The sequence below is a fragment of the Mercenaria mercenaria genome, chromosome 13 (assembly GCF_021730395.1).
Source record: "Mercenaria mercenaria strain notata chromosome 13, MADL_Memer_1, whole genome shotgun sequence".
NCBI classification, from domain to species: Eukaryota; Metazoa; Mollusca; class Bivalvia; order Venerida; family Veneridae; genus Mercenaria; species Mercenaria mercenaria.
In genome coordinates this window covers 50,865,581-51,382,500 of record NC_069373.1, presented here as the reverse complement: position 1 = coordinate 51,382,500, position 516,920 = coordinate 50,865,581, and the positions used below count along the sequence as shown (strand labels likewise).

The window sequence follows — 516,920 nt, the reverse complement described above, 5'->3', positions numbered from 1 at the left end:
TAATTGGAACCAACTGTTGCTGTATTATAAGTCATGCATCTCCAGTCACTCTTTTGGGGGCGTATCCTGTCAATGGTTGCACATATCTTTCAAATTGACATTTGATGTTCATGTCTCTTCGCCGTTATTTGAATGTTATTAGCATCGAAATTGGAGGAAATAAGAACAAATTTTATTCAATTACAATCGAAATTCTGTATCTCAAACTCGCTTATCTAAAAAATTCCGGCTACCTCGAATAATACACGGACAAAAAATATCATTTTAAGTTGAATTTCGGTTATCTGGAAGTACGTGTAAAACGTTCGATCCCTTGGCATTCGAGATACCAAGTTTCAACTGTATATAATGTTTAAACGAACATTTTAATGGTATGAAACGCTTTAATTAAGATTAAAACGTGTTCAAGCAGCTGGCCGATCCAGTATTTGACAAGTATTTTGTATATCAAGGTAATTTACCTTAATGCCAATCGGCAAATTACATATTCCGTACATATACCGTACACGATTTCGAAATTCTGTTTTACGGAAAGTTAGCTGCGCGATTACTAGTTGCGTAATGAGAACATTTAATCACACGCATATATATAGTCATTACAAGTCCAGTATTTTCAGTATTATGTACGCTTAACTAAATCCTACATGCAGTCCATTCAATGCAGTTTTAACAAAAGCATACGCATATCCTTTAACATTGATATTTTGCAGTTTAGGGAGGGACCTCTGTGCCCGAGTTGTTAAAGGCACTGACTTCGAATCACTTGCCAGTCAGTGATTTTGGTTCGAGCCTCACTCGGTGCTTATAATTCTTCATATGAGGAAGCCATCAAGCTGGCTCACGGAAGGTCGGTGGTTCTACTTAGGTGCCCTCCCGTGATGAAAACGAAAGGACACATGGGGTCTTCATCCGCCATCAAAAGCTGGAAAGTCATCATATGACCAACTGAGTCCCAAGAGAAATAAAAAAAGATGTTTTTCAGTTAAGGCAGCGGACCCACAATAACATTGGGTAATTTCTCTATGATTTCGTACGGCATTCTTCGTACGTGAAAAAGGAGCCTGAAGAATACGTACTTTGCATAATTGGTACATTACTGTTAAAACACAAAAGAAACATGTGGCATTATACAGCTCACGCTTGACATTTTTTAGTCGAATAATGCAGCAGATATCTACAAAGTTGATAGATTTTATTAAACCATTATCATATCTATTTTATCCCTGTGATCATGTAAATAAAACAGCTCAAAGTAAAGGGACACTATCCTTTGTTTTATTGTTTCTTTATTTATCCATGTTGAAATCCTATAACATTTTACAAGCTGCGACAGAAAACTAAAGTATTTTTTTAGAATACCAGATTTAATTTAGCCTATGCCAAGTTCAAACCGTTAGTGAATGCAGGAAACGCCGAATATGTATAAATTATTGTGGTGACTCTTTTTATAATACCTGTTTAAATTTAGCCTATACCCAATTCAAACCGTTATGAATGGATAAAACCCTTTTTTTTTTAATCTGTCACTCGGACATATTCAGATATAATTATACATTTTTAACTTTTGTTTCACATCAAGCATTTCTCTTCTTGTTTAGTGCGGCTGCAGCTTTTTGCTGTTACTCCAACTAAGAACACTAACATAATATTAAATGTCCTGTATATGTCGAGCTTCACACCTGGGACGATAAAAAATAAGGGAGTAATTGAAATAAATCCACAAAAATGGTGTTACGAATCATGTGAATGAGACAGTAGTGAAAATTGTTCGACCCAAATGTCTTTTGTAATAAATGAGATAGTGTGAAAGTGTTTCCAAAAAACTAAATAAGTACAAAAGGGACATAATGTATGGAATATTTCTACAAAAATAATGCATAATGTGTCATATCATGCGGCTAATAGTAATAGCCGAGATAGATAAAAAAAAGCATAAAAATATTCATGAATATTGGTATGCCTTGTGTCATATGATGCGGGTAATAATGTAGAAGAATTATTTTAAGTTCGAATGAAATTCATCCCATCTTTATATAACAGAAATATAGTGAAAATGCAGCAAAATTAACCTAAAATTCTGAAGTAATACGGGGGCATAACTAATGCAAAAATTGTTGCCAGAGTTACGAACCATGTATCATTTGATGCGGGTGATAATGTGGATTTACTAGTTTAAATCTGAATCAAATTCCTTTTGCAATAACAGAGATATAGTGGAAATGCATCAATATTAACCTAAATTCTAAGAAAAGGAGGACAATATGACAATTGTTTTTTTACGGACATTGCTTCGTATGATATGTGTGATGATGTGGAACAACTGTTTCAAGTCTGAATCAAATCCATTAGGTAATAACAGAAAAAGACTGAAAGTGCAACAAAATTCTAAGTAAGAAGGGGAAACAGTTCATTAAATGTTGGTGCAAGAATTATGGCCCATATGTTCTATTTTATGTTGAATCAAATCCCATCAAGTAATAACAGAGATAAAGTGAAAGTGTATCAAAACTTGAACCGAGTTGTGGATACGGATGCCGAGGCGAGTAGGATACCTCTCCTTATACTTCGTACAGTCAAGCTTAAAACTCAAGACTGAAAAAATATTACATTTTCGTTACTCCTCCAGTTCAGTTATTGAAATGTTAACTAATCAATTCAACCCTCGTCCAGTTGCCAAAAAAAGTAATCCCTTATACTTACTGAGAAAAACAAAAGGTTGAAGGATAATATTAATGGTTTACAAAGTTCCTTTTTCAGCAATTTATAAACGTTTCAAACTTGAGGCCTGAAGAAGTTCAATTTTCAAAGAAAAAAGTACCCAGTATAATGCTGTAGTCTGACATATTGAGAAGAATTCACAAATAACTTTAACCTAGTTTATATAGACTTCTTATGGCTTTAGTTTCAAAAAGTTCATATTATTCCATATTTTCAACTGAATAACTGAATTAAACGAAGCAACTACAGAAAGCTACATGTATTTATCAGCGGCTATGCAGGCTAGATCAGTTATCTTTTTTTTATTGCTATCAGCACTGGGGCAACCCATACAGTCGCGACAGAAAGTAGTCTGGAGTGAACAAACAGAAACTGCGGAGGAGTTTAAGTCAGGATGTTGATGTGGATGTACAAGAAATTGCTGGCATGTGTACCAAATTGAGCGTTGTTAAAGGGGAAACTCGAGCATTAAGCCATAAGATGGGACTGAGGCAGTCTTTTCTATTACTTTGTCCATACTTAACAGTAGGGTTATCCCCTAATAAAGCAATTATAGTAACTCATGAAAATAAGTGAAACAAGCAAATTCGATGAATTGGTATCCCCCGCTGAATAGATTTTTTGTGTTGAGGAATGGCAAAGAAATATATCCGGCAAAAAGTTAATGATGTTACTAAGAAGCAAACTTTAATTTTATTATATTTGAACTTAAAAGAACAGACGAATTTTCATGTGAGGAAGCCATCCAGGTGGCTGTCGGAATGTCAGTGGTTCAGTTTAGGTGCCCGTCCGTGATGTAAGAATGCCTGGACGTGCACCTAGGATCTTCCTCCACAATCAACAGCTGTAGAAATCGTCATATGAACTACATTGAAACGGTGGAGCCCTAAACTTAACTAAAACAAAATGTAAATATACAAAATCAATAATCATCGTTCTTTTTATTTTATTTTGTAATGACAGAAAGATTTACTCTAAAGTTATAGCTCTTTTGTTGTAGCATGGTGATAAGTAGGCATGAATAACACAATTCATGCAGTATAATATTATATCGAAATAACGAAAAACTAACCTGTAATTACATGTTAATTACATTGCAAATCATATATGAACAAAATTTAAACTTGATAAAAGTGTTAGATATTAAATATCAGTTTTGATACTGAGAAATATACCCTTACCTATTATCTTTGAATAGATCTATCAATTTCAAAGCAAAAGCACAGAATTATTGATGAAAGACGTGTCAGGCAAGGACTCAATATTTTTAGCATGAACGCGTCACTGATTGTCCAAATGGATCACACTCGTTTGCAAGAGATTTTGAAACACCCCTTGATGTATAAATGATAAAATACTCCCGCCTACTTTTTAAATTATTGTTTAACACACAACGTCCTAGTGTGTGCACAAGTTCATATCTATTTAGATATCGAGGGGTTAAAGCCAGAACGGTATAAGTCCACGTTTTACTGAAAATCACTTTTTTAGACTTTTTAATACCATTTTTAAAGCTCCTTCTTTTGCCCTTATCTCTGGCACCATATAAGGTATGAAACCTAAGATATCAAAGGGAACTATATCGCAATAAGTGCTTATCATCAGTATTGTTGTATGCCAGAACGTTATAAGTGCATTAACATGAAAACCAGAAGGATTTAAGTGCACTTAGTTCCTTCTGGCGGTATACATTTTGTTACATTATGTAAGGTAAAAAATGTGCCAAAACGATACAAGTGCACTTAAACCATTCTAGAAGTAACACATTATGTTAATAATTCAAGGCGCAAATGAAATATGATCACTTAATACATTCTGGAATAAACACCTTTGGTTAATTAGGAAAGAAAATACTTTCAGAACTTGTATCCATAAGGTATATAATTGTTAATTGTAAATGGAAAGTAATATTTTACTAAGGTTTATGTTATATTCACAGGAAAACTTATACTGTTCCCTGCTAAAATGGTGAAAACTCTAGATTTAACAGTATTCTGCCATATTCGTATATATTAAATAGTTTGGCAAAGAAAAGTATTAAAACTATGAGAGGGAATTACATAAAAAGAGGTAAACAATCAGTTTTTTTTTGTCAAGCTTGTGCTGTGAACAGAAAACAAAGAGTTGACAGAACAGATGACAAAACAGTTGAGACTGTTTAATCAGGAACATAGTAAAATGAAAACCAGAGATAGAGAAAAAAATCAAACAAATTGAGCACGAAACAAAACCAACCATCTGCAGTCAAAGCAGTTTTACTGATTCCATGTTCCATAGTCAACCAAGTTTATAACATGTATAAAGAGAAAACTAGCTTGCTACAATTTGTTTTTCTTCTCTTTGCCCAATTTAAGTTCAACATGAAAATTGTGGAAAATATCTGAAGAATAAAGAATAAAGAAACTCTTGTGAACTTTGAAGTTGGCATACATGTACATAAAATAATTTACTAGAACAGTAAATCATGTGTGTTTTCATTGTGATTGTTGTGAAGGTGGAAATTGTTGCTGTAACATTAAAGTGGGGGACAATCAAAATTGATAATTATTTTTACAGAATTTCCATTTAGTGACAATAGTATTTAGTTGGTATAATTCAACGTCAATTAGTGATCATGGCTTATCCGCTATCCTCCGTCTTTACCCCAGTATTGTTATGAGCTAAAAGTTCAGACACACTTCAATGCATAAAGTTGATCTATACTTGTTTGTCAGAAAATACTGTTGTTTATTTAATAACACTGATAATAATTATAATGAAAACGATAAGAGAAATATTATTCAGTTCGTTTAATTTTAAATTTCACTTCCACCGTTTCACTTTATCAATTGTTAAAACTCAAAGTTCTATTTTTAGTACAGTAAAATGGTGTAAAAATACTTCAGAAAATGGGAAAAGCATGAAACTTGGCACATAACTACTTTAGGGCAAAATACTAAAAATGAGCATGAGACCCACTCCGAAAAATCCAATATGGCCGAAAAAACCAAGATGGCCGCCATATATGTATATATTTTCAAAAAAACATAATATTATATATAAAATTTCTATTGACACTTACAGTCATCAGTATAATAAGCTAAAACCACCTGCCTGAATAAATCCAAACATATTATATTAACAAAAATACCGCTCTTCCAACAAAAATGAAAAAAGTTGTCTCCCTTGGATAAAATGTGCTATTAAGCAGAAGAAAAGTCATAATGCATTTATATGAATCAAAATTAAGTATATATAATGGTAACTGGCATATCAAGAATGTTTAAAATGGCAACTGTCCTGTGCAGAACTTTACAACAATTGTAAATTAATTAGTTATAAATACATTCGAACTTCGGTAACTAGAACCCACCAGGACCGACTAAATTTATTCGAATTATCGGTAGTATGAGTGATTGAAAAATATATTATAAAGGAATTTGTTTGGGACCTGACGATAGATTAATTGAAGAATGGTGTTCGAATTATCAGAGTTTGAGCAAACGAAGTTTTAGTCTGTAATGTGTATTAGTGAATAAATGACATGTGTTTCACTTTGTCATTAGTTTTCGTGACTCAGAATTTGTAAGTGTGCTGTATTCATTTCAATTTATTTACACTAAGAGAACTAATGACACTTAATAAAACTATATAATTCATTTATTATGTTAGTGTGATAGACCATGTGAACATCCCTGGCCTGTCAGATCATCATGATTTCTTTGGGAAAAAGTCATTGCCGGTTGATCAGCGTAATCAAATTTACATTTGCATGTCCCTGTACTATTCTGTTTTTGTCAAATTGTAGCACATTGTGCCATAACAATGGTTTTATAGTTTAGTGTCATAAGCATATAATGTAAAGTCACTAATGCCCTGATCACTCTCAGGCAAAGACCATGAAGATCATATTGCTTCCTGAAAATTTTGACGCGGTGGGGACGGGGATCAAACTCGAAAAATGTGCAGTTCTAAAGTTCATACTGCGCGCTTTTAACATCCTTGCCAGGTTCTCACGGCGTCTAACACGTTCACACTAATTTTCTTAACACGCGCTTCTTCACGTCCAGTGTGTTCTTACTACATTCTTGGTACGACCAGTCAGATTGCACCTCTCGCTTACCATGCTTTAACCATTTGCTTATCACCTTTTCACTGCATTCGTCGGCTACTTATAAATACTACGCCATGCGCCTCTTTTTTTTCATTCCTTCTGCGAGTTATATTGACATAATTGTGTCCGCATCTACACTCAACAACCATAAATTACAATAAACGACGACCCGCCCCCCCCCCCCCCCCCACCCTAACGCCCCAATGAAGAAAAAAGAGCAGTCTTATAGAGAGACTGCGGTGGAATAAGCAAAAGCAGTGTGAAGGATATACGGAGGTCCAAAAGTCCACTACAAGCTGCCAGTACTGCTGAGTCCATGATTATGTGGCAATTCCTGATGATGTTCGATATCCATTGCTGATTGAAAACGAAGTGATTGGGAATTGGATCCAGTATTCATACTAAATTTTCAGAATCTGAACCAATCATGGTGAGAACCTGCTGCAAACGTGACATAGATGTGTTAAGAACCGAAAGAACGTATTAATAACCTTATGCGGTATACACAATGTGGCATGCACGTAGCATGGTCATAGCACACAAGCGTTGATAAGTTGTAGTAAGAACTCCATTGACGTAGCAAGAACGCAATGATAACCCAATGACAGCGCAGTGAGCACGCCATGCAGCCTTTCCCGTCCGCACCACGTTTGTACTATGTCCTACTAGGTTTTAGTTAATCATTACTACGTCCTTCCTGCTTCCTGATTAGACCGCGTTCTCACTACATTTGTTTTGAACATGTCCAAAATTCGACCGCGTTCTCTACACTCATGGAGACCATTATTATTTATTATCATGTTCTAATCGGAGTCTACTGTATTTCTTCTACATTGTACAAGTTCTTACTGCGTCCTGCTAGTTTTTAAGTTGCTGAGTGTAACGGGGGTATAAATAAGAGCAGAATCTATCATTTCTACAAGAAAAATGTGCTCTAATATCTATTTCTGGACATTTTACTGAAATTAAGATTAAATTAATTGTGAGTACTTGAGGATTTTTCTAATGAGCACAGGTACATTCGGAACACAATTTTAATACCAATTTAAATTACTAGATTTAAGACGACAGATATTATCTATTTACCATTTGTACTTCCAGTTAAGCAGTCAAATGTAAGAATAACACTGTATTGTCAAACAAAACTAACCAGTACAGCTCGCGCTTACCTGTGAATCAAGCTTTTAAATTCATTTTCTACATCTTCCTACAAGCAAACTGTTCGTATTATATTTCTGGGGTATAAATGGAGGCTTTCGATACTCTTCTTTACAGCAAAACATGTCAAGTAGCTTGATCAACCATCTGTTCACATATAGATTAGGACTATAATGTGCATTCCTGCATCGTCTGCTACACCTCTTGAACATACTAAAAAAGGTTGCCCATTAGGTCGGGCACATATGGGTGTCGGGTGTTCTATCACTTTCCTAAAATTCCTAGTCAAGATAAATAAGGCTGACCAGAGAGATCGTTGATATATTGGAACCTTTCCAATAGTTTTTGTCGTACCCGAGTCTCGTACCAATAGCTCCTCAAGTGCATTTGCAACCTCGATAAAGTCTGTCGAGGAAGACGTAATTTGTCAAACGTGCTGAAATGCTCTGCACTGCCTTATGCAAGTTAACTAAAGTTGTCGACAATCTCGTGCTTGTGTGTACTGACAAGAGTATCTGACATGTACCTTATTTCAGATTTCAGTTCACTGTTCAGAGTAATATATTTCACAGAATAGTTACTAAGTGTTGTCCATGAAAGCAACTTTTATATTTTCAGCCTTACTCTTCTTTGTTACACAGTTAGCAATTTATAACGCAGACATTGTGACTGCGGGTGCATAATAAGGAACATTGTTTCATTTGATCCTACTAGCCCATCGCTATAATCTATTCTTGCATTTCGAAGTCCCAAACTGAAAGGGGTAGTTGTCGTACTTTGTGTCAAAGAAACTACAATTTTATATAGCAACTAAGTTAATTGACCTTCACATTCTCCATATTACTTACCATCTATAAACAAGGTTTCATAAAGAAATCTTTAGAATTTGCAATTTTGAAGTTATTGAAGAATCCGCCATTTGCAAATGATGGACCGACATACAGACGGACAAAATGATGTACAAGAGGAGAAAATAAAATAGCAAGCATGTTCTCAATTTGTCCCTCTGTCTATGTAAAATTTCTCAAGAAACAATCTCTCCTTGTTTTGAAGAAATGCAGGATTACACTTTGTGTCATATTCGTGCACTATTTGTTGCCATAGCAACAAAATTTGTTGCCATAGGAACAAATTTAAATGACATTGGCATTCTCTGTATTGCCATCTATCCATGTACAACGTATTATGAAAAATTCTGCTGTAGTTTCAAAGTTATTGCAGTATCCCACTCTGCATGGCTGACGTATTGACATGCATACAGGGGCAACCCATAAGCCCCATCTGGCTAAATACTGGTAAGGGAATAACAACAATGTTTCAATATGCTGCTGTGGAGGGAATTCAAGTGAAATAATATAAATTACATATATTAAAACAAAATATTCTTTAAAATATGAAAACTACACAATGATAATATTAAACTAAGTTTTAAAGGTTAGATTTTGCCCGTTACCATGGAAACAGAAAGAAACTAACATCATTTGAATTGTTATTTTTGCATTTGATGCAAATTTAGGATTTATTTTATTTAATACATTTATATTTAGTGCATTTTGGGGGTGAATGTAAATATAATGACCTTTCATTAGAATCTTCTAAGGTAAATATTGAGTTTTGGCGGCCATTTTGGAAAATGGCCGCCATATCGGCCATCTTGACAGATATCAAATGGGTCCCATGAAAAAAATGTTTTTAATGCTTTAATAAATAGCTGTGCCAATTTTGGTGCTTTTCCCATTTTCTGAAGTATTTTGGCATTTTCTGTTACGAATTGATCGCACTATTTGTTAAATTTTGGATATAAAATAGTTTAATATAATACTTAAAGTTAGTTCATTGATTATTTTCACTTTATCAAAATAGGAACCACACAATTCTTCAAATATTAAAATAAAAGTTACCCTTGTTGATATTTTCTTCAGTAGAGGGTATTCTAATCAAGGGGATTTTGATAGCCCCGACATTTTCAAGAAGGGGATTATGATACCTCTGCTATTTTTAAAGCGGGGAATATGATACCCCTGCAAAAGTATGAATGGGATTTTGTAACATACTGTCTTTTTTCAGAGAAGGGAATTTTGATCATGGAGTTTTTTATATACACTTGGCATGCAAAAGAAAAATACAATAACATAGAAACCATTGAGCAAGTTTTAAGTAAGCGGACTTATGCAAACGGATAATGATTGTAAATGGAGTAGTAGTATAAACAAGGCAATAGAAGAGCAAAGAAAGCAATTTCAGAAACTGTTACTGTATTCATACCCTGTCAGTCGGATAGAATTGTGAGAATGGCAAAAACAAAAAATCCTTGTGTTGTAGCACATTTACCAATGAGAATTTTTTTCCATAATGAGCATTGCAAAGTATGAAGTCCAAAAAAAAAAAGTTTGGATAAAAAGGGACAGAAAAGTGGAAAAAAACTAAAAGGTTAAAATTTAAAGAAGGTAAACCTGCAAATGAATATGTTTAATACAGTTTCGATGACCTACATTTCTATAAAATCTGATTTACTGCCGATCCACAATGCAAAACTTTCCATTATACGAAAAAAGGAAGGACTTCTTTAGCTTTGTTCTGATGGAACAACATCTTCAGAATTCCATCAGTATTTCAAGAATATTTACTCTGAAAAAACAGCCAGAGACTGCCTATCAGAACCAGACATGTTGAAAGTACTGGTAAGTGATGAGTCTGATATTGAATAGTTATTATAGGTACAAGAGTTGTTTTGTTTTAAGAGGAACTATATAGAAAAAGATGGGAAAACGTTCTTTTACTAATATCTAGAATGGATTGTTGAAATTTTGTGTAGTGTAATTGTTATACAATTTTAAACATATTTTGTAATTTTATACACATTTTACTCAACATTTCTATTTGTACTAAGTGCACATATTTCCTTAGTCTTTGTAAATCATGTCATAAGATTTAATATTTTTGTTATAAGTGCACTTGTGACAGTATGGCATCGAATTAAACCAGCATTATTGCAATATTTTAGAGAACTGAGTGCACTTAACACATTTGAACCCTTAAATTATTTTCCATTTTGTTGTATGCCAGATTGAGTTAAGTACAATTTTAACTATAAAACCAATTTAATTTATGAGTAGTCCTTTTACATTCTTCATACATTGTAACAACACTATTGTCTATAATATAACCAAATCTTACCTAAATATTCTGATTCAGTAAAAAGTTTTATGTGTCTAAAACCTTCTTTTGCGTTTTTCTCCACTATTTGAAAAATGGACTTATACCGTTCTGGCTTTAACCCCTCGATATATTTGTAAGTCATATTCAAGCCTGTGGTATTAAGTCATAGAATGAATATGTTAATTATTATTATTGTAATTTTTACTCCACACAGTGCGTCAGGATATTTGACCGAACTTTCCGACGGAAATAAATGTCAAAGATTCATGTGTGAATATGAGATACGAGAAACACTTACAAATCTTATAGATAGAATTTCTAAACTGGAAACGCAACAGAGACCGGCAGTATCGGCTTACGTACGTCTATCTGAAACAACATCCCACGGAACATCCGGAAGAATCAAGTATAATATTGAAATTACAAACATTGGCGGAGCTTACAACTTTGAGGCTAGTCAACTCACTGTTCCCGTGCCCGTATCTACATATAGTTGACGTGACCGCGTGTGTGGCGAACTCTCAAGCCATGAACCTAAATATCATGAAAGACGGTCTTAAAATCGGAGTTGTGAGGTCTGGATCCCCGGATTATGTTGACTGTTCATCAGGTGAGGCTTTTGAAATACCATATTCATTAAAAGCATTTTCTTTTCGAACAGAAGCTTGAAACATTGCTTATGAATAAACATAAACCGTCTCGACTTTTTAGGCTTTTAGCATAACTAAATATGCACTTGTTGTTGGAAAGATACCAAGTGAGTTCGATCCTTGCCATGGTTTGAATTGTCTCTTGTGAGGAAGCATTCTAGCTGTTTTGCCTCAACTTAAGAAAATGGCTCTTCAGGTGCCCGTCGCCTGAAAAACAAACGTCGAAAAGGACATCCAAGTAACTTTTCACAATTACATATGAAAGTTTGAAAATTTTAATTGACGAAACATCAAACAAAATGAAAAGTGTAAAAATGCTTTCGTTATTGTAGAGGTCTCAACTTGGTTTAGAATGCATAAGCCTGAGACAATAAGCGAAAGTTTGCATATAATTATGTTGTGATTTGTCCTGTCTATGGCTAGAGGAATCTCTAGAATCTCAACCATTCTAAGGATCAAAACAAAAGTTATGAGGTGTAAGTGATTTAAACCTAGATTTAAAATATAATACTGTCAATTGTAAGCCCTTACACACATGTATAAAGGTGAAAAGTCCTTGTAAAATACTAGATTTTCTCCTGCTACTTCAAAAAAAGACAGGTACAGAGGCGTAGCCAAAAAATCGGGCGCCTGTGCCTACAAAAAAGTTTTTCTCCACCATTTCATGAAAAATTACCAAATGGCCTTAGATGTCAGCAGGATTTGAAACCCATATAACATGGCAATGAGAATATCTGGAAATTGTGCTTTAGACATGTTTTAATAATAAATGACGTACATGATCCTTAATATATTGCAGCTTCCCTAAGCATCCACCTTGACGCTGGAGACAATATCTGGACGGAGCATGGTGTTCCTTCTACTACAACAAGCTTGTTTGAGGGACGCGGATGGAACTCCTTCGCAGCGACACTCATACATGCAGACTAGATTCATGTTTTATGCTCTGTGTATAAACAGACTGATACATAATGGATTTGTGTCCAATTTATATTAGGAAAAGGATTAATTGTTGCACGATTGGGTGAATCCCCAACCGAAGAAATGAAAACATTAATGCAGGTTGCGGGGTCACCAAATACACATTCTAATGCTTTAAAGAAATCAATGTGCATCTTGCACTAAATAGTGTATTTTTGGCATTTTCATCAAATGAGACCAACTTGATTAAATATATATATTAGTGTTTGTAGAGCTACATAATAGCCATCTGTAAAAAAGCCGTACATGTTTTAGGAGTGTACTAGTGTCTACGTGTTATTTAAATCTAACTCACAAAACTGTTTGTATACATAAAAATATTAAATTTATGTTTACATAGATATTATGAAGTATTTCTGCATTGTCTAATCTATCTTAAATTATTTGTGTTGAAATGAAAGGATCACCTTTAAATCATTTTGAGAAATAAAGTATAATTATGTTACTGTATTGTTCATCCTTTCATCCGTTGTCTGTATAAACTTCAAAAATATTTATATTGCATGAAACTAGACAAACTTCAGATTTTTGTACTAAAGACTGTTTTCATAAGAAAATAGAGGACACAATAAATGTAACACAGTAAAAAGTTACTGTACCCCTCCTCCACCTCCCCATACTCACATTTGTTAGATCTTACAAGTTTAAACAAGGGTATAGTTCCAGATGAGAATATCCAACAAGAGGGTAATGTAATTTTTATACGCTCGTTTTGAAAAAATGAGCCGTGTTATGTGATGGCGTGTGCGTCTGTCCGTCCGTCACTTTGTTTCTGGAACATAACTTAATAACCATTTAAGGTATTGACTTTCACTAGACCTTCAGGAAGGTGATAAGGAGACGTTGTGCAGAATGTATGAACCAAGCTGGTAGGTCAAAGGTCAAGATCACACACTGAGGTCAAAGGTCAAGAGCACACACTGAGCTCAAAAGTTAAAATTTTCCTTCACATTTCATATCCGGAACATAACTTAATAACTATTCAAAGTTTTGACTTAAAACTTGACATATAAGTAGGTAACGATAAGATAATGTGCAAAGTACAAAAACCTTGCCGACAGGTCAAAAGTCCAGGCCACCTACTGAGCTCAATGGTCAAATCTTTCCTTCATATTTTGTGTCTGGAGCATAACTTAATACCCATTCAATGCATTACTTAAAACTTGGCACAAACATAGGTGGCGATGAGACGATGTAAGGAGTGCATGAACTGTTGTGGTAGGTAAATAATCAAGGTAACAGAGATGTCAAATCTGTTCATTATATTTCATGTCCGGAATATAACTTAATAACCATTCAATGTAATGATTTCAAACTTAGCTTATACTAGTAGTTAGATGACGATAAGACGATATGCAGAGTACATGGATCTGTCCCACAAAATTCGTGTCCAGTGCATAACCATTCAGGATATTGGCTTTAACCTCTGGTCTAATGCGTCGAGCGTATATTGCCCCGAAGCTTCTTGTTAACATTTAAGGTAATAACAGTCTGTCTAGTAAAGGAAATTCAATGAAATGTACAGGTAGTAAAAAGTAACCATAAAATATGTAAGCACAGAACATTGTATCCAAGCAAAATAACAGCTGGCTCGATTTGATTGTCAGTTCGACAGGGCTCTGTATCGCATAATCATGAATTTTAATTTTTCATGTTTTTGTAGACAATATATTTGACAATTATCTCCCTTTGTACACTTATATATTACGTTTTTGCACTTTCTTAAACATCTTATACAATAAATTTGAATTTCATGATTGATTTTGATATATCTTAAGACATTCATTGATTGCAACGAAAATGAATCTTTGCACAAGTTCATCTAGAGACAAAAACTTTTCAGCCACAGAAGAGAAATGTATATATTTTTTTCTTGGTGACAAGTACTTACAGATTTCAAAAATCGAAAAATAAAATATACAAAGGAATCGATTGCGCAAAATCTCAAAAATTAGACCAAGACGAACTATTTCACATTGTTTTTAAAATATTTTCCTTGTTTCAATATTTCGGTCGCGTGTAGATTGTTTATCTTCTGTTGACATGTTTTTGTGTCAACCATCTTGATAGTATTGAGTTACTCACAGGAATGATCTTGTTTTTGAGTCTTACGTACAGTGGACCGTAGTCGCTTAACTGAGGAAGACCTTGACAAGTTGATCTTGCTTCTGACCACGTTTGATAAGCATTTTTTACGCAGTTCACTATCAGTTATTTCAAGTTTTTTATATAGTTTTTGCTGTGGTCGTCCAAATGTGTTACCATAAAACAAACTTGAGAGTTTGGTAACGATCTATCAAGCAATTTGTTACCGTTGAAGAAGTTGTTTAAAGAGTTTTTTTTTCTATTTTTAGGTTTGGTGGCCCCTCAAAGGGACAAAGTGGAACCATTAAAATAATAATAATAATAATAATAATAATAATCATCATCATAATAATAATAATTAAAAAAAAAAACAGGCCGAATTTGATGACGATCCGTCAAGCCGTTTATGAGTTTTTTGGTTTTTTTTAAGCTCACCTGAGCTTTTGTGATTGCCCTTCGTCCGTCGTCGTCCGTCCACAATTTCTTGTGAACACGATAGAGAAATCGATTTGCAATCGATTTTAATCAAACTTGCATATAACTTGTATTTGTATAATATCTCGGTTCCTTTAGAAAACTGGCCAGATCCTATCATGGGTTCCAGAGTTATGGCCCCTTAAAGGGCCAAAATTTGTTATTTTGTCTTTTGCAGCCATGTAGAAACTCCATTTATGGTTTGATGTAATATAAAGTTGTAAAATGTTTTCAACAACAATAGATCTTGGATTCCATGATGTATCCGTCAGATCCAATCATAGGTTCCGATGTTATCTGATTGAGCCCTGAAAAGGCCAAAATTTGTTAATTTTTACCTTGTGAACACGATAGAAATGACATTCGATTTTAACAACACTCACACATAACTTAAGTCAGAATAAGGTTCGTTTCGAAAACCGGCTAGATTTCATCATGGGTTCTAGAGTTATTGCCATATTAAAGATTCATTTATGCTTTGATTAGATACAAACTTGCACAGACTGTTTATCTTGATGATCTCTAGGCTAATTGCGTAACTGGGTCATGTAGATTTATAAATTAGGTCACCAGGTCAAATCAAAGGAAAAGCTTGTTCACACTCTAGAGGCCACATTTATAATCCTATCTTCATGAAACTTGGTCAGAATGTTTATCTTGATGATTCCTAGGTCATCAGGTCAAATCACAGGATAAGCTTTTTAATACCTTAAAGGCCACATTTATGACCCTATCTTGATGAAACTTGGTCAGAATGTTTATTTTGATGATTCCAAGGCCAAGTTTTAATCTGGGTGATGTGGATTTAAAATTTAAAGCTAGGTCACTCGCTTAAATCAAAGGAAAAACTTGTTAACACTTATGAGGCCACATTTATGACCCTATCTTCATGAAACTTGGTCAGAATGTTTATATTGATGATCCCTAGGCCAAGTTCGAATCTGGGTCATGTGGGGTCAAAAACTAAAAACTAAAAGGGTAAAAGATAATAGGTTCGAAATAGGGCTTAGCTATTTGGCCAGTAGAATTCAAACCGTGACATATGTTGATCTTTCGAACTTCACCAAGCGATCCGCATCCTCCTATTAAACTATAACAATGAAACTTTATTTTCATATAAAAGTTTTCAATGCTCGTCTACCAAGTTCATTCAAATCATGACCCCTGGGGTCACATAGGCATGCGTAGTAGTAAACTTAAAATCTTCCAGAACCACATGGCACAGACCTTACATATATTGCATGTAGCATATTTAACAGGTGAGCGATATATACAGTCATCATAACCCTCTTGTTTAATTTCCGTTCCCCTTTGTGAACAGACTTGGAAGAAGACCTTACAGTGATGATATAGGTCAAATTTTATGAAGATACATTAAGCTGTTCATGAGAAGGAGTCGTTTGAAATTATTTCCTATTTTTTGCTCTAGCGACCCGTGAAAGGGACCAAGTGCCCCCATATGAATATCGTTGGTAGAGGGTCTTATAATGATGATACAGACCAAGTTTGATGTACATTCATCAATCAGTTCTTGAGAAGAAGTCGCGTTAAGGTATTTCTATTTTTAGCTCTAGCGACCGCTACAAGGGGTCAAGTGCCCCAATTTGCACATATTGAGAGAGGATCTTGTAATGATGACACACGTCAAGTTTGATGAATAATAAAATCTGTAAAAAGATTCTTTGGAAGCATTGAATGCATCTAAGCAAGATATGCAATTGTTCATGAAAAGAAGTCATTTAATTGGTATTTCTATTTTTAAATCTAGCGGTCCCTATAAAAGGCCAAGTGCCCCCTTTTGCGCAAATTTGGGGGGAAACGTTACAATTATGCTACAGACCAAGTTAAATGAAGATCCATCAAGCAGTTTATGAGAAGTTGTTTAAATATATTTCAATTTTTAGCTCTAGAGCACCTTTGAAAGGGCCAAGAGCTCACATCTGAAAGCAAATCTGGGTGAGAAACTTACAGTAAAGCTACAGACCAAGTTTGATGATGCTCCATTCAGAGGTTCATGCCGAAAAATCGTTTAAAGATATTTCTGTTTTACGCTAGGATACCTTAAACATTACCCTGCTAAATTTCTGTAATGAACTTGTCCATCTTTCAATTTGGACAGTACCATAAAATGTTAAAAGGGATACTTACCAAAAAGATACTGACTGAATAGCGAACAGTGCAGATCATGATCAGACTGCACGATACTGTCCAAACTTGGTCTGTAGCTTTACTGTAAGTTTCTCACCCAGATTTGCTTTCAGATGTGAGCTCTTGGCCCTTTCAAAGGTGCTCTAGAGCTAAAAATTGAAATATATTTAAACAACTTCTCATAAACTGCTTGATGGATCTTCATTTAACTTGGTCTGTAGCATAATTGTAACGTTTTCCCCCAAATTTGCGCAAAAGGGGGCACTTGGCCTTTTATAGGGACCGCTAGATTTAAAAATAGAAATACCAATTAAATGACTTCTTTTCATGAACAATTGCATATCTTGCTTAGATGCATTCAATGCTTCCAAAGAATCTTTTTACAGATTTTATTATTCATCAAACTTGACGTGTGTCATCATTACAAGATCCTCTCTCAATATGTGCAAATTGGGGCACTTGACCCCTTGTAGCGGTCGCTAGAGCTAAAAATAGAAATACCTTAACGCGGCTTCTTCTCAAGAACTGATTGATGAATGTACATCAAACTTGGTCTGTAGCATCATTATAAGACCCTCTACCAACGATATTCATATGGGGGCACTTGGTCCCTTTCACGGGTCGCTAGAGCAAAAATTAGGAAATAATTTCAAACGACTCCTTCTCATGAACAGCTTAATGTATCTTCATAAAATTTGACCTATATCATCACTGTAAGGTCTTCTTCCAAGTCTGTTCACAAAGGGGAACGGAAATTAAACAAGAGGGTTATGATGACTGTATATATCGCTCACCTGTTAAATATGCTACATGCAATATATGTAAGGTCTGTGCCATGTGGTTCTGGAAGATTTTAAGTTTACTACTACGCATGCCTATGTGACCCCAGGGGTCATGATTGAATGAACTTGGTAGACGAGCATTGAAAACTTTTATATGAAAATAAAGTTTCATTGTTATAGTTTAATAGGAGGATGCGGATCGCTTGGTGAAGTTCGAAAGATCAACATATGTCACGGTTTGAATTCTACTGGCCAAATAGCTAAGCCCTATTTCGAACCTATTATCTTTTACCCTTTTAGTTTTTAGTTTTTGACCCCACATGACCCAGATTCGAACTTGGCCTAGGATCATCATATAAACATTCTGACCAAGTTTCATGAAGATAGGGTCATAAATGTGGCCTCATAAGTGTTAACAAGTTTTTCCTTTGATTTAAGCGAGTGACCTAGTTTTAAATTTTAAATCCACATCACCCAGAGTAAAACTTGGCCTTGGAATCATCAAAATAAACATTCTGACCAAGTTTCATCAAGATAGGGTCATAAATGTGGCCTTTAAGGTATTAAAAAGCTTATCCTGTGATTTGACCTGATGACCTAGGAATCATCAAGATAAACATTCTGACCAAGTTTCATGAAGATAGGATTATAAATGTGGCCTCTAGAGTGTGAACAAGCTTTTCCTTTGATTTGACCTGGTGACCTAATTTATAAATCTACATGACCCAGTTACGCAATTAGCCTAGAGATCATCAAGATAAACAGTCTGTGCAAGTTTGTATCTAATCAAAGCATAAATGAATCTTTAATATGGCAATAACTCTAGAACCCATGATGAAATCTAGCCGGTTTTCGAAACGAACCTTATTCTGACTTAAGTTATGTGTGAGTGTTGTTAAAATCGAATGTAAAATGTCATTTCTATCGTGTTCACAAGGTAAAAATTAACAAATTTTGGCCTTTTCAGGGCTCAATCAGATAACATCGGAACCTATGATTGGATCTGACGGATACATCATGGAATCCAAGATCTATTGTTGTTGAAAACATTTTGCAACTTTGTATTACATCAAACCATAAATGGAGTTTCTACATGGCTGCAAAAGACAAAATAACAAATTTTGGCCCTTTAAGGGGCCATAACTCTGGAACCCATGATAGGATCTGGCCAGTTTTCTAAAGGAACCGAGATATTATACAAATACAAGTTATACGCAAGTTTGATAAAAATCGATTGCAAATCGATTTCTCTATCGTGTTCACAAGAAATTGTGGACGGACGACGACGGACGAAGGGCAATCACAAAAGCTCAGGTGAGCTTAAAAAAAACAAAAAAACTCATAAACGGCTTGACGGATCGTCATCAAATTCGGCCTGTTTTTTTTTTTTAATTATTATTATTATTATGATTATTATTATGATTATTATTATTATTATTATTGTTATTTTAATGGTTCCACTTTGTCCCTTTGAGGGGCCACCAAACCTAAAAATAGAAAAAAAACTCTTTAAACAACTTCTTCAACGGTAACAAATTGCTTGATAGATCGTTACCAAACTCTCAAGTTTGTTTTATGGTAACACATTTGGACGACCACAGCAAAAACTATATAAAAACTTGAAATAACTGATAGTGAACTGCGTAAAAAATGCTTATCAAACGTGGTCAGAAGCAAGATCAACTTGTCAAGGTCTTCCTCAGTTAAGCGACTACGGTCCACTGTACGTAAGACTCAAAAACAAGATCATTCCTGTGAGTAACTCAATACTATCAAGATGGTTGACACAAAAACATGTCAACAGAAGATAAACAATCTACACGCGACCGAAATATTGAAACAAGGAAAATATTTTAAAAACAATGTGAAATAGTTCGTCTTGGTCTAATTTTTGAGATTTTGCGCAAGCGATTCCTTTGTATATTTTATTTTTCGATTTTTGAAATCTGTGAGTACTTGTCACCAAGAAAAAAATATATACATTTCTCTTCTGTGGCTGAAAAGTTTTTGTCTCTAGATGAACTTGTGCAAAGATTCATTTTCGTTGCAATCAATGAATGTCTTAAGATATATCAAAATCAATCATGAAATTCAAATTTATTGTATAAGATGTTTAAGAAAGTGCAAAAACGTAATATATAAGTGTACAAAGGGAGATAATTGTCAAATATATTGTCTACAAAAACATGAAAAATTAAAATTCATGATTATGCGATACAGAGCCCTGTCGAACTGACAATCAAATCGAGCCAGCTGTTATTTTGCTTGGATACAATGTTCTGTGCTTACATATTTTATGGTTACTTTTTACTACCTGTACATTTCATTGAATTTCCTTTACTAGACAGACTGTTATTACCTTAAATGTTAACAAGAAGCTTCGGGCAATATACGCCCGACGCATTAGACCAGAGGTTAAAGCCAATATCCTGAATGGTTATGCACTGGACACGAATTTTGTGGGACAGATCCATGTACTCTGCATATCGTCTTATCGTCATCTAACTACTAGTATAAGCTAAGTTTGAAATCATTACATTGAATGGTTATTAAGTTATATTCCGGACATGAAATATAATGAACAGATTTGACATCTCTGTTACCTTGATTATTTACCTACCACAACAGTTCATGCACTCCTTACATCGTCTCATCGCCACCTATGTTTGTGCCAAGTTTTAAGTAATGCATTGAATGGGTATTAAGTTATGCTCCAGACACAAAATATGAAGGAAAGATTTGACCATTGAGCTCAGTAGGTGGCCTGGACTTTTGACCTGTCGACAAGGTTTTTGTACTTTGCACATTATCTTATCGTTACCTACTTATATGTCAAGTTTTAAGTCAAAACTTTGAATAGTTATTAAGTTATGTTCCGGATATGAAATGTGAAGGAAAATTTTAACTTTTGAGCTCAGTGTGTGCTCTTGACCTTTGACCTCAGTGTGTGATCTTGACCTTTGACCTACCAGCTTGGTTCATACATTCTGCACAACGTCTCCTTATCACCTTCCTGAAGGTCTAGTGAAAGTCAATACCTTAAATGGTTATTAAGTTATGTTCCAGAAACAAAGTGACGGACGGACAGACGCACACGCCATCACATAACACGGCTCATTTTTTCAAAACGAGCGTATAAAAATTACATTACCCTCTGTTTGGATATTCTCATCTGGAACTATACCCTTGTTTAAACTTGTAAGATCTAACAAATGTGAGTATGGGGAGGTGGAGGAGGGGTACAGTAACTTTTTACTGTGTTACATTTATTGTGTCCTCTATTTTCTTATGAAAACAGTCTTTATTACAAAAATCTGAAGTTTGTCTTGTTTCATGCAATATAAATATTTTTGAAGTTTATACAGACAACGGATGAAAGGATGAACAATACAGTAACATAATTATACTTTATTTCTCAAAATGATTTAAAGGTGATCCTTTCATTTCAACACAAATAATTTAAGATAGATTAGACAATGCAGAAATCCTTCATAATATCTATGTAAACATAAATTTAATATGTTTATGTATACAAACAGTTTTGTGAGTTAGATTTAAATAACACGTAGACACTAGTACACTCCTAAAACATGTACGGCTTTTTTACAGATGGCTATTATGTAGCTCTATAAACACTAATATATATATTTAATCAAGTTGGTCTCATTTGATGAAAATGCCAAAAATACACTATTTAGTGCAAGATGCACATTGATTTCTTTAAAGCATTAGAATGTGTATTTGGTGACCCCGCACCTGCATTAATTTATCATTTCTTCGGTTGGGGATTCACCCAATCGTGCAACAATTAATCCTTTTCCTAATATAAATTGGACACAAATCCATTATGTATCAGTCTGTTTATACACAGAGCATAAAACATGAATCTAGTCTGCATGTATGAGTGTCGCTGCGAAGGAGTTCCATCCGCGTCCCTCAAACAAGCTTGTTGTAGTAGAAGGAACACCATGCTCCGTCCAGATATTGTCTCCAGCGTCAAGGTGGATGCTTAGGGAAGCTGCAATATATTAAGGATCATGTACGTCATTTATTATTAAAACATGTCTAAAGCACAATTTCCAGATATTCTCATTGCCATGTTATATGGGTTTCAAATCCTGCTGACATCTAAGGCCATTTGGTAATTTTTCATGAAATGGTGGAGAAAAACTTTTTTGTAGGCACAGGCGCCCGATTTTTTGGCTACGCCTCTGTACCTGTCTTTTTTTGAAGTAGCAGGAGAAAATCTAGTATTTTACAAGGACTTTTCACCTTTATACATGTGTGTAAGGGCTTACAATTGACAGTATTATATTTTAAATCTAGGTTTAAATCACTTACACCTCATAACTTTTGTTTTGATCCTTAGAGTGGTTGAGATTCTAGAGATTCCTCTAGCCATAGACAGGACAAATCACAACATAATTATATGCAAACTTTCGCTTATTGTCTCAGGCTTATGCATTCTAAACCAAGTTGAGACCTCTACAATAACGAAAGCATTTTTACACTTTTCGTTTTGTTTGATGTTTCGTCAATTAAAATTTTCAAACTTTCATGTGTAATTGTGAAATGTTATTTGGATGTCCTTTTCGACGTTTGTTTTTCAGGCGACGGGCACCTGAAGAGCCATTTTCTTAAGTTGAGGCAAAACAGCTAGAATGCTTCCTCACAAGAGACAATTCAAACCATGGCAAGGATCGAACTCACTTGATATCTTTCCAACAACAAGTGCATATTTAGTTATGCTAAAAGCCTAAAAAGTCGAGACGGTTTATGTTTATTCATAAGCAATGTTTCAAGCTTCTGTTCGAAAAGAAAATGCTTTTAATGAATATGGTATTTCAAAAGCCTCACCTGATGAACAGTCAACATAATCCGGGGATCCAGACCTCACAACTCCGATTTTAAGACCGTCTTTCATGATATTTAGGTTCATGGCTTGAGAGTTCGCCACACACGCGGTCACGTCAACTATGTAGATACGGGCACGGGAACAGTGAGTTGACTAGCCTCAAAGTTGTAAGCTCCGCCAATGTTTGTAATTTCAATATTATACTTGATTCTTCCGGATGTTCCGTGGGATGTTGTTTCAGATAGACGTACGTAAGCCGATACTGCCGGTCTCTGTTGCGTTTCCAGTTTAGAAATTCTATCTATAAGATTTGTAAGTGTTTCTCGTATCTCATATTCACACATGAATCTTTGACATTTATTTCCGTCGGAAAATTCGGTCAAATATCCTGACGCACTGTGTGGAGTAAAAATTACAATAATAATAATTAACATATTCATTCTTTGACTTAATACCACAGGCTTGAATATGACTTACAAATATATCTAAATAGATATGAACTTGTGCACACACTAGGACGTTGTGTGTTAAACAATAATTTAAAAAGTAGGCGGGAGTATTTTATCATTTATACATCAAGGGGTGTTTCAAAATCTCTTGCAAACGAGTGTGATCCATTTGGACAATCAGTGACGCGTTCATGCTAAAAATATTGAGTCCTTGCCTGACACGTCTTTCATCAATAATTCTGTGCTTTTGCTTTGAAATTAATAGATCTATTCAAAGATAATAGGTAAGGGTAGATTTCTCAGTATCAAAACTGATATTTAATATCTAACACTTTTATCAAGTTTAAATTTTGTTCATATATGTTTTGCAATGTAATTAACATGTAGTTACAGGTTAGTTTTTCGTTATTTCGATATAATATTATACTGCATGAATTGTGTTATTCATGCTTACTTATCACCATGCTACAACAAAAGAGCTATAACTTTAGAGTAAATCTTTCTGTCATTACAAAATAAAATAAAAAGAACGATGATTATTGATTTTGTATATTTACATTTTGTTTTAGTTAAGTTTAGGGCTCCACCGTTTCAATGTAGTTCATATGACGATTTCTACAGCTGTTGATTGTGGAGGAAGATCCTAGGTGCACGTCCAGGCATTCTTACATCACGGACGGGCACCTAAACTGAACCACTGACATTCCGACAGCCACCTGGATGGCTTCCTCACATGAAAATTCTACAATCCAAGCGTGGTCAAATGATTCGAATTCAGCGACCGTAATGGCGTGGTCACACTACACGTAGTTAATCGTAGTAAGGAATGATCGTACTTGATCGTAATTGATCGTACTAAGCGTAGTTACACGTAGATAATCGTAGTCAAACGTAGTAATGATCGTAGTTCGAACTTATGATTTGTCCGTAGTAAGCAAATAATTTTTCGACATGTTCAAAATCTGACTACGATTAACTACGAAGTTTTGACCCTACTGTGACCGTAGTTTGAACGTAGTTGATCTTAGTTAAACGTACTTGATCGTACTTAACAGCAGTGTGTATCGTTTTTGATCGTAGTACAAGAAAAACACATCGACAGTACGGTTCAACTACGATCAACTAGGGCTCCACTACGGATAAACTAAACTAGGGCTCCACTACGGCTAAACGCTTTTCCGTAGCTCAACGTAGTTGATCGTAATTTGTCGTAGTTGTTCGTACTTCGATCGTAGTATATACGTAGTGTAACGTAGTAACTCGTGGTAAGACGTAGTGATACCCTAGTTAACCCTACCAGATTTAATCGTAGTTGAACGTAGTTGTTCATACTTACAAGTACTTCAACGTACGACAAACTACGTTTAAAATGAACTACGACCAACTACGTGCGTGAACGTAAATGTGACCATTGCTTAACAGTCAGTCACAGAGGCCTTTTATATTTATGGTTTTTTTTGCTTTTGATTTTACGCTGTTTTTCCAACCGTATTTCAGTTATGTAAAGGCGGACAGTTAACTTAACCAGTGGTCCTTGATTTTGTACCAGTACTAATCTGTTCTCCGTACGTAACTGCCAACTTCTCCACATAATTCAGAGGCGGAAGACGAAATGACTCCTGGCAAAATGTTTAATATCAAAACGTCACGGAGAACATACGCCTCGCCAACGGACGTGCGATCCGTAGATCTGCACTCTCCTGATTTATCTAAGCGGGAGGGCTCTTTTATTTTGATGAGACAGTCTCTATTTATACATCCATGTTAGCAAAAATGTAATTTATGATTTTCAAATTCAGTTGACTGTACTTAAGTTGAAATGTTGACACATACTTCTTGTCTGTTTTACTCGAATACTTAAACGAACCTTAATTTAAGAGACACTACTGATTCAATCTATATTACATATATTGTGATATTCATTTCGGCTTTTTGCTGTTCAAAAGAAAAATGAGATATGTGCTTTGTAAAAATGGGAAACAGGCTTATGGAACCTGCACAGAGTTTATCAGCTCATGATAGTGGACAAGTGTGAGAAGTTTCAATCCCTTCCCATTAGTGGGTACTGAGATACCAGCTTACATATAAGAATTTAACAAAAAACTGCTTGTAAAAGGGGAATAATTTTGAAAAAATGCAAAGTAGAGTTACTGAACCATTATCATGACAGTGGACAAGTTTGTGAAGTTTCAATCTATTCCCATTAGTGGATACTGAGATACTAGCTTACATACAAAAACCTGGTGACCTAGTTTTTAACCCCAGATAACCCAATATCAAACTTGTCCAAGATTTACTGAGGGTAACATTCTAACCAAGTTTCATAAAGACTGGGTCAAAATTTTGACCCCTAGAGTGTTAACAAGCTTTTCCTTCGACTTGACCTGATGACCTAGTTTTTTAACCCAGATTACCCAATATCGAACTCATACGAGATTTTATTGAGGGTAACATTCTGACTAGGGCTTGGACGATTTCAAAATTTTGAAACCGGTTAATCTTTTGTATGAAATCGAATCGAACCGGTTAATCGGCCGCCATATTGAAAATGCTGTTTTCTTTCCTGACGACGGTATCAAGGTACTTCCAGCAGCTGATTACATTTGGAACTTAAAAACTTTATCCTTTGCAAAGAATGTGATAAATAATACATATATCACGACAGGCAAATCAAGGACTATTGACTATGTTCAATGTGTTTTAGCGGAAATATACCGCGGTACTATGTGCTAGTCAAAGAAATGTATAACGATAAAGTACAAATTGTGATGTTTATTGTTTGAGAGCGATTAGCGGTTTTGCAAAATTGAAACCGGTTTCACCTAGTAATCGGATCGGATCCGATTAATGATCCCAGTCCTAATTCTGACCAAGTTTCATTAAGATTGGGCCAAATTGTGACCTCTAGAGTGTTAACAGTCAAATTGTTGACGATGACGGACGACGACGGACACAGGGCGATCACATAAGCTCAACTTTGAGCACTTCGTGCTCAGGTGTGCTAAAAATGGAACCTGTGCAATGTAACTCAGTTTATCACATTGAACAAGTGTGTGAAGTTTCAATCCATTCCCATTAGTAGTTTCTGAGATACCAGCTAACATACACAAACTTTACCAAATCGGGACGCCCATGCCGACGCAGACGCACGGATGAGTCCAAAACCTCTACTATTCTTTCAATAGTCGAGCTAAAAAGGGTCGGTGGTGAATGTTATTCAATGTAACCTTGACTTTTGACCAACTGACCTTAAAGTCAATCAGGATCATTAAATGTCCAATGGCACTGTCTAATCAAGTTTGAGGGTCAAGGGCAAAGTCGTTCTCAAACGGGTTTTGCAGTATGAATCAGTGTGTCATTGGCCTTTGACCTTATCATCTTAATATGATTTATATACGGTACATAAGCAATATGCGTACAGTTGGAGGATCGTAGGTCAATAGCTTTTCAACAATCAATGTGACTTCAATGTTAATAGGTATCCTTCACTGTCTCCAAGGGCTGTATGCCTGTCAAGTAAAATCAAGCGTGTTGAGTTAGACCATCAACTCCTCGAAGTCGCCTGATTCAGCAACTGCTTCGAACAAGTAGAATGTGTTTATTTGAATAAGTTATTCTGCATCAATTACAAGTTTTTCGATATACTATAGAGTGGCAATGAATAAAAGAGCGGACGCAGTGGTCAAGTGGTAAACTCAGAAACCCGACGTCGTGAGTTAAAGCCCATCCTCTTCCAACTAAAATATTAAGTGTCCCGTGTACAGGTGTTTCACACCTGTCACGCAAAAGAACGAGTTTCTTGAATTAGAATGTGTCCTGCACCTTCCACTATCCTCCCAAGTCTTCGGAAGAAGCTGCTCATATGGGTTGCTGGTGACGATTATAAAGAACTTATACACAACAACTGTTCATATAATGTGAACGGCATCTATGTGTCCAGCTGTGCGGTAAATGGGATTCAATCTGTGTTGGCGAACTTTTCATATGGGAGAAATAAAAGTCTGCCGCTCTGTGCAAAATTACTTAAACAAAAGGGCCAAAATGGCCCTAGGTCGCTCACCTGAGAAATACACCATAACATTGTAAACATGTTTGACCTAGAGATTTCATGGAAACAAATATTCTGGCCAATTTTCATTACGATTGGACCAAAAATACGGTCTAATATTTTCTTTGATATGACTTAGTGACCTAGTTTTTGACTCCAGATGACCCATATTCTAACATTACCTAGATTTAATCAAAGCAATCATTCTGACAAATTTTCATGAAGTTCAAATACCGCCTTTATTGCATACACACGTTTTTTATTTGTTTTGACCTAGTGACCTTCTTTTTTATCCCAGATGACCCATATTCGAACCCAACTTAGATTTTATCAAGGCAATCATTCTGTCCCAATTTTATGAAGATCAGTTGAAAAATAGAGCTTCTATTGTATACAGTTTTTTTTATTTGGTCTAGTGACCTACCTTTTTACCCCAGATGACTCATTTTCAAACTCGACCTAGATTTCATCAAGGAGATCAATTAATTTCATTAAGATCAATTGAAAAATACAGCCTCTATCGCATACACAAGATTTTTCTTTGATTTGACCTAGTGACCTTTTTTTCACCCCAGATGACCCAAATCCGATGTCGACCTAGATTTCATCAAGGCACTCATTCTGACCAAATTTCATGACGATCAATTGAAAAATACAGCCTCTATTGCATACACAAGATTTTTCTTTCATTTGACCTAGTGACCTAGTTTTTGACCCCAGATGACCCATATTCAAACTGGACCTAGATTTCATCAAGGCAATTATTCTAATCAAATTCTATGAAGATCAATTGCAAAATACAGCCAATCGCATACACAAAGTTTTTCTTTGATTTGACCTAGTGAATTACTTTAGGGACAAATTTGACCTGCTCAATTTGTAACCTTGAATTAGACCTATCGACTTGGCCCATGTGCTCTGCATATCATCTTATCGTCATCTAATTACTAATAGAAGCTAAGTTTGAAATCATTACATTGAATGGTTATTAAGTTATATTCAGGACATGAAATATGATGGACAGATTTGACATTTCTGTTACCTTGATTATTTACCTACCACAACAGTTCATGCACTCCTTACATCGTCTCATCGCCACCTACTTTTATGCCAAGTTTAAAGTAAATACATTGAATGGGTAGTTATGATCCGGAAACGAGTTCATTCGTTCTTCAAACTGACCCATCGCCAACAGATTATATACCAAGTTTCAAGTCAATACCTTGAATGATTTTGAGTTATGCTACGGACACAAAATACGAAGGAAAGATTTGACCATTGAGTATGTGACCATCAATATGTGACCTGGACCTTTGACATGTCGACAAGGTTTTGTACTTTGCACATTGTCTAATCGCTGCCTACTTATATGTCAAGTTTTAAGTCAAAACTTTAAATAGTTATTAAGTTATGCTCCGGATACTAAATGTGAAGGAAAGGTTTAACATTTGAGCTCAGTGTGTGATCTTGACCTTTAACCTCAGTGTGTGATCTTGACCTTTGACCTACCAACTCGGTTCATACATTCTGCACAACGTCTCCTTATCACCTTCCTGAAGGTCAAGTTAAAGTCAATACCTTAAATGGTTATTAAAGTTATGTTCCAGAAACAAAGTGACGGACGGACAGACGCACACGCCATTACATAACACGTTCCGTTTTTTCAAAACGAGCGTATAAAAATTACATTACCCTCTAGTTGGATATTCTCATCTGGAACTATACCCTTGTTTTAACTTATAATTGTGAGTATGGGGAGGTGGAGGAAGGGTACAGTAACATTGTACTGTGTTACATTTATTTTGTGCCTTCCATTTTCTTATGAAAACAGTTTTTATTGCAAATATCTGAAGTTTATCTAGTTTCATGCAATGTCAATATTGTTTTAAGTTTATACAGACAACAGACAAAAAGATGAACACAATTATTCTTTATTTCTCAAAATGGTTTAAAGGTGATCCTTTCATTTCAACACAAAGAATTTAAGATATATTAGAAAATGTACTAAAACTTCATAATATCTATGTAAATATAAAATTAAAAATGTTTATGTACAGTTTGATTACTAGGTCATACGTATTTACAGGTTTTTCAATTTCAAAATTTCTCTACTTACAAAATGACCTTTCTACTTTCTGATTATGTTTTGTTTTAGCTTGAGCTCACGTTTTTCTTATATTAGAAACACTAAATTATGGAAGCCGGAGTTAAGGTTACAAAACGCAGTCTTTAATGTTTACAAACATGGTGTTTACAAAAACGAACTGTTTAGGAGAGATCGTGTTTGTATACAAATCCGGTGTATTTTCTATTTTTACAACCTATAAGACTGTGATCGGGTGGGCAGAAGCCGACTGTCAAAGTTTTTTTGTATTAACAGTGGTGTTTTTCTAACGGTCTAAACTTTCTTAAACACAAATAATATCAATATTTTTGTATCAATGGAAAGGTTATAAAACAAGCAATTTATTAACTACTTTTAATTGTTATTTCGAAATAAATTGGATTAATTATGAACGCTTAACTTACAGTGTAAAAAACATCTAACAGTTTTGAACATCACTACGCCGCTTTTAAAATTATGTCATTTGCCTCCAGACCGTGCGACAAAAAAAAATCTTTTTAATATCTTGAGATAAATGCTATATTTCTTTACATGAGAATTTGCTGTTTTTACTACTTTGTACGATGAAAACTGTCTCAATTTTAAATATCTGATATTTCGAAGTCATTATTCACTACTTCAGCTATAGCGCTATTAGTTACGACGACGAGAAAATTTCTTTATTGCCGCGGCGGTCCAGCGTTCGATTCCCGACGCGGTCATCTTTTCTTTATTGATTTGGAATGTTTAAAATATTTTAGAGACAAACATTCATAATCTAATGTTCATAAAATGACCAAAACTTCAATTTGAAAGAAAGATTATTTTTAGCCAAATCTGGAGGCATGCTGCTTTAAAACGGTTATTCATTGAAAAAAGATATTTGAATACGAAAATTTGAAAATTGTAAGTATTTCAAAACTTTTTGAATTTTGAAAATCCATAATGAGCGAAAAAGTTATTAAAAATTGAAAATTCCTATGTCATACAGAAACGATGTCAAACATTTGTTTTGCCCATCACCAGATAAACAGATGTTAATGCGTGACGTCACGGCGATATCTCCTATATAAACAGTTTTGTGAATTAGGTTTAAAGAACATGTAGTACACTCCTAATACATCTACGGCTTTTTTTTTTTACAGATGACTGTTATGTAGCTCTACAAACATTAAATTATATACATGTATTTAATCAAGTTGGTCTCATTTGATGAAAATGTTAGTGCCAAAAATACACTTCTAAGACGCACATTAAATATCTTTAAAGCATTAGAATGTGTATTTGGTGACCCCCAACCTGCATTAATGTTATCATTTCTTCGGTTGGGGATTCACCCAGTCGTGCAACAATTCAACATTTTCCTAATATAAATTGGACACAAATCCATTATGTATCAGTCTGTTTATGCACAGAGCATAAAACATGAATCTAGTCTGCATGTATGAGTGTCGCTGTGAAGGAGTTCCATCCGCGTCCCTCAAACAAGCTGTGTGAATAAGAAGGTACACCACGCTGCGCCCAGATATTGTCTCCAGCGTCAAGATGGATGCTTAGGGAAGCTGCAATATATCAAGGATCATGTACGTCATTTATTATTAAAGCATGTCTAAAGCACAATTTCTTGATATTCCCATTGCCATGTTATATGGGTTTCAAATCCTGCTGACATCTAAGGCCATTTGGTAATTTTTCATGAAATGGTGAAGAAAACCTTTTTGTAGGCACAGACGCCCGACTGTTTTGGCTACGCCTCTTTACCTGTCTTTTTTAAGTAACAGGAGAAAATCTAGAATTTTCACCTTTATACATGTGTGTAAGGGCTTACAATTGACAGTTTTATATTTTAAATTTAGGTTTAAATCACTTACACCTAATAACTTTTGTTTTGATCCTTAGAATGGTTGAGATGCTAGAGATTCCTCTAGCCATAGACACGACAAATCACAACATAATTATATGCAAACTTTCGCTTATTGTCTCAAGCTTATGAATTCTAAACCAAGTTGAGACCTCTACAATAACGAAAGCATTTTTACACTTTTCATTCTGTTTGATGTTTTGTCGATCTAAATTTTCAAACTTTAATGTGTAATTGTGAAATGGTACTTGGATGTCCTTTTCGACGTTTGTTTATCAGGCGACGGGCACCTGAAGAGCCATTTTCTTAAGTTGAGGCAAAAGGCAAAACAGCTAGAATGCTTCTTCACAAGAGACAATTCAAACCATGGCAAGGATCGAACCCACTTGGTATCTTTCCAACCACAAGCGCATAATTAGTTATGCTAAAAGCCTAAAAATTCGAGACGGTGTTTGTTTATTCATAAGCAATGTTTCAAGCTTCTGTTCGAAAAGAAAATGCTTTTAATGAATGTGGCATTTCAAAAGCCTCACCTGATGAACAGTCAACATAATCCGGGGATCCAGACCTCACAACTCCAATTTTAAGACCGTCTTTCATGATATCTATGTTCATGGCTTCAGAGTTCGTCACACACGCGGTCACGTCAACTATGTAGATACCGGGCACGGGAACAGTGAACTGACTAGCCTCAAAGTTGTAAGCTCCACCAATGTTGGTAATTTCAATATTATACTTGACTCTTCCGGATGTTCCGAGGGTTGTTGTTTCAGATAAACGTACGTAGGCCGATACTGCCGGTCTCTGTTGCGCTTCCAATTTAGAAATTCTATCTATAAGATTTGTAAGTGTTTCTCGTATCTCATATTCACACATGAATCTTTGACATTTATTTCCGTCGGAAAGTTCGGTCAAATATCCTGACGCACTGTGTGGAGTAAAAATTACAATAAAAATAATTAACATATTTATTCTTTGACTTAATACCACAGGCTTCAATATGATTTACAAATATATCTAAATAGATATGAACTTGAGCAGACACTAGAACGTTGTGTGTTGAATAATATTTTAAGAAGTAGGCGGGAGTATTTTATCATTTAGACATCAAGGGGTGTTTCAAAATATCTTGCAAACGAGTGTGGTCCATTTGGACAATCAGTGACGCGTTCATGCTAAAATGTTCAGTCCTTGCCTGACGCGTCTTTCATTAATAATTCTGTGCTTTTGCTTTGAAATTAATAGATCTATTCAAAGATAATAGGTAAGGGTAGATTTCTCAGTATCAAAACTGATATTTAATATCTAACACTTCTATCAAATTTAAATTTTGTTCATATATGATTTGCAATGTAATTAAGGTCAGTTTTTCGTTGTTTCGATATAATATTATACTTTATGAATTCTGTTATTCATGCTTACTTATCACCATGCTACAACAAAAGAGCTATTTCAGAGTAAATCTTCCAGTCATTACAAAAAAAAGATACTGCTACTTCGAAATAAAAAGAACGATGTTTGTTGATTTTGTATATTTACATTTTGTTTCAGTTAAGTTTAGGGCTCCACCGTTTCAAGGTAGTTCATATGGCGATTTGCACAGCTTTTGAATGTGGAGGAAGATCCTAGATGCGCGTCCGGGCATTACTACATCACGTGCGGGCACCTAAACTGAACCACTGACATTCCGACAGCCACCTGGATGGCTTCCTCACATGAAAATTCTACGATCCAAACGTGGTCAGTTAGGGGCAAATGATTCAAATTCAGCGACCGTAACAGTCAGTCACAGAGGCCTTATATATATGTTTTGTTTGCTTTTGATTTTACGCTGTTTTCCAACCGTATTTCAGTTATGTAAAGGCGGGCAGTTAACCTAACCAGTGATCCTAGGTTCTGTACCAGTATTAATCTGTTCTCCGTACGTAACTGCCAACTTCTCCTCATGATTCAGAGGCAGAGGACGAAATGACTTCTGGCAAAATGTATAATATCAAAACGTCACGGAGAACATACGCCTCGCCAATGGATGTGTGATCCGTTGATCTGCACTCTCCTTATTGAGATAAGCGGGAGGGCTCTTTATATTTATGAGACAGTCTCTATTTGTACATCCATGTTAGCAAAAAAAAATGTAATTTATGATTTTCAAATTCAGTTGACTGTACTTGAAGTTGAAATGTTGACACATACTTCTTATCTGTGTTTTACTCGAATACTTCAACGAACCTTAATTTAAGAGACACTACTGATAAAATCTATATTACATGTATTGTGATATCCATTTTGGCTTTTTGCTGTTCAAAAAAAAAAAAAAGAAATATGTCCTTACAATATGCTTTCCATATGTATAATGCCTTCATTTCCTTACTGTAAGTGTAACCATTGCTCCAGTCCGCCAGGGAGAGTTCTACGAATCGCGGGGTCGCGAGTTCGATCCTCGGGCAAGGTAAAGGTAAAGAAAAGTTATTATCAACTGAATGAATACAAAAGTCGAAAAAGGGGCATAATTTTGTAAAAATGGGAAACAGGCTTATGGAACCTGCACAGTGCGTATCAGCTCATGACAGTGGACAAGTGTGAGAAGTTTTAATCCATTCCCATAAGTGGGTACTGAGATACCAGCTTACATATAAGAATTTAACAAAAAACTGCGAAGTTGTAAAAGGGGAATAATTTTGACAAAAAAAAAAATGCAAAGTAGAGTTACTGAACCATTACACTGCATGTCATATCATGACAGTGAACAAGTGTGTGAAGTTTCAATCCATTCCCATTAGTGGATACTGAGATACCAGTTTACATACAAAAACTTAACAAAAACCTGCTAAGTTGAAAAAGGGGTATAATTTTGAAAAAAAATGTAAGGTGGAGTTAAGAGACCTGCACAGTGCAGGTCAGCTCATGACAGTGAACAAGTGTGTGGTTTCAATCAATTCCTATTAGCGGGTACTGAGATACCAGCTTACATACAAAACCTTAACCAAAAATTTCTAAGTCGAAAAAGGGGCATAATTTTGTAAACAAGAGGGCCATGAAGGCCCTGTATCGCTCACCTGACCTATTGACCTAAAGATTAACATTCTGACCAAGTTTCATTAAGATATGGTCATAAATGTGGCATCTAAAGTGTTAACTAGCTTTTCCTTTGATTTGACCCGGTGACCTAGTTTTTGACTCCATATGACCACGATTCAGATTCGAACTTGACCTAAAGTTGATCAAGATTAACATTCTGACCAGGTTTCATGAAAATACAGTCATAAATGTGGCCTCTACAGTGTTAAGAAGCTTTTCCTTTGATTTGACCAGGTGACCTAGGTTTTGGCCCCACATGACCCAGATTCAAACTTGACCTAAAGATCAACAAGATTAACATTCTGACCAAGTTTCATGAAGATACAGTCATAAATGTGGCCTCTAGAGTTTTAGGTAACAAGCTTTTCCTCTGATTTGACCTAGTGACCTAGTATTTTTACCCCACCTGACCCAGATTTGAAAGTGACCTATAGATCATCATGATTAACATTCTGACCAAGTTTCATTAAGATATGGTTATAAATGTGGCCTCTGCAGTGTAAACTAGTTTTTCATTGATTTGACCTGGTGACCTAGTTTTTTACCCTACATGACCCAGATTCAAACTGGACCTTGAGATCATCAAGGTTAACATTCTGACCAGGTTTCATGAAGATATAGTCATAAATGTGGCCTCTACAGTGTTAACAAGCTTTTCCTTTGATTTGACCTGGTGACCTAGTTTTCGATCTCAGATGACCCAATATCGCATTTATCCAAGAGTTTATTAAGGATAACATTCTGACCAAGTTTCATTAAGATTGGGCCAAAATTGTGACCTCTATAGTGTTAACAAGCTTTTCCTTTGATCTGACCTGGTGACCTAGGTTTTAACCCAGATGACCCAATATCAAACTTGTCCAAGATTTTACTGAGGGTAACATTCTGACCAAGTTTCATTAAGATTGGGCCAAAATTGTGACCTCTAGAGTGTTAACAAGCTTTTCCTTTGATTTGACCTGATGACCTAGTTTTTTAACCCAGATGACCCAATATCGAACTCATACGAGATTTTATTGAGGATAACATTCTGACCAAGTTTCATCAAGATTGGGCCAAATTGTGACCTCTAGAGTGTTAACAGTCAAATTGTTGACGATGACGGACGGACGGACGAGGACGGACACAGGGTGATCACATAAGCTCAACTTTGAGCACTTCGTGTTCAGGTGAGCTAAAAATGGAACCTGTGCAATGTAAGTCAGTTTATCACATTGAACAAGTGTGTGAAGTTTCAATCCATTCCCATTAGTGGTTTCTGAGATAGCAGCTTACTTACAAAAACTTTACCAAATCGGGACGCCCATGCCGACGCCGACGCACGGGTGAGTCCAATAGCTCTACTACTCTTTGAATACTTAAGCTAGAAAGGGTCGGTGGTGAATGTTATTCAATGTAACATTGACTTTTGACCAACCGACCTTAATGTCAATAAGGACCATTTATTGTCCAATGGTACTGTCTTATCAAGTTTGAGGGTCAAGGGCAAAGTCGTTCTCAAACGGGTTTTGCAATATGAATCAGTGTGTCATTGACCTTTGACCTGATGATCTTAATATGAATTACATACGGTACATAAGCAATATGCCTACTGTTGGAGGATCGTAGGTCAATGGCTTTTCAACAATCAGTGTGACTTTAATGTTAATAGGTATCCTTCACTGTCTCCAAGCACTGTATGCCTGTCAAGTAAAATCAAGCGTGTTGAGTTAGACCATCAACTGCTCGAAGCCGCCTGATCAAAGAGCTATAAAAATAAATAGATTGGCAGCTTGAAAGGCATATAGAGCAAATCTCGCCAACCTCCATTGACAGAAAAACGAGATCTCGTTTACCGGAAGTGGCGCTTTCTCTACGCGCCATTTTGTATGCGAAAGCAATTATTCATCGGTAAAATAATTAACACCGTATGACCACGCTTCTTTCGATGGCAAAAAAAAAAAAAACGTGTACTTCCGTGTCTTAAGACCATTTCAAATTAAACTTATTTTGTTTTAGAAGCTAACATGTATTTTCAATGTAGTTTTAAAGGTACAAATTGTAACTCCATGCTCGCCGATGTTTGTTTTTAGTAAGATAACGCCGAATCACGCTCTGACACGAGCTCACGCGAGATTACAGCCAGTTGCCAATCTGTGTATTTTATACTTCTTTGGCCTGATTCAGCAACTACTTCGAACAATTAGAATGTGTTTATCTGAATAAGTTATTCTGCATCAATTACAAGTTTTTTTCGATATACTATAGAGTGGCAATGAATAAAAGAGCGGACGCAGTGGTCAAGTGGTAAACTCAGAAACCCGACGTCGTGAGTCCAAACCCATCCTCTTCCAACAAAAATATTAAGTGTCCCGTGTACAGGTGTTTCACACCTGTCACACAAAAAAAAAGGTGTCCTGTGCCTTCCACTATCCTCCCAAGTCTTCGGAAGCAGCTGCTCATATGGGTTTCTGGTGACGATTATAAAGAACTTATACACAACAACTGTTCATATAATGTGAACGGCATCTATGTGTCCAGCTGTGCGGTAAATGGGATACAATCTGTGTTTGCGAACTTTTCATATGGAAGAAATAAAAAGTCTGTCACTCTGTGCAAAATTTCTTAACCAAGAGAGCCAAAATGGTCCTAGGTCGCTCACCTGAGAAATACACCATAACGGTGTAAACATGTTTGACCTAGTGATTTCATGGAAACAAATATTTTGGTCAATTTTCATTACGATTGGACCAAAAATGTGGTCTAATATTTTCTTTGACATGACTTAGTGACCTTCTTTTTAACTCCAGATGACCCATATTCGAACTCGACCTAGATTTCATCAAGGCAATCATTCTGACAAAAGTTTTCATGAAGATCAACTGAAAAATACCGCCTTTATTGCATACAAAAGTTTTTTCTTTGTTTTGACCTAGTGACCTTTTTTATCCCAGATGACCCATATTCGAACTCAACCTAGATTTTATCAAGGCAATCATTCTGTCCCAATTTTATGAAGATCAGTTGAAAAATAGAGCTTCTATTGCATAGTTTTTCTTATTTGATCTAGTGACCTACTTCTTGACCCCATATGACCCATTTTCAAACTCGACCTACATTTCATCAAGGAGATCAATTAATTTCATGAAGATCAATTGAAAAATACAGCCTCTATCGCATACACAAGATTTTTCTTTGATTTGACCTAGTGACCTTTTTTTTTACCCCAGATGACCCATATTCAAACTCGACCTAGATTTCATCAAGGCAATCATTCTGACCAAATTTCATGAAGATCAGTTGAAAAATACAGCCTCTATTGCATACACAAGATTTTTCTTTCATTTGACCTAGTGACCTAGTTTTTGACCCATGATGACCCATATTCAAACTGGACCTAGATTTTATCAAGGCAATCATTCTGACCAAATTTCATGAAGATCAATTGAAAAATACAGCCTCTATCGCATACACAAAGTTTATCTTTAATTTGATCTAGTGAATTACTTTTTGATCCCGGATGATCAATATTCAAACCACCTAGATTTTATCAAGGCAATCATTCTGTCAAATTTTCATGAAGATCAGTTGAAAAATACAGCCTCTATCGCATACACAAGGTTTTCCTTTGATCTGACCTAATGACCTAGTTTTTGACCCTAAATGACCCATTTTCAAACTCTCGACTGAGATTTCATCAAGGCAATCATTCTTACCAAAAATCATGAAGATCAATTAAAAAATACAGCCTCTATCACATACACAAGCCAAATGTTGACAGACGACAGACGACGGACCCGGGACATAGAGCGATCACAATAACTCACCTGAGCTAAAAAATAAATGGTCATACAATTTCACTTACAATTCTGGAAATCTAACTAGCTTCAAAAACTACATCCGTTCAATTCCTATTGAAAGCAAAATTATCAAAATGCTGGAAAGATAACACAAACTGAAACACGCCATTTGTAAAATGAAGGGGAGTTAACATTTACCTATAGCTACTGATACTTTTTCATCAAAAATACATCTCCCGCTTTCCTTAACACTATTTGCAGAATACATAGATTACCCTTAATTATGTCATCAACAGTTACTTCCCTATCCTTCCACAATTCCTTTTGCTTTAACAACTTATATTTAGTCATCAAAAAGTTACAACCCTTCCCTTCCTCAATTTCATTTGCAAAATTCAAGAAGAGTTACTCTGAACAGACTACTAATTTTGATATCAAGTTACTTCTATTTACTTCATTCACACCATTTGAAAAATTCAAGACAAAGTACTCTGACTCAAGTAACTTTCTGTAGAGGTTACTCTAGTCTGCAATCAAAAGTTTCTTCCCTACCTTTCCTCGGCACCACTTGTAAAGTGCAGATTACCCCTCAGCAACTTACTTACATTTGATTAATTGTAACTATTTGCATGCAGCGTAGGAGTTTACACTCATCCAAATTAAAGCCCTCCACTTAGCTCAATAGGGAGAGCGCTGATCTACGGATCGCAGGGTTAAAGTTTGATCCCCTATGAGGCGTATGTTATTCGTTACTAATTCGTCCTCCACCTCGGAGGCTCTGATTCATGTGGGCGAAGTTGGCAGTTACTTGTGGGTAACAGATTTTTACTGGCTAAGAATCCAGGAACAATGGTAAGGTAACTGTCTGCCATTACATAACTGAAATAGGCTACCTTAAAAAACTGAGTTAAACCCAAAACAAACAAGTTTTAAAGTCCCTTCCTTTCCTTAAAGCCACTTGCAAAATACAGTTACTTTTTTATTTAAGGATGTACGAGCGAATTTTTTCTAACGCTAAGAATTTTTTCATACCCTGTGAGCTTGAAGAACATTAGTTTCTAAGACAGATAACAGCAGAAAAAACATAGGTCACCGAACTCGTTTTAATTTTATAGGGTATTTTCTTCACCCACTGTTTACGCATTTCTGAAATTTTGTAAAATTGAAAAAATGTTGGTACTTTATAAAACATATAATATCCTACTTAATCCTATAGGGATTTCCGGTCTTACAGGTTAATATATATGGTGATGTTAGTATTATATAAGCATAAATGTCACAAACTAATCTCATTAATTTATACATGTTGACATAATTACCCCACCCACTTTATTTTCAATGGAAAAAACGTATTTAGATCTACAAAAAAAGTTCTGACGTAAAGATTTTCAAAATATTTTGCAGCATTAATGACAAAAATGCTTCAAAATAGAAAGAAAAAAAGTTGGGGTCACCGTGCATCTAAGAGATTTATTAAGGAAAAACGGTTAAAATGTGGTGAATTTTGGTATTTTTTGTTCTTTTTGTTTTAATTTATATTTTCTAGATAATATAAAGTGCCATCTTGATAACTTTCACTTTATTTATAGCTTAACATTATATGTATCAGTCAGAAAAATATCAAAACCAAACCCGATCTACTTTAATAGATATTTGAAATTACCCCTACCCCATTGTAAATCATACGTCAATTTTAGGCAAATGCCAGCCAAAAATAAGGGTGAAAATTTTTTCTTCGCAAAAAGCATAATATATTTGGTTAGATGGTACATTTTTAGCCATATTTTAATTATTTAGTATTAATTTTTGGCAAAACTTTTGTTAGAAAGCAATATTCGAAGAAACATTTTTCAAAATGGCGGATATCCTGAAAAAAATGCTCGTACATCCTTAAGGGGATCGAAGTATTGATTGCAGTCAATATAATTATTTCAAATTCCACACATATATATAAAATACCAAGCTCCCTAATATGAATTAGAAAAAAAACATACTTTTAATTGGTTCATGTATATCAACTATACTTAATATTATGTAGTATTAAGACACCAAATTCAAAACAACAACAATATATATATTTAACTTCTTTATTCTTCTCCTCTTCTCACCTAACAAACTTTACATCAGTCTTTAAGTATCACATGATCAGAGAAAGAAAACTCAAACAAAACAGGTTTTAGTTCCATCCACTGAATTCTCCACAAACCTACACAGACTACTGGTTCCACTAGCTCACAGAGGATCTCAGTCTAGCCAGGTATCAGTCAAACTCTTTGTTCATCATTATCACAGATAACTGTCAATGTAATCAAATAGTCAGCATGGCTCTTGTCAAATCATCACCTCTGTTTACACTCAAAATTACTTGAGGCATCTTCAGTTGTAACCAGATCTATAATGGCCCTTAATATGGCCCCTTCTTTAGACTTTGGGCCCCAGTCAGAGTTCCTACTGTTTGATATTTTGCCATCTAATACCAAGTCCAGTTCTTGTCTTAAATCCTATAAAAAGCAAAATACAGGATTAAAAAAAATCATCTTTCAAACTGAAAAAATAAATAAATTTTATGCCTGTAAGATTAATACATCTTAAAAGAACAGTTACTGTATCAGTTCTAAGTAAGTTTGATAATTCTGGTTGGTTCTTTTTAAATTTATAGCATGTTCTCCTCCTAGGGTCCTCGGCCAATTTCATCAAGTTGCTGGGATATCCCATACAAAAAAGAACACATGAAGAGTTCTCTCGTAACTTTGGTGAGTTGTTGAGCTTTGAAACTGTACAAACTAACCTACAGTATAAAGACACCAACAACTTCAATGCATCTTATATAGGAAGGGATGAAAACGTGTCTTTTAGAAAAATTATCAAAGGAACAAGAGCTGTCAGTTGACAGCGCGCTCGACTATCCTCAGTGCCTGATAGTATAATATAAGCTATAAGTAAAACTTAAACATTACAATAAGCATATTCTAAGTTGAAAAGGGGCCATAATTCAGTCAAAATGTTTGATAGAGTTGCCTCCTCCTTTTTACAGACTGGGGTCATGATGGTAAACAAGTATGCAAAATATGAAAGCAATATCTCAATGGACATTGAAAATATTTGGGGTGGTACGCAAACTTTTAACATTACAATGAGCATATTCTAAGTCGAAAAGGAGCCATAATTCAGTCAAAATGCTTGATAGAGTTGCCTCCTCCTTTTTACAGACTGGGGTCATGATGGTAAACAAGTATGCAAAATATCAAAGCAATATCTCAATGGACTTTGAAAATATTTGGGGTGGTACGCAAACTTTAACATTACAATGAGCATATTCTAAGTCGAAAAGGAGCCATAATTCAGTCAAAATGCTTGATAGAGTTGCCTCCTCCTTTTTACAGACTGGGGTCATGATGGTAAACAAGTATGCAAAATATCAAAGCAATATCTCAATGGACTTTGAAAATATTTGGGGTGGTACGCAAACTTTAACATTTGTGTGACGCTCACGCTAACACTAACGCTCACCTATTCTTCGAATAATGTGTCCCAATTTGTTTCAGACACATTACTCCTAGTAAATAAACACACTATCTAGGCAAAATAAATAAATGTTTTACTGGGGTTAAAGGAACATGCCTCTTAAGCTAAAAATATCATTATTTTTGCATACATGTAATGGCAACATGTTTAAAATAACAGAAGCCTGAATTAACTGAGTATGAGCATTACTGTTATATAAAGCACTTCTATTTTTGCATGACTAACTCTTTCATTTGCTTTTCTGTATACAAGCATTTTTCATAAATAAATACTGCCTACACCTTTCTAAGATATGCCATTATGGGCTCTAACCTACAGCAGTGTGAGGTACTCAAACACTTTCACACAGCCCCCTTTCCAAGCACAGAAAAACGGTTTGAAATCTTGTGACAAAGCTATTTATATACCAGCCTCATTTTAAATCAGACACTTTAAACTCTTCAGAATGAAAGGGAGATAACTGAAGACAAATGTAATGTAACTGTACCTTGACTAGCTGTACAGTATCACGGGAAGCTTTGAATTTGATCCACTGATCAACACATACAGTATCAATGTTGTCTTCCTGAAACAATGGTTAAATTTTGTCATAAAACAAGTGTGGATGAAAAATTACATCAATATAACTACTTTAACTGTGCTGATTAATTAGTACACTGATATGGCTAAGAAACACAACAGAAATTTATCTACAGAGTAAAGGATGAAACACTGACTTTAGGAAGCTTCAAAAAATGGAGAGGAGTAATAAAATTCTCTTCCATATTTTATAAAAGCTTCAAAATTCTCCAAATTGGGAAAGAAAACCAAGAACTGTAAAACTGGCCTTTATAACTGCCACAATTCAAATCTGTGGATTCAATAACCAGAGATGAACTATTTTGCTGAAACAGTGCTTAATACTCATTGATGATAATTATGTACCCTCACACCCACTGCTAAGAACAGGGAATGTATTGTTTTACTCACAGTCTGTCAATCAGTTGGTCAGTAAACCATTTGCTTTCCAGTTGATAACTAGAGAAGTCTTTGGCCTGCAGTGTTCTAAATGTATGTGTTCATTGCTGGTGGTCAGTAGATGGCATCTTTTGTTTCAGGGCAAGATCAAAGGTCAATGTCACAATGACCTTGAGACTTCAAATGGTTTCCACTCGGTAGCTACAGAATGTTTTGGCCTACAGTCATCAAACTTGCTAGGATGATTGACTGTGGGTTAAGAAATGATCCCTATTGTTTTAGGGATCAGTAGGTCAAAGATCATGGTCACAGTGGCATCTAGAATCACAAGAGCTGTACGTAAGACAGCACGCTCGACTTTTCTCAGGGAGATATCTTATTTTTAATATCAAAAAATTTAACCACAATTTTCTCAGTTAAAAAGGAGCATAACTGTCAAAATTCAAATCAGAGTTATGGGGATTTTGATAGTAAATAATATCTTAAGTTTCAATCAATAGCTTTGATAGTAACAAGAGATATTTGACTTTATCAAAACTTTAACCAATGCAATAGCTCTACTTTTTCTTCGAAAAGTCGAGCTAAAAAAGTTTTGATCAATAACCAAAATACCCTTTTGCTTACTCCCTTCAAACTTCATAGTAAGATTGTCTATGGTCAGTTGATGAGCCTTACTATTTATTGGTACTGCAGGTCAAAGGTCACACAGACTTGGAGATTGGAAACAGTTTCTGCTTAATAAGTATGGAATATTTGTGCCTATTGCTTTTTAACTTCTTAAAATTGTTGCCTTTTGTCAACAGATGACCTCTAACGTTTTTGGCCAAAGGTCAAGGTCAGTGGCTTTAAAACTGAAAATTGCTTTTGATAAAAAATCTGGAGCACTTTTGGGCTAACAACTGTCAAATTTCACAGGATAATTGCCTTTGGTTAGTAACTGAACCCTTTCGTATTTGTGGTCAGTGTCTTAAGGGTCAATGTCATCGTTACCATGAGAATGAAAACATGTTCTCCTAAATTACTGAAGAATGCTTGGTTTTATGACCTTTAAACTTCATTTGATAATTAATAGAGATCAGTATGCGGCCCCTCTTGTTTGTTTAGGTAACTGAATAAAAGGTCAAAGTTAAAGCATACAAAATTACATACCCACTTGCCTCTGGCAGGTTGATATGGGGGGCATCTGTGTTTTACAGACAGCACTTTTATTAATCATATTCAAAGATATCACATAAACTTATCCTTTAAAGTTGTGAAGCTCTAGATTTTAGTGGCCTTTATAAAATGCATGAAAGTTAAATTTGCTATAATTTTTCACTAGAATTAAGTACTAGTATTGAATCTTACCTTAATTTGTTTTATATCTCCACCAAAGAACAGAAGAGAATATGGCGACACTAAACTGCAATCGTAAACATATACCTGAAACACAAGTAGTCAATCTAATGAGAAGAATTGACAGTAGATATCTGCAATAAAACCACCCCTACAACAAGGCCATTGTACTAGTAAAATCCCTATTTAGAACATTAGAATAGGTTTGTTGTATTAAACAATACCTTAATTTTACATTGTAATACAGTACAATCTGTGGTAATGGCAACATGAAAAGCAAACACCTATCTTCCTTTCCTACTTTATGAAAATAATGAATAACCTCCTCAGGGCTACAACCCATTTACAACAAACATATTGTTGTCTCTTCAGAGGTGTTCACTTTAGAAAGGTTGCAGTGTACTCTCTTCATAGAACCGTTTTTCTGTCCTGCATGTTAATTTTTTCTCTTACATATTCTGGTGGGGTTTAATGCTATTTTTCACCGGTATCTTAGTTTTATACAACAGTAAGCTAACCTGATAGTGACACTGGACTTTTTCTAAGTGCTAACTTGATCTCTGCATCTTAAATGACCACTACTACCAACGACCTTCCAAAATCAAGTTAGACAGACCTCTCATGAACAGACTCAATCAAACCGAGTCTGCTATTATTCTTCTTGGTTGCATTTTTTGCTTTCAAAGGATCTTTTTACAGATTTTATTAACCCCAAGCAAGATTTCAAGCCCACAGTGATGGAGGCAAGTGATTTGAAGTCAACTACCTAAATCTCTCAGCTAAAGAGACCCCCACAACAGTTAAAAGCTGGAAATTCACTTTGTCATTGTGACTTTAACCCTATTAAATATGACAGAAACCCTATAAAATATCACTGAAACCCTATAAAATATTACTGAAAGGCTTTAAAATGACTTAAACCCTATAAATGAAACAAAGTTGTTGATGACAATACAACCAAGTGCATCTGTCCTTTAAGCAGAAATTTTCAGTCAACTTAAGAGAGAAAGTTAACACTTATACTGAATCCTGGAAAACTGGTTAAGTAAACTTACTGCTGTTAAAAACTGAAATACTGTTGAAAACACCATTCAGCCCAGCAATTACAATGCAAGAACACAATGGTACTTACTGCTGTAGTTTTCATTTTCTTATGGAACACGACCCACTGTGTTCCTGGGGAGTGTACATCCTTGGCAACAGACTTTGGATGTAACTCACACCTGCCATCATCTTTCGTCAGGAACTTCATAGATCTAAAAATAGAAAAATATCACAAAATATATAGTTACAAGCACTGACCACAATGAAACCTCTATCAGTTATCAGATCTTGGTCTGCACTGGTCACACAGGCAGAATCACTTGCCGCCAGCAGGCTAAAGGTTAAAATGGTGCAACACATTGATATAATACTTCAACAAACGGAACAAGTCACTATTAAAGAAACTTTGATAAAGGGTTGAGAAATTATAGGTTATTATCTTTGTATTGAGAAATATGCATAAGTTTTGCAGGTGAGATCTTGCACAAATTTAGGAGCACACAATACTATTAGGCAAAAAAAACAAGTATCTCAATGACCTTTGGAAAATGTCACATTTTTTATTACGTATGCATGTACTTGTATCAATATCATATAAATGGACTATAAAAGAAGATATTGCCCAATAAAATTGGAAATATCAGCATTAACTAGATATGTGTCCATAGAACACAGGTACCCTCTCATCCCTATCATTGTACATGGTTTCATCAAGAGCTGTCTGTTGACAGCACGCTTGACTATTCGAAGCATTGACAGAAGTATAGGGTCAAAATATTACCTGAGATTTTCAGACATAAGAAAAGGAACAGATAAGACAAACAATGTACCTGCATTTGTGGAACTGGGTAAGTCTTGCACTATATGGCAATGTGTGACCATGTTGGTAAGCAAGTGTTCAAAGTTTCAAAGCCATATATCAAACAGGTAATAGACAAAATATCGAATGGTATGGGAAACCTAACTAATTTCTATGTCCAAATAAGGGCCATAACTGAGCTAAAGTCCTTGTCCTAGGTAAGTAGACTACAAAGGTAAACAAGTGGTCAAAGTTTCAAAGCCTTATGACAAACAGGTAAGGCAAAATATATACTGGTACAAAATCTTAACTGATTTCCAAGTCCAAAAAGGGCCATAATTTAGCCAAAATAGTTGAGAGAGTTATGTACTCTTGCCTACAGATTGGAACCATGATGATAAACAAGTGTTAAAAGTTTCAAAGCCACAGGTCAAATAGCTTTGACAAAACGTTGACTTGTATGAAACTGAACTAATTTCCAAGTCCAAAAAGGGCCATAATTCAGCCAAAATAGTTGGCAGAGTTACGTACTTTTGTCTACAGATGGAAATTATGATGATAAACAAGTGTACAAAGTTTCAAAGCCGTAAGTCAAATAGTTTTGACAAAACATGGATTTGTACGAAAACTTAACCAATTTCCAAGTCAAAAAAGGGCCGTAATTCAACCAAAATAGTTGACAAGAGTTATGTACTCTTGCCTACAAATATAAATCATGATAATAAACAGCTGTTCAAACTTTCAAAGCCACATGTCAAGTAGTTTTGACAAAACATGGACTTGTACAAAAATTATACCAATTTCCAAGTCCAAAAAGGTCAATAATTCAGCCAAAATAGTTGACAGAGTTATGTACTCTTGCCTACAGATGGAAATTATGATGATAAACAAGTATTCAAAGCCATATGTCAAATAGTTTTGACAAAACATGGACTTGTACGGAAACTGAACCAATTTCCAAGTCAAAAAAGGGCCACAATTCAGCCAAAATAGTTGACAGAGTTATGTACTCTTCCCTACAAATATAAATCATGATGATAAACAATTGTTTAAACTTTCAAAGCCACATGTCAAAAAGTTTTGACAAAACATGGACTTGTACAAAAATTGTACCAATTTCCAAGTCCAAAAAGTGCCATAATTCAGCCAAAATAGTTGACAGAGTTATGTACTCTTGTCTACAGATAGAGACTGTTATATTAAACAAGTGATAAAAGGTTCAAAGCCATATGTCAACATTTCACACAAAATGTGAACTGGTACAGAAAACTTAACTAAGATTTCTAAGTTTAACTCAGCCAAAATATTTGATGGAGTTATGTACTCTTGCCTAAAACTGGACATGGTGTTGGTAAACAAGTGTTGAAAGTTTCAAAGCTTTATCTCAAAAGACTTTGTCAAAAAGTGGACTGGTACGAAAAACTTAACCAAGGTTTGACGCTGACGCCGTGGTGAGTAGGATAGCTCTACTTATTCTTCGAATAGTCGAGCTAACAATGCATTTAGTTGTCGTGTAATGTTTTTTATGTAAGAATAGCGACAACAAGAGCTAGTCGAACACGAAATGCCCCCCTTGATGCATTCAGTAATTGCACAAGGAACAGAAATTATATGCTCACTGTAAACAAAAGTTCTACCATTCTGGTTTAATCTGACCTTGACCTTTAACCTATTAACCTAACAAGAGATTACAGAGTGATCTTGGCGCTATCCACTGAGCCATTTTTGAATGCTCCAAATTTCAAGACTAGCTCAAGGTCAAAATCAAGGTCAAATTTCATTTTGGTACAAAACAATGTGTGTGTGGTCCAAATTTGAAAGCTGTGGCTTGAGAAATGTGAAAGCAGGTCACTAGATCAATTTCAAGGTCAAAGTTCATTTCGGTAGACAGAACTATGCATGTGCTTCAAATTTGGAGGCTGTAGCTTGAAAAATGTAAAAGTAGGTAATAGGTTAAAATCAATGTCAAATTTCAATTCAGAACACAAAAATATGCATGCGGTCCAAATTTGAAGCCTGTAGCTTCAGAAATGTGAAAGTAGGTCACTAGGTCAATCTCAAGGTCAAAGTTCATTTCGGTACACAAAACTAAGCATGTGGTTCAAATTTGAAGGCTGTACAATGTAGCTTGAGAAATATGAAAGTAGGTCACTAGGTCAAAATCAAGGTCAAATTTTATTTCGGAACACAAAACTATGCAAGTGGTCCAAATTTGAAGCCTGTACCTTCAGAAATGTGAAAGTAGGTCACTAGGTCAATCTCAAGATCAAAGTTCATTTCAGTACATAAAACTATGCTTGTGGTTCAAATTTGAAGGCTGTAGCTTGAGAAATGTGAAAGTAGGTCACTAGGTCAAAATCAAGGTCAAATTTTATTTTTGAACAAAAAACTATGCATGTGGTCCAAATTTGAAGCCTGTATCTTCAAAAATGTAAAAGTAGGTCACTAGGTCAATAACAAGTCATGTCAAGGTTCATCTTGCCATTCAAAAGAATACAGGTGGTCCAAATTTGAATGATGTAAGTTATGGACATGAAGATTCTAAGTTTTTCCCTAAATAAGTCTATATGAACCATATGACCCCTGGGGCGGGGCCATATTTGACCCTAGAGGGATAATTTGAATAAACTTTGTAGAGAACCACTAAATGATGCTACATTACAAAATATCAAAGCCATAGTCTTTGTGGTTTGGACAAGAAGATTTTCAAAGTTTTTCCCTATATAAGTCTATGTAAACCATGTGACCCCCAGGGCGGAGCCATATTTGACCCTTGGGGAACAAGAGCCATGTTACACATGGCTAATCCCCCCGCCGGGCATATTATAATTGAAGGCTAAAGTTCCTGGCAAGTTAGTGTCGGAAAGTATTAATTTTGGGGAAAGCTTTGAAGAACCGTTTAGTTGTGGTCCGCATCAGGGGCTTTAAAGTTAATCTTAAAAAAAAAAAAAAAAAAATGCAAGTCCACACAAAAATCTTTATCAGGTAGAAACTGGTCAAAATACACCTCAAAATTGGATATAGCATGCATGTTGTACTACAGAAAAGTGGTCTCGATTTTTCCCTACGACTAGTAATGAAAAAGTTACAATAAAAGCTATTTATAGTAACAACAAAGGGAAGTAATTCTAAAGAAGGGAACTGCGCATGACACTTTGTCTCATGATGGTGTATAATTAATTGTGCCAAGTTACATCAAAATCCCTCCATGCATGAAGAAAAAATGCTTCGGACAAAGTCATTCTTGTATCTGACCTTTGGCATCTAAGTGTGACCTTGACCTTAGACCTAGGGACCTGGATCTTGCGCGTGACACTCCGTCTCATGGTGGTGAACATTTGTGCCAAGTTATATCAAAATCCCTCTATGCATGAAGAAGAAATACTCCGGACAAGGTTTTCATTCTTGTATCCTTTGACCTCTAAGTGTGACCTTGACCTTAGACCTAGGACCTGGTTCTTGTGCGTGACACTCCGCCTCGTAGTGGTAAACATTTGTGCCAAGATATACCAAAATCCCTCCATGCATGAAGAAGATATGCTCCGGACAAATTGTTTCAAGAAAATATGATAAAGGGGAATAACTCAAAAAATAGGCAAGGTAGAGTTATTGTTCTTGCACACTGCACTTCCTCCCAATGTGTTCTATCAGTGTATGGAGTTTGAAGAAAATCCCTCCAGTACTTTTGGAGTTACGCTCCGGACAAAATGTTTTAAGAAAATATGATAAAGGGGAATAACTCAAAAAATAGGCAAGGTAGGGTTATTGTTCTTGCACACTGCACTTCCTCCCAATGTGTTCTATCAGTGTATGAAGTTTGAAGAAAATCCCTCCAGTACTTTTGGAGTTATGCTCCGGACAAATTTTTTTAAGAAAATATGATAAAGGGGAATAACTCAAAAAATAGGCAAGGTAGAGTTATTGTTCTTGCACACTGCACTTCCTCCCAATGTGTTCTATCAGTGTATGAAGTTTGAAGAAAATCCCTCCAGTACTTTTGGAGTTATGCTCCGGACAATTTTTTTTAAGAAAATATGATAAAGGGGAATAACTCAAAAAATAGGCAAGGCAGAGTTATTGTTCTTGCACACTGCACTTCCTCCCAATGTGTTCTATCAGTGTATGAAGTTTGAAGAAAATCCCTCCAGTACTTTTGGAGTTATGCTCCGGACAAAGATCGTTGCGGACGGACGGACGCACGCACGCACGCACGGACGGAGAGCATTTCTAATATCCCCTTCGCCTTTGGCGGGGGGATAAATAATTTGAACAATCTTAGTGGAGGACCACTAGATGATGTCATATAAAAAATATCAAAGCCCTAGGCCCTGTGGTTTTGGACAAGAGGTTTTTCAAAGTTTTTTCCTATATAAGTCTATATAAACCATGTGACCCCCGGGGTGGGGCCATATTTGACACCAGGGTTATAGTCTGAACAATCTTAGTAGAGGACCACTAGATTTTGCTACATACAAAATATCAAAGCCCTAGGCCCTATGGTTTTGGACAAGAAGTTCAGAAACCGTTTAACTGTTCCTGGCCAATGTGACCTTGACCTTTCACCTAATGACCTCAAAATCAATAGGGGTCATCTGCTGGTCATGGCCAACCTAACTATCAATTTTCCTGACACTAGACCCAAGCATTCTTGAGTTATTGCCTGGAAACCATTTTACTGTTCCTGGTCACTGTGACCTTGACCTTTAACATACTGACCTCAAAATCAATAGGGGTCATCTGCTGGTCATTACCAACCTCCCTATCAACTTTCATGACCCTAGGCCCAAGTGTTCTTGAGTTATCATCCGGAAACCGTTTTACTATTCAGGGTCACTGTGACCTTGACCTTTAAATACTGACCTCAAAATCAATAGGGGTCATCTGCTTGTGATGATCAACCTCCCTATCAACTTTCATGATCCTAGGCCCAAGCGTTCTTGAGTTATCATCCGGAAACGGATTGGTCTACATTCCGACCGACCGACCGACCGACATCTGCAAAACAATATACCCCTCCTTCTTCGAAGGGGGGCATAATAAACGTTTATTTGTGTATTAACGTCTGCAGAAGCCCGCAGGATTGTTTGTCACCGAGACAGAAGGTCGAGGTCACAAACATATCCCAAGACTCTTACCTGTATTTGGAAGGAAGGGATTTTATTTTGGCAACATTAGGGTACAGTCCAGCACACACAACAGCTTTCACAAGAGCAGGGTTATCTATAAAAAAAAAAGAGAATAAAATGGCTATCTGTGACAAAGGAAAAACTGAAGCAAGTGGCAATTTCTGATTATGAAAAAAACATAAGTAGATAGGGCCCTGTTAGATATTTGTGGTGCGAAAATTTGACCCATTCCCCTCTCCCAAAACCAAGTGTTTTACCCCTGATTTTAAAAAACAAACCCCTTGATTTATTTTTGTTAACATTTTACAGCTACAATTCTCAAGTATATGTGTGCATCTTTACATTTAAGACATAAAGCAAAGTGCCTTTTAAATTATTTTCTTTTAATTAACAGAACAAAACAAATATTTTTAAAATTCCCCTTTTCCTTCAAAAAGACATGAAATTCCCCTAACCACTGGCTCTGGACCCAGCCCCTTTGAGTGGAGTGACAGCTCTTGTAGTTACTAAATATAACATTTGCTACCTAAAGTTTGAAATAAAAAAAAACACTGTTCAGTTCCCTAAACTCATGTTTACATATGCATGACTTTGTTATATTTGTAACTTTACCAGAATTTCTATTGGCTGTCTCCTGGCCCGGATTTCTTGACTTGATAAAACCAAGTTCATGCAGAACTTCAGCCAGCTGATTTCTCATCTTTTGTAACATCTGTGGATAAATGATTGGTTTCATTATTTAGATTTATCATTCCATTTTAAAGCCAGAAACCACTTCTGCTTGAACACCAGATGCAGTATTTTTAAAAGTGAAGTAGCCACAAGTGAAAATGTTAAACCTTGTGTTAACAAGTTAAATGTAAAACATTTTTTCCTTTCTAATTCATGTGTTTTCAATGCTTTTAAGCAAATTTTACCTATTTCACAGTTAACTACTAGTCACAAATTTACCTCATATTTCTCGCTACGAAATTACCAATCTGGTCTGTATATCCATTATATTTATTGACATCTATGGTGATTGTCAAGCTTTGGAGGAGGTAGCCCTTAGAGCATTTATTTTCAGTCACCTCAAACAAGTCTTTATAAATCACACAGTCAAACCTGTATTAAGCAGACAGCCAAGAGATAAACATAATCGGGCTTCTTAAGGCACTGCCAGGTAGATGCTTAAGACAAGTTGAAATCAGGACTAAAACTCAATTTGGGAAGTTAGCTGACTGGCTGCTTATGACAAGTGGTTGCTTAACACAGGTGCCTGTTTAGACAGGTTCAACTAATTCAATCCCTTGCAAGACTCAAGAACAAAATGGTCATAAGCATGTGATTCTATGTCATGAACCTTAGTGACTCTGTCTAATGACCCGTCGCATAACAAAACTAGATGTGCTTTGGTACAACAAAAAACAAAATAAACCCATACCCAAAGTGTTGATTCTGACATGAAATAGTCATAGCACAGTTGTCTACTGGTACCACGTTGTTTGGCTCTCTCCCAGCGCTGGAATGCCTTCACCAATAACAGATGATCACTACACGATCCCTGAGCTAGTTCTATTCTTGACTTGTCTGCCAATGCTTCTTTACCCTGTCAACCACATCATATTATACTTTTTTCAGAGCTGTATTATTCATTGTTCTATATACACAGTCAAACCTATATTTAGCAATCAGCATAGGAAAATATACAATGAGGCTCCTAAGGGCAGGTGGCTGCTCAAGTCAGGTTGAAATTAGAACAAAAATTACCCCCCCCCCCCTCCCTCCGGTAATTTGGAAAGTAAGCTGATTGGCTGCTAAAGGCATGAGTCTGCTTAATATATACCGGTGGCTGCTGCGGCAGGTTCAGCTGTACTGATTTAAAAGAGCGATTTAAGACCATTACATTTAATTATATAAATATTTCATCAACTTAATATGTTTTTCATCTTACGCATAGTTCAAAGTAAAATACATTCACATTCTGCACACTGTTGATAAAGAAATGTTCTAATTTTATTTTTCAATTTGAAAGACAACAATCACATTAACAAAGTTAAGAATTTGCGCTTTGTACTGATTCTTTTGGGAAAAACATGATTAATATTTTAAAAGTTTCTTTGTTCACAAAGATTAGTTCCATAAAACAGTCTCAAAATATACATAAAATAGTCTCTAAAAAATATTAAATTTTATGTTCATATGTTCAAATCCCTTTCAACTGAGCATGTTTCTACATTACTGAAGTACTTACCAGTGGAATAAAGAAAGGATCTTTGAAGTTGAGACTAGCTGCAATGGTGAGTATAGGATCCAAACAACCAAACATCGCCCCAAACAGGATCATCTTGCCAGTATGTGGATCTAAAGGCATTCGAGCCAAATGTTTACCAAGGGGCAGAAGATTTTCTCTACTGTCTAAGGCATTCTGTATGAAGTACGTAAATAATGATGTGATAAAGTGGCCCAGCTTTTCTTTAGATAAGTCACACCGGCACAATTCAAGTACATTTTTGTAATATCAAAACTTTTCAGCATAAAACACTGCAGGACAACCCTAGGTACTCAGGTATATTTCAGGCACAGTTGGGTACATGGAAAGAACTGCAGATCTCCTGCAAGCCAGTTGGATAGCTTCCTGACATAACAGCCAATACGAGGTTCGAACTCAAACCAGTAAAGAGAAAGTGATTCAAAGCCAGTGCATTAAACCACACAGCCATACAGTCAGGCTCCTACTGCTTTAGTTAACATTATTTAAATAAAATCAAACATGGATACAGCAACCCCTCAAAAGAGAGAGAGATACAATCTATCTGCTTAAGGCAGGTTGTTGCTTAAGACAAGCTGAAATTAGAACAAAAAAGACAATTTGGGAAGTTAGATGACTGGATGCCTAAGGCAAGTGACTATTAATTAATACAGTTGACTGTTAAGACAGATTTGACAGTAGGTTTATGCTTAAAAAGAATGAAATATACCAACAAAATAATTTTACATCTTAAAAAATAAAATTCATTTATCTTAAAAAAAAATCATTTTTCGCCAAGTTTACAATAGATTCTGATGATTGAACTTTGAAACTCGGTATGTGATTAGGAAAATGCTGATACATATTCATTTAATTGTGTGGCCCGTCTTCATAATGTTCAAGGGACATTTTACTTCTATACTCTTCTTGGTTATATATTAGAGAGAATATTTTTACCTCAACATTTATACTTACAAGGTTCTGAAGATTGACAATGGCCGACTTTAATGCTGCCAGGGATGGAGGTTGCATGGCTTTCTTTACAAATGGCAAAATCTCTCCCAATTTCAGATACTACAAAATACATATGAATTCTAGGGTTTTTAGAATAAACCTGAAAATGCGACTACTTATATTTCATATTGTTGGGTTTAACTACCACGGTTCAACAGTATTTTAGTAGACACGAAAAATGGTCCTTTTATTTCAGAATTGTAAATTAATCAGATGGCCTACATTTAACAGCTCATTAAGTTGGCAAACGACACATTCAACTGGCCAAGAGTAAAAATCCTCAGACTACAATGTACATGATTATTCTTTAACAAAATTTTATAAAAGTTGTACGAAGTCAGACGTCCTTTATCTCTGATTCATGTGGGTAAGTTGTAAGCTATTTACACAAAGTCATTGCTGATAGAGAACATGGGAAAACTGACTGTTGTTTCATAACTGAAATTCTGTTTGAAAAAAGAATGCAATGTATTTTAAACAAACCAACAAACAACTAGAGTTGCTTTTGAGAAAAGCGCATGTCTCCCACAACTGCCTAATCATCTTAATAGCAAGTCAGTCTTTATATACTGTTTATTCACTACAAATATACCTTTGAAGAGTAAGAAGGCCGATTTTGGGTTAATTCAAGGGCCATAATTCTGAAGTGCCTCGGGCGATTTGGCTAATTAATGAACCTGGTCGAGGAGTTATGGTCAAAAACATTTGGTTTAAGTTTGGTGAAGATCGGGTGAGAAATGTTGGACTTATAACGCGGACGAGAATAAAAAGGCCGATTTTCGGTAATTCAAGGGCCATAATTCCAAAGTGCCAGGGCCGATTTGGCTAGTTATCGAACTTGACCAAGGACCTATGGTCAAACACATTTTGTTAAAGTTTGGTGATGATCGGATGAGAAATGTTCGACTTACAGCAGGGACAAGAGTAAAAAGGCCGATTTTCGGTAATTCAAGGGCCATAACTCCGAAATGCCTGGACCGATTTGGCTCATTATCAAACTTGCCCTACTAGAGTGCATGCACATTTATCAAGTCAAAAGGACTCCTATACTACTCAGACTGCATGCGCATTCCTGGAGCCAAAGGACCCCTATACTACTCATGAGTAGTATACGGGTCCTTTTGGCTCCAGGAATGCGCCTAAAATCTGAGCATTTTTCGGTAATTCAAGGGCCATAATTCCAAAGTGCCTAGGCCGATTTGGCTAGTTATCGAACTTGGTCAAGCACTTATTGGCAGACACATTTTGTTGAAGTTTGGTGTAGATCGGATGAGAAATGTTTGACTTAGAGTGCGGACAAGCTTTGTGACAGACACAGACACACACACACACACACACACACACACACACACACAGACTGGAGTAAATCAATATGTCTCCCACACCACTGTGTGGTGGGAGACATAATAAGCTATAGTTTTGCAACCAATTTATATGATACTGGTAACACATTTTAAGCTTCATTTGATTATTAGCAATTAAAGCAAGTTTGGAATTGGAAAACTTACTGACAGAACATGTAAATCTATGGCCAGCTTTCTGAGGAAAGCATGCCCTCCTGAAACTCATCAAACAATAAATGAAATGAAAGAAAATAATTGAAATTTGCAACGATATAACCTTGACTCAATCTATATAAATGTAAGACACTAACTTTGATTTGTAGACACAACTCTTCCAGTCTGGTTCTCAATATTTCTGGAGGTAGATAATCTAACATGAGAGATTCCTGTAGACTGGTATACAGATGGTAGCATTCACCTGGTTGCACTCTGTAAATATATAGGAAATATAAGGGAGATAATTTAATACATGTACCTGTATCTGACTTCTAGAAAATTTATCTAGCAGAATCCCAGAAAAAGAAGGGAGATAATCTAAAATCAGTAGAATGGTATATAGATTTGTTTGTTTTGGGTTTAATGCCATTTTTCCACAGTATTTTAGTCATGTAACGGCAGGCAGTTAACCTAACCAGTGTTCCTGGATTCTGTACCAGTACAAACCTGTTCTTCGCAAATAACAGCCAACTTTTCCACATGAATCAGAGGTGGAGAACGAATAATATCAGACACAATGTCTTTTATCAAATTGTCACTCAGGGCTCGACCTCACGACCCTGCGATCTGTGCTCTCCCTATTGAACTACCTTGGCGGGCTACTGGTATACAGATGCATTCATCCTGTTGCACTTTTTAAATATACAGGAAACACAGGAAATAATTCATTATCAGCTATTCCTGTGACTGTAGCATTGACCTGGTTGCACTCTGTAAATATACATCAAATATTCCAGACCAAAAATGTTTTTTCTTCTTTTTTTATGACATCAGCACTGAGGCCATGTAGAGTTTTAAGTTCAAACTACAGCAGTTTTAATCACAGTAAATTTTAGAATATAATATACAGATTTTTTAATATGTTCAAACAGAACCATATATATAGACAAATTTTCCAAACTTCTTTATGTATGTGTCAGACAATTTTAAAATGACAATAATTATGGTAACCAAGTGTCACTCCTGATTTAGAATTCAGATAACAAAATTAATAATACTTCTCTCAAAACTAGTTTTATTAACATCTCAAAACAGTGACAAATCTAGCAAACAAACCTTCCTGCTCTACCGCGTCTCTGTCGGGCATTGGCACGTGAAACCATTTCAGCATCGAGCGTGGCTAGGTTATTCTCTGGTGTAAAACCCTTCACCTTGATCCTTCCACAATCTATCACATACACTACATCATCTATTGTTATGCTGAAATGCAGTCATACTAGGGATCAAAATTCTTCACAAGGTCAAGTTCAACAGTAGTCTAATATTATACATACAAAATACATTTGTATATATATTATATAAAAACTGTCATTTCTTATTACTGTATTGACTAACAATATGTATGTGCATGTATATATAAGTTTATTTATAGTAAACACTGGTTACCCATAAAGATGATACCTCCTGAAAATGTTTGTTAATTATGGTTTTAGAGGATAGAGCGCTGTTAAAAGTATGCTTGAGATCCAGAGAATGTTAATGATTTAATGTTTTACATGATAATGCACTATAATCAGTATTCTCAAGATCAACAGAATTACTTGGTGCTTTCACTACTCTGCTTTCATAGGCACAGTCTTCCCAAAGGGGCAAGGAGACACTTGTTATATTGATAATAAAATGGTTCCTTAAATGATTCGTTCTCTAAAGAAAAAGACTAAAATTCTATGTTTTCAGTATAACTAACACAAAAATTTCAGTATTACTAGTTTTAAGTATTATATTTGTTATTCCATAAAGAACATACCTTGTTTCAGCTATATTTGTTGCTATGACAATTTTTCTTACTCCCTCTGGAGGTCTGTCAAACACTTCACGCTGGTTCATGGTCGGCATCATTGAATGCAACGGTATCAATCGAAAAGCAGCTGAAAGATAGGATCATTTAGCCGTGACAAAGCATGCCCAACCAGCTCCATAGGGAGAAGATAAGACTAAAAGTGATCATAAGTTGAATCCATGTTTCTTAGATCTGTTTTATACATACCAAAACAGTTTCTGTCATATAGAAACTTTCCAGCTTTAAAGGTTGAGGTAGATCCAAGGTGCCCATCAGGACGTTATTTCCTGCCAGCTTTAATTTTAGAGGTAGACCGATGGTGCTCATCACAACATTATTTCATGCAAAAACTGGCAAATTGTTAGAGCCATTACCCTTCTGCAAGCTAGCTGAATAGCTTCTTCACATAAAAAAAATTCTACATGCTAAACAGTTTCCAGCACTAATGGCCACGAGGAGCAAGTGATTTCCAATTCAAAAACTTGAACTACTTGGCTGCAGAGGCCCTTGTTCGAGGAAGAAAGTAATTATCGGCTTGTAGTGCAGAATCATTGAAAATGAACGTGACACATGTAACAGAAACACCATTGAAACCAGACATAAACCCAGTTAACAAACTATAATGTACTACAGAACTGGTACTATATAGCGCATCTATTCCTCCTTTTATAAAAATAATGTGTTCTTAAAACATTAATAAAACAAGAGCACCGCCTTGCGGGTGCTGACGCTCATCTGATTTTTTTTGGTGTAATAGAAATATTGTCCTACCCATGATTTTCTAAGTCTAAAAAGGGCCATCATTCTTGCAAAAAGCAGGATAGAGTTATGTTTCTTGATGTACAGTGTCCACTTATGATGGTGAAAAACTGTTGCAAGTTTTAAAGCAATAGCTTTGATAGTTTATGAGAAAAGTTGACTTAAACATAATACTCAACAAAGAAAATGATTTTCTAAGTCCAAAAGGGACAATAATTATTGCAAAAAGCAAGATGGAGTTATGTTGCTTGCTGTACAGGGTCAGCTTATGATGGTGAACAAGTGTTGCAAGTTTCAAAGCAATAGCTTTGATAGTTTAAGAGAAAAAGTTGACCTAAACATAAAACTTAACCAAGAAATCTGATATTTTCTAAGTCCAAAAGGAGCCATAAATCTTGCAAAAAGCAGGACGGAGTTATGTTTCTTGCTGTACAGGGTCAACTTATGATGGTGAACAAGTGTTGCAAGTTTTAAAGCAATAGCTTTGATAGTTTAGGATAAAAGCTGACCTAAACATAAAACTTAACCAAGAAAACTGATTTTCTAAGTCCAAAAGGGGGAATAAATCCTGCAAAAAGCAAGATGGAGTTATGTTTCTTAAAGTACAGGGTCAGCTTATGATGGTGAACAAGTATTCCAAGTTTCAAAGCAATAGCTTTGATAGTTTAGGAGAAAAGTTGACCTAAACATAAAACTTAACCAAGAAATCTGATATTTTCTAAGTACAAAAGGGGCCATAAATCTTGCAAAAAGCAAGATGGAGTTATGTTTCTTGCTATACAGGGTCAGCTTATGATGGTGAACAAGTATTCCAAGTTTCAAAGCAATAGCTTTGATAGTTTAGGAGAAAAGCTGACCTAAACATAAAACTTAACCAGGCAACGCCGACGCAGACGCCGACGCCAACGCCGACGCCGACGCCGACAACCGCTCAAGTGATGACAATAACTCATCATTTTTTTTCAAAAAATCAGATGAGCTAATAAAAATAACTTCAAATTACACAAATTTATTTTATATAAACATCTAGGTTATTTAACCAAGCTTGAAGACCAGTCCCAAACACCAACATCTGATTGGTTATTTCTGAGCACATCTTAAAACTGACCAATCACAAGGCAGCAGCCTAAGACTGGTTTCCAACTTAGATTTATAATCTTAGAATAGAATACTTACAGGGGCTGAAAAATGTATCCCTTGTCAACATCTTATGCAGTTCACTGATATCTGTCCACCCTGGTAGGAACACAAGAATTGCCCCATCCTAGAATATAAGTTAATTTCATGTTAGCCCCTATAGGTGAACAAATTCTTTAATGTAGATATGGTATTCTAAATTTATCAGTATCTACACATTACAGTTATTTGTTTTGAAGTTTTCTTGTAAAGGAATTGTCTGAAATAGTTCTGTTACAATGGCCAAGCTATATATTAGTTACACACAAATCTTTTAGAAAAAGTCATTTGTAACCTATGTCTGGAAAAGCTTAAAACCTTGAAATCTGCAATATTTCTGACTTTAAAATGATAATAATCATGAGAATTTATATGAACTAAGAAGACTTAAAAATCACAGTTAATTTTTGAGACTAATAGCACAGAACTAAGACTGAATAATGTAAATGTTGAACCAGTTCTTATCATATGTACAGTAGTACAGTTAACACAAGACATTGTGACATAAAAATTCCATTTAACTGTCTTGCTTTGCTAAATGAAAAGTAGAACACCTATTCAGACAATTATCAAACCAGACTCTTCACATTTTTTCCAATCCCCACTTCAAATATTATCAAAACTTCCTAAGGTGATACTGTACTACTATAAACTTACATCTTTAGAGGTAACAATGTATTTTATAAGCTGTTTAATTAATTCCAGATCTATTTTTGTCATGTCCATACATCTCAATGCCTCCAGAGTACCCCTTGAGCATCTGAAAATATAAGATTTTTATTGACTGTCTGAGACAATTATTGCCTTACTCTTAACCCTTACCCTGCTAAATTTCTATAATGAACTTATCCATCTTTCAATTTGGACAGTACCAGTAACTGTTAAAAGGGGTGCATACCTAAAAGATACCAACTGAATGGCAAACAGTGTAGATCATGATCAGACTGCACGAATGTGCAGGCTGATTATGATCTACACTGGTCGCAAAGGCAGAATCAATGGTGTCCAGAATGATAAGGGTTAAAGAACTCTGACATTTTGAATGAAAAGACTCGGATATATTACATACTGATTGGTTTACTTTAGTGAGAGCTATCTCCTGGTATATTTTGGCTGTAAGCCCCATTAATAATAATATAATAATATATAATAATAACTTTATTTAAAGAGGATAACATATTTGGCTATAGCCAGTCTAACATATGGTCCTCTAACATAATAATGTAAAAAATCATCCTAATATATACAGTGAATTGAAAGACATGAATAAAAATGATGTATTATGAACAAATTAATTCTTAGTGGCATAAACAGTATGTAGTACAATGAACAGAGATTAAGATAAGATAAAATTATGTACAAGTGGTGAAAGAATAAATGTTATTTGTAATCCGTGCACTAAAACCCTAAAAACTCTTTTGTGAGAAAAATACGGGAATTCGTTGGACTACATTTAAGGAAATAATATTGTTATTATTTCACATAAGTAATAACAGATAATTAAGAAGTTTTTGCCCTGCACATAGCTCTATCTCATTTTTTTTTTTTCATTTTGGGTTTAGTGCTGTTTTTCAACAGTATTTTAGTTATGTAACGGCAGGCAGTTAACCTAACCAGTGTTCCTGGATTCTGTACCAGTACAAACCTGTTCTCTGCAAGTAACTGCCAACTTCTCCATTCTGAATCAGAGGTGGAGGACAAAATGACTTCAGAGACAATGTCTTCTATCAAATTGTCAGATGAACATAACCCAACGATTGGACTCACAACTACAGGATCTGTAGACTTGCAATGGTCACTGAGAGCACAAGTCTTGCCCAGAGATCAAACTCAGGATCCACAGATCATTAAGCTAAGTGATACCCATTAGAATCAGAAATGTCCTCTTCAGCCAATCATGTTGTACAAATCTGTCACGCAAGTATGTTTTTAATCCTGCAAAGAGCTACGGTATGTCCTTTTTTGTTACTGTTACCTTTCGCCTGCTGGCGGCAAGTGATTCTGCCTTTGCGACCAATGCAGACCAAGAACAAAGTCAGAGTCATGACCAACCTCCCTATCAACTTTCATGATCCTAGGCCCAAGCGTTCTCAAGTTATCATCTGGAAACCGTTTAACTCTTCCGGGTCATTGTGGCCTTGACCCTTGACCTACTGACCTCAAAGACGAACTTGACCTGTATTTTATGATGTTACACCTGTGTACCAAAAATTATTTAAATCTGGCAAGCCTTTCATGAGTTACTGTCCAGAAACCATGAAAACCAATATACCAACAGACCAACCGGCAAGCTCACTCCTAAGTTTGTGGGGGTATAAAAAATAACTTGTCATTTTAATTTATCCATGATATTTATACAAAGCTTTTAAAGTTTTTCTAATTTCTTCCAAGGACAAATATAACCAAGACAGATATTCAAGTTTGAAACTTCAATCTTCCTTTTCTATAAATGTCTAAAATGGTGAAACAATATAAGGGCTGAGCATGAAACTATTGTAACTGTATATACAGGACAAGACACAATAGTTTCTCATTCTGCCCTCAAATTATATTAATACTAAAGTATGGTGAGAATATAGTTAAATAACTCCACGTAAGTAAAAGAACTGCTCTAGCCAAATATTTCTAGACTCCCTAATATTTTTGGTGAAAATAGTCTTCTGACTGTCAAACTGAGGTCAGGTGATGTTTGAAGATGAGGAATGGTCACAGGTTACATCTGTATTAGTATCAATTCATTCTTGTAAACGGTATTGATGCTAGACGAAACAGTCTCATTTGGTTAACCAAGAGATGGCCCATATAAAGCAACCTAAGTTCAAAATGAGGTCAAGGTCAAGGTAAAACTGAGGTCAGGTGATGTCTGAAGATGATGAATGGTCACAGGTTACATCTGCATTAGTATCAAGTCATTCTAGTAAGGGGTACTGAGGCTAGACGAAACGGTCCCATTTGGTTAACCTCCACGGATGGACGGACGGACGAACGAACGAATGGACAGGACAATCACTATATGCCTCCCGCATCAGTAGATACCGGGGGCATAAAAACTTTCCCTGTATCTTCTACATACCTTAAATGTCATCTGTTGCATTCACAACTAAATGCCCTTCCAAATCTGGTAAAAACATTGTTTACCTCCTTATCAGCATTGTTGCCACCTTCAATATTTCACAGCTAAACCTCTAGTCACTTCCCCCACTTCCTATCGTGTCCATCTTTCACTTTGAACAGTACCATCTGCACTTCTCGCAAAGGCAGAATCACTTGCCACCAGCAGGCTAAGGGTTAACTTCATCACTTTAAATTCTCGGGTCTTCTTTTTAACAGTTTAAGTATTAACTTCACCTTCCAGATTTCATAGCCACATCTCCCTCACTTTGTTATCCTCCTGTATTAGTCACTGTTGTTTGTACTTTACTTCAACATCACACTAAAACATACCTCATGTTCGTGTTGACTCCGCCTTCCAGGTTACGTAGCCATGCCTCTCTCATTTCTTCCTCCTCCACAGCCTTATTGAACTCTCTGCGCTTTCTGGGTCTTCTCTTCAACATTTTGTCTGGAACTTCATACCTTAAAAGCATAACTTAAAATGAAATTGGGCAATAACCTGAATATATACAGACATTTTGGTCATTTCAGTGAAAAACTTCATTCCATTTTCCCTTGAGTGGGGCCATTTTCGTACTTTCAAGAAAAGATGGAATTATGGGTAGATCCTCAAAACATGGACTGGAATATTAACAAGAGCTGTCGGAGGACAGCAACGCTCGACTATTCAAAAGCCTTGTCGATTGAATGAATACGAAAGTCGAAAACGGGACATAATTTAGTAAACAAGAGCTGTCGGAGGACAGCAACGCTCGACTATTCAACAGCCTTGTCAATTGAATGAATACAAAAGTTGAAAAAGGGGTATAATTTTGTAAAATGCAAAGTAGAGGTATTGAACCTCTGTACTGCATGTCATATCATGACAGTGAACAAGTGTGTGAAGTTTCAATCCTTTCCAATTTGTGGATACTGAGATACCAGCTTACATACAAAAACTTAACAAAAAACTGCTAAGTCAAAGGGGCATAATTTTGTAAAAATGCCAAGTAGAGTTATGGGACCTTCACAGTGCATGTTAGATCATGACAGTGAACAAGTGTGTGAAGTTTCAATCCATTCCAATTAGTAGATACTGAGATATCAGATTACATACAAAAATATAACCAAAAACTGCTAAGTCGAAAAAGGGGCATAATTTTGAAAAAAAAAGAGAGTAGAGTTATGGGACTTGCTTAGTGCATGTCAGATCATGATAGTGAACAAGTATGTGAAGTTTCAATCCATTCCCATTAGTAAGTACTGAGATACCAGCTTACATACAAAACCTTAACCAAAAATTTCTAAGTCGAAAAAGGGGCATAATTTTGTAAAAAACCAAATAGAGTTATGGAACCTGTGCAATGTAGATCAGTTCATCACAGTGAATAAGTGTGTGAAGTTTCAATCCATTCCCACAAGTGGTTACTGAGTTACCAGCTTACATACAAAACCTTAACCAAAAATTTCTAAGTCGAAAAAGGGGCATAATTTTGTAAAAAAGCAAAATAGAGTTATGGAACCTGTGCAATGTAAGTCAGTTTGTCACAGTGAATAAGTGTGTGAGGTTTCAATCCATTCCCACAAGTGGTTACTGAGATACCAGCTTACATACAAAACCTTAACCAAAATCGGGACGCGGACGCCGACGCAAACGCCGACGCATGGGCGAGTGCAATAGCTCACTATTCTATGAATAGTCGAGCTAAAAAGCAAAATAGGGTTATGGAACTTGCATAGTGCTTATCAGCTCATGACAGTGGACAAGTATGTGAAGTTTCAATCCATTCCCATTAGTGGGTACTGAGATACCAGCTTACATATAGGAATTTAACCAAAAACTCCGAAGTTGAAAAAGGGGCATAATTTTGTAAATGTGAAGTTGAGTTATTAACCCTTTGCACTGCATGTCATATCATGACAGTGAACAAGTGTGTGAAATTTCAATCCTTTCCCATTAGTGGATACTGAGGTACCAGCTTACATACAAAAACTTAACCAAAAATTTCTATGTTGAAAAAGGGGCATAATTTTGAAAAAAAGCAAAATAAAGTTATGAGACCTGCTTTGTGCATGTCAGATTATGACAGTAAACAAGTGTGTGAAGTTTCAATCCATTCCAATTAGTGAGTACTGAGATACCAGCTTACATACAAAACCTTAACCAAAAAATTCTAAGTCGAAAAGGGGGCATAATTTTGTAAAAAAGCAAAATAGAGTTATGGAACCTGTGCAATGTAAGTCAGTTTATCACAGTAAATAAGTGTGTGAAGTTTCAATCCATTCCCACAAGTGGTTACTGAGATACCAGCTTACATACAAAACCTTAACCAAAAATTTCTAAGTCGAAAAAGGGGCATAATTTTGTAAAAAAGCATAATAGAGTTGTGGAACCTGTGCAATGTAGGTCAGTTTATCACAGTGAACAAGTGTGTGAAGTTTCAATCCATTCCCACAAGTGGTTGCTGAGATAACAGCTTACATACAAAAACTTAACCAAATCGGGACGCGGACGCCGACGCGGACGCCAACGCATGGGCGAGTCCAATAGCTCTACTATTCTATGAATAGTCGAGCTAAAAACCAGTGCGGTAGCAGAAACGATTCAGTTCACAAACTGATATTAAAAGTAGGTTTATTAATTTTACATATATTTCGATTTGACGGCCAAACTGTATTAAAACAGTTCTTCCCTTTGTTTTAAAATTAAAGAAATATTTTCATTACCGAGTGCTAACTGAGCTTTTAAGTGCTGGGATAGGTAAAAACAATCTAAATTTAGTTGTTTCAGCAAAATATTTTTTAAATGTTTTTCATCAAAGAACATTTACAGTTGCTTGTAACCTGTAAATAAAAGCCACCTGCAAACAAAGACCAATCTCTGCCTGTCCCAGTCTAGGACTGTATATACCTTATACATTGAAACACCACTTGCTAAAGCTTCGATCCCTAAAGCTTCTGAGCTGACTCAAGCAAATCTGATTCTAAACCTTTTCCCTTACATATTTCTATGTTTGAATTGCTAAAAGCCCCAGATAACCCAAAACTTTTGCTCATCCCCTTGAGACCTTGAGCAGTCGGTATTCTACTGTATAAACAAACCTGAGGAGTTCAATGACATCTTCCAGAAGATACTCCTTCACAGGGTAGGTAAATCCTGGCACATTGATCATTGGGCAATCATCTGAAATATGAGCACTTTTCTTTATACTAATGCACTCATATGCATATTTGTCGAGTAAAAAAAAATGCAACCTGTGACTCTGATGGAAAATATCAATATAACAATCAATGGTGACAGCCCTAATAATAATACATTATTATCTCTATTAACGACATTTTTGGAGCTAATACCACCCTAGAAAGAGAATATATTTGATTTCCCATTGGTAAATTACCGTAACCTCAGGAGAGACACAACTTCTCCACAATATACATATTTTAGTCTTCCTAGCAGTGTGTGTTCTAGAGGTTCCACTATATACAACTGCATTTAGAAATACAGTAAAACCCTGCCTGCTCGATCACTGATAGCTTGTGGCCCCTGAGTTTGCTGAAACAATTAATGTGGTCCCCAGCCGTTTCTTTTTTATTTCTATGTTCCAATTTCTCAAAAACCCTGGATAACTGCAGCATTTTGCTAATCTGGTAGCAACTACCAGCAATCACTGTTTTACTGTAATATTATCTCACTAGGTCTCACTCTAGTCTTATTTTGCTTTTGGTTATGGGCAAATATAATAAACTTCTAACTGCTGAAAAAAGACAAGTTAAACTCACAGAAGTATTTTGAGAATGCCTCAGCATTGAGTGTAGCACTCATGAGTATCAGCTTGAGATCTGGACGTCTCTGTAGGATATCCCTCAGAATGATGATGAGAAAATCGGACAACAGATCACGCTCGTGTATCTCATCAAGTATGATATGTGTGGCTTTATGTAATAACCTGAATGAATAGAATGTTTTGTTAGGTTTAATATCACACTGACACATTGTACGTTTTATGGCTACTTTCCAGCTTCTGATGGTGGAGGAAAACCCCATATGCCCCTCATTGCATTACTGCCATACGAGTAGGAACATGGGTAGAACCACCCAACATTTTGTAAACCAGCTGGATGGCTTCTTCACACGAAAGAATTTTACACCCCAAGGCAGGTTCCACACCCATACTGCTGTAATACAAATTCAGGTTGTAAGTATACATATATGCAATGAGAAATGATGAACAACAGTATCTAACTATAATTTTACAAGTACTTCTGGTCCAATCTTAGAATACTCTTAGAACTTGTATACAGCAGATTGGGTAATATTCATGAAGGTTTCAAACTCTCCCATAAAATTTTTTTGATACCATGTACATGTAATCCTAGGTGAATGAGGGGCAAGTGATTTGGAGTCACTGACTAAAATCACACAGCCAGGAAGCCCCTGAATAATTTTGGACATAAATCTTTGCAAATAATTACATCAAAATGGTCAATATACTTACGGATCACTCTCAAGCACTTTCAACAAAATACCAGTTGTACAATAAAGTATAGACCCATCATTTCTGGGAAGCTTACTGAAACAGGAGAAAATGATACAGTTTATTGGGGGTTTAATGCTACTTTTTAAAAGTAAAAAAAAAAAGTTCTGTCATGCTGGTCAATGTGTGTGTTTAAGTGCATTCAGGTTTAGGGCTTTTTCAACATTTTTTTTCATTCATATAAATGACAGTGTCTACTTGTAGCAGTGAGCAGGATATGACAATTATACATCCTGGCAGCATACAAAATTATTCAGGATATAACACAGATCAACATGCTTTAAAATAGAAAGAGGAGCTAATAAAATATACTGTGGTACCTTAAACTATGATCCTCTTAATGTGTAGCACCATTGCGGAAGCTACTAGTACCAGTAATATTTTTCATGTTTTGGTATGGCGTTGCTATGAAGTGAACCCACTATGCCCTGTATTCAAAACAGGCAATCTACCACTAGGCTACAGAGGTGGTTCTCATGCTATTAATATCCAAGGTGCTTCCATACCAAGCACAAGCAATGTTTCTTACAGTGCTGTCCCGAGGGCTGGAAAACATCTGTCCTACACAGACAGACATGATAAAAAATTTTTTGCCTACTTACAAATTTTCAAAAAGACTGTAAATTATACAGTTGTACACATGTAGCTTGTCTTTTTCCTAGCGAAAAAAAAAGGTGATCTACAACCCGTATGTCCTTCTCTTTACAAGCTAGGTAGACAAGAAATGAACATCCAAATGTTCTAGATAACTTCAATTCCTCTGAAACTATCATGACAATATTATGAAGAACAGTGCAACATCTGTAGATCAACAAGGCAGGCTGGACTAAAATTTGTACTACCAGCTTTTACTTACTTGTCAAGACGAATCATATATCCAACAGAGTTCCCATTCCCACATGCTTCTGCCCTTTCTGCAGCTACTCTTTCGGCTACCTATGAAAGACACAATGTCATATATTATAAACTTTTATAAAACACTTCATAGTGTGGACAAGACCCAGCCAATAACAAGCACTGGAAAGAGAAGCAATATCTAGATTAAGGTATGAAATGGGAAGGAAACTTGAAATTTCAAGCCCTTCACTTACCGATATTGCACTTATACGTCTAGGCTGTGTACAGATAATTCTACACTGTGACCCTCTTTCCTGCTCTATAAAATCATCCAGGATATACTGTGGTACCTAAAACACACATCAATCTGCTTTAAAATAGTAAGAGGAGCTCATAAAGTAAATTAATAAACATTTTCTGTACATTATTACTTACTCAAAACAAATCTTCAATTTGAGTTTTCTCCCTTTAACAGTATTTTCTAAAACCAGTTATGTCTTTTCCTGCTTTCTTTTACTTAATGAAAGGAAACAATAAAAAGGATAATATTTTTTACTATTTTCTTAAGCAATTCCAATAAATACACTCTAAAATTAGCAGAAGTTTATCTTTTTAAGCTAAATGCAGAAATCATGACCAATTACTATCTTTTTTAAAATCAGTCTACTAACAATAACTCATTTACTTGGGTAGTTTTTCCACAGCCTGTTTCTCCACTCAGTACCACAACTTGATTTGCATGTATCATATTTACAATTTTCTGAAAATGCAGAAATATCAAAGAGGTTAAGATTTCATATTTATCCAGATATGTTTATAAAGTATTACAGAAAGCAACAGTTTGTTGTGTCAGAACTAAGAACATAACAAATGAGCCACGCCATGAGAAAACCAACATAGTGGGTTTGCGACCAGCGCAGTCTGGTCAGGATCCATGCTGTTCGCTTTCGAAGTCTATTGCATTTAGAGAAACCGTTAGCGAACAGCATGGATCCTGACCAGACTGCGCGGATGCGCAGGCTGGTCTGGACCCATGCTGGTCACATAGCCACTATGTTGGTTTTCTCATGGCACGGCTCAAATGGTCTGTAATCAAGCTAAGTGAAATTAGTTTAAACAAAGCAGCTTCCAGACAAAAGAAAAAGTTCAACTGCAAGGGTTTTTCGCTACTTAGGGGTTCCAGTTCAAATGAAAACAAGAGCTGTCTACTAACGGTACGCTCAACTATTTGTAACCCTTCAACCTAATACTACCTTACATATAGAAACTATAGTAAAATTGTTGGAGTTGAAAAGGGAGCATAACTTTGCTAAAATGTAAGCCAGATTTATGAAACCTGCTACATAAGGTCAACTTATAATACTGAAGATGTGTGGAGACTTTGAAAATACTTGGTCTGGTTATTCCCGAGAAACATGCTTACATACAAAATTGTCAAAAAAAATCTACTTGACAAGGGACAAAGTTTTTTACCAAAGTAAGGCTACAGATGTGTCTTGCTATATAAGGTCATTACATGATGCCAAAGTCATTCAGAAATTTGAAAGCATTTGGTCTAGTAGCTTTGGAAAACCTCCTTACACGTGAAATTTTAACTAAATGAGCCGCGCCGTGAGAAAACCAACATAGTGGGTTTGCGACCAGCATGGATCCAGACCAGCCTGCGCATCCGCGCAGTCTGGTCAGGACCCATGCTGTTCACTAACAGTTTCTCTAATTCCAATAGGCTATGAAAGCGAACAGCATGGATCCTGACCAGACTGCGCGGATGTGCAGGCTGGTCTGGATCCATGCTGGTCGCAAAGCCACTATGTTGATTTTCTCATGGCGCGGCTCAAATCTATTGAAGTTAAAAAGGGGCATATTTTAACAAAATAAAAGCAAGAGTTATGTAGCTTGTCCTGTGAGGTAACCTCATGATACCAAATATTTGTGCGACTATTGAATTCATTGGGCTGGCAGTTTTAGAGAAACCTGCTTACATGCAAAATGTGCAACATGGATTCTGATGCCAACACAGGCGAAAAGGTGAATACCGTTACAATACCTCTACTCTTTAATTTTTTTTTCAAACAGTCAAGCTTAAAAAAAAGCCCTACTCGTCTATCATTATAAGATGGCAGTTTTTGTCTGAACTTCTGCATGCGCTGATAAGCGAGATTTTCCTGTTTCTGATTGAAGTTCTCTGATAACTGCCTGTCCAGATCCTGCTGATCTCTCTCTGGTGAATCAGGGATTATTATAACTGAAAAATAATCAAATTATATTCAAATCTTGTTGATCTGTATTTGATGAATTGGTGATTATTGTAAAAGTTATCAGGTTATGTTTTAACCTTGTTAATCTGTTATTGATGAATGAAGAATTCTTATAACTGTAGTGGTCTCCGTGGCCGAGTGGTTAAGGTCTCCGACTTCAAATCACTTGCCCTTCATTGATGTGGGTTTGAGCCTCACTCGAGGCATTGAATTCTTCATGTGAGGAAGCTATCCAGATGGCTTACAGAAGGTCGGAGGTTTTACCCAGGTGCCCATCCATGATTAAATAATTCACAGAGGGGCACCCGGGGTCTTCCTCCTCTATTAAAGCTGGCCAGTTGCCATATGACCTATGACCGTGTGATGTTAAACCCAACAAATTTAACTTCTTATAAATATAAAATTTATTATCATGATATTACAGTTTTCACATAACCATTATATCTTCAAGAGGTTTTTGTTGTTTTGCTATCTTGTACATTGACTTTGGTTATATAAACAACAGTTATAATATACTGTCAAACAATTAGTAAAACGCCATCCCCATTTGTAAATATTACACACAAAAAACATCTTTATATACATTATAGTAACTTTGAATTTTTCCCAATGTCATATTAATTTCTAAGAACATTTTTCCAATTCCACTGGTGATGGCGGCTTTCCCAAACAGATGAAAAAAGGCCTGCCTACCTTTGTCAATTCCTTCTGCATAATCATCTATCTACCCCTACCACATCATCTGTGAACCCTGACCATCATCATCTGTCAACCCTTAACTTCATCTTTTGTCAACTCCTATATTCATTATCTTCTATCATCACCTACCTTCATCATCTCTCAACTCCTACTTTCATCAACAGCTATCAGCTCCTACCCTCATTATCATCTTTTAACTCCTACCTCCATCATCATCTTTCAAAACTTTCCTTCATCATCACCTGTCAACCCAACCATCATCATCTATCAGCCCCTACCTTCATCATCTTTCAAAAACCTTCCTTCATCATCATGTCAACCCAACCATTACCATCTATCAAACCCTACCTTCATCATCTTTCAAACCCTACCTTCATCATTATCAACATCCATCAATCACTACCTTCATCATCATCTATCAAACCCCAACCTTCATCATCATCTATCAACCCCTACCTTCTTCATCATCTTTTATCATATAATCCTCCTCTTCATTGAACTTCATCATCTCCGTTATTGCTGGTAATTCATCATCCTCATCATCCAGTATTTCAATAACTGGCTCCAGTACGGAATCAGCTGCTCTACCTTCTGTTTTAATACTTAGATTAGATGTACCAGCTTCTGTTTCAATATTTAGATCAGCAGTTCCAGCTTCTGTTTTAATATTTAGGTCAGCTGTTCCAGTTTCTATTTTGACACGAAGCTCTGTACTTTCAGGTTCTCTTCTGACATTTCGATTTGAAGTTCTTTCTTCAGCTTCTTGGCCATCGTACTCATCACCTAGTGATGACAAACAAGTCTGTAAAGTTCCATAGATATTGTTCTAATAACATTCCATAGAAGTGGACAGAAACAAAAATTCTAACCAAGAAATTAAAATTTTCTATTGTTTATAAAGTGTCATAATTCTGGATCAAGATTATTCCTCACTGACAGCATAAAAAGGAAAATATACTGTCAAATTTTACTTCAAAGGCTTATCTCATAACAACAAGCTGAACTTACAAAATTCCTTTTTGAACTTTTTGTCTTCATCAAACCAATCCATTTCTTCACTGTAAATAAAGTACAATTTAAACAAAACAAGAGCTGTCCGTAAGACAGCCAAGCTATTCGAAATATTGTCCCAGAAGCAGGAAATTATTAACCAAAAAGGTTAAATATCAAAAGTGTTTTAAGTTCAAAAAGGGACATAATTTGACCAAAATGAAGGTCAGAGTTATGGGACTTGGTGCTATCAACTAGTTTAATAACCCCGAAGGCACATGTGAAGTTTCAATTCAATATCTGCATTAGTTTTGGAGATAGTAACTTGCATGTAAAACATTAACCAGAATTTTCTAAGTCCAAAAGGGGGCATAATTTGCCCAAAATACATGTCAGAGTTATGGGACTTGACCCAGTGAGGTTAGTAATTGATCTAGAATAGAAAAAATAAGTTTCAAATCTATATGCGTTTTAGTAATAGCTGTATGTACTTGCACGCAAAACTTTAACCAGGATTTTCTAAGTCCAAAAGGGGGCATAATTTGCCCAAAATGAAGGTCAGAGTTATGGGACTTGCTGCTATCAACTAGTTTTATAACCCCGAAGACACATTTGAAGTTTCAATTCAATACCTGCATTAGTTTTGGAGATAGTAACTTGCATGTAAAACTTTAACCAGAATTTTCTAAGTCCAAAAGGGGGCATAATTTGCTCAAAATACATGTCAGAGTTATGGAACTTGACCCAGTGAGGTTGGTAATTGATCTAGAAAAAGACAAGAGGGCCATGATGGCCCTATATCGCTCACCTGTTATCATTGCACTTGAGGACAAGAAGGTCCTCAGTAAAATATCAAAGTCCAAAGGGCAGGAACAACAAAGGGAAGAAATTTAACCAAAAAGAAAAAAAAATTCTTACAAGGTATAGATATGTCAAAATACACCTAAAAATTGGAGGTACCATCCATGTTGTACCACAGAAAAGTGGTCTCGGGTTTTTCCCTACGGCCAATAATAAACAAGAGGACCATGATGGTCCTGAATCGCTCACCTATCCCCACATGACCCAGTGTTGAACTGAGTATGACGTCGTTATTTCTATTATTTGACATAGTGACCTAGTTTTTGAGCACATGTGACCTAGATATCATCAAGATAAAAAATTCTGACCAATTTTCATGAAGATCCATTGAAAAATATGACCTCTAGAGAGGTCACAAGGTTTTTCTATTATTTGACCTAATGACCTAGTTTTTGAAGGCACGTGACTCACTTTTGAACTTAACCTAGATATCATCAAGCTGAACATTCTCACCAATTTTCATGAAGATCCATTGAGAAATATGGCCTCTAGAGACATCACAAGGTTTTTCTATTTTTAGACCTACTGACCTAGTTTTTGACCACATGTGACCCAGTTTCGAACTTGTCCTAGATATCATCAAGGTGAACATTCTGACTAATTTTCATAAAGATCCCATGAAAAATATGGCCTCTAGAGAGGTCACAAAGTTTTTCTATTTTCAGACCTACTGACCTAGTTTTTGACCCCACGTGACCCACTTTCAAACTTGACCTAGATATCATCAAGGTGAACATTCTGTCCAATTTTCATGAAGATCCATTGAGAAATATGGCCTCTAGAGAGGTCACAAGCTTTTTCTATTTTTAGACCTACTGACCTAGTTTTTGACCCCACGTGACCCAGTTTCAAGCTTGACCTAGATATCATCAAGTTGAACATTCTGACCAATTTTCATGAAGAACCATTAAGAAATATGGCCTCTAGAGAGGTCACAAGGTTTTTCTATTTTTAGACCTACTGACCTAGTTTTTGACCCCACGTGACCCAGTTTCGAACTTGACCTTGATATCATCAAGGTGAACATTCTGACCAATTTTCATGAAGATCTCAAGAAAAATATGGCCTCTAGAGAGGTCACAAGGTTTTTCTATTTTTAGACCTACTGACCTAGTTTTTGACCGCACGTGACCCAGTTTCGAACTTGACCTAGATATCATCAAGATGAACATTCTGACCAACTTTCATAAAGATCCCATGAAAAATGTGACCTCTAGAGTGGTCACAAGCAAAAGTTTATGCACGCACGGACGGACGCACGCACGGACGACGGACGCCACGCGATCACAAAAGCTCACCTTGTCACTTTGTAACAGGTGAGCTAAAAAAATAAGTTTCAAATCTATACGCCTTTTAGTATAAGCTGTATGTACTTGCACGCAAAACTTTATCCAGAATTTTCTAAGTCCAAAAGGGGGCATAATTTGCTCAAAATACATGTCAGAGTTATGGGACTTGACCCAGTGAGGTTGGTAATTGACCTAGAAAAAGAAAAAATAAGTTTCAAAGCTATATGCCTTTAAATGATAGCTGTATGTACTTGCATGCAAAAACTTAACCAAGGTGTGATGCCGACGCCAGGGTGAGTAGAATAGCTAGACTGCTAAAAATGCTGAACAACATAATTTATAACAAGAGCACCCGCAATACGGAGCAATATACGGGCAAGGTATGACCTTTGACCCCCCAAGTGTGACCTTGAACTTGTAGCTAGCCATTCAGAACATGCATTCTGCACATTGTCTCCATGTGGTGAACATTTGTGTCAAGTTTCTTCAAAATCCTTAAGGGGGTTCAAGAGTTACAGAGCGATGAGCTCTGACCCCCCAAGTGTGACCTTGACCTTAAAGGGAGACATCAGGAACATGCGCTATGCACATTGTCTCGATGTGGTGAACATTTGTGCCTAGTTTCTTTACAATCCTTCAAGCAGTTCAAGAGTTACAGAGCAGACACAAAACACACTCATATGACTTTTGACCCCTAAATGTGACCTTGACCTTGAAGTGAGCCATTCAGAACAGAGCAGACATAAAATTGCTAACGGACTGATGGACAGACAGACGGACATCGGGGGTATAACATAATATGTCCCTTTGGGCGTATAACCAAAGGGAATCTGCATAAGTTCAGGAAAATAATCAAAGTTTTATAATTATCAGTAAGTTTTAAAGATATTACTCTGCATATATCTGAAAATATGAACAATTTCTATTCAGAATCTATGTACTAAAACATAAAATAAACAAGTTTGTGTGCATATTAAATTAAAATTAGTATCATGTTTGGCGGGGGGTTCTTTTTTGTTAGGTCCAACATCGTACTGACAAAATTACAGATCATATGGCGACTTTTCTGCTTTGATTGTGGAAGAAGACCCCAGGTGCCCCTCTGTGCATTATTTCATCATGGGCAGGCACCTAGGTAAAACAACCACCCTTCCATAGCTTCCTCACATAAAGAATTCAATATGCCATATAAGGCTCAAATCCAGGAACCCAGATTGTTGAGGGGCAAGTGATTTGAAGTCAGTGACCTTAACCACTTGGCCACGGAGCCCCCTCTATTAAGTTTAAGATGCTACACAGTAATAGAGGTGTAAGTAAACACAGTGCACTTCTAAACAAGAGCTGTCTGTAAGACAGCCAAGGCTCTACAAGTCGAATTGTTGTCCCAAAAGCAGGAATATTACACTAGATGTTAAAATATCTATAGAATTTCAATCTAGAATCTGCATTAGTTTTGGGAGTCCAAAAGGGGGCATAGTTTGGCTAAAATGCATGTCAAAGTAAAGTGACTTGATGCTATCACCTAATTTCATAACCTTGAAAAAACATGTGAAGTTTCAATTCAATATTTGCATTAGTTTTGGAGATAGTAACTTGCCAACAAAACTTTAACCAGGATTTTCTAAGTCCAAAAGGCGGCATAATTTGCCAAAAGTACATGTCAGAGTTATGGTAGTTGAACTAGAAAAAGAAAAAATAAGTTTCATAGCCATAGGTGGGCCGGTGGTCTAGTGGTAACACGCTTGACTGCCAATCCAGAGGTCCGGGGTTCAAATCCCGGTCCAGGAACTGGAAATTTCTAAGATGCTCTTGAGTGTCTCCCAACTGACTAAGAGGTCTGTACTGGTTCTTCCCAGGAAAGACAGCTTTGCGTGTATCGGTGCTATACACCGGGCACGTTAAAGAACCAGACTGTCTATTCGCAAAGAGCTAGGCTAAGTTAGCCGGACAGGCCTGTATCTCTCTCTGATTTCTCTGTCTGTTCTGCGGGCTTTATCTCACTCTGTCCCTCTGGTCAGATCGCTCTGTGTCTGTACTAGTAGAGAATGAATTTCGCTCCCTGTGTGGCTGCGTTTGCTATATGTAAAGCGCCTTTGAACGTGTTTATCATGAAAAGGGCGCTATATAAGTCTGGTATAATATAATAATATATATGCCTTTAAATGACAGCTATATGTACTTGCATACAAAACTTTAACCAAGGTGTGACGCAGACACCTGGGTAAGTAGAATAGCTCAGACTACTCTTCCAATAGTCGAGCTGGAACAAATGACTTTATTATTAAGTACGATTAAATGTTGACTGCAGCTCTACAAACACACAGTCAATTTATATATTTACCCAAGTTAAATATATCTGATGAGGATTTTCTAGATCTGAATCAAAATCTAATGATAAATATTTTTTTTAACCCTTACCCTCCTAAATTTCTTTAATGAACTTGTCCTTCTTTCAATTTGGACAGTACCATTAACTATTAAAAGGGGTGCTTACCAAAAAGATACTGACTGAATAGCGAACAGTGCAGACCATGATCAGACTGCACGGATGTGCAGGCTGATCTTGGTCTGCACTGGTCGCAAAGGCAGAACCATATGCCGCCAGCAGGCTAAGGGTTAAATGAGCACAGTGCATCTTTAAGACACGTCAAGATTTACGTTTCTGTTTTTTTTTTTACCTCAACAATAATGTGTCAAACAGATATAAAAAATTACCGATACACATTTACCTCTCGGGAGGTAGTTCAGCACCAGATTCTGCTAGCTGAGGTGACAATCTCTACTAGACTTTATGTCATGTAGCAACTGACGAATATTTTGCTCCTGATGTTGAACCATCTTCACTTCTGGGCGCTGAAATTCAAAAAACCCAAAATTAATTTATCAAAACAGCTTTAAATCTACAATTTCTAACTCAGTGATAGTGTTAGTTTTCCTAGAAATTTGTAAAATATTACATTCTTGACATCAGAATATATTCCAATCTATTTCTGTAATTTATTTCTATATATTCTGTAAAGAATAGTAATATACAGTACATGTATGTTCAAACCTTTTTCTCTTAAAATACACTGACTTCATGAACAAGTTAAAATCCTGTTATATTTAATCCATGACCACATTTTCAACTTATGAGTATAATATGACAGTCAGTATGAAATACATGTACAAGCAAAAAGATGACCCAGTTGGTACTGTATTTGGCGAACCTGATCTTTCTCCCTCTGTTCAGCATTTGCTCTGCTTCTTCTAGCATACCACATGCCAATCTCCCTCCCCTTCAGCCCTGGCGGAGGCCTTTCCTTACCACCTCGTCCAGATCCACCTGGTCTCTCATCTCTCCTGTCTTCAGCATAACCTCTATGTCCTCGGCCTGATCCCCCACGTCTACCTCCTCTTCCCCTTCCTCTATTTCCCCGGTAACCGTGTCCCGGATCATGTGCTTCATATCTGTCTTCTTCCATTTCTGGATGACCTCTATCATTATCATTATATCTCCTTTGACCTCCTCGACCCCAGTGACCTTGACCTCTATATCCTCTCCCTCTTCTGTCATCCCTGTACATTTCTGCAACAGGAAAAGGTCACTTATGCTAGGACAAAAAATTAAATTTAGAGACTCATGAATAATAGTTAATACATATTGAAGATTTACAATACAAGCATGCATGGTAGAAGCTGTGACACATTGAGAGATCAGTACACTAGGTCACTGCATCACGCCAACAGGGTCTGTTTTAAAAAGGGTCATGTTCTATTATACATATTTAACTAGATCCAATCTTGTCATTCAGAATTACAGATACAACAAACACAGATGTGTCCTTGCTATATGTAATTCCTGACCAAGTCATTAGTTTGACCTTGTCTCTATGGCAGAATTCATTTCGAGCGAAAATTATTGCGAATTATTCAGCAAACTGCCAAAGCGAATAACTAATTCAGTATGTGTATAAATTGATCAAAACATTTGTGCAATGTGACATTTCGTTTAATTAAAACATGTTATTAAGTAAAATATTTCATGAAATTTGAAAGCGCTATTTCTCGATGCGTACATGGCGCTAAATATCACATTGACGTGACGTCAACATAACATCGTTGTGATGATTAAAGCATTGTTGGTCATATTAGAATTGTTGTTAAACTTTGCAAAATATCTTAACAGTCAGTATTGTCTAATTGACCAGTATTGACCAATCGGCCAGTATTGACCGGTACTGACCACTTCAGGAAGTATTGACCGGGGCGGTTTTTACCACCCAACATTGACGGTTACTCTGTTCGGTACTGGGACAATACGGACCATAGGACAATACGGACCAGACAACCTGGACCATATTTGGGACAACCCGGACCACGTTTCAGAACAAACTGAGCTGTGTTCTAGGCCACTATTTTGTACCAAATACATGTTTTTGAAGTTTCAGAATTACTAATAATGTCTAATACGAACATTGCTCATTTTTATTAAAGTTAACTTACAGGCTCATTTTATAGACGACCCGGACCATATCATGGACGACACGGACCATATACTATGGACGACCCAGTGTTTTGCATAAAAGCTGTGATATTGTCAATGCCTGATTACAGTTCAATTTAGTTTACAGTTTGTCATTAATCAAAATAGTTGTAAGTAAGAAAATGATTGCCGGCAGTTCTATTGCAAATATTACGATGTGACTGAAAAAGAAAACGATGCAAAGTTTTTATTTAAAGATTTATTAATAGTTCAAGCAGCACACAATACAACATAACAATCTATTACATTATATAATACATGCAGTGCTAGCCCTGGCCATTATAAATTAATAGCCACTTTTTTTTCAGGGAAGAAAAATTAATAGACAAACTTGGCGATGCGTACCTCGGGCGCGCTTTAGCATTTCGATGAAAAACATAAAACACAAAAACTATTTAATATTTATTTCATGAAACACTTAAACACACTTTATTTTTCAGTTATCATTATTCATATTTATCATAGACTTTGAATAATCATACATTTATGAATATCTTCAGTTGTTTGTATTCAAATGTCACTGAAAATACCATTTTAGTAAGTGACATGACCCATTGTGAATTCTTGTCTAGAATGATCATTAATACTTTTTGTGATGAAAGTAGGCTAAGATTTTTGGGAGAAGCCACTTCTCCCTCAGCTAAGATTAAGGAGAAGTGGAGAGATTTTAGGGAGAAGTCACAAGATTTTAGGGAAAACGTGGAAAGATTTAGCACCATGACATGCAAGTTGAAAAAGGAACTAAATATGCTTAATATAATGTTACTATTTTTCTTATTTCCTGTCTTTGTTTAAGTCTATTAATTTAAAGTAAATAACAAATTCACTGAAAATGCCAGCGATTCTGTTTTCTTATCCTTGTAAATCTTGTGAATCTAATGTGATTAAACTGCAAATTACATGTAAAGATTTTTTTTCACTCCTGCAATGATTGCCCAAACCAAGAAAACCCTTTAAATATGAATACAATTAAAAAAGTTAATTCCATATCAGCAAAAAATAAATCAAGCTTCCAGTGCTCACTCAAAGTCAGTCACTTTAAATAGCAAGTGTGTGTTATGCTGGTCCTGTCAATAGCAGTGACATCACTATGACATCACATGGAATACATGCACGTCTTCTTTGATCTGCCGTTGACTTCTTTGATCTGCCGGTGTCTTCTTTGTTCTGCTAGTGTCGGCACACATTAAAAGAAACAAATTGTCAAACAGGTTAAACCCAGTTTCTGATGGCAGGTGTCAAAAATTTGCGTAAATTTAAGTTAGGTTATTTTAGTCACAGAAAGTGTCAGTGATAATATTATATTTCTAAAATCTGGGTTTTGAAAAATACGGGTAAAATTAAGTGGATTTAAGGAAATTACTGAGCCAGTCAAGGTAAGATACTTTCTAAAGGTCAAAAAAGAATGTGTAAGCTAATGTAATATCCCTACTGTTAATTTGTGCTTGTCCGCGGACAAACAGAATGCAAAAAACACACTTGTCCACGTCAAAAAGTCTCGAGTCAGACATAGGACTTCCATATCTGAAGGAATTATGTTTAATTAATTTGTTTGGTAATTAATGGCGATTAAATGATCAAGGATAAAGTGATGATAATTGTTGCTTTAAACTTCTATACGATCAATAGTGCCCACCTGTGGATCAATTAGTGAAGTATACAGCGTACGCGTGTTGGCGATAAACAAATCAATTAAGCGTGTAAAGGTCACCGTTTATAGGGGGTAATTTAGTCTAGGGGGTAATTATGCCTCTGGGCAAACACACTTCATGCTACCGACTTCACACATTTTTGTCGATAAAATTACGTATGTTCCAACAATTTTTTGCTATGTATTTTTTTTTTGAGCATTGTTATAAATTAATCGCCATTTTCTATCGCCAAAAATTGCGTTTTAATCAACATTTGAATAAAATAATCGCCATTTGGCGATAATGTCGACTGGCAGCGCGAGCACTGTACATGAACAAATATAAATAATCCATTCACATTTTCCCTTAACACAGGGCAAACGAAAACACGTCAAGTAACACTGCAGCCGATTTTATATATCTCCCTCTCATTTACCAAATATTACTCACGAAAAAGGAATAAGACATGTATGTTACATGTTTTAAATGATGAAAGACTAACATTGTTGCATTATCTATCACATTTTATTTGGTAATAAGCATTATCACATTTTATGTATCTCAGTTAACGTATGATTAAAGACACGTATGTCACACATTTAAAACATGCAAAGGTAAGTATCTCAATTAACGTATGATTAAAGATACGTATGTCACACATTTAAAACATGAAAAGGTAAGTATCTCAATTAACATATGATTAAAGATATGTATGTATTGCACCTACATGAAAAGGCAAACAAAATTGCAATTATTTCAATAATCATGTTTAAAAGACACACTTGACAATTTTGATGACAATTAAAGGATTACAAAACTTCATTAAATGATGGTCTTTGTCGTCCACGATAAGATCATCCAAAACGTTTGTCGGTAAATGAAGTTTACTGACAATGAATATTGCTCACATATATATTATTATATTTTGAAGTAAAATGTAATATTATGGTCCAGGTCGTCCTAAAACGTGGTCCGGGTCATCCTCGAACATGGTCCGGGTTGTCCCCAATATGGTCCGGGTTGTCCCAAATATGGTCCGGGTTGTCTGGTGGTCCGTATTGTCCCTAATTCCTCTGTTCATCTCGGTTTATAGGCTATTACAGGAGTCTGAAATTCTATCAATAAGACTTCAGAAGTCTATCTTTATAAAAATTATAACCCTTCCTAATCTTTGTAAACATAGACTTCTGGAGTCTTATTGATAGAATTTCAGACTCCTGTGCTTTAAGCAAAGAAAAATGACAAACACTAGCGAATTATGCAACGCTTTCCAATAACAAACTGGTGTTTACTTTCAACCCGCTTGTTGCTACGGAACGCGATAGGCTGAAGTGCCCGGATATCAGACCTGATCAATTAGTAATTGAATAGTAAATTGAATTACTGATACAGTTGGAACAAGAGTTTACATATCCGAACACTATGTCACTCGCTCAATTTTCAATTTGCAATTTTAACATTGACGAACAAATTTAACACAAATCACTTCTAACCGTTATAAAAACAGGTTGCCAAAGTATGATAATCTCTGGCTGCTGTCCTTGAACTAAGCCTAAAAGCTTGTAGCATCAAAATTTTTCCACGGATCGTCGTAAATTACTTCCGGAGCTAATTCTCGAATCGGATATTGAATCGAAAAGAAATTCTAATTACCGAATCGGATTATTCAGCGAAAATCTCTAGTCCCTGGGCCTGGACCCCTGTCCCTGGCCTGTGCATATACTCAGCAAAATTTCTAACTCCATATCTACAATTTTGTATATATCTCGCTGACCTTTGGACATATTTCAACAAAATTTGGACATTTTATAGATCAAATATTTAATAAGAGTAATTCATGAATCATGAACAATTTGAACAGTATGTAACGCATAAATCAATCCGAGTTTTTAGTATCTCGTGTGCATTCCGACAGCATTAATAAAGGCTGTAAACCTGGAACGCATAGAACGAATGAACGGTCGGATACGCCCATGTAAAATAGCATTCTATGTTCTTACAACGGCATATCCGTGTAGTTCGCGGATATTGCGAGGAACATATCTCAGACTCCTGACTCTCCGCCCAAGTTCATCCCGTAGGTGTTAAATCGCGTTCAATCTAAGAGACTGTCACTTTGAACACCACGGTAGCACACGAATGTTGTTTTCGTTTCAACTAGTTTCAGAATATCATTTCATCAGGTCGGAGACTTCCCCTGGATTGAGAGACAGACTCTAGATCTAAACACTGTCTCTTGTTTGAAAGACAAATGCTTTCGATCGAAAGACTGTATTTAGCTTAAGTGTTGAAAAAAACATGAAATCATTATTGAAACAATCAGTTCATTACAGTCGCATTATTTATTCATTGAAACAACTTGTTATTTCAAGTAAACTTTACAAAAAACACATTGTCATAAAAGTTTGCTTAAGCATTATATAATGCTTAAACAAAATTCCCAAATAATTTTGATTTTGAAAGTTTGATAAAAGAAAGACATTTTTCTATATTTGAAATAAATTTGCGCATTCTCAAAAGAGAGTTTTAATTACTCTTTCATTGATTTTCATTGCTTAAGCTAATTTGAGTCTTTCGATCAAAAGACATTTTGTCTTCCGAACGAGAGACAATGTTTAGATCGAGAGAATGTCTTTCAATCCAGGGGAAGTCTCCGACCTGTTCATATAAAACGTGTAAGCGTGTACCTCTCAGTTTGATATGCCACTCTGGACCATTCAGACGGCGCACCCTCTCTCATTTAACGTCACCCGGCGCATAGGGGCCTACTTGTGGAAACAGCAAACTTTTATGTTTTTCACTGTGGACTGATCACACAAACTTCATATACATATATTTTTGACCGTGTAGATCGACTGGTAGATATTTAAACATGAAAAGCACGTAATGCACGTGCGCTGTGGGAGGGTATTTATTTAAAATAATATCGGTAATCTGTAGGACGATGGTCAGCATTAAATCTCCCGCATTGAGCGTACGCACGCATTGAATGTACTCGGTTGAACCTAACCCTAACCTTTAGTCAGTACATTGTACAGTACTCAATACGTGCGTACATTTAATAGGGTCGATTTAATGTTGGCGGTAGGACGATACATAGGTACTTAGCAGACGACATATAGATTTATTATACCTCACATTAATGTCCAATGCAAATTTCCCATTAGTTTAACTTGAATAATATATCATATTCCCCAGTGATTTTATATCACATGCGCAAAATCGTTATTTTCAATTTCTGCGCAGGTGATATGATCCATAATTTCATATCACATGCGCAACAGCGTTATTTTGTTTTTCTGCGCATGTGATATTATTTTTTCATATCACCCGTTGAGAGATTGATACTTTTGCATTGATTAAAAGAGTGAGTCGAATAATTTTCAGACGATGCGCTTATATAATTATACTTTAGGATTAAATTATCTTTTCTGCTGCTCTTGCATATGCGAACACGGCCGAATTTTCTTTTTTATACTACGTGCAAAATATTTCGAAAACAATTTTTCATCAAATATTGAATCGAAACTACCATAATAAGTTTGGAAATGATCTAACTAAGAAAATGAGTGCTCACACTTATGGTCAGAGACCACCAATTCAAAAAAGTACAGGGAACTTACTGGGAATGAGGTAAGTGTATACCTGGGAATAAGGTAACGTCTGTGCGTTCTGATTGGTCAGTCATGTAAACAAACCCAGGAAGTGATTATTTTTTCAAAATTGATATTTTTCACTGCATTTACAGTATTTTATTATACATTTTGACAAAATTTGCTACATTTTATGTGTATTGAAAAAAAGTTTTATCAAACGAATTTCTCCCGCCATGTCAATGATGTAAACAGGGGGTCATCTCATTCACACGAAAATTACTTAAATAAAGTATCACTATTCATATGTTTTTCGTCCGATATTTTGGTAGAACTAAGATAGTTCTTGAAAAACTTGTAATGAGATATACATGTTTCGATGTATGGAAGGCCGTACACGCCATAATGTTATAATGTAAGTCTATGGGAAAACAATTGGTGGTCTCTAACCTTATATGTTTCGTTTAGAAAAAAAAAGTTATCGCCGTTTTTCGAACGCTACTGACTGACGCAATATTAAAATATTAGAATAAATATAGGGGCCAGCTATAAACGTCTCGATTAAATCTATCAAAAAAGTCTTATTACACGGCAAAGTCACCACAAATTATAAGTGCTAACAAGTAAAGACTCTTTAATTCTATCTTCATTATTAGGTTAGTAATTACTTTTTAATGTTAAATAAATTACTATGTTGATTTTCCAGTAAATGCTTTGACCCTTATAATCTTTCGGTATAATAAAATAAATATTGCAATCCTGAGAGGGTGATATGAAAAATGTTCACCCCTCGAAATATGAATATAGACCTCGGCTGGCGCCTCGGTCAATATTCATATATCTCGCGGTGAACATTTTTCATATCACCTTCTCAGGAATGCAATATTTATATAATATTACCGGCTATAGCAAGAACAAATTTCTTATGAGTTTCTTATTTATTTTTTCAAGTTATGGATATATAGGTAATACAGCATTCCACATGTATCTATTCAAAGATATCTTGAATATTCAATTTTAACTCTAAAAGGTGTAAAGCAAGTTGGCATTTTTCACTACATCGTATGAGACAGGCTACTATCATACTAAACAGTACACTTATGTTGCAATACACATGTACTTAGACTTTTTTTGTTGGTATTAGAATCAATAAAAGAAGAAATGCTTATTATTCTTCAAAAGTTGAAATATCAGAACTTAGTATACTGTATAGAATAAATTGTATTTTCTCCAATAAGAAAGTCTGAAATCAGCCAAGTTTCTATAGCAGCATTACGTCAATATACCAGCATTTAATATGACTGAAAACTATACAAGTTACATAAAAATCATTTACGGGCGATAATTCAAAACTTATTCACATATTTTGAAATTTAAAAAGTTCCTATTGACGATTAATAACAAAAATTCATTATTATTCCAAAAAGAGAAATCAAGGAATGTTTACGACCCGTGTTAATGAAACAGTTTCTTTTGTTTTGCCAATTGCATGTGTATGTTTTCCACATTTTCCCATTTTGTAATCGGACCATGTATTAGGTCGGAATTTCCGATATGAAATTCTGTACTCGCAGTCCGTAAGTAACATTTAAATAGACCCTGTAAGGAAGCAAATGACGTGGATGACATGTTTGTCAATCACTTACTTGTACATAAAACCATATACATTTATGAGCATTTTGCAATACCGCGAGTCATTTCTATTTTTACAAGTAATCAACATAGCAACCCGATTTTTATACTGGAATTTTGCAAAATACTATTAGTCAATGTTTTTCATTTACATAGAGCATTCGTTACTTAGGCCAGTATGCGGTACTTGTTTACGCTTTCAATTCTTCTAGCTACATACTTTCATTGTCATGTTTTTAAAATAGGAAAATGGCAGTCGCATAATGACGGATTCAAATAGTCCTCAGTTTTTCTTTGCTCTGTAGAGCTATTTTCCGTATTTTCTTTGCATGAAATCATATGACAGATTTATGCTTGACACGTAGGTAGCATTTTCATAATGAAATAATAACATGACAGAATTTGTCATGGAAACTTTGATCATACACCACCACTACAATTGGCGTCTCATTTTAGCTGATTTTGCAGTTTGTGTTTGACTGAAACTATTTTTTCTTGCATCAAACATGACCCCCACTTTTCTTTTGTTCAGCACTGACAGTATTCTTCAAGAAAATGTAAGTTACAGACCGTAAAAAATGGGCCTGATGTGTGCTGCGGCCATTGGTAATATGTCAATTTTATACAGAATAAAGAAGAACAGATATTAAGTAGGTATTCAATATGAGAATAGTGTCAGTGAAATTCATATATAGAAGTCTCCAACCTTAGGAAAGATACAGCCACAGACAAGCAATATGAAATCGAATACAAAATACTCAATTAAAGAAATGAAGAGGAACTTATTTTTAAACGATCACCTATTGCATCAGTTCATACGTCAACAAAATGTTGCGGCGACGAGCACATAGATAAGACTATTATATCTGAAACCATCTGATTGGCTGAAGCGTTTCCCACCGCAACGATTGCTCATTAAGGACCTGCATATTCAACGTGATACGACAGACCCCTTGTGATCATATCTTTTTAACAACTTCCTGTTACATTGATTTTTAGTGCGCAGCTTGCCACCCGGTAAAATTATTTTGATCTGACATTGATAAAAAGTTTTCGAAAACCTGTATTAGATATATTTTTATGTGAAAACCCCTGTATATCCAACAACGTCTGAGACACTAAGATCAAATTCATTCGAAATATTGTTTCTGTACTTGGCATCATCGTGCGCACGCACATACATATGTTGATAAGTTTATATCAAAATCTAATCTCATAAAATGCATCTTAAACAAATTTTGAAAGACCTTTTTGCCAATATCCATGATATCCGAACAAATGCGCCAGTGATATATCAGGTATTTCCATAACCTCCGTAAAACTGGGATCGCTTCACCGTGATCTAATTTAATATATTTAGAAATTACAGCAGTAAGTTGGTTTTAACGGAAAACGTGGTTCATCACAAATAATCTATAATAAAGTGTGTGTTTTCCCATGATTTCCAACTGATGAACCCGGACATGTACATAGAATTGACTCTTGCATGAGTTATTTCGGATAAAAGCGAGGAAGTGATCAAGTTTCCTCGTATCAACTTCCCTCCAAGTACGAGGAAACTATTTCAAAATTGAGATTAACAGATTAAGAGTTTTGTTAATTACCAAATATTCACATTTTTGAATGAGACAACGCGCCACATTCAGATAAAAAACACACACAAGATGTCAAGTATATTCGAAAACAAGAAAGATGTGCTTTTTAAGCATTTGAAATCAAGGCAGTCTCGTGCAAATGATGTCCAAAATACGATATGGTATTTTTAAATGTGTGTAGAGTATGGCAGCGTACGTTGACCTGTTTTTAATAAGACTGAAATCAATTTCAATTGGATTTTTTTCATATTATTTTCCTTATTAATGACGTAGATTCACTTACATAAATGGGATTTGAAACGTCATTATCAGTCATTTTCGTTGCAAATGACGTAAAAGAGCCATCCAAAATAACTTGAAGTGTTTATCATAATATTGAGATAAGTATTTACAAGAAATTCAGGCCATGTATAAAAGTACATGAAGACTCTATGTTTGATTTCAACTTGATTAACCTTTAGCCTGCTGACGGCAAGTGATTCTGCCTTTGCGACCAGTGCAGACCAAGATCAGCCTGCACATCCATGCAGTCTGATCATGGTCTGCACTGTTCGCTATTCAGTCATTAAATTTTCAGTGAACACCCCTTTGAATAATAAATGGTATTGCCCAAATTGAATGATGGACCAGTCCATTTTAGAAATTTAGCAGGGTAAGGGTTAAATATTTTTCTGGGGATTCACCTCCAGATTCATGCCAAAATTAAAAGAATTTGTCGGTGACAGAAAATAAAAAGAGAAAACCAAGTGATCCAGGATGATATTTCATACAATATGTTTTGAAAGTTGTAAAATGTAAAGAAACTCTTTATCCCCGCAGTTACTGGGTAGAATTTTGGTTTTAGTGGCATTAGTAAGCGTTTTTATAGATGTCCCATGTATGCATCTTGTAAACGTGCGCATTTACCTGTATACTTTGTCGTATATTGATTATATTACACACCTATTGTATTGTTGGTCGATAGTCAAAACTATTGCCCAAGGTCTGTAAGGGCAATGACCGCAAGCCGTCCAATTACTGTTCTATTATATGACATCAGAAAACAATAGGGCCATGAAGGCCCTGTATCGCTCACCTGACCTATTGACCTAAAGATCATCAAGATTAACATTCTGACAAAGTTTCATGAAGATAAAGCCATAAATATAGCCCCTAGGGTGTTAACTAGCTTTTCCTTTGATTTGACCTGGTGACCTAGTTTTTGACCCCATCTGACCCAGATTTAAAGTTGGCCTTAAGATCATCAAGATTAACATTCTGACCAAGTTTCATTAAGATTCAGTCAAAAATATGGCCTCTAAAGTGCTAACTAACTTTCCCTTTGATTTGACCCGGTGACCTAGTTTTTGAACCCACAAGACCCAGATTCGAACTTGACCTAAAGATCATCAAGATTAACATTCTGACCAAGTTTCATGAAAATAAAGTCATAAATGTGGCCTCTAGAGTGTTAACAAGCTTTTCCTTTGATTTGACCCGGTGATCTAGTTTTTGAACCCACCTGACCCAGATTTGATCTTGACCTAAAGATCATCAAGATTAACATTCTGACCAAGTTTCATGAAGATATTGTCATGAATGTGGCCTCTACAGTGTTAACAAGCTTTTCCTTTGATTTGACCTGGTGACCTAGCTTTTGACCCCAGATGACCAAATATCAAATCGTTCAAAATTTTATTGAGGGTAACATTCTGACCAAGATTCATTAAGATTGGGCCAAAATTGTGACCTCCAGAGTGTTAACAAGCTTTTCCTTTGATTTGACCTGGTGACCTAGTTTTTGATCTCAGATGACCTAATATCGAACTTGTCCAAGATTTTATTGAGGGTAACATTCTGACCAAGTTTCATAAAGATTGGGTCAAAATTGTGACCTCTAGAGTGTTAACAAGCTTTTCCTTTGGTTTGACCTGGTGACCTAGTTTTGATCCCAGATAACCCAATATCGAACTCGTCCAAGATTTTATTGAGGGTAACATTCTGACCAAGTTTCATTAAGATTGGGCCAAAATTGTGACCTCCAGAGTGTTAACAAGCTTTTCCTTTGATTTGACCTGGTAACCTAGTTTTTGACCCAAGATGACCCAATATCGAATTGGTCCAAGATTTTATTGAGGGTAACACTCTGACCAAGTTTCATTAAGATTGGGCCAAAATTGTGACCTCTAGAGTGTTAACAGTCAAATTGTTGACCCCGACGGACGACGGACACAGGGCGATCACTAAAGCTCACCTTGAGCACTTCGTGCTCAGGTGAGCTAAAAATCATGACATTTTTTCTTCAATTTTTGACCTTAGCCTAGCAACATTTAGTGTTGAACTATAGACTGGTTAATATCACAAACTGTGGACCGGCGATTTATATATACGGAATGTACATATAATACCTCATTTTAACAGTAAGTGGAGATCGAACTATAACAATCGTCCGATATTCTTACCGATTTATATAAGAAATACTGTTATCATTTCAGTTGGTCCATTTTAGCAAATACTGTCAATACCTTGACTGTCTGCCATTGCGTTGACTGAACATGGTTATGCAGAGCGAGACAAGCCCCTAGACTATGATATATCTTGTTTTTACTTTTTCATGTAGCCCGGGAAGCCGTTGATAATTCACGCTTTGTCAGAAGAAATCATACTTAATATCTATGCATTAAAAGATCCTACTAAATTTGCGCTAATTAGTGTTAATTGGCATTCACTGAGTTTCTGATTATTGTCAATTTGCAAATAGAAAAAAAAGTAATTGTCAGACTGGATTCCCAGGCTATTTTTCATGGTTCAATATACTAAAGTGAATTGAGTCAGTCTATTTCCCATGTCCAATATCATGTTTTCTAGAATAGACTGCCTTTGTCTCCATGAAATGGAATAAGACAAAAACAATATAAACTAGAACACGGGTGCCCCCATATACCTCGCCGTCCTCTAAATAGTAAAGTGTTTAGTACAGACCATCTTCACATGAAGATAAGGTTGTGCAAAATCTATTCCTTTAAAAAGTGTATGAGGAGTTGAACACACCAAATTTCTTCACTATGGCCTACTTTGTGAAAATACTAGTACGAAAGGGCCATTATTCTTTCAATAGTGTTTGAGGAGTTGGACACACACGATTTTTCTCTATAGCAAAACTATCAAAGAGCCATAACTGCGGTAAGAATAGTCACAGCAAAAGTTCTTTCCTTTATGGTCATCTGCACACCAAGCTTGTTCATCTTTGCAAGTTTGAAGCAAATTCAACAATACGATATGTACAATAGACTTGGAATAGTTTTTTCTGAAACATTGCCATGAAAAATCGACCTTGGTAGACTCGAACTAGATATTTTTTTGAAAAAGTCTTTCAATAATTTTGTGATATTTGTTAGGTATAATAAAGCAAATATCAGACAATAATATTGTCAATAGTTGCAAAAATACTGAAATCTTTGGCTTCGTCCCGGTGAACCGTATTTTTTCTTAATTTCCACTTTTTTATTGTCCCACTGAAAATATGCTTTATTTATAATGTAGATCTACCGTTGTACAAGAGATCACAGAGTGATCTTGGCGCCCACCAATGTGCCATTTTTGAGTGTTCCAAATTTCAAGACTTAATGACTAGCTCAAGGTCAAATTTCATTTCCGTACACAACACTGTGCATGTGGTCCAAATTCGAAAGATGTAGCTTGAGAAATGTGAAAGTAGGTCACTAGATCAATTTCAAGGAAAAAGTTCTTTGTACACAAAACTATGCATGTGCATCAAGTTTGAAGGCTGTAGTTTGAGAAATTTGAAAGTAGGTCACTAGGTAAATCTTAAGATCAAAGTTTATTTCGGTACACAAAACTATGCAAGTGGTCCAAATTTGAAGGCTGTAGCTTGAGAAATGTGAAAGTAGGTCACTAGGTCAAAATCAAGGTCAAATTTCATTTCACAACACAAATCTATGCATGTGGTCCAAATTTGAAGCCTGTATCTTCAAAAATGTGAAAGTAAGTCACTAGGTCAATGTCAAGGTCAAAGTTTGTTTTGGTACACAATCCTATGCATGTGGTCTAAATTTGAAGCCTGTAGCTACAGAAATGTGAAAGTAGGTCACTAGGTCAATCTTAAGGTCAAAGTTCATTTCAGTACACAAAACTATGCAAGTGGTTCAAATTTGAAGGCTGTAGCTTGAGAAATGTGGAAGTAGGTCACTAGGTCAAAAACAAGGTCAAATTTTATTTCCAAATACAGAACTATGCATGTGGTCCAAATTTGAAGCCTGTACCTTCAAAAATGTGAAAGTAGGTCACTAGGTCAATGTAAAGGTCAAAGTTTGTTTCGGTACATAAAACCATGCATGTGGTCCAAATTTGAAGGCTGTAGCTTGAGAAATGTGAAAGTAGGTCACTGGGTCAAAATCAAGGTCAAATTTCATTTCGGAACACGAAACTATGCATGTGGTCCAAATTTGAAGCCTGTACCTTCAAAAATGTGAAAGTAGGTCACTAGGTCAATGTCAAGGTCAAAGTTTTTTACAGTGCACAAAACTATGCATGTGGTCCAAATTTGAAGGTTGTAGCTACAGAAATGTGAAAGTAGGTCACTAGGTCAAAATCAAGGTCAACTCATGTCAAGGTTCATCTTGCCACTCAAAACCATACATGTGGTCCAAATTTGAATGTTGTAGGTTACTGACAAGAAGTTTTTAAAAGCTTTTCCCTATATATGTCTATATGAACCATGTGACCCCCAGGGCGGGGCCATATTTGACCCTAGGGGGATAATTTTAACAAACTTGGTAGAGAACCACTAGATGGTGCTACATTACAAATATCAAAGCCCTAGGCTTTGTGGTTTGGACAAGAAGATTTTCAAAGTTTTTCCCTATATAAGTCTATGTAAACCATGTGACCCCCGGGGCGGGGCCATATTTGACCCTAGGGGGATAATTTGAACAAACTTAGTAAAAGACCACTAGATGATGTCACATACAAAATATCAAAGCCCTAGGCCCTGTGATTTTGGACAAGAGGTTTTTCAAAGTTTTTCCCTATATAAGTCTATATAAACCATGTGACCCCCGGGGCGGGGCCATATTAGACCCATGGGAAATAATTTGAATCTTCTTGGTAGAGGACCACTAGATGATGCTTCATACCAAATATCAAAGCCCTAGGCTCTGTGGTTTTGGACAAGAAGGTTTTTAAAGTTTTTCCCTATATAAATCTATGTAAATTATAGAAATAAACAAAGGGCCATAACTTATTAAAAAATTGTTGAACCAGTCTGATTTTCTGGGGGACACAACTAGGGTACCAATACATCATTCTGACAAAGTTTGGTCAAAATCCCCCTGGTAGTTTCTGAGGAGATGCGATAACGAGAAATTGTTAACGGAAGGACGGACGGACGGACGGAAGGACGCCGGACCACGGAAGCAGAGTGATTTGAATAGCCCACCATCTGATGATGGTGGGCTAAAAATGGATAAGAATGAAAGGAGTTAAATGATCAAATCTAGTTTGGAAATTATGGTTAACGTAATTGAGCTATAATCTAGGGCGTAATTCTTTTAATCATAATGATCTATCATGTGATCCAAAACACTCGAAAACTGTTAAAGTTATGTATAAGGCTAAGCTAAGCGGAATGTAGGACAGACAAACAGTACGGAATGGTACGGTATGGTACGTATTAACGTCTCGACTGAATCATACATCTACTGAGTTGCCAAACTATTGTCAACAAACAAACAAATGAACAACACGGTCGAACAATTTTCTTCAAAATTTAATTTGAGACATAAAATTTACACACTGTTATAAAATGTATCAGATTTTGTAACTGAACTGTACACGCTGTTCATTTAAATAACAACTGTTTATACTTCAAAAGACATCAAGTTTTACTTGTTGTCTGGCAAAAATAAATGATTTTAACGACATGGCAAATTGAAAAATATAAAAAAAACTGCGGCTAATCCTTTTAAACATTCAAAGTAAAAAAATGAACTTCTTGAAAGATTTTAACGGATTTTTTACATCAACAAGTTACTGCATACAGTCGTAACAACACTGGTAGCCATACAACAATTGATGAGGATCAACAACAAAATATTGCAATGAATTTGATTTCTATTAGGGTCCGGAAAAATTTTTACAAAAATTTGCATTACTTAAACATCAAAATATACGAAAACCGAAACCGCGTGCATATTCAAATTAATGTATACATATTTCCTGTTTAAAAATTATTAGTAATAATCTTTATGCAGATATCTACTTCTTTTTAATAATTCGAAATTTAAGAGTGAAAATAACTGAATAATTGAGCCGCGCCATGAGAAAACCAACATAGTGGCTTTGCGACCAGCATGGATCCAGACCAGCCTGCGCATCCGTGCAGTCTGGTCAGGATCCATGCTGTTCGCTAATAGTTTCTCTAATTGCAATATGCTTTGAAAGCGAACAGCATGGATCCTGACAGTCTGGTCTGGATCCATGCTGGTCGTAAACGCAAATGCACTATGTTGGTTTTCTCATGGCACGGCTCAATTATTATTTAACGTCATTAAAAGAAACTGGAGAAAAACTTATTAATTTCCGGATCTATCCCGTATCATCTAAGAATTTATGTAAATCAACGAATGCATCCCAAGTTATGGTTAAAGTATATATGTATGCTTATTTTTGTATTCGGTGTACGAATGTCAAATAGTTATTTCGCTGCTTTTTTAATGTTCATACTGAATAAATGAATGTTAACATATGGCTTGTGTTATAGAATCATTACAAAAACAAAGGGTAGACGACCTAAAATGTAAACAGAAGGTTTGTCTTGTTCAACATGAGAAAAAATAACAAAGGAGGAAAGAACGTCATTTACCAAATACATAAACAAACAATAACACATGTAAGTTGCCAGAAGAAAAATACTACGTTGATAAAACAAGAGGGTCATGACCACCATAGATCGCTCACCTGAGTAATTCATTTTCATCAAATATCCTGCTCATGGGTTTTCCGTAGGCACACTTTGATTGTTGATGACAAACGACATGCCATAAAAACTAATTATGAGCCGGTGTTTTAATTAAATTGAAATTTCCAGAAAATGCTTAAAAAATTAAATTGACCTATAGTGTTATCTGTTCCCTGAAAATGCCCTTTTGTGTGTCAACATGATTTTCTTTTTATATGAAAAAAAAAACGACCTAGGTTTTAACCATATCTGACACAGATCATCAAGACTTAAATTTTGAACAAGTTTCAACATTATGAAACAAAAAGAGTGGTCTCTAGATTGTTAACAAGCTTTTCCTTTGACTAGGTGACCTAGTGACCTACTTTCTGAGACCACATGACCCAGTTTCGAACTTGATCTAGAGATCATCAAGTCAAACATGCTGACCAAGTTTCATACAGATTGGGTCACAACTCAAATTTTGACGGACGATGAACGACCAAAGACGCCAGCCAATGACCGGTCACAGTAGCTCAGAAAAAAACCCATTCTGACAAATTCTCAGGAGTTGCGAACTTACAATTTGGCCTCTAGACTGTTAACAAGATTTTCCTTTGAACTGGCCTAGTGACGTAGTTTTTGACCCATATGACACAGTTTTGAACTTGGCCTAGAAATCATTAAGATTACAATCTGACCAAGTTTCATGAAGATAGGGTAATAAATGTGGCATCTAGATTCTTCACAAACGTTTCCTTTGATTTGATCAGGTGACCTAGTTTTTGACCCCACATGATCTAGAACTTGAACTAACCGTCATCAAGACAAACATTCTGACCAAGTCTCATGAAGACAGGGTCAAATGACCCAGATTCTAACCTGACCTAGAGGTCATCAAGACAAACATTCTTACCAATTCTCATGAGTTTCAAACTCAAAATGTGGTCTCAGGAGTGTTAACAATATTTTCCTTTGATCTGGCCTAGTGACCTAGTTTTGATCCCACATGGCTAAGTTTCGAACTTGGCCTGAAACTCATCAAGTTAAACATTCTGACCAAGATTCATAAAGATTGGGTTATAAATGTGGTCTCTAGAATATTAACCAGCTTTTCCTTTCATTCGACAGGGTGACCTAGTTTTTTGACCCACATGACCCAGATTCAAACTTGACCTAGCGGACATCGACAAACTCTCATGAGTTTCAAACTTAAACTGTGGACTCAAGAGTGTTGACAAGATTTTCCTTTGATCTGGCTTACTGACCTAGTTTTTGACCCCACAGGACCCAGTTTCAAACTTGACCCACAGAATATGAAGACAAACATTCCGACCAAGATTCATAAAGGTTGGGTCACAACTGTGGCCTCTAGTATTAACAAGGCAAATACTGACGGACGACGCACGACGACGAACGCCGGACAATGACCGGTCACAGTAACTCAACTTGAGCACTCCGTGCTCAGGTGAGCTAAAAAGTAATTCGTATCGCACGCTATACTTAAAAATGTTGGCACCAATGGTTTATCAGACTGGTGTCTAATGCAGCACTAGTAGTAATCATTATAAAAACTTAAGTTTGGTAACCAGTCTCAAAACTCAAGCACCTGATTGGTTGATTCTGACCTTGTTCTCAGACTGATCTACAAACTCAGTTTGATACGCATTCATTTCTTCTCAATAGCAAATAAAAAAATATCTGACATCAAAAAATGATGCAAGTCCAAATAACAGAAATGTACATTTTAAAATTTACATGCATAGCACTTTTAACAGACGTTTAGATGCTGGGGAAACGCTAATGGACAGAAATGGAGACAGGACGCTAATTATGCGATAGACGTCACTGACCAAGCACTTTTGTCGAGTTGAAAAAATATCTATCTTTAACTGTCAGAGATTCTTTTCTTTAAACAGTCAACTTTTTGTGAAAAGACCACTTTTAGAGAGCAAGAAAGATATTTTATTCTCTTACAGATCAAACTACAAAAATAAAGTTGCATATATTTAAAACTACATGGAGTGGTCTTCAGTCAGGTGGTGGCTGTCAAAAGATTTTAGTGTAGTATTATCATACATTATCTAATAATACAATAATTGTTTAAAAATATAAGAGAAATAAATTTTGACCAGCGACCCTATTTCAACTCCGCGGTTTACATGGTTTGAAGTACACAAATGAATACAGCGACGGCTTCAGCAAAAGTAGCCAGAAATACATAATAATGGGATTTGCAAAATGTACACCACCAGGAATTAGCTTGCAAGAAATTTATTATAATACAAAAATGATCATATACAAGCCGTGTAAAATGAGTTCTTAAATGGCAGTTCGATTGTGAATATATCCTCGTATGTTACAGGAATGTTGAGTCTTATGTCGGACATACCAAACACAGACGCTAAGTATGGGGCTAATAATAACTGAAATTACCGTTAAACAAAAAATGAAAGCGAAAATTAGGCCTACTATTAATACCTTTATAGGAAACAAAAATATACATTTAATACATATAGTAATACGAAGAAAGTATAACATGTAAACATAAATAAGGGGAAATGTTACACTCGGTACGAAAATATATTGTCAACATTACATCCAAACGTGCCAACCAAACGCCCGTTACTTCGTGTATTCTAGAGTTGTAGGGTAGATTTGAATATTCTTTAAAGCCGTCCTTATTCAAGTTGCTTATTCAGCACAATAGCTTATGCATTTTCAAAAGAAGAGATATGCCCACAACATTTTAAAATTGTCCGGAGTGTAACATTTCAAGAACAGTAACTGGTCCCAGAAAAAAATATAGCAACAATAATATCACAAAAATATGTATCTTGGATTTCAGTTTGATTGTGTATGCACATATGGCACGCGCACGAACGTGACTCATGTCAATCTGTCAATCAATCAAAATAGATTTTACTTCCCGTGTAATGACATCGAACGTTACACCTATTGCCCCTTAGGAAACTTAAATGTTTTAATTATTACTAATCAAAACCAACAACTGTACTGTTTCGTCTAAAAGTTTTCATGGTAAGCGATTTTTGTCTCATCACGTCAAGAATGATTGCGCCGGTATTTGATTTTCGATTAGAAATTACACTCCAAATACTTGTACTTGTATGCAAATGTCAGTTAACAAACAACATTAGAAATATCCGTCGCTATTATATTTACTTCTGGTTACCTCTTTTTTTGCCATTTGCCACGTATAGTAATATCCCATTAATATAGCTGATAACTTATTTGGTGACGTAATTCATTTTTGACAGACGTATTTGCAATACCCAATTATCATAAATCACAAATTTCCAGTTCCATTCATTTTCCAAAACCATACATTATCTGATATCCGTATCTCTTTCGTCACAATTTTCATCAGATTCCACAAAGATATTTAGGCCAAGAGTAAAGAAAACATGTGTTTAAAGTCTCCATAATTTTAGCAAAAGCGCACAATGCAGGTCTATAGAACGCGGTGTTTTCTATCGTGACACCATTAAACATTTTAAGAAACTAATGCCCGAATTGGTGTTGCTGAAACGTATCTTTTCTTCTAAAGTTTGACCTTTCATAAAACGGATATCTTTTTATGTGTCGGGGAAGACACTACTGGTGACGAGAGTCCTTCGATCGCACTGAAGTTTGGCAGCGGTAACTGACCATGCGATAACTGACCATTAACTATAGGAAACTGAAAAGCGGAAGTAGATGTTGCCAAGCGAGGACTTAGCGTTGCTATTGGACTAAGGGAACTCCAAAAATGTAATGGAATCGGGGTTCTTGGTACCCCTACCATCGGACTTGCTAAAACATATGGTGTGTGCATTGATGAAAATTGTGGCGGGAAAAGTCTGGGACTAAGTAACGGAACTGATGAAGCTGCAGTTATTGTCGTCTGTACCGATGGATTTACGTTCAACATCAGTGGATTCGGTTTCGGTTTTGTTGAACCCTTACTGCTTTCAGGTCTTTTTAAGGCACTTTGAACTGAGTTGGATGTTGTGTGCGACGGTACCAGCACAACAGACGACATTGGTGCTGATGACGTCATCACATTCACGTGTCCATTTTGAGATCTTGAGGAGACCTTAAGAATGTTTCGTTCTTCCTTAATGGTCGTTTCGGCATAATACTGAGATATATCCATCCTTTCAGATGCGGCAGACTCTTCCTCTTTCTTTATAAATCCCAGCGTTGCGTTTTCAGCAGACGACTTGATGTTTGCCGCGTTATACGAAGCCAAATGCGGAAACACTTGTTGGCCATATTCCTGTGCCAAAGTTTCCATCTTTTGTTTAAATGGAACTTTTGTTTCCATTTTTACAATTTCCGGAAATGAGACAAATTTATACATGAACTTCTGTCCCATGACCTTTTTAATGATATTTTTATCATAATAATACCTCAATGCCCTACTGAGTTTGTCATAGTTCATATTCAGCTTATTCTTCCGGCGTCCCCAGAGGTTTGCGACCTCCTCCGGGTTGAGGAGTTTGAACTCGCCCTCGTTGTTTGTCCACTGGATGATGTCTTTATGATTGTTACTGACCAGCAAGTCTAGCAGAAACTGCCACAGCGTTATGTTAGAATCCATAACTGAAATGATAAAAACATATCCGTACGATAACAAATGATAAACCTCCAGTATAAACTTTTGAACATGGGCATCAAATACATGTAAATGTCAAAGTCAATGTTTTATTGCAATACGGTTAAAGAACGAAGACAACTAAACTTTTGAGCTGAGATGTTTTCGGGGTCTCGCATCAAGTACTGAAGGTTTTATTGCCAAAAACATGGGGGCAAAAACTACTTAGCAACGTAATACTTTGCTAAACTTGCCCATAGATCCTATAAACTTGAAATCAGTTTCAAAATATATTGTCACTGGTACATTTTCCAAAGATTGTGTAGCAACCAGTCAATGGTTTTAGACTTGTCTCATTCTCTACTCTCAAGGATTTAAATGCTTAATAAACGTCGAATGTTAGATTGTGACTGACATAAAAATACAGAAAGAAATTTTTCGGACATTTCCACAGTGGGTTCCATGAAAATTTATTCCCCGTGCACTTGACGGAATTTTTGCTTACAGTAAACTAACGTTCATCTGCGCTGACAGGTGTCGCCACAAAGGCCGGAATACAATTTCGCTACGCTATTAACGTTATAAGTACAATTATTTCCTAAATACCAACAATAATTACAAAATAATCCAAGGGCGCCAGCAGGAATCTAAAGTACTTTGAAAGTTGATTGCATATAAAAGATCAATTTTAACTTTGATATTTGATACATGATATACAGACTGTCCCATAATTATGTGATACACCATTTTGTTTGTCTACTTTGCCTGTAAAAAGTTTTACATATATAATGTATCCAGAGAAAGGGTTATTATGCATATGTTAAAGTTTCATGTGTATTTAAAACTTTTTTTTTTCAAAATGAAGGCCCAGTTTGGTAGATCAAGACCTTTTACCCTCCTATCAGGGAAGTGCATGTTTCTGAACTTCGCATTCCTCGAGTTTATTAAATTTGTACAGATACTATCAAATAACGTCTTGAGAAGCCAGGCCAGGCGTGACGTCATTTTGGAATATATTCTGTTAAACCAAACTTTTCTTAACTAATGGATATCACCCGTACTAAAATATGATACATGATGTATATCAAATAAGTACAATAAGTATGACAGGATTATAGGTATCACTGGTAAGATATAGACATATGAGATAGTATCAATTATATGGAAGACTCTCTATAAACAAACGTCACTGGCTATCTTTAACTTATGAAGTAATAATTTTACACTAAATCGATTCCCAAAATCTTGAATCAAGTGAAAATTTCCATTAAACTGTCTCTATTTTTAACGAAGTGTGAAGAATGAATCTAAGAATTTAAAAAAAAACTACTATAATAGCGAGAATGAAGAGCTCTGACTAGAAACCTAAATCTGAGATGTGAAGAAAGGAAGACATTAATTCTCCAACACTGAACGTACACACGCATTGAATGTACCTTACCCTAATCTTTAGTCTCATTGCATGCATGCATCCAATACGGGCAAATTATTGTTTGCGTGTGAAGAAACCTGGTCAATCTGTAACAGTCAATCAGATATATAGTTTAAATGGACTGGTCCGAAAATTCAGATTTAATAATAATTTCGGACACTGGTTTTTGAACTACGATGTTTGCGGGGTTCCGGCATCAGGTACATGCGATACCACGACCGTACTGACGACAGTACGATAGCACGGTGGTGGTGGAGCGAATGCACGATGGTGGCGGAGCGGAGGCACGATAACGAAGACACTAAACAATGACGGCATGGTGGTGGCTGAATGATGTTACGACAGCACGAAGACGAAGACGCGATATTACTGCACGTCTTCGTCATCAGTTCAGAGACCACCAATTCGAAAAAGTACATGGATCTTAATTACTGGGAATAAGGTAATGGTATACCTGGAAATAATCATGTAAACAAACCCAAGATGGGATTATTTTTTTCAAAACTGAATATTTTTTACTGCATTTACAGTATTTTATTAATACATTTTGACAAAATTAGCTACATTGTATGTGTAGGCCTATTGAAAAAAAGTTTTATGAAACGAATTTCTCCGGCCATACCAACGATGTAAACAGAGGGTCAACTCATTCACAAGAAAATTACTTAAATAAAGTATCGCTATTCAGATGTTTTTCGTCCGATAGTTTGGTGGAACTAAGATAGTTGTTGCAAAAAAATGTGATATGATATAAGTGTTTCGAATTATGGAAGGCCGTACACGCCATAATGTTATAACGGAAGTCTATAGGAAAACTGCTTCATCATCATTTGCTGTCGTGATATCGCGCATAGTCGCTACACCACAATTGCGTCTTCACTATATCACCATCGTGTCTTCGTGTTTTCGCTCAAATAATGTTGCGGTATCGTGTTTATCCGATGCAACAGAGATAGCACAATGACCCCTAACTGGACATCATATCACGGCAACGACACATACACTCTTCATCACTTTTAAGCTAGTAAACATTCAACTGAAAAGCCTGTCATGTTTCGAGAGCTCACTTTTTCTTATTCTTTCCATAAAAGACCAATAGATATCGCTTTTCTTTCGAGCCAGGGACTTTGCATAAAAGTGCCAATTGAACAAAAAGCTTTTTGAACGGTTGCCTTTGCATGAAAACTAACATTTCACCTAATCTCCTTTTTTCATTTTCTCTAAAAACCTTCTCAAAAATTATCTGTCCTTTTCATATACAGAATTTCAGACAGAACTTCGAAAAAGGTATACCCTGCTTGTTGCTATGAAAATCCTACCTACCACATGTCTTTGGCTCAGAGACAACAAAAACACATTCACTTTCAATCAGATATGACTGTCTTCACGGACAGATGCCTATGCGGGAATCAAATGAGTTTTATTTGAATTCTTTTGCAATAAAGATTATTTGATAACAAGTGTACTTACGTTTTGGAGGGTTCTCATGTGGTGCAACCTTAAACGTTCCCTCCAAATGCTGTTCATAATCAGACGCCGACGACGAGCTTGAGGACGACTCAGACAATGCCCCCGACGGCGAGTTTGTTGCAACCCGGCAGTATGCTAAGGTGTCTGTAATATATGGATAAAAAATGAATCGGTGACATTTGCAGTAAGGTGGAGGACTTAGTCCCTCGGCTCCCGGCGGAAGCGGAATCATTCCGACGAGTTTTGCTGTTAATGCCGTCGGTCGTATATTTACTCCTTTCTACAACACATGGGTACTAACAAATCAGTTATCGCGTACACATGAACAAAAATAAGAAGAGTTTAGTCCTTTTCCACATTTTGTTTCCATAAAATACAAATATAAACATCCTTCAGGATCACATTATGGGTCCAGTACAAAAAATAATCACTACACACAAATGTTTACAATAATTTACGCACACTATAGCGTAAACAAAGGATTTTTATTTTTTACTGTGTCGGCCAGACAGACAAAATACTCCGAAGTTCGACAGCTGAGTAGAAAATTACTACGTGCGTAAAAAACAAGTCGAAAATAGAACTCTGCGCTGCATTCCCATTGCGTTATACATACAGATGTAATTGTTAACGCGAGCTTCTCATTGGCTGGAACTAATCAAAAATTGTGAGAATCTGGGAATAAGATCTAAAAAAGAATTTCTAACTGATAAGCCTTGCGGGGGCATCTAGGTAGAGAAACATTTAGACAAAGATTTTAATGCAGCAAGTTATCTCTGTCAAAATACTTTCACTTCTATACGTATTATTGCAAGATTTTCGGAGCTTTACGGAAAATATATATAGCATTTACATCTCCAGAACGCCTGCCTGTCTGTCTGTTAATATGTCTGTCTGTCTGTCTCTCTTTCCCATTTTACTTTCCGTTCATATGCGTATATTTACTGTCGTAAAACAAATTTTGTTCCGTCTGTCCGTTCGTCCGTCTGTCTGTCAGTAGGTCGGTCCGTCTACGTCTATATCACTAGTACCTTCACTCAATCTGCAAAATAACGTCCCAATGTAAATAAAAAGTGCATCAAAACAAACAGAAAAATAAAATAAAATAAGAAAATAATGCATTAACAATTTGATAATACCTACACGGCATGCACCCGACTTATACCAAAAATGACATGTGTCATATGCCTCTAAATATAGATATTAAATAAATAAGCAGAACTAATAATACATGTATATTGTTATAAGGGAATTCCCCTTCCCAAACACACAGACTGTTATGCAAATTTGACAGGAGTGTACTCTTTCACCAATACAACCAAACTAACCCGGAACAAAATGGAACAATGAGGAAAAAGGAAGAAATTTTGATTGGTTCTTACTTATTTTCTGACCTCTATATCAACGACATACCCTAAATGGTTGAACAGACATGTTATTTACCTGGGGATGATAATTTACAAGTCTTCTTTAAGAAGAATTAAAGATAGAAACAGACACGTCAGTTTCGGTGAATTATAATTTTAAACCTATCTACCAGTACGTTTTTGTATATTAAACTGATTACAGTTTGAACACGCATTTTCAGATACCCGTAATGGCGTATATTTCGAAGTAAATAAAAATCGTTATTTAAAACGTGAGTCTTAAAAAGTCTGTCATTGTTTAGATAATACAAAATGAGCCGCGCCATGTGAAAACCAACATAGTGCGTCTGCGACCAGCATGGATCCATGCTGGTCGCAAAGGCACCATGTTGGTTTTCCCATGGCGCGGCTCAAATGCTTCCATTCATAAGCAGTTGTAAATAAAAAGTAAAACTGAAATGATAAATTACTGATCGTCCATGTAGTCTGTAAAGTACTTAGGAAAATCCTCTCTATAGAGTCTGTCAAGCAGCAGAAATGTTATACAAAACAGGAAGAATTTAGCTGCAAACTAACTCATAAAATTGGAATGATAATCATAAAATAGAAGAAATTTAGCTGTAAATTAACTCATAGAATTGGCATGATAACCATAAAATAGAATGAATTTAGCTGCAAATTAACTCATACAATTAGTTATGATACATGTAATCATAAAATAGAAGGAATTTAGCTATAAATTAACTCAAGAAATTGATATGATAACCATAAAATAGAATGAATTTAGCTGCAAATTAACTCATAAAAATGGAATGATAATCGTAAAATAGAAGAAATTTAGCTGTAAATTAACTCATAGAATTGGCATGATAACCATAAAATAGAATGAATTTAGCTGCAAATTAACTCATAAAATTAGTTATGATACATGTTATCATAAAATAGAAGGAATTTAGCTATAAATCAACTCATGAAATTGGTATGATAACCATAAAATAGAATGAATTTAGCTGCAAATTAACTCATAGAATCGGCATGGTAACCATAAAATAGAATGAATTTAGCTGCAAATTAACTCATAAAATTGGCATGATAATCATGAAATGGAAGGAATTTTGCTGTAAATTAAGTATAATAACCATTAAATATGACCTTAACTAATACTGATTTATGATTTTTGTCATTTAATATATTATGTTGCAATATTTTTTAAAACTTTTTATGCTCATGTCCCTTTAAAATATTTATGTATCTGACTTAGTTAAACTTTACTTATAAAATAGAATGGTAAGCAAAAACTTCTTACCACTTAAGTCACGACCTTTCAAATTCATTTAAATTCGCTTAATATCTTTAAAATAATATTATATCTACAAACATATGCTTTAAATTTAGAAATAAACTAAAGTAAGAAAAAGGCAGAGGCAGGTTTTTGTATAGAATGCAAAGCTCTACCTAGAATTCGCCCCCGTTAACACCTTTTTTTCTATTTCCGGCCCGAACTGCGGCGGATCCGGTTAATACCCACGTTATGCGACTCGCTTTTAAAGGTTTGTCTCGACAAAAAAGGCGCTCTGAGGATGTAATTTGATGAATTCCCTAAGTTATTATTATTGATTATCGAAAGTCATTGAATCCCCAAGAAAAAAGTGAAAAAGTATGGCTCTTTACAAGCGCAAAATAGTTAATATTCCCACAAACTTATGAGGGACATAATATACATTTATACAAACTACTGGCACCGCCCACGTCAATGATTGCAAATTCCGGGTGGTATAAACTATTACAGAAGTAAACACGACAAAATCTAGTGACAGATATTTCTTTGTGTTATGCGTTCCGACAGCATCTTGGAATTTCCACACTAATCAACAATCACGTTGTATTTACATTATTTTGAGTGTTTCGTACTTGACATTCGTCCCTCGAGACGGCTAACAGCTGTTCAAATTATGTAATATGCCTAAATGGTACTTTATAAATTATACATACTGGAGGCAAAGACTGGATTTTTGATGGAACGTTTTGACGCTAAACTGAAGATCAGTCTCGATGTCTCCTTAAAACTTAAGTGAGATATACGTGTATCACTTATTTATGTTCACACTTGAGGTTTAAAACGAGCGTACCCGGTTCTCAACCTCATAAGCCGTATTTCAGACCCGGATGCTAAGGCCAGAAAGTTAGATTCCTACGCCCAAAATTATTTTAATACGGCAGATAAAAAAATGGATTTTCCGAATACATATTGTACGTGAAAACATAAAATCCCTATTTTGTTGATATTTCAAGTTAACACAGAGATTCTACAACTTTCATCAAGAATTTCTGCAGAAAATAATGTACATGTACTGCCGAAAGTAGATGGAATTTGTAAAAGAAAGCATGGAAGGATCTCAACTAGTATCAAGCTCACTTTAATGGACAGTTTATAAGAATGTTCATCATGTATAATATAAATGATAAAGTTTAAAAAATCAATGAAAAAATATAAAGGTATTGGTATTTAACACCGTTTAAAGGTATACAATTTCAGCAATACAACAGTGGTTATCCTGACTGACACGTTCGCCGTATGTAACTGGCAACTTCATTATTTGATCCTCTATTCAAAACACCACTGAGAAACAAACGCACCTCTCCAGAATTTCGATCGTGGAGCGAACTCGCAGCCTCCCGACTCATAAACTGCGGACTAACCGGTAAGAATTAGAAATAACAGTAACCAGTATTAAAACTTGATTTGTTACTTTCAAAACGATAACAAAATTCTTCATCCAATAACTTATTTCGGGGTCACACCAGTTATGATGGCCTCACGGTCGGGCAGACCCTAAAATAAATTGAATTAAAAAAAAACTCATTAAAATCACTAATCTAGAAAAAACGTTCCAAAATACTTGAGTATTATACATGTATTACACTTAAGTAATCTAGAAACGCATTTAGAATTTCCTTTGCCTTAATTTCTAGATTCTTATAAAATTCTTTATTTCGTATCGAATAACTGACTGATTACTCATGAAATCTCAACAGAAGCATGTCACGATTTTGTGCGCGTTTTCTGGTGCAAGTCGTCTGCATGGTAACCATTTTATGAAAAATGCCTTCTTATCTAATCGGAGCACATTGCGAGCTCATGTTTTGATCTACCGTTAAACGTGTGCTTATTTTTAGAGGATAAATAAATAAACTAGAAGTCTGTATGACGTGCATACATTTGGTGTAAATATACAAAAATAATTTTGGAAATTGTCAACGTTTATGACACCATCTAGATCGCCGTAATGATATAAATTAAGGTAGTGTTTCACATCCGGATTCATTCTTTCTACAATACCTCGAGTTTTCTTGGAACATCATAACAAACTAAGAAAAGTAATCAAATAAAAAGCAGAGTCGTGGGCTTAATTTTTTCTATACTGATTTGAAAATAGATACCTCAAGCAAGTTTTCATAAAGGTAGTATATGAGAAATGATTACGATTTTGATGAATTTTCGCAAAGAGAAAAATCCTATGAAACTGTTGTAATTTACCTACTTCCTATGTTATGGTCAAAACCGTTGCACTTAATTTTTATTTATCTATCAATGACTCAAGAAAATCCCAAATTTGACGCTGATTTTACGACATAATTTGGCACTATTTCACATACACACAGTTTAGTATTCACTGTTTGTTTAGAACGACAAAAGCGGTGCTAATATCACAGTTAACCAGTAAACACAACTAGATGCCCACGGGCAACATGTCGAGCCCGTCAAGTGTCAAAAGGACTGGGAGTTGCACACGACACTCCGTCTCATTGAGACAAACATTTATGCCAAATAAAAAAAAGATTGCAAAAAGTTACAATATAAGTTATTTGTAGTAACAACAAAGGGCAGTAAATCTTAAAAAAATCTGAGTCCACACAAAAATCCTTACCAGTAGAGATAGGTCAAAATACACCTCAAAATTGGATGTAACATGCATGTTATACTACAGAAAAGTGGTCTTGATTTTTCCCTACGACCAGTAATAAAAAAAAGTTACAATATAAGCTATTTATAGTAACAACAAAGGGAAGTAATTCTAGGTTCTTGCGCATGACACTCCGTCCCATGATGGTGAACAATTGTGCCAAGTTACATCAAAATCCCTCTATGCATGAAAACAATGCTCCGGACAAAGTCATTCCTGTATCTGACCTTTGACCTCTGAGTGTGACCTTGACCTAAGACCGAAGGACCTGGTTCTTGCGCATAACACTCCGTCTCATGGTGGTGAACATTTGTGGCAAGTAACATCAAAATCCCTCAATGCATGAAGAAGAAATACTCCGGACAAAGTTGTCATTCTTGTATCCTTTGACCTCTAAGTGTGACCTTGTCCTTAGACCTAGGGACCTGATTCTGGCGCATGACACTCCCGTCTCATGATGGCGAACAATTGTGCCAAGTTACGTCAAAAGCCCTCCATGCATGAAGAAGAAATGCTCCGGACAAAGTCATTGTTGAATTTGACCTTTGATCTCTAAGTGTGACCTTGACCTTTGAGATAGGAACCTGGGGTTTGCGCATGACGCTCCGTCTCATTGAGATTAACATTCATGCCATATATAAACAAGATTGTTCCATGCATGTCAAAGTTATGGTCCGGACAAATAAACCGGACGGACGCACGCACGGACGCATGCACGCACGTACGCACGCACATACACCGAACAGCCATTTGGACAACTATGTCTTCGCTTCCGCAAGCGGGCTCGACAAAAATTGCATTGAGCGCAAAACTATTGAATCTATACAGTTACAATTGAGCGCAAAACTATTGAATCTATACAGTTACAATAGTTTCGCGCTCAGCCCATGATTTGTAATTTGTTTTACGTTTTTCGTATTTCCCAGATAAATAACGCGGTACAAACGTGCAGAATTACCTTAAGTCCTAATAATAATGGATTCCTATAGGAATGCGCTAGATATCTAATAGTTTCTATAGTGACTGAGACAATATTTCTCAAGATATACAGTGACGTCAAGCGGCTACAAGGAGAACGAGGCCAGCGACATAAGTACAGTGTCCTAAGATTACACCAACGTCAGTAGACGATTACACGGCAACATGAACCTTCTATTAAAGTGACATTACAACATCAACAACATAGATGCACATCGAAATGTAGGAGCCTTTTCGAAATGTCATGGGAAAAACATAATAATTACTTAGTAATGTCTATTATTTTAAAATCGTGCTATTGCTTAATTAAGTTATTGTTATTTTATGTTGATTTTTTTTCTATAACAATGTATTTATAGCTAAATTATACTATGGTTAGAAGTATTTGTCTGCAGTTCTTATTTTAATCACACAAATATGTTTTTTTTTTCTTTTTAAGCACGATATAATGAACTTAAGTATTTCTTTAAAGTATATTTCTTATTTCTATACTTAGTTTTCTGTAAAATTTTGAATTGTTATTTTGATCTATAAAATAGCCATATACGGTTCTGATATAGATGAAAAACTCAACATTGAAGACGATTAAAGGGGGGAAAAGTATTTGAAATAACAGACTTAGCTAAGCAATTATTTAAGTTTTTCACGAAATTGGGGCCAGGACAACCTCATCCTTGGCGAGAAAATATTCACTACAGAGAGCACTTGAACACAAAACCAGCACCAGCGGGAAAATACGAGAGCCTTGGGTTACAAAAAGACAACACGAAAGCGAAATAAACATATCTGCGGAAATGACCAGACTCCATTCTGCCAGACCTACATCTACGTCTCGATTAAACTCAATGAAACTAATATAATAAGTTTTTAAATCGCGATAAAATGATAACAATATCACATACTTCACACGATTTCTCTTTCAAGAGACCGGTTATCATATCTCATTCATATTTATATCATCTGTTATCAATTGATAATTTCCTGCTGTTGTCAACTTCTTACATGTTATTAATAATATAACCTCTAAAAAAATGAAAGAGCAGACAAGCGTAAACTGTTCGAAATCAGCATTTTAAATCTTTTATGCGATAGCCTAAAAAGCAAGTCCTTGTCACTGCTTATTTTCTATATGCCATACCTATCCACTCCTCTCACCCCATACTTAAATAAATTGTATGAATCTACTTTTCCTTTCATGAAATTTTATTTCGCTTAATTTACCTGTGAGGTGTAAGTTTAAATAAATATTACGCCGCTGGGAAGATTTTAAAATCGAACAACCAGCAAAGGGAAGAGTTCGGACTTTCAATCAAGAGGTCGCGAGTTCGACCTGCGAGATGGTGTATAATTTAGGTTCGCTGTAGAGTCCTGTGTCCTTCATCTCTTTCTCTTGTGGACAAATTTGTACTTGCAAAGATCCAGATAACTAAAATACTGTTCAAAACAGAAGAATATAAAACCAAAGTGTTTAAAACAAAATAGTTTTTTTACAGTTTAATACATTAACATTAATTAATTAATATTAATCTCTTTCATCATATATATGCTTAATTTTGAGACTATATCGACTGAATTTATTTTGTTATTTACATTACTATAGTATAAAGAACAATAAAGAACTTGTCTGAATTGGTCATAAAGACAAAAGCCCTTTTTTCTCACCTCTCATTGCATTGTCCTTGTGTTGAAATAATAAAAAATCCGTGGGAAAAACACTTGTCTAAATGCTTAAAATATCCAAGAAATATTATTTCCTTATAAAACTATTTTTAATCTATTTTGAGCCAAATATAGAGATTAATAATTTAGTGTCCACTATGTTATTTTTAAAAACTTTTCTGATACATGTACACAAAATAGCCAGGTCATCGCAAATTAGATACGATAAAATTACATTCCGATCGCCTTAGTGTGATCAAACTGGTGGATTTGCAATAAAATTCAGGAAGTTTTGCCGCAAAATAAGGTTAACGTTTGAAAGTCATAAACTTCCCTTCAGGCATATAGCTATACGCACTAAGACAGAGTGATATATAGTAACCTGTATCTGTGTTCAATTGAGGAAAATTAATTCATTAAAAGAGATAGTCAGATTAATAAGGGCTTGTCACAAGTTCACAACGCTTTTTGAATTCTTTGAAAATATGCTATATTTGTACACAGTTAATGAAACTATATTTTGCAACGTGATAAAACTGTTTCAGTTTGCAGTCTCACTAATGAAAAGGTAGGGGCAAGGTGTACTAAGAAAATGTTTGTTGCTAATATATACCGTTTCAGAATCTTTGACCCTTACCCTGCTAAATTTCTAAAATGGACTGATCCATCATTCAATTTGAGCAGTACCACTTATTATTTGAAGGGGTGTTCACTGAAAATTTACTAACTGAATAGCGAACAGCGCAGACCATGATCAGACTGCACAGATGTGCAGGCTGATCTTGACCTGCACTGGTCGCAAAGGCAGAATCACTTGCCGCCAGCAGCCGGGCTAAAGGTTAATTAATTTGATAACCAATATCACAATAAATAATCTGAGTTTGATATGGATATTTTGAGCAAAAGGGATAAATATTTACCAGACAATCTAAACTTGGAAATTTAATTTGCTAGGGACTGGTAGGTTACTAATTTTAGCATATTCAAAATTCCAGATAAAAATGATTTTAAAAAATGTGGTTTATAAATTATGAAAATAATGCACGCAGGGGCACCTAGGGTCTTCCTCCACCACCAAAGCTGGAAAGTCGCCATAATATATGTAATATTATTTAATATATCAAAAATTCTGTATTCAGATTAAACTTGTTATATCTTGTGCATCGATTGATATCAAAGTGACAAAACACCAACATTTCAGAAGTTGTCGTGGCCGAGTGGTTAAGGACTAGAAATCCATTGGGATCTTCCCGCGCAGGTTCGAATCCTGCCGACAACGTATATTTTAGTCTTTACATACGTTGATAATACCGACCACGTAAATATACGTCCTTGACAATATATAAATATAGTAAAAACTCGATAATTTGTATTTATTCACAAACAATTATCGCCGATATCATAACGTCATATGTCATACAGTTCAAAATATTTATATACAATGTTTACAAAATTGGTAAAATCATTTTGTGATAAAAGGGCAAGGCAACCATGGTTTTACTCAAAACAATGTAATTTGTGATTCATCTATAGCAGAGAGAAAACATTAAATGTTGCAAGGCATTATCAACTGGTCAGTTACACAGAATCTGAAAATAACATAAGCTGTTTGTAAAACACGTATGCCCGCCATGATGGGTTGTCCCATTTTCAGTCCCGTGATCATTATGGCATTGACCTTTGACCTACTAATCCCAAACACAATAAGGGTCATTAACTTCGTAAGCCCAATCAGGCTATCAAGTTTGAAGATAATGAGTCTAGTGGTTCTCAAATTACTGAATGGAAACTGTTTAAAAGGTTCAGGCTCCTGTGACCTTGACCTTTGATATACTGACCCCAAAAACAATAGGGGGTCTTCTACTTCATTAAGCCCAATCATGCTATCAAGTTTTAAGTTCTTGGTCAAGTGATTCTTAGGTTACCATGAAGAAATAGTTTTCAAAGTTCAGGTTCCTGTGACATTGACCTTTAATCTATTGATCCATGAACACTAGAGATCATTTACTTCATAAGCCCAACCATGCTATCACGTTTGAAGGTTCTGGATCAAGTGGTTCTGAAGTTATTGAGGGGGAACCGTTTTCAATGTTCAGGTCCTTGTGACATTGACCTTTGACCTATTTACCCCCAAAACAATAAGGACAATCAACTTCATTAGCCCATTCATGCTACTAAGTTTGAAGGTTCTGGGTCAAGTGGTGCGGAAAGCGTTTTGAAGGTTCAGACCTATGTGACCTTGACTTTTGAATTACTAACCCCTCAAAACATTAGGGGTCATCTACTTCATAACCCAATCATGCTGTCAAGTTTGAATGTTCAGGATCAAGTGGTGCGAAAAGCGTTATTGGGCGAATTTTTCTTAAGGTTCAGGCCCCTATGCCCTTGACCTTTGACCTACTTACCCAAACATGTTAGGGATCATCTACTTTATAAGCCCAATCACGCTACTGGGTTTGAAAATTCTGGGTCAAGCAGTTCTCGGGTTACTGCGCGGAAACCGTTTTTCAAGGTTTCGGTCCCTGTCACCTTGACCTTTGACTTACTTATCTCAAAAACAATAGGGATCATCTACTTTATACGCCTAATCATGCTATCGAGTATGAAGGTTTTGAGTCAAGTGGTTCACAAGTTATTAGGCGGAAACCGTTTCCAAGGTTCCGGCCACTGAGACCTTGATCTTTGACCACAAAAACTATAAAGGGTATCTACTTGATAAGCCTAATTAGTAATTATGCTACTAATTCTGAAGGTTCTTGGTCGAATGGTTCTCAAGTTGTTGAGCCGAAACCGTCCGCTCTACTGACAGACTGACCGGTGCGTCTGACAGGTGCAAAGCAATATACACTGGCTTCTTCGAATGGTAGGGGGTTGGGGGGCTTATAAAGTGTTTTGGGTATAGGGGATAGCTAACAAACTTTCGACGCATTCCAATTCATAGTACGTAGTTTTTTCCCCTGTATTTCAGAAGGAAAAAAGTTTATTCTTTCAAAACATTCAGCTTTTAATAAAAATTCATGCGTTTTTTCTTTCATTGCCATAGTTTACTTACGCGTAAGGAATAGCTTTAGTCATTTTTTAATTATTAGTTATAAAACCCTTATCTAAACAAACTTCCAAGGATTGTTTTACTATAAATCAGAATAATAAAGTATAATCTTCTTGAAAACATTCAGCTTTTTTTAACTTCTTTCAAATAATTTTCTTTCACTGATTTTTTTTCATACACATCAATTTAGTTAGTAACGGATAGCTTTGATTTTCGTATGATCATGATGACATATGAAAGATTACAAAACGAGCGCAAATGTAAAGTGTTTATCAAAATGTCAATCTGAATGAAAAGAACAATTCATCTAAATGCAAAAAAAATATCAAGATATTCTCTATACCTAAAATCTGCTATACCCTAAAGCACCGTAGAAGAAAAAAATTGCCTAAAAGCAAAAAGTAAGATCAAAGAAGATGATAAGTAGCATCTGTGGTGAAAACCTATGAAACTTTCTTAAACACAAATCTGTAGCTCTGACATGTTATTTAGTGCGAAGTGTCTTTGTTAATACAGCTTTCCCTAATAAATTATTGTTAAACAAGAGTGACAAATGCCCCCGAAGCGTGCCCATGACTGCTACAGTTGTCTGTGCAAAATATGCCAGAATAGGTTAGGTATGAATCATTTTGTGACCTTGGCCTTGACCTGAAAGACCCGGGTTATAAGCATGACACACCTTCTCAATACGGTAAATATTTGTGTCAAACTATTTTAAAATCCCTTGATAAATGACAGAGTTATGAACCAGACAAGAAACAGACCATGTTAGCCTTTGAACTCTAAGTGTGACCTTGAACTTGGAGCTAGGAGTCTGGGTCTTGCGCATGACAGTCACCTCATTATAGGGAACATTTGTGCCAAGTAATATTTAAATTCCTTGATGAATGGCAGAGGTATGGACCGGACAAGAAAAGAAACAGACCATGTTAACCTTTAACCTCTAAGTGTGACTTTGACCTTGACCTTGGAGCTAGGGTCTTGATCTTGCGCATGACACGTCGTCTCTTTATGGGGAATATTTATGCAATCCCTTGATGAATGGCAGAGTTATAAGCCGGACACGAAACAGACCATGTTAACCTTTAACCTCTAAGTGTGACCTTGACCGTGAAGTAAGGGGTCTGGGTCTTGCGCATGACACGTCGTCTCAATATGGTAAATATTTATGCCAACTTATTTTAAAATTCCTTTATGGATGACCCGGACAAGAATTTACACGGACGCACGGAAGGACGCACAGACAGTGCGATTTTAATAATATGCCCATAAAAAGAAAAGAAATGGGATCAGATAATACGATGTAAGGCAACAGCTATGCGGAAGTAAAAATTAGAATCTCATCGGAGATATTCCCTTTAAGTATCTGATATCCGATATCCTTTCATATTTTTTTTAAATAATAGTATACGTAACAAAGAGTGCAACATATTTCAGCAGTTCTCTCTATTTTGTTACATTTTTAAAGGTATATATTATGTTATGCAACGCAACGCACCTAGTTTAGAACATTATATACAGAGACGTTTTACTTTCTTTACACATTGCATGAATAATAAATGCGAGTTTTACAATTCTTGTTCAACGCGTTTTATACATTAAAGATACCTTTCTAGCACATGTAAGCTTTTTCTTGCGAATCATCAAAAAATATTCTTTTTAACCTATAGCAGACAATTCGACCGACTTTTTCCATATTGGAAACGACTTAATGTCAAAATATCATGAATGTAGATTCTAATTTTGTCAAAAATATGACCTGATATTATTTCAGTCCAACGACGTCAAACATGATTGTGTTTCTCACATATTACTTCATTTGTTTAAGAAATTATATAGATCTATCTCATTTTGTGATTTGTCGACGAATAGAATCATTGTTTTGAGTTGAGATGCGAAGGAATTAGAATCTATATCACGAGGGCGCAGCCCGAGTGATATAATAATACGCATCTGAAAGATAAACAATGATTTTATTCAAGAGCAAATCACTAAATGAGATATATTATTTCGATTCTGACACGTTACCAAGGATTTTAAAGTACATCCTTGACAACATCCATTAAATATTTGCCTGTTGTCTGTTGGTTTCTATTCAAGCGCGCCGCTATGCCGTTTTGACGCTATGACGTAATAGTTGTGACGTCAGAAAAATGAATTTAACGAAGCCGACGGAAAGCATGACGGTATGAAACGATAAAATCACTGTTTGTGCATCATACGTAATAGTTATAGTATGTGTGAGAGTGTCTTACCAGGATATATCAGAGCTAGGGGTACATCGAGGGTATTTTTCTCTGCACATATCGTCGAGGCCGGTAGGCCGAGACAGATATGTGAAGAGAACAAGAGATCACAGAGTGATCTTGGCGCCCACCAATGTGCCATTTTTGAGTGTTCCAAATTTCAAGACTTACTGACTAGCTCAAGGTCAAATTTCATTTCCGTACACAACACTATGCATGTGGTCCAAATTCGAAAGCTGTAGCTTGAGAAATGTGAAAGTAGGTCACTAGATCAATCTTAAGGTCAAAGTTTAATTCGGTACACAAAACTATGCAAGTGGTCCAAATTTGAAGGCTGTAGCTTGAGAAATGTGAAAGTAGGTCACTAAGTCAAAATCAAGGTCAAATTTCACTTCAGAAACAAATGTATGCATGTAGTCCAAAATTGAAGCCTTTACCTTCAAAAATGTGAAAGTAGGTCACTAGGTCAGTGTCAACGTCAAAGTTTGTTTCGGTACACAATCCTATTCATGTGGTCTAAATTTGAAGCCTGTAGCTACAAAAATGTGAAAGTAGGTCACTAGGTCAATCTTCAGGTCAAAGTTCATTTCGGTACACAAAACTACGCAAGTGGTCCAAATTTGAAGGCTGTAGCTTGAGAAATGTGAAAGTAGGTCACTAGGTCAATGTTTAGGTCAAAGTTTGTTTCGGTACACAAAACCATGCATGTGGTCTAAATTTGAAGCCTGTAGCTACAGAAATGTGAAAGTAGGTCACTAGGTCAAAATTAAGGTCAAAGTTCATTTCGGTACACAAAACTACGCAAGTGGTCCAAATTTGAAGGCTGTAGCTTGAGAAATGTGAAAGTAGGTCACTAGGTCAAAATCAAGGTCAAATTTTATTTTGGAATACAGAACTATGCATGTGGTCCAAATTTGAAGCCTGTACATTCAAAAATGTGAAAGTAGGTCACCAGGTCAATGTAAAGGTTAAAGTTTGTTTTGGTACATAAAACCATGCATGTGGTCCAAATTTGAAGGCTGTAGCTTGAGAAATGTGAAAGTAGGTCACTGGGTCAAAATCAAGGTCAAATTTCATTTCGGAACACGAAATTATGCCTGTGGTCCAAATTTGAAGCCTGTACCTTCAAAAATGTGAAAGTAGGTCACTAGGTCAATGTCAAGGTCAAAGTTTATTTCAGTGCACAAAACTATGCATGTGGTCCAAATTTGAAAATTGTAGCTACAGAAATGTGAAAGTAGGTCACTAGGTCAAAATCAAGGTCAACTCATGTCAAGGTTCATCTTGCCACTCAAAACCATACATGTGGTCCAAATTTGAATGTTGTAGGTTATTGACAAGAAGTTTTTAAAAGCTTTTCCCTATATAAGTCTATATGAACCATGTGACCCCAGGGCGGGGCCATATTTGACCCTAGGGGGATAATTTAAACAAACTTGGTAGAGAACCACCAGGCGATGCTACATTACAGTATCAAAGCCCTAGGCTTTGTGGTTTGGACAAGAAGATTTTCGAAGTTTTTCCCTATATAAGTCTATGTAAACCATGTGACCCCCGGGGCGGGGCCATATTTGACCCTAGGGGGATAATTTGAACAATCTTAGTAGAAGACCACTAGATGATGTCACATACAAAATATCAAAGCCCTAGGCCCTGTGGTTTTGGACAAGAGGTTTTTCAAAGTTTTTCCCTATATAAGTCTATATAAACCATGTGACCCCCGGGGCGGGGCCATATTAGACCCCAGGGAAATAGTTTCAATCATCTTGGTAGAGGACCACTAGATGATGCTTCATACCAAATATCAAAGCCCTAGGCTCTGTGGTTTTGGGCAAGAAGATTTTCAAAGTTTTTCCCTATATAAATCTATGTAAATTATAGAAATAAACAAAGGGCCATAACTCACTCATAAATTGTTGAACCAGTCTGATTTTCAGGGGGACACAACTAGGGTACCAATACATCATTCTGACAAAGTTTGGTCAAAATCCCCCTGGTAGTTTCTGAGGAGATGCGATAACGAGAAATTGTTAACGGAAGGACGGACGGACGGACGGACGGAAGGACGCCGGACCACGGACGCAGAGTGATTTGAATAGCCCACCATCTGATGATGGTGGGCTAAAAATAACGAGATGTACCCCTAGCTCTGATATATCCTGGTAACACACGAGCACTACATATTATAACTGTTTTATCGCATAGTTTATCATTAAAATTTATATATTATTTTCATTTAAATTTGTTTATTATTATTTTTACTATTTTGCTTCCCTTTCTGCTCCTCGCTGACTGAAACACTAAAACTTCTGTTTTAGAAAATGTGTTCCCCAGATAAAAGTACCCAACAAATTTCTGCATTGGTTTTAAATCTTTGCATTTCATTGGCCAGATATATTGTAAAACTTGTTGTTTTGTTTGTAAAAAAAAATCAAAGAAAAAGAAACATTTGAGAAATCTCAGAATTTCATATATTTCATGTATTTCTGAATTTGGCAATAACTATCAAGTTTTTGAAATATTCTAGTTTATTTATTCTTTTACTTTATAAATGTAGGTGTTTGTGACAATTCTTTCTCTGTGAACTGTAAATTGGAGCTAAAATCATATTTTCTTTGAAAGGAAAAAATTATACTCCCTTGATAGGACCTCAATAGAGAAAAAGTGTTCCGATATATATCGGAACAGTTTTACTGTGCTGATATATATTGGAACACTTTTTTATCTTATGAAACTCCATAGAGATTTCCGTGTTGATATATATCGCAACAGTTTTGTAAGATATCAGCACAGTTTTGTAGTAATAATGTGTGTTACTATGTATAACATGCTGCAAAGATCAAAGGAAAATTGCCGCACTATGCGATAATTTATATGTAATGGCGTCAAACAACGCCATAGTGCCGGTCTGAAATTGAACAGGACACAAAACAGGCAAATATCTGTTGGATGTTCTCGTGTATGTAGATCTCGTACAATGATTTTCTCTTGAAGACATCCACATGCTCCTTGTGCCCTCGTGATATAATTCCTACAGTTATGATAATCTAAAGGATATAGCCATTTTTTCGACCTACGTACTGTTAAGCAAGATTTATGGAACTTTTCCCATCAGGTCACTTCATGATGCCAAGGGCTAGTGTCAGCCCTGAGACTGTGTCAAAAATCAAAACTCTGCAAATCTACATTATCAAGCCTGATATCTCCCTTTTCAATACAGCGTTACATAAGGAAATTCTGGCATTCAAAAGCCTGAAATCGTGTAGTGTTAGAAGACTTAATGTTAGTTCCAAACGTTTCTGAAAAACACTCAAACCGCACTCAATCCGTGTACTGAAAATCGTGAGGGAAGACCCCCAAACACCTTTTGCATTTCCAGACCGAAACTGATATTAATCATTTCACCGTATTTTGCTGTTAAACAAACCCCAAGAAACCACCCCATACCCCGCCCTCTACCCTTCCCCACCAAATGAAAAGAATCAGTTAAAACACGCTCATGGTAAAACAATAAAATAACGCAATGGTATTAGAACCGTAATAGAGTAGCTCCTTTTGAAGGGTACTCAATTCCCATGACTGAAATTTTTCAGAGGGGCGTAGGTTCAAGCCCCACTCGGACCAATTTGTTTCCCCTTATTTTCATTTTTTTCTAGTAAGGTTTTACTTTTTCAAGACTTATTATTGATTTATTGTACAAAAGTGGAAATTTTTCATTTGATAAGCGATTTCTTGCTGTTCAAAGTGAATTTACCTCTGAAAAAGAAGGGGCAGAGTTACACATCTTTAAAAATACTGAGTTTCATTCGGTAAAAGTTCTCTATTTTGCCTTTACTCTTTAGATTACATATTGTAGAAGGAAGGTAGATAGGTTTTACTTCTGTCCCAAGGTTATTTTTGAATGAAGTGAGCATAATTTAAAACAGCCCCACAGGACTCGACCTTAATTTTTCAATGTTGGAGTTAGAATTCTGTCTCATTAAATACGTTTACTTGAGGCACCTTAGAAAAAATGATATTGACAGTTTTATTTTGGTTATATTATTGTTTACCAATAATTTGATGTTTCTTTTATCAAAATTAATGGTATAATGAATTATATGCAAACGACATCCCTTTGAAGTTTGTCTCTATTTGAGGTTGATTGAGGTTGAGGAAATGTCATAAATTATACAAAATTTATATATAAAAAAACAAACAAAAACGGCACGATAAAAGTTGTTTAAAAATTGCAACACAGTGCGAAACACGGTCAACTTTAAGAATATACCAAGCAAATGCCATTTTGTAAACATTACTATTAAGGGTCCAATACCTTTTGTTATTGTTCATTTGTTTTTACTAAATATTGGGTATGGAATCTTAATAGATTACAACACACTCCCCTTTCGTCTCTCCCATATGAGTGCAGTCCACAACGTCCGCAAAATACCAAAGTGTAACCCATTTCACCCCGAATCGGACAAAAAACATATATTTTAACTTGCAATGCGTTATCATTACCAGAACTCGGGTTGATTCTTTTAATGCGTTGCTACCCATGTCCTCATTATCGACGGCTTATGAACACGAAAGACAGAAAATCCCCGGGAATCCGCAACAAGCTGAAGTGGGCAGGGGTGGGAACAGAGTCGGGTAGTACAAAGATGTCAACATAGTAACAATAGTTGCAGAAACGGTCACTTGTAAAAATAATGTAAGAGTAAAATTTAAAATTAAAATAAATATAGTACATTTACTGTACTAATCTGCAATTGACATTTTTGCAAAATTCTGCCATCTGTAGACTGTGTACTAGTTGCCGTGGCAGAGTGGACTATAAATCCACTGGGATCTTCTCGCGAAGGTTCGAATCCTGTCGACAAAGCTCATTTTTCAATTGTTCAAAACCTGCCAGTTGACCCAGAATTTTCTTACCACAGCACATTAATTTTGTTAAAATAACAGAAATGTCGTTACATTAAAGCATATACCTGGTAATATTGAACAGCTGGTCCCAGAGTAGTTCTAAATATTGTTCCAAAACCCGCCAGCTGACGCAGAAAAATTTCTTATAACCTTTCCACAAAACATTTCATCAAATAAAAGAACATATTGCTACATAAAAGCACAAACATTGTACTATTCAAACATCTGGTCACAGAGTAGTTTCAAATTTACCTTTTCAACAATTACACCCTAAATATAACTGTCCAAAAAATATTTCTATTTTCAAAATTGCCAAAAAATCCCAACAACACGGTAATATAAAATACTAACTACTTACAGTATGCTGGAACCTGATCATACAAGTTGTCGTGGCCGAGTGGTTAAGGCGATGGACTAGAAATCCATTGGGATCTTCCCGCGCAGGTTCGAATCCTGCCGACAACGATAATAATTTTAGCTCCATTATTCCAAACACCGCCAGTTCATGCAGAAAATTACAATTTTCCAACAATAGAAAATAACTCTCAGTAATGTCCAAATTTACCTTTTCAATGACAGAAGCTAAATATTACTGTCAAGACAACATTTCTATTCTATTTTCAAACCTGCCAACGATTTCAGGCTACAACAACACAATTGTCAAGAAAACCTCATGAAAACCTAACAACCTAACAGTGTGTATCAGTATGCACCTTAACATACATGTTGTTGCGGCCTAGTGATTAAGATCGATTGGGATTTTCCAGTGCAGGTTCAAATCCTACCGACAACGATTACTTTTAGCTCCATTGTTCCAAAACCCGCCAGCTGACGCAGGAAGATGTACTTGTAACTATTCCATAGCACATTTGATAAAATAAAAGAAAAAATAGCGCTACATTAAAGGCACACTCCTGGTACCATTCAAAGATCTAGTCCCAGAGTAATAGCTTTTCAATATTTATACCCTTAATATTTCTGTCCAGATTTGAATTTCTGGCCGCAAAAACACAATATAATTATGTAAACCTAAATATCTAACAGTATGTTTGCTTTTGAACATGCAAGGTATCGTGGCCGAGTAGTTAAGGTGATGGACTAGAAATCCATTTGGATCTTCCCGCAAAGGTGCGAATCCTGCCGATAACGACCATTTATAAACTCGCAGAAAAGTATCAAACCGCTACGCTAAAGCACATACCTGCATGGAACCGTTCAACATCTGGTTCCTGAGAAATTTCCAAATTTACCTTTACAATGATAACCGCCTTTCTATTCCTGTATTCGGTTTTCAAAACTGCCAAGACTTTCAGGCCACAACACAATTATCATGTAAACCTAACAGTATGTAGGCACCTAAACATACAAGTTGTCGTGGCCGAGTGGTTAAGGCGATGGACTAGAAATCCATTGGGATCTTCCCGCGCAGGTTCGAATCCTGCCGACAACGATTCATTTTAGCTCCATTGATCCAAAACCCACCAGCTGACGCAGAAAAAGTACTTATAACTTTTCGATAGCACATTTCATCAAATAACCGGAACCTGGTACTATTCAAACATCTGGTCCCATAGTACTTAGTTTCTTTATCTTTTCAATGATTACACCCTAACTATTACTGTCCAGACAGTATTTCTATTCAATATCCGGCCACAGCAACACAATAATATGTAAACCTAAATACTAACCAGTATGCGGGAGCCTGAACATGCAAGTTGTCGTGGCCGAGTGGTTAAAGGCGATGGACCAGAAATCCCACGCAGGTTCAAATCCTGCCGACAACAGTATTTTAGCTACATTGTTCGAAACTCTGCCAGTTGACGCAGAATTTTTTTTATAATTTTCCCGTAAAAACTAAAAGTATTGCTACGTTAAAGCAGATACCTGGAACCGTTCAACATCTGGTCCCGGAGAAATTTACCTTCCCTAAATATTACTGTTATTCTGTTTTCATTTCTGACCACAACACAAAAATGATGTACTAGTAATCCTAACAACTTAACAGTATGCTGGCGCTTAAACATGCAAGTTGTCGTGGCCGAGTGGTTAAGGCGATGGACTAGAAATCCATTGGGATCTTCCCGCGCAGGTTCGAATCCTGCCGACAACGATCATTTTGAGCTCCATTATTCCAAACCCCGCCAGTTCACGCAGAAAATGTCGCTCAATATCTGGTCCCAGAGAAGTTTCCAAATTTACCTTTTCAATGATAGAAGCTAAATATTACTGTCAAGACAATATTCTATTTTCGATACTGCCAACGATTTCAGGCTACAACCACAGAATTGTCATGAAAACCTAACAGTATGAACATGCAAGTTGTCGTGGCCGAGTGGTTAAGGCGATGGACTAGAAATCCATTGGGATCTTCCCGCGCAGGTTCGAATCCTGCCGACAACGCTCATTTTGAGCTCCATTATTCCAAACCCCGCCAGTTGACGCAGATTACAATTTTTCAACAATAGCAGAAAATACCGATCAAAATCTGGTCCCGGAGAAGTTTCCAAATTATCTTTTAACTGCCAACGGTTTAAGACTACAACAATACAATAATCACGTAAACCTACCAACCTAACAGCATGATGGCACCTTCACATACAAGCTGTGGTGATGGATTACCCAGTGCCATTCAAGATCTAGTCCAAGAGTGGTACATTTTTCATGATTACACCCTAAATATTACCGTCGAGATAAAAAAAAAACTGCCAAAAAAATTCTGACAAAAGCAACACAATAATATATAATTCTACAACCGAACAGTATGCTTGTGCATTCACATACATGTTGTCGTGCTCGTGTGGTTAAAGCGATGGACTAGAAATCCACTTAGATCTGCCCGCGCAGGTTTGAATAATGCCGACAACGATCATTTTTATGGCACTGAATGAGTTACAACATGTGTCATATTTCGCCACGGCCGTCTATAAAACGCCGGAGCTGCCTTATGTTGGATGAATACGAGGTATTTTCTTTATCTAGAGTAGTATCTTCTCAAGATCTTGTAATGTCTTGTTAATCACTGTTACCATGTTGAGCTGCAATACTATCATGTCTAATGTATGTACTATTTTCTCAAAGCAACATGCTATCATGTCCAATTAAAATACTGTCTTGTCTGAGTGACGTACTATTTTGTGAAACGACCATCCTTTTTTCTCAAGGTAACATGCTATCATGCCCAGTGTGCATACTATCTTGAGCATCTTCTCAGAGTGTCGTACTATTTTGTCAAACGACCATGACAAGATAGTATGTTCACTGGACATGATAGCATGTTACTTTGAGAAAATAGGACATTTGTTCAACAAATAGTACGTCACTCTGACAAGATAGTATATACACTGGACATGATAGCATGTTACTTTGAGAAAATAGGATGGTCGTTTAACAAAATAGTACGTCTGACACTCTGACAAGGTAGTAAGTTACTTTGAGAAAATAGAATGGTCGCTTAACAAAATAGTATGTCACTCTGGCAAGATAGTATGTTCACTGGACATGATAGCATGTTACTTTGAGAAAATAGGATGGTCGTTTGACATAATAGTTCGTCACTCTGACAAGAATCTATGTTACTTAGAGAAAATAAGATGATCGTTTAGCAAAATAATACATCACTCTGAAAAGATAGTATATACACTATATGATAGCATCTTACTGTGAGAAAACAGGATGGTCGTTTGACAAAATAGTCCGCCACCCTGACAAGAAAGTACGTTACTATGAGATAACAGGAAATAGTATGTCAGTTTGACAAGATAGTACATGTATTATACAATGGCCATGATAGCATAAGATAGTCGTTAAACAAAATAGTACGCCACTCTGACAAGATAATATATACACTGGACATGTAGTATTGAGAAAATAGGATGGTCGTTTAACAAAATAATAAATCACTCTGACAAAATAGTATATACGTTAGACATGATAGCATTGCAAGTCAACATGATAACACAGCAAATAACAACACATTGAGAAGATACTAATCTAAATAAAGAAGATACCTCGTATTCATCTAACATAAGACAGCTCTGGCGTTCCATAGCCGTCTACGGACTAGAAACAATTTAGGATATTTTTGCTCAGATTGAAATCTTACAAACAACGATTTCTCCATTTCACACATTTTGAAATCTGATAGTATAGTCAACTGTATAGGGAATTTAAGCTACATATGAATAGCTTGGTAAGGTATGAATAGTGCGGGGGAGTACGGAATGCAGTTTTGTGGCTTTCTGTATACACAGTATTGAATTATATAATATCAAATATCTGATAAACTACATACCATAAATATTTCTAAGGCCAACCTCCCGGAACCAGACGCTACTGACCTATATTTATTCATAAGTTTTTTTCAGACATAATAGTCAGTCATTTTAGTGACAGCCAAGCATTAACATATTAATAGCTTAGTTTTATACAGAACACATTCAACATGTGCATTCAATCTTGCTCTGCTATTTACGTAAAAATGTAAAATGTCCGTATTCTTGCCGATTTTCTGAGAAGTCATCGTCATCAGTATAATACACAAGTTTCAGTGCATACGCATTTTTATAAAAAAAAACAACACTTTCATTGAGGAGCGCTTATTCTATTAAAGGCTGATGACCACTCGACCACTGTCCGGGAGACGATATGTATATGGAATTTTCTGGACCACGTTGGAAATATTTTAATGTTAGACTTAAACCAAATAACAGTATTTAATGTAGTATTAATTATCAAAATATACCCGGCATATTCTAAAATTTGGCCTGACCTAGCCTGGCCCGATGAGCTTTTTATCGGCCGGCCGGTTCAGGCCAAGTCAGACCAGACCATACATTTCAACTTTGTAAAAAGTGATAGCGAAGATTAATAGAACATGTCCCATACTTTCTTCGTCTTTAATATCACTTAGCGACAATGCCTTGCAGTGTACTCAAGTTTTATATATTTCGTTTTTACGTTAAAAGTCTCTTTCTGTTATTACAAGTAGGCATATTTACTTAATTTTGATGCAGATAGAATTATAATTGTGTTGCTTTTTAAAGGGTAGGCATATAACACGCTTTCCTGTACTTCCCTAAAGTTTTTTTAGGGGTTGTTGGGATGGGGTTGGGGTGGAGAGGAGAGGGTTTTGTGCCCGGTTTACAACATTAAAAGTTTATCCCTTATATGTTGCCTGGATATCAAATTCTTGTCAAAGTACTACACAATCTTTTATATGCCACCAGGAAGGTCTAATACGTATCAGTTGTTCCAGATGCCACCAAGGAATAATCTGTTCACGATATGTTATTTAATTCAGGCTCCTGATATGAAGGCGAGATTGGCTAGCTAAATATTATGTTGTCGTTATGTAATAAGGTTATTAATTATTATCATTAACATTGATTGTTATTATTATTATTATTATTACATATGGACTATCAAATGATGTCATTCATTGATTACTAAAACATGTAAAGTGTGACTATATATAAGTACAATCATGCTATGAATCACAATATATATATAGTATATAAATCACTTACTGTGTTCCAGATTGTTTATCAATGAAACCCACTGTCCAGTGAGGTCGAACAAAGGTAAAATAATTGTAAATGTATAGATCTACAAGCACGTGAACAAAAACCGTGATTATTTCGTGACCTATATAATAAATAACATCAAAAATAGAATCTAGTGATCGCTGATTAAACTGTCCGCTATCTAGTCATCGTGATCAATTATTTCAAATCGTTAATCCATAACTTGGCACAGATTATTGGGAAAAAAAGGTAAATTTTGTGGACACTCCCGGAAGTTCTTTATTTACATTTGGAAAATACCCTGCTACGTCATTGTTACGTCAGACGCTTAACTTCCGTATTTAGAAAAGGACACTCCTATAAAAGCGTGAGAAAAATACCGACCACAGCCAATCAAATTTTACTATAGTTTTACGCGCCACTACTTGTACTTTACGAATATCTCGTAGTAACTAATACTGGTGTAAAAATCCAAAATATGTATTGATTCGTTTGCTTTAAGGTCTATTCAATATGTTGATTAAAAAGGTGCCTCACGAAAAATGAAGTCAGTTAAATAGAAAGATAGACTAGATCTAGATCTAAATAAATTTATAACAAAAAAAATTTAAACAGCCTTTAACCCCAACAGTAGGCCTAACTCTTAAAATAATGAACGTAGCAAAATTCGTGTTTACAAGTTTTTATTTCTGATTTGCTTTTTTTCTGATGAAGTTCAGAAATAAAGATCTCCGAAATGTTCATTCGACTGATGGATATTGCATCAGGTGTTGGCGTAAATAAGCGTTAACGTGAAACATCTCGCTTACTGGAGTAGTAGGCTTATCACGGTCTCAAACTAAATAATCGACCGAGTAGCTTTTATCAGGGGTCAAAAGCTTTGAATGGCTAAATTTTGTCAGTTACTGACATTAGAGGATTAATTTCTTGTTTTGCTGTTCTGCCATCAAGTTTCCCTTTTTTTGTTGGGTTTAACGTCGCACCGGCACAACTATAGGTCATATATGGCGACTTTCCAGCTTTGGTGGTGGAGGAAGACCCTAAGTGCCCATCCGTGCTTTATTTCATTACGAGCGGGCACCTGAGTAGAACCACCGCCCTTCCGTCTAGATGGGTTCCTCACATGAAGAATTCAATGCCCAGAGTGAGGCTCGAACCCACATCGATTAGGGGCAAGTGATTTGAAGTCATCGACGTTAACCACTCGGCCACGGAGGCCCGCCATCAAGTTTCAACAGGAATAGGAGAGTGTGGTAAAGTGGGGATGGCTCTTAAGGCTGTCACATTATCTGTGTTACATAAACAGGAATTTGCTAAGTACCTAGTTTTTAATATATCAACATTGTGGTTACCTTAAAAGGAAGCGCAATGTCCAAATAAGTTCAATATTTGACAGGATTTACAAAACTAGGCCTAAATAAATTGATAAAGAAACCACAACACTTACTGGTGATCCATTTAATTTTCTTCACAATACTTATCTCATCATCGAAAGATAGTTAATCAATAAAAAACTTCCTTCTAACAACAACCTAAAATAGGTCAAAACAAAGTTTTATTTTCCTTTGTATTTTTATCAGCTTCTTTAAGGTAACTGGGGCGAATAATAAATCTCCTCTTGTTAACGAATTTCTAAAAAAAGATTTTTACAAATTTGGAAATCTCTACAGAGATTCGCATGAACAACTGAACTCCTATTTGGGCCGTTTGGTTTTGTTTGTTTTTGGATTTAACGCCGTTTTTTTTTTCAACAGTACTTCAGTAATGTAACGACGGGCAGTTAACCTAACCAGTGTTCCTGGATTCTGTACCAGTACAAACCTGTTCTCCGCAAGTACACATGAATAATCATAGGTGGAGGACGAATGATTTCAGACACAATGTCTTTTATCAAATCGTCACGGAGAACATACGCCCCGCCCGGAGATCGCATCACGATCCGCGTAGATCGGCGCTCTCCCTACTGAGCTAAGCGGCCGGATTGGGCCATTTAGACCAGTCAAACGAGAGTTGTCAGCATGTAACGAAGTTCGCTGATAAAGACACAATTTTTAACAGGAACATTAAATTTATTTGTGAGACTGAAATACTTGGCGAGTGTTGGGAGATTTTATCCGTCTCCAAGGTGAGTGAAACAACGCTAAGGACAGTTGGTTTATAGGCAACATAAACTATATCAAGAAACCCATGAAACCCTTGACACTAAAATGTTTGGTGTTGGGGTTGTGTAGGGTGGGGGAGGCGTAGGAGAGAATAAGGACATAAGGCGAATGGACACTACAAGGAACAAATACACCAAAACCTTCTAGAAAAACACCTTTTTGAAGCGGGGAGGGGTGTGGAGTAAAATTGTCCGCAAGGGGTAAGGTGGGGTTTCGGGTGAAGGTATACCACCTTAAATGAAAATAAATAATCACAAGTACTTTAAACTAAACAAACTGTAGTGGGTGGTTGTGGTAATGTGAAGACGAATGGGAGAAGGAAATATAAGACGGGGAATAAAGACATACTAAGAAGAGACAATATTAAGATACACATGAAACCACCGTTTGTTTCACACCTTGGAATAACAAACCATATTAAAGAAAGACAAAAGAAAGAGAAGGCTGAAATCTTAACTTGTATTAAACAGTTTAACAAGAGGTCCAATTTGGCCTGCCGCTCACCAGAAAAGGACACTGACCATCTGAACTTGCTTCTGACTAAATTTGGTGAACATCCTTTACGCAGTTGCGGTTCTTAAGTCATTTAAAGGTTTCTTTCTAGTTTTAGCACTAGCTACCCCTAAAAGGGGCCCAACTACCGGTACCCTCACTCGAAAAAATCTGTGTGAGGACATTACAGTGATGCTACAGAGCAAGTTTAATATGAAGGTCCACCCAGCGATTCATCAGAAGTCACTTAAACTTTAAACTCTAGCGGCCCTTTAATGGGACCAAAACACCCACAGGACAGGAATGATGCTACAGACTAAGTTTGAGGTAAATCCATTAAGTGATTCATAAGAGAGTTGTTTAAATGTATTTTGAATTTTAGCTCTAACAGCCCGTAAAAGGGGCCAAGCAATCTCATTTTAACAAAATTGGGAGAGGATCTTACAATGATGCTACAGACCAAGTCTGCTGCAATTCTGACCAGTAGTTTCAGCGGAGAAGCTGTCTAAGTAACAATGTTGACTCAGGACAACAGCCACCACAATTATAATAGTTCAGATAAGCCAAAAAGGGAGATATAGTTGCTGACCATAACAAACAACTTTTTGAAAACCCAAAATGGGGTATAATTATATCAGTAATAGCAGGAGCTAGTTTGTGCAGTTTCATTCAGTTTTGCTGTATTGGTACTGTGATACTAACTCACTGAAAATCGCTAACAGAATTTTGTTGAAAAAAAAGAGAAATGTCTAAGTGGTAAAGGGGAATAATTTCATCAAAATGACAGCAAGAGAGATGAAACAAATCATTCAGTTGGTATACATGTTGAAAGTTTAATTCAGTTGTGCAGTTACCGAGACTGGAGTTTAATAAGAATCATTAACAAGAGGGTAAGATGGCCCTATGTCGCTCACCTGAGTAACACACCATATAACAGTGTACACATGCTTTATCTAGTGATTTCATGGAGACAAATATTCTGACCAATTTTCATTAAGATTGGAGCAAAACCACAAAGGCACCCATGAAAGGTTGAATAAAATTATACAAGACAGACCAAGTTTGGTGAAATTCTGGTCAAAAAGTTTACACAATGTACTTAAAAACATGTTATATAATACCTTTTGCTAATCGCTCATTCTGACACTTAAGCTCCTCAGGGTTTATAGAAAAGTAAAAAGTCAAATTTCCATCAATTTAAACATATATATTTATTTCAATTAATCATATTCTAGCACCTGCTATATACATATATATATATGCATGTGTGTAAATATATATATATAGGTAATAACAATTTTATATAAACAACATAAAAACAATAACAACATATGGAAAAAAAATCAGATCAGATATGGGAAAAACAGCACAACATATATATTGCAACAGAAAAAGATACAAGAAACTAAATTAAAAACAGCATGATAATCTAGTCTTTAACTGCATTATATACACAGATTATCTGATATGCCTTTCTGTGTATATGTAGATTAAATACAATACACAAACTTGAATCAAAATCTGTCAACGGCACAGACATGTACTTTTTATTTTTGGAAAATGTACGCAGAGCAAATTTTTGATTTAAATACATGATATTTTTCGCCATGTATGTACCTTACAGATGTCTTTTCTCTGGCAATATTAGCCGTTTCTGTGTAAATTTTCTATAAAATTTAATGCAATTATTCATATTGCATTTTTCCCCGAAAATTAATTCTTTAACTCCACGGCGACTGAAAAAATTAGTTTGTATAGATCAACTTCTTTAAGGACATTTAACTTTACTGGTAACACACTATCTAAACTGAATGTAACAGTAGCTCTTAAAATCTTGAGAGATTTGAACAAGTTTTATTATAATATTTATGAAAGAAATTATGAAGATAATAGGTTAACACAGCTTGAAGTATTTTCATATAAATATAAGGAATGGAGCATGAAAATGTTACACACACATAAGTGATCATGCAACGAAAAGTAACAAACTACAAGTATAGTAAAATCATGATAAGGACTTCTTTTCATGGTTTTGTGGTCAAATCAATCCAAAAAATTAAACCAAAAAAGAACAAGCAAAATCCACATTCTTTTATCTTGATTAACTGGAAATTCACATATTCATATCCCAATGACAGAGATGTTTCAGGGCAAAACCACAAAATTAAAATGTTTTAACAGTAGTAAAGCAGATTTTTTTAGCAATGTAAGGGAAGCCACTATGTAATCCTTATCATGCTGAACACAATTGATTCTGCCTTTGCGACCAGTGTAGATCATGATCAGCCTGCACATCCGTGCAGTCTGATCATGACCTGCACTGTTCGGCATTCAGTCAGTATCTTTATGGTAAGCACCCCTTTTAACAGTTAATGGTACTGTCCAAATTGAAAGATGGACAAGTTCATTATAGAAATTTAGCAGGGTAAGGGTTAATACAAAGCATTTTGATGTTAAGGTCTTTGAAAATATACATACATGATAAGTTATAAACATTTTAAATAATTTCTATAGGAGAGACAAAAATATATGTTACACAGCATAAAATGGTTGCATAAACTACCTGAAACCCTGATAAAATGAAAACCCTGATCTTTGTTTTGTTTGTTTTGTGTTTAATACTGTTTCTTAACAGTTTTTCAGTGAACCTAACCAGTTCCTGGATTCTGTACCAGTACAAACCTGTTCTCCGCAAGTAACTGCCAACTTTCCCACGTCAATCAGAGGTGAAGGACAGACGATTTCAGACACAATGTATTATCAAATTGTCACAGAGAATATACACCTTGCTTGGAGATCCAACTCAAGCCCTGCGAGCCATAGATCTGCACTTTACCTACTGAGCTTAGCAGGTGGGCTACCCTGATCTTGGGGGTTGTGGGTTTATATGGATGTACGGTAATGTTTAAAATGAATTCAGCTGATCATAATTAAAGGCAAGTCAGACTGTTTATAACTTTGTGTTGATATACAGAAATTCAATCAGAAATGGGTTTTCTGCTTCTGGAAGGAGTGAGTGAGTGAGTTGGGTTTTACGGCGAATCGACACAAAATGGTCATATATCACCGAGGTTTCTGGAAGGAGGTATACATTATAATGAAATATCACAATTATTTTCAGAATGGATTTTTTTGGGGGTTTTCAGCTGTTTTCATGTCAGGTTCGCGGCTTGGAGGGTTTTCAGTGAATATATCTGATATCAAAAATACAATCAAGTGATTATTATGCAACTACACAACATATTTCAGCTAATTTTCTTTCATTTTTTTTCATTAAATAATAAAAGCTACAACCTTTGAGGAAGAGATTCTGAATACATAAAATGTCCAATATTTACTGTAACAATAACAAGAAGTACAGGGTGTCCCAAAAAATACAGGACCTTCATTTCTGTGCTGTTATATACTCGGATTTGGACTTGAAACTTAGTACAATAATTGCCACTTTTATTACACCTTTAATTGAAAAGTTGTAAACAGGAAGTGACATAGAAAGCAGGAAATGATGTCATAACTTCTGAATGACATCATTTCCTGTTGTATGTTGTAATGCAAAAATGGAACAAAATGATCAACTTGACTCTCAGTGTGCACATGCACTTACATAACAAAGACATTATTTCTCATTAAATCAATTCATGATTATAATGATTAATTCTGAGAAAGATCCTGGAGCTCAAGCGTTCTAATATAGGAGAAAATGGTTTGCTTTGATGCAAAAGGGGCACAGGCAGACCATCAAAGTTTACATAAAGCCAATTATAAGAAAGGAAAAGTTAGATTTCAAAAAAATAAACAAAAGTTAATTCAACTTTTCATAGGTCCATGTTTTGTGGGTCACCCTGTAGATACATAAATATGTAAATAAAATCTGGTTAAGCATAGACTATATTTCCACACATCAACATATGTAATCAAGAACTTATACTGTATCATAGTAATGCCACGCTGGGTAAAATACTGTACAAGTGGATAAATTTGAAGGTCAAAAAGTTTGCATATTTCTAATTCTAGACATTTTGCATAAGGAAATATTCGCAAATTACCAAGAACTGAAGTGCCAAAGACAAGTTTGTCTATCTTCTTTGACTACAACGAAGTATCCTTGTGAGCATGGAAATTTACACCCGCTGATAAAATTGTTCATTTCTGATATTTACGAACATTCCTATGTCGCAAACAAATCCATTTATACGATAATGGGTATGACTAATGCTTGCAGAATTGATGATGCATTGTTTTATTGTTTTCAAGATTTTGGATGAGAACCTATGTGTGGTTGTGGGCTGGGGCTAAATGGAGGTAAGGGAATGTGTAAATGTAAGTAATATAGCTACCGAGCTAAAAATTTCTTCTTGATCATTTATTAACCAAACACCCACTTAATCACTCAACAAATCAATCAATCAAACAATCAATCAATCATGCAAACCACTGATCACTAAAATCATCAAATCTTCTTACTGTTCAAGCAGAACATTTACATCAAGTAAACTCTTAAGTACAGGTATATCAACTGATGGCTGAATTATAAACTGTCATAATAAATGAACTTCAAGAAAAGCAAAGCCCTTGAAATATGAAATATCATAATCCAGTATGTGATGAAATTTCTATGAAAAATACTTCCTTTCTTTCATTAAAATAATGAAATACCTGTTGCCTTGGAAACTTAACTTTTGAAGAAAACTAAACTTAAACATTAAGTTTTAATGATTTCTGCTTAGTTCAATTCTATTTATATTAATTGTAGTTTTAAGTCCAAACTGCTCAAGTTATGTTGCATCTATTAGATATCAACACTCACTTTTCCATATCTTTTGAAAAATTTTCAATTACAGGTACATTTCATATAACATTAAGCATCAAGGATGGTGCAATAGCTGCCTAGATATATTCTTTCCGCTGTTTCTAGTTGGCACTGCAAAACAATCGGATACTTCCCGCAATTTCTACCAGATCTGTTTTTTTTTTCCGAAAAAGAAAAAAAATCACACATTCTGCATCATAGATGGCATGGTAGCTGCCGAGTGCAAGAATCCTTTCCGTTGTTTCTGTTTGCGCTGTTCCGTCATCTGATCTTTCAGTTCGCTAAGCTGTTGAGATAGTAACAGCACAAGTTCATTGGTACTGTGGAGCTGTGTCTGCAATGTGCGAAAATCATTTTGTTCCCCGTCATTTTCTTCAGCTGCCAATGACATTGCCCTCATTCTTGGGAACCAGTCTAGATTCTTCTCCTGAAGTACAAAACAAAATCATCACTTCTTTATTTATTAATTTATTATTTATTTTGTTGGGTTTAGAGACACACTGACAAAACTCTATGTCATATCGTAATTCCTCTAGCTTTTGTTATTGGAGGCAAACCCCCAGGTGCCCCTCCAGCCAATATTTCAGGGATGGGCAGGCACTTTGGTAATACCTTTGAGCTTCCATAAACCAGCTGGATGGCTGCTTCCTTACATGAAGAATTCAACAGCCCAAGTAAGCTTTCGAACCCACTACGGAGAGGGGCAAGTGATAAGAAGTCAGTGACCATAACCACTTGGAAAAAGCGGCCCTGCTTTAAAAAATAAATTTATCAAATAATAATAGATATTTCAGCCACACCATAAGAAAACCAACATAGTGCATTTGCGACCAGCACGGATCCAGACCGCTAATGGTTTCTCTAATTACAATTGGCTTTGAAAGCGAACAGCATGGATCCTGACCAGACTGCGTGGATGGTCTGGATCCATGCTGGTCGCAAACGCACTATGTTGGTTTTCTCATGGCGCGGCTCATTTTTTCTCTCAGCTGGTGACTAACACCACTGCTTCTATTTATTGCACTGAAATCCCACTACTGTGACCACACTACCATCACATTCTGTTTGTTTTGGGTTTAACACCAATTTTCAACAGTATTACAGTTATGTAATGGCGAGCAGTTAACCTAACCTTTGTTCCTAGATTCTGTACCAGTTCAAAACTGTTTTCCGCAAGTAACTGCTAACTTCCACACATGAATCGGAGGTGGAGGACCAATGATTTCAGACACAATGTCTTTTATGAAATCATCTTGGAGACAATATTTTTCCGCCCATAAATTAAATTCCCACGAAATTACCATTTTGGCCAAAATTACGAGTTTATTTCCACAAATTAAAAAGATTTCATGGTACTTCTCCTAGTAGAGTCGAGTTCTTTCCCAGCACACCTCTATGACGTTTGATGCTATGACATAATAGCTGTGACATACAAACTGCAGTGTCAGTCTTCTTTGTTTAATAGGGAAATAAATCGGGTTGTGTTAGAATTCAAATTTTAGAGCAGATATGAATTATTTCGTAAAACTACCAAACTTACACACACTGCGAATCTTACACGCCTAAGGGCATGCACAATATGAATATTATACACACAAAGATCCCTATAATTACACAAATTCTTACCTTGACCATTTCGGAGACGTAACTTTCCGGTCCAGTAAACTCTGTAGATTTCTTCACTTTAACAAGCACAATGAAGTTGAGATAGTGCCACATGTTATGTTCAATCTTTATATGCTCCTCAAAGGAAACTGATTTATTGTCAAAGGCACTTCTTGGTAAACCTTAAACGGTGAAAAAATTCATATGAGCCGCGCCATGAGAAAACCAACATAGTGGCTTTGCGACCAGCATGGATCCAGACCAGCCTGCGCATCCGTGAAGTCTGGTCAGGATCCATGCTGTTTGCTAACAGTTTCTCTAATTCCAATAGGCTTTGAAAGCGAACAGCATGGATCCTGACCAGACTGCGCAGATGCGCAGGCTGCTCTGGATCCATGCTGGTCGCAAACCCACTGTGTTGGTTTTCTCATGGCATGGCTCAATTATAAAACACCTGCTTCAGAATTTAAGAGTGAAACATTAAGAAACTATATATATGTCTGATATTAAGAAAAAAGTTCAGTTTTGTTCTGTTCTGAAACTAAAACTTAAAAATTAAGAGTTAAAGTAAAATACATAAAATAAGAAACAATGAAACAGTATGCAAACCAGGAAGTAGATGGCAAAACTACCAAAAGAAGAGCTCATGTATACTTAAAAGATCAGGTGACATGCCTAAATCTGATCACCTTTTTTTCTCTGATTCTTGTGTGGAAGTTGTTGGTTACTTGTGGAGAACAGGTAGGTACTGGTATATTGATACAGGATCCAGAAACACTGATAATATTAACTGAGGTTAACTGAAAACCATTACCTAACCTAAATTGGGTTGATACTGGTGCTAAGCTTACAAAAAAATCTATTATTAACTACAGCTATCACTGAAGAAGATGAATGTACCCCCCACACACTGACACAGTACACTGCAATTTGACGCACAAAAGATTGCATAATTATGTGGACTGTATGTATATAGTATAGTAACACAAAACAAAATCCCATAACTCTGCAGAATATTTATCTAAAACAACGTAACTTGCACCATGCACAACTTGGGTTGGTACTGATCTCTTGTGTGAAGTTTCATTAAATTGTGTGCAAGGGTTCAGGAGATTAGGCGAGCACAGGATTGCATATGCAGACTGTATGTATATAGCATATCAACAAAAAACAAAGTCTGATAACTCTATAGATTTTTTTTCTGAAAAAACAAAAACAAAAACAAAACCTTACTTGCACCATGCACAACTACTGTTGTTACTGATCACTTTTGTGAAGTTTCATTAAATTGTGTCAAAGGGATGAGGAGAGTTGGTGCACACAAGACTGTGTTAACGGACAGACAGACAGACAGACAGATGGATGTACAGACAGACGGACGGAAGCAAAAATGTGGGGGGGCATAATTAATTTTACCCAAGAATATCCTACTACTTACTGCAAATAAAGCAAGTATTCCTGAGAACTTCATCTTTATTTTGTTTCTCACTTCTCAGGTCGGCAAATGTGTCGATGATCACACCAAAAATCAGGTTCAGAATGATAATGATCACAATGAAGAAGAACAGCAAGTCATACACAAATCTTGCTACAAACAGTGGCTCCTGTGAAAAGAAAGAAATAGTGAACAGTGGGCCTGCAAGTCATACACAAATCTTGCTACAAACAGTGGCTCCTGTGAAAAGAAAGAAATAGTGAATAGTGGACCTGCAAGTCATACACAACTCTTGCTACAAACTGTGGCTCCTGTGAAAGAAAGAAATAGTGAACTACAAACAGTGGCTCCTGTGAAAAGAAAGAAATAGTGAATAGTGGACCTGCAAGTCATACACAACTCTTGCTACAAACAGTGGCTCCTGTGAACAGTGGACCTGCAAATCATACACAACTCTTGCTACAAACAGTGGCTCCTGTGAAAAGAAAGAAATAGTGAACAGTGGACCTGCCAGTCATACACAAATCTTGCTACAAACAGTGGCTCCTGTGAAAAGAAAGAAATAGTGAACAGTGGGCCTGCAAGTCATACACAACTCTTGCTACAAACAGTGGCTCCTGTGAAAAGAAAGAACTAGTGAACAGTGGGCCTGAAGTCATACACAACTCTTGCTACAAACAGTGGCTCCTGTGAAAATAAAGAAATAGTGAACAGTGGGCCTGCAAGCCATACACAAATCTTGCTACAAACTGTGGTTCCTGTTAAAATAAAGAAATAGTGAACAGTGGGCCTGCAAGTCATATACAAATCTTGCTACAAACAGTGGTTCCTTTTAAAATAAAAAAATAGTTAACAGTGAGCCTGCCAGTCATACACAAATCTTGCAACAAACAGTGGCTCCTGTGAAAAGAAAGAAATTGTGAACAGTGGGCCTTCAAGTCGTACACAGATCTTGCTACAAACAGTGGTTCCATTGGAAAGAAAGAACAAGGAGCTGCGTTCAATAAACGCTTGATGCCCCCGGTGGCATCCTTGTCGATACAAAGCAACTTAAGTCCAAAACGAGGTCAAGTTCAAGGTCAAGGTCAAACTGAGGTCAGGTGATGTCTGAAGATGAGGAATGGTCACAGGTTACATCTGCATTAGTATCAAGTCATTCTAGTAAGGGGTATTGATGCTAGATGAAACGGTCCCATTTGGTTAACCTCGTACAGACGGACGGACAGGACAATCACTATATGCATGCCTCCTGCATCAGTAGATGCCGGGGGCATAAAAAGTGAACAGTGGACCTGCAAGTCATACAAAAACAGTGGCTCCTGTGAAAAGAACATTGGGTCTGCAAGTCATATACAAATCTTGCTACAAACACTGGCTCCTGTGAAAAGAAAGAACTAGTGAACAGTGGGCCTGCAAGTCATATACAAATCTTGCTACAAACACTGGCTCCTGTGAAAAGAAAGAAATAGTGAACAGTGGGCCTACAAGTCATATACAAATCTTGCTACAAACATCAGCTCCTGTGAAAAGAAAGAAATAGTGAACATTGGGCCTGCAAGTGATATACAAATCTTGCTACAAACACTGGCTCCTGTGAAAAGAAAGAAATAGTGAACACTGGGCCTGCAAGTCATATACAAATCTTGCTACAAACACTGGCTCCTGTGAAAAGAAAGAAATATTCAGTGGGACTGCAAGTCATATACAAATCTTGCTACAAACAATGGCTCCTGTGAAAAGAAATTGTGAACAGTGGGCCTGCAAGTCATATACAAATCTTGCTACAAACAATGGCTCATGTGAAAGAAAGAAATTGTGAACAGTGGGCCTGCAAGTCATATACAAATCCTTCAACAAACAGTGGCTTCTGTGAACAGAAATTATATCAACAGTAAAGAGCTGACTCAGAAAGTAAAACATAAATCTGGCAACAAAGACTCCTGTGACTAGAAACAATACTTGGGAAGTTTCCACACAGTTTAGCAAGTCAATCACAAGACTTTGCTACAACTAAAATATTGAGAAAAAACACAAATATGATTAACATCCCACATCATTAAGTCACTCATTAGTGTAACAATTTTCATATGTCATACAAATAGTTCAACTATATATTTAAATGTAATTTATATTTACAAGTGTAATAAATATTAACTGTACATGCACAAGTAAACCCTAAAATTTTTCACACTTTTTACTTCTAAGAGAAGACTATGAACAGATGGAAACTTACATCTGAACTTGGTTTTCGTAAAACATCTCCTATACCCCCTCCATTACGAAGTCCCTGATTTAATGTTGTTAGTATGCACATGACCAGGGAATCACACGCTCGCTGTCGGTCTGGTTCCCCATCATCTGTAATAATGTACATGTAAGCTACAGTCATTAAGTATGATTTACCAGTCACCGAACTATGCTGTTTTCTAATTTTACTACTTCACAAAGTAACTAGAGATGCTTTTGAGAAAAGCGCATGTTTCCCACAACTGCCCCTATGAAAAATGTCTAGTTTCTTTAGATGGTTTAGACAAGTGGATCCAATTATATGGTCTGGATGAGTGGATCCAATCAGTAATTCAAGGGCCATAAATCAAAGTGCTTGGGTGGATTTGGCTAGTTATCAACCTTGGCTAAGGTCTTATGGCCAAATGCATTTTGTTCAAGTTTGGTGAAGATCAGATGAGAAATGTTGGATTTAGAGAGCGGACAAGAGTAAAAGACGGATTTTTCGGTAATTCAAGGGCAGTAACTCCAAAATGCCTAGACCGATTTGGCTAGTTATCAAACCTGGCCGAGGTCTCATGGTCAAACACATTTTGTTCAAGTTTGGTGAAGATCGGATGATAAATGTTCGACTTAGAGTGCGGATAAGAGTAAAACTGCCAATTTTCCGATAATTCAAGGGCCGTAACTCCAAAATGCCTGGACCGATTTGGCTAGTTATCGAACTTGGCCGAGGTCTCATGGTCAAACACATTTTGTTCAAGTTTGGTGAAGATCGGATGAGAAATGTTCGACTCAGAGTGCGGATAAGAGTAAAACTGCCAATTTTCCGATAATTCAAGGGCCATAACTCCAAAATGCCTAGACCAATTTGGCTAGTTATCGAACTTGGCCGAGGTCTCATGGTCAAACACATTTTGTTAAAGTTTGGTGAAAATTGGATGAGAAATGTTCGAATTAGAGTGCGGACAAGAGTAAAAAGGCCGATTTTTGGTAATTCAAGGGCCATAACTCCAAAATGCCTAGACCAATTTGGCTAGTTATCAAACTTGGCCAAGCTCTTATGGTCAAACACATTTTGTTTAAGTTTGGTGAAAATTGGATGAGAAATGTTCGACTTAGAGTGCGGACTAGCTTTGTGATAGACAGACACACACACAGACTGGAGTGTCTCCCACACCACTGTGTGGTGGGAGACATAATTATACATCAGGAACATACATTGTGTCTGAAATCATTCGTCCTCCACCTCTGATTCATGTGGGGAAGTTGGCAGTTACTTGCAGAGAACAGGTTTCTACTGGTACAAAATCCAGGAACTCTGGTTAGGCAAACTGCCCACCATTACATAACTGAAATACTGTTGAAAAATGGCGCTAAACCCAAAAACAAACAAACACTGCAGATGCCATCCTACTTTCTATTCAATCAAGGTAAAGTAAACATGTCAAAATCACTGAATTGATGATTATTTACCTGTCTCTGCTGTATAGTGATTTACGGCAGTGTCTGTGCAATTGTCTCCGGAACATGTGCCCTCTGTTATGTCTGTTAAATAAATGAAGTTACTCTATTGTATATCTGTTATAAACAAAGATTACCGAAGGTATTCAGTAAAATCACTCAACTTCCTGCTTATCACCATACAATTCAATATCAGCAGAATGAATTATTGAATCTTAAATTTCTAAAATAAAATAATTTATTAATAATTTAATAATTTAATTTTTGCACAGGAATTTAATTTTGTGGATTGACTAAACCACAAAAATGCCATTAAACATCAAGGAATTCACAGTTATATATCTTATATCTAACTATTCTGACTTCAATTTCAAGGGCTTCTTTGACTTTGTGTTTAATGCAGCCTTTAAATCTTACATCCATTACTGATGTAACTTCATAAAGGGTCAATATTGTTTTGTTTAGGAGGCTATTTAGCTAGACTGCCACACTGCTGTTCTATCAAAATGTCTTCCAGGACCTGACACTGTGAAATCATATACTTTTATACGAATAAAATTTTCTTCTTTTGACAAAAAAACAACTATTTTGTGGAGAAATGAATTTATGGATTTTAAATTTAAAATGATACAATATATCTAACATCTGTCTATTCGCCACGATTTATTTTCGTCACAAAACCATGAAATTTTTACCCCCATGAATATTAATGATTTTGCAGTAGTGTCCACAGGGATCAGGAAGTCACCATATAAATGAGTTTGTATATGTGATTCAAACCCAAATAAACAAAGTCTATTCAAGAACATATGTAAAACATGACTTACTTTTATTTGCTGCAATAGCTGGTATAGGGTCTACCTCCATCAGAAAATCATTTTGGAAAAATATATATCCAAGGATTGAAAACATGTATACAAGGATGACAGCTAACACTGTGGTTAGGACAATTGAGCGGCCATTTCTCGTCACAGATTTTATCACATTGATCAATGTCTCCTCTCGGTATATCACATCTAACAACTGAAATGAAAACAGGAAGACAATTTCATATTTTGCTAATATACATATTACAATTTCAATATCATATCTAAACTGTAATATGGCTCCAACTTCTAAGCTTATGTTTTTTTTTTATTCATTTTATCAGTTCTGAAGGGGAATGGTGATCTAGTGGTTAAGGTGTCGTGGGTTCAAGTCCAATATGGATCACAACTATGCTCTTTCATATGACACCAGAACTAGTCTTTCCAGGAAGCAGACTTGAATGTGATTCAAATAAGCTTCAAGCTTTCATCACAATCAAGCTAAAATAAGTTAGTATAAACTAAGGTTAAAAAACTCGAGTCTGGAAGCCAATCTTAGAATGCAGCCTTGCCATTGGTCCAATTCTTAGCTGATCTCAGAAGCTGATTTTGAGACAACATGTAGTTTTGTAATTTGGACCAAAATCTAGCTACTAAAGGAGTAAGCAGTAAGCAAACTCATTTAGTTCAAAGGAAGGATGATGTTTGAATGGTCTGATTCAAGCAAATGCATTTGAACTGTACTGCTAACAGAACAGAATGTATACTCACAAGTAAACTGTAAAAGAATTCATGAACACACAATCCTAGAACACACAAGATGAGATGTGTGACGTGATAGACAAAACCAAAATCTGTGATCACGAGTCGCCATGGTTTGTTGAACGTCCCTCTGTTTCCCATCATACTTATCAAGAATATACCTTTATTCATAACCTTGAAATAAAGTAAAGAAAAAAGATCATAATAAATTGATATAACATGGTAATGAAAGAGTTATAATTAAACTACAGTGAAACTATTATCACTCAAATATCAATGACTCGAGCACCAGGGGCCGTCTTGAGTGATTTACATATCCACATCCATTTTGCTTACATTTTCTATGTCAAAATGGCTCGAAATCCTTGATAACTCGACCATTTTCCTCATCACCTTTAGACTTTCAACAATCAGTGTTTACTGTATTTACAAATGGGTCATTATATGAAATCATCAACCAAATCAAATAGACTTTATCTTTAGCCTGCAGACGGCAAGTGATTCTGCCTTTGCGACTAGTGTAGACCAAGATTAGCCTGCACGTCCATGAAGGCTGATCTTGGTCTGCATTGTTCGCTATTCAGTCAGTAAATTTTCAGAGAACACCCCTTCGAATAATAAATGGTACTGCCCAAATTGAAAGATGGACCAGTCCATTTTAGAAATTTAGCAGGGTGAAGGTTTATTACCCCATTAGTAATTTTAGTCCACTACTTGTATCAATCTGAATTTAGTATTACCCGGATTACAAAAAGACATACTATATTCTATATATCCATATATTTCTGCATTAAAGACAGGCTAGATTTTTTCTTGGTGTGCAGGTTTAACACCCTTTTTTCAACTCATTTTCATGGCTTTCACCATAATTATGTCTAATAAATTCTCAGCCTCGCGGACAACTACAGTAAAACACCGCTCGCTCGAGGTCGCAAGGGGATGAGCAAAATGCTCGAGTTATCCATGGTTTCAAGCGACCCAAACATTGACCAACATACGAAGAAACCTAAAGTTTGTTTTACCAACTGTCATTGGGACTGTTTGCAGAGTAAACGGTGATGCGTAATAATAACATACTTGTGACATTTTTCAAAAACAAACGTATTGCAAACATGTGAAGAAACAACTAAGATTTTTTTTTTTTATTCATCAACAAGTGCATATCATAATTATCATCTGAATTTTATGAAACGGCTATATTATTTCCTTCATTTGCATGCAAACAATTGCTGATTAAAATACTAAGATCTCATAACTATCTTCTCGATCCCGCAGACAAGATGCTTTAAGTAATCAGTAATTGATTGATATTTGATCAATAAAACTTTTCTTTATGATTTTATCAATAATTATTCTCATCATAAGATCAACTATACCGGCAAACAAACATTTAAGATAGTCTGGGAATAGACTACGCAATTTCAACGGTGTGTGAAAATGTTTAATTAACCGACACATTCTGACCGCCGAAGGTGTGAAAAATTTTGACACCTCTGCTCGAGTTAGCCAGAAGTAACAAAGAGTAAATTAATACACAGGGACCAGGTGTCATGCTCGAGCGATCAAGTTATCGATGCTCGACCCAGCCATGGTAATATCACATAGAAAATAGAAGGAAATCGGCCAGGACCACATGAATTGCTCGAGCAAGCCCGGGTGCTCGGGTGCTCGAGCGAGCGGTGTTTCACTGTATTCCACACATATTGTGGACAAGTGAATGTAAAAGACTTACTTATTTTTGGAAATGTGAAATCCTCTAATTTTGTGGTTTAGGCCAGAATGGCTATTTCCTGGGGATACAAATTTCTGGATTTTTACCTTTGAACATAAAATGAAAGGGAACTCTGTTGCCTTTCTGGATTAAATTTGGAATTATGACTCAACCATGATAATTAGTCCACCACAAAAAATCAACCATTTCACAGTGAAAGTCATGAATCAAATACAGCAACTAGAGGTCAGAAGTCAATACTGTACCATTTGGGTAAACTTTTTCCATGTTATTACTTATACAACATGACTTTCTTGTCTGACTATTTAAGTAGACAATAACTATTACAGAAATAGGAAACTCGTCAATAACAATATATACTTACATTTAGGACCCCTAACAACCAGAGAGTAGGTTCAACACCCACAGAGAATATCATGCGAAGAATGAATGATGCTATCAATGTGATGATGCTTGATGGAGTTGCTATGGTGATCACAAGTGCCAGGGACGCTAACATTGCCGTCCACACAAGCCCTGACAGGCGCGAATCTAGTTCTGGAAAAACATAACAAATACATTGGTATGTCAAAAAATAAAATAAAAATACATCACACTTCTGCTGGTATTCAAATACCAATTTCTAAGTAAATTAACAGCAGTTGAATCTCTGTATCTCATACTCCATTATCTAGAAGTCCCAGAAATACTAAAAAATATCCTTTTTAAGTTGAATTTTAGTTATCTTCAAGTAAAACTTGGTCCCTTGTAATTTGAGACACCAAGTTTCAACAGTTGCTGTATATTGCAACATTCCTGACGGAAGGCGCATTTTAGTACTTTTACGTGTTATTTATTTACCATTTGTCTTCTTTGAGTACATTAACCAACATCTCAGGAAATATTGTAAAATATAGTTTTCATAATGGAGGGTTTGTAGGGACTGGTCACAATATCAATGCAGATTATGGTGGAGAAAGAACCAGGGTGTCCCCTCCAGGCATTACTTCTGGTATGGGCTGGCACCTAGGTAGAACCAACAACATTCCAGAAGTCGGCTGGAAGGCTTCCTCACAAAATATCACAAAGCTAGAACCCACAAAGGTGAGGAGCAAGTTATTGAAAGTTAATGCCCTTAACCACTTGACCATGTAGGCAACCCTTTCCCCATGTTGAAAGAAGCAGACGTAAGCGGACATTCATATAAAATGCTGTACAAGTGATCTAGATGTTAAAAAATACCACAAAAAGTGCACATAATCAATTGTACATACCTCTTTTACTATCTTCAAATGGGTAAAACAGAGCCACAAGTAAGTTTATGAGAACAGCAAAGTTGAATGCAATGTTTCCCCAGAATGACATATGGCTACTAAACCATGATAAATATGGATTGGCTGAAATAAAAAGTAAAAACATTTTTGTAAAGAAAGTGTCTTTTTAGATTACCATTATACATGCGTACAATAATCTGCTTACAGGTTAGAAAATGTACTGAACAAATTATTTGCAGCCAATGTACCGTAGATACCCATGTATAATGTGCACCCGTGTATAATGCGCACCCCTGATTTTGCCCCAAAATCCTGGGAAAAAAACATTTTTGGCCAATTTTGAGGTGGATGGAAAACGAAAGTAGAGTTTACATCGACACCGGTAATAAATTTTATCTCCGTGGCGGAGAGCAGCATCGGTCTTGTGGTACTATCGATTTTTGTTTTCTCGAAAATAAAACCAGTAAAATATTGTTTTATTTGTTGTTTTACCTTTTTAATTAACTATTTTGAATAAATAAACAGCAGCTGATTCAATATTTCGGAATGGTATCTTTCAAAATGACATGAGCTTCTCAATTAAAAGCAATAACAAAAGGTGTGATAGTCTTTTTGTCACGATCAAATAGCCAGTAATTACCGGCAATTAACATGTCACCTCGTGTCAGTTATGTTGTTCACAGTTTGATCTCGGTTAAAGATAATTCTCGATTTTTAATTAGTATCATAATTTTTGTGATTTATTAACATTTCTTTCATCAAAATACTTTTAAATTTATATGAAATTAATTTTGTTTGAAAGAAAAATAAACCATTCGACCTTTTACGGAACGTAACGGCGATCTTAGATTTTAGCAGTGACAGTAAGCGCGGGGAGTAGTTTCCCTTTACCAAAATGGCGAACATCGGTAACAAACTTGTTTTGAAGTTGGAAAATTGTTTATACCTGTGTATTATGCGCACCCACGATTCGAGGGTGGTCCCGGGGGTAAAAAAACTGCGCATTATATATGGGTATCTACGGTATATAATGTTGCATATTATACAATTCAATATAATATATCATTCGGAATATTATACAACACAATTTAGTAGTTTAATAACAGATGCAATAAATTTCCAAAAACTGAAAATCTTTCATCACATAACTTTACAAGACTTTGTTATTCAACTATTGTTAGAAGTTCTGAATTATTAAAACAAAATAATTGAAACAAATGAATGAGTTGGGTTTTACAGCGAACCGACACAAATTGGTCATATATCGCCGAAATTTAAACAAAGTCATTGTGAAAAGACTGTAGAAAATTATTCTTCTGACAATAAAAAACACAATCTTATTGCCCATAATTAAGTTAAAGAGGAAATGCAATGTCAGTTGGGCTTGAACCATGACTTCATGCCAAGAGTCAGAGGCTTTGACATCTACATTGAGCCTCACAAACGCAGTGGTGCAGCAGTTAAGACTCCCAACCCTGACTACTGGCTTAAATCCCTGTGAGGGGCCTAATTTGACCAAGGTATCCAAAAGAACTAAGGTACATTATATTAGTACAGTTAGAGTTTCTTTTTGGTTGGATTAAATGTCACATCAACACAAATAAAGGCTATATGGTAACTATCAAGCCTTTGAATGTAGGGAAAGACCAATGATGTCCCTCAGGGCATAATTTTAAGCACCCATCCTTTGTAAAACCACAGATTTTTAGTAAGCAAGGTTGATTGCTTCCATACATGAAAAAATTCTATATCCAAGACCTTTACCACACAGCTGCAGGGATCCCACCTGTACTTTGTTTGTTTGTTTGTTTTGGATTTAACGCCGTTTTTCAACAGTATTTCAGTCATCTAACGGCGGGCAGTTAACCTAACCAGTGTTCCTGGATTCTGTACCAGTACAAACCTGTTCTCCGCAAGTAACTGCTAAATTTCCCCACATGAATTATCAGAGGTGGAGGACTAATGATTTCAGACACAATGTCGTTTATCAAATAGTCACGGAGAACATATGCCCCGCCCGAGGATCGAACTCGCGACCTCGCGATCCGTAGACCAACGCTCTTACCTACTGAGCTAAGCGGGCGGGCCCCACCTGTACTAGTCAGAAGTATAGTAAGCTGTCATAGAGTAAAGTGGGCATATTAAACTGTTATAAACTTTCTTTTTAACCCTTACCCTGCTAAATTTCTATAATGAACTTGTCCATCTTTCAATTTGGACAGTGCCATTAACTGTCAAAAGGAGTGCTTACAAAAAAGATACTGACTAAATGGCAAACAGTGCAGATCATGATCAGACTGCATGGATGTGCAGGCTGATCATGATCTACACTGGTCACAAAGGCAGACTCAGTCATGTCCAGCAAGGTAAGGGTTAAAGTATGTCTATAAATAAATAAAAGATCTACAGCTCCATACCTCTAAGGTCTCTCTGCCAGATCATTTCATTGTACATATCTTCCACCCTCTCAAAGAAATCAGACACTTTGCTTCCTTGTTCGTCCCTCTCTGCAGTGTTGAACACGTGATGTTTTGTTTCATCTGTCAAGAATCCACATATCTCAGGAATAGGAAACACAATCTTTTCCATGGTTCTATCATGACGTACAATCTAGAAAATAGCAATTTTGTCATAAATTGTACCATTAAAACTTAAAATTTTTTGTAAAACTGATCTATTTTTGATGCAGATTTATAAACTACACTTAAGTATGTTACCTTTACAAACTTAAATTCAATTGCTTGGGATTCAGTAAAAAGAACAAAATCCTGAAAATCAACATTCTTAAGTCTGACAACCTCCCTTTCAAAAGAGTTATACAATGTAAGGGAAATTCTGGCAGTCAAAAGCCAGAAATCAGGACCAGTCCTGAAAACAACCAGGGCTTTAATGAAAGGAAAACTTTCTTTAATTAAATATTTGCTAGCCAACCTTGTAGGTTTTAGAAGAGGTTGTCACAGATAGTCAGAGGGATACGTTACATATGCAAATTATAAATTCATATTCTGATGCCATAAACTCTATTTTGAATTCCCATGCTTGACTGATAATTCACAATCTCTTTTCCTGTTGTCCTTCAGGTTGAGAAAATCCTGTCTTACACAGGCAGGCATGTAAGATCTTTAAAATCAACTTTTTAAATGTGCATGCCAACATGCTTTTATGTAAACATACCTCAATCTGTGCTGTATGTTTAGCATAGAACTCTAGAGCCTGGTCACCATACAGATCTCCACATGGCTTCAACAAATTGGCGAGATCTTTGTTGTGTTGTGACAACTGAAATATTTAAGCACTTTTTAATATGTATAAAAAATTTCATGCATGAAAAAAGAGTGCCATATAAAGGTGTCTTAATAACAATACCATGTTACAATTACTTTAAAACTAGACATGAACAAAATCAACACATCTTCAATTGATTTAGACACACACAAGAATCTATTATGTCATATTTTTGTTTGAAAGTAAGGAAAATATTATGGTTTATGAAGATATTACAGTTCAGGTTTACCTGTTTAGCTTGAAATATAAATGAATACATCGTTTATGACTACTTGATTTGCCAAAATGAAGACATTACCTATTTTGCCAGAATGAAGACAGTATATCCTATAGTTTAACTGTTTTGCCAGAATGAAGATATTATGGTATATGTTTACCTGTTTTGCCAGAATGAAAACATTATGTCCTATAGTTTACCTGTTTTGCCGGAATAAACACAGTATGTCCTATAGTTTAACTGATTTATCAGAATGAAGATATTATGGTATATGTTTACATGTTTTGCTAAAGTCAATACATTATTTCCCAGAATGAAGATATTATGGTAATATAATTGTGAATCATGTTTGCCAGAATGAAGATATTCTGGTATATGTTTACCTGTTTTGCCAGAATGAAGATATTATGGTTCATACCTGTTTTACTAGAATGAAGATATTATGGTTTATGTTTACCTGCTTTGATGGAATGAAGATATGGTATATGTTTACCTGTTCTGCCATAACGATATTATAACTTATATTTACCTGTTTTGCCAGAATGAAAATTTTTATGGTTTCTGTTTTCCTGTTTTGACAGAATGGAGGTATTGCATTTAATGTTTACCTGCTTTGCTAGAATGAAGACACTACAGTTAATGTTTACCTGTTTGGCCAGAATGAAGACATTACAGTTTATGTTTACCTGTTTTGCCAGAATGAAGATATTACAGTTTGTTTACCTGTTTTGCCAGAACAAAGCTATTACAGTTTATGTTTACCTGTTTTGCCAGAATGAAGATATTACAGTTTGTTTACCTGTTCTGCCAGATAAATATGTTACAGTTTATGTTTACCTGTTCTGCTAGAATGAAGATGTTACAGTTTATGTTTACCTGTTCTGCCAGAACAAAGATGTTACAGTTTGTTTACCTGTTATGCCAGAATGAAGATATTACAGTTTGTTTACCTGTTCTGCCAGAATGAAGACATTACAGTTTATGTTTACCTGTTTTGCCAGAATGAAGACATTACAGTTTGTTTACCTGTTCTGCCAGAATGAAGATATTACAGTTTGTTTACCTGTTCTGCCAGAATGAAGACATTACAATTTGTTTTGCCAAAATGAAGACATTACAGTTTGTTTACCTGTTCTGCCAGAATGAAGATATTACAATTTGTTGACCTGTTTTGCCAGAATGAAGATATTACAGTTTGTTGACCTGTTTTGCCAGAATGAAGATATTACAGTTTATGTTTACCTGTTTTGCTAGAATGAAGATATTATGTCCGACAGCTTTAGGAGAAGCCTCTCTATCTTCATCTTCTTCTTCTACAGCATCCTCCGACTGGAATGCTCTCTTTCCAACATCAACCTGTACAATATAATAGACAAGATATGACTTTCTAAAACTGTGCTACCGGTAATTACTGCAACATACTGACATTTTTTTTTTTTCATATTAATTATGGAATATTAGTTTGATAATTGCTAAGAAAAATGCCTGGCATTTAGTGTGACTATAGCATAAATATAAAATCTGTTGGCAATTTGAATTATTATGCAAAGCATTTATTGTAGTATGCAAAAATAAGTGTGATTTTTATACAACTGCATAGACTTCTTCGAGAAACATTTTTACAGTTTAACATACAAAAATATTCACAAAACTAAAGAAAAAAAGAACTGTAAAGATCAAAAATCTTCTTTTATACTGAATTTATTCAGAAATGTATACTTAGCACTGATAAATAAAGGAACAAGTGAAAAGCATTCATATATATTTGTAAAACCCTCATAAACTGCTGACTTTCTCCAACTTTTAAATATATTACTCAATTTACTGTTTCATATATTGGTTTGTACTTCACAGAGAATCTTTGCAAAAAAATACAAGTCAATAAGTATCAAACAAAGGCCACTTTCATTACACAACGTTTTGAGAGAAACACTTTTTTTTAAACAAGACCTGTTTGTATAGCACAAATACCTCCATTCCCCAATCACATGATGGTCTGTCAGAGGTAACATTGGATGTGTAATTTTAACCCTTATCATGCTGGACACGACTGAATCTACCTTTGCGACCAGTGTAGATCATGATCAGCCTGCACATCTGTGCAGTCTGATCATGATCTGCACTGTTTGCCATTCAGTCAGTATCTTTTGGTAAGCACCCCTTTTGACAGTTAATGGTACTGTACCATTGAAAGATGGACAAGTTCATTATAGAAAAGCAGGGTAATTTCAAGTCTCAAGTATGCTGTGACCTTGACCTTCAAGCTAATTACACCCAAAACAATAACGGACATCTACTGACCATAGACAATCATACTGTCAAGCAATCTTCAGATAATGATGAGAAAACATTTTAGTCTCAATGTCACTGTGACCAACTGTTTACCTATTGACCATAGAACAATATGGATCATCAACCGACAACAGGTAATTATCATTTAAAATCCGAGTGTCCTAGGAAAAAGCTTTTCCCGTTATTGGTAAGAAAAACCTTTTTCAGCCTTGTCCATAGACCTACTGATTCAAAAGACAACAAGACATAATCTAGTGAAGCAACCGTCATATAGCGTTCGAACACTGATGTCCCTAGAATTTTTTTTTTATTGATCAGAAACCATTTCCAGCCTAAAGGTCACTGTATCCTAGACCTACTGATCCCCAAAACAATAGGAGTCATCTACTAACCACAGGCAATCATCCTAAAAAGTTTGACCATTGTAGACGGAAGTGTTCTTTTGTTATTGATATGAAACCAAACTGTCCTATCCTTCTTTGAAGTTGTGCATAATAAATAATCATTTTTAGCATGTGACTATATCACTGCATTTCCTACAGACTGATTTTTTTTTCCCCAAACATATCAAAGTTACACATGCACTTCTTGAACAATATTTTCTAACCTTTAAGGTAAAATTTTCTGCTAATGAATGCATCAAATATGCTTACTTATAACAACATGTATATTAATATTAGCAAGCAAGTCAAAGAAAAAATTAGATTCTTACTTAACATGCCATTATTACTTACTTTCTTACTACATGAAATGCAAGGCCAACTTCTCAGTCTGTTATATGATCATGCTTTACTGAGTGATTCATTGAACACGTAACTAGTTTTTTTCCATTGCAAGATCCAAATACATGTCATAAATCATTCTGAAGGTCTCGATTGGTGGTGATAGGAATTTTTGTTTCATTTAAAGATAGCTTTACTCATGTCAGTTTTTTTTTCCCTGTGTAAAATTCTAGGTCATGAACATTTTTTATTTTTTTCCCACTTTTCTGATAATATATCTAAAGTCTGTTCCATTCCAAAGGTTTACCCCAACTTTGGAGTCATATGACAAAACTACGACACTTACCGGCAAAGTAAACATGGTTTGATAAACTAAAAAAAAGTCACCCTCGAGAAATTTAACGATTTTTTTCTGCTTTGCCAAATATCCAAATAAATGACAAATTTATATTTTCAACGGCAGTCTCCCATTGTAATTTCTTGTCGCCATTGGAGTTTGCTCTCTAAATTTGAAGTATTGCGGGAAAATTCTCGTGAATTTTATCGGGAGCGACTCAAAACTCATTTCGTTCACAATTCCCTACAAGTGAATGCATGAGTGAAATGAAATTTTGTGTTTAAAAAACATGTTATTTACATCTAGAAAAAATGTAAATTGACTCACTTTTAACCTATCAAAGTTGTAAACACTCCAAAATCTTCCAAGTCTTCAATAGCTCTATCCAATCCTCAATGAATCAGTTGTAAACAAACAAGCTCTTTTACACATCGATGAAATTCAGGCATCAATCGCACCATGCCCTTGAAACGATGACGTGTTCAATTTAACATCATTTCCAAACGCATGGTTCAAAGATAACCTGTATTTTAGCATCCTTAATGAAGTATTTACAATCCGCCACATATCCAATTTCTTTCACAATGAACACAATATTCACCCTATCGAGTCCCGGTTGTGTATGCTTCTTTTTCTTTGAAAGAAACTTATGACGTATGAGATAAATGACGTAGTATTGCTGGCACTATGCAGATTTATATGAGGCGCACAAGGGAAAATTTACATAGGTGTACAATCAGCCGATAGAAGATAGAAATCTTGACATGTGTCATGCTATAATCATATTTTACTTTTTGAAATTTATAGATCTATTTAAACAATGATTAATTCTTTATCATTTCGTCAACCTATCTGTTTTATTTTTTTTATAATGTTGCTGTTTATATGGAAGCATCTCCTTTTTTAAAAGCGAAATCGGATCGTGAACCCATTCTCTGTTTTTATTAAATTATTATTATTATTATCTTTATTATGCCAGATTTACATTTGACTTAAATAACTGGTAAAAAGTCCAGAGAGCAGTCATAGAACGTAAAATATTGTTATTCATAACCGCCGATTTCAATTATAAAAAAATATTCCCGAACTATCATTTATCAACTTTTATTGTCCATCAGAGCTACGATGTCCAGAAACAGACTTAAACATTTACAAACTATTTTCAAATCATTCATGAATAATTAACGCTAATGCGAGCTGAAACTTGTTTTCTTTCCGCTGAAGTTTTGTTTTAGTCTTACATTACTCCAGTCAGGGTTTTTTTAACAAAGGTTTAATATTTTCTTTTTGTTTCTAATCATTATTTTTATATATCCTATATTCCTGTTGAATTTGCAGTCTGGAGTATGCTTTTAAATTCCACAAAGGTATGAGCGCAATTGTCGCAAGTGTTACGTAACTTCAGATTTTTTTCTGGATTTAACGAGCACAGATTAATTATTGTCTCTGGCACAAAGTCTTGTTAATAAGGTCCACGGAGACAGATTGATAATTCTTTTCTTTTCGGTCGGTGCTTACATGTGTAACATTTGGCACCCTCGAGGCGCGCGATCGAAGAAAATATGATAGAATGATCAAAATGATAAGCAAAAAGTGTAACATAGGCGTAGGAGCAGCGGGACCTGAAGGACACCCGGTGTACAGCATGTATTTTGCACCCCCCCCCCCCCATCTTAACTCCCCGTCGTTTCCCGCACTTTTAATTAAAACAAGAGTTTTTTTCCTAGAATTAACAGAAAAAGCCCATTTGAGAGAGCATTTATATAAGGATTTAGACTAAATTAACAGGGGTGTAAAAAAAAATTTCACACCACTCGCCCTGCAGGACTAATAGCCAGTAATATCTACTCGCCCTTAGTGAACAGCCACTCGCCCTAATAATTGACACTTTTAATACTGTCACTTTTATGAAAGGAGTATTATATACAATAGTATTATTTCCCGAAAAATATTTATTTTGAAAAGTGTCTAAAAATTTGGACACAATAACCATCGTCCATCCACCCGTGTTGAAAGAGATGAAAAAAAACGTTAAAGATTATCGGTAATTATTCAGTTGATAAACTAAGTAATTGACCTTGTTTTCATGATCAATTTACACCCCCTCAAAGAGCTAAAAGAAGTGTGTCAGTATCTTGACATCTGAAGTGGAGATCAAAGCGGTATTTTTGCTCGAGATTGTCATGGCATTACGTCATGTTTTTTTCGCGCCATGTGACACATCACTGTCTGATCGTACCGCATCGGTTCTTAAAGGTAGTCAATCACATTAATTTTGAGGAACATTTTCTGACATTTTTCAGTATTTACGTGGATTATTTCTTTTAATTTCAATATAATTTCTAGTTTTACATTTGCATTTGATATATATTGGAATATTACAACTATCTGAAACAAAAGGCAAGTTTTGAAAAAAAGTGTAGCTTTGGAATTGATTTATTTTAAATCTATCTGGGTTGCGCAACCAAGATAGACAAAGGGAGGTAATAATAATTTTATAAACTTGCATTTCTAATGAATTTGGCAAGATATGTTCTTGTCAATGCAAATCTTTTACAACTCTAATACAGTAGTGCTTATATTCGTAACATTCCTTAGGCAATGTATGTTGGTTGGGCAACCAGGATAGGAAAATCATAGTTTAAAAATTCTTCCAGTGAAAATCTGATGTGTATTAAGAACTTGATAAACACAAATAAGTGTAAATTATCCGTTGGTAAAGTTTTTAAAAAATCTGAAAGTTGACCAAAATCTGATTAACCACCTTTAAAATTGCTGAGAAATAGAAATCAATAAAAAGTTTGTTCTTTAATTTGTTATCAAAAGCGAATGTGCTATATCCTGTATAAAAGGTAAATGTCTCAAACGATAGTTACTATAGCGGATATCCTACCTCTGTGACCTATTTGCCCTCAAGGAATTTACATTATTGTTTGACAAAAAAAAACTTTTAAATTGTTGGTAAAAAAATACATGTACAAAGATTCATTTAAAACTTAATCAAAGGCCTGAATGGCCTGAGTCGGCTAATGATTGATGTACTGACAGTATAGTCTACCAGTTTCAGTTTGTTTTTAGTTTGTTTTTTTCTTAAAATTTCATAACACAGCTCGATATTTACCCAAAATATTATATCCGGATACGATTACACTTTTCTCCAGTTTGAACAATATATTTTACAAATTGTGATGATACGAAGACATTTAGCAGCAATTGGCAGTATTTGACATTGAAGTTTACGGTTAAATTACCTCTTATTTAAATCTTTTCATAAAAAAGTTGTTTCGTTTCGCCAAACATAGACGATCTACTTTCGATTTCAAAAACTACAAGAAAATACAATTTAATGTTTCGCCGATTTGTTTATTTCTCGAAAAATAAGAATTAAAATCATTTTTAATATCTGTAGTAACTAAACAAACCAGTAAGAGCTTCTTCTTCCGATAATTTATCCGTTTACTGACTGCAAAATTCATGTGTGTGTGTAGAAACCCACGCAAAGTTTATAGAAATCATACGATGCGTGTATACGTTCAATGTGGGAGAATTAAGGCTGATCGGGATCGGCTATGTTACCTAACGCATCCAGACGATTCAGATTTTGTTTTTAAAAAAGCATTGTGTGCATTTCTGTAATTTTATATACGTTAAGAAATTATTAGACATGCGTATTTGCATTATTTCTATACGTAATTTACGCTAATACGCATCTTATCTGGAGCCCTGCGGAACTATTTTTTGTCTTTCGCTGGATGTTACGCAAGCTTTGTAAGCCTGCGCAATTCATAAAATGCACATTTATGCTTAATGAGTTACATTCGAGTATTGCACAATTACAAGTCATAAATATGACAGATTACATCGTATATTGGTCATAGCAAAGGGAATTCACGCAACTTAACTTCATTCTTGCAGTGAACTGTTTGAAGTTTGAGAAATCTAATGGAACTACATCGCTTCACTGTGTTATCTGGTCCATTTAGACTTAGAGAATCGCTGGATAGCAAGGACTCGTCAAAACGATTACATCGTTTAGCCGACTCAATAAAAACCGCAATGACATCACATTGCTTTATTTTAAAATCGCATTTCTATTTACGTTCACGAGGTCACATAACCTATTCTGCCGCACTAACAGAAATCTGTTTGCCAAAAATCGTTTTACTCTATGTATTGTAATTGCTGCCGCTTTTTCATTATTTAAGATTTTTTTATTCTGTTTTTTGTTCTTTCTGGTCAAAAGTCTGAATTTTATAACCAGAGTATTCATCATTTATTTACTTCTCGAAAGAAATAAGTAACTAAGATCGCGCTGTTTGAATTTTTACAAATGATTATATGAAAATTCGACCGTTTTTATAGAATTTTGCCTACATTTCTGTCGATATCTTATTAAAATCATTATAGAATTCAAATAGTATTATTTCTCAAGAGGTGTTGAAAACTTGAAGCGAAAATGTTAAAAAATGAATGCACTACGCACGGTTTTTGTATACGTGTCGATGTAAATCAGATATTTAATACGACAGGTCGCACGTGCTTGTGGAATGGAAAGTTACCGGCATGACGTTTTGATATCTTTACGATTCGCGGGTAAATTCCAGTCAATCCAGGTAGCGACTGAACCATCTCAAAGTTTGTTGAGGTTTTGGAGTTGTAATTTCTGAATTTTGGTAAAGTAAGGACGTAAAAAACCACTCGCCCGATCGGTCGAGTATACAGCAAGGTCCACTCGTCCTACTCAGACTTTAACTCGCCAATGCGAGCGGGCGAGTGGAATTTTACACCCTGTCAGTGAAACGTTAAATTGTTACCTTTGAAAAAGAGGCCATTGTCCGTTCTACATTTTTTATCCACAGTGGTGACTAAAGGAGTTTACATGCAACATAAATATGGAGTCTTAAAGAAAAAATTTGTTTACGTTATTACTTTTCTGTATGTTTTCCGTCACTGGTCCAATATAAAAATTTGGCCTTTCAGTGGAACATTTACATAAACTGATATTTCTTTATAAATTAGATCTTGGTCCTAAATATAACTAAAAAATACAGAAATGTTAACAAAATTATTTAGGAAAACCCAATATTTCTATTTCTAAACGGTCAAGATAGTTTTTGTAACTATGAACGTATTTCAACGCAAATATTTCGAGTAGTAGACATCTAACCATTTTATGTTTAAAACATTTTTTTCCTTGTCCTGTCCGTTCAGATTAATGTGACGTGATTGAAAGGGAATATCCTGACGGACTACGAAGTTTAGTTTCCACTTTTATTAATTAAATCCTTAAAAATACTTCCGGGAGGTAATATCTATCTAGGTCACATCCACAGAAGTCAAGTTATATTATAATTTTCCGGTTTAACAACAGAAAACATTATATAAGAAGAATACCCATGTGTTGTTAAAATATCGAGACGCTCGCGCGCACATTTGTTTTTAGAATGCCATTGATTTTTGTGTTTGTTTCTTTCTATTTTCTTATTTATTTATTTATTTATTTATTTATTCATGTTGAGGTGGCCTGACATGAATTAGCATAATACGATAACAAACACAGTATTTTCAAATATTAACTCGGGCGTTTTAATTTTGAGTTGACCCCTAGTTTGTTGCGCTACGGACGCCGCCATATTGGAAAGTTGACGTAACGTCATATAGCATTACGGTCTATGGGGAAAAAAGAAAAATCCAAGATTATATTTTTAAAATACACTTTATTGAAAAAATGAAAAAAAGGTCTAGAGATATTGATGTATGGTATATAAATATGTTTTTTGGACGATTTTATCGATACTGATAATTCAGAAACGAGGTAAACGTAATAGGTGGAACAGACTTTAGAAAGTTACATAACTGTTAACAATCCATCTACAAGTAAAGTCGATATTGAAAATTTTGTCAAAATTTAGAACAAAGGGAAATTCCCTATCAAAGTCATTTTCTGGTAATAAATTCAAAAGTAATTATGACATATTTGATATTAAAAAAGGTCCTGTTACACCTCCCCCCCCATTCCCCTCAGGCTGATCATTGTCTGCACTGTTCGCTATTCAGTCAGTAAATTTTCTGTTAACACCCCTTTTGAATAACAAATGGTATTGCCAAAATTGAATGATGGACCAGTCCAATCTAGAAATTTAGCAGGGTAAAGGTTAAAGAAAGGAAAGATGGATCAAACAGTACATGAATTCCAACATTGGCTGTTATCCTATCTCTTAGTAACAGGTACCTTCCTGACTACTTTCAACCAAATGCTTAACCATAAGAAATACATCTTATTTTATCAAAACAGACATTACCTAAGACAAAACAACAACAAACAAACAAAAACATTCAATATTTCTAGCAAGAACAACAATGCGTATTTATAATAATCCTAAAACAACAAAATCATGCTTTGCGCATTAGGACCTGATCAAAAACAATATCTCCCTCTGCCAAAGCCTGTTTGAAAGTTCCTGTCATAGTTTCCACCTATTTGCAAAGCAATCAGTTATTTTAGCCATTAAAACATAGGCCAAACAAAATTAGCAAGAACAAAATCCGAACTTTAAAATGAGCCGTGCCATGAGAAAACCAACATAGTGCATTTGCAACCAGCATGGAGCCGGACCAGCCTGCACATCTGCGCAGTCTGGTCAGGATCCATGCTGTTCGCTAATGGTTTCTCTAATTGCAATAGGGTTTGAAAGCGAACAGTATGGATCCTGACCAGACAGCGGGGATGCGCAGGCTTGTCTGGATCCATGCTGGTCACAAAGGCACTATGTTGGTGTTCTAATGGTGCAGCTCAAATGTTACATTAAAAAGCTTAACTGTGTTAGTACCAAATTGTTTTAAGAGTTATCTGATAAAAAATTGTTAAGTTCTTCAAATATAATAAATACAACTGATTAATGAAGTTTGTTTTCAAGCTATGCATTAAACTAGCATTGCACATTATTTTATAAACCAAACAAATATTATTCACTCGTAAATGAGCTTTTTCTTGACAGCAACATTAGTGAAGCCTTTTTTAAATACATTTATATATGCATTAGGCAAAGAAATAACTTATATGTCTATAAAATACTACATAAATTTCCATTTGATATTCCATAAATGTCTATTAGATATCGCATAAATATAACTTGTACATTTTGGAAGCCTGAAGGTCTCAACAGACACTTTGAAAACATCCACAACCCAGTTTCACTGAAGACCTGTCTTAAGGTAAAGGACACAACAACAATTTGAAATTTACATTTAACTATGTATTCTCCTTAACGTGACTTCAGAAATCGGTATGAACAGAAAGCCAAGTATGAAGAATTCCGAAACACCAAAAAAGATTATGTGAGCTGCACCATGAGTAAACCAACATAGTGCGTTTGCGACCAGCATCCGCGCCGTCTGGTCAGGATCCATGCTGTTCACTTTTCAAAGTCTATTGCAATTAGAAAAACCGTTGGTGAACAACGTGGATCCTGACCAGATTGCGAAGATGCGCAGGCTGGTCTGGATCCATGCTGGTCGCAAACGCACTATGTTGGTTTTCTCATGGCGCAGCTCATGTAATCACACAGAAATTACAGTCATTATGGGTGCACTACCTTAAATCAAACCTTAGTAAGTAACTGTTTTCAGCAGCAACATGTTGTTGCTGGTTTAACAAACTTGAATTAAATTGTATTAGCCTTTAACCTGTTGTCAGCAACTGATTCAGCCTTTGAGACCAGTGCTGATCTTGGTCTGCACTAGTCGCTATTCAGCCTGTAAGTTTTCAGTGAACATCCCTTCAAATAATAAATGGTACTGCCCAAATTGAATGATAGACTAGTCCATTTTGGAAATTATGCAGGATAAAGGTTACAGATTACCAGCAAGAGACAATACATACCAGTTGTTGTGGACTCATGCTGACAAGGATTCTCTCTGCATTCTCGCTGTCGTGTCGACTCTCCATGATCGCTAGGAGCAACTTAGAGGCATTGTTCTGTAAATATGAACTACCAGGTTGAACTATTTGTGCAAGATTATCAGTATTTTTTCAAGTGAATAATTTACAAAAATACTAAGTCTTGATGAACAATCAGCTACCACAAATGTTGAAGTGTTGTTACTGTCGAATCATCAAAGGCCCTGTAACTGTTGCTACATAATCTCTTGTATATGCTTTACAAGGAATTAGTCCATTCGAATGATCAGTTGTACAACCCTGCTGAAAAACATGCATGAACAATAGAAAACAAGTGAATGAAGTATTGCCATGCAATACAAAGTCCCCTACTGGAAGGCACCTAATTTTTTCTACTGCAGTATAACATAATGAACTGATATCTGTCAATGATGTATAAACAATATTGTACTACATATACAATATGTTATAACATTATAACAACACACCTGGATTAAAATGTGCATATATAAAAACCCACAGTTGTTTTCATATTGAATTTTTTTGGCTGACAGTTGTTTTCATATTGAATTTTTTTGGCTGATTATAAAAATGTTATCATGTAAGTTATTTATAGTAACAACAAAGGGAAATTAATCTTTAAAAAAAAAAAAAAAAAAAAAAATGATAATAATATAAGTCCACAAGAAACTCTTTACCAGGTAGAGATAGGTCAAAATACACCTAAAAATTGGATGTAACATGCATGCTGTACCACAGAAAAGTGGTCTCGATTTTTCTCTACCGCCAGTAATAAAAAAGTTACAATAAAATCTATTTATAGTAACAACAAAGGGACGTAATTCTAAAAACAAGGGTGCCTCATGGTGGTGAACATTTGGTCCAAGTTACATCAAAATCCCTCCATGCATGAAGAAGAAATGTTCCGTACAAAGTCATTCTTGAATTTGACATTTGACCTCTAAATATGACCTTGACCTTAGACCTAGGGACCTGGTTCTTGTGCATGACATGTTGTCTCATCCAGGGGAATATTTGTGCCAACTGATATCTAAATCCTGCTTTGCATGACAAAGTTATAGACCGGACAGGAAAAAAATCCTCTTGACCTTTGATCTCAAAGTGTGACCTTGACCTTTAAGCTAGGGTATTGGGTGTTGCGCATGACATGTCGTCTCATCATGGGAAACATTTGTGCCAAGTAATATTAAAATCCCTTCATGGATGGCAGAGTTATGGACGGGACAGGAAATAAAACTCTGTTGACCTTTGACCCCCAATTGTGACCTTGACCTTTGAGCTAAGGGTCCGAGATTTGCGCATGACACGTCGTCTCATCATGGGGAACACTTGTGCTAAGTAATATTAAAATCCCTTAATGAATGTCAGAGTTATGGACTGGACACGAAACAGACCCTGTTCATGCTATGTTAACATTTGACTGCTAAGTGTGACCTTGACCTTTGAGCTAGGGGTCTGAAAGTTGTGCATGACACATTGTCTTATTATGAGGTACATTTGTGCCAAGTAATATTAAAATCCCTTCATAGATGGGAGAGTTATGGACCGAACAGGAAAAAAAACCTTGTTGACCTTTGACCTCCAATTGTGACCTTGACCTTTAAGCTAGGGGTCCAGGTTTTGCGCATGACACGTCGTCTCCTCATGGGGAACATTTGTGCCAAGTAATATTAAAATCTCTTCATGGATGGGAGAGTTATGGACCGGACAGGAAAAAAGCCCTGTTGACCTTTGACCTCCAATTGTGACCTTGACCTTTGAGCTAGGGGTCCGGGATTTGCGCACGACACATCATCTCATCATGGGGAACATTTGTGCCAAGTAATACTAAAATCCCTTCAAGGATGGGAGAGTTGTGGACCGGACAGGAAAAAAGCCCTGTTGACCTTTGACCTCCTATTGTGACCTTGACCTTTGAGCTAGGGGTCTGGGTTTTGCGCATGACACGTCGTCTCATCATGGGGAACATTTGTGCCAAGTAATATTAAAATCCCTTCATGGATGACAGAGTTATGGACCGGACACGAAATTGCGGACGGACGGAATGACGGAATGACAGAATGACGGAATGACGGAAAGACGGAAAGACGGAATGACGGAAAAGAGCATTCCTATAGTCCCCAAAACTGGTTTTCAACCAGTAGGGGACTAAAAACAAAATCCAAGTAAACATGTTTCCATTAGATTTTTTTAATGATTTTGTGCTCTGAGTAAAAAATTTCAAAAACAATTTTTTGTCAAATTTTGAATCAAAACCATGGCCATTGCATAGAATATGATATAAGAAAACAAGTGAAGACACATGTTTCATTCATATATAAGCAATATATTGTTATTTTTTGTTGGGTTTAACATCGCACCGACACAATTACAGGTCATATGGCGACTTCCAGCTTTTAACGGTGTCGGAAGACTCCTCCATGCCTTATTTCATAATGCATGAGCACCTGGATAGAATCACTGACCTTCAGTTAGCCAGCTGGAAGGCTACCTCACATGAAGGATTCAATGACATGAGTCTAAAACCCACATTAGTGAGGGACAAGTGATCTGAAGTCGCCCCCTCAAATATAAGCAAGTTATTGCTGTCTTTTTAATATTACTGCTATCTCATTCTGCACTGATGCACTGCTGAAATACATGTATGTATACAAAATAATAAACATTGGATTCATAAATGTGTTAACATCTCCACTAAGCCAATCAAACTGCTTGAATAAACAGTTTTGAGAAGTACAATGAAATAAAATATTTTGTCATACTGAATTAAATATAAAACATTTACCTTTAACTCAAGGACTAAATCCATGCTGATTTCACTGAGGACCAGGGCTATAATGATGTCTATACCATTACTTTCATGCATGGCTATTGCATTCTGAAAGAAATAAATACGACCTTTAAACTGCTGAAAAAACAAACCAAGATTCATATAAACATTATAGAATGTGTTATATTCCACCACAAATATTAATGACTACCATAGTAGTCATACTACTCAAAAAGTGTACCAATGTACTGAATGTTGCAAACTATTACATGTACCTTCATGTTTCGAAAACAATCTGAAACTTGTGATCTCTAACTAGTTGGTACAATATAATAAACTTCAATGAAACATAAATTTTAAAACAAACATTGAATTTATACATTAAAAAATCTGTTGGCAACAATATTTTGACTGAAAAAAATAGTTTTTGGAGAACTGTGAATCATTTCATTTCGTGGTTTTGATCAAAATAGCTTTTTCCTTGGAATATAATTTCCTGGACTGCACACTCTGAAGATAAAATCAATTGGAATTAAATTTATTACTTGGGATTTAATTTCGTGGATTTACATAACCATGAAATCCATGAAAATTAGTCCTCGATGAATATTAATGATTTCACAGTATCAAATATGATTCTAAACACACCTGATTTTCATGACAAGGTCCCTGACAATATTCCGTGAGCGTTGTCAGTGTTTGGTTTATCAAGCCTCTGTTTGATTCATTGATATACAATCCCAGAAGGCCGAGCTTCCCGGTAGTGCTGCCACAGATACAATCAAGGAATTGTAAAGTCTGCGTCACCAGGTTATACTTGTTTTTGTTCTGTGGCTGCTCCCGGAGGTAGTTCTGAAAGTGGAGGCTAGATATATATCATTAAGAACACAATTACAGCGTCACCAGGTTATACTTTATTACTAAAGTATTTCTGAAAGTGCAGGATAGATATATCATTTAGAACACCACTATTGCATCACTAAGTTCTACTTGTTTTTTTCTGCCAATGTTCCTGGAGGTAGTACTGAAAAGGAAGGCTTGATATATCCATACATGCCATAATTTTTCAGGACATTTCTGGGATTCTGAGTTAAAATTTCCGGGATTTTTACCTTTTGTCCGGTACATACACCGTGACATTGGTATTCGTCTGTTTCATGCAAAAATATCATAATATTACATGTAGTTTTCTGATATAAACATTGTTCACTCGCTTGTAGCTAGAAGCACAATAATTTGCTGCAAATGTCGTCTAGATTTCTAAGGGAGGTAAATACAGGCAATACACATCTATAGTTCGGCACATGAATTTATTGCGGTCCAAAGGTGAACAGAATTAGGAGACTTACTATATACGAAGAATCAACCTGGTCATCGTGATTTAGATTCTAGCAAATTTGGTATCATTTTAAAGCTTAAATGTTTATCTAATAATTAAATTGAATCCTTAAAGGAATAAAATAAATCTTGTAGATAAAATCAACGATATAAAATACTTGGAGTCATTCAACATTTTAATTTAGAATATGTGTGACAATCGATCTAGATCTTAAATGGTTTCACTTTAAAAATAATAATTGTTTGACCGTTTTCAATAATCTCTTCCATAAAGGCTACATGTGTAGCTTTACTGCCAACGTGCTAAAAACAACGAGATTTTCAACTAATGTTCCTAATTTCAGTATCATAAAACAGTTATTGATTGCATAATCCCATCAATTCTTAATCAGGGTCATCATAATAACCGACTGTAACTTAATCAGTGTCTTCAAAAGATCGTCGCGTGATCAAAGCGTGCTTTATCAACACATGTCCCGCTCGAGGGCATGAATGATATTGGGTAATTAGGAATAAAAAATGTGACACCGAGGACTGTTCATTGTGTAAAATTCAACAACTTATAGACAAAAAACAAGTTTTTTAGGGGATTATTTTTATTTGTTCCTGTATTTTTATTTTTCCGGGACATTTCAACACTGTCCGGGACACCGGGACGAGTATGTAATTTCCGGGACAATCCCAGACAATCCGGGACGTACCACATGTATGATATATCAATGAGAACACAATTATAATCCACTAAATTGTTTTATCATGCAATATTTATTCATTCAGCTGAAGAAACATTCTACCATGTCTCATGAAATACAAAACAGAAATACGATAGGATAGTAGACAGAATTTCAAAGGGTCAGTAAGAAATTACTTGACAAGTTTAACCAGAAAATTTAAATTCACATCAAACAAGAAAACCTTTTAACATATTCAGTGCATTTGTACATATTAGCAGTCTAGACTCGTAACCTTTTTAGTCAATGGAAATTAAGCAGCACCTATAACTTTATAATTCTAGACCATAGATCAATGGACTTACAAGTATTAGCTTATAATATGCAAATATAGTCTAACTTAATTGTCACAAAATACAGATTCTTCTGAAAACAAGAGGGCCATGATGGCCCTATATCGCTCACCTGAGTACCATTGCTCTTAATGATAAGATCAAGTTTTGACATAGACCATAATGTCATAGGCATACACATTAAATATCATCAGGATAAATATTTTCTTATAATAGTCCCTTTTGACCTATGGGTCACGTACTAGTCAGGGCCAATCTCCATACCAAGTTTAAGGGTCCTAGGCTCAAATGCTGCATTTTTGTACTAGCATGACTATTCCTTACCCTGGAAGACTTAAATAACATTTAAAATCAATCTTATTAGATGCTGCTGAGGTATATTCATTTACATAAAATAAAGGGAGGTAATTTGTCATGAATTCAGTCAAAAGCTATCTACCTTGATTGTCCGAGTCCATCTGATGGCATAAACCACATTTCAAATCAGTATCTTCATTGGTTACTGAGATACACCCATTTTAATTTGAAACAAAGGGAGGTAATCTGATATAAAATCAGTCCACAGTTATCTACCCTGATTGTCTCAGTCCAACTAATGACAATAATGAAATTTCAAATGAGTCCTATAAATACTTACTGAGATAAATCCATTTTTATTAAAATCAGGGGAGGTAATCATGCATTGGTATATGCATGTAGAAGATGCAGAGTACAAGCCTTGACAACAACATATTAGAAAAGTAAGTAAAAGTAGAAATTTCTTACCATGGAAGACATAAATAACCTTTCAAACCAATCTCATTAGAAACTGCTAGGTATATTCATTTACACAAAAAATAAAGGGAGGTAATTTGTCATAAATTCAGTCAATATTTATCTTTACTGATTGTCCAAGTCCATCTGATGGGATAAATGAAATTTCAGATCAGTATCTTCATTAGTTATAGAGATATACCCATTTAAATTTGAAATAGAGGGAGGTAATTTGACATAAAATCAGTCCATAGTTATCTACCCTGATTGTCTGAGTCCGATGAATGACAATAATGAAATTTCAAATGAGTCCTACAAGTACTTACTGATATAAATCCATTTTGATTAAAATCAGGGGAGGTAATCAGATATAAAATAACTCCAGAACCTAGGATTGGTTCTGACAGATTCATCATGGAATCCAAGATTTATTGTTGTTGAAGATATTCTGCAAATTTGTATCAAATCAAACCATAAAGCCAAAATAGCAAATTTTGGACCTTTAAGGGGCCATAACTCTGGAACCCAGGATGGGATCTTGCCATTTTCGAAAGGCATCGAGATATTATGCCAATACAAGTTGTGTGCAAGTCTGATTTAAGTTGATTGCAAAATGTTGTCTCTATCGTATTCACAAGCAAAAAATAGCAAATTTTAGCCCTTTAAGGGGCCATAACTCTTAAACCCATGATGGGATCTGGCCAGTTTTAAAAAGGAACCGAGATATTAAGCCAATACAAGTTGTGTGCAAGTTTGATTAAAGTTGATTGCAAAATGTTGTCTCTATCGTGTTCACAAGCCAAAAATAGCAAATTTTGGACCTTTAAGGAGCCATAACTTTTGAACCCATGATGGCATCTGGCCAGTTTTCGAAAAGAACCAAGATATTATGCCAATACAAGTTGAGTGCAAGTCTGATTAAAATTAAATACAAAATGTGGTTTCTATCGTGTTCACAAGGAAATTGTGGATGGACGGACGAAGGGCGATCACAAAAGCTCACCCTGTCACTATGTGACAAGTGAGCTAAAACAAGAGCACCGCCTTGCGGGTGCTGACGCTCATCTGATTTTTTTGGTGTAATAGAAATATTGTCCTACCCTTGATTTTCTAAGTCTAAAAAGGGCCATCATTCTTGCAAAAAGCAGGATAGAGTTATGTTTCTTGATGTACAGTGTCCACTTATGATGGTGAAAAACTGTTGCAAGTTTTAAAGCAATAGCTTTGATAGTTTATGAGAAAAGTTGACTTAAACATAATACTCAACCAAGAAAATGATTTTCTAAGTCCAAAAGGGGCAATAATTATTGCAAAAAGCAGGATGGAGTTATGTTGCTTGCTGTACAGGGTCAGCTTATGATGGTAAACAAGTGTTGCAAGTTTCAAAGCAATAGCTTTGATAGTTTAAGAGAAAAAGTTGACCTAAACATAAAACTTAACCAAGAAATCTGATATTTTCTAAGTCCAAAAGGGGCCATAAATCTTGCAAAAAGATGGATGGAGTTATGTTGCTTGCTATACAGGGTCAACTTATGATGGTGAACAAGTGTTGCAAGTTTTAAAGCAATAGCTTTGATAGTTTAGGATAAAAGCTGACCTAAACATAAAACTTAACCAAGAAAACTGATTTTCTAAGTCCAAAAGGGGCAATAAATCTTGCAAAAAGCAAGATGGAGTTATGTTTCTTGATGTACAGGGTCTGCTTATGATGGTGAACAAGTATTCCAAGTTTCAAAGCAATAGCTTTGATAGTTTAGGAGAAAAGTTGACCTAAACATAAAACTTAACCAAGAAATCTGATATTTTCTAAGTACAAAAGGGGCCATAAATCATGCAAAAAGCAAGATGGAGTTATGTTTCTTGCTATACAGGGTCAGCTTATGATGGTGAACAAGTATTCCAAGTTTCAAAGCAATAGCTTTGATAGTTTAGGAGAAAAGCTGACCTAAACATAAAACTTAACCAGGCAACGCCGACGCCGACGCCGACAACCGCTCAAGTGATGACAATAACTCATCATTTTTTTTCAAAAAATCAGATGAGCTAAAAAAGAAAACATCCTAACTTGTAAAACCCACCTGCAAGTCCCTGTTATGGTTCTCACAGAGTAGTTGTAGGAATCTGAGGATTGGTTCCATTATAGCTATCTGACTGGGCAACTTTTTCTCATCTTTTTCCCTGTTGGCTTTGTCTGCTAGGGCATCTTCAACTGTCTGTGGAACTCCTTCTTCATCCTGACTGTTGCTACGGAGAGTCATACCCTCTGGTTCTTCTATAAATAGAAACAGTAATCTTGTAAATTTCAAGTTTTTGGATTTCTTCAGACTTCAACAAGTTAGATACAAATCGACTGGTAGCATTTACTGAGACGCTTGGTAATTGTAATTAGTAATCATAATCAGATGTAATTAATTACATTTTGTATTTGTAAAGTATCAAATGGCTCAAACCAGTATGTAACAACCATTCTTTAGAGAGCTACAAGTCTATATCTGCAGCTTGTCTTTAATCATAAGATTAAATACACTTCAAATGTTTATATCAGGACTGAAACTAAAGGTTTTTAGGTATCAGATATCTTTTTATAGGTGGCTTTCAGCAAGTGCTGGGCTGTAGTTGGCATTCAGTAAACCTATCAATAGTCTTGAATTCCCTTCCAGCACTACACTAAAGGTAAATGAACTTTTATTTTTTAATCCCGGAACAAGTGAATAAGAATACTGCCTTAAGCATCAGTCATCTAAAACATCTGTATCAAAGTTTTTCCCTCGATTATCAAATCTAGAGAAACCAAATTGCCTTTCAGGTCAATATACTTTTTATGAATTTGATAATCCACAATGCTGTGTAAAAGTATAGCCACGTCTCTAGAATTAGATGTCCCTGGACTTATGATGCAAATATACTTAAGCAAAATTTGTGTCTTGGATACAATAGGTACTACATCACAGGATAAAGTGATTATGTAACTCTACCTCTTCCAAGTAACAAATTCAAATAGGTTACTACTGTGACTACCACCATAAAAAAAAACTCATTAAGATAATATTTCTAATCTCTGTTTGGGCCTCAAACATGAAATGGTATAAAACCTGGATAATACATCTAATATGTGAATCATTACCTCTGTGTCTGCCAAGTATTCCTGTTGGATGTTTGCTATCTTCCACCTTCTTCTCTGTAAGGACCTCGGCTGTGCTCACCATGATTGTATTCTTTATCTCTGTCTGGGCCTCAAACATGTAGTGAAAAAACACTCGGAAAAACACCTCTGAATCTTTGTCCCCTTTAAGCCTTGCATATAATGATTGCTAAAAAGAATGTGTCAAAAATGTTATTTTTATTACCACTACAAACACATGGATAATATTACCATCAAAGAAAACACAGTGTTTTTATTTAATTAGACTTTTTTTTCATTACTTTACAACTTTTTACCCATATTTGAAACAGGCAACATAGGTATAAAATGAAATCATGTTTTTCAGACATCTGATAATTGACAATGATGTTTTACTGAAATACAACATGTGTGATCTGTCCTTACATCCTGTATATAGTTATGTGAACACCTCAAATTTCGTCAACATTATTTGGTTATATCAATTCTATTTTTAATAACAAAAGTTGCAATAAAGAAGCTAATACCAATCTATCCATCTTTAAACAAACTTTTATCCAGTCAGAGTGTCTCAGTTTGTTATCCCGTATAGACCTATACCAACTTGTATGACAGTATTTCCACCTTCCAGCAGAGCTATACCCAGGTCTAGTGTTTCTCTGAAGATCTATACAGTAAACCTCACTTATAAGGAACTCGGATATAAGGAACACTCGGTTATAAGGAACAGTTTTCAATTCCCCGATCTAATTCCTTCTTTATTTAATGTAAAAATCCTCGGTTATAGGGAACTCGGTTATAAGGAACACTCGCTTATAAGGAACACTTTTTCCAGTCCCAAAGTACGAAATGCAATGGAAAACCCCTCGGTTATAGCGAACAGACATAAAAAATAAAAATTATTGAATACCGGAAAAAAACATGAGAATCGCTGATGACGTCAGAGTAACGTCGGCACTATCACGCGCTTTCATGCACATGAAAATCGCTTTCATGCACATGAATAAACACAAATTATTTAAATTCTATGATCTTTAGTTTGTTAATTCACGGATACGATAAAAAGAAAATATATAATATCATCAAATTACCAAATAGTCCTACTAAACGATAGTAGACTATATTTACTCAAGATTATGTTCGACAGCTACATGCATTTGGTATTTCATGTTAACAATAGTGAACGAAAATCCTAAATAAATGTGCTAATTACGCATGATTAACAATGGCAAACAGTCCAGTTTACCAAATTTCTAATGCAAAATTATAGCAGGTGCTAAAATGGACAATAGCAAAAGTATAGGTATAATTTACACTTAAATCCGTATGTATGGCACCGTTGTCTAGACGTAATACACTAGCTGTATGTCATAAACACCCTACTTTTTAATTTTAATGGGTAGTCTAATTTAACATTTTTGTAATGAAAAATTGAACATTTATTTTATATTAGTAGTGATGACTATTCACATAACATGCAGTCAAGCAAGGCAAGGGGAGTAACTGCAACATATCTTATAGTCATCATGTAGCACTTTCTAAAAAGAAGTTAGAAATGGCCGACAGATTATAAACATAAATCTAATACGATCATTCTACCGACGAACAATTTTGGCGTGGTTAAAGTTATACGCCACGTTTCAACACCATTTCAGTCTTATACATGCAGGCAGTCTACCTAACCATCTCTCCAGGAAAGGACCGGTACTAGAAAAGCAACTTCCTCACATAAAGATTCAAGGTCGACCCGAAGTGTGAACACATAGCCCTTACGAAACGTCTGTCAAATAGTGTTCGCTATACAAATTGTGTTTGTTATACAAACCTCGTTTACAAGGAACTAGTTCACTATACGGATATAAGGAACCTCGGTTATAAGGAACAATTTTAAGAGGTCCCTAGCTGTTCCTTATAAGCGAGGTTTACTGTAGTTTGTATCAAAGTTTACAATACAGAAGCCTATACCAACCTCTATGACTGTATTTCCACCTTCTAACAAGGCTATACCCAGGTCTAGTGTTTCTCTGAAGATCTATAGTTTGTATCAAAATTTACAATATAGCCTATACTAACCTGTAAGACTGTATTTCCACCTTCTAACAAGGCTATACCCAGGTCTAGTGTTTCTCTGAAGATCTATAGTTTGTATCAAAATTTAGAATATAGAAGCCTATACTAACCTGTAAGACTGTATTTCCACCTTACAGCAAGGCTATACCCAGGTCTAGTGTTTCTCTTAAGATCTATAGTTTGTATCAAACTTTACAATATAGAAGCCTATACCAACCTGTAAGACTGTATTTCCACCTTACAGCAAGGCTATACCCAGGTCTAGTGTTTCTCTTAAGATCTATTGTTTGTATCAAAATTTACAATATAGAAGCCTATACCAACCTGTATGACTGTATCTCCACCTTACAGAAAGGCTATACCCAGGTCTAGTGTTTCTCTGAAGATCTTAGTTTGTATCAATATTTACAATACAGAAGCCTATACAAACCTGTATGACTGTATTTCCACCTTCCAGCAGGGCTATACCCAGTTCTAGTGTTTCTCTGAAGATCTTGTAGTTTGTATTTTTGATGACAAGATCCACTATGAGATCTGACGCTCCAGCTTTGTTCAAGTGACACTGAAACAGCAGACCATATTACAGTAAAACATTGATTGCTCAAAGTTGCAAGGAATGAGCGAAATACTCAGGTTATCTAGGTTTTCTTGTTGGGGTGGGGAAATAGCTTAATATGGATTAAATTAATTGCTTGAGTCAGCCCAGGTGCTAAAGCCATCAATGCTAAAGTCAGAGGTGTTTCACCATATATTCTTTTTTTCTATATGTTACATTTTTTTACACTTACCAAGCACAATGTACTATTTCCACACCAGGCTATCGAATCAAAATACAGGTAAAGCCATTTTTAAAATCTTCATTCTTTATAAAAATCATGCTAACACTCAAACATTACTTTTTCTAATATTTCAAAGTGCACTGTCTTTGTTTTTGTTGAATTTAGAGTCACTATAATTATAGGTCATAATGGTAACTTTCCACCTTTTGATGGTGGAGAATGACACCAGACCTGGTGTCCCTTCTTCATTATTTTTGGCACAAGCAAACACCTGGGTAGGATCATTGATCTTGCATAAGCCAACTCATTGCGGATGGCTTCCCAATATGGAGAATCCACACCCAAAGTGAGGATCTGAACCATAATGGTGAGGATCATGTGATTCAGTCAGTAACTTTATTTCAAGGTGCTGTCTCGAGTTTTGTATAATATACTGAATATTCGATCATATGTTTTTTCCTACTAATATTCAGGGAAGCACATTATGACATCAATTGCTAATGTCAATAAAGACCACGGAAGGCTTCAGGTACCACAGCAAGCATAATTCTAGGCATGTTCAGGCACCTGTGTAGAACAACTAAACCTCCTTAAGCAAAATGGATGGGTTTCTCACCTTAAAGAATTTAAAACCTGGCTGAGCCTGCACCCAGAACAAAGGTGCAAGACCACTCATCAATGTAGGCATATATACTAAGCTATTTTCACCTGCCAAACTCTCAGCCTTACCTGAACTTCATGAATCTTCATTTCTGACCTCTGTGGTATGGTATCTGATGTCCTATCATCCCTGCTGGAGCCCCGCAGTGATATTGTTGCCATGGAAGCATCTTGTCGATTGAGATTATGCTTGCCATAGTAACGGGTCAACAAACTCTGTCTTAGGGCCTCTCCCTGTAAATATTCAGTCTAAGATGACCATCTTTATTTAGCAAAGTAATGCTTGAAGGAAACCTTTGTAAGACCCTTTCAAAGTAATTTCAAGAAGCTGGAAAATGATTGGTTACATTAAATTTGCATATCTAAATATAGCAATGCCAGAAATAGAAGTATTACATACATCACAATCTTAAGAGTTCCTTGAACTTTCCACATGCAGTAAGTGTTCATTACAAATAAGAGTAAATATATATGAGCCACATCATGAGAAAACCAACATTATAAGTTTATTTGTGACCAGCATGGATCCAGACCAGCCTGCGCATCCGCGCAGTCTAGTCAGGATCCATGCTGTTCGCTTTCAAAGCCTATTGCAATTACAGAAACTGTTAGCAAACAGCATGGATCCTGACCAGACTGTGCGGATGCATAGGCTGGTCTGGATCCATGCTGGTCGCAAAAACACTATGTTGGTTTTCTCACGACATGGCTCATATGGCTTTATCATAAGAAATGTTTCAAAGCTAACAAAGAATATTTAGAAAATGCTTCAAAATACAAGATGAATGTATGAAATAAAAATAATTTTTATGACAGACATTAAAATATTGACCATTCAAGGTTTCAAAATACGCAGTTAATAATTTTTAACAAGAGGACCATGATGGTCCTGAATCGCTCACCTCTTCCCACATGACCCAGTTTTGAGTATGACGTCGTTTTTTTCTATTATTTGACATAGTGACCTAGTTTTTGAGCTCATGTGACCCAGTTTTGAACTTGACCTAGATATTATCAAGATAAAAATTCTGACCAATTTTCATGAAGATCAATTGAAAAATATGGTCTCTAGAGAGGTCACAAAATTTTTCTATTATTTGACCTATTGACCTAGTTTTTTATGGCACGTGACCCAGTTTCAAACTTGACCTAGATATCATCAAGATGAACATTCTGACCAATTTTTATGGAGATCCATACACAAGTATGGCCTCTAGAGAGGTCACAAGGTTTTTCTATTTTTAAACCTACTGACCTAGTTTTTGACCGCACGTGACCCTGTTTCGAACTTAACCTAAATATCATCAAAATGAACATTCAGACCAATTTTCATACAGATCCCATGAAAAATATGGCCTTCAGAGAGGTCACAAGGTTTTTCTATTATTTGACCTACTGACCTAGTTTTTGAGGGCACGTGACCCACTTTCGAACTTGACCTAGATATCATCAAGATGAACATTCAGACCAACTTTCATACAGATCCCATGAAAAATATGGCCTCTAGAGAGGTCACAAGGTTTTTCTATTATTTGACCTACTGACCTAGTTTTTGAGGGCACGTGACCCACTTTCGAACTTGACCTAGATATCATCAAGATGAACATTCAGACCAACTTTCATACAGATCCCATGAAAAATATGGCCTCTAGAGAGGTCACAAGGTTTTTCTATTATTTGACCTACTGACCTAGTTTTTGACCGCACATGACCCTATTTCGAACTTGACCTAGATATCATCAAGATGAACATTCAGACCATTTTTCATACAGATCCCATGAAAAATATGGCCTTTAGAGAGGTCACAAGATTTTTCTATTATTTGACCTACTGACCTAGTTTTAGAAGGCAAGTGACCCAGTTTCGAACTTGACCTAGATATCATCAAGATGAACATTCAGACCAACTTTCATACAGATCCCATGAAAAATATGGCCTTCAGAGAGGTCACAAGGTTTTTCTATTACTTGACCTACTGACCTAGTTTTTGATGGCACGTGACCTACTTTTGAACTTGACCTAGATATCATCAAGATGAACATTCTGACCAATTTTCATGAAGATCTCATGAAATATATGGCCTCTAGAGAGGTCACAAGGTTTTTCTATTTTTAGACCTACTGACCTAGTTTTTGATCGCACGTGACCCAGTTTCGAACTTGACCTAGATATCATCAAGATGAACATTCAGACCAACTTTCATATAGATCCCATGAAAAATATGGCCTTTAGAGAGGTCACAAGGTTTTTCTATTATTTGACCTACTGACCTACTTTTTGAAGACATGTGACCCAGTTTTGAACCTGACCTAGATATCATCAAGGTGAACATTCTGACCAATTTTCATAAAGATCTTTTGAAATATATGGCCTCTAGAGAGGTCACAAGGTTTTTCTATTTTTAGACCTACTGACCTAGTTTTTGAAGGCATGTGACCCAGTTTCGAACTTGACCTAGATATCATCAAGGTGAACATTCTGACCCATTTTCATAAAGATCCCATGAAAAATGTGACCTCTAGAGTGGTCACAAGCAAAAGTTTACGGACGCACGCACGCACGCACTGACGGACGGACGACGGACGACGGACACCGCGCGATCACAAAAGCTCACCTTGTCACTTTGTGACAGGTGAGCTAACAAAACAACAATTAAAGTGCCTGGATGAAAGACATACAGATGAAAACAAAACAAATGAGATAATAATAAAGAATAAACAAAAAGCACTGCAACGTGGCGCAATATACGGCGGAATGTATGACCTTTGACCCCTAAGTGTGACCCTGAGGCGAGCCATCTAAAACATGCGCTGTGCATGTCTTCTCGATGTGGTGAACATTTGTGTCAAGTTTCTTTAAAATCCTTCAAGCAGTTCAAGAGTTACAGAGCGGACACGAAACAAAGTCATATGACCTTTGACCCCTAAGTGTGACCTTGACCTTGAAGTGAGCCATCCAAAACATGCGCTCTGCATGTCATCTTGATGTGGTGAACATTTGTGTCAAGTTTCTTTAAAATCCTTCAAGCAGTTCAAGAGTTACAGAGCGGACACGAAACAAAGTCATATGACCTTTGACCCCTAAGTGTGACCTTGACCTTGAAGTGAGCCATCCAAAACATGCGCTCTGCATGTCATCTTGATGTGGTGAACATCTGTGTCAAGTTTCTTTGAAATCCTTCAAGGGGTTCAAGAGTTACAAAGCGGACACGAAAATTGCTTTTACTCCTAAGTATGACATTGACCTTCAAGTGAGCCATCCAAAACATGTGCTCTGCATGTCATCTCAATGTGGTGAACATTTGTGTCAAGTTTCTTTGAAATCCTTCAAGGGGTTCAAGAGTTACAGAGCGGACATGAAAATTGCTTTGACCCCTAAGTATGACTTTGACCTTGAAGCAAGCCATCCGAAACATGCAGTCTGTATGTCCTCTCGATGTGGTGAACATTTGTGCCAAGTTTCTTTAAAATCCTCCAAGCAGTTCAAGAGTTACAGAGCAGAACACGAAACAAAGTCATATGACCTTTGACCCCTAACTATGACCTTGACCTTGAAGCAAGCCATCCCAAACATGCACTCTACTAATCGTCTCGATGTGATGAACATTTGTGTGAAGTTTCTTCCAAATCCTTCAAGGGGTTCAAGAGTTACAGAGCGACACGAAATTGCTAGCTGACGGACGGAGACAGATAAACACCGGCGTCATATCATAATACGTCCCTTCGGGCATATAAAAAGAACTCATTCATGTGCGCATAAAAATCTTCTTGTTTTTAAAGAAATTATGTACAAAACAAAACAGACACAAAACATTTCTGACAGAAGTAAAACAATCCTTGCATTTTGAATATGAAAAAATTGCTACATGTATACTGTACCATTGGAAAATTTAAAATTGAAAAAAAAAAAATAGTGCAGTAAATTTTAAATACGTAGAATGAAAGAGGAGAGTAGACAATTTATATTTATTCATACCATTCCATCTGGTTACAACAGAAATATAAGTAAAACATGCCACGTTAGTTATTTCCATTTACCACATCATGCAAATATAATAATACCGTTTTTTCCACATATATACAGGCCAAAAGACATAAGGTAATTTTCTAATTCATTTTTTTTTTCTTCACAACAGAAAACTGTCAATGGCAAGCAGTCTACCATTACCCAAGAGTTAATTTGGATAAAAGGAGATAGAGTCTGTAGATAATATGGTACTTGGTTCCAGTCTGTGAATAGATTCGATACGACTTTCACATTCGGGCCGGTGTACCAGTCAGTTTTTTTCCCCAGCTGACTCCTTCACTGTGGGAAACAATCAACTGGCTGAGGAAAATCAACTGGTTGTGGGGGGATCAAGCGAGCTTGGTTTTCCCCCTTTGTACGTTTCTTGCCCGCTTACAAATTCAACTAAGTTAGAACCTGTCCTGTATGGGAAACTCTAAAGTCTCTGGCTTTCTCCCCTAAATGTACAATTGTGAAATACAGATGGCGAGAAACATTTTTTGGTTTCATTGAATTGAAAATTTAACTGCAGTGTTTATATGTCAGGGTCTTTTAAAAACTACAAGAAAATACAAATAAGTTAAAATGCCAGGTTTAAACTGTCCATATCGCCTTAGTATAATTTGAACACCTGAGAATACCATCTAGTCCCTTCTAGTATGCATTTATTCTTTGTTGCTGTTTGCAAACACGAGCATTTCAAATGTCCTAATGTTCGAACATTAAAAATTCAATGTAAAATAGCGAAGAGAAAATTTTCACATGCAAGAATCACATATTCAAAATGTTTGTTTACCAATATATTTAAGCTGATAATGCTCTAAACCACGGATACTGTAAATCAAAACATTTTTCTCATCCCCGAACAACCTTGAGTGATCACCATTTTACTGATTCAGAAATTGTAATCAGTATCAAAACTGATAATCATAATGTGAAAAGCATTCCTTAGAGAGCAATGACATGACTTAAAGCCCTGCTCCACGGCTATTCAAATTCTATTGTGTGTATGCAACCCATAATTACAATAGGTAACAGTTAACGGCCACATGCCACACTTAAGCACGCAAAACCACAGGTATTTTATATAGAATTTTATATAAAATAGACTATTTTGATGGGCATCACTGTTCATAGTCAGATTTTCATGCTTTTTCAGTGACAATTTAAGGTTATAAGGTAGGACTGGAGCAGGTCTTTAAACTCTTTCGTAGACAACATCATCACTGTATTCTGTACTAAATTTGATAACAGTTAATTACAAAGTGAAAAGCATTCTCAATACAAAATGACAGCACTCACAAAATAAAAACAAAAACATTACATGTAAAACATTAAAATTTAAGAATATTATAAAACTTGGCTAATTATCATGGATGTTATGCAAAAAGCTAATCATTAGCACTGAAAACGTGTAAAAAGCCAACACATATACCTATAGAAACATAAATATCTTGTTTTATTCAAGTCAGCTTATGAAATGCTTATGAAAGAAGCTGGTAGATGGTGCTTTAATTTATTTTCTTTACAATGCACTCCCTTTAATGATTTACACTCACTTTAATGATTTACAGATGAATTCCCTAACAGGTACTCCATGAAATGATGAATTAAGAAATGAAAAAAAAATACATGAAATGTATATTAAAATTTTATTAATAATGCTGACATTCACGCAGACATCGAAAAATCATGAAAAAAAAGGTTAAAGATGAAAATGTCAAACACACTCTTGACTCTTTCATGAATTCTAGCATTCCTAATTTATTTCTAGATTGTTTTTTTCATCGCAGTAAAAAAACAGTGCTTAGTAGTGGGTATTACCGGGCAAGTGAAACAATATTCAGTTAGCAGGATACAGAAACAAAAATTCATATACAAATGCATGTACAAAATGATTAAAATATTCCAGACTATGTAAGGATCAAACTGAAAATCAGAAGCCTATAAGCTGTGGTGCAATTTCTTTTTCAACAGTCTAAAAAAATCTGACATTTAAAACTTAGGTTGGGAAAAATGACATGCCAGTTATTCCAGATAATGCATCATTGTATACTGCAAAAAAAATCAACTTTTTCATCCATTTTGGCAATAACTTGTAACTTTTATAATAATAATTATGAGCCACTCATTTAGTGGCATGTATATGCATCAACTTAAGCAGTTAGTTTTTGCAAAGATTCGTATAGTTTTCATTAAAATTTAAAAACCTTTCATGAAAAGAAACTCTTGTTCTAAGTGAAAAAACTTCACGATTGTGCCAACTACTGCATACGATTAAGATAATTTTTGCGAAACCATGCTTGTTTACGTGAAAAATGAATTATCTTGAAAAAAGATTTTTCTGCATCAAATAATATTAAAAATATCATGAAATTCTTATAAAATTTCAAGAAAAAATCAATATTGCAAAAAATTCAAACTTTACATGAAAATTATATTGCTTTAGTGTATGCAGAATAGGGCAACAAAACGTTTGTTTTCTCAAAAATAAAAGGTTTTCGCATAACATTCTTTTTTTTCATGAAAACAGAAGTTGTCTTTAAGAAGAGTTATCTTTATGCAGTACTGGCCACTGTTTTGACATATACAGGTAGTCTTGATAATCAGATAATATTTTCACGAAAACGTTTTCCTAAAGTCACGAAACTTTATTCAATTTTTTTTCGCAAAAAGTATTTATTTTCTCGAAATTTCAAAAAAATTTAATGAAAGTTTGATAATTATCGCATGCAAAAATATGCCACCATACATTCAGTCAAGGGCTGTTTTTTGTTAATGATAAGCTGCCATGGAGATTTTGACTAACTCCATTTACTATGAAAATGCAAAACATTCTAATCTATAAGCTATGGATGCAGATAGAAAACTTAAACAAGGGTCAAAGAAATTTGACATTTTTCATAAATGAACGTTAGCTTAGCAGAGTGACAGGATGAAGAATTATCTCCCTTGTTAATATGCCCTGTGCGTAACAATTCTGGTGGCCAACAACAACAGTGGCTTGTTTATATATATATTTTGTAACTGCCTGAAAATTTCTACCACGTTATAACCTTAAACAGCAAAAACACAGATTAGAAAAAAGTCAAATATTTAAATCTCTAAATGAAAAATGAAGATTACAATAAAAATGACTATTTCAAGGCGCTGGATGCTGGGATAATATACAGGAAATATCCTTCAATGATTTTACTTACCAAATATATGATACAAAATGCAGATTACATGAAACATGCAATGTGACAATACAAAGCAATGCGACACTGGGATCTTACCCTATGATGGTCATCAAGTTCTTTTTTCGTGAGTGTTTTAATGTCCACCTTTATAAGCATAGCATGATAATAATGATAATAGATGTAGAATAATGAGTGGAAAATGTATACATTGGTGCAAAGGGGTTAACCATTTCAACCCTATATACAACTGTAGACTTTTCTAAATTCATATCATGGGATATTCTACTATGAGATACAGAGGTGAAAAGGTTAGCTTTTGTTTCAGACAATCTTGGAAGATTCAAAAGAAGATGCAAATTTATAACACCAGTTTTACCCCTATAATTCTACAGTAAACTCTTCTAGTTTTACATACTGGGATATTCTACCATATTTTCCGGACAATAAGCCGCTGCACCGTATTGTCTGCAGCCGTATATTTAAACTATATCATAAATAAAATTAAAGGTATAGGCCGCTACCGCATATTGGCCGCGGCCTATACACCACAATGCGACGAACTTGACCATGCCGTATAAAGACTGTCCTCGATAAATAGTCATTGAAGTTGGTTGTATTAACTGTAATCACACTTGTTAATCCGTCGAATGCAGTGAACTGTTAAGTCCGAAATGTAAGTTTTCGTGAGCTGTTTTCGAAGACCCTAGATGCAAAACTGTCCATTCTGTACATTTTACATGATTCTATTGGATGAGCAAAATATGGCTACACTGACGAGGAGAAAATTGTCTGAAATCGATACTGGAGTATTTATATAAGTGCTAGTCCATCTTAAAAAGTTACACCACAGAGTTCAAGCTGCAAGTGGTTGCATATGCTGAAGGGAATGGAATTCTGTCTGCTGGTTGCTACTTTGAGGTATGTACCGGTAAACACTATCTAAATTTAAAGAGTTTCAATCACCAATACATGTTTCAGTTTACATATATATATGTCAATTGTAAATATTTTAAAGATGAAAATGCGTTGTTTATTTAAAATTTCGGCACAACAATGTTTATAAACATGGTAATCAGATTACACATATTTGATGCAGTATCGTTAACTGTTTGTTTGTGTCTATTCATCCTTTGTCTACAGAACAATAGAGATGCGAAACAACTGGGCTAGTTTCACAGTTTGTCTTTTGTTGTCAAATACACGCCGAAATCGTGCAGTTTTTTCCCAGACGTTTATAACTTTCGAGATTTATAGGCCATTGAAAACAGCAAAATAATTTTGAAAATTAATCCCACTTGACGAGCACTTTTAATTTTTTTTTTTTTAGGTTGATGAGAAATGTGTTCATCGCTGGAAACAAGAGAAAGACACACTTGAGTGTCTCCCTAAAAGCCAAATTCCCGAAACTGGAGGAAGATTTAAAACTCTGGATAGAAAGGCCGTGCTGTATCTACTGTACTGAATCGTCTTAGAGCGCAAACTATGGGCAAAGAAAGGGGTCTTGAAGATTTTATTGGAGGCCCAAGCTGGTGTCACCATTTTATGAAACGAAATAATTTGTCAGTGTGCAATCGATTTGTATGGTGCGATTATTACGGGCGTGTAGATTTCACGATACACCCAAAACGGTGGCCAGAAGAAATGAAACCAATAAATATCGTAAATTGAATTTAGACAGCCTTCAAAATGAAAATAAAAAATTTAAACTGTTGTATAGGCCGCATGAAAGGCCCATTCAGAAAAAATCAAATGATGTATTGGCCGCTCGACGCATAGGCCACACCACACCCCTGAAAATTCCACTTTTTTTAACAAATAGGCCGCAGACTATTGTCCGGAAAATATGGTACTTTACTAAAGGGGTGAAAGGGCTCACATTTTTGCAGAAAGTTTCAGAACATTCTAGAGCAGAAGCAAAATGCTGAATGAAGATGACTGCCACAATTATCAAAATAATAACTTTATAATCAGTTTTGATTTATTTCACATGACTGCAAGTTAAAGACATATTACGTGCATCTTTAACAAACAAATGAAAACTTTAAATGCAGAATATTCACATTAAATCTGTCTGACTTGGTAATATATAGAAACTAACTGTATCTAGGGCAGATATCACAAGTAACAGTTATTTGTATTTTTTTAAAAAAAGCAAATTTTTATACTATGGCCAGTTACTACATGTTTTTAACAAATATACAAACCTGCCTATCTGGTGTTTACAAAGATGCTATATAGTAATTGATCATTTTTTGCAATTATGAAGTTTGGGCACAAATCCCTATTACAAACATTTATAATATAATTCAGATCTTAGATGAACAGTAAACTGTTAATACTTGCAACCTTACATAAATCTTTGAATGCAGTCAGTGGTGTAGCCATGGGCTCTACTACTTATCACTGAAGTTACATGGTCAGTTTGAATGCAGTCAGTGGCTCTAATATTTTCACTGAATGCAGTCAGTAGTGTAGCCATAGGCTCTACTACTTATCATTGAATATAAATGGTCAGTTTGAGAGCAGTCAGTTATGTAACCATGGGCTCACTGAAGTAACATGGTCAGTTTGAATGCAGTCAGTGGCTCTAATACTTTCACTGAATGCAGTGAGTAGTGTAGCCATGGGCTCTACTACTTATCATTGAAGTTACATGGTCAGTTTGAATGCAGTCTGTGGCTCTAATATTTTCACTGAATGCAGTCAGTAGAGTAGCCATGGGCTCTACTACTTATCATTGAATTTAAATGGTCAGTTTGAGAGCAGTCAGTCACGTAACCATGGGCTCTACTACTTATCACTGAATTAGAATGCAGTCAGTGGTATAGCCATGTTCTCTACTACATTAAATCTAAATGTCCAGTTAGAATAGTCAGTCAAGTAACCATGGGCTCTTCTACATATCACTGAATCAAAAAGGTCAGCTTGAATACAGTCACTTGTGTAACCAGGGGTTGGACTTACTTATCATTCAACCTCAATGTTTAGTTTGAATGTTGTCAGTGGCTCTAATAGTGTCTTTTCACTGAATGCAGTCAGTGGTGTTGCCATGGGCTCTACTACTTATCATTGAATCTATATGGTCAGCTTAAATGCAGTTAATGGTGTAACCATGGGCTCTACAACTTCTCATTCAATCTAAATGGTCAGTTTGAATGCAGTCAGTTGCTCTATAACTTATCGCTGAATCAGTGCATGGTGTAAACATGGGCCGGACTACTCATCATTCAATCTAAATGGTCAGCTTGAATACAGTCAGTCACGTAACTCTTGGCTCTACTACTTATCACTGAATCTAAATGGTCAGCTTGAACGCAGTCAGTGGTGATACCACCGGCTGGACTACTTATCATTTAATCAAATTATCAGTTTGCATGCAGTCAGCGATGCAGCCATGGGCTGGACTTCTTATTAATGATTGAATCTAAATGGTCAGCTTGAATGCAGTCTGTGGTGTAAGCACAGGCTGGACCATTTCAGCCATGCCATGAGGAAACCAACATAGTGGGTTTGCGACCAGCATGGATCCAGACCAGCCTGCGCATCTGCGCAGTCTGGTCAGGATCCATGCTGTTCGCTTTCAAAGCCTATTGCAATTAGAGAAACTGTTAGTGAACAGCATGGATCCTGACCAGACTGCACGAATGCGCAGGCTGGTCTGGATCCATGCTGGCCGCACACCCACTATGTTGGTTTTCTCATGGCGCGGCTCATTTTATCATTGGTATGTGATTTAAACAATGGAACATTTATCTTCATGTAGCACATGAACTCCTTTTGGACTTTTTTTAGAGCTACAGTAAGTAAACTGTGATTTTCGTAGGTATACTTATATCACTGATAGCTTATAAACCCATCCTAAACCTGAGGTATATATGTGTTTAATGGACATAATACTTAATTGTAATTCTTATCTTCTCTAGTTTTGAGACCCAATCAATGTTCTAATGTGCTTTGTAAAGTTTAAGTTTAACAAAAAACAAACTAAGTTTGCTGCACATCTTAATATCATACCCCAAGATTTCTATGTTAAAAGAAATTAAGATGCACAAACATTTGTATCTGGATTTTTGTATTTACAAGACCAAAGTTATGTCCCAACTGCTTTTAATAAAATGCACAGAAATATATACTAAGAGAGCACCAATAAATTGTTCTCATTAAATAAATAATAAAAACATATTTGCAATGTTAGTTTTTATTATATGTTTTATGTCCCAAATAAATATTTTTTTATTGGTGACATGCAGATGTAGATGTGGATACAATTTGAAGCCTTAAATGAGTTACTGTGTTTCTCCATTTTTCATATACACATTACAATAAATAAATGACATATATATCTGTTTAACCGTAATGATTATTAAAGAAATGGTAGCTTAGAACACCCATGCTAGAGCCAGAGTTTTAGATTTAAGCTGAGCCATTAAAAGAAATGGGTGAAGCAGAGAAAACTAGAAGTGTGTCTACAGGACACTGGTGCCCCCACTTTCTGTCAATGTACATGACTCTAGGTTAAATACTTTCCAAGATATATGCAATGCAACTTTAAAGCATTTTATGTCTATTTTTACTAAGTTAAGGACCATAACTCTTGTCTGTCTGGATAGAATCCAAAACAGACCACCATGTGTACAACTTCACAGGCTATATAAATATCCTCTTTATGTTTTATGACTCTAGAAAAAGAACATTTTGAGATACACCAAACACAAACTTTTATGCCCTAAGTGCATATTTTTGACTAAGTCAAGGGTCATAGCTCTGGTCTTGCATAAAGAAATAAAACAAATCTCACAATAATATTTCTAAATGGTTTCATGATTCTAGGTGAAATATTTTCTAAGATATTTGCAATACTTTTCAGCAATTCATGTCTATTTTTCACTAAGTCAAGGACCATAACTCTGTTCTGGTTGAGTGAAATCCCAAACAAAACACCATGTGTGAAATTTCACATGCAAAATAAATCAATCCCCAAATGTTTTATGACTTTAAATCAAAAACTACTTACTTACTAAACAAACTTGCATCCACTTTACTTATTTTTTGACAAATAAGGGCCATAACTCTGGTTTGACTGACAGAAATAAGTAACAAAATCCCAGGTGCACAACTTCGTACGCTGAATAAATTCTGTGAGGTTTGATGACTTTGTGTCAAAAGGTTTTTGAGATATGCCCCACACAAATCTAGGTGGACGGACAGACAGACAAGTGCAACTCTAAGTACCCCCTCCCCAAAAATTTTTGGGGGCACAACAATGAGCATTTTGACATTTCAACTCTAACAATTAAGATATCACATCAAAAATACTACTAAAATTCACACTGTGGACAAATCTAGCACACTTAAGGGACTCCAAAGCTTGTGAAAATCTGTTAAAAGCCCAACTTGATAGTTTTAGAGTAAAATATTTTACAAAGCTCCTTAAATAACAAGAAACACAACATAGTCAAACCTTTGTTTCATTTTAATCTGGATCCAAATGAAATTTCTAACATAGAGCTAAGAAACTCAAAGGAAAAAATGCAGAATAAAGTAAGAGAAGAAAAACTGAAGGAACAGAATTGTACCGAGGTATTACTGCTCATTGAATGACCACACCTTTGTACATTATTATAGTCTATGTTCATACTTGTAGTATTCCCTCCCCTTCCGAATTTCAAAGTCGGAAACACTAAAAGAATGATTTTAACTTGGTAGAAATACACTACATACTGCTAGACATTTGACAACCACAAACTCAGCAACAATTCGAAAGCACTCAAGTGTACCCAGTTCCCTAACATAAAATCATATCTGACATTTAGTGGAAGTATATTTTCTTTTCTTAGTTTCCAGTAAAAGATGAGTTTGTACTTGAAACATTGTGTGATAAAATGAATATTAATGGGGACAAAGAAGACATTTAATACATCAAGAAATTCTGGTTCCACTTCAGTTTACTTTACAATTATTTACTGCTGTATACATAAAGGAAACAATGCGTCCAAAAAACAGAATGAAACAAGGGTTTGACTTTGTCTTAGGGCTACACTTGATCTTTCATTCAGGTTAAAAGTACTTGAGAGCTTGAATACATCCCAGGCCAACAGGAATTAATTCCTTAATTTTAACCCCCAATTGCCATAAATTTGTTTTGGTATATATTTTCTTTCATTGATACTAATACTAAATTTTGATTTACTGGTAAAAAATGAAAAACAAAATATTCCAATCATCAGAATTTTAACAAAGCATACAAAATTAATAAGAGATTATTCTGAATATTAGGTGTGAATCAAAGTCTAGCCTGCATTATACAAATGTTTGAAATTTTGTTTTTTTACTTTTAAACATGTGGGAATAATTTTTTCGCTATTTCAAAATTTCAAACAGGTGTATATAAATTAATCAGCAACATTTTTATGTTAAGTTAACATGGGTAATCAAATGTTTGTACAAGTATCCTACCCGTTCTCTGGCAATGGCGTGCATATGCATTTCTTTCTTAGGTGGCTGAAATTTATGGTACACACACAAAACTATTAAGTACTAATAAATTCACTGATTCAAACATTATGTTAATATTATTTACAGGGTTCATCAACTGCAGAATCTATTCCCATGTTTTTTTGTTGAATTAAAAAGCATACCCATTAAGTACACATCCGCTGTTAATTTTCTCGAAAAGAAATCACTGGACCACTTAACTGAGTAGACATTTATAAATTACTTTAACAATCAGAAAATAATAATGGCAATTCCCTGTACAAAACTGTTATCATTATTAGTATATAAGAATAACTGACACAATGTCATATTCTTTCAAAACAAAGCCCCATAAATGTTCGCTTCAACAAAATAAATGACATGGACTCTCCAAGTCTCTCAAAAGTGAAATTGATTTCACACTAGTACCTGTCAAACTCAATGATGTGCTTTGTGTAGCGTACATTTTTTTCTAGTAGTAAATTATTCTTGGAAGAGAGAACTACATTTAAAGAGGATCAAACACTGAACCACTTGAGGGTTACGTAGTTATACCAACGAGTTTTAAAACTACTGTCTCTTGTATAATTATACCTTCACAAACCATGACACAGCTAAAACATGTAAAACAGTACATTTTTATCAGAAAAATAAATATTAACACATTTTTTGCCTAGAAAAAAAAATTGAACATGACTAGGTCAAGATGACCTATCATGCATCTGGTGTCTAGTTTATTTATATTAACACCAACAGTATCTCAGTTCAATAAAAAGGGGGTAGTTAGTAAACCAATTTTGTCATAAATTTATGAAAAAAGAAATCAAATTTATTATTTTGGGGTTTTTATAGGGTCAAGAATAGCTTTATATAAAATAGAAGCTTGGGACTAAATAATACATGTGCAATGCAGCTTTAAAAACAAGCCATGTTTCCAAACATATGAATGTATATTGCTAGATTTTCAACTTTTCCTAAAAAAAAAGAAAAAAAAAAGGCAAATACTGTAAAATCATTAATATTCATGGGGGACTACTTTTCATGGATTCTGTGCCTGCTCAATCTATGGAGTTAAATCCCAAAAAGTAAAATTCACATTCATTTTATTTTGGTATGTGAAAATTCCACGGATTCATATCTCCATTAAATGACTTTTCTGCAGAACCATGAAATTTCAAGCTCATGAAATTGAATGATTTTACAGCACTAAGAATGCGGGTTTTTGCCAAAAAAAAGTAATTCTTACGTTGCCATTTTTTGGCAATATTTCACAGAAACAAATATACCCTTTTTGCCCCATGCAGATAACAACTTCCCCATGTGTTAGAATATAGACAGAATGATTTTAGACATGTTGCCTACAACGAAAGCTTTTGGTGACGGCTTTCAAAATTTCCAAATGTATTATCATGAAAAAATCATATTGTTACCTTTGTTCATTAAAATCAGTAAAATTTAAAAAGAGTACATTTCAAATTTTGACAATATATGCTTTTCGAAATACACATGTTAGAACTAGCTTTCCACAGATAATGTTTTCGAAACAGCACATTTTTAAACTAGCTTTTTAGGTAAAGATAAATCTAAAACTTCTTTGTAATTTGGAAATCTTTAGAAAATCTGATGAAAATCTAGCTACTATATTAGCCTAAAATCTTTCAGCAAAACAAACTAAAGTATTCCAGTACAAATCAAATATTAATAAGATTTATCTTCAAATATTTTTTGAAACCTCCAGTGAAATGCCATTACCCTCACACTCAAGGGTGAACTTTTTTTCTGGAAGGACTGTATTTTTAAATCATATTTTTACTTTAGTTGAAATCACACCAAAAACAAAGTCTAGAAAAACCTGCTGATATGAAGTTTCAATTCTTTTTTGGAATTTTTCAATAAAAATAACATCTCCAAAAAAAGAAAGTTAATGTTAGTACAGTGAAACACCGCTCGCTCGAGCATCATGACACGAGTACCCGGGCTTGCCTGAGCAATTCATGTGTTCCCGGCCGATTTCCTTCTATTTTCTATGTGAAATTACCACGACTGGGTCGAGCATCGATAACTTGATCGCTCGAGCATGACATCTGGTCCCTGTGTATTAATTTACTCTTTGTTGCTTCTGGCAAACTCGAGCAGAGGTGTCAAAATTTTTCACACCTTCGGTGGTCAGAATTTATCGGTTAATTTAAAATTTCCACACACCGTGAGAATTGCGTGGTCTATTCTACGACTATCCTAAATGTTTGTTTGACGGTATATTTGATCTGATAATGAGATTAATTATTAATAAAAGGTTGAACAAAAGTTTTATTGATCAGATATAGTTGAATTACTGATTACTTAAATCTTCTTTTGTGTGGAGACTGTCATGAGATCTTAGTATTTAATCAGCAGTTGTTTGCACGCAAATGAAGGAAATAATATGGCCTTTTCATAAAATTGAGACGATAATTTTGACATGCACTTGTTGATAAATAAAAATAAAAAGTCCTAGTTGTTTCTTCGCATGTGCCATTTACAAATTACGTATTGAAACGTCTATCATAGATAATGTTTGTAATACGTTTTAGTTTTTTTAAATGTCACAAGCATATTATTATTACGCATCACCATTTACTCTGCAAATGGTCGCGATGACAATTGATATTGGTAAAACAAACTTCAATTTTCTTCTTATGTTGGTCAATGTTCGAGTCGCTCGAAACCATGGATAACTCGAGCATTTTGCTCATCCCCTTGCAACCTCAAGCGAGCAGTGTTTTACTGTATATTAAGATCTGAAAATGGCTGTTTCGCTTGGAAAGTTTCAAATACACCAACACTCTATTTCATTTGTTAGAAAGTTTAGTTTCAAAAGTAATATACCTTATCCCCATAGTCGTTTTCAAGCTTCATCATTTTCTTAAGCGTTTCTAAGACCTGGATGCAGAGTTTCTCCTGCTTTTCTTCTAAAAGCTTCTCTGTGTGCCTGATCAGTCTAAAAATAGAGGTTATACATCTAAACCTGTATTAAACAGCCAGCCAAAGGATTGACACAATGTGGCTGCTTAAGGCAGTTGGAAATTAGAAAAAAATGTTAATTTTGCCCAAGCAGGACTGGAATCCATGCAACATAGAGGCAATGTGATATGACAATTAGGCTACTTGTCAATAGTATCCACAATAGGCAGAAAGAGAAATCTGCTTATTACACCTGTAAATTGTATTTATCTACTTATTACATATTATATAAAATGTTTGTACCTTGAAATGAATCCACCGCTTTCACACTTCTTACGTTCCTCTGTTCCAGCTGCAAACAGAAGGTCAGGCTGGTGCAATACATCTACCAACACAGACAACTCTGCTTGAACAAGGGGAGCTAATTGGTCTTCCAGTAACACCACTATATCCTGAAAATTTCAAAGTAATGAAATATATTTTCAATGACTATAGATTGCAAAATAGTAATGTTTGTGGGAGCTAAATTGTTAAGAACTAAAGGAAGAAATTGCGGGAGAGTTAACATGCTTCATGAAATGGTATCCATTTTTTCTCCCTAAATAGGTTTAGATACTGAAGTATATCTGCTGACAATATTATAATCTATTGTTTCTGAAATAAGGTTATTCCTTGATTTCTCTTTCATTATTTATAAGAAAATGCAATTTATACTATACGTCATTCTAAATAACTTTCAAAATACTTTCATCACATTTTTGAATTTATCACAAAAAGAAAGATTTTGATAGGTATAACTGTTAATTTCAGCCATGTTGGGCTATGGACATCAAAGTTTTAAAATTTCAATTTTTAACTTTACAAAACACAACATAACCATATCCAGCAACTTTTACATGTAAATTTGTGATGTATTTTGAAATTCAAAAAAAAATTCTACTATTACCCCTGAAGACCTCTAGAATAATGTGTGACATATATATGCATGTCTTGCAGAATAAAGCTATAAAACCCACTGTTACAGATTTAGTAGATCAAACAGTAGAAATATATATTAACAAGTGACAGGAGGGGGAAAATATAAATGAGTTCCTTAGCATACTTGACATTTTGTCATACATCAGATATGTAAGTTACATATAAATATATATTAGAAACTCGGTATCTCTATTTCCGAGGGACCGAGCGTTTTTCAAGATAACTGAAATCCAACTTAAAATGATATTGTGAGGCATGAGGCCTCACGACCTTTTTTGATGCAATTGTTTTGCATTGTTTTTACGGCCTATGGGTAGTTTTTATTTTTGATGTTAAAATTGTCAGGCTATCTGTCAGCTACTTTTTAATCACAGTTCATTGTTCTGTAACATTTCCAGACATTGACTGATAACCAGTCGCATTGTTAAATTGTTGTTTACTAAATTATATTTCAAAATGTTAGAACTCTACTTATGTCATGCTTGTGTCAGTTAGTGAAACTGTAATTCTAGCTTTTTCACAGGGATTTTCTATAAAAGTACGCAATGTCAGCCTGAGTTATTCAACAGTTCAATCAACAATCACCTGCTGTATTAAATTAGATCGATGTTTTCATGTAATGTCCATTGTTGACTTTGTAAAACTTCATAAAAGTTTATGTCAGTTGAAATTTTGACAGTTGTCAACCATCTTGGATTTCTGTACGTATGCACCGGGTGACTAAATCTCTGTTTAGGCGGACCGAAATCGCTTCATATTCTGCAGAAATAGTTAACTTTTATTGTCAAGTATTTGATATTTAATACTTGGCATGTAGTGTTGATTCGTAGCGTTCTATATTTTCTATTATTTATTTTTGTCCGACTTTGTTTGTTTACACTAGTTTAGAGGTTAAGCTCCGCCTTATTTGCATATAAGGAAATGTTCGTATCCCGAATGACGTCATGGTCGGCCGAAGTAAGTTCGTAGCATCAACTCGGTTACGGACCTGTCCGGGTATTTCCGACTTTGACCTTATTCAGACTAATTTAGATTCTGGTATTCATCCTCATTTGCATACCATGCATACCACAAAGGTTAATTATTAGAACGCTAGAATCATGACTTTGCCTCCGTCTCTCGTACTGAAAGGCTGTTTGTCAGTTTGTTCTTAGACATTTTTTTATTTACGCTTCTAAAACCTATACGAATTATTCAAACTTTGAAACTGCACGGCACTTATTATCATTAAATTATACAGTTATATTTATTAGCAGTATTTGGCTGTTTTTCTCTTAGAAAACTCTGTAATTTTACAGTTGGTTCTCGGTCCGCCTGCTACACGACTTTTGCCTAATATTTTCATGGTTTATATTTCATTACTGATTATTTTATTCAGTTATAATTAATAGTTATTGTTAAGGCTTCCCATAAATAAAAGTTGTTTGAAGCCGAAAGGAACGTTGTCAGTAGTTTATTTTAAACTTTGAAATAAATTTGAACTCGGGCGCTACCAGCCTTTGAACTCGGGCGTTGCCAGCCTTTTAACTTGGGCGCTACCAGCCTTGTCTTGGGCGCTACCAGCCTATAGGGTCGCGACCAGACCCTAGTTTAGTCTACATATTGCTTATCCCTGAACAATGAATAACCTTACAGTATGGTAATTGGTGGACTCAGTCCACTGACTGTAGTCCCCTTGCCCTTGGTCTGTTTACATTTAACATTCTTTTTACCCTAACCCAAGTAAAGTACAGTGACGGGGGCGGGGGCACTACAATATTTTGTGCATGGGTTTTTGGGACAGGACTTGAAAATGTCTTCGAGATGAGCGAGTTTGAGATATAGAGTTTCAACTGTATATTAGAACACTTGAGCCGCACCATGAGAAAACCAACATAGTGCATTTGCAACCAGCATGGATCCAGACCAGCCTGCTGTTCGCTATCGGTTTCTCTAATTGCAATAGGCTTTGAAAGCGAACAGCATGGATCCTGACCAGACTGCGCGGATGCGCAGGCTGGTCTGGATCCATGCTGGCCGCAAATGCACTATGTTGATTTTCTCATGTCGCGACTCACTTCATTCCCGATAACCAGAGAATAAATGTAACTCAAAGTTTAGCAGTTTTATGAAGTGATCATCACACAGTTTCAATTGTTTTAGGTTATGCTTCTAACCAAACTTTTTGTTAAGGTTGTTAACATACCTGAAGTCCTTCTATGATATTTTTATAGTCCCGTGACACTAAGGCCACAGATTCCCGTTTTTGTCGCTGACCACTCAGCCATTTTGCCGTGTGCTTCTTCATCATGATAGACTTCTCAAACATCGAGTGGACCTGCGTATCTAAGTCAGACGGGATTGCGATTCCGCGATTCTTTGCTGCAAGATAAAAGTTCTTCTTTCTAGTATCATAATTATTCTTGCAACATTCCATTGATTCAATCATATTAGGTAATTCTGAAGCCTAAAAAATACAAAATTAGAAACAATAACAGATTTTTCTAAAATGATAAAATAAAGAATATATTTGACTGTAAAGACATTGTGAAATTCTACTTTTGAAACCTTTATCTAACAAACTCTAACAAAAACATGCATGTTAGATTCACAAAAATTGGGGGAGGGAATGTCGGATATGAATTGGAGCCGCGCCATGAGAAAACCAACAGTGCGTTTGCGACCAGCGTGGATCCAGACCAGCCTGCGCATCCGCGCAGTCTGGTCAGGATCCATGCTGTTCATTAACGGTTTCTCTAATTGCAATAGGTTTTGAAAGCGAACAGTGTGGATCCTGACCAGACGGCGTGGATGCGCAGGCTGGTCTCGATCCATGCTGGTCGCAAAGCCACTATGTTGGTTTTCTCATGGCATGGCTCATTTATTCTCTGGCTGAACACTGCAGGATGCATTTGCAATAATTCTCCAATGCAATATACTATTAATTTTTATACTATTCATTCCACAAACAAAAACAATTTCCAAATAAAAATTAAAACTCGGAACAGTATCAATAACTACATACGAAAAATACAAGTTTGACGAAAAACCGAGCAAAATAAATCTATAACCACAACCCTAATATATATGATGATATATGGCAAGTGTAAAACGAAACAAAAAACAAAAAACATTTGCAGTGACATCAACCTCTCTTTGGTATATTAGGTGCTACTGTTACCCTTAAGTATCCAACAACCTTTTACATCATGTTATTTTCCTTAAATATTAAAAAAATATCATAGGATATAGGTAGAGAAATCCTGTTCCAAATAATATTTCATCTGGGAACAAGCAGAGGGAAGTAACTGGGATCTGATATTTTCGAGCAGTGCATAGATGTGTACAAATTATCTCCCTTGTGCAGACATTTCTTTGCCACATTATTCAGACAATAGGGCTCAATTAATACCATTTTTCCAAAATAAAATGAAACTTTTAAACCTATAAATCAAAACTAAATGTTAAATTTGTAAAATTTCAATGCTGTCCTTTTAATATTTTCCAACATGCCTATTCTCAAAAATGTTTTATTTAGCATTTAAACCATTGTACAAAGTTTCAGCTAAGCATTAAATACCAGTTTATCTGATTCATATTTTAGAAAAGAAGAATTTTCCACAGCAAACCTTTATCATGCAACAGCCCTATGTGTCTGTAAAATACAGGAAAGAAACTGTGCAATACTAGTAGTTATCCTTTAGATACATTAACAGAGAACACTTTGTATAGTAGTTATCTCCCTTATAACAAGGAAGAGTTGCAGCCCATTCTGAAAAAAAAAACCAACATGTATTCCCTTTACAATACCAACTGTATAACTGATAGAGAAACTGAGCCATTGTGTATTTTTTTTTTGAAAAAAAAAAAACACTAAACAAACTTTAAGAAAACTGTTTAGGCATCATACATTCCCAAACAAGAGTTGTACCCATTTACCTAAGTTCAACTGGCTCACCTGCACAGTAAAAAGAGAGTGCTGTCACAAGGATGGTAAATAAAAAAGTCTGTACTTACTAGCTATTTCAGCTTTAGCAAAAAGATATTGAGATATTTTAAAAACAAAATACTGAACTCATCACAAACAACAAACGGCCATACTAAATTAGATAATCAAGTTCACAGTTTACTTTGCCTTTCATGTTCTTGGATTTTGTTCATTTTTTATTTTTAGTTTTTAAGCTCCTGCAGGCACCTGGGTAGGTTCAATGACTTTCGCAAGCAAGCTGGACAGCTTCCTCACATGAAAGAATTCTACATCTTATGTTAGGTTTCATAACCCAAGCTGTGCAGAGCTATTGATTAAAAGCCATTGGCCTTAACCACACAGCAATGGAGGCCACCTGTCCATTTTTGAAATATTACATTTTTGGCTAAACCCTTATCATGCTGGACATGATTGATTCTGCCTTTGCGACTTGTGCATCCATGCAGTCTGATCATGATCTGCACTGTTCGCAATTCAGTCAATATCTTTTTGGTAAGCACCCCTTTTAACAGTTAATGGTACTGTCCAAATTGAAAGATGGACAAGTTCATTATAGAAATTTAGCAGGGTAAGGGTTAATCAGTATATGAGTATTATTTCAAGGCCAGAATGATATATTTAAACACTTACTATATGAATCACAAAATCAATAAGTAATAAAGTGTGAACTTAATCACTCTAAAGAAGTTAACACAAACACTAAATAACTTTACAAAAAAAATCTTGCAAACTCTGAGTAAACAGCTTATTGAGTCTAACTTTTAGTCAATAAAATAACTTCAGCTTATCTAACAACCAACATACAGATGACCTGTGCGTTTCTTCGGACATATAAAAATTGGTAAACAACAGGCAAACAGTCACACAAAACCTCATTTTGGTTGAGCTATACTATTTACCTTATTAAGGTACTGTCAAAGCAGAAATTTTCATGAGGGTTTAATTTTCGCTATGTTTGCGAGGCCCTACATCTCGCAAAAATTAATCCTCGCGTAAACATTCACCATTAGTATGATTCAAATTCAAGTATGAAACCATTTTTACAATTTCGCGAATATTAAACCTCGCAAACATACTAAAAATTCAAAATCGTGAAATTTTGACCCAGCGAAAATATACGCTTTTACAGTAGTAAGCCCATAACGCCAATTGGCAATTTCTTTTTCAAATTACACCTTCTAATATTTCAAGGGTATTTCTGGTCTTTTTTTTTATAAATACAAGTACATAGAGGATATTTGTTTGTTTCAGTGTAAGACTGAACTATCTTTCATAAGTAAACACCAGATGCAATATTTTCACGAGGCATAACCACGAATGAAAATGTAAGATATGGTGTTCATGAGTGAAAGATATTTTGATTCTTACAATCATGTAAAACAAACAAATTTTCTTTTTATTCCATGTTTTGACTAAATTTATCCATTTTATACTTTCTTACCAGAGATATATTTCACTTTTAGATTAATACTAAATTTTCGATAATTCTTTGAAAAACATGAAATAAATGGAGATCAGTACCAGCTGGAAAGGCCAAATCTGCAAATGGAGAATAAAAAGCCAATCAGAAATTGCCAAATTGTCCTTACGGATCAACATCTTCAATAACCACAATCAGATACAATGTCAAAGCACTGGGGTACTATTAATAGTACAATTCACAGTAAACGCAACAGTCTTTTTTAAAACATTTAACAACTTTCTAGCAACACAGCAAACACTGAACCTATTCCTTAAATGAAAATATACGGCAAATACATTCTTTTTTTTTACATAATTTAAGATTTGGAATATTAAATTCCTTGTAATATCCTTTTTGTGGTACAAAATAATATGTACCACAAATTTAATTTTCATCGAAGAAATAGATTCAAACCAAACTTTTAAAAGCATTTCAAAACATTCTCACCCTCAAATTGTACAGCTACAAAACACAACATGCATGTAAGCGAGAATGCATTTTTTTCATGCTAAAATGGCCAAAAATACTAGTAACATAATCATAAACAATGATTACTCATCATTTATGTCCATGCCCCAAGATTTCAAAATGGAGTATGGAAACCATTCTAGAATGCAACCGTGCTACTGGTCGATTTAAAGATTGTACAAGTGGACAACCAATCAAATAGTGGTTATTTTTAAGACTGGTCTTCAAATTTAGCTTCATAATCTAGGATCCTGATATGTTTATTATTCATTTGCATCAGTTGATAAATTTCATAGCTTATGTTTAATTTTCTTTGGTTAATATTAATGTTACAGTATGAAAATTCCTTGGCATCAGATATGAAGGGACTATTAGCCTAATCTTAGAAAGGTTTCAATTTCATACTTGACTGTGTCGGGAGTGCACTATGCTTGCGGGAAATCTACACCCTAACCTTTAATATTGTATGGGTACACCATTTTATATAAAACTTTCATGTATGGGTACACCATTTTATATAAAACTTTCATTCTTTATTTCAATATAAGTCTAATGTGTCAATTAAGAACATGACAATTTTCAGTTTAGCTCTACACATTCAAAATGTACTTGTAAAGGTAAAGTCTGAAGTTTTAAATTTACCTGTAACAATTTACTACACATATAGTTACACATACTGAAATAATAAATTCTCTTCTTTAAACTTGCAAACTGCAATATGTAAAATACTAGGACAACAACAGAAATTGGGTCATTTTCATTTGTACCAATATGCAACAATTAACCTATCACCCCTACTGGTTTAAATGGAACAATCTACTACAGAATATTGGGAAGGAATAATTACAATAACAAAGAAATAAATCAAATTAATATGAAACTCATATTCTGGGGTTAATATACATTCATCAAATACATTCTAAAATCAGGTCCACCCTCAAGCAAAAAACTAACAATACTTAAAAAAAACTGCTAAAATTGCTTCAACAGATGAACACTACTTCACACATGTAAAACATCTGCATAATCTGGCAATCATCCCATTGTAAGCAGCAAACACAATGAAATATTTGCATAACCTGGCAATCAGCCAATTTTAAGCTGCAACTACAATAAGATATTTGCATAACCTGGCATTCAGCCACTTTTAAGCTGCAACTACATTGAAATATTTGCATAACCTGGCATTCAGCCAATTTTAAGCTGCAAATACAATGAATTATTTGTATAACCTGGCAATCAGCCAATTGTAAGCAGCAGATACAATGAAATATTTGCATAACCTGGCAATCAGACAATTCTAAGCTGCAAATACAATGAATTATTTGCATAACCAGACAATCAGCCATCTGTAAGCAGCAGATACAATGGTGTTGGTGACATGATTAATGAAAAGGGTGGCAAAAGACAATGCCTGTTTCTTTTCACATACATTAGGCAAAAACTTGGGCTCTTAATATCTATTAGATCATTCTGAACATATGTACTACGAGTTACAGTGTTTGCACATTGTGCTAAATTTATTTGTTAAACATACTTAATTGACATTCAGCATAGGGAAACATACGTAAACTACAGTAAAACACTGCTCACTCCAAGCCAAAAGGGTATGAGCAAAACGTTCAAGTTAAAAACGACCATGATCACATGGATTGCTTGCTCAAGTCACTGATGCTTGAGTGAGTAATGTTTTATTGTATTTTCAGTAAGTGCTTCCTGTATGCCAACTGTAATGGATTAGGTATAAGCTTTTCAATTATCATCTCCACCTTACACAAGTTTTCCAACTCATTTTTACCAAATTTTCAATGATCAAAATATTATATTTTTAAAATGTAATTTTTCTTGTCCTCACTGCAAATAAAAGGAAACTTGCCGAACAATTTAAAACAGGATGTTATAGGATGGTATTACAGCTCTGATGATGATAACCACAGTCATGTGACTTACGATCTTTCTATTTATTTTGGAGAAGGAAAAAAAGAAGTCTTATGCATGAGGAAAACAACAGCAACAACTTTAAAAAACATCACCAGCCAAACTTAAGCATAATAAGAACTTAGTTTTTATTGGTATTAAGTATATTAAGCATAATTATTATAAGAATTTAATCTGCTAATTTTCAGAAATCTTTTAACTGCCATTACCACTTAATAACATGATATTCCTTAAAGCTTCAAACGTATAAAGGCGGCGACACAGATGCAGTCTTGAGTCATGCAATTTCATTTTCTGCATGGACAAAATACTTGAAGCCAAACGCACTTTTGTTCGGCACCATCGAATAAAAGAGTAATAAGAGCTCTTAAAATACTTAACCTATCAAGTGAGGCTTTGCTGTATCTGGGTAAAATGGCAGGAAAATATATTTTAGCAACATAAAGATAAAAAGGAGATAAAAATTTGCTGAACCTACTTTGAAAAAACTTAAAATAAGATTGAATTTACTATGCTTCTGTTAAAATGGCAATGAACTTTCAATACAATTTATAAACATGCATTCTGCAACTGATGAAGCTGAAAAAAATAATTTTTCAGCATGAATCAAATTTAATTACTAACACCAGCATCCTGTTTGAAAAGAAACTGAATTTTTGACATGTCATTTATTTGTGGCTCATTTAAATAAAAATGAATAAATTACAGTGGTTCTTAGAAGATGACATGTCCTTCTTTGCAGCGAATGGATTATGACAGCTAAATAAACTAGAAATTGCTTTTGTAAAAAAGCACATGTCTCCCCCAATGCAAAGTCCTATCGGCAAGAAGTCAATAGGGGTCAGGAGCGAAAGTCAAAGAGACACTGATGGTTGGCTGCAATAGGGATCATCTACAGTCAACCCACTAAATTTCAACACTACTGGCCTAGCGGTTCTCAAGTCACTGTTCAGGCTCCTGTGACCTTGACCTTTGATCAAGTGACCTCAAAATAAATAGGGGTCATCTACTCTGCATGTCCAATCATCCTATTAAGTTTCAACATTCTAGGTCAAGTGGTTCTGAAGTTATTGATCGGAAATGATTTTACATGACCAGGCCCCTGTGACGTTGGCCTTTAATAGAGTGACCCCAAAATCGATAGGGGTCATCTACTCTGCATGTTCAATCATCCTATGAAGTTTCAACATTCTGGATCAAGAGGTTCTGAAGTTATTGATCGGAAATTGTTATCAATGTTCAGGCCCCTGTGACCTTGACCTTTAACAGAGTGACCCCAAAAACAATAGGGGTCATTTATTCTGCATAAACAATCATCCTATGAAGTTTCAACATTCTGGGTCAAGTGGTTCTCAAGTTACTGACCGGAAATGGTTTTCAATGTTCAGGCCCCTGTGACCTTGACCTTTAACGGAGTGACTCCAATATCAATAGGGGTCATCTACTTTGCACGTACAATCATCCTATGAAGTTTCAACATTCTGGGTCAAGTGGTACTCAAGTTATTGATCAGAAATGGTTTTTAATGTTCAGGTCCCTGTGACCTTGACCTTTGACAGAGGGACCCCAAAAACAATAGGGGTCATGTACTCTACATGACCAGTCATCCTATGAAGTTTCAACATTCTGGGTCAAGTGGTTCTCAAGTTATTGATCGGAAATGGTTTTCAATGTTCAGGCCCCTGTGACTTGACCTTTGACGGAGTGACCCCAAAAACAATAGGGGTCATCTACTCTACATGACCAATCATCCTATGAAGTTTCAACATTCTGGGTCAAGTGGTTCTCTAGTTATTGATCGGAAATGGTTTTCAATGTTCAGGCCCCTGTGACCTTGACCTTTGACAGAGTGACCTTAAAATCATTAGGGGTCATCTACTCTTCATGACCAATCAGCCTATGAAGTTTCAACATTCTGGGTCAAGTGGTTCTCTAGTAATTGATCGGAAATGGTTTTCAATGTTCAGGCCCCTGTGACCCTGACCTTTGAAGGAGTGACCCAAAAATCAATAGGGGTCATCTATTCTTCATGACCAATCTGCCTATGAAGTTTCAACATTCTGGGTCAAGTGGTTCTCTAGTTATTGATCGGAAATGGTTTTCAATGTTCAGGCCCCTGTGACCTTGACCTTTGACCCCAAAAACAATAGGGGTCGTCTACTCCAGCAGCCCTACAACCCTATGAAGTTTGAAGGTTCTAGGTCAAATGGTTCTCCAGTTATTGCTCGGAAATGAAGTGTGACGTACGGACGGACGGGCGGACGGACAGGGCAAAAACAATATGTCTCCCCCAGAGGGGGGAAGACATAACAAAACATCTTAGTATACTTTCTGATATAATGAGCCTACAAAACAGAAGCCCAACTGGTCTTCTCAAGAAACCTAAATAGAAATGGATAAGTTACTTTTTCATCTATATATTTTAAAAGCAATAATATTCTCACAACAGGACAGGGAAGCAAGACACCATGAGATTTCCATTGCCACAGCTACCAACACGGCAGCTGCCAGTCAATGCAGTCAGATCTAACGCATTATTAAGTTACCAAAGACTGGGCAAATATAACCAATAGTATCAGTAACTGCCAAAGAGAATGCGCAGAGTTATCTGGAATTTCAGTATCATTTAAAGGCAGCTACTGTATATCATATAAAGGCAGATGTATAGTTACTAATCCATTCTATTCAAATCCTTGGAATACCTAATCAATCCTGCATATATGAATGCATTAGTGCAGCTAAACTGAATAATCATTCCTTATTTTTTTCTCTGATGCATGTCCAGGTAAAATTTTAGCAAACGTTCTGACAATTAACATAGCAACTTTCAGGAAAATAGGGCAAAACATTGCACTCGCAACTCACTTGGATCGAACTGAGTACTAGCTGTAAAAGAGCAATAGATTACGGTACAAAAAAAGTAGGTGCAGACACTAATGACTGAGACAGTCAGTTAATTCATCAGCATTCGTAATTTCATAAATTTCAATGTCTTACATGAAACATTTGGAATTATTTTCTCTCTCTTAATTACATGCAATTTTAAAATTCTAACTTCTAGAATACATAGTTGAACCTGTCTTTGCAGCCACCTATATCAAGCAGTCATTTGCCTTAAGCCAGTCAGCTTATTTCACACAAATACACATTTTATTCTAATATCAACCTGTTTAAAGCAGCCATGTTATGGAATTCCTTTGACTGGCTGCTTTGTACAAGTTTAGCTGTATGCAAATTCTATCAGAAACATTTTAATCCATTTTTTTCAAGAGTTTTGTACAGTAGAAAATAAAGTTAGTTTATTTAATGCAAAAATTAAATTTTGAGAGCTGAACAGAAAACTGTCTTAAGTTGTTCTTTAAGTTCAGTGAGTTATGACGATTTTCTGTTCAACCCTCGAAATTTATCATTAACAATGGCCACTACTATCATGCTATTAGCAAGCTATGCCTTGTAACTACAGTAATGGAAGCAACCAATAAGCATAACTTTAACCGCCCCCAATTTTTTTCCCATTTATTTGTCATTTCCTTTAAACCTTTATCAAAGACAGGGCCTCTAACAAGTTCAGGATTCAATGATAATTTGTACCAAATTTCAGGGAAATTTTGACACAGAACTAATACTTTTTTTTGGCACCTCATTATATTCCTCAGTAGCCTTTCAAGATAATGCTTTATAATGGAAATGATATATTGTTTTCTGAAACAATTGTTAATTTTCAGGACACTATCCTCCCATTAAGTAACATATAAAAAAAGTTTTAAAAGAAAAATTAAGACATTTCAAAAAAAAAAAATCCCAACATAACTGAAGAACTAAACAATATTTAACATTGACAGCATTTATTCATAGTTGAGAGTAAATGGTTAAACAAGAGAAAAGAGAGCAAATTTTTAAAACTAAAATAAATAGTGCACTACAATACATTAGTAACTCTTAGTCAATAATGTGTCTGTGAAATGAAAAATATCAGTTTCATTGAATCTGACCAAAACTTTTCATAGTGTTTGTTCACTTATCCCTAAGACAGAAAGAACATAAAAACTTAATACATTGATACAATTGCAAAAGAAAGGATTATGTATAACTAAGAAGAATTAATTTCTAAATGAAGCTATGCAATATACAAATGTAGGTATATTTTATGTGGTATATTGGCTACCTACCTATATTTGATAATGTCTTGATGCAGTCTTGGACGCTCAAGTTTTGCGGACCCGTAAGCCACGAGCAATGCGATAGTCTAAATGCTCCCTGGAGTAACTTCACAAACATTGGTTGTCTAGACTGTAAACATTGGAAGAAAAACATACATAATTATATAATAACATATCACTTTATTCTACAGTAATACAGCAATCACTCAAAGTTACAAAGGACAAGTAATATGCTAGAATTATCCATGGTTTCAAACCATTCAACTAAAGACAATATGAGCCATGCCATGAGAAAACCAACATAGTGGCTTTGCGACCAGCATGGATCCAGACCAGCCTGCGCATCCGCGCAGTCTGGTCAGGATCCATGATGTTCACTTTCAAACCCTATTGCAATTAGAGAATCTGTTAGCAAACAGCATGGATCCTGACCAGACTGCTCGGATGCGCAGGCTGGTCTGGATCCATGCTGGTCGCAAAGCCACTATGTTGGTTTGCTCGTATCGAGGCTCATATAAGAACAGCCAGAAACCACACCAATTTCACTAGCAAACCTGGTTGAGCCATAGATGCTGGAGCAAGCTACATTTCACTGTAATTTATTTCAGCTATTCTCTGACTAATGACTGAACTTAATTTGAATCTCTCTCAAGTCTACTTAACTGAAAAACAAGAACTGGCTTCTAAAAGGGATATTTTGTCAGGACCCTGGTGGCATCCAAGTGAAGTAACCAATCACCTTATTCACTGCACCAGCATGTACTTCAGAAAATGAGATAAGACATGGGGATGGTTGCAAGCAATTTTATTGCTCCTCTAAACGTAACAATTCTGACAGTTAATGCTTTTACATTTCAAATACAAAAAAAAAAAGATAATAGGTAAGGGTAGATTTCCCAGAAGCACAGGGCACAGCAAACATAGGCATAAATAGAAATGACTAAAAATCAATGTATCAGACAGGACCCTTATGATTTCCATGAATTCTTTTCATTGCTTGGTTTGAAGTCACATTCGATGGTGATGTATCACTTCTATAGGCTGAAGATTAGGTAATTTTCAGGATGGTTTTGTTTTCACTAATATTTGTGAAAAATGCCACATGCCATTTCAAAATAATGTGTGAATATTAGTACATAAGTCCTAGAACACAAACACTCATGTTTCATAACATCTTAATGCTGCATACTATTTTGTCTTTTTTTGGGGGGTGTGGGAGGTTAACATCACACCAACACAATCATAGGTCATACAATGACTTTCCTGCTTTTTGTCATAGAGGAAGACCGCAGGAGAATTCCGGGTATTGTTTCATCAAAGGCAGGCACCGCAGTAGAACCATCAACCTTCTGTAAGCCAGCTGGATGCCTTCCTCACACGAAGAATTCTATGCTACAAGTGAGGCTTGAACCTACATCAGTGAGAGGCAAGTGATTTGAAGTCAGGGACTTTAACCACTCAGCCACAGAGGCCCCTGCTGTTAACTATGAAATCACTAAATAATGCCAATGTGAAAGCTACCCAATCTACAGTAGGACCACCTATATTTCACAAGCAAGCTGGATGACTTCTAACCTAGAAGAATTCTCCTGTCAAAGCTAAACCTAACAGTAAGGCAGGGCAGGTGGCTGTTCTTATATTTAAGCTTATTTACAGTCACCATTCGTAACTCCTCCAGAAGACTTTAGTTGAAGGATAGTGCACGATGCAGAATTTTACCCTCCAATTCCAGAAGCTTTTCTTTTTTCAGTTCTTTTACATGCCTGGTGTGAAGCACCCATGCACAGTACTCTCATCCCAATGTTAGTTATCTTAGCCAGAAGGGAGGGGAGATCAAATTCAAAACCCCTTGTTTCATATTCAGTGAGTGTTACCATTGGGTCACTGTGTCCACTCTGCCAAAGCTCAATATTACAGCAGGTAGGGGCAAGTTGTTTAAATGCATACAACTTCACATATGAACAAATTACCTGTATAGTAGTGCTCTGGTCAGAAAATGGAGAGTTGAAGAATGTAGATATAACACTCATCACTGTGATTGTAACATAGTTCTCCAGTGCTGTATCAGCGTGTTTACGATCATTTGTTGCATTTGACACCTGAAATTATAATAAACATCCATTTACTTGGCCAAGAGTGCATTATGCTCTTAACTGAAGCATGTACTCATTAATTAATATCAATTAATATACAATGTACATTAATTGCAATGACAAAGCATTTTTCTTGAAACAAATATATTTTACATCAGTTATAGAGTTTACAATCATGGCAGATTTACAATTTAATTTTGACTCCCTTGGGTTTCTCATCAACTGTAACAGCAAATTTAGTTAAAACTTACACATCCACTTAAATCACACAACAAGATTTACTTGGAACTACAGTACATGGAGAACTAACTAGAGATTTATTGACCTACTGTAAGTCAGCTGTACAGCTTCCTCACTGTGAACAACTTGATTTTTTTTTGTCGGGTTTAAGTTTATTTATTTATTTATTTTGGTTTTACGGCGCACCAACACAGTATAGGTTATATGGTGCCAAACAGGACTACAAACTCTGGTTTCATATCTCATTTACATCGAAATAAAAACATGAGTTATGGAATCAAAATTTGCACACCTGCTGGAATCACAGAGTTACAGCAAAACCAAGTGTTAAGACCCTATTAGTCACCTCTTACGATCATGCAAGGGTAAGGCAGTGTTTCAAATTATTTTCATACACAGATCATCCCAGAACCACATGGGGCATCGGGTTTAAGAGTCAAACTGATACATTTAAAGTTATACAGTGATTTTTCTAGCTTTTCATGGTGGATGAAGACCCCAGGTGCCCCTCAAGATATTGTTTCACTCATGGACGGCACCAGAGTAAAACCATCAACTTTCTGTAAGCCTGCCGGATGGCTTCCTACATGAAGATTTCTACTCTTCATTGTGAGGTTTCCAACCCATATAAGTAATAGGCAAATGGTTGGAAGCCAGAAACCTTGGCAATGGAGGCCCCTACAATATGAAGGGTTTCAACATGCCAAAAGGACACAGTTAATGAATCATTTATTAGGCAGCATTACGCTTTACTCAAGACAAGCATGCCAATGTCTAACAAACTGCTATACTTACAAAAGCCATATCGAGGAGAAAGTTTTCAAACAATGTCCACATGTGACTGCTGGTATATATCTCCTTCATTTCCACCTCTGTATCAATATAACAGTGGTTCAGAAAGTTTATGTATGCTGACTTCACCTGCGGGTAAAAAGAGTAACTGTAACTATGATGTACGAAAAGACACAATATGAAATAAAATTGTGACTAGACAAGAGCTCTGGAAAGTGAGACTGAAACTTTAACATATCTTCAATGGTACAAAAACTGAACTTGTACTAGATTATAAAATTTTGATTTAAACTGGCTGATTCTCTTAATAATTTATCATCAGTGCTGTACTGTATCTACCCTAGTCTCAATGTATTTCACCTAAATGAGATTCATCTTTAGTCACAGCTAAAGAGCATTATTAAACAAGAGGGCCATGATGGCCCTGTATCGCTCACCTGAGTACCATTGCTCAAAATGATATTATCAAGTTTTGACATAGAGCACATAGGCATACACATTAAATATCATCAGGATAAACATTTTCTTGTAACAGTCCCTTTTAACCTAGTCAGGGCTAATATCAATACCAAGTTTGAGGGTCCTAGGCTTAAATGCTGCATTTTTGTACTAACATGACTATTCCTTACCCTGGAAGACTTAAATAACATTTAAAACCAATCTCATTAGATGCTGCCGAGATATATTGGTTTACATAAAATAAAGGGAGGTAATTTGTCATACATTCAGTCAATATGTATCTTCACTGATTGTCTAAGTCCATCTGTTGACATAAATGAAATTTCAGATCAGTATCTTCATTAGTTACGGAGATATACCTATTTTAATTTGTAATAAAGGGAGGTAATTTGACATAAAATCAGCCCATAGTTATCTAACCTGATTGTTTCAGTCCAACTAATGACAATAATGAAATTTCAAATAAGTCCTATAAGTACTTACTGATATAAATCCATTTTGATTACAATCAGGGGAGTTTATCAGATATAAAATAACTCTGGATCTGACAGATTCATCATGGAATCCAAGATTTATTGTTGTCGAAGATATTTTGGAAGTTTGTATCAAAACAAACCATAAATGAAGTCTCTATATGGCTGCAAAAGCCAAAATAGCAAATTTTGGACATTTAAGGGGCCATAACTCTGGAATTCTGGCCAGTTCAAGAGAGGAACCAAGATCTTGTGGTGATACAAGTTGTGTGCAAGTTTGGTTAAAATAAAATCATAAATGAACCTGCTATTGTGCAGACAAGGTCAAAATAGCTAATTTTGGCCCTTTCAGGGACCATAACTCTGGAACCTATAAAGGAATCTGGCCGGTTCAACAAAGGAACCAAGATCTTATGGTGACATAAGTTTTGTGCAAGTCTGATTTAATTCAAACCATAAATGAAACTGCTATTGTGCAGATAAGGTCAAAATAGCTAATTCTTGCTCTATCAGGGGCCATAACTCTGGAACCCATAATGGAAGCTGGCCAGTTCAAGAAAGGAATCAAGATCTTGTGGTGATACAAATTGTGTGCAAGTTTGGTTAAAATCAAATCATAAATGAAGCTGCTTTGTGCAGACAAGGTCAAAATAGCTAATTTTGGCCCTTTTAGGGGCCGTAACTCTGGAACCCATAATGGGATCTGGCCGGTTCAAGAAAGTGACTGAGATCTTATGGTGACACAAGTTTTGTGCAAGTTTGATTAAATTCTAATTATAGATGAAACTGCTATTGTGCAGACAAGGTCGAAATAGCTAATTCCGGCTCTATCAGGGGCCATAACTCTGGAACCCATGATGTGATTTGGCAAGTTCAAGAAAGGAACCGAGATCTTATGATGATACAAGTTGTATGCAAGTTTGATTAAAATAAAATCATAAATGAAACCACTATTGTGCAGACAAGAAATTGTTGACGCAAGGACGGACTGACGACAGACGTAGGGTGATCACAAAAGCTCACCTTGTCACTATGTGGTAAAACATTGGAGAAGTTGGAACATGAATTGATAAAATCCATTCCAAATTTCGTTTGTTTATAATAGCCATAAAATTTGCATTTAGGATACAATCTTTAGTAGAAAATTTACCTCCGGGATACAATCTTTATGGGTCACCACTCTAACGATATCATCCAACGGAAGGAGAGAGTGACACTTGATCTCTGTGTACACATTCTTCCCCTCGGTACACAGAGCAAGCAGCTGGACAAGGTTGATGTGGTAGTTAAGGACGCTGTTGTCATCATTACGTAGCTCCTCCGACTGCATCAGTGACACAAGGTTTTGGAAAGAAAGTCTGTCATTGTAGAATAGTAGAACTTCTTCACCAACATTCACCAACTGCGGAATAAAAACAAACAAACACAAGTCATGATGCTTCATTTTATCGCTTAGTGATTTGTCCAATTTCTTGGTTTTAAATACACTCAAGTATCTATGGTCAAACTGTTACCTTCAAAGTTCAATGGAGGAGGGAGACCAATATTTCCATAATTTCATGTATTGATCTGCCACAAGCCAACTAAATCACATAAAATAACTTCAAATTTAAGGCCACTCCATTCTGCCATCTACCAACGTACTAACTTCTATGAAAAAATCTCCAGTACTGTTTTAAGTTTTTAGCAGAATCCACTTTAAATTTGTGATGAACAGTCTGAACCGGAGGTCAAAGCAGTCACCGACCCTTGATACACAGCTAGTAGACTAACAAGCATTTCTTCATGATTTTTTTTTGTGGAATTTCTACTAATCTAGACAAAATAAAACAATACCTCTGCCATAACCATATCTTGTGTTTTCCTGATATACTGTCCTTCAGCTTTCACAACAGTTTGCAGGAATTTCAGATACTGTACATGTCGTCCATTTGTCTCTATTGCATGTACAAAATGTTGTATGACGTTGTCTGTAATCTCATTGGCTAACATCGCATTGTCCCGAAATATGGCTGTACATGTCTGTGTCTCCAGGATCTAGTATGATATAAACATGAAGTCCGCAACCTTAACCACTCTGCCACAGTAAACAAGTTAAAGTAAAATACTAACTATGGTGAGGTGAATGTTAACATAATTTAAGGTGAAAACTTAAGCTTTTTAATATTTTTTATTTTTCATTTGTGTATGTATAAATGAATTTTGTAATACTTTAAGCTTTTCAGAACTAATTAGACTGACAATGAGTGATTAGGTTATTCCTTTTATTTTGATTGTTGCTTTTACTAATAAGCCTAAAAAATTACTAACCTCTGTATATATTCATGAACTAACTAATCCAGTATATATTTATGGGCCGACTAACCCTCTATATATTTGTCGGTTGACTCACTCTATACCTATTCATGGGGTGTGACTAATGTTGTATATTTTCATGGGTCAATTAACCTCTGTAGAAATCCATGGACTAAATTATCCATGTAGAAATTCATAGACTTACCCCTGCTTTCTACTTCCTGTAGAAAATCATAGGGTTCCCCTACCCCTGCAGAAACCCATGGGGTTACCACTGCCTACTAACACCTGTAGAAATAAAAAGGGTTATCCCTGCTAACTAACACAAATAGAAATCCATGGGCTTAACCCTGCTTACTAACCCCTGTAGAAATCCATGGTGTTACCTCTACTTACTAACCCAAGTAGAAATCCATAGGCATACCCCTTTTTTCTATTTACTTAAGAAATCCAAGGGCTTACTCCTGCTTGTTAACTCGTGTAGAAATTCATGGGCAAACTAGCCTTAACATCTGCATATATTCAATGGGTTTACCTCTTTGGAAAATCACTGGCTAGGAAAACTTACCCCAGCTGTGAGAAACAAGTCCAAACTTTGATGCAGTAATGATTGGTTCTGTTGGTTTTCAAGGCAAAACGATTGCAGAAATTCATGTGCTAACTTCATCAACTCCATCATTCTGATGTCAGAATGCTGCAAAATAATACAGTACAATATCTCTAGGTACATATAATCAGTTCTGCTATCTGGTTTGATTACAAAATAACATGGTTCACCAAAAAACAGAGAACAAAGTATCAATTCACAGCATCTCTCTGCTACTCAGGTCAGGTTAGCATCATGCCACGTTAATCAAAATATTATATAAAGTCATGCAGTGTAAGTCTGGGAAGGCAGGCAAATTAAATGAGTTTGTTTTTGTTTAATTCTGCTTCAGTGTAAGATCAAAATATCTTTTACTGAGCTAACATCAGAAGCAATATTTTCAGTTATGAGTGAAAACATAAAATCTGGTGTTAGTGAGTGAAAGACATTACAATCCAGCATAATGTAAAACAAATAAATTTTTCATTTTCTTTCATGTTTCTACCATCCAAAATATACCAGTTTTACCTGCTCAACAACACATGCATTTGGCAAATTCACATGTAAAATCATCATGTCGTAATGTTCATTTTGAAAAAGAAGTTATTTTTTTGACATTTTTAGATTTCTTTTTCATTTTAATATGATGGAGTCCATAAAGTTATGTTTTTGAAGGTATAAATCTTTGTGCATGGATATTTTGTAAAGAATGTCCGATTATTTACAACTTATTTCACATTCAAGTGTACTCCAACAGTGAAAACTATAAAAGGAACACCCCACTGTTTGTAACAGCAGAAGCTACCAATTGAGGGGTAAATCGAAAGAAGTCCAAGTGCTTCTTTATTTTTAAGCACTTAGACGACTTTTACATTTATCTCTCAAAATACAATCTACCATTATATTTCAAATCATGAAAAACAAGAGCTGTCACTAATGGTGACAAATGCCCCCGCAGCTCCTTGACCTTTGACCTGGTGACCTTGACCTTTGACCTGGTGACCCCAAAGTTAGTAGGGTCCTGTACTCAATGAGTACTATCAGCATGTGAAGTTTGAAGACCCTGGGTGCAGTGGTTCGCGAGTAAACTGCCTTCATGCAAAAAGTTAACGTTGGCCCCTGTGACCTTGACCTTTGCCCTGGTGACCCCAAGGTCAGTAGGGGTCGTGTACTTGATGAGTACTATCAGCATGTGAAGTTTGAAGGTCCTGGGTGCAGTGGTTCGCGAGTAAAGTGCCTTCATGCAAAAAGTTAATGTTGGCCCCTGTGACCTTGACCTTTGACCTGGTGACCCCAAAGTCAGTAGGGGTCGTGTACTCAATGAGTTCTACCAGCAAGTGTAGTTTGAAGGTCCTGGGTGCAGTGATTCACGAGTAAAGTGCCTTCATGCAAAAAGTTAACATTGGCCCCTGTGACCTTGACCTTTGACCTGGTGACCCCAAAGTCAGTAGGGGTCGTGTACTCAATGAGTACTATCAGCATGTGAAGTTTGGTCCTGGGTGTAGTGGTTCGCGAGTAAAGTGCCTTCATGCAAAAAGTTAACGTTGTGACTAACTAATGAACGGACAGTTGAAAACTAATATGCCTCCCTTTGGGGGCATAAAAAACGGTTTTCAAGTTTTCTCCAATATATATCTTCCACATATTTGGCCATGGGGTCCAAATCAGCTCTTCTGCCTTCTCTAGCCAGAAAACAATCATACCTTGTCATATGGTATCTGTAGAAGTTCAAGGACAACCGAGTAGGCACTCATGTTCCTGAGAAGTCGCTGTTCATGTTTCCTCGCCTTCACACCATCTGACGTAGTATATACACACAGACGAGTCAGCCTGATCAGGATCTGAATACAGTAAAACAGTAAGTTGTATAATTTGGATATTACCTTCACCAACTGGTAATGTTAAATCATTAATATTTGCAGGGGACAAATTTTAGTGGATTTCGTGGTTGCATAAATCCATAAAAATTCAAACCAAACAAAAAATATAACTACAATTCATCTTATCTTCAAAAGTTGAAACCCACAAATTCATATCCCTATAAAACAGCCAAACTGACAAAAAAATCACAAAATTTCATGCCCATGAAATTATACCAACAGTTATCCAGGTAGAACCAGCAGGCATTTAGATAGACCCACTTACTTTTTGCTAGCCAGCTGAATAGTTTCCTCACATAAAAGAATTCTACACTACCATGTTGGGCAAGAAATGGTCTGACAGCAACCATAACCATTATGCCAAAGCTGCCTCTTTTCTCTGTAACAATCTCAACCACTTTGTTTTTTCCTCCTTTTCTTTTTTTTTTTTTTTTTTTTTTTTCATGAGATATCTTTTTCAGCTTTCGCATGTCAAGCAACAAATACAGATGTATTCATGAAACAATAACAGAATAAGATGACGTCAAAGACTACAAACCCTTTTTATGATCCTGTAGTTTTCTGCATGTTTCTTGTCAATCGGTGGTCCTAAATCCAGATCAATGGCCGACCCTTTCTCTGAGGTGAATGGTTTCTTCTAGAAAACAAAAATTAGGCCTACCTACAGTGAATTCATGTATATGCAAGTGAAATGACACAATTAAAGTCAAAGAAAGACTTTCAAAGCTTTAATAGTGGAGGGAGACTGCAGGTGCCCCTTCAGGAACTACATCAGGACTGGACAAGCAGCTAGGTAGAATCTCCAATTCTTCTATAAGCCAGATATATAACTTCCTGCCACGTCAGAATCCTATATCTCAAAGTTTTTCAGATGGTGAACCTAAGTTTCAAATAATGAAAACAACCAAACACTAACTTGTACATAAACATAACAATTTCAAATTATCAAGTCAAATTTCCACCAATGGCACTGTGCAGAAATTCTGGAAAATGTCAACAGCAGTAAGCTAAATTTTTTGTTTTTGTTTTGCTAGGTTTAACATCACACAATGCAATTACAGGTTATATGATGACTTTCCAGCTTTTGGTGATGGAAGAAGATCCCAGGTGCTGCTCTCAGCACTGTTTCATGCAGGGGTAAGTACCTGGGTAGAACCACCAACCTTCTATACCCCAGCAAGGTGGCTTGCTCAAATTAAGAATTCTACAGCCAAACCAGCTTTCAAACCCATAGCGGTGAGGCAAGACAGTTACCTTCACCATTCGTCAATGGAGGCCACTTTTTTGTATCATTCTACAGTATACCAACAAACATTAAATGTTATTGCCTTTCTGACCACTACTAGCTAAAATGACTGTCAATTCAGAAACAAAGAACAAAGAAGTATTTGACAAATGTTATCAATAAATCCCTAGACTGCTTATCAGATGCTACCTCCATTGGCAGAATACATAAGAACAACAAAACCTATTATCTCCTAGCTAAACAATTATTACCTCCTTTTTATCTCCAGATTTCTTCTTTTTTGAATCATCTCCCTTTTTCTCTTTGTAGACCCAGAGTTCAGATTTCTCTACCAGGTTCCGTAACTCATCTAGGTCAGCCTTAATCTGATTGTAGTTTTCCACATCACTGTCCGTTACAAGAAGTTGTACCTGAATAAACATTTGAAATGAGCCTAATTGCAGTAGGCTTTGAAAGCGAACAGCATGTATCTTTACCAGACTGCGCAGATGCGCAGGCTGGTCTGGATCCATGCTGGTCGCAAATGCACTATGTTGGTTTTCTCATGAAGCGGCTCAAATATTTGATGACATCTCCTGGTATCAAATATACTAAACAAATGTTTGTTTGTTAACACTTTTTTTATTCCCATCTTTCCAGTTTTAATACTAAAGTAAGCGGTCTTATTTAGTTAGTCACAAAAGCTCTTGAAAACTTATTTACATGACACAATAATGTTGAATAGCAATTAAGAAGTATACTAGAATTTAAGTCCCTTTTTATTCAGTTTAGCTTTTGTGTGCCATAAGTGCTGGGATCATAATCATCACTGCTTTAAGTCAAAAAAGCTAGATTTTTTTTTGCTCTGTCAAAACATTAAGATTGTTATGACACTTTGCATGAATGTGCTTTCTACAGTTACAAATAGCTTAGCCAATTGTCACTTGTGTAAATTAACTATTTAGATGTAACTCTAAATTTCACACTTCAAACACATATGACAACAGGTGTCTTATAAGGTGGTATGTTCACGACACCGCTGGGATTCAAACCCCTCACTCCCCAAAGTTTATTTACCTGCTTGAATGCTTGCAGAACTTCCCTTCTCTGACTGAAGTGTCTGAAGAGTAACTGTAGAGCACCAGATACGAGAGCGGGGTAATTATGCATGACAAGATTGAGTAAAACACGCAGAAACATCTTTCCTCCCTGGTCATCTAAATCTAGTTCCGCTGTTTCTGCACTGTAATATAAAATTGTTCATTTGTGTGAAAAAATCACTATAAACCTGGTATGCTTTTAAAAATATGTTGACAAAATATGACTTGTCTGTTTGTTTGTGAGCTTTAAGACACACCTGGCACAAGTAAAGGTCCTACGGCAACTTTCTAGCTCAAACGGTATAGGAAGTGTCCCTCCTTGCATAATTTTAGACACTGGTAAGCATGTAGATAGAACAAATAATCTTCCAAAAGACCATGTGAAAAGTTTCCTAACATTATTATTATTATACCACCAGATTTATATAGCACTCTTTTCATGATCAATTTCACATTCAAAGGCACTTTACATAGTTCAAAACATAAAAGAATTTGATGACACAAATAGCAAAGAGGCAAGTGATTGCAAGTTGAAGACCATAACCACTCCACTTACAAGAGACAGAAATCCTAATTGTCAGAATTTTAATGACTGTGTGCATATGATAAGCTCTTATTGTTTCTAGGTTTAGCATTTAAGGAGTTAAAAGACTCTTTTTACTCAAACTTTCGCCTGCTTGCAGCAAGTGATTTTGCCTTTGCGGCAAGTGCAGACCAAGATCAGCCTGGAAGTGCAGACTGACCATGGTCTGCACTGTTCGCTATTCAGTCAGTAAATTTTCAGTGAACATCCCTTTGAATAATAAGTGGTACTGCCCAAGCTGAATGATGGACCAGTCCATTTTAGAAATATAGCAGGGTACAGGTTAAAATCTGATTGATCAGGTCTTTAAATAGTCCAGTTGCTGCTCAAACACAGTCTTCAAGTTAAAGTGTACCTTTTGAGATTTCCCTATAAACCATTATCACAACAGACAAGCAAATGATTTGATGAAAATGCAAAATCTGTCTTACCTTCCACCAAAAATATCCTCAGCCTGCTGTCCTATACTTTCTAAATCTAAACCTACAATGGAATTTATAAAACTATCTTCAGCTGAGCACAGAACTAAACAAACAAGAGCTGTCGGAGGACAGCAACGCTCGACTATTCAACAGCCTTGTCAATTGAATGAATACAAGTTGAAAAAGGGGCATAATTTTGTAAAATGCAAAGTAGAGGTATTGAACCTCTGTACTGAATGTCATATCATGACAGTGAACAAGTGTGTGAAGTTTCAATCCTTTCCAATTTGTGGATACTGAGATACCAGCTTACATACAAAAACTTAACAAAAAAGTGCTAAGTCAAAGGGGCATAATTTTGTAAAAATGCCAAGTAGAGTTATGGGACCTTCACAGTGCATGTTAGATCATGACAGTGAACAAGTGTGTGAAGTTTCAATCCATTCCAATTAGTGGATACTGAGATATCAGATTACATACAAAAATTTAACCAAAAACTGCTAAGTCGAAAAAGGGGCATAATTTTGAAAAAAAAGAGAGTAGAGTTATGGGACTTGCTTTGTGCATGTCAAATCATGATAGTGAACAAGTATGTGAAGTTTCAATCCATTCCCATTAGTAACTACTGAGATACCAGCTTACATACAAAACCTTAACCAAAAATTTCTAAGTCGAAAAAGGGGCATAATTTTGTAAAAAAGCAAAATAGAGTTATGGAACCTGTGCAATGTAGATCAGTTCATCACAGTGAATAAGTGTGTGAAGTTTCAATCCATTCCCACAAGTGGTTACTGAGTTACCAGCTTACATACAAAACCTTAACCAAAAATTTCTAAGTCGAAAAAGGGGCATAATTTTGTAAAAAAGCAAAATAGAGTTATGGAACCTGTGCAATGTAAGTCAGTTTGTCACAGTCAATAAGTGTGTGAAGTTTCAATCCATTCCCACAAGTGGTTACTGAGATACCAGCTTACATACAAAACCTTAACCAAAATCGGGACGCGGACGCCGACGCCGACGCCGACGCCGACGCATGGGCGAGTGCAATAGCTCACTATTCTATGAATAGTCGAGCTAAAAATGACAATTACAAAATTTTATGTGCTAAATGAAGTTAAGTATAGTCATTGTGTAAATAATAATTACAGTATATTATAAGAATCTTTCACTGGCTGATGGTGCGGATGGAAATATCTGACTCGAGGGTGACTGTTTAGGCAAAAACGAGGCTCTGCCGAGTTACCACAAAACAGTTACAAGAGAGCCAGATATTTCCATCCACACCTTCAGCTAGTGATAGATTCTATTTCTTACATACAGTATTCTTTAATTGGTAGAAGAAATGAAGTAAAATGTATACTTTTTATTAGAGCACTATCTTATTATAATAGCATATGAATTTACGCATTCATTCATGAATTGCAGCATGTGAGTCACATTACACCATGGGGTTTATGACGCAAAGCACGGAAAAACCCTGTCTGACATGCTAGAATCCATTATTAGCACCCCAGGGGGTGTTATATTTTGCAAAAGGGATCATTTACTAAGACCCTAAAACAATTTGTCAGTAAACAAAAACAAAAAAACAAACTTATAATGAATGAATTTTAACGATTATAGCACTTCCAAAGTGCTGGTACTTACAACCTAAATGATTAACAATATAATTTTTTTTGAAAATATGGAAGGGATGGGAGCATTAATTAGGGTAAGGGCATGAAAAAGGGAATATAATTATGGTATGCTAATAAGTGTTTTATAAAATGACTACAAAGCATTACCATTTAGTCCATCAATGTTGGACATAATTCAAAATCAAGCAATTTTTAAGTACTTTTCAAGATTACAAAAACAAATAAGCACTCTGACAATTCTTCAAGTACTTTTCAAAGATCTGTCTGAAACTCATGCACTTTTCAAAGATCTGTCTGAAACTCATGCACTTTTCAAAGATCTGTCTGAAACTCATGCACTTTTCAAAGATCTGTCTGAAACTCATGCACTTTTCAAAGATCTGTCTGAAACTCATGCACTTTTCAAGATCTGTGAGAGCCTTGAATGTTAACAAGGTTTTACTAGTATTTGACATAATGACCTAGTTTTTAACCTAAGGTATTCCAGTTAACAAAGTCATTCAATGATTTAAGCTAGTGTCCTAGTTTTTCACATCTAGTAATACAGTTTTACTTGACCTAGATTTCAAAGAGACAGAAATTTTGTGAGATCATAGAGAAAATGCACATCTAGAGTGTTGTTAAGAGGTTTTTCAATAATACGACCTAGTACCCTAGTTTTTAATCTCAGGTAAACCAATTTTAAATCAGCCTAGATTTCATAGAGACAAATATTCTGGCTAAGTTTCATAAAGGGGCCTGTAGAGAGTTAACAAGTTTTTCCTATTAAATGACCTAATCATCATGATCTAGTTTTTGACCCCAGATGAAACAGTAACAAACTGGTAGGGTAATATTCTGATCAAAGTGTTAACAATCAACTTGTCGATGATGCATCACACAAGACTATGGGCGACGGACACAGGGTGATCACAATAGCTCACCTTGAGCACTGAGGGCTCAGGTGAGTTTAAAATAAAAACAGAATTTGTGGAGATTGGAAGATGCTAAATCTAAAATTGGGATCTGAAAAAAAAAACTGACAATAGAATCTACTCTACTCTATCCACAAAAGAATGTGCATTAAATTTTATTAACAGACGCAAATTAACATATGCAAAGCATGCATTATATTCAATCTATAACTTACACCAAAGAAGGAATTTCAGAAGACCCTAATGATACTGCAAACTAGAAAGCAACCAAATGTTGAAAAAGAAGTCTGCACTGGAAAACAGGGTTATTTTAACAGCAGCTTGATCTAGAATGTTGTATTCTGCTCAGACCTGGATCACCCGAAGTCAGCAAGTGTGATGCAACCAGGTGAAGTCTACAAGGGCTGAATACAAAATCCCTTATCAAACTACTGTACTGACCCTTTTATTACTTACTGCCATGTACTAAAAAAAAATATTTTACAAAAAAAACCCACATACACACCATAACCTTACGGATAATATTTTAGACTGGAACACTTTCATTAAGTATGCCTTTAAAAATGTCATGATATCTATAACGCTTGCCTTTCTTTTATTATTATTATTGTTACATTATTTCTAGAACCTTTAGCCTGCTGGCAACAAGTGATTTTGCTTTTGTTACCAGTGCAGACCAGCATCAGCTTACACATCTGCACTGTTCACTATTCAGTCAGTATATGTTCAGTGGTATCCCAAATTGAACGATGGACCAGTCCATTTTAGAAATTTAGCAGGGGAAGGTTAATAAAAGAAATCCAGACACAGGCATGATAGGGATTGGATTTCAACAAAGTACATCATACAGAACTTGTTTTCTGCCTGTGAAATACATGCCATATTTTAATGATATAACAGGTATATATTAATGTAAGAAATGACTGTCAATACTTAAATGTTACCTTTCTATCAAACTACAAGTTTTCTTGGCTTTCTTACAGAGCTACAGCTTTTCATCAACTTCTAATTAACCAACAGCTTTCTCATGTGAAAGATACATAAAAGATGAAATGATTGTATGACTGTACACAGTACTGTATTGGACTCACTTTGTGATAAACTCCCCGCAAATCTTCTAGAAATCTTTTGCTCTAACTATCCTACATACCACAGCAGGCTTTAAAAACTATAGCTAATGACAGAAATCAACACAGGGAGAAAATAAACACATCAAGTATAATATCCTAATTTCTAAAACAAACCTATGATTTGATGATTCTTCTAACAAAAAAGAACAAAAAAAAAACCCCTGAAAATATCTATGTGAACCTGTGTCCTTTATTAACCTTAAGCCTATTGGCAGCAAGTGGTTTTGCGACCAGTGCTGACCATGATCAGCCTGTCCATGCAGGCTGACCATGGTCTGCAGTGGTCGCTATTCAGTCAGGGAATTTTAAGTGAACATCCCTTTGAATAATAGGTGGTACTGCCTAAGTTGAATGATAGACTAGTCCATTTTAGAAATTTATCAGGGTAAAGGTTAAGCACTTGTTCTAAGTAGTGTACATTAATTGGTGTACTTCTATTTTTTTTATGCTTTAACATCCTGCAAATGACAACTTCTACAGATGTGCCAAATGAAAAAGAGGAATACCTTTACATGCTGTCTTTTTATTAAAGAAATCTCGCAGGAGTAAAGAAACAGACTTATGTTAATATCAATAAGATAGGTAGTGCAAATCTCTACTACTGACAGACTAGTCAACAAACATAATCAGTTCAGAAAAAAAATTCTATCTATCTATCGTATGATAATGTCAAACCCCTCATGGGGACGTAGAAATTTAGCACGTCAAACCACAAAGAATATTAATAGACTGAAGTGTAAAAAGATAGTTAAAAGAAAGGAAAAATAGCTTTGTTAAAAATGAAAGTATAAAAGCAGCTATCAGGCAGTTTAAGGTGAGACATGATCAATACAGCAAATGGCTGCACTGAACTGCTCACTGGTTGGGAGGTGGACAACAGCAGGAGGGAGATAATTCCAGTCGTATACTGTTCTGGGGAAGAAAGAATACTTTAAAGTAATCTGTAGCTGCTGTGAATATCTTGTAACTGAGGAAATGGAAGTGACGTGTTGGGCAAGTGAAAGGAACTAAGCAGCTTTCTTTGGGGATGGCAACTAATTCATAGTGGATTTTGTACATAAGGGAAAGTCTATTATCAATATGTCCGAGATCAAGGTGACGAAGTTTGAGGGATTGTAGCATGTCTGTGACACTGGAGGTTTGGCAGTAGTCAGCCTTAATCCAACGAGCTGCCTGTCTCTGTACAACCTCTATCTGGTCTATGATGGTTTGGGTACTGGGTGACCACACTTCAGAGCCATATTCCAGCTGCGGTCTAACAAGTGTTTGGTAAGCCATGGACTTAAGGGGCTCAGATTTGACCTTGATGTTTCTGCGCAGAAACCCTAACGTTTGATTTGCTTTCTTTGTTGACCTATTGATGTGGGCGTCCCATGACAGATTATTTGATATATCTACGCCAAGGTATTCAGCCAAGGTGGCTGATTTGAGTAGGACTCCATGGAGGTAGTAATTGGTGGCAATAGGATGTTTTCTTCTTGTCACATGCATAGTTTGACATTTGGAGGTGTTGAATTCCATATCCCACTCAAACTCACGCTAGCTCTTCTAACATTTTGAGGTCATTTTGGAGTGTAACTGTCACTAACTGATTCATTTGCAGATGACAGTGTGAGGTAAACTGCAACATCATCTGCAAAGAGGCGGACTTTGGAGTTGATATTTTGTGGGAGGTCATTTATATAAACTAAAACTATTTCTTTTATAGAAATATTTGGTGAAAAGCAAATTGTCATAAACAGTGTGCAAAAAGAATCTAACTAGATCAGTAACCACAATACATTCAAATAATTATAGGCTATTCTAGAAATCTTAACTGAAAAAAGTAAGAAAATAATTACACAGAAAAAAATGTGCTACAATGCTTTTTAAAAATGTTACACCCAAAACAACAAAACTTGCAAAAAAAAGTAACAAAAACAAACTGATTTTATGCCAAAAAAAGCTCTTGATAAAAAACTTAATGAAAATAAAAGTGCATTTCTGACCCCGTCCCAATATGAGCACATGAACAACATTTACACAGACAAGTTTTTGTGCATATCTCACAAGAGTGATACCAACTGTGTTTTTTATCCCTCTGATGTTTAAACACAGTTAAAATGACTGATATTCGATAATCCAATCTCACTGACATGATAAACTGAAATATGGGCAGAATGAATTGTGTTAGTTTTTTATTAATGTCTTAGAAACGCTATAGTCAAAGCTAACAGACTCGACTGGTGTACATGTATATAACAGTTACATGATGGCAAAAGTACTTCCTTTTTTCGTATTTTCAGTTTTTCGTATTTTCAGTTTATCAAATTCTCCATTTTTTTTATACAACTTTTATAATGTTAACTTCAGGATATATCAAATTTAAAAGAAACTAAGAACTTTCAACATCATTTCATTTCGCTGACAATGACATCACAAATGACATCATCAGTGGCATCATGCATAATTATGATTTAATGTTTTTATATAATATAAATCTTTTGCCATTCTGTGTTTCATGTTACCATGACAATAAAAGTCAGTCAGTTAGCATAGACATGAAGCTGAAAGACTGTCAAAAATGATGTATTTCCTGCAAAAGTAACCTGAATGAGAACGTTAAATCTTGCCTTATTTCAAAATTAGGATTTTTCTCTGACAATTTACATAACAAAAGATAAATTTTAAAACAGGGCAACTGAAATTAGCATCTGAACCTTTAACTTTTTTTAAAATAAAAATAAGGCAACTCTGAAAGAGTGAAAAAGATCACCTTTCTCTTCAGATCAGGAAAATGCAAAATATTGTAATTAATTCCAAGAATAAGATCTTACATAAAGATGCAGTTTCTTCTTATCTCTGCATCAATTTCAGGTCACTTGCAGGACATCATCACTGACAGTTTTATTAAAAAGATACTTTTATTTGAAGATCTATAACAGGTACTAGACCATCACACTCCATGCAGACAGCATACCAATACTTAAATTCTAACTGACTGGTTTGTTCTAGCACATAACCGAAGCTCTGGTTCCAAAACAAAAAATTTAGTATGGAGACCAGTCTCAGAACAGAAGTTTACCATTGGTCAATTTAAAATTTGATTAACCAATCAGATGCTTGATTGTCTTAAAAATGAGCTTTTTAACATTGAACATTGATAACACTAGAGTATGAAAATATTTCCTTTGCAAACATGCAAATACTCTTTGAACACTACTGCTGAAATGCTTTCAATTTATCTGATCTTCAAATAAAAGTACACATATGTAAAGTTCACAAGGAAAAAAAAAATCTTCTTATATTTTTCTAAATAACCTAACTTTGGGCAATCAAGAATTTCATGACATTCAATTATATTTTCCTTTCAAGTTTTTTTTCTTCCAAAAAATCATTATTTTAAAAACCAGGAATCGAAGCTAGAAAATTAACTGTAAATGTTAACATTTGAATTTCTGTTTTAATTATCTGTCCTTGTGAGCTTTATTTTAATCAAGCAATAAAGCATAGCAAATGAAATAACAATTTTCATTCTGATTGTGTTACATTACCATCATTATCTCTTGGCGCATTATTCTCGTCAAATTCTCGTTTGAAGATTGAAAGCAAACATGTGATCCTATAATCTAGTCTCACATCCAAAATAAACTGAAAATGGGCAAAATAAAAATATGGACACATGTTAACAAAAGACAGAAATAGAACAGAACTATTTAAAATTAAAAAATAAAAATAATTGTATCTCCAAATGAAAAGGACAAAACAGAAAAGTACTGAATTTCCCACAAGTTAAATGCCAGAGTGACTTATATGATGATTAATCATTGTACATGGAAAACAGTAACCTCGCCCACTGATCAGATTTGCACCCTTTGAATTAACAGTCACGCGTGTGCTCTATCTACTGAGCTATTTTACTGTGCCGAGGAACAAAAATTGGAACGACACTTTTCCCCCACTTTTATCAGAAAAATTAATAGAAAATATTTCTTATTATTTAAAAGTTCTATGCTTTTTGCCATTGGCAATTGCTGCTAAATTATCAGACATATTTAAATGAAAAACATCTAATCCCCAGACTTTTCTGATACCAAATAAGGAAATAAAATTTGTCAAAAACAAAATTAATACCATTTAAAGCTAAGTAAAAATCCACTTCCTGGGTGACATGTGCTGGCTACCTACCTTTCTCTATCCCTGATCATAAATGTGTGATAAAACCCATATATAAACAAACAATGCCTTTCTCTAAATATCCGAAAAGCTTGCTAAATGTCTTGTCTGCCTTGAAAATTATCAACATACTTAATGTGAAATCAATATTTACCAACAGAGACTTAATTCTGATACATTTTCTGATATATTTGCAGTTTGCGTCGATCCAAAACATTAAATCCCTAAATCTTTCTCTAAGAATCCCTCTAAATATGTGAGAATACTTCAGCAAAACATGTGAAGACGAAAGACATAGTGCAGGATCATATGCTGAATACATAATTGTTGGGTTGAATGTTGCACTTACACAATCTTAGGTCATATTGCGACTTTCCAGCTTTGATGATGGAAGAACTCCGTGCATTATTTCATCACAGACAGGCACCATGGTAGAACCACCTACTTTCTGTGAGCCAGCTGGATGGCTTTCTCACATAAAGAATTCAACGCCCTGAGTTAGACTCGAACCCACATTTGTGATGGGCAAGTGAATATTGAATACAGAACAGACAAGTTTACCTTCAGTATTTCTATAATTCTAAGTTTTGTATCCATCACCATAGTGTCTGTATCCTCTGTTCTTCTCTTTGTTGGTAGTTCATCAGCAGGATCTAAAAACATTTTGAAAAATGGAATTCAAAACTAGGAGATGAAACATACCGATTTATAGCTTTTTTTCATGTTAAACATTCAAACTATTATTTGGAAGATACAGCACAATACATTCTATGTTTTACCTTGGCATGGTTCATGCATCCTTAAGCTGAAAAAATGCTAGGATTTTTCCATCACTTTTCAATTTTTTAAGACCTATAGACAGAGTGATAAACATAGACAAGAGCTGTCTAATGACAGCATGCCTGGCTGTTTGAAGCCCTTCATGTAACAAGTGAATGAAGTATTGCCATGCAATACAAAGTCCCCTACTGGAAGGCACCTAATTTTCTCTACTGCAGTATAACATAATGAACTGATATCTGTCAATGATGTATAAACAATATTGTACTACATATACAATATGTTATAACAACACACTTGGATTAAAATGTGCATATATAAAAACCCACAGTTGTTTTCATTTTTTTTGGCTGATTATAAAAATGTTATCATGTAAGTTATTTACAGTAACAACAAAGGGAAATTTATCTTTAAAAAAAAAAAAAAAAAAAAAAAAAAAAAAAAAAAAAAAAAAATCTATATAATGTAAGTCCATAAAAAACTCTTTACCAGGTAGAGATAGGTCAAAATACACCTAAAAATTGGATGTAACATGCATGCTGTACCACAGAAAAGTGGCCAAGCTCGACTATTCGAAATATTGACCCAGAAGCAGGAAAATATTACCCAAAAAAGATAAATATCAAAAGAGTTTTAAGTTCAAAAGTGGGAATAATTTGACCAAAATGCATATCAGTTATAGGACTTGCTGCTATCAACTAGTTTTATAACCCCGAAGGCACATGAGAAGTTTCAATTCAATATCTGCATTAGTTTTGGCGACAGAAACTTGCATGTAAAACTTTAACCAGAATTTTCAAAGTCCAAAAGGGGGCATAATTTGCCCAAAATACATGCCAGAGTTATGGGACTTGATCCAGTGAGGTTAGTAATTGATCTAGAAAAAGAAAAAATAAGTTTCAAATCTATATGCCTTTTAGTAATAGCTATATGTACTTGCACGCAAAACTTTAACCAGAATTTGCTAAGTCCAAAAGGGGGCATAATTTGGCCAAAATGAAGGTCAGAGTTATGGGACCTGATCCTATCAACTAGTTTTATAACCCCTAAGACACACGTGAAGTTTCAAATCAATATCTGCATTAGTTTTGGAGATAATAACTTGCATGTAAAACTTTAACCAAAATTTTCTAAGTCTAAAAGGGGGCATAATTTGCTCAAAATACATGTCAGAGTTATGGGTCTTGACCCAGTGAGGTTGGTAATTGATCTAGAAAAAGAAAAAATAAGTTTCAAATCTATATGCCTTTTAGAATTAGTTGTATGTACTTGCACGCAAAACTTTAACCAGAATTTTCTAAGTCCAAAAGGGGGCATAATTTGGCCAAAATGAAAGTCAGAGTTATGGGACTTGCTGCTATCAACTAGTTTTATAACCCCGAAGACACATGTGAAGTTTCAAATCAATATCTGCATTAGTTTTGGAGATAGTAACTTGCATGTAAAACTTTAACCAAAATTTTCTAAGTCCAAAAGGGCGGCATAATTTGCTCAAAATACATGTCAGAGTTATGGGACTTGACCCAGAGAGGTTGGTAATTGACCTAGAAAAAGAAGAAATAAGTTTCAAAGCTATATGCCTTTCATTGATGGCTGTATGTACTTGCATGCAAAAACTTAACCAAGGTGTGACGCCGACGCCGACGCCAGGGTGAGTAGAATAGCTAGACTATTCTTTGAATAGTCGAGCTAAAAAGTTACAATAAAATCTATAAAATCTATTTATAGTAACAACAAAGGGACGTAATTCTAAAAACAAGGGTGCCTCATGGTGGTGAACATTTTGTCCAAGTTACATTAAATCCCTCCATGCATGAAGAAGAAATGTTCCATACAAAGTCATTCTTGAATTTGACCTTTGACCTCTAAATATGACCTTGACCTTAGACCTAGGGACCTTGTTCTTGCTCATGACATGTTGTCTCATCCAGGGGAATATTTGTGCCAACTGATATCTAAATCCTGCTTTGCATGACAAAGTTACAGACAGGACAGGAAAAAAATCCTCTTGACCTTTGATCTCAAAGTGTGACCTTGACCTTTAAGCTAGGGTACTGGGTGTTGCACATGACACGTCGTCTCATCATGAGAAACATTTATGCCAAGTAATATTGTAATCCCTTGATGGATGACAGAGTTATGGATCGGACAGGGAAAAAACCCTACTGACATTTGACCTCCAATTGTGACCTTGACCTTTGAGCTAAGGGTCTGGGCTTTGTGCACGAATGTTGTCTCATCATGGGAAACATTTGTGCCAAGTAATATTAAAATCCCTTCATGGATGGCAGAGTTATGGACGGGACAGGAAAAAAACTCTGTTGACCTTTGACCCCCAATTGTGACCTTGACCTTTGAGCTAGGGGTCCGGGATTTATGCATGACACATCGTCTCATCATGGGGAACACTTGTGCTAAGTGATATTAAAATCCCTTAATGAATGTCAGAGTTATGGACCGGACACGAAACAGGCCCTGTTCATGCTATGTTAACTTTTGACTGCAAAGTGTGACCTTGACCTTTGAGCTAGGGTTCTGAAAGTTGTGCATGACACATCGTCTTATTATGAGGTACATTTGTGCCAATTAATATTAAAATCCCTTCATAGATGGGAGAGTTATGGACCGGACAGGTAAAAAGCCTTGTTGACCTTTGACCTCCAATTGTGACATTGACCTTTGAGCTAGGGGTCTGGGATTTGCGCATGACACATCACCTCATCATTGGGAACATTTGTGCCAAGTAAACTAAAATCCCTTCAAGGATGGGAGAGTTGTGGACCAGACAGGAAAAAAGCCCTGTTGACCTTTGACCTCCAATTGTGACCTTGACCTTTGAGCTAGGGGTTCGGGTTTTGCGCATGACACGTCGTCTCATCATGGGGAACATTTATGCCAAGTAATATTAAAATCCCTTCATGGATGACAGAGTTATGGACCGGACACGAAATTGCGGACGGACGGATGGACGGATGGACGGACGGAATGACAGAAAAGTGCATTCCTATGGTCCCCGAAACTGGTTTTCAACCAGTAGGGGACTAATAATATGTTACATACAAAACCTTCAGCAAAATATTCTTAGTTGGAAAAGGGGGATAATTTTGCCAAAATGTCAGCCAGGACTATGAAACTTGCCATGTGAGATCATCCATGATTTCAAAGATGTGAAAAAAACCCATAAAGGTGGGTTCCTAAAAAACTTTACCTTCTGCAGTGACAGATAATTTGCTGACTGGCAGACCACCCATGTGTTCTGGTACATAGTCCAGAATAGATAGTAATGTCTTGGTGAGACGTAGCAAGTCGCTAAATGTGTAGAAACCAAAGTAGATCAACTCTCTAGCAAGATTCACCACCTAGAAATGTGAAACAGTAAATGACATGCTTAAAATATTTAATACTTTTGATATGTCTATTTTATTCTTAAACAGAAAAACATATACAGTTTAACCTGTCATAGTGGCCACCTGTATTAAGCAGCCAAGCTGCTAACTTCCAAAACTGACATCTTTTCTAATCCCTACTTGTCTTAAGCGGCCAGACTGTGTCAATCCCTTGACTGGCTGCTAGATATTTCTGACTGAATTTTCTTGTTTTCCTGCCCTGAGACGTTATTTTTGTAAATTGACCTCCCTAGCGCAACCATCTCTGTACAACAAACACATTTATGTCTTCCCAAGTCTTCTCAACAGAGATTGCACTTGATGATCATACAACTCATACAACTGGATGCTTACTAGATACTGTAAAGTCATTTAATTTTGTGCGCACGAAAACTCATGATTTTGGCCAAAATGACAATTTCGTGGGGATGTGAATCCATGGATTTCAACTTTTGAACATGAAATGGATGAGAATTTTACTTGTTCATTGCGATCAAATTTTGTGGATGGGCCCAACCACGAAATCCACGAAAATATGTCCCCCATGAATATTAATGATTTCACAGTAATTTTTTATTTATTTTATTTATTTCATAATGAAAACAAAATGAACAAAATAGCCCCCGAACTAGACGTAAAATTATTTTGCTCTTTTTCTACCAATATGATAAAAAGAAACATTAATTACCTCCATTAATATAAACTGATCTCAATCAACATGCACAAACTGCAACTAAATGTAACAACATTAAGTGATCTCAATCAAAATGAACTGATCTCACCTCGTACGTAAGTTTGTTTTGTTCCCTATCAGCAAACGAGCCGTCCTGACTGACCACTGTGAGATAGTCCTCTACAAACATGATTGTCTGAGCAAATGCTGGCTTCACGCGCTCCTTTTCTGGGTCCTTGCCAATATTGGATTCATAACTGAAATATAAATACATTATTATATTTCTTTCTGAGTGATATTGTAACATTGTGTACCATTGTAACAAAGAGCTGTTATCCAATTCATTTGTGCTCTTTCATTATTTTTACAGGCATGAACATTATCCGACAGACTGGTATTAATGGGGGCTAATGCGACTTTTTCTTAATGCATGGAGCCATTATATTACACAACTTGAGATTAAATTTGCTGCAAATCTGCTGAAATCCTATAGCAGTTTTTTTTATTTCTACAATTCCTTCAAGGGAGAAAAAACTACATTTAAAAAGAAATTGAGCTTCTCAATGGCAACTAAAGAAGTAACAGAGACTTTCTATGCCATCTAGCAAAGTTATAGTTTTTATATTAAGACTAAAAAATTTTCTTGCAATGCAGGCTTGTCAACATCAATTTGCACATATACTTTAGATTAATCATAGAACCTTTGTTTTTCAATAGCAATTTATATACACATATATCTTAGAACCTATGCTCTGCAAAGGCAATTCTTTCAAAACTTATGTTTTTCAAATTCAATTTGAGCGTATTTCGAGTTATAAATCTTATGCTTTTCAAATGGTAAGTTTAGCAGGAAACCTAACCTACTGTGACTTGAGCATATTATTCAAGCATTATTTAAGCTAGTTTGAACATATTGCTCCAGCAGTATTCAAGTTTGGGGATATTTGTAAGTTTAAGATAAGAATCATACTCTTCTATGGCAATTTGAGCAGGTATTTCTTTCCACAGTCTGGCATATTTGACTGGCTTTACAGTTTCCTGCGGTTCTCTATCTACATGCATATGTAACATCAGTCGACAAAATGAGGCCCTTAACTCAAATGGAAGTTTCTCATCCGACATACACCTGGAAAGAAATATGAAAAACTGTCTAACTTAGCACCATCATACAGTCAATGTGGAAAACTATAAACTAAAATACATACTTTTTACTTGTAAAAACATAGATGAAATGCTATTTTTACGCATTAATATATAACATGTAGAAGGCTTGGCCTTTTTCAGTCACTACAGTGATATTTTTCAAAACTGTTCATTTTTTAAATTTCAGATGAACCTGCCTTAATTTGCAGTCTATATAAGCAGCCATTTGCCTTAAGCAGCCAGTCAGCTAACTTCCTAAATTGAATTTTCTTTCTAATTTTAACCTGACTTAGGCAGCAACCTGAATTAAGTAACCAATCCGCTAACTTTCCTACACTGAATTTTTAGACTACCTTTAACATGACTTAAGCAGCACCCTAAATAAGGTAGCCAGTCAGTTAACTCTTGAAACTGAATTTTTCTTCTACTTTCAACCTGACTAAAGCAGCCAACTGCCGAAAGCAATCATACTGTGAATTGCTCCCTTGGCTAGCTGCTTAATAAAGGTTTGAATGTAGTGTGTACACTTGTCCTTTTGACATGGCTTCTGGCTGTGATTGTGTTAAAAGAACAGAAAATTTTACAATCTATCAGACATGTCAAAAACACACACAAAAAAGAATTGTTAATGTGTTATTTTTATCACTTCTACTCATTACTCTCTGATACTGTAAAAATTGGAAATGCATGCACGGAAGTGTTCTACAAAATCTGACTCTCTGTGTCTTTGTCTTAGAACATTAAAGCCAACTCCACCCTATAACACTTTGTTCCAAATATGCAAATAAACAAAAGTAAACACAATTTTGTTAAACCCTTATCATGCTGGACACAACTAATTCTGCCTTTGAGAACAGTGTAGATCATGATCAGCCTGCACATCTCTGTTTGCCATTCATTCAGTATCTTTTTGGTAGGCACCCCATTTAACAGTTAATGGCACAGTCCTTACTGAAAGCTGGGTAAGTTCATTATAGAAATTCAGCAGGGTAAGGGTTAAATATAATTTATAAATACCTGAGAATGAGATCTATGTCAAGGTCTTTGGATAGTTCATTGATAGCTAGGTACTGTCTGTCCAAACACATGTGAGAGAACAGGTTCAACTGATGTCTGAAAAAAAAGAAAAAAGAACATGCATCTGCAAATTACAACACCAAGAGTCCGCTTGCTGCTAAAATCCTCCTACTTGTAAAATCCAGTACAGTGTAACAAGGAAGGGTGTTTAGCAGTGACATCTTACCCATAAGATCTATAAAGTACAATGTCAGGAGGTAGTGTGTTCAACTATGATATTTAACCCATAACACCACTCCAGTACATTGTCCTGAAGAAGGGTGTTTAGAACTGACATCTTATCCATAACACCCCTCCAGTAGAGTGACATGAGGAAGTGTCTTCAGCAGCAGCATATCTTACTCATAACACCACTCCAGTACAATGTCATAAGGATGTGCCTTCAGCAGTGGCAACTTACCATTAACACCACTCCAGTACAGTGTCATGAGAAGTGTTTTAGCAGTGACATCATACCCATAACACCAAGTTTGGTGAAGATCGGATGAAAACCATTCGACTTAGAGAGCAGACATGTTTTTGGATGCCACCCGCATTCCATGGGTGTTCATATAATATGCCCCGCTCTTTCAGAGACGGGCGTATAAAAATACTCTCTCAGGCTGTCACATAAAAAGAGGGCTACACAAAATTTGGACCAAAGTTAAGATTTTTTTTAATAAACAAGATGGTCATGATGGCCCTATATTCCTCACCAGAGTTGATCTGGCCTACTGACCTAGTTTTTAACCCCACATGACAAAGTTTTTAACTTTGCCTAGCTATCATCAAGATAAACATTCTGACCAAGTTCCTGAAGAAATGGTTATAAATCTTGCCTCTAGAGTGTTAACAAACTTTTCCTCTGATATGATCACATGACCAAGTTTCTGAGATATGAACTTGACCTATTAGCAAAGGTCATCAAGACAAAAATTCTGGCCAAGTCTCATGAAGGTAGTGTCATAAATGTGACCTCTAGAGGGTTAACAAGCTCTCACTTTAATTTGATTGAATATCTTAGTTTTTGACCCCACATAACCCAGATTCAAACCTGACCTAGAGGTCATTAAGCCAAACATTCTGACCAATTCTCACGAGTTTGAACTTAAAATGCGGTTTCTAGAGTGTTAACAACATTTTCCATTGATCTGGCCTATTGACCTAGTTTTTTGACACCATATGACCCAGTTTTTAACTTGACTTGGAGATCATGAGTGAATGAGTTGGGTTTAATGGCGAATCAACACAAAATGGTCATATATTGCTGATTGGAGATCATGAAGACAAACATTATTACAAAGTTTCATGAAGATAGGATCATAAATGTGGCCTCTAGGGTGTTAACAAGCTATTCCTTTGATTTGTCCAGGTGACCTAGTTTTAACCCACATGACCCAGACTTTAATTTACCTAGAGGTCATCAAGACTAACATTCTGACCAAGTCTCATGAAGATAGTGTCATAAATGTGACCTCTAGAGGGTTAACAAGCTTTTCATTTGATTTGACTGAATGACCTAGTTTTTGACCACACATGACCCAGATTCAAACTTGACCTAGAGGTCATCAAGACAAACATTCTGACCAATTCTCATGACTTTCAAACTTAAAGTGAAGACTCTAGAGTGTTAACAAGATTTTCCTTTGATCTGGCCTAGTTACCTAGTTTTTGACCCCACATGACTGTGTTTCAACTTATCCCAGAAATAATCAAGATCAACAAGTATCGCAAAGATAGGTCATAAAAGTGGCCTCTAAAGTGTTAACAAGTTTTTTCTTTGATTTTACGGGGTGACCTGATGTTTGACCCCACATGACCCAGATTCAAACTTGACCTAGAGGTCATCAAGACAAACATTCTGACTAATTTTCATGAGTTTCAAACTTAGACTGTGGACTCTAGAGTATTAAAAAGAATTTCCTTTGATCTGGCCTAGTGACCTAGTTTTTGATCCCACATGACCAAGTTTCAAACCTGGCCTAGCTGAGAGCATCAAGACAAACATTCTGACCATGTTTCATAAAGATAGGGTCATAAATGTGGCCTCTAGAGTGTTAACAAGCTTTTCCTTTAATTTGGCCGGGTGACCTAGTTTCTGACCCCACATAACCCAGTTTTAAACCTGACCTAGATGATCAAGACAAACATTCTGACTAAGTTTCATAAAGACTGGGTTACAAATGTGGCCTCTAGAGTGTTAACCAGGCAAATATTGAAGGAAGACGCACAACACTCACCGCATGATGCTCAAAAGCTCACCGTGAGCAATCTGTGCTCTGATGAGCTAAAAAGACAAATAACGTTTTATTCTAGTCTAACTTGTATATAATCTTAAACAGTCATCACAGCTATTTAACCTTTACCCTGCTAAGTTTCTAAAATGGACTGGTCCACCATTCAATTTAAGCACCACCATTTATTATTCAAAGGGGTATTCACTGAAAATTTACTGACCGAAAAGCGAACAGTGCAGACCATGATCAGACTGCACAAGATGTGCGCTTATCTTGGTCTGCATTGGTTGCAAAGGCATAATCACTTGCCGGCAGCAGGCTAAAGATTTAAGTATTTTGTTTCGCTGTTTTGAGCAAACCACTTGAAATTCATCAAAATACATATATTTCTTTACATACTTAAGTGTTTATTTACATTTTCCAATTAAATAAGGCTTCATTCCAACATTTCATATCCAAATATATCAAGCTTATGAGGTCAGTAATAAAGAATTAAAAACTGTTTGCTATTCTGTCAGTAAATTTTCAATGGGTGTTCCCTGTGAATAATAAGTGGTACTGCCCAGTTTGTATTATGGACCAATCCATTTTAGAAATATAGCAAGGTAAAGTGGTAAAGTTTAAAGGTAGGTAACAACTGGCTACCAAAATCAGATTAAATATTTGAGTTATCCTCTTGTGTAAACAGGAAGAGGAAGTGAAAAAGGAAAAACTGTAACTAGGCATTTCAAACATCCGATCTGAAGAGGTTTATAAAAATCAATTTGCTTATTTCAAACCAAACAAAGGTATGTAATTTCACACATTTAAAGTTATATTCACATTGAATTAGTTTACAATTTTGTGGTTTCATTCAAAACAGTTATTTCACAAAGACTTGAGTTTGTATATATCAAATAAACTGAAAATTCTACTTAGTGGTTTAGGAGTTTAATTCTCAATCAACAGCAGTTTAAAACATAGGTTATATTAAACGTAAACTGTTTGGAATTTTTACTATATGATCAATAATAAAATCTGTAAGAAGATCCTTTGGAAGCATAGAATGCAACCAAGCAGAATAATAGCAGACTCAGTTTGACTGGGTTTGTTCATGAGAGGTAATGGAAAGTGCAACACCTCTAACACCCAATAGCACCAGTTTAAGCAGAACTCTATTACACAGGCACTGAATGAATTCCATGATCCCAAAGGACCAGAAAGTATAACAACACTGAATCCGAGTACAGGGAGAACAGTACAACATAATATATTATCTACAAGGCCAAATAGTTATTTTTAGCCCATTTGAGCACCAAGTTTTGTGACCATTATCTGTCTATATTCCACAAGTTTCATCAAAGAACATCTCCACATGTACCTTTGGCAAACCACTATAAATACTTTTCAAATTACTCTGGTTCATATAATAATGGCCCCTAAGTAACACATGATCAAGTGATAAGAATCTGAGAGAGCAAAGAACTGATTTTCCACAGGAAGCCCTATATCTACATCAGATTCCAGAACTAAGAACCGTCTTAACTGCATCTGTGTACTTCCTTAAGAATATTTTTTCCTATATTTCTTAGTCAGTTACTGCTTTACTTTATTTTCAGAATGTTTCAAGCACCAGAGTACATCGAGCCAGTGTCAGTAATACTGTCAGATGTTCTTTCTGATATAGGAGTAGACAAGAGGATTGTACTTAAGAGAAGAAGAGCAACTTTGCTAGTTGAATCTATGAGCAGAAGATTATTCCAACTAGAGGATCACAATCGTACAATATACTTGTTTGGCAGTCAGTCAGAGGGCACGACAACACCGGATCTTAAATCAGACAGTGACCAACTAATGTGTCTCAATGGTGTTAATGTGATACAAAATGTGAGTGAATGGAAACCTGGTGAAGAAAATTATCTGATGATCCAGGATGATACTGTACCACCTGGCTATTGCCTTCTGCAACCTCTGAGAAATGATACTCCACTTCCATATCCTACTGTACCTAATGAACATTTCAGTGAAAGAAAAGGAAAAATATTGTTAAAGAATACAATCATGTCTGCAATAACTGATATCCAAGACAGAGGAAGGAAACAGGGTCCAGCACATACATTTCAAGAACCACCTGGGATGAGTGATGTAGACGTTGTTCTTGCTTTCCGCTGTAAATCCTGGCCTCTACAAGCAAAGCAGTGGTTAGACTGGCAAGGTGTAGGTCAGTGGCCTTCAGCTGACATGAGAAAATACTGTGGCAGTACTGGATGTTTCCTTGTTACTGTTGGAAGCAAGGGCAGTGAACATGAGGAACTTGAATGGAGAATATCAACATCCCTAGCAGAGCGATGCTTGATGTTCAGTCTCAATATAACACAGATTCGATGTTACATCTTGATGAAGATAATATTGAAAACCTTTATCAAGCCATACTTTGAAGACACCATTTCAAGTTTCATGTGTAAAACAGTTATGTTTCATTGTATTGCAAATACAAAGTCTGTCATCTGGAGAGAAAACAACATACTTGGGTGCCTATCATTGTGTTTATTTGTCCTACATAACTGTATTTTAAACGAAAATTGTCCACACTTTATCATACCTGGAAACAATTTGATGAAAGGAAAAATGACACATACATATAAACCTTACATTCTGCAAAAACTATGTGATATTGTAACTGATAGATGTATAGCATTACTGGGGATTGAGTGTGAAAGTCTTGGCTTAAGGCTTCAGTATAAAATGAAAAATTTAATATGCCCATTCAAAACAAGTGACACTGTTTCAGGACATATATTAATGATACTTGCACTCAACACTAATCGCATCATAAGGGATTTTCTAAATTCTATCAGCAACAGCAGTAACGAAGAAGCTGTACAATTACTGCTGAAGTATAATATCAAATTAGTTGATATTTGTAACCAATGTGAAGGAGTGGACAAAACAGCATACCATATTCTTGCATCAATGTTAGGTATATCCCTGGGAACTGCACTAGCATCCCGTAGTATTCATTTGTACAATGTCGTATCAGAAGAAGCTCTCACTTGGATCTCCCGTGGTTTGAATACAGATGTTTCATCTGGTAAACTGAAGCTAGCATCAATCTACTACTGTGCAAGGGATACTCGGAAAACGGAAACTACACTTAGGAATATAGAAAGAGGCTATGACGTAAACACTGTTGAGCCTATTTGTCGTTGCAGTTTTTACGTCAAAAAAGCTCAAAAACATAGATTTTTTGAAATATCCAATGATCGTAAAGAAGAAGCTATGCAACACATCACAGCATTCTGTGTTAAATTTTTGCCATATGAAATAAAATGTGTTCCACATGAACTACAGTATGAAATGTTTAGATCTACGAAAGACGATCTAAAATTCAGACCTCCAGATGACTACTGGATAAAATGGGCAGTAGTTGATTCTCTTCCTTACCTCTACTTTCTACAATACAAGACCTACAAAAGTCTTAGGAGGCAAGATGAAAAGAAAAGGGCATTGTCCAACCTTCTCAGGACAATTGACCAAGAACCAAATCTTGGACACAGGGAAACAGCCTTAAATTTACTTGGACAATGCATGGAACAAGAGGACCGGGCTACAGATGCTTTGTGCTGCTATTTAATATCTCTGAATCTAAGGAAGAGATACAATGTTGCAAGGATCCATATCTGCAGACTTTTATCAAGTTTGCTAACTAACAAGTAGGGAGCAAGAAAAGCAGACTGGTTGGCATAAATAATACACTCTAATTTGTATATTTTGGCAGTTTTCTATTCATCTGTATAAAGTTCCACAGTTCTGCACATCAAAATAAATTTCACCTTTCCTGTGACACCACTTTTATTTAGAAACAGGATTTGTTTTTCCAAGGGGCCTAGAAAGAGGTACATGAAGTTTTTATTTTTGCATCATGACTGTAGATAAAATCAGCAACTGTCGTTGCAAAAATTGAAAAACTTTATAGAGATGTTCTGAATTAGCAAGTGTACCAGTTTTATAAAGTGTGTTGATTACAGCATGCAACATAATACAAATCATGCGCACCAGTAAATTTCAGATATAACTGTAAATACAGTTGACTCTCATTGGCTCAAACCAGGAATGCTCAAATACCCCCGTTCGCTCGAACTCATTGTGTAGTCCGAATCTTATTTCTAATATATTGTATACAAGGGTTGTCCCAGAAAATTGCAAAACTTTTTTTATCATTTCAAAAATATGCGACGCATCAAATAATTATTTTAACTGATGATATTTCAATGTATAACCGACATGACTATATATAGAGTTTAAAATTATTTGTTTGTTTGTTTGTTTTGGATTTAACACCGTTTTTCAACAGTATTTCAGTCATGTAACGGTGGGCAGTTAACCTAACCAGTGTTCCTGGATTCTGTACCAGTACAAACCTGTTCTCCGCAAGTAACTGCCAACTTCCCCACATGAATCAGAGGTGGAGGACTAATGATTTCAGACACAATGTCGTTTATCAAATAGTCACGGAGAACATACGCCCCGCCCGAGGATCGAACTAACGACCCCGCGATCTGTAGACCAATGCTCTTACCGACAGAGCTAAGCGGGTGGGTGAGTTTAAAATTAAATACCTCTCATGTTATTTGAGTATTCTTTAAATAATGGACTGCAGTCAATGCTAGTCGGGCACGCTCAGTTTTCCTCCTACAAAAAGAAGTGGCTTCCATTTAATCTTGTGTAACTTACCCGATATACATCTCATAGGATTAAAATTTATATCGTCACTAATTGCAACATGTGGTGTGTAATTATATTTTGTTTCAAGTCTTTGACATTACTTGCTTTGAAATGGTGATGTAACTTGGAAAGTAACAGTCACACACACTTTCAGAAATTGCGACATCAAATAAGTTCGCGGTGCAGAAAGTATTAATAAAATATTGTGTATGTCACGGTATGACTCCTTCACAAAAAAAACGGGAAGTGAAAAATTCTGGAGATCAGGCAAAGGTTATATATATAGCAGGACACTTGTCTTTACGTGGCACAAACGTTTTAAGGAAGGTTGGGTGAGTGATTCAAAGACAGGACGACATAATACTTTTAATACTTTCTGCACAGAGAACTCATCTGATGTTGTCATTTCTGGAAGTGCGTGCGACCATTACTTTCAAAATTACATCACCTTTTTAGCATAAGTGACGTCAAAGACTTGATGCAAAATAATTATATGCCATGCATTGCCATTAATTACGATATAAATTCTAATCCTGTGAGATGTATATCGGGAAAGTAACATGAAATTAAAAGGTGTGTGTGTGTGGGTGTGTGTGTGTTTGGGTTTAACGACTTTTTCAACAATTTTTCAGTCATTTAAACGACGGTGTCTACTTGTAGCAGTGTGTACAATGCCCAACTTTATAGTGCTGCCTCACTGGAATATTATGCCGTAGACACGTGGCATGATACCCCACCCAGTCACATTATACTGACACCGGGCTGACCAGTCCTTGCAATATCCTCTTAATGCTGAGCGCCAAGTGAGGAAGCTACTAGTACCATTTTTTACGTCTTTGGTATGACGTGGCCGGGGATCCAACCCAAGACCTCCCGCACTAGAAGCGGATGATCTACCATTAGGCTACCAAGGCGGTTGAAATTAAAAGGAAGCCGCTTCTTTTTGTAGGAGGAAAAGTAAGCATGCGCCGACTAGCACTGACTGCCGTCTATTATTTAAAAAATACCCCAATAATATGATCGATTTTTAATTTTAAACTCTATAGTCCTGTCGAGTATACATTGAAATAACACCAGTTGAAATAATTATTTGATGCATCGCTTAATATCCAAATAATAAAAGAAATTTGTGATTTTCTGGGGCAACCCTCATATTGTTCGACTCTGGATGGCTAGAACATCGACAACTGGAACTCACAAACTCCCTGTCTGGTCCCTTTAACTTAATTATAATGTAAATCAAACCTGATTGGTTGAACAGACATTTGTCTGCCATAAATCTTTTCTCGATGCAAACAATTTGCACCTCTATTATTGTGTTACAGCTTAAATTGGTGCGTATAGTTTTAGCATGTTTTGAAATTTATACCTGTATAGGCCAAACAATTTTAATTAGATGATTTTCTTTTTCGTTTTAATTAATGAATTCCAGGGGGCTCACTAGACTTTAAAAGTCAAGAGTCAATGACCCTTGAGCCCAAGTTTTCAAGAGTCAAAATGTAATTCTCAAGAGTCAATGTCCAAATTTCACGAGTCAATTCTAGCTATGAATGCATTGTACTGTGAACTTACAGATTCTTAAGTATGTTTTTCGTACTTTATTACAACTTACTCCTTTTCTGAGCCATTGTTATCAATTCACATTAACCTTAAGGGTATTTGAACTTATTTTTCCATTATGACTGAAAACTTGTCAGGGCTCTTTCTACGGTTTTGAGGAACTAGAATGTGTCTGTAGGACACAGGGTGTGCCCCCCACTGGTACATTTGTCACAAATAAGGGGAAATCATTCAAATGTTTGCAGTCTTAATGGGGTATAGCCTAAAAAAAAAATATAGCCTCAAAAAAAAAGAAAGATTATGAAATGGATTCATTATTCTATACCATATACTTGTTGAGCTATGAGCATCACAAACAAAAAATCCACTATTTTGGCTATTTCAAGGGCCATAACTCTGTATAAACGCTAATATTCTCAAGAAGAATGCCAAGTGTGCAAGGTCACATTATGATAAAGACTCAAGCAAGGTTTCATGAATTTACATTAAATACTTTTTGAGTGAGGCACATAATTAGGTGAAAATGTGCATTTTTTGACTATTTCAGGGGCCATAACTCTGGAAATAGGGGCGGAGCCAGATGAAAAATAGGAGGTGCACAAATTCATACCATGCTAAAGGCTCATATAAGGTTTCATCAATTTATATCAAATACTTTTTGAGCTAGGCATGTCACAAGGTTAAAATGTGCATTTCTGACTATTTCAGGGGACATAACTCTAGAAATAGGGGGCGGACCCAGATGAAAAATAGGAGGTGCGCAAGTTCATATCATGATTAAGACTCATGCAAGGTTTCATGAATCTGTATCAAATACTTTTTGAGCTAGGCGTGTCACAAGGTGAAAATGTGCATTTTTGTCTATTTCAGGGGCCATAACTCTAAAAATAGGGGGTGGAGCCAGACGAAAATTAAGAGGTGCATAAATTCATACCATGATAAAGACTCATGCAAGGTTTTATCAATTTATATCAAATACTTTTTGAGCTCTAGGCGTGTCACAAGGTGAAAACGTGCATTTTTGACTATTTCAGGGGACATAACTCTAGAAATAGGGGGCGGACCCAGATGAAAAATAGAAGGTGCGCAAGTTCATATCATGATTAAGACTCATGCAAGGTTTCATGAATCTATATCAAATACTTTTTGAGCTAGGCGTGTCACAAGGTGAAAATGTGCATTTTGGACTATTTCAGGGGCCATAACTCTAAAAATAGGGGGCGGAGCCAGACGAAAATTAAGAGGTGCACAAATTCATATCATGATAAAGACTCATGCAAGGTTTCATCAATTTATGTCAAATACTTTTTGAGCTAGGCGTGTCACAAGGTGAAAATGTGCATTTTTGACTATTTCAGGGGACATAACTCTAGAAATTGGGGGCAGACCCAGATGAAATATAGAAGGTGCGCAAGTTCATATCATGATTAAGACTCATGCAAGGTTTCATGAATCTATTTCAAATACTTTTTGAGCTAGGCGTGTCACAAGGTGAAAATGTGCATTTTTGACTATTTCAGGGGCCATAACTCTAAAAATAGGGGGCGGAGCCAGATGAAAATTAAGAGGTGCATAAATTCATACCATGATAAAGACTCATGCAAGGTTTCATCAATTTATATCAAATACTTTTTGAGCTAGGCGTGTCACAAGGTGAAAATGTGCATTTTTGACTATTTCAGGGGCCATAACTCTAGAAATAGGGGGCGGACCCAGATGAAAAATAGGAGGTGCGCAAGTTTATATCATGATTAAGACTCATGCAAGGTTTCATGAATCTATATCAAATACTTTTTGAGCTAGGCGTGTCACAAGGTGAAAATGTGCATTTTTGAATATTTCAGGGGCCATAACTCTAAAATTAGGGGGCAGAGCCAGACGAAAAATAAAAGGTGCGCAAGTTCATATCATGATAAAGACTCATGCAAGGTTTCATTAATTTATATCAAATACTTTTTGAGCTAGACGTGTCACGAACTTCGGATAGATGGACGCACGGAGGGACAGACGGACAAGAGCAAATCTATATGCCCCCACCACTCATGGGGGGCACAAAAAGGCTCCTGGTCAAATTGGGAATTTTCAACACAGTAAATTGTGAAAATTTGGAAAATGCATCGACAAATCAAGCAAGTTTTTAACATTTAATTTATTTAGTTTAAAACTTCAGTTTCAAGCATTCAAATGAATTAGAAATTTAAAGTATCCCCATGTGAATTTTTGAGAATTTATTTTTTCAGGACTATTTTCCAAGTTGCTAATACTATATTGCAAATAAAATACAGTAACTCTTTATTATTTCATGTTTAAACTTTTGTTTTCAATTTGTTTTTACCACAATCATAACTAAATTTTCTAACAAGAGCTGTCACAGAAGACAGCGCGCTCGACTATTTCGATGCTGGATAGTGAAACTGGGCACATCTCAGGAAACTAGAGTGTTTAATGCCCCAATTGTGGATGAAGATATTGCACAATAGCCTGAGTCTATGTCAAAAATATCAACTTAACCCTTACCCTGCTAAATTTCTATAATGAACTTGTCCATGTTTCAATTTGGACAGAACCATTAACTGTTAAAAGGGGTGTTCGCTGAAAATTTACTGACTGAATAGCGAACAGTGCAGACCATGATCAGACTGCACGGATGTGCAGGCTGATCTTGGTCTGCACTGGTCGCAAAGGCAAAGTCACTTGCCGCCAGCACGCTAAGGGTTAAAGTAATAACAGAGGTAAAGATAAAATGTATCAAAAAACTATGTAAGTATATCCTAAGCAAAAAGGGGCATAATTCATTAAATATTGGTGCCAGAGTTATGCACCTTGTGTCATATGGTGTGGGTGATGATGATGAACAACTATTTTAAGTTTGAATCAAATCCATTCAGTAATAACAGAGACAGAGTGAGAGTGCATCAAAACTTTAACCTAAAATTCTAAGTAAAAAGGGGAAATAATTCATGACAAGAGGACCATGATGGTCCTGAATCGCTCACCTGTCCCCACATGAACTGAGTATGACGTCGTTTTTTCTATTATTTGACACAGTGACCTAGTTATTGAGCTCATGTGACCTACTTCTGAACTTGACCTAGATATCATCAAGATAAAAATTCTGACCAAGTTTCATGAAGATCCATTGAAAAATATGGCCTCTAGAGAGGTCACAAGGTTTTTTTTATTATTTCACATAATAACCTAGTTTTTGAAGGCATGTGACCCAGTTTTGTACTTGACCTAGATATCATCAAGGTGAACATTCTCACCAATTTTCATGAAGACCTCATGAAAAATATGGCCTCCAGAGAGGTCACAAGGTTTTTCTATTTTTAGACCTACTGACCTAGTTTTGACCGCATGTGACCCAGTTTCAAACTTGACCTAGATATCATCAAGATGAACATTCAGACCAACTTTCATACAGATCCCATGAAAACTATGGCCTCTAGAGTGGTCACAAGGTTTTTTCTATTATTTGACCTACTGACCTAATTTTTGTCCGCATGTGACCCAGTGTCAAACCTGACCTAGATATCATCAAGATGAACATTCTGACCAATTTTCATGCAGATCTCATGAAAAATATGGCCTCTACAGAGGTCACAAGGTTTTTCTATTTTTAGACCTACTGACCTAGTTTTTGACTGCACGTGACCCAGTTTCAAACTTGACCTACATATCATAAAGATGAACATTCTGATAAATTTTCATGCAGATCCAATGAAAAATATGGCCTCTACAGAGGTCACAAGGTTTTTCTATTATTTGACCTACTGACCTAGTTTTGGACCGGACGTGACCCAGTTTCAAACTTGACCTAGATATCATCAAGATGAATATTCTGACCAATTTTCATGCAGATCCCATGAAAAATATGACCTCCAGATAGGTCACAAGGATTTTCTATTATTTGACCTACTGACCTAGTTTTTGACGGCACGTGACCCACTTTCGAACTTGACCTAGATATCATCAAGATGAACATTCTGACCAATTTTTATGAAGATCCCATGAAAAATATTGCCTCTAGGGAGGTCACAAGAATTTTCTATTTTTAGACGTACTGATCTAGTTTTGGACCGCAGTTTACCCAATTTCGAACTTGGCCTAGAAATCATCAAGATAAACATTCTGACAAATTTTCATGCAGATCCCATGAAAAATATGGCCTCTACAGAGGTCACAAGGTTTTTCTATTATTTGACTTACATACCTAGTTTTGGATCAGACGTGACCCAGTTTCGAACCTGACCTAAATATCATCAAGATGAACATTCTGACCAATTTTCATGCAGATCCCATGAAAAATATGACCTCTAGAGAGGTCACAAGGATTTTCTATTATTTGACCCACTGACCTAGTTTTTAATCGCAGTTGACCCGGTTTCTAACTTGACCTAGATATCATCAAGATGAACATTCTGATCAATTTTCATACAGATTCAATGAAAAATACGGCCGCTACAGAGGTCACAAGGCTTTTCTATCATTTGACCTACTGACCTAGTTTTGGACCGGAAGTGACCCAGTTTCGAACTTGACCTAGATATCATCAAGATGAACATTCTGACCAATTTTCATGCAGATCCCATGAAAAACATGACCACCAGAGAGGTCACAAGGATTTTCTATTATTTGACCTACTGACCTAGTTTTTGACGGTACGTGACCCAGTTTCGAACTTGACCTAGATATCATCAAGATGAACATTCTGACCAATTTTTATGAAGATCCATTAAAAAATATGGCCTCTAGGGAGGTCACAAGCATTTTCTATTTTTAGACCTACTGACCTAGTTTTGGACCGCACATGACCCAGTTTAGAACTTGACCTAGATATCATCAAGATGAACATTCTGACCAATATTCATAAAGATCCCATGAAAAATCTGACCTCTAGAGTGGTCACAAGCAAAAGTTTACGCACGCACGCACGGACTGACGACGGACACTGCCTGATCACAAAAGCTCACCTTTTCACTTTGTGACAGGTGAGCTAAAAAATTGGTCCCAGAGTTATGCACCTTGTGTCATATGATAAGGGTAATGATGTTGAACAATTGTTTAAGTTTGAATCAGATCCATTCAGTAACTAGAAAATGCTTTTGTAAAAAAGCGCATGTTTCCCCCAATGCAAAGTCCTATAGGCAAGAAGTCAATAGGGGTCAGGAGCGAAAGTCAAAGAGACACTGATGGCTGGCTGCAATAGGGATCATCTACTTGGCATGTCCAGTCATCCCGCTAAATTTCAACACTCTTCCCCTAGTGGTTCTCAAGTCACTGTTCAGGCTCCTGTGACCTTGACCTTTGATCAAGTGACCTCAAAATAAATAGGGGTCATCTACTCTGCATGTCCAATCATCCTATTAAGTTTCAACATTGTAGGTCAAGTGGTTCTCAAGTTATTTCCAAAAAATGATTTTCATGGGTAACAGTTGGAAAAACTGAAAATACTGAAAAAACTATCTGGGGGCCTGGGGGCCGAAAGGGCCCCCGGTGGGTCCAGGGCAAAGCCCTGGCTAGGGGTCCAGGGGGCCGAAGACCCCCGGAAGCTCCTGAAATACAGCAATTTCCAAGTACTGTACAAAGCTTTTCCTGATAAGTAGAGTCCTCTGTATTTCAGTTTTGGAGACTTCTGCAAACAACAATTCAAGACCTTATTTTTCAAAAATTAATTTGTAATTTTATTATTTCCACACTATTTCACAATATACAATGCGATTACATTCAAATTCTTATCATTGTTATTGTTTGTTGCCTCACTGGTATACAGTGGTAAGATCTGTCCTTTAAGATTTTTCTTTAGGTCATCCTTCTATCTTTTGGCAATGCTATGTGTGTTTACGTATGTGCCACTATGTGGCACTGGTTATGGCGTGTTGTTTATCCACCCTGTCTTGCATAGATTCAGTGTTCTTAGTACCATTAGAAGAACCCGGCAGAACCTGAAAGTAAACAAATGGACCAATTATTAAATGACATACAAAACTATCCAGTAGAGCCATAAAAGACATCAAGAACAGTCCCAATTTTTATCATATATATTTTTTCTAAAATTGGGCATGAGTTCCCCTAATAAATTGGCTTTTTTGGTTTAAACTGACACTTTGCTGCTGGGCTCATAAGTTCAGGGCAAATTAAACTAATATTTACTCAGAATTAACAGACCAGTCCCAGCAAGCAACAGTGTATATGGCCAGTAAAGCAAGGAGAAGACAGAAGAAAGGAAGAGGGTGGGGTTACATCCATGCCAAAATTGCCTGAATTAAGGATACAATAATGTATGAAGTTCAGATAACACTGTTAAAGACTGTGTTTGTCTTTTGGGGTATGTTTAATACCCTTATTTTTATTTGAATTTGAGGCATACTTGTCATTGATGCTTGTGAGTTAGTACCTCTTCCATATAGATTAAGCATTTATAAACAGATAATGAAAAATCATCTCACCTCATTCCCCGTTTTCACAACTCGAGTGTTTTTTTCTGGTGTTTGGCGTCCTCGCAGTGAAGTCTGATGCCTTTCTTTCCATTGGATTTGTAATTAATCGTTTGTGCAATATACAACACAGCATATCTATCTATCAATCACTATCGAACCATTTCAACCCCTCAGAATCTGACTCGGACAACTGCCATCGCCGTTGAATTTTGTTCTTGGCTTGTTTCTCAATCTCCTTGATGTTTTAACCCGTTGGTAGAAACTTCATGATGGTCAGATCGGTCAATTTCTTCAATATTGTGAACATTCGAAATTTCTGCCTCCGAGTAGCAGTAATGAACAGGTTTTTGGTTGTCGTAAAAGGAGGTCATAAAGTATCACGCGTGCTGAAATGATTCGTTAACCATCGGTTACAAACGGTTACACACGGAAATTTCAAATAGAATCTTCAGTCTTATCAGCGGAAATAACCGATATACAGTCTATTTTTTGGATGAATAATCGCCAGCGTTCGGTTATTTTCGGCTATCGAATAATGTTACATACGGTATTCCTAACGGAAAAGGATGATGCAATTGTTGCAATCAGCGCTATTTTTAGCATCCTGGAAAATATGAATGTCATTATTTTGCCATTGATAGACGACCGCACTGGAACAATGACTAGGGGACGAGTTGACTTGATCCCCACCCCCCCACCGAAAATCTCATCGGATTTATACGATTTGGAAAAATGACCTTTGGGCAGGTCCAAAATACGGAATTCCGTCATAATACGGAAAACTTTCACCCATGGATTTTACATGAACAGGCCATTGTGACCTTGACCTTTAATAGACTGACCCCAAAATCAATAGGGGTCATCTACTCTGCATGTTCAATCATCCTATGAAGTTTCAACATTCTGGGTCAAGTGGTTCTCAAGTTATTGATCGGAACTGGTTATCAATGTTCAGGCCCCTGTGACCTTGACCTTTAACGGAGTGACCCCAAAAACAATAGGGGTCATTTACTCTGCATGAACAATCATCCTATGAAGTTTCAACATTCTGGGTCGAGAGGTTCTCAAGTTATTGATTGGAAATGGTTTTCCATGTTCAGGCCCCTGTGGCCTTGACCTTTAACAGAGTGACCCTAAAATCGCCAAACGGGTCATCTACTCTGCATGACCAATCATCCTATGAAGTTTCATCATTCTGGGTCAAGTGGTTCTCAAGTTACTGACCGGAAATGGTTTTCAATGTTCGGGCCCCTGTGACCTTGACCTTTCACAGAGTGACCCCAAAATCGTTAGGGGTCATCTAATCTGCATGACCAATCATCCTATTAAATTTCAACATTCTGGGTCAAGTGGTTCTCAAGTTATTGACCGGAAATGGTTTTCAATGTTCAGGCCCCTGTGACCTTGACCTTTAATGGAGTGACCCCAAAATCGATAGGGGTCATCTACTTTGCATGTACAATCATGCTATGAAGTTTCAACATTCTGGGTCAAGTGGTTCTCTAGCTATTGATCGGAAATGGTTTTCAATATTCAGGCCCCTGTGACCTTGACCTTTGATGGAGTGACCCCAAAATCAATAGGGGTCAATTACTCTTTATGACCAATCATCCTATGAAGTTTCAACATTCTGGGTCAAGTGGTTCTCTAGTTATTGATTGGAAATGGTTTTCAATGTTCAGGCCCCTGTGACCTTGACCTTTGACGGAGTGACCCCAAAATCAATAGGGGTCATCTACCCTACATGACCAATCATCCTATGAAGTTTCAACATTCTGGGTCAAGTGGTTCTCTCGTTATTGATCGGAAATGGTTTTCAATGTTCAGGCCCCTGTGACCTTGACCTTGGTTTTCCATGTTCAGGCCCCTGTGACCTTGACCTTTGATGGAGTGACCCCAAAATCAATAGGGGCCAATTACTCTTTATGACCAATCATCCTATGAAGTTTCAACATTCTGGGTCAAGTGGTTCTCTAGTTATTGATTGGAAATGGTTTTCAATGTTCAGGCCCCTGTGACCTTGACCTTTGACGGAGTGACCCCAAAATCAATAGGGGTCATCTACCCTACATGACCAATCATCCTATGAAGTTTCAACATTCGGGGTCAAGTGGTTCTCTCGTTATTGATCGGAAATGGTTTTCAATGTTCAGGCCCCTGTGACCTTGACCTTGGTTTTCCATGTTCAGGCCCCTGTGACCTTGACCTTTGATGGAGTGACCCCAAAATCAATAGGGGTCAATTACTCTTTATGACCAATCATCCTATGAAGTTTCAACATTCTGGGTCAAGTGGTTCTCTAGTTATTGATTGGAAATGGTTTTCAATGTTCAGGCCCCTGTGACCTTGACCTTTGACAGAGTGACCCCAAAATCAATAGGGGTCATCTACTCTACATGACCAATCATCCTATGAAGTTTCAACATTCGGGGTCAAGTGGTTCTCTCGTTATTGATCGGAAATGGTTTTCAATGTTCAGGCCCCTGTGACCTTGACCTTTGACGGAGTGACCCCAAAATCAATAGGGGTCATCTACTCTTCATGATCAATCATCCTATGAAGTTTCAACATTCTTGGTCAAGTGGTTCTCTAGTTATTGATCGGAAATGGTTTTCAATGTTCCGGCCCCTGTGACCTTGACCTTTGACGGAGTGACCCCAAAATCTACAGGGGTCATCTACTCTTCATGACCAATCATCCTATGAAGTTTCAACATTCTGGGTCAAGTGGTTCTCTAGTTATTGATCGGAAATGGCTTTCAATGTTCAGGCCCCTGTGACCTTGACCTTTGACGGAGTGACCCCAAAAACAATAGGGGTCGTCTACTCCAGCAGCCCTACAACCCTATGAAGTTTGAAGGTTCTAGGTCAAATGGTTCTCCAGTTATTGCTCGGAAATGAAGTGTGACGTACGGACGGACGGACAGGGCAAAAACAATATGTCTCCTGGGGGAGACATAATAACAGAGACAGAGTGAAAGTGCATAAAACTTTAACCTGAAATTCTAAGTACAAAGGGGAATAATTCATGGAAAATTGTGCCAGAGTTATGCATCTTGTGTCATATGATGTGGGTGATGATATTGAACAACTATTTAAGTTTGAACCAAATCCATTCAGTAATAACAGAGGTAGAGTGAAAGTGCACCAAAACTTTAACCAGAAATTCTAAGTAAAAAGGGGGAATAATTAATGAAAAAATGGCACCAGAGTTATGCACCTTGTGTCATATGATGTGGGTGATGATGTTGAACAACTATTTTAAGTTTGAATCAAATCCATTTAGTCATTTAGTAATAACAGAGATAGAGTGAAAGTGCATCAAAACTTTAACCTGAAAATCTAAGTGAAAAGGGGGGATAATTCATGAAATATTGGTGCCAGAGTTATGGCCCTTATGCCAGATGATGTGGATGATGATGAGGAATAAGTATTTCAAGTTTGAATCAAATCCATCAAGTAATTACAGAGATAAGTTGAAAAAAAAAAAAAGTGTAAAAAAACTTTAACCAAGGTGGACGCGGAAAGACGCCGACGCCGATGCTGGGGCGAGTAGGATAGCTATCCTTATACTTCGCATAGTCGAGCTAAAAAGTAGAGTGACAAAGTGCATGTATGTTTGAGCGAAAAAAACTGGGTCCCAAAAATATGTGACAATTGACTTCAATCATGTAAGAACTATCTGTCGACATGTTTTAGGTACTCTAATCAATAAATATTGATGAACTTTCGCATTTTGACAGGTTTTTGTAAATCATAGAATTTTTTAGCAAAGTCTTGTATTTAATTTTTGCCGAGGTTGCAGACGGTCATGTTAGTAAAACTAGAATGGCTTAATGTTCGTAGCGGTTAATATTTTACCAAGGAACAATTACATTTTTAATAACAATATGCCATAATTGTTACTATTGTCATTGATAATAAATAATTATAAAATCAAAATTATTCCTACTCGCCGATCGAGTACGAGTTGGTCCCAACCTGATAATTATCAAACGATACCGGCCCAATTAAAAATATTACCTGTACTGCTAAATGCATTTCAAATTATTATAAAGACGTTGAGTTTGTCCTTACCTGATAATCATCAAAAGATTAACATAATTTTAATCAATTACAATATTCGCACATTGACTCGTGTTTTTTTATTCTACCCGCGATAAATTAACGAGGGATTCGCTGATTGCCAGGGAGGCATGTTAAAATGGCATAATGATCAAATCATCCACGCGTATTTATCAATCTTACTGACATCCTACACTGACTCTGATAATGACTGACACGGAGCCGAAAATTTATTGGATGTGTGGCCGAAAATCGCTCCGGATCATTTTCAATCAGTCACACACATTTATCAGTTTTCACTTCTCAAAGCGACCTCCTTTTTGTGGAATACACAGACTTTGATATCTATTGAAGCGCAACCGAAAAATACCTCAGGTCAAAGTTGACTCTTGGACCATATTTGCTATGAGACAAACAAGCGTCTTTGGGAATTTTTGTGTGTCAAAACCCGGAGCCTCAGGTCAAATGAGCGCCCTGAATTCTATGTGTCAAACAAAATGTGAGCAAAGAAATTGTTTGTATTTTACTTTAAATAGGGCTGTCCACTTACACATTTCACATTTCCAAAGTTGAAATCATTATGCAAGTCGAACAAATTAGTGAAGGAAGTTGGCTACCGGAAAATAAGGTATTAAAACCAAGAGGGCCATGAAGGCCCTGTATCCCTCACCTGACCTATTGACCTAAAGGTCATCAAGATTAACATTCTGACAAAGTTTCATTAAGATATAGACATAAATGTGGCCTCTAAGGTGTTAACTGGCTTTTCCTTTGATTTGACCCGGTGACCTAGTTTTTGACCCCACATGACCCAGATTCAACCTGACCTAAAGATCACCAAGATTAACATTCTGACTAAGATTAATGAAGATATACTCAAAAATGTGGCCTCTAGAGTGTGAACAAGCTTTTCCTTTGATTTGACTTAGTGACCTAGTTTTTGACCCCACCTGACCCAGATTTGATTGTGCCCTATACATAATCAAGATTAACATTATGACCAAGTTTCATTAAGATATGGTTATAAATATGGCCTCTACAGTGTTAACAAGCTCTTCCTTTAATTTGACCTTGTGACCCAGTTTTTTACCCCAGATAACCCAATATCAAACTCGTCCAACATTATATTGAGGACAACATGATCCAGATTCAAACTGGATCTTGAGATCAACAAGATTAACATTCTGACAAAGTTTCATGAAGATACAGTCATAAATATGGCCTCTACAGTGTTAAGAAGCTTTTCCTTTGATCTGACCTGACAGGACAAACAGATAACCCAATATCAAACCCGTCCAAGATTATATTGAGGATAACATTCTGACTAAGTTTCATTAAGATTAGGCCAAAATTGTGCATACATGACCTCTAGAGTGTAAACAAGCTTTTCCTTTAATTTGACCTGGTGACCTTGTTTTTGACCCCAGATGACCAAATATCAACTCGTCCAAGATTTTATTGAGGTTAACATTCTGACCAAGTTTCATTAAAATTTGGCCAAAATTGTGACCTCTAGAGTGTTAACAAGCTTTCTCTTTGATTTGACCTGGTGACCTAGTTTTTGACCCCAGATGACCCAATATCAAAGTAGTTCAAGATTTTATTGAGGGTAACATTCTGAACAAGTTTCATTAAGATTGGGCCAAAATTGTGACCCCTAGGGAGTTTAATAAATTAAACAGTCAAATTATTGACGACGACGCCAACAACGACGCTGACGACGGACGGACAACGGACACAGGGCTATCACAAAAGCTCACCTTTGAGCACTTCGTGCTCAGGTGAGCTAAACATTAGACCCAAAGACTCTTCAGACAAAATATAATGCAGCATTATGCTACAATGGAATGCGTAAAGGACAAAAATAAAAAACAAGAGATTGTCAATATGTTTGGCATACAGTAAAATACTCTCTCAGGCCGACTCAATAAAAGAGTGCTACACAAAATTTGAACCAAAGTTAAGATTATTTAATAAACAAGATGGCCATGATGGCCCTATATTGCTCACCAGAGTTGATCTTGCCTACTGACCTAGTTTTTGACCCCACATGACCAAGTTTTTAACCTGGCCTAGCGATCATTAAGATAAACACTCTGACCAAGTTCCTGAAGATAGGGTCATAAATCTGGCCTCTAGAGTGTAAACAAACTTTTCCTTTGATTTGATCAGGTGACCAAGTTGATCAAGATATGAACTTGAACTAAAGGTCATCAAGACATTTTGACCAAGTTTCATAAAGAAAGGGGGAATAAATGTCACCTCTAGAGTGTTAACAAGCTTTTCCTTTAATTTGGCCGGGTTACCTGGTTTTTGACAAACAGATGACTTAGATTTGTTCTTGACCTAGAGGTCATCAAAACAAACATCCTGACCAATTCTCATGAGTTTCAAACTTATATAAACTATAGACTCTAGATTTTCCTTTGGTCTGGCCTAGTGACCTAATTTTTGACCCCACATGACCCAGTTTCAAACTTGACATAGATGATCAAGTTAAACATTCTGACAAAGTTTCATAAAGATTGGGTTACAAATGTGGCCTCTAGAGTGTTAACAAGGCAAATGTTGACGGATGATGCACAACATACAACGCACAACATCGGACAATGATGGTCTCACCTTGAGCAATTTTTGCTCTGGTGAGCTAAAAAGACAAATAAAGTTTTATTCTAGTCTTGTATATAAACTATCTTAAACAGTCATCACAGCTAATCAACCTTTAGCATGCTAAGTTTCTATAAAATAGACTGGTCCATCATTCAATTTAAGCACCACCATTTAATATTCAAAGGGGTGCTCACTGAAAATTTACTGATTGAACAGTGCTGACCATGATCAGACTGCATGGATGTGCAGTCTTATCTTGGTCTGCAGTGGTCGCAAAGGCAGAATCACTTGGAGGTGGTAGGCTTAAGGCTAAAATATTTTGTTTCACTGCTTTGAGCAAACCACTTGAAATTCATCAAAATACATATATCTTTATATACTAGTGTTTATTTACATTTTCCAATTAAATAAAGCTCCATTCCAACTTTTCATATCCAAATAGATCAAGCTTAGGTCAGTATTAAAGAATTAAAATCTATTTTCTGTTCTTGATAAGAGCTCTCCTTAACTTTTAGCCTGCTGGCAGCAAGTGACAATGCCTTTGTGACCATAATACAAACCAAGATTGTGGTCTGCACTGTTTGCTATTCAGTCAGTAAATTTTCAATGGGTATTCCCTATGAATAATAAGTGGTATAATGGACCAATCCATTTAAGAAATAAAGCAAGGTAAAGTTTAAAGGTAGGTAACAACTGACTATCAAAACCAGATTAAATATTTGAGTTATCCTCTTGTGTAAACAGGAAGAGGAAGTAACAAAGAAAAAACTGTAACTAGGACATCGGATCTGAAGAGGTTTATAAAAATAATTTGCTTATTTCAAACCAAACAAAGGTATTTAATTTCACATATTTTAAGTTATACTAAGATTGGATTATGTTACAATTTTGTGGTTTCATTCATTAAAACAGTTATTTCACATGGACCTGAGTTTATATATTTCAAATAAATTGAAAATTTTATTTAGAGGTTTTGGAGTTTTTGAATAGGTACAACCACACACTATACAAAGATTAATTCCCACTCAATATCAAAGATTTCACAAAAGTTTAAAATACAGGTTATCATTTTTATTAAATGTGAACTGTTTGGAATTTTTACTATATGATCAATAACAAAATCTGTAAGAAGATCCTTTGGAAGCATAGAACGCAACCAAGCAGAATAATAGCAGACTCAGTTTGACTGAGTTTGTTCATGAGAGGTAAGGGAAAGTGAAACACCTCTTACACCCCATAGCTCTGGTTTAAGTGGAACTCTATTACACAGGTACTGAATGGACTCCATGATCCCAAAGGACCAGAAAATATAACAACACTGAATCCAAGTACAGGGAGAACAGTACAACATATAAAGATGACATTTATCTACAAGGCCAAATAGTTATTTTTAGCCCACCTGAGCACCAAGTTTTGTGCCCATCATCTGTCTATTGTCCACACTTTTCATCACACAAATGTTCCTTTGGCAAACCACTATGAATACTTTTCTAATTACTCTGGTTCATATAATAATGGCCCCTTAGTAATACATGATCAAGTGATAAGAATCTGAAAGAGTGAAGTGTGAAGCCTTAAATCTACATCAGATTCCTGATATACCATTGATAGCCACCTTAACTGCATCTGCGTACTTCCTTTAGGAATATATATATATATTTTTTTTTGTATTTCTTAGTCAGTTACTGCTTTACTTTATTTTCAGTATGTTTCAAGCACCAGAGTACATCGAGCCAGTGTCAGTAATGCTGTCAGATGTTCTTTCTGATATAGGAGTAAATGAGAGGATTGTACTTAAGAGAAGAAGAGCAGTTTTACTGGCTGAATCTATGGAAACAAGATCATTACAACTACTGGATCAAAATAGTACACCATACTTCTTCGGCAGTCAGTCAGAGGGCACAACAACACTGAATCTTAATTCAGACATAGACCAGCTACTTTGTTTCAATGATTCTAAAGTGATACAAGATAGGAGTGACTGGAAACCTGATGTAGAAAATTATCTGATGATCCAGGATGATACTGTATCACCTGGCTATTGTCATCTGCAACTTCTGAGAAATAATACTCAACTTCCATATCATACTTTACCCAATAAACATTTCACTGAAAGAAAAGGAATATTGTTAAAGAATACAATCATGCCTGCATTAACTGATAATTTCCAAGAGGGAGGAAGAAGACACGGTCCAGCACATTCAATACAAACACCACCTTGGATGAGTGATGTAGACATTGTTCATGCTTTGCATTGTAAATCCTGGCCTCTACAAGCACGGCAGTGGTTAGACTGGCAAGGTGTAGGTCAGTGGCCTTCAGCTGACATGAGAAGATACTGTGGTAATACTGGATGTTTCCTTGTTGCTGTTGGAAGCAAGGGCAGTGAACATGAGGAACTTGAATGGAGAATATCAACATCCTTAGCAGAACGATGCTTGATGTTCAGCCTCAATATAACACAGATTCGATGTTACGTCTTGATGAAGATAATATTGAAAACCTTTATGGAGCCATACTTTGAAGACACCATTTCAAGTTTCATGTGTAAAACAGTTATGTTTCATTGTATTGCAAATACACATACTGTCATCTGGAGAGAAAACAACATACTTGGGTGCCTATCATTGTGTTTATTTGTCTTACACAACTGTATTTTGAATGAAAATTGTCCACACTTTATCATACGTGGAAACAATTTGATGAGAGGAAATATACCACACATATATAAACCTTACATTCTGCAAAAACTACACGATATTGTAACTGATAAATGTATAGCATTATTTGGGATTGAGTGTGACAGTCTTGGTTTAAGGCTTCAGCGAAAAATGAATAATTTAAGCTCATTCAAAACTGGTGATATTGTTTCAGCACATATATTAAAGATACTTGCACTCAACACTTACGATGTCATGAGGCCTTGTCTAAATTCTATCAGCAACCTTAGTAACGAAGAAGCTGTACAAACATTGCTGAAGTATTATTTCAAATTAGTTCATGTCTGTGACCAATGTGAAGAAGTGGACAAAACAGCATGCCATATTCTTGCATCAATGTTAGGTACATCCCTTGGAACTGCCCTAGCATCCCAAAGTATTCATTTGTACAATGCAGTATCAGCAGAAGCTCTCACCTGGATCTCCCGTGGTTTGAATAGAGATGTTTCATCTAGTAAACTGAAGCTAGCATCAATCTACTACTGTACAGGGGATACTCGGAAAACGGAAATTACTCTTAGGAAAATTGAAAGAGGTTATGACATAAACACTGTTGAGCCTATTTGTCAATGCCATCTTTATATCTTACACGCTCTAAAAAAAGGATTTTTTGAAATATCCAATGATCATAACGAAGAAGCTATGCAGCACATTACAGCATTCTGTGTTACATTTCTGCCATATGAAATAAAATGTGTTCCACATGAACTACAGTATGAAATGTCTAGATCTACGAAAGACGATCTAAAATTCAGACCTCCAGACGACTACTGGATAAAATGGGCAGTGGTTGATTCTCTTCCTTACCTCTACTTTCTACAATACAAGACCTACAAAAGTCTTGGAAGACAAGATGAAAAGAAAAGAGCATTGTCCAATCTTCTCAGGACAATTGACCGAGAACCAAATCTTGGACACAGGGAAACTGCCTTAAATTTACTCGGACAATGCATGGAACAAGAGAACAGGGCTACAGATGCTTTTTGCTGCTATTTAATATCTCTGAATCTAAGGAAGAGATACAATGTTGCAAGGATCCATATCTGCAGACTTTTATCAAGTTTGCTAACTAACAAGTAGAGAGCAAGAAAAGCAGACTGGTTGGCATAAAACACTAGAAACTAATTTGTATTCTACTCATCTGTATAAACATTCCACAGTTCTGTACATCAAAACAAATTTCACCTTTCATGTGACACCACATATATTTAGAAACATGACTTGCTTTTTAAGGGACCCAGAAAGAGGTTCATGAAGTTTGTCTTTTTTCATCTTGACAGTAGATAAAATCAGCAAATGATTTTTTCATCGCAAAAATTGAAAACATTGGAAAATATTACTGGTCTTGCACTGCTTTAAAAAGATGTGCTGTATTAGCAAGTGTAATAGTTTTACAAAATGTGTTGATTACAGCATGCAACGTAATACAAATCATGCGCACCAGTAAATTTCAGATGTAACTGTAAATACAGTCGACTCTCATTGGCTCCAACCCAGATTGCTCGAACTCATCGTCTAGTCCCGATCTTATTTCTTATATACTGTACATTGTTAGACTCCGGTTGGCTAGAACACCGATAACTGAAACTCTCTAACTCCCTGTCTGGTCCCTTGAGGTTAATTATAATGTTAATCACACCTGATAGGTTGAACAGACAAATGTCTGCAACTAATCTTTTCACGATGCAAACAATTTGCACCTCTATTATTGTCTTATAGCTTTAATCTGTAATCGGTGCATATATAGTTTTAGCACGTTTTGAAATTAATACCTGTATTGGCCAAACAATTTTAATTAGAAGATTTTTGTTCATTTTAATGTTTTAATTCATGAATTCTATGTGTCAAACAAAATCTAAACAATGAATGTCTTTATTTCACTTTAAATAGGGTTGATCGCTTTCAAAAGTTGAAATATGCAAGTGGAACAACTTTGTGCAGGACACGGTAACAGGTATGTGTGTGTTGGGGGGGGGGGGGCGGGGGGGGTAGCAAAGTTGGATATGGGAAAATAAGGAATTAAAAGAAAATCAGACCCAAAAACTCTTCAGACAAATTATAATGCCATAATGGAATGTGAAAAAGGACAGAAATCAAAAACAGAGATTGTCAAAATGTTCGGCATACCAAAAAATACTCTCTCGGGCAGACTCATTAAAAGAGGGCTACACAAAATTTGAACCAATTAAAATTATTGAATAAAATGATATTTAAATTATGTTGTTTATTTCCTCTTTATTAGAATGAATTTTGACAATTTATAGTACATTTCCAGCTTTAATATCAGTCAACTATGTCATACACATAATCTATGTATTTTACTAGAGCTCCGTGCATAAATAAAAGATGGCCACCATACTGATGGCTCAAACTTTCAATCTCTCAAATTCATTTCCAACGACTTTTCGAGTTTGAGCCAACGAAAGTTGACAATATCCACCGGAGATAGAAAATGGGTATTTAAAATAAAATATGAATAAACAAAAGAATTGCTTTTGTCTGCTGACAAAAAAAATGAAATTAAACTGTGCACAACTTCACATGCTGACTAACAATCCTATATTGTTTCATGTCAAAAACTTTTTGATATTCATGTGACACAAAATTGTGGACTCTTTATGCATACTTTTAATGGCCATAACTCTGGTCTAGCTGAATGAAATCCCAAACAAGACACAAAGTGCACATCTTCACATGCTGAGTAATACCTCTACTGTGTAAGGTTTCATGTTTCAAGGTCAAATACTTTCTTGAGATACCTGCAACACAAACTTTTAGGCACTTTCTGCATACTTTTGACTAATCCAAGGCGTCAAAACTCTGGTCTGACTAAGTGAAATGTCAAACAAAACCCACAGGTGCAACCTTTTCATGCTGAAAAACAATCTTTTGTTTGATGACTCTAAGTCAAAAGCTTTTCAGATATGCACAACATAAATTTGAACAGACTGACAGATAAATTATACTAAGGTACAAATGTAATGGTACAGCTGCTGTGATACCCAACCCTAATATTTCATGTTACTCATACAGTGGTTTCTTGCAAATCTGAATAGTTTTAATTGATTTATTTACATGTAAGGTCAGTGTAACTGTGCTTAACCCTTAGCCTGCTGGTGGCAAGTGATTCTGCCTTTGCGACCAGTGCAGACCAAGATCAGCCTGCACATCCGTGCAGTCTGATCATGGTCTGCACTGTTCGCTATTCAGTTAGTAAATATTTAGTAAACACCCCTTCAAATGATAAATGGTACTGCCCAAATTGGAAGATGGACCAGTCCATAATAGAAATTTAGCATGGTAAGGGTTAATGGGAAAACAAGTGCATTGCTAATTCAAGTTCATTTAAACTATGACTATGTTTGTTTCTAACCACTCTTTGTTGAATGGATGCTTGATGATGTCAAACAACTATTTTAAGTTTGAATCAAATCCATTCAGTTATAAGAGAGATAGAGTAAAAGTGCACCAAAACTTTAACCTGAAATTCTAAGTAAAAAGGGGGGATAATTCATGAAATATTGCAGTGAGATTTAAGACCCTGTACCATAATGATGTGGGTGATGATGAGGAATAACTATTTTAAGCTCAAAGTAGATCTATCAAGAAATAACAGAGATAAAGAGAAAGTGTGTCAAAACTTAAACAAAATTTTTATAGAAACTCAAATTTTCTAGGTACAAAAAGGGTCATAATTTTGACAAAATGCATAATTATAATTCTTGGCCTACATAGTCATCTAATGATGATAACAAGTGTGCATAGTTTCAAAACTGCAGCTTGTACAGTTTTTGAGAAAAGGTGGACCTAAACAAAAATTTTAACCAACGACGATGCCTACAATCAAGTGACAAATATTACATAAAATGATGATGCCACATAACATTGCTATGGGGACCAGCATTTACTTATTACCTGTCCAAAGTATGATTTTGACATATCAACTAGGTATTCCCTAATCTACATTATGTTACAGTTTCATTGATTTTTGGTGATACAATCATGAAGAAATGACTTTTCCAGGTATTTATTGAACACCCCTGGTATAATTAAATTTCAAGAAATTATTCTAGGAAACCTTCCTAAATGTTAATATGTACATATTCAAAACGTATATTCTATACAGTTACCTGTAATACTTCAGCACGGCCTTATCCCTGCTTTGTGGATCTTGAGCGGCATTTAATGCTAGAGTTCTGATCTCTTCCTGCTGAGTCTCCCCATTGTCTTCCTTCCATATAACAACCACATCCTCGTCTTCTTCTATGGTAAAAAAGGGTTCTGCTATACCATCATCCGGGTTTTCATCTTCCATTTCTACCTCTGTCTGCGTTTTAATCACCCTAAAAACAGTAAATTAAATGTAAAAATAATTTTAACTTCTGAACATAAAATGAAATGGGAATTTAACTTGTTCCTTGGCATTTAAATATTTCATGAACTGACTCGATCTAAATTTGCTGGAGACAGACCTTTCACCTTGCGTATGCCTCAATTTAAGTCACTCTGAAAACAATATATTGCAGTTATGAGAATGTCTTTATTCCCCCCACACAGCAGATATTTACCAAGAGTCTTTGAAAATGTCTTAATTATTCTCACTCAGCAAACAATTACCTTGTTTTTACTTATTATCCTGTCTTTATTTTTCTCACTGAGCAGACATTAATTTACATTAACTCTATGAGAGAATGTCAAATTTCCTCACTGACCAGACACTCGCAAATAGTATATACTATGAGAAGGTCTTTTTTTCTGACTCAGCAGATATTAACCTTGAATCTATGAAAATATCTTTATTTCCTCATTTCAGCTGATATCTACATTTGTATCTATGCAAATGTCTTTATTTTCCCAACTCGGACGACATTTACCTTGTATCCATAAGAATGTTTTTATTTTCCACACTCAGCAGAAACATCCCTTGTATCTATAAACTCAATAGCAAGACCTTTACCTTCTATCTATATTAGAGTGTCTTTATTTAACTCAGTAAGCATACATTTGCCCTTGTATCTATGTGAATGTCTTTTTATAAACTCACTAGAAAGACATTTACCTTGTATCTATAAAAATGTCACTATTTTCATCACTCGGCAGATATTTACCTTGTGTCTATGAGAATGTCTTTATTTTCTTCACTCAGCAGACATTTACCTTGTATCTATGAGAATGTCTTTATTTTCTTCACACAGCAGAGACATTTACCTTGTATCTATGAGAATGTCTTTATTTTCATCACTCGGCAGACATTTACCTTGTATCTATGAGAATGTCTTTATTTTCTTCACACAGCAGCACGGGTGGTAAACGTGCAATCCAATTCCCGCTGGGAATACGCTTAAAATGGGTTGCGCAACGTCCAGTGCTGGTGTTGCGCGTAAAAAAAGACGAAATTGAGGTATGTGAAGTTATGATTTTGCTTTGCATGAGTCAAGAATGAATTTTCTCGAAAAAAGCAAAATGCTATTCGATACAAATATGATAATACATCATATGTGTAAAATATCTGGCTTGTAAGTTATGATTCGGCTCTATTATCACGAAAACTCGGGCGACAAGAAGCGTGAAAAAAGTATGAAATCAACAAAAATGGACGTTTCTGACCTCATATGCCTAATCTGAGGACATTTGATGCTTTTTATGATAACTCAACTGTTATAAAGTAACGAATATCAAAATTATTTGCTTCAAATCCTGCTTACGGGGACATAATTGACAAAAAAAAAATCGGGAATTGGGTTGTGCACCGGGAATGGATTTGCTCGTATACATCATAATGTATATAATGTATACGCGCAACTCCATTCCCGGGGCGCAACCCCATTCCCGATTATTTTTTTGCCAATCTTTCCCCCAAAAGCAACATTTCATTCAAGTGTATGTAATATTCATGACTGTTTTACACGTGTTTGATCATTAGAAGCGTTACATTTCCAGAAAGAAGGCACAAGAGTTAGAAAATTGGCATTTTTCATGATTTCATGCTTTTTTTTGACAGTTCGAGCCAGCAGAGTTTTCGTGATAAAAGAGCTGATTCTTAAATTAATAAGTTGGTATTTCACACATATGATCTTTATTCATTTTTGTGTCGAACAGCATTCTGCTTTTTTCGAAAACATACGTAAATGTGTCATTATTTACAAAAACAAAAACCCACCTACCTCGATTTTGTATATATTGATGCGCAACACCAGCACCGGAAGTCGCGCAACCTATTTTTAGCGTATTCCCAGTGGGAATTGGATTGCGCGTTTACCACCCGTGAGCAGACATTTACCTTGTATCTATGAGAATGTCTTTACTTTAATCACTCGGCAGACATTTACCTTGTATATATGAGAATGTCTTTACTTTCATCACTCAGCAGACATTTACCTTGTATCTATGAGAATGTCTTTATTTTCTTCACTCAGCAGACATTTACAGATGAGCTCCTGGGTGACTGGAATGGCTACTTTATTGGACACACACAAGTCAGACAAATAATCCAAGAACCTGAAACGAAAATAGTTCCAGCTAGCTTAAAGCATACAGATACAAGCTGAATGTCCTCAAAACATGCAAGACTCACATCAGAACAATTTTACCTTCTGCTTATACCAAACCAGATTTTTGTCTCAAACATGTTATACTGTTTAAGTAGTCGTACTTCATTCGCTCAAACACACTCCAACACCACCACTTGCGCAAACTCATAATCAGGTCCCGGTAAAATCCCTGTGCTGAGCATTTTGTTCAATGGTTAGAATAACCGATAACTCGCAGTAATTTTGCTTGTCCTGTAGAGTTCGAACGAAAGAAATTAAACTGTAGATATACTTGCAGATTGAAAAGTTTGCAAATTATTGATTCCAGACGTTTCGCAAGTAGAAATATTCACAAATCACCAAAAATTAAAATGCCAAAGCTAGGTTCATTTATGTTTACTTGACTATAATGATGCGTCTTGATGAACTTGGAAATTTACACCGGCTGTTACGTTCGCATATTTCTTGAGTTCGCGAAATTTGCAAAAAATTTCACAGGGTATTATTTAAGGCACAGACAGGCAACCAGGAGAAACCTCTGATCTTCTGCAAGTGTGTTAGAAGATTTCCTTGTATAACCATAGGAGCAGTGCTCAAACCAACTTAGGTAAAGAAGCAAGTCAGCAACATTCAACACTTGGTCACTGACGACCCTTGAACTGGTTTGAAGTCAACATTCTTAACTCATCTGGTATAAAAGCTTCAGTAATCAGATACTGAACATAAAAGATACAAAAAGATATATCATTTCTTTCATCAGTTTAACTGACTACAAATTACCTTGGCTCCTTGTTTTTTCTGACAAGTTTCACAAAAGTTTCTATTTCAGAGGCAGTGATATGTTTTTCTAAAAGTTTTCTATTGTTATGTAGTAACGCTGTAATTGTGTCTTCAGCAAGAACATCATAACCTATCTGTCGCTGCATAAATGGGAAATTCTTGGCAATGTATTCCTGAAAACAAATATATTTTTATTGAAATAATAACAATGTCTTTAGTTTATTTCACACTAATTCTATTTAACTTGTGAAAAACCCTGGCAACATAGAAGAGGACATAGAAGAGGACCTTGTTGTGACCCCAATGGGGCTTGAATCATGACTTCCAGGTTGAATGTCCAACATTTTAACCACAAGAGCAACGCTCCCCTTAATAACATTTACAGATTTGTATCCGTGCATATTAAATTTACACAAAAAACTCTGTTCTACTAGGTCCTATGGCGACTTTCCAGCTTTTGATGGTGGAGGAAGATTGCAGGTGACTGTTCAGGCATCATTTCAGGGGCTCAGACAGTCACATGGGTAGAACCACCAACCTTCTACCAGTCAGCTGGGTGACTTCCTCACATGAAAGAACTCTATTACCCAGCAAAGTTTCAAACCCATGGTTGTCAGGGACAAGAGATTCAAAGTCAGCAACCTTAACCACTCAGCCACGAAGGCCCCCATGAAATGTCAAGGTGGAAATGACTTTTAGTATTTGTCTCACTCTAAATCAAATATGCTGCAACACCTGTTCAGATCATAAATGGCTTATATATTAATTTTGCTTATCTGAATAATGCACAAGAAGAAAGTTTTGTCGGAAGACATTCAAACATGCAATAAAATCTTCACTATTTTTTCTTTGTTTTTGCACAAACAGAAAATGCTAACAAAGGTACCTGATTTTTCCTGTAATCCTGCTGAGATAACTTCAATATTCTGTAACAAAGTTTACAGATCTGTCTATAGGGGGCGTGTCTCTGGTCCATGATATCCTCCATACGTAACGCTGGTCCATCACCGTGATCTGTGAATGGTGCTTGCAAAATCTTGAAAACCTAGGAATATATACAGCTCATTTGGTAACTTGAATACTTAAACTCTGTTTGGAAAATATCCCACTTATTTCATACCAAATTTTCAGTCGAAATTTCTAATACATAATGTGTACCTTATCATATTTGTTTTCCTCATGTTTTAGAAAAGAATTACTTATATCTATATTTAATTATACACAGAATTTTGAGAGCACAAGGACAGAAGGAGCCCAAAATTTGGTTTTTGATGGGTTTTGAGGCACACCAACACAACTTAGGTCATATGGTAACTTTTCCAGTGGGCACATTGGCAAAATCACTAGCCTTGTGCAAGCCAGCTGAATAGCTTCCTCACATGAAATATTCTACACCCAAAGTTAGGTTTCAAACCCACATAGGTGAGAGGCAAGTGATTTGTATTACATATGAAAACATACAAGCTATGACAATTGTTCTTTGAGTACGTTAACTCCTTTTGTTACTTTATGTAAAGGCTGTGTTTATTTTATATTTTTAAAGTGCCAGACAGAAGAACAAAAAGATTACAAAACAAGAGCTGTCTCCATAGGATGACACATGCCCCCGATGGCACTTTGAATGAATAGTTATGGACGATGTTAGAGTTTAGGACCTTTGACCTACGGAGCTGGGTCTTGCGCGCGACACGTCGTCTTACTGTGTCACACATTCATGCATAGTTATTTTAAAATCCATGCATGAATGACACAGATATGGACCGGACATGCCCATCAATGCACTATCATGAAAAATGACCTTTAACGTCTAAGTGTGACCTTGACCTTTGAGCTACGGACCTGGGTCTTGCGTGTGACACGTCGTCTTTCTGTGGTACACATTCATGCCAAGTTATTTGAAAATCCATCCATCGATGACAAAGATATGGACCGGACACGCCCATCAATGCACTATCCTTTAACGTCTAAGGGTGACCTTGACCTTTGAGCTACGAACCTGGGTCTTGCGCACGACATGTCGTCTTACTGTGGTACACATTCATGCCAAGTTATTTGAAAATCCATCGATCGATGACAAAGATATGGGCCGGACACGCCCATCAATGCACTATCCTTTAATGTCTAAGTGTGACCTTGACCTTTGAGCTACGGACCTGGGTCTTGCGCGCGACACATCGTCTTACTGTGGTACACATTCAGGCATAGTTATTTTAAAATCCATGCATGAATGACAAAGATATGGACCGGACACGCCCATCAATGCACTATCCTTTAACGTCTAAGTGTGACCTTGACCTTTGAGCTACGGACCTGGGTCTTGCGCGCGACACGTCGTCTTACTGTGGTACACATTCATGCCAAGTTATTTGAAAATATATCCATCGATGACAAAGATATGGACCAGACACGCCCATCAATGCACTATCCTTTAACGTCTAAGTGTGACCTTGACCTTTGAGCTACTGACCTGGGTCTTGCGCGCGACACGTCGTCTTACTGTGGTACACATTCATGCCAAGTTATTTGAAAATTCATCCATCGATGACAAAGATATGGACCTAACACGAAAATTGCGGACAGACCGACAGACTGTTCAAAAACTATATGCCTCCCTTTGGGGGCATAAAAAATATTTCAGCTTTTTTAACAGTGTTTCATACAAGTTTTATAATATTTAGCTGATACAGATCTTCTGTTGTTTATAACAGTTGTTTGGGTAGATCATATCTACATGCAGTGAACCACTCCCTGTGTCAAAATACAGTCAGACAGACAGAATGTTAACTACTGTAAACCTTGAAATGATGGTGACAGTAATATTTCAAGTTAAACTTTATTCCCCTGTTCATATTTTTGAAGTGATACTATAACATTATATCTATTGAGCACTTTTTTCGTAACTATTCATGAACATGACTGTATTGTGACTGTACTGTGCAGTAACTTCATGAACATGAATGTACTGTGCAGTAATTTTGCTAACTTTAAAAGTGCGAAAACATTTCAAGGTTTAAAGTCTTCCAAATCTTAAATACTAATAGGTCATACCTGTTTTACAATATTTTGTTCTCTTAAAAGTTTCTGCCTTTCCCTGCAGTCGTTAGGGTTTATCATCTCTACGTGCAGGGGATCTATCCCTGTGTCTGACGACTCTTGGTTACACACAAAATAGATCAGATCTGACAGAAGCTTTGTTACGTTCCTGAAATTCCATGATATATAAGGCATATAGGTGTAATACTATGTTATCACTTATTTTTGAATAAAATTTTACGGTTTTGCCCAAAAGAGTTATTATGGGGGTATATTATTTCAAGAACTTGTCCATCTTTCAATTTGGACAGTACCATTAACTGTCAAATGGGGTTGCTTACCAAAAAGATACTGACTGAATGGGGAACAGTGAAGTTCTTATCAGACTGCATGGATGTGCAGGCTGATCATGATATACCCTGGTCGCAAAGGCAGAATCAGTTGTATCCAGCATGATAAGGGTTAAACAAATATCCCTCCCAAAAAATATTTGTTGGTTTACCAGACAAAAATATTGGTAGCCAAATGGGCTACCAATGAGGCTACCAATGAATTTACAGATTTCTGAAACCCCGCAAACAGGGTTGAGTAATTCGATCAAGATATAGTTATGCTGTGATATAAACCTACAAACCTTTTCTCATTCTGTGTGATTGAGCCTTTCTCCAGTTTGTTAGCAATCTCACCAGCAACTTTACTGGCATCATTAGCAAAATCCAGATCTCTGACTTCACTAGGTGATACTGGGACTATATTAAACGCTTCTTTATCTTCCTTGATCTGTGCACAACCAACCTGAAACCAAATGTTCATAACTTTTGCAGCTCTGGTTTTTACTTCAATTCATTACTGAAGTGATAAATGAAAAGTTTTCCTACCTAGCACCCTACTCTGCAATACTGTGCTGTGGTTTCACTCAGTGGTCAACAAATTAACTTCTAGTGAGAGAGAAAAAAACAACGGGTTGTCCTATTTTCAGGCCCATGATCACTACGGGTTTGACCTGCTAACCCCCTACAACAAACTGGGGTCATCTACTTCATAAGGCCAATCAAGCTATCAAGTTTGAATGTTATGAATAAAGTGATTCTAAAGTTATTGAGCAGAAACCATTTCCAAGGTTCAGGGTCCTACAACCTTGACCTTTGGCCTATTGAACCCCAAAACATTATGGCTCATCTACTTCATAAGCCCAATCAGACTCCTAAGTTTGATTGTTCTAGGTCACATGGTTCTAGAATTATTTGGCAGAAACCATTAGTCTACAGGCAGACGGACTGTATGCATGTGTACGTATTTTAAATAATCAGTTACCTTATTTTTCTCAGGTCTGTCTTCATCCTTATCAATGGCTAAACAAGAAGTACTATGTACCCATGTTCCTGTACATAAGTGGTGCAAACGTGCATAGGAATTCCTGGAATTAAGACAAAAATGTCCAACTCAATCTAGAATTTATTCAAAACATTGTAATTGAAATGATCAGCAAATATTCACACCCACTTTAAATTGGAGAGTAACACTGTTCAAAAAAATAAAACTGTTGCGAATACTAAACAACCAACAGTAAGTGAAGACATATTATTACCTTGGAACTAGAGTATCACTTCTAGTCATTGTGGTTGGGTCTAGCTCCCAGAGTGTGGCAATGTCATGGCCATGTGGTACAGATACCAGGCAGTACACATTGGCTATTGGTGATCCTCTCAGTTTCTGTCTTGTTGGATCAATCCGGGGATCATTGTCAATCTGTTTATAAATGAAAGATCGTGTATAATTCATTTTATAACCATACAGGCATATCATTTTTCTCATTTTAAGTACAGAGAAACATGAGCCAAAAAATGATCCTGGGTAAAATATTTGGAAACAAGAGCTGTCGGAGGACAGCAACGCTCGACTATTCAACAGCCTTGTCTATTAAATGAATACAAAAGTCGAAAAAGGGGCATAATTTTGTAAAAATGGGTAAAAGGGTTATGGAACCTTCACAGTGCTTATCAGCTCATAAAGTGAACAAGTGCGTGAAGTTTCAATCCTTTCCCATAAGTGGATAATGAAATACCAGCTTACATACAAAAACTTAACCAAAAACTTCTAAGTTGAAAAAGGGGCATAATTTTGAAAAAATTGCAAAGTAGAGTTATGGGACCTATACAGTGCATGTCAGATCTTGACAGTGAACAAGTGTGTGAAGTTTCAATCCATTCCCATTAGTGTGTACTGAGATAACAGCTTACATACAAAACCTTAACCAAAAATTTCTAAGTCGAAAAGGGGGCATAATTTCATAAAAAAGCAAAACAGAGTTATGGAACCTGTGCAGTGTAGGTCAGTTTATCACAGTGAGTAAGTGTGTGAAGTTTCAATCCATTCCCACAAGTCGTTACTGAGTTACCAGCTTACATACAAAACCTTAACCAAGAATTTCTAAGTCGAAAAAGGGACATAATTTTGTAAAAAAGCAAAATAGAGTTATGGAACCTGTGCAATGTAGGTCAATTTATCACAGTGAATAAGTGTGTGGAGTTTCAATCCGTTCCTGCTAGTGGTTACTGAGATACCAGCTTACATACAAAACCTTAACCAAGAATTTCTAAGTCGAAAAAGGGACATAATTTTGTAAAGAAGCAAAACAGAGTTATGGAACCTGTGCAGTGTAGGTCATTTTATCACAGTGAATAAGTGTGTGAAGTTTCAATCCATTCCCACAAGTGGTTACTGAGATACCAGCTTACATACAAAACCTTAACCAAATCGGGACGCCGACGCCGACGCAGACGCCGACGCCGACACATGGGTGAGTCCAATAGCTCTACTATTCTATGAATAGTCGAGCTAAAAATGGAGACATCTCTGTTAAAACTATTGTTGTCGGCTTAGGTGACTTGGTACTTTTCATACCCTGCAAGCGTTATTTTACCTCTGGTCATGGAAAAAGCATGCATAATGACTATAAACAGATTTTGAACAGATAATTGCTCAGTGATTAGTGATTTGAAAAGAAAAATATGTAAAGATCCAATCAAGGAGTTCCCTGGGGGAAATTTATATCACATTTTCTAAAATGAAATTTATCAACAGACTTTTTTTTTTGAAAGTTAAAATTCAAAAAATTTCACCTAGGAAATTATGTTGATAAAGCTACTGGTGGGAACAGAAAAGCCTCCACTACCTATATACATGCATCAAAGTAGGAGTCAAATATCTAGAAATATGAGAAAATCAAGACAATTATAGGACTGTCAGATGCAAGACTCCTGTATTGCAGGTAACACAGATAACAGATAGATTACTGTTCCATTCCACTGAAATAATTTGGACAGGATTAAGATTGAGAAACGATGTTCACTCAAACATTTTCATGTATCCACAGGTAGTTTCTCTTGTGTAAAAAGGGTATAGGGTAAGTCTCTATAGATTTAAACCAAATTGTCTTTTTCAACATGATGGCATTTAAACATAACATCAAATGAGCCGTGCCATGAAAAAACCAACATAGTGGCTTTGTGACCAGCATGGATCCAGACCATCCTGCGCATCCGTGCAGTCTGGTCAGGATCCATGCTGTTCGCTTTCAAAGCTTAATGGAATTAGAGAAACTAATAGCGAACAGCATGGATCCTGACCAGACTGCGCGGATGCGCAGGCTGGTCTGGATCCATCTGGTCACAAAGCCACTATGTTGGTTTTCCCATGGCACGGCTCAAATAAATAACCTACCTCAGCTGCTAGATACTGCCCAGAAGCTAGATGCTTAAACCTAAACAAACTGTTCCAGTGACCGGCTCCTCCTTTACATGGATCATGCTGCACAACCTGTAATCAGAAAGGAAGAGATGTTACAAAATAACATTCTGATCGAAACCCAAGTCTACAACTTTTATATCATATACTGTGGAATTGTTTTTAATTTTATGGTTTTAGTAAAAATGGCAATTTTGTAGGAATATAAGTTTGTGGATTTTAACTTCTAAAGATAAAACAGTTTAATGGGATTAAATTTGGTGGAATGACAAAAACAACAAAATCCATAAAAATTCCTCCATAATGAGTTATCAATGATTTCAATATACCCAAGATGTTACATGAAAATATCAGAAATTAGTACAATATTTTGCATCATCATCGTCTCAAGTCCTTACTGACCAAAGCATGCAGCATTCTTGCACAGTGAGTGTTTAGGATGGTAATACTGATACTTCTTTTGACAACTGCCATTACTACTGATATCATACTGCTAAAAATTCAAATGTATTGCATCATACTAGTCAGATACTTTTAAAGAGACAATTTTCCTACACAAATAAATTCTGACAAAATTACTATGGTGGAACAACCATTGTTAGAACTTTTCCCTCGTAAATTTTACCTCAACTTCCCACAATGCTTTTGAGCTAGTTGCAGATGTTGCAGACAATCGCTGTGTGGTCCTGAGAAAAACGTGCTGCTGTTTTTTGTATTCATCCGCTGTGAGAAACTTCTGCTCTTCTGCATGAAACAGTCGTACAACATCTCCCTGTAAACAGAGAAAACATGGCTTTCGTAACAATATATTGTTTTTTGAAATGCAGTAATTCAACGTGGTTTTTCTTTAAATATGTATTACACAGACTGTGATTCAAGTGTGTGGAGAGAGGAGACTTAAGGTAATAAGGTGTAAACTGACAATATGACATGTTAACAGGTGTATACAATCAAGCCCTCTAGGTCTTTGATACTGCAGTAGGAGCAGTGTTCATGTCTCTTTTACTCCATAAATAAAAACAGTCTACAACCGTTTCAAATTGTTAAAGGCGTACGCTAGAATTCCTTATATGAGAAGGGCGAAATTTCCAATAACAACTTTCTCCAAACTGTTGGATATGAGGACAATCTCTAAGCTAAAAAAAATGCAATAAAAACTAGTCACCGATCAAAAAAGAGTTTGCTGGAAACGTCTTTGGGTAAATGCCGTTTATCAGGGCAGATAATCTTCTTTCATACGTGACTGTGTTTTTACTCATATTTTTTTTGTAGATGATTGTCCTTCAGTATCAAAGTTTAGAATTTGTTATGGGAAAATTTCGCACCAATTCGCTAGTCTAAAAGATTGTACAAATCATAATTAGTTACACTGAAAGACTGCTGAATAATATTTATGGTTGTTTTAAAATAACAAGTCACATTTTTCTAAATTTTTTTTTTTTTTTTTTTTTTTTTTTGTTGGATTTAACATCGCACCGACACATGATAGGTCATATGGCGACTTTCCAGCTTTAATGGTGGAGGAAGACCCCAGATGCCCCTCCGTAAGCCAGCTGGATGGCTTCCTCACATGACGAATTCAACCCCACGAGTGAGGCTCGAACCCACATCGATGAGGGGCAAGTGATTTGAAGTCAGCGACCTTAACCACCCGGCCACGGAGGCCCCCTTCTTTTCTAAAATAATGGCAAAAATAAAACCATTGTGAAGATAACCCTGAATACAGCCGTGAAATGCTTTTTTTTTATTTAGAATAAGCCTTCTTACATACTGAGATATCATTTAATTTTGTGGGCAAGAAATTTCATGGTTTCTGCCAAAATGGCTATGTAATGGGAATATGAATTCTAAATTTGGTCCAAAATGACAATGTAATGGGATTATTAATTCAAAATTTGTGCCAAAATTGCTATGTAATGGGAATATGAATTTGAAATTTGGGCAAAAATGGCTATGTAATGGGAATATGAATTTGAAATTTGGGCCAAAATGGCTATGTAATGGGAATATGAATTCGAAACTTGGCCCAAAATGGCTATGTAATGGGAATATGAATTCAAATTTGGGCAAAAATGGCTATGTTATGGGAATATGAATTCGAAATTTGGGCCAAAATGGCTATGTAACGGGAATATGAATTCGAAACTTGGCCCAAAATGGCTATGTAATGGGAATATGAATTTCTTGATTTCAACTTCTGAACATAAAATGAATGAAAATTTTACTTGTTCATTGGGATTTAAATTTTGTGGGTTGACTCAACCATGAAACCCATGAAAACTTATCCCTGATGAATATTAATGATATCACAGCATTACGAACTTCTATATTCTTTCCTCACAAAATTTGTACAGCATTCTTATTGCAATTTACCAGTCAAGAAAGTAAGTAGTTTTTTGATCAGTTCCCAACTGTCCCCAAAACAATGTAATGCTAAACTACTGTCTCAAGACCTCGTTAAATATTCACGGTCTAAGTAATAAAGTTGTGGCTAGAAATATCTTCTTGTCTGTGTTTCTCTTAGAAGAAACAATCCTCCTAAATTTATCATGTTACATTTTACATGCTTTATTTATTACTGTCTATTTACAGACTAGACAATGTTTCTCAGATATAACATTCTGTATCTAGTGGATAATGTCCCCCAAAGGGAACATTACCATAAAATCTCACTTATCTCATTCCAAAGAAGTCTCAGATCCACTTGTAAGCTACCAGTATATAGTTTCTTTCTTAAGGAATTCGTTAAAAATAAATATCACCATTTACATAAAGCCATTTGAAACAACATTGTTTGCAAGACAGCTAGACCATAACAGGATAAATGGTAACAATTATGGAAACATAGGCCTTAACCCTTATCATACTGGACACGATTTATTCTGCCTGTGCGACCGGTGTAGATCTTGATCAGCCTGCACATCCATGCAGTCTGATCAAGATCTGCACTGTTTGCCATTCAGTCAGTATCTTTTTATTAAGCACCCCTTTTAACAGTTGATGGTATTGTCCAAAAGATGGACACATTCATTATAGAAATTAAGCAGGATAAGGGCTAAACTTCTCAGCCACCTTTTCTGTAACAAGTTTTTCCCAATTTCTCATTCTAAACCCAACTATACCATTCAAATTATTTATCCCTTAGCTTGCTAAATTTCTAAAATGGACTGGTCCATCATTCAATTTGGGCAATACCATTTATTATTCAAAGGGGTGTTCACTGAAAATTTACTGACGAACAGTGCAGACTATGATCAGCCTGCATGGATGTGCAGGCTGATCTGGGTCTGCACTTGTCGCAAAGGCAGAATCACTTGCCCCCAGCAGGCTGAAGGATAATATTCTAAACAACTCTGAAGGTGGTGATACAAACTTCTTCATTTTTTAAATTATATTGATGAGTTTTGATTTTATCATCAAGAAGCAATTCTGATAGGTTATTTCATACAATTTTGACACCATTTTTTTTTTTGAATTCCACTGACTTTATTATGAATAGATAGTTATAAAACTTACAGGTTATCCTAGTCAGCAAAAAGAGCAACATTACTTTATGTGCTGAAACTTACTCCTTTAAGAACATCCTCCATGTTGTCCTTATAGTCCATAAAGAGGACCATTTTCCAGCTTGTATTACAACTGACAGAGTTGACCTCCTTACACTCTGGGTTGTCAGGGAGATCATAGTTACTGGCATGCAGGGGCTGCTCCGCGTTTACTGGGTTCAAAATCACCTTGTCACCAACAACAACCTGCAAACATGATTAAATGAAAAAGTCATCCTTTAAAATACATGTCTTATGAAATTAGGAACAGTGCTAAGTAGAGAGTGATTTAAATTTGAGACATAATCACCTGTTCCCACCTCGCTCCCCTCTGAGCACTAGTGAATACAGAACCTGGGTCTTTCATCAAATCACACAGCATGACAGTTACACTCAAGACTTTAGGATTTTATAATAATGCTAAAAATATTTGTGTTGAGCCACAAAAATGAACTAGTTCACAATATATTATAATGAAACTTTGCATACAGTATATTATAAATGCACATATTTTTTAGCCACAGGTCAACTCTTAAGACTAAGTAATTAGATTGTTAATGAACACATGTAGAACCTGAATGCACGAATATCTTACTTTATCTCCTGGCTGCCGCAGTTTATAAAATGGCACAATGTAGAACCAGGATCCCTCATTCCCCGACCCATCGAGGGATACGCGCATAGCATTTCTCTCTAACTGGGCGGGAAGTCTCTTGTTCACTGTCAGGTACTTGTTACTCTTCAGATGGAGAAGCTGCAAACAAATTAATACTGTAAATTCATAAATATTTATTATGAAGTAATTATTTCTACCATATATTCCCATGAAAATGACCCGGGGATGTTATATTTTGCCAAAGGGGTGCATTTATTAATGGTACACTATTACTTTATATTTTCCATGTCTGAAAATTCGAAATTCTGAAACTGAATTCAGTAAAACATCGCTTGCTTGAGTAACTGTTGAACTCGGTGCTTCCAGCATACGGGCTAACTTAAGTGATTCATGTGGTCTACAACATTTTTTCTTATAGTTTCTATGTTGAATCACTTGAAACCTGGACAACTCAAGCATTTTTGCTCATTCCCCTTGCAACTATGATCCATCAGACTCATAATCACTGTGATTTCGTGGGAAACAAGAGCTGTCACAGCAACATTTGACTATTCATTAGCCATATCGCTACAGAAAGTTAAATGAATGAAAACAGAATTCGAAAAAGGGGCATACTTTTGAACAGCCAAAAAATTACTGTCAAAGGACAACGTATGAGGGTCAAAACATACAGTTTTATCTTAACAAGCAAATTTGATGATTTGGTATCCCCCGCCGAAAGGGTCTGTGGTGAGGAACGGCAAAACAGTATATCTGGCAAAAAGTTAAGGATGTTACTAAGAGGCAAATAATTTCATTAGTCAAAATCAATTTAACACAAAGTGATGCATGCTTGGGGTGGTGGGCATGACTGGGTGGAGGAGTGAGGTGGGGGAATGGTACAACTTTGCATGTTGATAAATATTCATGGAAGGTTTGAATAAAAACTAAAAAGGAATGAAAAATTATTTTTTGGGGTGGTGGTGGTGGTGGGGGGGGGGGGGGGGGGGGGAAACAAGGCAAGGTGGTGACCAGGTGTGGGTACACAACTTCACATGTTTATAATAAATGTTCATTGAAAAGAATGAAAGAAGTTTAATGAAATCTACCAATTGGTTGGTTTGTTATGTACAAATCCGTAGATTTTTAAACAATTAAAGGGCAATAACTCTAAGGAAAATTGACCAATTAAAAAAAATGACAGGCATCATCGAAGTATGTTGGTTCATATTTATTTCAAGTTTCATAAAATTCTACCAGCTTATTACTGAGAAATTGCTGCAGACATGGATTTTTCATTAAATCAAGGGCAATAATTCTAAGGGAAATTGACCAATAAAAAAAAAAAACTTGACGGGCATCATCGCAGTATGTTGGTGCATGTTTATTTCAAGTTTTATGAAATTCTACATGATAGTTACTGAGAAATGGCTGCGGACGGACATTTTTGGGCATTTTTCATTAAATCAAGGGCAATAACTCTAAGGAAAATTGACCAATAAAAAAAAAACAAACTTGACGGGCATCATCGCAGTATGTTGGTTCATGTTTATTTCAAGTTTCATGAAATTCTTCCTGCTAGTTAATGAGATATGGCTGCAGACAGACACACGGACGCACACCCATACGATTCATGTATTAGGTGGTCATTCCATTGTTTGAAAACAATAGAATGACCACTTAAGGAACAAAAGAATTAAGTGGTTACGGAATGAATAAAAAGGATTTCTATTGTCCTAGGCCACACCTCCTACCACCTAAGGTACCAATAGTGTGCTCGCACTGACGCACGGACGTGACGGACGGACAACGCCATTTCAATACCCCCCTCCCGATTTCATCGGCGGGGGATAACAAGACATACTGTCTGTTATATGGGACAATATATGAGCATCAAAACCTGGTGTTGTACCTGTATAACACAGCCATATTTGACATCATTACCAAGTTCTTTCTGGTTCTCTTTTTCATTCTGTTTCTTCTCTTGCTCAGCTGCATGCTGAAATATAGATATAATACTGCTAAACTATATGTAAAACTGCTGAAATCTAATATATAACACTGCTGGAGTATATATAACATATAATACTGATATTACAATTTTATCCGTTCTACAACTGATAATCTTTTTGTCCTGTAACGTAATACAATCTTGACGGTCATGATGACGGTGTACTTGATGTGTTTTAGAGGGAAGACTTCGGTGCGTAAAATGTGTGGGATTTATTCAGATAGAGAAAAACTACCGCTTCGTACGCTGTTGACCGCTCGTTGTGTTTTCAATGGGACATAGTACCTAAAATTTTTGAAAGAGCTCACATTTGAAACTAGTTTTTGACATTTGACCAAATATTTCAAGATAAAATTTTGACATTATTTTCTATGAAAATCATTAAAGAATATATTTGGTTTAGGCAAGGTCATCAAGTTTATCCTAGTATATGACCTTTGACTAAGTGTTTTTAAGGCACGGACCCAGTTAAAACTTGACCATAGATATCATCAAGGTGAACATTCTGCCAATTTCTGAATATCCATTCGGTATGGCACTGATGAGGTCACAGTTTTTTCTATTCAAGACCATAGTGACCTAGTTTTTGATCGCATTGACCCAGTTTTAACTTGACCTAGATATTATCAAGATAAAATTCAGACCAACTTTCATAAGATCCATGAAAAATATGGCTCTCTAGAGAGGTCACAACGTTTTTTCTATTATTGACCTATGACCTAGCTTTTTGATGGCACGTGACCCACTTTCGAACTGACCTAGATATCATCAAGATGAACATTCTGACCAATTTTTATGGAGATCCATTCAAGTATGGCCTCTAGAGAGGTCACAAGGTTTTTCTATTTTAAGACCTACTGACCTAGTTTTTGACCGCATTGACCCTGTTTCAAACTTGACCTAGATATCATCAAGATGAACATTCAGACCAACTTTCATGAAGATCCATGAAAAATATGGCCTTAGAGAGGTCACAAGGTTTTTTCATTATTTGACCTACTGACCTAGTTTTTGAGGCACGTGACCGACTTTCGAACTTGACCTAGATATCATCAAGATGAACATTCTGACCAACTTTATATCAGATCCATGGACAAATATGGCCTCTAGAGAGGTCACAAGGTTTTTCTATTTTTGACCTACTGACCTAGTTTTTGACCGCACGTGACCCTGTTTGAACTTGGCCTAGATATCATCAAGTGAACATTCAGACCAATTTCATGAAGATCTCATGAAATATATGGCCTCTAGAGAGATCACAAGGTTTTTCTATTTTTAGACCTACTGACCTAGTTTTTCATCGCACGTGACCCAGTTTCGAACTTGACCTAGATATCATCAAGATGAACATTCAGATCAACTTTCATGAAGATCTTGTGAAATATATGGCCTCTAGAAAGGTCACAAGGTTTTTCTATTTTTAGAACTACTGACCTAGTTTTTGATGGCACGTGACCAAGTTTCGAACTTGACCTAGATATCATCAAGGTGAAGTTCTGACCAATTTTCATGAAGATCTTGTGAAATATATGGCCTCTAGAAAGGTCACAAGGTTTTTCTATTTTTAGACCTACTGACCTAGTTTTTGACCGCACCTGACCCAGTTTCGAACTTGACGTAGATATCATCAAGGTGAACATTCTGACCAATTTTCATGAAGATCTTGTGAAATATATGGCCTCTAGAGAGGTCACAAGGTTTTTCTATTTTTAGACCTCCTGACCTAGTTTTTGAAGGCACGTGACCCAGTTTCGAATTTGACCTAGATATCATCAAGGTGAACATTCTGACCAATTTTCATGAAGATCCATTGAAAATTATGGCCTCTAGAGAGGTCACAAGGTTTTTCTATTTTTAGATCTACTGACCTAGTTTTTGACGGCACGTGACCCAGTTTCGAACTTGACCTAGAATTTACCAAGATGAACATTCTGACCCATTTTCATAAAGATCCCATGAAAAATGTGACCTCTAGAGATGTCACAAGGAAAAGTTTACGGACGCACGGACGCACGCACGGACGACGGACGACGGACACCGCTGTCACTTTGTGACAGGTGAGCTAAAAAAAAAAAAAGAAAGAAGTCCAGGTACATATATTTAGACAGGGTGACCCCTGCACGTGACCTCCAACTATAGACCAATGCAAATGCAACTTTCATTTTCAAGTTTAGCCTGTTTACTTTCATTTTCTTTACTTCTGGAAAAAGCTGAAGGTCGTCTGACGTCACTTTCTGTGTTGTCAAAAACATACGTATACCTTGCGAGATTGTATAAAAATGTGCCCATAGTTCTAAGGATATGAGAATCTAGGTTACTAAAAGCCTGACCATACTAAAACTCTGTTAAATGGATTACCTACTTCTTCAGATATTAACCCTGCACCAACTTAGTTCCTTAGCAAATTTCTAAACAAAAGACAGTCCAGGAACATTTGAAGGTGATGATAACATCCAGGTATAATTATAGATAAAAATCTGACAAACACTTGAGTTCTACACATTTTTTAAAACTTCATTGTTGGGTTAAACATCACACCTAGACAAAATTTTGGTCATATGGTGACTTTTCTAGCAGGGAAGCCCCAGGTGCCACTCCAAGCTTTCTGTATGGCTTCCAAACATGAACATAAATTTAACACTCAAATATAGGTTTCTAACCCACATCAGTGAACTGCAAGTTATTCAAAGTGGGCGATCCATAACCACAATGCCACTGAGGCCTGCAGGTAAGCTTCACAAGAAACATTTGTGTCAAGTTACAGCAAAAAACCTCCCTATATGAAAAAAACTGATCCGGACAAAGTTTGTGGACATCGCCCATCCTTCCACCCGCCAGGCATTCCTATAATATCACCCGTCTTTCAGACAGTGCATAGAAAAAAACACTCCAGATTTAAGCAAGGATAACATAAAGTAACCTAAAAACATGAGAAGATTTCAGAAGGTGCTACTTTGATAACAAATCAGTTCAGAAATATCTAATATTACAAATAATCTGATATTACAAAATAATAGATATATACTGCAGCAGGCAACATCTTTCTCACATCTTTAGCACAGGTAAGAATGAGTGGGTAAGACACCTTAAAGATTAACTATCATGTTTAATAATTTTTATGCTGAGCCTATGTGAATTATTCAACAGTGTAAATTAAAGAGCATTTCATTCATGTGAAAGGTAGTGTTCCATCATACTGACACAAGTCATAATTTTTTTAGCATGTCCCAATAAGATTATTTGCTTTTACCAAATTTAAACTCACGATGTCTTAGATTTGTGGTCCAAACAAGTTACCACAAAGCCACATAAATTTCCCATTTGTGTCATATTTCTAAATTATAATACCGTAGCAGTTTTTTACCCTAGGGACAACCCTGAATAGTAAGTGTGCATTATACATTCGTTTATGATTTTGCCATTCCAGTATAGGGAAACAACTCTCAACACTGTCTTTTAAAAACTAACTTGCCGTTACGTTCTGTAATAGATAAAAGTGGTTTAATTTTTAAAGAAAATTAATTTTAATATATAAATTTAATAGTATTTGAAGAAATAAATATAAAAAATCATTAATATTAAGATACTAATTAAAGATGGAGTATATCAAACTCTGTCCAACAAATCTGACACGAGGCGCCACACTGATTGCCAATAATAACCAGCCATTTTGATCTTTAACATATCATTATAAAAGATGACGCACCTTCAGTTATCAGTTTGAATTGAAAAGCGTGTGTCATTTTGAAAGAATATGCTATTCCGAGATACTGAAAACAACTACTTTCTATTCATTTATAAACATAATTGAATAAAAAAAAATATATAAAAAAATATAATGATGTTTTATAAGTTTCATTTCCAGAAATCAAATATCAATAGTACAGCGAGACCGATTTATTACAGGTGTCAATGTAAACTCAACTTTCTTTTTCAATCCACCTCAAAACTGACCAGAAATGTTTTTTCCCCAGGAATTTGGGCTAAAATTTTGAGGGTGGGGGGTGGGTATTATACATGGATGCGCATCATACATGGGTATCTACTGTATGCAAGTTTAATTTACTTACTGACAGTTAATCTTTAAGCAAATTACAATAGTTATATAACAAAAACATATCTCAAAAGATTGATGGAACCACTGTATTATCTCCATTTATCTTAAAATGTTTTATAGTCAATTAGGAAAGAAGTAATTGAAATTCCATTGAGTGCTATATCTCTGCAAGTGTTTACAGAAAATCTTGGCAGTAATTTAAACATTATCTTTACATTCCCATTTAAACAGCCATAAAACAAAGGTATTGAAATCATCAATAAAAATTTACAGAAAATTTATTTTTACTGCCACTAAGCAAACAAAGTCTGTATTGATGTTTATAGTCAATTAACAACATAGACATTTGTTTAAAACTTTCTCACATACATCCTGCAAGCTTTCTTTATAAATTTACCACTGGGTTTTAAAAGTGGTTAATCGGATTTTGATCAAGTAATGTATTTGTTTAAAACTTTAACATCTGCATGATCATTTACACTTAATTACGATCACTGATGAGTGCGAAATACACATTTTGTCACTGTAGGTATTTCTAAATTTTATATTCCTATCCTGGTTGCGCACAGGAAATGAAAAAGGGACATAACACTAAACCACATAAGCCAGAGTTATACTCATTGCATACTGCACTCTTCATCATTGTCCTCTACAAGTATTTCAGGTTTAAGGTGCATAGTTCTCAGGTTTTGCTCTGGACAATTAAAGCACAAGGGGCATAACTCAAAAATTGCTGAAGCTAGAGTTATGGTTTTCCAAACTGCAATTCCACATTGCCATTTTCCTATTTTCCAAGTTTGAAGTAAATCCACTGCATAATTTTAAAGTTATGCTCCTCAGGGCTCTCGCAAGTGGGCGACTTGAGCGAAATAGTCGCTTTGGAACTTCAAACTTCGCTCAAATCTAACCTCAAAGCGAAATGCATGTCGCCTGATTTTCTTTGATATCCACACTCACTAATTACCGCTACCCAGACTGTTGACATTTTGCACGGTGTCAAAATGAGTGTTGAATACACAAACACACACCGATAGCATAATTTAAACTCCGCCTTCTTCAGGTACTTGCGAGATTTTCCCGAGAAGTGTTAAAGCGAATCAAATTATCCGATACACCAGAATTGATTGTGTTCAGGCAATTAGCGCCGCGGTTACGTCTTTGACACTTTGTGTTTAATTGTCAACATGTTCGAGCGCAAAAAACAATGTTTTATAACAGAAACTGCTGATTAACCATGCGATTAATTGGAATATTATTGCACACAATTATTTGTTATCTATGGTAAAAGAACGACATGTAATGTATTTACTACGTTAAATTGACTTTCATCGATGAATTGATTTGAATATGAATTTCTAGTTTACACAGTTAACTTTCAGTTTTATTCGAGTGAGATACTGTTCACCGAGGTGGTGACTCGGTGTTAACAATAAACACCTCATTCAAGATATAACCAACAAGGAGCTGCGTTCAATAAACGCTTGATGCCCCCGGTGGCATCCTTGTCGATACATAGCAACCTAAGTCCAAAACGAGGTCAAGGTCAAACTGAGGCCAGGTGATGTTTGAAGATGAGGAATGGTCACAGGTTACATCTGTATTAGTATCAATTCATTCTTGTAAGCAGTATTAATGCTAGACGAAACAGTCCCATTTGGTTAACCAAGAGATGGCCCATATAAAGCAACCTAAGTCCAAAATGAGGTCAAGGTCAAACTGAGGTCAGGTGAGGTTTGAAGATGAGGAATGGTCACAGGTTACATCTGTATTAGTATCAATTCATTCTTGTAAGCGGTATTGATGCTAGACGAAACGGTCCCATTTGGTTAACCAAGAGATGGCCCATATAAAGCAACCTAAGTCCAAAATGAGGTCAAGGTCAAACTGAGGTCAGGTGATGTCTGATGATGAGGAATGGTCACAGGTTACATCTGCATTAGTATCAAGTCATTCTAGTAAGGGGTATTGATGCTAGACGAAACGGTCCCATTTGGTTAACCTCGTACGGACGGACGGACAGGACGATCACTATATGCCTCCCGCATCAGTAGATGCCGGGGGCATGAAAATCTGCGGGTTAGATTTACATCATCGGCTTGAATTTTGAAAACAACTTTTTTCAGAATTTTGTAATGAAACAATAACCACTGTATGGGAAATGATCTAATTAAGAAAATGAATGGTCACATCAATGTTTTTGCATCTAAAAACAAGAAAATTACAGCCACCTTTCAAATCACTCAACAGCATTGCTGTAGGAAAAGTCTTCCCACTTCTCCCTAAAGTCTCTCCACTTCTCCCTAAATCAGCTGGAGGGAAAAGTAACTTCTCCCAAAAAATTGGACCCAGCTAGACCCCTGCTCCTGGACAAGCAAAATGGGGACTTACAGACAGTTCGATTAGTAGTGGCATATTAAAGTACAAAATAAAACAAACAGAAATCAGTTTAAAAACCACTTGTCAGTTTGTGTGGAAGGGGAGGTAATATGTTCAGGTCTACAAATACTACAACCTAACAGTAATTAATTGATAAATTATATCTAATAATTGGCTTCAAATAATTACAAAGTTGTATTCTATTTTCCATAACTTTAAGGATACAATTGTTTCCAAAATATCTAGCCTCTCAACTCTTTTTGTTTAATAAATCATACTTTTACAACCCTAATTTAAAGGACTTATTTACATGCTATATAAAATTTTACAATGTAAATAATTAAATGTTGGAACTGTATTTAGTTTTATGGTTTGTATTGGTTACCTGGTAAAATATTCTTGCTGCTTGTAATAAATAAGTTTTGTTGATTCAAATGAGAATTTTGAAGAAAGGAATGCTCTTCTACAAAGATAATAAATTGTTATTCAAATTAATTGAAATGATATGTTATCCAAATTAACTGAAGCTATTTCAATTCTGTAACACACTTGACTGTTAAATAAATCTGGCATGCTAAATTCTTTAAAAAAAAAAAATAATTGAATTCAAAATCATAATAAGCAAAACAGGTGCAAGTCTGTTCATTTTCACTTCTGAAAATAGACAGTACAGATGATACTGCACAGTAAAATCTGTCTATCAAATCATAACTAGCACTAGCAATGATCCAATGAAAATTTTAATTAGATAATTAAGTTTTTTTTATTCTACATATATAGGGCTATGATAGTAAGTAAACTGTTATTAACTTCATTGTACCTGTTTTATATATAAATAATAACAGTTGGCTAAATTTGAATGATTTTACTGGCAGAACAATTTTGTCACATTTAGTATTTTTATTATCTCCCTTTCAACTTAACTCCCTTTAATACGTTTAACTATACAATTTATTTAGATGCTTGAAATAAATGTGTTTTTTACTTTGCACATTTAAAGAAAATTCTGTTATGTCTTTACTTTGATCATTTTTGAACATGAAACTGAAATCTATGTGCAGCCTACAGTCAAGCATCATATACATTTTTACTCACTCCAAGTTCCTTAGTGTTTCATTAATTTCATTTTTCAAAAGAAATCAAAGCAAACTAGAGCTATCACTAAAGGTGATGAATGTACCCCCCACATGCACTGACACAGTACATTGCAATTTGACGCACACAAGATTGCATAATTAAGTGGACTGTATGTATACAGTATAGTAACAAAAAACAAAGTCCCATAACTATGCAGAATATTTATCTAAAAGAACGTAACATGCACCATGCACAACTAGGGTTGATACTGATCACTTGTATGAAGTTTCATTAAATTGTGTGCAAGGGTTCGGAAGATTAAGCGCGCACAAGATTGCATATGCAGACTGTATGTACATAGTATGTGAACAAGAAACAAAGTCCCGATACTCTGCAATTTTTGTCGTTGAAACAACCTAACATGCCCATGCACAAGTACTGTTGTTACTGATCATCTGTGTGAAGTTTCATTATATTGTGTCAAGGGGATGAGGAGAGATGGTGCGCACAAGACTGTGTCTATGTATATAGTATAGTAACAAAAAACAAAGTCCCGTAACTCTGCAAAAAAAAATTCTGAAAGAACCTAACATGCCCCATGCACAACTACTGTTGTTACTGATCATCTGTGTGAAGTTTCATTAAATTGTGTCAAGGGGATGAGGAGAAATGGTGCGCACAAGATTGTGTCTATGTATATAGTATAATAACAAAAAACAAAGTCCCGTAACTCTGCAATTTTTTTATCTGAAAGAACCTAACATGCCCCATGCACAACTACTGTTGTTACTGATCACTTGTGTGAAGTTTCATTAAATTGTGTCAAGGGGATGAGGAGAGATGGTGCGCACAAGATTGTGTCTACGGACAGACAGACGGACAGACAGACAGACAGACAACCTGAAACCAGTATACCCCCCCTTACAACTTTGTTGTTGGGGGGTGGGGGGGTACAAGTCTTTATGACTAAGAAACAGTAAATTACATAATACGTAAAGCAGAAACAAGATTTTTATTTCTACAGATGAAAAGAAAACACATAAATTGCTACTGCAGAAGTAAAATCTTGTCTATCCAATAATGTCTGGCACCAGTATAGATCTATTGAACAAACAATCATTCTGTGATATTTTATCTTTTTCATTCTCTATAACAATGGCATATAAATGCCCTGCTAACAAGGAGATAATTGGATAACTTGTTCTGGCACTATGTTCCTCATATACTCTGACATTCTGGCTGAAATGCCCTCATGTTTTATTCTCTGATACTGGGCTACTTATCTACAAACAATCAGGAAGAATCTATCAATAAAACAGCATCTGTATATTTTCCTGTGTTATCAGCTAGTCATCAAAGAGTGCAATGACGACTTCAATGATTTTTTTTTTGAAGAAAAAAAGATCTATTGAAGACTTTTTTGAAATTTCAAGCCAGCAAATTTTCCTATTGAGTGGGTTAATATACGACTAACTCGGGTTTAACGTCACACCCACACAATTATAGGTTATCCTGCGACTTTCCAGCTAAAGAGGAAGGAAGACACCCAGCTAGGTGCCCCTCCGTGCATAATTTCATCACAAGTGGGCACCTGAGTAGAACCACTGACCTTCCACACGCTAGCTGGTTGGCTTCCTCACATGAAGAATTCAACGCCCAGAGCGAGGCTCGAACCCACATCGGTGCAGTCCCACCAGTATTATAACTTATCACACCATCATGAAGAACAGTAGCCTAGCCTGGGGATCAAACCCTGCCATATCAAGAGCACTTAAGTCTTCTTATCACTGTTTACTTCTTCCTTATTTCACAAAATTTCAGAGTGCAACTAAACCAGGAAGTAAAGGCTGTCAGGTTTATGTACAGATGTTTTCCCTATCAATTTCATAATGTTTTCAAGTTTCTCAGAAGAATGGCAAGTAACCAGTAATCTGTTAAAATATCATTTGCTCATTCAATTTGAAAACAGGATACAATTATAAGTCACCCTTTTATGAAATTTTTCTTTATAAATTTACATCTGTATCAGATACCTACAATATACTTGATCAAAAAGTTTAATACATTTCTGTAATAACACAAAACATATTTTTTGAAATGATAACATTTTATTGTCAGATAAGTAATCACTATTTTATGTAAAAAATCTTTATGAACTACTATGTTTCATTAAATTTATAAAATATATATGAGCCGAACCATGAGAAAACAAACACATTAGTGCATTTGCGACCAGCATGGATACAGACCAGTCTGCACGGATGCGCAGACTGGTCTGGATCCATGCTGGTCGCAAATGCACTATGCTGGTTTTCTCATGGTGCGGCTCGATGACTTGATCAAGACGTTAAATCTATGTATCATGGCATTGTAAGGTCAGACAGGAATAAAAAAGATTGATCAAGACACACCTAGCTAAGTCAGTTGGTAAATACCATATTCCTAGCTGTCAATTAATCATATCACCTGTCAGGTAGTACATTCTGCAGAATTTCATGATATGTGCTATCTTTCTCAGATTGCCTGTTACAGTGTAAATTAAACAGGTTTTCCTATGATAAGAATAAAGAAGTAAAATCCACTGTTTGCTTGTTTAATTCAAAGTTAAAACTTTTTTTTCAAAGATATCACAAGTTATGCCATTGCTGGTGAGAGACTAAACAAACATTCCTTGATTTCTTTATGAGTTCTAACTTGTTCTCCACAAGTCAATTACAGCTCCATGAATATAAGGTGGAGAATAAGTGATCTGTAGTACTTTTAATTTATAAGTTAGTATTTTCCATTCTGTCAACTATTACACTTCATACTGGCCTCACCAACTTGCAATCTTTCCACTGATAGTCTTCAAGTGTTCTCCTATAAATACTAAATTAACAACATCAAAACAACAACAACAACAACAATCACAGATTCAACTCTTTATAAAAAAGGTTTCCGAAACAGGATATATGACAATCTATCATATGATATTTACATTCACTGGATGTTTTGTATGATAGATCTAGAATTGTGTCCACAGGACACGGATGCCCCCACACACTGTGCCATCCTCTATATAGCAAAAACTATCAAAGGGCCATAACTGCAGTAAAATATTCACAGAAAAAAATCCTTCATTTATGGTCATCTGCACATCAAGCTTGTTCATCTGTGAAAGTTTGAAGCAAATCAGGCAAATAGTGTGGGAGGAGTTGGTCCACACAAGATTTCGGGATGTACGGACAGTGCAGAAAGCAACGCTACATGCCCCCCACCCCCCATAAATGTGTGTAGGGGCATAAAAAGGCACTTATCTTCGTATAAACAACACTGGTGTAATTATATAACCATATTTGGACTTCTTCCAAATCATCCAAGAACCACTAGCTTGATTCATAGATTTTCAAGAAGTTCCAATGTGGTTTTTACCAGGATAAGCCCACAATTAATTCTTAACAAATAATAATACAAGCCAAGAGTGTGGTGAAGTGGAAGTGGTTTTTTAGCTGCTCAAACCCCAAACCCGGGTAAGACATCAAGGATACAAATACAGCAGGAATTATTATCAGGGCTTCTCATAAAAATAGTATAGACATTTCCAGAGACACTCCAGTGATTAAAGCCAGCTTCAAGCCTTCTCTGTGACAACCTTGCTAAACAAACGCATTTAAAAAATTTTTCCTTCACAAAATCTAGGCTCAACTTTTAAGCTATACAGACAATTATCAAGTACGATATTTAGCCTAATGGCATCTGAGACATTTCATGTGATTATAATTTCCCAGGAGACATTCCTTCGTACTGACATGCAACTATATGGCCAGCAAGTCTGCATTTAGCTTCTACAATTTGATCACGATTTTGTTTTTATTCAAGCTGAATATGGTTGTTCTGCAGCTTTGATAGCAACAGACTATCCCTGTCACAGTGCACAAGAACATAATATTAGTTTCACATACAGACCACACCTGAATAGAACACAATCAACGTCCCAAGCTGGGTGGTGTTTTTGGTCATATAAAAATTCAGCAAACGTGAGACTTGAACCTGCAGTCTGAGGAGATGGAACAATGTTCAGAAATGCAACAAGAAACAATGCATACTCTAATGGCTGATACAGTAAATAATTAGCTCTCAAAGAATGAAACAAAAAAATCATTAATGAGCAAATCACAAACAGCAAAGCATTTCTTTATCAACTTAAGCAATGCCAGACAAAACTATTTCTCATCTTGAAATTTTAAAATCTTTATGTAATATTGATAAATGCAGTTAAATATTGTTAAATGGTACATTGAAATAGTACAATTTCACACAATATTTGCACCTCTTTACTAAATAAATGTACATCAGGTTGTCCATTTTATAACATATCAATTTTCTTATCATATTTCATATGATTCAATAAAAAATACCTCTATGAAAAATATAGTACACTTTCAATTAAACTGTTTTGTTTGTTTGTTTTGGGGTTTAACGTTGTTTCAATATTTCATTCATGTAATGGTGAACAGTTAATCTAACTATAAGTGTCCCTGGATTCTGTTCCAGTATAAACCTGTTCTCCGCCAACTTCAATCACATAAATCAGAGGTGGAGGATGAATAGTATTTTAACAAATTGTCACGAAGAACATTCTCCTTGCCAAAGGATTGAACTCTCAACACTGCAATTCGTAGATCTATGCTCTCCCTATTGAGCCAAGCGGGCGGGATCTAACTAAACTGTATGCTACCATGCAAACTGGTCTGTTTTATTTCTGTGAAAGATGAAACAAAAAATATCACCAAATCTTTTTTTCAGACTGACATATTATAGTGAAAAACATCACAAAATGTATTTCTAGATCTAATAATCTTTCAGCCATGTAGTGAAAACTATCATGAAAGATCATTTCCAGACTGATCATTCTTTCGTAAATGTAGTGAAAAACATCATAAAAACTATTTCCAGGCCTAATCATTCATTCATGAATGAAGTGAAAACTATCACAAACTAATCATTGTTTCAGAGATGAAATGAAAAATATCATAAAAGCTACTTCCAGACTGATTATTGTTTCAGAGATAAAATGAAAAATATCATGAAAGCTACTTCCAGACTGATCATTCTTTCAGAAATGTAGTGAAAAATATCATAAAAGCTACTTCCAGACTGATCATTCTTTCAGAGATGAAATGAAAAATATCATGAAAGCTACTTCCAGACTGATCATTCTTTCAGAAATGTAGTGAAAAATATCATGAAAGCTACTTCCAGACCTAATAATTCTTTCAGAAAAAATCATGAAAGCTATTTCCAGACTAATCATTCTTTCAGGCATGTAGTGAAAAATATCATGAAAGATACTTCCAGATCTAATAATTCTTTCAGAAATGTAGTGAAAAATATCATGAAAGCTTCTTCCAGACCTAACAATTCTTTCAGAAATGTAGTGAAAATTTTCATGAAAGCTACTCCAAACCTAATAATTCTTTCAGACATGTAGTGAAAAATATCATGAAAGCTATTTCCAGACCAAATTTTTCTTTCAGAAATGTAGTGAAATATAACATGATGGGGACGACCTAATCATTCAGAGATGAAGAGAAAAATATCAAAAAAGCTTTTTCCTGACTGACGATTCATAAGATGACTAGCACGCTACTGCAATACTAACCATTCTTTTAGAAATAAAGGGAGAACTATCAAGAATGTTATTTCCAGATTGATTATTATTTCAAAGAATGAACAAAATTGACAGTAAGTTAATGAAAACTTTGGAGATGTATGAGAAATTCCATTCTTCATTTCACTTGATATCAAAATAACTTGATTCTCTTAATTGAAGTAGAAGCATTTACCTCTGACAGGAAGACTCTTAAAAGCTTTCTTTTTAGAGATGAAAGGTGCCAATTTCCGCAGTAAATACAAACATGCAATGTCAAAAAGTATCTATCTATTCAAGATAACATTTGTGTAGGTCTCAGTTGAGCTGACTAAAGTAAGCAGGGACTGGCTTAATTCATAAGTTAATGAAAATTGCCACTTTTTTATTTGAAAAATTTGGACTTAAGTTACATATACCGGCAATCTGACTTAAGTACTTGATCTTCTAAACGAAGATCTGAGAACGACCCATTCACATTCGTCTTCTGTATATTTTGGATTTCCAGTATTGCTATTTTTATTTTATCCAACCAGACGACTTGTTCGAATGTCGAAGAGTAAGAAAAATGTGCAGTCATTCCAGGTCTCGAACCCGGGATCCCTCGCTTACAAAGCAAGTGGCCTACCGACTGAGCTAACCGGCTAACTGATACCGTACGCCATTAGAATTGTAAATATCAAAAGTCAAGGCTACAGGTAGATTTGCAAGATGTTGTAAGTTAGGCCCTGATTGGTTAGCGAAAGGGTTGCCAGAACGAGGCAATGAATAGGTCGTTTTCAGATCCTATGCGTAGCGTAATAGGAGATGTACTTTAGTCAGATTGATATACCGGTAACTGCCCCTTTTCAGTGAAATGCTAAAACTTGATCAGATGTAACAATGCACTGCATCTTTTTTGTAAACTCACCCAGAATTGGACCCAAAGTACATGTATGGTACATATAATTCAGGAAAAGCCATGGACTCTAATATATGACCGATAAGACCTATATACATGAAACCACTTTTACTGGTCAAATGGAAGCTAGTTTCATCATGTCTTTTGAAATGGTGTGACACAATTTGTGGTGGCTTTTTTAGTCCCAAGTAACCTACAGTGAAATAATTAATATTTGTGACATATTACTTTCTGTGAATTCTGTGTTGTGTCAATCCACAAAATTAAACCCTTAAATGAAAAACTAAAATACCTGTTCATTTTACATTCAAAAATGAATTCAAATCCGCATAAATTAACTATTCTGGCCAAACCTTTCACAGTAATTTTATCTTTCACTGAAATTTCTGATCCCATTTCAAGTAACGTAAAATCACTTTAAGATTATAAATGGAATTAATTTAATCTTTTATTTAATTACCAAGGAAAGGGATGGTTTGAAATAGAGCATAGATGGTAGAATGTCTTCATTGGCTGCAGGCGTGCAGGCGGCCATATTAGTATATTATCCAACTAAATATTGTGTTTCATGAAATATACTTTTCAAATTCCGCAAAATCCCTCCCCACTCCAAACATACCACCCCCCACCCTATGCACTTATATGAAGCAAATGCACCCTTTAGCTGCACATTTTTCTGCAACTATAAAACAATTTATCAATACATCTATCTAAGAGAAAGCTCTAAGAACAAAAAATAAAAACTTAGATCCTGGAGCCGAGTAAGTAAAACAATAACAGAAATGCTTGAGATTTATCTTGCTATAAATTGAGAACTAGAACAGCTGCTGCTGATATTTCACTGCACTATTACATATTATAATTATAACCATGTGTGCCATTTATATTTACAAAGTAAACTACAATGTGATTGGTTTTTGATGGAATATTGCCAATGTATTCATCTTAAGAAACTTGGAGCATCTTTACATTTTAACTGGTTTGTGACAACCTGAAAATGCAGTCACCTGAACTGATTAAGAATTAAAACACAACACTCCTACAAAGAAATGAAACACACATATATAATTACAAATATTCATCAATACATGAACAACATTTGATCTGCCTTACTTTGATTAAGTGCAGAAATATTACTGGTATGGTATTAAAATGCAAGTTGGTAAAGCATACTTTTATTTAATAAAATAATTTAGAGCAGATATTATTACACTCAACATATAACCACCCATCGTGTATAGTTTTCAAACATGGCTTTGCTATAAATTGTTTCAATTCTAATACATGTATGTCCTTTAATGTAAAATTTAGATCAAATATGACAGGACTGCTTCTTGGCACATGTATGGCACCAAGTGGTAGGTCATCACGCTCCTTTCCCGTCTGTGGAATGTCCCTGGACAAGCAAGGTTTTCCATGGAAAGTGCATGGAATCCCATGGAAAATATGCTATTGACCCTGGAAAACACTGGAAAACACAAATCCCTGGAAAATTTCCATGGAAAAGTGACTGGTATTCCAGGGTCACACTGGAAAGTTTCCAGACACACAGAAAATTGCATGGAAAATGTCCCTCAACTAAAAATGTGTATGGAATTTGTATGGAAAAATTCCCTGGACACTGAAGTATTTGCACTTAGAGTTATTTTCAAAATGACTCAAGAAACATCACTAGAATTGACTAAGTCCAGTTTTCAGGCTATTTTTAATAAAAAAGTACAATGTCAAAATATTTTATTTGAGTTTTAATGTCCAGGGAATATTTCCAGGTGAACCAGGGAATATTTCCAGGGATACTAGGGAATATTTCCAGGTGAACCAGGGAATATTTCCAGGTGTATCAGGGAATATTTCCAGGGGTACTACTATTCAAATTTTCCATGGAACACTGGATTTTTTCCATGGAATCCTGTTCCAATACTCCATGGAATAATTCCATGTTCTTCTCCATGGAAATCCCTGGACATTCTACAGACGGGCTGTTTAAACACGCCAGGACCAGAAATGGTAATACGTCTACCGTCAAAGTGTGTGGGTATGGATATGGGTATAGCAGTGTAGTCCAGAATAATGTAGTGTGGTGTGGTGTACATAGCGTAGTGTATTCTAGTTGCACAGCACACTACAGTACAGTATAGTTTTATTTGGCAAAAATGTCCATTATATAGTAATATATAGTTTCATCAAAATTTGGCAAAAATTGTAATAACAGTCAAGTTACTGATGATGACAATGGATGACACTCCAGGCAATCACATCTCATGCTCATGACATTGTGACCTTAAACATTTGAAGATTTAAAGATTCAAAACAACAAATGATACTAGTTTTTAGAGAGATAATTTTATGTGTTTGCCAACACAAGAAGAACAAAAATACCCCAAACAAACAAGATCACATGTTTTCAATCAATTTGCCTAAACATTAGGTGTAAGCGTCATTAGTTAGATAAGTTATTTAAACTATATATACAAGCTTCAACATAAATATTTATACACAGTAACAAATTAACTAAACTCCTGAAAACCAGAGGCACAGTCTCTATACATGCAGCTGCCATTCTTCATAAATGATACACTGATCATTGAACAGCTTTCTACTATATCAATCTAGTTACTGTGTCTACAAGGGGCATTATCAGATGTATATATAATTGAGCCACGCCATGAGAAAACCAACACAGTGGCTTTGCGACCAGCATGGATCCAGACCAGCCTGCGCATCTGCGCAGTCTGGTCAGGATCCATGCTGTTCACTAACGGTTTCTCTAATTGCTATAGGTTTTGAAAGCAAACAGCATGGATCCTGACCAAACTGTGTGGATGCGCAGGCTGGTCTGGATCCATGCTGGTCGCAAAGCCACTATATTGGTTTTCTCATGGCGCGGCTCAATAGCACAAAATCATTTTTTTAACAGAATCTGATAGCATATGCTGTAAATATCAAAAATCAATTCTAGTTGATATTTGTGAGTATGATATCAAAGGTAAAGCTGCTAAAAAATCAGTTTGGTTTTTTTGTAGAGGGATTCAGGGCTTTCTAAGATGCACATTATTATGCATTTTAGCACACCGTATTGCCAAAAGACCACCAAATTCAAGGGCATAGGAGCTTGGGCGGCCAATATTTCAAAAAGCGGCGAAATACCAAACTCGTAAATTTTTGAAAAGGCTAGAAAATATAATTGAAATAAATACAGCGGTCTTCCATTTATCATGAAGTGCATCGGCGACTGATATGTACACAGAATCTTGTCATATCGCTGACACCTTGCTAGATCACCTTGGTGACAGGGTATTGTACAAAATCGATAATCCGCAATGACCAAGGTCACTGTATTTTCACGCCCCGTAGACTCGGATTATAGGCAATACATTAATTTAATTAATGAAAGTTAACTGTTTTTAATTGCTTACTGCCAAAATTGCAATAATTTATTAATGTTGTGTCTCAAATTCTGCCGACAAAGGAAAGTATCTTGAGTAAAACACAAACGCAAATCAGGATCTGTAGATGTCTTTACATAAAATATATTAAATTAAATATTTTTGACACTTAAACATATTGTTTGAAAATCAAAGGCACCAATCATAATGATTAAATTCAACGCATAAAATGTAGAAAAATCCTCATAGATTTTACAGATCTAGTTAAATTAACAAGTATTACAGCTTCTACATAAAAATGTAAAAGGCCAATCAGCCTCGCAATTTTGCATTTCCAAATCGATCATTTGGTAAAAAGAACACTGAACTCCGTTCATTCAACCCTCAATGGTTCAAAGAAAATAGTGAATTGCGTTTTACCTTTATAATGCCATTTAATGACTAAAATGCTCTAAGGATTGCATTACCCCTTTAAGTCAGGGTCTTGTGCTCGATCCCCTACATAGACATTACTGGTTTTACCCTAGCAGGACACTGTCCTATCTAACATCGTACTGCCATTACAGTGTTTAAACATAGTAAACTGTAAATAGGGGTGAAAACTCGAAAAAAAAAAAAACGAGTAAGTTCAACAGATACTGAGCAGTCCAAGAAGTCGCCAGATTGCACCATTTACTCTAGCTATATGCAAAATTTTCCCGGGACCACCCCGGACCCCGTTCATAGGAGGGGGACACCCCCTCCCAAACCCACCCCCTCTGCCGCCCCAATGCTCAAATCGTCCCTATGCCCCTGAAAATTATTATGAATGTGTCAGTAATGAAGCAAATGAACCTGTGAGCATATTTTCAGCAATGAGAATTTTCGTTCCTAATCGATCAAGTTAAGTAAACTCTGGTTTGCAAATCAGTACAAACTTTTTTTTTTAGCAATGTGGACTGCGATCAAACTTTACTCAGAGAGTCTCTATAGATTGTAAACTGGTTTATGCTACTGGTACTAAGCAAAGTAGACTGTACTGAAAGTTTAAGAAGCAAATTCAGATTTATATTCCCCATTGAATAGGCTGTTTTGTTTATAGAGGGGACAATATTTTGAAAGATATTTAATTTCCAGATATACAAAAGTTATGTACAAACACAACTTCAAGTTACGTAAAAAAAACACTGTGCAACAGTTTGTTGGTTCCTATTCTTTACAAAATATAGGGAAAAAACTCTGCTCTATAGTGATCGTAATTTGTACCGTAGATACCCATGTATAATGCGCACCCGTGTATAATGCGCATCCCCGATTTTGGCCCGAAATCCTGGGGAAAAAAAACATTTTTGGTCAATTTTGAGGTGGATGGAAAACGAAAGTAGAGTTTACATCGACACCGGTAATAAATTTTACCTCCGCGGTGGAGAGCAGTATCGGTCTCACGGTACTATCGATTTTTGTTTTCTCGAAAATAAAACCAATAAAATATTGTTTTATTTGTTGTTTTACCTTTTTAATTAACTATTTTGAATAAATAAACAGCAGCTGATTTAATATTTCGTAATGGTATTTTTCAAAATGACATGAGCTTCTCAATTCAAACCAATAACAAAAGGTGTGATAGTCTTTTTGTCACAAACAAATAGCCAATAATTACCGGCAATTAACGCGTCACCTCGTGTCAGTTATGTTGTTCACAGTTTGATCTCGGTTAAAGATAATTCTCAATCTTTAATTAGTATCATAATTTTTGTGATTTATAAACATTTCTTTCATCAAAATACTTTTAAATTTATATGAAATTAATTTTGTTTGAAAGAAAAATAAACCATCGATCTTTTACGGAACGTAACGGCAATCTTAGATTTTAGCGGTGACAGTAAGCACGGGGAGTAGTTTCCCTTTACAAAAATGGCGGACATCGGTAACAAACTTGTTTTGAAGTTAGAAAATTGTCTATACCTGTATATTATGCGTACCCACGATTCGCGGGTGGTCCCGGGGGTAAAAAAACTGCGCATTATACATGGGTATCTACGGTATTAAATTTCATGAAGATCCATCCATTATAGGTTACTCAGATACAATAAAAATCTCTATTTTTAACAAATCAAGGGGAAACACTCTGCTTTTACTTGGTCAAGGGGGATAATACTATAAGTGAGCAAAGGTCATGTGCTAATTAATCATTACGTCAGGTTTGGTAATTCTAGTAAAAATACATTTTGAATCATAAGGATTTTTTTTTTACCAAATGAATGGGAAAAACTCTGAAAAGTGAAAAGGGAATAATACACTATGCATTTTATTTGCCTTTTAGCAGGTTCTGTTTTAACATTTTGTTTTGATGGCGTTACTTATCCTCCATGTGACACAAACGACACGACATGTGAAGCTTCAAACCCACTGTACTACGATAATACTTTACTTTAATATGTTCATGCATTAAAGAATACAACTTGAAACATGGATTTTAAGATAATGGCAATGCCTGTCCATCCATTCGATTCCTAGACTCGTTTTCCAAGCAACAAAATAAGAAAAAGACGCAGTACAAAATATTATTGTAATTAAACATACTGAGTAAAATGAACGTCCGTTTAATTTTTGTTGCATAGTATAAATACTGTGTTCTCGTAGACTTCTGTACGGAAAAGGTAATTGTTTTTCATTAATTTTGATATTTGTATCTAATGTTCCATTAAATAGAAGTTTCCATGAAATATCTTGAATGATTTAGTTCAACACTTTGTCTAAACATACAGGAAGTTCTCATTCATGTATCTTTCATCTCCGTCGAAACAAGATCCGATACATCACCATGATTTAGCGAAAACATCCTGAATACGTATCAGCATGTTAGAAAATAAAAGAAGGATACAACCATTTCGTATTGTCATAATCTGATATCAGAATTGCGTTTTAAATTCACGACTATCTTTAAGTGATTATTAAGTATGGATTATCAGTCCCAATTGGAATTTAATCTTTAGGTACCATTAAAACTAGCTGTCAAAATTTCAATCTAAAACCCAGCTGAGACCAAAAATTGTTTGGCGAACAAGGGGCCTGGGAAGCCCCCAAGGTCAAAATTCCAATCATATTCCAAAAATGTTTTATGGCAAGTACAGGCATAGAACTGCCAACAAAATTATATTTTTGACTTAGCCAACTCCAATGACACCATTTAAGCAATTATGTTTGGTCATTTGATACAACCAGCTTAGTAGTTGACACTAGACTTTTATCATTATTGACAAAGCCTTTTTAGTTGAGTACCTTGCATATGTGGTATGTGTACATACTAGGCTTCATGGAACTTGGACAAAGATTTAAACTCATGAAAACGCAAGGTCTATATTGGTTTAAAAATTCATAATGTAGCCATCATGTTTGTCATAATAAGGTGACCAGGAAAACTGAAGGAATTCAGTACCGTGTAAAACTGAAATTGTAGAATCTGAAATGGTTTAGAATATATATATATATGTATAACACCATGTGCGACATTTTTTGCCGCGGTGCATTAAAAAGTCACGCACTGTATCGTGAATATTCAAAACTGTGCGTTGTAAATAGAATTTCAGCCTCGCAAGTGCAATACTACGAAATTACATGTTTCCAAAATCACTATTATACATTCTTTGATACCAGATATTCAATTAAGTAATAACTTGTAACATAATTATGTTGTTGTGATTCCCTATGCATAGGGGTCCCCTGATCTAAAGTAGGTGAGTAAACCTCTTGAGGCGCAGGGTAAGAGTATCTGTCTCCTCACCAGGTGGTCACTGGTTCAAAGGGTATGTTTATCGTTGAATCAACAGCCGTTTTCACTGCTAGCAAATTCTGGCCAAAACCTCAAGAAATTGACAGAAAGCATATAAATAAGTTGCAGCACTTCAAATAAACAAGAGGACCATGATGGTCCTGAATCGCTCACCTGTCCCAACATGACCAAGTTTTGAACTGAGTATGACGTCGTTTTTTTTTCTATTATTTGACATAGTGACCTAGTTTTTCAGCTCATGTGACCCAGTTTTGAACCTGACCTAGATATCATCAAGATGAACATTCAGACCAACTTTCATACAGATCTCATGAAAAATATGGCCTCTAGAGAGGTCACAAGGTTTTTTTCTTTATTTGACCTACTGACCTAGTTATTGATGGCACATGACCCACTTTCAAACCTGACCTAGATATCATCATGGTGAACATTCTGACCAAATTTCATGAAGATCCATTCAAAAGTATGGCCTCTAGAGAGGTCACAAGGTTTTTCTATTTTTAGACCTAATGACCTAGTTTTTGACCGCAGCTGACCCAGTTTCGAAACTGACCTAGATATCAACAAGATGAACATTCTGACCAACTTTCATACAGATCCCATGAAAAATATGGCCTCTAGAGAGGTCACAAGGTTTTTCTATTATTTGACCTAATGACCTAGTTTTTGACAGCACATGACCCAGTTTCGAAAATGACCTAGATATCATCAAGGTGAACATTCAGACCAATTTTCATGAAGATCTTTGAAAAATATGACCTCTAGAGAGGTCACAAGGTTTTTCTATTTTTAGACCTACTGACCTAGTTTTTAACCACAGTTGACCCAGTTTCGAAACTAGCCTAGATATCATCAAGATGAACAATCAGACCAATCTTCATACAGATCCCATGAAAAGTATGGCCTCTAGAGAGGTCACAACGTTTTTTTATTATTTGACCTACTGACCTAGTTATTGATGGCACGTGACCCAGTTTCAAACTTGACCTAGATATCATCAAGGTTAACATTCTGACCAATTTTCATGAAGATCCATTCAAAAGTATGACCTCTAGAGAGGTCACAAGGTTTTTCTATTTTTAGACCTAATGACCTTATTTTTGACTGCAGCTGACCCAGTTTCAAACTTGACCTAGATATCATCAAGATGAACATTCAGAACAACTTTCATACATATCCCATGAAAAATATGGCCTCTAGAGAGGTCACAAGGTTTTTCTATTATTTGACCTACTGACCTAGTTTTTGATGGCACGTGACCCAGTTTCGAACTTGACCTAGATATCATCAAGGTGAACATTCTGACCAATTTTCATGAAGATCTTGTGTAAAATATGGCCTCTAGAGAGGTCACAAGGTTTTTCTATTTTTAGACCTACTGACCTAGTTTTTAACCGCACGTGACCCAGTTTCGAACCTGACCTAGATATCATCAAGATGAACATTCAGACCAACTTTCACAAAGATCCCATGAAAAATGTGACCTCTAGAGTGGTCACAAGCAAAAGTTTACGCACGGACGGACGCACGGACGACGGACGCTGCGCGATCACAAAAGCTCACACTGTCACTTTGTGACATGTGAGCTAAAAAGAACAAGTCTGCGATACAGACATTCTAACTTCTTGTTCATAAATACGGTAGTCGAAAGATTTGAATAGATCCATTAAAAAGCGATATAAAATGTAAAGGGGTATTTAAACAAGAGGACCATGATGGTCCTGAATCGCTCACCTCTTCCCACATGACCCAGTTTTGAGTATGACGTCGTTTTTTCTATTATTTGACATAGTGACCTAGTTTTTGAGCTCATGTGACCCAATTTTGAACTTGACCTAGATATCATTAAGATAAAAATTCTGACCAATTTTCATGAAGATCCACTGAAAAATATGGTCTCTAGAGAGGTCACAAGGTTATTCTATTATTTGACCTATTGACCTAGTTTTCGAAGGTACGTGACCCTGTTTTGAACTTTACCTAGATATCATCAAGGTGAACATTCTCACTAATTTTCATGAAGATCTCGTGAAAAATATGGCCTCTAGAGAGGTCACAAGGTTTTTCTATTTTTATACCTACTGGCCTAGTTTTTGACCGCACGTGACCCAGTTTCGAAACTGACCTAGATATCATCAAGGTGAACATTCAGATCAATTTTCATGAAGATCCATTGAAAAATATGGCCTCTAGAGAGGTCAAAAGATTTTAATTATTTTAGACCTACTGACCTAGATTTTGACCGCAGTTGACCCAGTTTCAAACTTGACCTAGAAATCATCAAGATGAACATTCAGACCAACTTTCATACAGATCCCATGAAAAGTATGGCCTCTAGACAGGTCACAAGGTTTTTTATTATTTGACCTACTGACCTAGTTTTTTATGGCACGTGACCCAGTTTCAAACTTGACCTAGATATCATCAAGGTGAACATTCTGACCAATTTGTATGGAGATCCATTCACAAGTATGGCCTCTAGAGAGGTCACAAGGTTTTTCTATTTTTAGACCTACTGACCTAGTTTTTGACCGCACATGACCCTGTTTCGAATTTGACCTAGATATCATCAAGATGAACATTCAGACCAATTTTCATATAGATCCAATGAAAATATGGCCTTTAGAGAGGTCACAAGGTTTTTTTATTATTTGACCTACTGACCTAGTTTTTGACGGCACATGACCCACTTTCAAACTTTACCTAGATATCATCAAGGTGAACATTCTGACCAATTTTCATGAAGATCTCATGAAATATATAGCCTCTAGAGAGGTCACAAGGTTTTTCTATTTTTAGACCTACTGACCTAGTTTTTGACCGCACGTGACCCAGTTTCAAACTTAACCTAGATATCATCAAGATGAACATTCAGACCAACTTTCATACAGATCCCATGAAAAATATGGCCTTTAGAGAGGTCACAAGGTTTTTCTATTATTTGAACTACTGACCTAGTTTTTGATGGCACGTGACCCAGTTTCGAACTTGACCTAGATATCATCAAGGTGAACGTTCTGACCAACTTTCATGAAGATCTTTGAAATATATGGCCTCTAGAGAGGTCACAAGGTTTTTCTATTTTTATACCTACTGGCCTAGTTTTTGACCGCACGTGACCCAGTTTCGAAACTGACCTAGATATCATCAAGGTGAACATTCAGATCAATTTTCATGAAGATCCATTGAAAAATATGGCCTCTAGAGAGGTCAAAAGATTTTAATTATTTTAGACCTACTGACCTAGATTTTGACCGCAGTTGACCCAGTTTCAAACTTGACCTAGAAATCATCAAGATGAACATTCAGACCAACTTTCATACAGATCCCACGAAAAGTATGGCCTCTAGACAGGTCACAAGGTTTTTTATTATTTGACCTACTGACCTAGTTTTTTATGGCACGTGACCCAGTTTCAAACTTGACCTAGATATCATCAAGGTGAACATTCTGACCAATTTGTATGGAGATCCATTCACAAGTATGGCCTCTAGAGAGGTCACAAGGTTTTTCTATTTTTAGACCTACTGACCTAGTTTTTGACCGCACATGACCCTGTTTCGAATTTGACCTAGATATCATCAAGATGAACATTCAGACCAATTTTCATATAGATCCAATGAAAATATGGCCTTTAGAGAGGTCACAAGGTTTTTTTATTATTTGACCTACTGACCTAGTTTTTGACGGCACATGACCCACTTTCAAACTTTACCTAGATATCATCAAGGTGAACATTCTGACCAATTTTCATGAAGATCTCATGAAATATATAGCCTCTAGAGAGGTCACAAGGTTTTTCTATTTTTAGACCTACTGACCTAGTTTTTGACCGCACGTGACCCAGTTTCAAACTTAACCTAGATATCATCAAGATGAACATTCAGACCAACTTTCATACAGATCCCATGAAAAATATGGCCTTTAGAGAGGTCACAAGGTTTTTCTATTATTTGACCTACTGACCTAGTTTTTGAAGGCACGTGACCCAGTTTCGAACTTGACCTAGATATCATCAAGGTGAACATTCTGACCAATTTTCATGAAGATCCATTGAAAATTATGGCCTCTAGAGAGGTCACAAGGTTTTTCTATTTTTAGACCTACTGACCTAGTTTTTGAAGGCATGTGACCCAGTTTCGAACTTGGCCTAGAATTTACCAAGATGAACATTCTGACCCATTTTCATAAAGATGCCGTGAAAAATGTGACCTCTAGAGATGTCACAAGGAAAAGTTTACGCACGGACAGACGGACGGACGACGGACACTGCACAATCACAAAAGCTCACCTTGTCACTTCGTGACAGGTGAGCTAAAAATCGCTTAATAGAGGTGGTCGCAAGTACGATGTTGACTGTATAAGCATTTTTTTTTAAATAAATCAAAGGTAACTAGAAATGTGTCCATGGGACACAGATGCCCCCACTACATGACATTAGTCAGGGGCCAGAACTCCTACAATACTGAATGAATCCGGATGCGAAACCCCAGGTGCACAACTACACATGCTGACCAACATTCCTGTAAACTTTGGTGATTCTAGGTCAAATACTTTTGGGGCTATGCGCGACACAACATTAAAATGACCAATTTTTTACTAAGTCAGGGGCCATAACTCCTACATGACTGGATGAATCCGGACGCGAAACCCCATGTGCACAACTACACATGCTGACCAACAAGCCTGTAAAGTTTTGTGACTCTAGGTCATATACTTTTGGAGCTAGGCACGACACAACATTAAAATGACCAATTTTTACAAAGTCAGGGGCCATAACTGCTACATGACTGAATGAATCCGAACGCGAAACCCCAGGTGCACAACTACACATGCTGACCAACATTCCTGTAAACTTTGGTGATTCTAGGTCAAATACTTTTGGAGCTATGCGCGACACAACATTAAAATGACCAATTTTTTACTAAGTCAGGGGCCATAACTCCTACATGTCTGGATGAATCCGGACGCGAAACCCCATGTGCACAACTACACATGCTGACCAACATGCCTGTAAAGTTTTGTGACTCTAGGTCATATACATTTGGAGCTAGGCACGACACAACATTAAAATGACCTATTTTTACAAAGTCAGGGGCCATAACTTCTACATGACTGAATGAATCCAGACGCGAAACCCCAGGTGCACAACTACACATGCTGACCAACATTCCTGTAAAGTTTTGTGACTCTACGTCAAATACTTTCAGAGCTACGCGCTACACAACATTTTCGGAAGGACGGACGGACGGACAAGAGCAAATCTATATGCCCCCCCCCCCAAAGTGGGGGCATAAAAATCTACTTTTACTGAGCCAAGGGGCATAATACTAAATGTGAGCACAGGTCATATGCTAATCAATAATTATGTGAAGTCTGGTGATTCCAGCTTAAAGGTTTTTTTTAATTATAAGCATTTTTCAATTTCAGATGGTCAATGCATGTACCCACTGACAAACAGTCGGACAGACAAAGCCAAAACAGTATCCATCGCAGGTATTTTACAGACAATGTATGTCTTTTTTTACATAAACACAGATTTTTTTTAAAGAAATGAATGTATTTTCCAAGTGTTAGAAAATATGCTATAAATCTAGGGTCATGCCCCTTTAAGTTATTTATATTCTACATCACAGGTACTGAGAGCATCAAAGTCTACTGACCATCTGACTTGTACTGACAATGACTATCATTAATGATTTACAAGTATAATCAACCATTTATAGACACTTTCCCACAAGTAGTACAAATCTAGGATCTAATGAGAACTAAAAACTGTTAATTTTGTGTGTATCTCCCCCACAGAATTAGATTCAGAAAATATCAGAACTGTCTACAAAGTTGTGGCAAAGTTGCCCAGAGGGAGATATTATACAGCACAAGCAGAATGATCAATTAAATTAATAGCAGTATCTATGAGATATTAGCATTCTTTAATGCAAATTTCACAGCAGGACCTACATGCAGCCTCAAAACTTGTAGGCTCTGTTACCGTATTTACCCTAAGTCTTGGGACACCCTAAATCTTGGGACACCCTTAAAATCTGGAAAAATAATTATTTTTCTTGTCCCTAATTTTTCGGACATGTATTTTCACAGCATATTTTTCGTCCCTAAGTGTTGGGACTATGGTTGTTACTGATTCAAGATGTAAGTCAAATACCGTTATTATACATTGTATGGTTTTGTATCGGTCAAAATGTTAAATAATTATAAGAACCAAAGATTATTTTTTTAACATTTTCATGTCGTGTTTTTACTTGATATTCTTTTGACAGTAAAGTGTTTTTTTACCATACCAGTTAAGTGTTGTATATTTTTTTTACTGCAGCCAGGAAGTCCGTTTTCCGTTAGTTACTTATTTTTATTTACCACTGACTGGAATTTACCCGCGAATCGTACAGCTATCAAAACGCCATGCCGGTAATTTTCCATTCCACGAGCACGTGCGACCTATCGTAATGTCTAACTTACAATGCCGTTACTTTTGTTTATTGACACGTATACAAAAAACGCGCGTCACACATTCATTTTTTGATTTTATCGCTTCAGATTTTTAACGTACATTGAGAAGTAATATAATTTGAATTCTATAACGATTTTAAAAAGGTATCGACAGAAATGTAGGCAAAATTCTATAAAAACGTTCGAATTTTCATAAAATTACTTGCAAAATTTCAAACAGCGCGATCCTAAATACTTATTTCTTTCTAAAAGTAAATAAATGATGCAAACTATAGGCATAAAATTCAGACTTTTGACCAGAAAGTGCAAAAAACAGAATAGAAAAATCTTAAATAATGAAAAAGCTGCAGCAATTTAAAAATATGAAGTAAAACGATTTTTGGCAAACAGATTTCTGTTACGTGACCTCGTGAACGTAAATAGAAAATCGGGACGCGGCTTAAAAAAAAAACAAAAAAAAACAATGATGTTGTTGCGTTTTTTTAATAAGTTTTGAATGAATTTGTGTGCATGTACATGTATTTTTTGACACGACAAATAAGATATTCTTCTCAAACCGTTTTGAAATTTCCTCTAGGGCAAATAGGTCACAGAGGTAAGATATCCGCTATTATAGTTTGACACGTTTACCTGTCAGTTTATACGGGATATTGCACATTCACTTTAACAAATTAAAAAGAAGTTTTTTTTCATTGATTTTCACAACACTAGATCTACTTCTCAGCTCTTTAAAGAACCGAGGCGGTACGATCAAACAGTGATGTACAACTTGGCGCGAAAACATGACGTAATGCCATGAAAATCTCGGGGAAACTATACCGCTTTGATCTCCACTTCTAATGCCATGATACCGACACACTTTTAGCTCTTTGAGGGGGTGTTAATTGATGATGAAAACAAGGCCAATTACTTTGTTTATCAACAGAATAATTACCGATAATCGTTAAACGTTTATTTTTTCGCTTTCAACACGGGTGGGTAGGGGATGTTACCCGATGACCGAGAATTGTGTCCATATTTTTGGGACACTTTTCAAAATAATTATTTTTCGGGAAATAAGTCTTGGGACAGTGAAAAAAATAATTATTTTATGCTGTCCCAAGACTTAGGGTAAATACGGTAATATCACAATTTAACTGTGCCAAAAAAAACCTCAATGTGTAGTTCCTTAATTACCTAAGAACATTTTCATTGCTGTAGCACCAGAGTGAAAAAAATAATGACTGGCATTATTCTCCTTACTTCATACCGCTTTTAAAATAAATCACAACCAAATAAAAGGAGCTGCATATTGTCAAAAATTGCTGGCCATCTATTAACACAGTTTCATATATAAATCTCTTGTACTATTAAAGTTAAAGCAAGATAAAACTCTGGCAACTGAATGGACAGTGCCCTTCATTATAGATGTAACAAAGCTGGACTACTTACATGTAACTTCTTGAGCAGGACAGGATCTGTTGAATTTGTAGGGCTTGTTGAACTCTGTCTCGCCGCTTTCCAGAACTGTTTCTGGGCAGAGTAACGGTTGTTAGGGCATATCTTGAAGAGACAATCTGAAATATAGTGATAAAATTATCTTTTCTTCTAATATTTCATTCATTCTTGTGTAATTTTGTTTTACACACTTCCTCCATTACTTGGGGATATGGATGGGGTGTGTAGATTTTGAGGTCACTACTGCACAGGTAGGCACAAAACTGAAACCTGATGAGGGGCACCATAACAACAGTCCTCAAGTCATATCTTGACTTTGTTTTATTAGGTTTTAACATTTTTTGTCTTTCTAGCTTTTGAGTGTGGAGGACATTAATTCAGGCATAGGCAGATATCCTGGTGGAACCACCTACCTTCCTCAAGCCAGCTGAAAGAATTCTACACCACAAGAGAGGTTTGAACCAACAGCAGCAAGAGACCCTTAATCACTCTGCCACAGAAACCCAATTGAACCTTTAAAGTAATGCAAATTGATACAGAGAATATTAAACAAATTCAAAAAGGAAAATTATTTAAACCCTTACCCAGCAAAATTTCTATAATGAACTTGTCCATCTTTCAATTTGGACAGTACCATTAACTGTTAAATGGGGTGCTTACCAAAAAGATACTGACTGAATGGTGAACAGTGCAGATCATGATCAGACTGCACTGATGTGCAGGCTGATCATGATCTACACTGGTCGCAAAGGCAGAATCAATGGTGTCCAGCATGATAATGATTATCAAATATTCTGATATGAGGTCATTGTATAAATCATTCAGTTTTAAAAAATCTGATAAAACTGTCTATTTATTACCTGACTACCAGTTACTATTATGCACCATGTATATAAAACATGTTTTTTTGTGGTTTAGCATTTACATTATACCTGTCATGAACCCTGTTTTTATATAACTCTTATTTCTGAAAATACTATCAGCTCTGTACTTAATTAAATATTTAACCTTTATTGATTGTAATTTGACTGAAATCTCGGTTTTTATCTGTCCCTATGTTTATAAATATCTTGAAAAGTAATTTATGACAATAAAACATGGGGGTATCAAGCCTTTGAACATTTTTGCAAGCTGTTTTAAAATGAAGATTTAATATATCATACATTTATTACATGCATACATAAATATTGACAAAAGATTAGTGTCGACTTCATTCTGAAGATGTTAAAGAACGCTGTTCAAACATACAGGTAAAAAATTTGATCGCATACTCACTATAAAGGTCTGAATCTAATTGAATTATCAGGTACAAGATATTCACATAAGTACAAATGTATTTGAAATAGACCTTTTATGAATGAATAAATTAGAATACAAATTTCAGATGAAATGAAGGTGGTATAAGTGCACGCCTCCAAATTTATGTCAAATATTTCAAAATTGAAAAATATACCTCTATTCTATCATGTTTTAGGTTTAAACAGGATTTATATGAATAAACGCTCCAATTAAAACATGTGGAAATCATGTTGAAAGTGTTAGTCAAGACAGAAAAATGTGATGTTAAATGCAGCAGGTTTTTTTTTTCCTTTATAATAGGGGCCGTTTATAGGCCCCTTCCCCTCAGAAAATTTCTTTAAAATCATGCAGTTTTCCCCAAAAATTGACTTTACATCAGGTTTTTTATTCCCCTTTGCCCAAATACCGAGTTGTTTTTTTCCCCAAATCAGAGGCCTGGGCCCCTTCCCCTCCTGGTAAAAAAAACCCCTGAAATGGCAGATTAACTGTATTTTTCTTTAACCCTTATCATGCTGGACACGACTGATTCTGCCTTTGCGACCAGTGCATATGATAAAGCAACTCAGTCACATCCAAGTAGACCAAGATGGTCTCATTTCAGCCTCTGCAGGTTAATCTTGATAACAACATCCCCAAAACACCGAAAAAAAGACAATTATGATGTTTAACAGGAACATTCCCTATCTGAGATGTGGAGACGCACACACTGAAACTTTGGTGACAATTCATTCAGCAATGAATAAGATTAGGGTTCACTCCACCATCTGTCACTTGAGCCGTTTGCTACAATTTCAAGAAAGCGGCTCAAACTTTTTTATATAGCTCATAAGATGGGGCCATTTAGGCTTTTTTCTTAACCTAAAATTCTAAATACTTTACACTGTCAGTGACACAAGAAAGCTTTGGACTGTTTTGGACCATTGAAAACCCCAAAGGGCAGGTTTTGTAAAAGAATTTCACTTATTATTCTGTTATTTGATGAGAAACACTTTAAAGCAAACATTCACAATTAGGTTTCAGGTGACTATTTTGTGTTCCGGATGCAGTTTTCACATTAATTTTCAAATACAATTTACCTACAAAATTTTAAATACCAAAATGCAAACATACATTCAAAGAGCAAATTGAATATATCATAAAAATTATACGATTGAATATAAAGTATATTCTAAAAACATTTTAAAACTGTACCCCAAATGTAAACAAAGCATATAAGGCCCAATATTTTACTGCAGGCCGTATATATCTGAAATTTTCTGCAAATAGCTGATAAATAGGAATTTGATTGACAAGTCAATTAATATTATAAGAGACTTAATAAATTCGCACAGACATAAGATAATGGATAGGGGAAATGTTGCACAGACACTACTGGCAGATCAGCTTTGCAAGCTGTTTTCATTTTCTAGACTTCCTAAATGATAGATCCATTTCTTAGACAGGGAAATACCAAGTTAAAATGCCCCGCATTTTTATTCACAATCAAACCTGTTCTAAAGACCACCTGTGAGAAGAAACCAGCTGGCTCTAAACATCGCTTGTCTTATTTCCGATAAAACATATGCATTTTATTTAATTAAGCCTGTGAATACAGACCATCTCCAAATAAAGACCAATTTTCAGTTCTCCTGAATATGAGTACCGGTATTAATTATTAGCACCTTTTTTATCAAAACAATCAGATTAGTAGAGTGACTGCTATATGGTTTTAACTGGTAATAAGGAAGTTGTCTACTAACACTACTGTCATAGAATCACTTACCTCTGAATTTCTTTGGTGGGTTTGACAAGTCTCCAGCTTCAGGCTGTACAACACATCTGTCATCAACCAAGCTGAAATAAAACTTTATCTTATTTTTGCTGTTGTGTTTAAAGTAAGAAATACATAATTTAGCTCATATGGTGACTTTTCCAGCTTTTGATAGTGGAGAAAGGCCCCAGGTGCCAATCGACCTGGATGGATTCTTCACACAATGTTTGAAGAATTCTTCACCAAAAGCGAGGTTTCAAACCAGCATCGATGATGGGCAAGTGGTATAAAGTCAGCGTCCTGAACCTCACAGCCACAGAAGCACAAAAATTCAATATAAGACCCAAATGAAAAGAAAGCAAAGCAGGGGAACTGAAAATATATCTGCTAATTCAACAACTTTCTCTGTTAAAATTATTTGCACACATCTGGTTCACTATGAGCAATCATACTGACCCAAGTACAGCAAAAACTCTGAAAACTGGACCCTGTCCGGACCAAGCCAAAAGTCCGGTTTTTAGAAGATTCCAGTTTTCAGAGGATTTTGCACAGATTTGTGAGAGGTATATGTTCGATCTTATCTATTTCATCTGACCATATTATTTTTAATGTCTTCTAGTGTTTTCTTTTTCAAAATCTCCATTGTATCTCTCTATTACATGTTAAAACTGAACCATCTTTTGACATAAAAATATCACTTAAAATGATACTTTAAGATAAGAATGTTTCTCTAATCGCAGATATAGACTAGCTCCTATAAATCATGGAACATGCATCTTGTGAATATCTTTTTTTAATAATTAATATAAACGAATATTTATCGTATTCATATTCCGAAAAATGTCATTTTATGAAAAATCACCTTTCCAACAATAGATCAATGAACTTCTCCATGTTACATTAAGGAATTTGCAGGTGATACTGTATACAAAATACAAACAAACAGATAAGAGAAAAACTTGGGACTTTAAAATGTTTCATTTTCGGAGGATTCCGTTTTTTTGAGATTCTGTTTTTTTTTTAGTTTTTACTGTAACTGTAAACTCAAGTGTTAAATCATAAATGGACCTGTATCAATCACCTTGAAAGTTCTCGTAAATTACATAATATAAGTTCAGAACCGAAAATACAGAAAAACAGAATAACTTGAACTAGAGTTATCCAGGATTTCGAACAATCCAAACATAAGTATAATACATTGAATACAACCAGCCAGGAAGCAGATTAATTGCTCAAGTGAGCAGTATATTGTATTATTTTTCAACAATGAAATATTGGGCACGATATTAGGTTAATTAAACAAATGATATGAAACAGATTAAACTTAAATCAAACTCAACTGAGCCAATATTAGAAAATCTGGGCCAATACCAGGAAACAGGGCCAATATAGGATTCAAGCATTCTGACTGATTCTCAGGGGAGGGCAAATAGGGAGATAGGAATGATACAGTTACAATTCTTTCCTCAATTTTGACAAAAGTTCCATCTAATAGATTTATGTAATAACCAAGCCATACAATGTTGGTTTAGTCAGTATAGAAAAGATGAATAATAATACCATCATTAATAAAGTGATTTCACATTAACCTAGTTATTTGTCCTCGGGCAGTCGTATTGGCCCTTGGCCTCCATCCAATATGAAACCACTTGATTAGTAACATTAAAATATAGCATTTTTAACCAGTTCAAGGGCAATAACTCTGGGCCTATTTGAGGAATCATGCAGACATGTGTACTATAAATATACCCTATGATCTACTGTGTCTGAATGACATATTATATCCAACAACTGCAAACGGACTGGAGTAACCCTCTGCTTGATCTACAAAAACATTTGAAAGATTATTTCAATCATACAAATCTTACTGTATTCCAATTTACACTTATCATTATCTTTTGATTTTGTGCTGTCTACCTGTCTGTTTGTCATGAAAAAATGTCCAAACTACTCTTCTGAAACTACTGGTGGGATTTCAAATAAAATTTGGCAAAAGGTTCAGTGCCAAGGCTAGTTTCGGTGATTGTCAGAAATTTTGGTTAAAAGTTATGGCCCTTTAAAAGTTTTTTTTTAACATTAAGCCCAGATCTGATTTTTACCATAGCCAAAGAGATATTAGGTTGTTTTTTTCAGTTTTGGGATGTTCTGGTAAAATAGGGAAAAATGCATCTTAAAGTAAAGATTTGGGGGAAAAAAGAAACTGATGCAGTGTTACTAACAGCAGTGGGTTGGGCAGCAGGTGTGATACTGGAGGGTTTTTGGAATGATATTTTGAAGATCTCATGCTGATTGTTAAAACATTTTGTGTTATATGTAATAGCTTATTTTATAACCTGTTAGTTTACTGCTGTCACCCCTCTATTACAAATGTATATGCTCTCCGAATACATATTATCTGGACTATACTTTATCATTGGTGGCGTCACAAGGTAGTGCATCGTGTGTCGCCTGCTGCGAGAAACATTTGCGTTTCTTTTAAAAGATAACATTCTTTTGTTTATATTATAAACTTTAAATTATGGTTTTCAGATGCAATTTTCGGATATGACAATGCCATGAACTTCTTTATTTTTTTTGTCAACTGTATTGGGGAAATTTTGTCTTCATTTTGGGGGAAAAAAGCTTACTTTTTCAGCTGGGGACTCACTCCATTTACTCATTTTACTGGAGTCATTTTATGAAGGAAAGAATTCCTGTGATATATGGCTGATGATTTCGGAACCTACCATTTTTAAACTATGTGTTACAGTATTTATAATTATGTATGTTCAATGTTTTAAAGCTAATTTTCTACACTTTCTACTTTATTTTGTTAATTTCCATGCTTTTATAGTTATTATGTGACTTAAAGTAGAAGATTGAAGCTGACAAGTAGGGGAGATAACCCCTTTTAAGTTTTTTACTAAGGGAAAAACTGCAACATAAGGACAGAAAAACAGTTTAACTTACAAGTAGTTTAAGTACTGTAGCAGAATTTTTTCTAACTTGATTTAAGTAGGAAATGTCGAGCCATCTAGAAACAGGGCGCCTAGCCTGCCATCTAGCCATCCGGTAACAGATGCCTACCCTGTCTTCTAGCAGTTTTCTAGCTGTATGGCCTCTGGTAATTAATTTGTTCATTAATTTTAAGTATTTTCCAATGGAAGTTTTTTAATATACTTTATATAAAGTTGCCAAACTACATCTGATCAATATTTCTGTTAAAAGCTGTTGGTAATTCAGTTGTGATGTTACTATCACTGTCTGTCTGAACATGTTCCAATTTTGCTGTTGTTTACTATCAAGGTTCTTGGAAACGCAGAATTCGGCTTCCCTGAATACATAATTGATCCAAGTATACATGTGTTTAATGGAGCTTGGGGGGTCACTGGATGCAAGTTTTTGCAGTGGGGCACAAGCTTTAAAGTCCATTATTTATTGTTTATAAAGTTAAAAATATCTGCAAATACACAAGGTTTGACAGCAATATCAGTGATCACTGTCACACGCTTGTTATCAATGGCTGCATATAGCCAATTAACATTGCCCATTTGCACTTAACCGCGAGACAGGACAGTGTTTGTATGATCCACTCAATAACATGTGATTGTCAGGGTGTTTTCACAGGTGACAATGCCTGATTGTAAACTTACTGCAAACTGACAGTTTAATGTGTTTGAAGTAAGTTTCATTGTTTTCTCGCCCAGAATTAAAGAACATTTGGGATAAATGGAATAATCTTACTTATGAATCTTCGATTTATTTCAGAATCTGGGTGTAGAGGTCCGATTACCAGACTCCTAGCCTTACTCATTTGGCTTCTCGGGATAACTTGTTTTATGATCTGATATTTTATAGTTGTCATCCCTCTAAGGCTTACAGGTCTGTATTTGCATTTTACTGTTAGGAAAACAAACACATCAAAAGATTCAAGAAAGTCATTACATACTGCCAGGCCAAACTTACTTGCTATAATAAATTAGGCATTAATAATATTGATGTAGAAACTTCAAATGGGTAGAATTTAATTAAGAAAAAATTTATAGCTTTAACACTATTTATGCACGATGGGTGGTTATACGTTGGGCGCAATAATTTCACAAGGGCGTAGCCCAAGTGAAATTATTTGAATGACGTATTACCACTAGAGTGTATAGTGTTAAAGCATGTTTGTGCTCTAAATGATTTCGATTCTAATATGCCCTTAATCTCAAACACTAGATAAAATACAGAAGTGCTCTTTCTTGGTCACAACAAAAATTTTTGACGTCACCACACGTAAACGTGACATCATTCTAGCGTAAAAGTGTTATTTTGGTCCTTCAAAGTTTTGATGTTTAAATACCCTTCACAAATATAAAACAATCTGAACATTCCAAAAGGATTTAATTGGGGATTTCCAAACAGAAATATGCATAATAAGTTTGAATGTGACATAGTCAGCGATAGTCAAAAGTTATCACACTGTCCTGAAACAACCTATTATTTGGAATACCAGGGTTTCCTCTGGGTCAATTTCACTTTGCACCAACAAATTCGCCAATCAGAAAAAGTTTGCGCAAATGCCTCTCAAGTTGGGAGCCAATAGTCTGTGATGGACGACATACCATTTTCTTTTTCAATCTCTTCTTTTCATTTGATTCTTTACAGTAACCATACAATTTGCTCTTGAACCTTTATATAGTTTGCCATTTTAATTATCTCCCTTTAATGGTCATTTTAACTAAATAGATGCTTTTAAATCTCTTTATTCTTTTAACTTTCATTTCAAAATTTATTTAGGTCCTTTATTCAAAACAGTGTTGTTTTATATTATTTTATAATTTTGTAAAGCTTTTTAAAATTAAATACATCTAAATTTCTATTTCCTTTCATACATATTAATGTATAGCGAAAATACCACCTACAGGTATTATTAGCACTTTGTTTAGAAGCTCTGGGGTTGAGCTTTATAAAATTATCCCCGTGTATCAATGCTTTACCTTGGGCATGTAAAAGAACCAAAAGAACTGCTTTTGTTCATTTGTATCTCAAAAATTTCTTCGAATGAAATTACACGACCGCTACTGAAATTTACAAACGCGTAGATTTATTTAACATTGATATTTTACGCTTGCGCAGAACTTATCTGTTTTCGATCGGATAATATGTGTATCTTTTGATCGCGCTTCGACGTGTCATTATATTCGGCATTTTCTCGGTCTTGATTACTTCGGCGAATCCGATCGTCATTAAAAATAACCTGTAAATTTATCTCGCGTTTTTTGCATCATAAAAAATGTGGTGCATTGGACGAAGCACGCAGCTAATATTTCGTTTCATTTGCTTTCGTAGAAGTAGGCGGGGCTAAATTTGCCGAAACAGATTGATTGATAATTGTTCTTGCTGGAGGAATGCTCTGAAATTCGTCAACCGAAGATTTTTAGCGCCAGAATTTACATTTTGTCGCATTTGGCGACCTACAGCGGGAACTCTGAATACCTAGTGGCTGCTACATAGCCACTTCCTAATTTTATTAACAAATTAACATGAAAGAACACAAATCACTTACCCCAGTGTCGAAATAAATCCATTTACATTGCCCTCAGCATAAAGAGAGACAATATCACCAACATGCAAAAATGTTGCAGACATTCTACTACTATTTTGTCTTCAACTTTCAGTGAACTGTGTGCCAAAATATTAAATTTTCATGCCTCAGATTTCACACGTTTCCTTTGCTTATGCTGTTATTAAAACATAAAATTTAATTAATTTGTGATAACACTGTCAGGCATACATAATTCTTACAACTTTCATGCAAAGATGTACTTAGTAAACTACGAAAACAACGATTTTATCCATTTATCTCTCATTTTGTGATTTTTGACAGGCCGCCGTTCGGAACTTCTCGGATTCTGTCCAAAGTCAGGGTAGTGATAAAACCTGTTAGTTGGACGTACTGTACCGTAGGTGTTATACCACTAATAACTATTTCTAACACTATCTAGGTTATAACACACTAAATAGTTGTTGTTCTTTATTCTATATAAAATTGACCTATTTCCAATGACCGCAGCACACATCAGGACCCATTTTAAATGTCTGTAACTTACATTTTCTTGAAGAATATTGTCAGTGCTAACTAAAAATCAAAAGAAAAGTGGGGGTCATGTTTGATGCAAGAAAAATAATTTCAGTCAAACACACAAACTGCAAAATCAGCTAAAAAATGAGACCCCAAATTATACTGGTGGTGTATGATCTAAGTTTCCATGAAAAATTTTGTCATGTTGTTATTTCATTATGAAAATGCTACCTACTTGTCAAGCATACATCTGTCATGTGATTTTAGCAAAAAGATTGCAAAGAAAATAAGGAAAATAGCTCTACAGAGCAAAAAACTGAGGACTATTTGTATCTGCCATTATGCAACAACCATTTTTTTTCACGCCATTTTTCTATTTAGTGTCTGTATGCCTATAAGAAAAACTTTTTTCTCTGACACTGTGCCAGTTTCATTTGAAATGTACAAGAAACCCAAATGCATGAAAAAATACAAGGTTTTAGCTTGATATCAACAGTTTCCAAGTTTTTACGGCATTTTCAGTACCATAAGACAAAGCATCAGATTTTGTCAAAAATAGCTGTCGCGACATAATTTTGAAGCAGTTACCCTAAATGCAGCCTTGTTTTGCCCTGTTTTGACATTTTCTACTCTGATCTGCATGCAAATTACACATTTAAACTGTTAAATATGTTCACTTTTACCTCTGATGGCCAGAAAATAGCAGTCAGTAGCCTATAAATATGCAGTTTTTGAAAAAAATACACCCAAAACAGTGAAAATGTGATATTTTTGTGTTTTATCCTCATTTTCAACAAAATTGCAATTAATTTGTCAATGTCTATCAAATTCTAATCAAAGTAGCCTATTTCCACCATCATCTGGCCAGATTTCATTTTTTACCAATGTCATCCTATAGGTTATAACACACTAAATAGTTGTTGTTCTTTATTCTATATAAAATCGACCTATTTCCAATGATCGCAGCACACATCAGGACCCATTTTAAATGTCTGTAACTTACATTTTCTTGAAGAATATTGTCAGCGCTAACTAAAAATCAAAAGAAAAGTGGGGGTCATGTTTGATGCAAGAAAAATAATTTCAGTCAAACACACAAACTGCAAAATCAGCTAAAAAATGAGACCCCAAATTATACTGGTGGTGTATGATCTAAGTTTCCATGCTACCTACATGTCAAGCATACATCTGTCATGTGATTTTAGCAAAAAAATTACAAAGAAAATAAGGAAAATACAGAGCAAAAAAAACTGAGGACTATTTGTATCCGCCATTATGCGACTACCTTTTTTTTTTTCGCGCCATTTTTCTATTTAGTGTCTGTATGCCTCTAAACTGCAAATCGAATCGACACCCTTTCTACAAAAACCCTAATAAAACTCAAAAGAAATGTGGTGATCACTGTCAGGAATCATTTCAGTAAAAAATGCCCATTGTGTGACCCAAGATCATGTGCAGTGTGTTTACAGGTCTAAGTTTCCCAACAATTATCTGTCAAATGACCCAAGGTAAGTCACAGAGGTACTTTTAATATTTAATACATTAAAATTCAATCTACATCTTTTTTATTAGTGTGAAAATACATGTGAAATATTACGTTTTTAGATCTATTTATGGCTTTCCAACCGAAATCTGACACTTTGGCGGGAGAATACTGCATGGTTACCTCTAGTATTTATAACCAATGGATGAACAGGCTGTGAATTTTAAATCCCCTCTGTATGTCTGCACACTTCCTTTTTTTTTGTAATCTTTTTTTTTGTTTATTACAAATTATTCCCTAAAACAACCATGTCTCTACACATGGTTACTTCTCATAATGCAACAATACTTATAAATATTTATGACTGTTGCATGTATATACCTAAATCTACATTCCATTGCCTAATGTGAATGAAAACTAGATTATATTTAATGGCTTTTTATTCTTAACCACCGATTAAAACCGGCTGTAGAATAACAGTTGTACAGTCTGAACACGGTAAAATATACTAAGGAAGCTAAACTAGCTAGAGACTTTAGAAACCAAAAGACAAATTAGTTTCCTCACCCTTTTTATACAAAATTGCCAATAATCAAGTTTATGTAAACAAAACAATTATTCAATACCATTTACAAGACATTAAGGTTTAGGAGTATATCACCAAAACACAGAAATATTTTATAAACGAATAACATCGTTACCAATATTTTACTTAACCATTACATGTTCTGCCGTACTGTCATGTACTGAAAATATTCTGAAAAAGTTGTCCCCCTTTGAAAATGAATGCCATTTGTAAAGAAATAAAAATAAACAATTGCTGAAAACTGTGTTCCACTTAATTATGTGAAATTTCAACACTCGCATGCAATTGCAAATGAATCAAAACTAACATGTGTAACAGTTCTTTGAAAATGGTGAGTTTTTGAAGGCGTTTGACTGCCCGGAAGTGGGTCCCATTTAGGCAGTCTTTTTTTCGGAATTCAATGTTTATATTAGTATACTGACACTTGTTTTGTTGTTTCTGTAATGATAGCGTGTATATTACTTATATTGCTCTACAAAACAAGTGTCAGTATACTGATATAAGCATTGAATTCCGAAAAAAGAACTGTTTAAGGTTCATGTAAAGTGTTTGAGACTGCCCCTCGAGTAAATTTTTGTTTCATCTTTTGAGACCTCATAGGCCTTTGTTTTGCATACATTGTATACCAAACCGTTCAGAAGGAGTAGACATGTCATTCAAGAGAGGTTGTTTTGCTCGGTACAATAATATTTCTCTTTTATGACATGTACTTTGCTTGTCCACATTCGGTTTTGTAAAATATATCAAACTTCTTTTTCAAAAATATTTTGACATTAGATATTTACTTATTGTGTGCCTAACATATTTCTCCATGTACTCCCAGAGTTAAAATTGATACAATACATCTACATTTCAAAAATTTGCCAAAATTGCAAAACGAAAGTGAAAGTAGAGCTGTCAAAATGACAAAATACTCCTATATTTCAGAAAATATGTAAGTTAACTGTATTCCAATACTAGGAGTACCTAGATAAATATGTTACAGACACAAACAAAACGTATTTAAAGAAAAAATACTTTTGAAAAAAAGGTTTGATATTTTCTACAAAATAGAACCGTGACGGTCGAAGTACCTGCAATTTTAGACAAAATACTTATTCTCAAAGAAGCTTACCTTTGTGTAATGTATTCCCTACTTCCTCTAAACAATTCAGTGTATTTATAATAAATAGAAACGGTCTTCGAAGAATAAATTTCCAAAATCAAAATTCACCTGAGGGGTGGTGTCCAAACACTTTACATGAACCTTAAACAGGCCCCACTTCCAGACAGTCAAGCGCTTTTAAAAACTCATCATTTTCAAGGAACTGTTACACATGTTTGTTTTAATGCATTTGTAATAGCGTGCGAGTGTTGAAATTTCACATAACTAGGTTGAACACAGTTTTCATGCAGCGATTGTTTATTTTTATTTCTTTACAAATGGCATTCATTTTCAAAGGGGGACAACTTTTCCAGAATATTTTCAGTACGGGACAGTACGGCAGAACATGTAATGGTCAGGTAAAGTATTGGTAACGATGTTGTTCGTTTACAAAATATTTCTGTGTTTTGGTGATATACTCCTAAACCTTAAGACACAGTGATCACTAAGCATATCACAATCCACCAAGCACAGAAGATTATCATCAATACTCATTTTTCTCCGGGACAGTTGTTTTGTTGAACTCTCTCCTGCAACATGTCACACTCAATGGATTTAATTCAACACTTTCTGCACAGTTAGCACCATAATTACTTTCCCAAATTGTTTTCTTTTCTTTTGTTTCTACTACCCTTCTTTTCGTACATATAAATTGCATATATATCTTCATAAATATCTGTAACTTTAAGGTTGCTCTTATTTTGTTATCACACCGCTGGGTAACTCCTGGGTAGACTGAGTAACTTAGCAGCCTTTCACTTTTTACCCAATCCCCCCTCACACACACACATGGTCATATTAAATATGCAGCTGACTGTAGTCATTGTAATAGAAGCAGAAGAAGAAGAAGAAGAAGAAGAAGAAGAAGAGATGTTATTGTTTCATGGAGATAAATGCTACTAAAATGTCAAACATATTCTAAACAATGACACCTATTTAAAGTAATATAACGTCGACAAGACAAATAAAAATACATCTTATTACTTAACTGTATATGGGCTATTCAACTTTCGTTATGTTACACGACGCTTTTTTATAGTGACTGGATATTTAGTCGTTGTACATCTCTTGCAAAATAAACACTGACAAATCAATACTGCAGAATACAGCCACATTTGTATATAGATGACAACAAGGCAGGCTATGTATGGCGTTTTTGCCGTAAATTCCATTCACTACTCCAAACATTCTGCAATTTCCAAGTCAAAAGAAGTGAAAGTGAAAAGTTATATTCTAGGACGTTTAGAATTTGTGCGGACTATTCTAAATAAAACCTGATGCAGACGAAACAGTCATGAGAAATCTGATTGACAAATAGAACTTCAGGTCTTGAATGCTTTCTTCTATATGGATACCAGTGCAGAACAGTGTACTATTCCATTCTATTGACAACAATTCAGAAGACAACTCTAAAAAATTAGAATACGAAGGATACGGCAATTCTGCAACACATATTTGACATACAAACAGACAGACAGACAGAACCAACCGGATTTGGGTCAAGCGAGATGCATCTGATTAACTTTGATGTACAAAACCGTTCATACTTTATTTTGCCCAGTGTTCCATATGTTCTACTTTTACTTCTTCTTTCGTTTTGTTTTTGTTTTTTGTTTTGTCGTATCATAATAAATCATGTATTGGCCTTTCGGGTCTCTTTATCATGTATAGAGGCGAGTAGCGGATACGAAACTGTCAATCAGATAGCTTTAGCCTGTATGATGTATTTAAAATTGGTTCCGGCTTATGTCCTAATTACGTTGAAGCTTAAAGGAAATATGCCGAATATAAATATCCGACTGCTTGACGTATGCCAGTGATTCTGTTATATTGCCAACGTGAAATTGTGTCAACTGAGATGGAACAGACATTGAATAGACAGTAATACTTTGTCCTCACCCACAAGAAGCAATTAAATATTTATTTTATTGTATATGAAATATTTTTAATGATTATGCTCCTCTTAAAATACTTCGAACTGTACATGAACTAAATTTAATCGAAACTGTGACAACTGTTAAAATTTATATAAATAAAAACTGTATAAAGATTTATCATTATCAAATAAAATAGAAGAAGTGGAAACTCCACTGATCGCCAAACATGAATGAAAATGTTGCAGGCTCGGTTTGAACGGTAATGGAAATGTAAGCTACCGTCCACGCCCTCTAGCCTCGGTGTTCATTCTTTTGCTCCGCCGTTACGACGAAACAGAACGAGAAGTGCAGCGTGACAGAACGAAAGAACGAAAACGAACCTTAACGTTGCCATTCTGTTTCCGGCTTGGATAATGGGTTTGATAAAATTAACTCTCATTGGATTTCATAACATTGAGCAAGGAATTTGTCGTTGTTTGGCGTGTTTTGAGGTTACAGCAACAATATACTAGTAGGGAAAACATTTGGATTTTCAACACAACAAAAACACACAAAAATACTCATTAATATATAGACTCAGACTCAATCCAACCTAGTCTACTATTATTTTGCTTTAACATTGCGTTCTATGCTTCCAAAGGATCAGCTCATAGATATTTTGTTATCACAGCAGCAATCTAACGTGCGGCTGATAAAAGTCTGCCTGTACTTGGACTCAGTGTTGTCATATTTTCTGACCCTTTGGGATCATGGAGAACATTCATTTTACACTATAATAGAATTCCGCTTAAGAAGTTTTTTAAACATATTTTATTGCCAATATATACATATATAAACAGATAACTACGTCAATTGTACATATAATAGGCAAAAAAGCTTAAGAAGTTGCTAGGGGGCGTGAGGGATGTTGCCCATTTCCTTACATCTCGAGAACAGACTCCATCAAATCGAGTCTGCTGTTATTTTGCTTGGTTGTGTTCTATTTAGATATTTATTTTGTTGGGTTTAACGTCGCACCGATACAATTATAGGTCATATGGCGACTTTCCAGCTTTGATGGTGGAGTAAGACCCCAGGTGAACTTCCGTGCATTATTTCACCACGATTGGGCCCCTGGGTAGAACCACCGACCGTCCGCAAGCCAGCTTGGCTTCCTCACATGAATAATTCAACGATCCGAGTGAGGCTCGAATCCACATCGACGAGGGACAGGTGATTTGAAGTGATCTTAACCACTTGGCCACGGAGGCCCCCTGGTTGCGTTCTGTTCTTCCAAAGGTTTTTCTTATAGATTGTATCATTCATACGTGGTAATGATGTTATCCGTTTAGTGGAAATCAAGCTTGAACAGTACATACACACTTTAAAATGTTGTAATGAAAAATGCATATGGTTCAGAATTGATAAAAATTATATGAATACAATGTTAGGAAAAATTCTTATAGCGCACTTGTTATTCTTAATGATATTTAAAGTGACATTTTGATTATTAGCAACGGGTCTTGTATCTGAGTTTTTTTACAAGATTTTATAAAATTCGATATAAACATTAATGCTTTAAATTTTGATTTTGAGGCTAAGTTTCAATTAAAAAAGCTTTTGTGTTCTTATGAATTGACTTTCGATGGAATTACAGTTTTAGATTATGATTATCTTGAAATTCATATGGCTAACGGTAGATATGGTACTGATAATTATATTGGTAATTACATAATTAAAGCAAAAGTGTTATTGATCACGCATGAATGTTTCTTAAAGGCCTAGATTTTGGCAGTGGGCCAAGAGATTTCTGTCTTCACCAGCACAATTGGGGGCTAATGACCATCACAGTATGGTTCCAATAAAAAAGGGTCATTGCTTATTGGAGAGTCAGTCTACCTTACAAGTGTATCAATTAGTGAGAAGGGGAAATAATGTAATTTATTTTAAATTGATATATAATTGATAACTTTTAAAGTTATACTAGTCTTTTTTTTGGCATTTCTATGTAAAGAAAAATATACTAAGATAACCAGAAACTTATTTTCACAATAATGAAATAATGATAAACTTTCTTAAAGAAATGTGAATTTTTTTATTTTTTCAAAGTCTGTCTGGAGAATTGTGATACTTTTCAGAAAAATGTGACTTTCACTCATCTAAAGCTTGCAGAATACTGTAAATAACATTTGTCTAAAATTGAAAACAGTATGATTGTGCATTTCAAAGTTACAAAGCAAAGCATGAAAAAGTCACTTTTGGCAACATACTGAAAATGAAAATTCAGTATAGATGGAACACAATGATTTTAAGTTCAAATAATGTTGATTACATGAATACAAGAAACCAAGTTTCCAATTAGAAAAATATTGTTTGTCAGCACAGAAAACTTACGAAGTTTTCACTATACTTGTGTTTTATTGTCATTATTATTTTCAATATTATTACTGTATCTTTAATCATCCTTTATGTAATATAATAAGTAATAATAATTAATAATAATAATAATAATAATATTAACGTAATAGTTATTATCATCTATATAATATCAAAATAATAATTAATATTATTATCATTCCACATTCACTGAAGAAAAATTAATTTCTTTCAACTCCACTGCACACATCTTTATAGTCTAGTTGGGGTCCCTGCTGTGCTAATTACCCTCTAATCAGTTACGGTTACATAATCGCTGATAAGCAGCAGATAAGATGGGAGTTGTATATTGGATTTGGGGGGGGGGGGGGGATGGGGGACACTTATATAATAGTGAATCTAGGCCTTTAAGCAGTCTCAAAATTTGAAATCATGTCATTTTGTTCATTAATGTGCCAATATCGTTTTCATTATTTGTAAGCAAACCATGTTACTGAAAATGTTGTTAACAGTGATATTCTTAAGAGTGTTGACGACCTTCATTGCGATGTCATATATAAAACAAAGTGCATCAGTTTGTTTGATCATGTAGACCTAAACAATGTATTTGGTCATGCAACTGGTGGTGTATCTAAATATTCCAAAGAAATTCCATCAAAATTAATTTTCCATTTTTGATATTTCTGACCCTCTCTAGTTTTTTACAGCTATTATTGTATGCAGATGCACGAAAGCACTTTAATTTGCTACTTCAAGTCTTATTAAAGTTGTGATTGTTTACGTTGCAGATATTGACTTTTCATGATGGAGGATCCAAGCTGTCATCCAGGTATAATGTCAGGCCCGGGCTAATACTTGGATAACACAACCCGGATTTGCTAGCATCCCAAAGGAAGGACTGATTTGATATTTGTTCCTTGATTTTGTATAAGAAAACATTCTGTTCTTGGAGAGTTAGGTAATACATGGTCTAAAGACTTTACAATACTTTAGTGTTTAATTTTTTCTTTAGAATAAATGTCGCCGTGACGGCGAAATATGAAAACAGTTTTTATAAATCTTTTGCAAATCAAATAATTCTTAAAGACAAGGTCAAAAATTCAATAGAAATTGTCACATCCACGGAACGCTTCACTCACTCCCCTACCCACCCCAATCCGAAACCCTACTGAGGTGTATGTAGTGTACATAAAGGGTATATATAAAAATATACAAAGGTAAAGTAAAACAAATAGCTTAAACGATGACAAGACAAACGAACATAAGTACATAGTGGGCGTTACCTCGGAATGGTTAGTGGCAAAATGTCTTCTTGAACATTCATTCATCAAGAATGATGTAGATTCTAGGTACATGTATTTGTCTTTACAGCAAATGTTGATCAATACACGTTGTCATCATATAATATAAACGTTTGCAAAGTTAGAATAATGAAGACAATACTTAATTCATACAATTTTATTTATTTTTAAACTATTTGCATAAATGTGTCCTCATTTTACTGTACACGTTTTCAGTTACCATTGCTATCAAATGTTGCGTATGTGACGAAGCTATAGTTTACTACTGCATCTATGCACGGATAGCTTGGGAAGTACATGCATATTTATAACATGTTTTCCAGTGAATTATCGAGAAATATATGAGTGAAATATATCTGGTATTTTCCCAGCAAAAAAAAAACACATCAAATATATTTTTCATTGGTAAGAAAATATAAAATGGGTAGAATTAGTCAAAACATAAAATAAAAAAAAATTGTTTGTTTTACATGTACGATCAAAATATCTTTCACTCAAGAACCGTTCACCGTAGCTTACATTTTCACTAGTGGCTATGCCAGTCCTGAAAATAATGCAACTGGTGTTTACTCTTACAATGAAACAAACAAATACCTGCTATACTAGTATATTGTTATATAGAATAGAAACATGTATACATAAACCACTTAAGGTATAAGCAACACATTGTAATGAATAGCACATTTGTATCGAATATATGTTTTTAAACTGTCATTGCACTTACGGGGGAATCAATGAGGTATATGTGTTGTCTCAATGTTATCCCGCTGCCATTTCAAGAGTGGCAAACAAAGGATCACTCTCCAGCCAACTGCATTTACTAGTTAACATATCGGGTTTATTTTAAATGGCTTTCGTTTGGCCTCAAATAGTAGATAGTAACTTTTTGCGTATCGTTTGCAAAATTCTACTTATAAGACACTGAGGTCAACGTCATGTTTGTTTAACATAAGGGTGCACTGGTTACAAACGCGAGATTTCATTGGTTACAGAATAACACCCTGGGAACGGCAGTAAATGACCGCTCGCCGCACACCTGTATTTTATCAAACTGTGTGCTGTAGATACTCTGAATACGGCGGTGGAGGCTCTTTCAGAACTGTGCCATCATGTGGTGGAGGAATATCCTCGGGTGCTGTGTAAACAGGTGGCGGACTATCTTCGGGTTCTGTGTTACCAGGTGGCGATAGAGGAACACTGTCACAAAATAATGGCGGTGCTGCAAGACAAACAGACATTTAGCATTATTACTAGCGATAAAGACAGATGTATATTAGATAATAATAATAATGTACATTCTCTTGTTGCAAATAGCTCATCACATTTCAGAATATAATAGGAATGCCGGTCAGTCGTCTTGATCATTTAAATAAATCAAATAAATGGTCACATAATTATACTTTGTACAGGTCATATAAGTGAACGACACTAGTATGTACCAGAAATAACAGCTAGATCTCCATAATCATGAAATAATATAATGGCACCCACAAGCGTACTTCATGAATACAGACTGCATAGGTGACATCATGTTACAAGTCTTGGTCACTCAGTATTAGTTAATACTAAATTTTTTGGCTCGATTGTGATCAAAGTTTCAGTCGCATTGAAAAATCACTCTATTATGCTTCCTGGAAAAAAAACAGGACTGGTGTCATATGAGAACATGTGGTCCTCGCCCCAGTGGTACTCGAACCCACGGCCTCAGGACTGAAATGCCGATACCCTAACCTCCCCAACTCATTCTTTCATTCTGTACATATGTATCCTGCCTCTCAATATATGCCATGTATATTACTTAGTTACCATATGGCAATATAATGACTTCCTGTAAACGTCGAGAGCCTTGATGCCTATTCATATTTGTTGCATCTAAAGTCACAATAGAGTCGGCTGCAACAACGTCGGTATATTTTGGCGGCTCAGCAGAATAATCCGGACAATGAAAATCTTTTGACCAGTTTCGCTGTGCTGCAGGATATAAAAGCAAAAACAAGTAAGACAAGGGATATGTGTGAAGGTAATCCAATATCTAGCAATCAACAAAACGGGCAACAATTTTATCTATTCAAGTCAATAACTGGTGATTACTTATCAACATGGAATATAAAACGTGACTTCAACTGACCGATAGCAACGCTGGTAATTTTAGGAGGCAAGATCAATATCTATTACATCATCATGCTATTACCCGGGCATCAAGTGCTGTCATGATTAATATCGGGAGGAGTTTGCTGTAAGTAATTTTATTTAAAAAAAAAAGCTAGAAAAAATTTACGTTTAGAACACCGAAATGACGTTTCCGATCATTTCCTCTATGTTAAAAAAAACCCATTTGGCACCCCCTATGTCGTATGATGCTCTGGCAGAGCTTACGAAGTACATCTATGTAAGATTCGTGTATTTATTATATATTTTTATGTAGAAAGGATAAAAGCAAAATACGATTATAGTTGATCTTTATTTCGTATAGTATATTTCCCGACTTGACGAAAAATACGTAATATTACGCTTGAAACAGTTATTCTACGTTGTTATGCGTCTTGGAAATGCAGTGACGTCATTTTTGTCAACGAATTTACCGGGTTTCGATTTTTATAATACAAATACTTAAGTGGTGCTATTAGGAACTTCATTCGTTTTTTCTAATTTTTGCAGAATACGGTATTGGAGAAAAAGAATCTACTCGGTCGAAGGTGCGGATTGGACTTTCCGGCAATCGGATGACTTTTTGGCGATAACTCTGCAAAGCCTCGATAACTTATCAACAGTCACCCTCAACCGAATATTCCCATCTACATATACAACCAGCGAAAGACCGTTATAATAATATGCTAAAACTTTAAGGCATCGCCACAGTCACAACTCAGTATCAGTTCATATTTTCAGGCCGAGTATTTTTCTCTTGAAAATTGCACTAAAGCCTTAACAGCTGGTCAAATTATCATCAACATAAGAAGCATATGATGATTTATAGTACATATACCGCTTGTAAAATAGTTGAGTGTCGTTTAGACCCCAAAATATTGAAATTTTATGTGCAGTAGAACTCCAATATAAAAAATATTACAAAGACAAAATTTAGTTAATTTCATAGTACAATATGTATACTGCAAACTCCTACGGATTTTTGTCTAAATTGTTCCTGGTTATTGCATTAGACACAAAAAGACAACCCCATGTAAATTTAATTTAAAATGTTTGTACATGCATTACTGACCACAGGTAGCCAGGTTAACCTATACATAATCCTATAATATCACCTGTTTATATACATGTAAATTATGTGTGAACAGATAACACAAATTGGATAAATTGATGGTGTTGGGATTTTTGTGTATAATTCAGTAATCAGGTAAAATTTCAAAATAATTTCTGAAGACTTTATTCTTCACAGTCTGCTTTACAATTGGCTGTAATTATCTTTGAAATGTATTGAATATATATTGAATTTGACTGCAGATAAAATTGCAAAATTTTGTCATAAAAAATATCGAGTAAAGGCATAATATAGGTAGTGAAATGCACATCCTTCTACTTGCATATGTTCACATAGATATTTAAAACATAATTATGACAAATTTATTGACTTTATAGTTACCACTTAGTCATCTTTCATTTTTATGAAAATTTGCATGTAAAATTTTGAGTCAAATGGCTGCCACTGTAGGCGATGCCTTAAAGACATGTGTAATAAGCATAAAATAATATTGAATATTTACGTCGTGGTTGATCTACAGTTTGTCTCCGCTTATTTCGGGCCTTTTGCTGCTGCCGGACAGCGACGACCACTATAGCAAAAACGACGACAACACAGCCAACCAAGATGCCCATATACAATGCTTCATTTCTTTTATTAACTGATTTGTTTTCACTATCTGAAATAATATCGGTTTTCAAAGGTTCAACGTCGGAAGAATGATTTAAATATGTTTGTTTTGTTTTTGTAGGATTGAATGTCACATCGATAAAATTCGGGAAGTGATGGACAAATGTCTTTAACAAAATTTAACTCGTCCGATTAATTACAACTAGCAATAATCGTGATTCTAAATATAGAAAGCTCGCGAATTGTAGTACTTGAACTTTACTTTAATAGACATCGGAAAAAAAAAACAACTGTAAAATACATTAGAATCATTATTTAATACCATATATTAGTATTCTTCTTATTTAATAGCTTTCAGCCAATTATAAAATATGGAACTCAACTGTTATTAAACTGATTTTATCTGATAAATTGTTCTTACGTCAAACAGATATAGGTAATAAATTCGTTTCTTTAAATTTACATCAGAATGCTCTATGCTCTTGGAAATTCGTTAAGCTAGCATGTCACATTCACATTTATAAAAATAGTCTGATATTTTTGTTGGTGTACTTACATCTTTGTTTATACACATCTATTTTAATGTCCCCTGTATATTTTTCTGTTTTGTTCCAAGGCTGAAATTCAGCAATCACTGTATCACATTGTTTACACACTGCTTGATGTTGAATTTGACCACAATTGTAATACTGAAATAAAATTATTCAAAGTAAGTACTTGAACGTCGTACCAGTATTTCTACGTAAATATTTCAGTTTGCTTCATTTTGCTGTAGTTGTTTGATTTTTAACCCTTAGCAAGTGATTCTGCCTTTGTGACCAGTGCAGACCAAGATCAGCCTGGTCTGCACAGTTCGCTATTCAGTCTGTAAATTTTCAGTGAACACCGTTTCGAATTGTGAATAGTACTGCCCAAATTGAATGATGGATCAGTCCAATTTTAAAAATTTAGCAGGCTAAAGGATAATGACTAATGTGGTACCTATCACTGTAAGTTTTCTTATTCTGACCAGTCAAATTTCAAAAGAACCGTTACAATAGAGACAAGTAAAGAAAACTGAATGTTTATGTTTAAGGACAAAAGCCTAGTACAGTATACTCAAGACATCAAAACAAACTTATTACATTCAGTTAAGATATATTATGTAGGCTGACCTAACCGCCACATGTCGAGGATTTGAAACAATGTGGAAAAGCACCAACAACCGCCACCAGACATTTTTATATACAGGCATTCGTACAAACACCAAACAGCTGGGTTTCTTCGTACACAACACTTGAATATGCAAAAAGTATACAACTGACATTTTCTTTAAGAATGAATGTCAGTGAATAATTTTTAAAACCAAAAATATTTTTAAAACAGATATTTCCCATAGGCTTTACTTTGTTCTATCTATTTCCGAACTTAAATAATTGGCAGGGCTATAGGTAGTCCAAATCCGTGACTCTAGTTACCTCCCATTAGACTGAAATAATTATATCACGAGAAGGCCTTCGCAATTCAGGGACATCGAACCACCGGAATGAAACCTTTTGTTGGGTAGATTATATTCACATATCAGGGACTTGTCAGATTGTTTAACCTCAGTTTGTTTATCAGTTAATGACAACCGACATGAATACCGATGACTTTCTGTTTCACAATCGTAAACATTTATAAAAAAAACTTGAATATTTATCAACGTCAATAGGTAGATACGCTCCAGTTACTAGTAAATTAAACTTACAATTCCTTTATTTGTTTGTCGGTTTAACATTTCAGGTTCAGGGTCAGCTTGTTTATTTTTTAGGTGATGTTTACAAATATTTTTTATGTGGGATAATGATTATTTTTAGCAATTAAGAAATGTAGGACTCCATTACCCGTGATTGTACAGGCTTGTACAGGGTTGTACAGGCGAGTAAAGGTAAGCACAAGAGTCGAATTCATCATTGCAGATAAACGTACTGTTTAATAATGCCATTTGTTATATACACATACCTATTTCTAGTGTTATATTGACTACAATTTTAGCTAAAAAAGACTGAAAACTTGTTTGAAACATTGAACTTCTTTGACACGTAGGTATAAAATAAAATGAAATCATTGAATATGTAAATCTGTCAGTTACGTACTGTAACTTAATATCTTTTTCCCCAAATAAATAAATATTCTACAGAATACACAATGTATCGTAGAAACTTAAAGTGCAATAAAAATAAGTTATAATTATATTTAATGTTTGGTATGAAACTGTGGACACTGACTCTAGGAGTCCACTGACACTGTTGACGGAACTAGGACACCGATGAAGAAGCATTATGAACAGTATTTTGCATTTAAATGAAATTTACTTGTACAAAATAATTATAATAATGAAAAAATATTAACAGAATAACATTAAAATCTCCAAATAAGATCACGAAAGGAACATAAATGCATAAAAATACCTTCATTTGTAAATGATTTGACATTTTGTTCATCGTTCCCTGTATTTTTACGTTTACTTTTTTTTGTCTTTGAGTCAATTAAACTTACTTTGTTCGGATTCTCTGCAAAATAAAATCTGAAGGATCTCCTACAAGCGTTGTATCCCGAATAAAGTTTTACACACATGTTTTTCCCCGGGTAAGACACGTCATAATGTTTTATTTCGACAACAGGTTCACATGGCTTGCCTAATGTATCGGTTACAACTTCTCCATCGTAGTTAAGTATTAAGGAATCAGCAGAGTTTCTAAATGTTAAAGTTGTTTTACAACTACCAATAAATGCGTTGCTCGTAACAATACCTGAAATATACAATGGACAATTTAAAGAATAGATGTGCTTACGTTATACTTGTAGTTACTTCATCCCAATCATATTATATAAATAAAGCTTAAAAAGCGCCCCACCCCTTTATTTTTGCTTTTTATGCGTAAATACAGTGTCAAGACTGAAAGATTGTTCACGAAAATTGAAAGAAGTCATTCCAGGGCCTATTACTTTTGTAAGCAAAGTCCTAGAAAATGGTTATCGTGACTGAATCAAAATGAATTTAAGAAATTCACTAAAACAAAGCTCAAAATATTTTCTGGAAGCACAGAGCACCACAAAAACAGAGCCAAAGAGCCATGCATCTGCAAGTAGGTCCGCCAGATATATTTATAATACAATTTGTGATGAAAATCATATATTTTACTGAAATAATACTCATTTTCGCGGTCATCGTAAAATTCCGCTTCTGGTGGAACATGCACCGCTGATCTTCTACTCAGAATTCTACGCATTTGGCCATTTACGACACCACATTCAGGAAATCTTCTGACGTTATGCAGAATTACAAACTCAATTTTACACATGTGGGCTTCTTCAGCTGTAAGTTCTTGTTTTTAAAGATACGTGTATGTTTTGCAAATTCTATTTATGCATTTTGCGGTTCGAAACTTCTTCTCCACTACGTGCAGTAAAAAATGTTAGAAATCTATTCACACGGTCGATTTTCTGAATAAAATGAATACATAGACAGTTGTAGTTAACTGCTTATATAGGGTCATTATATTTGCAAGGATTCGCGTGAATGAGCAATTATTGCATGCGTGAATCGAAATTCCCAGCTCCTTGACGACTTCGTCGAAATTAACCTAACGTGTCTCTGTCCATCAAATTTATTCTAGCTAACCGCATTCTGTCCACTGCAGCATACATCCGTTTAAGGCTGATACACGACATATTTCAGTTATTGCCCAGATGAGAATTTTTGTTCTACGATATTTCATTTGTTTTCATCAGATAGGCAGACTAAAAAACATGTTTTTCTGAAAATTCTCAAAATGAAATATTTCATTAATTTTGCTTGTACTGGTATTAGTAAACACAAAGAGCTATACTATATACTATATATTTTATACTTCTTTGGTAAACAGAATAAAATCTTCTATTCGATTTATATTTAAAAAAAATGTTTACCTGTACATTTTGTATATAAAGTAATCACACACAATACAAATAATTCCAAAGCTAAAAGATCCATTTTGTGCTACCTTTTCCTAACAAAATTATGAATTGCACTTTTTAATTCATTATTCATTTCGCCTTAACTTGTTTTTCGCACTGATTTATTTTGGGTCAGGGTCAATGTCCGATAATGTCAAGGTGGCACTATTGGGTGAAACGAAAAGTATGTAATCGATACGATATGATGTTTGTTTATAAATCGGTTTTAAGGTCAGCGATGTTTTTAAATAATGAAACGGTCTGTTATTTAGGTAGTAATATTCAGTACGATAGTGGTTTTTACCTAAATAAGGCAAGGTAAATTATGCTGTTTTCCCTAATTTGCAGACGAGTCTATAAATTGAACTAATCAAACTTATGTGTCCTCATACACAAACGACATGTTTGTTGTTGCGTATCTGACTTATACCGCGATTTCATCTCAATAAACCGGATGTTTTATATATACTAAACAACTTCTTGTTGCCTTTTTTTGTTGTTACCTGTGTTAAATTTTGATATATTGACACAGTATTAAATGACCTTTTTAAACAGTATTATTTATCAACAATAACAATCGGACATTCATTGAATAGTGAAGGTTACAATAAGTTTACCCTAAGATAAAAAAGTCACATTTTGATGTTGTCTGCTTTGTGATCGGCCTTACACTAACAGATCCTAATTAGGATATGGAATTTTTTTTTCGCACATGTAGATCTAGTTATCAGAATTATATCAAGTAATATCCGAGTTGTGGGAGGGGAGTAATATCAATCCGCGAAAGTAGGGATAAATAAAATAAATAAATAAAAAGCAAGTTTTTTTTTGTTGTGTCTTCACTTCACCATACTACATCGATATTCCTCATATTTTTTACGGATATTTACCAGTTGTATATCACTATTTTCTAGTATAAAGGTTTAATGTATACATAAAGATGTTAAAATGTTCGCCATAAATGTAATCTTCATTTATTTCAGTAGCAAAACGTACAATATCAAAGACGATATTTTTGCATCAGACAGTTTTGAAGCTAAACGGAACATGATTCATATTCTTACATGTTCCTATTCAACTTTTTTAGTGACAGTGACCCATACATGTAGACCAATTCAAAATGGTCATGTTACCCAAATATTTCGTCTTATCATCGGTAAACGAATCATTCACCTAGATATTAAGATCTCATCTGCTACACAGTCACTTCTTCAGACATAGGATCCTTTTCATTTCAAGATATAAACCCACAGGCCTACCTATGGATCACATTTCCATATCTTCACAGTGACTTTTGGCATCCAGTCATTTGTATATTCAGGCACCGGCGTATACGTTAGTAGCACTAAAGACACTGCATAAGACAGCATTAACACGAAAAGACCAGGCTTGGACTTATAAACATAAATCCGGTCATGGTCACCTGCAAAAAATGTTCTAAAGCGGGAAGCGGCAGAATAAAGAACAACAGGAAATAATTACTAAGTTATATTACAAAGCAAGCTGAAAAAATGACAGCAATGTTTTTTTAATAAACAAAATACTCCAAGTTACAAGAAGCACTGATTTAATATTGAAAAGAAAGCACTGCTATAGGAAATGCTCATGCTGATATTGCAGTTTATTTTTAACATTACAGCAAAGTACATCACAAGTTTACAGCAAAGTCATCTCTTATAGTTTTCGCTTGCATATTTTATTGTTTTTCTTTACGGGGTTATTAAATATTGTTATATTTTTCTTCTTCTTTCATATTAGGGTAGTCAGGCTGGGTAAATACATACATTATATACACAAAATACATATCTAAAGAAATCAACACGTGGAAGTGGTGAAATAAGCTCATTGATATCAAATATAAAGATTTTTTCTCCAGTTGAAAATGCACTTAATGGAAGATGAATTATGACTCGTTTTCATAAAATCTAAATGTTGTCTCGACATTTACCTTTTACTTTAAAATGGGTATACATCGGGCCACGCTCTAACCGCTGTATTTACTGGTCAAATGTGTCTGTCCGCACCCATTGTAGCCAAATCATGATTTATTACCATCTTGTTTTCAACTGTGCAAGGGCTTAGTATGTTTTGCTAGGAGTGCATACAACTTTCACTATTTTTTTATTTCAATAAAATGACTATCGTCAAGTTAGAACAGCAGTCTGTTATCGTTTGCGACTACTCTTTTAATGTCTATAAGCCTGTCGTGATATTGGTAATAAACATGAGATGTGTGTCAAGATAAAACACAATATGTAATAGGTTAACTTTTATTGGTAATAGTACCAAACCTTCCAACTAGTTATAATTGGCTACTGTCCGAACAACTGTACATGAAATACATTGTGTATTTTGATCTTATAAATTGTGTACTTTGACCTAATACCCTGGATATGGCGGCGGAGGTTCCTCGGGAACAGTGTCACCTGGTGATGGTGGTTCTGCAAGGCACAAAATATGTTTTATGAAGCAATGTCACTAACAATAAAGACCGATACAGTTCACATATGCACGAATAGTTCGTTGATTTAATCATATCATTTTTTTTTATTATTTATTGCTTATTATTTACGCTTTTAATATCATAGATCAATAATTGTACATGTACATAATGTACAACGATAACAAATAAGCATATTGGTTGGGCCAAAAGTTCTTTCAACATCAGTAATCGGCCATTCCCAGTAGATATATAATAGTTCGTTAGATGGTAGTCCCATTAATCGCGGCGAAAGTTTGTGAAATGACATATACAAAATTGAGTAAACTATAATAGGAATGAAATAGGTATAATAGTCATTTCTCCTTTAGACAAACTAGCATACTTAGTACAAACCATATGAATGATAGCTCCTTATGAAATAAAAGTCATTTCTTGCATCTAAAATATCTCCATTATGTGTACTGATGACGTTGTTGACTCGATTTTCGGCAGCCATAACGTCGGCATATTGTGGCGGCATAGGAGAATTATCAGGACACCGATATTCTCGTGAATCATCTAGCGTATTGTTATGTGCCAGCTGTGCTGTAGGATAATAAAGTAAAAGTAGAAACGTGAGATATGCTGTCGATCCATCATACGGTTTTATATTTTTGACTATGGTTCATTTCAGAATGGTCACTAAGAATCCGCAAAAATAACAACAACAACAACAACAATAATAATAATAATAATAATAAATGATATAGAATTCACATCCCAATATGGAATAAACCGACTCAGCACGTCACGTTTTCTGACCAATCAAAATGCCAGACATTTGTAGAAGGTAAACAAATATCTGTTACTTAATCATGTTACTGCCATCTTATAAAATTAATGGCATCATTGTCACGGTCATGTTAGTATTAATAATGTTATATATCATTCTAACACGATCCGATTCATTTTCTTATTCCTACAGAAGGCTGAAAACAGTGAATTATTATACAACAATTCACTATTCTGACGTCACAATCATTAGCCTACGTTATGGCGTCAAACAGCATAGCGGCGCGCTGGAAAAGAAACCGATTGAAAACGGGAAAATATTTAATGAATGCCGTCAAGGATGTACTTTAAAGTCGCTGGTAACGTGTTAGAATCGAAATAATATATCTCATTTAGTGATTTGCTCTTGAATAAAATCATTGTTTGTCGTTCAGATGCGTTCAGCCCTCGTGATATAATAATACGCATCTGAACGACAGACAATGACCATCTGGCCATTCCTTCGCACTCCAAACAGTGGTTTATTCAGCGACAAATCACTAAATGAGATATATTATTTCTTAAGTATACTATGTTAGACTAGTTTCTTCTCCGTTGTAATGGTATTGAACAGCAGTCTTAACGTTGGCACTTTTACCTATCTCAGTTGAAAACCAATTTGGTTGAGAATACAATTGTCCTCAGCATTGTTCTTCTTAGTGCAACATCTTCCAGTGTAGTAAGCTAAGTAATTTAATAAACACATGCGAGATATCAAAAGTTATATTTCGATACGTCTCTATTTTATTCTATTTCAACCACAACAAAGCCGAATGTTAACTTAGAATCAGAATTGTATTGGAAATGTGCGAAGGACTTCTAAACGAGAGTTTCGGGTTCGAATTTAACTTGCAACAGGGCATTATTAGTTTATACTAATTTGTTTTAACTCGATTGTCATGAAAGCTTCAAACCACTCTCGAGTCCGCTTCCTGAAAAAAAAAACAGTACTGGTGTCATATGAGAAGTCTTGATCTTAACCCCAGCGGGGCTCGAACTCACGACCCCTGGATTGAGCGGCCGACAACTCGGCATTATTGACCATGGCATTAATAAGTAACCAGTCCGCGAGTACTTACCACTCAAAGTCCAGTCAGTAATCATCTCAGTCTAATACTGGTCGATCATGTTTCAATTTTAAGAAAATGCTAGAACTGTTTATGTAAAGTACAATTGTGCTGCAACTTTAATTATGATAAGCATATAAAACATATTATCACCACTCGTTTTTACTCTCTGTTAACTTACAATCGATATTTTTCCATACTGACGTCTGTATTTTGTATCGGGTGTGTGACGTCATTTTAATGACTATAGTTGCGTATTTTTTTCATTTACGTCAGTATTGCCAATTTCATTCAGGCAATTGAACCAATTCATAATATTCATATAACATCAACATGAGTTATTACGAAATATATGAAATCGCGCAATAATTCTCGTTACAAAGCTAATAGCCTTTAGATATTTACATCGTGGTTGATCAACAGTTTGTCTTCTGTCACTTCGGGAAGTAAAGCACTGCCGAACAGCGTAGGCGGCTACAACGCCCCCGACAACAATACAGCCAACCATAATGCCAACATACAAAGTTGCGCTACCAGCTGAAAAAGAACTAAACTCTTGAGTCTATTAAATAAATAAACATTTTAAAGGTTTCAAGTTGGTTTAAAACAACCAAAGTGAGTTTAGTGTATGACACTTATTGCAATGTTATCAAATATTAAGATGTTATAAATAAACGGAAGCAGAAATCAAGGAACTTGCGTACGTCTAGTCCAATTTATCCAAAAAACGAGAAAAGAAAGATATAATGGTCTTGTCGATCTTGTTACATGTTTAAACCGAGTTGCTGTAAGTATATTGAACTTTAGAATGAGATTATAACTTCTCATCATTGCTGAATCTTGAAAATGATTTTTAAAAGACTAGCGCTATTATTTTTCAAAGAAGAAAAAAAAAACCTTTTAAGTTATTAATGAAATGGAGTATTTGGGGGCTAGATTATTGTGCCATTACTTTTGTGTGTTTCCTTTACAACACGTGAATTATCTAAACGGAGGCCGGTGTTGTCATCCCAAGCATCAGACCTCTAAATTCATTTTTATCTTGAAGATTCTTTTATAAGCTAGCATTGCAGATTCTGAAAGAATTAAAATTGAGCCGCACCATGAGAAAACCAACATAGTGCGTTTGCGACCAGCATGAATCCAGACCAGCCTGCACATCCGCGCAGTCTAGTCAGGATCCATGCTGTTCGCTAATGGTTTCTCTAAATGCAATAGGATTTGAAAGCGAACAGCATTGATCCTGACCAGACTGCGCGGATGCGCTGGCTGGTCTCGATTCATGCTGGTCGCAAACGCGCTATGTTGGTTTTCACATGGCGCGCGACTTATACAATATTGTGATTGTTTACTTACGTGCTTCGTCAGATACATCTATTATTAAGTCTTCTGAATATATTGTTTTGTTCCAAGGTTGAAATTCAACAAACAATGCATCAGACTTTTGACAAATAGCGTGATACTGAATTTGTTCACAGTAGTTGTCCTAAAAAATAAGTTGCACAGGAAGTACATGAAGTGTGTCACATGAGAGAAGAGTACTAGAACAATGTTTTACAAGCTATGGGATGTGCTTAACTGCTTGTGTAGGAATCATTTTATTTAATATTAAATGATGATGACAATAATGATGATAATAATATTAATATCATTCTTTCTTTCTTTCATACATATTTTACAAACAGCTCTTGTTTATCTTTCTGGTAATAGAACCTATGGTTTACAAGATCCTCTGCATGGTAAAATCTGAAAGACTGTCTACACCTGTCGTATCCCGAATTTAGCTTTACACATATTTTGAAAGTCGTGTTTGCAGCATGTTTTATTTCAACAAAAGCTTCGCACGGTTGGCCAAATGAATTAGTTAGAAAAACTCCATCGTATATTAACGTAAAAATGAGTCATGGTTTGTAAATTCTAAAGCTGTTTTGCAACTACCAATAAATATATTTCTCGATATGACAACTGAAATATAAAACGGACAAGTTAAAGACTATAATGTAGGTAAGTAAGTAAGTGAGTGAGTGAGTGAGTGAGTCCGTCCGTCCGTCCGTCCGTCAGTAAGTAAGTGACATATATGATAGATGCATATACAAAACATAAAATATAAACACCAGACCCAATCTAATGAGCTTTGCATAAAGCTTATTACAGATTCACATGATACAAGTACAAATCAAAAAATAGTTTTGTCCCTCTATAATAATTTATTTCATATCTCATATGACGTTTTGCTAGCTATGCGCGGACACGTTACTTTTTCTACTTCCGAAAAAGGTTTGAATTCCAGTGAAAGGTGATCCATGAACATAAAAAAAGACTTATTCTCCTGTAGAAAAGTTTCAAACACCTTGAAATATAAACATGCGATAATTTTGATTACATTTGATTCAGAATATTTACCTTCAGCCACTCTCAACATGACATGACAAATAAGTCTTACTTTAGGTGTGTGATTAAACACTCTTAAGATCATTAAGAAGTTGACGAGACCACTGTAAACTTCTTGAGGGATTCATATACAACAACGAATACCAACAGACAAGAAAAATGCGGACTTAACGGTTTTATACTTCCGCGACTGACATTTAAAATTTGCTGCTTTACAACGTCTACCCTTTGCTCTAAACCTTTCCCGGGTGCGTCCTATGTACTATTCCACTGTCGTGATTGACATGATCTTTGTTTGGAATTGACAGAAACTACACATGATGGCGGCCGAACACATGCATGCCTTTTCTTTCAAACGTGATAGTGTATCAAATATCGCTTTGATATACAAATGGTTAATAGATAAGTAATTTTGATGGACCAAACTTGTTTCAGTACCTGTAATTTTGTCTTGACATACTTTATAAATGCCCCCGAAACTGCCTTTACAGAGCAAATTACGAATGATTGTATTTTATAAGCTTTCCACCTAATTTATTTCTTTTGTCCCGAAAACCGAGTTAAATTCTGTTAATTTACGCAGAAAATGCCACCGGCTCAGTTGCCTGTTTTGTCAGTGGTAAGATTGCAATTTAGTACTATTATAAACTATATGTGGAATGAACTAAGAGTATACAATCTCCAAAAAAACTGTTTATTTTTTTCTAGAACTAAACTGCCGTATTTGAAATCGACTTCATTTGATGCAAGTTAAAACTGTACATCTTAGACGCTGTATACTGAAGGAAAAGCATGGGAAGAAACACTCGCTTGCTATCTGGAGAGACATGGCTGACACTGGACAGCATGTAAATCTACTGCTGTTTCTAAATTGTACAAAGAACAAATGAGTAACGTGTCTGTTTTTCTACCCAGATTCCACCCATGCCTTAGTGAAGTGGTGAAGTGGAGCACCGCTTTTGAGTCAACAAATTTTACTGTTTTCGAAGTTTTGGGTTGTTGATAGACAGTAGATAGTGTGTCAAGAGAAAATTACGGGTACCAGACCAACTTTAATCTATTCCATTTACGTATCTATTAAATATACTAGTACGTAAATCAAAGCGATATTTATGAGAAAGTAACTGTTTACCTTTCTGTGTTTTGTCCTGCCGTCATCACAGGAATGTAAGCCAATTCCAAAACAGACACACCAGAATTGGGCCGTTGATTTTTAAATTACCTACCGTTTTCAATAAACGTCCAGCATAAACAGTGGAATTCTAGCGATCAGGAATAATCACTACTCAGCGAGATCGATTTTGTAATTGTGTGATAGACACAACACTTGGCATGGGGAATATCGTGTAATAAATTGTGAAGAAGAGTTACAGTTATAGTTATTAACACCTTCTTTTATGTAAAATTATTAAATCCTCACTATGTCATAAACTATGCCCTTTTGGTTAAAAGTTAAAACTTTTATTTACTTTTGAGAAATATACGGACGTTTGCTTTTCAAAATAGGTTTTCTCGTGACATGTAGTAATATAGTTATGTACATAGACATACTTGACTGATGAAAATGAATATGAAACATTTCGTAATATAATTTCTTGATTTTTCAATCAAGTGGAAAGAAATGTCTACCTGTATAGAAGGTAATCACAAAAATTACAATTAATTCCAGGGTTACAAGATCCATTTCTGTGTTAAATTTGCTAATCAAACTCTAGACTGCATATTTTATTACAAATTGAAAATTTATTTCGCTTTTTTGTCCGATATAGTGTAGTAAGGTAACACTACATGTGCAGTTGGTTGCGTAACGTTGCTGAATTAATTATATAACATCGATATAATAATGTACGACAACTGGTTATTCAGCTGTGCAATATGTTATAACATGTACCAGACAAGTAATATTTACGCAAAGCCCATAATTGATGCAAATTTTCATGTTTATCCAATGCATTTTATTAGTTAAATAGTTTACACATATTGGATGGCTTGCCAGTCAGACCTTTTGCCTTCGGTCCTTTGCACACCTGACCAATAACGTTTACAGTAGATCGACAGACCATTCAATAAGTGTTTTATTACATGGCTATACATGGCATTAGAAATTAGTTTCCACAGTTTTAGTCTTTAATATTTCACTTATCAGCCAAGTAAATATGTAGTCTACCCGACATAATTTTCTGTTCTGTTCTGTACTAGCAAATGTTTATACTTAAATGGTGTCTCAGTTCTCCTTCATAACTTTTAGATATTCACCAATGAAACCATATTCATTTGGAAATGTCTTGAAGTCATGTCAGTATTTAGTTTATATTATTTTACATGCTGTCAAGTGTTACATTCAGTGTGTTGGAATTGCCAAAATAACATATTACAGCGCTCTTCTCGCTATTATTTTATATCTAAACATATTATTTTAAGAGATTCGAACTAACACAAAATTGACAAAGCACTCCGAAGCTCATTTCACTAAATTGGTGTCTGACAGGTAGAAATTAGAAACAGCAGTAGCGATCGGATACTTTTTATACACTAACGAAATGTCAAGGGGTGGTGTGTGAGAAGACTTATCATGTGAAGTTTATCTTAAATGGTAAGGGTAGATTTACAGGAAGCACCGAGCACCCAAACACAGCCAAAGAGCCGTGCATCACAAAGTAGGCCGGTAATAAAAAGGAACGTAACATATTTATGACATAATTTGTGGTGAAAATCATCTATTTTATTAAAAAAATATCATTTTCGAGGTCATTGTAAAATTCCCCTTCTATTAGAACCCGAACCGCTAATCTACTCGGAATTCTACGCTTTTGGCCATTTACGACACCACGTTCAGGAAATCGTCTGACGTTTTGCAGAATGTTGCTAGTATTACAAACTCAATTTTACACAAGTGTGCTTCTTCAGCTGTAAAGTTCTTTTGTTTTAAAGATACACGTATGTTTTGCTGGTCATTTAGGGTCATTAGTGACGTATTATTTTTATTTACGACCATTTTCACAGAGTAACTTGCTATCATGTCGGGAATTTTCAGAAACGCTTTTCAGTGTTTCCCACCCAACTAGAGGTGTACTGGTCAGGAACACAGGCAATCCTTGCGTGTATCAGTGCTATACACTGGGCACGTTAAAGAACCAGGCTGTCTATTCGCAACGAGCTAGGCTAAGTTAGCCGGACAAGCATGTATCTGATTTCTGATCTCTCTGTCGTGGGGGCTTTATCTCACTCTGTCCCTCTGGTCAGATCGCTCTGTGTACTGTACTAGTAGAGGATGAATTATGCGCCCTGTGTGGCTGCATTTGAACTATGTAAAGCGCCTTTGAACGTGAAATTAATCATGAAAATGGCGCTATATAAATCTGGTATAATAATAATAATAATAATAATAATAATAATAATAATGTCCAGTGAACATACTACTTGTCAACAAAATAGTACAGTTTGTTTTCGTAAACATCATGTTTGTAAACGTTAAAGATTGCGTTTTGTAACCTTAACTCAGGGTTCCATATTTTAATTTGTCTTGAATAAGAAAAACGTGAGCTCAAGCTAAAATAAAACATAATCACAAAGGAGAAAGGTCATTTTGCAAGTAGAGAAAATTTGGTTTGAAAACGTGTAAACACGTATGACCTAGTAATCGAACTGTATGTCACCCTGACAAGATAGTATATACATTGGGCATGATAACATATAACTTTGAGAAAATTGGATGGCCGTTTATCAAAATAGCATGTCTCTCTCACAAGATAGTTTATACGTTGGGCATGACAGCATGTTATGAGAGAGTAGGATAACAAAATAGTTCGTCACTCTGACAAGATAGTATTTTACTTTTAGAAAAAAGATGTTAAAATGTTCACCCTAAATGCAATTATTCAAATCTTCAAACGACTTTAATAATTGACATGTGTCAGTTACATGTATATTATGCATGGTGTGCAAGCTCATCATATCAGTCAGTTTACAGTGCAATTCATATCATCAAAAACAGTAACAGAGCGAGTGCATCTAGTGATAACTATCAAATTTATACATAACATCTAGTATAAAAGTGTACATAACATCTAGCATAAAAGTGTACATAACATCTAGTATAAAAGTGTACAACGACGGACCGAGCCTATGCAATGGATTCTTCTTCTCAAGTTATGGAACGGTTACATTGAAATTCTTTGAATGGCAATACGGTAAACAGAATACTTTTCGTAAAGATGAATATGTGTACGAAGTCTAGTGCACCTCCTTGGTTTCGCCATTACGTGGTAATTTAGACAAGGCATGCCACAAGGTTCAGTTTTCTCTTCTATGCTGTTGTGTTACTTGCTATACATAATAAATAAATACAATGTTCTCCAACAGTAATTATGATAGTAAGCTAGTACTCGTTATACCTTGAACTGAAAGACAGTTATGTGCCAAAGTAGATAAGATTTAACAGCCGTTTAAGCCTTATTGTTGTTATTCTCAAGTTTTTACAGTTGAGAAGAAGATACCCGAATGAAAGACGGGGACCTGTATATATAACCTTCTAGACTATACCACGTGACTAAATTATCCAATCATAAGACGGACTTTCAAATGGGTAATGTAATCCAAATCAAGTTAAAAATCATGCAAATCATAAAAAGCTCGAGCTAAACCTTAATAGCGTACTAAAATAGCAGACGAAATTTACTACGCCGAACATAATATAGTCCTTGTATGTAAAACAATGAAATAAATCACTTGCCCCTCATCGATGTGGGTTCGAGCCTCGCTCGGGGCGTTGAATTCTTCATGTGAGGAAGCCATCCAGCTGGCTTACGGAAGGTCGATGGTTCTACCCAGGTGCCCACTCGTGATGAAATAATGCACGGAGGGGCACCTGGGGTCTTCCTCCACCATTAAAAGCTGGAAAGTCGCCATATGACCTATCATGTGTCGGTGCGACGTTAAATCAAAAAAAAAAAAAAAAAAATGAAATACATCAATATAACAAATGCTTTAAACGGGCTTATGATTATTTTTACATAAATATGAATTCCTGAAAGTTTTATGTTAAACAGAGACATATTTACAAAAAGCCGGTATACAAAACATAAAAATAGTTCCAAAGTTGATCCGCCGCCATTTTACAAACATCGAAATGGACGCTTGGCACACTTGTAGAAAATGTCTAACTGGCTCCGTAGTCTGGCAGTTTATGGTTAAAATCATGTTGTCATTCTGTTCTAGAATGATTTGAACATTAGCTCATCTTAGGAATATTGATTACACTATTTACTTTAAGAGTTATTCACCTTTAAAAGTACTCTCTTCAAAGGAGAATTTAGACTGAAATTGCATAGTTAGTTTTCACGGAGAATTCAGTTCTGGAATAGTTAATTTCGGCACAGTTAAAAGGCTTCCACTTACAACACACTAATATGACACGATTCACAGTCCATAGAAGTAAGTTTCTGCTTATAGATTTTATTTACGTGTATTTTAGAGTGGATTGTCACATGATTTCATGGCAGTGTTTATGTAATTTGTAAAGGGGGTGGGGGCATTCCCTTACACTCTCCCCACCTTAGAAGTTCAAATACTCCTGAATTTGAAGATACTTAAAATGTCCTTTGAATTCTAATTTACAGGTTGCGTTCTATAAATGTCGCTTTTCCTGTTGATGATAACACATGGGGATCTCAGCTATAAGTTAATGTCCTCATATTCTTAATGGCACGTGAGCACAGGTCATCACTAGGTCCCTATATCCACCAGGTCGAGCACTATGGCTTCTGTCGATAGCTGCAGAAAACATATCAACTATAGTCTCGTCTCCAATGACTGCCTTCCCCAATGCTATCCGCTTTAGCAAAGTATAATTTCCATGACGGGCTCTCGACTCTGCCAGGGTATTATCTTTGATTTAAGGCCAAACTGGAAGGCGTCTAAGATGTAAGGCCTGTCCAAAGGCATGCTCCATTTCATGGCAAGGGTGGCGGCGGTTGTTTCCCATATAAGAAGCCGAGTGTCTGCATTCATATCCTTCCAACCATATGGCGGCCAAAACTGTAAGGGTCCCTCTAGCGGCAACTTGACACTAGCACTATCCCTCATTCCAGGTGGAAACAACAGCATGCCACTTATCATAAGCATCATTCTAGCAGTGGAGTACGGGAGTCTCGTCTCCAGCTACCTGGACGGGCTGTTTGATGGGCTGTTTTCTCTTCCGGAGTACGTTGACATGGCTATCCATTGAAGACACCACCTCAATAGAAGAAGACTTCGATGTTGAAGTGTCAGCTAGAGGAATAGCTGAAGGGGGAGTGGTAGTAACCTCAGGCAGGTCTTTTGTGGCTGGTGTCTGCTCTGTAGTGACGGTAGTGATGGAAGAAATGGAGTTTGGCTGGTACGGTGGGGTTGCAGTGACAGTGGTGACTGAAGAAATGGAGTTTGGCTGGTACGGTGGGGTTGCAGATGCCATCTGGTCCGGATGTGGCGTCGGAGCTGTAGTGATAGTGGTGGCTGAAGCAATGGAGTTCGGCTGGTATGAGAGGGTGGCAGAAACCATCTGGTCTGGAAGTTGTGCCGGAACTGTAGAGGATGATGGAGAACCAGAAGAAGCTACATCCGGATTCTGCATTGTCATGATGCCGGCTACCTGTGCTGGTACTGTGACAGTCAGGGATAGATTTCTATCAGACGATGAATCTAGCTTGTTGGGAGGGTCGTCATCTTTTGATTCGTCAGCCGAAAGACTTCTAACTGGCATATTCTTTGGGGTTCTTAAAGGTAAAATAGGTGGAAGTGTGGGGAAGAATGGTGCTGGCGGAGCTGATCTGTGCCTCTTGTTTGGTGGCATGTCTACTTCTGGTAGCTCTGATTATACTGAGGGTAGATTCTGTCTTTGCTGAAGTTGTGGTCCATTTCTGTGGTACTATAGCGCCGGTGTCGCGAACAGCCCCTTTGATTCTCGTCATCTTTTCCCGGATCCGTTCGTCCTGGTTGTAGAGGTAAAGGCGATGTGTAGTTCCACCAGAGCCTCCCGTCACTACCAACACTGTAACGGTTGTGCCAACATCAACGTAGATTGGTGTCCAAACCTCAGGTCTTTATGGAGAATAAGAGACAGTGCTTCCAATGGTGTAGTCAATAGTCGACAGGGGCCCATGTCTGTCCCAGCCCCTCTGCCATTCCGAAGGCTTACGAAGAACAGACTTCTGCAAAAGCGTCTCCTTCAAGAACGTTGCTGGTTCTCCCTCAGACGGTCTACCCTTTAAACAAAGTCTGTATGCACGCGGTTCTACAGCCATGTAGAAACAGTCATCCTCCTCAGGAAACTTGCTTCCAAAGTTCTTCACCATCTTCCTGTGATCCTTATGGACACGGAGCCTCAAGTCAAGTGCCCTCCTGAACTGGCGTGTGGGTGGACACCCAGGACAGACTATATACAGGAAACGATGGACCTTGCTCATGAAATGGCATTTCGGTTTCTCCCTTGTGTCATACGTCTTCGCACAAGACCAGCACGAATGCGACATCCTGAAAATATAGTGTTGGAAGTCTTTTTGAATTTTCTGGGAATTCACATGATGCAATAGGTAAGGTTTATGACTGCATACGATAACCAGGAGCAATATCAATACGACTTCTTAAGGGACCGACAGATGGATGAGCACAACACACCATGCATGATATAGATTATTGACGGCAGTAAACAAGGATATTAAGGTTTCATATGTGTACATACACGCGTCGGAGCGGTTGATAGTTACCTCATCTGCCCACCTATCCCAACTGTGAGGTAAGTTAACAGCTAAACCTGTGGCCATCAAGTTTCGGCTAACCATTGTTTATTCCAAATAAACATGAAAGTACCAGTAAGAAATAACAACCATTGTACACTCCCGACTTTATTCAACGAAATGTGCTCCAAGCATAGTAACAGGTGGGTTTAAACTTCAACGTCTAGCATGTATAATACATATATAATATATACATATAACACAAAATTAGGTTTGCCTCAATAATCTCCATCTATGCCGGTCCAAGTGCCTTCCTTTGCAACATCCATCTTGGTAAGTAATTTCCACGATACGGTAGGAGCCGGTCAATATGCACTGCCTTCGATGGTTTCTTTGGCGACATGCAAATAAGGTAGGTAAGACCATTCAACTTCTTTTCTACCATCTGTTTGCTAGTTTGCTACAGACACCGGGTCTTCTCGTTGGATCATGTAACCAAACTGGTTGTAGCTCCAGTAGTTCTCGTACTTTTGCTTTTGTATCATAATATTTCTTCCTGTAAGTAGCCTGTTTTATCAAGTTTTTCCTTGCCACATCATGAACGTCCACAAGCGTCTCCTGTAAATTACTAACATAGGCTTCTCTATCATCTTCGTTTTCCTCCGTTTCGGGCCTCCCAATCACAGCCTGACTTGGTAATTATACATTGCGCCCGAGTACCATCATGTTTGGTGTGACTTTAATCGTTGAGTGTTCCGTGGCTCTGTACGCCATCATTACCTGGGGTAGGCAATAGTCCCAAGTTTTCTGATTTTTGTTGCAGTATGCAGCCAACATGTTTGCTAAACTTCTATTAAATCTTTCAACGGTTCCGTTAGATTGCGGCCTAAAACTTGTTGTTCTGGTTTTATGAATCCTGAACAAGTTGCACATTTGCTTGAATATACGTGACTCAAAATTTCTTCCTTGGTCAGTATGTACTTGCAAGGGAGCTCCAAACCGACAAATGAATCCGTCAACGAAGGCTCTAGCAACAGTAACTGCTTCTTGATTTGGGATTGCAAATGCTTCTGTCCACTTGGTAAATTCATCGCACACTACAACACATATCTATCGCCATTTTCTGATATTGTGAATGGTCCGAGAATGTCCATTGAGACTTTTCCATTGGTCCTCCTGTCACTGATTTACCAAGGGGTGCCCTGTTTGCTTTCTGGCACAACAGCTGTCACAGCGTTGGCAGTACGTTTGAACGTCGACTTTAATCCCTGGCCGGTAAAAGTCTTGATTTATCCTTTTCAATGTCGATTTCCATCCTAGATGTGGCGCAGTTGGAATGTCATGGTTCAAAGAAATAACCTCTGCTCTGTACTTCTTTGGGACGATCAGTTGATGGTGTTCATTATCATTGACTTGCTACGTTCTATACAGCATGAGGCCAAGGAAACTTCTGACTTGCTTTTTGGTTGTTGGACGAGTCCAGTCCTTCACGACTTTGATCTTATCGGGGTCTGTTTCAACACCGTCTTCAGATACCACATGACCTAAGAATTTCACAGTTTTTCTAAAGAATATGCACTTTGATGGCTTAAGCTTTAAATTTGCTTGTTTAAGTCTTTCAAATACATGTTCAAGTCTGTCAAGCCCTTGCTCAAACATTAAAGCGTGTACTATAATATCGTCCATATAGACCAAGCACTCTTCCCAACGTAAGCCTCTCCAAACATCCTCCATTAGGCGTTCAAAGGTTGATGGCGAATTGGCTAATCCGAATTGCATGACGGTAAATTGGTAAAGACCAAGGCTAGTTGAGAAGGCAGTCTTCTCCTTGTCCTCCTGGCTAAGTCCTACTTGCCAAAAACCTGAATTAAGATCCATACAGCTATACCATTTAGAGCCGGATAAAGAGTCAAGACATTCTTCAACCCGTGGTATTGGGTAGGCATCCTTTTTCAGTGACGTCATTCAAACGTCTATAGTCCACACAGAAGCAAGTTGAGTTGTCCTTCTTGGTCACAAGGACTATTGGTGAGGACCAGCTACTTTTCGATTGTTCAATTACCCCTCTATCAAGCATCTTGTAAACCTCTTCTTTCTCTGTGTCCCTTATACCAATTGGTTGTCGTCTTGGTGGTTGGCGTATCGGTTTTGCTTGCCCTGTGTTTATTTTATGTAAAACGGAGTTGTTCCGTCCCAGATCTTCAGGGGATTTTGCAAATACGTCTTGATATTTTATCAACAACTCAGATAACTTTACAGCTTGCTCTTCAGTGAGATCAGTTACACTTCTTTCATACAAGTCTTTAAGATGTTCAGGAACCTCAAGGTTCCCCCCTGAAGGACTTACATTTGTAACTCTACTGGTATACGTTGCTGTTGGCTTTGCTTCATTGTACGATTCACAAAAACCGATAGGCACATTTTGAGGTATCTTTACTTCTTTTTCACTTGTATTTACAAGGCAGATGCCAGGACTTTTATTGTATGGCTGTATAACACCTTCAACAGCTATAGTGGATTTTCCAGATAAAAGTGATTTAGATGAACACATAAGAGCAAGGTCTGATAAAGTCTCGGCATTTTCTATCTGAATAGGAGTCCTAACCAAAGATATTGGAGGTATTTGCACTTCACTAGTGGTGAGGACTCTACATCTTGTTTGGGCTTCGCCACCAACCCAGCAATTGATGGGAGTGCGATCAGTAAAAATGGTTGTTTTATCGTAATCGATATTAGAAGCATGACGTAGCAAGAAATCCTGACCAAGTATGCCATCTGGGACAATATCACATACGATAGCATGAGTGTCAAAGGAACTGTCACCCAACCTTAGTGTGACACGTATTCTCCCGTATAGCTCAATGCCATGGCCATTAGCACCTTGCATTGTATTACTTATGTGGTGTAATTCTGGTCTTTTGCTTGCTTCTATGGAGGAATAAATACGGTTTGATAGCAGAGTTGCCGATGAACCATTGTCAACCAACAGTTTTACGTTTATTCCATATTCCAGCATCCATCAGTTGCCCTATCCGGTTTGGCGTTTCAGGATATAAGTCAATTAACCCTTCCGGCCATATGTCATCCGCTAGCCACTGGCCGCTCAGGCTAGCGGTCTGGAGTTTTCCGACAGTTGATTTCTTTTGTCATTTCCCTCGCGTTTCTGTGGACAGTCCCTGGCATAGTGGTGCATGGACATGCACACAAAACATCCTGTAAATCTCTTTCCTCGTCTATCATTTTCGGTTGTTACATTCTGATCTTGCCCTTGTCTAGCATTTAATCTGCTTTCCATGCGATCAAGCCTTGTTAAGATGTCATGCATTTGTCTCTTCATATCTGCATCACATTCATTTGATTTCCCACTTGACTCTGCCGCAGTATAACATTTGAACATTTGTACTGTACTTCTCTTTTTGTCCTCTGTGCCAAGTACCAGTTCATATCTCTCGACAACATCTACTGCTTGCTGGATGGTTCTACATTCTCTGTCTAAACAACGACATTTCATCTCTGGACTAATAGTCTTGTAAAACTGGTGGAAACCAAAGATTCTCGTGCATTGTTGTCTAGATCCGGATAAGCTCTTTGTGCCATAATTCGAAGGTCATCACCGAAAAATGCCAGTGTTTCCCCGTCATGGCGCCTCCTGGATTCCAATCTTGCTATGTATTTAGTCTGTTGCTTCCTGCTTCCGAACCTGTCAGTTAAAAGCTTAAGCAATGACCTAAAAATCTTACGTTCATATTCCTGTAGACCTAGGTAAAATATCCGTGCTGACCCTTGCAAACTTGATGCCAGTGTTAGCGCCTTTTCTTCGTCCGACCATTTTCCTAAGTCCGCACAGTTTGTGAAATGGGAAAAACAGCTTTCCCAGTCACCAGTTCCATCAAACTTCTCTTGTTTTATTACAGGTACGTTGGATCGATGAGGCCTGTCCTGTGCATTATTTACAAGGAAATCACCCTGATTTTGTTCAAAGGCAAAAGGTCTCCGTCTAGGTACATTTTCATTCCTGTGTATACTGGCTCTACCAGTTCCCCGTTCCCCACTGAACCTTTGCTGTTGTCGTTCTTCATTATATCCATAATCACTGTCATCCGAATCCTGGTAAACTTTGTTAAATGTTGGTTTCGCTTTATCTGCCGTGTGTGTTTCTCTCGTCTCCTACTGTGTCTTTGTATATTGTAATTTCGCTCCTCGTCGCTGTGTTCATTTGGCTCTCTTCTGTGTCTATCTTGCTGATAATCTATGGTCCTCCTATCTTGCCTTATAGGGCTTCTGGACCTAGGTGTGGAGTGTTGACCTCTGTTTATAGTCCCAACTCTCCTACGATTGTCATCATCTAACACACTGACATCACGTATATCGTCCTGTGGCACTTCTTCAGTCTCATTTCTAACGTTTTCTTCTGGTTCTGGATCAGCATGCTCTTCTGTCCCCGAGTCGGAGTCAAATGGCACGGTGTATTGTACATGGCCTTCCTCTCTTTCATGATAGTTGTGTTGGAGGTCCGCATCGGGCAGTCCGTCTCCACGGTTCATATTGAACTGCACTTCTTGATCAGAATCGCCCGTTTTGTACAATACAGTTACAATAGTGATTAAAAAAAATGAATAACAACATATATATACATAAACAATCTGCTTTGCAGGTCCCTCCACGCACACTGTGATTACCATTGCATAGGTCTTCTGTTGTCAATAAAATACTTGCAAACAATTTCTGAAAATAGTAAACGTTGTTAATGATATGTACTGGTTCCTGTATCATCCTCAACAGAGTTCTTTTCCCTCACAATAACAGGCATGGTTCGAATCCTGATGCCCTTAAAATAGGACATCCCACTTCTGACACCAAGTTGTAAGGACCTACCCCACTTTGTGGTAGTTGCACATCCTTATTAATCAGGATACCGGTCTACTTAGTAATATAACTGGCATTTGCATAACAACATCTCTCTTGATAAAGCATGCAGATACAAGTGTATGTTGCGATTAACTCCAGATGCGTTGAAATAGATACCTGGTGCGACCTCTTTGGGTGCGTCGATATTGGACAATCACTGTAGCTGCGTCATTATAGATCATATACCTTCGGCGAACCTTGACGGTCTCTTATTAGTCTAGGATGCAGTTGTTTCTCCGGGACCGTCGCTCCCAATATATAATGCGTATACACATACAGACATGTGCATGTCTGGCATAGATATGCATTGTACCAAGTAGTTGTAATTTACTTCGTATGAGGGTTAATGTACTGGACCACTAATTGTTATATGATGACCTCTTTGTAGTGTGTCTTTGCATCATATAACTTAGATACACACATGATCATTTGTGCTACAATGACCAGTTTATATACAAGTACTTTCTCAACTCTCCCACCCGCTCACTTTGAAAAGCGCAAAGAACATCTGTGTAAATCTTCAAACGACTTTAATAATTGACATGTGTCAGTTACATGTATATTATGCATGGTGTGCAAGCTCATCATATCAGTCAGTTTACAGTGCAATTCATATCATCAAAAACAGTAACAGAGCGAGTGCATCTAGTGATAACTATCAAATTTATACATAACATCTAGTATAAAAGTGTACATAACATCTAGTATAAAAGTGTACAACGACGGACCGAGCCTATGCAATGGGTTCTTCTTCTCAAGTTATGGAACGGTTACATGGAAATTCTTTGAATGGCAATACGGTAAACAGAATACTTTTCGTAAAGATGAATATGTGTATGAAGTCCAATGCACCTCCTTGGTTTCGCCATTACGTGGTAATTTAGACAAGGCATACCACAAGGTTCAGTTTTCTCTTCTATGCTGTTGTGTTACTTGCTATACATAATAAATAAATACAATGTTCTCCAACAGTAATTATGATAGTAAGCTAGTATTCGTTATACCTTGAACTGAAAGACAGTTATGTGCCAAAGTAGATAAGATTTAACAGCCGTTTAAGCCTTGTTGTTGTTATTCTCAAGTTTTTACAGTTGAGAAGAAGATACCCGAATGAAAGACGGGGACCTGTATATATAACCTTCTAGACTATACCGCGTGACTAAATTATCCAATCATAAGACGGGATTTCAACAGGGTAATGTTATCCGTCCAAGAGAGAAACACTGCATTGAGCTGCTAAAATTACATATAAATATAGACTCTGACATTTTACAGCGGGCTTTTATGAAAAGCCTGAACATATTAAACAAATCAAGTTAAAAATCATGCAAATGATAAAATGCTCGAGCTAAACCTTAATAGCGTACTAAAATAGCAGACGAAATTTACTACGCCGAACATAATATAGTCCTTGTATGTAAAACAATGAAAACCATCAATATAACAAATGCTTTAAACGGGCTTATGATTATTTTTACATAAATATGAATTCCTGAAAGTTTTATGTTAAACAGAGAACATAAAAATAGTTCCAAAGTTGATCCGCCGCCATTTTACAAACATCGAAATGGACGCTTGGCACACTTGTAGAAAATGTCTAAGTGGCTCCGTCGTCTGGCAGTTTATGCTTAAAATCATGTTGTCAGTCTGTTGTAGAATGATTTGAACATTAGCTCATCTTAGAAATATCGATTACACTATTTACTTTAAGAGTTATTCACCTTTAAAAGTACTCTCTTCAAAGGAGAATTTAGACTGAAATTGCATAGTTAGTATTCACGGAGAATTCAGTTCTGGAATAGTTAATTTCGGCACAGTTAAAAGGCTTCAACTTACAACACACTAACATGATACGATTCACAGTCCATAGAAGTAAGTTTCTGCTTATAGATTTTATTTACGTGTATTTTAGAGTGGATTGTCACATGATTTCACGGCAGTGTTTATGTAATTTGTAAAGGGGGTGGGGGGCATTCCCTTACAGGCCTTACATCACATTCAATGTTTCAGAAGATCTTACGTTGAGAGATACCAAAATAAATATGCAGAAACTATATAATTAAAAGTTTCAACAGTGTTTGATTTTTATGTTGAAGACAGATGTATAACAACTGTCCAAATAAATGTTACGCATAATTACATTGTTAGACAATCACCACTTTCAATATAACACATAAATCTATACAACCCATCCCAGGTTATCCGGGCTGCCCTGAATTTACCGTTCAAATGTGCCTATCCGCACCCATTGTAGCCATATAATAATTTATTACCATCTTGTTTTCAACTGAGCAAGGGCTTTATGCATTAGTAGGAGTGCATAGAGCAGGGATAGTATTTTCAATATCTTTAGTAGGAGTGCATAGAGCAGGGATAGTATTTTCAATATCTTTTCTTTTATTTTAATACAGTTACTATCGTTTAGCCTCATATGAAAAGTAATAACTGTCGGTTTATGGTTTGCAACTAGTCTTTGTTTAACTCAAAGTTTTAAAGCCTATGAACTTGAGGTTTTATTGGTTATAAACATGAGATGTGTGTCAAGTTAAAACGCAATGTTTCATTGGTTACAAACAGGAGGTTTTACTGGTTATAGTGTCACATCCTCCAAACGGTACTAATTGGCTACTGTCCAAACAACTGTTGATGGAATACTTTGTGAATTTGGAACCCATACATTGTGTACTTTGATCTAATACCCTGGATATGGCGGCGGAGGTTCCTCTGGAATGGTGTCATCAGGAAGAGGCAGAGGTTCCTCGGGAACAATGTCACCGGGTAATGGTGATGCTGCAAGGCACAAAGTATGTTTAATTAAGCAGTGTTACTAACAATTAACTCGAATATAGTTCAGACAATATGCTCGAATAATTCGTTACATGGTAGTATTGTTAATCACGACGAAATCGAGTAAAATATAATATAGTAAAATCTCCTTAAAGAATCAAATAGGTAAACAAACTAACATACTGACAGTTCCTTAAGAAATAAATAAACAGTCTTAGTACAGGCCGCATACAAATGTAGGTGACATTATTCACACAATATTGGAATGCAGTTTTGAAATCTGTGCACGAATAACCTAACTCTCAGTAGGTATGTGAACAGTCAGTCATGAACAAAAGAAGCAACAAGAAATTACCAGATGGATTTAAAGTGTCTTCTTGCAAACATTGACGGTTTTGAGACTCATTTTCTAAAATATCCCTATTATGTGTAATTCTGACGTTGTTTTCTCGATTTTCGGCAACCATAACGTCGGTATATTGTGGCGGCTCAGCAGAATTATCAGGACGCTGGTGTCCTTGTGAATCATCTCGCGAGTTGTAACGTGTCAGCTGTGCTGCAGGATAATAAAAAGCGAAAATACACATTGGAAATATTTCGTCAAAAAATGAAACGGTTTTATATTGTGGACTACGATTCACTTCAGAATGGTCATTATGGTCATTATGAATCCGTATCTGACGAATTATAGTATAGAATTCATACACCGATATGAAATATATCGAGTCAGCACGTGACGTCTACTGACCAATAGAAATGCCAGACATTTGCACAAGGCAAGGTAAATATATGTTACATCATCCTGTTGTTGCCATTTGATAATATTACTGGCATCAATGCCACGGACATGTTAGTATTAACACTGGTTTATAGCAATATACTAGATCTATGTGAGAATAAAGTTTATGTTCCATTGTGATGTTATGGATTGCCATTCTTTTAACAGCAATATTGGCGTTGATACTTTTACCCATCTCATTTGAAAATCAGTTTGGATGAGAATACAAATGTCCTCAGCATTGATGTCCTAAGTACATCTTCCAATGCAGAAAGGTCAAATGATTTAATGTAAACATGCGAGAGATCAAAAGTTATCTTTCAATATGTCTCTAATACTATTTTAACTTTTACCCTGCTAAATTTCTATAATGGACTGGTCCATCATTCAACGTGGGCAAAACCATTTATTAATCGAAGAGATGTTCACTGAAAATTTACTGACTGAATAGCGAACAGTGCAGACCATGATCACCCTGCACGGATGTGCAGGCTGATCTTGGTCTGCACTGGTCGCATAGGCAGAATCACTTGCCGCCAGCAGGCTAAAGGTTAACCACTACAAAACCGGGTGCTAACTTGGAATCAGAATCGTATTTGGAGGACGTGCAAAGGACTTCTAACCAAGGGTTTCAGGTTCGAATTTAACGTGCAGCAGGGCACTATTGATAATGGCATACAAAACTTAAGTAACCAATGCTGAAACTTTAAATATAATAAGCATATAAAATAAAATATTGACGTCTGAATTTCATATCGGGTGCGTGACGTCATTTTAATAGCTTTGTTACTTAAGTTGCGCAATATTTCCGCTGCAGAACTCGTCTATATTTCTCGATCTATAAATATTTACGTTGTGGTTGGTTAACAGTTTGTCTCCTGTCATCCCGGGAACTGAAGTACTGCCGAGCAGCGGCGACTGCAACAACAATCCCGATAACAACACAACCAATAATAACGCCAGTATACACAATCGCGCCACTTTTTTCACCATCTGAAATAGAATAAACTCTTGATTCTATTGTAGAAATAAACATTTAAAAGGTTCAACGTTAGTCTGAAACAACCAAAGTGACTTAATGTATGGCACTTATAGTAATGTTATCAACTATTTATATGTACAGAAGCAGGAGCAGAAATCAAGGAAATTGTTTATTCTAAGTCCGATTTATCGCCGTAAAAAACATAGAAAAATATAGTAGTCAGCGGCCAATTTTGTTTCCTCTTTATCCTGAGGTACCACAAGTACCACACGATAATTAGATTTTAACACACACGATAATGAGTTAAAGGACTTGTTTTATAATTATAAGCAGACAAAAGCATCGAAAGAAACCCATCTCCAGTCATTGCTGACATGTTCTATTTGGGAACTAGAAAATGCAGACGTTGACTATCTACAAGGTACGCATCCGATTATGAAAAGAAGTAGTCATCTGAGGCATCAGATCTCTAAATTCTTTTTGTCTTATCTTGAAGAATCTTTGGATAAGCTAGCATCGCAGGTTCTGAATGAACTAAAATCTAACTTTTTTGATTGTTTACTTACATTCTTCTTCATATACACCTATTGTTATGTTTTCTGAATATTCTGTTTTGCTCCAAGGTTGAAATTCAATAAACAATGCATCAGACTTTTGACAAACAGCTTGATATTGAATTTTTTCACAGTAGTAGTGCTGAAATGTAAATGTGCACAATAAGTACATAAAATATGTCACACGAGTAGAAAGTACGATATTTTGCAAGCTATAGGATGTGCTTAATTGTCAATAGGAATGCATCTTACTTAATAATGGTGGCAATAATAATAATAATGATAATAATAATGTAATTACAATTATCATTTATTTATTTATTTGTTATCTGTTGACTTAACTCGCTGAGTATGTCGGGGTTTATTTCATTTAGGTTTGCGGTTTCCCGGGGTTTTACTCTTCATTTTGTGTTCGATGGGTACATTGGTTTGCCCATGTCGGACTGTCGGTCCGTCCGTTCGTCCGCCGACATACACTGTTTTGCCGATTAGTAAATAGCAAACGATTTAGTCTACGTTAAGTCAAACTTTATTGCTTTTGATTGCTGTTTTAAGGGTCAGTATATCAAACGTCAAAGTCACAGTGACCTTGAAAGTGAAAACGATTTCCGATCAATAATTTAAGCCTGCTTAAGCGTATAAAAGTTAAGAGGAGCGGGTGCGACACCGGATGATCCCTGTTGTTCACCGGGGCTCTTCGTCACAGTGACTCCGAGACTGAAAACAGTTTCTGGTCAATGAATGAAAATATTTTGGCATAGAAATGGAAGATTGCCTTGCTTCTTCGTTTTGGGAAACAATTCGTCTGAGGTTAAGGTCATTCTGGCCGTGAGACTAAACTGTTTCTTAGCTCGGGATTTCGGCCTTGAAACAGTCAAGATTATCTTCAATGGCCAGCAGATGACTCCTACAGTTTTTGGTGCAAGGAAGTCAGTCAGAAGTTAAAGCTCAATATCGTGTTGTCCTAGAGAAGAGTATAGCTGGACAGTGTATTGGCCCAGGCCATCACACTTTATAACTTGAAAGTTCTATGACTAATCTAATGTCAAAGAGTAATACTAGTATGCTCAAAGGTCAATGTCACAACTAGCATCTTTGAGACTGGTTACTTCTATCGGAGGGGAAAGGCATAACTGTTTTACAAACAGCTCTTGTTTATCTTTCAGATAATAGAACTTACATGGTTTACGAGATCCTCTGCATAGCGAAATCTGAAAAAATTTCTACACGTGCCGTATCCTGAATTTAACTTTACACATATGTTGACAGTCGTGTATGCAACATGTTTTGTTTCAACGAAAGCTTCACACGGCTGGCCAAATGAATCGGTTAGAAAACCTCCATCGTAGGCTAATGTTAAAGATGAGTCATGGTTTGTAAACGTTAGTGTTGTTTTGCAACTATCAATAAATATAATTCTCGATGTGACACCTGAAATATAAAACGGAGAACCTAACGACTATAATATAAGTAAGAAAGAAAGAAAGAAAGGAGGAAAGAAAGTAATTTTAAGTGATCGAGTGAGTGAGTGAGTGAGTGAGTGAGTCAATCAATCAGTATGTAAGTAAGTAAGTAAGTAAGTTAGTATGTAAGTTAGTAAGTAAGAGACATGTTAAATGAATGTACAAAAACACACAATAAAACACCCGTCCCAGTGAGCCTGCTTTTTGACTTCTGATGCTAATTTTATTTAGCTGTAAAAAAGTCTGAATTCCAGTAAAGGTTCACGAACTTAAAGGGACTCTTCTTCTGTAGAAAAGTGCCAAACTCCTTGAAGCATAAACATACGTTAATTTTAATTAAAAACTTTAAAAAATTTTCTTCATTTATTCTCAAAAACGCTCTCCATATCATAAGAAGTTATAGACACCGTTGTAAATCAAGTAAATTCAACTTCTGGAGATATCCATATTTTTTTCTCAGTTATGACCCCACACACCCTCATTTCGGAAATTATCTACGAATACCGAAGATCAACATACAAGAAAACGGACGGACTTAACGGTTTTATTCTTTAAAAGCTGTTGCTTTAAATCTGCTACCTTTTGCTTTAAGCCTTTTCCCGTTTGCGTCTCATGTACTACTTCATTGTCGTTAAGACTAGATAAGACGGAGGCCGAACAAAAAAACAACAATGTAAGCAATTACTTCTAAACGCGATGATGCATCAAATATCGCTTTGATTTACAGTTGATTAATAGATATGTACTTGGAATGGATCAAAGTTGACTCAGTATCCATAATTTTCTCTTGACAAATGACGATTTTTCTTTATTTTAAACTTTCCACACCTAAATAATCTGTCTTGTCCTAAAACCGAACTAAATTCGATTGAGTATTGATTAAGAAAATGTCACCGGCTCAGTTGCCTAAAAGCAAGTAGTAAGGTTTGAATATGCCAGTTGCAAATAAATACTATTATAAACTTCTTACTTTGTGCACAATATTAAAATACTTGTTTAACAGGTTTTTCTAGAAACAAACTTCAGTAGTCGAAATCTCCCTCATTTGATGCAAGTTAAAACTGTACATTTTAGAAGCTGTGTGCTGAGGGATGTATTACATCATACCTCGGAAAGGCACTATGTTCTGGAAAGAAACACTCGTTTGCTATCTTGAAAGACATGACTGATACTGGACAGAATGTGAAGTTACTGTTCACAGACGTTTGCAAGTTTCCGAATTGTACAAATACATCGTCAACGTATCTGTTGTTATACGCAGGTGTCCGTCCGTGCCTGAAACCATGCCCGGAGAGACACCTTGGGGTGATGGTGGGTGTTAATCACTATCAAAAGTTGGAAATGTTGCCATATGATATTGTATTTTTGCCAAATCACTGAAGAAAATTCTGGCTCCAGGTCATATTTTAAAGAAAATATTTTCATTACTCTGAAAGCCTTTGAACTGCTTTTAGATTTAATATTTCATGAACTCATAATGAGGTTGATATAAATATATCATTACATAACACTCTTTCAGTATTTCTATCCATGTATTGCTGAAGAAGTGTTCAAGGTTGATTTAACTGTACTAAAGCTATATGGTATAATTTTGACTGCTTTATGTTACGTTATAACTTCAATTTATAGGCATGGGGGCAGGGACCATACTGACAATTTTATCCTAAAAACTCATTAGAATTCAGCATTTGGCTTTTGTCTTTTGAAATATTCAAACTCATCTATAGTACCACTTCCTATAAGTGTCTCGCACCTTCGTAAAAATATTCCTATTCGCTCTAGACAATCAGGCTTGAAGATGATGTCATCCCATCACCTAATCTATCGAGTCTATTATCTCAGAAAAGTATATATATTAATGGTACATATTTGCCACTGATACACTGAAATCTTGCAGCAGTAATTTTGGGCAACTGAGCCGGTGGCATTTCGAGATATTTGTCATATTTTGCACTTTTGTGCTGTTGAAATAGTAATTTTCTACAATACATATTTAATGCATTTTAAACCAGAACTCAACTCTATATTAATTAAATTTTATTTCAAAATTTAAGGTACATTCTTATAATTCATTGTATTTTACTTCATAATCAGACTAAAGGGAAAAGATTTTACTGATTGAATGGACTAAAATAATTTTCAAGTTCAATTTTACAGATATAGAACGGTAGGGCGACAATTAGGCCATTCAAAAAGTTAAGCCCGGACCCAATTTTTAACAAGACAAGTTATATACCAAAATGTTTGTAAAGGTCTGAAGTTTATCAGGCTGCCGGCATAAATTGGCATAAATGGTGGCGATCTGAGAAATCCAAGATGGCGTCCAAGATGGCCGCCACAAAAGTAATGATGACAACAATGTTTAAACATACCATCATGTGTACAATTTCATATAAATTTTAATTATTTTTCTGTTTCATATTTTATTACGATATGTCAGATTTTATGAGTGTCTTTTTAACATAAAGTGCCTAAAATTATTATGCAGATTAAAGGTCAGCAGGTCAAATATTCATAAAACACAAATATCGGATAGATAAAATTATATATTTAACATAAGATTTCAGGACAATTTTCGGATTTCAAAAGTATTTATGCAAAAACATATCCTTAAGTTCATTCTCGGTGAACAGTACTCAAAGTGCCGTGCATGCTACTCAGTAAGCAGTACTCACAGTACCGTGAACACTACTCAGTGAGCAGTACTCACCGTACCGTGAACACTACTCAGGCAGCAGTCCTCAAGGTAATATGAACACTACTCAGTGAGCAGTACTCAAAGTACCATGAATACTACTCAGTGACCAGTACTCACCGTGCCGTGAATACTACTCAGTGAGCAGTACTCGTGGTAATGTGAATACTACTCAGTGAGAAGTACTCACAGTGCCGTGAACACTACTCAGTGAGCAGTACTCACCGTACCGTGAATACTACTCAGTGAGCAATACTTACGGTAATGTGAATACTACCCAGAGAGAAGTACTCTCGGAACCGTGAACACTACTCAGTGAGCAGTACTCACGGCACCATGAATACTACTCAGTGAACAGTACTCACAGTACCGTGAATACCACTCATTGACCAGTACTCAAGGTACCGTGAACACTACTCAATGAGCAGTACTCACAGTGCCATGAACACTTCTCAGTTAGCAGTACTCAGAGTACCGTGAATACTACTCAGTAAACAGTACTCACAGTAAAGTGAACACAACTTAGTGAGCAGTACTCACAGTGCTGTCAACACTACCCAGTGAACAATACTCACAGTACAGTACCGTGAAAACTATCCAGTAAGTAGTACTCACAGTGCCGTGAACACTACTAGATGTGAATGTTCTGTGAAAAGTACCCAGAGCTGTGATCACTCCACACTGATTATTAACAATGATCACTGAGAGATTGTACCCCAGCACACTTAGAGCCCTTCCCACTGAACATTTCTCTCCACACTAAAAAAGGACACCGTTGTAAAAAAAATGTGACCGTGCGACCACATACACGCATCACAGGATTGATGCCCCTTTCTCTATAAAGGAAAAACGGGCGACATTTTTGTAAACCTACCATATCCCCTTTTGATATAGGTTATCAGTCAACTGTTAAACAAGAGGTTTGAAGAATTAGTTTATAAATGACATCTTTCTTACGTTTAAGCAGGGTAATAGTGTCAATTTGTTTTCTGTTTTGACATTAAAAACCGAATATGATTATATAATTGTTTGGAAAATATGACGATGTTTATTATTTTCAGCTGCTGTAAAACTGATTTATTAGACTTTTAATTATTTCAGTGACATCGTCGAAACGTTTTATAAACGTTTTATAATGTTCTATCAAGGTGCATATATTTCAAGTTATGCAAAAATATACTCTATTTTGTATGCAAATCTTTGCTTGAGGCAATATGCGCACACCAATCGAATAGCATTGAAAACCTGTCTATGGATAATACGACATTATCAGTGTCCATGATAACAAATATAAATAAATGTACTAATATACAGAATTGATAACAATTACCGTAAATGAACCAAATATGTAGTTATTCTGATGTTCTGACCTCATAATGGATAAACAATTCCTATCCTTGGGGGAAAACAAAGCATAAAATAGAACTAGAAACTGACAACATTTGTTTTTCATACCTGCATAACTTGAGGAAGAAAATTAGACAATATGTATCAAATTCTTCAAGTACTTTTCTGTTTACCTGGCTTGTAATGCGCATATAAAGAGTTCCTGTTACAATAGTTTTATTGTTAGTCTATTTTATATAAAAACATGAAATGCTCACTATGCCCTTAACTATGCCATTTTGGTAAAAAGTTATAACTTTATTTATTTTTGAGAAATACAATGATATTTGCATGCGTTTAAGTTACACCTGTGTTTTGAACAAAATAAATACGAACCATCTTTACTGAATGAAGTAGAGAAATACATTATATTCATGCTTTAAAAATACCACGTTTTCTCATGACCTATATGTATAGTAATGTACAGTGACATACTTGACTGTTGAAAATAAATGTGCAACTCGTGGTGATTTATTATAATGTTGTGTTGTTGTTTTTTTTCAGTCAAGTGGAAAGAAATGTTTACCTGTATGGAAGGTAATCACACAAAATACAATTAATTCCAAGGTAGCAAGATCCATTTCTATGTTAAATTTCGAAAATTAAGTTATAAACTGCACACTTCAATTGAAAATTCATTTCGCTCTAATTCCGATAAGGTGAAGTAAGTAATGTGACACTTCAGACGCGACTTGCGTAACATTGCTGAATTAACATCGTTGCTTTAATATGTAACGTTTTTCGCCGAGCGGTATTATAATAAAATATATTTACTTTTCAAAAATTAAATTACATGAACAGAAGTTGTTCTAAACAAAATTGTGGTCTGAAACTAGTGTTTGTTTCGAACGTATCAGTCTCAAACCATAGTCTCTGAGACGAATGTCTGATACAAACTTTATGTTGCTAGTAATTACATAAAAATGTATGAAACTAGACATATAAATTTTCCTCAAGCTACTTAGCTTCTGATCCAAGATAAAAGATTGAAAAAAGATTGGAAATGTTTGAAACGAATTACTATATAAATATAAATTAACTCAATTAAAATTTGGTTCTATCAGCGTAACGTAACCTTATCTTGTCTCAACCCAGTCTAAGACACTCAAGTATCAACAAGTCCTGTCTGGAATCTGCGACCCGAAAAACACAATTAGTTTCAAAGAAACCCTAAACTTAGAGCTTGCGCCGCTTTTCTTGGGGTACCCTTACCGGTAATTTAACAATTCAGAGTCCAGGGAATTTCTAGTTGAACTAATACATCAATTATTAATTATTTTCTGGTTCTTCTGCCTCTAGCTGCTGCCAATAATCTTATCTACGAACCGCGCAAATGCTGTATATATATAACAGCTCGCAAGTATGCAGGCAATATTGGCTACCTCCGTAGACTCCGTTTTGCGATCACTCCTTTGCTATCTTCATAGATACCATATAACACTTTACGAAAAACAAGATTACTCTTTAAAACAATATCATCTTCTTTAAAATTCGATTGGAATGAACTAAGTACAATTTAAGGTGAATTTCTCAATTTATCAGGCACAGGATAAATCATTTTGCAGAATCCTTGTCCAATTCTCATGAAAAATTAATTGGTGTTGGTGATATTATTCTTACAAATACAGTTCCCTCTTGTACTTATTGCCACGCATAAAATCTCTCTATAGAAACGAGTACTTATACATTTTACCTCATTTTAAATCCTTATATCTAAAATGAAACAAATTCCCTAGTAGGTAGGAGCTTTTAAGATAACGCATTTTCTTACTCGTTGAAAAGTATGTTTTTTGTAACATATTTTGTGTAAATACATGCACTTTTTGAGGGATTGGAAGATTGACTTGTTCAAATATGTTCCCTCGTTAAAAATCTATTATTATAATTATTATAATTATTATTATTATAAATGCTATCCGAAGATTTACATGTTTGTTTTTCTTTTAGCGTGACCAAACTATAACCTACTGTAGTGTAACGTACACATAGTCTGCACCCGTGCACACATCAATATCACACATAACGTTTATCCAAACACAGATAGGGTTTGTTAAGGGAAAACAAGGGCACCTAGGGAATAAATTTTACACACACCTGAGATAAAGTAAACACACAATAGATTATTTGTACGTCATTTCACAAACAATATAGGTGAATAAAGTATATCTATATTACGGCTAGGACTCCTCGTCTACCTCTGATCAGGAATAATCGTCCATATATATCTTGTCATTAGTTCCTCGTCTGTATATAGTCAAGTATATTCTAAATAGTAAAGGAAGGTTTTACAAAAACTGTCATGTCTCGCCTTGGAAAAATGGAAGCTTGTCAAAAACAGTTTTACGTCTTGCCTATTCATCCAGTCATTGTGACAGAGTTGCCAACTAGGAAATGACGTCATTTAATGCCAAACGCATGTAGTAGAATTCTAGCCCTCGCCAGAAATTGGTGGTAGGCAACAGGTAGCATAAAAGTCCTTCATTGTAGCATGGAATTTTAGTATGGATATTATAAGCCCGTAAAAAGGCGGACTCAATACTTATCAGTTTCCCCCTGAATACATCTTTATTACTGAGTAATGCGCGAGAATTTATAGTTTACTACGTTATGGATACTTTATATATCCGGACTTAAAATGACAATGGCTTCGTCGTTACAGTATGCAATGATCTAACGTGCCTGGCACCCAGATACCGGCCTGTGCTTGAAGTAGTGCATGAAGGTGCGTCTTGGCTCTTGATCTACCACCAAAAGCTGGAAAGTTGCTATATGACCTAAATTGTGTCGGTGTGACGTAAATCCATAACATAGTTTATATAAGATGTTTTCTTTGTATGATTTTGACCGTTTGTTTTCGTAGAAAAACTGTTACAAAATCCACTACATAATCGAAATGCATGTAAACCGCCTGACGGATTAACTGACTTTTGTTTGGTCTCGACTGATAGAGTATTTAAATTGGTGTTTCGTTTTAAATTACTTGCTATGGTTATGTTTTTGTTTTTTTAAGATGAAGTTTTTCAAACGATTTCGTTAACCATTTTACCTCTGAAGACGTGCACTATCACTATATCTGTGTTTAAGATATTATCGAAGCAAAGCTTAAATGCGTTATAAATTAAAGGTAAAAATCTGTTGAAATTTCTCATATAATCCTGCACTGGTCTTATTTCAACCTTGGACACTTTGTCTCTGAAACCATTAAATTTTCGTTAGGTCCCAGTTTGGCTTATATATATCGTTTTAAATGGAGCATGAAAGCGCCCAAAAGTCGTAATACTTATGCTTAAATACGCAACAGATGTCAACAGGACCTTAACTTTCAAATTCGGTCTACGTGTATTCCGGGTCACTCTTAATGTGGGCCATTCTAAATGTTTAACAGCTAATGACAACAAATAATAATAAAACAATCACAACATAAGACTGTCTTACATTAGCTCGATATGCTATTTTTGCCCAGAAAATCTAGAGCTACTCTGTTCAAGATGCACGGAGAATAAATACTTATCATATTCTGATAATCTGTACGTAGTCGAACTTGATCGAGACGACGTTTCCTAAAGGCTTTTCGTCAAGAGGTAATTTTGATAATGCTGAGGTTTGTCTCACGTTGATTCGTTGGCCCAAGAATCCCCTGGATTGACTGGAGGCACATCCGTTGGCAAAATGACCTTCTTTGCCGTACTTGTAACAGATGACATTGGATTCTTCGCCACGTCGTCCATCCATAATTCCTCTGCTGAATTTGTTGTGCGAAAACTGTTATGAGAGAATGAGAAATAGTAGATTTTTTCTCAATTTTCTTTTTGGCCCGTTCCTCAGCGCGTCGAATGAGTTTATCGTCGTCTGAATCGCTTTCCAGGGCCGAAACTTTATACTCGTTGATTGTGGCCCAACCAACCTTTGAACTATCGGCAATTTTAATAATCGTATTTCTGTGCTTGAGAGCGGATCCAGCCTCATTGATAAACTCAACAGCCTTCGATGCCTCTCTCAGCTCGGCTGCTATTTCTATGTTATCAATAAAGTCACAAACTGGCGTGTTCAATTCGTACTGCTTCTTGTTGAAAACACAAAAGAATCACTCTTTACCTTTCAAGGTCGAAGCGGCTGCCCATTCCGTATAACGTTGTAGCTCTCTTTTTAAATCAGTAAACTTCCCAAACTTCCCATAAAAATAATTCTTTAATTCAAAAGCTGCTGTTCCTATGCGACGGACGGTGAAAGTTGTGATATATCTAAACTAAATAATTTCAATCTTGTGCTGTCAAATATAGAACCTTGAATGAGAAATATACACAAAACAGCGCTCAAATAATACACTGAAAAGCACGAAATTACAGTGAAAAGTAGAATTAAAGGCGGTAAAATATTTATACAGGAGCGTTGAAGAGGGGAACACAAAAACGCAAGGGTTAGCAAACGATGAAAAACGTGAATAATTTTATCTATGCTAATCAATACTCAGGCCTTGGGGAAATATATGAAAAACATTTATCCAAAAAAGATTTAATGGGAAAACTATTTATTTATCTTCATAACAGAGATTGTGGCAGCCACGTTTAAACAAAGGCATACTAAAATATTTAAGGATATCACCTGAAAAGTTCGTTTAACAATGGTTATTTTTAAATATGCATTTAACTATGCCAACATAGACTAATGTCTAGGCTAGAACTTGTATTATACCTATTACCTGTAACTGTACTTGTTAGTTAACATAAACACAATTCACTAAGTTGAAACACTTTAAACACGGAATTCATTGGCGAGCAAAGTAGAATTACGCATATGTTGTAATATGTTATTCAAAAATAATACTTAGTGTGCAATAGTTTCTTTCAAATCAAATCCTTTTGTTGATATGGGAAAATATTTTAGTTTGAAATCAATCCTATTGAAACTGAGGCTATTGAACATTTCTCTGCCAATGAATAAATAGAAAGAAAAAAGACTCAGTGGGATATTTTCAGCTCCTTTGGTATAAATAATTTGTCGTTGACCTTAAATACAATATAACACGCTTTTTATGCAAAACCATCATTCGTACTCACTTTCATTACTGCAAAATACTGTTAAGGGGACGCATATTGCTACATTCACAGTTCATACAGAAATGCGGAAGGGGTGCATATTCAAGAAATCGATGGTGGGAAAATAAAATACATATTCCTAAACTGATATAATACTGATGGACACCTGTAATATTCAGTACTTTGTGGATAAGGATGTGGTACTATGAATGTAATAGGAATACAGAGGTCTTTGTGAAAGTACATTCAACACAAAATATTAAGATTTTTTGGAAGGAAAAAACAGGTTTTTTACAATAACAGTGTTCCAAATAATGTTGAAGGGATGAGATTTTCTTTCTAATACACCAGGTTTGCTTAAACATGTAAAAATTTAACGCCACGTCATTTCAGCTCGGGATGGACGCCATATTTCTCATTGATAAAAATGTAAACAAATAAAATCAGAGTGGGATTAGCATTGCAAGGGCATAACATGACATTCTACACAATGAATACCTTAGAACAGATATCTAAGATGCTACACAGGTCAGGCGGGTTAAATGCATAATGGCGATCACTTGAAATTCATCTTGAAACGGTGGTTAATTTTAGTTTATTTACATGGTTTTTAATTTTCCCACGACTTCTCGGCGATTCACTGCAAATGTATTACTGCGCCGGACGAAAGGTAACTCTAATAAACAACGGGAGACAACTTAGGTGTCAGCACGTGTACGATTTTTTAAAAAAAACATGTCGATGATTATAATTTCTTATCAAATAATGAATCCTATTCAGATATTCGTCTTTAATATTAGAAAATTATTAATTTCTGTGGACATTTGTCAAAATACATTACTTACATTGGACTACTTTGCGCATCAAACTGGTTTCCGCTTCAGTTGTGAGGCACTTCCGTTATACTTTTTGACAACAATAACAAAACACAAAATGAATCAATAAAGTCACTTATAAACCGACTGCTATTTAAATCAGTGTAAGTAAAGTTGTTGTTACAACATTATACATGTTCGTTACGTTATGAGATAAAGTTTATCTTGAACTGCATAATCCATTAATTACGTTTAGATGATATTGCATTTACAACTTATTTGACCCCATTTTTTTACGTGAATGACAGCATTCTCGTGCAACTCGTGCAAACAGAGTTATGAAAAGTATGGTGGAGAATTCAAGGATAAATTATGAATGACATTAAAGTGAGGATAATTGTATATTCGTCCAGTTTTGATCATTGACATGCCTGCTGCGTATTAGTAACTTTCGTGAACAAGATTATAATGTTACTTTTGCACATATACACATTGATTGGACCTCACAACCAAATTTCATACCTTATTTTAGGGATTTTTAAGACAATACATTTTCAAAAGTTTGTTGAATGTGTTTTGATATTTACGTGCATTGTAGTTCATGAATACCAAGTTAAAAATTAATAATGGCAACATTTCTAGGCCCTTATTGTAAGCCACTAGACTTCTGTAACGATAAATGTTTAATGTATTAAGGGGAATATACTCTTTTAGTTTTGGAATGTGGCATTCCTTGACCACCGTATCTTTTCTTATGCACTACTTTGTAAACAAAATAAATAATGTGTTTTAGCTTACATATGCGAAATGAAAAGCAAGACAGTGACCATATTTCACATTCTTTCTTTAAATTAGAATCTGTAGGACATTGATAAATGTTTGGACAAGGTGAAGCACTATTATTTTCGCACCAAAAAGTCTTAATTGTTGACTTTGAATGTACACAATAAGTCTTATGTAATTCAACAATAACTTTCTGGTTTCAGTTTTCTCATTTTTATTTTAGTGAGCAATCCTTTGTGTACTTATAACAGTTGAAACAGTATCCATTTCATGTACTAAAACCTTGTACTTTTTTGCAGGTAAATTTTATCATACCCCACCCACTTTTTTCTAATTTCAAAGTATGCGTCCCCTTAAAAATCAAATTGGATTTTTGAATTATCCCATTTTTTTTCAAACGGACTATCGAAAATCCAATTAGAAATTTTATCAGCATAAAATGTAAGGAAAATTAAATTAAATCATTGCATGATATTGTACAAACTACAAAATAAATCTATTTTGAAGTTTCTAAGCCAGTAACAAAGTTGAGAAAAGTTTTCCAAAGTCCCAAAGCGGGAAGCGATAGAATAAAGAAAAACAGGAAATAATTACAAACTTTATATTTTGTTTACTAGTATTACAAAAGAAACGGCAAATGACAGCAAAGTTTTTGAATAAACCAAAAACATTCAAAGTAGGAGATGCACTGTTTAAATATTGAAAAGAAAGTACTGCTGTAGGAAATGTTCATGCTGAAAATGTCGTTTAGTTTTAACATAACAGCTATATACATCGCAAGTTTACAGCAAAGACGTCACGTATAGTTTTTGCATGCATATCTTATTGTTTTCTTTACAGAGTAAATAAATAGCAAATTGATTTCGACACTATATTTTTCTTCTTCTTTTATGCTATTGTAATCAGGCTTGGCAAATACAAACATTATATCCACCATAAACATATATTCAGAAATCAACATATATATCAATATGTAGTAAAAGAAGCTCATTGATTTTCAATTCTAATATGTCTGTCTCTGTTAAAACACGATTACGCTAGAGTGACGTCACGATAACGTGCGGTGACGTCAAAGTTTTTGTTGCGACCAAGAAAGAGCGCTACTATATTTCATCTAGACTGTTTTAGATTAAAGGCATATTAGAATTGAAATAATTTATAGCAAAACCGTGTTTTAACACTATTTATACACTCGGGCGGTAATACGTCGTACAGATAATTCCACTCGGGCTGTGCCCTCGTGAAATTATAACGCCCGACGTATAACCTCCCATCGTGCATAAATAGTGTTAAAGCACTCTTTTGCTATAAATTATTTCTTAAATATAAAGATTTTATTCTCCAGTTAGTAGAGGATCAATTACGTCTCGTTTTGTTACAGTCTAAGTGTTGTCCGGGCATTTAAACATTACTGGCACGTTGAAAACGGGTACGCATCGGGTCACACTCTAACCGATTGAATTTACGGGATCCTGGAACACCGGGGATGGGCTCGTGGGATGGGATGGGATCAAGGACATGGGCTGAACCCATTTGCCCCAACAATTTTCTCAGATTCGCGAAGGTTTCTTAAGTTTCTTAACCCATCCCAGGTTTTCCAGGCTGCCTTGAATTTACTGGTCAAATGTGCCTATCCGCACCCATTGTAGCCAAATGATGATTTATTACCATCTTGTTTTCAACTGTGCATGGGCTTAGTATGTTCTGCTAGGAGTGTACACAGCGGGAATGGTATTTTCACTAGTTTTCTTTTTATTTTAATAAATATAGTATCGTTTGGCCTCATATGAAAAGTAAGAACTGTCGGTTTATGGTTTGCAACTAGTCTTTGTTTAACTCAAGGGTTTAATGCCTATGAACTTTGAGGTTTTCTTGGTTATAAATACGAGATTTGTACTAAGTTAAAACGCAATGTTTCATTCGTTATAAGGAGGTTTTACTGGTTATAGTATCACATCCTCCAAACGGTACTAATTGGCTACTGTCCGAACAACTGTATATGGAATACATTGTGTGTTTAGAACCTATACACTGTGTACTTTAATCTAATACCCTGGATATGGCGGCGGAGGTTCCTCTGGAATGGTGTCATCAGGAAGCGACGGAGGTTCATCGGGAACGATGTCACCGCGTAATGGTGGTGCTGCAAGGCACAATGTATAATAAATGAAGCAGTGTTACTAACAATTATCTCAAATATAGTTCAGATGCTCGAATAGTCCGTTACATGGTAGAATTTTTAATTACGACGAAAGTTTGTGAAATCGAGTAAAATATAAAATAGTCAAATCTCCTTAATGAATCAAATAATTAAACAAACTAACATGCCACATATATGACAGTTCGTTAAGAAATAAATAAACATTCTTAGTACAGACCTCATAGGTGGCATTATTTTACACAATACTGGAATGCAGTCTGTTCACGAATAACCTAACTCTCAGTAGGTATGTGAGCAGTCGGTCATAAACGAAAACAATAAGGAATTACCAGATAGATTTAAAGTGTCTTCTTGTAAACATTGACGGTTTTGAGACTCATTTTCTAAAGTCTCCCTATTATGTGTAATGCTGACGTTGTTTTCTCGATTTTCGGCAGCCATAACGTCGGCATATTGTGGCGGTCCAGCAGAATTATCAGGACTTTGGTGTTCTTGTGAATCATCCCGCGAGTTGTAACGTGTCAGCTGTGCTGCAGGATAATAAAAAGCGAAAATACACAATGGAAATATTTAGAAAAAGAAAAAACAACAACAACAAAAAAAAAAACTGGTTTACATTGTGGACTACGGTTTTACTTCAGAATGGTCATTATGGTCATTATGAATCAGGATCTGGCGAATAATAATATAGCACGTGACGCTAACTGACCAACAGAAATGCCAGACATTTGTAGAAGGCAAGATAAGTATCCGTTACATTATCATGTTATTGCCATCTAGTAACATTTCATCATTGCCACGGTCATGTTTGTAATAACAATGGTATAGAGCAATATACTATGTAAGATTAAATTTTCTGTTCCGCTTATGTTAAGGGTTGCTCTGTCTTGACGTTGGTACTTTTACCTTTCTCAGATGAAAATCAGTTTGTATGAAAATACAGTATTGATGACCTAAGTACAACATAAATCTTCCGATTCAGAAAGGAAAATAATTTGATTTAATTATGCGAGAGATCAAAAGTTATCTTTCAATATGTCTCTAATTTAACGACAACAAAGCCAGGTGAAGGATGTGCGAAGGAAGAGTTTCAGGTTTTGTTCATCCAAGAGATTTATTTAGAAAAAGGTTTAAGAACTGGTGAATTTTGAGTTACTTGGTTATTTTTGTTTTAATTCATACTTCCCAGATACCCCACCCGATTGTTCATCTTACATCAGTTTTAGACAATCGCTAGCCAAAACTAAGGCTGAAATCTTGTTTTTGCTCTTTTTTGCAACAAGTAAAAAATGTTTGGTCAGATGGTAGAGTATAAACCATATTTTAATTTTTAGCATTAAATTTTGGCTTAAAATTTATTAGAAAGAAATATTCGAAGAAACATTTTTCAAAAAAAGCGGATATCCTGAAAAACAACAACAACAAATAAACAAACAAAGAAAAACGCTCGTACATCCTTAAGTCGAGCAAAATTTCCTCTGCAGAATCCGTGAATATTTCTCCATCTAGAAATATTTACCTCTAGGTTGGTTAACAGTTTGTCCCCTGTCATCTCGAGAACAAACGTGCTGCCGAACAGCTGCGGCTGACACCATAACCATTCCGATAGCAATTAAGCCAATAATAATACCAGCAAGCAAAGTTGCACCACTTTCATCACTATCTGTAATAGAACTGACTTGATTCTATTGTAGGAATAAACATTTAAAAGGTTCCAAGTTGGTCTGAAACATTTAAAGTGAGTTTAGTGTATATTGCTTATAGTAATGTTGTCAACTTTTCAGATGTGGGAGTAGAAATTAGGGAAACTGTTTACTCTTAGTTCGATATATCAATAACGAAAACCATAGAAAAACATAGCGGTCAGCGGTCTATTTTGTTACCTTTTTAACCCGAGGTGCCGCAAGGTTATTACACACGACAATGAAATTTTAAATTTTAAACATTGCTGAATTCTATTTCCACGACATCGAATGATTTTTAAATGACTTGTGTTATCATACACAGGCACAAGTCTTTTTAGTAACGAAAAAAAAAACACCCCCTCTCAAGTCTTTTCCATTTGGGCAATCTGATTACCTTGGCCTTTATGCTACGCAATAGACAGAGTAAATAACGAATCTTATTTTTTGAAGAATATTTCAACCAAAGGAAAAGTGCCTCGATAGCCTAGTGGTAGAGCGTCCACTTCGGGTGCGGGAGGTCGTGGGTTCGATCCCCGGCCGCGTCATACCAAAGACGTGAAAAATGGTACCAGCAGCTCCCTTGCTTGGCGCTCAGCATTAAAAGGGAAACTGGCCTCTTCTTTCATACCCTCGTGGCGATGGATTCCATCAGGAATGAGGTGTCGAGAGTGATTAATATAAGTTGTAGAACTTCCTTCACAATCGACCTAAAATAAATTATGTATAAACTAAATTCTGTCGTGTTATTATTTCATTATGAAACTGCTACCTAAATGTCAAGCATAGATCTGTCATTGTGATTTCAGCAAAAAAGAAAAGAAAATGAGGAAAATAACTCTACAGAGCACAAAAAATGAGGACAATTGTAATCCACCATTATACACCATTTTCCTATTTAGTGTCTGTATGCCCATACTGAAAATACGGAAAAAGCCGATGTTTCACGATTAGGAAATGGTATGTCCCCTATGTTGGCTTTATAGCACATGAATTACCTACATGGTTCGGAGGCAGATTATGGAAATAAGTAATCGTCAGAGGCATCAAACCTTCTTTATGTATCTTGAAGAAATTTTGATAATCTAGCGTCGCAGGTTCTGAATGATTTTAACATGTTTTATTTTTTACTTACATTCTTCTTCATATACATCTATTTTAACGTCTTCTGAATATTCTGTTTTGTTCCAAGGTTGAAATTCAATAAACACTGCATCAGACTTTTGACAAACAGCTTGATATTGAATTTGTTCACAGTATTTATACTGAAATATAAATTATCACAGAAAGTACAATCATATTATCATAATAATAATAATAATAATAATAATAATAATAATATAAGTACCGTTTATTTATTTATTTTTATCTATTTATTTATCTTTTTTCTGTTGCCTTCACTCGCTGAGTATGCCGGTGTATATTCTATTTAAGTATACAGTTACCTGGAGGCTTACTCTTTATTTTAGGGTCCCTTTAAAGTAGATGAGTAGGCCTACATTAGTTTGCTTCTGTCAGAGTGTAGGTCAGTTCGTTCATCCGCCGATAGACAATTTGTCTTCCGATCAATGAAAAGCGAACGATTTAGCCTATGTTAATCAAACTTTATTGCCTTTGATCAATTGAAAGCACTTATTTTATGGGTCATTATGTCATAGTGACCTTGAAATTGCAAACAATTTCCGATCAATAATTTTAAACTGCTTAGGTCTAAAATAGAGAAGCAGATGCGATAAAGGATGATCCATGTTTTTCACCAGGTCATTAGGTCAAAGCTCTACGCCACCTTGACAGTTTGATAATTTGTGAGACGTAAAGGTCATTCTGGCTGTGAGACTAAATGGTTTCCGATCGATAGATTGGGAACACGACCTTCAAACAAGACAACATTATCGTCAATGGCCAGTAGATCACTGCTGTCATTTTAGGTGAAAGGCAGTCAAAAGTCAATGCTCAATATTATGTTATCCTAGAGAAGATTATAGCTCTACAGTGTATTGAGCCAGGCCGTCACACTTTATAACTTGAATGTTCTATGACTAATCTAATGTCAAAGAGTAATATGCTAAAAGGTCACTGTACCAACTAGCGTCTTTGAGACGGAAAATTACAAGCCCAGTTATTCCTATCGGAGGGGTATGTTTACAAATAGCTCTTGTTTATCTTTCAGATAATAGAACTTACAATGTTTACAAAATCCTCTGCATAGTAAAATTTGAAAAACTGTTTACACGTGCCGTATCCCGGATTTAACTTCACACATATGTTGACAGTCGTGTCTTCAACGTGGCTTATTTCAACGAAAGCTACACATGGATAGCCATATGGTTCGGTTAGAAAATCTCCATCGTAGGTTAATGTAAAAGATGAGTCATGGTTTGTAAATTCTAAAACTGTTCTGCAACTATCAATGAATATAATTCTCGATGTGACACCTGAAATATAAAACGCACAACTAAATGACTGTAATACTAGTATAGGTAAAAAGAGATTGAGTAAATAAAATGTTAGTAAGTAAAGAAATCTGAAATGATATTTATTCCTCTTGTTTAAACCGAGGTTCATATTTGGTCTAAAACAAATTGCAACACTTTCGGTACATGGCAATTTGTATGGATAAAATATTTGTGAGACGAAAATTAAGAAATATAGAGACCTATACCACCCTGTAGACTGAAGTGAGTTAATCTTACTTTCTCATGTATCTATCACAGGGTGAGAAAAATGTGCAGCCAGACCAGGACTCGAACCTGGGGCATCAGAATACCGTTCCGATGCTGTACCGACTGAGCTACCCGGCCGCCTACACATTTTCTCTGCGTTTAGATATTCAAGTTTTATACCGTGACATATTTCCCCACCATTTTTGAAATTCGTCCTCGAATTTCAGCGGGTACTTTCTATATAAGCAATTAAAAGCGTCTGAGACTAACTATTGCAATGCCGTCACGGTCCCATGTTGAGCGCCAAATGTCACAGGGTGTGAAAAATGTGCAGCCAGACCAGGACTCGAACCTGGGGCCTTAGAATACCGTTCCGATGCTCTACCGACTGAGCTACCCGGCCGCCTACACATTTTCTCCCCGTTTAGATATTTAAGTTCTATACCGTGACATATCTTTTTTTGGGCACACGACTGTAAAAAATTACGACGTCATAAAAAATGGTTACTTAGAGAAAGTAAGAAAAGCAGAAAATGTATGACTGCTGAATAATTACAGGTTACCGAGTCCTTGAAAACTATGTTTTAATTGTAAAAATAATACATTTAGTGAAAGTTATGTTTGTTCTAATTCTAATAAAGCACTTTTCTGAAAAAGAAGATTTAATTTATTATGCTAAAAATGAAAAAAATACATACATAAATGTCAGTGATGTTAAGTGAGCAAATTTTTGTTTAATGACGCATTATTTTCGATTAAAATAAAAACATTCTGGTTATCTAATACTTCAATAATCAGATGATATATTTATATATATATCTATATACCTTTGTTATATGTATGAGCGTGCCAGATCAGGTTAATACCTCGACAGTGTGGTCAGGACGCAACATCAATAGAAAAACAATCTATTCCATGATGCAATCTTGAGAATGTTGTTTCTAATGCATAAACAGTTAAAAACGTACCTATTTTGAAGTATCGATTATCCTATTAATCTTGGTAAAACAATACATATTTCCCTGTAAATCTGAGTTAAAGAAATCACGAATCATCGGAAGTTTTCTCTATGTTTTAGTCCAGCATACCAGGAGGTTTTTAGTGTCATCATCGTTTAACGTCAACAATATATTTACGTTTTACATCAGGAACTTTATAGCACTAATACCTACGTATTGAGTCCTTCCAATAAACAGGATTTGGTCAATAATCACACCACTGAAGTTTTATTTTAAGTTCGCATACTAGATGATAAGCAGGATTGCGTTGGATTCCTTAACTGAATATACAATTACATTAAGCTTGTTTCATACATAATTTAACCTCATATGCATGTACCAATACTAATTTATTCAATTGTATAACTTGATGCCGAATTGCTTGTTTACTCCACGTGAAATTATATTGCGAAGAAGTATATGCAAACTCTGGTAAAGCATTCATAGTCAGTATAAAATCTTGCAAAATCCTAGAAAAAAAAATCCAACAATTACAAGGTTTGCTGTTTAATCGTTTCATATGGATTCCTTACTCTTTTCACCTCTTTACCAAATATTCTTATGAATGACAAAGAAACAGCATTAATTAAACACACTTTTGTGCATTTCATTTCAGTTAGGCCTTTTCTGCTTTCAATAGTGCAAAACATTTTTTCCATGTGAACCTGTGAGGCAGTTTGTAAAAACTCTTTCCTTATTAAACAACTTTGATGTCCGGTAAGGAAATGCAGTTTTTCGAGAGGTAATTAGTATTTCATGAGTACTACTTCAGCCTAGCTTGTGACAGATTTCGTATGCTTTAGAAAACGTTATACACAGTCAGGTGTGGTTACTCTATCAGCAATAATTCAAGCAGTCTTGATTGTTTTCAAATACGGACAATCACTTGTTGCTCAAATAGCTAATTTTAAGGCAGACACATCTATAAAGGCTGGAATAGGCAGGCAGGCAGGCAGGCAGGCAGACAGGCTGGCTAGCTGGCTGGTAGGTAGGTTGGTTGGTTACCAGTTCACGAACTTAAAAAGACCCATTCTTCTGTAGAAAACCTTGACACATGAACATGCGATTATTCTATTTAAAAACTTTAATTGAAAAGTATTTATCTTCAGTCATTCTAAAAAAACATGGCATGACAGATATATCTTACTTTTCTGTTTGTGAAAGAAAGAGTGTAAAGAGTTGATGAGATCACTGTAAATCAAGCAGATTGAGCTTCTGGAGGTATCCAAGGGGTGGTCTCAAAGGCTTTACATGATCCTTAATTAATACGGCTCTCAAAACTTGCTAATAGTTTCTTTCTGATGTAAAAACTGGTTAGATGCATGTACTAAAAATATATTGTATACGAACAATTATCACATTTTTTAGATCAATTTTATGTTCTCTCGATTTTTGAAGGACGTTAAAGAACTCGCTAAGACTATTTTTACAGACTTTGATTGTAGTAATTAACTGTTATTTATATATGTACCGGTTACGAATAAACGTACACAATGGACTTCAATTTAGGAATGAATGAATTACAATAATTCTTTCTCATAATATTGAAGTGTTCTAGAAATTGTAACTTTCTCTCTTTCTTATTTGCTTCACTCGGATTGTTTACACAGGCATGAGTTTCGGACCTTGGACTAAATATATCACCAGACTGATACAAAATCCCTTATTTTCATCATATATGAGTTCAAAATGAAAAATACGTAGTGAAATATAAGCCTCTTCCAAAAGATGCAGCTTTTACTGGCGACAAGGCATGTTGTTGGTTGCTGTTTTAGGATATATTCACAAGACATGAATCAAACACTACGTGTTGTGCCAGCTTTTTTATCCGTCCTTGACTTTCGAAGTCGTTTTCCATATCAGAACCACAGACACTTGGAGCTTTGAGTTTATACTAATTTGTTTTAGCTCTATTGTGCTGAAAGCTTTTAGCTTATTTGAACCACTCTCGAGTCCGCTTCCTAGAAAAACCAGTACTGGTGTCATAAGAGAAGTCATGGTCGTGACCCCAGTGGGGTTTGAACCCACAACCCCCAAGTAGAGCGGCCGACAACTTAACCGCTAGACTACGGCTCCCGCTTGGGGCTTTGACAAGCTTATATCAGTATTGGTCAGCAATTTTCTGTATATTATCATCACACAGACATATCCGACGAGCATGATCAAGTTTCATAAGTATCTGGTGGCATTTTAAAAAATACCCTAATGTACTATCAGGCCTAAATATACTCAATATTTTCTGCTCTTATTTGTACAAAAAGAGTTACAATTACATTTCTTATTAGTGTTTTTTTATGTAAAAATATTAAATGCTCAGTATACCTTAAACCATGCCTCCTTTTGGATAAAAGTTATATCTTTTATTTAATTTTTTTTTAGAAATATCCAGATATTTGCATACGTTTCAACGTTTTTATTAAGTTCATACTTATGTTTTGTACAAAACTGATACCATCTATACTTAAGTAGTGAAACACATTATTTATGCTTTCAAAATACCACGTCTTCTCATGACCTATATACATGTATATAGCTATATAGAATGGCATACTTGACTGATGAAAATAATGTGGAAGTTGTGTGATATAATATGTATTTTAAGTCAAGTGGAAAGAAATGTTTACCTTTATAGAATGTAATAACACAAAATACAATTAATTCCAAGGTAGCAAGATCCATTTCTGTGTTAAATGTTAAGAAATAAAGTAGATCTAATTGTAATAAACTGCACATTTAATTTGAATATTCATTTCGCTCTAATTCCGATAAGGTGTAGTAAGGTGACACTGCGTAACATTGCTCAAATAACATCGTTGCATTAATTATTGTATATAACGTATTTCGCCGAGCGGTTTTATACTAAAATATATTTAAATTTTCATTTTTTTTTAAAATTACATGAACAGAAGTTGTCCTAAACAAAATTGTAATCTGACACTAGTATTTGTTTCCGACTGAAACCAAAGTCTCTTAGATGAATGTCTGATACGAACTAGTAACTACCTTAAAAAAATGTATAGAATTAGACATATTTATTTTGCTCAAGCTACTTAGCTTCTGATTCAAGACAAATGCTTGAAACGAAATGATTGGAAATGTTTGAACTTATTACTATATAATTAATTCATATTGATTGAAACGATTAAAAATTGGTTCCATTAGCATAACGTAGCCTTTAATATTTTGTCTCAATACAGCCTGAGACACTCAAGTATCAACAAGTCGTGCCTGGAAATTGCCATCAGAAAAAAAAAACCAATTAATTTCAGAGAACCCCTCAACTAAGAGAATACGCCGCTTTTCTGGGGGTACATTTACCGTTAATTTAACAATTGAACGTCTCATGAATTTCAGTTGAACAAGTACTATAACTGTTAATTATTTTCTAGTTCTTCTCTCTCTAGGTGTTGTTAAAGACCACTGATCTACGAACTGTGCAAATGCTGTATTTATAACAGCTCGCCAGTATGCGGGCCACCTTGGCTACTTCTAAAGACTCCGTTTTGAGATCACCCGAGTCTCCTTTGCTATCTCCGTAGACACCATATAACAGCTCGTCAGTATGTGGGCCACCTTGGCTACTTCCAAAGACTCCGTTTTGAGATCACCCGAGTCTCCTTTGCTATCTCCATAGACACCATATAACAGCTCGCCAGTATGCGGGTCACCTTGGCTACGTCCAAAGACTCCGTTTTGAAATTACCCGAGTCTCCTTTGCTATCTCCATAGACACCATATAACAGCTCGCCAATATGCGGGCCACTTTGGCTACTTCCAAACACTCCGTTTTGAAATCACGCGAGTCTCCTTTGCTATCTCCATAGACACCATATAACAGCTCGCCAGTATGCGGGCCACCTTGGCTACTTCCAAAGACTCCGTTTTGAGATCACCCAAATCTCATTTGCTATCTCCATAGACACCATATAACGTTATACGAAAGACAAACAAGATCATCTTCATTAAAATTCGATTGGAATGAACTAGATACTTTTTAATCACCAGGCACAGAACAAATCATATTGCAGAATCCTTGCCAGCGAGGAAATTATAATCTGTTCTCAGGAGACATTAACTGGTGCACGCTTACTTGTTATACTCATATTAATATTATTGTTACAAATGCAGTTTCCTCTTGTACATATTGTCACGTGTGAAACGATTTCTCTCTGTAGAAATGTGTTAACGTTTCAATAACTGATATATTTTACCTCATTTTGACTACTGTTAAATTGTTTTTTTATCATTTGGGGAAATTGTGATATTGTTTAAGATTGGGACAATTCGCTTTCAAAGTAGGGCTGCTAGACCTAGTTCTCATAAAAATTTTGGAACCACGTCTGTTACATTGTTTTTTACTGGAACTAAATTGGATGACCTTCTTCCCGAACGCGTAATATTTCAAGAAGCAAACAAAATATTGCTCTACTCCAATTATCTCAGAGGGTCACTTACGTTTACATGTATATTACATATTCATTATAGAACATTAAGGTCGTCTTAACCTCTACTTTATTAACTTTCAAATAGTGTTGTTTTTTTTTTGTCAGAACTGTTTCTGCACTACGGTTTAACTATCTGGAATGACCTCTCTCATTATAACAAAATGCAGCTTAAGGATGACATCCCATAATAGGACTCAATTTCACCAAAAGCGTAAATACAACTTGATAATGTAAGCTTTGAAAATGTCAAACGATATGAATAAGGCGCATATTGACAAGTTATATAGTGACAGAAGTTCTCAAAAAATTCCTTGAGATTACCTCCCCTGATAATTTTGGGTTTTCATGATTTATCTCCCCTGAAAACTAGAAAAAAAACTAATTTTCTCCTTTTCCCTACGGGGAATTTTAGATTTCTTTTTGATATGTGTATCAGAATCATATAATGCAGCTTTCTACTACAAAATTTTCTCAAAACTCAAGTTCAGATTCCTATAATCAAAGAAATTATAGATTTCCCATAGGCATCAATGTTATCTTCAATATCGATTATCTCTCGAAAAAATGATAAAATTTGAAAAATCTCTTGGTGAAACGTTTTTAATTTTGAATGACTTGAAAGTGACCAAATTTCATTTAAATATTACCATCCAGTTACAAGATATAAAATATGGCTATTACACCATGTTATCCTTAAGTCAAACATTTTGAATCCCTACATCAAAAATGGAGCACATTTCCTAGTAGCTGGCAGCTCTTGAAATATTTTTTTCTTATTGATTGATTGGTATGTTTTGTAATATTTTTTTGGTGTGTATATACATGCCATTGTTGAGGGCATTGACTATGACTTTTTAATAGTTCCCACGTTAAATAAATACTTTGTTGAAATTATTATCATTTATTATTATTATTATTATTATTCAGAAATTCACATGCTCTTGTTTCTTTTAGTGTGGCCAGGCAAATGACCAACTGTATCCAAACGTAAACGAGGCCTTGAATGCTACGCACACAGCAATACCAAGCATAAGGTTTTTCCAAATACGCATAGTGTTTGTTAAGGGAAAATAGGGTCACAAAAGGAATAAATTATACTGACCCCTGAGATTAACTTAACACACAATATATTATTTGTACGTCATTTCACAAACAATATGGGTGCATAAAGTGTATCTGTATTATGACTAGGGCTCCTAGTCTACCTCTGGCCAGGAATAATCATCTATATCTTGTCAAAAGTTCCTCTATATGTTGTCCAGTATATTCATAGTAGTAAACAAAGGTTTTACAAAAACAGTGTCACGTCCTGCTTTGGAAAAATAGAGGCTTGTCAAAACAGTTTCACGTCTTGCCTACTCGTCCAGTCATTGTGACAGAGTTGCCATCTAGAAAATAACGTCATTGTATGCCAAACTCACGTGGTAGAACTCTACAGACGGCATTAGTGTCCTGAATTATAGCATGGAATGTTTAGTATGGATATTATATGCCCATAGAATACTTTCCAGTTTCGCCCTGAAGACATCGTTATTATTGAGTAATGAGCGAGAATTTTTTTATTTTATTTTTTTAATTTATTTTATTTTATGGGCATATATTTTATTCCACAAATCACATGAATATAATAACATACAAGCTCTATGGCTTTTGCAAAGACTCTTTTATCATTTTTGTTTTATAAAAACAGCTAAATTTCTATAATGAACCTGTCATTCTCCAATCTTGGGCAGAGTACCATATTAACTGTTCTAAGGGGTGTTTACCAAAAAAAAGGTACAGGCTGAATAGAGATCAATGCAAACAACCATCAGACTACACCATGCTGGACACTGTTGGCTCCGCTCCCACACCCAGTGCAAATCACAATCAGCCTGTACATCCATGCAGTCCGACAATGCTCCACACAGCTCGCAAAGGTAAAACCAACCGCGCCCAGCTAGGCAAGGATTAAGATGTAAACCAAAAGTATGTACACCCTATTTCAAGCAACCAATAAGGGAGATACTAAATTATAAAATAAGTTTTTTACTATGAGACATAAATTTGTTATAGATGATGAAAGGAGAATGATACAACTGTATTACATTGAAGTTGCGAGAATTTATAGTTTATTACATTACGGATACTTTATATATTATGACAATGGCTTCGTCGTTACAGTATGCAATGATCTAACGTGCCTAGCACCGAGATGCCGGCCTGTGCCTGAAGTGGTGCACGAAGGGGCGTCTGGGATCTTGATCTACCACCAAAAGCTGGAAAGTTGCCATATGACCTAAACTGTGTCGGTGTGACGTAAATCCGAAACATTATTTGAGCCGCGCCATGCGAAAACCAACATAGTGCGTTTGCGACCAGCATCCGCGCAGTCTGGTCGGGATCCATGCTGTTCGCTTTCAAAGCCTATTGGAAGTAGAGAAACCGTTAGCGAACAGCATGGATCCTGATCAGACTGCGCGGATGCTGGTCGCAAACGCACTATGTTGGTTTTCTCATGGTGCGGCTCATTTGTATAAGATGATTTCTTTGTATGATTTTGTAAATGTTTAACAGCTAATGACAACAAATAATAGTAAAACAATCACAACATAAGAATGTCTTACATTGGCTCGAGATGCTATAGTACAATTGTACTTTGTGTACCGTCCACACCGTAAGAATATTAATTTTGAAATAATACGGTAAGAAAAGTTACCCATATCAAACAAAAATCATTAAATATTAGGTATTCCAAATCACCACACTTTTTTCTGTTTCATTCTATACCATATAGTTATTACTTCAAAGTTTGTGCCTCAGTCCTCCTACTAACCAATTGTAACCATTTTCCAACGAATATTTCTTGCATTAATTTCAGTCCTTAGGTTGTACCATTTTACATACTACCATGTTTTGATTTAATAATGGTTTGTTCTTTTGTTCAAATTACAACAATAAAGTTTTTTTTTATTTCAGCAAACAAAGGTTGCTCATTTATTATCCCCGTCATTGTGGAGAGTGGGGTCGGAGAGCCATCCACCACTTCCCCTTACAGAATCATGTATATATGGCAACTACACATATAATTTTTCTTAACTAATAATAAAGATACAATTATTCAAATTCGTTTAAAAATGGGGTTTTCGTATTTTTTTTCATTTACAATATGTTTGTTCTATTCTAGCCAAAGCAACTATATTGTATAGAGTTTTAACTCTTCGTTTCAAAATGTTTGATATAATCACATAATGCATGCATTTGTATATAGTAAAGACTTTTACAGTACGTTTCAGACAGGTTACTGAAGTTTCGTTATTTTAAATTTCAGTTGTAACTATGCTATAGTAATTTTTAATTGAGCGAGCAAAAAGTTTTTTTTTACATTGTAGCAATATCTAACATTTTGTTTCAGTGTTCAAAATGGATAGGTAAATTTTGTGGCTAAATAACACTATGTACCAAAGATATAAACTCTATATTATCTACATAACTTAGTTTCAAAACACAGATTAGCCCTATTTTATACTAAATAAGGAATATTGTAACAAGTTTTTGTACAGAAACCAAATTTGATATTGATGTAGTGTCTGTTTTGATTTTCTTTTACTAGTGTGTAAAACTACATTATAGCCAATAGGAGCCTTACCTAATAAAGGTGTACCTGAATATTTGGAGCTTTTGTAGTTATAATAATTTATATAAGTTCCATTTCTAACATAATGAGCATGCTGAAAAAAAATATAAGTATACAAATGTTTTTCTTCAGTCTGTGTTAAAATTCATTAAATTTGGAAAATAAAACCCAGAGATACAGTATCAATTTTCAAAAACAAGTGATACAGCTAAGACAGTATGCTTTTGTTTCTATCAGTGTACAAAAAAAACCCCAACTTATAAAAGGTCTTCGGTGCAAACTACTAAGGTTTCCTTCTTGCTGTAAGATATTCAAGAGAAAAAACGAGAGTGGGGGCGGGAGCGGGGGAGTGGGGGGGGGGGGGGGGGGTTAAAACTTCACTTTTTTGCTAATTCTTTCTCAAACAGGAGTGGTTATTAAAAAATATATTTATTTAAATACACATGTACATGTATATAGGTATACAACTTTAAATAAAAGTATATCAGACTTTTCATATAGTATGTATGATATTCTCTTATTGAGATATTTCTATAGAACTAAGTTTCTAAACTTTTCCCATGACTTTTCAAACTTTTCATGTTTGAGAGTTCGTTTAGCAACATATTTTTCAATGTTATATATGGCAACAATTTGGGTCTTAAAATTTTCTAAATTACAACAATAAAGTATTATAGCGTTCTTAACGGTGTTACGTCTTACTTGAACGATCACGAAATTTACAAAGCATTCCGAAGCTCATTTCACTAAATTAGTTTCCGTAGGTTCACATATACATGTAGAACTTAATTTCGTAATACCCCAGTCACACATACGGCGCGGATAGCTACGTCTAGCTACGGACAGAAACGTAGTAATCCGTATCGATCCGTACCTCAGAGTAGTCATTCGTATTAATCCATACCAAAACGTGGTCAAAACGTATTCAAAACTTATTCCAAACTTGCAAGTTTCTCCAACTTTTGAACATGCACAAAAGTTTGAGCGAACCGTAGCCATTTGAGCGTGACTTCAGTCCAACCTGGCTGAAACTTATTCATCCGTAGTTAAACGTACTTAAACGTAGTTATCCGTGCTGTTACGTACCTCGCCGTAGCTGAACGTAGTTATCTGAGGCTGCTCGTAATTAAGCATAGTTTAACGTAGTTTACCGCAGACCCGTCCGTGCGCTGGGCAAGTTGCAAGGCGCAGTAAAACGTAATTCAACGTAGTACCCCGTACCTATCCGTACTTATTCGCGTCCTGTATTGTTTTGTTTGTTTCCTGTTTTTCCCGTACTAAGACGTACTGCTCCGTAGTTATACACCCAAAGACTAATCCTATTCGCACCGTACCTAAACGCACGGATATATGTGACTGTAGCTTAATACTCTGAAATGACCCGAAATAGCCGCGTTCAGTCTAAATATTACGCAAAGTAATTATTGGCTATTAAATGACCCACTCTAACGAAAGTATGCGTGTTTAAGAATGAGTCCTATTTCTATTTTCTGAAAATTGATTCAAAATACCGAGTAGCCTTTATCAGTGCAAAGTGTATTTGAAATCTGATAACAGAATTTCAAGTGGCTGATATAGTAGATCTTATGATACGTACTATCAATATAATCAACATTTTACGTGTTCTCTTGGGCGTGTGCTATTATAGATTTAAAAGACATCTACTGTGGAAGTTTAGTCGGCATAACCTCTTATGAAATAGCTATTCCTTTGTTAACAAGGTAAGACTTTTCTTTTTTTGTATATGCCTAATCGCTTAAATTTTAAGAGGTCTTAAGGGGACGCATACTTTGAAATTAGAAAAAAGTGGGTGGGGTATGATAAAATTTACCTGCAAAAAAAGTACAAGGTTTTGGTACATGAAATGGATACTGTTTCAACTGTTATAAGTACACAAAGGATCGCTCACTAAAATAAAAATGAGAAAACTGAAACAAGGAAGTTATTGTTGAATTACATAAGACTTACTGTGTACATTCAAAGTCAACAATTAAGACTTTTTGGTGCGAAAATAATAGTGCTTCACCTTGACCAAACATTTATCAATGTCCTACAGATTCTAATTTAAAGAAAGAATGTTAAATATGGTCACTGTCTTGCTTTTCATTTCGCATATGTAAGCTAAAACACATTATTTAGTTTGTTTACAAAGTAGTGCATAAGAAAAGATACGGTGGTCAAGGAATACCACATTCCAAAACTAAAAGAGTATATTCCCCTTAATACATTAAACATTTATCGTTACAGAAGTCTAGTGGCTTACAATAAGGGCCTAGAAATGTTGCCATTATTAATTTTTAAATTGGTATTCATGAACTACAATGCACTTAAATATCAAAACACATTGAACAAACTTTTGAAAATGTATTGTCTTAAAAATCCCTAAAATAAGGTATGAAATTTGGTTGAGAGGTCCAATCAATGTGTATATGTGCAAAAGTAACATTCTAATCTTGTTCACAAAAGTTACTAATACACAGCAGGCATGTCAATGATCAAAACTGGACGAATATACAGTTATCCTCACTTTAATGTCATTTATAATTTGTCCTTGAATTCTCCACCATACTTTTCATAACTCTGTTTGTACGAGTTGCACGAGAATGCTGTCATTCACGTAAATAAACGGGGTCAAATAAGTTGTAAATGCAATATCATCTAAACGTAATTAATGGATTATGCAGTTCAAGATAAACTTTATCTCATAACGTAACGAACATGTATAATGTTGTAACAACAACTTTACTTACACTGATTTAAGTAGCAGTCGGTTTATATAAGTACCGCACAGTATTATGGCGTTTTTATTTTTAGCAACATGTAAATAAACAATCAATACTTAGCAATCTCTTTTAAATCGAAGATATTGGAAGTTAGATAAACAGTTGACTTGATGGCGCAGTAGGTTGAGTTGATAGAAATGGTATCATTTTGTAGTGACAGTTTTGATGGTTCGAACCTTGCATCCGTCATTTGTTTTTTGGGTTTTTTTGGCATTTAATTTATGCAGTTTGTGTAATTTTGTGTTTTTGTCTGGTTTCTAATTTATTCACGAAAGCCTCAAAAACATTAGATCATATTAAAATTGAAGAGTATTTAAATATGATTACGTGTTAACAATGACATTTATATATAAGTTAGTGAGCAAGTTAGTACTAGATTAACAAACTTGCGTTGTTTTCGTTGAATCGTATTGGAAAAAAAAGAAATTAAAAACACTATTCAAAATACTATTTTACGGGTCCGGGAATCGAACTCCCGACGAAAAAGTATAAGACGGGTACCATTACCACTCGGCCAACGAGGAATTACTGTTGTCAGCGTAAACGTTGTGTATTGACTTAAATTTATGCTATTGTTTTGTTTGTTTACATTTCAAAGCGCCTTATTACTGTGCGATACCTATAAGTGACTTTATTGATTCATTTTGTGTTTTGTTATTGTTGTCAAAAAGTATAACGTATAGGTATCGCACAGTAATAAGGCGCTTTGAAATGTAAACAAACAAAACAATAGCATAAATTTAAGTCAATACCATTTCTATCAACTCAACCTACTGCGCCATCAAGTCAACCCAGTAAACACCTGACGTCGTACCGACGTTGGTTAGACGTTGGATTTTGGTCGCGACGTCGGCGACTTGGATCCAACGTCTAACCAACGTCATATCCACGACGTCTAATAGACGTCAGACTTAGACGTCTAGAAGACGTTGGAATTAGGTTGGATAGAAAGTCTGATAAATGTTTTTAGTTTTAAAACTAACTGGTACAATTTTGCTAGTATAGTTTAAAGATATTTACTTGTTTTCATAAAGGCCTGGACATGCACTTATTAATAATAGTTCATTCTCACAACAAACATTATATTAATTTAATTAATATAAATGTTGCAATATTGCATGAGACTGTCTGCTTTCGGAGTCGGATTCTTTTCACGAACTTTAAACTGTTCAAGATAAATATGCATTCTATACACATGTATAGATTATTCTAAATTCACAAAGATCTTCTCTTCTACACATGCTGTCTACCAGTCACACATTCGCGAGATAAGCCTGCATCGGTTTACACAGTCTTCCTGTAATTTGATATTTATTGGGATAAGATAGAGCAAGTTTATAAATACTTTACACAAAGAGAAGGATCCGCAACGTGAGTGACAGATTTTTAAAAATAATACTTATTTTGAAAGTTATACTGTTTTTTATTCCGTATTTTTTTAAAAAAAAAATGACTTATTTTTGTTTGTTAAGTATTTAAAAAGCAATTGCATTTAATTACATTTTACGAAGTTATAGAATATTTTATTCATAGAATTTAAAATATTACATATTTGTTTGGCACGTATTAATTATGTTCTTAGTAATAGCACTAGTATACTTGTATACGTTAAATAATGAAACTGTCAAATTTTATACATTTCAGGTGGAAATGTTGGCGGAGTTGAAGAATCATATACAAAAATGACGAAACTTGAAAGTTTCAATTACTGCATTACTTTTTGGACTTATTGTATTAGACTTACGTCGCCATAATATGAAATAAAGATGATAAAATACATGTGTTGATTACTTGTTTGATTGCAAATAATGTTGAAAATTTGGTCAGATTTTGGTTAAAAAGCGGTTAGATTTAGGTTGGAAAAATGTCGGATTGCGACGTCTAGCCAACGTCAGGATCCGACGTCTAAACGGTTTGCAAATCCAACCAAAATCCAACGTTAATCCGACGTCGGGGTCCGACGTCTATACGACGTCTAACCGACGTCAAATGCCTACTGGGAACTGTTTATCTAACTTCCAATATCTTCGATTTAAAAGAGATTGCTAAGTATTGATTGTTTATTTACATGTTGCTAAAAATAAAAACGCCATAATACTGTGCGGTACTTATAAGTGCCTCACAACTGAAGCGGAAACCAGTTTGATGCGCAAAGTAGTCCAATGTAAGTAATATTTTTTGACAAATGTCCACAGAAATTAATAATTTTCTAATATTAAAGACGAATATCTGAATAGGATTCATTATTTGATAAGAAATTATAATTATCGACATGTTTTTTTTTTTAAAAATCGTACACGTGCTGACACCTAAGTTGTCTCCCGTTCTTTATTAGAGTTACCTTTCGTCCGGCGCAGTAATACATTTGCAGTGAATCGCCGAGAAGTCGTGGGAAAATTAAAAACCATGTAAATAAACTAAAATTAACCACCTTTTCAAGATGAATTTCAAGTGATCGCCATTATGCATTTAACCCGCCTGACCTGTGTAGCATCTTAGATATCTGTTCTAAGGTATTCATTGTGTAGAATGTCATGTTATGCCCTTGCAATGCTAATCCCACTCTGATTTTTTTTGTTTACATTTTTATCAATGAGAAATATGGCGTCCATCCCGAGCTGAAATGACGTGGTGTTAAATTTTTACATGTTTAAGCAAACCTGGTGTGTTAGAAAGAAAATCTCATCTCTTCAACATTATCTGGAACACTGTTATTGTAAAAAACCTGTTTTTTTCCTTATACAAAAACTTAATATTTTGTGTTGAATGTTCTTTCACAAAGACCTCTGTTTTCCTATTACATTCATAGTACCACATCCTTATCCACAAAATACTGACAATTACAGGTGTCCATCAGTATTATATCAGTTTAGGAATATGTTTTTTATTTTCCCACCATCGATTTCTTGAATATGCACCCCTTCCGCATTTCTGTATGAACTGTGAATGTAGCAATATGCGTCCCCTTAACTAATAAGAAATATACCTTCACTCTAGTTAATACGTAGTTATCAAATTCTTCAATAGTTGCCGTATCGTTGCGGTTCAACTTCAGTCTCGGGCAGGGACCTTTAAAGTATGTTAGCTCAGTAGATAAAGCACAATTACAGTTCTACCCAAAAGAGATCATAAAGGCTTCTAATAAATGGATCATACAATTCCACTTATACAATGACCGTAAGTTCGCACCTCTGGCGATATGTACGTTCTTCGTTATCATTTCACAGAATATAAAATATCTGTCCACATGTGATGTATATGTGTAAGTTGTCAGTAAGGTGCAGAGAATAAGTAAGTAGAAAAAGCTATGAACATTGATTAGGCTAAATAACCACTATTATATTGAGCCCGCGTCTATACGGCGACTACTGAAGAATTTGATAACTACGTGTTAACTGTGGTGACTATTCACTATGACAGTTAAGATGCTATATAATACTTGTTTTTAATCCATCTATTGTGATCGTGATAGTGTTTTTTTTGTATAATTCTATATCTATGAATTGTCATAACCTAAGTCTTTTTTTTTTTTGGAATATGTCTTCCCATGTCATACCATATTATACTACACAAGGACCAAAATGGAAATAAGAGATGATTTCAATCTTTTTTTGTGTGTCATCCTTTATGTTATAATGTATATGACATGACTTTATTTAACATGCATACTTGTTCATTGTTATCTGAATGTTGTTATATATATTGTCATGAAAATGTACATTGTACACAGAAATAAAACTATTTATCGATCTATATGACTGAAATACTGTTGTTGAAAACAAAACCAGAGAAGAATCAATCAAAAGTTCGTGAAAAAAAACCTCTATTTTTTACAGCCGTACATTTCAATTTCAACAATTGAAATCATATCTTAGATGATGAAATCATGTAGTATGCAATCTTTTATAGCGGTAAAGTGGTGTGACTGTTCATTATGGCAAGTTTAGACGATGCGTGTGTTTCAAGTGACGATGTCGGTTCATCAATAAATGAGGAAGAAGGGTTTACAAAGCATATCAGGGAATATGACGTGAGTTAAATCTTAATGATCAATATTACTTTGCCTATTTGTATCTAAGATTATAAAAACTGTATTAAATCCATTTTCAAAGAACACATAATTTGAAATATAACAGTTCGTAAGAATAGATATAAAATGAATTCATCATCTCAACCGTCATGACTTTATATTAGATTTAACCATTCTTAGTTACTGGCACAAACTGGACTTTTGAATCTGAGAAATTGTAAATAACAGATGCGACTAATGACCAATTTTTAAGGCCTATGGAAATCAGTCTTAAGCATTTCAATGGTTTACTGGCAAATAATAGTTTGGAACAAAGTGAAACGATGCAGATAAGGCTAAAAGATGCCAGTTTAGTCTTAAACACTACTGATCCGCTGTATAGCTCTATATTATCACCAAAATGTGTCTTTAGGAGGTAGGTTACCTTGTTACAAGGGTAAATGCAAGTTAGTTTAACCGCAGCATTTGTTTGTATTTCGTGTAATATGAAGTTTTACCTGCTACAATCTCAATTCCGTTTGTCTCTGTCCCTTCAAATTCAGTTTTTATCTAGGTTTGAAGAACATGACCCTCTAAAGGTATTTCATATTAAAAGAAGAAGGAAAATACGGATATTTAACACTTTTCAGTGTATTTTAGTTTCATTAATATCCGTAGAAGTCTGCATAATTGATAATTTTACTAGTATGCACATTAGCTTTCTAATATAAGCTTTAAATGCATATGTCGCGGGGCTCGTGTTTCCATGGTAACGCATTTTCTCTCATTTTTAAATAACTATGTATAAAAATAGGGGTTTTCGACGGCTTAAGTGGCATTCTATTAATGACTAACATGGAATATTTGGGAAATATTATAAGCAGAATACCATGCACTTTACATGGTACCCTATTTTTCTTAAAGTTTACAGTAACCATGGCAACAGAGATGTTTAAAATAGCTTATATCTTGCTTTTTGTCGTAATTTCTTATAAAAATATATTGAATAAGATTATCTTTCTAGTTAATGTAGCTTTAAAACATATTATTTCTAACGTAAGTTATATTTTCTTGTTATTTGCGTTGATTCAAACAAATTTCACAGCTTAGAATACATACGGCAGTACCCCTCGCCTGGCATTTTTCATGGAAAAATCGTTCAGCATGCTGATATTATTGTAATGGATATTGTTGAAATGAAAATAAAAAGCCGAAGTTGTGTTTCTTAAATAGACCAGTGTCAACGCTTTTGAATTTTACATTTAGATACATAGGTCACGGGCTTCGTTTCCATGGTAACATTCATTAAATTCAAGGAACCACATTTTTTCTACTGTAATTTGAACAGTTTTAGATCTTATTTTTAGTATATAAGTAACAAATTATCAACAGAACCTGAAAGATAGGTATTACAAATCAAACTGCTAGATTTTTTTATTTGAAAATGGCCGTTACAAGTAACCTTTCATCCAACTATATTCCAAATAATATTGGTTACCATCATCTATTTTCTTACAATCCGCATAACGTTTCAATATAACTACATAAAAGAAGCAAAATATTGATGATTATTCAGAGCAAAAGATTCATAACAAATATTTCAGCAAATATTTGTTATTTGAAGATAGTTAGAATAAAGAAAATGCACAAAATTACGTACTTTCAAGATAAAAGCTATTAATTTTGCGCGGTAACTGACACGTAACGTCATGACGTCAATGACGTCATTTTAAGGCAACATTGTTTTGAAGCGTTTCTGCCACAACTGATTCATTATTTCTGCATTATTAAACCATAAAGTATCAGATCGGAGGTAGGTTCATGATTTGTTTTCAGGAGAATGAATATACAAACACATTTAATTTGTCGTAAACGTCGTCGTAAATCGTCACGTTAGCTTCCGGTTGGACATGCGCACATAAAAATATGAAGGTAACCTACCTCCTTAAAAGTGTGTGAGTGTGTGTGTTCGGGTTTAACGTCTTTTTCAACAATTTTTCAGTCATATAAACGACGGTTCTTAAAAGAGGGTGTAACAGACTTGCTTTGTTATTAAAATTTCACTTAGTAGCTTTCTGTAAAAGATACGCATAGTATCTATGGCAATTGTACAACAAAAACTATTTCTCTTGCAAATATTTTGTAGAATTTCCGATCGTTCATAAATGAAGAAGAACTGAATTCAGAAATGGGGAATACTACTCTACATGGATTGAGTAGTTACATTGCTAAGAATTTTGAGTCTTGGAAAGACAAGAAACTGATTGTCGGTGTAACAGGTAAAACTGGTGCTGGAAAATCAAGTCTTATAAATGCTCTGAGAGGACTGAAACCCAGAGACAAAGGGGCGGCTGCAGTGGGTGTCTCAGAAACAACGAAAACAATACAGTCTTATCCATATCCAGGACATGACCATGTTATACTGAAAGACTATCCTGGAATTGGAACTCAAGACTTTTCAAAAGATGACTACATGGAGAAAACCAAACTGCTCGATTCCAGCGTAATTGTTATTGTGTCCAGTGAGCGCTTTACCGAAAATGATTTGTGGATAGCAAAGAAAGCTATGGAAGTCCATCGAAATGTTCTTTTCGTCCGGACAAAAATTGATACTGATCTACGTAACTCCAGAGAAGACGATCCAGATAATTTCAGTGAGTATACATGCATGAAAATTATCAGAACTGGCATAGAGAGCAATATAGACAAGGGTAAGTTAGATCTGCAAAATTATCGTGATGTTATTTACCTAATAACTTCACGGGACAAAACAAAATACGACTTTGTTTCTCTGGTGGATAAGCTTAAAAGTCTATTAAGCATGAAAGTGAAGGCTCTATGCTATCTTTTGTATGTGCACATGGAAAAAACAATCAAATCAAAAACAGAAACTGTTGAGAAAGAATTCATCGGTAGAAAGGTCGCGTCTGTAGTCACTGGATTTTTACCAATCCCAAAACTCGAGTCAACGCTGGACACGTACCATGTGACTAAAATATTTGAAACATGTCGAGAGAGATATTGTATCGACAAAGCCTCGTTAAAACAGTTTGCAGAAGAAGTTGATATGTCTGAGAAAGATATTGAAAACCAGCTGAAGTCGTATAGTAAAGAAATCAGTGATGCAAAACAGCTGTATTCAGAAACGGAGGAAATGAAATGGTCGTTCTTTGAAAAATATTCGAAGTATACGTTTCCGGGCCTTGGTATGCTTTACTCTGCACACAAGTCCCCTCGTACAATGCAAGAGTGTTTGGAAAAGATCTGTAAGGTTATGGCAGAGGATGAATTGGTTCTAATAAAACTAAGATTAAGAAAACTTGAACGAGATCTGATGACGAACTAACACGAATCAGTTCTTTTTTTGCGCGGGAATCTGGAATTTCCGTTTGTTTTCATCGGCGCAAAACATTCTCATGACGTCGAACGAACTACATTTGTGTAATAGACTAATGCATTGATATTTATTTTTTACACAAAATACGGATGAAAACTTCAAATTCCTTTTAATTCCTTTTTATTCGTTATAGTTTATTATTGAAAATGCATAAAGTTAGATGACAAAACTAAATCGGAACATTGCGTTGCTGTTCTTTAAAAAGTATTTCCTTTTTCCAGAGGTTATTTTTCATGAACACGTTACTATACGAAAACAGTGCTATAAAGAAAATCATGTTTAGTTTCTTTTTCATTTTTATAATTATTAGTTAAATTTCATCTGTACCTACAACCGGTGAAAGATTCTTTTAATATTCAGCTATACAACAGGTATATGTATGAATGCATGAATGTGTGTATGTATACAAATAAAACTTATTGGTTTTTAATTTTTAGCACTGATGCCAAATTAACAAAATAGACAATATAAAGTGAAAAAGACGAAATTTATTACAGGCAAAATTTTGCTTCTATAATACTTGTAGTAACATTTGTATCTCTACTTTAATTACCATGAAGTTGAAATATACGGAACTTGTGTTACAAGACTTAGCATTGATCCAGCCAAGAATGACTTTGAAACGAACGAAGAAACGATTTTTAAAGTTATATACATAGACTTGGTTACTTTTGCAAATTAATTCACGATTTCGGCCGTTGGTATGTTTTACTTTGCGTAATAAGATAATCAGATGATGCTGTTTGAATACGAGGAATTTAAATTACACTTAGAGAGTGGTTTGTTTATAATCAAGACACCTATTTTCACTGATAGCGTCATAAACTTTTACTGTGATAGCCTAACACGTTGTATTTCTTTTCAACTCAATCTGCTTTCATTAACCTGTAAAGAGAGTAAGACTGCAATAAAAAGAAGTCATTATGTTTTGCGAAAATCAGATATAAATTATATACTTTGTATTTTCTTCTCGGCGACATTAAACGGGCCATTTTGTAAAAGTTGTTTTATAGACATATTATCCATGCTTTGAGGTCTTGATGTTTCAAAAAACGTTTGTGTTTTGCATGACAGAAGAACAAACAAGGGGAAAAACTAACAAACAAACAGACAAAACTAATGAAAAACGAACCTTAAGAATCATAATAATCCCTTATATTTTACATGTATATACAAAAAATCATCTAAAACTGAAGAGATAATACCTTTTGTGCCCTCCCCCATGAGTGGTGGGGGCATATAGATTTGTTCTTGTCCGTGCGTCCGTCCGGCCGTGCGTCCGTGCGTGCGTGCGTGCGTCCATCCGAGGTTCGTGACGCGCCTAGCTCAAAAAGTATTTGATATAAATTGATGAAACCTTGCATGAGTCTTTATCATGATATGAACTTGCGCACCTTTTATTTATCGTCTGGCTCCGCCCCCTATTTTTAGAGTTATGGCCCCTGAAATAGTCAAAAATGCACATTTTCACCTTGTGACAGGCCTAGCTCATAAAGTATTTGGTATAGATTCATGAAACCTTGCATGAGTCTTTATCATGATATGAACTTACGCAGCTCCTATTTTTATCTGGCTCCGCCCCCCTTTTTTTAGAGTATTGGCCCCTGAAATAGTAAAACCTGCACATTTTCACCTTGTGACACGCCTAGCTCAAAAAGTATTTGATATAGATTCATGAAACCTTTCATGAGTCTTAATCATGATATGAACTTGCGCATCTCCCATTTTTAATATGAGTCCGTGCCCTATTTCTAGTGTTATGGCCCCTGAAATAGTCAAAAATGCACATTTTCACCTTGTGACACCCCTAGCTAAGAAAGTATTTGATATAAATTGATGAAACCTTGCACGAGTCTTTATCATGATATGAACTTGCGCATCTACTATTTTTTATCTGAGTCTTCCCCCTATTTTTAGAGTTACGGCCCCTGATATAGTAAATTCACCTAATTATATGCCTCACTCAGAAAATATTTAATGTAAATTCATGAAACCTTGCTCGAGTCTTTATCATAATGTGACCTTTCACACTTGGCATTCTTCTTGAGAAAATTAGCATTTATTACAGAGTTATGGCCCATGAAATAGCCAAAATAGTGGATTTTTTGTTTCTGATGCTCATATCTCAAAAAGTATATGATATAGAATAATGAAACCTTCTCATATTTTTTTGAGGCTATACCCCATTAAGATTGCAGACATTTGAATTATTTCACCTTATTTGTGACAAATGTACCAGTGGGGGGAACACCCTGTGTCCTACAGACACATTCTAGTTCATTCAATATTTGCATGCAAACCATCTCTTTTTATAACTTCTTCCATAATAGAAGCTATTCCTGTCCTTTCTATCATAGACGTCGATAAATTGTCTAAACTCTTTTTAGAACTATTTAAAAGAATGTCAGGGATTTGTTGTGCCTCGACTGTTTCCGTCATATTCGACAGACGTCCTACGAGATAACCCCGCCGTCTCAGAATAATGTGTGTCTCTTCTGGCTGTAAATATATCCAAAACTTTGTGAAATATTATTACTGGACTTCATGAGTCGCTCACGACGTCCATCTAACATTTTAAAAATCAGAATCATAAGATACTGATAGGTAAAATAAAAACCTAGCTGGCAGATACAATGTCTAAATGAAACGACCCGAAATTGCCGAAAATAAAATGTAGTATTGTATTATTGTGACTTCATTTGATATTCGTGGGAGAAATTTTCTCGGATTTCATGGTTGCAGTAATCCACACAATCCCATCCCAACAAATTTAAGTCCCATGTACTTATGTCCTTAATCTTTATAACATGCACCCACGAACTTATATTCCCATGAAAAAACTGTAACAATTACGTACAAAAATGCCCATGATATTAAATTAATTCACTGAATATATTTATCGTGAGCTGATTTGTCTCTCAATAATGTGCAAAGTTTGACAACCGCGCCGTCTAAAAGCCCTTACAAACTTCACTGGCAAGTATCAAGTGTAGTTAACATCAGTTATGAACTTTCATTTCTTTCAATACTCTATATAGAATAAAATTTCTAAAACAGCGTTAGCTTACTTTACCAAATATACAAATCTATAGATTACAATTTATTTCTGTCAGCCTCATCTTCACTCTCACTATCCTCTTCGAGAAGTATTCCACTCATTGATTTTTGGGCATAGCTATCACAAGCTAGGAGAATATAAACAATTGTTGTTTGTTAAACTTGTGGAATGGCTCAAACGGTGCTTATTTGAGAGCGTAAATGCATCAAGAGTACTTCCTCTTCGCGGATCCTCCGTTCGCTTCTGCCTCCCATACAGTTCTGTCATCAGTGAACTTTCCTCTAGGTATTCGATTGTCTGTACATGAGAAAAATTATTATAATTATTTATGGTGAAGTTTGCTTTCACTTTGAAATTGTATTAGATACTAGAAATATTAAAGACTGAAAGACGGAGTTAAGGGCACACAATGAAATTACATTCCATGATCACGTTCCCTAAGAATTTCAATCATATAGGACTGTTAAGAAATGCAAAATCCCGGGACGATATGATAAAATGTTCTAAACTACTTCATTACACACCGCATGTGACATCTTTTTCAATTGATGCAGATGTTCAAAACTGTATTTAGGAACAACACCATGCACTTCATCTGTATAAATCCGGTCTTGCTCAGTGTGGAAAGTGTAGTGGCACCAGGACTAGAAGGTAAACAGGTAATACTCAATAGGCTACAGCCTCAAGGTTATAACTGAGAACTGATTTTCAAGAAGCCCGATAGTTTATTCCAATACTTAAGTCAAACTACTGCTTAATTCTAAGTCAAGGTAAGGCTTAGAACTGATTGCCAAAATGAAATTTGATCCAATTTAGAGAAAACACAGTTGAAACTGAACACATTTAAATCGTAATACATCTCTATGAAACTATTTTAAATCAATGTTCAGTTGGATACTTCTGCAAACGGAACGGCTGACTGCAAGACTGTTGTTTAAGGGCACATCTTCACATTATGCAGACGCGTAAAAAAAATTGATAGGTTTTATTGAAGACATGAATACAAAACTTACAAGAATTGAGTAGAAAGAAAAACAAGTTCATAAAAATTAACATTTCCTCTTTTTAGTCATGATTTTCTGGCATTCCTGTAAAGCCATATCTGTTATTTAAATCAGAACAACTGAAAACTTTGCAAAACGTCAGATATTACCAAATATCGAAGATAGAAAACATAATCACGAAAAAAGATTTATTTTGGCAAGACATAATGATAACGTACAACATCACAATATAACAAGACTATGCGGAAGCATTAAAAAGACTGTTATATGTTTTCAATAGCACTATCCACTGGCACCAGACCAGAAAAAATACTGTACATGTTATACCCTACCTTTAGGTGTACTTTAAGAGCCTTATATCATACCTAGTAGTAGGGTCAAACATGTAATATGGCATTTTCTCACAGTGCGTTTTTATTCTTTTTGGTCTTGGTGCCAGTGTCAGTATCAAGCACAATATATAAAAGATTAATATATTTCGATATTAAACTATTTCATTCTATTATGAAGAACGCTTGTAACTTACTGAAGTAAAACAAACTAAAAACAACAAAGATATACCGATTTAAATCGTTTTGGAATTCCGACGGACCCCTTGATCTTCACTTTGAACGAAATGTCTTTATTTAAAGCTTCTCGTCCACAGCTGAGGTGAATATTTTTAATATGTTCATGTCCATCAAATTTTGCATAGACTGTATATATGACACTGAAAAATGATAAAGTGAGTGAAAATAAGTTTTATATATTGGTAAAAAGGCAAAAAGAATGTTGATTTTCTCCATTAATTCAAAAGCGTTACAACAGCTTAATACCTTCTGCACAATATAGCTGGTGATTTGTTAGGATATCCTTCAAAAATTCATATGTCAGTAAGTGTGCATCCCTGACCACTTTCACAGCACCGACAAGAGAAAAAAATGTTTTCCAAATATAGTGTGAACAAGTCGCTTTAAAAGAAGATCTGGATGTTTGAAAATAAATCATATTATTTTTTTCTCTGTTATGTTCAGTCAAATAAACATATACATGTATATAAAACTACATAATATAAACATTTCTTAGCAAGGTATTTTGCGAAAGACTTTTTAATGTGTAGCTGATGTGATGTGTTCATTCGCTTTTACCATGTAATAAGTAAAGTTTATAACATTCTGTGGTAGCATAGAACATAACCAAGCAAAATGATAGCAGACTTGTTTTGATTCAGTTTGTTTGTGGGAAGTGACGAAATATGCAACATCTCTCTCTCCCCCGAACACCGGCTTAAGCAATATTATATTATACAGACACACTGAACGGACTCTATGGTCTAAAAAGGATCAGAAAATATATCAACACTCTGTCCAAGTACGTGGATTCATTTTACATCCTTCTCACAAGATATCTGAAAATATTTACCAAATCCAGTGGTTCCTGCACAGATAATTCATCCGACATTTCTTCTCCATCTCAGTTTTGTGATTGCATATGTCTTGTTTTGTTATTTTCCTACATATCTGCGATGTGTCACATGTTTAATTGTAAAGCGCCTTTGAACGTATATTACATATGAAAAGGGCGCTCAACAAATCTGGTATAATAATAATAATAATCTTCAGTGCAAGGTACGAGACAAACGCCGAGATGACCCACAAGACGAGCTTGGTAGTCATAGATACCAATCATTTGCTCTTCTATGTCCAACGTGTAAGCCAGTGATTCAAAAGGCACAATGGCTACACCTGTTAACTGTTTACCGATAATGTAACAAATGAACACCAGTACATTAATTTAATAATGATTTTGATGAATATAGTGTAATCTGTAAAAGAAATATTGAATATTAATAATGAAACGAGTATGTATTCAATTTAAATAAAATATTAGATATACTGCAAAATGATAAATATAAGAAAACGTGACGTCTGTAATTTCATTAATAGAGATCTACATCTAAGAGAAAAATCAAACACCTTTGTTTTAGGTTCCCAGTCTTCTACTCCACGTTCGAAGTTCCTAAAGACTTCCATCATAAGATCAAACCTGTCCTGAAAATGGTTCTTCCCCCACAGAAACTGACCACCTTCAGTTGTATCAACGCGTATAAATACCTGCAATTCATAAACCAAGTCGCACAAGTGTAGAGTCGGTAAATGCACTCATTGTTGTGGAGCAATATTAAAAGTTATCAGCTTGGTGTATAGATATTTTGGATAACATTTCAGTGTTGTATTTGAAACGAGTTCACTTGTGTGTAAAACATCGAAGGGTCTGTTCTTATGACATACATTTATCAAACATAACACTATTAGTCAGATCTGCAGTACAAATATTGTTTAGTTATCTTTACATTCATCTTTGTTTTAAAAACGAAATGCATATAATATCAGAATACTCGCCTTCGAGTGTTTAGTCTTATCTCCAAGAACCATTGCTGGGACTATAACGGGTTCGAACCTTATTCCTCGATTCAGTTCCAGCGCTATGGCATTTGCTTCGTGAGTTAGGATCAGCGTCTCTGCGATTTCGTCTCTAAACCAGCCATACCCTTTTGCAAAGCATATAAATTTGCATTTACTTAGAGAAAACACATATTCGTACAGGATATTAGATTCGTCTAGAACTAATCAATCATGGCATAACTCTAATACTAATATTTTACCTTCCAAGATATCATATAGCGGCAGTATCTATAACAAATTCTTACTTACTCAAAATAAAATGTTCTATGTATAGCCAAAATTTGCAAGTGGTCAGTTTCTGTTTTTAAAATAGTATATGTATGATTCAAAAACAACACACCTTTTGACTGAACATTACTGTGTTCTCCAATTTCATTTTGTGCCATCTCAAATGTGACAGGTTTTATCACTTTACCAGATTGTTTTAACAGTCTCTCCTCCACGGGATTATGGAGTACAAACACATTGTTTGCACTGAAGAAAACCCTGAAATGGTACAAATATAACTGATTCGATATAATTTTTTGTTACCTCTTACAGTACCACTGTTGTAGTAAAGACTCTCTAGACATTCAATCAACTTTTTAAACAAAGCAAGTAGTATAGTATAGTTTTATGACAGTTTAAAAAGTTTCAAATTTTCATTGTCTATATCAAAACATGTTTTTCAATTGTTGCATCTTGTTTTCAGAACAACCTTTTATGATGGTGATAATATGATGACACCAGAATCTATTTATAGTAATTATGTTAGAAGTAATTTTATTCACACTGTATTGTAACATATAAACATGGTGACGGTTAAATTGGTAGGGACTGGCGATAGACTTCCCAGTGACGGTTTTGCTTCTGACCATCTGGCCGTTCCCTGTTGTTTTCTTTCTTCACGTATGTTTGTGTCTGTTTGCATGTTAACTTCTAGATCTTCATCATTGTATTTACTGTGTTAATGTGCACATTTGTTCAGTCTCTGTGTACATGTGGAAGCGACTGCCTCCTTTGGATGTAGTTTTTCTTATTGGAAGTTCTTTTTTTCGTCGTCTAAAATCATCTGAATAGAGTTATACAGACTTACCTGTCCTGATGTTTCAGAGTTGTTTGTCCCGTGATATTCATGCCGTTAACCCTTATCTGGCCACTCAACGGCATTATAGTTATCGTGGTATTCTTGTTCTGTATCATACAAAGTTCTTGTGCAATGCTGAAAAAAGGGAAGCTTTGAATAACTACATTTGGCAGTAGCTCATTTGCATATTTCAGTAGTACGAAAGTAAGCAAATAAAAACAAAGCAAAGATGATCAAAAGGAAATATCACGGTTATTAAAGAAGGAGGAGGTCTGCATTTTTTGGGACGTAACGTCTCCTGTTGAATTATTGAATATCTATCCTATCCTTGTTTGTTAAGTATATCAATCTAAACGTTTAGTGGTATTAATAGGAACCTATTGAAAAAGGAGGCGACTAACATACAAGTCAGTATCAATCTTATATGAAATTAGAAAAAAAAATACCTTGGTTCATGCAGTTCAATTTTTTGTGAATTCATAGCTCTTTTGTTACCTACTGAGGTAAAGCATCCTGAAAAACAGTTTTTAGTATATTTTTGTCAAGGTAATTATCACACCTTATCTTGAAAAAGATGAGCATTCTTACGCATACTGATTCCATATACATCATTTTACCCGCACCAGTTAGCAGTTTCGAACATAGAATTGCAAGTGTGAAAAAATGTACCGTGGGCTTAATTTATTTCTTTGTTTCTCATCACATTAACATATTATACAACCACGTGCACTGTTTAAGATAAATTTTGATTGAGTGTCATAGAAGTCATACGCAAGGAGTCACCTTAGCGCGAAACTATGTTATTGGATATAAATAAAGAAGCATAACAGTTCCATATTGAGGTGTTTATTTGTCAGTTAATTCATACTGACTTTGACCTGGTTTTATATAATGAATAATTTTTCCGGTGAGAGCGGGGTCTTCATTCAGATTCCAGAGGTGTGAGATTTCTTTTCTTTCTTTCGCGAGCTTTCTCTCTTGAGATATTTGTTCCTAAAATGTTAACAAAATGTTCATGTTTGTAGCTAATCAAAAAAAAGTACTTTAGTCTATGTCACAAACTTAAAACGTTAAACAGTGAACACAATGTTTAATAATCATTTTCGTAGAAGGTACCATTCATTAGAACATAGAACATGTTTGCTAAATGTGAAACCAGAAAGTATTTACAGTATATGTTAAATTGAAAGATAGAGAGTACATATATTTGCTTAATGTGAAAAAAAAAACGTATTTGCTAAATCTGAAAGATAGAAAGTAGCTGCTTAATCTGAAAGAAAGAAAAGAAAAAGAAGAAAAAGTATTTTCAGTATCTGAAAGATAGAAAATAGTTGCTTAATCTGAAAGATAGAACGTAGTTGCTTAATCTGAAAGATAGAACATAGTTGCGTCATCTGAAAGATAGAACATAGTTGCTTAATCTGAAAGATAGAAAATAGTTGCTTAATCTGAAAGATAGAACATAATAGCTTAATCTGTAAGATAGAACACAGTTGCTTAATCTGAAAGATAGAAAGTATTAAAAATATAGAATGTTTTGCTGAATCTGTAGAAAAAATGTGTTTTCTGTATCTGAATAGCAGAGAGTATTGCTTATTCTCAAAGACAGAAATCTGGTACTTTGGTAAGAGGTTTTGAAAACTTGTATTCCGTTTACATCCGAAAGTTGTTTCTCTTTCAGCAGTGTGATTTCTGAAAAAAAAAACTAAGAACAAAGAATAATCATATATCAGTAAATAGATCCGGTGTTAAAGAACATCAAACATGGCTTATATTTAGCAACGAGGTTTGTTTAACATTAGGCTTTTGGAGATTTTCTATTAATGAAAAGTATTTAACCTTTTACGATTTCATTATTCAGTTGCTAAAAAAATCTGTAAAGGTCATTTCATATACACCAAATCGCAACTGAAACCGTACCTATTCATTCTCGGACATCGGCCATTAGCACCTTTGTATTATTAATATCCAAGCATAACATATCATTATTATCTATACTAAGGCCATTTCATATTGTGTTTTGTTTCTACACATTTGCGCCCAGAGATTCGGGTTAAAATTTGGCGTATATGTGAAAGTCCTAGCCAATTGCGATATAAAAATAATGGCATTGGTTTTGTTTCTGTTCTGTATACATGTAGTGATTTTATATGATTACCTCACGTTTTAAGTGTATTTCTCTTTTTTGTATGCTTGTGAAAGCGAAAGAATTTCTATAGACAGTTTTTACTAAACAAATATCACTGATCGTATGATATTGTATAAACCATTTTTTTGGTCTTAGACCGGGGAATAATTTTGGTATATATCGCTATTATCTCTCAAACATAAATAGTATGACAACATTTTGTGTGGCGCCTTTTAGTCACATTATACTGGCCTTCCCCTGAATGTCCAATGCTTGATTTTCTCCTTTCATTTAGCTTAGCTGGCAAGGCTTCTTTATCTTCCAGCAGCTCTTTAATGAACCCGTCTGTTTTGGAGACATTGGCAATGACTTTATTTCTGATGGATTTCACTCTGTTGGCGTATCGGAGGGTAGATAAAGTCTGTTCGTAGTCTAGATCAGCCAGACTAACTGTAGCTATCTGTAATTAATTATACTCCTTCTATTAATTTCGCATACTCGTGATAAAACGAGATTTCGATGACTTCTGGAAATACCAAACGAATACATACCATATAATTTAACTTGGAAGTATAGCTAACTTCAGTGAATGTATCAACAAAAATTAGATTAAATAGAAAACACGTGGTAAAGTTTGATGAAAAACAATATCTGTGGAAGGAAATGCGAAGAAAATGCCAAGACCTGTGAAAACTGGACTTTTGGCTTGGTCCGGTCAGGGTCCGGATTTCGGAGTTTCTACTGTACATCATTTTACCCGCATCAGTTAGCAGTTTCGATCTTAGATTTGCAAGTGTGAAAAAATGTACCGTGCGCTTAATTTGTTTTACTTTGTTTCTTTTCAAACTAACATATAATACAACCACGTGCACAGTTAAAGTTGGACTGAGTGCCATAAAAGCCATACGCATGGAGTCACCTGGATATAAATAAAGAAGCATAATAGTTCCATATTGAGGTGGTTAATTATCAGTTAATTCATACTGAATTTGACCTGGTTTTATATAATGAACAATTTTCCCTGTAAGAGCAGGGTCTTCATTCAGATTCCAGAGGTGTGGGATTTCTTCTCTCTCTTTCGCGAGCCTTCTATCTTTAGCTGTCTGCTCCTAAAATGTTTACAAAATGTTCATGTTTGTAGGATTAAAAAAAAAGTCTTTGTCTATGTCACGAACTAAAAACTTTTTTAAAACGTAAACACAATTTTTAAATAATCATTTGTAGAAGGTACCATTATTAACTGTTTTTTTATTTTCTCATTTAAAAGCCAGAAACAAATTTTTGGCAAAAAATTTAAAACCTATGTAACGTTTGCAAAAATGTTTTATAGAAATTTTTTTGCCCCAAGAGTCTTTTCGTCCCAATAGGTTTAAAATCAAAAAACAAAAAAAAATTTTTTAGAAAAAAAAATGATTGTCCTTTTAAAAAAAGTACTTTTAAAAAACACTGTTTTATACAAAACCCCTCGAATTTCCGCTCTGGAACACGAATGAACGAGTTTGAGACGATTGCAAAACAGCAGGTTTTGGCTGACTTAAACCCAAATGGTTCCGCCCCCTGTTATTTATCTCTGCTTTTAAAATTTAAAAAAAAGCATATTTCATTTAAACAATCTTCACTAAAAAAAAATTGCAAATATTTACACTTTTCAAAAAGGCTTTTGGTTTTACTTTATACCTCCTCGTTCTTTTTGTCTTTTTCAATTTTGACTCCGGGCTTTCTCCTTTTTAAACATTTCATTCTTTATTTGCTGTATCTGAAAGATAGAAGCTTTTTTCAGTATCTGAAAGACAGAAAGCGTTTGCTAAATCTGAAAAGTAGAAAGTTTTTTTCTTTCTAAAATTGAAAGACAGAATGTGTTTTCGTATCTGAAAGATAGCATTTTCTGTATCTGAAAGACAGCATTTTCTCTGTTTGAAAGACAAAAGGGTTTCCTGTACGAAAAGTGAAATAAACATAATCTTAAAGACAAAAAGTAACCCCAAACTTAAAGATAAAAGGTTGAATGTAAAACCCCGAAATTTTTTACGTATCTGTTAAATTGAAAGTAAGATACGAAATTGTTTAATGTAAAAAAAACCGTATTTGTAAACTAAAAAGATAGAAAGTGCTGCTAGTAGAAAAAAATAAGTTTGTGCGAAGTCAATTAACCCTTTGCCTTTGCCCGGGGTCGGGGGTCAATGCCGGCAATTAAAACCCAGGTTTTAAAACCCCTAAAACCTCTGATTTAATAAAGATGATTTAATTAAAGATGTTTTGGGGAAAAAACTATGTTTTATTTAAAAAATTTTTTCCACAAAAAATTTTTTAAACACTACCCCGAGAAAAAAAAATGTAGAAAATTTGGGCCCAATTATAACATCAGGGAAAAAAATTTAAAAGTGGTTAAATTTAGACCACTTTTATTTTCTGTTTAAATAACCTTTTACTTCCTTGTTTTGTAATCCTTCTCTTTAATAAAACAACTGTTAAAGACATTGAAGAAAAAAATGTAAAAAACCAATAAATACTTAATAATTACCCTGAAACAAGAAAATTTCAAACTAAAAATAAACAACCGGGAACCAAATGCAAATATAACAAATAAAACAAGGTCGGTTATATATAAATCTTTTCCTCCTTTTTAATAATTTTGGAAATTAAAAAAAAAAAAAAAAAAAACAAGTAATATCTCCCCTTTGATAATTAAAAATTTTCATACAAAATTATTTTAATTAAATTGGGGAAAAAAAATAAAATTACTTTAGGGTTTTTTTGTTATTATTAAAAACAAAAAGAAATTTGAATAAAATTTATAACACATGAAAATAAAAAATTATGATAATTTCAAACCCCCTAACCATATTTAATAAAGAATTACAAAAAAACCGGTTTCAACTTTATATCTTTGAGTCTGTTATGTTCCCCTTAGTTCCGGAGTCGATTGACGCTTCCTTGTCTTTTAAAAAAGGGTAGCTTGAAGTTGGTTTGTGTATGGGTCCCCCTTGTCGTTAAGGGTTACGCCTGTTTTATGACATTGAGGGTTTGCCATAAAAAATTTTTCCCGTCAATGTTGTAATAGCATAATTGCCTTATTTTGTTCTTGTTCTAGTTTCGAGGTTTGGGGAGGAAACGAACAAAGGGGTTTGAAGGTGTTCGGCTGAAAAACCGGGGCGGGTTTGATGTTTTGGGAAAAAAAACCAGCGGGTATGGTGAGCTACAAAAGGGGTACTTGGAAAGTTTTAATGTTCCCCCCCGGCGTCGGGTGTGCACGTTTTTAAATTTTCCCCCCTGGCGTGGGGTTAAAATAAATTTTATAACACGGTTTTGCTTTTTAAAAATTTTAAGTAAAACAACTAAAATCACCAACGTTTTGGAGTATGCTATAGGTTACACATGATTGAAATCTAATACTTTTATTTTAAAAATCCTCTTTTTTGAGTATGCCATAGGAATGTGTTTGAACAAACGTTTTCTTTTAAAATTAAATTTCCCCCCAAAAATTTAATTTTTCCAGTTAATAAAAAACGAAATTTAAATTAAAAAACTAAAAATTAACCAAAAGTCGTTTTTTCAAAAGATATGGGTTATCCATAGTAAAATTTTGATGTAACATCGTCAAAACGTAATGTTACTTCTGTGATGTTGAATCTCATAAGGATGAATGTCAAACATTGCCCCTTGGTTTTAAAAATAAATCTTATTTTTTTTTATAATAGATATAACAAAATCAGTGTCAAAGTCCTCAGTGCTTTTTTTCTTATCAATATCTAAAAATGGTCATTTTTATTTTTCCCCACCTAAATATAAAATGTAATTGGGTTTTTAAATGGTTTATCCGGTTACCTAGGGGTTTGGGCCCCCCGTTAAAAAAATCAAATATTTTTAAAAATTTCCCGGTTTTTTCGACTTAAAAAAAACCCCCCTCAAAAGTACATTGGTACAGCTATTTTATTTTTTTGGGTTTTTTATGTGTAAAATTTTTTAAAAATCTAGGTAATTCCAGATCTTAATTGAATTGCATTAAAATGCTCAGCCCGGTCTATCTTCAATGTTGAAATATCCAGATACCCTGACGGTTAAAATCTTTTTCATTTTTATGTTTTCAAAAAAAAATTGTATCCAAACATTGGTTTTGTTTCATAAAAAATGTTAATTCAAAAAGAAACATTTCGTTTTATTTTTTCTATTTCTTTTTCCAATCCTTTTTTTTTTTCTTTCTTTTTAAGTTTAAAGAATTATTTAGCTAAAATCATAAGTTTTTTTGTTGTAGCAACTTCAAAAGCAGAAAAATTGTAAAACAACGCCTTTTGTTCTAGAATTTGTTTTTTTTTTTAGAAAAAATTTTTTCTTTTGAATTTCTTGGGTTTTTGTAGAAAATTTTTTGGGTTTTCATAATTGATTTCCTTTTTTATTTGATATTTCAATACAGGTCCAGATCATTTATTATTTTTTTTTTTTATCTTTAAAATGTATTTTTTAAATTTCATTAAATTTTTTTGTAATAAACCTGTAAGTGTCTTAACCCGCTATTTTAAAAATTTGTGGCGTGTGTCAAAAGTACTAATCAATTTCCGAATTTGTTTCTTAAAATTTTTCTGTGACATTAATTGTAATTTGTTTTTAGCTTAGCAGTGTTGATTTTCCTTTTTTAAACGTTTTTTAAACTAAAAGTCCGTTCATTTTTATGTTTTCAATTTAGCTTTAAAATTCTTAAATTCATTTGTAATTTTTTTTTAAATATTAAGTCTCTATTTTAAAATTTGAGGGTTGTCAACGACTAATCCAAACTCAAATTTTGGGTTTTTTAAAGTCTTCTTTTTTAGAATTGAGCTTTTTTTAAGGTTTCTAATGCTTTTGTCAGATCTCCCCTTTTTGGAAAGCTGCCTTTTCCAGTTCAGATTTATATTCGCAATTTTTTTTAAAATTTAATTCTAATAAATCTTTATGCTTATTTTCAGTTTCAATTTTTGTTTATTTTTTTTCTTTTTGATTTCTAATGAAATTTATTTTGTTTTTTCTCAGCTTAATATTCTTTTTTTTTTTTATTTTTTTCATTTTTAACAACTTTTTTTTTAAATTTCTTAAATTGATTGTAAATTTTAAAAATTGGTTCAAAATACTTTCTTTATTTTGTCATTTTCAAATCAGATTTTCCTTAAAAGTTCTTTAATAAAATCAACCTAGCTTTCTTTTCTTTTTCAATTTTTCTTGAAATTCAATTTTAAATAAGAATTGTTTTTAAAGTCTTTTGTTAATTCTCAATATTTTTTACTTCTGTTTAGTGTTTGTTTTATAATTTATGTTTCAAGTTAAGTCACTATTCACTTTAAACTTTTTTAAAATAAACCGTCTTGAAACTGCATCTTTGGGGGTTTATCGGGGTCCCTAGGTTTATAGGTTATTACCCCCCATATCTAACTTTTCTTGTGTATAAAGTTCCTTTTTTTTGTGAAGAACGATTCCTTTTCCCCTTTTTAATTTTTTTGAATTTTTTTTTAGTGCATAATCACTTAATCAAATCAAATTTAATTTTTACTTAACTCCCAGGTTCACTTATTTTTTTCTATTTTTTAAAACCCCCATTAATAATTATTTAATTACCGAAAATTTTTTTCTAAAAACTTCTTGGTTGTCAAATATAAGAAATCATTTTTTTATTTTTGCTTAGAAAAAGATTGGGGTTAAATTTTTTTTTTTCATTACAAATATATCTTTTTCCGTTTACCTGGATTTCAAATAAAATATAATGTAACAGTTAATAGGATATTTTTTGGTGTTTTAAAAAGATGACTTAAATAAAAAAACCCCAAACATTTTTTGTGACGTCCTGAATAAAGTTTTTGTTATTTCTTTTGAATTTTTTATCTTCACATAAAAAAATCATCAAAATTACTATTTTTTGTTTTCTGATTCAAGCACGCATGGTTCAATTTTGGTTGGGATCAGCTGAATTTTCAAGTATTTATTTGGATTTATTTTATTTTTTTCTGAAACCCCCTTTTAAAAAGTTTAATTAAATCCTGAATTTAGATTGTTCTAGGTTTTTAGCTAAAAGTATAATTTATCAAAAATTATAAAGGTTTCAAGTATATGCTTATGTATTTTTTTTTTCCCGATAGACGACCCAAAACATTTTAAACATTCAAAACATAAATCTGGCATAAAAGGATAAATTGTGAAAAAGTTATTGGTTTATACTTTTGTATCATTTTTGGAATTTCCTTTATATAAAAAATAATACATTTCTTACTTATCTTGCATTATTTTACTTATCTTACGTTTTATAAAAATGCAAAAAAACTTAATGAAAAAAAAAAGAAAAAAATTAGTGGGGAAAAAGATGAGACCCTTTTAGAGAAGAATAATGAGAGAAAAATTTAAAAAGCACAAATGGGGATATGTACACTGAAATTTATAAGCCAATTTACTGAAGGAAAAAAAGTCAAAAGAAAAATTTGCAAGTCATTTAAAAAGCTTACCTGGAATTTAAAGAACAACTGGCATTAATTCCAAAAACAGTTTGTGATAAGAACAAAAAGCGGGAAAAAATCAAAAAGGGGTTGGGAAAAAGGCTTTTCCCAAAAACCCAAACGATTTTTACCGCCAAAAGATCATAGGGTTTGGATATAAGATGATGAGTTTTGAAGACACTAAAAATTTCCCTGAAAAACAGAAGAATTAGAAGAAAAATTTGGGGAGCAAACAAAAGAATTTACAGTTAATTTTTAAAATATTGATTGTCTTTTAGATGAAAAACAATATTATCGCCGCAAGAAGGTTGTTTTTTTTCACAGCAAAATCTAAAACCCAGATGAAAAAAGACTAAGAAGAAGTGAAAATATCATGAAAAGGATAAAAGGATATAAAAAAAATTGGGGTAATAAATCTGGGAAATAACTAGAAAGAAAACAAAAAAAAAATTTCGATCTGAGCAAAAGGAAGAAATTTAACTAATCAAAAAATTTATAAAAAATATAGAGACGTAATTTGTTATTTTAAAAAAGGGAAAAAGTATAGGGGAAAAGGAAAAGAATCATAACCCTAAAAAGTTTCACCAAATGGACAATAGGGGTAATTTAATTATTAACTTAAAAAACTTTATGGTACAAAAAATTAAATTGCAAGGATCAAAGAACGGGAAAAAAAAGAAATTATACGAAGTAGTAAGTTTTGATTGATTTGTTAATAAAAGATATAACAAAAATAAAAAAATTCAATTCTTTAAAGAAAAATATTCAAAAAATTTAACAGAAAAATCGGGATTACCTATCAAAAAAGATCTTGAAATTTAAAAAAAGTAATTAGAGAAAAGTTATGACTTTTTGTCCATGTAATCCAGAAGAATTGGTAATGATTTTGGAGTTAATTTTGGGGTTTGATTGAGCTGGAAATAATAATGAAGAACTAAAAATAAAGTATTAGGGTAGGATAAATTTTAAAAATGAATTCACTCTTACCGAACAAAAGAAAGTTATAAAAAAAAAATTTTTCTTAAATAATAAAGGAACAAAAAATGATTAGTTTGAAACATTTAAAGAAAAAAAAATATTTCCGAGTGTTTTTACAATCAATTTGTGTTCTTTAATTTTAGAAAAAAAATAAAACTTATTTTGTTGGTTTGGATAGAAAAAAAACACTATATTAAATTTGGTGGTAAGTCTATAATTTTTTGAAGGATTGGAAAGATACATATTTACAAATGGTTCTTAAGTTTCCCAGATTTAAAATTATATTAGGGGGAAAATTAATAAGTAATGATGTTATGAATTTGATAAATTTTAGACATTGCTCCAATAAGTTTGGAATTTGATTTAAAAGTTTTTTAAAATTTGATTTCAATTAAAGATAATTTTTTGTTGGATTTAGAAAAATCAAATTTTTATACATTTCTTGGATTTTAGAAAAAAAAATTTTAAACAAAAGGGGTGGGGGAAAAACCCAAAACCAAAAATAATAACTCTGTGGGAAAAAATTTTCTTTTATTGCGTTTTTGATAATTACTTTTGATGGAATTTCAGTGATATTTCTATGCTTTAAGTACTGCAGATTTAACAAGATTTTCCTTTACAAAAGAACCACAAAGAAATTGGGTATTTGAAATTTTTAAAAATAATTAAATTCAAAGAATAATATTCAGATGATTTGGGAGAATAATTAATTTTTAATAGGTTGAAAAAAAGTTTTCACTAATTTTAAAAGAAATTTAAATTTAAATTAGAAATTTAAATTTTTGTTTTTTTTTTAATGTACAAGAAATTTATGACAAAAATAAAGGGAAAATTTTTTTGTTTATGCTCAGACTGAAAAAAATCATCAGGGACAGGTATCTTTGAACTTTAAGAAAATTTTTTTCAAACGGATTTTCATCTTCAATTTGCCGCTGGAAAAAAGCTTTGGAAACAACGGAAAAGCTGCGTTAGAAAGTGGAACAAAAAAAAGGGTTTGGAAAAGAATTGGGGAAATTTTTGTCAGCGAAGTTATTGGGAAACTTCACTGGGAGAACTTAAAAATTTTTGAAAAATTTAAAAAGAAACCCCTCCGGGGAGTTGGGAATTTAAATTTTAAGGAATTTCAAAAAGAATAACAGTAAAAAAAATAAAAAATAAAGATAAAGAGGGGATATTCTAGGAATAAATAGAATATTGCAGGATCGGGACCGAAACGATTTAACAGATTAATTTTTAAAAAACTAAGTTTTAACTTTAATAAAAAATAAAATTTAACTTTATAAAAAAATAAAATAAAATATAAAATTTTTAAATTAGAACAAAAACATTTTGAAAGATAGAATTAATCTTTAATTGATAAGCCTTTAAATTCGTCTTGGGAAATAATTTTTAAAAAAAAAAAAAACGGATTATTTTACAATTTTAAAGATAGAAGCTCAATTTGTTGGTTTAATTTTTTTTTTTAAATAAAAAATTGCTAATGGTATAATTTGTGTAATCAAAAGCCCTAATTAATAATGGCTTCATTAATTGACAGTTAGTTGTTAAAAAAAGGAAAATTTTTATTGATTGTAATAATTTTTATAAGGGATAAAAGTTAAAAAAATTTGGTTGAATTGTCTGGGGTTATGCAAAATCAATGGAACAAATGGTTTTATTTATTTAGATACTACTGCTCTGCTGAGAGCAGGAATGATCAACTGGGAAAAATAGTGGGTTTTGCTTCTAGGAAGTTATAAACCAGGGTGGTAAAGGGTAAAGCTAAAATTCCATTAAATTAATTTTTCATTTTTTCAGGGTTTTTGAAAATAATATTTCCTCCAAGTCAATTCAAAAACACTGCAGCTGAAAGATGATGATGAATTATTTTTAGGCTAATGCTGCTGATTGGGAGAGTAAATTTTAACAAAAAAAATTTTTATGGGTTCCACGTTTAAATTTTTAATGAATTTGGACTTAATTTAATTTCTGAAAAATTTAAAAAGCAAGATGGTCATACCCACGGGAAAGGTACGCAATCAAGTGACACACAAAAAACTAATTAAATTTTGAATAACGGTGGTGTAACAAACCCCAAAATGTATTTTTTTTTTTACAACGACCTGATAAAAGTAATTCACAAAAACATAATCCACATTTATTTTACATTTTAAAAATTAAAGCAGCAAATAAAAAATTTACTTTGGCTCCTGTCGTCTTGAAGTTTGGGAAGGTTTTTTTTTATCCCGAAACAGAAAACAAAAGTATATCAAAAATATATGATGTTAATTAATTTTTTTTTAAAAAAATAATAAACTAGGGGGCTGCTAAATGATCAAACTTTTTTTAGTTTATTTGGATTTGTTAAATTTTACTTGGAAAAAAAAGGAAGTAATAACAGAAAATCCCAAGAATTACATTTAAAAGCTAAATTTAAAAATTTTACCAGACTAATATTGGTTTACGCAATTGTATTTAAAAGGAAAAAGTTGAAATAAATATAGGGAAAAGAACTTGTTATTTTTTAAATAAAATAAATTAAATTTTTTTTATAAAAGGTATCAAAATTTATTTAAATAAGTAAACTTACGATGGACAAAAAAAAAAAAAAAAACACAACTTTTAATGATAAAATTTTCCCCATACTTTTGATTTAAAAACATGAACAATTACATGGAAACTTTTCCTTTTTCTTTTAACAAAAACACAAATTAATAAAAATTTAAAAAAACGTTGCAAATAAGAAAGGGTTAGAAATTAAAATTTTTAAAAAACAAAAAGTCCATCAAGGTCAAAAGGGGGATTTTTTGGGGCTTTGGCTGGTTTGTTTGGAAAAACAATTTTCCCCTGGCAGCAAAATAGCTCCAAAAAAAATGCCCCCCTAGGGATTGGAGCCCTTCTGGACGGCCAATGGGTTATAAAATACTTGGAAATGGATTTTTTCAGTGCAATGATAAAAAATGATTACATATCTTACACCCAATCAAAGAAAGCAATAGTAGGATCTGGAGTGATTTAAAATTAACACAAAAAAAAAAAACAAAATGGCGGCTTTTTAGGTATGTTGGCTGCTAGTCTGGAATACCTTTGATTACATCTTTTTTAAGTGGGAAGGGACAAAGGTCAGGGGGAAAAATAAAAATTTCCCCCGGGAACCCCAAAAGGGTTTTGGGCTACAATTGTTCTCAGGAAAAAAACCTTCAACGAATTCCTTAGTAAAAAAAAAATAAAAAATTTTTAAACAAACCAAATCTTTCTTTGAAATTGAAAAAGGGTAAACCCCAATTTAAAAAAAAAAAATTTAGGGGTTATTTGTAGAAAAAATTTACTAAAATAAAGTAAAAAGGGCGAGTGTGGGAAAAACAATTTAGTGACTTGCTGGACCCGGGAAAACATGGGTTTGTTACTTAAATAAAATTACTTCGATAAAACCAGAGGTTTTTAGAAATGTTTTTTTTTCGATCATTTGGACTTCCCCCGCCGAAAAAGTAATTAGTTATACCAAAAGTAAAAATACAACAAAGTTAATACAAGCAAAACAAGTACACTTTTTTTATTGTTTATTTTCATTAAAAAGTTACAGGATAAAGACCCTTGTATGATTTATTGTTAAAAACTAAAAGTTACAACAAAAAGTAAATGAACAAACTAAAATAAATTATTTTAATAAAAAGGTTAAAACAAAAGTTTTAATTAAAACTTATTTAAAATAGTTTTATTTAACTGGAATAATTAAAATAATGGGAATATTTTAAAATATAATGAAAAAGTAAATAAAATGAAAGTGGACGTAGTCCTTGAGGCTGGAAACAGACAATTAAAAAAACCTCCATTTTTTTTAACAGTTATACCCAAAATACCGTAGTGGATTTTTCAATGGAAAACTTAAATGCAGTCCCCGGTTTAGTTCAAAAATGGCAATAATGTAAAATTAGTTTTAATTCATTTTAAATTTTCTTGTTGAGCAATTAAATTTTAAAGGAGAAGCAAAAATTAAACTAAAAAATAAAGAAAATGTAATTCTTCAAATTACGATTAAAAAATAACAGAAAAAAAAAAAACCCATTTTATTAATTTGCAAAAATTAAAAAAAATGTGTTTTTTTATTAATTCTTTAAACGTTAAAAATATTCGTTAACAATTTATGGTTCTATAATTTTAAAATTAATTTAAAAGGTATTTTGAAAAAGCTAATGTATCAATACCATATCAAAAATATATCTTTTTTCGTCATAACTATAAAGAGTTTTTTTATAAAAATAGCTGGAAAATTGTGTTTATTAAAAAATAACTTTAAAGGTTTGATTGTTTGGGTTGAATTAAACAAAGTATCTTTGTAATTTTTATGGATATTGTTTTCTTAAAAAACAAATTTTTTAATTCCTTTACTTTTTTTAACGTTAACTTCGTTTTTAATAAATATGAAAACATTTTACTTCTTAATCCCACAAATTAACAATGGGAAAAGCCGGGAGCTTCATCTTTAAATTTTTCCAATTTTCTTTTTATTATTGTCGAAATAAAATTTTTAGTTGTTATCTAAAACACTATTATCAAATAAATTTTTTCCTTATAAAATCCTTAGATCTTTGGGTTTTTTAATTATAACTAATGAAACAGGTCAGGAATAAAAATTTACAATTACCTCGACTTTTCCCTTTAAAGTATTATAATGAAAAAACATACATTAAATATTTTGATAAAAACTAAAATGCACACCCAAAATAACAAGGCGTTTTTAAAACAAACTTTCTTTTTTTTCTATGAATTCCAAAAAAGGTTAGAGTTTTAAAAAGGGTTTAACAAAAAAATAAGTTGGCTATATATTTTTAAAAAAGGGATCTGGGTTTTTTAAAATAAACCTCTTGCGAAAATTTTCCATCGTCTTTCCCAATACAGATTGTTTTTAAAATTAAAAAAGCCTTTTTAAATGAATTTTTTTTGCTTTTAAACTTTTTTGAGTATTAAAATCAATTTACTTTTTTTAAACCCAAAGGCTTTCTCAAAAGTTAATTTTTGTGTATTTTTTTTTACTTTTTAACCCTAATTGTGTATTAGTTTTAAATTTTTTTAAAAAAAACTACATAATTTTTGTTTTTATTTAAATTTGAAATAATTTTTTTTCATTACTTTTTTCCTATTTTAAATTTTCTTTTTGTTTTTCTATAATTTGGGAAAACCTTTCTCGGTATTTTAATTTTTTCTGGGCTAAAGGATAATCGTTGTGGGTTTTTTTAATTTTTTTTGGAATTCAAAATCACATTCAACTATAAAGTTAGTTTTTTCCTTTGCAATTAATTTCTTGAATTGTTTTTTTAATAAAAATTTAAAATTTCCCGGGGTAAAAGGTTGACACTGGCCCCCAACCCTAAAGGTTTTTGGCTCGAGGTAAAAATGTATTTGTTTCAAGTTTTGGTCAAAAATTTTCATATTTTTATTTTTTGCTTACTGTTCTGTTTAAATATAACTTTCCCCCTCCAGCCCTTTCAATAAAAAGATACTTTCAATTCTTATTAAATCTAACTTAATTCCCGTCATTTTTAACATTTCATCCCAAACTGCCCGGGCTACTAAAATAATACAAGGGTTAATTTGTTACCTTTAAAAATAATTTTTAAAAATTTTTGAAACACGCTTTAAAGAAACGTCAGTTTTTAAATTTAATCGGTATTCTCCCATTTTTTTTTTTTAAATTTTTTCCAGATATTTTTTTGCATGTTATATTCATTTCGATTGTGTTTCATTTAAAAAATTGAATAAAAATTTTTTAGAAGGAAAATTTTTTTTCTTTTAAATTTTTTTAAAAGAACCATGTAATCATAGGGGTAAACACCTTTTGTTTTTTAAAATTCTATGTAATCAAATTCTTGAGATAAAAATTTAATTCTGGAATATTTTTTTAAAGTTACCCCAAAGTTTGAGCAAAAACTGGAATGAACAATAAAGACCAATCAGAAATCTAAATGCCTAATTTTCCATATTGTTGGAATACATAAATTTTTTTTTTGAAAATTTTCCCATTTGTTGCATAAAAAGACCCTCATAACCCCTTAAATTTTGAAAAATAACAGGGAAATTTTTTGTTTGTCAAAAAATTAATTACATTTGAGGGCACTTCCCCTGAATTTTCCTGTTATATGCAAATGATCCCGGGCAGGATTTTTTTTTTCCCTTTTATTCTTTTTTTACGATAACAAAAAATTTTGTTTTTTAAATTTACTTCATCTTTTTTAGACTTCTTTGTTCTTTTTTTAAAATTTTTCTCTAAATATTCTTTACAAAAATTTTCCTCTTTCCCCAAGCATTTTTTCAAAAACTTTAATTTTCTTAGGACCTCTTAAAACTTTGGTTGTATTTTTTTCGTCTGCACAAACAATTTATAAAACCTAACCACATCAAATTGATTTTGATATGCTTTTAGTTAATGAAAATTCAGTTGATGGGAAAGCTTAAAACTTTTTTAGTTATTATTTAAAATCAGTAAATTACAAAAGGGACGCTAAAACCCTTTAAAGATAATTTTAAAATTTTACTTTTCTTCCTCTTTTGGCATTTTTTACGCCCTTGGGTACCTTAAAGCTAAACAATTTTGGGATGTGTTTTTTAATATTCTTTTTTGAGTAAAATGTTGAAGAACTTTACCAAAAAAGTTTCTTTTTTGTAATTTTTTTTTTTTGTTATTCTTAATCTTTAAAGCTTTTATCCAAACTTTAAATTTTTGGGCTACAGTGGGTTTTTAACCCCCTTACAGTCATCATCGTTATTTTATCATTTTTTTATCAAATTTTATTAACAACATGTCACAGTGTTCTTCGTATTTAATTTTGATATGTAAAAGGATAAATTCCGTAGGTTCCATAACCCCAAAATATTAAAAGTATTTATTTAAAAAATTCAATTTTGGTATTTATTTTTTTTTAAGGAAATTTAATTTCCCGTTAATCAAGTCTTTAAAGTTTTTTTAATTTGAAAAATCTTTCGAAAGTTTTGTACAGAAATTTTTAAGCAAAAAAAACCCTCTAAACATTCATTTAAAGTTCTTTTATTTTTTAATCCTTTCATTGAATTTTTTAATGGTTTTGAATTCTAAATAACTTGAAGCAGCCAATGGGGTATACTTAATCTATTTATATAATGAGCATCAACTGCTCTATTCTCCACCTTCCCTTTAGAATCCAATTTCAATTTATTTATTATTTCACAAAAGCTTTATGTAAAGTTTTTTTTTTTTTTATTTTTTTATAATTTCAAAAACCTTTTATGAAAAAAAAGTGTTATATTTGTATCTTTTTTTCCTTTTTGCAAAAGTTATTTTTTTAAAAAACGTTTAATTTTACCTTTTAAAGTTTTAAGTTAGATTTAAGTATTTCTAAGAGTGTTTTAGTTAAAAATAATTGTTTTTTGGTTTTTGTCTATATGTATTTTAATTTCAAAATTTTTTATAATATTGTTTTGTAGATCCTCGATTTCCAAACATATTTATATTTAAAATAAAATCGTTAAGGGAAAAAAAGGAAATTAAAAAAATAATTAAAAAAAAAATTAAAAAAAAAAAAATAAATAAAGTTTTAAATTTCTTTAAGAAGAATTAAAATATTTAAACTTATATCTTTTTCCATTAGTTTTTGATATTCCACATTTTACTCGGTTTTCTCCTTTGCAGCACCATTGTTATTAACCCAGAATTAATACCAAGGTCTTTAGACGCTGCATAATTGCTTTTATATGTTTTTTCTTCTTTTGTATCACAGTCGGTTACAATAACTTTTTTAGGATTGTTTCGAATATTATTTGGTCTGGGACAATCACATAATCTTTCAGCATTTTCTTCTTCAGTTAATAGAAAACCCGCAGTTCCATTCAAATAAATTATTTTTTAAAAGATAAGGATCTATAACATTTTGTAATTTTATCAATTGACATGATTTTTATATTCATCGCTAACTATTTGATCAAGTTTTGATTTAATAACATTTCTTCTTTTAAGAACTTTCTTATATGAATTTTTATCTGGATTCATTATTTCTCCTAAAGTGCTAGATAATTTGGCATATCATTCTATCTACCTTTCTATTAACCATCTATATATAATATACTTATAGAAAAAATCTTTAAAAACCAACCTAATGAAATTATATTGATTTGAGAAATTTGTTTATATTATCTATATCTTTTGAATAAGATTTTTAAGTCATTTTTTCTAAATTGTTATCAACTGTTAAAATTTTAATACCTTCTTGAAACATTCTGTTTAACCATTCTTCGTGTAATTTTTTGCAGTTTTTCTAAATAATCTAAACCAACTTTGTTTTCTTCCGTTCTGTTTCTTTTTTTTTTTGGGGTCTTTTAAAACATATTTCTGGGTCGGTTTTAACATAAACAAATCCATCAATTGGGTTTTTTCCATATGGTTTTATAATATGATCAGTTAAGAAAAGATTGTATACTGCCCACTCGGGGTCATTTATAACACCGTTGTCGTGATGTTGTTTTGTAAAAACGTTACTGTTAGTTAAATAACACCGTTCAAGGACAGAAACACCATCAAACTGTTTAGCAGAAGATAACATTTTTATATGACTGTTTAAAGTTGTTAGCTGAAAAGGAAATAAATATTTGGAAGGTTCTTGAGCAGCAAGTTCAAAAAGGTTATATGAATTATAATCAAAGTCCATAACATTTTGCCATTCGTGAATTGGTTCTGAAATTATATTAAAATTAGGATTATATTCTTTAATAAAATCTAAAAACGTACTTTTTCCTGATGCAATATTACCTTCAACTGATATAATTTTTTCTCATTTATATAAAATACTTATAGAAAAAATCTTTAATTAAAGTTAAAGTTAATACAGCTCTTCTTCTTTTTTACTTTTATATCCGTTAAGTTTAAATTCCTTCATATGCATTTCAAGAGGTGTTGAATAATTTTTTTCTTTCTGCATTTCTAATAGTATTGTAAAAATATCCTGAATAATTTTATTTGGATCTTCTTTATTTACTTTTCCAATCCGTGCTTTTGTTATAAGTTGTTTTATTTTGTGATGGTGTGTTTTTAAAATAAATTTCTTGTCGTCAAGTTTTAGTCTGTTAGTAAATATGGTAATTACTGATGGAACAGCACCAGCAACTGCTACAAATACAGGAATAGCTGGAACAAATGCTAATGCAGCTGAGCAACCAAAAATACCTGCTGTAATATATAATCCAGTACTTACTCTCCCACAAAATTTATAACTTTTTCTGTAAGCAGCAGCTAGTTTAGTTAAGTGAATAATTAATTGATCTATTTTTCTATTCCATTATTATTAGAAATTAGATTTTTATTGCTCATTTATATAATTAAACTTTTTTATTCTCTAAATTAAATTTGTTCAAGATCGCTAAACGGAACCCAACTATTAAATTTTTCGCTATAACCTTTCCATTTTACTAAAGCTTGTTTTTTCTTATAGTCTCGTCTAATAATTTTTTCAATTCTAAAAACTTCTTGTGTAGTATGTAAAAGTTCTTGTCCGTAAAATGAACCTTGAACTATTTCATTATTTAAATCTTTAATAGAGTATGTTCTGGGATTTGTATTATTAATTTTATAAATTATAAATATTCCCTCTGTCTAGTTTGGTGTATATCCTTTTTTCGAAATGTCTTTTAAGTTTGCTTAAGCGAACTCGATCACCAATTTTAAATTTTGTTTTGCTCTTTGGTATCTTTAAATCACCATATAAATTAAAGTTGGTGTCATTTTTGTACTAGAATGTTTTGTTTTGTTATATTTATCAACCATATCCTGCAAATTATCTAAATAAGTATAAGTATTATTTGCTGTAAAATATTTCCACATTATTCTTTTTAAAGTTCTATTGAGTCTTTCAATTACTACAGCTTTACCTTCATTAAGTTTGCTTAAGCGAACTCGATCACCAATTTTAAATTTTGTTTTGCTCTTTGGTATCTTTAAATCACCATATAAATTAAAGTAAACAGTACCTTTATTTAAGTTTTTACTGGCTTCGGTTGGTGTTATTTTTATACTAGAAGTTTTGTTTTGTTATATTTTCAACCATATCCTGCAAATTATCTAAATAAGTATAAGTATTTTTTTGTTGTAAAATATTTCCCATTATTCTTTTTAAAAGTTTATTGAATCTTTCAATTACTACAGCTTTACCTTCATTAATTGTATGCTAATATTAATCTTATTTTTATTCAAAATGATTCAAACTTTTTTATTATTTTTAAATTTTTTCCTTCATCCACCATAAATTTATTGGTAATCGCCCTTTTAAAAATTTTTTTTTTCAAATGTTCTGTAACAGATTTCTCCGGTTTTTTCTTTAATGAAATAAACCCAAGCATATTTATAAATATATCAATAACGGTTAACAAGTACTTTACTCCTTTATTATATTTTGAAAAATTTGCATGTCAACTAATCAGCTGACCAAGTATCATCAATATCATTAACTATCACTCTTCGTTTCCTAAATTTCCTTTTAATTGGTTTGTGTAATTCTTCTGCTAATTCATCACTCCATGTGATTCCGGGGTATACTCTACCCCCCTTTTCCCGTTTTTTGATTTTTGTCTGGGTGTTAAACCCATAGGGAACTGTTGTTCCTGTCCGAGACCAAGTTTGTATTTCGTTTTGATAGCTGGTTTTACAACTAAATGTTTTGCAATCTTTTCTCCAAATGTTTTTGACTTAGTGTTCTTTAAATTGGAAAGCATTTGTTTATCACATTCACTTTTACTTAGTCCTGAGTCGTAGCAAAAGTCATGATTCATACATACTGCATCTAGTTCGTTGACAGGAGGTCCGTTATCTAAAGGATTTCCTGGTCCACAATAGTTATATCCTGGAAGTGTTAAACCTTTTTTAGGTAATAAAGGTAACATTGCTTTATGAATATCTAAATTACCTGCTTTGATAGTACTTTTAACAAATTTTGCTTTCATTTTCCCACAAGACGAACAGGTAGCTTTTATCATTTTTCTCCCATTTTTTGTTATAACATAATGGGGGTTTATATTATCAGTAAATCTTCTTTCTTTCAAACAATATATTTTATTTTGTAAACTCATCTATATCATATGTATTTAAAACTTCTTAGTTGGTTTTAACTGGGTTTAAAACCTGTGGATTTTAAATTGTCCGGCATTGGTCAGTCCTGACCAAGGGTCAAAAGGTCAAATGAGGTTAGATTGACTTCGCACAAACAATTCTTATACTACTGCTGCTTAATCTGAAAGAAGGAAAATGTTTGTTAAATCTTAAAGAAGAAAAAGTATTTTCAGTATCTGAAAGATAGAACATAGTTTCTTAATCTGAAAGATAGAAAATAGTTGCTTAATCTGAAAGATAGAACATAATTGCTTAATCTGAAAGACAGAAAATAGTTGCTTAATCTGAAAGATAGAACATAGTTGCTTAATCTGAAAGATAGAAAGTTGTTACTTAATCTGAAAAGATAGAATGTTTTGCTGAATCTGAAAGAATGTGTTTTCTGTATCTGAATTGCAGAGAGTATTGCTTATTCTCAAAGACAGAAATCTGGTACTTTGGTAAGAGTTTTTGAAAACTTGTATTCCGTTTACCTCCGAAAGTTGTTTCTCTTTCAGCAGCGCGATTTCTAAAAAAAAGAAGAACAAAGAATAATCATATTTCACTAAATAGATCGGGTGTTAAAGAACATCAAACATGGCGTATATATAGCAACAAGGTTTGTTTAACATTAGGCTTTTGGAGATTTTCTATTAATGAAAAGTATTTAACCTTTTACGATTTCATTATTCAGTTGCTAAAAAAATCTGTAAAGGTCATTTCATATACACCGAATCGCAACTGAAACCGAACCTATTCATTCTCCGACATCGGCCATTAGCGCCTTTTTATTATTAATATCCTAGCAGTAACATATCATTATTATCCATACTAAGGCCATTTCATACTGTGTTTTGTTTCTACACATTTTCGCCCAGAGATTCGGGTCAAAATTTGGCGTATATGTGAAAGTCCTAGCATGGGTTTGGTTTCTGTTCTGTATACATGTAGTGCTTTTATATGATTACCTCACGTTTTAAGTGTATTTCTCTTTTTTGTATGCTTGTGTAAGCGAAAGAATTTCTATAGACAGTTTTTACTAAACAAATATCACTGATCGTAAGATATTGTATTAACCATTTTTTTTTGTCTTAGACCGGGGAATAATTTTGGTATATATCGCTATTATCTCTCAAACATAAATAGTATGACAACATTTTGTGTGGCGCCTTTTAGTCACATTATACTGGCCTTCCCCTGAATGTCCAATGCTTGATTTTCTCCTTTCATTTAGCTTAGCTAGCAAGGCTTCTTTCTTTTCCACAGCTCTTTAATGAACACGTCTGTTTTGGAGACATTGGCAATAACTTTATTTCTGATGGATTTCACCCTGTTGACGTATCGGAGGGTAGATAAAGTCTGTTCGTAGTCTTGATCAGCCAGACTAATTGTAGCTATCTGTAATTAATTATACACCTATTAATTTCGCATACTCGTGATAAAACGAAATTTCGATGACTTATGGAAATACCAAACAAATATATACCATATTATTTAACTTGGAAATATAGCTAACTTCAGTGACTGTATCAACAAAAATTTGATTAAATAGAAAACACGTGGTAAAGTTTGATGAAAAACAATATCTGTGGAAGGAAATGCGAAGAAAATGCCAAGACATGTTGCTACTGCTAAATATTGTTTCAGTTGAATTAAACGCATACCATGACTGTTTTGCTGTTACCGCCAACAGCATCTTTCAAGAGCATTGTTAGTTTAGAGTCTCTGTAGGGAGCTGAAAGGTACAGTTTATTCCTGCATGTAATGTTAAATATTTTGATGCGGCCAATAAAAATAGCAAGAACATGTTATGACTAGCTTATAGTAATATATTGACAATTTATATACTGCAAAATGCGAGACAGGATTTGATCGATTTTCACTGTTTGGAACGTATAAAATGTATATCAAGTATTATAAAAATGCAAAGATGTTGTCATGTATTATTTCACACGGGATATTTAAAAAGAATAAAAACTCACTCGGTCCTTGATCTGACCTCCCAGTTGCCAACGCACACAAATCTGAAAATAATAAAAAAATAAAATATCAGCTCTTGAAAGCAAAACAATATATTCAGATTCATACATCCATATATCTTTGAAAATGACAAACTAACTATTCACTGTTTTGACTAGATATAGCAGACTTACTTTTAATAACAACTCCTAACGACATCAGCGATTGGTTGATATGTTTCTTCTCTTTGAAACGTATACCTGTCGCGCCTGTCTGCGATGCCCGTTCACTGAAACAGACCAAACAATTTCTTTTATTTCTTTTGACCATATTCTTGTGGCTTTCTTCTTCTTTTTTTTTTTAAAAAAAAATGCAGGTTTTCGTAGAACACAGATGAATGGTAAGTACTTTTCACTATATTTTCACAGAAAACGAAATGTTTTAACTTTGTTTATAGGACATGGTTACGCATGTGTTAATAACTTTGAAAGAACAACTTTGAGGAAAGAGTTATATCAGTTTAAACTATGTTCTTTAGCCATACCTTCCAGCTAGGTCAACCATATTGATTTTGGACATTTTTGTTCGATTTTCTTTCAGGCAATTTTGTTGAAAACTGATGGTCACGATAGTATGAGCTCGAATGAAATCATACATTTAAACATGCTCGTATGAACGCGGTTAAAAGGATGCATGCTTCGTTTCATCTATCTATATATATGAGCCGTGCCATGGGAAAACCAACATAGTGGCTTTGCGACCAGCATGGATCCAGACCAGCCTGCGCATCCGCGCAGTCTGGTCAGGATCCATGCTGTTCGCTAACAGTTTCTCCAATCCCAATAGGCTTTAAAAGCGAACAGCATGGAGCCTGACCAGACTGCGCGGATGCGCAGGCTGGTCTGGATCCATGCTGGTCGCAAAGCCACTATGTTGGTTTTCTCATGGCGCGGCTCATATATAGAAGCTATTCGTCAGTATATTAAGACCACTCAGTAGTCAATATCTTGGTTTCCAGTTGTTACGGATTTCAAACTTTAAATAGAATCATTTCTTTCCTTTAGCTCGGCCTAAATAAATACAGAATTTAATATTACATCATGTATATAATCATGATACCTATTTAGCTTTTTTTGTCAGAATAAAGTAATTCACATGGCTTCTAATTAGCCTAAAATGTATAGGAAATTCCGCGGTGTGTATTTACCATGTAAAGTTGTCTCCCATTGGTGCAATATATGTTGAATGTGTTTGAAAACTATCTAATTTCATACACCAAAATTCTAATCCGTGATTACAAGCTAAAATCATTTGGAATATTGCATTTTGGGCGATAAAAATACATGCCTTACCAGTGGTACATTTTCAAGAAAAATAACAAACTCACTGCCGGACTATGGGTAACCGAGTTCAAAGTGAAAAAAGTGTCCAAAATGTGATGGTCAACAGGTTTTTTTCCCTGTAGTTTTATGGTAGGCGATGGATATTTCTTTCATCCTGAGTAGGTGCTATCAAATGTTTAAATGTTAGGAAAGGACCCTAATACAAAACATTACAATGTGGGTTAATGGAAATTCAGTTAGTTCACTTTGACCATAAGCGCAAAAGCAAGTGTATTACTGCACCGTGTATGTGATTAAGCTGGACCAAACAACGAAATGTTTTCCTTTATCAGCATTGATTCAATAAAGACTGAATTTACTGTTATACTATATTTACCTGTTATTCTCATTCATTTTGTTGCTGCAACTGTTCTGTTTTTATTGCATTCCTCTATGTAATAGTCTATTTCTCTGTAACTTGATACAGGGTATGATTGCAGACCTGCAACTATATTTAATATAATATTGCTAACGCAGGTTTCCTGATTTGAGAGAATTAAATTAGCCGCTAATTCAGTTGTAAATATACACGGTAAAAATTGACCTGCGTCTTGTTCTGTTAGCGGTCTTCAAGATTAGAAAATACTGACAGAGAATATATATAGAGTATTTTAAAGATACTATTGACCTTGACACAAAAACAAACATATCCAAAGATAATCATGGCCTTTAAACTGCATAACTATTTTAATTTAATGGTATTATTGCAACTGTTGCAGTGTTCTCAATAAGTTTGAAAACTTGATTTAAATGGGCCGCGCCGTGGGAAAATCAACATAGTGGCTTTGCGACCAGCATGGATCCAGACCAGCCTGCGTCAGGATCCATGCTGTTCGCTTTCAAAGTTTATTGCAATTAGAGATTGCTGGTTGCAAAGCCACTATGTTGGTTTTCTCATGGCGCTGCTCAAATGATGGTGATTAAGATTGAATGGAATAAGCATAGTGTAATCCAACAGCAAACCATTAAAAGATGCAGTTTTGAAAACAAATGCAGTGTTATGAGATAAAGTTAAACTTTAATTGATATTTTTCTTTCAGTTACCACAGAATCCGTGCTTGGCTGTCATTCTTACAGGCAAACTTTGCCGAGATGTACCTTCACTTTGTAGCAGATCAAACACTTTTTCGTTGTAAATTTTAAACATCACCGCTAAAGTTCTGCTAAAAGGGTCATACAATGCTGGTAATTGTTTTTTATTGTTTGTTTGTTTGATTTTTTGTTTGGAACGGTTTGCCTACTATTGGACATGACCTACAAACTGGAACATTTCAGGCTTTAATTTAGGCCAGTGAAAATAATTAAAGATTTTGTAGTGTGCTGACCTGACAAGGCCGTTTCATAATTTTTTAATGTAGTTGGTATATTTATCAAACGTTTTTATTAAAAGAGGTTATGGCCCTATTGTTTCCAGAGGCACCAATTGTTTTGTGTTCAACCATTTTACAGTTGCACGCTACGCTTCCCTGATGGAACAAGCAGGAGACCCTATTACCATAGAAAGGCAGATTTCTAGCCAGTGATTATCTTGATGCTTTTGCAAAAACATTGAGTAAATGCTTTTTTTTTTTGTTCTTAAGGTTTGCTTTTTATATAAATGTACAATATTTTGTGTGTTGTACATACCTTCTGTTGCCATTGCGTGTGTTAGGGATTCACCTGATAGAGATTACTTTATTATTGACACTGTTCTGCGACTTTTATTGTCACTTTCCTCTGACTTAGGAACATGCTAGGATGACAGTGAAATGAGGAGCGCACTATAAACCGGGTTTAGCTCCCCCGGTAGTTTTTTTACCACTTACAGTGCCAAGGCAGCGCCCCGATGTGTTCCTTTATTTGTTCTTTTAGTCATCGTGTGTTTTTTTTGTCTTTGTCCTTTGTCGTGTCTGTGCATGTACCAGTTTATGTATACAGGCCATCAGCGCGTGCTGTGGGCTGCGCTTCTTGGAATGCGGCTTTAGTCATTTGTTTATCATTTCATAATGGAAGTCTATGGGGAAATAACAATCTCGATGACTTTGCTACATTTCCATTAATTCAAATAAGAGAGAATAAAAGAAAAATGCCCGGGGACAACACCAAATGGCTTCAGTCAGCAGGGTTCTTGAGCCATTAGTGACCGTGCAAACGGCGTTTCACTGTAGGTTTGATAAATGACAATTCTTTTGAAGCGTAATAAGCATATTTTATTTTATGTCCAATTTTCATATAAAACACAACTCTTTCTGTCTTATGTTTGAGATATTGCTTAAACCGTAACCATTTTTCAACCATGATTAGTTAGGTTGACAAATCTGAATTTTTTCAAGAGAAACATATTTGTTTTTTCAAATTAAAAATCAAATAAAATCTTTATTGTAGCTTAAACCTCTGACCTATAAAAAATCAGTCATATACATGGTAATACGTACAAGCATAACATATTTACAAACAACAAATATTATAAGCCGTAACCATTTTTTAACCATGATTAGTTACGTTGACAAATCTGAAATATTTCAAGAGAAACATATTTGTTTTTTCAAATTAAAAATCAAATAAAATCTTTATTGTAACTTAAGCCCCTGACCCATTAACTATCAGTCATATACTTGTTAATACGTACAAGCATAACATATTTACAAACAACAACTATTATAAGAGATGACCAAGTAAATATTAACTATTGGTAACAGTCATGTTAGTATAAAGCTTATGGTTTCGTGTAAGTAGGTTAGTATAATAATTTCTAACTTTTTTCAACTACATGCCTGCCAATGTAACTTGCCGGAATGAAATAAAGAACTAATATGGACAGAAAAGATATCTGAACCGTGCCATGGGGCCATGGGAAAACCAACATAGTGGCTTTGCGACCAGCATAGACCAGCCTGCGCATCCGCGCAGTCTGGTCAGGATCCATGCTGTTTGCTTTCAAAGCCTATTGCAATTAGAGAAACCGTTAACGAACAGTATGGATCTTGGCCAGACTGCGCGGATGCGCAGGCTGGTCTGGATCCATGCTGGTCGCAAAGCCACTGTGTTGGTTTTCTCATGGCACGTCTTATATTTATCTGTATTTTTTTTACTATCCCCGCTATCACACTTTTCAATGCATGAGCTATTGATAATGAAAATAATTTTGATTTTGTATTAAAACTTATACAAAATATAAATACAACAGTCATGACATGTATAACAAGTACTGTTTAAGTAGATAATTTAATATGAATCATAATAAAAGTACAGCTAAATTTCTCCGGTTTTGTATCAAATTTTAGTAGCGTGACTAACGTTTCTGAGAGTTGGCTACATGTTTTATTGATTCACCCTTACCCTTCTAAATTCCTTAAATGAGCTTGTCCATTTTTCAATTTGGACAGTACCATCAAATGTTAAAAGGGGTGCTTACCAAAATGATACTGACTGAATGGCGAACTGTAGAGACCATGATCAGGCTGCACGGATGTGCATGCTGATCTTGGTCTGCACTGGTCGCAAATGCAGAAACACTTGCTGCAAGCAGGCTAAGTGTTAAAAGGTGTTCTGTAAAGATAAAAAAAAATCCTAAAATGCACATAATTACTTTATATTTACTTTTTATTGTAATTACCAAATACTGAAGGCATTTTTCAATTTTCGAGAAAAAAAATGACACAAATCTTGAGATCTTGAGGTGCGCAGCTTTCAAATATAAAATCCGTTTCATAAAAATGCCAACATAGTCCATTTAAAAGTTTAGCTTTTAATGTATGAAAAAATGTGTGGAAAATTTCACAAAGACACTATTTGACAGTTTGTAATTTAGATAAATCTGAATATACATTTAAGGATCATACAAACCACATCAATACAGTTAAAAATGAAATAGTTAAAAATGGAATATTATACACTTGTACCATGCATTTAAATTTTCAGCATAATTACCGACATATTTGTCATAAGATTCAATCAGTATTTAAACAAAACTCCTTTGAAGTGACGCTTTAAATGAACGTATTTATTTTTACCAGATGACGAAAATAGAATTATCTTAATTTAAAACACGAATAACGTAGGTAATCGTAAAACATTTCATATTTAAGGAAGTATAGAAATTGTAAGTTAAATTAACAAAAAAAAAGTAAAGGTGTTTTCTTTCAGTACTGAAATGTTTACAAAATCGCCCAAATGAAACTCAAACAAAATCCTACAAAACAAATATGGTGACTACATTTTTGACGAAGAGCTATTTTACTTGACGTATGTATTATACAGCGGTTAAAAGTGCAGCATTAGAAAACCACTCAGAAACGTAGACAAAATCTTGAAACAAGTACATGGACAATGATGACACATTATAAACGATCATACATAGTACATAGAATAAGATGGACAGTTAGCGTTGTTTACATTTGGGTTTAAGTCATTTTCAATGTTTGTGTAGTGTCATATTTTCCCTATCTCGTCAAGCATTCGTTCTAGTTTTTCCTTAATGTCAACGTTGTTTTCAAGCTCATCTGTCTCCATTGTTTTCTTATAAAATTTTGGTTCGAATGCAGAAAGATCAAGATCGGGAATGTCGCCGCAAGATGTTAGAGTTGTCCTGAAGGATAAAAACAAATATGTGACAAATATGCAACACTATAAATGCTGGACCAACAAATGAAACACTTCAAGGATAAGGTACCGTACTTAGATTCAGTGTTATATTTTCTGGTCCTTTGGGATCAAAGAGTCCATTCAATATCTAGGTATTAGAATTCCACTTAAGCCGGTGCTAGGGGTATTCCTTTGGAAGCACAGAACGCTACCAGTCAAAATAAAAAAGATTCGGTTTGACCAAGTCTGTTCATGATGGGTCATGAAATGTGCAACACACTTCAAGCACACGCCACACTTCAAGCACACGCCGAAACAGAATTCTATAATAGTAAAGTTGAATTGACTCCAGAACAACGAAGAACCATACTGGGTCCAAGTACTGGGAGACTGGCATAAAAGTAGGGGGCGAAGGGTGATAATGAAAGTAACATCACTAACAAACAAGACAATATACATACTGACAAAAATTTTAAAAAAGGGGCACCACCTTGAAAAGGTCAGTAACCTATATAAAGGAAACTCGTGTTTAAATGCCTTTAGGACATGCCAACCTTACATTTACCCTTTCTCAACAAGATAGACAACACAGTGTAAATAAAATAACCCCCGCTGTGAAAGGCTCTACCATTAGTGACAAATACAAACTATAAAAATGTTAAACATATAAACAGGATCAGTCTGACATATAAGTACAGTGCTCTCCTGCTACAGTGGCCCTCTGAACAACAATTCCCTCCTTGCAACAACACTTGCTACTGACCCCAAAATATGCTTATTGTTCTTTATTTTACCTCTCTACAACGACTCCCTCCGAACAACAACCAAATTTTCCGTCTCCCAAAGTGTGTTGTTGTAGAGAGGGAGCACTGTAAACCAATGTACTAACCAACTTGTCTGAAGTCAGAGCCTTTGAAAGGCACAACTAAGAAAGTTTTAGATGTATCTCAACTTGAAATCTAGTCCTTGGATAAGATGATTTTTCAACAGATGCAATATAACTGGCACAATAATTATGGTGATCATATAAATTCTGTGAAATCGCATGATCAAGTAACATGATGGAATCAAAACTGGTGCTGACACTCACATCTAGTGAAATTGCTCATAAACTGGAATATGACACTATTCCGTCATTCTAGTCTAAAATGGGTTTAAAATTTATGCCAACAACTTCATGGTTTCTGAGTCCACACGTCTTCCTCTTTCTTATCCGATATTTGATCCAAGATGATTACATACAGCTGATAGATCTTATCACTTCTATATCTTAGCATTTTTGTCATAACGAAACCGCCTCTAAATCTTAATATTGCATTCAAGACAATAAGACTATTACACATTTAAAGTGTTCTTTCCTACATAATGAAAGGTTAACACGTTGACGCTACCCGACATCAGGCAATAATCGACCCGAAGAGGGAATACTCGTCTGAACCGTATACATTATATATAGGCACTAACCAGTAGGCTATTACTCACTCAAGACCGATTATAACCTCTTATTATATGACATAAGGTGACGTAATCAATTTATTATTGTTGGGTTTACCGTCGCACCGACACAGTTATACTTTCCAGCTTTGAGGGTGGAGGAAGAGACCAGGTGCCCCTCCGTGCAGTATTTCATCACGGGCGGACACCTGGGAAGAACCACTAATCTTCCGTAAGCCAGCTAGATGGCTGTCTCACATGAAGAACTCAACGCTCCGAGTGAGGCTCCAACCCGTATCGGTAAAGGGCAAGTGCTTTGAAGTCAACGACCTTAACCATTCAGTCACGGAGGCCCCCGTAATAAATACAGCTTGCATTTACACAGCAACAGTTCCTTGATAATACAGCTTATACTTACACAGAAACCGTTCCTAATAATACAGCTTATACTTACACAGCAACAGGTCCTTGATAGTCAGGTTGTACTTACTCAGAAACCGTTCCTAATTTTACTTACACATTAACTGTTCCCTGATTATTTAATTTGTACCCATTACATAGCAACCGTTCCTGGGTATTAAAGCTTGTATTTACACAGCAGCCGTTCCTAATAACACAGCATGTATTTACACAGCAACTGTTCCTTGATAATACAGCTTATATTTTCACAGCAACCGTTTTTAATAATACAGTTTAACTTACACTGTAATTGTTCCTGGATAATTTAGCGTGTACACACTAATATTTCCTTACCTGCCATTTGTTCCTATATCATCATACCAGTAATTAGAAGGATTGTAGTTTCCCCAATCTGTCCAATTTCCCGAATTTCCCCAATTTCCCGAATTCCACCAACTTCCCTGGTATCCGCCATTTCCTCCTCCAGGTGATCTACGTTTTAAAGAATAATTGATAACATAAAACAACACATTATATAGAAATCATTTAATTTTGTGGGCATGAAATTTTGTGGTTTTGGTCAAAATGGCAATTTCATGGGGATATGAATTTGTGGATTACAACTTTTGAACATAAAGTGAATAGGAATTTTACTTGTTCGTTGAGATTAAATTTCGTGGATTGACTTAACCACGAAATCCACGAAAATTAGTCCTCCACGAATATTAATGATTTCACAGTAAATCTCATTTACCACATGTTTGACGTCGTGGGGGTGAATAACGACTCATAATTTTAGTAATCCTACTAGTGTCAGAACATTCTGACTTTGACTTTGTTTTAAGTACATTGTATAGAAGACGTTTGTAAAGTTCACTTCGTCTATAAGAAAGATGCAATTTTGATGCTTGAGCAGAAAAGACTAACAAGTGATAAAAGAATATTACATTTGTGTCTTGCCAAACTGGACTTACTAATTTCGTTAAAATATCCAGTTGTGGACCTTTTATGACCGCAACTAACTATGGATATCAAACAAGTGGTAATTTATCTTCCATTGTGTACCGGTCACATTTCTTCAATACATCGTATTTTAGAAAAACAACGCGTAGTTTATAGTTATTTCAACATTACACAAAAAACTTGCTTGAACTTCCCTGGATTACAAAACCACTCTGATTGGCTAATGTGAAAATGTATGTACGTCATTTTATACACTGTTGCATAAAATGGTGAAAATGCAGTACGTAAATGTGCCAAAATGAATAGATAAAACAACAGATAGACCTATGTACGATTTCAAATTTAAGACTTCATTACAAAAATTTCATCATCATTTCGAGTTATTGTAAAAATGTATTTTTTTAATCTGTTTTTGATTTGTTTACATTTCGCAAACATGTGAAACACTGCGTGATCCTCTAGACCGATAATTCATATTGGAATGTAAGAAGTTTTTTTCTGTACGTTGACAAAAAAGCATAAAATAATTGATTATTCAGCATATGGATATTGTTAGACAATGTGACTGGTTGTTAATGAAGTGATTATTGTTGTTCAATTCAAGTACCCATTCCCCGACTGCGCGTTAGGTGAGAAATTACGATTGAACGGTAAAGATTATTTTCCCGTTATGACCATATTCTTATTGAATCCTAGGGTATACATGTAAGAGGCATGTTACAACCACATTGTAATAAAAATTGCTTGTAATATATATAACATTGCTCGTTTATTATGGTTGAAATTAACATTGAAATAATCGATTTTTCGTTGTTTTCATTATTCAAAATCTGGTTTAAGACAGAGGCAGGTTCAACACATTTGTAATAAAACCAGATTTGAAAATTATACATTTCTCGTTTTTATTACAAAAGTGGTTGCAAAGGTTCACCACATTTGTAATAACCAGATTTGTAATAAAAATCGCAAACTTCTTTTTTCGAGAGGTGTGTTTTTCCACGTGATATTCAAGCTAATGCATGCGTGTTTAAGCACGTGCAGGTCGATTTGAACTGTCCTGGGTCAATTAAGACTCCAAATGTTTTACCTGAAATCCTTGTTCATGGACATATTTTACTTAAGAAAATTATTACATTTCTCGTTTTTGTTACAAAAGTGGTTGCAAAGGTTCGACCACATTTGTAATAACCAGATTTGTAATAAAAATCGCAAACTTTGCTTTTCCGGAGATGTGTTTTCCCACGTGATATTCAAGCTTATGCATGCGTTATTAAGCACGTGCTGGTCGAATTAAACTGTCCTGGGTCATTTAAGACTCCAAATGTTTTACCCGAAATCCTTGTTCATGGACATATTTTATTTCTGAAAATTATTACATTTCTCGTTTTTATTACAAAAGGGGTTGCAAAGGTTCAACCACATTTGTAATAACCAGATTTGTAATAAAAATCGCAAACTTTTCTTTTCCGGAGATGTGTTTTCCCACGTGATATTCAAGCTTATGCATGCGTTATTAAGCACGAGCAGGTTGAATTAAACTGTCCTGAGTCATTTAAGACTCCAAATGTTTTACCTGAAATCCCTGTTCCTGGACATATTTTACTTTAAAAAATTATTACATTTCTCGTTTTTATTACAAAAGTGGTTGCAAAGGTTCAACCACATTTGTAATAACCAGATTTGTAATAAAAATCGCAAACACTTTTTTTCGAGAGATGTGTTTTCCCACGTGATATTCAAGCTTATGCATGCGTTATTAAGCACGTGCAGGTCGAACTAAACTGTCATGGGTCATTTAAGACTCCAAATGTTTTACCCGAAATCCTTGTTCATGGACATATTTTATTTCAGAAAATTATTACATTTCTCGTTTTTATTACAAAAGTGGTTGCAAAGGTTCAACCACATTTGTAATAACCAGATTTGTAATAAAAATCGCAAACTTTTTTTTTGGGAGATGTGTTTTCCCACGTGACATTCAAGCTTATGCATGCGTTATTAAGCACGTGCAGGTCGAATTAAACTGTCCTGGGTCATTTAAGACTCCAAATGTTTTACCTGAAATCCTTGTTCATGGACATATTTTATTTCAGAAAATTATTACATTTCTCATTTTTATTACAAAATTGGTTGCAAAGGTTCAACCACATTTGTAATAACCAGATTTGTAATAAAAAACGCAAACTTTTTTTTTTCGGGAGATGTGTTTTCCCACGTGATATTCAAGCTTATTCATACTTTATTAAGCACGTGCAGGTCGAACTAAACTGTCATAGGTCATTTAAGACTCCAAATGTTTTACCCGAAATCCTTGTTCATGTACATATTTTATTTCAGAAATTTATTACATTTCTCGTTTTTATTACAAAAGTGGTTGCAAAGGTTCAACCACATTTGTAATAACCAGATTTGTAATAAAAATCGCAAACTTTTTTTTTCGGGAGATGTGTTTTCCCGCGTGATATTCAAGCTTAGGCATGCGTTATTAAGCACGAGCAGGTCGAATTAAACTGTCCTGAGTCATTTAAGACTACAAATGTTTTACCTGAAATCCCTGTTCCTGGACATATTTTACTTTAAAAAATTATTACATTTCTCGTTTTTATTACAAAAGTGGTTGCAAAGGTTCAACCACATTTGTAATAACCAGATTTGTAATAAAAATCGCAAACACTTTTTTTCGAGAGATGTGTTTTCCCACGTGATATTCAAGCTTATGCATGCGTTATTAAGCACGTGCAGGTCGAATTAAACTGTCCTGGGTCATTTAAGACTCCAAATGTTTTACTTGAAATCCTTGTTCATGGACATATTGTACTTTAAAAAATTATTACATTTCTCGTTTTTATTACAAAAGTGGTTGCAAAGGTTCAACCACATTTGTAATAACCAGATTTGTAATAAAAATCGCAAACACTTTTTTTCGAGAGATGTGTTTTCCCACGTGATATCCCAGCTTATGCATGCGTTATTAAGCACGTGCAGGTCGAATTAAACTGTCCTGAGTGATTTAAGACTCCAAATGTTTTACCTGAAATCCTTGTTCATGGACATATTTTACTTAAAAAAATTATTACATTTCTCGTTTTTATTACAAAAGTGGTTGCAAAGGTTCAACCACATTTGTAATTACCAGATTTGTAATAAAAATCGCAAACACTTATTTTTCGAGAGATGTGTTTTCCCACGTGATATTCAAGCTTATGCATACTTTATTAAGCACGTGCAGGTCGAACTATACTGTCATGGGTCATTTAAGACTCCAAATGTTTTACCCGAAATCCTTGTTCATGGACATATTTTATTTCAGAAAATTATTACATTTCTCGTTTTTATTACAAAAGTGGTTGCCAAGGTTCAACCACATTTGTAATAACCAGATTTGTAATAAAAACATAAACTTTTCTTTTCCGGAGATGTGTTTTCCCACGTGATATATTCAAGCTTATGCATGCGTTATTAAGCACGTGCAGGTTGAATTGAACTCTCTTGGGTCATTTAAGAAACTCGAAATGTATTACTTGAAATCTCTGTATAAATATTTGTCCGAAGACACTGACCTGGCATTTTTAAAGGTTCTAGCTTGATGGAAGATGTCGGAAAATAGTTATGAATCTAATCCAGAAATTCTTACGTATATTATCTTTTCAAAAAAGTTTTGATTGCCAAAAGGCCTGTAAACAAAAGCCATTTCATCTCAGCAGGTTTTAGTGGATTCTTTATGTAAGCTAATTCGTAGCTATACGAGGGGCATTTCAAAAGTAATGCAACTGATTATCGTGTGGCCTCGCCTTGCACGGGATTTTCTTGAAAATTGTACCGATATAGCGAGACATCCATTCTCTACACAGATATACTAAATTTACAGGTGTACATGCAGTATTATCGCTAATACAGTGATAAACGCAACATATAGTCATTGATACTATAGTAAAATGGTTGGCAAGAGAAGTGTAAAGGCAGCTGAAACTCGATGCCAGCTTAGCGTATCAGCGAAGGAGATTTTTGACGAATTGTGTGTTGTTCATGGACAGAATGAAGTGTCGTATGCCACCGTCACGAGGTGGATTAAGAAGTTTAAAAGCGGTTGTGACTCTATTAATGATGCACTAAAATTGGGACGTCCTTGTAGTGCTACTTCTAACACTATGGTTAACAAAGTATGTGATGTGGTTAAGTCTGACGCCAGACTAACTGTTCATCAGATAGCTAGTAGAGTTGGTGTTTCAGCCGCAAGCGTATTCCGCATTCTAATTTAAAAATGAGACGTATTACAGCTAGATGGATCCCTCATTTGTTGTCAGACAAGCAAAAGCATGTCCGACTTGAAACCGCCGGAAAACTGCTTAAAATGTTTCCAAAATGTCAAAGAAAGCAGTTTTCTGACATTATTACTGGAGATGAGACATTGGTTCACTTTTTCGAGCCTACCAGAAAAATAAACAACAAAATATGGGCTACCAAAAACTGTCGCCGCCCCTCAATTGCCAAAAGATTGATTAGTGCTAAGATAGCAATGTTTGTTATTTTCTTTGATATACGTGGCCCTATTATGCAACTGGTTGTACCAAATAGAAAATCTGTGACTGGTATACATGTACTTTATAAAGAAAAAGTGTTGAAGAAACTTAAAAACCAATGTTTCAAACGTCGTCCACACACTGGCTTTAAGCACCTATCCTTGTTGCATGACAACGCCCCTGCGCATGAGTCTGCTATTGTGACCTCGTTTTTGAACAAGGAAAGGGTTCGAGTTCTTCCACATGCACCATATTCCCCAGACCTAGCCCCGTGTGACTATTTCTTGTTCCCTAAATTGAAAAAAAAAACATTTAGCTGGTAGACGGTATAGGTCCCGACAGGCCTTGGGTTTCGCTGTTTATCAGTGCATGTTGGGTATACCTAAAAATGAGTATGAAGATGCCTTTACGAACTGGATTAAACGTTTGAAACTTTGTGTACGTAACAAGGAGGATTACTTTGACGGTATGACGCGTAAATAATTTAAAATTTATCAAACGTGCGCTTTATATCACCCCAGTTGCATTACTTTTGAAATGCCCCTCGTATATCACACATACGCAAATAATTTCTGTAGGGATTAATTCCTCAAAATTTCATAAATACCATCTACTTTTAATTCTAAATGACCATAATCCCGTTGTAAACAGTTGTCATCTTGGGGTATTCAAGATCATCTTTAGTGAAAGGTCGTTTTTGCATTAAGCCTATACTCTTACAGCTTACCTGACACATGGACATAGACACGAACACCAATGGCAAATATTGGACTTCAGCAGAATCATTTGATATAGGAAATAATCAAATAACAAGCTTATTAAGATTTAGCTAAATTTATTAGGTCTATATCCTTTAGACCCTTTAAAGACACATGCTCACAAATAACGAAAAATTACACAATAAGTATCGTAGTATCGTAAGCAGGCATGAAATAAGGCACAATGCTACAAAATCAGGGTTACAACATAGCCTTTAGTATCAGTCATGTCAGTGTCTTTGACTCTAATGACCCCAACACCTAACGTCTTCCGCGATTCACATGCTGAGGATTCACATGCTGAGTCAAAGCAGGCGACAGATGCAAATAGTTACAGACACACACACACACGAACATTTACACACACGCACACGAACGCGCACACGCACACGCACAACCTGGCTGGTAGAAATATACATAAGAGTTTAACAATACTTTAATATGTAACAAAATCTAACTTAAAATGTGGCATAAATATGTAAAAAGAAAAAAAAAACTCATAACAGAGTTGTGGGGGAAATCATTACTAGTGTAAAGTGTTATAGTAGAGATCCAATTTCAGTTTCCAGTCAATGCCTTTGAAAGTTACTGATAAATTGAACTTTATATAAAACTGTACCATAAAGGTTGTCAGTGCAAACGAAACATAACTCTCTCTTCTATTAGGGGTTATGGAGATTGTTTCTACTAGTGTAATCTTTGATATTAAAGAAATATTTTAAGTTTCAAATCAATAGCTTTCAAAGTAACAGAGATGCCATAAACAATAACTTTAATCTAAAAATTCTAAGTATAACACTTTACACTAGTAATGATTTCCCCCACAACTCTGATATGAGATTTTTTTTCTTTTTATATATTTATTTCTGCCAGGTTGTGCGTGTGCGCGTGCGTGTGCGCGTTCGTGTGCGTGTGTGTAAATGTTCGTGTGTCTGTAACTATTTGCATCTGTCGCCTGCTTTGACTCAGCATGTGAATCGTGGAAGACGTTAGGTGTTGGGGTCATTAGAGTCAAAGACACTGACTTGACTGATACTAAAAGCTATGTTGTAACCCTGATTTTGTAGCATTGTCCCTTACTTCATGCCTGCTAACGATACTACGATACTTGTTGTGTAATTTTTCGTTATTTGTGAGCATGTGTCTTTAAAGGGTCTAAAGGATATAGACCTAATAAATTTAGCTAAATCTTAATAAGCTTGTTATTTGATTATTTCCTATATCAAATGATTCTGCTGAAGTCCAATATTTGCCATTGGTGTTCGTGTCTATGTCCATGTGTCAGGTAAGCTGTAAGAGTATAGGCTTAATGCAAAAACGACCTTTGACTAAAGATGATCTTGAATACCCCAAGACGACAACTGTTTACAACGGGATTAGGGTCATTAAGAATTAAAAGTAGGTGGTATTTATGAAATTTTGAGGAATTAGTACCTACAGAAATTATTTTGCGCATGTGTGATATATAGGTACGAATTACCTTACATAAAGAATCCCCTAAAACCTGCTGATATGAAATGGATTTTGTTTACAGGCCTTTTGGCATGTAAAATTTGTCTGAAAAGACAAATATACATCAGAATTTCTGGACCAGATTCATAACTATTTTCCGACATCTTCTGTCAAGCTAGAACCTTTAAAAATGCCAGTTCAGTGTCTTAGGACAAATATTTATACAGAGATTTCAGGTAATACATTTGGAGTACTTAAATGGCCCAAGAGAGTTCAATTCAACCTGCACGTGCTTAATAACGCATGCATAAGCTTGAATATCACGTGGGAAAACACATCTCCCGAAAAGAAAAGTTTGCGATTTTTATTACAAATCTGGTTATTACAAATGTGGTTGAACCTTTGCAACCACTTTTGTAATAAAAACGAGAAATGTAATAATTTTCTGAAATAAAATATGTCCATGAACAAGGATTTCGGGTAAAACATTTGGAGTCTTAAATGACCCATGACAGTTTAGTTCGACCTGCACGTGCTTAATAACGTATGCATAAGCTTGAATATCACGTGGGAAAACACATCTCCCGAAAAAACAAGTTTGCGATTTTTATTACAAATCTGGTTATTACAAATGTGGTTGAACCTTGCAACCACTTTTGTAATAAAAACGAGAAATGTAATAATTTTTTAAAGTAACATAATTATGTCCATGAACAAGGATTTCAGGTAAAACATTTGGAGTTCTAAAATGACCCAGGACAGTTTAATTCGACCTGCACGTGCTTAATAACGCATGTATAAGCTTAAATATCACGTGGGAATACACATCTCTCTTAAAAAAGTGTTTGCGATTTTTATTACAAATCTGGTTATTACAAATGTGGTTGAACCTTTGCAACCACTTTTGTAATAACAACGAGAAATGTAATAATGATTTAAAGTAAAATATGTCCATGAACAAGGATTTCAAGTAAAACATTTGGAGTCTTAAATGACCCAAGACAGTTTAATTCGGCCTGCTCGTGCTTAATAACGCATGCATAAGCTTGAATATCACGTGGGAAAACACATCTCCCGAAAAAAAAAGTTTGCGATTTTTATTACAAATCTGGTTATTACAAATGTGGTTGAACCTTTGCAACCACTTTTGTAATAAAAACGAGAAATGTAATAAATTTCTGAAATAAAATATGTCCATGAACAAGGATTTTGGGTAAAACATTTGGAGTCTTAAATGACCTATGACAGTTTAGTTCGACCTGCACGTGCTTAATAAAGTATGAATAAGCTTGAATATCACGTGGGAAAACAAATCTCCCAAAAAGAAAAGTTTGCGTTTTTTATTACAAATCTGGTTATTACAAATGTGGTTGAACCTTTGCAACCACTTCTGTAATAAAAACGAAAAATGTAATAATTTTCTGAAATAAAATATGTCCATGAACAAGGATTTCGGGTAAAACATTTGTAGTCTTAAATGACCCATGACAGTTTAGTTCGACCAGCACGTGCTTAATAACGTATGCATAAGCTTGAATATCACGTGGGGAAAACACATCTCTCGAAAGAAGTGTTTGCGATTTTTATTACAAATCTGGTTATTACAAATATGGTTGAACCTTTGCAACTGCTTTTGTAATAAAAACGAGAAATGTAATATTTTTTTAAAGTCAAATATGTCCATGAACAAGGATTTCAGGTAAAACATTTGGAGTCTTAAATGACCCTAGACAGTTTAATTCGACCTGCACGTGCTTAATAACGCATGCTAAGCTTGAATATCACGTGGGAAAACACATCTCTCGAAAAAAAGTGTTTGCGATTTTTATTACAAATCTGGTTATTACAAATGTGGTTGAACCTTCGCAACCACTTTTGTAATAAAAACGAGAAATGTAATAATTTTTTAAAGTAAAATATGTCCATGAACAGGGATTTCAGGTAAAACATTTGTAGTCTTAAATGACTCAGGACAGTTTAATTCGACCTGCACGTGCTTAATAACGCATGCTATAAGCTTGAATATCACGTGGGAAACACATCTCCCGAAAAGAAAAGTTTGCGATTTTTATTACAAATCTGGTTATTACAAATGTGGTTGAACCTTTGCAACCACTTTTGTAATAAAAACGAGAAATGTAATAATTTTCTAAAGTAAAATATGTCCGTGAACAAGGATTTCAGGTAAAACATTTGGAGTCTGAAATGACCCATGACAGTTTAATTCGACCTGCACGTGCTTAAACACGCATGCATAAGCTTGAATATCACGTGGGAAAACACATCTCCCGAAAAAAGTGTTTGCGATTTTTATTACAAATCTGGTTATTACAAATGTGGTTGAACCTTTGCAACCACTTTTGTAATAAAAACAAGAAATGTTATAATTATTACAAATCTGGTTTTTATTACAAATGTGGTTGTAACAGAGGCATTTTCTTTCTGTTCTGGTGCCAGTGACGCAGGCTTTCCTGAATCTTCCATAAATACTAATATGTATGTGCATGTTTTCAGACATGTTTATAAATAACTGGAGACAAGATATTTGTTCAAGATCTTCTTTGTTTTTATATAAAGAATTAAACTACGATTTCAAAATATCAGAAAATATTGGCAAAATGAATTTTATTGTTTAGGAAATATTTTATCTAAATTACATTTATCTTCCCACTAGCTTTCTATTTAAACTAGTAGACATAGAAACGATAGAAAATGTACACTTTGTCAATGAAACGACATTGAAAATGAATATCATTTTGCGTTAATTTGTCCGATTGTTTGCCTTATTACGAGGACACTATATACCTAGATATTACCATAGACGCCCAAGTATGCTAAAATTACTAAATTTTTAAATGCTACACGTGTTAAAGCGTTGAATACATTGGCTTTGCTTTGTAAAATACCCCTTTAAGTTAAGTTCATCGAATGAACTGAATTCATTGCAACAGACGATAGATATTTCGTTTGCCTTTTTTTTGTTATATTTACATTACTGTATGCATGTATGATTTTGTTTGTATGTAATGATGAGCTGTAAATGTTCAAGTTAGATATTAATAAAATGTCTGTTCTGTTCTGTTCTGTTGAAAAAATATATATAATATCATACAAGGACATCATACAAACTTATATATTATAATATTTATTTAATAATATTATTGTAGTTACAGGAAAAGTCAGTGTGTACAAAAGTCATGATGGATGAACCTACCGTGATTCAAATGCACTCGGAAAGTGGACTTTTTCGAAGTTGTAGTTGTTGCAAAGAACTTTGGATAATGAATATCCTTGAATAGCTGCAATTTGATCTGAAGGTAAGGAAAAACAAATTATTTAAAGCAATGAAGGTGTTGTTTACAAATCGTTTTTTTTTTGCTACGCATAGTAATAGCTTATATGGGATGTGTATCCTATAACAAAAGGTTGGCAGCGATTTTTAAATCGAACTTCGACAAAAACTTTCTAAAAATTAGTTTAATGACAGGCAAGTCAATGTGAATTAACTTTAGCAGCTGAGTGAAGCTCAAATGCGATGTTCGTTGGTAGCATTGTATTCCATCTTCTCGAAGCCACTTTTAACCATTTGGCTACTTATAGCGCCTGAATATAGACTCTTTTTTATCCATCCAGAATTAAGTTTATCTGTAATCTTAATCATACCGTTTGTGAATCCAGCATCTTTGTTCTGGTACCAAAGTCTGTCGCCGAATTTCAGTCGTTGGAACTGCCGCCCTATTATACACTCAAACGTAGGTCCAAGATTTCCGCCGCTTAGTGGAGTCTCCGTTAGTCCGCCGACAAACAGGTCGATATCACGTGGTGATCTATATTGGTATAATGTTATATATGTTAAGATGTGCTGTATTAAACAGTTATGAGATGTTCATTGCACAAATGAACTATGTCTATTTCATTTCTCTTTCATACATGATGAAACTCAATGTACAGCAGATTGACAATAAAAAAAAAGTTATTTTTAGGGTGTTTGCTTAAAATGTATAATATTGTTTGCTTAAAATATATAATATTATGAACATTTTAGAAAGTACAATTGAACCTATCTAAGCGGTCACCTGTATAAACCGCCCACCTGCATTAAGCAGCCAGACTGTGTCACTCTATTTGCTGACCGCCTAATACAGGTTTGCATTATTTAAATTCTTCAGAAAAAAAGCCTGTTAAACACTCACCACAATATAATACTTGTGAATAAAAACAGATTTTCGTGCTATCATAAAATTCGCAGAGTACATTAATATGTTACTGTTGATGTCTTGTAGTCGGATTACTCTTCAAGTAGTAAGTAATTTAAGGCCTCAAACGATAGTGGAAAGGTGTTAGATGTAGCAACTTTAAAACCATCCTCGCTACCGTACACATGATTCGAACTAATTACTCTAAAATCATTATTTTTTGCAGGGAGTAGTTTTTGTGCATTTCGTGGTTACATGTATGTCATTTCATGAAATTAAATCACAGAACATCCCTATATTTTTTATCTTTCAACTTGATATCTGAGACGCATGGAGTAGTCTTTTTGGCACCAGCCACGATTAATTTTTTGCGGGGGTTGGGGGGGGGGGGGGGGGGGGGGGGGGGGGTGGAGGTTCTCATTATCGTGGTTACATGCATTTCATAAAATTAAATTCCAACAAACACGACATTCCTATATATTTCTTTATCTTTTAAGTTTAGTAACCATGAATTTGAGCCCCTGAGATGTAGATTTGGCAAAAGCAACGAAATGTTATGCCTATAGAAATAAATGATTTCACAGTTGCAGAAGCTAAGCGAATGGATTTCGCGACCTACATGTATACTTTCGTATTTAACAAATATCAACTTCAACTTTTACTTACTTATAACCAGCACCTTTTAACATTTGTCGTGCACGATATGTGTGATCAATGAGACCAGAATTGCCATCATATGCCCATTTTCTACCAACAGAAGACAATCCGCACCACTTCCTGTATTTGTTGTAGGACGGAAGTCCATGGTCCCGTCCTCTTTGAATGTTGAGTGCCGCAAGATCAAATGCTATGTTATTGTCTGTATCTAAAAACAGCCGGCTTCGTACGGCTTCTTCAATAATGCTGAAGTATTTCAACTGACATCGTAGGAATTAAATTATATGATGATATTTTTTAATTTAAAATGGTGCATTATCTTAGATGAAATTTAGTAAGCGTAAATGATGAGAAAAAACGAAGCAACGTTTTCTAGTTTTTCATGCACACCTTTCCATGCAGAATTCCAATGAATATGGTTTTAATAAGACTAAAAATTTTATTGTTAACATCTTGAAAAAAATAAAATATATATTACTTAGATTTAGTAGATGTACATTTTATTGTAATTCTTACATTTAAGGAGAAGCAACTTTTATTTAAACCTGTGAGTTTAATGTATAAATGTTACTTTATAGAATGGAACAGAACAGAATATATATTTTAATATGATTTGTATATTACTTAATAATTTTATACAACTGAACATATACTAAATGTTAACGTATAAAGTAAAGTGAGTAATAGATAATACATGAAAAATATATATGCATTTAATAAATGATTATTGTAAAGGCTGACATTTAGCATTGCAGCACATATATATATATATATATATATATATATATATGATTCTGTGCATGTTGCAGTGCTAAATGTCTAAAAAGCTGTCATTGACAGGTAAATACTATCAACTGTAATATGTTGGGACATTTAGGTATAATATGTAAAGCACAAGATTACACTCATTTTAATTATCGTTTGTAATAGTCTTTCTAAATATATGCCGCCTTTGCCATGACCGTCGTTAACAAAATATTCCGCTTTGAAACAATAATTTCTTCTCGGTTTTTAGAATTGTATCAAGACACGCGGCTACAAGTTACATTTATTTCGCTTTCCGAAAATATATATGATTAATACTTCATTTTGGCAAAATAAGACTTGACAAAGGTTCATAGCGGCCATTAGATTTAACGGGTTTTAGTGTTAGTTGATTTTACGGTTATTGCCACGTTTAACCCTTATCATGCTGGACACGATTGATTCTGCCTTTGCGACCAGTGCAGATCAAGATCAGCCTGCACATCTGTGCAGTCTGATCATGATCTGCACTGGTCGCTATTCAGTCAGTATCCTTTTGGTGTGCACCGCTTCTAACAGTTAATGGTACTGTCAAAATTGAAAAATGGACAAGTTTATTATAGAAATTTAGCAGGGTAAGGGTATACCTGTCAGTCTCTGGCGATTGGGTCCCAGACAAGTAGTAGGCAAGCCTTTCAAATCCATTTGGTAAATATGTCATGTCTGGATTATTAAAGGTGTTCTCTGTTTTCCTGGTAAAGCCTGGAGTGTGGATTAGGGTAAGGGATCTACTGAATAGGCGCATTCGTTGTGATATCCATGAATGTCCAACTCTGAAAGAAAACATGCTGTTTAAACTACTACGCGTTATGTCTTTCCTCAAAACGGCATATTATCACTAGTGATCGTCAGTCTAACTGTTTCTAGCAGGGTTTATCAATCCTCTATAGTCTACGTGTGACCACACTGTTGGTACACTACAATGAACTGTTCCATGTGCACCGTCTTACCTTTACTCCTTTCTTTTTGACTTTCACATGAAATTGCAAACATGTTTCACCAAAATTGAAATGCATTACTAGTGGAGTAGTTGAGCTAACCAAATAAAGACAACTCTTTATTTAATCTTTAAGTAAAACGCATAAACACATTGAAAAAAAAATTATGTGGAATTTTACCTCTGTTTTACAAAACAGATGCTAAACGCATTATCAAATTTAGCTCAGAACAATTTATCTTCATAATTCTTTTGCAGCCTTCCTTATATTACATTATCTATAAATTATTCGATGTAACTCATTGCAGACTTGGAGCGGTCTTCTGCGCATGCCCGAAAGTGATTATCAATTGTAGCGCACGGCAAAAATATGCATATTTTTGCATGTCCGCATGCATTAAGTGTACAATATGCATAAAATACTGACTAAAGGTATATATATAAAGGTTACAAAATATATACATTTAAGATATTTTCGATCAAATTTAGTTAATCCGGTGTGTACCGGAGTCTGTAATTTATACCGGCGCTCCAAGTCTGCATTGAGTCACAGTCTAAATTATTACATAGGTAACTAACCTGTAAGCAATGCCGAATGCGTTCAACATCGTTGGATCAGTGTCAGGATTGTATACGTAATTAGCTGAACTTTGCAGTTTGTACTCGCTCAATCCTTTCTGTGAGAAGAATGAAGGCAGAAATTCGTCATAAACAATCTTCTGCATGATCGCGATCAGTATTCGTCTTGTTTCTTGAAAGATTGTTTCATCATTGTCGTAAAATTCTGGAAGAAATAGTACAGAGAACAAATCAAAGACGTTTTCTTTTTGATAAATTTACATACGAGATGACATTTGTTCATAGGAAGAGGTTTCTTTCGGTTTGCCGGGTCCGGGCATTATTCTAGGTTATCAAAATAAAGTATGCTAGGCTACCACTTACGGTTTATCACACACTGAACTGCTTTAATTTACACTGTAAATGAAAAGAGGCATATCAGTGTATCAATGTATTGAAGTTTGACAGTAATGTATCATGTATATATTTCACTCGACGTGTTGTCTTTTCACTTAAATTTGTTATTAATCTGGTATGTATATACTCAAAAGTTCAAGCAGTCAGAGTTCACGTAATAAAAATATTCAAATATAATTAAATAGCTGTGTGTATTTTTTTTTGCAAAAAGACAATCTCTCTCGTGGCACCACATTTTATATACTTCAGATGTATACTATGGAGAGCAAAAAAAAATGAAAATAAGATTACGAACCTTTTATTGTGTCCGCAATTCGGTTGTGCTCTTTTACGAAGAGAAAATGATAAGATGTCAGAGTTGGCACTTCATTGACCCTGCCGTCACCTGTAAAGGTGATAAATGACACTAAAGTAATGCTTTCATTTGTAGATAAAAGTAAACTAGAGTTGTCACAGGAGTGACGAATTATACCCCCACAATATGGCATTGTCACAGAACTAAGCCAATGTCAAAGCCGAACTTGTTTGACCTTTGACCTACTGACCTCAAAGTCATCTGCTGGTCATGATCAACCTCTCTATGAAGTTTCATGATCCTCTGCCCAAGCGTTCTCAGGTTATTGTCCAGAAAAGATTTAAATGTTCCGGGTCACTCTGACCTTTGACCTTTTGAACTCGAAATCTATAGAGGTCATCTGCTAGTCATGACCAACCTTCCTATTAAGTTTCACGATCCTAGACACAAGCGTTCTGAAGTTATTGTCTAAAAACCATTTAAATGTTCTCGGTCACTGTGACCTTGACCTGTGACCTACTGTCCTCATAATCATTAGGGATCATTTGCTTGTCATGACCAACCTCCCTATCAATTTTCATGATCCTAGGCCCTAACATTCTCAAGTTATCATCCGGAAACCGTTTAACTGTCTCATGTCTTTGTGACCTTGACCTTTGACCTACTAACCTCAAAGTCAAACTTGACCTGTATTTCATGATGTTACACCTATGTAACAAAATATATGATCCTAGGCCCAAGCGTTCTCAAGTTATTATCCGGAAACCATTTAACTGTTCAAGGTCACTGTGACATTGATCTTTGACCTACTGACCTCAAAGTCAAACTTGACATATATTTCATGGTGTTACATCTGTGTACCTAAATATATGATCCTAGACATAAACGTTCTCAAGTTATCGTCCGGAAACCGTTTAACAGTTCAGGATCACTGTGACCTTGACCTTTGACCTACTGACCTCAAAGTCGAACTTAACCTGTATTTTCTGATGTTACACCTATGTTCCAAAAATTATTAAAATCTGTCAAGCCTTTCTTGAGTTATTGTCCGGAAATCATGAAAACCAACGGACAGACCGATCGACCAACTGACCGAACGACCGCCAAGCTCACTCCTATATGCCCTCCCAAACTTCGTTTTATGGCGGTATAAAAAAGAAGGGAATGTTTTGAATTCTTCAAAGTTGTCTTTGTTAGTGGACATTCCTGTTTTGTAATGTATTCAGAAAGATCTCCGCTGTATAATTTACAAAAACTCATTTCTGTTGTATTTTTTTTTAGATTATGAGAGCATATATTGCCACGTATGTAGATGCAGGAGAAGTTTTGTCCTAACGAACATATTAGAATAAGAAACGTGTAAATAGTGAAACATTTAAGGCTTACTATTATATTAGATACTACCCATGGAAAATATATTATTTTCAAAACATTCCCTCTTTAGAAAAGTTGAATATAATGTCCGGAATTCGAATTTGTTGCAACACTGATGACTTGGAATACATTAGATTCCACTTGTTTTTGTGTCATTTGATAAGCGCGTACTAAATGGGATTAAGAACAAAAATATTAGAAGAAAAAGAGAGGACATATTTGCAGGTTTCTGGTTTTAAAACATAGTTCAAATACATGAATACCATAAAAGGTCGGGGATAGGAATATACTTATAGACTTATTATCAATGAAACACCATTCAAATATTGAAACAAATTAGAAGATTTTTATTGTTTCCAAACTATTTTTAGACACAAAAGACTCTTAAATGAGTATATGTCTTACACATGACAGTCACATATAGTTGACGTATCCGTTGAACACTAGCCGCACACTCTATCGCATCCTTTGACAATGACTTTAAAGTTTAACAGCAGATCTGTAAACGGTAAATTGATTTCATACGATAATAAGCCCATTTGTTTCTATCCACGTTAAAGATATTTATTCAAGCGACAGAGGTTCCACTGCAAATTGGTTACCTGCTGCGGAGCAATCCTGAGAAGAATTTGTCAAAGTACAAGTATCACTGGGACCATTGGGCAGTCGTTCCTGGTTACCAAAAATTGCTGTCTTCAAGCGATACCCATTCTCTGAAATAATATTTACGGATCTTGCATTTCTTTTTAAATGTTTTATACCTTCGCTAGCTATGTCCGCAATTTAAAACCACTGTGTACACAACAAGTAGTAATTACCTATCAGGTTTCCCTACAAACCAAACACAGATACGATTATACCTTTAAGGTATAGTGGACGCAACTTAACCCCGATGGTTGACCTTTGTATTATAATACATAATGAGGCCAATCCTATTATTGAAAAGGAGTAACGTAAAACACGAGCTGTATGAGAAGTGGAATTATAAATTTGTGTAATTATAAATTAGTGTATTGGAAAGTTTTAACTGATCAAAATGTAGGTATACCTACTTTGATACAGCACTGTATACAAACTAATTCCATAAAAATATACATGGCTACCCTAATCACCCTTTATTTCTACATTGAACTAATCGATATGAATAATCAGCCGAAGGTCAACCATCGCGGTCAAGTTGCGACTACTTATATTTGACAGCAAAGCTGATATGGGTCTAAAAGCAACAACAACAACAGTTACACCAAAATACAACAAATAATTGCATACAAGTCTATGAATGCGGCAGCGCTATCTCCAGTATTATGACCGGTCAATATCCGACTGCCATGGTTAAGAATGATCAATATTATAACAAAGGGTCTAAAACAACAACAACAGTTACACCAAAATACAACAAATAATTGCATATAAGTCTATGAATGCGGCAGCGCTATCTCCAGTATTATGACCGGTCAATATCCGACTGCCATGGTTAAGAATGATCAATATTATAACAAAGGGTCTAAAACAACAACAACAGTTACACCAAAATACAACAAATAATTGCATATAAGTCTATGAATGCGGCAGCGCTATCTCCAGTATTATGACGGTCATATCGTACTGCCATGGTTAGATATGATCAATGATTATAAAAGGTTAAAAAACATAACCAAACAACAGTTACACCAAATAACACAAATAATTGCATATAAGTCTATGAATGCGGCAGCGCTATCTCCAGTATTATGACCGGTCAATATCCGACTGCCATGGTTAAGAATGATCAATATTATAACAAAGGGTCTAAAACAACAACAACAGTTACACCAAAAAGCAACATATAATTGCATATAAGTCTATGAATGCGGCAGCGTGATCTCCATAATTATGACAGGTCAGTATTCGTCTTCCAGTTTAAAGTTTTAGACTTGCAGATTAAGAATTATCAATGTTATAAATGTTTGTTATCGAAAAGAGTAAAAAAAAGTATTACCATTTTCACGAAGTTCTTCTTGCCTGGACGCAGATGAACCATACACATTGGATGCGTCAACAAATGACGTTAGGCTGGTCGTCTGTTGCCTTAAAGAAACACCGTTTGATGTAGCTGAAAACATATTGACAGAATCACTGGATTTTATAACATAATGCCGGGCTAATATCAAAACACCTTTATGTACATGTATTTATATTCAGTCTAACGGATTAAGTCTTATGTCATTTCTATACTTACAGTAACGTTGAGTTAGATAGTTTATATGATATTGCACATCAGTTTAATAATGATGTGAGCCGTGCCATGAGAAAATCAACATAGTGGCTTTGCGACCAGCATGCATCCGCGCAGTCTGGTCAGGATCCATGTTGTTCGCTTTTAAAGCCTACTGCAATTAGAGGAACCGTTAGCGAACAGCATGGATCCTGATCTGGATCCATGCTGGTCGCAAAGCCATTATGTTGATTTTCTCATGGCGCGGCTCATATAAAATGATGATGCTCTGACACATTTATTATTGTTATATTAGGATTAATTGTATCTAAACCATTCCCCTAAATTATGGGAACGCTAATTTGATCATGTTAATACTTGTATTTCTCTTTTGCACGAACAGAACACATTTTTTTTTCATGCACATCATGCATATAGAACAATGTGTTGAAATTGGTAGGTTTTATTGGTTGCATGACAAATAGAATATTAGATTTTCTGTCTCAGCTTAAGTGTACATGGCTCGTCTCAGAAAACACATCCAATTCAGCAAAACTATATTTTCTCTGACTTGCAGTATAAACTTTAGTTCAGGAAGACAGCATCCTAATAATCTCTGTTTATCCATTATCGTTAAATTGGAAGCGGGTACATTCTAGCAGGTTTTCGTGAAAATGAATTAAAAAACTATGTTAACCATACCATCAGGACAGAACACGGGCGCTGATCGCCTGACTTCCATACAATACCCAGGTACAAATATGGAGGAGGAAAATTCGAGGCCGAACTGCGGCATAATGATATTGAAACACTTGTCAATACTGCAAAATGAATATATACGTTTCCTTTCAATATTTGAGCCGTGTCATGAGAAAACCAACATAGTGGGTTTGCGACTAGCATAGATCCAGACCAGCCTGCGCATCCGCGCAGTCTGGTCAGGATCCATGCTGTTCGCTTTTAAAGCCTATTGGAATTAGAGAAACTGTTAGCGAATAGAATGGATCATGACCAGACTGCGCGGATGCGTAGCCTGGTTTGTATCTATGCTGGTCGCAAACCCACTATGTTGGTTTTCTCATGGTGCGGCTCATTTAAAGGTATTAGCAATCTGTATACAGTTACAAAATACCCCGCAACGTGTTTTAGATAAATTTTCAGGGTCTAAATATGTACTCAGATTAAAAAGTCCACAATAAGACACAGTATATACAAAATAACAGTAGCTTTTTACAGATATCAGATTAAAAAATTAAAAAGTAGTGCAAATATTTAACAGTTTATAAAGTTGTCTTCGGTAGAAAATTATTTGCTACGGTGTCAATATTGTGGAAGCCCTGGAGGACATTTGACTTTCGCACTTCCAGCTTTTGACTTCTAACTTTTGCACTTCTGACTTCCAATTTCTTGACTTCTTACTTTCTACTTCTTACTTCTGCACTTCTGACTTCTAATTTCCGCATTTCTGACTTCCAACTTCCTGAATTTCGACTCCTGATTTCCTACTTCCCCACTCCTTACTTAGTATAGAAGTAGGAAGAGGGAAAGCTGGAAGTCAGAAGTTCTGAAGTTGAAAGCCGGAAGTCAGGAAGTTAGAAGTCAGAAATTGGAAGTTGGTAGGCAGATGCGTGGAAGTCGAAAGTCAGAAGTTGAAAGTCAGAAATAAGAAGTTTGAAAGTTAGAAGTCACAAGTCAGGAAGTTAGAACTTAGTGGTTTGAAGTTGAAAGTTAAAAGAGTGGCAATTGGACGTCAGAAGTCAGAGGTCAGATTTGAGAAGTTGGAATCAGAAGTCAATCAGTTAGAAGTAAGAAGTATGGAAACTGTACGTAAGAAATGAGAAGTTTGCAAGTTATAAGTTAGAAGTGAAGAAATTGGAAATCAGTAGTCGGAAGCGAGGTAGTTAGAACTAAGAAGAGAGGAAGTAAGAAGTAAGAAGCTTGAAAGGGAGAAGTCGGCAGTCAGAAGTCAGGAAATTAGAAATCAGAAGTGCAAAAGTTGGAAGTTGGAAGTAAGAAAGTTAAAGGTAGGATATACGGAAGTCAAATGTCCCTCCAGGGCATGTTTTCTCAAATTTCATTTAAAATATATCATTCAATGAAAGAACTTACTCTCCTCTCAAGTTTGTATCGCAACAGTTCTCCTCCACTGTAAGTAAACAGTACACATCTTAATGACCGTGCACACAATATACACTGCATTGTCAAAAGTGCCCGCCCGCTTAGCTCAGTAGGGAGAGCGTTGGTCTATGGATCGCGGGGTCGCAAGTTCGATCCTCGGGCGGGGCGTATGCTCACCGTGACGATTTTATGAAAGACATTGTGTCTGAAATCATTCGTCCTCCACCTCTGATAATTCATGTGGGGAAGTTGGCAGTTACTTGCGGAAAACAGGTTGGTACAGGTACTGAATCCAGGAACACTGGTTAGGTTAACTGCCCGCTGTTACATGACTAAAATACTGTTGAAAAACGGTGTTAAACCCAAAACAAACAAACAAAAGCATTGTCAAAGGCTACTAAGTTAATATCTTACATATCTTGTAGTCTGATAAAATTCATTGTTAGAGAACTTAACTGTACTGGGACATTGCGTATTTGATTAACTCATAACGATGTAATATGAATATTTATATTTAGACAGGTGATCATATATAATGTTTAAAGGCGATATCCGCTGATAAAAAGACCACGAGTCTGTCTCCACAGAACAGAGCCTTGAATAGAAAAAGAAAGAAAAATAAACATATAAAATAATGAAATCAATGCCTCGTTTTGAACTTGTTTACATATTTACATATTTTGCATTTACACGTCGAGTACATTTTGATTTTTTGGCTGAAATACCTAAACATTATACAGTTTGAGATTGGATATTTTAAGACGTTTATTAATGTGCAAGCACTCGAATGAAAATACGAAATATCAGCGTATTCTTTATTATTATTTAACCCTTATCCTGCTAAATTTCTAAAATGAACTAGTCCATCTTTCAATTTGGATAGTACCATTAACAGTTAAAAGGGGTATGACCTTAAAAATACTGACTGAATAGCGGAACAGTGCAGATCATGATCTTGGTCTGCACTGGTCGCAAAGGCAGAGCCACTTGCCGACAGCAGGCCAAGGGTTAAATTGTTTATAATTTGGGATGAATTCTAGATTTATGTTTCCCTGCATATTCTAAGTTCATACTGAGAAGTCTCTTACAAAAATTCACCTACTCTCTAGATCTGTCTCAGGCGTTCGAGCAATGTCATGATCTAAGAACTGTCCGAACCCCATTACATGTAAAGTAAGTCTGTCGCTCCGAGTCTCCTGGAAGGATGGACTACAGTGAACACTGTTACTCACGGTTCTGGGATTTGGCAGTGAACGGCCTCTAAGGCCTTTTGTTCTTGGTGAACCAAGATTGTCATCTATAAGATAAATTGAATATTAATGTAATACTTCTCGTACTGGGGTCAAAAATATAAAAATGCCTCATTAAAAAAAGAAAAGAGGAAACGATTTATAATTATACCTCATTAAGAAACAATTAATGTATTTTGTTTATGCACAGGCATATATTTATTCAGAAAATTCAGACTACGGCGAATATACTTTAAAGGGCCGTTCAACAACTTTCACATAAAGTATAGCAAGTGTTTGAAGTCATCCAAATGATATAAGTGCACAGACGTGCACTGTATTGCAGTACAGACTGATTGAATGGCTTGCCGGTCACTAGTCAAATATATTGCCCAGAGTTCCGATGGATGAAAGGTCTGTAGATTCGACTATTGACGGTAAACCATTCAATAAGTGTTTTATTGCATGACATTAGAAATTATTTTTCAGTTTTTTATACATTTTCACTTACTGACGAAGTAACCATGTGTTGAATATAGAACGGACATATTGCACAAGTTATTACCGATGATTCAAATAAACAGTCATATGTAATGATAAAAGATATAGGAGAGAAAAATGACAGAAGTTAGCTGTAAAATGAACATAAAGATAAACGATCAAAATTTTACTGGTCATCTTCAAACGTGTATTTGAAAAGGGCCGTCATCTATTGTGTAAAATAAGTCTGCTTCGTTTCTGACAAGAAAAATCAATTACAACTACTGTTTATATAATTTCGTCTGAAATGATCTGACAAAAATACGAAAATACCCCCTGGAATTATTTCTGAGGCAAGCATGACAGACAACAGATGACAGCTATTTGTATTGCACGTAAAAAACAGGTAAAGTTATTTTGGCATATAGCAGCCACTAAATAAAGCTTTGAAAAAGATTAACATAGTTTTAACACAAAGGTGGACATACATTATAACTCACCGTAATCGTTTGATAAAACTCTCCGTTGTACACTTCCGGCCATCCCCCATTCCGGATTGCGCCTGTTGTTACATGACCCGTCTGCATTTCTGTACTTGCTCTTGAAATCGCAATTGCTGGGTCGAGGGACGTCACAACTCAAACCGTTCACACGCTTGAAAACATCCCGAACAGAATCGTGCTGTAAATCTGCCAGACTGTATCCACCGCTTTAATACGTTATTAAAGATAATTTGAATATACTATTTCATGACATTTTATAGCCAGGTGTTATAGCCATTAAGTTTAACACTTTTTGCTTAAACAGATTTTTATAAGGTGGCATATGTGGCCAAGTGGTTAAGGTCGCTGGCCCCTCACCGATGCCGCTTCGAGCGTCTTTCGGTGCGTTGAATTCTTCATGTGAGGAAGACATTTAGCTGGCTTACGGAAGGTCGCTGGTTCTACCCAGGTGCTCGCCAGGAATGAAATAATACAGGGAATGTCACGTGGGGTCTTCCTCCGCTATCAAAAGCTGGAACGTTGCCATAAGACATATACTGGCACGCGAGTAGTCCCCGGACACGCTCCCGCAGCGCTCTATTTTCGCGATTCGTCTACATATTTTTTGCCTAATCATACAGACGCTTGTTTTGAAGAAGTTTATCAAGTTAATTTTTTCACAGGTAACCATATCAGTATAATAATCGTGGAAATCCTACCATATGGTTTCTTGTTTACATTTTCACTGGCGGGGCTGCCGTTTTTATTGCGCATGCGCAAGAGAGGCCCGTTTGGAGGGTTTTAAAATTAAGAAGAATAAGTTATATTTGCCAAAATCGTCATTCCATGTGTTAACAAGATTATTTACACGAGTAAGGGAATATTAAAGAGGTGTTATAGCACTACATTGTCAAGATATCTGTGACTTACGCATAACTATTCTATTTTCTTTTGTCGCAATTTTCCGTGTGGCTGGGACAAATAAATCTGACGCAAACTTGTGATCTTTTTACAGTTATATAAAATATCATTTGTTTTTTCCGTAATTCCAGCTCATAATATGGGCAGTTCCCGATAAATAAATTCATGAAAAAAATGGTGTCCGGGCATTACTATCGAGCATGTAAAAATTTGATGTTCTACAGACCCCTTTTCGGGCCTCACTAATTCCCACCGAACGTGACGTAATTTCACGGGAAAAACCTATACTGGTAATACCAGAGTTAAGGTATGTATATATGTTAATCGTTTTACTCTTGATATTGTTTAAGCTGTTGGGGACGAAATATATGCGATTTCTGTCCGGGGACTACTCGCCTGCCAGTAATTGTGTAATGTTTAACCAAGACAAACAACGGTTCACTGTTGTACTGCAATAACGTAAAACGATTCCATTTAGTAAAAACTGAACATTTCATAGTTATACGGTACTGATAATAACAACATACAAGATATTCGCCAAACAATAAAGATTTTTTTTTCAATATTAAATCTACTCCATGCCTCCTATGGTAATGATAGCGCACAAATATAGGCAACTCGCCTAACTGTTTCATAATTATCGCATCACTATAAAAGACGAGTGTCTTAAATTGTGAACTGTTATCAAGTAAGACACACATAAAATACCTCAATTAATTAATTAAAATAAAGATAACAATTACTCGATCATCAAAGTTCGCACTGCCAGTAAGGCATCATTCGCTCTGGTGCTTATCTTTGCGTCGCTCAGTTGGCGTGTTCCGTGATGCAAAGACAGAGGGCATCTCGAGACGCTTCGGCCAGTATCTTAAAAATATGCAGACGTTAAACACTGAATTATTTTATGATGAATGAATATTGCTAAATATGTTTGCACCCCTGGTGTATGAAAAAAAAACAAAGGCGTTGAATTAAATAACATTGCATATTATTATAAAGATTTTCCTTTTTAGCGTTACGTCAGATGCCAAGATAGCAACACTATTCGATAAATCATACCGTTCGTGCAAGTGTTCATCTGTTTATGTACAGTATGAAGGAACGGTAAGGTAAAGGGTTTTCGTCATTTTGTGTGAAACAGATAAAGTATTCATTACATCGTCATTCTCTTAATAAAACAAAGTATTCGCTGAGTTTAAAGTTATTTTCTCGCAGTCAACGTTATTATTTTTTTCACATTATGTATTCATAATATTGAAAAGAAAAAACATCTTTGGTGTGTTTCAGTGCAGTAATTTAGTATTGTGTTTTGCCATAAAATTAGTTACTTAAAGCAAAACATTACCCTTTCGTCTCCACAAACATAAAATATCTTACAGTTTCTTTCTATTGAGTTAATTCCTCTCTTCAGAAGGTTGATCTCCCTTGCTTTCTCAACAGCGGCTTCCACTTCACGTACTGAAGGTGTGCGCTGCCTTAAACCCGTATCCAACTCCGCCGATGCATATGTGTCAGCAACATGTAATGCAGCTATAGCAAGTAAGATGACCAAACTAGCCTGCTAATACAAATGTAGTGAAAGCTGTTATCAAATAATCCAATGATTCACAAAAAGCATTGCACAATATTTACAACCATCGGAGTACAAACAATCTTTTCACACTACTAAAGGAAATCTTGACGGTAATAAAAGATTTGAATTATCCCCTCTAAAACTAATTAAGCTCAAAATCAAAGATACGTTAAGGATCTTTAATTCAAATAATTATTTTCAAACTGTCTACTATTATTTTACCGAATAGTTATAAGATCTTCTGCCAACTTGAAAATTAAAACTTAAAACGATTTTTATATCATATAAAGATATTAAACTTTCAATTTACTATGATAATATCCACTCACCATATTTCAACAAGCTGAAACGTCAACTATCACTCATTAATACAAACGATACCCTCAACATATGAATATTCAGACATACTGCCAGCTGTTTTATATTTTATTTCAAGAGTCACGTGATATAAAAATATAGCTTTTCAGTTATAAGTGCATACTTGGCCGCTAATGATAATAAACTTCCTACAAATATTTTACTATTCCAAAGATACGACTTTAAAAAACCCCACTATAATTGCTGTTTAACAACCTTCTCACGGTTTCGTGGGGGGGGGGGGGTGGTGGGGGGGTAGAAAATATGCACTTAATATCTTGTCAAAGATATGATAACAGGAAATAAAATTTTACAGTTCTCCTATATATTTCTTTAATATTCTTAAAGTACAGTTTCAGAGAAAATTACATGCTTTCGCATGACGCACTTCAGAATAATTTTTAGTCGTGGCATTTGTTCTCATCATAGCTAATACCGCATAAACGTAGCAGAAAGGTTGTTCAGTAAACAAAGTGCAGGAGTAGTCATATTGTATTTTCGCAGTATTATTCTATCTTAACAGAAACCGATGTCCGCCCGTTACATGGGAGCTTAAAAATAAAAATATGATCCTCACAATTGACTTGCCTTTAAATGGCCTTTGATACAGCGACTGTATCGCAAAAGTCCAAGCTCACTTCCTGTGTTAGTCAGTAGATCAGCATTCTAATTTTAGCGATCGACTGGCTTTCAATTTATCATTGGTGTTAAGGGCGAGGCTCAGCGTTTTTGACCGTCAGAGGGACCTTTACCTAAATGGTCGGCCGTAGTGACTGTCGCTTATTTAGAAAAGTGTTTCTAAACACTGGCCAAATGATCAGTGATCCGTCGGCAGTGGAAAAAAATGCAACGTACGTACTTGTAGGTCAGTACATATGCTATATAAATTATATAAATATACTTGTGGATCACTTTGCTACAAACCTCTATAACCTTGATCTGTTGGAACAGACATGAACCCATACCCTCCCCGTTTCCTTAGTTGAGTGTGCAAGTTTGTGCAGTCATTAGCTTGGATAGTTAATAATTGCATTGCACAAGTTGCCCCATCAGAACAGGCAACCGAGCCTGTTATAAAAACATTAGAATAAAGGATGAAACATTATACTAATGCATCAGATTGAAATGTTATTTTTCGCTAACACAATTTAAGTGAAATAATACTGTATCCTCATGCACTTGCATTGGATTCATATTTTGGTTTCATTATGTTGAAAATTCGTCGTGCATTTAGTAGAGACTTTCCCTAAGCCCTCTTAATTTACAAAAGGGAAACAATCTGTTTAAATGAATTTTTATGGTATTGAGCAAAACGATTTTGATTTTAAATTGTAAAATAACCTCTAGTCTAAATCAATCAAGTAAGTCAATCATAACAAATTCTAACCTAGTAATTTTTGTGTACGCAGAGCGTAACAAAGTACTTTATCATGGTCTGTGGGCCAGTTTCTGTAAGTCCTCTAGTTTTTCGATTTCGTAACCCAGAAATTAGGCAAAGGTTCATCCACTTCAGCCATTAATACATTCATTCTGGGATTGTTTAAGACCGGATGTCGCTTTCTACCGTATGTCAAACAAAAATTATACTCATTTTAGTTAACCTTGTGTATGAAAAATGCAGAATTCTCTCTCTTTAAAAGTATTATTGGCTACACACATATTTTAGTAGATTGTTACAATACTGACTTTCAGATATTAGCGTTTTGCTTATGTAACTGTTCTAAATCAATTAAAGGCGCACTGTAACCATTTATTCCAAATTTTGACGATTTCTACCGAAATTTAGGGGTTAAAATACCCCACCCACCCGAGGTACATTTTCACCATTTTTGATAAGTCATAGAATTATCAAAATTTCTTTATTTTTTAATAAGACATCATCAAATAATTGTATTAAGATTCACAATTTTATATTTTTTCATGAGAAATTATAATACTCTGCAATCAGTTTAGGTTATAGACAACGAGCATACAAATGTAAAACATACAAATCACATGCTGTTTCTTAATTAACCGAGCCTTTAAGTGTTTCATTCAGAAAGGTTTGGGTGATCAATAGTTTTCTTTCTATTTTATATGTCAAAGTAAGCTTACTTGTATAATTTTTACTTTTAGTTGATAAAGATACTTTAAAATGTAACATACGTAACAGGGGCCACTCAAATTTTCCGCCTTGAAGAATTAGCAACATTGAGAACATTCAAACAATTGCATTTGTATGCTTTTAATTTGAATAAACCATGTTTACTGAACATACACGCATGACCGTTTATATTTTTTGGACTTAACTATGTTACTATTCTCAATTATAGAATGTCGACAAACTACAGTAAAAATGATTCATCTTTCAGTATCACTGTAAAGATAACATAGATTAGCAATTCTTATGGCTTCTGCTTCAAACATAGATAGCATAATAGATAATAACATTAGACTTGCTTACAGTATGTGCCTAGTCTGAATATGTTTGACTTTCATTCAAAAGAAAATACAGAACATGACGGTATTGAAGAATCAAATATACGTTACCTAGGTTTTAAAGGTTATCTATTAGATTTCATATTTCGTATATTAATATTCAGGCTAATGCATAAATCATGCTTATTGGCATTGCAAAGCACCTACTCAGTCAGTTTTTACAGAAATACAAAGATAAAATGAAACATACATTATGAAACATACGTTACCAAGATTACACAGAACATTAAGTAACATTAAATCTAGAATAGTTTTTGGGTTTCGATGGACGGTGGTGTTTCGAGACAGAGGGTTTTTTTTTTATTTTCCATGCGTTGTTTTTATATTTATGGAAGATAAGATTGTATTCATTACTAAAATTATCGGTTTATATGTATTTTGTGTTCAAAGTTGCTGATGTAATTCATGATGTAAATAAACACTGCACATTTAGAACTTATAGAACATCATACATATACAGTACAACATGAGTAGAGAAACAAATGTCACTTTTGGTAAAACATATTTCTTCAAATAGTTCTGTTTCTTTGACCATAGTGATTTTTAAATAACACCTGTACTGTGCGACGGAATTGCTGAACTACACAGTCATGTTACATTTCGTTAACGAAAATGAGATGAGAAGAGAATTCTTGTTCATATTTTGGTTGTGGTATCATTGTTGTTAATTCTGAGTTCTTACTAGATTTCAATATTCTACTTTTAAAACTATTAACAAATACAAACAAACTAGTTCATTCAAAAGATGGTGTATTTCAACTGTTACATATAGATTACCTCGGTATGGATCTGTGTTTAAAACATAATGTTACTAGACAGTAACTACTTTTATCAAAATTCGGTAACGTATGTTTCAGAACTATACAAGAGGATGCATTCTAACATAAATGTACACCATATGACAGAATTATACTCTACAATTGGATGTGAGAGATTGCTAGAAGTCATTTTTTGGTATCAGTATCAGAATAAGTTCACCATACATGCATAGATGCATATGTACACACTTACAGAGTCTGCACCATTTGTTTGGAACACGCCAGTGGTGCATTGATATCTGTATGACATATTTGTAAAAACTCTTTTTAGTTAAGTGTTTTATTCCGTAGATGTATCATTAAGCTACATCCTAAAATGGATTGAAACCTACGTTACTTTAAATATTAATTACAAAAACACCAATTAGTATTACTCATACAACCAAACAACAAACAGATATGATGCACGGCCTCTTGATTTCAGGACTTGCTCAATTTATAGCTGTTCATAATGTGAAGTAAATGCATGACTATAGATGTATTCATATTAGTTTGGCACTATTTCAGAGGCATACGCATTGAAAGGTTTTTGCTGAAGGATATTGAAGGAATTTGGCATTTTGATATATCTGAAAAAATCTATTTCAAACAAAACAGATAAAACATTCAAGCACCATCAAAAGGTATATATATATATATATATATATATATATATATATATATATTTCATAGATTGCTTTGATATAGGTTTAGAATTGTATATGCTTATTTCCTTTTGTGTAATTAGGTAAGGCTTTGTCCTTTAAATACTTAGCTGAATTGTAACAGAAAAAAATACAATTTGTGTTTACACATATACTTTATAAATTCTTTCAAATGTTAAAAAAAACATAACTGTTTGACTGTACAATGATCCTTTTCACTTGACTTTTAAAAGAAAGTGACAATTTCATTATATGTTTGATTCTCCACTTCTCGTTATTTTACTAGAATACACTGTATATAATGTAACATCTATCAGGCAGCCATTCTGATACAAATTAATATTACATTGTAGCTACATTCAAAATCCTTTGAATGAAAATTCAGTGTAACATGTTCAGTTTTAAAGCAGCATTTAAATTATATTATTGTAACGTCTTTTACGGTATGCATTTTGAAAGTGGCGCCATCGTGATAATAAGAGAAAAAGCTCATATTGGTAACGTAGTTTTCAATCAAAATTATTTTGACAAAATCATATGACTTCTATAACAGCAATTCTTACTTAGATCTTATCCATATGTATGTTTGCAAACTTATTTCTGGCGGCCAGCTTTGAAATGACAGTACCGTATATTTATTAGAATTATCTGAATAACCAAACTTCAATACCTTGAAAGCTTATTTGATTTGTTTTAATGTTTTTAATACTGAATATTTGAACAAAAGTAGCTCATCAATATTTGTACTTGTAACCGATTTCATGTGGGCATTTTGTGAGCGGTAAAACCCTCTGTAACATGTTTAAATCAATATCAGGTGATTTCTGTAATAGCTTTGACTTTTGAAGAGCTATACCTCTTTCATATGTACATGGTTGATCGAATTTAAGGCAATTATTTGGAAATTTGGAAAGTCTTAATGTTAATAATCTGTGTAACTAAATAACCTATTTTATTGGTAGTTTAACAAACCTAAAGGTTGGATGATTTGATTACTACGTACATAATGACTACTAAAAATACCTAAGCTAGCATAGAAGAGAATTAAAGTCATCAAAATATGAACATTTTGGTGGCATTAACTCATATGTATAATAATTTCGGATTAATTTGATATAGCTGTCATCTTGAATAAAGACTTATATTGTTGGATCTGCTTCCCTTTTGATGTTCCCCATTGGGAACTTCCTTGAAAATGTTGCGGTCGTATCAACTTTTGCAATACTTCCATCATTTCTGGAGGTTTGGCCAACTGGCATTAAGGTGCAAAGGTATCTAATTATTTGGTTAATTAATCATTCATTTTGTTTTCTTTATTGTACACATGAGGGTTCTGTTCCTTTATAAAGGATTAGAAGTTCTTAAGATTTCCCACATAAGTATATGTACTAATGTGGTGGGTGGGGTACATCAACCCCTACTTTTTACATTTTATTCGGTATATAGTACATAGCGTAGCATTATTCGACAGCCAAAGTAAATTACTGATTATTTCAGGCATTAAAAGATAAGATTTATTATAAGAAATGTCACATAAATTTCTTTTCCATCATCCAAATCAGAGTTTTCCCTATGCAATGCCAAATTGTACTCATTAGACACCAACGTTTTTAAAATCGTCATTAAATTTTACTGACATGTTGCTCAGACCGACATCAACCCTTAAAAGTTTCCTGAATGATAGTATAACTTCATGGTATAGCTCAACCTTTGCCTAATTTCTGGGTTACGACTTTCAAATTTTTTGGCCTTGGCCCACGGACCATCAGTTACACCGCTTATAATATAGACTTTTTCATTTAAGATAACTACCAGGCTTGTTTTTGGAAGCTTGAAAGAAGCCATATGACCTAAACTGTGTGTGCATGAGGGGTTGTGCACAACATTTCATTACTTCATGGTCAGAATTTATTAAACCAAGTATGTTTTATGTCTGCTTGGTTGTGCAAGGCGGGCGTACTTTCAGTGTTGCGGATTCCATTCAATGTAAACTCCGATTAAGCCAGTATGAGGGGGCATGAGGGTTGTTATATATTTCATTACCTCCCATTATTAGACTTAATTAAATCGAGTCTTGTATTATTTTCTTTGCTTGCAGAGTTTCTTCTAAAATATTTCATTCAACCGGGATAACAGCCTATATTTGTTTTAATTAATATCAACATCTCATTGCAGTTATATTCAAGATCCATTACATGATACAGTTATTGCAGGCTTTGCATAGTTTGCAAGACACTTAAGCTATAGAAACCGGTAAATATGAATTAAAATCAATAAAATTTCATCCGGGTAGACGCATTTGCAAAATAGAGATTCTATTCAGCGTTTATCCGTAAATATATAATATTTCTTAATTACATACGTCAGTAAAATATTGTGATTTGTATGGGAAAACAAAATAAAATATGTTCTAAAGGTCGTTTGCAACCGAGTGGGTAGATGCGTTTACAAAAATTTCTGTTTTCAATGAAGTGAACAAAACGAGTTAATGATCCCGGATTCTGTTTTCAATGAAGTAAACAAAAAGAGTTAATGATCCCGGATTCTGTTTTCAATGAAGTGAACAAAAAGAGATGTAATATGGGCAGACAGAAATTTATTCAATTTTCCGTCATAATTATACCCGTAACATAATATATTTGAACTTGACAAATATCAACACATTCTGAAAATGATTGTCGATGGCGGATATACGCTTAATGGTGTTCAATCACATTTAAACAACATTTAATGACATTTTTTACTTTTTTGTATATTCTGGTAGAGAATTATTTAAGGAACAAAAAGACCGATTACATAGAGTTAGATTCCTATTTGAAATGTATATTTTATTATTTTTATAATTTTGTAATTACTCCCCTTTAATATGAAAGTATATAAAAAGCTGGGTATTTCTTTTTATTTCGATACAATGTCTAGTTTTACATTTGCATTTGATAGAGATATCAACTATTGAACAATCTGAACCAAAATGCAAGTTTTAAAGCTGTATGTAGCTTCTGAATTCATTTATTTCCAATCTATCTTGGTTGCGCAACCAAGATAGGCAAAGGGAGGTAATAATAATTTTTCAAACTTGCGTTTCTAATGAATTCCATCTAAATACATAATTTTTAATGCAAATATTTTACAAATATATTACAATATGTCTAATATTTATACATTTCCTTAGGCAAAGTATGTTTATCAAATTTATACTTATGATAAAATAACTCTATCTTGGTTGGGCAACCAGGATAGGAAAATGAAATTTTAAAAATACCTCCAGTGAAAATCTAATTTGTATTAAGTGTTAAGTGAACATAAATGAGTGTAAATGATCAGATGCTAAAGTTTCGAACAAATCCGTTACATGGCCAAAATCTGATTATCTACCTTTAAAGGGTACATTCATGAGAAATAAACCTCGCTGTGTCAGATAGTTCCGCTGTTTTAGTATTTAGTCTCACAAAAGTTTTCCTAATAAATGCAAAGTTGTGACAGGAGACCATGTAATTTAGTTCTAGTACGTTAGAAGTGCAATTACAAAGAAAAAATATGAAATTTGAATTGAGACTACTCATCGTTAAACAATAAAACATAAGACTTTTTGTTTTCAACGTCGCGATATATTTCTAATGACCTAAGTTATGTTTTCAGATTTTTTCAATTCAGTTGATTTGTGTATGTTCTGTCTTTTTTTTTTTTTTTTTTTTTATAAAAATACGGCTTAAGATTTTTCAGATAAATCATTATACAAAACACATTCTAGCAAAATATATTGATCTCTACTTTAGAAATACGTATTGTTTGGCAACTTGTACTCATTGTTATAACCGGGTTAAGCCTGTTTACGCCTGGCTTTGGATTCGTCTTACGCCTGTTGACGAAAACGTGGCAATTAAAACGGCTTAGTCGTTGTTACTCCTTTGGTCCCGAATTAAACAAAATTTACCAAATGTTCAAATTAAAATGTTTAATAATATCTAAAATTAATTCAGTATCTAAACGTGGAGTCGGTATACCAGTGCACACCACAATACAATATACATATACATAACATATAAACCTCTACGGACAAAAGGCACGCTGAAAATGGGAACATCGTTTAGAAATGGTCAGAAACCTTGAACAGTGAACAACCTCACACTTTAGGATCTAATAATCAAGAAACACATCAACAAAGCGGTAAACAAAAAATAAAACAAGTGGGCACAAAGAACAAACTAGTTGGGCACCGTCTTGCTTTGCTTTGCGTGTGCATGCGTGCGTACGTGCATGTATATTTGTACGCGTGGACCTTTTAGTGCAAGAATTTGTGAAACAATTTTGCACCTCCTGTAAAAAGGATGAAGCCTCGGTGCAAATACACCTTTTAAATTCTTAAGTTAACATAAGCTGTCTCAGCATATAATAAATTAAACAATTTTCTTTAAGGTACTCAAACTATCAAATAAGTGCTGTTTAACTCGGGCAAATTCAGCATGGGTCATTTGGTACTCACGCTCATAACGTTTCAATTACTTCTTTGACATCATAATTTGAGCTTTGAACTACAGACTGCACGGCCTTTGCAAGTGATAACTCTTTGTCATAGAAGACTCCGATTTTCCTATTGTCATATAGGATTTTAGCTACTTTTTAAAACGCATAACAGTGAGAGGAAATAAGTAACGGTGACTACCGGAAATCGCTGTTAAAATTTCATATTCAATATGTATCGAACTCGAGTGAGAGCTTATTATACATAAAATATTTACAAAAATAAACGTAATAAAGGCAACTTTATGACAACTAATCATAACTTTTACCAGCAATTACCTTATACGCTGGTACTGTATTACAGTTTTTAATAGTACATGTGTATTGATTACCGGACCTCTAGCCTGCCCAGTACGGGTTGTTTAGAGGTCCGGTTACCGGACCCCTAGCCACAAGTAGATAGGGATGGGAATTTTTGACGGGGTTTCTTACTGGTCACCATGTATTCAATTTGACAGAAAAAACAATTATAATCTACAAACCTTTTTAACTCTTGTACTACTTCCATGGCCTCTGACAAGTCGGTCAAAATATTTGCACATCCGGGATTTGTATAAATAATGAGACCTCGGGTAGACCGATTTTACATTCTAATATTTCACGTTGTCTACCTAGAGGAGGGGGATATCGACCAGTCAAAAAAGTATAACGATATTCAACTCTCGAATACAATATTTGGACTAATCCGGGATAGGCTACAGTCATTCTGTTGACATTTCTAATCAACGCGTCCAACCGGACAATGGCGCTGTCTAAAGCATCTTGAGACTGTGACAATGACCTGTTGATCGATCCCATTAAAACTCGAACTCGCTCAAGGAAGTTTCCGATGTCCACTACTTTAATTTGTCATTGTTTGATATTAGTTGGCTGTTGTTGTTGTTTTTTCTTTCAGTCTTTCGCAAATCGCGCTCAAATGAATAACGAGCTTTCTCATTGGACGATAGAAAAACAATACCCTACCGTACTATACTGCATCCGGTTAAAGCCGTGTAAACCGCATGATGCGGTTTAGTATTTCACGCACAAACGGTTTAAAACTGTTCCAGCGCATCTTGCGTTTAGGCACCGCATATTGCGGTTTATCAACCACAAGATGCGCTTTACAAACCGCATGATGCGCTTTTAAACCGCAAGATGCGGTTTCTGAGAGTTTTGGACCAGTTCGTATCCCATACCTGAACGACTTCATGACGAAACGACTGAAACGATTAGGTGCTTAATCAGCTGAAACAATTTGGTACAGAAACAAATAGGTGCTTACATGACTTTTTGATTTTGTACCGTACCGACTGCATTTTCTTGTATAAGGCAAACAAGGTTATTTTTCAGGAGAATCATTTGCCAGGCCAAAAGACGTGTTCATTTTATTTGACCAACACCTCGTTGACAACACTCTCCTGCTAGAGTCCATAAAGCTATGTCCCTTAAGACTGGTCATGAGATAGTTCCTAAATTACAAGCAGGACTTCGCTTCGAGTTGGTTTAATTCTGTCCCTTTTGCTGTTAAAGTATACCTCTTAACATTAAGCAGCAAAATGTTAATGTGTCAAAGTATGGATTTTTCATTTCAAACTATTGGATACAAACAGTCCATTTTATGGTCTGAAATGATTTGAATCAAACTGTTGGAATACAACATATGCAATTGTCAACTGGCCATTACTGACGAATAGATTTCACATATGACTTTCTGTTGTTTTACAAGCCTTGCTTTTATCAGCTTGTGATGGAATTCACAGCTTACGTTGAAAGTACTATACTATTGATAAAACCTTACTTTATGACTGGATACAAATACAAAGATATATTTCTTGATCTTTTAGTAGTACATGGAATCAAATTAAGTTTAAGACATATAAACGATTACTGAGGACATTGAGGAAATACTCCGGTATTTGTACCGGAAAATCCCCGAATCTACTATAGCTGACGTTGTTCGTGCGATACTTCAATAATATTCAGGGAGTGGAAAGTGTATTGGCTACAAGACATTGTGGAAAAGCCTAAAACAAAGTATGGGTTGACCGTACACCGTTCGACACTGCTTAGATTAATGTGGATTGCTAATCCAGCCAGAATGGAAAGGAGGAAAATGAGGTCACTCCATCGACAATATTCCTGTCCTGGTTCAAACTTTGTATAGCACATTGACAGATACCATAAGATAAAGCCATTTGGGTGTGCCATCCATGGCGCGATTTAATAGGCGCATCACGTGGCTCGCAGCTGAAACAAGTAATAACGATCCGAAATTAATCGCAAGATATCTTTTACAAACTGTTACAAATTTAGGGGCAATGGTGCCAACACTTATTCGGAGCGATCGCGGGACTTAAAATGTTTTTGTCTTCAGCTACAAATAATTTTTAGACAAGGCCAGGCCATGGCGATGAACATTCAGCAAGGAGAAGCTATTTATTTGGTAAAATCACTCTACAAAGGATCGAGTCTTTATAGGCGATGCTACGATGGCAGTGCTTTGATTTCTGGATAAACCACTTCAAAGATATGGGAGACACAGGCCTATATTATGATGGATACACATTTCATTGTCAGTGCTTTTTTTATATTGTTTCATGCCTATCATTTCGCGTGATCTTATGAATTTTGTAACTGAATGGAATTTGCACGATATTATACCAGGGACTTGAATAGAGGAACCTAAAGGAAAGCCAGGCGTGTTATTAACGAGTTGAATAAGACGAATACCACCACAGTATAGACTATAATGACATAGATATATGTATGCAATTGTATATTCGGCCTTTGAACACATCGGGTTGCCTTTATAAATTCATTACATTGTTTAATCTAATAAGTTCAAACGGAATGGCTGAGCTTGGAAATACAGAGGATGCTTTTAATCTTTCCATAACAATAATTTCATTTATTCAGCACCTGTTATAAAAGAATTCCAGTCAGTATCACTGTATTTGTTTCTTGTTAAACAAGGCAGTTAAGATGAATGATAATCTCTCTCCCAAGTGTAAAGTAGTAAAGAATACTTGTGAAAATAATTTATACTTTTTTATGACAGCTTTGCGACAAACCATTTTTATGTGTACATGCGCATAGCAAATAGATTACTTTGGTTATCTTCTTTCCCTCATTTTATACCGTTTCGGTATCTTTTTATTAAAATTAACATAAACTGAAATCAAGTTAACATTTTGGCGAAAATAAACGTTATAAACGAAAGTACAGGCGATGTTTATCTACAAGGATTATGCTGTCCTACAACCGGTTTCTACAGATATGAAGTTAATACTCGCTCCATTGCTTAAAAGTCGAGTCATGAATCAACTTTACTTTCGGTCATAAGGTAGAAGTAAGATCTTTCGAGAATAGACTTCCAGCATTTTTTAATTTTAGTTTATAATATCAATCTTAGACCTTGAATACCGTAAAACGAATAATTAGTTTAAGAATATTTTATTGCAAATGTTACACAAGATACATTCATACACATACAGACAGACATAACAACACAAGCAATAGGATATTGACGGAAGTAATGAAATACTTATCGAGTCAACCTCCGGAAAGATAATATTTACAATACTATGGATGGCTGTTAAACTAATGTGTAACACATTCTTAGTTATTCATGAAATGGGAAAAAAAAGCAAAATGAAAAACCAAAAAGAAAAAGGAAAAACAACAAAATGCTCAGAAATGGAAGGTAAAGATGAAATAAAAGTATTTGTACATCGCCTTTTTAATATTTAGAATATTTTAGCAAAATTAGGTAACCATAATGGTTAAAGTATGAAATAGTACATAGAAGAACTATATTCTCTAGAATGAAAAGGGAAGGAAGAAAATATGTAGAGAAAATGTTCAGCTGCCCCAAACCACTCCTAGCTTTATGCTTAATAGTCTTGTTGTCTGGAGATAATGACAGTGTGAAACAGTATAGGGGTCAGATCACAAGTCAAGCGAACCTATGGCTTCCAAGGGTAAATTGTTGGACAGCTGTGAAGATTTGTCTGTTGTCAGTATCAGACAGAGAAGTATCACCATAAAGTAAGGTGTTAACAGTGATAGACTGGGTGAAATTACCAACAGAAATTAACATTACATGCCGAGGAAGGTAATACAGTCTACATTCAAGCAAAAAATGTGAGCTGGTCTCGGGTTGTCCGCAATGACAAAGCGGAGAGTTAACAATATTACGTAAGAACAAATGATAATTAAGACCACTGCATTTCATACGAAGTCTAGCATGAAGAATTTGTGCTTTTCTACTTCCACAGTAATAATAAGAGGGAGTTTGACGTTGGTCGGCCTTAAGACGCCTCTTTAACACACTAAGCGACGGTGCATTTTTGATGTCATCCGAAAGATCGTTCCATTCGCGCACAGTCAAAGGAAGAAAGGAGTTGAAGTATTGTGAAGTGCGAGAAGCCACCGAGCGGAGATCACCGGAATTGCGAAGGCTGTAGTTGGAAACTGAATTAACGACTGGCGGGACGAGACTGATCAGATACGAAGGAGAAGTGCCTCTGCACATTTGAAAAAACATGATAATTCTGTGATCGCGCCTTCTATCTTCAAGCGTCCTCCAAATCACCTCTAGTCTTAAGTCATGCAGTGATACTAGCTTGGTGGCTCCAGTTACGATTCTGGCACACTCATTTTCAATTTTGTCAAGTTGTTCCTTTTCATATGCTGTGCAGTTGTTCCAGATTACATCTGCATATTCCAAAATCGGTCGTATAAAGGAAAGGTATATCGTTTCAAGAGATCTTCGATCTAAGACAATTTTCAGCTTGCGCATAACATGAACCCTTTTCCAAGCCTTGCTTGTTATGTAGTTGATATGATGATGCCATTTACAATCGTTTGACAGAGTGACACCAAGATGTTGATGATAGGAAACCTCAGGAATCTGGAGTCCTGCCATAAAGAGGGGTAGATGTAAATGTTGATTTGCTTTGCGAGGAAAACAATAAAGATTCAGATTTTGCAGGGTTGAACTGTACTAACCATGTATCGGCCCATCTGGATATTTTCTGGATGTCCGTCTGTAGTAACTGAGTTGCCTGTTCAGGTTGGTCAACAATAATATAAAGGCTAGTATCATCAGCAAACAAGCTGATTTCACTGCCAATGTCAACTACAATGTCATTAATAAAAATCAAGAACAGAAGAGGCCCAAGAATAGATCCTTGGGGACACCAGCACCGATACCTTTCCAAGTAGAAGAGGTTCCAGGAAGGATAACCCGTTGGCGTCTATTGAAAAGATAGTTAGAAAACCATTCAAGTAAAGATCCAGTAATACCTGCATTTTGTAGTTTTACAAGAAGACCTTTGTGCCAAACCTTGTCAAAAGCTTTGCTGATGTCAAAAAAGACAGCCCTAACCTCAAGCCCTTCATCTAGAGCTTTGCAAAATGTATTGTAGAGAAGGGTCAACTGACTGACAGTGGAGTGGCCAGGTAAGAAACCAGACTGCACCGGGGTTAGAAAATTTGTGTCATAAAGGTGATTGTAAATATGTTTAAATAAAACTTTTTCAAATGCTTTTTCTACACAGCTGAGAAGGGATATAGGCCGATAGTTGTTTGGGAGAGAGGAGTCGCCTTTCTTAAAAACAGCACACACGTTTGCATCTGTCCAGGACAGAGGTACGTTTGCTGAGTGCAGAGAATAGTTGAATAAAGAACAGAGAGGGCCGGAAAGTTGCCGAGAAGCCTCGCGCAGTATACGGTTACTAATTCCGTCGGGACCAGAAGCCTTCCCTATTTGCAAGTTTCTGAGAACATCCTCAACTTCATTCTGGATAAGAGTCACAGATGATAGCTGGCGTTCAACTGGAGGGACGGTTGGATTCGGTGGAATTTTACCGTCATCATTTAGTTGAGTCTGATTTGCAAAGTACGTATTTAAAAGGTCAGCCTTTTCTGCATCACTTGTGGTTGGCATATTAGTGACAGGATCGATAAGGGGTGGGATAGAAACAGAAGAATCTTTAGTTATGAAAGGCTTCAATGTATTCCACCAGTCTTTTGAAGAAGATGTGAAGGTTTTAAGTTTGTCTACGAGATTAATGTAGTACGTGGATTTGGCCTGCTTGATGGAACGTATAGTGTCATTACGGATCCTTCGAAATTTAGACCAGTGCTCGACAGATCCCGACAGTTTTGCTTTTTTATATGCACGTTTACGCCTCCGAATACACCGTCGTATTGCGCTTGTCATCCATGGGACATCTCTAGGACGTACAGTAACAGTTTTATTTGGAATAAGGTTTTTACATATCGATAAAATTGTGTCTGTTATGTTAGAAGCGTACGCATTGACATCTGCGTTGGAACACGATTCCCAATCTGCTGACGAAAGACTTTGTCGCAAGAGGTCAAAGTTGCATTGATCATACATCCAAATAAGCCTTGTAAACGTAATTGGCTTAGGTTTACAGAATTTAAGAATACAGTACGTGGGACAATGATATCTGAGCTCCTGTTCCAGGAAGTGATCACTGACACCGGAAGCTACAACAGATCTTGGATTAGAAACGAAGAAGAGGTCAAGTATAGAGCTTGAGTTCTCTGTAAAATGCGTAGGCTCTTGGATCAATTGGGTGAAATTATTTTCTTGACAAAGTGAGGCAATTTTTAAGTTGGAGCGTTGGTCCATAATGTTCCAGTTGAAATCACCTGTTACGATTATGTCATGAATACCGAAAAACGAATAATTACAATTATCTCTCTTTTTTCTGAATATAGCCGTTAGAATATATAATCCGTAATATGAAGCCATGGGCATGCCGATTATTGCCTAATATTTCGCTCAAGTAAACCAGTCATTTTGCGCATCCGCGCAGTCTGGTCAGGATCCATGCTGTTCGCTAAAGGTAGGCTTTAAAAGCGAATAGCATGGATCCTGACCAGACTGCGCGGATGCGCAGGCTGGTCTGGATCCATGCTGGTCGCAAACCCACTATGTTGGTTTTCTCATGGCGCGAAACATTTTATTACATAATGATTAACAGCAACAGCAAATTATCATTTGTAATCATTGGTAAAACAAGTACAGATTAGATAAATTGGTTGATGGTTTTATTAAGTAATACAAATCTTGACTTTTTTTAAAAAAAAATATTTCATGTTCCGAGAGGAAAGCAAAATAGAGCGAATTTGAACTTTGATGTTTGGTTGTTGTTACAGAGCATTGCTCAGTGGAACATGTTGTACATGTGTTTAATTATTTCTTTGTTTCATGAGCATCAACCGAATATTGTTTAAAATTTTGGCAAATTCTGAAAAAAATCAATTAAGGGGCCAAAACTTATACTGATTCTGCATTGAAAAAAAAACAACTCACGGATCCTGCAATGTTTAGGACATCATGAAAATTCATCCTTTGGATTTGTTTTTATATTGCTCCAAGAGCTTTGCCTTCAACCACGAATAATTATGAGTCATGTCTTAGCTTTAAATAAGCAAATTGATTGTTGTGATTTGAAGGCAGCATTTCATCAGTGAAGATTGTACCAAACTGTGTCAGGAACCTTGATCTTTCATCAGCCTAGCAAGTGACTAAACTTATTTCAATCAAATAATAAAAGTAAGAGCTACTGTGCACAAAAACTTAAAATAAGCAATATTTCAATGGCACATATTAACTAAAACAACCCAGTCGAACCAAATTGTGAATACAGGATCTAGTATCCAACTTACATCTAACAAAATGGTTTCAATCATAGAATAAACGAAAGAGTTAAAATGCACACAGTTCTTAAGTCAACAATTTTATCTATTCAAAGGGCCATAACTGTCACATCTATGTTGTGATTTAGCTGCAACTGAAACAAGAAATGTGTCCATAGCACACGGGTGCCCACGGCTGGTATGGTGATCATGTTCCAATTCCCTCATGCATAACAAACTTATTTACAGGGTACAAACGACTATCAACAATATACATGTATATAAATAGAGAATACTGACTTAGTTCAACGATGCACTGTGACCTTAGAGCTGGCGACACTGTTCATGCAAATGACACGTCGGCTTATTATTATAATCATTTATGATTTAAAAATTCATGCACGACAAACCAAACAACTATAACACTATATTTATAAAGAGGATATTGATACAAGTTCAAAGACGCATCGTGACCTTGATCATTGAGCTAGCGGCGAGGTTCTTGTTCGCGTCACTTCGGCGTGTTGCGTGGATCATTGGAATGATTTCAAAATCCCATCATGCATGAGAAAATATCGGTCTGACACGATTTCGTACTACCAAACACGCGCAACTTCGTATGCACGCGCGCAAACACGGACAGGGGTAACACTACATGCCATTCCGCGATTCAACTGCGGCGGCATAAAACAAAAAAAAACAACATGTTTGCAAGTTAAGTCAAAGATTAAACTAAATCGCTCACCAGAGCAGCGTAAATATTATAACAAAATCGTTCTGCACAACTCTAATTTATACATAGGTTGCTGATTTCACATGGCCCAGTCCTACAGTCATGTATGTTTTAGCCAGAAACATTTAAATTTATGAAAATGATTCTGAAAGCTATTTTTTTATATAGTTTTTGATCAACATCATTCTGTATTAAGTAAAGAATAATAATTCATTCCATACCACTCCCCAAAGTTCCATTGCACAAAAAGATAACTTGGATTATTGATCCCCATTCCCCTAACCAAGATTAATACAAACATTTTGGCCAAGTCACATTACATTATTAATTTTGGACTTTAAAAGTAGCTCCGAGAGTGAATGCTTTGCCTTTGATCTGCCCGTTCAAACTCACTCTGCAACACGAAGTGTTTTGCAAAACTGTCTTTAAATTAAGATAGTCACAGCGACATATATATTAATGTAAGTTTATTGACAGGTTTGCAACAATTATCGCGCCATTATATCGCATCGTTTAATCAAATTTTCGCAACCTTTTACCGCAACGTTGTCCTAACTAGTTTACTTCCTTCTACTATGATATGTTATCTATAAAAAACAAACTGGCAACACTATATTTAGATAAACAATTAGCAAGGAGGGTTTTAAACCGCATTCTATCAATATCTCTATAACGTGATTTAACTTAAACGTTATGGAGACATCGGCGGTTTTTTTTCTAACTGGATGTAAAACACCATAAAAAGACAAAATAAATGTAATATTAGTTTAAAACCAGGATAAAGAACTTTTTTTGCTAATTTGAAGGTGGGATTTGTTTACATGTATTGATGTTTTAGTTTTTATCAAGGTAAATATTATAGATATCCTGGAAGATTAAAATATATGGTAAGGTAACACCCACACAAATGAGAAACGATAAACCTTTATTCAGCAAAACGCCATTTTCCTTATCAATCATTGTTTAAAGCCTTGTTAGTCTTCAGAATGTTGCCTTTGAGATTGCAACATCTTTCTATGCTTCAGATTGCACCAATATGAATTTTTCCTTGTTCTCACGTTACCGGCATATCTGTGGCTGAGTGGAACGAATTGGCCCGTATATTTTAAAAGGTTTTGTGCACGAAATTTGTACACAAAATGTGCATTATGTATTATTTTTGCAAGTATTTTTTTTGTAAATCTGACTAAAATGCAATTTCACACACGTGTAGATAGGCTAGACATATTTTTAAATCAGTTTAAACGGATATGGGGCTTTGGGTTTACTCAGAATGTGTATAGTGCCTTAAGTACAGGAATTTTCTCCGACAAGGCTGTATTGTGTGGGTTTTACTAATCACTTCCAATGAAAATGCTAGTTATCTTTGACCCTGGACCACAAAAATACACATCCGTTTAAGACAGTGCTAGATGGCGCTACAGATATTTCATGAATCTATGGTACGCTTAGAGTCAATTGTTTCAACAGTGTTTATCGGCGAGTTCTTCTAAAAGTGTATAACTCTGCAACACTGTGAGTACAAAATCGAATTGACGATGCAACGACAGTTACATTGAACGTACACTGCCACGACAAGTACCACTTAAAATCAGTATTCACATGTTTTCCAAGAGCGATTAACTCTACAATGCGTCCACTTTTCCTTAATCTCTTGAAGCAATTTGGTACCTTTTTATTTGAATTTAGTGAATTAATTTCTAATGATTCCTATTCAGTCCAGGGTCAGCATTTCGTTATAGCTCACTCCCGTTTGGTTGCCCAGTTATGTACAATTCAATCCCTTTTGACACAAGGAATCGTGTCTTAAATCAATCGAAAACATTTCATCTTAAACTGTATCCATGAAGTGAAAAGATGTAATCAATTTCTCATGAGAGATATAATTCACTTACTACAATATTACCATTATATTTTCCTTCCGGTCAATAACCTACATGAATGGAGTTTCGTGTGGTCTATTGGATATCCAAGCAGTGGGAATATTTACAGCTGCCAGACATGAAATATCTTTTATGCAATGTAATGTAAATGATGAATAATGCAACATTCTTTTCTGTGTTAAATGTCTTGTTTTTGTAATCACATTTTTCTGACTACCACCGACTACCATTTTTATCAGTAATACTGCTGTATTTTGTTGCTTATGTGTTATCATACATTGGTTGTACCATGATATATTTTATCACTGTCTTGCAATAAATCTAGGATATGTGTTACTCATTAAAATGTAACTAGCTGCAATGTATTTTTGAAATGTTCCTTTCTAGTTTTTTAGTTGTATAGTATTTCTATTAGATCTAATTCTAATTTCAATTCTGATATTGTACATGCGTTTTAGCTTCAAGCGCATATCGCTAATTAACAATGCAGTTAGATGTATGTTTTTACTTTCCATTTGTTGTTAAAGCTTCCAAAATACACATTATTTCATGTTATTACAATACACGAATATCATTTCTGTTGCTTATAATACATTTGAGCCGCGCCATGAGAAAACTAACATAATGGCTTTGCGACCAACACGGATCCAGACCAGCCTGTGCATCCGCGCAGTCTGGTCAGGATCCATGCTGTTCGCTTTCAAACCCTATTGCAATTAGAGAAACCGTTAGCGAACAGCATGGATCCTGACCAGACTGCGCGGATGCGCAGGCTGGTCTGGATCCATGCTGGTCGCAAAGCCATTATGTTGGTTTTCTCATGGCGCGGCTCATTTTGTACTTATCTTCTGATAGCCTAGATTAATAGTTGTTTTGAAAAAGTACAAGATACTGTATAAACAGTTATTTCATGCCACTATTTAATCACTGTTCACATGCGTAAGATTTACATGAGCGAACGCAGTTGTCAACGTGCCAGCATACCTTACTACGAAACCAATATTTTTTGCGCGTGCTGTTTTTTTTTTTTTTTTTTTTTTTTTTTTTTTGCGTCATGTTAACCAACAATAAAAATACACTCCGCGTTTTGGCTTTAAGATTTGTTTGTGATTAAAAAATAACACTAAGACACCTTCAATGCACCACTTCCTGTTAGATATCTGCGCGTATCATGTGAGGGTGTAAACATTTCTTCCTTCTTGTGAACAGGATTTAACGATTAGATTGCTAAAAAAAACGTTGCTTTAAAATGTATTTGTTTTTTTTTTCTTTTAAAATTTATTTTACACATTATTAGCTCTTTGTACTGAATGTTTAAGACATAAAATACTCCTAAAAAGATTTTTCGTTAAATAAAATCATTGTTTGGAGTTCAGGTGCGAACGAATTATATAATTATTAAATATTAAAGGGGTAGAGATCTTAAATAATTTTTGCGTTCAATCAGGATATGGGTGTTTTAGTTGACGTAATTTTACATTTTCTAAAAATAAATTATTATTATTATTATTATTATTATTATTATTATACCAGATTTGTTGAGCGCCCTTTTCATATGGAATATACGTTCAAAGGCGCTTATTATGAGATATTTGTCTATGATTAGAAGTATTAAACTTCTCTTTAAGCGTTTTAAGGGGCGGATTTTCCTTTTTGATCAGACACGTTGTTTGCATTACTATTGTTCACACAAATAAAATGCCCATAATTATGTTTCATTATGATATCCGCATATCTTTTCAAAAGCTTCAGGTGTCATCGCATCCGGGTACTCAAATGTCTTCAAATAATACATACAAATAAAATTATAGAGCTGTTGTTTTTTTTTTCAATTTTTATTTGCGAGTCATTGTTAATAAAATTCTAAGTGGTGATTCTATTCCACTCAATTATTTTTCTATAGCTTTTAAATTATGAAATTTGTACTTGAAAAGCTGACTTCTGTGTTAATCATGCATTAAAATATTGATGTAAAAAAAAGAAAGAATCATTCAGGTTTTCATTTAGCATAAATTTCATAAAGTTTAAATACTGATGATTTATGATTTCTGAAATGAAAGTTTTTTCTTCCTGTTGATAGGTCATCTTTCCTTTTCTCCACATCCCCAAATACCCAACCCCTTATTCTACCGCTTACTCAAATTTGTACTTTGCATACAATTAAAATAGCTCGAATGATTTCGCCCGATTTTCACTTGTTTCAGTCAGGCTAGTTGCATGAGCGCACATCGATTCGGTACACCTGCCGAACATGTCAAAAAGCCCGATCGAAACATCACGGCGATATTATTACATTTCTGTGTACCGATCACGTGATCCACTTATTCTTTTGAATTTATAATAGATATAAGGTAAACAGTTTATAGACACAACATATATATAAATATATATACCAACAATACCAATATCTATGAAAGCCCTGGAGAGACATTTGATTTCCATATTTCAAACCTTTGACTTTTGCACTTCTTACTTCCGACTTCTTGACTTCTTACTTCCGACTTCTAACTTCCACACTTCTCACTTCCAACTTCCTGACTTTCGACTTCTGATTTTCAACTTCCACACTTCTTACTTCCGACTTCTTGACTTCTTACTTCCGACTTCTAACTTCCACACTTCTCACTTCCAACTTCCTGACTTTCGACTTCTGATTTCCAACTTCCACATTTCTTACTGCCGACTTCGTCAAAGGGAAACTTGGGAGTCAGAAGTTTTGAAGTCGGTAGCCGAAAGTCGTGAAATAAATTTCTATCAGCAGTGTATAATCAGATATTCCATTTCTAATTGGTAGATTAAAGAAATGATTCAGTATTCGACAAACCAAGTTGTGTAATCTACAACAGCTAGTTCAAAATTTATTATGGGACGTCATTACACTGATTGTAAGAAAGCATATAAAAAACGACGAAAATTAGCAAAATTGTTGAAGAAAAAGGAAGTTCGTTCTAAAAGTGTCTCGAGTAACTTTGTTGTTGGTAATTCCGAAGACTGATCAAAGACTGAAGTGCACTAATAAGGGGTAATCATTTGAAAATCTGAGCTGGGATTGGCTTGCAGATTTGGACCAAGCTTGATTATTTATTTACTTAGAAACTTGGGCCGGGTATTTTAATTTCACTTTGGAACTGGGTTCAGATATTTTATTTCCGAAGATAAAATATACAATCATAAATGAAGCAATTTTTAGCTCTCTTTCCAATCATCATAACTATACAAATAAAAACATGTAAAACAACTGGGTATGAAAGAACTTACTACTGTGTAGACTGCTAGGCCGTTATTTACCTTAATAGAAGCTAAAGTGTCTAAATAGATTCTATGAAACCTTACCATTATAATATTTCTTCTGTTTCAAAGTGAAGTTATATAAGGATTCCAAAGATATAGAAGACAATGAGAAAGGTAAAAAAGGGGGGAAAATCTAATATATATTTTTAACTGAAGTCAGATTAATTAATCATCTTCTTTAAATTAACTTTGGTGAGCAGTCTGTAGGATATGACAATTATTAGAAAAGTAACTGCGACCAAAGCAAGCGAAAAGCGAATCATTGGACAGGATGGAAATTTATCATTCTGCATCCGCTATCAATTGACTTTCTGCAAAGAGAAGTAAGGTAAAGCTAACGAGTGCGTATTAGTTACACATAAATATGATATAAGGAAATATTTAAACAGTACACAATATGAAATAAGAGTGCCTCCGCTTGTTGCTTTTAATAACTAGTGCTTCAGTTCATTTATTTATATTTTTCACATCTTGGCAAAACACAGGGAGGTCGGTTAGGGAAACACCAGCCTCCCTGTGTTTCACTGTAGCTAGGGGCCTGCAATTCTTGTGCACGTTTATTTTTCGACTAAATATCCAGAAGCACAGAGTGACAGACGTGGCATTACTGATATACCGAAAAAAATGCGTCAAACCCCACTTTAAACAAACACTATTTGTTCCCATGCGTAAGTGTCACCGTCTATTCATATTTTCTTCAGAAAACTTCATTTCTTTAATACAAAGGATAAACCGTTCGAATAATTGTATGCTTCATGCTCTTCTGTGTGTTGGTCTAAATTGATAATATATATAAATGTCAATACAAAGTGTATTTGAATAATCAAAACTCTTATTATCTATAATATCATTGATATACCAACCTGCAAGATTAGATAATTTCTAACTTTGCTTGATAATGTTAAATCTGCTGAAGATCAACTGGTGTAAGGAAGCATTGCTACTGGTAACAAGGTAGGCATATGCTTTAATTGTTTAAAATGTTAAAAAGGTCTTAAACTAAGTGATGCGTTCTTTTGAGTGGAGATGTCTGTCATACAGACTGCTATACAGACTGTAACGTGATTCATATCTATGTAAATTAATGCCATTCCCGTGATTTAGATAGGCAGTACAGTGTTATTTTTTTGTTGTTGTAGCTGTGTCGACGATTTCGTCATTTCTAAAATTAGAATAATAATTTATCATTTATAGCAGAAATGTGTTGACAATATATTATGGCAAGCTTAGATGAAGCAGTCTTTCAAGTGACGATGTCAGTCCATCAGAGGATGTCGAAGACGGCTTTACGAAACATACCAGGGAATATGACGTGAGTTTTTGAAATAATATGATTATTGCCTCGGTCACAAAACCGTACGATGTCCGTACGGTTTTAAAAAATCGTACGAGTCCGCAGATTTTAGAATCGTTACTGTCACTGTACAATCGTAGCGTCTGGTCACAGTACCTACGGACCCCGAACGATCTTTAGAGGATACAATCGTAGGATATCCGTACGGACATCGCAGAAAAGACGTGCGGAGCTCGCATGGAGCCCGGCCATACCTCGTACGGTGCTCGGTGGTTCGTATGGCGCTAATACGACACTCGTACGGTGTCCGCTCATTCCTGTTTTTATACTTTCTTGTATCACCAAGGAATTCGTGCGGAGCAGTGGACATCGCACGTTCTCCGTACGGTGTCCTTAATATCGTACGGACATCGAAAGTTGACCGTGCGAGTCCCCTGCGATAGTCGTGCGAGCATCGGCAAGGCTCGCAGTTTTCCAAATCCACACGGACATCGTTCGATGCCTGTACAAGCTCTTCCGGGACCAGTGCTGTTCCCATACGGAGCTCTTGCGAGCTGCTCCCGACTTCGAAAATCTCTAGAGACATTTTCACCGAGTTCCTGATGTTACATTATAGGCTAGTCCACTGGCGAATCACAGCTATCAGGTCTACTGATAAGCACCGCCCACTGACCACTCTCTTACTTGTATGTTTGTTGTACATAGAATATTCATTCCTATAGATTAAAGCTTAGAAAACAGTTGTGTCTCCTTTATATCCACCAACATTATTACATGGTGTCAGAAGTAAAGTGACTATTCTGTGCCTAATTATTACTGACGGATTAAACAATTAAATATTCTGCGGACTATTGTTTGTATAAAAAAAGAAAACCCATTGTTAAGATGGAAACACAAAGCAATCCCAGGATGGATTGGGAATCAAATGATTTGCCAAATGCATTTAAGCGTTTTAAAGAGCATGCCGAATTTATGTTTGGTGGACCCCTAGAAAAGAAAACCGAGGAATCAAAATGCAATTATCTAATGCTGTGGGTAGGGGAAAAAGGACGGCAGATATTCTCAACATGGAACATTGACGCAGAAGCAAAGAAGTTATTGCAAACATATTATGATGGTTTCGCAAACTACTGTGCACCAAAGTCAAACCACATATACAGCAGATACAAATTTAAATCGCGAATTCAGCAAGAAGGAGAAGTCTTTGAACAATTTGTAACAGAACTGAAAATCCTTATTAAGGACTGTGGCTATCCAGACACAATCATTGACGAAATGATCAGAGATCACATAGTGTTTGGAATACGCTCGCACAAGATACGAGAAAAACTCATAAGCGAAGGATCGGGACTGACACTTGAAAAGTGCATGGATATAGCACGGACTTATGAGTTGAGTCAAACTCAGGTCAAGGACATTAATTGTCAATCACAGTCAGTGAATGCAGTCGGACGAAACCCAATGTACAGGGCAGCGCAGAAGAAAACACGGAGTACAATGCAACAGACTTATTCCAGAAACCCCCAAGATCGCCAACAGAGACCATTTCAAGGGAAACAACAAGGTGGACAATATGATACACATAGGACTAGCAATTTCTGTGATAATTGTGGGAATTCAAAGCATGGATATAATGACATGTGTCCCGCTAAAGGGAAATTTTGTGATTATTGTACAAAACCCAATCATTTTGCCAAAGTATGCAGAAGGAGAAAGCTTAACAACAAAATCAATGAGGTAACACATTTTGATACTACATCTGATCTTGAATATTCCTCCCTTGACACCCCTTCCCATGATGATGAATTCTATGTCAATACAGTTGAGCATGATCATATCACAAATCAAGCATTTGCCACAATCACAATTGGTTCAACACCAATTTCCATGAAAATTGATAGCGATGCACAGGTAAACTGCCTTCCAAGGTCTGTTTATGCATCTCTTAAGATTGCAGGCCCACTAAAGCCTAATCAGAAGCGTTTAACAGGCTATGACGGAAAGCCGTTAAAGGTAGATGGTATCATCAAATTGACATTGAAATACAATGGGCAAACATTTTATGAGGAGTTCTATATAGTAGATACGAGGTCACAACCCATAATAGGTTTACAAACATGTTTTGAAACTTAATGTCATGAAGTTGGTCCTAGCTGTGGGCTCAGACTCACATCCAATAAAAGAGTCAGTACTAGGTCAATACCCTGATATATTTCAAGGTATAGGGCAACTACCTGGTGAATGTCAAATACATTTACGCGAGGATGCAACTCCAGTTATACATCCTCCACGAAAAGTGCCCATAGCAATTAAGGACAAGCTCAAGGCAGAGCTCGACCATATGGAATCCCAGGACATAATCGCTAAGGTCACAGAGCCAACTGAATGGGTCAACAGTCTAGTCACTGTTGAAAAATCTAATGGATCTCTAAGAATCTGCTTAGACCCGAAAGACCTGAACAATGCCATTAAGAGACCACACTACCCAAACAAGACTCTTGATGACATACTTCCTGAGTTGTCACATGCTACAGTGTTCTCTAAATTTGACGCTCGTAGTGGTTACTGGTCCATAAAACTTACAGAGGAGTCTTCATACCTTACATGCTTTAACACGCCATTTCAAAGATATCGTTTTCTACGGTTACCCTTTGGAGTTTCATGTGCAAATGATTTGTTTCAATCAAAAATGGATCAGTGCCTTGAAAATCTGCCAGGTGTAACGACAATTGTTGATGATATTGTGGTTTATGGTAAAGACCACACTGAACACAACACAAATCTCCACATGTTCATGCAAAGATGTCGAGAAATGGGCATCAAACTAAACCCAGATAAGACAGAGATAGGGAAAAGTGAAATACCCTTTTTCGGTCACCTTCTCACATCTAAAGGTTTAAAAATGGACCCATCCAAAGTTAAAGCTATTGAACAGATGCCTTCACCCACAACAAAGTCAGAACTTCAAACAGTACTTGGGATGGTAACATATCTGCAAAGATTTGCACCTAACCTATCAGAAATAACTACCCCTTTAAGACAACTTTTGTCTAAAGATGTTGAATTCAGATGGGATACACCCCATGAAGATGCATTTCAAAAGGTCAAACAGCTCATTACGCAAAGCCCAGGTCCTATCCTCGCATACTTTGACCCAAAACAAAAGGTTACCCTGCAAGTCGACGCTTCCAAATATGGCCTTGCTGCAGTTCTCATGCAAAATGACAAACCAATTTCATTTGCATCAAAAGCATTAACACCCACAGAGGTCAATTATGCGCAGATCACAAAAGAGCTATATGCTATACTATTTGGCTGCAAGCGCTTTCACCAATATACATACGGTAGACGTATCACATGCCAAACAGACCACAAGCCACTCCTTGCTATCTGGAAGAAAGACTTGCACTCTGCGCCTCCTCGCCTACAGCGCATGCTGTTACAGCTGCAGCAATATGATATAGATCTGGTATTCGTGCCGGGAAAAAACATCCCCCTGGCAGATACTTTATCTCGCAAATTTTTACCTGATAAATATCCAGAAATTGCAGATGACTTAGAATATCATGTACACACAGTCATGTCCACCTTACCTGTGAGTGACAGTAAAATGCAATTAATCAGGTCAGCAACTCAATCAGATTCACAAATGCAACATCTGTCCAAGGTCATTTTAGATGGTTGGCCAAATGACAGAGCCAATTGCCCCAGTCAAGTATTAGAGTTTTGGAATTATAGAGACGAACTATCTGTGATTGATGGCATCATCTTGAAAAGGTCAAAAATCTTGATTCCAAAACAATTAAGGCCAATGATGCTTGAAAAAATTCATGACTCACACTTAGGTGTAGACAAATGTACACAGCGTGCCAAAGAAATACTTTTCTGGCCTAGTATGTACAAAGACATAACAGCAAAAGTACTAAGCTGCCCAATATGTATACAACACAGGTGTTCAAACACTAAAGAACCTCTGCAACCCACAGAAATTCCCGACAGGCCATGGCAAGTTTGCTCTACAGATTTATTTTACTGGAACAACAACGATTACATACTGCTAGTCGATGCATACAGTAGGTATTTCGCGGTCAGTCAGCTTTCTAGTACAAGGTCAAAATCTGTGATTGATAAACTCAAAAGTTATTTTAGCCGCCATGGTATTCCGGAAGTGTTATACTCAGATAATGGGCCTTGTTACGATAGTTCAGAGTTCAAAGAGTTTTCACACGCATACGATTTTTCTCATGTCACTTCCTCCCCAGGTCACCAGTCAGGAAATGGATTAGCAGAAATCACTGTGAAAACAATCAAGGCACTCTTTACAAAAGCAAAACAAGCTGGAAAGGACCCATATCTTTCACTTTTAGAGTACCGCAATTCCCCACTGGCATGTGGTAAATCGCCAGCTCAGTTATTAATGAGCAGACAGCTCAGGTCAACACTTCCTGTAATTTCTGAGAAACTAAATCCCAATGTGCCTGACCAACAAATGATCAAAGGCAACCTACAGAGATCAAAACAAATCTCAAAGGGTTACTATGATATGTCCACAAACAAGCTCAAACCATTAGAAATTGGAGAAGGTGTAAGGCTCCGACAGGGAAAACAATGGCTACCTGCCATAGTTGAGAAAAAAGTACATGATAGGTCATATATTGTCACATCTGAAAATGGTGGCAGCTATAGAAGAAATAGGCAGCATCTTCTGAAGTCAAACGAATAGCCATTCACAGAACATGAACTATGCACAGCACCTTTCCCTTTACAAACAACACACAACACAAATAATTCTACAGAGAGTTCCAAACAAATTGAGTCTAACATGCCTCAAGCTCAATATTCTACCCCACCCTCGCTGGAACAATCTACACAGCAATCTCCGCAAAAAACACCATCCCCACAAACAACAGTAACTGATCCGCCCCAGGCCAGTCCAGCCACTTATAGAACAAGATCAGGTCGTAGTATTAAACCACCTCAAAGGTTGTCTTTTTGATCAATATGATAATTAATATTTACTGTTATAAAGTGATGAAATAGTTCACAATGTGTGTGTGTGTATATTATATATATTTTGGTGATATAATGAATGATGCTCAAGATAAGTAAATGAAATATAGTTGATTACTTAGAGCTATATTATTAGAGTGATGATCTTACAGCTTTGAAACAGACAGAGATCTTTGATTGTAAATGAGCCGTGAAGTGATAAACATTCGAATGGAACAGAACTGTAACTTGATAGTCTACCTGGAATACATTAATCAATCTCTAGCAGAAGGCTGAGCTTTCATGAGACTTTTATTGCTTTGAACTGACAGTTGCTGGAGCTAGTTAACTGTTTGATGTGTTTCATTTTTTTATGAAGAAGGGAGATGTTACATTATAGGCTAGTCCACTGGCGAATCACAGCTATCAGGTCTACTGATAAGCACCGCCCACTGACCACTCTCTTACTTGTATGTTTGTTGTACATAGAATATTCATTCCTATAGATTAAAGCTTAGAAAACAGTTGTGTCTCCTTTATATCCACCAACATTATTACACCTGAGTCCTCTACGAGTTCAAAAAATCCATACGGCGCTCGACGAGTCAACGGTGTCCGTACGGACGCCGTACGAGTTTGCCAAATTTGACTGAAAACCTACTTGTACGGAGCTCGTAGCGTTCTTGTGACCAGGGTATTAAACAGTCTGTAAGAATAAATATAGAATAATTCATTAGGGTTTCCGCCCAATAACTTGAGAACCACTTGACCCAGGACCTTCAGACTTAGTAGCAGGTTTATGCTTATAAAGAAAATGACACATATCGTTTTTTATGGTCAGTAGTTTAAAGGTCAAGATCACAGGGGCTCAAACCTTGAAAATCGTTTCCGCCCAATAGTTTGAGAATCACTAGACCCAGAACCTTAAAACTTATTAGCATGTTAGGGCTTATAAAGTAGATGGCCTCTATGTTTAGAGGATCAGTAGGTCAAATGTCAAGGTCACAGGGGTCTGAATATTGGAAAGCGTTGCTGCCCAAAAACTTGACAATCACCAGAATCTTCAAACTTGTTAGCATGATTCGGCTTATAAAGTAGGTGATCCTGTTGTTTTTTAGATTAGTAAGTCAAAGGTCAAGGTCACTGGGGTCTGAACATTGAAAAATCGTTTCCGCTAAATAAGTTGAGAAACATTCGAGCCAGAATCTTCACACTTTATAGCATGATTGGGCTTATAAAATAAATGACCCCTAATGTGGGATCATTAGGTCAAAGTCAATGTCTAACAGACATGAACCTTGAAAATCGTTAAATAAACTTGAAAACCACTTGACCGCTAAATAATTTGAAAACCGCTTGACCCAGTATTTTCAAACTTGATAGCATGATTGGACTTTTAAAGTTGATGACCCCTATTGTTATTGATGTCAGTAGGTCAAAGGTCAATGTCATAGTGATCACATGACTGATAATGGGACAACCCATCATGGGGGCATACACGTTTAACAAACATCTCTCTAAGAAGTCCACCAGTTATCCCAAGTAGTCTATAAGTACATGTATTCTCAATAAATTTAAAACGGCCATACGATCAGTGATATGTCCCATGTTTCTTGCACAGACTTTGATGCAGGTCAAACTTATGAGATTAGTTGCAACAGTTTGGAAGGTCTATGAAGACAGTCTTAAGCATTTTAAGGTTTAACGGGCAGAAGAGTTTGGAAAAAATAAAAAAAAATGAATCAGATATAGTTTTTAAAAATGCCGATCCTAATACGCTACCGAGCATTTGATGTATAATGTCTATTTCATCGTTAAAAAGTTGCTTAAAAGAGAGTAACAAGCTTTAATTTTAATCAGAAATTCCACTGATTTGCCTACTGTTAAAATACGTATTGTCATTTTTACAACAAAAACTCTCTTGCAAATATATTGTAGAATTTCCGATCGTTCATAAATGAATAAGAGCTGAATTCAGAAATGGGAACTGCTACTCTACATGGATTCAACAATTACATCACCAAGAAATTTGAGTCTTGGAAAGACAAGAAACTAATTGTCGGTGTAACAGGTAATACTGGTGCTGAAAAATCAAGTCTTATAAATGCTCTACGAGGACTGAAACCCAGAGACAAAGGCGCGGCTCCAGTGGGAGTCTCGGAAATATCCAGGAAATGATCATGTTGTACTGGAAGACTATCCTGGAATTGGAACACAAGGCTTTTCAAAGGATGACTACATGGAGAAAACCAAACTGCTCGATTTCAGCGTCATTGTTATTGTGTCCAGTGGGCGCTTTACCGAAAATGATTTGTGGATAGCAAACAAAGCTATAGAAGTCCGACGAAATGTTCTTTTCGTCCGGACAAAAATTGATTTTGATCTACGTAATTCCAGAGAAGACGACCCCGATCCAGATAATTTCAGTGAGTATACATGCATGAAAATGATCAGAACTGGTATAGAGAGAAATATAGACCAGGGTAAGTGAGATCTGCAAAATTATCGTGATGTTATTTACCTAGTAAATTCACGAGACAAAACAAAATACGACTTTGTTTCTTTAGTTTCATTGGTGGAAAACCTTAAAGGTCTATTAAGCATGAAAGTGAAGGCTATCTGCTACCTTTTGTATGAGCACATGGAAAAAAGAATCGAATCGAAAACAAAAATGCTTGAGAAAGAATTCATCGGTAGAAAGATCGCGTCTGTAGTGACTGGAGTTTTACCAATCCCAAAACTCGAGTCAACGCTTGGCACGTACCATGTGACTAAAATATTTGAAACTTGTCGAGAGAGATATTGTATCGACAAAGCCTCGCTAAAACAGTTTGCAGAAGAAGTTGATATGTCTGAGAAAGATATTGAAAGTCAGCTGAGGTCGTGTAGTAAAGAAATCAGTGATGCAAAACAGTTGTATTCAGAGACGGAGGAAATGAAAAAATATTCGAAATATACGTTTCCGGGCCTTGATATGCTTTACTCTGCACAAAAGTCCCCTCGTACAATGCAAGAGTGTTTGGAAAAGATCTGTAAGGTTATGGCAGAGGATGAGTTGTTGCTGGTAAAACTAAGATTATGAAAACTTGAACAAGACTTGATGACGAACTAACAGAGATCGATTTTTGCGTGAGAATCTGGAATTTGCGCTGCTTTCTGTTATCGACAAAAGCTATTCTCGTGCTGTAAATGACGTTGAACGAACAGCATTTGTGTAACAGACTGTTGCATTATTATTTTACGTAAAACAGGACTAAAATTCTAAATTCATTTTTAGTTCCTTTCCTCTTTATTCGTTATTGTTTATTTTTCGAAAAATGCTAACGTTAGATGATGAAACTTAATCGTAACTGTACGTTGCTGTGCTCCTTTGAAAAAATCATTAGGTATCATTAATTTCTATAAATACGAAAGTAGTGCTATAAAGAAAATCATATTTATTTTACTTTCATAACTATTTGATGAATATGATAAGCAAGATTTCATCTGTACCTACAACCAGTGGAAGATTTTCATTTTAAATATTCAGCTATACAACATGTATATTTATGTATGAATGGATGAATGTGTGTATGTATACAAACAAAAATGTTCTATTTTTATAATTTTACGCAATTTTGCATTGATATCAAATAAACATGCTTGACAAAATTGAGTGAAAAAGACAAAATTTATTACAGGCAAAATAATGCTTCTATAGCAGTAACATTTGTATCTATACATTTATCTGCGCTGGAAAATTACCATGAAGTTGAAATATACCGAACTTGTGTTCAGACTTACCATTGATCCAGCCAGGGACGACTTTGATAACGAACAAAGAAATCAATTATGAAAAATGATTTTAAAATTTATATACAGAAACCGAGTAGAGGACTTGGTTATCTTTTTTGAAAATCAATTCAAAATAGACAATTTCTGTCGTTAGTACGTTTTATTTTGCGTAATAACATAATCAGATGGTGCTGTTTGAATACGAGGAATTTATATTATTCTAAAGAGTGGTTTGTTTATCACCAACACAGCTGTTTTCACTAATATCAATATGAACTTTTGCTGTGGTTGCCTAACACGTTGCATTTCTATTTTGCAATACTTGCAAAACTCAACATGTAAAAAGAGTAAGACTATGATATATAAATTTCATTATAATTTGCGAAAATCACAAATAAATTATATACTTTGTAATTTCTTCTCGGTGATATTAAACGAGTTTTTTTTTTTTTTTGTAAAAGTTGTTTTATAGACATATTTTTCCATGACGTCTTGATGTTTCAGTAGACATTTGTGTTCAGCATGAGAGAAGAACAAACAAGGAGAGAAACTCACAAACAAACAAATAAACAAAACTGATGAAAAACTAATTAAAAATCGCAAGAATCCCTGATTTTATTTTTATCTGTATATATAAAAAGTCATCTGAAACTGAGGCGATAGTATTTTTTCATTCAAGATCTGCAGGCAAACCATCTCTTTTGATAACTTCTTCCATAATAGAAGCGATTCCTGTCCTTATTTCTATCATAGACGACGATAAATTGTCTAAACTCTTTTTAGAGCTATTTAAAAGAATGTCAGGGATTTGTTGTTGGGTTGTGCCTAGACTGTTTCCGTCATATTCGACAGACGTCCTACGAGATGACCCCGCCGTCTCAGAAAAATGTGTGTCTCTTCTGGCTGTAAATATATCCAAAACTTTGTGAAATATTATAACTGGACTTCATGAGTCTCTCACGACGTCCATCTAACATTTTAAAAATCAGAATCGTAAGATACTGATAGGTCAAATAAAACACTAGCAGATATATGTAATGTCTAAATGAAACGAAATATAAAGTAAATTTCTACCGAAATTGCCGAAGATGAAATACAATATTTTATTACTGTGATATCATTTGATATTCGTGGGGTAGACTTTCGTGTATTTCATGTTTGCAACAATCTACACAATTCCATCCCAAGAAACAGATTTAAGTCTCATGTACTTGATCTTTAGAACATGCAACCCATGAACTTACTTCCTCATGGAAAAGCGCAAAGCTGTACCAGTTACGGACAAAACCAAGAAATTTCATGCACACTAAATTAAATTATTTCACAGAATACATTAATCGTGAGCTGATTTGCTTCCCAATAATGCGTAAAGTTTGACAAACGGGCCCTTTAAAATCACTTCCAAACTTCACCGGCAAGTAACAAATGTAGTTAACATTAGTTGTGAACTTTCATTTCTTTCATTACACTCTATATAGAATAAAATTTCTAAAACAGCGTTAGCTAACTTTACCAAATATACAAATCTATAGATTACAATTTATTTCTCTGTCAGCCTTGTTCTGTTCATCTTCATTCTCACTATCCTCTTCGAGAAGTATTCCACTCATTGATTGATGGACATAGCTACCACAAGCCGAGCTGATGGGAGAGTATAAACTATTGCTATTGGTTAAACTTGTGGAACTGCTCAAACGGCGCTTATCCGAGAGCGTAAATGCATCAAGAGTACTGCCTCTTCGCGGGTTCTCTGTTCGCTTCTGCCGCCCGTACAGTTCTATCATTAGTGAACATTCCTCCAGGTATTCGATTGTCTGTACATAAGAAAAATTATTATTATTATTTATGGTGAAGTTTGTTTTCACTTTGAAATTGTATTAGATACTAGAAATATTAAAGACTGAAAGACGAAGTTAGGGGCACACAATGAAATTACATTCCATGATCACGTTCCCTAAGAATTTCAATCATAAAGGAGTATGAGAAATGAAAAATCCTGGGACGATATGATAAAAAGTTTTAAACTACACTAAATACACACCGCATGTGACATCTTTTTCAACTGATGCAGATGTTCAAAATTGTATTTAGGAACAACGCCATGCACTTCGTCTGTATAAATCCGGTCTTGCTCAGTTTGGAAAATGTAGTGGCACCAAGACTAGAAGGTAAATAGGTATTACTCAAAATGATACAGTCTCAAGCTTATAATTCAGAACTGATTTTCATGTGCATGTGTAACTTGTTCTCAATTCTTGGTCAAAGTAAAGAAGTTGAAGCCCGATACCATACCTTGTTCCAATAATTAAGTCAAACTACTACTTAATTCTAAGTCAAGGTAACACTTAGAACTGACTGTTAAAATGAACTTTGATCCATTTTAGAGAAAACGCAGTTGTAACTTAACACATCTAAATCTCAATACATCACTTAGAAAATATTCTAGATCAATGTTCAGATGGTTATGTCTGCAAACAGAAAAGCTGGCTGCCATATCTTCACATTGTGCAAACATATAAAATTAAAAACTTTTATTTTTGTATAGAGCTGTATAGCAGACATAAAAACAAAACTTACAAGAATTGAATAAACAAAAAAAGTTCATAAAGAAATAAGATTTTTTTATTTCAACGGGTCAGTAAATTAACAAAAAAATAATAGTAGCTTATCATTTAAAACCTGTTAAATATAAATTTGACTGTGATATGTTTAGTCATGATTTTTTGGCATTTCCTGTTGCCAATAAAATAAAGATCCAATGCATCTTTCAACAAAGCTCAAACTGAAATCTTAGTCAAGTTTAAGTTCAAGATTCAAGATTCAAGATTTTTATTGGCTCAAACATTTTACAATGTCTATCGCCATACTACAATCGATGGCGGTTATATATACAAAATATGAGAAAAGTATGTTAGTACAAATGTGTGAGAGACATATATAAAATTGACATATAGTAATAGTTAATTCCATTCACACTGAGACTAAGAAACACATATTTTAACAGACAAACAAACACACTAGTATACTGCCTACTGTAATCATTTACAACGTTATTTACAACATTTTATAAATAGTATCTATACTAATTAATTAATGATTCACGTTTGATAGTCGCTAAGTAGATAAACTTAGCTGTTTTGTTCACTAGCTGTCATTACGTTGTAAATCTACATTTTAATATTGTTAAGCAGTCCCGGGACTTTATTTCAGCTACTAGTGGTGACTGATCTAAACTCGATGCAAATTAAAACAGTTACTGTAAGATGACCAAATGGAAGCATAAAACACAACCAACAAAAATACTGCTATATGTTCCAATATCAAGCACAATACATGAATATTAGATAAAGATTAATTTATTTCGATATTTAACTATTTTATTCTGTCATGAAGATCGCTTGTAACTTATGTTATACGCATTACTGAACAAAAAACAAAGTCAAAGAAACCACAAAGACGTACCGATTTAAATCGTTTTGGAATTCCAATGGACCCCTTGATCTTCACTTTAAAAGAAATGTCTTTATGAAGCTGTTAGAAAGAAACTACATACGTTAAATGATACATGTGCCTGGTGTATTGGTTTTTTCGAGACAGGGCAACTATACAATGAATAAAATATTTAAAGCTACACGCCCAAAGCTCAGGTGAACTTTTTAACTTGTTCATATCCACCAAGTTTTGCATAGAATGTGAATACGACACTGAAAAATGATAAAGTGGGGGAAAATAAATATTAAATATTGGTAAAAAGCAAGAAGAATGTTGATTTTCTCCATTATTTCAAAAGCGTTACAACAGTTTACTCCTTTCTGCACAATAGCTTTGGTGATTTGTAAGTATATCTTGTAGAATTCATATGTCAGTAGGTGTTCACCACTAGCAAATCTCAAAAAGTGTGAACGAGTCTCTTTAACAGAAGATTAAGATGTTTGAAAAGATTTTGTTTTGTCTGAGGTTATATACAGTCAATAAACATATATATATAATTAGTATACGAATTGCTTAGCAGGGTATTCTGATGTGCATATTCACTTTTAGCATGTAATAAATAAAGTCTCTAAGATTCTTTTGTAGGATAGAACACAACCAAGAAATATAAAAGCCGATTTGTTTTGACTGAGTTTGTTCGTGAGAATTGATAAAGTGCAACATACCTCACGCCCCCTAGCTCCGGCTTAAGCTAAATTAAATTCTACAGGTAAGGTACACTGAAAGGACACTTATGATCTAAAAGGATAGCACTCGGTCGAAGTACGTGAAGTCATTTTACGGCCACGTCACAAGATATCTGAAAATATTTACCAAATCCAGTGGTTCCTCCACAGATAATTCATCCGACATTTCCTCTCCATCTTCAGTGCAGGGTACGAGACAAACGCCGAGATGACCCACGAGACGGGCTTGGTAGTCATAGATACCAATCATTTGCTCTTCTATGTCCAACATGTAAGCCAGTGATTCAAGAGGCACAATGGCTACACCTACGAGTGTAGGTGTTTCTAAGGGTTCCCAAAATGGGTCTTGAGTCTTAAAAATAAAAAACGAAAATAAGTTTTGTAGATGTATATATACATACCTTTCAGGCAACGGTTAATTGTGTGTCTCTTGATAAAATTATTTGTGCTCGATTCTTGTCTGGCTAGTACATATATCACTCTTTGAAATGTTTACCGATGATGTAACAAATGAACACCAATGCATTAATGTAATAATAATGATTTTGGTCAATACATACTAATCTGTAAAAGACATGTTGAGCATTGATTAACATACGAGTATGTATTTAATGAAAATAAAATATTAAATAGAAACACTGCAAAATGATAAATGTAAGAAAACGTTCATTGTTTTCTCTTAGAAAAAAAAAATAAAACACCTTTGTTTTAGGTTCCCAGTCTTCTAATCCACGTTCGAAGTTCCTAAAGACTTCCATCATAAGATCAAATCTGTCCTGAAAATGGTTCTTTCCCCACAGAAACTGACCACCTTCAGTTGTATCAACGCGTATGAATACCTGCAATTCAAAACCAAGTCGCACAAGTGTAGAGTCGGTAAATGCACTCATTGTTGTGGGGCAATATTAAAGTTATCAGCTTGGTGTATAGATATTTTGGGTAACATTTAAATGTTGTACTTAAAACGAGTTCACTTGTGTGCAAAACATCAAAGGGTCTGTTCTTATGACATACATTTATCAAACATAACACTATTAGTCAGATCTGCAGTGAAAATATTGTTTGATTAACTTTACATTCATTTTTGTTTTAAAAAAGAAATGCATATCTAAATACTCGCCTTCGAGCGTTTAGTCTTATCTCCAAGAACCATTGCTGGGATTATAACGGGTTCGAATCTTATTCCTCGATTCAGTTCTAACGCTATGGCATTTGCTTCGTGAGTTAGGATCAGCGTCTCTGCGATTTCGTCTCTCAGCCAGCCAAATCCTTTTGCAAAGCATATAAATATGCATTTACTTAGAGGAAGCACATATTCTTTCAGGTTATTAGATTCGTCTAGAACTAATAAATCATGGCATAACTCTAATACTAATATTTTACCTTCCAATATATCATATAGCGGCAGTATCTATAACAAGTTCTTACTTACTCAAAATAAGATGTTCTATGTATAGCCAAAATTTGCGTGGTTAGTTTCTGTTTTTAGAATAGTTTATGTATGCTCCAAAAACAACAAACCTTTTGACTGAACATTACTGTGTTCTCCAATTTCATTTTGTGCCATCTCAAATGTGACCGGTTTTATCACTTTACCAGATTGTTTTAACAGTCTCTCCACCGATGGATTATGAAAAACAAACACATTGTTCGCACTGAAGAAAATCCTGAAATGGTACAAACATAACTGGTTCGATATAAATTCTTGTTACCACTTATTGTACCACTACTGTAATAAGAACTCTCTTGACATCCAATCAAATTTTGAAACACAAAAGATAGTACAGTATAGTTTTTATGACAGTTCGAAATGTTTCCAATTTTCGTTGTCTATATCAAAATATGTATTTTGTGTTGCATCTGGTTTTCAGAACAACCTTTCATGATGGTGAAAATTACAGAATGTATTTATGGGAATTATTTTAGGAGTAATCTTATTCACATTGTCTTGTAATATATGAACATGATAATTTTAAAAAGGGAATGATACCAGAAACTCAGTTTAAACTTCCCGGTGGTGTTTCTGCTTCTGGCCGTTCCAAAGCGGTGCCCTGCTGTTTTCCTTCGTCACGTATGTTTGTAAGTTACTTCTAGGTCTTTATCATTGTATACAGTCATATTTGTGAATGTGCACATTTGTTCAGTCTCTGTGTACCTGTATACTTATGTTTACACGTACACAACCATATTTCCATATGGAATGCTCTATGAGCGACTGCATCTTTTGAATGTGGATTTTCTGGTTGGACGTTTTTCCTCGTCTTTTTTTAGTCTAAGATAAGCTCAATAAAGCTTTACAGACTTGCCTGTCCTGATGTTTCAGCGTTGTTTGTCCCGTGATAATCATGCCGTTAACCCTTATCTGGCCATTCAACGGCATTATAGTTATCTTGGTATTCTTGTTCTGTATCATACAATGTTCCTGTGCAATGCTGAAAAAAGGGAAGCTTTGAATAACTACATTTGTCAGTAGCTCGGATACATTTAAACCATATTTCAATAGTAGGACAGAAAGCAAATAAAAACAAAGTAAAGATGATGAAAGGAAATATTGTTTGAGGGGGCTGCTTTTTTTTTGGAAAGTAAGGTCTCCTGTTGAAATATTGAATATCTATCCTTGTTTGTTAAGTATATCAAACAGAACGGAAACTTCACTGCGTAAATAAGCGTATACCCAGACTCTATTTCAACATCGATGGAAGAGTTTGGTGATATTAATAGGAACCTATTGAAAAAGGAGAGAGAAATAGTATATGTGATGAACATAGAAGTCAGTATCAATCGTATATGAAATCAGAATAATTGAATAAATCACCTCGGTCCATGCAGTTCAATTGTTGATGGATTCACTGCTCTTTTGTTACCTACTGAGGTGAAGCATCCTGAAAAGGTTTTCAGTTTATTTTTTTCAAGGTTATTATGACAAATGATCTTGAAAATATGAGCATTCTCACGCACAAGCGAACTGAAGCCATCCACTTATTTTACCCGCATCAATTATGGTATATTCGATCTCAAGTGTGAAAAATGTACCGTGCGCTTAAAAATTACTTTGTTTCTTATCACTATAACATACAATAAAACTACATGCAAAGTCACAGTTAAATTTGATAGAGTGCCATACAAGCCATACGCATGAAGGCACCTGTTACTGGATATAAATAATTGTTTGTTTGTCTGTTTTGAATTTAACGCCATCCTTTCAACAGTATTTCAGTTATTAGTATATAACGGTGCGCTGTTAACCTAACCAGTGGCCCTGGATTCTGCACCAGTACAAACCTGTTCTCTGCACATGGATAAGAGGTGGAGGACGAATGACTTCAGACACAATTTCTTCTGTTAAATCGTCACGGAGAACATACACCTCGCCCGGGGATCGAACTCACGACCCCGCGATCCGTAGATCTGCGCTCTCCCTATTAAGCTAAGTGGGCGGGTTTGGATATAATAAAGAAGCATAATAGTTTTGTATTGAGTGGGTGATATGTCAATAAATCAGAGTTTGACCTGGTTTTATATAATAAACAATTTTTCCTGTAAGAGCAGGGTCTATATTCAGATTCCAGAGGTGTGGGATCTCTTCTCTCTCTTTCGCCAACTTTCTCTCTTTAGCTATCTGCTCCTGTTAAGTGTAAGCAAAATATACATGTTTATTAACGAATAGAAAAAATAGTAGTTAAGTTTTGATGTCAGGTAAGCTCATATGATTTTGGTATCATTTGAAAGTGTATTGTCTACTGAAAAGGAAAATATAAATTACATGACAAAATATGTTATAGAATTTTTTTTTTTTTTACTTAAAAGTCTTCAATGATTATGAAACTTCAACAGAAATCCAATTATTACAGTGTATGAATTTTCATTTCGCAGTAAAAAACAAACATGATTTTAATAATTCTTGCATATTATTTATGGTCATCTTATTTACTAATTCTTGTTCAGCAGACACAACTCTTTCAAATGATACCAAAAAACATGGGGTCACCAGGCATCGGAATGTTACCTATTTGTGGATCGGATACCTTAAACCTTATCTGCACAACTGAAAATGTAAATGTAATCATGTTCAATAGTCATTTTCATAGAATGTACCATTCATTAAATATTTAGTTTATACTATTCTCATTTTAAAAGCAGTAAAGAAACAAAATTTGGCAGAACAGTGTGGACCTATATACAGATTTCTTAAAATGCTTTTAATAGCTATTTTTACCTCAAGAGTCTGTTTCTGTACAAACAAGTTATAAAGTCTTGAAAAGAAAACATATTTTAAAACAATTGTCCTTATATCAAATATAGTACACTTAAAACCACTTGTTATATTACTGAAACATCACTCCAGACACGCGACATGAATTGAGATTAAGACGTTTGTGAACATGCCTTGCAGTTATTGTTCTGACCCGTACCTGTTGGTTCCAGTGCCCTATTTATTTGGCTCTGCCTTTAGACAGAAGTATTTACGTGCAGTATAATTGTAAAAAATTCTTCACTAAAACAATTTGTACAATATATACACCTTATTTTCAAGAAGGTATCTAAATATATAATATGGTAATTATACCTCTAGATATCTATCTGTATATATCTCTGTGTACGTGTATACTCATGTTTACACTAGATATATACACTTTTTTTCAAGAAGGTATTTAAATATATAATATGGAAATTATACCTCTAGATATCTATCTGTATATATCTCTGTGTACGTGTATACTCATGTTTACACTAGATATATACACTTTATTTTCAAGAAGGTATTTAAATATATGATATGGTAATTATACCTTTGATATCTATCTGTATATATCTCTGTGTACGTGTATACTCATGTTTACACTAGATATATACACTTTATTTTCAAGAAGGTATTTAAATATATAATATGGTAATTATACCTCCATCGTTCTTTTTGTCTCTTTCAATTTTGACTCCCAGGCTTTCTCCACATTTAACATTTCATTCTTTATTTGCTGTATCTGAAAGACAGAATGGATTTTCATTATCTGAAAGATAAAATGTATTTGCTAAATCTGAAAAATAGAAAGTATTTTCTGAACCTGAAATAGAAAGTAGCAGCTTAATCTGAAAGGCAGAAAGCAGCTGCCTAATCTGAAATGCAGAAAGCAGCTGCTTAATCTGAAAGGTAGAAAGCAGCTGCTTAATCTGAAAGGCAGAAAGTAGCTGCTTCATCTGAAAGATAGAAAGCAGCTGCTTCTTTTGAAAGGCAGAAAGCAGCTGCTTCATCTGAAAGCCAGGCAGAAAGCAGCTGCTTAAGCTGAAAGGCAGAAAGTAGCTGCTTCATCTGAAAGATAGAAAGTAGCTGCTTAGTCTGCAAGACAGAAAGCAGCTGCTTAATCTGAAAGGCAGAAAGTAGCTGCTTAAGCTGAAAGGCAGAAAGTAGCTGCTTCATCTGAAAGAAAGAAAGTAGCTGCTTAATCTGCAAGACAGAAAGCAGCTGCTTAATCTGAAAGGCAGAAAGCAGCTGCTTAAACTGAAAGATAGAAAGTAGCTGCTAAATCTTTAAGACAGAAAGTATCATCAGTATTTACTTAATCTAAAAGACAGAAATCTGGTACTATGGTAAGATTTTTTGAACACTTTTAGTCCTTTTTACCTCCGAAAGTTGTTTCTGTTTCAGCAGCGCGATTTCTGAAAAAAAAAATAGGATGAACCTTATATCAGTAAATAGACCTGACGTTAAAGTATACCAAACATCATGTATATAAGTAAGACATTCGATTTAACATTAAGCTTTTAGAAATTTCATCAATGAAAAATACTTGTTATAATGTCATTATTAAATAACTATGTAAAAATCATTTCACATATACACCAAACCGGAACTGAAACCGAAACGACAAAAATTAGAACGTATTATGATCAATGTTTATGTCATATATAAGCCGGAACCAAACCGTAAAGTAAAACAAAACCGAAATGAAAACATGCCTAAATTGAAAACCTAGGTTGGTTACCGACTTTGATCCGAAAGGGTAACAAAATGTCATGCTTTTCTTTGCTGATGCGATAGAATATTATACTGGTAAAGAATGTCGAAGATCTTCATGCAATTCCTGAACAAGCCTGTGGTACTGTCACAATTTGTCTCTGTTTTTGGTTCATATGCACCCATTTCATTCTCCCCCATCGTCTCTTAAATATCGCCTTTGTATTATTGATATCCAAACAGTAAGATATCAATATCACCCCCATTAAGGTCATTTAGTATTATGCAATGCTTCTATACATCATAACCTAGAGATTCGGATAAAAACTCGGCATATATGTGAAAGCCCTGGTCGATTTTGAAAGGAAGAAAACGGCATCGGTCACGTTTCGGTTACGGTTTGACGTATATGTGAGCCGAGACGAAGAAAACGGCATCGGTACGGTTTCAGTTTAAGCTCAGTGTAAATGTGAAATGTAATGATAAAATCTAAAGTTTTGTGATATTCCTGATTAGCTCATAGGTGTAAGTGTATTCCATTGTATGCTAGAGTGTAATACAATAAACTACCATAAAAAGCGAAAGAACTCAGTTCAATGAACAGTTATCACTAAACAAGAGTCACTATTCACCAGATATTGTGTAAAGCAGTCGCTGAAGGCGTCGTAATTTGTTCTCGTTTTAGACTGGGGAATAATATTTTGCTTAATGTCGCTATTATCTCTCAAACATTCAATATGCTTGATAGCATTTTATATGATGCCTATTAGCCGCTATATACTAGCCTTCCTCTGAATATCCAATGCTTGATTTTCTCCTGTCATTTAGCTTAGCTAGCAAGGCTTCTTTCTCTTCCAGCAGCTCTTTAATAAACTCGTCTGTTTTTGTGACATTGGCCATAACTTTATTTCTTATGGATTTCACCCTGTTTGCGTATCGGAGGGTAGATAAAGTCTGTTCGTAGTCTTGATCAGCCGGACTAATTGTAGCTATCTGTAATTAATTATACATCTTGTATTAATTTCGCGCATTCGTGATAAAAAAAAAGATTTCGATGACGTTTTGAAAGACCAAATGAATACATACCATATTATTTAACTTGGAAATCTAGCTAACTTATTCTCAGTGACTGTATCAACAAAAATTAGATTAAATAGAAAACAAGTGATAAAGTTTGATGAAAAACAATATCCGTGGATGGAAATGAAAAAGAAAAAAATGAACTGTCAAACGCCAAGACCTGTTGCTACTGCTAAATATTGTTTCAGCTAAATTAAACGCATACCATAACTGTTTTGCAGTTACCGCCAACAGCATCTTTCAAGAGCATAGTTAGTTTAGAGTCTCTGTAGGGAGCTGAAAGGTACAGTTTATTTCTGCATGTAATGTTAAATATTTTGATGCGATCAATGAAATAGCAAGAACATTTTATGACGAGTTTATAGTAATATGTTGACAACTTTTATACTGCAAAATGCCAGACAGGATTTGATCGATTTTTACAATTTAGAAGTGTATAAAATGTATGTCAAATATTATAAAAATGCAAAGATGTAGTCATGCGTTATTTCACTAAATTCACGGGATAATTAAAAACAAATAAAAGCTCACTAGGTCCTTGGTCAGACCTCCCAGCTGCCAACGCACACAAATCTGAAAATAAATGTACAATATCAGCTCTTTACAACAAAACAATGTATACTAATTCAAATATTCATATAGCTTTTAAAATGAAAACTATCTATTCACTGTTTTTGGTTAGGTAAAGCAGACTTACTTTTAATGACAACTCCTAACGACATCAGCGATTGGTTGATATGTTTACTCTCTTCGAAACGTACACCTGTTGCGCCAGTTTGCGATGCTCGCTCACTGAAACAGACCAAACACAAATTTTCATTTCTTTTGACCATATTTGTATGGTTCATTCTTCATTATTAATAAATTTGTAAGTTTTTTTAGAGATAAATTGTAACTTCTTTCTACATTTTTAACAAGAAAACGAATGTTTTAACTTTGCTGCAGGTCATGGTTACGCAATTGTTTTGATAACCTTGAAAGAACTTTTATCAGTTTAAACTATGTTCTTTAGCATACCTTCCAGCTAGGTCAACCATGTTGATTTTGGACATTTTTGTTCGATTTTCTTTCAGGCAATTTTGTTGAAAACTGATGGTCACGATAGTATGAGCTCGGCTGAAATCATACATTTAAACATGCTCGTATGAACGCGATTGAAAGGACGCATGTTTCCTTTCATCTATCTGTATATTGTAAGAAAACCCAAAACTGTATTTTTGTACATGTACATTTTTCAGCTCCCAGCTTGTTTATTTCTACTGATAACGCATGTAAACTCTCAGAAATTATTCACTTACTTACAGTATTAGTATATCTGCTTAGATTGTCAAGTCACTTTACCTGATATACAGTTTAACTTCATAAATTTACGATTTTCTACAGTGCAAAAAGCTTCTTTCATGGAGGCTGCCATTTTTGTTGTTGTTGTTGCAGACCGGTAGAGAAATATTTACGATTATGTGACATTTACTTGGTAAAGGTGTGAGGTACCTATGTAAACAGCAACGCAGTATACATTCTATTATTCCAGCCACACTTAGATTTAATTAGATTTAGGCCATATTTGTTGCATTTTATGATTTTCTGATGTGCCAATGTAAAATCTCTTACCGGTCTATCTGAGCGTCTGCTAACAGTCCCGCTTCAAAGTGTTTTTCCATGATTGTGATTAAACTACTTCATATTTCTTAGGGTGTTATATATCAAAATACTTGTTATGAAACAAGGAATTGTATGAGGTTTACTTTCACTAAAGACCTTGTTTATTTAATACATTATTTGCGAGAAACCCTGGCTGAAGCTCCGTAGAGAGACTGGTGTCCTGGAATCCCGGCCGGTCACCGTTCTGTGATTTCATTGGGGAACGGTGCCCGGTCTGTATTTGATTGGATTACCCGGACACACCTCCTTCACCGGGCCTTCAGTCATTGGTCAGTTACATCACGTGGTCACATCCCAGGAGGCTATATATTGGCTGGCGGACAATGGCGTCAGCACTTTGTTCGTATACGTAGTTCTTGCGTAAGAGCGCCAAATTCAAACTGCAAGTTAGGCAGTAAGTCTTTTGAAACCATCCGTCCGTCTTTCCGATATACTGTATATCCTGAGCTGTGTCCACATTATATTAATTAAGTATTTCAATGTGAAATTGAACTGTTTATTTGTTTATTGTGCTTACTTGAAAGGAAAAGACATAGAGTCCAGTTAACTTAAGCGCGTATTTCGTGCCTCATTAAATTTTGGAACTTTACTTTAAACTTTGTTATTAACTGTGTGTTAACTGTGTGTTTTCCCTGACATCCGCCGGCCGTTACAAATTGGTGTCAGAAGTGCAGATGTTTTATTGCCGAATACATCTCGAACTGCGCAAAAATTAAGGCTAGATTAACGTTACTGAACAGATTCTACAGTAGAATTAAATATGAACTGTAGTATATGATTTTACAATAACTCGGCGCACATACACTAAATATGGTATAGTGTATTACGTTAGGTACATGCGTGAGAACTTAAATTTTGTTGCTGACACTAGCATTTAGTTAAATAGCTAGACTATGTACAGTGCTCAGACAGTTATGTATTAATTGTAATTTATTGTGCTTACAACAAACATAGCTGTATTAAAGGGAGATGCTCTATATAACTTATTAACTAGCTGTAAACACAATTCAATAAATAATGGCAGATAACTCAGACTCTGAAGTTTACTTCAATGTAAATAATCAAAATGACAATGGATAAATAAATACTGATGATGTTTCACACAGCAATAGTGACAATGATTATACAGACAATAACAGTTGTATAAACAATGAAAGACATAATGAACATGAGCTTATGCATGAAAGTGAGGCTGGTATATGCCAAAAACCAGCATCTAACCTGGGCACACCAGTCAATAGTAGACAACCAGTAGTACATAATAGCAAGTCAAATACTAGATGCCACCAGTCTAGTAGGTCCTCTGGTAACCATAGAAGGGCCAGCAGATCACCTGGGTCTGACCATTCAGTTATATCCAATGGATGCAATCACATATCTAATCAAGCTAGACGCCACCAGTCTAGATCTAGGAGGTCGTCTAGATACCATAGACGGACCGAAAGACATCATTCTGATTCCTCTGATAGGAGTCAAAGTCCCACATATTTCCATAGACCCCATACTAGTAGACGTTACCAGTCTAGTCGTTCGCCTTGTTACCAGAGGCGAGCAGTGCAACATCACAGGAGTTCAAATAGATCTGGTGATAGACGTTATCGACTTGAAGCATCAAGAGAAAGATATGAGCATAGGAGAAATGTCAATCACAGTAACATTAATAGGGATAGGTATATGATCCTTAGTGACAATGACTATGACAATAATTCCATTGTTAGACCTCCCAGACAACCACATCGAGTCTATTCCCGACCTCACAACCCAAATTATCATACATCTGTACCTAGTCTGAAACCGGAGCCTTATTCTGGACAAGAATCTTGGGAAGAATACTGTTCACATTTTAAAAACTGTGCAGAGCTTGGTAACTGGGATGATAGAAATAAAGTTCTGTTCTTAGCGGCATCTCTTAGGGGTCAGGCTAGCACCTTCTACATGAGTCTGGATCCACATCAGCGACAAGAATACAATGCCCCGGCATATCAAATGCAGCATAGATTTTGCAGCAGTATCCATGCTGGCAAATGGTTAAATATGCTGGAAACAAGGCAGCGCAGACAAGGGGAAAGTATTACTGCACTTTGCGATGACATTCGCCCATTACTAAGAAAGCGTACTACCAGCTGGACAGCAGAGCTCAAGATGCAATTGCACTCAATCACCTGTACAAATTAATACCAGTCGAAATGAAATGCAGATGCATTGATAATAACTGTACTACACTGCAAGATGCTGCTGCTGTAATAGACAGATATGAAGCTATTATTGGAGAATCAAACAGCAGAAACACTAGGGGTAATGTGCGTACTATAGACACATCTGGTATTGACTCAAACATTTCAAATCTTCTCCAGAAATTAGATTCTAGACTTGAGCAACTTGAAAATGTTTCTGTTCCGCACACCACTACAAAAAGACAAGACTCAAGGTCAAAACCTATGCGACACTGTTACACATGCAATGCCACTGACCATTTATATAGGGAATGCCCATCTAGACACAGACACCAGAGCTACTCAAACACTGTAAATCACAATACACCTGCTAAAACCTCATCTGAAAACTTGTCGGGAAACGCGACCATGTCGACTCAGTAGGCCGTGAGTCGACAACTGAAACAACAAGGCCTGATGAAGTAACTATTCAATCAGACACTGTAAGAACAGGCCACATATTAGACAAGAAATGGGACAATGGGTTTTACACAAATGGAATAATATCTGGCCAACAAATAGAATTTCTAATAGATAATGGCTCCGCAGTTACAATCATTTCATTAGACAAATTCAATAAGATTGATAAAGAGCAGCAGCCAACTGTTGAGCCATTCCCTACTCCTGTTCATGATGCTAGTGGTGGTACAATAAAAACACTAGGTAAAACTGTTATTAACATTGAATTAAATGGTCATTTGTTTGAACAATCAGTCCTCATTTGTGATATTGGACAAGATGGTATCATTGGTCAAGATTTTCTTTTGCAGTATGTAGAGACCATAAACTATAAAAGTGGCAAAATTGTAACAAAACAAAATCAAATAAATTGTTGTGTCGGCAGTGAAAAGTCATGTGTAGAGTTCTAGTACGAAGAACAACTGTAATTCCTGCAAATTCAGCAATAAGGCTTCCAGTTGAAATTAATGAATCACAGAAGATAACAGAGTATGGTTAAACTGAACCTGTAAAATTATCTTCTGATGACATTGGTATGGTCCCTGGTGTAATCGAAACATCAAAATCAGACATTTGTATAAATTTTGTAAACTGCTCAAACAAAACCGTGACATAATATGAAAATCAAACGGTAGGGTCTTGTGAACCATACCTTGATAATAAGATTGAACAGGAAACAGTTAGAACCTTGAAACCTGAAAACACAAATAAAGAAAAAGAACTACCTGAACATTTAAATGACCTATTCAAAAGAAGTTCTATTCATTTATCAGAAGATGAAAGCAAGCAATTAAAAGAAATGCTAATACAATATGAATGTGTCTTCGCGAAGTCGTCTAACGATCTTGGTAAATGTGGTCGCGTACAACACAGAATACATACAGGAAATGCTATACCTGTACGACAGCCAGCTAGACGTCAGCCAATGGGAAAACGACAAGCTGAAAGAGAAGAAATTTACAAAATGCTTGAAAAAGGTGTAATTGAGCCATCGAACAGTCCTTGGAGTTCACCTGTAGTACTTGTTACCAAGAAAGATGGCAGTATTCGTTTCTGTGTGGACTATAGAGCCGTCAATGTTTTAACGACAAAAGATGCATACCCACTTCTCCGTGTTGATGAGTGCTTGGATGCACTTGCGAACTCCAAATTTTACAGTTCAATGGACTTATGCTCTGGATTTTGGCAAGTCGGAATGGCTCCAGAAGATCGTCAGAAAACAGCGTTTGCTACTAATCTTGGTTTATTTCAATGGACAGTTATGCCTTTTGGTTTAGCCAACAGTCCATCAACATCATGTTTTACGAGGTCTGCAATGGATAGAACTACTTCTTTATACGGACGATATCATTTCTCCAAGCAACAGTGTCTTAGAAAGACTCCAGAGGTTGCGAAACATCTTTGATAGGCTTCTTGATGCCAATTTAAAACTTAAACCTTCCAAATGTGCCTTCTTCCAGAAGCAGACCAAATTTCTTGGGCATGTTGTCTCAGAACAGGGTGTATCAACTGATCCCGACAAAATCACAGCTGTGAAATACTGGCCTCAACCAAGGACAACTAAGGAAACCCGAAACTTTTTAGGCCTATGTTCGTATTACAGAAAATTTATCCAAGGATTTGCAAGTATAGCCCGACCACTGCATAAATTATGTGAAAAGGGTGTCAAATTCCAATGGACAGAAAGTGCTCAGAATGCTTTTGAACAGTTAAAGAAAGCTTTAACAAGTGCACCAATTTTGGCAACCCACTTCAAGACACCCCTTTCATACTTGACACTGATGGAAGCGACAAATGTGTTGGTGCAGTACTTTCGCAAAAGCAAGACGGTCATGAAAAGGTTATTGCTTATATGAGCAAGTCACCTAACAAACATGAAGTGTCATACTGTACGACAAGAAAAGAACTTCTCGCTGTAGTTGTTGCTTTAAGAACCTTTCACTTTTATCTCTATGGACAGCCTACATTACTACGCACAGATAATGCTGCAGTTAGCTGGTTAAAACAGTTGAAAAGGCCTTCAGGTCAAATAGCGCGTTTGGTTCAAGAATTAGAAACCTATGATTTGACTATTGTCCATCGCCCAGGTCTTAAGCATTCAAATGCAGATGCTTTATCACGCAGACCTTGTCGTGTCTGTGAACGACAAGAAAAATTGAACGATAACGCCGATGACGATGACTGTGAAGTTTCTTATACCGAGTCACTTTTTCTGCAACAGAATGACCAACAGGACGAAACATTTGATTCTTCTGAAACGGTAATGAAAATGACACCGTGTACTTCAACCACTAGATCTTATCTTGATGGTTGGAGCCCGGCTGAAATACGCGAAACTCAACTTAATGACACTGACATTGCTCTTCTTATCAATGCAAAAGAGAATAATGCAGAACGACCACACTGGGACCGCGTGTCATCAGATACTTCAATACTGAAAACATTATGGCGGCAATGGGATTGCTTAACTTTAACTGATGGGTTACTTCATTGTAAATTTGAAGATACAGACTTAAACCGTGAAAAGCACCTGCTTGTAGTACCAAACAGTAAAAGACATGACATTATGCATTATTTTCATGACATTCCATCAGCCGGACATTTAGGAATTGAGAAAACGCTTCACAGGGTTAAACAGTCATTCTACTGGCCCGGAATGAAAGATGACATTACTGAATACTGCAATACATGTGACCAGTGTGTTGCTCGTAAATCCACAGCAGCATCAAAGGATCCACTACAGCAATACTTAGTAGGTGAACCTATGGAAAAAATAGCCATGGACATTCTTGGCCCACTTCCTTTAACAAACAATGGTAATAAATATATATTGGTCATTGTAGACTGTTTCACCAAATGGACAGAAGCATATGCCTTACCAAATCAGGAATCTAAAACAATCGCAGAAGTAATTGTCAATGAATGTATCTGTCGCTTTGGTACTCCACTTCAAATTTTGACTGATCAGGGTACTAATTTTACACCCGGTCTTTTTAAAGAGATATGTGACTTCTTACATATCGATAAGGTTCAGACCAGCAAGCATATGGAACCGTAGAGCGCTTTAATAGAACACTACAATCTATGTTGACGATGTTCTGCCATGATGATCAGCGTAACTAGGATGTTTACCTTCCTCAATTACTCATGGCTTATCGCGCATCAGTACATACAAGTACGGGTTTAACTCCAAATGAAATGTTTTTTGGACGCAACGTTGTTATGCCATTAGAAGCCGTTATTGGTATACCACAACATAATGATAAAGTTCCCGTAGATGGTTCAGTTTATGTTACTAACCTACGTCAAAATATCAGTAATGTTCACGAACATGCCAGAAAATCTCTTAAAGTGAATGCAAACTATCAAAAACGTCATTATGATCTTAAAGCAAAGAAAAGATCTTTCCGTGAAGGTCAACTGGTATGGCTCTATAACCCTGCTAGACGAATTGGCGTTTGTTCTAAACTAACATCAAAATAGAAGGGTCCATATGTTATTGTTAGACAGCTAGATGACGTAACATATTTAGTAAAAAGCTCCCCGCGAATGAAACCAAAAGTTTATCATGTTGACAGACTTTTACCATACAGCGGTAAAAATCCTCCTAAATGGTGTTCATCTGCATAAATACAAACTAAAGAAAAACAGAAATGTTAGACAGTTACTTATGTTATTAGTTTAATGTTATCAATGAAAATGTTTGAACTGAAATTATAACTGGTATGTTTAAACTTGTATTATTTGAAGTTAACGCCTAGGTAATAACTGTGAGGGGTATAATATAACCAAGAATATGCAGTTTAAGTGAAGTCATAAAATGGAAACTGTGGTCTGAGACTGAAGTATTTTCTTGAAAGGGTGGCGGTTCTCTGGACGCACCAACTCACGAATGAAATAGGGGGTACTTTGTTGATGGCAATGATGACGCGCATCAAGGATATGTTTTTGACCTGTGTTTATTTGTGATTAACCGTGAACTGATAAGTATTGACTATAAAATACAGCCCTGCAGTAGAATTACAACGCGTGTGTAAGAATAGTGACATAATCAGACATTTTTATAAAATGAAGCAGTGACATACATAATATTATGTGTGTAAATATAAGTGGACACAGCCCAGTCATGTTATCTATTTAAAAGTACTTTTGTAATATTAATATCAGTACATTATTGGACAGTGCATCATTTTGAAAATGATAATTAACACGATAATTTATGATTATCATCAGACAGTAATTTTGCAAGCTGGAAACAATTAACTATTTAATTTTATCAATAAACAGTATTGAATGTGAAAGAGACATAAAGTTATCAGCCTGACACTTATGACATTTATGATATTCTTTCAGAATGGATCCTGTTGGATTTGTAAAGCTGTGTTTCAAACCAGGAAACAACTAAAGCAACATGCTGGGAAGGAACATACTGTCAGTAGTTTGTCCAATGTGCTGCCATAAGGAAGTGCACTTCAAAAGAGTTTCAGATTTGAAAGTTCGTTTCTTGAAATCACATCCTTCTGAATCCAAAGAACTGGATGATGATGCCTTTAATGAAAGCAATGGACTCTACCTATCTGTATTTCCAAAAGAATACTCCAAGTTAGTTCAAAAAGCTGATCGCTTGAGCCCAAGTGATATACGGTTTAGGACATTGATGATTATGTGGGCAAAACGTTTAGAGGGTAGATGCAGCAAAACTAGGGAAGAATTGCTGGAAGGATGGGAAGTAGGTGATGATTCCTATGTAATGCCTCTTGAACTGATTGATCCGCAGTTACCCAACACATCTGATGACCTAGTAATTAATCAAATTTCCTTGAACACTAGTAACCCTCATATTGACTTACATCAAGGATATAAGAAGTTACGTGTTGCTTTAACCAATGACCTATTTGAAGATAAACTAGCCATGAGAGTCATTGTACTCAGGCTGGCTGTACTAAAAGATGCTGCCGGACATGAACATTTTGACACTAGCCTTGCTGAAACATGTCCAGAACTGAAATCAAGCATTGCGCTTAAATAAGGCATACGCAGGAGTTTAATTAAGGAGGTACACATTATTAAAATTGAAATGGGCTCAAAGAAGATCAAATTAGCCTCAGATGTCACAGATTCACCTGCACTACCTATAGAAACAGCTACAATTACCTCAAGTCCATCACTGCCTGCTCAAATTTCGAACACTTCAAATGCTAGCAATTCTTTGAATAGTAACCAACATACCCGGTCAGTTATTGTGCCAAAACGCAAGGAACCAGTCATCAGTACCATGAACTCAAATTTTCTGGCACCACAACAACCTAAAGTTAACCACCAAGGTTGTCGGGCTACAAAATTACTCCGAATGGGTGCAATGCCACTGTGTCCCCCTGCCAGAAGGGAGTGGGTGGAGGATGAGTCCATTACATTAACCGAAGGAAACCTTACCTGCAAATGGCCACCAAAAAATTGGAAAAATCTCTCACCTGACCAGAGGCTGCTACAGCTGGAAATACTAACTTTCAAAATATTACAGGAACGTGGGGTAAATACCAGTAACTTAGAACGTTCTGACATTCTTGACCAGTTTAATTTTCTCGTCTTGCCTGGAACGAAAGCATACTGTTTACCTGATGCTGGGAAAGATCCGACTGCACACTCAAGGTATTATACCTATGCAACTCTTTGGATGATAGCCAACAGTAAAAACGTCAAGTCCGAAAAATGGCTCGCAATGCTAGAGTGTAGTAGTATGCTCAGGGACACTACCAACGATAAACTTTTAAGACAGTGTGACAAAATTCCATTAAGAATTTAGATGGTAGAAAAATGTACTAGTCTTGTTCTTTTTTAAAGTGCTAGGTATCTTACATAAGAAAACTTTACCTATTTTGTGGTACTCAGTTGAAGTCATACTATTGGTCCATTTCAATAAAGTGTTTTTGATTTTTAAACAATTACTGATACATGTTTTATTCAATAGACAGTTTAACTCTATTACCATCAATTCTAACAGATTAAATACAGGTTGTGTCGTAAGTTGTACATACCATAATTTTTGTCTAGCAGATGTTTTAACCATACAAAGGTACTGGTATTTAGATACAGGTGTACTGTAAATTATACTCACATAGGAGGTACAGTGTGTGCTGTTAATTGTTCTTACTCATATACTTTTCACTTTGAATTACAGTGTACTGTAAATTATACTTACATTGATGCTTGTCACTAGGAGATACAGGTGTGCTGTAAGTTTTTCTTACCACAAATAATTTGTTAGATTAAAATACAGGCTGTGCTAAAAGTTCTGTTCTTTTATGTATATACATAAAAAGTTACTATGAGTTAACTATATTTACCATGTTGTTACACTTTCTATATCAGATGAGATACAGTTTGTGCCTAAAGGTATTTTATGCATGAGCATCCAGTTCTTGAATTGTTCTTTAAGTAATTTCAAAATATGTCATTAAGAACCAAGATAAGACTGATAACTTTATGGCAGATTCAAATTCAGGAGAATTTTGTTATTGGAAGTTGGGGAGAGTGTAAGAAAACCCAAAACTGTATTTTTGTACATGTACATTTTTCAGCTCCCAGCTTGTTTATTTCTACTGATAACGCGTGTAAACTCTCAGAAATTATTCACTTACTTACAGTATTAGTATATCTGCTTAGATTGTCAAGTCACTTCACCTGATATACAGTTTAACTTCTTATATTTACGATTTTCTTCAGTGCAAAAAGCTTCTTTCATGGAGGCTGACATTTTTGTTGTTGTTGTTGCAGACCGGTAGAGAAATATTTACGATTATGGGACATTTACTTGGTAAAGGTGTAAGGTACCTATGTAAACAGCAACGCAGTATACATTCTATTATTCCAGTCACACTTAGATTTAATTAGATTTAGGCCATATTTGTTGCATTTTATGATTTTCTGATGTGCCAATGTAAAATCTCTTACCGGTCTATCTGAGCGTCTGCTAACAGCCCCGCTTCAAAGTGTTTTTCCATGATTGTGATTAAACTACTTCATATTTCTTAGGGTGTTATATATCAAAATACTTGTTATGAAACAAGGTATTGTATGAGGTTTACTTTCACTTAAGACCTTGTTTATTTAATACATTATTTGCGAGAAACCCTGGCTGAAGCTCCGTAGAGAGACTGGTGTCCTGGAATCCCGGCCTGTCACCGTTTTGTGATTTCATTGGAGAACGGTGCCCGGTCTGTATTTGATTGGATTACCCGGACACACCTCCTTCACCGGGCCTTCAGTCATTGGTCAGTTACATCACGTGGTCAAATCCCAGGAGGCTATATATTGGCTGGCGGACAATGGCGTCAGCACTTTGTTCGTATACGTAGTTCTTGCATTAGAGCGCCAAATTCAAACTGCAAGTTAGGCAGTAAGTCTTTTGAAACCATCCGTCCGTCTTTCCGATATACTGTATATCCTGAGCTGTGTCCACATTATATTAATTAAGTTATACGTATTTCAATGTGAAATTGAACTGTTTATTTGTTTAGTGTGCTTACTTGAAAGGAAAAGACATAAAGTCTAGTTAACTTAAGCGCGTATTTCGTGCCTCATTAAATGTTGGAACTTTACTTTAAACTTTGTTATTAACTGTGTGTTTTCCCTGACATCCGCCGGCCGTTACAATATGTAGAAGCTATTCGTCAGTATATTAAGATCAATAAGTAGTCAATATCTTGGTTTCCAGTTGGTACGGATATTTTGGTACCATAGGTCGAATATAAAAAATGTAGATCAAACTTAATAGAAACGTTTCTTTCCTTTAGCTCGGCCTAAATAGATACAGAATCTAATATAATATCATATATAATCATGATACGTATTTGGCTTTTTACGTTAGAGTGAAGCAACTCTCATGGCTTCTGATTGGTCGAAAATGTATAGGGAATTCCGCGGTGTGTATTTACCATGTAAAGTTGTCTCACATTGGTGCAATATAAGTTGAATGTGTTTGAAAACTATCTAATTTCATACATCAAACTTCTAATCCGTGATTACTGGCTAAAATTAATTGGAATATTGCATTTTGGGCGATAAATATGCATGTCTTACCAGTGGTGCATTTTCAAGAAAAATAAAAAACAAATTCACTGCCGGACTATGGGTAACCGGGTTCAAAGTTAAAAAAGTGCCCAAAAGTGAAGGTCAACAGGTATATTTCTTGTAGTTTTATGATATGCCATGGACATTTCTTACATCCTGAGTAGGTGCCATTAAAATTTCAAATGGTGGACGGATAGCTCAGTGGTTTGCACACTGGCCTTCCAATCCTGAGGTCGGGGGTTCGATACCCGGCAGCTACTCGGGAATTTTCAGAAACGCTTTTCAGTGTTTCCCACCCAACTAAAGGTGTACTGGTCAGGAACGCAGGGAATCCTTGCGTGTATCAGTGCTATACACTGGGCACGTTAAAGAACCAGGCTGTCTATTCGCAACGAGCTAGGCTAAGTTAGCCGGACATGCCTGTATCTGATTTCTGATCTCTCTGTCGTGGGGGCTTTGTCTCACTCTGTCCCTCTGGTCAGATCGCTCTGTGTCTGTACTTGTAGAGGATGAATTTTGCGCCCTGTGTGGCTGCATTTGAACTATGTAAAGCGCCTTTGAACGTGAAATTGATCATGAAAAGAGCGCTATATAAATCTGGTATAATAATAATAATAATAATAAATGTTAGGAAAGGCCCATAACACAAAACATTACAATGTGGGCCTATGGAAATTCAGTTAGTTCATTTTGACCATAAGCGCAAAAGCAAGTGTATTACTGCGCCGTGTATGTGATAAAGCTATATTGGATCAATCCTTAATCAGACTGTATTTAAGTGGCAGGGGCCAGTTTTTTTTTTAAATAAAATAGACGTACGTACTTTACAGGCATATATATTCAACTGGTTATTTATGATGTTTATAGAACTAAGGATTCCTGCGTACGAGTGATTATTGTGTAAAATAAATATGTGCATGTATCGATTTTCCTAGCTCCATGTAGACGGCCGGGTCTAAAACTTTACCTGAGGTAACGGAAGTCAGACGAATTGGAAACGGTCATCCATCCATCCAGCTTCAGCTCAAATTTGCGGAAAAAGTAAACGGTTATGAGACACTTTTCTTCCCACCATTATTTTCGTCTGGCCACATGCTTTAAAAATATGCATGTGTTTTAGGTCAGTCATTTGCAGATAATACGGTACAGGTCGCGCAAGGTGTGCATTTTGGGCCATTTTTGTCTCAAAATTTAGTGTCCTGAAACCTGCGTTTTACTCGTTTTTATCACAGAAGCAACAGAATCGGCAGACTGAAAATGTCACATAATGAAGTGCTATGTCTATGCAAGACATTCGCTCAAAAATTGCCTTGAATTTGTCGAAATTGGATATTTTATGATTTTTTTTCGCACTGGTATCAGCGCAGAGTTGTGGAGTTTTCAAATTTACTGTCCCTTGCCCCCATAACTATTAAACGATGTTTACCTGCTATTCTCATTCATTTTTGTTGCCGCAACTATTCTGTTTTTATTGCATTCCTCAATGTAATAGTCTATTTCTCTGTAACTTGATACGGGGTATGATTGCAGACCTGCAACTATATTTAATATAATATTGCTAACACAGGTCTCCTGATTTGAGAGAATTAAATTAGCTGCTACTTAGTTGTAAATATACACGGTAAATTGTTCTGTACGCGTTCTTCTAGATCAGAAAATACTAACAGAGTATTTTAAAGATACTATTGGCTTTGCCACAAAATTGAACATATCAAAAGGTAAGCATGGCCTTTAAACTAGAGAACTATTTTAATTTTATGGTATTATTGCATTTGTTGCAGTGTTCTCAGTAAGTTTTAAAACTTGATTTAGATGATGATAAGATTGAATGCAATAAGCATAGAGTCATCCAACATCAAACCATTAAAAGATGCAGTTTTGAAAAGAAATTCAGCGTTATGAGATAATGCTGAAAATTTAACTGATATTTTTCTTTTTGTTACCACAGAATCCGTGTTTGGCAGTCATTCGTACAGGCAAACTTTGCTGAGATGCACCTTCACTGTGTAACAGATCAAACACTTTTTCGTTGTAGATTTCAAACATACTAAATGACACCTGAAAATAAAGAGACCGTGTAAATTCTAATTACGGAAAAAGGAAGACTTCATTTCATCTCTCCTTTTACTTCATAGACCACCTTGGAAGTAAGCACGAAACTCCCAATCTGGAGCCAGAAAAAGCTTATTCAAAGGTTGATAAAATGAATGAAATAAGTATTTTATCCTTTAATTTTCAGGACGTGAAAATGTGGCATCATATTTGTTGATTTTCTTTCTCTATTTCGTCGATCCATTTTGAGAGCCGTTTTCGTTTGTTGACAGTCATTGCATTGAAATCCGTTTTTCCTGTGTTGTGCCTAACTTGATACATTTATATGCTTTGTTTGTACAATTATTTACATGCATGGATATAACAATAAAATGTTAAGGGAAAATATCTTTTCTGAAACGCAATATGTGCTGTGTCAATTGAGAGAGAAAAAAACGAGGGTAAAGATCCAACAGGGTAAGCCACGTTCAAAGAAAGCAGTCTCCCTAAAACAAAACCCCTACGACAGGGTCAGTAATGATACGCAGACGATAAACATTTACACGGAAATAAACAAAAGACACCGTGAACAAAACAAGCAGGAACACAGTGGGGCACCGGAATGGAGCGGTCGGTGTTACAAACACCATTACATCTGAAAACATAATTCTATCTCAAGGACTTGCTTATACAATATTTTCGTATAAATATGAAATCAAATCGAAAATGACAGGTGTTTGATGAATAATACAGTGATAACAGATACATATAAGCTTCAAATTGTATTTTACCTGATGGACGACGCCAGTGTGGTTCCCCTTCGATGCAATATCATCAAACAATTTCTGACACTACATTGGTACCATTCCTGAATCAAACAAATTATTGCTTGTGAACTAATTACTTCATAATAACTTAATAAAAAAATAAGTTTGCTTGACTGGTGTCAAGGAATAATATACCAGTCCGCGCACTATAAAACACATGTAGAAGCCTTAACTCTCTTGGTCTTAATCAGAAAATGATTCTTGTTTGAGAAAAAAAAAACGTAATAAAGAAATAACCAATCTATCCGACAGATTTATGGCCACCAGCAAGAGTCAAGAAAATAAATCTTCATCTCCATAAATGATTTATTAATAAAAATGATCCAAAACCTTTTTAAGTTGTGTTTTCGGTGAACATAAAGCACAACATTACAACCGTATTATAATGAGTTACCAGATACCTTAAACATCAAAATGTTCACAGCAGAAAACGAAGACTACAGTCAGTTGTCATTTAATCTTATGTGATATTTCAGTTACGTACCTTTATTTTGACCATGACCAAGTATAGAATATGTTTTACCGCTGCCAGTTTGTCCGTATGCAAACAGAGTGCAGTTATATCCCGACCATGCGCTGTCCAGAAGACCAACACCCAGGTCATTAAACAGACGCTTCTTTTAATGAAAACATAATGTAGATAATAAGACTCTGGTGTGGCTAAACTGTGCTTTTAGAAAATACAGTGAACAGCAAAAGTTTTACTTAAATGAATAAAACAATTCAATACGTCATATGCTAATGGACTGAAACATTTCAAAATTAATTTGATATACTTTTTAGGAAAGTTTTTTCGTGTATTGCAACAGATTTCTGCGTTTTTAAAGGCATAAATTGTAGTTATGTAATTCTATCAGATGTTTGAGATCATATATCTTTTCCATTTGTATGATTTAAAAAAATAAACTACAATCTTTTTGTTTTTATGACATTAGAACCACCAGTCACTCTAACCGCCAGACAAAACAACTACAACGTCATCTAAAGAACGTTCCCGGACTGCAGACAGGTGTCGTCAATACAGCAGCACGCTATTGGTAGGGTGACTTTGGCCAAGAAAGTCCACTTTTTCTAGGGGTAACCCGGACCCAATTTTTATCAAGGCATGTTTATAAAAGTTTGTAGATTCTGAAAGTGCCGGCATAAATTGGCATCAATGGTGGAGAGCTGAGAAATCAAGGATGGCGTCCAAGATGGCCGCCATAAAATGAAAACGGTGCTTTTTGTAAAAAAAAACGGTTTTCTTTATGAAATAAGCCGCTGGCATGCATTGTTTTGTAGAATTGTTGCAACACAACACATCTTTCGTGAATTGTAAAACATTTAAATTGTTCCATTTAAAAGTAAAAAAAACATGTAAAAAAGTCAAGTTCCTGCTAAAATTACCAAATCCATTCATTATCACTAATTTGTAGTTTTGAAATTAGAACTTATAAATCCTTTTGAAAGAATTCAAAGAATGGCACAAAAAGATTATCTGATAAAAAGAATGACAATTATTGATGTTTTACAGTAAAACTGTTGTTAATGGTACTCATACTAATGTGACTTTATACTAGTATGCGCATTACAAGCAGGTAAACAGAAAAGTACTTGAAGAAGTTGATACATATGGATACATGTGTCTAACTTTCTTCCTCAAGTTATGCAGGTATGAAGAACAAAAGTTGTGGTCAGTTTCTAGTTTTATTTTATGTTTTGTATTCCCCCAAGGATAGGGATTTTTTTATACATTATGAGGCCAGACCATCAGAATAGCTACATATTTGGTTCATTTACGGTAATTGTTTTAAATTCTGTATATTAGTACATTTATTTATATTTGTTATCATGGACACTGATAATGTCGTATTATCCATAGACAGGTTTTCAATGCAATTATTGTGCGCATATTGCCTCAAGCAAAGATTTGCATACAAAAATAGAGTATATATGCACCTTGATAGAATTAAAAAAACGTTTTAAAACGTTTCAACGATGTCACTGAAATAATTAAAAGTCTAATAAAACAGTTTTACAGGAGCTGAAAAAAATAAACATCGTCATATTTTCCAAACAATTATATAATCGTACTCGGTTTTAAATGTCAAAACTGAAAACAAATTGATACTATTACCCTGCTTAAACGTAAGAAAGATGCCATATATAAACTATTTTTTTCAAACCTCTTGTTTAATAGTTGACTGATAACCTGTTCCAAAACGGGATATGGTAGGTTAATAAAAATGTCGCCCCTTTTTCGTTAGAGAAAGGGGCATCTATCCTGTGATGCGTGTATGTGGTCGCACGGTCACATTTTTTTACAACGGTGTCCCTTTTTAGTGTGGTGAGAAATGTTCAGTGGGAAGGACTCTAAGTGTGCTCTGGTTACAATTTCTCAGTGATCATAACTAATGATCAGTGTGGAGTGATCACAGCTCTGAGTACTTTTCACAGAACATTGATCATCTTGTAGTGTTCACGGCACTGTGAGTACTATTTACTGGGTAGTGTTCTCGGTACTGTTCTGTGAGTATTGCTCACTGGGCATTGTTCACAGCACCGTGAGTACTGCTCACTGAGTAGTGTTCATGGTACTGTGCTGTGAGTACTGATCACTGAGTAGTATTCACGGTACTGTGAGTACTGCTCACTGAGCAGTGTTCACGGCGCCGTGAGTACTGCTCACTGAGTAGTGTTCACATTACCGTGAGTAGTGGTCACGGCACATTGAGTACTGCTCACTGAGTAGTGTTTACGGCACGGTGAATACTGCTCACTGAGTAGTATTTACGGTTCTTTGAGTACTGCTCACTGAGTAGTATTAACGGTACTTTGAGTACTGTTCACCGAGAATGAACTTAACGACATGTTTTTACATACATACTTTTAAAATCCGAAATCAGATAAACTTCAGACCTTTACGAACATTTTGGTATATAACTTGCTTTGTTAAAAATTGGGTCCATGTTCAACATTGTGAATGGCTTAATTGTCGCCCTACCATATCAATTAGCGACGTTATAGTAACTTGTCGCCTTTCCTTTTACGGTTCAAGCCAATGAACGCCACACTTATCAGTGGAACCAATACGGAGATTTTGAATATATTTATTTAGTATTAGAATAGTGTATAATAAAGTTTTGAAGTTCGTTAGACAAACTAATTTTATCTGTGGGTAAAGAAAGATGGCGTTGCAAAGTTTCAGCATGATAAAAAGAATAGTACATTTGTATCCATTGACAACCAATAAAAAACAAAAAAACTTCAAGGCTTCCCTTTATTGATCAAATCCTTATCAGTACTCAGATTGCGTTTTATCCTATATCTACAGTTTTTGGGTCAAACGTATGTGTGTTTGGGGGGGGGGGGGGGGGGGGGGGGGGCATTTTTATTATACTCGTTAAATAAAAATTATTAAATGCTCGACAGCGCCTCGCATTTTATTATTCAATTCAACTCGTTTAACAGACTAATTATGAAAGGACACTCGTGTAGTATCCACTAGCGGTCTCTCATAACACCAACAATGGCGGCTGACGGAACAGCAAACGGTGTAATGTCGCTTCGCAAAGTACGCTTTCCACGAGAAAATTCGGGGAAAATACAAACTTTTTATATGACGAGACGAATGTGACTATAAAATGCTTTGCATTTGGTGTTAATCAAATCAGGAATACATGAGCTGTATATTGTTTATATCAGGAAACGCAGATTTTTATATGAACTTGTATTCGATGGCTTACCTGGTCTACATATGCGCTCCCGTCGACTGCTGCAAAGTACCCATCATCTGACTGATCAAAACCGTCATGAGACCAGTATGAATGGTCAAAAGTAAACTGTCTAGGTGGGCAGATCTTCTCGTGTGGATCTGAGACAAATGTTGCATTGTCAACCATTGTCACTGTCCGTTGACATCCTTTCGTTTTCTCACGTTTGTTCTATATACTGTTAAGTCTCCGTGACACATTAGTACGACCTTGGATACGTTTCCCAAAAACGTGTTATTTTAGAATTAACTTCTGTGAAACCATTTTAGCCGATTAACCCTGGCTTAAGACTTAGACGTTGGAACATTTGAATGAAAAAGACCTTTAGAAATGGTTTTGAAATAAAAGTGATGATAAAATATTTGCGACAATTATGTCAAACGTAGCATGAATACTGTCACGTTTGTGATATGTAGTCCTATAATGGAGAACTGTGTACATGTATGCATTTCTATGTTGTGAAAAACTGTTAGTAGGCAAGAAGACAACTGTCTCTGTGTAGAAAACGAGATAATGGTTTTGGAAACAAATATCCGTTGCAATTTATTTTCTGATCTGTTTCTGATCTGTTTGATTTTTTGTGATTTATCGTTATCATATAGTTTCTTTAGATAGACATTTTGTTTATAACATTTTAAAAGAAGAAGGTGCACAAGACATAAAAAAGTCAAATGTTCTAT

At 35.3% G+C, this 516,920-nt stretch overlaps 18 protein-coding genes, 2 long non-coding RNA genes and 5 other non-coding genes across 47 annotated transcripts; 9 read left to right on the top strand and 16 right to left on the bottom strand.

Moving 5' to 3' along the window:
* Positions 1-29,515: 29,515 nt before the first annotated feature.
* LOC123529884 (uncharacterized) lies at positions 29,516-32,614 on the bottom strand. The gene is made up of 2 exons (XM_045310455.2): positions 32,099-32,614; positions 29,516-31,266 (listed from the first exon to the last, which is right to left on the bottom strand). The coding sequence occupies exons 1-2, from the start codon at positions 32,529-32,531 to the stop codon at positions 31,136-31,138; spliced, it is 564 nt and encodes a 187-aa protein (XP_045166390.2). The 5' UTR covers positions 32,532-32,614; the 3' UTR covers positions 29,516-31,135.
* A 7,879-nt stretch (positions 32,615-40,493) lies between these two features.
* On the bottom strand, positions 40,494-82,073 carry LOC123528882 (ATP-dependent DNA/RNA helicase DHX36-like). Its single transcript, XM_053520891.1, has 28 exons — positions 81,938-82,073; positions 77,498-77,856; positions 77,063-77,141; positions 75,181-75,191; positions 72,157-72,304; positions 71,605-71,931; positions 70,291-70,436; positions 68,877-68,951; positions 68,446-68,541; positions 68,211-68,290; positions 67,316-67,390; positions 66,600-66,766; positions 65,922-66,003; positions 63,171-63,302; positions 60,384-60,486; positions 59,727-59,814; positions 57,759-57,879; positions 57,068-57,211; positions 56,107-56,224; positions 54,414-54,512; positions 53,442-53,615; positions 52,632-52,796; positions 51,821-51,920; positions 51,218-51,302; positions 45,372-45,495; positions 44,252-44,326; positions 42,435-42,512; positions 40,494-40,923 (listed from the first exon to the last, which is right to left on the bottom strand). The coding sequence occupies exons 1-28, from the start codon at positions 82,011-82,013 to the stop codon at positions 40,762-40,764; spliced, it is 3,489 nt and encodes a 1,162-aa protein (XP_053376866.1). The 5' UTR covers positions 82,014-82,073; the 3' UTR covers positions 40,494-40,761.
* Positions 82,074-93,013: 10,940 nt separating this feature from the next.
* LOC128547935 (ETS domain-containing protein Elk-3-like) lies at positions 93,014-125,683 on the bottom strand. Of its 5 annotated transcripts, none has more exons than XM_053521839.1 (3): positions 125,398-125,683; positions 101,701-101,844; positions 93,014-98,806 (listed from the first exon to the last, which is right to left on the bottom strand). In XM_053521839.1, the coding sequence occupies exon 3, from the start codon at positions 98,802-98,804 to the stop codon at positions 97,779-97,781; it is 1,026 nt and encodes a 341-aa protein (XP_053377814.1). In that variant the 5' UTR covers positions 98,805-98,806; positions 101,701-101,844; positions 125,398-125,683; the 3' UTR covers positions 93,014-97,778. The 5 variants fall into 5 exon arrangements, with proteins under 5 accessions (XP_053377814.1, XP_053377813.1, XP_053377812.1 ...); XM_053521838.1 differs by lacking the exon at positions 125,398-125,683 and adding an exon at positions 109,673-109,811; XM_053521837.1 differs by lacking the exon at positions 125,398-125,683 and adding an exon at positions 102,844-102,967.
* On the top strand, positions 120,256-120,337 carry Trnas-aga (transfer RNA serine (anticodon AGA)). The gene has a single exon. It is a non-coding gene; the product is annotated as a tRNA-Ser (tRNA).
* Trnas-aga (transfer RNA serine (anticodon AGA)) lies at positions 121,241-121,322 on the top strand. Its single transcript has one exon. It is a non-coding gene; the product is annotated as a tRNA-Ser (tRNA).
* Trnas-aga (transfer RNA serine (anticodon AGA)) lies at positions 121,587-121,656 on the top strand. The gene has a single exon. It is a non-coding gene; the product is annotated as a tRNA-Ser (tRNA).
* Trnas-aga (transfer RNA serine (anticodon AGA)) lies at positions 121,901-121,982 on the top strand. Its single transcript has one exon. It is a non-coding gene; the product is annotated as a tRNA-Ser (tRNA).
* Positions 122,191-122,272, top strand: Trnas-aga (transfer RNA serine (anticodon AGA)). The gene has a single exon. It is a non-coding gene; the product is annotated as a tRNA-Ser (tRNA).
* A 3,557-nt stretch (positions 125,684-129,240) lies between the features above and the next one.
* On the bottom strand, positions 129,241-310,639 carry LOC128547932 (inositol 1,4,5-trisphosphate receptor type 1-like). Of its 13 annotated transcripts, none has more exons than XM_053521822.1 (59): positions 310,282-310,637; positions 304,764-304,834; positions 301,697-301,821; positions 272,504-272,590; positions 270,592-270,750; positions 270,021-270,203; positions 267,077-267,223; positions 266,428-266,523; positions 264,293-264,453; positions 264,019-264,121; positions 263,339-263,499; positions 262,720-262,873; positions 260,558-260,716; positions 259,672-259,844; positions 258,740-258,859; positions 256,492-256,704; positions 227,988-228,083; positions 226,798-226,953; positions 225,937-226,084; positions 224,977-225,127; positions 221,550-221,641; positions 220,367-220,463; positions 213,162-213,213; positions 212,125-212,290; positions 211,320-211,478; positions 210,361-210,459; positions 209,646-209,783; positions 207,925-208,050; positions 206,898-207,098; positions 206,212-206,463; positions 204,133-204,258; positions 202,975-203,103; positions 201,014-201,134; positions 199,710-199,730; positions 191,195-191,370; positions 188,335-188,483; positions 187,957-188,068; positions 185,074-185,118; positions 178,714-178,761; positions 171,500-171,664; positions 170,422-170,553; positions 167,925-168,111; positions 166,879-167,072; positions 162,334-162,537; positions 161,701-161,793; positions 158,877-158,972; positions 157,409-157,471; positions 148,886-148,999; positions 147,316-147,420; positions 146,559-146,751; positions 144,142-144,264; positions 143,253-143,425; positions 141,166-141,330; positions 140,416-140,611; positions 139,601-139,672; positions 138,132-138,256; positions 135,902-136,067; positions 134,485-134,645; positions 129,241-133,285 (listed from the first exon to the last, which is right to left on the bottom strand). In XM_053521822.1, the coding sequence occupies exons 1-59, from the start codon at positions 310,362-310,364 to the stop codon at positions 133,040-133,042; spliced, it is 8,028 nt and encodes a 2,675-aa protein (XP_053377797.1). In that variant the 5' UTR covers positions 310,365-310,637; the 3' UTR covers positions 129,241-133,039. The 13 variants fall into 13 exon arrangements, with proteins under 13 accessions (XP_053377797.1, XP_053377796.1, XP_053377798.1 ...); XM_053521821.1 differs by lacking the exon at positions 199,710-199,730 and adding an exon at positions 197,226-197,249; XM_053521823.1 differs by lacking the exon at positions 199,710-199,730 and adding an exon at positions 194,886-194,900.
* LOC123558957 (uncharacterized) lies at positions 230,885-238,825 on the top strand. Its single transcript, XM_053521835.1, has 2 exons — positions 230,885-231,051; positions 231,862-238,825. Exon 2 carries the CDS (start codon positions 231,863-231,865, stop codon positions 233,957-233,959), a length of 2,097 nt encoding a protein of 698 aa, XP_053377810.1. The 5' UTR covers positions 230,885-231,051; position 231,862; the 3' UTR covers positions 233,960-238,825.
* Positions 242,185-244,818, bottom strand: LOC128547934 (uncharacterized). The gene is made up of 2 exons (XR_008366778.1): positions 242,977-244,818; positions 242,185-242,472 (listed from the first exon to the last, which is right to left on the bottom strand). It is a non-coding gene; the product is annotated as an uncharacterized LOC128547934 (long non-coding RNA).
* LOC128547933 (uncharacterized) lies at positions 250,371-254,327 on the top strand. The gene is made up of 2 exons (XM_053521836.1): positions 250,371-250,476; positions 251,347-254,327. The coding sequence occupies exon 2, from the start codon at positions 251,348-251,350 to the stop codon at positions 253,439-253,441; it is 2,094 nt and encodes a 697-aa protein (XP_053377811.1). The 5' UTR covers positions 250,371-250,476; position 251,347; the 3' UTR covers positions 253,442-254,327.
* A 9,046-nt stretch (positions 310,640-319,685) lies between the features above and the next one.
* LOC128547930 (uncharacterized) lies at positions 319,686-327,710 on the bottom strand. The gene is made up of 6 exons (XM_053521820.1): positions 327,306-327,710; positions 325,893-326,146; positions 323,929-324,061; positions 323,266-323,421; positions 321,350-321,514; positions 319,686-320,762 (listed from the first exon to the last, which is right to left on the bottom strand). The coding sequence occupies exons 1-6, from the start codon at positions 327,367-327,369 to the stop codon at positions 320,590-320,592; spliced, it is 945 nt and encodes a 314-aa protein (XP_053377795.1). The 5' UTR covers positions 327,370-327,710; the 3' UTR covers positions 319,686-320,589.
* A 2,299-nt stretch (positions 327,711-330,009) lies between these two features.
* Positions 330,010-335,390, bottom strand: LOC128547931 (uncharacterized). Its single transcript, XR_008366777.1, has 3 exons — positions 333,009-335,390; positions 332,058-332,189; positions 330,010-330,360 (listed from the first exon to the last, which is right to left on the bottom strand). It is a non-coding gene; the product is annotated as an uncharacterized LOC128547931 (long non-coding RNA).
* An 8,286-nt stretch (positions 335,391-343,676) lies between these two features.
* On the bottom strand, positions 343,677-344,771 carry LOC128547752 (uncharacterized). The gene has a single exon (XM_053520890.1). The coding sequence runs from the start codon at positions 344,769-344,771 to the stop codon at positions 343,677-343,679; it is 1,095 nt and encodes a 364-aa protein (XP_053376865.1).
* A 2,405-nt stretch (positions 344,772-347,176) lies between these two features.
* Positions 347,177-358,016, bottom strand: LOC128547929 (uncharacterized). The gene is made up of 6 exons (XM_053521819.1): positions 357,835-358,016; positions 352,945-353,195; positions 351,777-351,906; positions 351,081-351,221; positions 349,806-350,006; positions 347,177-349,453 (listed from the first exon to the last, which is right to left on the bottom strand). Exons 1-6 carry the CDS (start codon positions 357,887-357,889, stop codon positions 349,356-349,358), a joined length of 876 nt encoding a protein of 291 aa, XP_053377794.1. The 5' UTR covers positions 357,890-358,016; the 3' UTR covers positions 347,177-349,355.
* A 5,149-nt stretch (positions 358,017-363,165) lies between these two features.
* LOC128547928 (uncharacterized) lies at positions 363,166-374,230 on the bottom strand. Its single transcript, XM_053521818.1, has 6 exons — positions 374,071-374,230; positions 369,970-370,220; positions 368,921-369,050; positions 367,623-367,766; positions 366,433-366,633; positions 363,166-366,085 (listed from the first exon to the last, which is right to left on the bottom strand). The coding sequence occupies exons 1-6, from the start codon at positions 374,177-374,179 to the stop codon at positions 365,988-365,990; spliced, it is 933 nt and encodes a 310-aa protein (XP_053377793.1). The 5' UTR covers positions 374,180-374,230; the 3' UTR covers positions 363,166-365,987.
* Positions 374,231-381,043: 6,813 nt separating this feature from the next.
* Positions 381,044-390,464, top strand: LOC128547925 (T-cell-specific guanine nucleotide triphosphate-binding protein 2-like). The gene is made up of 3 exons (XM_053521816.1): positions 381,044-381,228; positions 386,200-386,320; positions 388,446-390,464. Exons 2-3 carry the CDS (start codon positions 386,225-386,227, stop codon positions 389,643-389,645), a joined length of 1,296 nt encoding a protein of 431 aa, XP_053377791.1. The 5' UTR covers positions 381,044-381,228; positions 386,200-386,224; the 3' UTR covers positions 389,646-390,464.
* Positions 390,465-390,829: 365 nt separating this feature from the next.
* Positions 390,830-398,491, bottom strand: LOC128547926 (kinesin-like protein unc-104). 6 transcript variants are annotated; one of them, XR_008366773.1, is made up of 10 exons: positions 397,715-398,491; positions 397,278-397,403; positions 396,543-396,688; positions 396,198-396,288; positions 395,714-395,851; positions 395,160-395,562; positions 394,320-394,467; positions 393,279-393,398; positions 392,794-393,051; positions 390,830-392,195 (listed from the first exon to the last, which is right to left on the bottom strand). XR_008366773.1 is itself a non-coding variant. In XM_053521817.1 (4 exons), the coding sequence occupies exons 1-4, from the start codon at positions 397,747-397,749 to the stop codon at positions 396,104-396,106; spliced, it is 492 nt and encodes a 163-aa protein (XP_053377792.1). In that variant the 5' UTR covers positions 397,750-398,491; the 3' UTR covers positions 396,017-396,103. The 6 variants fall into 6 exon arrangements, 1 of the variants encoding a protein (XP_053377792.1); XR_008366772.1 differs by having other exon boundaries at positions 390,830-393,051; XR_008366774.1 differs by having other exon boundaries at positions 390,830-393,051; positions 395,160-395,489.
* A 20,290-nt stretch (positions 398,492-418,781) lies between these two features.
* LOC128547924 (osmotic avoidance abnormal protein 3-like) lies at positions 418,782-421,710 on the bottom strand. Its single transcript, XM_053521815.1, has 5 exons — positions 421,588-421,710; positions 420,063-420,157; positions 419,892-419,933; positions 419,574-419,644; positions 418,782-419,307 (listed from the first exon to the last, which is right to left on the bottom strand). Exons 1-5 carry the CDS (start codon positions 421,602-421,604, stop codon positions 419,149-419,151), a joined length of 384 nt encoding a protein of 127 aa, XP_053377790.1. The 5' UTR covers positions 421,605-421,710; the 3' UTR covers positions 418,782-419,148.
* A 1,703-nt stretch (positions 421,711-423,413) lies between these two features.
* On the bottom strand, positions 423,414-454,028 carry LOC123537740 (myeloperoxidase-like). Of its 2 annotated transcripts, XM_053521812.1 has the most exons (17): positions 453,904-454,021; positions 453,379-453,562; positions 452,745-452,868; positions 451,099-451,307; positions 449,992-450,186; positions 448,881-448,917; positions 447,474-447,592; positions 446,556-446,669; positions 445,180-445,290; positions 443,204-443,293; positions 442,513-442,717; positions 441,584-441,769; positions 440,202-440,438; positions 439,003-439,166; positions 438,554-438,650; positions 428,001-428,138; positions 423,414-425,817 (listed from the first exon to the last, which is right to left on the bottom strand). In XM_053521812.1, the coding sequence occupies exons 1-17, from the start codon at positions 453,904-453,906 to the stop codon at positions 425,661-425,663; spliced, it is 2,370 nt and encodes a 789-aa protein (XP_053377787.1). In that variant the 5' UTR covers positions 453,907-454,021; the 3' UTR covers positions 423,414-425,660. The 2 variants fall into 2 exon arrangements, with proteins under 2 accessions (XP_053377787.1, XP_053377788.1); XM_053521813.1 differs by lacking the exon at positions 449,992-450,186 and having other exon boundaries at positions 453,904-454,028.
* Positions 454,029-479,389: 25,361 nt separating this feature from the next.
* On the top strand, positions 479,390-481,975 carry LOC128547751 (uncharacterized protein K02A2.6-like). The gene has a single exon (XM_053520888.1). It carries the CDS (start codon positions 479,390-479,392, stop codon positions 481,973-481,975), a length of 2,586 nt encoding a protein of 861 aa, XP_053376863.1.
* A 4,416-nt stretch (positions 481,976-486,391) lies between these two features.
* Positions 486,392-491,083, bottom strand: LOC128547750 (kinesin-like protein KIF28P). Its single transcript, XM_053520887.1, has 6 exons — positions 490,895-491,083; positions 490,321-490,545; positions 489,478-489,546; positions 488,057-488,176; positions 487,553-487,829; positions 486,392-486,918 (listed from the first exon to the last, which is right to left on the bottom strand). Exons 1-6 carry the CDS (start codon positions 491,081-491,083, stop codon positions 486,686-486,688), a joined length of 1,113 nt encoding a protein of 370 aa, XP_053376862.1. The 3' UTR covers positions 486,392-486,685.
* Positions 491,084-492,189: 1,106 nt separating this feature from the next.
* On the bottom strand, positions 492,190-495,896 carry LOC128547923 (kinesin-like protein unc-104). Its single transcript, XM_053521814.1, has 5 exons — positions 495,814-495,896; positions 495,095-495,175; positions 493,704-493,818; positions 493,009-493,075; positions 492,190-492,625 (listed from the first exon to the last, which is right to left on the bottom strand). The coding sequence occupies exons 2-5, from the start codon at positions 495,152-495,154 to the stop codon at positions 492,466-492,468; spliced, it is 402 nt and encodes a 133-aa protein (XP_053377789.1). The 5' UTR covers positions 495,155-495,175; positions 495,814-495,896; the 3' UTR covers positions 492,190-492,465.
* A 1,030-nt stretch (positions 495,897-496,926) lies between these two features.
* Positions 496,927-498,343, bottom strand: LOC128547749 (osmotic avoidance abnormal protein 3-like). The gene is made up of 5 exons (XM_053520886.1): positions 498,244-498,343; positions 497,924-498,018; positions 497,758-497,799; positions 497,432-497,502; positions 496,927-497,139 (listed from the first exon to the last, which is right to left on the bottom strand). Exons 1-5 carry the CDS (start codon positions 498,276-498,278, stop codon positions 496,927-496,929), a joined length of 456 nt encoding a protein of 151 aa, XP_053376861.1. The 5' UTR covers positions 498,279-498,343.
* Positions 498,344-516,920: the final 18,577 nt, after the last annotated feature.

Bases quoted from the DNA above. Each gene is read 5' to 3' on its own strand.
- LOC123537740 (XM_053521812.1), bottom strand. The intron at 443,294-445,179 runs GTAACCAATTTG...TCACCTTTACAG, and splicing joins TCAGGATTGCTCCGCAGCAG to GTGACGGCAGGGTCAATGAA. The intron at 428,139-438,553 runs GTAGGTTCATCC...TTTAAAACGTAG, and splicing joins CCGAGTGCATTTGAATCACG to ATCACCTGGAGGAGGAAATG.
- LOC128547929 (XM_053521819.1), bottom strand. From the start codon at position 357,889: ATGGATCTTGCTACCTTGGAATTAATTGTATTTTGTGTGATTACCTTC. The intron at 350,007-351,080 runs GTAAATATTTAT...ATTATCCTGCAG, and splicing joins AACTGTTAACCAACCACAAC to CACAGCTGACACGTTACAAC. The intron at 349,454-349,805 runs GTAATTTCTTGT...TGTGCCTTGCAG, and splicing joins AGACACTTTAAATCCATCTG to CATCACCATTACCCGGTGAC.
- LOC128547925 (XM_053521816.1), top strand. From the start codon at position 386,225: ATGGCAAGTTTAGACGATGCGTGTGTTTCAAGTGACGATGTCGGTTCA. The intron at 386,321-388,445 runs GTGAGTTAAATC...AATATTTTGTAG, and splicing joins AGCATATCAGGGAATATGAC to AATTTCCGATCGTTCATAAA.
- LOC128547924 (XM_053521815.1), bottom strand. The intron at 419,645-419,891 runs GTGAGTTTTTAT...TGTACCTTTCAG, and splicing joins GAGGTCAGATCAAGGACCGA to CTCCCTACAGAGACTCTAAA. The intron at 419,308-419,573 runs GTATGCGTTTAA...AATTAATTACAG, and splicing joins GTAACAGCAAAACAGTCATG to ATAGCTACAATTAGTCTGGC.
- LOC128547751 (XM_053520888.1), top strand. From the start codon at position 479,390: ATGAAGTTGGTCCTAGCTGTGGGCTCAGACTCACATCCAATAAAAGAG.
- LOC123529884 (XM_045310455.2), bottom strand. From the start codon at position 32,531: ATGTTAATTATTTTTATTGTAATTTTTACTCCACACAGTGCGTCAGGA. The intron at 31,267-32,098 runs GTGAGGCTTTTG...GATATATTGCAG, and splicing joins TTATGTTGACTGTTCATCAG to CTTCCCTAAGCATCCATCTT.
- LOC128547928 (XM_053521818.1), bottom strand. From the start codon at position 374,179: ATGTGCAGTTTATTACAATTAGATCTACTTTATTTCTTAACATTTAAC. The intron at 370,221-374,070 runs GTAAACATTTCT...TTTATATTTCAG, and splicing joins TGTTATTACATTCTATAAAG to GTGTCACATCGAGAATTATA. The intron at 369,051-369,969 runs GTAAGTTCTATT...TTTATATTTCAG, and splicing joins CAGAGGATTTTGTAAACATT to TATAAATACTGTGAACAAAT.
- LOC128547926 (XM_053521817.1), bottom strand. From the start codon at position 397,749: ATGAATTCACAAAAAATTGAACTGCATGAACCAAG. The intron at 396,689-397,277 runs GTAAGTCTGTAT...GTACCATTTCAG, and splicing joins ACTCTGAAACATCAGGACAG to GGTTTTCTTCAGTGCAAACA. The intron at 396,289-396,542 runs GTGTGTTGTTTT...GCTTTGCAAAAG, and splicing joins CAGTAATGTTCAGTCAAAAG to GGTATGGCTGGTTTAGAGAC.
- LOC128547935 (XM_053521838.1), bottom strand. The intron at 98,807-101,700 runs GTAAGTACACTT...TTATCATTTCAG, and splicing joins ACATGAGAACCCTCCAAAAC to TTATGGATTCTAACATAACG.
- LOC128547923 (XM_053521814.1), bottom strand. From the start codon at position 495,154: ATGTTAAATGTGGAGAAAGCCTGGGAGTCAAAATTGAAAGAGACAAAA. The intron at 493,819-495,094 runs GTATAATTACCA...TACACTTAACAG, and splicing joins AGACAAAAAGAACGATGGAG to GAGCAGATAGCTAAAGAGAG. The intron at 493,076-493,703 runs GTCAAACTCTGA...AAACCTTTTCAG, and splicing joins TGTTTATTATATAAAACCAG to GATGCTTCACCTCAGTAGGT.
- LOC123528882 (XM_053520891.1), bottom strand. From the start codon at position 82,013: ATGCTACAAGCTTTTAGGCTTAGTTCAAGGACAGCAGCCAGAGATTAT. The intron at 77,857-81,937 runs GTTAGAAGTGAT...TTCCTGTTGCAG, and splicing joins GGCAACCTGTTTTTATAACG to AAATGTACAGGGATGACAGA. The intron at 68,291-68,445 runs GTAAGTGAAGGG...TGTCTTTCATAG, and splicing joins GACGTATAAGTGCAATATCG to GTAGCCGAAAGAGTAGCTGC.
- LOC123558957 (XM_053521835.1), top strand. From the start codon at position 231,863: ATGTTTCAAGCACCAGAGTACATCGAGCCAGTGTCAGTAATACTGTCA.
- LOC128547749 (XM_053520886.1), bottom strand. From the start codon at position 498,278: ATGTCCAAAATCAACATGGTTGACCTAGCTGGAAG. The intron at 498,019-498,243 runs GTATGCTAAAGA...GGTCTGTTTCAG, and splicing joins ATGGTTGACCTAGCTGGAAG to TGAGCGAGCATCGCAAACTG. The intron at 497,503-497,757 runs GTGAGCTTTTAT...TGTACCTTTCAG, and splicing joins GAGGTCTGACCAAGGACCTA to CTCCCTACAGAGACTCTAAA.
- LOC128547750 (XM_053520887.1), bottom strand. From the start codon at position 491,083: ATGAGTGCATTTACCGACTCTACACTTGTGCGACTTGGTTTTGAATTG. The intron at 487,830-488,056 runs GTGTGTATTTAG...TCTTATGTACAG, and splicing joins TGAAAAAGATGTCACATGCG to ACAATCGAATACCTGGAGGA. The intron at 486,919-487,552 runs GTAATCTATAGA...ATATATTTACAG, and splicing joins GGCTGACAGAGAAATAAATT to CCAGAAGAGACACACATTTT.
- LOC128547752 (XM_053520890.1), bottom strand. From the start codon at position 344,771: ATGCTGGAATATGGAATAAACGTAAAACTGTTGGTTGACAATGGTTCA.
- LOC128547930 (XM_053521820.1), bottom strand. From the start codon at position 327,369: ATGGATCTTTTAGCTTTGGAATTATTTGTATTGTGTGTGATTACTTTA. The intron at 326,147-327,305 runs GTAAACATTTTT...TGTATATTTCAG, and splicing joins TTTATATACAAAATGTACAG to GTATTGTTACGAGCAACGCA. The intron at 324,062-325,892 runs GTAAGTTTAATT...ATTTTATTTCAG, and splicing joins TTGCAGAGAATCCGAACAAA to TATTACAATTGTGGTCAAAT.
- LOC128547932 (XM_053521821.1), bottom strand. From the start codon at position 310,364: ATGTCTGCAACATTTTTGCATGTTGGTGATATTGTCTCTCTTTATGCT. The intron at 228,084-256,491 runs GTAACTGTATAG...CTTTTTTTTCAG, and splicing joins GCCGTGCTGAAGTATTACAG to ACATCAGTTGAACCTGTTCT. The intron at 162,538-166,878 runs GTGGGTTTTACA...CTCCACTTTCAG, and splicing joins ACCATAACAGGGACTTGCAG to AACTACCTCCGGGAGCAGCC.
- LOC128547933 (XM_053521836.1), top strand. From the start codon at position 251,348: ATGTTTCAAGCACCAGAGTACATCGAGCCAGTGTCAGTAATGCTGTCA.